Source organism: Schistocerca cancellata, chromosome 3 (assembly GCF_023864275.1).
Source record: "Schistocerca cancellata isolate TAMUIC-IGC-003103 chromosome 3, iqSchCanc2.1, whole genome shotgun sequence".
Classification (NCBI taxonomy): domain Eukaryota; kingdom Metazoa; phylum Arthropoda; class Insecta; order Orthoptera; family Acrididae; genus Schistocerca; species Schistocerca cancellata.
Window position 1 is genome coordinate 623,495,002 of NC_064628.1, and position 576,716 is coordinate 624,071,717.

General features: G+C 42.6%; 1 protein-coding gene and 1 pseudogene across 1 annotated transcript; both read left to right on the forward strand.

Moving 5' to 3' along the window:
- Positions 1-108,622: 108,622 nt before the first annotated feature.
- LOC126175538 (heparan sulfate 2-O-sulfotransferase pipe) lies at positions 108,623-382,237 on the forward strand. Its single transcript, XM_049922371.1, has 9 exons — positions 108,623-108,695; positions 194,892-195,034; positions 296,723-296,778; positions 321,330-321,530; positions 340,106-340,185; positions 351,309-351,465; positions 359,494-359,618; positions 364,082-364,236; positions 379,188-382,237. The coding sequence occupies exons 1-9, from the start codon at positions 108,634-108,636 to the stop codon at positions 379,352-379,354; spliced, it is 1,146 nt and encodes a 381-aa protein (XP_049778328.1). The 5' UTR covers positions 108,623-108,633; the 3' UTR covers positions 379,355-382,237.
- On the forward strand, positions 286,775-286,892 carry LOC126177593 (5S ribosomal RNA; annotated as a pseudogene).
- Positions 382,238-576,716: the final 194,479 nt, after the last annotated feature.

The following is a 576,716-nucleotide window of genomic DNA, read 5'->3' on the forward strand; positions in this document are numbered from 1 at the left end:
TTCGCAGAATAATGAGTTAAACTTGACCTTCAAGTGCCGCAAAGTGAACTCGAACGTGAGGGGAAGATGCAAACGCAAATTTCAGATTTTTATATGTAAACTGTGACTTTTATATTAACTAAAAACCACGTGACGTATTGTGCAAGTGTGGACCGAGGCTGAACGTTCAGAGACATTTATTTGGATAATACTATTAGATGGAGCATTCTGTCAGAGATAATCCGTTTTGCAATTTTTTCTGATTTTAGTTTTGGTTCGATACCATAAGCTGGCTGCTTCGAGTGACTTACTGCGTATGAATGTCGAAACTGTAACTTACGATTAGGACGGGCTTGGCAATGTTTTTGTATCAAACAAGTGACAATTTATCGAAATTTCCACTCACAAACTACCTTTCAATTTGTCGCTCAGTTAACCTGATATAAGAAATTATTTTATGTAACTTGTAAGGATGTGTAGTGCGGCTTGTTTCCGCTGTAGCTTTCTCTAGCCGACGAACATTACTTATTTTCTAACAGGTAGAGGGTGTGGACTGGACTGCAGAAGAAGAAATAACCGAAAGGTGAGCGGACATTTACTGTAGGACGGACAATTTAAAACCGCGCCGTTGCAATGTGTTGCCGATGACAATCGGTTTCAAGCCCGACAAGAATTGGTGCTTTTAAAGCTCAACCAGTTTCCAAGCAACTATTTTGAAGGGAACTGCACACAGCGAAAATTTCGGGTCAGGAACATCGCTAAGGGCCACTGCTCACAGAGGGGCATCAAAGCTCCACGTCTTTAAAGATGCAAACAACACAGAAACTGGATCGTAGTTAACTGGAGGAGTAGAGTGTAATTCACGTATCTTTTCAAATAATAAAAGGAGACTAGTCCACTATCGAGACGTTTAACAAGCAGTATGTGGAAGGTGTAGTTCATGCCAGTCATTCTGTGATCTTTTGAAAGTATCGTTCGTACCCAATCATTCAAGTTACACTCAACCTGAAGCAGGTTTATTTAAACATTATCAGTGACCACGCGTTGCCCTTTCTTCTGTATCTTCATGATGAATATACTCTGTAGACTCCCGTCTTCAAGGATGACAGCAGTCGTGTTCAAATGTCTCCAGGTACACATTCCTAGATTGAGGAACACGTAACACTCTATCTCACCTCGACTGGACGGCTAAATTACCCGACCTTAATCCCATAGAAAAGATCTAGTACTATTTGGAACGGTGGGTTAATAGCAATAAACATTCCAGCAATTCGATAGCTCTACGGAAACTAAGGACCAATAAGTTATTTCAGCTGAACACAGTATACCTGCAGAAACTTGGAAACTTTCTTTCTCGCCATATTGAGGCCATTATCAACGCTAGAGCCAGTGTTAACACGGGACCAGCACGATGCTTTCCAAGGATGACTAACTTTTTGTCGCGTGCTTATTAAGCAGCGCTTGAATAATAGATGAACTGAAGGAATTACATTACCTTGCAAGCAAAATAACGCATGGCGAAGTAAGGAGGGTATAAAATGCAGACCAGCACAGGCGAAGAGAGCATTGATCGACAAATGAAGTCCAAAGTATCAACGTAGGCCATTGCTTGAGAAAGAATGTACTGCACGTCTGGAAAACAGTATTGTACGGAAGTCAACCATGAACCGTGCATGTCGTGGGATATGGTGTTTCAGAAGGCCGCTAAAAACTGATTGGCATGATTAGAAATGATGGTGTCAGCAGAAGAGGAAAGGAACGTATGGAATAGAAATGTTAGGACGACAGGATGTTTTTAAAGACATCAGGGAGTAACTCGCATGGTACCAGAAGGTGCCGCAGTGGGCAAAAACTGTAGGGGAACTGAGTATGTTGACTGTAATCGTTACATTGTGATGAACAGATCCATACAGGAGAAGACATAGTACTTTCCGCATCAGACCAATCATAAGATTGATAACCCTAAAAGAAGTGTCTTACTCCAGCTAGAAGACTTCTCATTTGCGAAGTCGGAGAGCTGAGATATAGAACGCCGCAATTTAAAAGAAGGGAGGAAATGAAATTCCTTCACCACAGAAGACGAAATAAAGTTTCCAGAATTCGAATCAAGAACAACTGCCAACAGACTTAAAAGTAGATACTCTAGATGCAGTGAAACAGCTCACATCACTTATAAAGTCAAGTCCTCCGGTCCAGACTTTAGGAGTATGCTCATACAATAGCTCCATATATAGCGATCATGTACAATTGCTCGCTCGTCGAAATATTCGTACCTAAAGACTGGAAAGTTGCACAAGTCACACTAATGTCCAAGAAAGAAAATAGGAATAATCCGCTGAATTACAGATCGATATCACTAACGTCGACCTGCAAAAGGATTTTGGAGCATTATGAATCACGTCGAAGAAAACCATTTATTGACGAATAGCCAACACGAATTGAGCAAATACTTTTTCTTGTGAAACACAACTAGCTCAGACTGTCGTATCCAAGTGAAAAACCAATAAGCCTGAAGAGAGCTGTCGAGGATTTCAATACTGACCTGCGTGCACTATCAAAATGGGCACAGAATATAGTGTTACAGTGCAACCTATTCAAAAACAAACTGGTGCTGGTTGGTCATTCTAGACTCATTAGCCCTAAATATCAAGAATTCCTGCAATCTTTAATACTAAATGGGACAAATGCCAACTTGTCTCCATCAGCAGATAGTCTAGGAGTAATAATAGACGAAAATCTAAATTCGACTGAGCACTTAATTACAATGTGCAAGAAGGCATCAGCATCTGCTCATGCCCTGCAAAATGGACTTGAAAATGGAACTTGTACAAACACTTGTACTTGCAGTTATTGGTTACAGCAATGTTATCTAGCAAGGTATTTCTCAGAAAAGTTCACGGCGCTTGGAACCTGTTATCACTGCCTGTGCTCGTTATATCTATGATGTTCGACTCTTGGATTGTATTTTACCACCATACGCACAGCTTGTCTGGCTGCGTGCAGAAGAACGCAGAGGTTTCAGTACACTCTCTCTCCTTTATTGCCTTATCAACGGTCATTGTCCCGCATAGCTGTCCTCAACCTTAATACTCTTGTCAGAACAGCATGACAGAAACATCCGTTCCCATCAGCGCAAAATACTTTCTGTCCCACTTCATCACGCAGCTACTTTCTCGAAGGACTTTTCAGTAGAAGAAACCTGACTCTGGAATAATCTCCCTCATTATATTAGACAACTGAACAACATCTACTGTTTCAAAAGGCAGTAATGACGTGTCTACTGAAGTAACAATAATGACCACCATTGTTTCTGGCGTACTCGTTGCACCTTTAATTCCTTCTTTCCAGCCAGATCTTCCTTATTTCCGAATGTTCTTAGCTGGTGTATTCTCCTTAAATTATCCTTCCTCGGTACTCGCCGCACCAGAAAGTATTTTGTATACCTATCAGTTTTTTTTCTTTCTGACTCTTCTTCTTCTTCTTTCGATTTCGGCCATCTTTGGACCACGTTCAACAATTCACTTGCCCGGCTTTTTGATCTTTTTTTCTCTCTTCCCAATATTTTCTCATCATTTTCGAGTGGTTCCTCCTCCGCTCTTCCGACCATTTCCTGTTATTATTCTTTAGTTTCGTTTCTTCTGGAAAACTCTACTATTATTATCATCAGAAAGTTGATAATTTTATCGATTTTCCCCATTACCTTCATTGTGAAGACCTGCACTAAGTAACTTTCACTGTCACTGTCTACAAAGCAACAGCAACCAGTAAACAGTGATAGTGAAAGTTATTTAGTGCAGGCCTTCATGATAATGGGGAAACCAGATAAAAATGACAAACCGTGAAAGGAAACAACTGCAATCAAAAACATAAAAATCCAGGAAAACCACAGCATGTGGTAACAAGATAATAAAAGCCAACTGATGATGTTGAAACTTCGGCGAAACCTGTCTGGAAAATAAAGGGAAACATAAAAATCGTTTTGCTCAAAGCGGACCCTCTCAAAAATAAACGATATGTAAGCAAACACGGACAGAAGAGTTTCAACGTCAAGACGATCATAACAGCTACTTTCTTTAGTATAAGTCTAGACGCTGTATAAGAAGCATTAGCGCGTATTTGCATCAAAAAGAGAACTATATGGTATTATCAGGATTTCTTTCCAATTTAAACAATACCAGTAATCAACACACCCAACATTAATCCTCTATAGGTGAGCACTTGGCAGAATACTCGTGTGCTCGTTCACCAACCATTTAGCGAATTATACGGAGTGTAGTAAGTAAAAACATAAATAAAAGTAACATTTTGGAACCATCTAATATTGTCTCTGGCATTTGAATATATTTTTCGTACATAAGATAAAAATCCCATGTATCCTTGACATTTTGGTCTCACAAAGTGACAGAGCGTTGTATGACTGTTTCTATGAGAAATTCATATAACTTGACCTACAGAGATCTCAAATATAGTAACATAGGTTCCCGTAATTTCATATAAATATTTGTGGCACAAATAATTTCATCTTATACCAACCAATTGACTCATTCATAAATTAGGGTTAAAATCATTATTCCACCGAAGCGCCAAAGAAACTGTTATAGGCATGCAGAGATATGTAGACATGGACGATACGGCACTGCGCTCGGCAACGCCTATGTAAGACAAGAGAGTGGCGCAATTGTTAGATCGGTTACCGCTGCTACAATGGCAGGTTATCAAGATTTAAGTGAGTTTGAACGTGCTGTTATAGCCTGCGCACGAGCGACGGGACACAGCATCTCCAAGGTAGCAATGAGTGGGGATTTTCCTGCATGACCATTTCACAACTGACCCGCGAATATCATGAATCCGGCTAAACATCAATCTCCGACATCGCTGCGGCCGGAAAAATAGCCTGCAAGAACGGGACCAACAACGACTGAAGAGAACCGTTCAACGTGATAGAAGTGCAACCCTTCTGCAAATTACTGCATATTTCGGAGCTGGGCCATGAAGAGTCAGCGTTCGAACCATTTAACGAAACATCTTCGATGTGGGCTTTCGGAGCCGAATGCCCACTCGTGTAATCTTGATGAATGCGCGACACAAAGTTTTACGCCTCGCCTGTGTACGTCAACTCCGACACTGGACTGTTGATGAATGGAAACATGTTGCCTGGTCGGACGAGTCTCATTTCAAATTGTATAAAGCGGATGGATGTGTACGGGTATGGAGATAACCTCATGAATCCATGGACTTGCGTGTCAGAATGGGACTATTCAAGCTGGTGGCGGCTCAATAATAGTGTGGGGCGTGTGCAGTTGGAGCGATGTGGAACGCCTGATACGTCTAGGTACGACTCTGACAAGTGACACGTACATAAGCATCCTGTCTGATCACCTGCATCCATTTATGACCATTGTGCATTCCGACGGGCTAGGGCAATTCCGGCAGCCCGATGCGACATCGCTCACGTCCAAAATTGCTACCGAGTGGCTCCAGGAACACTCTTCTAAGTTTAAACACTTCCGCTGGCCACCAAACTCCCCAGACATGAACATTATTGAGCATACCAGAGATGCCTTGAAACGTGCTGTTCAGAAGAGATCTCCACCCCCTCGTACTCTTACGGAATTTTGAACAGCCCTGCACGATTAATGGTGTCAATTCCCTCCAACACTACTTCAGACAATAATCGAGTCCATGCCACGTCGTGTTGCGGCACTTCTGCGTTCTCGCGGGGCTCTACACGATATTAAGCAGATGTACCAGTTTTTTTGGCTCTTCAGTGTGCTTAGTCATTGTTCATCTTTAAGCAATTAAAAAATCAAAGAAGCAGCAATTAAGTTTACAGAAACATATTCCGTAAATAATCACATTTCGTATGAAATATCTGCAACACTAACTGATGATACAAAAATTTTGCAATTAATAATGATAGTTACATGCAAATAATTGCTCATCACTCCACTACGAAGGCGGTCGTGATTATCTCCTGATAACCCCACTTTACTGTTCACACACGGTTATCCTTAGCTGACTCGCTGATTTGGTTTTTACTGTAGGGTGCAGAATTACGTCAGAAGTGAGTTGATTAGATTTATTTTCTCCCGAAGAATGTGCTGAATTGTCTGTAGTTTATTTGAATAGAGATCCTAATTGTTTGAGAAAACTGTTAGTATTATCTATCAAACATTTATATTCATTATGGCAAAAAATTGTTTTTTTTATTTGAGTTAATAATTTTCATAACCATACGAAATTTTAGGCATTAAAACAAAAATAAATGTGTCAAATAAGTATGTCTGTAATGTTCATTTGGTAAGAACATTGCAAATCTGTTTAAAATAAAACGAAATAGTCCTTTTAGTCTGGTTTCATGCGGTACCAAAAACAGAATAGTTAGAAGAATATGTAAAACAAAAGTTATGAGATAGAAAAGACAGCAGATTATATCCAGTCTCTGTGTCTTGAGGAATTTCGAAACCAGTTATCAAAGGCATTATACATACATACCAGAATACTCCAGAGCACTTTAATCATCTACTGATGATAATGACTTTAATAAAACAGTCCCAAAAGAATAGGGACAAAAAACGACCTACGCCAACGTATGAAAATTAAAAAAAGTTTACTGCCAATGCTTGCAGTGTTCTAATGAATGGAGGATGAAATTGAATCGAAACAGTTGGCCTGGAATCCGAACCATGATTCTGCCATGATTGACAAACATACCGACGTGACGTGAAACACAGAAATAATTAAGATCACGATCGCCCAGGCCAGCTTTACCGCTGAATTATCGTAGCTCCTCATTAGGTTGGTTTCATGCCGGTAGCCAATTAACGCAGCGGAATGGTTTTGTCTCATTTGTAGGGATAGCTGCGCACGTTTAATTTCACACCCTGGGACTGTCTGTAACTGACCGTTCACGTATTGCGACGCACGAAAACTTGAAAGGTGAGATGTCATTGGTGAGATTGCTCTGCAGGCACACGTACCCTCCTCTGCTCACGCTTTCTCCTTTCGCTTTGGTATACTGCCCGCTATGTGGATGATGGCCATTTAATGGATTTAACGATGGCGGTCCGGTAGTTATGCAAGACTCATAACGGTGTACAAACTCTTACTGCGAGCAGCTCCCTGATTAAGAAATGCGACGACCTTCTAAAAAAATACGACCCGGGCATCCACTCTCTAAAGATACGAATCAAGTGCACTTGCTCCGGCTGCAGGAGAGAAATTCAGCCTTACGTAACGCAGGGTTTCTGCATCTAAAACACTTTAGAAAAGTGCCAAAGTGTGCATGATCATGATAAACAGGTACAACAGTTTCGAGTTTTATAATGAACAATTTACAACAGTATGAGGTAGTCTTTTCCTTTATGACAGAGTAAAAAAGTGAGGTTCCGTTAACCACCTTGGAATCTTTATCGAGTAAGCATGACACTAGACATCGAGAGCATTTTAGAGACGCGCTGCTAGGATGTTCACAGGACGGTATGGCCCATATATATATGACAATATCCTTTTAAATAAATTAGAATATTATAGTGTAACAGGAAATGCTGCAAAATGGTTCAAATCTTATATTAGGAAAGAGACATGTATCAAGCTATCAGGCATCATCCAACTGGGAACTAATTACATGTGGAGTTCCACAAGGTTCCATTTTGGAGCCCTTACTTTTTCTTGTGTATATCAATGACCTTTCATCAGTAACATTACCAGATGCCAAGTTAGTTTTGTTTGCCGATTATACAAACATTGCAATAAATAGCAAATCAAGAGTATTCTTAGAAAGATCAGCTAATAAAATATTTGTGTGCCAATTCTTTGTCATTAAACTTCGAAAAAACACACTACATGCAGTTCAGAACTTGTAAAGGGCGTCCCACGAGTATATGCCTAACATACGATGACAAGCACATAGAAGAAGTGGACAGTGCTAAATTCTTGGGTTTACAGCTTGATAATACACTCCTAGAAATGGAAAAAAGAACACATTGACACCGGTGTGTCAGACCCACCATACTTGCTCCGGACACTGCGAGAGGGCTGTAAAAGCAATGATCACACGCACGGCACAGCGGACACACCAGGAACCGCGGTGTTGGCCGTCGAATGGCGTTAGCTGCGCAGCATTTGTGCACCGCCGCCGTCAGTGTCAGCCAGTTTGCCGTGGCATACGGAGCTCCATCGCAGTTTTTAACACTGGTAGCATGCCGCGACAGCGTGGACGTGAACCGTATGTGCAGTTGACGGACTTTGAGCGAGGGCGTATAGTGGGCATGCGGAAGGCCGGGTGGACGTACCGCCGAATTGCTCAACACGTGGGGCGTGAGGTCTCCACAGTACATCGATGTTGTCGCCAGTGGTCGGCGGAAGGTGCACGTGCCCGTCGACCTGGGACCGGACCGCAGCGACGCACGGATGCACGCCAAGACCGTAGGATCCTACGCAGTGCCGTAGGGGACCGCACCGCCACTTCCCAGCAAATTAGGGACACTGTTGCTCCTGGGGTATCGGCGAGGACCATTCGCAATCGTCTCCATGAAGCTGGGCTACGGTCCCGCTCGCCGTTAGGCCGTCTTCCGCTCACGCCCCAACATCGTGCAGCCCGCCTCCAGTGGTGTCGCGACAGGCGTGAATGGAGGGACGAATGGAGACGTGTCGTCTTCAGCGATGAGAGTCGCTTCTGCCTTGGCGCCAATGATGGTCGTTTGCGTGTTTGGCGCCGTGCAGGTGAGCGCCACAATCAGGACTGCATACGACCGAGGCACACAGGGCCAACACCCGGCATCATGGTGTGGGGAGCGATCTCCTACACTGGCCGTACACCACTGGTGATCGTCGAGGGGACACTGAATAGTGCACGGTACATCCAAACCGTCATCGAACCCATCGTTCTACCATTCCTAGACCGGCAAGGGAACTTGCTGTTCCAACAGGACAATGCACGTCTGCATGTATTCCGTGCCACCCAACGTGCTCTAGAAGGTGTAAGTCAACTACCCTGGCCAGCAAGATCTCCGGATCTGTCCCCCATTGAGCATGTTTGGGACTGGATGAAGCGTCGTCTCACGCGGTCTGCACGTCCAGCACGAACGCTGGTCCAACTGAGGCGCCAGGTGGAAATGGCATGGCAAGCCGTTCCACAGGACTACATCCAGCATCTCTACGATCGTCTCCATGGGAGAATAGCAGCCTGCATTGCTGCGAAAGGTGGATATACACTGTACTAGTGCCGACATTGTGCATGCTCTGTTGCCTGTGTCTATGTGCCTGTGGTTCTGTCAGTGTGATCATGTGATGTACGAGTATCTGACCCCAGGAATGTGTCAATAAAGTTTCCCCTTCCTGGGACAATGAATTCACGGTGTTCTTATTTCAATTTCCAGGAGTGTAAATTCAACTGGGAGGAGCACACCACAGAACTGCTGAAGCGTCTTAACAAACCTCTATTTTCAATGCGAATTGTGTCAGACATAGGGGATATAAAAATGAAAAAGCTGGCATACTATGGTTACTTTCATTCCATGATGTCATATGGGATTATATTTTGGGCCAATTCATTGAGCCAAGCTAAAGTTTTCCAGGCACAAAAACGTGCAGTAAGAGTTATATGTGGTGTGAACTCAAGAACATCCTGCAGAAGCCTGTTTAGGGAACTAGGGATACTAACTACTGCTTCCCAATATATTTATTCCTTAATGAAATTTGTCATTAAAAATATACCACTTTTTCAAACCAACAGCTCAATTTATGGAATCAATACTAGAAAAAAGAATAATCTTCACAAGGATTTAAAGTCACTTAGTCTTGTACAAAAAGGTGTGCATTATTCGGGAACACACATTTTCAATAACTTGCCAGCAGCCATAAAAGCTTAACAACCAATGAAATTTATCTGATTTGATCCATTATAACTGGTTTATGAAATTTAGTTTAAGAGAAGCCTAAAGGATTTATTGGTGGCGAACTCCTTCTACTCCATTGATGAATTTCTCAGTAAAACCAACTGATTTGTATATATATAACTTCCGCACAATTATATATATATGTGTGTGTGTGTGTGTGTGTGTGTGTGTGTGTGTGTGTAAGTATTATAGTAGTTTTATTACACGTTTATTACCTTATAACTAAATAAAATACTTTTTTACTTTAAATTCGGTGCATTAGTATATGTAAAATGACTCTTTCTTTCATATAGTGTTCATTAAAAAATGACACTCATTCCACTTGGGACCTGTGGAATGGTACATTAGCTTATTTGTTTTAGTTGTAAATATGTGCCATGTACTGTTGTTTTTCTGACATGTTCCACATCCTGGAGGACCTCCTCACTACGGATCAAATGGAATGAAAGTAAATCTAATCTAATCTACTCTAATATGACAGTTTAACAAAAATTCTCGGGGAACTGAAATGGGAATCCTTGGAAGAAAGACGACGTAGTTTTCGCGAAACACTCTGGGTAGATTTAGAAATCAGTTATTCGAGAAACAATGTACGACCAGTATGCTGCCACCAAAGTGCGTCTGCCTTTGGGATCACGAGAATAAGATAGATTATGCGGCTTACAGACGTATATTGAGGTTCAATTTAAGCTCGCCCTTTGCGTGAATGGAATAGGAGAGGGAGTCGCTAATATTGGTACGAGATACTGCTATGCACTGTACAGAGGTTTGCAGAGTATTCACTGAGGATGCAAAACATTAAGTGCGTTGGTCGACATTTGGAGCACAAGACAGCAATGATTTTGCATGCCACCGGTGTGGCAAGTCCGGCGGAGGTATGTGGTACCAGGCATCTACTCAGGTCACGCAATTCCTGTCAGTTATAGGCCTCTGATTTGTAGGTGCAGAACTGTTCCATCGGGTTCACATCAAGTAAATTTAGTGCGCAAGACGTCAACCTGAGTTCACTATTATGATCCTCAACCCATTGTTGCGCGGTTCTGGTTTTATGACACGGACAGAAATCCTGCTGGAAGATTCCATTGCAGTGCTGCAGGTAGTCCGCAATAATAGTCTTGTAGTTCACTGGTTTCATGATGCCTTAGCTTACTACCACAGATCCGGTGAATGTCCGCCATAACATAATACTATCCCATCTGGTCTGCGTCCGTGGCACGGTGCATGTTCCCAGGAGTCGTTCCCTTGGACATCGGTGTATCTGGACACGATCATCGGCCTGGTGTACCCAGAAATGTGATTCATCGGACCAAGCGACACACGTCCATTCATTAATGGTCCAATATCGATGATTCCATGCCCACTGTGGTCACAATTGACGATGCCGTTGGATGAAATCGAGAACACGTAGGGGCTGTCTACTGAATAACTCCATGTTCTACATCTACATCTACATACATACTCCGCAATCCAACATACGGTGCGTGGCGGAGGGTACCTCGTACCACAACTAGCATCTTCTCTCCCTCTTCCACTCCCAAACAGAACGAGGGAAAAATGACTGACTATATACCTCCTAACGAGCCCTAATCTCTCTTATCTTATCTTTGTGGTCTTTCCGCAAAATATAAGTTGGCGGCAGTAAAATTGTACTGCAGTCAGCCTCAAATGCTGGTTCTCTAAATTTCCTCAGTAGCGATTCACGAAAAGAACGCCTCCTTTCCTCCAGACACTCCCACCCGAGTTCCTGAAGCATTTCCGTAACACTCACGTGATGAACAAACCTACTAGTAACAAATCTAGCAGCCCGCCTCTGAATTGCTTCTATGTCATCCCTCAATCCGACCTGATAGGGATCCCAAACGCTCGAGCAGTACTCAAGAATAGGTCATATTAGTGTTTTATAAGCGGTCTCCTTTACAGATGAACCACATCTTCCCAAAATTCTACCAATGAACCGAAGACGACTATCCGCCTTCCCCACAACTGCCACTACATACTTCATATCGCTGTGCAATATTACGCCCAAATATTTAATCGACGTGACTGTGTCAAGCGCTACACTACTAATAGAATATTCAGACTTTACAGGATTCTTTTTCCTATTCATCTGCATTAATTTACATGTATCTATATTTTGAGTTAGCTGCCATTCTTTACAGCTATCACAAATCCTGGACAAGTCATCTTGTATCCTCCTACAGTCACTCAACGGCGACACCTTCCCGTGCACCACAGCATCATCAGCAAACAGCCGCACATTGCTATCCACCCTATCCAAAAGATCATTTATGTAGATAGAAAACAGCAGCGGACCTACCACACTTCCCTGGGGCACTCCAGATGATGTCCTCACCTTCGATGAACACTCACCATCGAGGACAACGTAGTGGATTCTATTACTTAAGAAGTCTTCGAGCCACTCACATATTTAGGAACCAATCGCATATGTTCGTACCTTAGTTAGGAGTCTGCAGTGGGGCACCGAGTCAAACGCTTTCCCGGAAGTCAAGGAATATGGCATCCGTCTGATACCCTTCACCCATGGTTCGCAAGATATCATGTGAAATGTGCTCTGAACGGTGTGCCCCGTAACACTTCTGCCTGCCATAAGCACTGTTTGGTCAAATCAGCCACACCCAGCTTCATAGATCAGACAAGCCTGCAGCCTCCGCGTTCTGTGATGTTACGTGGACGTCCAGCATCTCGTCACCTACTTGTGGTTTCACGGCCCTCCTCAAGACTGTGGCACGAGTACAGACAACCAGCTTTTCCATTCCTGAGATGCTCTTTTCGTGACGCCGCCACATAAGTCTCCAACTGCAATCCGTATCGTCGGTTCCCCATTCGCCGCTACTCCGCTATTATACGGGTGTTCAAAAAGTCTTTCCGCAGTGCCGTATGGTTGTTAGCCGCGCGTGCCGTGTACCACAGTGAATACACCGAAATGAAGCTCAGTGAAAATGGCTCTGTGCACTATGGGACTTAAGGGGCTCCGGAAAGGCTCAAAAATCATGAAAAGTTCAATTTTTACTTTTTTGCGTTTTCTGAATCTGCAGATATATAATTTATTCAATTCCGAAGACTGCAACTATTTTTAAATTTTTTTTGAAATGTGTTCTACATGGGCGTGACCCACTGTGGCGCTGTTAAACTGCTGTCAAATGGTGTTATTATTAACGTCCGTGTTCATCAGGTACATTTTAGTGATGTGAGATAAAGTACGTGTTGTGGCTAACCTGTGATGGTTCAATATATATCGCTGGTAGAATTGTCGATTGTTTCATGTTTATTTACTCTGTCGTCATCTCGAAAATATTCGTAATTAATTCTGTTTCTTGAGTCTCTGTTTTGTTGAAGTATAATAATGAGTAAAAGTAAAGTTATTAGAAATCCTCTGAAGGCTTTTAAGAAAAGGAGAAATGTTGGAAAGCCAAAGGTATGTGTTATTACTGTAAATAATAACATTGTAACATGGTACGAGCGATGCTTGCTTCAGACAAGGAACGCCTTCGGGCTGCAGACAGGGCTGTAAAGAGTCTAGAAATACACTCCTGGAAATGGAAAAAAGAACACATTGACACCGGTGTGTCAGACCCACCATACTTGCTCCGGACACTGCGAGAGGGCTGTAAAAGCAATGATCACACGCACGGCACAGCGGACACACCAGGAACCGCGGTGTTGGCCGTCGAATGGCGCTAGCTGCGCAGCATTTGTGCACCGCCACCGTCAGTGTCAGCCAGTTTGCCGTGGCATACGGAGCTCCATCGCAGTCTTTAACACTGGTAGCATGCCGCGACAGCGTGGACGTGAACCGTATGTGCAGTTGACGGACTTTGAGCGAGGGCGTATAGTGGGCATGCGGGAGGCCGGGTGGACGTACCGCCGAATTGCTCAACACGTGGGGCGTGAGGTCTCCACAGTACATCGATGTTGTCGCCAGTGATCGGCGGAAGGTGCACGTGCCCGTCGACCTGGAACCGGACCGCAGCGACGCACGGATGCACGCCAAGACCGTAGGATCCTACGCAGTGCCGTAGGGGACCGCACCGCCACTTCCCAGCAAATTAGGGACACTGTTGCTCCTGGGGTATCGGCGAGGACCATTCGCAACCGTCTCCATGAAGCTGGGCTACGGTCCCGCACACCGTTAGGCCGTCTTCCGCTCACGCCCCAACATCGTGCAGCCCGCCTCCAGTGGTGTCGCGACAGGCGTGAATGGAGGGACGAATGGAGACGTGTCGTCTTCAGCGATGAGAGTCGCTTCTGCCTTGGTGCCAATGATGGTCGTTTGCGTGTTTGGCGCCGTGCAGGTGAGCGCCACAATCAGGACTGCATACGACCGAGGCACACAGGGCCAACACCCCGCATCATGGTGTGGGGAGCGATCTCCTACACTGGCCGTACACCACTGGTGATCGTCGAGGGGACACTGAATAGTGCACGGTACATCCAAACCGTCATCGAACCCATCGTTCTACCATTCCTAGACCGGCAAAGGAACTTGCTGTTCCAACAGGACAATGGACGTCCGCATGTATCCCGTGCCACCCAACGTGCTCTAGAAGGTGTAAGTCAACTACCCTGGCCAGCAAGATCTCCGGATCTGTCCCCCATTGAGCATGTTTGGGACTGGATGAAGCGTCGTCTCACGCGGTCTGCACGTCCAGCACGAACGCTGGTCCAACTGAGGCGCCAGGTGGAAATGGCATGGCAAGCCGTTCCACAGGACTACATCCAGCATCTCTACGATCGTCTCCATGGGAGAATAGCAGCCTGCATTGCTGCGAAAGGTGGATATACACTGTACTAGTGCCGACATTGTGCATGCTCTGTTGCCTGTGTCTATGTGCCTGTGGTTCTGTCAGTGTGATCATGTGATGTATCTGACCCCAGGAATGTGTCAATAAAGTTTCCCCTTCCTGGGACAATGAATTCACGGTGTTCTTATTTCAATTTCCAGGAGTGTACAAGCAAGAGTAAACAGGAGGAGGAACAAGAGGAAGCTGGAGGAGGAGTTTGCAGATGATGAAGATAATCCATCCTATGGACCTGGAATGCACTAAAAAGTTAATCCAATCTTTGTCGCTCGATTCCCAAAACTTTTATTTTCTCATACTAATTACATGTTTTCTAAGGATCTTCCAAACATATTTGTTTCAAACTTTCAGTAAATGTTACACAGTACCTTCTGCATAATTTAACACAGCCTTTTTCCAAAATACTGTATATTTTTGAATATATAAATAAAAAATTGCAAAAAAATGTTGTGAATTTTCATTGCAATTGAAAAAAAATCATCTTTAATAACTGAACTAAAATTTTGTAAAATCCCTGTGTTAAGTTGTAGCCCATATTCCAATAAATAATCTGTAAAAAGTTCGACTTCCTACCTCAAATACTTTGTGAGGAAAGATGTAATTTATAAGCGTTATTTTAACATTGCAAGTATAGGGCGTTCCGGAGCCCCTTAACATCTGAGGTCATCAGTCCCCTAGAACAGGGGTTCCCAATAAAATTTTCTCGAGGACCCCCTCATCGAGCATGATTGGTACCTTGTCATATCACAGTATCAAGTAGCTAAAAAGCCAAATTAAGAGTCTTTTTATACGTTTTCTATTTTTGGTACTTAGAAAAACATTGACATATTCATTATTAAAAAAATATTGAGCTTAAAACTTTTTCAATTTAGCCATCATTGTTATTGTTAAATTTTTGATTATTGTTCAAAATCTTTGTCCTCAAATCTGGGTGTTTAGTATAACAAACTCCTTAAAAGAATAAAAATTGAGTAGGAACTGAAGGAAGACGCTAGACGCAGCAGTTAGCGTTCGCTAAAGCTCTGCTCATGCAGGAAGCGGCCAAAACAAAAAATCTGTTATAAGGAAATTAATTTAATATATTTTCTTATTCTAATAGCACCTTGTGGACTCCTCTGGCATAGCTCGCGGACCCCTGGGGGTCCGCGGACCACCTGTTGGGAATCACTGCCCTAGACCTTAGAACTACTTACAACCTAATGACATCACACACATCCATGCCCGAGGCAGGATTCGAACCTGCGACCGTAGCAGTAGCGCCGTTCCGGACTGAAGCGACTTCAACCACTCGGCTACCGCTGCCGGCTGAAGCTCAGTGAAATACAAGTTATTAATTTATTGAATATTCATTTTTACTTACAAATTTTCACATTAAATGTTGAAGGTGTCCCCCCCCCCCCCCTGAAGTTGAATACACAATTCAATTCGTCTAATCATATTTCCAAACACAAGCTGTAGCATTTCTTCTGTAATAGAAGCAGTGAAAGTGGATATTGCAGTTTGCAATTTATCGATGGATTTTGGACGGTTTTTATAGCCAGTTGCTTTCGCTGCACCCCAGAAGAAGAAGTCAGGTGGTGTTGGCCAGGCGATCGTTGAGGCCAAAGTCCCTGTGAAATTATGCGATCACCAAAAACATCAGCAAGCAGTGACATTGAAACGCGAGCTGTATGCGCGGTTGCACCATCTTGTTGAAAATAACCGTTCATTATTTCACTTAACACAAGTTCTCCTATGAATGAGTACAGAATATCACTGTAGTATCGTTGTGCGTTTATTGTTTCGTTGAAAAACCCAGGCAGGCGAACAAGCATACGGCACGCGTGGCTAACAATCATACGGCACTGCGGAGAGACTTTTTGAACACACCGTACTTTCCTTAGCGCGTTACGTCCCCGCAATGCCAACAGGCAGCATTCTATCTCGCGGAGGACAGTGATCATAATGTTTTAGCGCATCAGCGTGTATACACCTGCAGCTGTTCATGTACGAGGGGCGTTTAGTAAGTAGTGCAACACATTTTTTTCTGAAAGTAGGTTGGTTTTATTTGGGATTCCAATACACCATATTATTCCCCACTCTTCTGGCTACAAAACCCTATTTTTCAACATAATCTTCGTTCAATGCGACGGCCTTACGCCACCTTAGGGGTAGGGCTGTATGCCCGCATGGTACCACTCTACTGGTCAACATCGGAGCCACCGTCTTGCTGAATCAATAACTTCCCCGTTATACACTTACTGCTTCCCCCACAGCGAATCCTTCATTGGAACAAGCAGATGGAAGGCGGACTGTGCGAGATCCGGACTGAAGGTGAATGAGAAAGAGTTGTGTGAGACCTTGCGTTGTCATATTTGTGGCGACGAACACGCTGAAGTCGTTTCCTCAGTTCCCCGAGGGTAGCGCAGTATACTTCAGAGTTGATCATTGCACCATGAGGGAGGAAATCAAATAGAATAACCCCTTCAGAGTCCCAGAAGACCATCGATGACTAAACAGGCTGAGGACGCGGCTGTGAGCTTGTTTTTGGAGGAGAGTTGGTTTGGCGCCACTCAATGGCTTGCCCTTTTGTTTCCGGTTCGAACTGATGTACCCATGTTTCATCGCCTGTGACTATGTTCGACAAAAAATGGTTACGATCAGCCTCGTTGGGCCCATCCCGCACAAATGATCCTTCGTTGCTCTTAATGGTCTTCTGTTTGGCAGTGAGGACCCCAGCAAGCACAAACTATGGGTACTCTAACTGGTGGACGACTGTGCCAGCTCTACCAAAAGAGATGTCTACGTGAGCAGCGACGTGTTTGATTGCGATCCGCAGATCACTTCGATGAGAGTGTCCACACGCTCCAAAACTGCAGGAGTTCCAGCTGTGTGCAGCCGGCCAGCACGCGGGAGATGGGGGAGATGGGACAGGTTTGCGCGACCTCGTTGCAATGATGACAGAGGCCTTGCCGCAACGACTCACCGTGCTTTTGTTCACTGCCAGGTCTCCGTAGACATTCTACAAGCACCCATGAATATCTGCGACGCTCTGGTTTTCCGCCAAAAGAAACTAAATGACAGTTCTCTGCTTGGAACGCTCCTCCGTTACAGACGCCATTTTGAAGGCTACGTACTGCGCCACCACTATTGGAACTTCGTGAAACTACAGAGGCTGACGCGGGAATGTTCCCCATATTCTGCAACAAATCCGGCATTCTTTTAACGGAAATACGCCGAGAAAAGATGTGTTACATAATTTTTGAACGCCTTTCGTATGATGCAATCATGTGAAGATGGGCGCCCTACTTATCCTGTCACACACAGTCAATCTATGGTAATGTACGGAGAGACCTAGATTTCAGCCTAGCGTAATGCATACAGACTGCTGATCTGCGGAGAGTGGCCACGCAATGGATAAGACACTATTATCGTGTTCTGGATGACCACGTGCAAATCTCCATCTGACCGTTCTTATTTGGATTTACCTCAGTTTCCCCAAATAAATTAAGGCAGCATTCAGTTGTGTTTCTTTGAAGAGGCACGACCGATGAAAATTTCCTTCCTTGTCAGTATTCGAACCTGAACACCAGCGGCGGCACTGCCGCTGCACTTTTACACTTCAACATTCCCTTCGTGAATTTTAACGTTTCACTGCCAAATATGATATCCCACAGGTAACGAATAGGTAGTAATGTTTTCTAGCCACCTCATTCTTAAGATGTAAAACAGAAGGATGTAAAAAAATGCTTCCGTAGTCACACGAGGGAATGTACTATGACTCTCCAGAGGTTACTGACTCAGCACGTGCTGATTCTCCACTAAAGGTAGCGCAGTGTTCTGCGTCCGGTCGCTTCCCAAAAAACGAACGGAGCTAGCACATAAATTGGCGTTGGAAGATTAGAGGCCGATGGCCTGGAGCATCGACAATGGCCTTCATTTGCATGTTCAGAACCTGTTCTGCTTCCGCATCAACGACCACCCGGAAGAACTTTTGGCAGTTTACCTCAGAGTCATCTGCATGACCCAGGAGGCTCAGCAGTCCTATCAACAACAATACAACAGGTGTCGCGTACCGACATCGTCACTGAAAATATAGCTGAGCAGAGGCAATCATAAGCCATAAACCAGACCTTCCCCTCCTAGCGTTTTTTCGTTTTAGCTGGGTCTGCCGTTTTGGATCCAGGAATGTATTTTTCTTGGTCTATTTTATCTTCTGAACGGAAGCCAAGTTTCTTCATGAGAAATATTCGCTGTAATAAATGGGAATTACATTTCGGAATCGTGTTAATAGCACATAATAATAATAATAATAATAAAGGTAGAATCCGTAGATGTAATAATATTAATGGAATTGGTGGTAGTATTTGCGGTAGCTACAGTGTTGGTAATACTAATAGTAACTTTTCTGTATTTTTAATCGTATAATTTTCCTTAAACTGTATGTGTAAATATAACTGTCGGCAAAATACGAACTATTGACAAATACTTGGTTCAAATGGCTCTGAGGTATGGGACTTAACATCTGAGGTCATCAGTCCCCTAGAAGTTAGAACTACTTAAACCTAACTAACCTAAGGACATCACACACATCCATGCCCGAGGCAGGATTCGAACCTGCGACCGTAGCGGTCGCGCGGTTCCAGACTGGAGCGCCTAGAACCGCTCAGCCACACCGGCCGGCCGACAAATACTTGATAATAGGCTATAATGTAGAGTAAGTAAATAAATTAATTAATTACAAAGTATTTATGTCATTCAGTTGTCTCTGCTTAGATTATGCTCATAGTTGCCCAGCATATTGTCTGCCTTCTACGCAGTTCCAATGAAATTCGGAGGCGTAGTTCTCACATTTGGGAAATACAGGATGGTTACAAATAAAAAATCACTACTTGAGCCACTGTAGACAAATACCTGTTTACCGTACGGGAATAAATTTATAGAAATGTTCAGACTGTGTGCTACAGGATTTGCGTTCTTATTTGTGTTCGTGTCATGACTTGCTGTTAGGCACCGATACTGATATGGCGACGTACTGGTAAAGCAGAAGCATCAGGGTGCATTACAGTGGCAGACAGTCAACGTGCGTCTGGATGGCGCTACAGCCTGGAAGGTTCGAATCCTGCCTCGGGCATGGATGTGTGTGATGTCCTTAGGTTAGTTAGGTTTACGTAGTTCTAAGTTCTAGGGGACTGATGACCTTAGAAGTTAAGTCCCACAGTGCTCAGAGCCATTTGAATCATTTTTTGCGTCTGGATGGCGTGAACATAGCTTTACTCGTCAACTTGTTTTATTAAAACTACAGCAATACTGCTGCTGCGCTTGGTAAGGTACTGGTACACGACGCAGTGGGAAGCAGAAACATCAGTAAGCATTACAATTGCAGGCAGTCAAAGTGGATCTGACAGGGCATTACTCATAAACCAGTTTTGTCAAAATTGCAGGAATAGTGCTGCTGCTTTTCGTGAGTATCGACACATTAAAGGAATACAGAGAGGTTGAACATGATTCGGAAGCTTTTATCTCGCGATTTGGAAATTGCTCCTGGGAGAGATCGACAGCCAGTTACGCTATAAATTGTTGAAGAGGTTACTGTAGCCATGACTGAGAATGCTGGACGCTATGTGCCATCTTCAAGCGGTGCACGAGCTGTGTCACGACAGCTGAACATTCCATAATGCAACATTGTTTCGGGCAGCAGTATAAAAGGCTCTAGCGCGGTTCCAGTCTGTCGTGGATGCATACGTCGTCACACTGAGCAACACTTGCAACCTGGAACGTAAACATGGTACGCCGCTAACAAATGTTGCCCTCTCACGTGGAAGTTAAATTGTCTTTCATTCAACTGTTTTATCGTTATTTCTCTTCCGCATGTCCTTACAAATGTTACCGCAAAGTTTCATTAGCCTACGATCACTCGTTTTTCATGCGGGTTCTCTCAAGTAAGTAGCAAAACCGTAATTATAACCAGGCTGTATACCAAATCTGTGCAAGATATTCTCGTAGAGGACATGGGAAAACAACTAAATTTGGATTATTTAACATAGCATTTGCATTCCTTTAAAATGGCCTTGCCTTTTGTTGGCCAATGTTATTTGGCATCACATAGTGCCATTTACGTTGTAGAGCGAAGCGACTGTCTTTGTGCTCATAGTTGCCCAGCATATTGTCTGCCTTCTACGCAGTTCCAATGAAAATCGGAGGTGTGGTTCTCACATTTGGGAAATACAGGATGGTTATAACTAAAAAATCACTACTTTATGCGGCTCAGCAGCTGGTGAAATCGCGACATTGCATCCAGTTTGCTTACCGTCACAGAAACAAAATAAGAGAATTCGGATGATGGCTCTTGATAACGTCTCTTCAACGAGCCGTGACAAGTTTATTTGCAGATGTTGAATCCACTTCATTTCCTGCATTAACAGATTCACGTACACGGTTATTTTAAAAATAAATCAACTCAAACTTCGTAGAAAATACCTCACTCAGAGTTTAAGTTAATTCATAGCAGTAGTTGTTTCTGTTGCCATTTTTAGTCCGAAGATCGGTTTGATACAATTTTTCATGATAATCTATCCCGTGTAACCTTCTTCGTGTATGCAAAAATCTCTAAACCTACATCCACCTGTCCAGTTAACTATCGCTACGCCTTCGTCCCCTTTACCCCTCCAACTTTAAACCGTCTCACTTCCCTCTATAACCAAACTGATGATTTCTTGATGTTGCAGGATGTGTCCTGTCAAATTATTCCTTCTTTTATTCAAAATTTACTATAAATTTGTTTTTATTCCATTTCAGTCGTTACCTCTTAATTAATTGTTTGATTTTCCCATCTAATCTTCAGCATTCTTCTGTAGTGCCACATTTCAAACGCTTCTCTTTTCGTCTTGTTTATACTGTTTACCGTTCAAGTGTCACTCCCATATAAGGCTACATTACGCATAAATAATTTCAGAAAAACCTTCCTAATACTTAAATTTATATTAGGTTTTAAAACATTTCTCTTTTTTCAGAACAGCTTATCTTGCTATTACCAGTCTGCATATTTTACCCTCTATCGCGCCCATCACCAGTATCTTGCTGCTCAGATAGCAAAAACTGTCTACTAATTTTTGTGTCTCATTTCCCATTCTAATTACCTCAATAGCAACTGACTTAATTGTGCAACGCTCCTTTATCCTAGATTTATTTTTGTTGACGTTCATTTTATGGCTCAAATGGTTCAAATGGCTCTGAGCACTATGCGACTTAACTTCTGAGGTCATCAGTCGCCTAGAACTTAGAACTAATTAAACCTAACTAACCTAAGGACATCACACACATCCATCCCCGAGGCAGGATTCGAACCTGCGACCGTAGCGGTCGCTCAGCTCCAGACTGTAGCGCCTAGAACCTCACGGCCACTCCGGCCGGCCGTTCATTTTATAACTCTTTTCAAGACGCCAACCATTCCGTTAAACTGATTTTCCAAGTTAATGGCAGAATTACATTGTCATCGGTAGATCTCAAATATTAATTTCTTCTCCCTGAACTTAAATTTCTTTTCGAAATTTCTGTTCGATTTCCTTTACTACTTGTTCAATGTGCAGTCTGAATGACATGGCGAATGGGCTGCAACCCTGTCTCACTCCTTTCTCAATTAGTGACGCCCATTATGTTCTTCGACTCTTTCTGGTTTCTGTACAATTGGTAATTTACCTTTAGGTCGCCGTATTTTATCCCTGACACCATCATGATTTCAAAGAGTGTATTCCAACCATAGTTGACGAAAGCATTTATGCGTACAGTTCGCCGTTGGGTAGCCTCTATGCTGGATGCAGAGTGCCATCCTGGCGGATATGGAAGCATACAGGTAGAAAATGATAGCCCTTCTATATATGCTGAAACTATGTTCAAAAATTGCGTAAGGTATAAGATCACTGAAACGTCCTATGTGATGCTATACGTGTTCTAAGAACGGCAGGTTGGACAATCTACCACGTTACGAAGACATTGTTAAGATATCCTTGCTAGGCGTAGTGATAACTGCCTTGCTAGAAAATACCTTCTGTAACCCCTTCGATAAGATACAACACATGCTGCTGCAGGATGCTCTGCACGCACCGCTGCGCCGACAGCATCTTTCTTATCACGACTAGGGGTGACCGCGTGTGGTATGTCACAGTCGCACAGACCTGCACGCTGGCAGCCGTTCTCACTACCGGAATGCATCATCGCTAAACACTAACTACAGGTCTTCCCTGGCTAATGTATTGTTTTAAATCACATCTCAGTAGAGGCAACAGAAGGCGTACGACAAGAGTGATAAGCACAGTATACGCAAGGGTAATAAGTTTACTTCTAGAAAAAAAAAAAATGTTCAAATGTGTGTAAAATCTTATGAGACTTAACTGCTAAGGGCGTCAGTCCCTATGCTTACACACTTCTTAACCTAAATTATCCTCAGTACAAACACACACACATGCCCGAGGGAGGACTCGAACCTCCGCCGGGACCAGCCGCACAGTCCATGACTGCAGCGCCTAAGACCGTTCGGCTAATCTCGCGCGGCTTACTTCTAGAAAGACCCGTCAATGAAAACGTTAGAATATTGAGGCCTGTGGCGATGTTGTCAAGTTCCCATTAGTTCTCAAACGTTCCCTTTCGAAGGAACAATCCACGAGTATGGCCCCGTTTATTCTCGCACTACTGTAAAGGTGAGTGGCATGGGTATCGTCTGTGGCGCTGCGATACAGCTGAAGGCAATAAAACTGAACCATGTTCCAGGGCCTGATGGAATTTCTATTAAATTCCAAACAGAATTTGTGGCTGAATAGCATAAGGTATGGTAGATCCAACGAACAAAAAACAGCACCAAGAAATTGCAAGAAAGCACGCGTCACACGCGTCTACAAGAAGAATAAACGTGATCCATAAAATTACCGTCCAGTATCCTTGACAGTCGTTAGCATAGGTACAACATATCCTCAGCTCAAAGAAAATGGGATATCTAGAACAAACTGACCTCCTGCACGCAACCCAGCATGGATTCCGAAAAAATGGATCATGTGAACCGCATTTCATAAATTTCTCACATGACATCCTGGCGGTCTTGAATCCAGTCCAGATATAAACATGCACTATTTCTTGGCTCCTGAAAAGTATTTGGCTCAGTACTAGATCTGAGTTTATTATGGAAAATACTAACGTGTGGATTATCAAGCGAAATTTCTGACTGGACTGAGGATAGACGTCGACAGTAGTACAAGTAACATCAGTTGTGTTCCGTAGTGGTGTGTTGAATTCCTTGCTACTTACGTTATATTTTAATGACCTGAACGCGTTATTAATAACAACTTTATAGTTTTTACAGATAAGACATAAGTCTATAATGAAGTACCGTCTTATAAAAGCTGCTCAAATAGTAGTCATACCTTAGTAAGACTGCAAAATGAAACAAAGACTGGCAGCTCCCTTTAAACACATACAAATTTAAATTGTGCTCTTCACAAAAACGAGAGACGTAGTATCTTGTGACTGCAGTATGAATGGCTCAAAATTACAATCAGTCAATTTACACAAATACACCACTGGTCATTAAAATTGTTACACCAAGAAGAAATGCAGATGATAAACGGGTATTCATTGGACAAATATATTATACTAGAACTGACGTGTGATTACATTTTCACGCAATTTGGGTGCATAGATCCTGAGAAATCAGTACCCAGAACAACCACCCCTGGCCGTAATAACGGCCTTGATACGGCTGGGCATTGAGTCAAACAGAGCCTGGACGGGTCGCGACTCGTGCTTGGGTAGCTCAGATGGTAGAGCACTTGCCCGCGAAATGCAAAGGTCCCGAGTTCGAGTCTCGGTCCGGTACAGTTTTAATCTGCCAGGAAGTTTCATATCAGGGCACACTCCGTTGCAAAGTGAAAATCGCATTCTGGAAACATCCCCAGGCTGTGGCAAAGCCATGTTTTCACAATATATACTTTCTTTCAGGAGTGCTAGTTTTGCAAGATTCGCAGGAGAGCTTCTGTGAAGTTTGGAAGGTAGGAGACAAGGTACTGGCAGAATTGAAGCTGTGAGGACGGGTCGTGAGTCGTGCTTGGGTGGCTCAGATGGTAGAGCACTTGCCCGCGAGACGCAAAGGTACAGAGTTCGAGTCTCGGTCCGGCACACAGTCTTGATCTACCAGGAAGTTTCATATCGGCATGCCGGATGTTTACCAAAGTAATGTTGTATACGAACGTGGTCAAAATTACAAATGACAGTTACAAAAAGTTGAACCTTCAGAACGTAAAGAAACTGTCAGTTACCGGATTTACAATATAAGAGGTGGGTGGCCGCCTTGCACGGTTCAACGAAACTCCAGACACAACTGGTTTGTGCTGAGGTGCTCATTGTCTTACCACAGGATGGTGAGCCTGTAACCGTCCTGCTCCTATTGCCAGCCAATGATGCACGATCGTCCTAGTACAACCACCACTTTAAATCTAAAATGTTCCCCACTATGTCCCCCACTCTCTCACATTCCCCCATGCCTCACAGATAAATGGGTTCTCGGAAAGGAGGAAGACAAGCTTAGAACCCGTGTCCAGATGTAACAGATATAAACAATAGGAACGCTATGCCACGGGCACAAGGAACAGGATTGCTTGTTGACTGGGGCATAATATTGCTATCATCTCGTTTTGTAGTCAGACATGGCCTTTTGAAATCTTCACCCTCATTTTAGCTGAACCCAAACTCGTCCCACCTCCATATCAGAAGGTTCCATGCGATTACCAGCAGCACAGCTCTACCACCCATCAGCAACACTGTCTCCAAGTTGTCGTGCTGCTTTTTTAAAGCGTCACTGAGCCATTCTCTACTTGATTTTGTTGTGTTAGCTAACTATCTTACACTTCTCACACATTATCTCACGCGTGCCCGCACTATAACAACAGGTTCTCGTAAGTGCTATTTATTATAGTCACTCTAATCGCACAGACAGCCGTCGTTAGCATTAGCTCGTAAAAGTACTGATGTTTCAACTGGGTATTCCTTTTAATTGTTTAGTCAGTGTGGTGTGCGTACTGTAAGACCTTCGGTACACACACCATCAGATCATTTGACTTGTCGCTCTAACGAAGTAAGCGAGTGTCAGCAATATGTCTCGTGGTCTTATCGTGGCGTGTTTTTCTTCTGCCGTTAGGTCAGACGATAGAAATTCCACTTGCACGCTTAGAGTAGCAGATTGACGGTGACCAACTTTAAACAGAACTTGATTAATTTTCACACATATTTATTAAAATAATAATAATAAGCATAAAAAACTTGGTTCTGGATGATATTTACAATTGACAATCTGAAGTCCCTTTGGTCTTGGTACGTTAATCTTATTCTCACATATCTCTGATACTTGACAAAGTGTCTGTACATTTCTCTTCATGGCTATGTACAGGAATATGGTAATCTTGTTAGGCGCAGACTGAAACTTGACTATAGACGGGTGCAGACAAATGCAGACTGACTAATCGGAGGTCTGTACACTCGTTATAATACCTCGCGCGTTCAGGTACCACTGCGCGAGTGTGATCCGCGAGGAGAAAAGGTTCTACGTTTGCAGCAATCTCATTGGCTGCGTTACATATAATACGCGGATCGGCGGAAGCAGAATTTGGTCCGTCTCTATGACAGCGCCCTCTCGTAGTGCGGAGACGGACTAGCGCTGCATCTGCGCTATTGTGCTTAGCGGGGCGCGCTCTAGTGGGAAAGTTGTGCAAGCGCTGACTACGCGGAACTATGTACACAACAGTCAGCATGTACATAGTAGTTGATATTTTGGAGTACGATGCACTTCAGTGTAGCAGAAAATATTTCAGAAAAGAACATTCTTGCTGGAATACAGATTTATTACCTTTCAACTACGAAAGAACACGTGTATGTGAATATCATGAACCCACATCTGCTACACGTACGAGGGCTATTCGGAAAGTTAGTTCCGATCGGTCGCAAAATGGAAACCACTGTGAAAATCAAAAATGTTTTGTTTGCAATAGTAAGCTACACCTCGCAGCTGCTTCTCTACACAGTCGCCCCTACAACTTTGACATCTGTCGTAGCGTTGTACCTCTTTCCTATACCCTCATAATAGAAGGTAACCGCCTTTGCTTTTCGACAATTCTCTACGCGCGCCTACAGCTCGTTGTCTGTGCCAAATTGTTGTCTTCACAGCCAGCGGTTCATGAGAGCAGTGATGAAACTTAGGACGAGCCAATTACCGGTTGTGTTGTGGGTGATTAAACACCTCCCATCGAAACGCTGCAGGAGCATCCTTACTGCCCCTGCAGAGTGCGGCCAAGAACTGTTATGAAGAACGAAACGCATGACAGTTACATTTTTCCATTCAGCGACGGAGAGGAACCTACCTTCCGAATAGTCCTCGTGATATATTCCGGTGGTGAAATCATTCATTTTTTGGTTGCGACAGAGGCGCAGTCCCTTTTAACTCTTTATTTATATTCGAAAAATGAAAAACACAGAAATTATGTTACGGTATTCTGAAAGTGACAACAAAATGACCATGGCTTGGTTGCCAGGTTTACGAGTTCCCAGAAAACGAATATACTGATAAGGAACACGGATGAGGCGGTACTTTAATGCTATTGAAACGATTTGTCGTTGATACTTAGGTCATACTGAACCTAAGATATCAACTGCGTCGATTGTTATTCTCACTTTTACGACTGAGCAACTGACCGTGTACTCTTCAAAACAGAACGAATAGCACTTAAATGAGTGTCTGTATGATGCCCAAAAGATTGAGGATTCAATGTCTAAAATGCCTTGTGCCTCCGAGGCTGAGAAAGCCCCTATAACCTGTTGTCGAGGCAAGTACTGGGGCTTTCCAGCTGGGTCAAAGGCCAGATGGGTGGAGCGCATCTCTCAGCTCTCCCCCCCCCCCCCCCCACTCCACTCTAGTCACCGCTCATCCGCTACACCTCATAACTGGTGGCCAGCACCACACAGCGTTCGTGACCATGAACAGGTCACTACACATTCTTTTCGCAGTGGTCTTCAAACAGCTATAATTTAAAGCATATTTTTAAAGTTCTTCGTTCTTTAGACAGAAAACATCAAACTTATGCTTACGCTAAGCTTCCATAAGGCATTTTTTTCTTGCATTGATAAAGGCGTAGTGAATTGTATAAAAGTGATGCCCCTTCTTATCACCTAGTTACAGGGTGTTTCAAAAATGACCGGTATATTTGAAACGGCAATAAAAACTAAACGAGCAGCGATAGAAATCCACCGTTTGTTGCAATATGCTTGGGACAACAGTACATTTTCAGGCGGACAAACTTTCGAAATTACAGTAGTTACAATTTTCAACAATAGATGGCGCTGCAAGTGATGTGAAAGATATAGAAGACAACGCAGTCTGTGGGTGCGCCATTCTGTACGTCGTCTTTCTGCTGTAAGCGTGTGCTGTTCACAACGTGCAAGTGTGCTGTAGACAACATGGTTTATTCCTTAGAACAGAGGATTTTTCTGGTGTTGGAATTCCACCGCCTAGAACACAGTGTTGTTGCAACAAGACGAAGTTTTCAACGGAGGTTTAATGTAACCAAAGGACCGAAAAGCGATACAATAAAGGATCTGTTTGAAAAATTTCAAAGGACTGGGAACGTGACGGATGAACGTGCTGGAAAGGTACGGCGACCGCGTACAGCAACCACAGAGGGCAACGCGCAGCTAGTGCAGCAGGTGATCCAACAGCGGCCTCGGGTTTGCGTTCGCCGTGTTGCAGCTGCGGTCCAAATGACGCCAACGTCCACGTATCGTCTCATGCGCCAGAGTTTACACCTCTATCCATACAAAGTTCAAACGCGGCAACCCCTCAGCGCCGCTACCATTGCTGCACGAGAGACATTCGCTAACGATATAGTGCACAGGATTGATGACGGCGATATGCATGTGGGCAGCATTTGGTTTACTGATGAAGCTTATTTTTACCTGGACGGCTTCGTCAATAAACAGAACTGGCGCATATGGGGAACCGAAAAGCCCCGTGTTGCAGTCCCATCGTCCCTGCATCCTCAAGAAGTACTGGTCTGGGCCGCCATTTCTTCCAAAGGAATCATTGGCCCATTTTTCAGATCCGAAACGATTACTGCATCACGCTATCTGGACATTCTTCGTGAATTTGTGGCGGTACAAATTGCCTTAGACGACACTGCGAACACCTCGTGGTTTATGCAAGATGGTGCCCGGCCACATCGCACGGCCGACGTCTTTAATTTCCTGAATGAATATTTCGATGATCGTGTGATTGCTTTGGGCTATCCGAAACATACAGGAGGCGGCGTGGATTGGCCTCCCTATTCGCCAGACATGAACCCTTGTGACTTCTTTCTGTGGGGACACTTGAAAGACCAGGTGTACCGCCAGAATCCAGAAACAATTGAACAGCTGAAGCAGTACATCTCATCTGCATGTGAAGCCATTCCGCCAGACACGTTGTCAAAGGTTTCGGGTAATTTCATTCAGAGACTACGCCATATTATTGCTACGCATGGTGGATATGTGGAAAATATCGTACTATAGAGTTTCCCAGACCGCAGCGCCATCTGTTGTTGAAAATTGTAACTACTGTAATTTCGAAAGTTTGTCTGCCTGAAAATGTACTGTTGTCCCAAGCATATTGCAACAAACGGTGTATTTCTATCGCTGCTCGTTTAGTTTGTATTGCCGTTTCAAATATACCGGTCATTTTTGAAACACCCTGTAAAAGCTGGCGACATGATTGCTCTCTTGGATGAGAATCCAGTAACAAAATTCCTGTAGATCCATATACATTCAAGACAATGGTAGTCTCTACGTGAATTCGTTATAAATGGCAGAAGCACACTTCTGTGAAATTACGTGAGGTTGTGGACGTAACAGAAAGCTCTGTAATGAGTTACCTACGAACACTTAAAGTGGAGAAATTCGTCTGCTTCGTGGTTATCACTTGTATTACGCCTTGATAGGGCAATATTTTGTACATTGGAAATATTAACACTGAAACTTCCTTTTGTCACGTTCTCAGAGCTTCCGTGGAGTTGGGCGAAGTATTGCTCCTCAGATTTACTTTGAAACGTTTATTGACAAACTCAGACTAATTCTCCGTACAGCTACACTCTTAAGTCTAAATTAGCTCGCCGCAAGACAGCATTAAGACTCCGACTATCCTCATATCACTAAAAAGTACCCTGGAGTATTTTAACTATTCCCTGAAAGACCCCAAGATCGAACCACTGTATTGGCAAACATTGTAGGAGAACAGTCACTACATCGCTTTCATTTGGCTCCTACCAGCTCCTGCCGACTAAGCAGAAATACCATTCAAAGTTAGTTCGTCAAAACAAATACAAAAACAGCACATTTCAAGTTTAAACGGAAACAAAAGGAAGACATAGGCTTCAATTGGCCCTCGCCACGTTCACATCGTTCGTCGAACATCACCTCCACAAACTACTTTGCTCCACAATGTGATAAGAGGCCTCTGCCTAAACAGCAAGTGCACGCTACATTCGCCGAAAAAACCGGAAAAATAAGCGAAATTCAACGCTGTAAAACGGCAGCAGTGTTCTTGGAAATACCATTCCCCACTACAAGGACTGCTCGTTATTCAGTTTAGAGAGACTATACACAAAACAAAATGTGTTTTGGAGTTTAGATAGTCAGGGAGATTCCGTGATAATATTACAGACTTTCAGGGATAATGTAAAAGGGTAAATGTATCAATCTGAGATAAGGAACGCTGGTCCAAAAACGATCGAGTCGAAAGTTATAAGCGAAAATCGTTCTAGTACCTCTGACAAAGTGGAATACATGTACCAGAACTGTTGTCACTAAATGCAACATTCAGAGTTGGTATTATGGACAAAACAAAAAGTCTAATAACAAGGGCTCTAAAATGCATACCTTAAGAGCTATACGCACTGTTGATCTTCGCTACTGTCAAACACATCTCGTCTAATGAACAATTTCTCATATGTCTTAAGGTATACATTTTAGAGCCCATGTTTATTAGACATTTCTTCGTGTTTTGGCCCATACCAGAACCTCTGAAAGTTGCTTACCCTACAGTCTTAGCAACAACAATACCAATCTGTTAGAGGTATCAGAACGGTTTTCACTTATAACTTTCGACTGTCATTCGAGAACCAGGGTCCCTCACCTCAGATTGACAAATTTTCTCCTCGCCATCATCCCTTAAAGTTTGTAAAACCATCACGGATTCACACTGGTTTTAATTATTACCAAGATAATTTATCAGATTACGTTTTTGGGAGTACATTTTCTTTTTCTTTCCTGCAGTGGCCTGCTATGGCGTAATTACAATGTACAGCGTAGTGAACAAGCGCGCGACGCACTATGGCCACAGTCCCTTCTTTTACAACCCCCTGTTGGAAAGGAGCATTTCAATGGTTGACACGTGGGTAGTGGAACAGGTGCATTCGTTAACTGCTTAAAGACCGCTGTAATGTGCCAATAACCGAGAGTATCGACAGAGAAGGTCATCTGCGCAGGTGGCGAGCCGAAAGTAGATCGTGTTCCCCGCGGTCAGGTTTTCGCGTGTGAGCGCCGGTGGCGGGGAAACGGCCACACGGCCAGATGAGCCGGCTGCCGCTGGAAGTGGGGCTCCTGCAACGAGACCACACAGCCTCTCAGCCGACCCCCATTAAGGAAATATACTCCTAACCGTAAGACCGCTACTTGCCGCGGAACACAGCTGCTAAATTGAGCTCGGCCTCTGCGGTTCAGAGTATCGCATTCCCAAGGAACAAGCGGCACTGTCTTGGATAACAAGCTAAGATCCTTCTCCTTTACAACCCACATCTAGACTGCTGGTCACAAAATTTTCTACAGCATGAAGACGACATATGACAAACATTTAATTGGAATGAACTGTACTATATATTTGGTACGCAAATGATTAATACACTACTGGCCATTAAAATTGCTACACCAAGAAGAAATGCAGATGATAAACGGGTATTCATTGGACAAATATATTCTACTAGAATTGACATGCGATTACATTTTCATGCAGTTTGGGTGCATAGATCCTGATAAATCAGTACCCAGAACAACCACCTCTGGCAGTAATAACGGCCTTGATACGCCTGGGCATTGAGTCAAACAGAGCTCGGATGGCGTGTACAGGTACAGATGCCCATGCAGCTTCAACACGATAACACAGTTCATCAAGAGTAGTGACTGGCGTATTGTGACGAGCTAGTTGCTCGGCCACCATTGACCAGACGTTTTCAATTGGTGAGAGATCTGGAGAATGTGCTGGCCAGGGCAGCAGTCAAACATTTTCTGTATCCAGAAAGGCCGGTACAGGACCTGCAACATGCGGTCGTGCATTATCCTGCTGAAATGTAGGGTTTCGCAAGGATCGAATGAAGGGTAGAGCTACGGGTCGTAACACATCTGAAGTGTAACGTCCACTGTTCACAGTGCCGTCAATGCGAACAAGAGGTGACCGAGACGTGTAACCAATACCATCACGCCGGGTGATACGCCAGTACGGCAATGACGAATACACGCTTACAATGTGCGTTCACCGCGATGTCGCCAAACACGGATGCGACCATCACGATGCTGTAAACAGAACCTGGATTCATCCGATAAAATGACGTTTTGCCATTCGTGCACCCAGGTTCGTCGTTGAGTACACCATCGCAGGCGCTCCTGTCTATGATGCGGCGTCAAGGGTAACCGCGGCCATGGTCTCCGATCTGATAGTCCATGCTGCTGCAAACGTCGTCGAACTGTTCGTGCAGATGGTTGTTGTCTTGCAAACGTCCCCATCTGTTGACTCAGGGATCGAGATTTGGCTGCACGATCCGTTACAGCCATGCGGATAAGATGCCTGTCATCTCGACTGCTAGTGATACGAGGCCGTTGGGATCCAGCACGGCGTTCCGTATTACCGTCCAGAACCCACCGATTCCATATTCTAACAATCATTGGATCTCGACCAACGCGAGCAGCAATGTCGCGATACGATAAACCGCAATCGCGATAGGTTACAATCCGACCTTTATCAAAGTCGGAAACGCGATGGTACGCATTTCTCCTCCTTACACGAGGCATCACAACAACGTTTCACCAGGCAACGCCGGTCAACTGCTGTTTCTGTATGAGAAATGGGTTGGAAACTTTCGTCATGTCAGCACGTTGTAGGTGTCGCCATCGGCGCCAACCTTGTGTGAATGCTCTGAAAAGCTAATGATTTGCATATCACAGCATCTTCTTCCTGTTCGTTAAATTTCGCGTCTGTAGAACGTCATCTTCGTGGTGTAGCAATTTTGATGACCAGTAGTGTATTTCAGCGCTGTCACACGAAACAGAGAAAGTAACACCATTTACGTTTTGTATATGAGGAAAGTCAACGCAGTGGGTTTCTCATTCAGAAATCTCATTGCATTTTGAGGGAAAAAAATTGTTATCCCACTGTTTGAGCTAATTTTACCTTCACGGTATTTCAGGAGGAAACAACAGATTGATTGACTCTTCTAGGGATGTACGCTCTCGGAGATTTAATAGTAGGTCACATCGCGATGCACAACGCCTATGTTGTAGCGTTTGCTAGTGAATGTGAATGAGCACCTACGTGAGATTTACTAAACTAACCTATAACGAAACGCGCTACTTGTCTTTGAATCTCCTTTATTTCCTCTATCAATCCCATGTGACACGTATCCCAGATTGACGAGCACTACTAAGTACCGATACTACGAGGGTTTTATAGCTAGCCCCTTCGTGTGTAAAGTAATCTTTCTTAGGATACTTCCAATGAAACTCAGTTTGGATCCTACCTTTTCAGCATTATTTTTATAGGGTCGTTCCACTTTAAATCCCCTCGTACACTTGGTCCAACGTATTGAATGGATATGACCGCTTCCAGTAGCTGTTCAGCAACTGCGTAATCACACAATAACAGATCTTTCGGTGTAGTTATGTCCAGTACGCTTGTTTATGTTGAGGATCACCTGCCAATCCCTGCACCAAGCACTGATCCTCTCCATGACTGTCTGCATTTCGCTATAATTATCTGGAGTTTGCGACTAATTAACATACAACAGCATGACCTGCGAACAACGTCAAAGAGCTTCGGATGTTATACACTGTCTATACCTTGGTTATACGTCGTGTCGATGACGACGTTATTGGAGAAGAGGCATAAGCCCGGATTGTGGAGGGAGTAAATATGGATCGCTTGATCAGTCTTTCAACGGTTGTCCCCCGAATGCGGATCAAGTGTCTTTTCAACCCGCCCCCCCTTTCGGTACCATTTACTGTAACATACTCTCTGCCGATAAGAGGGCTTTGATTTGGAACTGGATGAGAATCTGCGAAGATGAACGAAAATCTGAAGAATGTACAAAAAATTATTTTTAATTAGTGTTTTCCTCAATTTATAATTTGCTAGTATTCTCTGATTTTCTGCAGACCAAAATACAGCTACAAAAGTTGGAGCCATCACGTAAAGCAAATGTCATCGATGATTACAAAAAAATTTCAAATCATTAAACGCGTTGAGATATTTATCTCACTAGGAGACGAGAGGATCAGTTGCTATTTCCTTGAATGCGATCGTGACGGATCCACAGCCGCACCCACTCTTGCGCTTCTCTGTCCGACTGCAACCGACGTCCACGCTTGTCTTTCTTCAGGTCACCAAAAATGTGAAAATCACACGGTGAAAGAACCAGGCCTTACGAAGTAAGCTGCTGTGTAGCCTTCGTCCGATTGGCAGTGTGGGGGCGTTTTATCGTGCAACAGGACGGTTCTGTCCGACAGCATTCCGACAGCCCGAGGGCGGTCGGCAAAGCCGACAATGGGAACATCCCACATGTCTCCCACCCAAGGAATCCAAAACTGTTCCCGCAAGTTCCGGTAAGGTCATCATGACCTCCTCCTTTGACTGCAGGGGCCCTCTGCTAATCGACTTCCTCGAGTGTGGAACCACAATCAACTAGCAGCGCTGTGAAGGCACTTTGCAGAAACTGTGACGCGCCATGAAGTCAAAACGCTCAGGTATGCTGTCGGACGGAATCATCCTGTTTAACGATAACCAGTCCCTCCCCAAACACAATCACACAACACACAACACACATAGTACCAATTGGACGAAGGCTATACTTCAGCGATTTGGTTGGGAAACACCAACTTCCTCCGTACGGTCCGGATCTTTCATCGTGTGAATTTTACATGTTTGGTGACCTAAAGAGAGACATTCGTGGACGTCGGTTTCAGTCGGATGAGGCAGGGCAAGAGTGAATGCGGGCTACCCCGTTCTACGAAACAGGAATTGACTGTCTCGTATCCCAGAGCAATAAATGTCTTAACGCGTGTGGTGTTGACTGTTTCATGGTCCCATTGTGGTGAGTTTTCGATTTTCATTTGACGGTCAGTTTATCATACAAGGAAGTCACAAATAAAACTGGAAGAAAATTTCCTTGGAATGAAAGACGAGTCGCATCTGTAAGAGGAATGTCGTTCTGTTGGAAGTAGCTGTTAAAATCTCAACATGAGGGAAGCTGAGCCACCACGCCTTTACCCATTAACTACACACATCACACAAAGTTTTGCATCACCCCGATTCCCCGAAGTCCTGAAGACAGATGTTGACTGTGGATATTTTATCACAGGCACAGTCCCTTTGACTGTTCAGAGATTTCACTAAACCCGCCGAAAGATGTAAACAACGCGCCTTCCAGTCATTCCACCCGGAAGGAGGTACACGGCTCGTGTTGTCTGTAGTTCAATCATGCCTAGACGGTCAATACCGCGGTTCGATCGCGTCCGCCTTGTTACTATGTGCCAGGAAGGGCTCTCAACAAGGGAAGTGTCCAGGCGTCTCCGAGTGAACCGAAGCGATGTTGTTCGGTCATGAAGGAGATATAGAGAGACAGGAACTGTCCATGATATGACTCGCTCAGGCCGCCCAAGGGCTACTACTGCAGTGGATGACCGCTACCTACGGATTATGGCTCGGAGGAACCCTGACATCAACGCCACCATGTTGAATAATGCTTTTCGTACAGCCACAAGACGTCATGTTACTACTCAAACTGTGCGCAGTAGGCTGCATGATTCGCAACTTCATTCCCGACATCCATGGCGAGGTCTATCTTTGTAACCACGAAACCATGCATTGCGGTACAGATGGGCCCAACAACATGCCGAATGGACCACTCAGGATTGGCATCACGTTCTGTTCACCGATGAGTGTCGCATATGCCTTCAACCAGACAATAGTCGGAAACGTGTTTGGAAGCAACCCAGTGAGACTGAACGCATTAGACACACTGTCCAGCGAGTGCAGCAAGATGGAGGTTCCCTGCTGTTTCGGGGTGGTGTTATGTGGGGCCGACGTACGCCGCTGGTGGTCATGGAATGCGCGGTAACGGATGTACGATACGTGAATGCCATCCTCCGACCGATAGTGCAACCATATCGGCAGCATATTGGCGAGGCATTCGTCTTCATGGAAGACAATTTGCATCCTCATCGTGCACATCTTTTGAATGGCTTCCTTCAGAATAACGGCATCGCTCGAAAAGAGTGGCCAGCATGTTCTCCAGACATGAACCCTATCGAATATGCCTGGGATAGATTGAAAAGGGCTGTTTGTGGACGACGTGACCCACCAACCACTCAGAGGGATCTACGCCGAATCGCCGTTGAGGAGTGGGGCAATCTGGACCAACATTGCCTTGATTAACTTGTGGTTAGTATACCACGACGAATAGAGGCACGCATCAATGCAAGAGGACGTGCTACTGGATACTGGAGGTACCGGCGCGTACAGCAATCTGGACCACTACATCTGAAGGTCTCGCTGTATGGTGGTACAACATGCAATGTATGGTTTTCATGAGCAATAAAAATGGCGGAAATGATATTTATGGTGAGCTCTATTCCAATTTTCTGTACAACTTCAATAACTCTCGGAACCGAAGTGATGCAAAACTCTTTTTGATGTGTGTACAAGAGGAAGCTAATTACCATGTGATTTTAGTTTATGATTTGTTTCTTATTAATGATAGGACTGATGATTTAGAAATATATTATTAAAGTGAATAATAATAGTTGTAATTTAACTTAAGAGTTACAATTTTTAATTATCAGTTGTTGCTTATTTATTTTCATGTGTTTAATTATTCTGAGGCCTACTCCCCACACTGATTTTTAACATAGAATCTTATGGTGGAGACTATGAAGAAATATAGTTTATTAATTTTAATCAGAATAAATCTTCGCAGAAGGCACATTATAGTCTAACACAATGACAGAGGCCCTGAAAGAATGGGCCACATCTGTGTAAGATGCGAGGTAACCTCTGCCTTTGGTGTAACGGATACACAGACATCAGCTATGCAAGCAGCTTATTCGACTCTCGCGGTTTCCTATTTAATTGTTTGGTAGATGACAACTTGTGAGATCCGTGCACGACAGCGTGGACCATCTAGACTACAATCATAACGAGAACTCGAGGGAAGAAATGACAAAAATAAATGAGAAGACACAATCGCAGTATTTGAACTTCACGCACACCAGGATTGAAGAAATTCACACTCACACACAGTGCGCAGAATTCTAACTTTTGTCTGGGGCAATAGATATTTTCCCAGAAAAAAATTTAGACTTAGTTCCAATCCCACAGTTTTGACCAAGGTTTTCCGAAGATTTCCCTTGGTTATTAGATTAATGCCAGGCCTGAAAATCCCTCTCCCCCCCCCCCCCCCAATCTTCTCAATTTGGAATCCCTTTGTCTGGTTACCGGACCACAGATTCGATTGACACAGCGAACTGCAAACAGCACCGCTCTGAGTACAGTTGGATGTGAAATGAACGGGGGAAATAAATGAATGTTTCCTATGGATCTTTAACAATGAAAATTACTGTTAAATGAAAGTAAATGTACTGTTTCTTAAAGATGTAATAGTATCTGTATGGACTGTCTAGCTATATCGTCAGTATCTGTTATGGTGAACATGTATTCAAAATTTTCGGAAGATTTACATCGCTTATTGTCAGACATTCTAGTTGTTATCGCCTAAAATTTTAGTACAAGTCACGTTGGGTGGCGGCTCTAGGGCTGATTGTTGGCGGTGACAGAAAGGAAGGAGACCCCTCCCCCACGCTGTGCGTATATCATCCTTCTGTGGCAATATTGTGGGGAGGCTTTTCGGCACATACGTGGTCGGAAAAAAAAATCAAGTGGCTCTAAGCACTATGGGACTTAACATCTGAGGTCATCAGTCCCCTAGAACTTAGAACTACTTAAACCTAACTAACCTTAGGACATCACACACATCCATGCCCGATGCAGGATCGAACCTGCGATCGTGGCAGCAACTTGGACGCATATGGTCACTTTATATAAAGTGTTAATGAGGGCAAGAATCAGTGAAATCATATCACTGTTAACTCTGGAGGAAAGCAACGTCCAGCGTTGCCCACGGCAAGGTGTCTGGAAATAAACTCTGTCATTAGCCGGCAGTTGATGGAGGTAAAGGCTTAGGACATTTCAATATTAGATTGTCTGTCGACTTCGCATGCACTTCAGGTAAAATATTCACCTACGTTTGTTGTATATAATCGTATAGCTTCACTTTATCTCATCGTAATTTCTTAACGAGAGACTACCAACGGTATCATCCATTAGTGGTCTGTTAGCCAATATATTCATGAGGAACTTAGAGAACAAGATGATTAGCCACATACTAAAATCAAAAATATACGAAGTGACACTGCCTGACAAAAAAGTGAAGCATCCAGAAGGGAAGCAAGGAACGAAAAGAATCTTTACGCTTTGACAGTGTACGTTAAAATATTCCAGTGACTACAAAATCGACTCAAATTCACAAAAAACTTGGCAGTGTGAACCGACATATCAGCAGGTCTTGGACCCAACTGGCCTCGGTGGATGCACAGATTCGGTTGGAAGGGTGTCAAAATCCCGTCCTATCTTCTCCCGAGGAAAGATGGCCCACAACCGTTATGACTGGTTCTTGATATCCTGGATACTGGAACTGGGCTGGAGGTCGGGTCAGAGGTGGTCCCGATTTTCTATCGGGGACAGACCTGTGGTCTAGCTGGCCACACGATCATGCAAACAGTTCATAGAGACACATGCTATGAGCGTACGAGCATTTTCCAGTTGAAACATGGCATCAAAATACTGCCACATGAGAGGTAACACATCGGGACGAAGGATTTCCGTGACGTGCTGTTGCGCCGTCGGTATTTCTCCGATCCCCAGTCGTTACACGAAGTCATGCTCGATGGCTCTTCACGCTACCACGCCAGGAGTAGCACCGTTGTGCTTCTCAAAATCATTGGAAGATTGGGACCTTGATCGCCACCATACTCACATACGACAGTCATCCGGCATAGTGCAGAACGGCAATTCATCACTGAACAGGATGCTACACCATTCATCAGTAGTACGTGCTTCCTGGTCACGGTACCATTCCAAATACAGCCGCTTATGGTGCAGTATTAACGGCAGCCTACGCGTGGGATAGTAATTACCTAGCCCGGCTGCTGCTAATTTCCGACCAACGGTATGGGATGATAGAGAATGTTACAGGGAGTCCATTACTTCTCCTCGGGGGTGAGGGGTTACGATGTTCTTGACGCATAACAAGCGATCCTCACATTCCCATGCAGTCCAACACTAGACCACTGTCGTGTCTGAATGCCCCACAAATCTGGATACAGCATGACTCGACCAACCATCCAGAGACCCACAATGCGACGCCTTTCAAACTATCGGTTGCTGATAACGGTGTCTCATACGAGTACGCGGCTTATCCGCTACCTTCATTGGGATCACTCAGTATCTGGGTCTGTTCTGTAGAGTTTTCTTAATCACCAGTCGTGAAGTGAAGACATAATCGATGGCTCCCCCGCATACCTGATCAGTTGAACTTGGCTGCGAATGTTTCATGTGTTCCGAGATTTTTTTGCGTTGCTTTGTCTGTTCTGCATCCCATTTGAAGTATCTTTCTCTCTACAATGTTGTATTTTCTGTAAACTATTTCATTACTGTGAGCGAGCATGTGTCATTTTGTTGTGTGCGTGGATTATTGCTCTTTTGTGCCCTGATGTGAAGTGAATTGCAGTTTTGTTAGTGTTGGGAGTGACAAGAAATCCTGTGAAACATTGCTATATGACTTCTATGAAAACTACCCAGAATAGATGACTAAGAATGCCACATCATGGAACTGTATCAGATCTAATGGCAACAAATAGGCCTGAATTTTCTGAGGATGTGCATCTTCACGTTTACGCGGCGCTTCTCTCATTGCTCTCCTTATGCTGATTTTCACTTCGTTCAACTTTTGTCAGCTAGGTTTTGACTTATCTTGTATCTTTGATAAAGCTCTCTTTGTTTACGTAGCAGTTTTCTAACACGGCAACTAAACCACGACGAGTATTTCCCACGCCGTAAGACCTTCCTCGGAACGTACTTTCTAAGGCTTACTGAACGATGATTCTGATTTCTTTTTTTCCATTTCTGCTTCACATCTTCGTCATCAGCACTGAATATTCGATGTTGACTACTGAGATACTTTGCTGCCGCTCTTGCTAAGCAAAAATATTTTCCTACCTTTGTTAACACTCCTCGTAAAGGCTGCCGTCGTAGGTGCTATCACAGCCTTATGATCAATGACAAGCTTTCCGCCTAAAGTGATTTAGCAAGTTCGCAGAAAACCCAAACATGGATGGCTGGGCAGGAGTTTGAACTCCGTTTCCCTAATCCAGTGTCTCAGCTGTAGCGTCACGCCTACCGCTTACGGGGAAGAATTGCTTCCGACGCGAAGAGTCGGTAAATTCAAGACTACAAAGCAACAGGGCCTTTGACCAGGAAGCAAAAAGCTGGCAGCTTCGTGTGGTGGAACGCGCATTTCGCGAGCGGAGAGCGTCCTACATTCAACTACCGGTTCCACTTCAGTGGTTTCCACTTTCCTTAGTTGCTGCACCAGAATGTAGATTACTTCCTGCTCGCAGAGCAGGTTGAAGCCAATTTCTTCTTAGTCTATTAAAGAAACAACAAAGCATCTAGGAGGCTACGTTTGAATTATTGTATAACTCGCTTTGGTTCCCTATTCGCACCTATTCAACTCCTGTCCATCTGCGTCTACATACACACCGAAGCGCCAAAGAAACTGGTATAGGCATGCGTATTCAAATACAGAGATATGTAAACAGGCAGAATACGGCACTGTGGTCAGCAACGTCTATATAAGAGAACAAGTGTCTGGCGCAGTTGTTAGATCGGGTACTGCTTCTACAATGGCAGGTTATCAAGATGTAAGGAAGTTTGAACGTGGTATTACAGTCGGCGCACGAGTGATGGGACATAGTATCTCCGAGGCAGCGATGAAGTGGGGATTTTCCTATACGGCCATTTCACGAGTGTACCGTGAATATCAGGAATCCGGTAAAACATCGAATCTCCGACATCGCTGCGGCCGGAAAAGGAGCCTGCAAGAACGGGACCAACAACGACTGAACAGAATCGTTCAACGTGACAGAAGTGCAACCCTTCCGCAAATTATTGCAGATTTCGATGTTGGGCCATCATTAAGTGTCAGTGTGCGAACCATTCAAAGAAACATCTTCGATATGGGCTTTCGGGGCCGAATGCCCACTCGTGTAACCTTGATGACTGCACGACACAAGGCTTCACGCCACGCCTGGGCCCGTCAACTCCGTCACTGGACTGTTGATGACTGGAAACATGTTGCCTGGTCAGGTGAGTCTCGTTTCAAATTGTATCGAATGGATGGACGTGTACGGGTATGGAGACAACCTCATGAATCCATGGACCGTGCACGTTAGTACGGAACTGTTCAAGCTGGTGGAGGCTCTGTAATGGTGTGGGGCTTGTGCATTTGGAGTGATATTGGAGCCTGATACATCTAGATACGTCTCTGACAGGTGACACGTACGTAAGCATCCTGTCTCATCACCTGCATCCATTCATGTCCATTGTGCATTCCGACGGACTTGGGCAATTCCAGCAGGACAATGCAACAACCCACACGTCCAGAATTGCCAGCATCCTGTCTCATCACCTGCGTCCATTCATGTCCATTGTGCATTCCGACGGACTTGGGCAATTCCAGCAGGACAATGCAACAACCCACACGTCCAGAATTGCTAGAGTGGCTCCAGGAACACTGAGTTTACACACTTCCTCTGGCCACCAAACTCTCCAGACATAACATTATATATCTGGGATGCCTTGCAACGTGCTGTTCAGAAGAGACCTCCACTCCCTCGTGCTCTTAGGGATTTATGGGCAGCCCTGCAGGATTCATGGTGTCACTTCCTTGCAGCACTACTTCAGACGTTAGTCGAGTCCATGCTATGTCCTGTCGCGGCGCTTTAGCGTGCTCACGAGGGTTCTGCTCGATATTAGGTAGGTGTACCAGTTTCTTTGGCTCTTCAGTGTTTCCACTCAGCATGTCTCTGTACCATATATGGCGACGGACATTTCACGACGGTCTTAGCGATTTCTTGTCTTGTTGCTTTCGCGTTCTGGCATTATACGTCTCGGTATGAGCGCTAATCTCTCTTATTCCCATGAACCCTACAAGAGATACGCGATGATCCCATTAGAATTACCACACCATCTTTCTCGAATAAATTCTCTAAATTTACTCACTAGTGTTTCGAGAGAACCACATTTCCTTTCTTGCAAAGATTGCTTGTTAAGTTCCTTGGGGATCTATGATACCAATTGGTATGGCATAAGCCGACCAGTACCGACCCTAGAGCTCGTTTCTGGATAATTTCGATCTTCAATGACGTTGCTACTTGAATGGAGCTGCAAACATTGTAACACTACTCAAGTTTCTTGGATGCCATTTCCTTTATAGGTGCGTTTCAGTTCCCCAGAACCCATCTAACAAACTGATGTTTTCCTAACGCTTTTCCTCTCTTTCAGAAAGTAAATGCATTACACCACACCTAAATATGAAGGCGCTATGAATCAGTTTATATATCACGTTTCCCATTAGCCCATTACGACCTATGTGTGATTTCTAGCAATAGAATAACGTTCACGAAATCAGGTAAGGAAAAGGGTGTGGCTACATCCTATGCTGGCCCGGCTACTTACGCTGCATTTACACTTATTCCTACGTGTACTTCGTGGTACGGCTGCAACTGTCTCTCTTCTTGTTCCACTTTACAGTTCTATGGTTCATTATCGGAAAAACCGAGCGAGGTGTCGCAATAGTTAGCACATTGGACTCGCATCCGGGAGGACGACGGCTCAAACCCGCGCCCGTCCATCCAGATTTAGGTTTTCCGTGTTATTCCTACATCGCTCCAGGCAAATTCCGGGATGGTTCATTTAAAAGGGCACCGCCGATTTCCTTCCCCATCTTTGACATAATGAACCACGTACGCTGAAGGCGCATGCATTTACCGAGAATTTCGTGACAGGTTGTTTGTTGAGTTCTGTACTCACTCATCACTCCAAGTGCAATCTAGTGGCATTCTGCAAACCAGACAGACAGTCTGTCCAGTATAATCCGTTTCCTGTCGGAAAATATTGTAACTGTGTGTGTGTGTGTGTGTATGGTTTCGTGTGGGTGTGAACACGCGCGCGCGCGGATCTGGACTTTCCAGGTCCTTTGTTCAGGTAGGTACCGCCGAGCATCCGCTGACAGCGGATGCCTTAACTCCGCTACTGACATGCAGGGTCCATTGATTCATGAGGTTTTCTCCATACCCGCACACGTCCATCCGCTCGATACAATTTGAAACTAGATCGTCCGACCAGCCACCATGTTTCCTGTGATCAACAGTCCAATGTCGGTGTTGACTGACCCAAGCGAGGCGTAAAGCTTTGTGTTGTGCAGGCATCAAGGGTACATGAGTGGGCCTTCGGCACCGAAAGCACATATCGATGATGTTTCGCTGAATGGTTCACACGTTGACATTTGTCGATGGCCCAGCATTGAAATCTGCAGCAATTTGCGGAACGTTTTCACTTCTGTCACGTTGAACGATTCTCTTCAGTCGTCGTTTGTCCCATTCTTGCAGGATCTTTATCCGGCCGCAGCGATGTCGGAGAATCACGATACACTTTTGAAATGGCCATACGGGAAAATCCCCACTTCATCGTTACCTTAGATATGCTGTAGCACCAAGTTCAAACTCAGTTAAATCTTGTTAACCTGACATCGTAGCAAGAGTAACCGATCTAACAACTGAGCCAGTTATTTGTTTCAAATAGGCGTTGCCTACCGCCTTGCCGTATTCTGCCTGTTTACATATCTCTGTATTTGAATACGCATGCATATTCATGTTTGTTTAGCTCTTCAGTGTATAACATATTACGGCTTGAGTGAATTATTATATTGACACCTGGTTCAAACTCTGAATCCCTTAATGAAAGAACATCGGTTTATAAAGGAAATTTCAATAACATTTAAAAATGAGTTTCTTACAGTACTCGCGCACTGAAGATGTACACATTTACTATGAGCTGCCAAAGAATGGTTACAGATTCCACCATCAATCAAATGGAAGTGTGGCTGTGCGAAGCCACAGACGGACTTTCAAGTTCCAAACTTGAGAAATAATTGAAATTCAAACTCGCGGTTCTCACAGTTCGTTTAATAAATTTAGTCTATATTTTTAGAATGAATAGACTATCACATCGGCCTGGGAAACCAAGTGTCTTGTTCTACCACACATGTGGAATATAGTTCTTTCACGCACACAGCATTCTTACCAGAATTTAAAAAATGATACTGCAATTTCAAACGAAGTTGATTTCCACACTAACTAATATTATTACCCCTGATTCCATAAGAAACTGCACTGAAACAACTGAAAATTCTCACCTTAAATATTTCAAACTCCACCATCCGTGGACTAATCAAAACGTAGAGCGAACATTGCGCTGAAGTATACTAGTATACGTCTAAAATCCGTGTTGTATTGTTTTGGTGCATAAGTTTGTAGCGTTTTTCCGTAAGTTTCGTAAACAACAGATACACATAACAGAGACTTTTGTCATCAATAATGTATTCTCCTTCTCAATTTACAACAGTCTCCCAATCCTGGGATAGTTTTTTGGCTTCCCAACTGCAGAAATCACGTGGTTTTCAGGCGAAGAACTCGTCGAGCCATGTTCGGAGCGCATTTTCATTCGTTAAGAAAGTTCCGTGAAGGTTGTTCGATAGAGAGCGGAAAATGTGGTAATCTGTGGGCGGAAGATCAGGTGAATAAGATAGATGCGGAATGACTTCCCAACCTAACTCCTGTACAGTATTAACAGAATCTTCCGTCGGTTCTTGGTAGAACAACATTATAATAATAAATGAAAAGCACCAGTTTGCTTTTGTTCTACAATAGTACTTTTTGTCAGTCTAGGACAACGTATTACTCTTAGGTAGCATCATTTCATACTTTATGCAGCCTTCTTGCTCGTTGTTCTCGGATCGTGACTGCAAGACGTCTCAGTTGTTGACAATAAACGTCAGCAGTGACGATTACATCTCGGGGAAGCAATTCGTAGTACACCACACGGTCGGGTTCCACTACATGCATAGCATTATCTTTTGAGAATGGGTGCAGGTCTTTGTACGGGCAGTTCCTGCTTTGTTTGGGTTCACCCATTCCATCCTTTTCCTAATTTTAGCATGTAGACACAATTTCTCGTTACCAGTAAAGATACAGGATGGGAACGGCCGGTGTTGTTCATGAGCCAATTGATGACAAGTAAGCAGAGATGCACATATGGCCACTCCTTGATTTCTGTCATTGGCTTAGAGCATGTGGTGCCCATACACCCGATCTTTGAACCTTCCCCACTGCATGCAAATGTCGCAAGATGGTGGAATGATCACACTTCATCACCCCTGTCAATTCTCGAGTACAATGACGTGGGCCGCTGTGCATTAATGCGTCTGAACGATCTTCATCAAGCCCCGAAGGTCTTACTGATCGTGGAGAGTCACTAATGTCAAATCGATCTCCTTAAAACGGGAAAAATATGTTCTTGCCGTCCTCTGTCCAGTGGCATTAACTCCAGACATGGCGCAATTGTTTCTGGCGGCCTGAGCTGCTGTCACCCCTCTATTGAACTCAAACAGAAGATTACATCGGAAATTTTTGCGATATCTCCTATTGGCACTCCATTTTCTAGCGTCCGAAGCTCTGCTCACTACTTCCAAATGATAAAATGACAATATGTAAACTCAAATAGCAAAATTGGGCTACAAATAAAAAATGACAATTGATAAATAAATCCGTAGCAAACGGAATACCAACATGCAAAACAAAAAGTTACGAACTTATGCTTCTACCTAATGTATTACTTTATTGTAATGTCTTCAAAATCCATGCAGAGTCCTGACTATGAATGTATGGGACAACTAACTTATCTAATCTTCGTAATAAGCACAGCAGACAATCACCCCCTCTCGCAATGAGACATCACTCTTAGACAGTGTAACACCGCCTCCAGTCTTGTTAATGGCCTCAGTTTGGCGAGGAATGGAGTTCGCAAGTTTCTTCAGGGATACATATTGGGCTGAAGTTAGTCTTCGATGATTCAGTTCCTTATAGCTACCAAACTGTGGGGATGCTGATTTTCTATGGCGATAAGAGTGGGTTATTTAGTGGGTCATTCGAAATCCGATAGGATGGGTGAAAGTTCATTAAACGAGGAACGTATAAGTGCAATCCTGGGAACAATATCATCTTGGGAGGCGTGAGCGTCCACAGCATATTCAACATGAAGATGCAGTAGAAAGCGCAAGCTGGCCGTTGTGACCGAGCGGTTCTAGGCGCTTCAGTACGGAACCGCGCTGCTGCTACGGTCGCAGGTTCGAATCCTGCCGCGTGCGTGGATGTGTGTGATGTCCTTAGGTTAGTTAGGTTTAAGTAGTTCTAAGTCTAGATGACTGATGACCTCAGATGTTAAGTCCCATAGTGCTTAGAGCCATTTAAACCATTTTTTAGAAAGGGCAGCAAGTGGCCACGCTGAATGTTCAAGTAAACATCATGCGCTATATTCACGGTAACTTTAATGCGTCGCTCCCAAGCGACTGGAAAAAAGCTCAGATGATTACTGTATATAAGCAGGGTAAAAGAACGGACCCGCAAAATTTCAGACCAATATCCCTAACACTTCGGTTTGCTGCAGAATTCGAGAACATATTCTGAGTTGGAAAATAATACATTTCCTAGTGACCGAAAACCTTATTTCAACGGATCAGCACGGTTTTAGAAAGCGTCGCTCGTGCGAAACTTAGTTTGCCATTTTCTCACATGATTTACTGCGAACTATGGATGAAAGGCCACAGGCAGATTCCTTTGTTTCCACATTTCTGGAAAGCGTTTGACACGTTGGCCCATCGCAGACAACGAAAGTACGATCATATGGAATAAGTTCACAGATTTGTGCGTGGCTCGAAGAGTTCTTGAGCAGCTGAACCCAGTTTGTTATCCTGGAAGCTGACAGTTCATCAGAGATGAGGGGATAATCAGGAGTTCCCAAGGGAGGTATCTTAGGACGGCTCTTATTTTCTGTGTACGTAAATGATGTGGTGGAGAGGGTGGGCAGCAATCTAGTGTTGCTTTCTGACGGTGCTGTGGTGTACAGGCTTCTGGCGAAGTCTTGACTGATAACCCGAGAAGAATTCATTAGTAGTGTCGTGTTTGACACAGTCACGTCGTTTAAATATCTGGGCATAACGTTGCAAAGCGATATGAAATGGAACGAGCATAAGAGGACCGGTAGGGAAGGCGGATCGTCCACTTTGGTTTACTAGGAGAATGTTATGAAAGTGTAGTTCGTCTGTAAACGAAATCGCATATAGGACGCTGGTGCGACCTATCTTTGAGTACTGCTCGAGTGTTTGGGATCCGTACTAGGTCGGATTAAGGGTAGGTATGCAAGTAACTCAGAGGCGGGCAGATAGATTTGTTAGCGGTAGGTTCAAAGAACACCTAAGTGTTACTGAGATGATTCCAGAACTCAAATTGGAATGCCTGGAAGGAAGGCAACACACTTTTCGAAGAACCGTATTGAGAAAATTTAGGGAACTGGCATTATTTGAATCTGACTGCAAAACAATTCTACTGCCACCACGTAGCTTTCACCTAAGGATCACGGAGATAAAATACAAGAAATTAGGGTTCATACGGAGGCATATAGATAGTCGTTTTTCCCTCGCTCTGTTTACGAGTGGAACAGGAAAGGAAATGACTAGTAGTGGTACAGAGTACACACCGCCAGGCACCTTACGATGGGTTGCAGAAAATGTATGCATATGTAGAAGTAGAAGTCTAGCGCAAAGAAAAAACACCCAAAAAATCGCTAAGACCAACCTCCGGCCCACTATACTCTCCTCACACTGCGGGTTAACAGCCTTAATTGGTTGTCGGTGCACTCGATGCCTCACATCATTTAAAAAGATGCGAATTCGCTAATTGTCGGATCACACTAAACGCCTAGAGTCGGTTAATGTCCTGTTTCTGTGTTTGTCTCAATAAAGACTTATATCTTTATGTGCCACTACGATCAATGGCCATTTTCCAGGTATTCGAGTCAAAATGTCCACTGCATGCAGTTCTCTTTGCAGTGTTCTCTCGGCAGGTAACTGAGATGGACCTACAATCACTAGCAGCAGCAGTTCCTGTCGGGTTTGATCATCCTTACAAGGCATTACACTCGTCTCCAGTCCGTGTCGGTGAAGATGTCTTTACGCTTACTGCACTTACGCCGTGTTATACACCGTTCTGTGTAGACATGCTGGACAATCCGCACTGATACACCAACAATCGGGTATCTTCATTCTCTATGTAATCACGGGCATATGCAAACATATAACTTCCTTTCTGTCATTCTGTCACATTTCCAAGCCGACTCGTCTTACTGCTCTGATTCCATATAGCAAATGGCACGTACACCCCACTTACGACAGATGTGGAGCGTCTTATGACCTAGTACCAGTTATGCACCATCCACAGCGCTCCATAGTGACCAGAATGCTCTTCTAAGAAGGTGACTATGCTGTGTCCATGAAATGTATTCGCAGTTGGACAACCGTCAGTGTATAATGGAATGACGAAAATGAATATTTGTGCCACACCGGGATTCGAGTCCGGATTTCCCGCTTATCGGCGAGCGGTTTCCTTAGCATTATGGTATCTAAGAAGGACTCACGGCCAAACATCCATATGTCGTCAGCCATATGTTTACAACCAGCACTCGTACATCCATTTCAATTCATGTCCGGAGGAACAATGCATCGTAATTCTGAACAGCACAGGCGCTGAAATATCGTAATATTGTGTCCGGAGAGTTTATACAGAAATGCAGAGAAGCGAATTCAATACTCAGAAGTTCCGTGTTTCACGCTCATTATTCTTCGTTTTATCACAAATAATTGTGGGCAAAAAAATGTGTCAACAAAGGAATCTACCGCTGTTATTAACAGAATTGACAAAATGCTCGAAACAGACCAGACCTCATCGACGGTGTCAGTGTTGAGACAGGGATTCGTGATCATGATGTTGTCATTACGACTATGGTTACGAAAATTAAAAAGTCGGTCAAGAAGGCTAGGAGAGTATTTTTACCAGAAAGAGCAGACAAGCAGTTGTTAGCATCCCACTTAGTAAATGAATCGACTTCATTTACTTCCGTTACGATGGACGTGAAAGAATTATGGGCAAATTTTAAACACATTGTAAATCACGCATTGGACAAGTATGTGCCGAAAAAGTGGGTTACGGACGGGAAAGACCCACCGTGGTTTAACAGCGCAATTCGGAGCATGCTCAGGAAGCAAAGGCAGTTGCACTCGCGGTACAAGAAAGATCGGGAGAACGAGGACAGGCAAAAGTTAGTAGAGATTCATGCTGCTGTAAAAAGAGCGATGCGCGAAGCATTCAACCACTACCACCGTCATGCCTTAGCAAAACATCTTGCTGAAAACCCAAGGAAATTCTGGCCTTACGTAAAATCGCTAAGCGGGTCGAAGGCTTCCATCCAGTCACTCACTGATCAGTCTGGCCTGGCAACGGAAGACAGCAAAACGAAAGCTGAAATTTTAAATATAGCATTTGAGAAATCTTTCACGCAGGAGGATCGTACAAACATACCGCCGTTTGAGTCTCGTACAGATTCCCGTATGGACGACATAGACATCCCTGGGGTTGTGAAGCGGCTGAATGGGTTGAAAATAAATAAATCACCAGGTCCTGCTGGGATTACAATTTGGTTTTACAGAGAGTACTCTACGCATTGGCTCCCTACTTAGCTTGCATTTATCGCGAATCTCTTGCCCAACGTAAAATCCCGAGCGACTGGAAAAAAGCGCAGGTGACGCCTGTATACGAGAAGGGTAGAAGGACGGATCCTCAAAATTACAGACCAATATCCTTAACATCGGTTTGTTGCAGGATTCTCGAACATATTCTCAGTTCGAATATAATGAATTTCCTTGAGACAGAGAAGTTGCTGTCCATGCATCAGCAAGGCTTTAGAAAGCATCGCTCCTGCGAAACGCAACTCGCCCTTTTTTCACATGATATATTGCGAACCATGGATGAAGGGTATCAGACGAATGCCATATTCCTTGATTTCCGGAAATCGTTTGACTCGGTGCCCCACTGCAGACTCCTAACTAAGGTACGAGCATATGGGATTGGTTCCCAAGTATGTGAGTGGCTCGAAGACTTCTTAAGTAATAGAACCCAGTACGTTGTCCTCGATGGTGAGTGTTCATCGGAGGTGAGGGTATCATCTGGAGTGCCCCAGGGAACTGTGGTAGGTCCGCTGTTGTTTTCTATCTACATAAATGATCTTTTGGATAGGGTGGATAGCAAAGTGCGGCTGTTTGCTGATGATGCTGTGGTGTACGGGAAGTTGTCGTCATTGGGTGACTGTAGGAGGATACAAGATGACTTGAACAGGATTTTTGATTGGTGTAAAGAATGGCAGCTAACTCTAAATATAGATAAATGTAAATTAATGCAGATGAATAGGAAAAAGAATCCCGTAATGTTTGAATACTCCATTAGTAGTGTAGCGCTTGACACAGTCACGTCGATTAAATATTTGGGCGTAACATTGCAGAGCGATATAAAGTGGGACAAGCATGTAATGGCAGTTGTGGGGAAAGCGGATAGTCGTCTTCGGTTCATTGGTAGTATTTTGGGAAGATGTGGTTCATCTGTGAAGGAGACCGCTTATAAAACACTAATACGACCTATTCTTGAGTACTGCTCGAGCGTTTGGGATCCCTATCAGGTCGGATTGAGGGAGGACATAAGAAGCGATTCAGAGTGGGGCTGGTAGATTTGTTACTGGTAGGTTTGATCATCAAGCGAGTGTTACGGAAATGGTTCAGGAACTCGGGTGGGAGTCTCTGGAGGAAAGGAGGCGTTCTTTTCGTGAATCGCTACTGAGGAAATTTAGAGAATCAGCATTTGAGGCTGACTGCAGTACAATTTTACTGCCACCAACTTACATTTCGGGGAAAGACCACAAAAATAAGATAAGAGAGATTAGAGCTCGTACAGAGGCATATAGATAGTCATTTTTCCCTTGTTCTCTTTGGGAGTGGAACAGGGAGAGAAGATGATAGTTGTAGTACGAGGTACCCTCCGCCACGCACCGTATGGTGGTTTGCGGAGTATGTATGTAGATGTAGACGTAGACTGTTTCTCTAAGAGCTCGTCCTGGAAAAGAAACAGGGGTTACCAATATTAAAGAACACAATGGCTGCAGACAGAGCTGTGCTTGTTTTTAGAGCTCTCACAGAAGTCGTGAGCACTACCAACACAAGCAACAGTCATGGCTGCTGACCTCGGAGCAGTATCGAAATTCGTCAGAGATGGCCCGCGGTACGACCCAGTTAGAACCAGACATCTTATCGCACTCCTTGGTTCTCTATTTAGTAACCATGCTATGCCGTCCGCCGTCTGTCGACAAACAACAGCATCTATACTTTACAACACTACTAAACACATCAGATTATTCTCATAAAATACCACAGTTAAATAGGCATCCGATTCGTTAAAATCGCTCAGGTTATGGAAATCTTCAAAATGCGTTACACACATCCTATTTCATCAGGCGTATTTATGACAGTCCTTGAATTTATTTTAATCGTTGGTGACATTATAAAAATCCATTCAGTACATCATCTTCAATAAATAACCGAGGAAGGATATGGCAGTATTAAGACCAACAATGAAAAACATCGCTAGGTGCAATGTTGCCTTGTCAAGTAAACGACTTGCTAACCATACATCTCTTCTAGGAATTTCTTACCTGATGAACAATACACCAAGAAACTATTTAGTAAAACCAATCACCCCTATGAACTTTTACATTCACGTCTCGAATTACAATTTTGTTAGTGTGACCTATTATCAAAACACGCTAGAGAGGCAAGTTTCCTACTACAGATCAATATGAAGCTGGAAAAGTTGTTTGGAGAGCTTGTCAATCTCCTTCTTAAGAGAGAGAGAGAGAGAGAAAGATTGAACAAACTTAAGTATAAATCACCATCCCTTCGAAAAGTAGCTTGGAACAAACAGGTAATTGGTCAACTACTGCCACAGTTTTCACTGATAAAATGTGGGCACTATAAATGTAAAACTGACTTGTTACATATCATACCGAGAGACATCAATTATGATCTGCAGAGCATGCAAATAACTTATAATCAGTAATGCAGGAACCAGAAACGGGAATGTTCTTTTAGGACTATAGTGACTTACCTAAAAGGAACAACCTGAAAAACGTGGCTTCCTAATCTTCTGAAGTTCGTTGCCATTAAAATCAAAAAGGTAAATGCATTTGAATATACAGTAATTTCGTGCACTGTGAGTACAATAAGTACAGGGTGTTTCATTATTGTATAATAACCCGTCAAGACCAGATTCATTTGGATTAAGGTAAATACACTCCTGGAAATTGAAATAAGAACACCGTGAATTCATTGTCCCAGGAAGGGGAAACTTTATTGACACATTCCTGGGGTCAGATACATTACATGATCACACTGACAGAACCACAGGCACATAGACACAGGCAACAGAGCATGCACAATGTCGGCACTAGTACAGTGTATATCCACCTTTCGCAGCAATTCAGGCTGCTATTCTCCCATGGAGACGATCGTAGAGATGCTGGATGTAGTCCTGTGGAACGGTTTGCCATGCCATTTCCACCTGGCGCCTCAGTTGGACCAGCGTTCGTGCTGGACGTGCAGACCGCGTGAGACGACGCTTCATCCAGTCCCAAACATGCTCAATGGGGGACAGATCCGGAGATCTTGCTGGCCAGGGTAGTTGACTTACACCTTCTAGAGCACGTTGGGTGGCACGGGATACATGCGGACGTGCATTGTCCTGTTGGAACAGCAAGTTCCCTTGCCGGTCTAGGAATGGTAGAACGATGGGTTCGATGACGGTTTGGATGTACCGTGCACTATTCAGTGTCCCCTCGACGATCACCAGTGGTGTACGGCCAGTGTAGGAGATCGCTCCCCACACCATGATGCCGGGTGTTGGCCCCGTGTGCCTCGGTCGTATGCAGTCCTGATTGTGGCGCTCACCTGCACGGCGCCAAACACGCATACGACCATCATTGGCACCAAGGCAGAAGCGACTCTCATCGCTGAAGACGACACGTCTCCATTCGTCCCTCCATTCACGCCTGTCGCGACACCACTGGAGGCGGGCTGCACGATGTTGGGGCGTGAGCGGAAGACGGCCTAACGGTGTGCGGGACCGTAGCCCAGCTTCATGGAGACGGTTGCGAATGGTCCTCGCCGATACCCCAGGAGCAACAGTGTCCCTAATTTGCTGGGAAGTGGCGGTGCGGTCCCCTACGGCACTGCGTAGGATCCTACGGTCTTGGCGTGCACCCGTGCGTCGCTGCGGTCCGGTCCCAGGTCGACGGGCACGTGCACCTTCCGCCGACCACTGGCGACAACATCGATGTACTGTGGAGACCTCACGCCCCACGTGTTGAGCAATTCGGCGGTACGTCCACCCGGCCTCCCGCATGCCCACTATACGCCCTCGCTCAAAGTCCGTCAACTGCACATACGGTTCACGTCCACGCTGTCGCGGCATGCTACCAGTGTTAAAGACTGCGATGGAGCTCCGTATGCCACGGCAAACTGGCTGACACTGACGGCGGCGGTGCACAAATGCTGCGCAGCTAGCGCCATTCGACGGCCAACACCGCGGTTCCTGGTGTGTCCGCTGTGCCGTGCGTGTGATCATTGCTTGTACAGCCCTCTCGCAGTGTCCGGAGCAAGTATGGTGGGTCTGACACACCGGTGTCAATGTGTTCTTTTTTCCTTTTCCAGGAGTGTAGGAACAAGTATACAATACAGGATTATCAGATGATACAGCTAAATACATCGCAAACGGAACGTTAGAAGCAGTTCCAGACATGTGGACCACCGATTTCCTCACATTAAAGAGGTTGGTTCCTCCAAGTAATATAATTTCTTTTACGTTGATGGTTACTTTGCAGGAGGTTTAAAAACCAAAGCGCTATTGAAAAAGGAAGATAAAGGAAGACTGGAGTTTAATGCCAAATCGGTAATTAAGCCACTGGGCACGGAACGCAACGTGGAATTGAGAAAAGTTTGAGGAGGAAACCGGGCGTGTAGTTTTTAAAGGTGTCATCCCGGTACGTCCTTCAAGTGACTTAGGAACACCAAAGAAATCATAAATCTGGATAGTTGTTCGGGGTAACGCACAGTGCCTCTGCTAAGAGAACAACATTGTCTACAGTGCCTCTCTTGGATTAGTGACCATATCTATTAGACCCTAGACGACTGGAGAACAGTGGCTGATTACGTGAATCCCGATTTCAGTTTTAAAACGTGGTGCAGACCCCCAAGGATCCATGGACCCAAGTTGTCAACTAGGCTCTGTGCAAGCTGGTGGTGGCTCCATAATGCCGTGAGCTCTGTTAGATAGAATGGACTAGGTCCTCTTGTCCAACAGAAGTGATCGTTGACTGGAAATGGTTATGTTCGGCTACTTGAAGACCGTTTGTAGTCATTCATAGACTTCATGTTCCCAAACAATTATGGAATTTTTATCGCTGAAGATGCGCCATGTCACTGGATCACAACTGTTCGCGATTGGCTTGAACATTCTGTACAATTCGCGCAAATGATTTGGTAATCCAGATCTCCCGGCATGAATCCCATCGAACATACACTCATCCTCATAAATTAAGGATAATTGCAGAATGTTGTGCCACACAACGTAGCACTACACAAAACTGGCAATAATAGCATAGGCACATAGGGAACACATACGACACAGATCTGTAAGTCCACGGTATTGGTGATAAGTTGAGAAAACCGTCCCGAAACACATGTGCTACAAAACGCCACTGTTTCCTGCGCATGTACCCCGACATCTATATGGGATATGATCACCATGCACACGTACACAGGCCGCACAACGGGTTGGCATACTCTGGATCAGGTGGTCGAGCAGCTGCTGGGGTACAGCCTCCCATTCTTGCACCAGTGCCTGTCGGAGCTCCTGAAGTATCGTAGCGGTTTGAAGACGTGCAGTGATACATCGACCGAGAGCATCCAAGACGTGCTCGATGGGGTTAAGGTCTGGAGAACAGGCAGGCCACTCCATTCGCCTGATGTCTTCTGTTTCAAGGTACTCCTCCACGATGGCAGCTCGGTGGGGCCGTTCGTTATCATCCATCAGGAGGAAGGTGGGACCCACTGCACCTCTGAAAAGGCGGACATACTAGTGCAAAATTACGTCCCGATACACCTGACCTGTTACAGTTCCTCTATCAAAGACATGCAGGGGGCTACGTGCACCAACCATAATCCCACCTCACACCATCAAACCACGACCTCCATACAGGTTCCTTTCAAGGACATTAAGGGGTTGGTTCCTGGTTCCTGGTTCACGCCAGATGAAAACCCGGCGAGAATCACTTTTCAGACTATACTTGGACTCGTTCGTGAACATAACCTGGGACCACTGTTCCAATGACCATGTACTGTGTTCTTGACACCAGACTTTACGGGCTCTCATGTGACCAGGGGTCAGTGGAAAACACCTTGCAGGTCTCCAGGTGAATAAACCATGTCTGTTCAGTCGTCTGCAGACTGTGTGTCTGGAGACAACTGTTCCAGTGGCTGCGGTAAGGTCCTGAGCAAGACTACCTGCAGTACTCCGTGGCTGTCTGCTGACACTGATGGTGAGATATCGGTCTTCTTGTGGTGTTGTACACTGTGGACGTCCCGTACTGTAGCACCTGGACACGTTCCCTGTCTGCTGGAATCGTTGCCATAATCATGAGATCACACTTTGTGGCAGACGGAGGGCCCGTGCTACGACCTGCTGTGTTTGACTAGCCTCCAATCGCCCTAGTATTCTCCCCCTCATAACGTCATCAATGTGTTCTTTGAGCCATTTTCAACACACAGTCACAATTAGCACGTCTGAAAACGTCTGCACACTTACTCGCTGCACCGTACTCTGACATGCACCAACACACTTCTGCGTATGTGGACTGCTGCCAGGGCCACCGTGCGACGACCGCAAGTCAAATGCACAGCGTGGTCATACCCCGAGGTGATTTACACCCGCAAACCGCCCACCAGAGCGTTGTTTCACCATGTATCAGCATCAGCCTTAATTTATGAGCATTAGTGTATATGAGACATAGTAGAGAGGGCCGTTCGAGCACAAGATGCTGTATCGGCAACACTTTTGCAATTATGATGCGACTGTAGAGGCGGCATGGCTTAATATTTCTGATTATGCTCACGTCTGACAAAGGAAAACGGTAACTGTGACACGAAGTATGCGACTTTTGGCTGTTTTATCTGAAAGTTATTGCATACACAAGTTAAAACGTGTATGGAACGACAGAATTAAATTAAATGTAAGACTAAATAAAATTTTGTCGAATATTTTACAACATTGAATCGTTTAGAAACTGATGACATCCAGACAGTACTAGGTGACAGAAATTAAACATCAAAACACTAAATCAAAATCTCCCAATAAGTGAATGTAATTTTCTATAGTTGAAAACCGGTAACTTAACTTCTGTTTGAAAGATACATCTTGTCAGACCAGAGGCAGAATTTAACGGTGTTGTTAATCCTAAATATGAAATAACATTGTTTTGTCGTAGCAGATGCCAAAGATAATTTTCCTATCGTTTTTTTGTTATTGTTGTTGGTAAACTGGATAATACAAAGAACTTGTATTTGCTGGAAGTCACAAACCTACAATAGGAAACCCCTATTACACAATTCAGCGGAGAAGTTAACGTGGGATAAGTAACTTTTTTTTCAGAACTTCTAAGAATTTGCCGGCCGTGGTGGCCGAGCGGTTCTAGGCGCTTCAGTCTACTAACTAAAAACTTACGTCTGTACAGATCAGTCAGTATTAAAGTTTCAATCTATGATATACGAGAAAGAAACTACTTGTGACTGTCATGTGTTTATTATTAAGCTACTCTGTTCCTATGGACTAATTATTTCGTCCTATCATCTACTATTCCAGAGAACATCTGGCAAATGTTAGCCGTTGGAGCAACCCGCATTGCAGAATCTGCCTGTAACTACAGTGGCTGATATATCGCGCAAGATTTTAAAAACCTCGGACTGACTGATGAATTAAGCATCCCAGCAATCGCAACCTATTTAAACCCTTTCTATCGGTGAATGTGTGACAATTGTTGTTTCTACGTCTGATTCCAGTATGCTGTACCGTACATTTCATTTCGGGTAAGTAAGTTCTGTAGACACAGCAACGACAGTACGTAGAATTTAGCATGTGTACATGTTTTCGTAAAATGCATTTCAGACCCACACTTAAAGCAATGACAACAAAATTCTCTGCATGTGTACAAGAGAATCAGCTACCACCTTTCATGTTTCACATTATATACTGAACAAAAGCTACGAGATCACAGTCACATGAACAAAAGGCTAGCGGAAGAATGAGCAAGACGGTGGAGAGCACTCAGAGCCGTCCAGAGTGAACGAGCGTTTACATTTTGTAAAGAAACAAAGCTAGTAAATAAAAACTTTGTGACACAAAATACTGAGGCATCGCGTTTTCTGTCACACAGACTGCGGGAGTGACATAATTTCCTGTTACCAGTGCGTGGAGGATGCACTGTGGCTCTCTTATGCTTATGTGGCCTGCTGTGCATGTCGTCCTCACAATGGAAAGCTTACTTCTACCGGGAAAGGACCACTCCCATTTCCTGCTCCAGGCGGCGCTGTTCTCCTTATCTTTTGTCAGACAATGCTGTAGATCTATCGCGCAAAGAACCCGCTACACACCGAGTATAACTTTCAAGATCCCATCGTCGGCGTAAAGATACCCCCAAATGACAAAATATTAAGGTAGTAACAGATGAGTCTCGTTGAGGTAAATAACATTGCTGTCCGGTTTTTTATGAAATTTTTCCGTAATTTGTGAAAACCAGTGTAGTTAAAATATCTGTAGAAAATGTCGGTGGATTCGTTAGAAAATTTCTGCAAAGCACAGGAAAAAATGTAGATTAAAACTTTTGGTGGCAACCTACACTCCTCACATCGAATTGTAACCTAATACCAGGAAATAAGTGAAATCGTCCCATGTTATTTGACTGCTCTATTGCAGGAGAATCTCCTGAATGAAATATCTAGACTTATCCTTTCTCAGCGGCTTGAAGTTCGTATAACTCTAATTGTGGGAAGGATGGACACCAAAAAGAGATTCATTTCAAACATCGTAAATGACTTATTCGTTCACGAAGGAGAACTGGTGAAATGGCTGGTCTGGCTTCTTCGATACTGGTCACCAGCGTGAAATTCGTATGAAGGTGGATGAAGAAATATAGACAGACAATATTCTAAGAATCGTTGCGCTATTACGCACTTTAGTTGTAGTTGGTGCCAGACCATCACAAAATGCTCGACAGCCTCTATCAACAAAGCATTACAACAGAGATGTATATCACGGCATGCCTCACTCTTCAGATTTGGAGGGTTAAGTTTGCAGGCGAGTCACGAAACGAAGTGCTTCCTCCCCCTCAGCCTCATAGTGATGCATACAATAAGTCGCTTCACCTCGCACGTTCCACGAAGGGAAAAAGGAACGAAAACAATATTGATACACCATGTAGAGTCCGCGACATTTCGTTCAGGGCGCAGAGAGTACTTATTTTGAAGTAGGCCCTACACGTAGAAATAGCCACAGAGGTTTGAAGTGTGACTACCTAGGTCTCGGTATTCGGTGTCTACTGATTTCGCGAGGTAAAGAAGGCGACATCGACAGCCTTTTGTAACCTAACATAAATTTTCCCGTTTCTGTGTAACGAACTAATGACGATCTTACACATAAAACTGTCCGTGTTCTTTAACTTAAGGTACGATATGAAGTCATGTAAGAGGCATACGGCCGTTATGTAAAATTGAATTTTTATCCACTGCTGAATATGTCGCTAAATAATTACTTACTTTTCTGTTCATAAGTGATTTATTGACGCGTAGAGACTAAATGTGATACCCAGATGGCTGCGGAGGACAAAATGTTTTAGTGATTAGAATTCTTCCGGGTATTATGCCGCGTCATTGCTAAAAACTAACAACAATAATAAACGAAAACCGAAGTTTCGGCCGAATTGCAACGGCCTTCCTGAGTCTCTGAGTCGTGCCCTGAGGAAGGCCGTTGCAATTCAGCCGAAACGTCGGTTTTAGTTTATTATTGTTGTTATTTTTTAGCAACGACGTGGCATAATACCCAGAAGAATTTTAATCACTATGACACCGGCCGTGGAAACCTACGTTCTTTCTCAGACAAAATGTTTGTTCGCACAAACAAGTGCTATGTCCCCCAGAATATAATAAACCATCCATCCAGAATTACTTTTCGTTGTAAGTCATAAATCAAATATGATTAGAAGAAATTGCCTCTAGTTGCAGCGACTGGAATGGTTCTGTTACGATTTGAAAACTTCTGTTTTAATTGCAGTGGACTACAATCACCACTACACAAGTCTAAAGAATATGCAGGAAATCAGCTATTACAACACAAAAAGATGGAAAACTAATGCTTGTTCTGCAGACAGGCATATCTGTGTTCGCTGCATTAAAATAGTTTTACTTTTTAATATATCAGTGATACAAGATAAACTAAAATAAGTCTACATTGAAGAGTGAATCTGTGGACAGTCAATTTGAACAAAACTCTTTTAGCATGACTGGAAATTGACGTCGTCAACAGTGAGCTAATCAGGAAGTAAGTGTACAACAATAATAATAGGACTGCGATGGTATGTTTATGGCAGGAACACATACATTTGGAGCTCGTCCCAGTATTAGTCATTCACAACAAAGAGGTCGCTTGGATCCTAACGAAGTACTGTACGAGCCGAACACAGCAAAATAGGACGGTACAGAGTTCCGCACAACTCCAAGCACAGCCTTTTCTTCGCGTAACCTGGTCAGTGCAAGTTGTCCGCAGCTCTATACAGGGTGATTCTGTGATGTTACAAACTTTCAAGGATGATGGAGAAGGGTAATCTGAGGCAAGGGTCCCCAGCCCGGAAACGACCGAATCGAAAGGTACAAGTGAAAATTTACTCAAGTTCCGCCTTATCCTAGCGCAACACTCAAATTAAGTGCCCCATTTTGCCAATGCTGTCATGAGGCCAAAGACCGACTGCGCTTTGTGTGGCCAACGCAGTAAGTAAGTAAGTAATCATGCCATATAGAATTCCCGCTGCATTATCCCCAATACCCTCAGATAATTTCCCCTGTCGATGGACTATTAACGGCGTGCGTAACTTGACGTAAGAAATGCCGAAAATCCGAAGTCTACAGTACAGTAATAATAAGTTTCATTTACTACACAAGTTTCAAAAGCTGCTACATTTACAACAGTTGCTCAAAATGGTGTCCCCCAGCGTCAGTGCAGGATAACAGCGCTGAAGAAAGGTCTTGCGGACCTGTTCTAGTATCCCCGGTCCCGTCCGAACAGTTTCGCAAGTGGCCAGAATTCTTTCCAGGAGATTCTCTTCGGTTCCGACAAGCTTCTCGTACACAAGAAGAAATAAGCCGGCCGGGGTGGCCGAGCGGTTTTAGGCGCTACAGTCTGGAACCGCGTGACCGCAACGGTTGCAGGTTCGAATCCTGCCTCGAGCATGGATGTGTGTGATGTCCTTAGGTTAGTTAGGTTTAAGTAGTTCTAAGTTCTAGGGGACTGATGACCTCAGATGTTAAGTCTCATAGTGCTCAGAGCCATTTGAACAAGAAGAAAACAAGATGGGTAAGATAAAGTGAACGTGCTGGCTGTGAAACAGGGCCTCCTCTACCTATCCACTTCTCAGGAAATGTCTGATTCAGGTGCTCACGAACCCTCAGTCCTATGTGGGGTGGGGCTCCAGAATCACATCTGTTGAGGAATAACAAATTGAATACCTGGCTAGTATGTCTCTGTTAAGCGCTGTGTACTTTGGTGCATTTCGGAGAGGAGAAAGCAGAAACGGGCCTAGTACGTGATCACTCAGTGTGCTTGCCCACACGTTAACTCATAATCTGTGTTGACGGCTCTTCACAACCGTATCGTATTAAGCACTCAGTCTCTCTGGTGAAACAGACTTCATCTATGGAAAGTACATACCCTGGAATGTGAGTCTCGACTGTCTAGGCGCTGCAAGAACTATTGGCTGGTTACGATACGAGGTACGAAGTCAGCAGGAGTCAAAATATGCACTCGCCACAAAATACTGTACGAAACATTCATTTCGTGTGCAGCTGAGAGTGTTTATTTCAGGCTCCTCATCCACTCTACCAAGCACTGCATCTACTAAGTCGGGCGACCGTGTAATTCATCGTTCTCCTCGGTCGTTATACTGCAGTAGCAACTGCCGTGTTTCACTTAATCTTTGGAACAATCCTGGAAACTTGTTGTGAGCAGGATATCTTCAAAGCGGATATTTAGCCCTGTACATCCATCACGCTTCTCTCCTGCTTCATTTTGGTTGCCCTACGTGAAAACAATATCTGCAGATTCCGCCAGCAGGTACAACTCCATATGGTTACTGTTGATCGACGTTAATACAAAAACTTTTAAACACAGACTGCAGTCTACAACAGTAAAGACATTGTACACAAAGACTGCTCATTTCAGTACTCAGTACGCCATCTGAATTGTATTAGTTGAGTAACCATCCCAAAATCAAAAATGTTCAAATGTGTGTTGAATCTTATGGGACGTAACTGCTAAGGTCATCAGTCCCTAAGCTTACACACTACTTAACCTAAGTTATCCTAAGGGCAAACACACACACCCATGCCCGAAGGAGGACTCGAACCTCCGCCGGGACCAGCCGCACAGTCCACGACTGCAGCGCCCTAGACCGCTCGGCTAATCCCGCGAGGCAGTAACCATCCCAATCTCTACACCTAAGAGCTTGTCGGGGTTGCCTACCCTACGTGTATTATGCATTTCACTGTCAGAGGTATAAGAACGATTTACGCTTATAACTTCCGACTCGGTCTTATTAGGACCGGGGCCCCTTACCTCAATTTAATACACTGACATTTCTTCATAAGGAACTCGAAACAAAAATAGGAAATAAAATAAAAAAAACATTTTAAACTCTTGCAGAGGAGCAGAATGGTTTTAGATTCGGAAGTCAGGCACAGCTGCACTATTCATTCTTAGACAGCTTATAGAGAAGTCCATTTAATACAACAGATCAACTTATCTTCGTTTTACCCTTATACAGAAGCCTCTCGATAGGATTTAGTTAACGGACGTGGTAAATATGTTCTACAATCGTGGGATTCCCTTCAACTTAATAAAAACAATTGAAGGCGTGGTTGAAATGGCTCTGAGCACTATGGGACTTAACAGCTATGGTCATCAGTCCCCTAGAACTTAGAACTACTTAAACCTAACTAACCTAGGGACATCACATAACACCCAGTCATCACGAGGCAGAGAAAATCCCCGACCCCGCCGGGAATCGAACCCGGGAACCCGGGCGCGGGAAGCGAGAACGCTACCGCACGAGCACGAGCTGCGGACAATTGAAGGCATTTCCACAGCAGCATCCAGGAGAAAATTAGTTCCAGGTTAACAGATGCGGTAAATATGCAACTTAATAGAAACGATTGAGGAAATTTATTCACACAACTACATCCAGGCGAAAAATGGTTCCAGGCTAAGTAGCTATATAGCCGTTAATAGTGAAGTTAAGCGAAGTAACTCTTTGAGCCTGCTACTTTTAAATACAGTCACGAACGAGAGGCGATAAAGAACGTATTGGCTGATAACGGTTACAGAATGGCGAACGGACAAATAAAAATTATTGTTATGCTGTCGATGGAGCCTAACAGTGAAAATACTTTTATAAGTATTTAACTTAGAAGTCAAAAACCTAAATACAGTCGTATCGATTCAAAAACTAAATTTGTGACCATATCTGTGGAACCAATTACAAACAAACTCGGAGTGGATGGAAAAATTGTTCAGTAGGTAATAACATTTTTAAATATCTTGGCATTGAATTGTTCAGAAGCGAAAATGTCGGAAAGGAAGTTAGAGAATAAGTAGCAAAAGCAAACAAAATGGCAGGATGTTTTAATGATGCTGTTTGGAAAAACAAACATATAGAAAAAGATGCAAGGGCAAGAATACACAACAATACTAAGACCAATTGTGACACACACAGCGGATACAAGACCTGAAACATCAAAACCTAGAAGACTTCTAGATAACACGCAAATTGAAATATTGCGAAGGATTCCATGGAAGACACTGACAGAGAGAGAAGTGAAAGCATTGGAAAAGGATGTAAAGTGGATGCCGTTAATACACTAGAGAAAGCATGAATAAAGCGAATACACCGACAGGATGCATGAACTGAAGATAGTGAAAATCATAAGAAAAATCATCAGCTGGTAAAAGAAATATTGGTTGTTCAAGGGAGAGATGGAGTGGCAATCTCAGCGTAGACTGATGGGGACGCAAGGAAACAGACTTCACTCTAGAAAGAAAGAAGGAAGAAGAAGAAGAAAAAGACACTATCCTATCATCCCTAAAAGTCTGCAACATCATCATGGAATCACTCTGTATACGCATGGCCAAAAGCAGCTTTGTACAGTTCGTGTTCGATTCTTGCCGCGCGTCATCTACTACAAGTATGACAAACCGTAGTTAGCATCATTGTGACCTGGACTTGCGTTTGGATTTTTGAGTTTATTACGAAAAATATTTGTTACACCTCTTAAAAGAGCACACTGGTCACACTGAAAACCTGTAAATAGTGTAGAACTGCTGCAAGGTAGACTTGTGACCATCCACCGCTGACGCAAGCCATGGCAGTGGAGCGATTTGTATAAGCCAGTCGGGTGTAATGGAATCAGCGCAGTAACATGGGTTGATTTAATGTGACACAATGGCAGAAAGGTGCCATCGTGTTTGGACGTGTCCTTATGCACACAGTGAAGGAAGTTGGTGTATGACGTGGACTGTCCAAAGTGAACGGTGTCCCACTCGAAGCTATGTAACACGACGTAAGGTCAGTGGACGTAAATGGAGCGTAACCCACAGCTCCGTAGACGTACCACCCATTGGTTTCAAGCCCGAGAGGAACTGCTGTTGCCAGTAAATATAACTATCAACTACACTCCTGGAAACTGAAATAAGAACACCGTGAATTCATTGTCCCAGGAAGGGGAAACTTTATTGACACATTCCTGGGGTCAGATACATCACATGATCACACTGACAGAACCACAGGCACATAGACACAGGCAACAGAGCATGCACAATGTCGGCACTAGTACAGTGTATATCCACCTTTCGCAGCAATGCAGGCTGCTATTCTCCCATGGAGACGATCGTAGAGATGCTGGATGTAGTCCTGTGGAACGGCTTGCCATGCCATTTCCACCTGGCGCCTCAGTTGGACCAGCGTTCGTGCTGGACGTGCAGACCGCGTGAGACGACGCTTCATCCAGTCCCAAACATGCTCAATGGGGGACAGATCCGGAGATCTTGCTGGCCAGGGTAGTTGACTTACACCTTCTAGAGCACGTTGGGTGGCACGGGATACATGCGGACGTGCATTGTCCTGTTGGAACAGCAAGTTCCCTTGCCGGTCTAGGAATGGTAGAACGATGGGTTCGATGACGGTTTGGATGTACCGTGCACTATTCAGTGTCCCCTCGACGATCACCAGTGGTGTACGGCCAGTGTAGGAGATCGCTCCCCACACCATGATGCCGGGTGTTGGCCCTGTGTGCCTCGGTCGTATGCAGTCCTGATTGTGGCGCTCACCTGCACGGCGCCAAACACGCATACGACCATCATTGGCACCAAGGCAGAAGCGACTCTCATCGCTGAAGACGACACGTCTCCATTCGTCCCTCCATTCACGCCTGTCGCGACACCACTGGAGGCAGGCTGCACGATGTTGGGGCGTCAGCGGAAGACGGCCTAACGGTGTGCGGGACCGTAGCCCAGCTTCATGGAGACGGTTGCGAATGGTCCTCGCCGATACCCCAGGAGCAACAGTGTCCCTAATTTGCTGGGAAGTGGCGGTGCGGTCCCCTACGGCACTGCGTAGGATCCTACGGTCTTGGCGTGCATCCGTGCGTCGCTGCGGTCCGGTCCCAGGTCGACGGGCACGTGCACCTTCCGCCGACCACTGGCGACAACATCGATGTACTGTGGAGACCTCACGCCCCACGTGTTGAGCAATTCGGCGGTACGTCCACCCGGCCTCCCGCATGCCCACTATACGCCCTCGCTCAAAGTCCGTCAACTGCACATACGGTTCACGTCCACGCTGCCGCGGCATGCTACCAGTGTTAAAGACTGCGATGGAGCTCCGTATGCCACGGCAAACTGGCTGACACTGACGGCGGCGGTGCACAAATGCTGCGCAGCTAGCGCCATTCGACGGCCAACACCGCGGTTCCTGGTGTGTCCGCTGTGCCGTGCGTGTGATCATTGCTTGTACAGCCCTCTCGCAGTGTCCGGAGCAAGTATGGTGGGTCTGACACACCGGTGTCAATGTGTTCTTTTTTCCATTTCCAGGAGTGTAGTTTCCGAGAGAAATTTGTGAAGGAAACTGTAATCAGTGGAATCCGGATGGTCTTTGAACATTCTCTATGTCCATGTGTGGCTTTTCTTCCCGATAAATATGCTGTGGACACTCTCGTCTTCCAAGTTGCGGTTGCAGGGACACACTATCTGATCAAAAGCATCCGAACACATACTAGTGTTCATTATTGAGGTGTGTCCGGCCTTAGCCTGCATGATGGTTCGAATTTCCTGGAGACACTTTCAATGACGTGTCTGAATGTTTGAGGGATGGCAGCCCATTCTTTCTCTAGAGCCGAAACCGTAGAAGGTTATGATGTTAAACTCTGGGCCCTGGCGCGAAGTTCACTTTATAACTCATTACAAAGGTGTTTCATTAGGTTTAGGTCAGTCCATTCCAGGAATGTCATGATCCACTAACCACTGCTTCACTTATTCTGCTTGATGTTGATACAATCTTCCTCTCCGAACTGTACCTCTGTTGTACGCAGTATGTAGTGTTGTGAAATGTGTTCATATGTTCCACATTTAGCGTTTTCTTAAGCGCAATAAAGATACCACACCATAACCGCGGAAAGCACCCCCATACCGTAAAGAGGCCCTTACACGTTCAATACTTATTGCATAATATTCAGTATTTTGCAATAATACTGACCATTTGAGGGCGGTATTTACGGTTCGTGCAATATACTGAAGGAGACTGCAGAGTTTTAAAAACATTGAAGCTTGCTCAATATACTGCGCAGTATATTTTACCGTGTAAGGGTGATATTGAGCAATATACAGGAGGTCCTGTCTAGACTTTTCGATTTTCAAATCGGAAAGCAACTGATACACTGACGCCACCTGAGTATTAATACATCAAGAAAGACAGATGAAAGAAACCATTTGTAGATGTGCATTCAGGAATCAGAGTAATTCGTTTACATATTTAATACTTATTCAGCTGTTAGCTGCAGAAACATATGACAAAAATGTGTAAGTGCAAGGAGATCACTCTGCAACTGCTTATTTGGTCGTTTAAGAAAATTTAATTATTTATTGCAGAAATACTTAACGGGACTATCTACCGATCCTCTTACAGTAATGTAGCTTAATCTTTTTATGTTTTTAGACGCTTCTAGCATGATGGAAAGTGAAATCCGGCAGTATATGGACTATAGCTTTTCCGTGCACGTAAGGTGTAATGAAGTTCAAGAATTCTTTTAAAGATTCCTCCTTCATCCTTAAGTTCTGATGGTTATGTGGCTTTGCAGCAAGTTCTCATAGCATGTTAGTATGAGCGTGTATGAACGCCTTCAAAGCTACCTTTACGCCCACTGCCGCTTTCACTTGCTTTTCTATGCATCACGTAGCGATTGCAGTCACAATATATTCCAGACCTACATCATCAAGCACCGACATATTTGCTATGAAGGCAGAATTCTACCTGACGCGTACCGAGTATAAATATTGCACAGTGATATTTAACTGTGCTTGGCCTCGCACTTTCACACAATATATTGACACTATGTTATTGCGTAATAAATACTGAGAGTGTAAGGGTTCATGACCATCACTCCCTCCATACTTCACTGTTGGGCCTACACATGGTGGCAAGTAAGGTTCTCCAGGCTTTCGCCAAACAAAACCTCCCATTGAGTTGCCACGGGTACAGCGTGATTCATCACTTCAAATCCCTCGTTTCCAGTCATCCACTGCTCTTTACACCATCTCAAACGCCTCTGAGAAGTGACTACAGAAATGAGGACTGTTCGACCATTGCACTCCATTTTCTTTATCTCCCGACCCATGTTTATTGTGGTATCCATGCTGCTGGTAGGACTCTGGATTCCTTCCGCAGATTTCAGGTGATTTTTACAACCTCTCTCCGCAATGCTGCACTGCCCTTATTCCTCAGTATATGACATCTTCTTGGTCTCTCTTTAGCTACGGTTGTTCCTTCGCGTTTCCACTTCACAATCACATCGCCATCAGTCGATTTGGGCACCTTCAGAAAGGTTGAAATGTCCCTGCTAGATCTGTTACTCAGATGACATCCAATAACCAGCGTACATTCGAAGTCACTAAGCTCTCCTGATCGACCCATCCTGATGTTACTGATTCTCTACCTACAAGACAATACCCCCGCCTGCTTTTATACTCTCTCTCGTGACGTCTAGTCGTATTGTTATTCATTTTTGGAGGGTATTTGTGAAACATTCGGCCAGTGTGTCTCTTCTTCCAATAGCTTTGGATGAACTGAGTCGCCACATTGCAACAGTAGTGAATCCAGACATTCTCATAAAAGTATGGGACGAGTTTTATTACCGTCTGGATGTTTGTCGTGTATTCGGTGGAGGTCATATTAAACATCTGTGAAAGGTGAATGAAAACTTTGATCCTAAACGTAATTATAAGAAGATGAAAATCACAAAAAGTTGAAAAATTATAAAAAGTTGAAAATGGAAAACGTTCTTGTCCTACGCTTAAATGAAAATTTAACCCAACTTCCTGTGTTCTGTGATGTAGAAGATACTGTCTTCTGAAGTGGTATGGCTCTTTTTGAAATCCCCTGTATTATGAGCAGTTCTGTGCATGTGATCTGAAAGCTATTCCAATAGGCAGTAGAACGTTTGTCATGTGATACTCACATGTGCATAAAATTTAGCTGTTTGTGTGAATACTCTGAGAAACAGTGTACGATATTCGCCAGGTTCTTCTGCCGACTTCTTATTTATTTTCTGGTATTGGCATTTGACTTTTAATTTAAAAATGTACGTTAAACGTGTTCCAACTCGGAAACTATTCGAAAGAGAGCATATGTCCATATGAAGCTGTTTGCTTCGAATGAGCATTACCGTCACACCCCCGAATGCTGATTTTTCCTAGGACACTTCATATACGGTAGGGACCGGCATCGGCAGCGCAGGAACCCTTCAGGTCTTAGAGCAGCTGGTAAAGTAAGGTCGTATGGCATGATTGGTTGGGAGACCCCGAAGGGGATTTTCAGACGCCTGAAAAGGAAAGATGTTTTTTATCCTTCACTTCGCGATGCGTGAGCGTTGTGCGTTGTTTCAGTGTAACTTAAAGTGTATGTGACTGTGATAGGTCTGTGTGTAGCGTAGGGCCATATATATGTTGGATGAGAAGGTGAGAGGACTGAAGGAGTGAAACCCAGTGGCTACACACAGGCTACTTCTCTCGAGTAGCAACAAGGGGACCGCCGAATTTAACGTCCTCATTGGACTGCCGGATCACCATCTACAGTGTCGCAGTTCTTCACTTCATGAGACACTGTGGAGAGGTTTAGAGTTTAATCTGGGTTAATGGCACAAAGACTGGTGATTAGGGACTTCGCGCCACCATCCCTCCCGTCCCTTCTGACGTAAAGGCAAAGGGAAAATTGTCAACAGCACGCGGTATACTCGGTCAGTCACCCAGCCCAGTACTGGCAACGCCCGGCGGAGATCGACTTCGGTGAGCTGACGGGAGCCGTTGTATCCATCGGGGCACGGCCGTTGACGAGCAGGTAGTGAAATCACCAGAACCCCTCGTGGAAACCTCTTATTACCTGTTGACTTAGGTACTGACTGGATAACTACATTGGAGAACTTTACCGTTGCATACGACTTACCATTGGATCTCCTGACTTTCTGGCTATCTGGTTCTGCTTTGGACTCCTGTGGACTAATTCACCTTACTGTAACTTATTTCAGTGTGTGAATGAATCAGTATATTCGTCAGAGCAGCGGTGAGCTCTCCAAGTACAACACTAACTGAAACGTTTGTTGCGATTACTTTCCCACTAGCTACAGCTACAGAGTTTTCATACAAGATTAAATTCAAAAGTCGGTCGTAGAGGTACCAGACCCTACGCCACATCCCGTAAGGAGGCTTGCGGAGTATAGATGAAGAAGACAGGGTGTGCCACAGTGGTGAGATAGCGGACCCGTATTCGCATTGACGCCGATTCAATCCTCTCCCGGCCATCCAGCTTCAGCTTTTGGGGGCTTTCCCTAAATCGCTTAAACCAAATGCCGGATGCCACCCTAACTTCCCAAAACCGAGCTCGTGCCCCGTCTATAACAACCTCTTTGTCGACGGGACCTTAAATTCTAATGTTTATTCGTTCCTACGAATGTCTCTCACGTATGGCACACCATTGTTATTCTTGCGTTTGTGTTTTATCGCCTTAAGGTATCGCAAGCTGTCGTTCGCTTTTGTGGGCCACGTAGAACGTGCTCTTAGGCAATTTCTAACGCTGAAACTTCCCCCTCAGGGCAAATCGCCGTCTTTCCAATAGCTGATAATGCTCTACAGCAGCTTACACACGCGACCCGAAGTGGACGGAGAGACTTTCATACGATCGCCATGCCACGCCACTGCATTCTCCGGTCGCTGTGCTGTAGAAATGCTGTGGCAGCCTGCAGTGGCGAACAATGTGGCTCTATGTGGGTTCCCGAACAATGCCGTGATTACCGTTACACGAGGTAATATTGCCGAACCGATACTGCACGACAAGCTGCGCTGTTTATCATATGTCTTGGCACGGTGTGACAAAAGGAAAAAAATCGATTTACAAAAATGGTAATAAATATGATACAGGGAGGAATTTTGCTGTGGGGTAACACTATTGAAGTTTATTACGTCGATACTGCTACTACGACTACCTAGAGGTAAACTTGTGCAATTCGTAAAGATATTTTGAAACTCTAGGCACTGAGAAAGCGAAAGTAAACCTTTGGTTGATACATTTACTGCCTGATAAGAAAAGCTTGGTAATAAAACCTTCTTACGCCGCTATTACACTATCAAATTTCTTTGACAAAGAAATATGATCAAATATTCGTCAAATTTCTTTGACAAAGATCTTTGACGTGGCGCTAAAAAGGGATATTACAATGTCGTCATATTTTTCGTCAAATTTCAAGATGGCGGACAACAACTGTTATTATGCGCTGCAGTTGTTAGTACCATAATTGCATTGCGTGTATATTTGGGAAAAAGCAGCGGAAAAAAAGGAAACATTCTTGGATGAAGCTAAAGGTATAATAAAAGCATTCAGCAAAATTCAGAGTTTATTTCAGTATTTGCTCAGTAAAGTGGCTTCTCATATTACAAGACAGAATACTCTCTTGAGAAATGCTATATGGGCAGAAGACATGCAAACTGTGACACTGGGATTTCTTGATACAGGAGAGAGCTATTGTAGTTTACAACACAGCAATGGAGTATCACATTGCACATTAACCAAAATAATTCCAGAAACATGTGAAGCGATTTATAAAGCACTGAAGTGCAATTACGTGAAGGTAAATAAATTATTAGTACATTATATGGGTAATAAGAACTACTTTTATGTCTGAATAATTTAATTAATGGAATTAGTGCTCCAACAACTACAAAGTTAATAAAAAGCTCGAAACAGAAGCATCGCTTTTTAACTTGTGGTATCTAGAGTTCAAAAATAGACAAATTAAAATGGACAGCTATGAAAGAATTTTTTTTGTTTGAGAATGCCACCACATCCTCTATTCTGGCTTGCTGGAAAGCTGGCTGAATGTTTCCAGATGTAGAGGTGGATGGCTGTAGCTGTAATTGTGGACGTGAAGTCGTCTGCAGCATATCCCACCTGCTCACCAACACACAACTAATAGCATGCACTGTGCCCTTTGCTGACACCCCCCTCCCCCCCCCCCAATCCTAGTCGAAGCAAGTTTATTAAAAAAATGAGTCGAACGAGCACATCAACTTTGAAGCCATGTTTACGAAACACACTACAGACACAAATAGCTGTAGCGACGCCAGCGCTCCAAGCAGTTATATTTCACATTGCAATGAACAGATGGCGAAGGACTTTTATGATCGAATCTACAACGAGGCCCTAGATTTGATTACATTTATTTGACGACAGGCGAGATTTGATAAAGTTCCCAATTACACCACCAAATTTCTTTGACATAAATATTTCACATATAAACTTTGTCAAAGAAATATGATTGTGTAATACTGACCCTCATCAGTAAGAGTTGCACGCCCTCTGTTCTGGATGCACTCACTAATTTGATATCCCCTCCAGAGGCACGCTAGTCCTTAACATCTGTAACTGATTCTTGATATCCTGGAAATGGGCAATGGGACTGAGTTGACGACCGAGCTGGTTCAACGTATATGTTCTATGGGCGACATATCTGCGAATCCTGCTGGCTACGAAATTACCTCAACATCACGCAGCCAGCTCATAGAGACACATGCCATACCTGGACGACCATTGTCTTTTTGTAAAACGGCACCACAAATTTCTTGGTTGGTTGGTTGATTTGGGGGGAGAGGACCAAACCAAATAGCGAAGTCATCTGTCGCAACGGATTAGGGAAGTATGGGGAAGGAAGTCGGCCGTGCGCTTTCAGATGACCCATCGGGGCATTTACCTGGAGCGACTGGAAATCCGGGAAAGCTAAATCAGGATGCAGTAAGTCCGTCAGTAGCGTTGTACGGTCAAAGTCCTCTCAGTCCGAATGATCTGAAGTTGTGTAACTGATAATTCCCCACACAATGACGCTAGTAGTAACACCGCTGTGACTCTACAGAACAATGGAAGAAAGGGACCTTTCTCCAGGTCGCTGCCATTCTCGCCGATGATAGTCATCTGGGGTAGTGCAGAACAGCCCTTCATATCTCAACACAATGTGACGCTATTCACCAGCAGTCCATACTTTCCGGTCACGGTACCATTGCAAAAGCAAACCTTTTTGTTACGGTGTTATCGGCAGCCTACGCATGGGGCGGTAATTCCGTTGTCCTTTTGCAGTTAAACTCTGACCAATGGTGCCGGCTGACAATATTGCAGGGAATCCATTACTTGCACTCTGATGGCAGATGCAGATGTGAAGGGGTTACAACGTGCTTGGTGCACTATACTGCTATCTTCCTCTGTAGTGGTCAGGTACGAACGATCGAAAACGTGACGGCTAGTATGCCTACTCCAACGTTCTCACGCAGTCTAATCTTCCACTTCCTAGTCGGCCTACTGGATTGCAATATAGCTGACCGTGATCGCATATGCCTAATGAAATTTTATAGTGAGTAAGGCTATCGTTACCGAAGGAAAATAACACCAGTTAGTTGGAGGAAAGTGTACAACAGACACTTCTGGAGGAAGAATCTAGTCTAAACCTAATACTGATGATAATTTTGAAATGGGTCGATGATGATGATGGCGGCGTGTGACGAGGGCCTCCCGTCGGGTAGACAGCTCGCCTGGTGCAAGTCTTTAGATTTGACGCCACTTCGGCGACTTGCGTGTCGATGGGGATGAAATGATGATGATTAGGACAACACAGCACCCAGTCCCTGAGCGGAGAAAATCTCCGACCCAGCCGGGAATCGAACCTGGGCCATTAGGATTGACAGTCTGTCGCGCTGACCACTCAGTACCGGGGGCGGACGAAGTGGGTGGAATATACTGCAATCACTCAGGATCCACACAAGGGGAATAAGTACCACGTAATATTTACAACAAAAATTACTGATAATACAAAGAAAAAAGGGGATAATTTAATTGTCGCCAGCGCACTTGGGCAATGAGTCTGCAGACTTAAGAAAGGTAATGGCAAAGAAATTTATGCAAATAATCACTGGCGTGGCAACAGAAGGTTATCATGCTTTTGCACAGCACAACAGTTCACGATAAAATAAACGAATCAGAAAGCACCGAGTTTGAATTTACTTGTTCTGAAATACTAAATTTTGAAAGTAAAGTTAATGTAACTACAACTTTGTTATGTAAAAAAAATTACCTTCAGTAACCTCAGTAAGGCAAAATTTAGAAAATGACAAGCAGTTTACTTCTGATTGTTGAAACATTGGACTGAATTTACTTTGTGCAAACAGGCAATTGATTTTATTTTTAATATAGCAAAATACATACCAAGCCAGCAGAAGTCACTCGCTAAGCTAAACATAGAATAAATGAAATTGCGCATTCTCAATTTGTGCTGTATCGTTATTTATTAGTTTTGTCAGTGAAATTTTACGTCACTGTAAGTGAATGAAATTAATACACAGATTTGCAAATTATTTAGGCCTCTGTTACGCAATACAAGAATGAACAGTTACTGAGGCAGAAAATTTAGACGAAAACTGGTCATAAGCAAACACACAAAACTGGCAGTAAATAGTTACCCAATTTGTATATTCTTACGACACTCGGTGATTGCATGGAATGGAAAGGGGCCCTGCCTGGTAATGATGTTTGAGGACAATTACAACACAGGTGCCGTACAATTTTTAACTATTGCTGGTTATTATTAAAGTTAGTCATACGTTGTGAAAGAAATATCACTAGATAACGCCCGCGTAAGTTTATAATTTTTCATTTTACAGTCTAAAGATGTTGTAGCTGTGCGGACGACGAACAATGTAGCCGTCGACAATACTGAGCTCCCGATGGTGCTACTCTGCTGGCTGGGAAACCCGATTCGTCAGCAGAGCCACGGATACTTATGGGACAGGCAATAGTTGGAAGAGCAGCTTCCTCCGTCTGTCCACTCCTGCCGTGCTCTCAATACGAATCAGGCGCGTCTACGTTGGCGCGAGCATAGCTGCACATCGCGTCTGCCGGAGCGCCCCAACTAACACTTCCGCACTCTTTAACTCAAGCTGCTCTGCCCCCTCTCTGCTCGCAACTCGACGGAGACCTTCCATACACGAAGATAAACAACGGCACAGCTATTGCCATTTCGTCGTTACTATCGATACATTTAAATAAAGTTCTCTTGGCTATTACCCAGCAACCTTCTATATTTTCGTTATACGAGGTGCATTCAAGTTCTAAGGCCTCCGATTTTTTTTTCTAATTAACTACTCACCTGAAATCGATGAAACTGGCGTTACTTCTCGACCTAATCACCCTGCAGACGTACACATTTTTCACAACGCTGACGCCATGATTCCATGGCAGCGGCGAAGGCTTCTTTAGGAGTCTGTTTTGACCACTCGAAAATCGCTGAGGCAACAGCAGCACGGCTGGTGAATGTGCGGCCACGGAGAGTCTTTCATTGTTGCAAAAAGCCAAAAGTCACTAGGAGCCAGGTCAGGTGAGTAGGGAGCATGAGGAATCACTTCAAAGTTGTTATCACGAAGAAACTGTTGCGTAACGTTAGCTCGATGTACGGGTGCATTGTCTTGGTGAAACAGCACACGAGCAGCCCTTCCCGGATGTTTTTGTTGCATTGCAGGAAGGAATTTGTTCTTCAAAACATTTTCGTAGGATGCACCTGTTACCGTAGTGCCCTTTGGAACGCAATGGGTAAGGATTACGCCCTCGCTACCCCAGAACATGGACACCATCATTTTTTCAGCACTGGCGGTTACCCGAAATATTTTTGGTGGCGGTGAATATGTGTGCTTCCATTGAGCTGACTGGTGCTTTGTTTCTGGATTGAAAAATGGCATCCACGTCTCATCCATTGTTACAACCGACGAAAAGAAAGTCCCATTCATGCTGTCGTTGCGCGTCAACATTGCTTGGCAACATGCCACACGGGCAGCCGTGTAGTCGTCCGTCAGCATTCGTGGCACCCACCTGGATGACACTTTTCGCATTTTCAGGTCGTCATGCAGGATTGTGTACACAGAATCCACAGAAATGCCAACTCTGGAGGCGATCTGTTCAACAGTCATTCGGCGATCCCCCAAAACAATTCTCTCCACTTTCTCGATCATGTCGTCAGACCGGCTTGTGCGAGCCCGAGGTTGTTTTGGTTTGTTGTCACACGATGTTCTGCCTTCATTAAACTGGCGCACCCACGAACGCACTTTCGACACATCCATAACTCCATCACCACATGTCTCCTTCAACTGTCGATGAATTTCAATTGGTTTCACACCACGCAAATTCAGAAAACGAATGATTGCACACTGTTCAAGTAAGGAAAACGTCGCCATTTTAAGTATTTAAAACAGTTCTCATTCTCGCCGGTGGTGGTAAAATTCCATCTGCCGTACGGTGCTGCCATCTCTGGGACGTATTGACAATGAACGCAGCCTCATTTTAAAACAATGCGCATGTTTCTCTCTCTTTCCAGTCTGAAGAGAAAAAAATCGGAGGCCTTAGAACTTGAATGCACCTCGTAATTACAATCAATTATATACAGTCAGAATTAAATATACTATTACATCGATTATGTATTAAATACAATTTCCGTAATAAAGCTTACAGATTCAGAATAAAAAGTACGTTACGAGTTATCTATGGATATTGTGGCGGTTATTTAAAGCACTCCGTCTTCAGGCCACGAGTGGCCTACCGGGACCATCCGACCGCCGTGTCATCCTCAGTGGAGGATATGGATAGGAGGGGCATGAGGTCAGCACACCGCTCTCCCGGTCGTTATGATGGTATTCTTGACCGAAGCCGCTACTATTCGGTCGAGTAGCTCCTCAATTGGCACCACGAGGCTGAGTGCACCCCGAAAAATGGCAACAGCGCATGGCGGCCTGGATGGTCACCCATCGAAGTGCCAACCACGCCCAACAGCGCTTAATTTCGGTGATCTCACGGGAACTGGTGTATCCACGGCGGCAAGGCCGTTGCTGGTGGTTGTTTATGTATTGGTATTTATATGTTGTCAAAAGTTGGCGTTAGTGTTACTCTGTCTGCTTCACAACTGGAAAATTATTTACGTGAGTGACTCAGTTGTGGTACTTCTCACAGGTTTGCCCGACACGATGTTTTTATATTAAGACACCACCAACACACAAAATTCCAGACATATAAGTGTAATGTTTTGCTATTGAAATTGACTTTTGTTAATTATTTATATTTTTATGAAAATGCAATGCTAAGGAGATTCTCGAAATTTCCTTAAGCGGGGATCAGAAGAATTCACTGAACTCCTTTACTCAAATACGAAAATATGGAAATATTGATTACTTTTACTGTTCCAAAGGAAGAACCACTAATCAAGAGAAATCTCCTATACTTACATTTATTTTTATTCGTCAAAATTAGCAAATATTTAGATATTTATCACTACTCTTGGCCGTTATCATTTAGAACAATTGCACTGACCTCAGCACCAATATTCCCCTATAAAATTTGCATAAAGACATTAATTTTGTAGCTTCATGAATATAGGAGCTGGAACATTTAAAAATTTAACACATTTTTAAATAATATTCGATTATATTTAGGCTAAATATTACATGAAACGTCACGTTTTCGTGCCTCGTCACAAAATGTGTTTTTATACTACGCATAGACAAAAGGGAAGAGAGAGCTATCTTGTTTTGCAAAAGAACAGATATAGCAATTATATTCGCAGATCATATTAATTGATTACAGGGACTTTGTCATTTTTCTGCGATATTATTTATTTCGTTACGTCACTTTTGGTAAATTTGCGAAGTTATTCAATATCACTTTTATCGCGTTATGTGGCGTACCGCCACAATATTAAATGGCGAAAAATTTTGGATGGCTCATAAGATGTTTTACCTGCATTTTCGTTGTTACAAGTCCAAAATCGGGCCACTATCACATCAGAATGCCACACAAATCTCATAATGCTCCTCCCCACAGTGTTAGCCGTACATTCGAGGTTAAACGAAGCTTCTAGAGAGCTTTGTGTTTCTATAGGATAAATGACTTTGTGCACGTTTCGTCTATATCCTCAGTTGTTTGCTGGATGAATTCCTATCTCTGTCTTCCTTTGCACCACACAATGAAGCCCCTTTAAAACTCTGTCGGGTGCTGGTACTTCCGTTTAACATAGGTACGTGACATCCCCGTATCCTTCACAGAGATCACACAACATCTAACGCTGTTCACGCCCCTTGTATACCATACTAGGCGTGGTAATGAAATGAAATGTCGTGTGGCTAGGGCCTCCCGTCGGGTAGACCGTTCGCCTGGTGCAAGTCTTTCGATTTGACGCCACTTCGGCGACTTGCTCGTCGATGGGGATGAAATGATGATGATTAGGACAACACAACACCCAGTCCCTGAGCGGAGAAAATCTCCGACCCAGCCGGGAATCGAACCCGGATTGACAGTCCGTCGCGCTGACCACTCAGCTACCGGGGACGGACACTAGGCGTGGTAACAGTACTAAATACAAACACCATTGATGCACTTTAGCGACCGTTCTACCTGTCAGAGAAAATCGCAGTTTAATCACCTACACACTCATCGATGGTGTACACGTATACTAAATCAGATCGACATCAACAATGTCTTCTGGGTGCTTTCCTATTTCTTATCAGGCAGTGTAATTAAAAACATCATACACTCATAAATAAGTTAGTAGAGATGCTAGAACCGTACAGGTTATGAGAAATAAATCGAACCACCGAAGACAAGTAAGAAGAGGATTTAACGCTCCTTGACAATGGGAACACAAGAGATGGAGCACAATTTCGGTTATGGGGTGAAATCAGTCGTGTTCTCTTTCAAAGGAATTGTTCAGGAATTTGTCGTAAGTGATTCACGGGAACTGCGGACAAGCTTAGTCTGAATGGCCGGACAGGGGTCTGAGCCGCCTCCTGAGTGCCAATCTTGTGTCTTGCCTTTGCGCCATCTCGTGTTTCGCACTGAAATATTCATCAGTGGCTCAATAGGTACCAAAATACTAAGGGCAAGAACGAATAGGAAGCGAAACGTTTTGAGTGCTTAAACAAGGAATGTGACGACAATTTCTACATGACATTTTGTTACAAGTATCAAATCTTCCAAAAGTGTTTCAGTATATATTATGTCATCAGTTGCCAAAGTGGAGTATCGACTTTAATATACAATGGCAACAATTGTTGTCATGTTAATAAGTACCGGATATCAGCAGCTTCGGTTTCCAGAACTATTAGTAGAGAGAAGCTATTCCAAATCGTAGCAGAATGTTTCTCGTGTATTTCTCACAAATCTATAAAGTTTGGCGGTTTGCTCGACAGTCAGGGAAATGGTGTTCGACAGGTTCTTCTCGAGAAATATGAGCATAATTGAAAAGAATACGTCATCATCTTAATAGCAAAAGCTTCTATTCAGAACTCATCACACAAGCGAAAGGGCATCCGTTCCACTAATGGAAAACATGCAGGATTTACTGTAAGATGAGCCTCACGACGTCTCTTACATGAAATTCAACAGCGTTGAGAAACGGCTTACCCCAGGGGCGGGCAAACGTTGCACGCGGCTCATGAGCGCACAGCGCTGCACGTGTGCTGCTCGCGTGCAGGCGTCGACCGGGGCTGTGGCGACAGCCGGCAGGTTGCGGCAGTGTAGTGCCAGGCTTAGCTGCGGACGTTGATGCGAAGCGAGCACTATGTAGTGAACGTTGTATTTGAAGAAACGGAGAAGTGGAGATTTGCTATCTTTTAAAAAGTAATGGGAGAATCATTTTTTCTTTGTGCAAAAACGTGAAAATTCGAAATGTTTAATATGTGGCAGTATTCTCGCTGGTCAACAGAAGTTTAGTATTGAAGGCCATTATAATAAATTTCACAAGGACGAGTACAATTTATTGTCGGATTCTGAGCGGATGGGGAATTGACTGAGCTTAAGAAGAGCGATCTGACGATACCAGATGAATCTGTCGTAGTTGACCGGCCTGAGTGACCGAGCGGTTCTAGGCACTACAGTCTGGAACCGCGCGACCGCTATGGTCGCAGGTTCGAATCCTGCTTCGGGCATGGATGTGTGTGATGTCCTTAGGTTAGTTAGGTTTAAGTAGTTCTAAGTTCTAGGGGACTGATGACCACAGCAGTTAAGTCCCATAGTGCTCAGAGCCATTTGAATTTGTCGTAGTTGCTGTTGTCACGAGAGATCTGCGACTTTCTCTCGTCATGTCTCTCATCTAACTGATTTAACATTTTATGGAGCACTGTTTTCAAGTTTTCAGGACGACAACAATAATAGCCCAGCGACATGTGCAAGTTATAAGACTGCGCTTAATATAGCGAGAGCTGGAAAACCATTTGCTGAATTAATAAGTCTCGGTTAAGAGCAAACATCAGTGATGAAAATTTACGTAACTGTTTGTTTCTGTCTGTATGTAGAAATTTTGTTCCAGGTATTAAACGTATTGTAAACTCCACCTGTGATAATTAAATAAAACGTATCGTAGGTAATAGGTACTCTTTCAAACCATGATTTCTTTCAAGCACTCCTACTAACCTTATTCATTCACTCAATAAAGCAAGCTAGGAAACAAAACGCATTACAGAGGAAGGAGCGGACAGAAGGTATGGTGGGGATGGGAGATAAGCGGGTGGCCAGCTTGCCCCTGTGTGCACGCGGAACACCTGGTAACTGCACGTGTGCAAGTGCACCGCGCATATGCAGGATTCCTGCCCGCCCCTGGCTTACCCTATTACTATCCCACCACCCATTTTCTGTTGCATCTATTTCTTTTGGGGCACTTTATAGAAATTTTAGCATGACACAGTGGTTTGGTTACGAGCACTTTTACTCAATAAATTATTATTTTTACAATAATTTAATAATTTACTTTATTGTTGCCACAATAATTTTTCAATGCGAATGCAGCTCGTCCAAACTGGCAATAAAGAGTCGACAGAAGTTTAAAGACTAGACGTTGCTGCCCCTTAGTTCTAGACAAGCGAAAATGGAATGAGCCTAACGACTCTAATTTTTATTATTCTTTAAAGTAAAAGTATTCTTTCGCAGTATTATCGTAGACACCACGGATAAAGAAAGCAAAAATCCAAGTGAACGGGTGCAACCCATCTTCGTCAAACGCTCATTTCTCAGCTAAAGTTGTATGTACTCTACTTGTTGAGAAGTAAGTAAAATACCTTGAAGTGCCTTAGAATTAAGATCAAATATGTAATTGCAGTAGCTTCTGAAACGTGGTGCCACACAATAATGTTGAAGATTAGATCGGTAGAACGGGTAACTTATGATAAATGGAGAAGAAAGAAATGTATGGCACAAACTAAAAGAAAGGATCTGTTGGTAGAACAGATCCTAAGTTACCTAGGAACAATCTAAATGTTAATAGTAATTAATAAGAAATGATACTGATCCCCAATTGTGCACAAAATACGTCAAAACATTGTTGCAGAAGCAGCGAAATAAGCATGCCAAATTTAAGTGTGTGGTTTGATGTTTTCTGGCGCTAAGCAGCGAGGTCATCAGCGCCCAAACGCATAGAAACAGGAACACATGCAGTGAAGGGACGAAGACGGACAGCGAACAAGGAGAACGGCTAAAAGACACAGACCTGACGCAGTTACAAATCCTCACATACAGAGGCAAAACAAGAGGAGAAGAAACGCACTAAAAAAGGAAAGGAAACACAAGGAAAAGAGAACAGAAATCGAAGTGAAACAAGTAGGTAATCGTGACTGGCGGACCTCTTACCTAAAGCCTGGGTGAGCCAGTCACAGAGCAGCACATTAAAATCCTCTCCCTAAAATCCGAGCCGGCCGCAGTGGCCGTGCGCTTAAAGGCGCTGCAGTCTGGAACCGCAAGACCGCTACGGTCGCAGGTTCGAATCCTGCCTCGGGCATGGATGTTTGTGATGTCCTTAGGTTAGTTAGGTTTAACTGGTTCTAAGTTCTAGGGGACTAATGACCTCAGCAGTTGAGTCCCATAGTGCTCAGAGCCATTTTTGAACCTAAAATCCGAGGCAACAAATTGGACAGGACACAAAACCGTAAGACCTTAACCACAGTCGTTGCGTCGTCTTGCAAAATAGAGGGCAAATCCGGTGGCAAGGAAACCACCGCCCTCTGGTCAGAGAATAAAGGACAGTCAAGTAAAATGTGGCAGACAGTAATCTGGACGCCACAAGCACTGCAGATTGGGGGGTCCTCCCGCCGGAGTAAAAAACTGTGCGTTAAGGGACTGTGCCCGATGCGGAGGAGAACCTCATCCCGCCTGCATGACTGGTAGGACGTACGCCACGGCCTTGACCAGACGCAGCTTATTTTCACCGACTGCCAGCCACTCCTCTTCCCATTGACGCATAACACGAAAACGCAAAAGGGAGGTAACAGCATGGAGGGGGACGGCACATTCAACAACGTGAGGGAGGGAACATGCATCTTTGGCAGCCACATCCGCCAGTTCGTTTCTCCTAATACCCATGTGCCCCGGCACCCAGCAGAAAGAAACCTCCTTCCCCTGCCGTTGCAGGTGGAGTAGGGCATCGTGGATGTTCTGGACGACCGTATCCGCTGGGTACAAGTGTTGCATGGTCTGAAGGGCACTCAAGGAGTCAGAACAGATGAGAAACTTAAGACTGGGAACACATCTCATCTGCTCCAATACCCGCAAGATCGCAAACAATTCGGCATCAAAGGTGGTAAACGCTGCAGGAAGCCGTAACTTGACGACTCGATCAGGGAAAACAACAGCACAACCAACAGAGTCCCCCTGTTTAGAGCCTTCCGTAAATACTGGTACATGGTCGACATGCTGGTTTAAAATTTCGTAAAATAAGGAGGTAAAAACAAACGCAGGAGTGCAGCTCCTCCGGTACTCTGACTAATCTAAAAGAACGCTGGGCCTCTGGAGCAACCAGGGAGGCAGGCGGGTAAAACCCTGGAGTTGGGGTGCCAGACGCTCCACACTAAGGGACTCAAGCAAATGCTTGGCACGAATCCCAAATGGTCTCGTTGCCCTTGGGCGACTGGAAATGAGACGTTCCATAGGCGGTCGGGCAACAGTAGGGTACGCAGGGGAGGTAGGACAGGCAAGGAATTGACACACCCGTCGCACCATGAGGAGATTCCGCCGGATGCCGAGCGGCGGTTCCCCTGCCTCAGCACACAGGCTGGGGATGGGACTGGTACGGAAGGCACCAGTAGCCAGCCTGATACCCTCATGGTGTACTGCGTCAAGAATCTTCAGATACGAAGGCCTCGCTGACCCATACACAGTGCATCCATAGTCAAGACGCGACCGGACGAAAGCCCTATAAAACTGCAGCAGACGCGTCCGATCTGCTCCCCAGGACCGATGGCTCAGACACTTCAAAATATTCAGCGCCTTCAGGGCCCGCACCTTGAGGTCTTTAAGGTGCGGCAACCACGACAACTTGGAATCAAAAGTGAGGCCCAGGAACCTCACAGTGTCTCTAAAACAACACAAAATCTCTAAGATTGGCTATGTTATACTAAAACTCCCGCCAACTTCAACGCTTTTAATAGCTTCCACTACTTCGAAATCTGGCGAAATACTCAAAGAGATGCTGGTCGTTAGTAAAGTATAGAAGCGACAAGAAACAATCAATACTTTCAATGCACGATAGCAATGGTAATGTTACTGGCAACAGTGCCACTAAAGCAGAGTTAATAAACACGGGTTTCCGAAATTTCTTCACCAAGGAAGACGAAGTAAATACTCCAGAATTCTAATCAAGCACAACTACCAAGATAACAAACTTAGAACTCGATATCCTAGGTGCAGTGAAACAGCTTAAATCATTTAATAAAGTCTTCGGGTCCAGACTGTATACCAGTTAGTTTCCTTTCAGAGTATGTAGCGAACAGCTGCCAACATGAGTAACGTAGAAGTAAATATCCTCGGAGTAATGAAGCAAGTCTTCTGGTCCAGGCTGTATACCAATTAGGTTTCTTTCGGAGCATGCTGATGCATTAGCTCCATACTTAACAATCATATACAACTGTTTCCTCGACTAAAGATCCGTATCCAAAGGCTGGAAAGTTCCACAAGTCACACCAATATTCAAGAAAGGTAGTAGGAGTAATCCACTAAATTATAGGCCCATATCGTTAACGTCGATATGCAGCAGGATTTTAGAACATATATTGTGTTCGAACATAATGAATTACCTCGATGAAAACGGTCTATTGACACACAGTCAACATGGGTTTAGAAAACATCGTTCCTGTGAAACACAACTAGCTCTTTATTCACATGAAGTGCTGAGTGCTATTGACAAGGGATTTCAGATAGATTCCGTATTTCTGGATTTCCAGAAGGCTTTTGACACTGTACCACACAAGCAGCTCGTAGTGAAATTGCGTGCTTATGGTATATCGTCTCAGTTATGTGACTGGATCTGTGATTTCCTGTCAGAGAGGTCACAGTTCGTTGTAATTGACAGAAAGTCATCGAGTAAAACAGAAGTGATTTCTGGCGTTCCCCAAGGTAGTGTTATAGGACCTTTGCTGTTCCTTATCTATATAAACGATTTGGGAGACAATCTGAGCAGCCGCCTTCGGTTGTTTGCAGATGACGCTGTCTTTTATCGACTAATAAAGTCATCAGAAGATCAAAACAAACTGCAAAACGAGTTAGAAGAAATATCGGAATGGTGCAAAAAGTGGAAGTTGACCTTAAATAACGAAAAGTGTGAGGTCATCCACATGAGTGCTAAAAGGAACGAGTTAAACTTCGGTTACACGATAAATCAATCTAATCTAAAAGCCGTAAATTCAACTAAATACCTAGATATTACAATTACGAACGAAATTGGAAGGAACACACAGAAAATGTTGTGGGGAAGGCTAACCAAAGACTGAGTTTTATTGGCAGGACACTTAGAAAGTGAACAGACCTACTAAGGAGACTGCCTACTATACGCTTGTCCGTCCACTTTTAGAATACTGTTGCGCGGTGTGGGACCCTTATCAGATAGGACTGACTGAGTACATCGAAAAAGTTAAAGAAAGGCAGCGCGTTTTGTATTATCGCGAAATATGGGAGAGAGTGTCACAGAAATGATACAGGAATGGGATGGACGTCATTAAAAGAAAGGCACTTTTCGTTACGACGGGATCTTCTCACGAAATTTCAATCACCAACTTTCTCCTCCGAATGCGAAAATATTTTGTTGACACCGACTTATATAGGGAGGAACGATCACCAAGATAAAATAAGGGAAATCAGAGCTCGTACGGAAAGATATAGGTGTTCATTCTACCCGCGCGCTATACGAGATTGGAATAATAGAGAATTGTGAACCCTCTGCCAGGCACTTAAATGTGATTTGCAGAGTATCCATGTAGATGTAAATGTAGATATGCTGATACGATAGCTCCACACATAGCAATCATATACAACCGCTCGCTCGACAAAAGATCCGCATCTAAAGGCTGGAAAGTTTCAAAGATCGGATTAATACCCAAGAAAGGAAATAGGAGTATGTGCTGAATTACGGACCAATATCACTGACACCGATTTGCATTAGGATTTTGGAACATGTACTATGTCTGAACATTATGAATTACCTCGAATAAAACGATCTGTTGACAAATAGTCGGCACGGATTCAAAAAATATCGTTCTTGGGAAACACAACTAGCTTCTTATTGACACGAAGTAATGAGTGCTGTCGACAGGGGATCTGAAATTGATTCCATATTTCTAGATTTCCAGCAGGCTTTTGGCATCGTCCGTCACGAGCGACTTCTAATCAGATTGCATGCCTGTGGAGAATCACTTTAGTTGTGCAACTGGATCCTTGATTTCCTCTCAGAAAGGTCACCGTACGTAATAATCGACGGAAAGCCCTAGCATAAAACAGAAGTGATACCCACCGTTCCCTAAGGAAATGTTATAGGTCCCCTGTTGTTCCTAAAGTGTCGAGGCTAAGCGACTGTAGGAGGATACAAGATGACGTAAACAAAATTTCTAGTTGCTGTGATAAATGGCAGCTAGGTCTACATCTAGAAAAATGTAAGTTAATGCGGATGAGTATGAAAAACAAACCCTTAATGTTTGGGTACAGCATAAGTAGTGTCCTGCTTGACATAGTCACGCCGTTTAAATATCTGGGCAGAACGTTGCAAAGCGATATGAAGTGGAACGATAATGTGAGGACTGTGGTGGGAAAGACGTATGGTCGACTTCGGTTCATTGGGAGAATTCTAGGAAAGTGTGGTTCACCTGTAAAGGAGATGGCATATAGGACGCTAGTGCGACCTATTCTTGAGTACTGCTCGAGTATTTGGGATCCGTATCTGGTAGCATTAAATGAAGCCATCAAAGCAATTCAGATGCGGGCTGGTAGATTTCCTACCGGTAGGTTCGAACAACAACAAGCAAGTGTTATGGAGATGCTTCGGGAACTCAAGTGGGAATTCCTGGAAGGCAGGCGACATTCTTTTCGAGGAACATTACTGAGCAAATTTAGAGAACTAGTATTTGAAGCTGACTGCAGAACGATCCTTTGCCTCCAACATACATTCCGCATAAGGACCACGAAGATAAGATACGAGAAATTAGCGCTTATATGAAGGCACTTTGACAGTCGTTTTTCGCTCGGTCTATTTAAGAGTGGAACAGGAAAGGAAATTAGTAGTAGTGGTACTGGGTACCCTCCGCCACAAGCCGTAAGGTGGATTGCGGAATATTGATGTGTATGAAACAATCTGAGCAGGACTCATAGATTTTTTGCAAATGATGCTGTCGTTTACCCTCCACTAAAGTCATCCTAACATCAAACCCAATTGCAAAGTGATATAGACAAGGTATATGATGGTGCGAAAAGTGGCAATTCACTCTAAATGATGAAAAATGTGAGGTCATTCATATCAGAACTAAAAGAAATCCGTTAAATTTCTGTTACAAGATAAATCACACGAATGTAAAGGGTATCAATTCAACTGAATCCTTAGGGTCAATCAGTAAAAACAGTCGAGATCGCATTTCGGTTTCGCACTAAATCAAAATTAAATAATTCCCATTCAGAGCTGAAAGATGTGGCTTATCCACAGTATCCTTTATTTTTATTTTTTACTCTTTTTATAAGGTGTGACAATTTGGCTGTCTTGCTCTAGCGGCCTCCTCCTTACCACTCAGCCCCTCTCGCTGCTAGGCCGAAGCGCGTCCGGAGCACACACGGAGCGCTGTTTGGCCGCGCCTACCGTAGAACGGTTTAGTCACGTCCTTTTTTCTAATCTTCTATCAGATACTTGTATCGCTATACAGAATCAGATTTCTTCGGAAATATTAACGATAACCAATGTGATACACTCGTAGTTAGGTGTAAGTGATGTATAGAAGGATGAAATGGGCATTTATCTATCTCCTCCTCTTTCCTTTCTCTGTCCATCTCGGCCTTCCCCCTCGCTCTATGTCCTCCTCTTCCCCTTCCCCACCTCTTTGTTCTTCTACTCCTTCCCTCTTCTCTCTCTGCGTTATCACCCCCACCCCAGTAGGAGGCTGCTGTTTCTGACACCATTTCTTTACACATAGTAAGACATACGTGACCCACGTTTGGTTGAAATAAACCCAAGGAGTTGGGAGAATCTTTTTACCCGTGGCTTGCATGCGGACGATGCATATATTGAATGGTATGTGTGAATACTGTCGGAAAAATATGTTTCAAATAGAGATATTAGTGAAGAAATGATAAATTAAAACATTATGCCCAATGGAGCAGTTTTACTCAATGGACAACAAGATGTGATAAACTATAAACCATTTTCCTTTTATCATTCTGTATGTGTATGTGTGTGGGGGAGGGGGGGGGGTGCAGGGAATGACAGCGAGGAAAAGTCTCATAAAGGCTTGAAATTATGTGTGAAGTTGGTTGCAAGCCACTAAGTGGCCTCATTCTCAAATACTGGATGAATACAGTCTGGCTATTTGCACGTCGTGAGCTATGCTTCATTTTCACTCCTTCCGTCACCCCCCTTGATACGTAGGTGACTCTTATCCCCACGGTGGTTCTTTGCAGGCAGTAAATGAAATGCGCACCGAGTTTGATTGAAACTGATCCAGTGGTTTAGGTGGATATATGGAACATAAATATACACATACATACATACATTTTTTTTGTAATATGTATGGACATGGGTTATCTCAGGGAAGCCATTCCATTCTGCGCCTGACTTGAATAATGTACACTGTATATGCAATATGTGCATGAATATATCGATAATCAAATGTTTATTCCATCACGGTTCCTTCCTGTGCCTAACATATACATAAACACCATCACAATGACAAATTATTATTGTTATTATTATTACTAATATTACGGGTTAGAAAATTTAAAAAGGGAAACGGATAGGTTAAAGTTACATATAGTGGGAATTAGTGAAGTTCGGTGGCAGGAGGAACAAGACTTCTGGTCAGGTGAATACAGGGCTATAAATACAAAATCAAATAGGGGTTATGCAGGAGTAGGTTTAATAATGAATATAAAAAAGTAGGAATGCGGGTAAGCTACTACAAGTAGTGAATGCATTATTGTGACCAAGATACGAAGCCCACGCCTACCACAGTAGTACAAGTTTATATGCCAACTAGCTCCGCAGATGACGAAGAGATTGGTTGGTTGGTTTAAAGATTAAAGGGACCAAACTGCAAAGGTCATCGGTCCCTTGCTGATGAAATGTATGGTGAGATATAAGAAATTATTCAGATTGTGAAGGGAGACGAAAATTTAATAGTCATGGGTGACTGGGATTCGATAATAGGATAAGGACGAGAAGGAAACGTAGTAGGTGAACATGGAATGGGGGTAAGGAATGAAAGAGGAAGCCGCCTGGTAGAATTTTGCACAGAGCATAACGTAATCACAGCTAACACTTGCTTCAAGAATAATGAAAGAAGGCTGTATACATGGAAGAGGCCTGGAGATACTGGAAGGTTTGAGATAGATTATATAATTGTAAGACACAGATTTAGGAACCAGGTTTTAAATTATAAGACATTTCCAGGGGCAGATGTGAACTCTGACCACAGTCTATTGGTTATGAATTGTAGATTAAAACTTAAGAAACTGCAAAAAGAAGGACATGGGACCTAGATAAACTGACAGAACCAGAGGTTGTAGAGAGTATCAGGGAGAGCATTAGGGGACGATTGACAAGAATGCGCAAAAGAAATACAGTAGAAGAAGAATGGATAGCTTTGAGAGATGAAATACTGAAGGCAGCAAAGGATCAAGTAGGCAAAGACGAGAGCTACTAGAAATTCTTGGGTAACAGAAGATATATTGAATTTAATTGATGAAAGGAGAAAATACAAACATGCAGTAAATGAAGCAGTAAAAAAGGAATACAAACGTCTCAAAAATGAGATCGACAGGAAGTGTAAAATGGCTAAGCAAGGCTGGCTAGAGGACAAATGTAAGGATGTAGAGGCGTATATCACTAGGGGTAAGACAGATACTGCCTACAGGAAAATTAAAGAGACCTTTGGAGAAAAGAGAACCACTTGCATGAATATGAAGAGCTCAAATGGAAACCCAGTTCTAAGCAAAGAAGGAAAAGCAGAAAGGTGGAAGCAGTATATAGAGGGTCTATACAAGGGCAGGGTTCTTGAGGACAATATTATGGAAACGAAAGAGGATGTAGATGAAGATGAAATGGGAGATACGATACTACGTGAAGAATCTGACAGAGCACTGAAAGACCTAAGTTGAAACAAGGCCCCGGGAGTAGACAACATTCCATTAGAACTACTGATAGCCTTGGGAGAACCAGCCCTGACAAAACTATACCGTCTGGTGAGCAAGATGTATGAGACAGGCAAAATACCCTCAGACTTCAAGAAGATTATAATAATTCAAATCCCAAAGGAAGCAGGTGTTAACAGATGTGAAAATTACCGAACTATCAGCTTAATAAGTCACGGAAGCAAAATACTAACGCGAATTCTTTACAGACGAATGGAAAAACTGGTAGAAGCCGACATCGGGGAAGATCAGTTTGGATTCCGTAGAAATGTTGGAACACGTGAGGCAATACTGACCCTACAACTTATCTTAGAAAATAGATTAAGGAAAAGCAAACCTACGTTTCTAGCATTTGTAGACTCAGAGAAAGCTTTTGACAATGTTGACTGGAATACTCTCTTTCAAATTCTGAAGGTGGCAGGGGTAAAATACAGGGAGCGAAAGGCTATTTACAATTTGTACAGAAACCAGATGGCAGTTATAAGAGTCGAGAGGCATGAAAAGGAAGCAGTGGTTAGAAATGGAGTGAGAAAGGGTTGTAGCCTATCCCCGATGTTATTCAATCTGTATATTGAGCAACAAGTAAAGGAAACAAAAGAAAAATTCGGAGTAGGAATTAAAATCCATGGAAAAGAAATGGAAACTTTGAGGTTCGCCGATGACATTGTAATTCTGTCAGAGACAAGAAAGGACCTGGAAGAATTGCTGAACGGAATGGATAGTGTCTTGAAAGGAGGATATAAGATGAACATCAACAAAAGCAAAACGAGGATAATGGAATGTAGAAGAATTATATCGGATGATGCTGAGGGAATTTGATTAGGAAATGAGACGCTTAAAGTAGTGAATGAGTTTTGCTATTTGGGGAGCAAAATAACTGATGATGGTCGAATTAGAGAGGATATAAAACGTAGATTGGCAATGGCAAGGATAGCGTTTGTGAATAAGAGAAATCTGTTAACATCGAGTATAGATTTAACTGTCAGGAAGTTGTTTCTGAAAGTATTTGTATGGAGTGTAGCCATGTATGGAAGTGAAACGTGGACGATAAATAGTTTAGACAAGAAGAGAATAGAAGCTTTCGAAATGTGGTGCTACAGAAGAATGCTGAAGATTAGATGGGTAGATCACATAACTAATGAGGAGGTATTGAATAGAATTGGAGAGAAGAGAAATTTGTGGCACAACTTGACTACAAGAATGGATCGGTTGGTAGGACATGTTCTGAGGCATCAATAGATCACCAGTTTAGTACTGGAGGGCAGCATGGAGGGTAAAAATCGTAGAGGGAGACCAAGTGATGAATACACTAAACATATTCAGAAGGAAGTAGGCTGCAGTAGGCACTGGGAGATGAAGAAGCTTGCACAGGATAGAGTAGCATGGAGAGCTGCATCAAACCAGTCTCTAGACTGAGACCACAACAACATTACTAATATTGGAAATGGAAATGAGCGTTTGGCGTCATTGGCCGGGAGGCCCCTCGCGGGGCAGGTCCGGCCGCCTTGGCGCAGGTCTTATTACATTCGGCGCCACATTGGGCGACCTGCACGCCGGATGGGGATGAAATGATGATGAACACAACACAACACCCAGTCCCTGAGCGGAGAAAATCTCCGACCCAGCCGGGAATCGAACCCGGGCCCGGAGGACGGCAATCCGTCACGCTGACCACTCAGCTACTGGGGCGGACATTACTAATATTACTATCACTGTTCATTTGCAAAGAAATATGATTCGTTATAACGATGCTAATCTCGGTGCTGGGTTAGGAAAAAAAATTGACATGATTTTAACGTAGTATGGGCAGACTTCTAGTCTGCCGACTTTGCATGTTTTTTAGCTAGTGCTGTTGTTTAATATTCAACAGGCTCGATTTTTAGGAAATGCTTGAGAAGCCCATTGTACTGCGGCAAATTTTGTTACATCTAAATGTATTCTGCAATCGTGCGACAGATGAACCAAGTCAGTTTTACGTTTGGTATATGATTTCCACGTAAGTAATGTGTGGTTGAAAACTTACCATCTTCGGCAGATATATTGTCTTCGTGAGATAATCTACTGATGAGCTATAAATGGGTATTGGACTTAAATGAAGAATCAGTTACAAAACTTACTGCTCGTTTACTAGCCGAAGGTGACACTGTTCAACTCATTTGTAAAAAATCTGTGAAAACCTGGCTAATGACGAAATTTCACAATGAACGTTACAAATGTCCGCCTCCTTAGATGGGGAGTCAGAGTGTGCTCTTATCCACTAACGACTTATTAACTTGTACTTCGCTAAGCTTGTACTTCGTTAGAAGATAGCGAGGACACTCCAAGACAGGAAATCACAGACACAGTACAGAGAGCAGGCAAAAGGGCTAGTGTTTAGGTTACCGAAGTTAAACACAGTAGAGCCCTGCGAACTGCAGAGGCTCTGGGCAGCTGTCCCAGGGTAGAAACTTTCACTTCGGAGAATTAACTGGTAACTATGTACAACGCCTAAACGCTGACGTCAGGTGTCGTAGTAGAAGATGGTCAGAAACAGGCACGTGTTAGCATAGGCGGCAAGCTTGATACTTGTTCCTGACAACAGCAACGTCTCTGGGCTTAGGACTCAGGGTGGGGCCATGTGACGAAAAACAAAGTTGTTGCTAGCCATAATAGGAAGGGCAGGAGTGGCGTTTAGCTTTCAGTCGAGCGTTGGTGCTACGAAACTTAGAGTTTGTTAATGTAAAAGCCGGGAACATCGTTATCTATAGCGTAGGTGAAGGGGAGGGATCTGAGGCATCCTGGAGGTTGTAATAAAACTGATTATGGTAACATAAATGTACTAACCGGACTTGGATCAGATGAAGTGAACGATAGCGCACCGATGACATGAAAACCAATAATCCACTACTGCACAGCTACGTGGAAATGTTTAAATGTAACGTTTATAAATACTTAATGAAATTACAAGGATGATTACGGCCTTCTCAAAAAAGATAGATAATTAATTTATTGTATTTATGAAATGTATGTTTCACGGATTTTTTGCGTAAATAGATCGATATATGATAGTAATTTCTTTTCTGCATGTTATTACAGGTAATTCCTTGTTCCTTGTATGAGTTTGAACTGCGAGGATGGAGAACGAGTTATGTATGTTTAATTGATTTGTATTGTGAAGTGAAACGACTGGAAATATATATGTAATTCTGCAGAAAGTCTACCAGAATTCATATTATTATTGAAACATCTACCCGATCATCCTGTAGACGATTATAGAAAGGTAAACTACAGAAAGAAAATAACGAGCCTCAGCACGCAACAAAGAAGGATATTTTATTATTAACAAAACTGATTATTTAAACTCGACTGTTCCTGTCACTCGCTGCAGTGTGTCACAATCTCAGCTTGGCAAGTGCTATGAAAATGTGATCGGCCGGCCAATTTCCTAACTTACGCTAAACATTAATAAACCAACTTTGGGCAACAAGAAAGTGGGGACGGTCAAAAAGTGAAAATCCGCAAGTCATATTGGCCGATGCCCGTAAAGTGCTGGTGGATTGATGGACCAACTATAGGAAGAGAGAAATAGTGCGACGCCACAATGCTTTAAAAAACCAGGTTTTTGTACACAAAGGAGTTCTCAGTCAGATCGTTGAGACGGCAACTCCGAGGTGCTCGTCGCCAGCCTCCGAGAAGTCTTTTCTTCTCACTTCGACTGTTGCTCTCAATTTTTGTGCGTCACAATGCTACTTGTGACTGATACTTCTGTTAGGCCTCACCACGAGGACTCGGACACTGACTCCCATCGCATCACTTGCTTTTGGTAATGGTTAGAATTATCTTTCAGTGTAGTAGTTAGTCTGAATGCAAATAGTGTTATTCAGACCCCTGAGTTCCTTGAGCTCCTGCTGCGAGTATCTTATCGAGTCCCAGAATCGGCACCTCTTGTAGGTTCCCTGTGACAGTGTTTGGCGCTGACCCAGGTAGTCAACCTCCCAGCACTGGAAGTCTGTCTTTCTGCATTTGCTGCCAACCGCTCGGGAATTGCAGACTGATATGTGAACCACTTTTTTTTTCTCTCCCCTATGCTAGGAAACGACAGTGTGACTGCCATGCGAAGAGCGTAGTTTCGGCTTTACCCTGTTCTGAGTGCTGGAATGGAATGCACTTTTGGCAGAGGTTGACACAGCTGTCAGTCAGTAGCGTGCAGAGGTTCATCGTGGAGCTAATTTAGTTCCTGATAAATCAGATTTTATAAGCAAAAGATTTTCTCAAAATTGACAGAAAAACATTAAGACACGCTATATCGCGCAAAAATTACAAGTCTCCTTTTCTCACTCGTCAACCTCCGTAGCTGAGTAATACCGACTCTTGCTCGTCGTGTTTCATCAGGGGACTGGGCACCCTCTGTAATTAATAAAAAAATAAAAATAAAAAAAAAAACTATGTGAAGTTCTCATCGATGGAATTCGAAAGATGTCATCCGCACTGCCTATAAAACGGCGAAGAAACAAAAGAGAAAAAAGTGAGAAGCCGAAAATGAAATGAAATGTATGGCGAGGGCCTCCCGACGGACAGACCCGATCGCCTGGTGCAAGTCTTTTGAGGTGACGCTACCTCGGCGACTTGCTCGTCGATGAGGATGAAATGATGATGATGAAGACGATACTAACATCCAGTACCTGAGCGGAGAAAATCTCCAATCCAACCGGGAATCGAAAACTAGCGCAACTGTCCTCGGCGCTGGAGTTAGCATGGCTCCACATTCCTGTCTGTACATTTCAAACCTAATTGACTCTCTTCCTGCTCTTTTCGAAGCTACCCTTGCTGCAAAATGCTTTTATTCAGGGTTCTGACAGATAGTCAGAATAATGTGACTGGACAGCGTATAAAGGATAAGATGGGGAATAGGTTACAACCGTATCTCACTCCACTCTCAAAGAACGTGACTTTGTTGTAGGATCCTGCAATGCGTCTCTGTTACAGACTCAGTTTCATGTTCTGCGTAACGACAAATAAATAAGACCGATTTAAAGTCGCAATGAGGCCACAGCAGTGATGACACTAGGGTCCCAATTAAGACACCGAGCGAGGTGGCGCAGTGGTAGCACACTGGACTCGCATTCGGGAGGACGATGGTTCAATCCCGCGTCCGGCCATCCTGATTTAGGTTTTCCGTGATTTCCCTAAATCGCTCCACGCAAATGCTGGGATGGTTCCTTTGCAAGGGCACGGCCGACTTCCTTCCCCATCCTTCCCTAGTCCGATGAGACCGATGACCTCGCTGTTTGGTCTCTTCCCACCAAACAACCAACCAACCAATTCAGAAATATGTGCTTAATTTTTAAGCGTTTAATTAACTTCCGAATAACATGTGCAGCTAACGCATTATCAGGTGCCACGCAAATTGCTTTTTAACCATTATCGGTGCAACATAATCAACATTACTCAAGAAACTAAAACAAAAACATCACAGACAATTCTTATTAGTTCCTCAGGGTGTTTTAGAACAGGATAATTCTCACCCACATACAGCTTTGTCAGCAACATGCTCTGCAGAGTGTCGCCATGTTGCCTTTGACTGCTCGATCAAGAAGCCTGTCTCAAATCGACCACATTGGGACATCATCGGACGACAACTCATCCACAACCTGCATTAACCACCCATCTATTTGTCGACCTTGTGCAACATGTATGAAACTCCATTCCACAAGCCGACATCCGGCACCTGTATGACACAATGCCTGCACTTTTATGTGCATACATTCATATACACCGATTATTAATGCCGGCCGAAGTGGCCGTGCGGTTCTAGGCGCTGCAGTCTGGAACCGCGCCACCGCTACGGTCGCAGGTTCGAATCCTGCCTCGGGCATGGATGTGTGTGATGTCCTTAGGTTAGTTAGGTTTAAGTAGTTCTACGCTTATATTAACTTCTGATCTTGCAAAATTAAGCACTTAAATATGTCAGACAGACAAATGCATTCTCGAAATTCCATTACTTTACGTTAATCATTTCTTGAAGTTGGAATTTTTTCCGTCAGTGTGTGTAGAAATGAATTAAAAAATGCCACTCGTACTACAAAGGCACACAGTAACTAGAGACAAATTAAATGAACATAAAACAGGTTCACATAGCAATAAGTGAATGAAAATTTTCACTAACCTTTGCTGTCAGACGTCTGAAGTATTCTGATTATCCGATAGTTTCAGTGAGAGGGCTATGCCGTATGTTACGAGGGTGTATCTAGAATGTTTGCCATTAAAAGAGAAACTTTGGTAAAGATTGAAAATTATGAAATTTTACTTACTGTGTGTATGTTGTGTGTTGGTCAATCCTCCAGTCGCACACTCTCCGTATCGTTGTAGGTCAGAGCAGCGCGGGCAGTATGTGGTCTTGCGTTATGTTATTCAAAGATTAAGTCACAGATAACTTGAAGATAGGACACACCCCCTGGCCTTTAACGTCAGAACTGTATCGGCTAGTGACTAAATTACCGGCTATGCGATGATAGCTGATTATATTGTGTACCCTGTGGCACTACATACTATCACACGCCCGCATGACGACAAAGAAAGCAATCTTCAACGTCCGTTCTCCTTGGAGACACCTACAGACACGGCACACGGTTACATCGGTAGTGTTACTGTACGCGAAACTGGGAACGTCAAAAATGACGACATAGCGTCACTCTTGTCTCCGGTGTGGTAGGGCGCGCCGCTTTCTGCGCGCCTCTCTCTGTTGCCGCATGAAGGGAAACCGCAGCAATGTTCATCCTACTGACAGCCGTGGTGTACTAGATGTCGTCCCACTGTCCGTTTGGATACTTACTTGTACAAACAAGTCCATTTCCTGATACAACGGACGTGACTTCGACGTAGGATCCTGCACTCGGAGTGAACAGTATACGAGGGCTGGATAAAAAACAGTGACAATACTGCCGTTAGATGAATGATTTGCGTCAAATGGCATGCGGACTGTTTGTAGCTGAAATAGTGCAGTAAGCGGCGACGGCTATGTTTGAGTCAGTTGCAGTGTGTACTGTCTGAAAGTTAGGACGGCCAGTTCAAGCGCCCTAACAGTAAGCTTACGAAAAATGTGCTTGGATCAGCACTGAAGTGACACATGGACGGGGCCCACAGCAATGTTTTAGGGACTGCGGAGACATAGGGTGACGCACTATTGCCATATTGTACGGTGGCCAGATGGGTGACAGGTTTCCGGGATGGCAGGGATGTCATATAAGATCAGCCCTGCGGTGGAAACATTGAGTAAAATGTTGACAATTGACAGTTGGTGGTTGGAGAGACGCCATCACAGTTACGAGGAGTCTGCGTAAACCGGTTCTTTTAACCACTGACGCCTCATATATATGGATCAGCAACTAAGGGCTGAAGACGGTGCATAGAAAGCGCCGAAACTGGTAGCTACACAATAAATTACATCTTAAGGACGGCTGTAGATGTTTCATTTTCTTACAACAGTGAACGGCTGTAGTGACCCAGACATCCAAGGATGGACGTACAAAAACTTGAATAAAAAGTTATCGGATTTCCAACCGCGTCAAGTAATTAAAATTGCACGAGCTTTCGGCCAAGTGCTCCTTGTTCATTATCAAGAGGTATGACTGCTTGATAATGGCCAAGGAGTACTTGGCCGAAAGCTCGTGCAATTTTAATTACTTGACGCGACTTAAGCTCCGTTCGGAACTACCTTCCCCCCCCCCCCCCCCCTCTCGGATAACATGGCAACTGAGCCCCTTGCCTTCCCGTTCTGGTCTTGCATACTATGATCCTTCTTGATAATGTACGATGCAACACTTCGAAAACGGTGCAGGATCTCTTATGTACATGGGAGGTGGGAGATCTCGAACATCCACCGAATTCACGCGGTATGAATACGTGCGGTTACGTCCCCCAAAATGATGGAAGCTCTTCGTGGCACGCGCTACAACACAAGAAAATACGTCATCCGCGCCATAGGACACTCCTTGTGAGACATCGACAGAGGTGGACTCATTGACGGTGTACGACACCTACCACCTGCGTGGGGGAGATGATCGAGATGCGGGACGACTACACTGAGGTCATGTAATACGATGACTGTCTATTAATAAACTGTGGTACAAATTATCGGGTGGATATAATTAAACTTTCCCTATTTAACACGTTATAACACGGAAACCAGTTGCAGTACGAGTACCATACATGTTAACATTAATGTCCAGAGTATGCGGTGCCTGACTTCCGTGCATCACAGCGCCATCGTCCAGTTCCAACTATGGCCACTAGTGCCATGGTCAGTCATCGTGCCGGCCGGAGTGGCCGAGCGGTTAAGGGCGCTACAGTCTGGAACCGCACGACCGCTACGGTCGCAGGTTCGAATCCTGCCTCGGGCATGGATGTGTGAGATGTCCTTAGGTTAGTTAGGTTTAATTAGTTCTAAGTTCTAGGGGACTTATGACCACAGCAGTTGAGTCCCATAGTGCTCAGAACCATTTGAACCATCAGTCATCGTGATTCATACTCTCATACACCTAACCAGTCGCAGTGCCCTTGTTGACGAGTCAACATGAGTTTGGACAAAAGGAGCAAGGCATTATTGGCGAAGATCTATTATCAAAACAACAGTAATGCTGAAGCTGCACTTCGAGAATAGCGCCTGCTGAAAGGATTACGGAAGGGACCTCTTTCTCCACCTGCTGTGCGGAGCTTGAGGAAGAAGTTCAAATCAACTGGAGAACTGAGCGTCGCTCCGGGAAGAGGCCGACTACTGGTTCACCACAGGTGGATGATGAAATCGCTGTTGATATGGCAGACAACGCTGCGCGCAATTACAGATCGTCAGGCAGTGCGCGTGCTATGTTACGACATTTGAATATCCCGTGATCCACTGTACGTAAAGTGCTTCGAACCATTCTCATATGGTATCCGTACAAGACCCAAATCGTACAGCAGCTAGCACCACAGGACACTCAACGATGTGTTGACTTCGTTTTCCATTTTCTCTCAAGGATTGAAGTTGATGAGGGCTGACCCTGGACCATCCTATGGACAGATGAAGCTCATTTTTCTCTGACGGGTGAGGTGAACACACAGAATTGGCGAGTGCGGGAATCTTCACCTCCAGTCACTGTGCATCTATTACCTATGTATGGTGAACGTGTCACCTTATGGTGTTGCTTCACGACTACGTTCATCATTGGCCCAGTCTTTTTTGAACAGGTTGGCGCTCAAGGACCAAAGACGTGCTGTGTGATTGGCCAGCGTTACTGCGATATGCTTTGCCAGCATGTCAGATCCGCCCCACAGGAGAGAGACGCATTGAACTCAACGGTTTTCATGCAAGATAGCGCCCCGCGGCACATCGCTCATGAAATTCACCTGCTTCTCCGAAACACATTAGGGAACGATCGAATTGTCAGCCGATCGTTCCCAAATGCTTGGCCGGCACGATCACCTGATCCCACTCCCTGTAAACTCTGGTTGTGTGGCTACCTGAAGGACAGGGTTTACCAGGGGAAAATTCACACATGTGGTGATCTGAAGCGCAGCATACCAAGAGAGTTAGCCAGCACACCAACGGAGGTGCTTCGCTCTGCTGTGCAGAAAGCAGTCCTGCGCTTTCAGACTCTTCTGGTCACTGATGGGCGCCTTATTGAGCTCCTTTTGTAGCAATATAATGGTATGATGTACCATTGCAGCACATTAAAAGCGTTTCAGTTCAATTGATTCTGCATTATTTTTCTTCCCTATGTATTTGATATTAATGATACCAAGTTTGGTCTGGTGCGGTAATTAGTCTCCGTGTTATAATGTGTTAAATAGGGAAAGTTTAATTATGAACACCCGGTATAACAGCGTTGCCGCTACTTTTTATACAACTCATGTATCTGTCCTTCAGGCCGCTAGTAGCGTGGAACCGACAAGAGCCGTCATGTCGTTGAATAAGTTCCTCGTGAACCAATCGACTGCACATTCGCTTGACAATCATTGGATCCCTACCAATGGGAGTAGCAATATCGCGTAAAAATAAACTGCGCTCTCGATAAATCACTATCCTGCCACTGTGGAATACCGAGACGTGCTGGTCGACGCTTCTCCTTCTTACATGATGCATAACAAGATCACGTCGCCAACGAACAACATTTAAATATTATTTCTGAATGAGAAATCTGCTGCGTGATCTTTGCTTGTATAAAGAATGTACATAGCATTACTCATAACTAGTTTGTGCGCTTGCACATCCAAGCACATAATACCCTTCATTCCACTTCAGCCATCTTCATGGTATGATAATTTGAGTGGACAGCGTTTTACGTAGATTTTTAGGTGAGCTTTATTAACAATGTAAGGTTATTAAGTAACATACCAGTTCCTAGCCGCGATCGTCGGCTAATGGCGGTCTATCGTGAATTCCAGAGCTGGTTTTCGAGTTTTCTTGGGGGATGGGGGCTAGTCTCCACCTCCAGCCTGGATATAATGGGCCGACTTTTAACCCAGCTATATGGTGGCGATAGGTGTTTACTACAAAGGATGTTCAAAAAGTTTTGAAAAGTGGTCTTTAATTTTTTTTTATTTTTTGCAGGAGGAGAATGAAATTTTTTGTGAACATACTTCGAACATTTAGCTATACATTGAGCCTAGTCAATGTAGCCTCCATAAGCTGTGACGCATCTGGCCCAACGTTCTTTCCGTGATGTAAATGCACTTCGGTAAAATTCTAGGGATTGACTTTTACACCATCACTTGACACGGCAAATAAGGTATTTCTCACTATCAAATGTTTTACCGTGCAGGTGGGCCTTCAGACGACCAAAGAGGTAAAAATCAGACTGAGCCAAGTCCGGACTGTAGGGTGGATCAGCAACAATTTTCCAACCCATTTTCCTGATTTTCTCCTGCGTTATAATGACTGTATGGGGTTTGGCACTGTCATGGTGCTCTCTGATGAGCTGACCATGAAGCTGAGTTCTGTGGGTCTTGATAGCACGTCTCAGCTTGTCCAGTGACAAACAGTAACGCTCCCAGTTAATTGTGGAGCCAGGTTCCAAAAAGTCAACGAAAATGACACCACACTGATTGCTACAAGGCACCGATTAGTGGTACAGATGTGAGGCTAGCGACATTTATTTACACTGATAACACGTGTGTGGCAGTGCCAACAAACGTTTTCGAGGAAGAATACGTTGCAATTCGTCGCGTAATTTGTCTCGCGCCATGCATGGCGCTAAGAGGCATGGACTGTAGTCGCGGCGGCGTGTGGGGTCTTCGCCAGACGCTACGGAAACGAGGCGACAGACCAAAAGGAACGTTTCAATTATTTCTGTTGACAATACTGTGCTACAAGTACGTAATAAACCACAGTAGACCATAACTGAAAAGAATATATAAATAAAACTCCATAAAACTATCCTGTCAGTTTGTAACATGTAAATTGCGATCTCATAAAATAGAATTACGTCGAATGAATTCTTCCAACGTTCGAAAATACACCTTTTATCACTGATCTATTATTCCCAGTGCTTCACAACTACAGCACAATCGTGCGTACAAAATCCTAAACAGTGTTGTTATTTCCATATCAAAACTTCTGGCGGTAAGTTTCCAGTGCTGTGCGGGGCTCCTGACAGCGAGATTTGTAGTATGTGGTATAAGGATAAACCTCCTTTGCGTATAGGGCGGCGCAAAAGTCATTACACACTTAGTACGTCGACATAGTTAGTGGGAAATAGGAAATGACACGTGTTAACAAATTAATAGTGACCATAGGAACATAGTCTTGACTACCAAATAAAAGTTTCCACAAAATGTTACGGAAAGAAAAAAAAATGTTCTCTGTGAAGACCGCTTACCAACGTGGTGTTAAGTGCTATACTGAAAGAATGGATCGAACATTCGAGTCAAAGCCACCATATGTACGGCTACTTAGAATTTAATTCATAAATTTTAAACTGAACGTTCTGTTTTGTACGTAGCTCACAGTGAACAACTTAGGACAGCAAACCTGACGACAATGAACTCACTGTTTGGCTGTTATAATTAGTCCAAAGAAGTTCACAAAATGATTGGCGGCAGAGTTCACAGAAATATCATGCCGGTAAACAAAGGATTCTGTGGTCTGATGTGGGCCACATTTAAATTGTCGGGAGAAGTAAACCGACGTAACAGACCTCAACGGTACACAGGAAACCACCACGTTGTTTAGGAGCAACAGCTAAACCAACACTATGTAAATGTGTGGATCGCAACATCGTCACGTTATCTAATTGAGACGTACTTTATTGACGGAAATCTAACTGAAGACAAGTACTTGGCTCTACTTCAAGATGTTACAGCAGTAATCGTCACGCGTGTGGACAATTATGCTGCTCCACACAACATAAGGACGACATAGGTGAAGCGATATAACATGTGAACAACTGACATTAAATGTATTCGCAGTTGCGAACACGGATAACCGTCAGCTGTAGAGTGGAATGACGACAAGCAAAATTTATGCAGACCAGAACTTGAACTCATATTTCTCGCTTTCGCATGGAGTCTCCTTACCATTTCGCTATCCGTGCTCGACTTACGGCCATACTTAAACAACCATATGTCGTCAACAGTGCATCTGCATCCTGTACTCGTCCATCCTTTATATATTTCCGTACAGGTGAGACGTTTTACTAGGAAGTCGCTTCCCCGGTGTCGGCAGATAAAAACGATTTTGCAGTACTTGTGTTGTTGGCATGCATGCATGCATACCCGAAGAACTTCACATCCTATTTTGGAATAACACAGGACAGGCACTGCAATCTCTTATTTATCCATCAACACCGGGCAAACGAGATTCAAGTAAAATATCTCACCTGTATAGGAATATATACAGGCTGTAAATCTTAAGTTGACAAACGAGAATAACTCGAAAAATAAGCTTCACACGAAAAAATGTGTAGAATCCAAAGTTGATTATTTTCGAAGACATCTTCTGGTGCTAAATTTAACCCGACACCCCAGCCTCCTGGGGGTGGGGCGGGATGCAACTTCAAAATTTCAAATGGGAACTCCCATTTCTTATTGCAGAATCAGATTCTAAATAAAAAAACTACGTACATTTTATCTTAAACATTTGTTTTGATTCTTGGTAGTTGGCACTGTAATTCAAGAAAATCCATGTTCTCATTTTTCGTGGAAAATGGTTACAGATAAATAAAAAATACTTATTTACTTCGTAAATTTTGAATCGCTAAAACTAAAACTCTCCTTCTCTCCCCGTGCCGGCCGTTGTGGCCGAGCGGTTCTAGGCGCTTCAGTCCGGAACCGCACGACCGCTACGGTCGCAAGATCGAATCCTGCCTCGAGCATGGATGTTTGTGATGTCCTTAGGTTAGTTAGGTTTAAGTAGTTCTAAGTTCTAGGGGACTGATGACCTGAGCACCATAGTGCTCAGAGCCATCTCTGCCCATGGGGTAGGATTTGAGAGAGAGGAACTGAAGTTTTACAAATGATGACCTAAATATTATTTTTTTTGCAGATTCGGATACATTTTGTTTGTTTCGTGGTCATGAGGTCACACAACATTTAATTATCAAACATATCATCTGACTAGCGAACTAACTAACAAAACATCCTACTTACTAACGAGTGAACTCATTACCTAACAGAGTAAAAAAGTAAAAGACTACCTGAGGTAAAATGAGAACATGGATTTTCTTGAATTATAGAGTCAACTACAAAGAATCAAAACAAATGTTTAAGACAAAATGTACGTAGTTTTTTATGTAGAATCTGATTCTGCAATTAAAAATGGGTGTTCCCATTTGAAATTTTAAAGTTGCCTCCCACTCCACCCCCAGAGGGCGGGGGTGGCGGGCTAATTTTAGCACCAGCAGATGTCCCCCTCAAAAATAATCAACTTTGGATTCGACACATTTTTTGGTGTGAAGCTTATTTTTTGAGTTATTCTGGTTTGTCAACTTAAAATTTACACCCTGTATAATGGACGTACGAGTACGGTTTGTAGACGGTGGGTTGACGACATATGGAAGATCGGGGCTGGTCGTAAGTTGTGCACGGATAGCCAAATGGTAAGGCGACCGCTCGCGATAAGCGGGAAATCCGGGTTCGAGTCCAGATCCGGCACAAATTTTCATTGTCGTCATTCCACTCTACAGCTGATGGTTGTTCATATTCCGAATTCCGAATACATTTAACGTATTTCACAACTGTTGTAGTCGCATGCATCTCCAAAGGAACTTTGCATCCTAAGTCATAACAAAACAGGCACTGCGATATCGTATTAACAAGTAGGTCAAAATTAATGAAAGTGTCGGAGCATGTTGTGATAGAACGTTGGATGTGACATGGCGTGAGTTCAACGTAGTTATAGTGCCAAATGGAGATGGCCTCGCAAAACGAGGAATGCGAAAAAAAGTATATGTCAATGAGCGAGCATTTGCAGTGCAATGTAATGGTGTTCGTCATTACAACATGGCGGGGAGAAACATCAAGATCACTTCCCTCGGAGAAAAAAAATCATCGTGAAACTGGAAGAAGGACGAAAAGTCGCGAGTGCAGTCCAATAGGTTGGTATTGCTCACAGCATTGTTTGACATGCGTGGGGAGCGTTCCGAAGTGAACGTACTGCTCCCCAAAGGAGGGGAGGCGGTCGACTAGGTCAACTACAACAGCACATGATTGTTACAGCGTGCAACAGGCAAGAAGGAACCTATGTCAAACAGCGGGTGCAAAAGCAAACACATTTAACAGGTTCCAAGGCACGCAATCTCACGCTAGATAGTGGCTCGGGGACTGCATGGGGGTGGTCTCTTTACCCTACGGCCGGTACGATGCGTTGTGGCAGCACCGTTGGTGCCAAGAGCACAGGAACGGGCCAAAGAGGAGCGGGCTCATGTGCTTTTCTCGGATGAGAGCAGATTCAGTATGAGTAGTGATTCTAGACGTACCCTCACATGGCGAGAGGCAGGAACACGTATTACACCCAGGAACATTGTAGAACATGATCATTTGGGAGGTCCAGGTGTTATGGAGCGAAGAGGCATATGTTGCGTGGACTTATTGTTATCTAAATCTTTGAACACCGCGCACACTCCGTTCAACGTTATGGCGACGCTGTACTCCTTCCCCATTTTTGTGTGCAGGGGTGCATTCGACGCTGACTTTATTTTTGTGAATGACAATGTGCTATCGCATCAAATAGTGCAGGTGGATGAGCTAGAACGATAGGATATTTGGCGAATCAGCTGGGCTACCAGTTCCCCCATCTTAAATTCCGTCGAGCACGTTTTGGATGCGGTGGGCAGCGGCATTCCAACACATCCACATGCACAAGCGGCCATTCAGCAGTTGTCGACCGCACTGGTGTAGAAATGGAACGCCCTACAAAAAGAACGGTTCACGAATATTATTACCAGCATGGCATCACCTTGCAGAACATGCATTGCCGTCCATGGTGGTCACACGCGCTAATAAGAGCGATTACCCGTCTTTTGTAAAGTCCTGGGGACCATCATAAATCACAGTGACTTCAGTGTAATTATTCTCTTTGAATGAAAGTGTCGTTTCTATTCGTCTTATTCCGTATTTCTCTGAGTTACCGTCCTTCTATCTGTGTATGGCCCACGTTCCACTCAGCTATGTTACTTGGCACCAACAGTGCGAAAGTTATTTTCGACCGTAATCTCTGCACACTAGAGTATGACAGACTCTGCTTACAGCATGATCTAGCTCCTGTGCATTACGCATTACATTACTGCAATGTTTGTATTTGACAGTGTCTGTAAAGTTCGATGCGATGTTCCTTCGGACGTGCACGCTTGTCCGAAAGAACACTGCGTCGAACTTTACAGACAGTGCCAAATACAAACACTGCACTAACGTGTTTCATGCCAAAGCCAAGGCAATCTGACGAGAAAACCAAATAAGTCTCTCCCTGTGCAGGAATCACATAATCGTCCGAGCACTATGGGAAGCAGACACTGGGAGATATTTAAGTTTGCATCTGTCCGTGAAACGTGCTCTGGTATCCTAAGCGCTTAAGGGAACAGCTCGCGTAAAGCGGGTAATCCGGATATGATTTGCGGTCCGGCAAGAATTTTCATTTGATTCCAGTAAATTTTACAGGGTGAGACCCCTAAAACTTGCACCGCAGATATCGCGGGAATGGAAAGTACTACTGATGCGCGATTTCACAGAATGGATTGGTAGTCAGCAGGGGCTCGTATTGACAGCCAACAAACGGATTGTAATCAAAGATTATTTTCTGTGGAAACATAATTTTTTAAAATGGAACGATGCCCATTGATATTAATAATTTAAAAGTAGAGTAAATTAGAATGTCAGTGGTGATTGTTGCAGGATTCTAGTGCGAGTCGTTTACGAGATATCGTAAACCACACTTATGTAATACCTTTGGTAGTATACACTAAAGAACAACACAAAAATGGTTCAAATGTCTCTGAGAACTATTGGACTTAACATCTGAGGTCATCAGTCCCCTAGAACTCAGAACTACTTAAACCTAACTGACCTAAGGACATCACACGCATCCATGCCCGAGACAGGATTCGAACCTGCGCCCGTAGCGGTCGCGTGGTTCCAGACTGAAGCGCCTAGAACTGCTCGGCCACACCAGCCGGCAAGAACAACACAACAGTGCCAATACACGTTCCAGTCTGGTATGGTACGACTGCTCTTCACGTGCTAGCATCTCAGAGAAGACGTCCGAGCTGCACTAATACGTCGTTGCTTAGTGAGAATTTCACTCTGCAGTGGTGTGTGCGCTGATATGAAACTTCCTGGCAGATTAAAACTGTGTGTTGGGCCGAGACTCGAACTTGAGACCTTTGCCTTTTGCGCGCAAGTGCTCTACCAATTGAGCTACCCAAGCTCCTCCTCAAAGCTTCAATTCCTCCAGTACCTTTTCTCCTACCTTCAAAACTTCACAGAAGCTTTTCTGCGAGTTCGAATCTCGGTCCGGCACACAGTTTTAATCTGCCAGGAAGTTTCACGTCGTTGCGTGTCATCGGGTGTAGTTCATATGTCCTTTTAGACAGCGACTTTCAGCTTTCCCCACAGAAAAGAGTCTACAGGCGTCAAATCCTGGGAAAGTACAGAACAAAGCACATGTCCTCTTCGTCCAATCCAACGGTCTGAAACAATTCGTGCACTATGGGCTGGAAAGCTATCAAGCTGGCACTACAGGTTCCTACTACTCTGCAGAGGAACGTCTTCTAGCATCCGTTGAAGATGGTCTGTTAGTAGGCTGCGATACTTGCGCGCGTTCAGTGTTCTATCTGTGGAAAAAGGGCCAGTGAGCTGATGGTTCACTATCCCACACAACACGTTTACACTCCAAGGACGTTGACACTCCACCTGAGAAGCCAACTGGGATTGTCAACAGACCAATAGTGCATGTTCCGGCGCTTTACCCGACAGTTTCTGGTAAATGTGACTTCATCACTAAACAAGTTACATTATACATCTGAAGTGTCCTGTCTTAACGTCGATGTACAGAAGTTAACGTGATTCTCATAATCGCTCCGTGCAGCTCGTCATGGAGGGAGATGTGATGGGGATGGAATCTACGCCAATGGAGAACGAGCGAGACACTTGCCGACTCGTGCCACTTCCTCGTGCGATTGCGCTGGAGCTAACGTGCAAAAGCAGCGAGAACATTGATTTCCTCCTCTTCTGTCATCACTTGTTTTTTCTGCTACGCCGTCTAGGTCTTACACTACTACTTTCACGTAACTGGTTGAAGAGGCTGATAAATAACTGCCGAGATGGTTGACGTCTATCGGGACATCTTGCCGCATACACCGTACAAAGAACGAACTGTATTCTTCCTACTTATCCATACACCATGAGCATGTCGGCTTCTTCTGCATTGTTAAATCCCATCGTCCACTGTCCACTCACGACCTAGTGCTTGGACTGTCACACGCTGACTAAAAAGTCCCATTGCACTCAAGGAACATATTGTATGTGCTTGTATGTGCACCCTGTAACCCTAGCAAGTAGCAACTACACAGGTTGAATGGTGCAAACAAGTGAAGTGTGGAATCTTTTAAAAAAAAAAAAATTACTATATATCGTAAACGGCTGGCACTACAACCCTGCAACAAACACCATTGACATTCTAATTTATCCTAATTTCAGTCTGTTAATGTCAATAGGCACTCTTCTTCTTCTTCTTCTTCTTCTTTATCGTCGCCCTGTCCCACGTCACGTAGGGTCGGCGTTGCTCTTCTAGATCCTTCTCCTCCATAGTACTCTATCCATTGCCTCTTCCTTCTTCCATCCTTTCTCCCTTAGGTCCCCGGATATCTTATCCTTCCACCTCATCTTCGGCCTTCCTCTCCTTCTCGCGCCTTCGATCTTTATATCTTCAACTCTGTTTCCGATATACTCTTCCCCTTTTCTCTGTAAGTGTCCGTACCACCTTAGTCTGCTCTTTTGTATCTTTTTCCCCATGGGTCCCACTTTCACAGCTCCTCTAACAAATTCATTTCTAATCCTGTCCTTCCTCGTTACCCCACACATCCACCTCAGCATCCACAATTCCGTCACTTCCGTCTTCCTTTCCTGGGCTACTACGATTGGCCATGTCTCTGCCCCGTATATCATAGCAGGCCTTACCACCGACTTGTACACATTCCCTTTCAACCCAGTGCTCATCTTCTTGTCACACAACACTCCACTCATTTTCCTCCAGTTGTTCCAACCGCAATTTATTCGGTGTTGTATCTCGCTTTCCAGTCCTCCGTCCCTCTGTAAGTACGACCCCAGGTATTAAATTTGCAGACCGATTTCAGCTCATCATCCTGGATCTTGCAAGACCTCATCTGCATAATCAGTGATAAATATTCTGACTTCGTCCTGCTAATTTTCATCCCTCTTTCTTCTAGTGCCTTCCTCCAATCGTCCAGCTTTTCCTCAAGTCTGTTAATGTCAATGGGCACTGTTCCATTTACAAAAGTTTGTTTGCACAAAAACTTTTCTGCAATATCTGCGGTGCAGTTTCAGGTGGTTTATTTTGTGTAACTTTGCTGGTAACGTATTGGCAATTTTCGAATACATTTCATCATTATGTATTAGATTGTAGGGCGTGCCTTGTACCGTAAATCGTAAAGATACATCAGCCGCTGCACCCGGCAGTGACCGCTGAAGCAAAATCCGTACCGTGTAAAAATGGCCTGAGTAACGCGCGTATCAATGGGAAGGTAGCCGGAAGCGAAGGCCGGCCGCGACGGTCCGTGGCCGGGAGGAGTGGTCTGACCAAAACAAGGGCGCGATGCGGCTCTGCGCGGTAGCGGGTCACGGGAGCGGCGACTGTCGCTCGCGCATGCGCAGTCTCGTTCCCTGGCAGAAGCGGCGGTGGCGGCGGCGGCTGCGGCCCGGCCGCAGTGTGTGCGCGATGGTCGACTCCGCCGGTTCGCTGCGGCCGCGCCGCTTGCTGCAGCTCCACGTGCCCCGCCGGTGAGTGCGCACGCGGCTACACTCGCCAGCCTTCTGCGAATGTCCTCGGCACGCCACTGCACAGAGCATGGCAGAGGCTAATCCTGACTCACCTTTGCCCCTCTTCTACACATCGCGGCCAAAAATGAGCCTTTATCCCTCTGTACATACTACGATCTCATCTTGTGCTTACGGTCCTTCTGGAACACACAGTGTGTTTGTGTGATGACGAGACAAGCCCCCAAGGATGTTGAACACATACAAATGCATCATTTTGATGGAATAAGTAATTTTTATATTTTGGATTCTTTCGTTACTTCTTGGGAGAACAATTTCAATAAATTATTTGTTGGCAAACAAATAAACTGCCTTTTTGTTCTGCTAGTACTTATTTCGAACCGGTCTTCGGCTTACTCGGCCATCGTCAGGAAAGAACTGAATGGAGGAAATGGAAAACGTTCTAAGTGGATTTTTTTCACAAAACGCGTCTTCAGTGCTGTTGCTTTCCCGGTACTCCGTTGCATGTCGCTACACTTGATCCAAAAGTGCCATACCATGCACAGAATGTTTCAAATCATTACTAGCTGACGCCTGGCCCTTATGTCACGCAATGGTACTCAATTGAGCCTGAGACGATTTCAAGACATAACACACAAGTTTCTGGTGAGTGGGCAGAGATTTTTGAGCTGTGACGGGATTTTCCAATTGCTAGGAGACGAAGAATCGGAGGTAAGGCTTTTCTTTGTTCCACAAGATTTGTACAAAATTGTTGACTCAGCTACCGCTATGAACCCATTCCACGCAATGCCACTGCAAACAACTGTCTTCTTTTGTTTTAAAGGTGCTGCCGAAATTTGTAGTCATTGCAAGAGTGTAAGATTTCCATATGCTGTATGATCGAAGTGTGTCGTACTCTTTTCAAATAGCTAGTAAAAATTCTTAATCTAAACAGAAGACTAGAAAAAATGTCAATGTATTCAAAAGAGGAAAGACCATGAGTCATGTATGCCATACCGTACTTCGTCTGAAAGACCAGCCACGTTTATGAAACAGGAAACAGAAAGACCTCTTAATGATGTTGCCATTTCTTCCTCAACGGCACAGGGAGTTTTGCAGTAAACTTTGCACCATCTAAACCCAAGAATGGAGTTTTGTATGAAATAGAAGTCAATGCTCAGACTTCTTTTCCTGGATTTGTTTTTGTTACTCCCTTCTAAAAAATTTGAAAGAAATGAGACATAGTTGTTGTTGGCTACATTTCTAATAGTAAAATATTACTGCTGTATTTCTGTACTTGTATTATCCAAATAAAAGGTGGTGCCTCTGTATTACACATGAAATAAAACTTCTTACTGGCACTAGGAACCAGTCAGTTCCACGGTATGGCACCTAGAACATTCTTAATAAATTATTTATTTTCTAATTTGCCTCATTATTTTTACAGTAATGAGACGGGCATGGTGATTCTATTATGTCAGAATACCTTCTCAGTTTCTTTGACACAAACAAGTTATGCACAAGAAGGGATACCGTACATTGTTCCTTGATTCTCCTGACAAATGTGAGATTTGGCACTTGGAACTTTTTCCATTTACTCTTCAACTACCTGTCGTTCACAAGAGACACCAGTGTGCGGGAAACTAAACGTTACAACAAAGATGCTGCCAATACACATAGGCATTAAGCATGTTATTCTACAATTTAAAACTGTAATTTAACATGCCTAACGCATAACATGAGATTAACTTTCGATTTGACATCTCTCACATCACGACACGACCGAAGATTCTGTTATGTTGACAATATCTTTGTCTCTAATGTTTGGTTTCCTACATATTAGTGTCTTTCTTGAGCGCTAGTCAGCTGTTTCCTAACGGTGGCCCAACTAGTCGGAAACAGGATCGAAATAAAGAAATATTAGTGGGACAAAAACGCAGTTTGCTTTTTTTGTTCAACATTTAATAAATGATTTCCCTACCTGAGATTGCTTTCGCTTGAAGTAGACAATTTACTTCATTTCATCTGCGCTTAGTCATTGTCGGCCCTTTAGGCACTATCAAGTGACTTCAGACAGTTAAGAAAGAGTCGTATGACACTGTTCGCTAGGACAGACGGGGGCCTTGTTCAGCCACCTTATCGGAAAGGGTTTCCTTTTACAGCGAATAGTGGCCACTCTTTGCCTCCGAGTCGAGCGCCACTGGATAGGCGTAAGCTAGTGACCTCGGCTACGTTTGCGACATCAGGAAAAGAGTTTAACATATACATACGCTTTCTTATTAGGGATGGCATTACGAGTTGTTCGTTCCACACTGCTTGCTACGTGCAGCATTAAATGCTATAAGCACGTATGTAATTTCTGTGATCTCGCATGATAAGCCAAAGCGGCAAAATTGGTTAATCTTAGATCAAATGAAATTAAATAAATCCTCCATTCCAAATTTTAAAAAGATCTTCACGGAGGAGCTTGACTTCGTTCAAGAAATTTAATACTGCTTTGCGCCCAAGAATAAAAGAAGACAACTGATACATCAGTTTGAGATTTTCATGTTCGCCATTGGTTTGCTGGAGACGCTAAAACTGCATGCAGACGCACATTTTTAAAGTTTAATTACCTGAGCAAGGTGCTATATTCATTGCAGTTCACCAACGTGACGTAACCCTTTTCAGTGCAGACATTACACAGACGCACGAATTTATGTACGACTCGTCGTATCTGGTGGAGTAGTGATGAAGCATGTGCCTGGAAAACGAAAGGCCTTGCCAACAAACCCCGCTCGTACCAGAGAATATGTCGGTCTACCTTTAACTAAATCTTCTGTTCTCAATTATGCGAAGATGCGCTACGAAGGATACGTGGTTTCGCATTAAACTGTAGATGCCCTTTCACCTGTTGGACTACTGGGGTGGGTTAGGGATATGAAGTTCGCCAAAATGGCGTCCATTCGAAAGAATTACACGAGTGAGTTGAGCCACACGTAATTCATATGTTTTGCTCGATCGAATGACCGCGGTGTCCTTGGAACAATATCGTCGGCAGCGAGAGCCCCTTCTGTCTCGAAAGGTCTTTCGCAGATAATACTTTACATTTAAATCCACTAGAAAAACGCAAGTGGGGCCATATGAGAATAACCTGGCCACGCAGCAGAACTTCACCTTCATATCCACACTTTAAGGAAAATCTGACTCAGGTGTTTGAGAACAAAATGTGCGGAATAAGCTGGTGCTTTACCATATTGGACTATGCAAGTGCATGGGAATCAAGAAGAATATCTCCGAATCGCAAACTGAGTGCATTTGTCTGTATGAAGCAAAGAGTACACTGAAACTGTTAAACGTGGAGGAAGCACAGACAAGGCCACAGACAGGTCTATTATGCAGTCTTTCACTATTTCCGTCAGCAGGTTCAAGGAAAATCAAAGGAAAAACACCACGACAAATTGCAGAATGCATGGGAGATTAAAACTACCAACATACGCATAATGTGCGAAAGAAAACAAATAAAACTCGTAAATACAGAACAGAAAGTGTTGAAACATTTTTGAGTACAGCAAAACTAATCAAACTGTATTTCGCACAAAGCGGAATTTCCCCCCAATTTTTCTTAGCAAGCACGGAAAATAAGGAGGGCTGCAAAATCTATAAGATTATTACACAATGTCCACCCAAAAAGTTTCGAGACGGATTTTATAGCTGGCGTAAAAGCGACGTCATCGCAGTAACTTCGGTGGTAGCTTGAACTAACAAGTTTAAACAACAGATGTGAAATAGATCAGCCCACATCACTTGTGAGCAAGCAGTGTTGCTTAGTGCACGTGCGGAGATAGTGTGTCAACATTGGTGTGTCACAAATCGCAATGGAGCAACATTTCTAAATGAAGTGTTCAGGACATTCTACATTCTCCAGAACGTTTTGAAGAAGAGAAAAGTGTGTCCAAAGTTTGGCCCTCTCGCCTTGACTCCCGAACAAGCGTGGATACTTTCCGAGACTTGATTGAAATTCTGTTCTAGAACAAATCATCAAACTTAACAAGATCTGGCATTATCAATATCAACCCACTGCAAAACGTCAAAGTGCAAAAATGCATATGATGGATCAATGCTCTGACGACATAACCGACATTCAAGTTAACGTGACGAGCGAGATGAACAACATCCCAAAGGATAATTTTTTTTCTGACAGCTTCACGTGGTTGTATGCGTGTTCTGTGCCTCGTGCTCAAGTTTTCTTTTCTATATTAATTTGTTTATCCCGTCTTGAAACACATTTGGACCGTCAAGCGCTGCGATTGCCGTATACGTTACTGTCAGCACCAGGAATCGCTTGTCGTGAGTTTGCATCTGCTGAGCACTCGTGATATTTTTTCAAGTCTGTGAAAAAAGAAGAGATACTCTAAGACAGTTAAACGCTGCGAAGACTGGTGGGTCATAAGAGCCAGTGATCCAGTAGGAGGAATTACGTTATACGATTTTATTGAGGGTTCAAATGGCTCTGAGCACTATGGGACTTGACATCTGAAGTCATCAGTCCCCTAGAACTTAAAACTACACTACTGGCCATTAAAATTGCTACACCACGAAGATGACGTGCTACAGACGCGAAATTTAACCGACAGGAAGAAGACGCTGTGATACGCAAATGATTAGCGTTTCAGAGCATTCACATACGGTTGGCGCCAGTGGAGACACCTACAACGTGATGACATGAGGAAAGTTTCCAAACGAGTTCTCATACACAAACAGCATTTGACCGGCGTTACCTGGTGAAACGTTGGTGTGATGCCTCGTGTAAGGAGGAGAAATGCATATCATCACGTTTCCGACTTTGATAAAGGTCGGGTTGTAGCCTATCGCCATTGCGGTTTATCGTACCGCGACATTGCTGCTCGCGTTGGTCGAGACCCAATGACTGTTAGCAGAATATGGAATCGGTGGGTTCATGAGGGTAACACGGAACGCCGTGCTGGATCCCAACGGCCTCGTATCATTACACCACCACCTAAAGAGAAGGCCGCGGCGCGCTCTTGTGACGTCACGCAAAGCGGGCCAGGGTTGGCTTGACGCTGCGCTTAAAGAATCGAGACGCACGGCCTGCAAATCTTTGTCAAACGGTTTTACAGAACCTATTCCGCAAAAATAATTAATTTCTGAAATACTTTTATCTTTATATGGCAGCTTCATGATGAAGTGCCAATCATTTCGACAATAGTCATAACTATTGTGGTATTTCACAGATGATGAGTATCAAATTTGAGAACGTTGCCATCAAAAATAGGGGTCGCTATGAATTTGTGTTTGATGCATATTACACATTCTATTGCCGAGTATGAAATACAGATGAGGTTTTGAAATTTTCGTAAAACTTTGGATCAAAATCTGCTTCCAATCTCGAAAAAATTGAGCATCTGCAGCAACTTCACTTCCGATCGCAACGCGCGGGAATGAAATATTCATAACGCCTGTCATATCTCGTAAACCGCTGGAGATAACGAAACGAGATCTTGGCAAATCATACCACGCAAAGAGGAGAGTACTTTGCCGAATGGTTAAAATAAGTAACTTTATCAACCGCGATATAGCAGAAACTATAGTTTATAATTCTTTTTTACCGGTAATGTAATTGCATAAGACTTATCAATAGCCAGTGAAAACGTACGAGTGCTGGATGTAAATAATATTGCGATATACATGATAAAACAAGGTACATTTGTGAAAAATGCACTGTGATAAAGTACATTCTTTCTGAACCAGACAACTTTTATTTACACTCACTTGAAAAATTCTGCACTAATACAGTGTATAATATTAAATTCCTCTGCCTTTAGTATCCTAAATAAATATTGGGTAGATGTTTATAAATCTCCCTCAGGAAAGCTGAGTACATTCCCCAAGCAAACAATCACTTTTAACTCACCTCACATAAACAATTATGCGTTGTTATTGTAATGTAAATTTTCTTTCCTGTAAAAATATGGCAGATTTTGAGCATAAGTCAACAGTGAAAATCTACAAACCTTCAGCAGACATTTGCAGCAGTTGGAATGAGACAAGCTAAAACGTCAATAATAAATTTAACCTATTTCTAGATTAATTTGTTCCATTGTTTGACACATCGAAAAATAAAACAGATATGCTTCATACAGAGAGATCGCTTTTTAAACATGAAAACAGCAGTTTCAACATTCGTTAGCACTCATGCTAACTAATGCGAGAGTGAAAAACAACACCCACTCACAAATAGAGAATAAAACGTAACAGTAATGCGTAACAAAATACGAACTGCAGAGAAATTTAAACACGAATAAAAAATACCACGAGTCACAAATTTGTATTTCGTTTTCAAAATCAAAATAAAGCCACTTGATAACGAATACTAGGCCTATTTACTGCGAACTTTTGCTCACAATTTTAGTCAAATGTATCCAAAATGCAAGATATTCCACCAGAAAAAAATAATAATTGTACTAGGTATATAGTTTTTACATACCTTCGTGTGCTCAGTGGGTTGGAAATTGTCCCGATGAACCGCTGAAAGACATTTCCAACGCAGATTCGCATCTTTCGGAAAGGAAAACAACATTACTTTCGGTCGAGTTCCGTAATTTCCACGACACCTTGGCACACAACACTTGTAAACCATGTTCACAGTAGCTTCACTACACGTAAACACTGTAATTGCTAGTTTTAAGCACGAATATAGCACTCGATCCAACAAACGTGTAGATAAACAAACGCTTCGAAACACAACATGGTGGCCCGCTTGGAGTGACGTCACGACCTGCTATGAATTTCGCGCCGCGGCCTTGTCTCTAGGTGGTGGTGATCATTAGCAGTCGAGATGACAGGCGTCTTATCCGCATAGCTGTAACGGATCGTGCAGCCAAGTCTCGAGCCCTGAGTCAACAGATGGGGACGTTTGCAACACAACAACCATCTCCACGAACAGTTCGACGACGTTTGCAGCAGCATGGACTATCAGCTCGGAGACCATGGCTGCGGTTACCCTTGACACTGCATCACAGACAGGAGCGCCTGCGATGGTGTACTCAACGACGAACCTGGGTGCACGAATGGCAAAACGCCATTTTTTCGGATGAATCCAGGTTCTGTTTACAGCATCATGATGGTCGCATCCGTGTTTGGCGACATCGCGGTGAACGTACATTGGAAGCGTGTATTTGTCATCGCCATATTGGCGTATCACCCGGCGTGATGGTACGGGGTGCCATTGGTTACACGTCTCTGTCACCTCTTGTTCGCATTGACGGCACTTTGAACAGTGGACATTACATTTCAGATGTGTTACGACCCGTTGCTTTACCCTTCATTCGAGCCCTGCGAAACCTTACATTGCAGCAGGATAATGCACGACCGCATGTTGCAGGTCCTGTACGGGCCTTTCTGGATACAGAAAATGTTCGACTGCTGCCCTGGCCAGCACATTCTTCAGATCTCTCACCAACTGAAAACGTCTGGTCAATGATGGCCGAGCAACTGGCTCGTCACAATACGCCAGTCACTACTCTCGATGAACTGTGGTATCGTGTTGAAGCTACATGGGCAGCTGTACCTGTACACGCCATCCAAGCTCTGTTTGACTCAATGCCCAGGTGTATCAATCCCGTTATTATGGCCAGAGGTGGTTGTTCTGGGTACTGATTTCTCAGTATCTATGCACCCAAATAGCGTGAAAATGTAATCACATGTCAGTTCTAGCATAATATATTTGTCCAATGAATACCCATTTATCATCTGCATTTATTCTTGGTGTAGCAATTTTAATGGCCAGTAGTGTACTTAAACCTAACTAACCTAAGGACATCACACACATCCATGCCCGAGGCAGGATTCGGACCTGCGACCGTAGCAGTTCCGCGGTTCCGGACTGAAGCGCCTAGAACCGCTCGGCCACAACGGCCGGCTTTATTGAGGGAACCATGCTACCATTGTGTTATAATGTTTTACACAGGAAATCTGAAAGATTATGACTGGACGGGTATCTGAACCTTGTTCCTCTCAAAAAAAGTAACTTTTTTATCACTGTGCAATGTTGCCCATCCCGCACCCAACCCCACGGCATTCTTTCTTCTTGCAGATTTTCTTAAAAATTCTTTTCCGTTTGATTTTCTTATCTTTTTCGTCTCTTGCTTATAGATCTTTAATCACGTTCAGTGATAAGTTAGTTATACTTTTTTTGGTATCATGGAAAAAGGAAACGAGATTCCATGAAATGTTTCCATAGGTTGTTTACCAGGAATATCCTCCGCTCACCGGGATGTACAAAAAGCGATCTCAGACCACCTGGCAGAGCGTGATAAATAACTGATATTTGATTTATTTAACGCTCCTTTTGCATCAAAAACAAATCATGTAGTATAGGGCACATCCGTGTCAATAAAACGTATGTCAGTATTGGTTCGTAACTAAGCTCTAACTTGTTTGTGATCGTGTTGGTCTCAAAATCGCATGAATTTTGAGCGACTTGACTCTCACTGAAGTAAGTAAATTTCAATCGTAATCCGCTGTGCTGCCACTTCCTTCGGGATACGAAACGAAATTGCATTTAAAATTATTATTGACATACGAGGGTATACAGTTTTAATCCCCCAGTAAAAGCGCATATATTTATGATGACTAATGGAGTACACTCCCAGAGGAAATATCGAACTGATTTCAATGATGACTTTACATATGCTAAAAAAAAAATGAGCATATCAATAATAGTCATTGCAGTTATGTGAGTTTGCAGAAACCTTAAGAAATGTGAAAATTAAATTTGTCTTCGTCAAATGCGACGAAAGATGGGTTAATTAATAATGTACTAAGCAAACAGGACACGTTCACTTCGGCAGCTAAATTTTTGACATCTATACGGTTATGAAGCCGGCAGTGATAGCACTGGCGTAGCTTATGATTACAGCGACAGACACTAACATTGAACGTTGAGCGCTACACTGAACCCCATCTGTTCGCCCCGCCAAGTAATCATGCGATGTAGTGGCAGGATCAATCTACAAAAGCATGACTATGGCTTCACTGTTTCGGCAACATATGTCTGTCTTGTTCATCCGCCTTTTGCATGGCGTGCTTCAGTACGCCGACAGCAAACGGTCTAAGTGACGATAGTGCAAAAGACCTAACGGCCGTACATAAGACATAAAGCACCCTTGATTGATCACGCACGCCACAACACTTAACCGCTGCTGGTCTACTTACGTCTGCTGCCGTCTTCCACACTTTATAACCACGAGAGATGTGAAGTGTGTTTATGAGTTCACTGCTGTGACCTCGAAGAACAAAAAATATAGAGCATCTGCAGACGACAAACCACGGTATATTTTTTGGGCCTTAAGCACAGCAGCATCATGTTTCCTACGTCAGACCTGCTATCCACGCATTAGCGTGGCGAGGTCCTTCGTTTGACTCCTACAAATTCTAGATCACGCAACACAAATTTAGTTTTCGTGCCGGCTTCTTAACTATCTGAGTGAATGTACGCGTCTTCATTATTGAGGACATAACACATTCCAGTATAGTGATGCTCGACCCGGAGGCTGTCGCTTCGAATCCAGCTGATTTTCCTCACGAATGCTTGAATGGCAAGGGAATAAGAGATACTGACTTAAAGTTTCCGGTCGCAGGCTCAGCCAAACTCATGTGTTAAATACCAAATCTCTCTGCATCGAATGAGGTTACGTGGCTCGCCCACAAGATACAGACGTTAGGCTCAAAGCGTCCCTCGTCCCCCATTCCCTTTCGCGCTATTCGAAAGGAGCAGGCTATGTGCTCGCACTGGGTGTCACCCTTTCTCCGCCGCCTCTCACCGTCAACAACGACATAAACGTGAGCCTCTACAAGAGTTCATCAAAGTCATCTGCCATCAGTAGACACACATAATGCTCAAATGGAAGGAAGTCATTGTGTGTGATAAAAGAAAACATTACCAATTAGGTGGCTGGAGGCACCACACGATGCCTCCCGATCAAAAATTTCATTTTTTAAAATAATTTTCACTCAAATTCGTGGAAAAGTTGATCCTCTTAGGCCTACGTTCTTTATCTGAGCAACTGTTTCTCATCTGTTATTCGCACAATCTGTCCATAGGCTGCACGTCCGTGACCATATGTCGTACCGCAGTGATCGACCGCTGATCGCTCATATGTCCCAAGTAACTCGACGAATCGCCGACTATCATGTGTGGCAATGTGGCTGCTGCTGCTGCGATACATTTGTCTAGCTATTAAGTGGTTCTCCAGTTTTGTTTTGGCCGGCCAGTGTGGCCGCGCGGTTCTAGGCGCTACAGTCTGGAACCGCGCGACCGCTACGGTCGCAGGTTCGAATCCTGCCTCGGGCATGGATGTTTGTGATGTCCTTAGGATAGTTAGGTTTAAGTAATTCTAAGTTCTAGGGTACTGATGACCTTAGAAGTTAAGTCCCATAGTGCTCAGAGCCATTTGAACCATTTTTTTGAAGTTTTGTTTTGTTTCGCTATGGCCCTTTGGATGACGGATTTTCCGTTAGAATTTATAGTTATTCAGGAATCACGGGCCACTGAAAACTGAAAACGAATGAGGAGTTGCCATTTACATTAAGAAGGGATATAAACTTAAAAAAAAATGCTCAGATCTTACAGTGACTACCATCCTGAAATTTGTGTCGTAGACTCATGGAAAGTTAATAGTAATAATCAAAACATATAGGCCTCCAGATGGTATGCCGCTTTATTCAACTTTTTAATATCTAAATAGAAGTAGGTAATATTAACTGATCAAGCTGAGTCAAATTTTTAAAGGTGTGCAGTAGCTACTGCAGAGATAAGCTTAGTTTTCTCGCCGTTTCATATAATTTCTCTCTCCGTCACATTAACTACAATAAGTGTTACGAAAACCAGAAATACTGTAATTGCTAGAATTTTTACACACACATTGAGATCGCAGAAACATAGCGTAAATGCTTGTGGTTAAACGACATGAATAATAAATGAGAAAGGAATCGACGATTTTAAAGTATATTTACAAAATATTACCTTAAAGATATTCACAACACACTTGGCGTCCACGAAAAATGTAATATATTCTGTAACATAACCCACAACGTCAAAACGAGTTTAATAAAATGAACTCGCATTTCATTTGTTTTTGTTACAATTATTAGTCTGTGTACGGATCTCCCCCGAAGTATAACAGTTCATTTTCTATACCGCTTCATGGTTCATCGATATTTGAAATACTGGCTGAAACTGTTTGATAAATCGCTCGTGTGTAGCAGGGTGGAAGCGACTGATGGACTGCAGGCGATATCGCTGCCGAGATTGCTAGCGATACATAGATCGTTTAGGGGCCTTTACTGATAGTACACGATTCTCTGTTCCCGTTAAATGCAGTATAGAAGAAATATTGGGCAGGAGAGGGTATCTCCCAAATAATTTGAATGAACAAAACATAGTAAGTGTGAATACTGTGAGGTTTAGAGGGATGCGGTAATAAGACTGAAGGCGCATGCGAAACTTAATATTGGACAAAAGTACGTGAATTATTTGTGTAACGAATTGATGTAACCCTGAGATCGGATTGAGCAGTTCCATAACGACGACCTAACACATCATGTGCAAATATGATTGATGAACAAATATAACTGTAAACTCACTGAGTTTACATTGTGCCCTCCACTTGGCGTTACGAGTACAATGTCTTTACATAATGGTGACAAAACAAGGAAAAACTTTTTGTGTGTTGGAATATGATAGATGTTTATCTCTTACAAAAAAATGGTTCAATTGGCTCTGAGCACTATGGGACTTAACAGCTGAGGTCATCAGTCCCCTAGAACTTAGAACTACTTAAACCTAACTAACCTAAGAACATCACACACATCCATGCCCGAGGCAGGATTCGAACCTGCGACCGTAGCGGTCGCGCGGTTCCAAACTGAAGCGCCTAGAACCGCTCAGCCACACCGGCCGGCTTATCTGTTACAAGAGTGCAGAGTGAATTCAGATGGAATTATGAAAAAGAACCGCCATGTAAACAGACCACTGTGCGTTGATATCGACAGCTGAGGGACACTGATTCTCTATAAACAGAAAAGTACTGATCGACTAAGTTTCTAAATGCAGCCGTAGAAAGAGAAAGTGAAAATTTCGTACGAGTCCAAACAAATCAACGGTCCGCGTAAGCCAACGCAGCGAATTCTGTGGAAGATTTTGCGACGGCGGCCACAGTTCAAACCGTAACATCTGCAGATCATGCAACAATTAAAGCCCGAAAGTTATGGCTGGCGCCTTCAGTTTTGCATCACAATCCAGGAAGAACTTGATGGTGAAAATTTCGTCACCAAGCTTATATTCAGCGACGAAGTAGCCTTCCATTTATTTGGAAAGGTTAAAAGCCACACTGTGAGAGTATGGGGCACTGAATACCCTAATGGAATTGTAGCACATAAACGAGAGTCGCCGAAGGTTTATGTCAGAGATGAAGCTGCATGGGCCGTTTTTCTGATCTGAGAAGACTGAGACGCTGCAAAATGTAAACTTGGTGAGCATACGGTTCTATTCATGTATCAATCATATTTGTAAATGTAATATTTTGGAAAGTATATAGCTCTGAAAACGAAATAGTCATATATAGTAGTCCACTTACTAAAAAAACTGGCCCCACATTAGAAGTGTCTCACCACTGACGCATTTGCGTGTAAAGTGCTGGAAAATGTGTGTTTCTGCGTACAAATCTTATCACTGTTTTGTAAATTGCACACGACACTGTCAAATTAAGATTTTCACTAAGCCGTAGTTAATTTATCGGGTTCCGTTGTATGTCTGGGGAACAAGAAATAGGAAGTGACTCTTGGTCATTAGAGTTAAAGATAGCAGAGTTTGTTATAGCAGTACCACAACAGTGAAGAGTAACTCATGTAAGAAGTATGAGTAATATAAACTGATGAGCCAAAGGATCTGATACATCTGCCTAATATCGCGTAGGGTCCTCGAGAGCACGCAGAAGTGCCGCAACACAACGTGGCATCGATTCGATTAATGTCTGAAGTAGTGCTGGAAGGAACTGGAACCATGAATCCTGCAGGGTTATCCATAAATCCGTAAGAATACGACGGGGTGGAGATCTCTTCTGAACAGCATGTTGCAAAGCATCCCAGATATACTCAATAATGTTCATGTCTGGCGAGTATGGTGGCCAAAGGAAGTTTTTACACTCAGAAGAGTGTTCCTGGAGCCACTCTGTAGCAATTATGGACGTATGGGTTGTCGCATTGTTCTGTTGGAATTGCCAAAGTCCGTCGAAATTCGCAGTGGACGTGAATGAATGCAGATGATCAGACAGGATGCTTAAGTACGCGTCACCTGTCAGAGTCGTATCTAGACGTATCAGGGGTACCATATCACTCCAACTGCACGCGCCCCACACCATTACAGAGCCTCCACCAGCTTGAACAGTCCCCTGCTGACATGCAGGGTCCATTGATTCATGAGTTGCCTCCATAGCAGTTCACGTCCACCCGCTCGATACAATTTCAAACGAGACTCGTCCGACCAGGCAACATGTTTTCAGTCAACAGTCCATTGCCGGTGTTGACGGGCCCAGGCGAGGCGTAAAGCTTTGTGTCGTGCAGTCATCAAGGGTACACGAGTGGGCCTTCGGCTCCAAAAGCCCATGTCGATGTTGTTTCGTTCAGTGGTTCGCACGCTGACACTTGTTGATGGCCCAGCACTGAAATCTGCAGCAATTTGCGGAAGGGTTGCACTTCTGTCACGTTTAACTGTTCTCTTCAGTCGTCGTTGGTCCCGTTCTTGCAGGATCTATCTCTGGCCGCAGCGTTGTCGGAGATTTGATGTTTTACCAGATCCCTGATAATCACGGTAGACTCGTGAAATGGTTGTACAGGAAAATACCCACTTCATCGCTACCTCGGAAATGCTGTGTCCCATCGCTCTTACGCCAACTATACCACCACGTTCAAACTCACTTAAATCTTGATAATCTGCCATTGTAGCAGCAGTAACCGATCCAACAACTGCGCCAGATACTTGTTGTCTTATATAGGCGTTGCCGACCGCAGCGCCGTATTCTGCCTGTTTACATATCTCTGTATTTTATTAGGCATGCCTATACCAGTTTCTTTTGCGCTTCAGTGTATATCCGCAGTCATTTCCAGTAAATAGAACACAATTCATAGAAGTCCGACGAAGCACAAACAAAGTACAACAAAATAAGCAGAAAAAAATGTGTATAAAGGATCGGTGCAGGCTTCACGCTACGGAAGTTGCATTTTGAAAGTGAAAGCAAACGGTAGCGTGGGTGTGCTTATATACGTTACACAATTTACAGGACATGCGGGTGCTACGTTGTACAGATATGAAATTCTGCTGTGGGTGGAGGACTTTCGATATTTTGTATGGCCAGTGGTATACAAAAACAAAGTTTCTAGTAATGAATGAATCAGCGATTTATATTTATTTGTACAGTCAAATCTCTTGCGTGAAGTGACATACTAGTTGCAGATCACGTACGGCAGTCCGCCACTTTTGTGCGTGCTCACTTCTAGTAAATGAGACGCTCTAGTAGAGTACAACAGTTTGTCTGTGAATTTATTATTATTGTTATTACCGTACGACACACAGAAAATTCGCGAGTATTTACTAGTTAAGGCTTAAATTTGGTAACGAGAGGGTATCATATGGTATCACTTCATCCAAACCGTTCAGAGCACCTTTAAATGCATGGAATAGACAGTTCTCTTACTGAAATTTCCTTTCCACAACAGTTACATTCAGAACTTTCACAGCAAGCCCCTTCTTCAAGTTGCGGACATACCTTCCTCTTCAGTTCGGAATCTGTTGAGTCTCGATCTTTCACCGTAGGGAAAATCAAATCCTGTTAGCGTATTTGTTGAATTTTGAAAGAGGTGGGATTTGTGGCTGATTGCTTGTTCCGGCATTCTTTCCGATTTCTCTGACATCTAAACGATATGAATCCCAAAGTTCGAACCAGTACGGTTTCTGTAACTTGAGGTGCGTGCCTGGTGGATTATGGAAAGCGCTATTTAGAACTTACAATGAAATGAATACCCTTAGCTGCATACAGGCGTTGATATAAGTCAACGGGGACAGTCGAAAATGTGTGCCCCGACCGGGACTCGAACCCGACATCTCCTGCTTACATGACATATGCTCTATCCATCTGAGCCACCGAGGGCGCAGAGGATAGTGCATCTCCAGGGACTATCTCGCACACATCTTCCGCGAGACCCACATTCTCACCTTATATGTCCACACACTACATTCATAATGTCCCTACCCAACACACTGCCGGCCGCTGTAGTCGAGCGGTTCTAGGAGCTTCAGACCGGAACCGCGCTGCTGCTAAGGTCGCAAGTTCTAATCCTGCCTCCGTCATGAATGTATGTGTTGTCCTTAGGTTAATTAGGTTTAAGTAGTTCTAAGTCTAGGGGACTGATGACCTCAGATGTTAAGTCCCATAGTGCTTAGAGCCATTTGAACCCAACATACTCATTACTCGTGGAAGACATTCTTACCAAATCCCATGATAGGTCGGGTAATATGTGTGCATTCACACAGAAGAGGAAGGTCATGGACGGTATTGCAAGAACTATATACTTATATGGTGTCTGTTCTTTCGGACATGCCCGAAAGAACAGATACCATCTTCAGATATATATAGTTAAAGCTCACCGGCCATTTGACCATATTTTTCTCTGCGGATTCACGAACAGTGACCGAACTCTTACTGGAATCGGCAGTGAAGCCGCGAGTAATGAGTATGAAGGGCAGGGTCACTTTTAATATAGTACAGGACAATAAGTTGCGAATGTGGGGTCTCACGGGAGGCGTGCCAGAGATAATTCCCTGCAGTCGTACTCTGTGTCCTTGGTGGCTCAGATGGATAGAGCGTCTGCCACGTAAGTAGGAGATCCTGGATTCGAGTCCCGGTCGGGTCACACATTTTCAACTGTCCCCGTTCACTTATATCAACGCCTATATGCAGCTAAGGGTATTCATTTCATTTCATTGTCGACCGGGGGCTGAACCGCACAATAACGCTGAAAGAGTGGCTCGGTGTGGGGCGGCGGTGGGGTGCAGTGGATTGCGGTAGTCGCCGTGGTGTTGTGGACGTTTCTAGGCCCCCGGTTAACATACAATACAATACTTACAATGCAATGGTGAGTAGTACGGAAATGCTACATACAAGGTAACTCTTGTTAACGTTTAAGAAACCCTGAAGCTACGAAGATGACGCTGAGACAAGTTATTTATTAGAAGGCACATGGGGCCGCAAATGTCGGGAAACAAACTAAAAGTGCTTGACAAGCACTGAACATGTAACTTCACCAGACGACGTACCCTGCCGCAAGTGCAGCGACTCGGCCTGTCAATCCTACCCTCGCCGGTAGGGGGCAGTCACACGCACGCTCCGATAGGCTACTCCGTTTCCGAACACTCTTTGTAGGTGTGATCTGTTGTAAACGTAGAAGTTACAAAATTACTGTCCTCGCTGCAACCAATCAAAAGCTGTTCTAATTCTATGTTTCTTCCTTTTGTCCCCTCTTTTTTTGTTTCTAGACTCCGTTTAGTAAAGAACACATAGGTCATTTACTGGTAGCGATGCAATTCGGAAACTCATACTCATTTACTTATGACGCAATACGGTTTTGATGTACTGTACTTTGCAGTTAATCATCAGAGACCGTGAGACCGGCAAATAAAATAATAAATCTTATCTCAATGTAAAAACGCGATGCCTTAGTGCAATGCAAAGAAAAACTGCTGCCAGACGCAAGACTAGAGCCGCGAGGCCCGTGCGCTAAAGTCGCGGCTGCATGCCCGGGGCCACACTGAGGCGAAAACTTTACTTAAGCTGGGATGATGAGCTGCGACAGACCTACAGGTGCCACTGCTGCACGTGCAGCGAGCTACATCACCTGGTGGCATCACATATTCAACATCTGTCGTACACTTTTGGGGTATCGCCGGTCGTTGTGGCCGAGCGGTTCTAGGCGCTTCAGTCCGGAATCGCGCTGCTACTACGGTCGCAGGTTCGAATCCTGCCTCGAGCATGGATGTGTGTGATGTCCTTAGGTTAGTTAGGTTTAAGTCGTTCTAAGTCTAGGGGACTGATGACCTCAGCCGTTAAGTCCCATAATGCTTTGAGCCATTTGAACCATTTTTGGGGTTTTTCCCAACATTTGTGGTCCTGTGTGCCTTGTATTCAGTTATTTGTCTCAGTGTGCTCTAAGTCGCTTCGGGGTTTTTTAAACATTAATATGAATCACCCTGTATACTGAGTCGCAAAAAACAGATTTCAAAATAAGACATGAAGACAAAAGCCCCAGATATATTTTCCCTGACAATTAAGCTTCGCAAAGTCACTGTGATAAATATCTACAAACTTTTGGGACAGTCCTTTCAGTAAGATCTTAAAGTCAGGCACTAACATATATTGGGGAGCTGCTCTACGTGACTGTATAGAATTGACCGATTTCTACCTCGTTTGCGATGCTAAGCATGCATGTAATTTAGATCTGCTAAATGGCAAAAGAATTATTCTTCCGATATCAGGATAATGTCCTCATCAACGTACAGCAGTGAAAGTGTGACACCAAGAAAACTTTTCAGATCATTCCCACACAATCAATTCAGACAAGCTATCATTCAGTATGGAGTAAACGTTCCACTTATTACCTCAGTATGTGAGGCAAATTCTGTCGATGACTATTGGCAACGATGGGATTCAATTACCATTCTGCATAAGCGACACACAAAAATTTGTTATTTTGTTTAGAAAGATTCGCCATCTGTATTTAAATATGAGTTATTAAGAGTAGTGAGAGATGTAAATAAAGATGAACGTCATCGAAAGGACCGCCGTATGTAATTCGTAGTCTAGCAGTCGAAACATGAAAATCACATCACATCAGGTCAGTTGCAGCTAACTATGTGACGTGCGTTAGTGAAGGTGTTTTAATCAGAAGGGTAGTTTGAACACCGCAGTAAGCACTGTTCTGTCGAAGTGGTATGCCCTTTTGGAGCACTTACCAAGATCGCTCTTCTGATACACAATATACACGACTGTGTAGTGGTGTTGTTTATGTTAACGACCATTTATATTTCAGTTTTAATGGAAAGAGATATGCTTATTTTTCGACGTGTTCTACATTGAAGAGGTAGTTGTTCTTCCGAGAGGTTTCTTATAATGATGGTTAAAACATAAGTATGGGATTGAAATCACCCTGAAATCACCGTGATGATCGCGCATCAAAATAAGGTTCTTGGACAAATGCCTAAAACAAAAATCATAATCACTTTCAAGGAAGCTACACCACAGGAGAAAGTTATTTGATACATGTCTCAATTAATACGTGTAGGGACCATGATAAAACATTCCCTCGTTATTACTGTACCTTTTGTTTTCACTGTGAGAGCCGCTGCTGTATAGCCAAGAGTTGAGTTTCGCAGTTACGACTGATATGCTTCAAAAGCAGCGAAGAGAACATTCTACGCTATTATTCGTACCTTTGTTTTAATCTTCAATGGATCGTGTAGAAACACGAATCTGTTTATGCTGCTATGTAAACTTTCCCAAGAGACTTCCACAAAAAGTACGTCCTTTCCTCTAGTAATTTCCGTGCATGTACCCTTAACAGGTCACTTACAGCTTCAGCACCATACCTAAGATTCTGTATCAGTTACTGGACATTGAAAATATACCAAAACCTTGAGTGTTACCCAATAATAGGTCTCTTTAGTCTTAAACGAGGCTTTAAAGCATAGGCTTACTAGAGTTACCATAATTCTAGAAATAAATTTCATTTGAAATATTAAAAAACTAAATAACAACTGTGGCTGAGAGAAGACATGAAAAGTAAGAGAAAGTAATCAAGAGGACACCAAGTGGTGATAACACATTATCACAGAGGAAGGCAAAGTGATAAGAATAGCCTCGAGTGGCCAAATGACAAAACATGGAAGAGAAAGCAAAAAACTTCACATACCATAATATTAGGGAACATTTCTAGATTGATAAACAGAAAACACAGGGGGCGCACTTCGACTGGGCCTTCTAGTTTCGGTTTTCTGTGTGTTTCTTATATGATAACAGGAGGATGTATGGGCGCTAGTTTCGGCAAGACCACGACTGTTTCCCTTCGCTGTCCTAATCAAACAGAGGCAGATCTCTATGGTCACACCGTTGTAATAAAATGCTGCTAACATTTCCGCCTTCCGGAAGGCTTCTGTGCAGAATATTGTCTCCGAAAAGCTGATTGCGACTACCAGTCCAGTACACAGTATTGACTTTCTCCAACATGGCCACTATTGCCCTGATTTCCTGAGATTTGTGGTTTTACTGAAAAACTGGTTTAAACTGTATGTATTTGCCAGTCATAGCATTTATTTTAATGTGGATGTAATACGGCTGGACGAGTAGATCATTAGTAAGTACTTGACGGTAGTGTACAATTTCGTCTGAAATACATAAGGCTCGATTTGAATTGTGGTCACCATATTCATACTGCGCTTAAATACATTCATTATGTAAAACGCAATAAGAGCTCGTCGAATGATATTCATAAATGGGCGCTGAGCAAAGTCAACTTGTACAACGTAATATGTCGGAATGCTAACTGCTATCATGCCAGTCGTGTGATTACGTAATAAAGCAGCAATAAATATCAGTGTCCTATCTACGACTTGGCAGTCAACAATAAAATTTTCTAGTGTCTGACGACATGAGTCGTACACAAGTGTAGAGTCCTAGTCAGTGTGCTAGCGGTAAGACCAGTACGAAATACCGTGATTTCCAGGAAGAAATAGCATCTTCTCAGCAGTAATCAATACGAATAGTGCTGCTTTTGAATAAAAGTGTGCTTTTGGTTCCAGTATTTGCCAGATTTTGTAGTTGCTGCGTCTTAAGAGAGAGTACTGGCCGGCAGCTGCTGCCTGTTTTCAATGAGTGCGCGTCCTTCACGCGTTATCGCGTCGGTCTCTTTTTTGTCCATTAGTTAGCAGGGAAGCTATGCCTACCAGTTGAACTTTAAGACAGTAGGCGGTAGCAGAAGGCTTGTGGAAGGCAATTCCTATTTCGGTCTACATACAGTCACAGTAAAGAGGAAGTTGAAAATAAGAAAGCTACGCTAAATAAGATTCAAACAGCATTAAGTATTTGTGACTTATTAACTTGGTGTACATTTAGAACGCATCGTTACTTATTAATTCATAAAATCACCCTAGCATCAAGACTTTCAAAAGAATTCTAACATTGTAGAACTATTCCCCTTGTTCTCAAACGCTCTGTTACCGTTCCTCCGACTGTTGTCGGAAAAAAGGTTTTTCAGCTACGCGTGCTGCCAATTCAGTTACCACTTGCAACTCGCTCAGTGTTAGATATGATTTGTTTAATTCGATGCGAACATTCGCAGCCGAATCAGTGCGACAACTCCTTCGCTACACCCAAACAACAGTTCTGTAGCCTAGTAAATGAATAAGTTCTCACCGTTCCAAAGCAAGAATTGCTCCTCACCGCCCCTTACAAAATTAGCGTCCGTGTTCTGAGGTAAAAAGTTGAAGATTCATTTTTCTTCGAATATGAATGCGTGTGTAACCATTCTTTTAAGTATCGGTATTCTCGGGTAAGACTGAGCTATCAAACTTCCGTCTGCAGTTCAGTAAATGGATATAGAAATTTTGCACATTAGCTTCGTACATGACAACAGACATTCTTTCTCTCGCTGTCTATTCATAAAACACTCCAGCGGACAACTGCATAAAAAAGAGACGATTTGCACGGGCCCCTCTTTAATATCTGTTGTGAAGCAAGGGGATAACGATAAATAATGAGCCCCTCCATCGTATAATCATTTCCAATTTGAATTCTATTCGATATGCAAAGGAGAAAAGGGATTTATGTTTACAATCAAAATGGATTGGTATTTTATTTAAAAATAGTCTGTGACCCGGAAACGCCGTTCCGCAGTTTGTAGTTGCGTATATTTGCATGGCAATAACTGACGCTTCAACGTTTCTGATGCTGTATCCTCTGTTTATGGTGCAGGAGGGTGTAAAGCTTAGAAAGCAAACGAATGAAAACAGACAATTTTCACAATATGCCTCATAGTAATCTGTCACCATGATTAAAAACCATGAGAAACTGGCTCTTTCAAACTACAGAGTGCTGCCCAAGTTTCTCATCAAAGATTTGTTTGCGTAACAGACTTTAAGTGTGGAAGAATATTCATTAACAAACGCTTGTTCACACCGGGTTCCTCAATTTCAACAGATGCTGTGAACTTTAGTGGTCTTATGATGTGCAAATTGTCTGTGTCAGAAACTAAATATCTAAATAATTTTGTTCACTATAAACAGTGCTGTTGCAGTAATCGCGTTACTTTCGTAAAATTGTAAGACAACGACCTGCCCGTCTATCAGTGGTCGTGATTTTCTTTCAATGCACGATGCATTTCGGACCCTAGGTGCTCATATTCAAGTGCCTGTCATCACTTTTCCATCATTGTTTCAAAATATGTTAACACTAATCCTTTAAGTGTACGTGGGCAAATTGCGATGTGATGTACACTAAGGTGCCAAAAGTCATGAGATAGTGATATGCGATTATACAGATGGCGTTAGTAAGGCGTACACAAAGTATAAAAGGGCAGTGCTTTGGCGGAGCTGTCATCTGTACTCATATGATTCGCGTGAAAAGATTTTCGACGTGGTTATGGCCGCACGACGGCAATAAATACACTCTGAACGCGGTATGGTTGTTGGAGCTAGACACATGGGACATTGCCTTCCGGAAATCGCTAGGGAGTTCTATCTTCCGAGACCCACAGTGTCAAGAGTGTGCCGAGAATACCAAATTTCAGGCACCACGGACACCGCAGTGGCCGTCGGCTTTCACTCAACGACCGAGAGCAACGGCGTTTGGGTAGAGTTGTCAGCGCTAACACACAAGCAACACTTCGTGAAATAACTTCTTAAATCTATGACGGACGTACGACGAACGAATCCGTTAGGACTATGCTGCAAAATTTGGCGTTAATGAGCTATGGCAGGAGGCGAATGACGTGAGAGCCTTCGCTAACAGCAAGACATCGCCTGCAACGCCTCTCCTGGGCTCGTGCCCATATCGGTTGGACCCTAGGCGATTGAAAAACAGTGGCCTGGTCAGATGAGGCCCGACTTCAGTTGCTAAGAGCTATTGGTAAGGTTCGAGTGTAGTGCAAACCGTACAAAACCATGGAGCCAAATTATCAACAAGGCACTGTGCAAGATAGTAGTGGCTCCATAATGGTGTGGACTGTGTTTACATGGAATGGACTGGGTCCTCTGGTCCTACTGAACAAATCATTGGCTGCAAATGGTTATGTTCGGCTACTTGGAGACCGTTTGTAGTCTTTCATGGATTTCATGTTCCCAAACAAAGATGTCATAACACAGGGGCACAACGGTTTGAAGAACATTCTGGACAATCCGAACCAGTGATTTGGCCATCCAAATCGCCCGACAATGAATCCTAATCGAACATTTATGGGACGTAATCGGAGATCAGTTCGTGCACATCATCCTGCATCATCAACACTTTCGTAACTATGGGCGGCTATAGAGGCAGCATGGCTCAATATTTCTGCAGGGAATTTCCAACGACTTTTTAAGTCCATACCAAGTCGACTTGCTGCGCGCCGGTTGTAATGTGTTGTAATGAAGCTACTTTTTTTTTTTTTTTTTTTTTTTTTTTTTTTTTTTTTTTTTACAAATGTAACTAGGGGACCTTATGAAGCCAGCGCCCGTATGTTAATTTCCTAAAGCAATTTTCAAAAAAAGCTCGAAAAACTACTCTTTGAAGATTAGAAGACATACCAACGCTGTTAAATACAAAACATTTGATACTCATTAATGGACTGGTTGGTAGTTCAGGATGTGTAATAGGATTGTAATCTGTAAGTCGATAGTTTGAATCTCGCCACTAGCACTCTTTTTTAAATCTTTTTTGAATTCTGTATTTATTAAGAATGGATATATTAATAAATAATGACATAATTTTTAACAAAAGTAAAATATTATTATTTTTAATTACAATTCCCATGAAAATGACAATAACTTGAACTTTGGTACAAAAATGAGAAACGTCGAGTATAAAACCAAATAGTTTTTTATTCCCAGGGATTGAACAGTCTTTTATATGTATATATTTTTTCTTCTTTAACAAAAGTAATTTCGATTTTCGGATCAAATTTTATTTTTATACCACCAGTAGTTAAATGTAAACGTTCATTAAAAAGTTTTGATTCAATATTTGTTATTTAACATTTCCATTTGTTAATAAATGTGGAATTTAAAAAAGTATACTATATGGAGATAGGAAACAGTGGCTTTATGACTGAAATTCTATTACGTTATATGCTTCTTTTCTTTTAACACTCAGACCAATCATCATGATGTTTATGCTGTAGATTAATGTTCAATGTTTGGCACTCTAAAGCACGTTTCTATGGTTTAATTGGTTTTTATCTTTCACGTTAACCGAAAACGCAAAAAAATGCGTTATAATACAAGTTCCATACGTAATCCCAACTAAACTTCCGAACTTAGTTGCTGAAGAATTCGTTAAGGAAGTACAAATGTTTTGTAGATAACATCGCTCAGAAATATTCCAGTCATAAAATACGATTTTTATTTTCTAGTTTTTTTTAGGGGGGGAGGGGGGATTGCATCGTATTACTTTATAAAATTAAAGTTCGGGCACGGATGTTTAAATGCTATAAGTATGAAGAGGGCCAGTCTGTAAAGTCCCATTGTGTTGTAAATGTAGCTGCAATTCTTTACAAAACTGAGATAAATAGTAGTATTATTTACTGTTCCAGCATTGGTGATATAGTTCTTAGGTACAGTACGTGTAAAAATATTTACATGCATTGAAATAATTTTAGTTTCACAGCACGTTTTCACAATATTTAAACAAGTCGAAGAGTATCTGCATGTAAAGATGTCACATTTTTATCTTTACACAAATAATATTTGCAACACGAATTTTTTCCCGCAGATATCAGATGTAACTATGTTGCAAAATAGTTATGACTGTTAAATTCTGGCTTCGTTACATCGTAAGTAACATCTGATAGTAGAAAAAAAATATGTTGTGCAAGCATCTGTATACAGATAAAATTGTAACATCATTATATCAAAACACACACACACATACATGCACACATTATAGAGTTACCATATAATTGCTTTAAATTTTGTGCAAAAGTGCTGTGAAACTAAACCTGTTCCGACTCGAAACTATATAACTTCTAACAGAAGCAATAAGTAATTCTCTTTTAGTTTTGTAAAAGATTGTAACTACATTGCAACATTTTACAGCCTTAACAGCACCTGTGGTAACCTGCTTTCGAGCAATGATCTTAAACTCGTGTGAACTACCTTAAAGCGATTTTATGTAAATTTTAATCCGACCATAGTTTTATATCTCAACGTACTCAGTTTACAAACCTCCTCAAAGCGCTCAGTTTACAATCCTCCACCGTCCTTATAACATTCACTATGAAATCATAGATCATTCCCCACCCATTTCAAATCGAAATGGCACTCTGTTAAATTTGTTCGTGTTATAGCACACTACTTTACCATGGCATCCTAACTGAGCACCAACTAAAGCACGATGCTAGCTTTTTCTGGAATTTATACCGATGGATCTTTTATGTGGTATGAAGTCGTTCTGGTATAATATTCAGCATAGATGATGGAAAAATATAAGTTTCTGAAACCGATCAGCAAATAAATTTCAAAGAAATAATTGTAGCTGTTTGGTGGAGCTGAATTATGCAGCTCCGGATCCAATCCAAGCATTCACCATGCGGAAACGCTTCAGGCAAATCGCAGGGCTTGAGACTCGATCAAGAACTGCCATCACTACTCATCGATTCGCTTCGCCTATCGGGTATGCGAGTCAGCAAACACCGGTGCGATGCGGCTTGCATACTGGACGTGCGCGGCACCTGCTTCTATCGGTAATGAGCACAGATGTGGAAGGCCGACTAATATTATCTGGATGCAATATGGAATATTATGAAAGTAACTCTTCTCTGCGAAATATTTTTAATACCCCATGCACAACTCTTTTAGTTCAAAGTTATCGAAACAAGAACCACTGAACTTCACGCGGGAATAGACTTTGTCTGTCCAAAGTGGACAGCGCCATATAAAGAAGGTGACAGAATCTATACTCGTATCTTGGCTCTACATAACACATTAACACGAGTTCTTTTCGAAGATGTTTTTGTTTTTAAATAGTTCCAACAGTTTAGGACCCTCGATTGTCAATAGAAGGGAATTTCTTTTCTTTCTAGACGACTCGAGGCCACGAAAAATGACCTCGGGAATCTCTACTACGAGTAGAAACATTCGTTCGGTATCCCACGCACAAGTGCTCTTTGAAGAATCCCATCACACTAGGTGCACTTCGCATTCTACAAACACACCACGGCGCACATACTGCTTTTCTTGCACAGACATTGATCTGTTCATTTCTCATTATTTTCAGCCGAACAGTTTGGGGAGCGATTTTTTAATCAGCCCGCAGAGGCAGAGATGCGAGAATAATTCCGAAAAACTTGAAACTTTGGTGGAATAAAATGAGTGAATCACGCCTGGCTATTGTGACACTGCGCTGTATTTGTACCAGGAACCAACCAACACTGCAAACATTATCATACTGCATGGAAAAAACATGTAACACTAGCAATAAAAGAGTTGATGAGAAACCATGGCATTATGTCATTTGTAGCATTGATCAAATTGCGCTCATACCACACTGAAATAGTAGCACAGCAGACCACTTGAAGAACGGAAGTTCTTACTTTCATCTGCGATAGATTTCGTTGCCACCGCGTATGGGGCCGAACTTTTCTGGGTTGCTGCGCCAGTGAAAGCGTCAAGTCGCGTGATGTAACTGCACTGGGCAACATTCTCAGCTGGCTAAATGATGTGCCCTCCATCTACGGCCAACTGCCGCATTCAACCAAAAGAACTACTAGCTAGAGCTAGCTCTGTTCGAAAGAAGGCTACGGTTTAACCTCCCATCGACGGCTAAGACATTAGAAACGGAAAAATACCTAAGCTGGATGCAACATCTGTAGGAGGAAGGGCGAAGGGAAGGCGGTAAGTCAAGTTAGTTTCACCGTGGATGACAAAGTTTTGATATTTAACGACATAAAACTCTGGGTACGCTTGCTTAGTCAGTGCCCGTTACATATTCTGGCGTTCTTCAAACTAATACTGAAGTGATACGTCTGTTTGTTTGCCGGCCCAGGATGCGAGATCGAAACAACCACGAATTCACTCGAACTAATTTACTGGAATACTCATATCAAAATAAGTGGTTGGTGATTTGAACCCGTCTCGCAGAGCTTCTTAACTAACGCCTCACCTCGCCCATCAGGAGGAATCAAAGATGAAAGATTAGTGGAAAATTGTTTTGATAAATGAAGCAAGAAAATCGAAAAGCGGAACACAAGATCACACTGGATAACGATGCAGAAGGAAATCGTCAGTCTCCTACTCAAATGGCTCACCCGCGCGTCAAGCGATGTCAATACACCACCGATGCAAATTTAGCTGGTTAGACGGACACTTGATCCCATTCCTTCCGAAAGCGGGCGCCTTAGTCACTGCGCGAACACACTCGGCAGTTATCAAAATATCTAAGAACTGGTTTGTTAATTACACTTTAAAGTTCTACGGATTCTCAGTTACTATAGCTCATCAGAGCGGTGACTGGCTTTAAGGCTTCTGTCTAGTTTCTACTACACAAGAATGTCGCATCGACTCTTACTGGTTACGTGTAGCTCCTGTTACATCTCTCTCGCTATATTTCCGACCTTGTGGACTCCTGCAGTATTGTCATGTTCCCACGCATACAGTTATCTCATATGACAGACAAAACTTTCGTTTGCTTATGGTTATGGTTGGATTCTAAATGATATTTAACAATCCATCTTACTCAGATACACTTCTGCTACTAGTGAGTGAGGCCCATAATTCAAATACGCAAACAGTTCATCTTATAGCCCTGGAATTACAGTCCTAAAATGAATTAACAGTCTTTCTATACATTTGTCCCGCATCTCGTAGACTCATACAGCTATAAACTTACCTCAAATGACGAATGGCATATTATTTGTGTATTTGGTATGTGCAAGGCACATAGCTCAATCTATTACAAAACGGTGATATTGTGAGCATATCAAAGATAGCTTGAGGATTACGGAAGATTATACAGAGGATATGTGAAATAGGTAATAACGACTACGAATAAATCTATATTGAGACGAAAGTAGCAACTGCAATGGGGGACCTCCAATAACAATGTAATAGCATAGATGACCTAATACTAAAAGTACGCAATGTGTGACCACGTGTTACCGGAGGTGCACACCTCGCGAACACTTATGAAGATGGTCCGCAGCTCGTGGTCGTGCGGCAGCGTTCTCGCTTCCCGCGCCCGGGTTCCCGGGTTCGATTCCCGGTGGGGTCAGGAATTTTCTCTGCCTCGTGATGACTGGGTGTTGTGTGACGTCCTTACGTTAGTTAGGTTTAAGTAGTTCTAAGTTCTAGGGGACTGATGACCATAGCTGTTAAGTCCCATAGTGCTCAGAGCCATTTGAACTTATGAAGATGATAATTATAAAATTTCTTCGAAAAGAAAAACACAATGGGAATCGGAATAAGTGAATCCAAAGAACGAAAATGGGAAGCAAGAACGTCTACGTGTTACAGAACACGTAGAGGATTACCGATTCGTCGTATTGCATGTTAAATTCTCATAAACCGACCTAATCGAAATTCTGCGGCTAAAACCCGCCCAGAACGTGGCTTTAATTTTGACTGATCGCAAAAGCAACAGTAATGATAAGAAGCGTTTCGCTAAACATTTGTAAGGATAATGGAGATTTCCTCACAACTGTTTGCAGCGCACCTCATCAGGAGTGAGTCCTCTTTATCTTATATTACCAAGAAAGTGTCCACTCATATAAAGTGTACACGGAAGCTTTTGTCACATTCTCTGACGAACTTAACAAAGATGGGCGTGTTTCTTGCACCCAAAGAGTTTGCTGCTTCAGAAATATTGATACCGACGGGGGTATCTTCGCTTCAGCAGTTATTTCGTCTGCTGAAGGCTGACTGCTGGAAATGTTGTAACTGAATGAAACTATTAATTCAGCCCAAAAATCCACGGTAGAAGTGAAGTTAATTCTTACTACTGTTCAATAAAATAAACGGCAATTTTCACGCTAGTATTATTAATTAAACTCTTGCTTGACAGGGCAACAGTAGATCTGAAACGTGGCAAAACAGTAAGAAACAACCAACATTTTTAATAATATTTTACGAAACTTTATTTAAATTTGGTAACAGTTTGATGTGTGGCACTGGATATCTATACCCAATATAATGAAATCTAAATAACTTTTTTGTTCTTGGCAGTCTATGATTTTGTCACTATGTCTCAAAATAATTATGCAGTCTCTCGTTTCAATGTCCTGTAGGTGGAGTCACGAACGATGGCGATCGAGTTTAGACTTGTTCTACTAACCTACGTCACGCGTTCTCCAACAGCCAACGAGCATTCAATAATATTGTCAGCGCTCAGCTGTGAATATCGTAGCCAAAGAGAGCACTAAACGTGATCGTAGCAAGTTATTCGGCGAATTTTTCTTCCATTTGTTGCGAATCGTCACGACTGAAGGTGATGGTAGCGAAAAATTCTGCACTAGCAAGCGAGAGAGATAATTTGCCGACCCGAGCTTTCTTCAAGCCCAGAGCGTATCTCCGTGCTTACCGCAACCGTCGCTTGGAACCGGCAACAATGCAATCTCCGTCCGTGTCTCGAGCTGCGCGAACCGCAATTGTTCCTGGATTGGACTATAGTTCTCCGTAAACAATAACTGGTAAGCTGGAAGTATCGTCTTCTGAACGGAACTCGTGGAACTGTGCTCCGAAGCGTAACTGCGGGAAATGTTGGCACCGTCTGTGCTAGGCGAACTGCAGGAACTGTCTGAGCTGGCTTCAGGCATTGAACTGTGTCCTCTGACTGTAGGATCTGAGCTCTCAATGCGTCCGCGCCGCTCGTCGCTTTTCTAACAGTCGATGGATGGATGACCATCTCCGCCAGCACTAAGCGGAAGCAAAACAGTCCCCGGTTGACAGCGCTCTCTTTGGCAGCTGGCAACACTATTGGCGGACGAATACGACGCGCAGATGGACGCGGCGCGGAACCAGAAAGATATTCCCAGTTGGCGAGTGCCATTGAGGGCTGACGCTTGAAAAGAAGGAGCGAACGGAGTGATTGTGCCTATAAGGTGAGCGGCATCTCGTACTGTTGTTATGTACCCCTTGAGATATGTACACAACACTGTCGAAATACTATAAATATGTTAAAAACTTATTATGATTAATGTTTAGTGGCCTAAGTACAGTCAACAAAGCCAACTTTTACACGCTGGCAAAATGTAAATTTGTGAAGCTGGCGCATTCTCTTTAATTGGCAGGGGCCGGAAAAACGGTAAAGGATTCTAACCTGAATACTTTGAGATAAGGAACTAATAGACGGAAATAAATATGTAGTTTTATTGACATAAATAAATCAGTCCTTGTATTTCAAATGGTTCAAATGGCTCTGAGCACTATGGGACTTAACTTCTGAGGTCATCAGTCCCCTATAACTTAGAACTACTTAACCAAACTAACCTAAGGACATCACACACATCCATGCCCTAGGCAGGATTCGAACCTGCGATCGTAGCGGTCACATGGTTTCAGACTGAAGCGCCTTGTATTTGTATTGTACGTATTGTATGTTAACCGGGGACCTAGAAACGACGGAGAGGCTCCGTCCCCGCCGCAGCCGCAGTGGTCTACAACCCCACGACGACTACCGCAGTCCACTTCACCCCGCCGCCGCCCCCCACCGAACACAGGGTTATTGTGCGGTTCGGCCCCCGGTGGCCCCTCCAGGGAACGTCTCACACCAGACGAGTGTAACCCCTATGTTTGCGTGGTAGAGTAATGGTGGTGTACGCGTACGTGGAGAACTTGTTTGCGCAGCAATCGCCGACATAGTGTAACAGAGGCGGAATAAGGGGAACCAGCCCGCATTCGCCGAGGCAGATGGAAAACAGCCTAAAAACCATCCACAGACTGGCCGGTTCAACGGACCTCGATACAAATCCGCCGGGCGGATTCGTGCCGGGGACCAGGCGCTCCTTCCCGCCCGGAAAGCCGTGCGTTAGACCGCACGGCCAACCGGGCGGGCAGTTCGTGTATTTACAAAAATTATCCAATGACACAGAATTAACCGCCAGCTTTAGCTGACGGTGCTAATGCGCTGCTTCCTGGACTCGGGCATGCGCGCCAGCTCCGGTTCGAATGCGCCCGGCGGGCTAACGACGAGGGCCGGTGTGCCGGCCAGCCTGGATATGGTTTTTAGGCGGTTTTCCTCATCCCACTAGGTGAATAGCGGACTGGTCCTCACGTCCCGCCTAGTTACACGACTCGCAGACATGTGTAAAACGTTCGCACTATTTCATAGATCACATTAGATGCAAACAGCTGGGGTACACTAATTCCGTTCCGGGGGGTAGGGGTGGCGACAGTAAGGGCATCCGGCTACCCTCTGCACTCACATCGCCAAATCCATAGGAACAGGGCCGATCCCGCGTTGAAGTGGGACAAAGGCCCAAAGAAAATGATGATGATGATCCAATGACACAGAATTCTGTCATGGTACAGCACTGGCCTTAAGTTACCCTCGACAAGGACGAAAGGCGTATGTCATCAGTACATGTTATCAGCCCAAAATCTGACCGACCCATTCCCTCCCAAACCTGTGGAACTGCATGCCCGACAGAAGCATTGTTGCACGGCCTGGACTTGTCGACAAGGAAAACCATATGCCACTGATACAAGTATATTACCATGTAATGCGTTATCTGCAATTTTCGGGCATCTCTGAGTTGGGGGAGGGGGTTGTACTGTTGTTCATATTGATCGCCTTGAAGCCAAATGCGCTGTGTGCAATGTTTTAATATTGTCTCGTTCGACACAAAGTTACCATTCACCCATTTACTTCCAGAAAGGCAGCGAGCAACTCTCTTGTATTTTCTTAGGTGTATGTGCGAGTCATAATTTGTAGGGAGCGTTTACGAGCTGGTGTTGTTGACTGTGGACGACCACTACTAGGCAGATCTTCAGCGTCGCTGTGTTGTACGCCAATTCGGCCGGCAACTTCCCGCACTGACAAATCTTCTGCCAGCAAAGTGACAATGCGCGTCTTTTCCTTCTTCATCCTAGCCTTTTGTTTTTCGACTACTGGGTCTGCGTTGTTGTAAGGGTTTTGGCAATGACAGAGACAGTCGGTGGCCCTCTGACAGCACCACTCCCCTCAGGACGGAATTTGTGTACCCCATCTGTCTGCGTCTAAAGTGAAGCAGATGTTCAAGACGGAGATCGTACTCTAAGGGTTTGCGCATATCTATCTGAGATGGGACATGGGAACCAGCCCGGTATTTACCTATTAGGATGTGGGAAACGGACTAAAATCCACATCCACACTGGCTGGCATGCCGTCCTTCGTTGCTAATCCGTCGGGCAGATTCAACCTCGTTACTAGCGTGTTTCCTCGCGTCAATACGCGCACAGTCTAAACTCGAAATTTTGAGACTTGACAGTCTGGGCAGTGTACACAAACCCCATTGTCTCCTTAACTTTCGAGACAGAGTGATCTACTGATGTGTTGAGAATGTAGGTATACCTCTTACTTCCATGACACAGGGGGATGTACTTAATAATTTCCCATGGTCAAAACGATACTGAGATGGTTTCCGAACAAAAGAAAACAAGCATCATGCAGCCACGAGTTTAGAACAGAACGTCAAATGAAACATCTTTTAGCCGTCTAATTTCCAAGCTGTTATTTTATTGGACTACCAATTTCGGCGACTTATTTCGCCAACTTCAGGCCCTCTGACCGACGTGTAGGAAGATTCCAACCTCGGTTCCGGTCAAAATAGGGGCCAGCATATCATCTGCCGACTGTCAGACAAACATTCAAACAAACCCGTCAAAGATGAATCTGATTTCTGAAGTGTTCACTTAATCAAGCAGAAATCTGCCGATACCAGTCTTTGAATGCTGGCCTCTATTTTGGCCGGAACTGAGGTTAGAATCTTCCTACACATCAGTCAGGGGGCCTGAAGATGGCGTAATAATTTGCCGAAACTGGTAGCCCAGTAAAATAACGGTTTGGAAACTAGACGGCTGAAAGGTGTTTCATTTGACGTTCTGCACTGAACAGCCGAGTGCTGCAACCATCTCTGAAAAGATGGACATACAGAGTCATGAGTTTGGTATTAAACTTTTCTCAAGCAGTTTCGTTTTCGTCGCGTTATGTCGACGCGATTCAGACGTAACATAACCTTGTGCAGCACCCCGGAAGGTCTCGCAGACACGCCCCCTCGGATGCGCTACTCATTACGCAATGCGTGGGGGAACGCGGCCATTAGGGATTCCGCAGAACAGGAAGCGCCGGGCCGCAGCGGCGAACGCGCTCCCAGACCGGTCGCCCGTGACCGCGAACCGCCGCCTCGTTCCTTGAACTCTGCGAGCCGCGCCAACACGGGTACTCGCTCACCCACCAATCATTACGGCGTCGCCGCACCCCACCTGAATCCTCAGCGACCTGCAATAACTCACCTCCACGCAACCGTTAGGAGCCTCCACGCGAGCGACTATTCGCCTCGGCACTCCGCGGGCAGAGATCGCCGTGCAGCAAACAGCGCTTCAGCATTACACTTTTGGGTGGAACCCACAATGCTGCTGTTACAATACTTGCACGTCCCATACAGTTTTAAACATGCATGGCTGTATTTCACCTTGTCTGGTGCCCCCCTTCCCCTCCACCCCACCCCACAGCTAAACCTCCATCTCTTGGATAGTCCCTTTCGTTCGTTCTACATCTACATCAATACTCCGCAAGCCACCTGAAAGTGTGCGGCGCACTATAGTTCTGGTACCACTAACTGATCCCCCCTTCCCTGTCCCATTCGCGAGTGGCGGGTAGGAAGAACGATTGTCGGCAAACATTCATATTAGCCCTATTTCTCACATTTTCTCGTTGTTTTCATTTTCTGAGACGTATGTGGAAGGAAGAAATGTGCTGCCAGACTCTTCTGGAAAAATAATCTCTCTGAATTTCAATAACAGACTTCTCCTTGACACAGAATTTCTCACTTGTCGAGCCTGCCGCTCGAGTTTGTTGAGCATCTCTGTAATGCTGTGGTGCCAACTAAGCGATCCCGTGACGAAACGCTCCGCTCTTCGTTCGATCTTCTCTATCTCTTCTATTAATCCAACCTGGTAAGGCTCGTGGTCTAGTGGCTAGCATTGCTGCCTCTGGATCACGGGGTACCGGATTCGATTCACGGCCGGGTTGGAGATTTTCTCTACCCGGCGACTGGGTGTTTGTGTTGTTTTCATCATCATTCACGACAGTGGCTAGATTGGACTATGTAAAAATTGGAATTTTGTATGGGCGCTGATGCCCGCGCAGTTGAGCGCCCCATGTACCAAACAAACAAACCTGGTAAGGGTTCCAGACGCACGGAAAATACTCGAGAACCAGTCGTCAAATGTTTTGTGAGTCACTTCTCTCTTGGAAGAACCAATGGAAAAAGTTCTTCTATCGGAGCACAAAAACTGTGAATATGTTCCTGTTTATTTCAAGACTCTGAAAAGTGGAATACCAGGCGCCTCATTCTACCTACCTCAGCACATTTAAAAATGTTCCCAAAAATTTTGGCAAGCGAACATTTTCGGGCTTTTTCTAACATGCAACATACCTCAAACTTTCACAAGCTACCCTAACTGTAACTCACTCACACCCAATAGTTCATCGCTGCAAGTCGCTCATGCCCATCCGCTCCCAGCTGCCCTTCTCACTCACTCATTCAGCCCAACTCATTACCTCTTTGTGACTCTCTGTCACTGTCTCCTGAATCACAGCCACAATCCCCTTCGTTCTGTCTTACTCCTACAGTTTCCTCTCACTGTCACTGTCTTCTTCTTGCTCTCCCTTACTACTAATATCTCACTCCTTCCTTCCTCCTGCTACTGTCTCTTCTTACTGTCACTATCTTCCTCTTCCTCGTTGTCATTGTCATATACTCTATCTCTCACTATCACTGGCTTTCAGCCATTTCCGCTTTCTCTTTCTCTTTATTCCTCCCCGATTGGCACTGTCTCCTGCACTGTTTTCCTAGCACTTTTCTGTCACTGTCAACTATACTCCACTGCCACTGTGCACTTCTCTTTCTCTCACGCTGTCATTGTGTTCTTCGCTCTTTCTATACCAAAACCACTGTCTACTATCTTACAGTATTTATTACTTTTCCATCTGTTCCCACTGTTACTGACCCCTCCTCTCTCAGCATGCGAATATATTCACATGCAAAAATATTTGTTAAACATTTTTACAGGTGCTGAGGAAGGTAAAATTACGCAACAGCTGTCCCACTTTTCAGCCAGTATTTCAGTAAAGAGGAACCTTTTTTGTGCTGCAATAGGAAGATTTTTCTGTTAATTTCTTGTTTTCCCTGCCCAAGCAAGACATGTCGCTCATGTGAAAAGATCTTTATGGCTCAGTAAAATTTTGAAAGCTTACTTACGCAAAATTGAAATACCGTAAAACTAATTATCCACCTCACGTCGGATTTTACGTGCACAAAAATTGTCATGAGCTTCAGTACTACAATATGGGGATTCCAGAACTCTTCTGATGATACCGGAGACATTTTACAGCACAATTCTCCGTGCTACATCACTTCTTAAACTACGTTTTCGCCTCACATCGAATTTTACTTATGTATTTTCCGTGTACAGGTACAGAAAAATTCAACTTCTGTATGTCGGAAACAGATACAGAGATGAAGAAAATTTTCAAGGTTGTTAGAGATCGGGATATTAAGATGACATCGTAAAAATAAAGGCCATTAGTTGTGCATAGCCGTCTCGGAATTTGCGGCTGGGTTTTGGTACCCAAAGGATAAGTTTCTGGGAGGTTTCTCGATAATGGAACAATATTTTTGAAAATGGAGAAATACTCTTCTAGATAAACGCCTGGAGACTATAGCGTTAAAATTTGAGCAATTTGCTGTGATTCTTAATTATTTAGATTAAGTCTCATACGAAATTTTACGTGCAGAAGTAGGGTAACCTCCCTATCTTCGAAACAGATAAATATATCAAGAAAATTTTCAACATTGTTCGAGAACAGGATCTTAGAAAAATAACGTAAAAATTTCAGCCGTTTGCTTTGCATAGCCGTCTTGGATTCCTCGGCTGGGTTTGGTCCGCTGGTGACTGCTAAAATATATTAAAAAGAACCTTTTTGTAGGGTTTTCCGAGGAACCGTCCATAAACTAATGATGCCTTCACAAGTCCCATTAACCCCACAGTAGACCACATCGAATGCAAAGAGAACCAACCGATTTGCTCCACATACGCAAGCACGAGTAAGTGTGTAATATTCATACTTTGAGCCTGTACTGTAGCATAGTGACACTAAGACTATTCTTCTGTTGGGAATACAAATGGTCCCTAGCCCACGGGCTACCCAAAACACTGAACTCTACCTTTTTATCACCAACAGAACTCGAGTGTGAGCAACTGCAAATCCCTTTTTTATGCGCGGCGTTTCGGAACGTATTACGTACGCATGCTGCCGCATGAATATCTGTTACATTTCCTTAAGATTTTTCGTATGAATGTGTGTGGCATCTGCTTTTCCTACTAACTGTTTTACATGGTTCATTCCACTTAAGATCGTTCCATATGATTGGTCCTAGTTATTTTATCTGCAGTAACTGGTTCTAACATTTCATTATGAATAGTGTAACTGTACAGTAGTGAATTTCTCCTCCTATGTATGCGCAATTTGTTAAATTTATTTACGTTCAGGACCAACTAGCAGTCCCTGAACGATTCATCAGTCCTCTACAGCTTTTCCAACAACTCGCCGCAGTCCTCTGGTGTTGCTACCGTCTTAGACATCCGCATCATTCTTCAGCTGTTTTAAGGAGTTTCCCACGTCATCTACTAGGACATTTATATATATTGTAAACAATGACGATCATATCACACTTCCTTCGGATACTCCCGAATTAAATCCGTCGATATTTTACACTAAAGTTCGGCATGCTAAATTCTATCTTCTTGACAGTCTTAAACCCAGACTCAAATCTGGTTCGCTACTCGGTAAGCTCGTATTTTTTCACTAAACAGCACTGCGGTCTGTGTCAGATGTCTTCCTGAAGTCTAAGAACATGGAATCAACCTGAGCGACGACACCTACCGCACTTTGTATCTCATTTAGAAACAGAGCAAGCTGAGTCACTCAAGATCTCTCTTTGCGGAATCCATGTCAAGTTTTATACAGGAGATTTTCTTTCTCCAAAAACGCCGTAATACATGGGCGTAAAAAGTGTTCCATGATTGTACAACAGATTGACGCCATATAGGCCTGTAGTTACGCATATCTGTCCTATGACCCATCATGTAAACGGGAATAACCTGCGCTTTTTATCCAGTCCCAAGGTACCTTTGATGCTCTCGCGACCTACGATAAATTGTTGCTAAAAGGGGAGAAAGTTCTTTCGCATAATCTCTGCAGAATCTTATAGACAGCTCATCTGGCACAGATGCCTTTCCCCTACTAAGCGACTGTAGTTGCTTTTCTATTCCGCAACCAGTTATTTCAATTTCCGCCATTTCGGCGTTTGTGCAGTCATTGAAAGGGAGGATTGTATTACGATATTCTGCGATGAAACGATTTCGGAAAACTGTATTCTGTATTTCGGCCTTTTCTCTGTTATGTTCCGTTTTGGTGCCAGTATAGTCATTGAATTACTGCATAGATGATTTCGAACCACTTATTGTTTTTACGTAAGACCAAAACCTCTTAATTTGTTTAACGAGATCGGTTGGCAAAATTTTGGTTTCAGAGCTTCGGGTGTTTCGTGTGAGACAATTTATGTAATTTGATCGGGGACGCTATTGGTAGACCCTAAATAATTTTTTGCAGTGCCACTCATGTACTATCGATGTGCACAAGGGTCGCTAGCTCCGCTTTGCCCCTCTAGTTGGGGTTAAAATTGTCACTTCTATAGAATTAATCAGTGCCCTGCAGCAATCCAGTTACTTTCAAAATAGTCTCAAATTCGGTGAATGAACTGGAAAACAGGCATAGCAGGCAGCCACAACACCGCCTCAAAACAATTTCTAGCCTCTCCCGCCGATAATCTCCTTCATAAACAAAACAGGATATCACTCCAAAGTTAGAAAGCAGAACACACACAAAAACGCCACACTTCAAATTTCCTCTGGGACAAACGAAATACATAACGTCTTTTAGCAGATGTCTCCAAGTCCTCGTTCGGTAAACTACGCATTCCGCTATTTATTGGCTCCACGCTCTCCTACGCAGCCTCTTCCTGCCGCAGACGCGTACGCCCACTAAACTGCCGTGAAGACCGGCGATGATCAGCAGTCGAAAACGCGCGCGCAGAAGGACGCACTGGGGATCTCTTTCGAAACTTCCAACGCAGGGAGAACATTTCACTGGTCACTGAGTATCACTGACTATCGACTGCCGAAACACGCTCCGTAACATCACATCCACCACAAAGCGACAAAACTTGACTCCTGCATCCCACGAGGGCACGCTGTACGACTTCCTTTGTCCAGCTCCAGAAACCGCCACACGAAACGATTTTAAAAATCAGTAATTTCGGGAAATTATGCTCAGAACGAGAATCCAAACATTTCCACTGGCCATTTCCAACGTCCACTAACAGCACTAGGCATATATGTTTTTCAAAGTTTATTTCCAACCAGTGCTGGAAAATCAGTCATCTATGGGGATATCACTCGGCTCTGAAAAGAGCACAGTCGACCGAGATCACCGCCCTGTTCTCAAGTTTGGGGAAGACAGGCCCGTTCTGTCGAGGCAGGATAAAAGCTTCCTTCCTTCACATTTCGAAAAGCACCCCTCTCGTATATGATAGCCACAGGACAGACACCTACGTGTGGCCAGGAAATGATATGCAGCACTCTCCGCTGGCCTTCGTGAATTCACTGGGTTTTCGTTGATAATCTCACCATTCATCCCCGTTTCCGCCTGCGCTTTGATGCCTTTCCTGTGCACAGCCACCTTGTTAGGACTCTCGTGTGGCAGAGGAGGCGGGATAGATGTTACTAGGATAAGTTGTTACAGTGTGTTTTACATGGAGGTCGCTTCGAGCACCACTCATCGTGCAATTTAAGAAGACACTCGGTGAAATGGCTGATGGCAGCAGTGTATCGAGAAAAGTTGCTAGAGCGTTTACTATTTAAGCCTGATATTAAAGTGTTTCGGGTCGTTACCAAAGTTAGCATGTTACGCAGAGTAAACTGATAGTGTTGTCGCCGTTTTGTGTTGTATTTTCAATTCATGGTTTTGTTTCGTGTGTTGTTAGCTCAGCGTGTCACGTCTGCTTTCATACACAAAAGCAGACGATAAGATAAACTCAGCGCTGTCTGCTTGCGAAATCAGGCTAGGGTGGCAGGGAGGGAAAGCTATCATTGCCGGTCAGGCACATTCAGTTTGTATCGACTGAATTAGCTCTCATCACAGACCGCGCCGACATTCTTCAGAGAGTGCGCGAATAGTACTTTACGAGTAAGACAGTCACGAAACTATCATTGTTTCCGTCCTTCCCAGTTCCCACAACGCTATGGTATTACAGCGTGTTTTACAACAAGGCCGCTAGCTGTGACTGTCATTGTGGCCAACCTCCACAATTCCATCTGTGTAATTGCCATACAGAAAATTTTTTAATTGTGCTGTCTGCGTTAGATACTTTGTCTTACAGAGCATCCTGTAGCTCCAAGCCGTTATAGACAGCAGTATATATCTAAGCAGTATTCTAAACCTATCCTGGAATTGTGTAGTAACGATAGTGCCACAAAGTGGCGCATAATGCTTCAGTAGGCTCTTTGTTGTAATGGAGAGCGGACTGTTACAGGATTAAGACGTCTCGATGTTACACAGTCCGTAAGATCTACGTTCACACCCCAACTCCAAACGGCGCTGAAAAACAACTAACTGGACAATAATTTAATCAGCAGTTTTGACTCTCTCTCCAATGAAAACACTGATAGACGCACAGCAATCTAACCGGAAAACTAAAGTACTTCCTGAAAACAACCCGAACTAAAGAAGAACACACCAAAAAGAGTGAATCAAAAGCACGTTACCCAAGAACAATACTTGTAGAGCTACTTCCTGCAAAAAATCCGAACTACGAGTTCCTTTATTCTCAGAGTAATAAAAACTTGAGGATTACACAGAGTAATGTGTGCCCAAAGTGCTTGAAACCTTGGCCGAAATCATTCAGTGATCAGTGGGTGCAGTGTACGCATTCGACAATGACAATGAGCAAAGAATGACTGTCGAGGCATCAACAACTACAGATGGCTATGATATACTGTTTTGACCCATAAACCAGCTGACGTAGTATGATTTCATAAGTATCCCTGATAATATCAGTCGCAGTTATCGACCCTTGCCTTTATGAATGTCAACTCGTTCCGTTTATTATGTAGCGTGCCGTCCTCTGTGATTTCATTACTTAATGGTATCGAACAGGTCGGGTAATCAATAAGTTACGCAATTCATGTCAGACGGAATCAGCTCTTCTAATCTTTGCCTGTGTCCATGTCCGAATAAAGCTTAACCCGTCGCGAAGAACCAGATAGTTTTCCTTTACATGCGGCATCACTGACGAGAGCGCAAACAAACCCAAATCTTCATCTTTCTACAGAGATGTCGTTTGACGTTATTCTGTGCATACGCGTTGATATCATCAGTTAAACATTCATCCAAGTGGACGGGGAGGAACATGTATAATTAAAATCTCGTAGCTGGCTTGGTGCTCCTTCACGTTCCGTGCAACTGCTACTAACTCGACACTGTTGGTTGTAGTGTTTAGGCTTATTCAGCATCGCACGATTGTGTTTCAAGTTCTTTATTTCCTTGACAGTAAGAGAGTTCAAAAGCGATTCGAGTATCAAGATAAAGTGGTCATACGAGATAAGAACGGAACGCTGTCTCACCACCATGCACAGAGTGACAATAATTGAACTATATGAAAACAACTTAAACTGGTTACAAACTATGGCGTGCACACACTTTATTCAACGTGTAAACGTTACTAAAGGCATTCAGATTTAGCTTATGACATGTTCGATATTCCTACCATCATTGGCGATATGTGACGCAGACGAATAGCGGAATACCGCATGATCGGCTGAAATGTCGGAACATCGTTGCTGTCGATGACCTCCTGAATGGCTGTTTTCAGCTCAGCAATGGTTTTGGGGTTATTGCTGTACACTTTGTATTTAATAATCGAAGAATATGGTGGCAAATCGAGGGCCATGTCAGTGGCCTCTGGGTATCCCAGAGCCAAAATGTGGTCTCCAAACTGCTCCTCCAGGACATCAAACACTTTCCTGCTTTGATGGTGTCGAGTTCTGTCTCGCATGAACCACATATTGCCAAAATCAGGGTTACTTTAGATAATAGGGATGAAATCGTCTTCCAAAACATTCAAGTACTGTTTGGTAGCCACCATGCCATCAAGAAATATCGCACCGATTATTCTATGACTGGACACTGCACTCTACACAGTGACCCGTTGAGCGTGAAGAGACTTCTCGATCGCGAAACGCGGATTTTCAATCCCCAAATCCGCCAATTTTGCTTATTAACCAACCCATCCAAAAGAAAGTGGGCTTCGTCACTAAACCAAACGATACAGCGCATACTAATTACCATCACGCCCCGCGTTCTGACGCAAACCGTTCAGAAGTTATGACGAATTTATTTCATATAGTTCAATAATTGTCACTGTGTATGTTAACTACGTAGTCCCGACTACTGCTGCTAAGCTCCTCACTATTTTGGGTGTCCAGCAACATCAAGTTTGCAACGTATTGGTGCTTCACAACGAAACAAAGCCGTATACTTCTGCAGTAGACAGGGAGAAAATTGAATGAACTACACGGACAGGTTTAAGTAACTTCTCCCCTCTCTCGCATTCAATGTCGTCCACCTCTGACACCGTGCCCTCTCCCCTCCATTCATCCCAACCTCTCTCTCTCTCTCTCTCTCTCTCTCTCTCACACACACACACACACACACACAAACCCGCACGAGGCAAGGTGGGATAAAGATACGTGCATAACTTAACGCTACAAATAAATTATTTACGTATTTTTTATCTATTTCCAATCAGTAAAAGTTTTCAATGAACTACTATTATCTCTGATCACTCTAGTACTAATACATATTGGTAAATGTTATTTTTGGATAAGATTTTAAGGACGAGCTTTATTGGGTGTTCGTATTCTTTTCACCGTACCACTTCTCCTTTGCTCATTCAAAACCTGCTTTCATAACCACCCTGTACACAGGTGTTCGACAAAAATATAGAAACACTAAAAATCCAACACATTACCATGCCTAATACTGTTTAGGGAACCCGTTATCACTCAAAACACCTTCTAGTCGTCTCGGAATGAATAAATACAGGCGCTGTATGGTGTTCATGGGAAAATTATATCATTATTACCGCAGAATAGTGGCAAGCAGGTAACGATGATGGAGGTAGCTAGCGATCACGCACCCTTCTCTCCAAAGTACACCACAAGGGCTGAATAGTACTGAGATGTGGTGACTGTGGATGCCAGGGAAGAGGCCTCGTGCTCACAAGACGAGTCCTGGAAGATGCGGGCTGCGGGAACAGGGCCCCTGTCCTCTCAGAACAAAGCATTACCATTGGGAAACGCACACTGTCACTTTGTACCATGGGATGGACCTGGTCAACCAATATGCTCACATAATCCTTGGCAGAAATGCAACATTGCGTGGTAGCCATGAGGCCCATGGAAAGCCACAATATCTACATCTACATCCATACTTCGCAAGCCACCCGACGATGTGTGGCGGAGGGTACCTTGAGTACCTCTATTGGTTCTCCCTTCTATTCCAGTCTCGTATTGTTCGTGGAAAGAAGGATTGTCGGTATGCCTCTGTGTGGGCTCTAATCTCTCTGATTTTATCCTCATGGTCTCTTCGCGAGATATACGTAGGAGGGAGCAATATACTGCTTGACTCCTCGGTGAAGGTATGTTCTTGAAACTTCAACAAAAGCCCGTACCGAGCTACTGAGCGTCTCTCCTGCAGAGTCTTCCACTGGAGTTTATCTATCATCTCCGTAACGCTTTCGTGATTACTAAATGATCCTGTAACGAAGCGCGCTGCTCTCCGTTGGATCTTCTCTATCTCTTCTATCTATCCTATCTGGTACGGATCCCACAGTATTCAAGCAGTGGGCGAACAAGCGTACTGTAACCTACTTCCTTTGTTTTCGGATTGCATTTCCTTAGGATTCTTCCAATGAATCTCAGTCTGGCATCTGCTTTACCGACGATCAACTTTATATGATCATTCCATTTTAAATCACTCCTAATACGTACTCCCAGATCATTTATGGAATTAACTGCTTCCAGTTGCTGACCTGCTATATTGTAGCTAAATGATAAGGGATCTTTCTTTCTATGTATTCGCAGCACATTACACTTGTCTACATTGAGATTCAATTGCCATTCCCTGCACCATGCGTCAATTCGCTGCAGATCCTCCTGCATTTCAGTACAATTTTCCATTGTTACAACCTCTCGATATACCACAGCATCATCCGCAAAAACCTCAGTGAACTACCGATGTCATTCACAAGGTCATTTATGTATATTGTGAATAGCAGCGGTCCTACGACACTCCCCTGCGGCACACCTGAAATCACTCTTACTTCGGAAGACTTCTCTCCATTGAGAATGACAGGCTGCGTTCTGTTATCTAGGAACTCTTTAATCCGATCACACAAATGGTCTGATAGTCCATGGCTCCCAAATCATCATCAAAGCCCCGTCATGTTTCATTCTTGGGATGTAAGCCAGAAGTTGGAAACTGAACAAAACAACGCTCATCCGACCAAATGACATTCTTGTGCAATGTCCAGTCACATTAATGTGACCACCTTTCAGACGCCTGAATAATCACCTTTTGCAGCATTTGCAGAGTCACTGACGCTCTGGAAGGTACTGACTGGCGTGTTGACCAATGCCGATTTCAGTGCCGTGGCCAAGGGCACTAGGTTTCTCAGTTGAGAAAGCCTGATCGAAGTGGTCCAAGAAATTCTCGATTGGGTTTAAATCGGGGGAGTGGGTGGCCATGGGGGGTATAGTACACTCATCCTGGTTCTCTTCGAACCAGTACACTGCGAGCTTGTCCTGCTGCTAGATGCCATGCTGCCTCGGAAAAACAAACTGCATGTAGCGGTTAACATGATCCACAAGGAATGCCACAAAAACATTCCCCAGACCGTAACGCTCCCTCATTCACCCTGGACCCTGTTGTAGGGTGTTTGCTTGCAGACCTTTCACGCCGTGCACGCCAATGGCCATATGTTCGCTGGAGCATAAAACTTGATCCACCTAAAAAGGCCACCTGTCCGTAGCCGATGAACAACAGTCAGCATGGGTGCATGCATCAGGCTCCTGCTGAAAAGGCCCATACGCAGCCACATTCGCTGAACGGTCACTGAGGAGCTACTGTTGATGTTCTGACGTAACGAAGAAGAAGAATGCAAGACCAGAGAAGGCGGTGAAACTAAGTTGGCCAATGGTGCGCTGATTAGGACCGCACCACGATAGGAGCGGCATCTAGCCGAAGCAAATATAAGCACCACTCCTGCCAACCTCGGCCAGACATTAGTGGACAGCATTAGCGCGGCCTAGCAGAGAGTGCTACGAATCCAGTTATTAGTGGTCCACAAACGTTGTGACAAACTTGCATGAACTCTGACTTAGTTGCATGTCGCCCATCGCTGGCGACACCTTTGTAAATACAAGTTAAGTTAATGTTATTTGCTTGAATTGTTGTATAGCATTCCGAGAACGCAATATGCCTTAGGCATCCTATACGACACTAGTGGACAGGACCCCACATTTGGCGACAGGGACTCAACAGTTGATAGTCCCTTGATTCATCCGGGCGGTCAGTTGCTCAACGGCCGGCCGCGGTGGTCTAGCGGTTCTAGGCGCACAGTCCGGAACCGCGCGACTGCTACGGTCGCAGGTTCGAATCCTGCCTCGGGCATGGATGTGTGTGATGTCCTTAAGTTAGTTAGGTTTAAGTAGTTCTAAGTTCTAGGGGACTAATGACCATAGATGTTAAGTCCCATAGTGCTCAGAGCCATTTCAACCATTTTTTTAGTTGCTCAACGTTTGCACTTCTGTTCACGGGTAAACATATCCGCTGCCATCGTTCACCGCTGTCATCTGTGGCCGGCCGCAGTCGCCGAGCGGTTCTAGGCGCACAGTCCGGAACCGCGCGACTGCTACGGTCGCAGGTTCGAATCCTGCCTCGGGCATGGGTGTGTGTGATGCCCTTAGGTTAGTTAGGTTTAAGTAGTTCTAAGTTCTAGGGGACTGATGACCTTAGAAGTTAAGTCCCATAGTGCTCAGAGCCATTTGAGCCATTTTTGTCATCTGTGGTCCGTGGTGCACCACAGCTGCCTCGGCGTCTGTTTTGGATAGCGTCATTTTGCCATGCACGGTACAATTTAACCACGGCGGCAAGCGAACGGTTCAAAAATTTCGCAGTTTCTGAAATGCTTCCACCCTTAGCCCGAAAGCGAATGATAATTCCCTTTTGGACGTCAGATAAATCGCTCCATTTTCGCATTACGCAACGACTGCGCTGTTTACCGGGTATCCGACACGCTTTATAGACCCCCTCTGCTGGTGCTGTCACCTGCTGTCTGTGAGTGGTCATTGCATGTTAACTTCGAACATAGGCGGTGGTCACATTAACGTGACTGGACCGTGTATTGCTCCACTGTCCAGGTTTTACAGCTTCGGCACAACGTTTTTCTGTTAGCGGCATTTACATTACTGGTGAATGGTTTTCGGATTCCAGCTCGCCCTGCAATTCCCTGTTTACGGTATTCCCTCCGTGATGCTTTAATGCTGACAGACTTCGCGAATACGACACTCAGTTCTGCAGTTAATTTTGCAGCTGTCGTCCTCTTCATTTTTCGTCAAAGTCCTGTTCAATGACCGTCTGTCATGACCACACAACACACACATACTTCTGCGTTGTGACTTAGCGGATGATGTTTCTCCGCTTTCTCTGCATACGCTATAAATCTTCTATATGGTCCTTCTTGAACACTTCAGCTACCTTTGTTACGGAAGGGTCCACATACGAGTACCAATAACGTGCTCACTTTCGAATTCGCTTAGCACCGACATAATGCACTCACAATTACACGGAGCACTGTTCCAACGACGCGCGGATGCTGCGGTCGCAGGTTCGAATCCTACCTCGGGCATGGATGTGTGTGATATCCTTAGGTTTGTTAGGTTTAAGTAGTTCTAAGTCTGGGGTACTGATGACCTCAGATATTAAGTCTCGTAGTGCTTAGAGCCATTTGAACGATTTTCCGTGACGACTGACACCTCCAACGTATTGAGGACAATGCACGGACGGTAGTTCGTTGTCAAATACAACAGCTTGGCTAGCATCTGCGTTTATGATCAAGCATGCATTTCTCGCGATGTTTTCATATTTTTGTCCAAACCTTGTGCTTATGGACGGTATGTAAAAGTTGACAAACAAAGATGCTAATACACTGATGAAGTATTGACATACCTGTAAGGCCTCATCGGGTATGGTGGCTCCGTAGTAAGAAACTGAACTTGCATTCTGGAGGATGGTAGTTGAAATCCTCGTCCGGCCATACGGATTTAGGTGTCCCATTGTTTTCCTGAATCGTGTAAGGCAAACACCGGGATGGATTCTTTGAGAAATATGCAGCTGATCTCCTTCCCTATTCTTTCACAATCTGAGCTCCTGCTTCGATTCTAATAATCACTTTGTCGACGAGTCTTTAAATCCTAGTCTTCTTTTTCTTTCTTAGTGTATACAACAAATTGACAGAGTAATAAACAACAAGAAAATGCGTAGAAAACAATAAAAATAAAAAAATTGTCAGTTCAGAAGAAAAAGGGGAAGAAGAAGAAGACGAAGAAGAAGAAAATTAATTTGTCAGTTTAATCAGCAAAGATTCTTCAGCGAAAAATTACTTCTTAGCCTTCCACCTGATGTGGCCAGTGAAGCAGTAAAATAAATTACGAACCAACGTCTGACTGTTATATGGAAAAATTATGCAGCGGTCGAGTAGAGCTGGCAGTATTCAGCAACTACTTGGGGTAGGCTTGCCGGAAGTCGTGCCTTAGATTTACGAAAGCACGTTTGTCTGCGTCGCGATGTGCGTCGTTAATTCGATATCGCGCTGCGAGTGGGATCGCGGTAACGGTGCCCGCCGGACAACACGGCTATTGCTTTAACCGCCGGCTGCAGAAAAGGACCAACAAGCTGCGCATCCTGCGGGAAGTCCCATGAGTCTCGCAAACGAGTTACGAGCGGCCTGTTTCATGTCGTGGTAAGTACCCGCGCGACTAAGGACATCCGCAGTAGATTAAGGGCAGAACAGCCGTCGAGCCACGACGCATATACACTCCCTGCCAGTTGAAGATGGGATTCAGGTCGCACTTGGCCACCGACAGCTTAAAAAGAAAAGCGTTAAATACTGCATTATTTGTCATTATCGTTCCGGACTAAGTAGAAATATATAGGGTGTTTCATAAACGACTTTACAACTTTAAAAATTCATATAAATTTATTGGAAGAAGATTTAGAGGTGGGTTTAGTGTTATTTTATAGGGAAACACATTAAGTTTTTTATCTTAAACTAAAAATGTTATATGTGGCTTCCGTTTGTTATCCTGCACACAGCCCATAGGAAGTCAATTCCTCGCCAACTTCCCTGTAGCATTGCCGGTATAACTTGCTCAGTGGCGGCGTAAATTCTTGCTCTAAGTTCAGGAAGACAAGTCGGCACAGGAGGTACAAACACAATATCCTTGATGAATCCCCATAAAAAATAACAAACAATAAAAATAAAAACGAGTGGTGTCAGGTCTGGGGAACGTGGGGGCCAAGCAATTGGCGCATCACAGCCAATCCATTGACCTGGAAAGCGGTTATTGAGAGAATTCCAGGCATCAAGCCAGGTATTGGGGTGGTGCACCATCTTGTATTGAGTAAACATTTCGTTCTTAGTCATCCTCATCGAACTGTGGTATCAAACATTGTTGTAACATATCCAGGTACGCTGTCCCATTGATGGTTCTCTTACAGAAAATGCACAAAAAGCGTTCAGTTTAGGGCTATCATGAATATGTTGCAATGTTCCATGTGGATTTTCACTTCCCTAAATCCTACAGTTGTGTGTTGACCTTGCTACTTAAGTGAAAAGTCGATTCGTCAGAAAAGATGATTTTGTCCATGAAATGTTCATCCTCATGTAATCGATTTAACACATCCGCACAGAAGTTCTTGCAAGCAATTTTATCAGTGTCTTTTATTGCTTGTACGATCTTCAATCTGTACGGCTTCAAATGCAAACGGTTTCTCAACACACGCCAAACAGTCGTATGTGCGATTTGCAGTCCGTGATATGCCCGCTGGGTCGATTTCGTGGGACTGTTGACAAAACGTTATCTCACTCACTCAACGACGTCGTCAGATGTGCTTGGACGACCTGTTGATTTCCCATGTCTTACCGAGCACCCTGTTTCTACAAAACATTTATGCCACTCATAAGCTGTCGACCTACTACTAGGATCATAAGCGTACTTGGGACGGAAATCACGCTGATCTGTTGTCGCCGACTTCGATTCTTCAAACCAAAACACACAGTTACGCTCAAATCCAGTGAAGGCAGCCATCTCTAACGCAATTGCCGCTAGCGCTCCTTACGGTGTGATTCGGCACCAGCAAACTACGCGAGACAAAACCTAATGTATGAGGTTCGTGTTTCCCTACAAATTGACACTACAATCACCTCTGTATATTCTATAAGTTAATTTATATGAATTTTCAAAGTTGTAAAGTCCTTTCTGAAACATCATGTAGTATTCTGTTCCGAGAAGTGAGTTTTATTGAGTCTGACACCAACCCGTCACGGAAGTGGGAAAGTGTAGTGTACGTAGCCACGAATTGTGTGTTTCGGTATGGTGTCATTTAGCTGCTGCGAATGACTGTCCACTGAACAAGAGGGATGACAAAACTATTTCATTTCCCTACAATTTACATATAGGATGACAAAACGTTTTATGTTATTCCAACAATCCTCCTGAAACAAAAAAGAAGCAGTAAACTGCCCAGATTGATATACTGATATAAAACAGGATCACTGCCAATACAATATTATAACCGAAATTAATACACTTGATAATATTACTTAACTCTGTCAGAATTCGTCGTGTGAATAAAGTTACAAATGAATACTGTAACCTCAATTCATAGGGCCTTATGGAAAGAGCTACCAGTATTATTCAACATTCTCCTTTACTCATGATTTGACGTTCAGGAATTGTACGCCTGTAAACCATTTTCCTTCGCCGGCTAAGTTCCATTCTTATGATTTTCTTCATCATCTATAATCGTACTATTTATCCTATGTGCGAGGTGTGTGAAAAAGTAATGAGGCTGATTTTTTATCTACCAAAGTTCTTTTTCTTTTTTTTTTCTTCGAACAACAATATTGTCCCTTTTAAAGTAAATCAGCTATATACCGGAGTATGCGTTATTGCCAGTCTTGTTAGCAGCGCTGAAAGGCCTCAACAGGTAGGGCCTTTTAAAATTACTGTCACATTCTTTTGTGTTCTCTCCGGAGTACCAAAATGATGTCTTTCAAGACATTTTTCTATTTCGGGACAAAGCAAAAAGTCACAAGGACTCAGGTCAAGTTAACAGGGGGCTGTGGAACAACAGGAATGCCTTATGAGGTCAAAAATACGGTGACTGAAGTGGCCGTGTGACTTAGGGCATTGTCCTGATGCAGTATTCAGTTGTCTGCAGCGTCTTGTCTCTCTCGATTCATCATTTTCCTGAGCCTGTCAAGGACATGTTTGTAAAACACTTGGTTGACATTTTGTCCTGGGGGAGCAAATACTTTATGCACGGTATCCCCACTGACAAAAAAGCAAATCAGCGTTGTTTTGATCTTTGATTTGCTCATTCGACCTTTTTTCGGTCGAAAAGATTTCTCAGTATACCACTCCTCGCTTTGCCACTTTGTCTCAGACTCTTACTCCAAAGCCCAGGATTCATCACCTGTGATTACACAACTGAACCACTCATGGTCATTGGCAATCCTCACAAGAAGATCAACGCATACGTTTCTTCGGTTAAGCCCCTGCGGCGCGGTGGGGCGTAGGCAGTCTGAGGCATACGTGTGCCTCGAGTGTTGCCTAAAATCCAGTCATCTGTTTCGTATGAAGATGCCCAGCACAATTAAAGATCCTGATTCTCTTCTATAATGTCTTTATCCATTTATACACACTCATTTTTAAGATTTTGTTGCATAAAATCATTCTGTCAGTTTACTAGGGTAGGTATTACGCAGCACACTTCGTTAGTAGAGCCTGTCAGTTCGGCGAAATCTCTTCGTCCCAGGACTGGTGAATACTACTTGCAGCACAACGTCGCCGGAAAGTGGGGGAACATGACGTTTTCTATCACCTCTGTACGTTCAATGCAAAGACTTTGAAACATCCTGTATACTTCACCACCTTCATCAGTGTGTTAAATAAATGCCTCCTTAAAGTCTAGACTAATCACTGCATTAATGTTTTCAGCTATGACCGTCTATGCTATTGCGGCGTATTTTCTAATTTACGTTAGGTAGCTGCTCTATTAAGGCATAGTTTTAAATTTTAGACTACCGTAATCCACAAGTGCATTAAAATCATGTCGTTCGGAATAATAAATCAGAAATCTTTCGGCTACAGTTATTAACTATGCCTCGAAGTCTGCCGGCCGGGGTGGTCGAGCGGTTCTAGGCGCTACAGTCTGGAACCGCGCGACCGCTACGGTCGCAGGTTCGAATCCTGCCTCGAGCATGGATGTATGTGATGTCCTTAGATTGGTTAGGTTTAAGTAGTTAAGTTCTAGGGGACTGATGACCTCGGAAGTTAAGTCCCATAGTGCTCAGAGCTATTTGAGCCTCGAAGTCTGCATTCCGCCGGTTCCATTAGCATGAAATGAACTCTGCTATTGTGTAAGGGAAAACCATTGTGTGATCGATTTCTGCCCTCTAAAGGAGTGAGTTTTACTCTGCAGGCCTACGTCCGTTGTTGTTCACGAGTCCGTTTTGCAGCACCCACAATAGTCCTGCGCAAGTAAGGCGTATACCTGAACGAATAGCGGTGGTTTCCGTTACTACTTGAGAAGCGGAACTACCGTGCCATCTATACTCCTCACACTTTTATGTTCATTCACCACAGAGGAGAGTAATGCGGGCTGTAAAAGCTTATGTCTGGGCTATAGTTTCATTTTCTCGGAGTACATGTATAGTCAGTCTCATCTGCATTCGTCGCCAGCCTTACTTATCGTTCTAATCTTGATGTATATTAATGGTAATATCATGACGATCAGCAAGTTGATCTGGTGACTAAAAGGAAAAACAAAATGAAATTAACTAAATCATTGTAGCCACTTCCCAGAGTGTGTCAAGTACCATAGCTATGAAGGAGACGGAGGCAATTTTCTTCAGTTTCAGAAAGAATGATGAAACAATTTTGCAATTTGACGTCGAATATGACGTTGGTCTCATTACGTGTTCTGGCTTTCAGTTAACTGATAATTAATACATTTGTGTGCTTCATGGGTCAAGGTGCGATTTCTGTTTGTGAATATTTTCATTTTCTAATACCCTCACTATGCCCAGGGATGCAGTCTATTAGCAATCTCTTAGTTTTCGATAGAGGGAGAATGAGGACCATTCGTTTCCTTTGACAGGAAGAACACGGCAGGTGTCATAACGCGATTTCCCAGAAATTTCACTCAGTGGAAGAGAGGTCAAAATAAGTGAACACGTTTGTCAGCTTATGCGTAGATACTCGAGCGTTTCGGAGAAAACGGCGGTCAAAGTTGTCGAGGTACTGTATGTGCCTTTGAGTTAGTGAATGGCTCAACCGATGCGGTGGCACAGTTTTGCGCGCCGTGTTCTAAGCCCGAATACTATTTTTTATTTTTTGTTTATCTACCCATATCCGTAAAAGATAACTACACGTATGTGTTCCGATGTACACTGTGTGATCAAAAGTATCCGGACACCTGGCTGAAAATGACTTACAAGGTTCTGGCGCCCTCCATCGGTAATGCTGGAATTCAATATGGTGTTGGCCCACCCATAGCCTTGATGTCAGCTTCCATTCTCGCAGGCATACGTTCAGTCAGGTGCTGGAAGGTTTCTTGGGGAATGGCAGCCCATTCTTCACAGAGTGCTGCACTGAGGAGAGGTATCGAGGTCGGCCGGTGAGGTCTGGCACGAAGTCGGCGTTCCAAAACATACCAAAGGTGATCTATAGGTTTCAGGTCAGGACTGTGCACGTCAGTCCATTACAGGGATGTTATTGTCGTGTAACCACTCCGCCACAGTCCATGCACAATGAACAGGTACTCGATCGTGTTGAAAGCTGCAATCGCCATCCCCGAATTGCTCTTCAGCAGTGGGAAGCAAGAAGGTGCTTAAAACATCAATGTAGGCCTGTGCTGTGATAGTGCCACAACAAGGGATGCAAGCCCCCTCCATGAAAAACACGACCACACTATAACACCTGATGTAGTTTGGAATTCTTGTGTGATAGTCTGGATAGATGTCTGCCTATTACACATTACGACCCTCTTCAACTATCAGCGGTCTGTCAGTCAACGGACGAGGTCGGCCTGTACGCTTTTGTGCTGTATGTGTCCCTTCACTTTTCCACTTCACTATCACATCGGAAACAGTGGACTTAGGGATGTTTGGAAGTGTGGAAATCTCGCGTACAGACGTATGACACAAGTGACACCCAATAACCTGGCCACGTTCGAAGTCCGTGAGTTACGCGGAGCGCCTCATTCTGCTCTCTCACGATGTCTAATGACTACTGAGGTCACTGATATGGGGTACCTGGCAGTAGGTGGCAGCACAATGCACCTAATGTGAAAAACCTATGTTTTTTGGGGTGTCCTGATACTTTTGATCACGTAGAGTATGTTGAAATAACGTTGTCCTTATTCGTCTACTAATAGAATGTCTGTTGAATGAATTTAAAAAGCAATAAATGAATAAAAAATTATTTGAAATTGTTTTCGGTGAAGTTTCTGTATTGTATCTTGATTCGTAATCAATTGCAAACACCTTTCCGCGAAACTTATCCGTTACGCGTGGTTTGCCGCGAAGTATTTGCCAAAACGTTAATTCTTCAGCAATGTTAACGACGTTTCTTTCTCGAGTGAGATATATACGAAGATACTCAAGATCTTACGAATTTCTTTGTTTCGAATATTTCTACGATTGGTATAATACAAGGCAGTGCACAAAATCTTCCTGAAGAATAAACATGAGTATACAAGAATTAAGAGCTGATGTAAGTACGAAATACAAGAATATAAGAATTTATGAAGACTGTAAACGCTGAAAATGCCATACACACATGTATTGTGTAGCTAATATGACAATTACTGTGAAACCCAGTTGTAATTTTACAGTTAATATAACGCCCTAGTATCCCGTACCTTGGTAAGAAACATTCGTCTAGTAATCTTCTACGGACATGAGTAGATAAACGAAAACAGAAGTAAAATAAAATAAATAAAATCGGGTTTCGAACACGGGAAGCAAAAGTGAAAGACCGTGACGCTAGCCACTGTACTAGTTGTTGGGCTGAGCTTATCAACCGCTAAAACGCGTCAACCGAATACTTTGGCGGCCGTTTTCTCAGAAGCGGCCTAGTATTTACGGATAAGCCGAAACACGTGCTCGCTTATTTTGGCTCTTCTTGCATTGAGCGAAGTTTCTGTGAAATCAGGTTATGGCACTTGGTGCGTTCTCCTCGAGATTTTAACTAAATCCTATGAAGCGCTTCGCGAGACAGCGGTGCGATTTCCACAAACTGTACACAGGAAGTACGGTCCCTTGCTGCTACAAAGTACCTCGCACGTGACCTCTGTGAACCTTCCGTCTCAATTGTGCGGAATCACAGTGACTGGCTCGTGGACGCGGCCATATTTAAGTGACGGAAGTGCCGTAATACTGTTGCCAAGATTTTATTTGTGTACTGCAACCGCTAACAGCGGCGGACAATGAGCTTGTCAAGCTGTGGACAGCGCAGAGTGGAGAGAGATAAATTTGCAGTGTTGACATCCGCGACTGCGGTTCAGCAACCTCGGCAACAAACCTGTAATGACGACTGACTAATAGCGGCTACACAGTTTTCATTGATTTGGCTGTGCAAGAGTGATGTTCGCAAGTTGGATTCTTCAGAAATCTTCAATTTATTCTTTTTAGAGTTCCCTACCTCAGTTAGTAAAAATCGACTGCTTAAAGGATCACTTCGTCGTCGTCGGTATGTCCAGACCCTTTGTTCTCACAAACGGGTAGAGGCATCAAGTTGAAATTTGTGTCAATTGGTGTCGTAAAAAATTTGTACGGTACTTCCCGTTGACACCGTATCATGAAATTTGGCAAGAAGAAAGGCTTCACCATACAAGTAAAGGAAAAATTCCGAAAATTGTTAATTTGTAATTACGTCTCATAAAAAATATTTTTCGCCATTTGTTGTCAGTCTGTCTGTCGATTCTTTTTCTCGTGAACGGGTAAAGGAATCAAGTTTACATTCATATCAATAAAAACGTCTATGGTTCCTTGCTGGCGTTAAACATTTAAGCCTCTCAGCCAAAGCAATCAGAGTAAGAGTGATTTCAGGTGTGCCGCAGGGGAGTGTCATAGGACCGTTGCTATTCACAATATACATAAAGGACCTGGTGGATGATATCAGAAGTTCACTGAGGCTTTTTGCAGATGATGCTGTGGTGTATCGAGAGGTTGTAACAATGGAAAATTGTACTGAAATGCAGGAGGATCTGCAGCGAATTGATGCATGGTTCAGGGAATGGCAATTGAATCTCAATGTAGACAAGTGTAATGTGCTGCGAATACACAGAAAGATAGATCCTTTATCATTTAGCTACAAAATAGCAGGTCAGCAACTGGAAGCAGTTAATACCATAAATTATCTGGGAGTACGCATTAGGAGTGATTTAAAATGGACTGATCATATAAAGTTGATCGTCGGTAAAGCAGATGCCAGACTGAGATTCATTGGAAGAATCCTAAGGAAATACAATCCGAAAACAAAGGAAGTAGGTTACAGTTCGCTTGTTCGCCCACTGCTTGAATACTGCTCAGCTGTGTGGGATCCGTACCAGATAGGGTTGATAGAAGATATAGAGAAGATCCAACGGAGAGCAGCGCGCTTCGTTACAGGATCATTTAGTAATCGCGAAAGCGTTACGGAGATGATAGATAAACTCCAGTGGAAGACTCTGCAGGAGAGACGCTCAGTAGCTCGGTACGGGCTTTTGTTAAAGTTTCGAGAACATACCTTCACCGAAGAGTCAAGCAGTATATTGCTCCCTCCTACGTATATCTCGCGAAGAGACCATGAGGATAAAAGCAGAGAGATTAGAGCCCACATAGAGGCATACCGACAATCCTTCTTTCTACGAACAATACGAGACTGGAATAGAAGGGAGAACCGATAGAGGTACTCAAGGTACCCTCCGCCACAAACCGTCAGGTGGCTTGCGGAGTATGGATGTAGATGTAGATAGAAGATACGGCCATTCATGCTACACACAGGTATTCTGACACATTTACATCCACATCCATACTCTGCAAGCTATTGTAAAGAGCGTGGCAGAGGACACGTTTCATTGTGCCGGTTATTACATATTTTTCCCATTCCATCCACATATGGAGCACATTTACATCAAAACCTATAGATGAAGTAGCGATATACATAATTAAGTTTGCACCTGTACTGACCTGCTGAATCACCCGATGTTAACCCGTTAGAATACGTATGGAACTACACTGACGAAAAAAAAAAATCGTAACACCAAAAAATAATTAACGTCGAGTGGTGAAATTTACATATTTAAGTGATTAAATTGCAGGCCCACAGGTTAATGTAAGCACGAGATAAGTCATCGCAAATGTGAAATGGTGGCACATTAATAACCGTGAAACGCCCCCTTAGAAAGAATGACTGTGCTGATAAACCTCTTACATTATTTGCTTTTCAAACAGCTGAGCAGAACTGAACGTACTCAGACATTTCTCTCTTTACTTATTCTGATCAACACTAAATTGACACACAATATTTTTGGCGCAACGCAATCTGACTTTCAATAATCCCTACAAAAGAATGGCGCTCACTAACATTAACCTATACATTTCACAAATCACTTAACTCACAAAAATCTTCGTTACTCGAACTACTGCAATACAGCGAGCGCCAATACTGCCAGCTAAATAAAAGATTCTAACTACTGAAGGCACTAACTACTGATAGGCATAGTTAGCAAATGAAAGATTTTGATAGAGAACAAACAATGTATTTACCTTAATAGTGTTCAAAAGTCATAATATATATATATATATATATATATATATATATATATATATATATATATATATATATATATATATATATATATATAAGTTCATGACATCCAGTCTTACAAATTTACTGTCTCTGTCCAGATCATCCGCTCTCAAAACTCCGCCATCTCTCCTCCCACATCCACCACTGCTGGCGGCTCACCTCCAACTGCGCAACGCTACGCGCTGTTAACAGCCAACAGCCCAACACTACAATAGTGAATATTACAACAATGCCACCCAGCCACAGACTGCACACAGCACAGCCAGTGATTTTCATACAGAGCGCTACGTGGCGTTACCAATATAAAAACCTAAACAGCCCACTTACAACCGGTGTAACTGCCAGATTTTTGAATGAAAGCATGCAAACGTGCATGATTGTGTTGTAAAGTGCCGAATGTCAGTTTGTGGAATGGAGTTCCATGCCTGTTGCGCCTAACCGGTCAGTACGCTGCTGTTTGTGGATGACTCTGTAGTTGTCGTCCGATGATGCCCCATATGTGCTCGATCGCAGACGGTTCTGGTAATTGAAAAAGCCATGGCAACATGCCGACAGTCTACAGTATGTTGGGTTACAACAGCGGTATGTGGGCGAGCGTTATACTGTTGGAAAACACACCCTCGAATGCTGTTCATGAATGGCACCATAACAGTCGAATCACCAGATTGATGTACAAATTTGGAGTCATTGATCCTGGGATAATCATGAGACTGCTACTGCTGTCATATAAAATCGCATCCCAGGCCATAACTTCAGGGGTAGTTCCAGTGAGTCTAGCACCAGACACGTTGTTTGCAGGCCCTCAACTGGCATTCTTCTAATCAACAAACGGGCGTTCCTGGCAGCGAGGCAGAACCAACCTACATCTGAAAACACAACAGACCTCCACCTTGCCCTCCAATGAGCTCTCGCGTGACACCACTGAAGTCGCAAATGGCGGTGGTTCGCGGTTAGTGGAATGCACGCTACAGGGCATCTGGCTCGGAATTGTCCTTGAAGTAACCAATTTGTAACAGTTCATTGTGTCACTGTGTTGCCAACTAGTGCTGAAATTGCTGCTGCAGATGCAGTACGATACTCCAGAACCCCAAGCTGAAAACGATGGTCTCCCTCTCCGTGGAGCCACGTGGCTGTCGGGGGCCTGGTCTTTTTGCGACCGTACATTCTCGTAACCACCGCTGCCAGCAATCATGTACAGCGGATACATTCCTGCCAAGTCTCCAATACCGCAGAAGGAACATCCGGCTTCTCGTAGCCCTATTACACCACTTCGTCCAAAATCAGTGCGGTGCTGATAAAGGCGTTTTTGTTGCCTTAAAAGCATTCTTGAGTAACATCAACTCACCACGTCCAATCTCAAAGGTAACTAACGCTCACGACCGTTACAGCGTGTATTTAAAGCAAACGTGATTCGCATCCTCATAGTGGAGCTACTAGTGCCACTCTTATACGATTGGCGCGAAATGTGAATGGACACCAACTTTAGTTTATGTCGCACAACTCCTTGGTGCTGCGATTTTTTTTCCCTCAGTGCATCTGGAACAGCGGTGAGACATAGCAGTCAACATCCCCGCATACGAGTAGCTCTAAAGGATGTAATGATCAATAAAGGATTTCATGTGTATGCAGCATACCTGAAGAATCTTATGGACTCTATGGCTCTGAGCACTATGGGACTTAACATCTATGGTCATCAGTCCCCCATAACTTAGAACTACTTAAACCTAACTAACCTAAGGACAGCACACAACACCCAGCCATCACGAGGCAGAGAAAATCCCTGACCCCGCCGGGAATCGAACCCGGGAACCCGGGCGTGGGAAGCGAGTACGCTACCGCACGACCACGAGATGCGGGCTCTTATGGACTCTCTTCCTCGCCAAATTGAGGTCGTTATCAAAGCTAGAGGCGGCGTTGCACGGTGTTTCGTGACGTGAGTTACGTTTTGCTCGGTGTGCGGAATTACAGACGGCAACTTAGGTAACTATTCGAATGTATTTTTTTCAGTGTGAGGCCCGTCGTTCTCCGGTCTAAAGAGACGAGTAACGAGCTCTCAGAGGTCGACAGCCGGTGTACTGTCTCTGGAGAGGAAAGAATATTCTTAATTAAATCTTAAGCCGCAGCAAACGACGAGGAGGCAGAGTAATGCAGCGGTGTCCTTCCATTGTCGCGACGGCCGTCACGGAGCAGCTTATTACGTGCCGCAGGGCGTGTAATCAGAGCTGCGCCGCAGCCAGACACCGGCAATTACTCGTCCCACCTAAGCGCTGTTCCCAGGCGTCGCGGTCTGCAACACGACTTCAACTTGATCCTGGTCTGGAAAGGGTGCCACGAGTGACACGTACATTCTATGTTGTGCTTCCAAGATGGCGGGACAAGCTTCCAATCAGATATAAGCGAAGTGCTATACAGAACCTCGTTCTGGAAACATTCCACTCATAAGTCGTATACCAGAATAGTACGAGAATTGCATCTTAAGATTTTACAAATTTCTGTTACGTAGCACTAATGGGATGTGACATTACTATAATTTTTTAATTTGTCTCTCACTGTTGTTCAAACAGTGCCAGCTTAGTAACGCAGGGAGTAGTTTGTTTACAAAGGTGGATCAGACTGCTCTACCAGAACCCGAAGAGCTGGCTGCAGTCAGCTGCCAGACTGTCTGACGACTTCCCTATTTCCGTGGGAGTTTATCAGGGATCTGCTCTCTCGCCGCTCCTATTTATCACTGTCATCGGTACCGTCACAAGAAAACTGCAGAAAACCTCACCCTGGACGTTACTGTATGCTGATGTGATACTGACTAGTGCAGATAAGAATGATCTACAACTTCAAGTCCAAGCCTGGAATGACCGCCTTGCAGATGTAGGATTTTGGCTCAGTGTTGAAAACATATTACTTTTCCACAGATTTAAATGACTCTGTAACCATCAGAATCAATGGCGTTGACCTCCCAACAGCAACGACTTTTAATTACCTGGGCTCGACAATTGCTACCGATGCTCTGTGCAGAAATCTCCAACCGCCTTAGCAGCGCGTGGCTCAAATGGCGTTCCGTTATTGGAGTACTATGCGACAAGAAAATTCCAAACAGGCTCAGATCAAAAGTATACCGATCGGTAATCCATCCAGTTGCACTGTATGCGGCTGAAAGCTGGCCTTCAACAAAGGAAGTAGAGCAAAGACTTGCTGTTATAGAGACGAAAATGCTTAGGTGGAGATCGGGGTTAGCATTGCATGACCACATACTTTTTAACTTCCTACGCACTGTCACTGTGTTAGCTGGACTGTTGATAACAGTTTGCAACTCTCAAGTGATTCCTTCCGCTGATTTCATCCGACTTCTTACAACCATCTTCCGTAAACCCCAACATTCCCTACCCGTTAGTGCATAAGGTCTGCCTAGTCCTGATTTAACTGTGATTGTATCTTTGCATTTCCACTTAACAACTACATCACCAACAGTCGACTTGGGCAGCTTTAGAAGGGTTGAAACGCCCCTGATGGACTTGTTACTCAGGTGACATCCAGTGACTGGTCCACATTCGAAATCGCTAAGCACTCGTGACCGACGCGTTCTGCTGTTACCTCTACTGTGTTGACTCGCAGTACGCCCCGACTCAGAGACGGGTCCGTCTGTCGTAAGATCTAGTGCTTAATTCCACATTACATAGGGGTGTCCCTATTCTTTTGATCAGAAAGTGTATGTGTAGATTTAATTAAATGATGTTTTTTACTGTTTTCGCAAATCCATAATTTAAGATCAATGCGCTGAATTTTTTTTTTTCAACTTTTGGTAACAACGCAACTGCTTAAGAGGCTGTTTACAACTGGCTTGTAGAATTTTGCCATGCGCTGCGGTCACCAATAAATTTCGTAAAGATTCGACCAAAATACAGGGTGATTCAAAACGAATACCACAACTTTAGGAATTTAAAACTCTGCAACGACAAAAGGCAGAGCTAAGCACTATCTGTCGGCGAATTAAGGGAGCTATAAAGTTTCATTTGGTTGTACATTTGTTCGCTTGAGGCGCTGTTGACTAGGCGTCAACGTCAGTTGATGCTAAGATGGCGACCGCTCAACAGAAAGCTTTTTGTGTTATTGAGTACGGCAGAAGTGAATCGACTACAGTTGTTCAGCGTGCATTTCGAACGAAGTATGGTGTTAAACCTCCTGATAGGTGGTGTATTAAACGTAGGTATAAACAGTTTACAGAGAATGGGTGTTTGTGCAAAGGGAAAAGTTCTGGACGGCCGAGAACGCCAGGCAGCCCGTGACAGAGCACTTCATCACTGGCCTCCAAGAAGCCCTGATCTTACCCCCTGCGATTTTTTCTTATGGGGGTATGTTAAGGATATGGTGTTTCGGCCACCTCTCCCAGCCACCATTGATGATTTGAAACGAGAAATAACAGCAGCTATCCAAACTGTTACGCCTGATGTGCTACAGAGAGTGTGGAACGAGTAGGAGTAACGGGTTGATATTGCTCGAGTGTCTGGAGGGGGCCATATTGAACATCTCTGAACTTGTTTTTGAGTGAAAAAAAACCTTTTTAAATACTCTTTGTAATGATGTATAACAGAAGGTTATATTATGTTTCTTTCATTAAATACACATTTTTAAAGTTGTGGTATTCTTTTTGAATCACCCTGTATGTTGTTGGCCTGAGAGACATCCGCTGGCATATGAGACTGAGGCTTGCTTTGGCATGTCGAAGACTGCTGTACACTTGATTCTGTTTGAATATTTACGTATCAAAAAGATCTGTTCCCACTGCATTTCGCGAAGTTCAAAGCAGCCGCGATGAAATGTACGACCTGTCACATCATAACAGAAGAAGAAACTTGGATACATTCGTGCGAACCGAAAACTAAGCAGCAACAACAATTGTTTGGAAGTTCCTATAAGAACGGAAACCAACAAAAGTGGTTCGTTTGAGAATTACTTGCAAGAATAAATGGGTCAAATGACTCTAAGCACTATGGGACTTAACATCTGAAGTCATCAGTCCCCTAGATTTAGAACTACTTAAACCTCACTGACCTAAAGACATCACACACATCAATGCCCAAGACAGGATTCGAACCTGCGAGCGTAGCAGCAGCGCGGTTCCGGACTGCAACTTGCAAGAAAATGAGCACTTATTTCATCAGTTACAACGAACGTGTCGTGACTACGATTTTTGTGCGATGGGCAGAGTGGAACGTGGCGCACTCAGCCTCGTGATCTCAATCGAGGCACCGCTTGGAATGATAAGTAGTCGCTCCGAGGTCTAGAAAGCCGCCAACGGCCACTACAGTGGTGTGCTGACCCCATGTCCCTTCATACCGCATCCAAATGACGCCATTGACAAAGAATTACACTACGGTCGGTCGGTCCCAATTGGCTCGTATGGGCTACAGCGCGGAGCTTCACTTTGTTTTTCCCTTCCGGATGCAATTCCAGCGCACTGTCTATCGTGCCAGACCGTGATTCAGTTTGGTATTGTCCGTTGCATGAGCTACTTCTCAGTCCCGCCGTACTGGATATTGGATTTCGGTACTGCATTGTACTTGGACTTAAGTATTCCAGTTATTGGTTTTCACTTGATGTTCAGCTGTCGACCAACTTGAGTTTCTTTGTAGATTACTCCATCGGATTGTGAGCCGACACAATACAGGCGCTTTTATTTCTGTGCTGTTTGAGACTTTTACAACGTAGTAACTGCTTCAGTGGTTCACGGCCTTCGCGTCGGATAATGTTGTGAAAGCTACACAATACGTCAACGAGACAGTTGCTTGTTATCTTCAGGAGCTTACTGACGCATTGCTGCAGTGGCTCGCCAATGTACACCCTGGCTCGCTAGAAAAGCGCACGCGCCAAGGGGTGCGGTTGTGATGTCATCGTTGACAAATTATAGAGGACGCTGATATACAGAACCCCACGCCAGAGAAACGGGCCACGGCCGCGACACGAGAAAAGCGCTCAGTTTAAGTGTTGGCATTCTGATTTCCCGTCTGTCCTGACTTACTGGATTCGTTCTCTGTGGCCGACGGTGCCTTAGTACCGCCAATGCTGGTTCCCAAGCCTCACTAAGTTGAAATCTCGTGTCTCTGTTGATCAGGGCGTTGCTTATGCGTCTGTAATGATCGAGTCCCAGTGCGTGCAGGCAGACGAAAAGATCTTTGCCTCTCCACAGTTTATGCGATGTGCCGTGTCAAGGCAGCGCTCAGCAACAGCAGGCTTTTCTGGCTACAAGTACAGGGACTCCATCGTTAAAGAAGCAGTCGAAATAAGTATAAGTAACGGCCTGATCAATCTAGACGGGATTTCGACCCAGCAAAGCATAGGGAGCAGAACTGGCGGTGCTAAGGCATCATCGGCCGCAGACTAACGAAACCGAGTCAACACAGACCGCACACTAAACTGGGCACCAATACTCCGACCGCGGTCGCCCTGGGCCGCGATGTGCGGCCGCCCTTTTTCCGCGCCGCGCATGCGAAGACCGTAGCCTGTTTCTCCGACACAGGGCTCTGGATGTTAACATCCGCTACGATTCGTCTACGATGACATTATACCCCACACCCTGGCGTCTGCGCTTTTCTATCGAGCCAGCGTATATATTGGCGAGCCATTGCAGCAACTCATCAGTAAGCGCGTGAAATGACGAGCAGCTGTCCCGTTGAAATATTGTGCAGCTTTCATAATACTATCTGACGCGACATCCGTGAACCACTGAGACACTTTTATTTCTGTTCACTGACAGCGTATTGTTCACTTCCACACATCTTCTCCAACGCCCAACAGACATAGCGTTGTCGACGAGAGTCACCTCTCCACGCGACGCGTCCAACGTCAAAGGCTTTGACTCAGCAGGCTGGTGGGGCGGCGTGTGAGTCACGACTCTTCCACCGCGATCTGAGCACTCGCGGACTGCGGTAGGTGTGGCTTAGTCGGCCAGGCGGTGCGGGGTCACGATCGGCCACAATGCCGCCCCCGCCTCCGCCTCCGCCGCCGCTATTAGCCATTTCAACGCGCGCACCTGCGGACGAGGTAGCAGCCTAGACGGCCGTCTGCGTTTCATTGAGGTGCGAAGCACTGCACGCTTCTCTACTGCGGACTGCCTCTCGTCCCCAATGCGTCGTCACCTGTGTCGTACCGTGATAGCTACCGTTACTGAAGTAACCACGTTAACAGTTCAGAGAAACGGAGGTTAGTATGGAACCAGTAATCTTCCGTTTCTTTAAACAATCGAACTTTCGTTTGTAAAAAAGCTTCAAACTTCTGATTACCTTACAATCGAGTTAAATGAGTTGAAGTTAAGCTTGTAAGCCAGAAAAAGCTTGTAAATTTTTGAAATTATGTTTAAAGTTTGCTGGAAGTCGCTATGAGCTCCCATTCTCAAATACTGGCTCGATATAGTCTGGGGAATTTGCGTGCCGTGAGTTACGCTTCCTCAAGACATATACACAGTTACAAACTGTAGTACTTGGCTTACTGTGCTAAACCTTTAACGTAAGATTATACCTTTTAGTGAGCAAATTATGAAAGCATTTTAAACTTCTAAATTAGATTAATACACTACTGACCATTAAAATTGCTACACCACGAAGATGACGTGCTACAGACGCGAAATTTAACCGACAGGAAGAAGATGCTGTGATATGCAAATGATTAGCTTTTCAGAGAATTCACGCAAGGTTGGCGCCGATGGCGACACCTACAACGTACTGACACGAGGAGTTGTTGTGATGCCTCGTGTAAGGAGGAGAAATGCGTACCATCACGTTTCCGACTCTGATAAAGGTCGGATTGTAGGCTATCGCGATTGCGGTTTGTCGTGCCGCGACATTGCTGCTCGCGTTGGTCGACATCCAATGACTGTTAGCAGATTATGGAATCGGTGGGTTCAGGAGGGATTCCAACGGCCTCGTATCACTGGCGGTCGAGATGACAGGCATCTTATCCGCATGGCTGTAACGGATCGTGCAGGCACGTCTCGATTCCTGAGTCAACACATGGGGACGTTTGCAAGACAACAACCATTTGCACGAACAGTTCCACGACGTTTGCAGCAGCATGGACTATCAGCTCGGAGACCATGACTGCGGTTACCCTTGACAATGCATCACAGACAGGAGCGCCTGCGATGGTGTACTCAACGACGAACCTGGGTGCACGAATGGCAAAACGTCATTTTTTTTTCGGGTGAATCCAGGTTCTGTTTACAGCATCATGATGGTCACATCCGTGTTTGTGGACATCGCGGTGACGCACACTGGAAGCGTGTATTCGTCATCGCCATACTGGCATATCACCCGGCGTGATGGTATGTGGTGCCATTGGTTACATGTCTCGGTCACCTCTTGTTCGCATTGACGGCACTTTGAACAGTGGACGTTACATTTCAGATGTCTTACGACCCGTGGCTCTACCCTTCATTCGATCCCTGCGAAACCCTACATTTCAGCAGGATAATGCACGACCGCATGTTGCAGGTCCTGTACGGGCCTTTCTGGATACAGAAAATGTTCGACTGCTGCCCTGGCCAGCACATTCTCCAGATCTCTCACTAACTGAAAACGTCTGCTCAATGGTGGCCGAGCAAATGGCTCGTCACAATACGCCAGTCACTACTCTTGAACTGTGGTATCGTTTTGAAGCTGCGTGGGCAGCTGTACCTGTACACGCCATCCAAGCTCTGCTTGACTCAATGCCCAGGCGTATCAAGGCCGTTATTACGGCCAGAGGTGGTTGTTCTGGGTACTGATTTCTCAGGATCTATGCACCCAAATGCATGAAAATGTAATCACATGTCAGCTCTAGTATAATATATTTGTCCAATGAATACCCGTTTATCATCTGCATTTCTTCTTGGTGTAGCAATTTTAATGGCCAGTAGTGTAATTTGTTGAAATAATCAATAACCAGTAGCAAAAAGATGTTTTATCCCTGTACCAGTTTCAGGCACCTAGTTCAATTTTTCAGTTTTTAATCATCGCTGTATTTGCGAACCGTTAAAGGAAGAGATGGTTCTAACTGTCGACTGAGTGCAAGGAAAGGTAATTAATTCACTTTTGTAGTTGTCACAATCACAGCAGATTTCTTGAAGGAATACATTTCACCACGAGTGTTAAAATTTTTGCTTTCCATGATTGGCCAGTATCCATAGAAAATTAAAAAAAGCCCATCCTATCGACAATGAAGCCTATCAGGATCTTCTGCAGCTGTGAACGCCTGGCATGTAACTTTTGCCTGAGATAACGTGTATAATGAAAATATCAGAGAGACAAAAATATAATTTTGCTCGGAGGGATATATCGATCAGTCGCAAAACTGAAGCCACAATGATAATCCGATGAAGCTTTGCGCAGAAGTGTTGCGCGGTGTCTCTAGTGTACCTGTAGATCGCATCACGTCGCACTTTTCAGTTCTAAGTGCACAGTGAGCATGTAAAGATGTCTAGAAAATAGTCTCCCGCCGAGTATGGAGATCCCTTCAGGGGTTCCTCCTGATTTCATGCACCCCATATAAAGTAACTGTCATCCGTTTCCTTCTTCGTGACAATTCTCGGGCGCACACTGCAGCTGCAACGACGCTCCTGCAGCGTTGTATTGATCTTACTGTAACGGAAACGAGCCTTAAATTCTGTATGGTAAATAATTATTTTGCGGAGAGATCAAACTTAACAATTTCCAAGAAATCAGAAAGTAAAAAATAATATAAGACAAATTACTCTTACAGAGCTAAGTTTTGGCGACGAAACAAAACTCAGTTAATGTTTTCAGTCACAGATTTTCCAGAATCAGTGTTCGGAGCGAGTTCAGTTGCACTAAGACAACTGTAACGAGCTGTTAATATTAGACCTCAATCAGTAAGATATGCCAACCAAAATTATTCTAGGAGAACGAGGCAACTGCTTAAAAAATCAAACTTCATGATTTACTGTAAGTGCCTCATGAGTATTGTGTGTCACCTGTGAGATTATAAATCTGATTAGATAACTGAGCAAAGTTTGGTTGTGTTCACAGTTTTTACTATGTAGCCTCAAAATTCATTTAGCTGTAAAATCTCTTATTTGCGCTCAACGGCCTTCCCGCCGGGGGTTCGAGTCCTCCCTCGGGCATGGGTGTGTGTGTGTGTTCTTGTTAGTATAAGTTAAAGTTAAATTAAGTAGTATCTAGGGACCGATGACCTCAGCAGTTTGGTCCCTTAGGAATTCAAACAGCACTCAACGGCTACCCATATTATGCATGTCTACGAAGTTCTGTGCAAACACAGCTGCTAGTCGTACTGCTAAATACAGTTTGCTGACGAGAGGATGTTGAGATAGCAAATTAATCAACTGGGAATCGTGATATCCGTTGAATGATACATGAGATCCGTTTGTTAAAAAGGGATAGGACTTTAATGATATAAATGGCAGACCAAGTTTATGCAGGCTATGTAAATATTTAAACCGGTTGCGAATGGTCGAATTAAAGGTAAGAAAAGTTCTTTTATTTTCCTTCTACTCGTCACGTCACATGAGGCGAATCCACCAACAGATATGAAGCAAATTACATTTTCCACAAATCAAAAGATCCTTTCTCCTTCGAGATCTTAGTGACCAATCGAGCCGTCCACTATGGCCGAGCGGTTCTAGGAGCTTCAGTCCGGAGCTGCGCTGCTGCTACGGTCTCAGGTTCGAATCCTGCCTCGGGCATAGATGTATATGATGTCCTTAGGTTAGTCAGGTTTAAGTAGGTCTAAGTTCAAGGGGACTGAACACTAAGGGACACAACATCTGAGGTCATCAGTCCCCTAGAACTTAGAACTACTTAAACCTAACTAATCTAAGGACATCACACACATCCATGCCCACGGCAGGATTCGAATCTGCGACCGTAGCGGTCGCGCGGTCCCAGACTAGAGCGCCTAGAACCGCTCGGCCACTCCTGCCGGCAAAAATTTTTCATTTTGACGTAAATTTCGTCCAGTTGCTGGATATCGTATCTTCTTTTAGCATACATTACAAGCAATTTCTGAAAGACTGCCCCGTATACTCATTGAAAGCTCTAACACTATTGCAGGGTGGAGAAAAACAACCTGACGATGAGGAAAGACCAGGGTAAGAGGCGTCGAATCGAGCAAAGTTATCTTGACAACCATAGGACGGGAATGAGCGCTGGGGAGCTACGCCAATAAAATCACGTAGAAGTTTGTCCGGTAGGCGAACGTTTTCGAGGCGTGTGTAGCAGTGCAACTAATGATCTTGACTAATTAATTACGTTAAGGAACTTTTTAGCGTCATTGATATAATAATATAGCTTAATCCAGAAACATCACTAAAATTCGCGTCTAACGTAACGAGCCATGAATACGAATTGAAAGTTTCTCTAGCTTTAACTGTTCAGCTGGAACACACACTCTCGCGCGGTCGTCGCTGATTGGCTACCGTTTTATGGACTTAGCTCCACAACCATGTGCTTCCGACCTTGTGGCTTCGTGGAAAGTTTTGTCCCTTACTTTCACCATATTATGAGGGTGTTCTCCTCCACCCTACATAAGCAGCCGAGAGCCATTCATTTTCTAGCTGCGTGTAGTTGGCATATATGTAACCAACGTAACAAGTTATTAGTGTATTATGCCTCTTGGCAACTATTGTGTGTCCACATCTCATAAAGTACGCAGTAACCAAAGGAAAAGTTACGAGTGAACCAATCTGGACACCGAAAGCGACTCGCTGAATTGTATTCGGGAGAAAATCCTACCTCGCTCGCCAGAGTGCGTGGGGGCCAATTACGGGAGAGAGCTCGTAAATCCGCAGGTAACAAAAACAGAAACGAGCAAAGGGAACGGACGCTGCCGGAGCCACATTCACCTCCTTTTCGATCCGTGACGGAGTTACCAGCGACCCAGTGAGTTCACTCCAGCAATTGCCCGAATGCCCCGCTTGCAAGAGAGAGGTGCTACCGCCCCCATGTCAAGTTGAAATATCGTCGACGGGGGCGGGAACGAATACTAATGACGTTACTGCTGCATCAATGAAACCTTATACAACAAACTTTCAATTTTTGTCTGCCATATTAGTCGAATTTTCTGCTTGAGCTGTAGTCAATTCTCTTTGATTGTGGTATTTTAATTAGTATGTCACCCGGGACAAATGTTTCTATACCGAAAAGGACAGAGGCAAATTTCGAACCTAGAAAGAATGTTTGATGCGACACGGAAGAGACATTTATATTAAAGATGTGTGGAATGTTTAGTAGGACACAATTATACCTGTACCATATGCCCACAGGCCAATTCAACTGATGCAGATTCCGATCACTGAACCTCAGGAAATCATATACTTAATTGATTCTTCCCCTTTCCCTCCCCCCCCCCCCGTCCTCTCTCTCTCTCTCTCTCTCTCTCTCTCTCTCTCTCTCTCTCTCTCTCTCCGTTATTCTTTATTCTGTGATCATACTATCTTCAGTGCACAGCATTTGTATTTTAGAGGAATTATAACCCACTTTTCTGTTTTAATCAAACCATTATGTAAATACTAAAATTTCTTTTGAGAGAAAACTGTCCACGAAATCGGAAATCAGCTAGTACATGTTACCCTTTAGCCACTAACAATCGAATAATTTGGGAACCTTGTTAGTGCCACAGAGAGATTCTTGCCATAAATGTATTCGCAATACATTAGAACAACCGATCCTACCAGACAACATGAAACAAGAGCATAAAAAAATAACGTACCCTAAGCAGGTATACTGCGACGTAGCCCACCTTTTATCAACTGATTATAAAATTTAACTTCAGAGCATACAGGTGCGGCAAAACGAACTCCCTTAATTTGAGAATGAATAAAAATAACTTTGAGATACAAAGATTTCCGTTTTCTTAAATAAAAATACACAAAATGCCACTTTCAGTACCAGTTTACATTAACGGATTATGAACAATATATCACTCAAATGGCGGTCCCTATTGTCGATGCAATGATAGAGCCTGTCTCAGGAAGTTTCCATGACTGACAGTCATCTCGTGGGGAATAAACAGCAAATTCGTTTATTAGCACTTCCTTAAAAGCTTCCAAGGTTTTGAGGCGATACTGAAACTTCTTTAGGTATCCCCGCAGGAAAAAGTTGTGTGTCAGGTCAAGCGTGGAGGGCATCCAATATCACATCGTAGGGAAACAACGTGCCCTGGAGACATGTCTCTCAGTATTGTAAGTGAACGACGAGATGGGTGAGATTTTGCACCATCTTGCTGTAACCAAACTATTCTGCTTCGTGTTCATTAATACTCGTAATATCGTCCACTTTTGACCAGAGGAAGTTTTGCAGCGACTCTCAATAACGATCATCATTTACTGTAACTGTCACACCATATTCTTCAAAAAAGTAGAAAACCAACACACCATACTGAAAATCTGCACACAAAACTATTGCTTTCGGGCAGTAAAGCTGTACATTGGTGAAGTTCCCGGAATTTTGTTTATTTATTGCACCTGAAATATGACAATTTCCTTCGACCGTAAAGGTAATGACATCACTACAGCACATGTTTCGAAGATTGTTTTATCACAATCTCGTAAGAGTTCCAAAGTCTCTGTCACTCATTTCTTGGGTCATCACAACCTTATACGAATACATTTTTAGATCTCGCTAAAGAATTCTGCGAAAACTTCGGCTCGCTAAGTGTAGGTACGTCGCGTGTTTTCGTGCTGAGCGCCGCCAGAGAATGCTGAACTGGACGCCTTACTAAAGCCACATTTTCCGGTCGTGTTGCAGTGCGAATGCGACCAGGATATTTCCATTTCGAAGTATAACTTGTTCCTCTAAAATTCCAAGCTCATGTGTAAATCTTTCTTTCTTATTCGAAACGGGATCATGTCGACCAAGCGCAGAGTGGATGCGGAAAGATCGCTGTGTCACCATCGGCGATCTGCCAGTTTTAATAAACTCCTCGATTACGTTCAGACGATGTTCACGAGACCAAGCCACGACTGACACTGGCTATAGCACATCCACAGGAGTTGAATGACTCTACTCTCACCACTCTACATCTGTCTCTCGCCTAGTTGTGTGGTTTGAAAATCGTATAAACTGAATTTCAAAATGGCTACCGAGATGGAGCGCTGGTCAAGTGTCCGATCGTTACAATGAACAGTAAAAGAGATCGATAAGCTCTTATTATTTGTGAAATATTTGAAGGTTCCATCGCCAGCACAGATCTTTGCCCAGAAAAGAGAACTCCTACACGATGACCTCTGCATCATCCGAGAAGAGGAAAAATTGCCCATATTAAATACGCTCATATGAAGAGAAAGCCATTTGTCCACCACGGACTAGTGTAGTATTACAATGTACTGACTTACACTAAATGTAGAGACTTTGTGTGATCTGTGCTGCATTAAGGGTCAGCTGGTATCTAGTATCGATGCCTTGCTTACCGGAAGTTCCGTGTTCTGAAAGACGAGAGATGAGGAGCAATTCACTAACGTGGATTATGACGATAAATCGACTAAGCAAAGAAGTTTCGTTCTATTTTTAACTTATAAATGCGGAAGTAAATCCATTCGGAAGATTTCGTGTAATTACAGTATAATGAGAAGTGGATTCGACGTCTGCCAGTTACGGAAGGGGTCGACTTTCGCACGCAAGTACAGATTTGCGGGGATTGGCGGAATCACGCACCACCGTTCAGCATTCAGTTCTTCCTTAGATAATGGTGCATATTCTCGCCAACGCGAAACGTATCGGCAATTGCTCTCACTGATTTATGCTTCCTGTGATTGTACATTACAAGTATAAAACGAATTTCGGTTGACTGCGTCCGGGGTTACCTTCACTTTACGGAGAAAGTTGAAAGCACGCCTCCTCGGAGTGGCTCGAGATGAATCCCCGAGTGGCCTTTCATTCCAAGTCTGTGAGGAACCAGTACCCCGGTTCACGGAGGGAGGGGTCGTCCAGACCGAGGTGTGGCGAGAAAGTGGCCGCACTCTTACAGCTGAGGAGAGCGCTACACCAAACACTTGTATCTTCATCCCGCAGCGAAAGTCCGCACCATAGAATCACCGCAAAATGGTACACCGCTACCAATCCATCACGTTCCGCCGCTGTAATGAATCTCAAATTACGGCCGAAGTTACATCTACATCGAAACTCCGCCAAGTCACATTACGGTGAGTGGCAGAGAGTGCTCTCAGTGCTACAGGCATGTCTAATTTTCCTGTTGCAAAATGTGTTTATGAGTGCGTATTTCAATAACTTCCCCGTTATGATCATTTCACGATATGTATGTGAGACGCAGTAACGTGTTGACTGATTATTCTTCTTGGTACGGTCGCTATCAGAATTTCAACAGTAAACCTCTCCACGAACCACAACGCTTCTCTTGTAGCGTGTGCCGGTTGGTCAGCACCTCGGCGGCACTTCTCCCGGTTACTAAACGAATCCGTGACGAAATGTGCCGCTCTTCTTTAGATATTCTCTGTCTCCTCTAAGAATCTCACTTGGTAAGATCGCAAGATGGTGAAGCAGTACTCAAGAACCGATTTAACGAAAGGTTGTAAAACAACTGCTTTTGTAGATGAATTAACTTTTCTTAAGATTCTACCAATGAACCGATCAGGATTCTCCTATAACTAGTTATGTAGGATCGTTCTGTTTTAAGGTGCTCCTTTCGCATACCCCTTGATATAATACGACATTTATCGTCAGTCGTGGAATACAGCAGTAATTTATATTCCTTCCCATTTCTGCGTAATACATTACACTTATTTACATTCATGGTCAACCGCCAGCCCCTGTACCAATGATATTTCACAGGTCATTCAGCATTTCTTTAGAATTTAATGGCGTTACGATTTTCCTTCACAGCATAATATTGCCCGCGAATGGTCTAACGAGACTCTCTACGTTATCCACCGCGTTGTTTACATACGGTTTTTCAGGAGAAACAGTAAATATTTTCGGAAGTAATAGTCTAGACTAATTCGAATAAAATATTCTATATAACATGCTGGTTACACATAAAATTTTTCCTTCAATGCGTTGGTACTCCAGTTGCTTTGCTATCGGTTTAATGTTCGAGTGTCAATTTTGTTTTGAAGATGAAGCTGCTTAGTTGTGCTTGACTTAAGAAAACTGATTTTTTTCAGGTGTGACTATGATGTATTGGCTAATTCGAAAGTAAAGTTTAAGCAATCCGCACATATTTACAAATGTTAGAAATGCTGAATATGCCAATATGTAAATCTGTGTACGTGTTTTGTACTTGAAACGCTGCTGCTTGTACAGGATACGATAGACGACCTACTAACCGCAGAGTACCAGATTAATCATTTGTCTCTGCTTGTTTTTGTTTGGATTACGTTGTAAAGTCTGTATCACTGCAACTAATAACTATTGGTCGCTTCTTACGGGGAATGTTGTATTCTAATTAGTCAATACTACCTGCTAAAATATTTACTAGTTGCATCAAAGAGAATCACACGTTGAATTTTGTATACTTGGATGCCCTGAATCCAAGTTGGTTCCATATTCCATATGCTTATTTTTTTATGTCAAATGGCTGTTTTCCTTGCAAAGAAAGAAGAAGAAAAACGAACAGTATCCGTTCATTCAGCTTAGTAGTTCTGTTAAAATACATTCTCTGTTGGATTATATAGGACTCATGCTACTGGGTAACACATCCTGTGAGTCCGAAATTAGTTTTATACTTGATTTGTCTCCAAATCAACAAAATTCACTTCCAGATGTTATAAATGTTCAGTTCACGTGGCCTGCTTCAAACACAAGGTTTTAAAAAAGAATACTTACTCGTGGGTCTGAGAGATTACAACACCAAGTAATAGCCTTATATGAAACGTTACACAGCAGTGTGTTGTAAGACAGCAAAACATAGAGCAATATAAATGTAGCTTTTACTTTATCTGTTTAGGAAAAAATCTTGGGTGTCATTTTTATGGATACTAGGCGGACTGCGTCATTTTCGGTTTCTGTATCATTAATGAACGTCTTCTACTGAGATGTATTTGCATGAGGAGAGAAAGGTGGTTTCAGCAGAACATGTCTGCCACTGTCTAGTTTCGGGAGACAAAGACCGAGCGGGGTGGCGCAGTGGTTAGCACACTGGACTCGCATTCGGGAGGACGACGGTTCAATCCCGTCTCCGGCCATCCTGATTTAGGTTTTCCGTGATTTCCCTAAATCGCTTCAGGCAAATGCCGGGATGGTTCCTTTGACAGGGCACGGCCGGTTTCCTTCCCCATCCTTCCCTCACCCGAGCTTGCGCTCCGTCTCTAATGACCTCGTTGTCGACGGGACGTTAAACACTAATCTCCTCCTCCTCGGGAGACAAAGTGCTGACTGAATTTGACAAGAGCGAAAGAAAAAAAATGGACCGTAATTTTGATCAGGGAACCAGTCTACCATTCACCTGGGGTAATAAGGAAACTATCGATAACACTGACTGGGACATCGACTCCGTCGGTGCCACTCACTGTCAGACTCTGGACTTATATTCTGAAATATAGCGTTCCAATCACCGTCCGGCCATCCAGAGTTTGGTTTTTGTTGATTTCCCTAAATCAGATTAGGTGCAGATCTCTGTTGCTTTCAGTAGGTCACAACCTATTTCCAGTCTCCCCCATGACCGCATGAGCTGCTGCTGCTCCATTCATCTACATCTAGATGTTGACGAGACGTTAAACTCTACTATTCCTCCTTCAGTTAGGACTGCTTCTAAACACAAATGCGGTATCTCAATATTGTCCTACACAGCTCCATCCTAATATAAAAGGCTGCTATAATCTAAAACCACGTTTTGGCGTCAAATTCGCAGAGGATCAGAGGAAGTTATATAGATTCTCCGGCACATTGAGATCTATCTAAGGAAATAATGCACACAGAGGTCAAAGTAAAGGAATTGGACACTTCTCCAGTGGTGGGAGAAATAAGACAGCTTTGTGCAAAGCCTTGTGTGTAATCAAGCCCAAATAAAGCAGTGATCTTACTCTGTCATGTCTTAAATTTCGGGAAATTTATGAGAGCTATGACCCGCACACGTTGTCTGTATAAGCACAAAGAACTGAATACTACTGCAAACTGCGTAGAAGGAGAGTCACGAAATTAAAGCAGTCAAGCACCTCATGGTTATTCCGAACACTTCAGTATGTAATTAGACATAGTTCTCTTGAAAATAACACACGCATGCTGTTGTGTTTCTCCAACATGTCAGTCGGCTCGCCAAGACAGGGAGGAACTGAGATTTGAGTAATAAATATAATAAAAAACCACAGGACCTATTGGTTATAAGCTTCGAACCTTCGGGCTTGAGCCCTCACGTCTGACCTCTTAACTGTATTGCCGCGAAAGTTATACAGTAGAATAAATGTTTCGTTAAGGGAACTGAAACAAGAAATCTCTGGTAACAAAAAGCAACCGGTAACTAAATGCGACAGTGAAGTTACATCTGCAATTCACTATGATCTTGAAAGATGATGCCGTTGGCGTAAGAGTTATACTTCGTTTTGAGTTGGTTTATTGTGTTTGCTATATAGTGTAACGTATTATTGATTCTTTTGAATGAGGTTGAAAGCAGTTGGCAGAATATAGCATACTCGTACACTCATGTTCAGGAAAAAACAGAATACCTTTAACGACTATAGATAGGAGCTTTATATTTTGAAGACACGTACATTAGTATGATCTGCTGAAATGATTATCATTTGAGACATGTCGGCCCTCGGGCTCAAGGTCAACATCGACATCACTGCGCAATACCACCTACCGGTAAAATGTGCCTACGGCTCTCGTTGTCGCTATAAACCGAAGGTAATGGATCAGTGTGACTTGAGCAGACGTGCAGAATGCCTCGGAGACGCATGCGCGATCCGTACCGTCAAATGAGTGTTTGAAAGAGGGAGCATTATTGCATCCATCCGGGAAATTGCTGCTCATGTGGGGCGAAGTGTTTCGCCAGTTCAAAGAGTGTGTGCCGAATGGTTTACGGAAAGCCATAGGACACGACAAGATGGGTCAGGTCGCATCACCCAGAAACCCCCCTCCCCCCCCCCCCCCAAGATTGACGCCTCATAAAAACAGCATATTAGGACAAATCTGCGTCCTCCTCGACTCTGGCGCATTAGTGGAACAGTGGAACAATCTTCCACTACCAGGAGTGCCAGTCCGTCGCCGTTTATTACGGCATGGGTTACATGTGCGTCGTCCACTTCTCCACTTATCTTTGACGAATGTGTAGAAACATACTAGACGGCAATGGTGTATGGAACGACGTCACTGGGGACATGAATGGCATCAGATAGTGTTTTCGGGCGAATCCAGGTTCTGCTTATTTGAACATGATATCCGCAATTTTGTTCGCCGCAGACAGGGGAAGCGGCAACACAATGACTGCATTCGCACAAGACATACAGCACCAACTCCATACCTAAAGGCGTGTGCCACCTACGTGAAAGACGTCCTACTACCCGTAGCCGTACCCTTTCTGCACAACACCCAGACGCCATTTTTCAGCAAGACAATGCACGACCACATGTTGCTGCACGAAGAAGTGCCTTCTTGGTGTCAGAGGATGTCGGCCTTTGGCCCTGGCCCGCCAGATCACTATACTTGTCGCCAGTCGAAAATGTGTGGAATATGGTGTAACGACGGATGCAGCGCTATGACCCAATGCCAACTATCACAGATGAACTTTGGAACCAGGTGAGTGGAGCATTAATGGTTTTATCACAGGACGCCATTCGCGCCTTATACGGGTCGATGCCATCATGCATGGAACAAGTTATCAGTGCCGATGGCGGGCCCTGTGCCTACTAGGTAACAGCAGGACACATGCTGAACCAAGGTCACTGAAAAGCTTATCATTTCTGCAGAACACACTAATGTACATGTTTCGTGAATGTGAACGTCCTGTCTCTAGTTGTTCAATGTTTTCTGTTTTTTTTCTTTTTTTCAACATGCGTGTATTTTTCTTGAATAAAAATATGGTCGCACCGAACTTAAGCGCATTTCACAGGTGAAATGGCCACACTTCCTCAACCTACGAATACATTACGCAGAGGTTTCAAATTTAGCTTAAAATAGTAGTGCACAATATCGTGATCAGGAAGAGTCCGTCAGCACCTATGCTCGATTTGACCGAAGAAACAACGCTGATATTCTAGAACGAATTTCCACTCTGCAGTGAAGTCGGGAAAGCTGGTGACGACTTGATGACGCTCCAGTATTAACGAGAGTCAGCTTCCGCTCGACAAGATCGTTAACAGACGGAATAGTAGCACAGCTGAAGCAAGTGTAAAGTGTCGGCTATAGCCTACTCGAAGGACAATGTAGCAGTAAATAAGGGAAAAAATTAAGGAAGAGCTCTAAACAATAGTTGCAAACTCCGTGCGTCAGCCGCAGTGTCTTATGCTCGATGCATCCCTGGCCGCACAGAGCACAGAAGCATCTGGAGTGGTGGCCTGGCCGATGCTGTAGGGGGTCAGCTGCAGGTGGACAGGCCGCTTTCACGACACGTGCTCTTGCTCCGTTCACTTTGCCCGCCCTTTCTCCGGCCCGGGCTACACGTCTGGCAGACGCGGAAACGCCGACGGGGAGTGACTCGTCCATCGCTACCTTTCTCTCGGGTCTCGACCATACAGCGGAATAGTTCACGGCGGCAAAAGCGGACCGTGAAATCTCATCCGCGATATGCATACGAACGCCGGACGCAATTTCTTTGTCCTCAACAGCGCTCTGCTTTATCCTCTCCCACACTTAGCTTTCCCAGAACTCGCAACTATTTAACAGTAATACCGCGCTGCTTTTAATTAGATCCCATTGTTGCATGTATCACACACACACACACACACACACACACACACACACACACAGAGGAAGAGAGAAAGAAAGAGAGAGAGAGAGAGACAGAGAGAGAGTAAGGTAAGGGTTAAAGCTAAAAAATATGGATCAGTGACCTGATCGTATAGTGATGATCTCGAGGGAACGTTGCAGCGAAATGCGCCACTCTGAAAAAAGGCGGCGGGGTCGGACGTCGGGTTTTTGCTTTGTTGATTGTCTTTTCAATTACTGACATATCTTAAGACCTTTACACAACAAGAGTGGTGCATTTTCAGACACCTGATAGATCACTGGGAGCGAATGAAATGTTGTACGACCTGCAAGCGCACCCCAAAGATGAGGTACGCGAGACAGTACGATACTTGTGGCAAAATGTCTAAACTGCACACAGATTCATCGTAAAATTCTGGCAGTATATGGAACAAATGTAATGTCGTGACCAGCAGTAGTGAAATGGTGCGTACAATTTGACAAAGACCGCACTGACGTGGGTATGGCTGATCGAGAAGCAAGGCCATCGACGTCTACCACAAACGACAATGTCAAGACAATGGAGGCAGAGCGTCTGGTGGGAGGAGAGAGAGAGAGGGAGGGAGACATTTTCCAAACATGAGGACGTTCAAAAAATTGTTCTCGGACAGTTCTGTGACCGTGAAGCGGACTTCTATCGCCGACGAACTGAATGATTGGTAGAACGTCCCGAATGTTGTCTACGGAGGTTTGGTAGTATGCTGAAAAATAGTATTATATAGCTGAGTCACTTTGAAGTATAGTGCAGCATTCAGTAACAGTTACTTGGCCCCCAATGATACTTGCAGATTTTTAATAATCACCTTTGTAGATAGCTAGATAGACAACTAAACCCGATATAACTGATTAAACTTCTGATACCATTTAGTTTAAAAATGAGACCAGAAGGACTTAAAATGGCAAACAAATATGAAATACTTGTAAATACATTTTCTAACAGTTAATGTTTTTAACCTGCTGGCAGAAGCGAGAAACATAGTGCAGTTATGTGAAAGTGGTGATCTTAGACTACGACTGAAAAAGGTGGAACGAGATATCACGAAATTGGCATTTGTTTATGAGCGACTAATGATGTAGAAAAATGGCTCTGAGCACTATGGGACTCAACATCTTAGGTCATAAGTCCCCTAGAACTTAGAACTACTTAAACCTAACTAACCTAAGGACATCACACACACCCATGCCCGAGGCAGGATTCGAACCTGCGACCGTAGCAGTCCCGCGGTTCCGGACTGCAGCGCCAGAACCGCTAGACCACCGCGGCCGGCAATGATGTAGATTCATGTCAATTTTGTGAATACGTTACTATTATTATTATTACATATATTTCAATGTCTTTGTTACTGCTTTATACAGTAGCTTCCTGAGACCATTAAAGATTGTGCACGTTTCATTTAACATTCTACAAAATGGTTCAAATGGCTCTGAGCACTAAAGGACTCAACACCTGAGGTCATCAGCCCATAGAACTTAGAAGTACTTAAACCTAACTAACCTGACATCACACACATCCATGCCCAAGGCAGGATTCGAACCTGCGACCGTAGCGGTCGCGCAGTTCCAGACTGAAGCGCCTAGAACCGCTCGGCCACACCGGCCGGCTAACATTCTACATATCTATCAGATCTATCAAATAGGAATCAAAGTTTGAATTAGTTATTCTTTCCAAAAAATACTATCCCATTAGGGCTTCATTATTAATGTATCCAAATTTCCCTGTTTTTAATTATTCAGCTGATTAAAATATGTCTTTGGTTACTTTCATAATTAATTATAAGCTTTTAAGAACTGCAAATTACAAAATGGCATTCTTTATTTTATTATTATTTTATTAAAACATGTTCAGTATTATGGAAATATAATTTAGTATAAAAAGTGAACTTGGAACAATTTATTTGAGATTATTAATAATATTTTTTTGGTTATAAATTACAGTAAATTTAATTTATCATAATTACCGTTTTAATCAAAACTTTCGTGCATTTAAAGCGATGCTTACGGTAATACTACGTACATAATAAGGTTTTAAAACAAAGTACAATTTGACTGTCTCTTAGCTGGGGAGACTTGTGGTATTGTGCTGAGGAGAGAGAGAGAAGAAAAGCTGAACACTATTCCAAGGCAGCTAGGAAACGCTGATATGAAAAAGGTTGAGTACCACTTATGTATACGACATTCCTCGTTCTAGGTTAAGAGGTTACACTAAACCGCGTAATAAATATAGCATAATAAAACTGGGGGAACAATTTTTCACTTACAAGGCAGATTGTGATGCATAAGAAGGCTGGATTAGTTTTGTCATTCTGGGCACACGTAAAATTTACCTTTCCCTCTCAGTTAAGGGGTAGTACAGGCGTATCACTATCCGCTAATGTACAGAGCATGTGGGCAAGAGAACCAGTAATCCACCTCTTATCACATGTTCAGCACATAAGCAGGATTCTATTAGCACGTGGCATACTGAAATCACCCTGCAAACATTACTAGTGCTTCTCATGGGGTATGGAGGATTAGTTGTAACATCTATTCGGAAGTTGTCTGAGGGACATTTTAACTGGAGACAATTTTACGTAATCATGGTTTTTTTTGACATTTCATAAGTTATAATTTCCCAGTTATAACCTCTTTTTCCTTGTAGAAGCATAATCGTCTGAATGCAAGCTGGTGGCGGGTACATAGTGTGAATGTGTATTTAAGCAGGCTTTCTTCATTGCTAGCATGTCCCAATATTGCGTACTAGACTGGTCATTGCTTCTCACAGGATGCAATACAACCCTCTTACTATTTTTAAACCCGTTTATATGGCCTATGACCACAATCATTTCGATATTCTAGAGTCTAGTGCCATCCAGTAAAACCAATTATAGAAATTTCTCGCAATGTTGCAGGGCGTAATTCTTGGCAAGCGATTTGACGAGACTGGATACAAGATGCGAAAAATAAATGATGACGTCGACTTCGGACATCATTGAAACATTCGTCAGAGTAGCTGTTGCCAAATATTCAATAAGAGCGTTTTTGTTGTGTGACATTAATCAGAACTGCAACCTTTTCACAGGGACTATGTCGCGTGCGTGTATAAAAACTCATCGTATTCATTTTGCAACAGCTCAGCTCGGAAGGACTAAGATCTTGCATACGACGGTCTAAGTGGCCAAAGACAGTAAGCGAGTAATTTAATTCTCTTCTTCCAACAAGTAGTACTAGAAACTGTATCTCGGATCTCAGAGTGATAAGTAGGACAGATGGGAAACTGCGCGCAAAAGGGGTGATTGGAATCTTTTGAAGGTCAATTTTACCAGTTGTAGAAGTAAGATGAACTAGTCTCAGATGAAGCAGCGGAAATGAAGATCCATAATACTTATTAATGGAGTGGATTTTGCTTTCGGTAAGTTCTTGCTCGTTAACTATGGAACTTTTTCCATACATCCGGATTCATTAAATCATAATGAAACTCGCATTCGTCCGGAAAATTTTATTATTTCGTGACAGCTGTCCTGATTTGTCTTCTTCAGGAAGGTAGTACCACGTAAGCAGCATCACGCCAAACATCCTTCCTGATGTCATCAGTTTTATATTAGTAACCCTAAACGCCACCACACGAGGTCACAGACTGCACACTGCTGTCGGAAAAGTCATTTAATGAAGTAGTGAACGTATCTCTTGACTAGTTCATTGAAACAGTGATTTCGGATATATTAATCCTTTTTCATTAACACTCTGTTCAAAGGAAGTTTACGAAAAAACCGCCTTCAGTCAAAAATATGCTTTTTTTATTCTATCGCGCAATACGTGTAGGCTACTGTTAGCCTATGTTCAGGTGTAATACCTTAATTTTTATAGCTTCTTCGCCTCCTGAGGATGTGTAACTTGGCTCTCTAAAAAAGACACAACATCTTTTCTGCAATGTTCGTGTCCAGTGGTTAGGCTCGACAAAAATCATGGAGTTACGTAATTGTAGAAGACATATATAGACGAAATTCATCGAAAGCTTTTACGACCAGTTGTCTTAGCTCCTGGTGAATCTATCTGATTTTACGATCGTGATCCATCAAACTTTTTTTTCCAGACGTTTTGTCCAGGGCTGCGTCGGACATCTTCATACGTGCTCCTGTTTCGATTGAATCTTGCCGATTGATGGGTCAGATGTCGGAGAGCGTTATAAATTCTATTAAAAGGGGCGTGGAGGAGTTTACACGTGATCGGCAGAGATAATCTTCGTCAGAGATAAAACTTTACTACAGAACTGTCGTCTATCAAAGGTGAAACTTATCGATAGATTCTGTAGAGCTATTGTCTATATTACAATTTCACCGCTTCCCCTTCTCTGTTAAAATTGTGCAAATGTTTACAAATTTCGATGGTTTCTTTGTAATATAGCCGTAGATAACGGGTCGTCATTGTAGATAAAATTTTGGTTCCGGGAATGCTACCTTCCTAATTTCCTGACTGAAGAGTATGCTTTGCTGCAGCAATTTGTTCTTCTTTTCCTAGTCGGCAAAAACAATTGCGTATCTTTATTCGTGTAATCACACTTCTCTTTGTAGTTCCAGTGTAGAGTTTACAACATGTACCCAGAATTTTATATAGTCCGCAAGCCCACAGACTAGGGCATTTATTGTTCACAGACCTAAGGCTTTGACATATTTTCTTTCTTGGTCTAAAAGAAAAAGATGTTACATTTCTATAAAATCTTAACAATCTGATTAATAACCTTTTTTTAATAAAACGGAGAGATTGTGTTCTTTCACCGTTGTTTTTTATTCTTGTCCTTTAGGCTACCGGCCTACTGTTATTTTGACGTAGAACTCCATTTAATTCATCGTGTTATGACATAATATACACAAATTTGAAACGAAAAATACTTCTTTTTCTCGTAATGATTTTCTGCGTATGCTATAAGGACACATTTACACAATAATAAATAAATCTAAGTTTACGCTGCACGTTGTTTAAGGGGATGAAAATGGCGGGGAGGTGAAGTAGTGAGGAGGTAGAGCTCTTCGGTTTTCTTGGAGAGCCAGACAGAGTGACGCATTCCCTGTCCTAGATGTGGAGCGCGCGGAGAAATGTCCTGCCAAGGCGGCACGTACGTGGCATTACGCCGGTTTCTCCGATAAACGGCTTACGCGCTCCGCCTAGGAAAGTGGCGGCACGAACACAGAGAGAGAACGCCAACCTGCTTAATCGTATCTGGTGGTCCTACACACTTGATCAGGTTGCAACGCCAACACGTTTCTGTTACGGCATGTTACTCTTCCAAACAAGATGTTTACAAATACAGTGGGCACGACTCAACTGAGTGGTCATCTCAGCATAACTGACTGCCATGCGGAGGACCTGTGTTCATTTCCCCGTACTGCTAAGAGTTTTACCTTGGTGTGAGGACTGGAAAAATTTGGAAATTTGTGGTATCTTCCTATGAAATGAAACTGCTGAGGTCATCGGTACCTAGGCTCGCACATTACTTAAAATAACTTACGCTAAGGACAATACACACACCCATGCCCGAGGGAGGACTTGAAACCACGACGGGGGGGGGGGGGGGGGGGGGGCGGCGCAAACCTTGGCAAGGTGCCCCAGACCATGCGGCTACCGCGCGCGGCGTGAGGACAGGAACGGTTTGCACTTAGCCTGGTGATATTATTTGAGCAGTTGCTTGAATGAGAAGCCGTCTAAGGTCTAGACAGCCGTAACGACCTGGAGAGTGTGTGCTGACTTCACGTCCCTCCACACCGCATCTAAACGAAGCCATGTGGAACAGTGCGACGCGGCGGCCGGTCGGAAACGCGTGGTCCCTTAGGGCCTGATCGCAGAGTTACTTTTACTTTTTACAGCTGCACTGGAGTGTCGATAAATGCAACTTGCAAGGCTTTAGGGAATAATTAATACTTTCCGATCAAACGTGGATTTTGCGTAACAATATGCCAATGAAATATTCAGAACAGTATGATTTGCAGGACGGATTTCATCTCCCACCTATTAAGCAGCAGTACTGACATAGATCTTTGAATGCATACATCATCGGGAAAGGTGCATGACGGTAAAATTATTCGTGGTCGATGACGATATCGACCGATGGTAGGTGACGGGCGCCTTAACGCGCACGATGAGATAGGGCTGTTGCGGTTCGACGAGTATTTAGACTGTAGTTTCGACTCCGTTTGTCTCTTGCCACTTCAGACAGAAAGTGGAACGAATGAGTTCGCAACAAAGCATTCATTTCTTATCAATAAAAAGAGCCATTTAGTGAAAGAAAACCATTAGCAGTGATGAAGGTTGTTCGGAAGCATACAGTCTGTAAAACATGCACTGAAACCTGATACCCCATAAAGAAGAAGCATTACGTGACATTACGTGAAAATGTTATGGTCATTACTATATAATTACAAGCCAAAACATTATGACCACTGCCCACCCCGATGGTGGATGCCGCCTGGTAGCGTTGCGGGCACGTGACGCGGTAACAAAAGTATGTAAGCGGAGCAGACACGGACGGGGAATCACCCTAGCCAAGGTATGGGCTGCAAATGGAGAAATCCATTGAGATAAGGGACTTTGACAAAGGACGGATTGTTCTTACGCAGAGCCGGTGAACGAGTATCTCAAAGACAGCAAAGCAGGTCGAATGTACACGTGCTACTGTCGTGAGCATCTACGGAAAGAGTAGGACAGTAAAACTGTCACTAGGCACTAAATGGTTGGACGTCCACGACTCTTCGCAGAACGTGTGGTTCGAAGGCTTGTCTGCTCTGCAAAGTAGGGTAGATGGTGATCCGTGGGTCCGCGCGGGGTAGCCGCGCGGTCTGAGGCGCCTTGTCACGGTCCGTGTGGCTCCCCGTCGGAGGTTCGAGTCCTCCCTCGGACATGGGTGCGTCTGTTGTCCATATCCTAAGTTAGTTTAATTAGTATGTACATTGTTGAACAATGAATTCCGCTGCAGACCACCCCTGTTCGCATGTTCACCTAACAACGACATCAGTTACGGTTACAGTGGGCACGGGAGCATCGGAATTCGACAGTCCTTCAATGAAAACATGTCGGCTCTTCGGGTGACTCACATTTTTGCTACACTGGGTCGATGATCGTCTCCACAAACGTCGTCACTGAGGTGAACAGGGGCTCGAAACTTGCAGCGTGCCACGGATACAGGCTGGGGGGAGCAGTATTATGCTATGGGAGACATTCTCCTGCCCATGAATGGGATCTGTGGTAGTACTCGAAGGAACGCTGACCGCTGCGAACCACCTGTATCCCTTCATGCTTGATGTCTTCCCGGACAGTGATGTCATCTTTCAGCAGCATAATTGTCCGTGTCTCGGAGCCAGAAGCGTGCTACAGTGGTTTGAGGAGCATTATAGTTAACTCACGTTGATGATTCGGCGACCAAGTTCGCCTGATGTAAATCCTATGGAACCCACCTGGGTCGCTATCGGGAGCCATCACGGCGTACGCAACTCAGCGGACCATTATTTACATGAATTACATGATCTGTACGTAGACATCTAATGCCACATATCTCCACAAACCTACCAACGAGCTGTCGGATACCTGATACGTGGAATCAGTGATTATTTCGTTCCAGAGACGGACAAACAAACTACTAAGCAGATGGTCATAAATGTTATGGCTCATCAGTGTACAGGAGGAGGGTTTGAAGACATGCATCTTTTACTTTGCTTCAACCAGTGGAAGAAGAACGGTAGGCACAATATCTGTGTATTGTGAACCTAGAAATCCCAAAGTCTCATAGAGATCAAATGGGACAACTAATGACTGAGTGATAATTATATAATTTCTAAACTATATGATTTCGCTAATGTATCTGATTCCCCCCCCCCCCCTCTCTGCTTTCCATACATTTTCTCGGCTGTATTTGTATTTATACGTGCCCTAACATCCCGTCCGTTCTTCTAGCTAGTGCTTTTAGATATTCCCTTCCTTGCCGATTCTGCAAAGAACCTCCTTTTTCGTTATTTTATCAGTTCACTGAATTACTAGCATCCTTCCGTAACATCGCATCTCAGATGCTTCGATTGTCTTCTTTTCCTATCCTTTCATAGTCCATGATTTGTTTCCATCAAATGCTGCGTTACGGGAAAACATATTCAGAAATTTCTTGCTCAAGGCCCATATTTGAAACTGGCAGATTTATTTTAGCGAGAAATGCTTCATCTGCCCGTGTTAGCCTGCTTCCTATATCCTTCTTGCATCGTCTGTCATGCCTTATTTTGCTTCCAAGGTAGCAAATTTCCTTTTTTTCGGGAACTAAGCGATCTCCAATTTTGACACTTAAGTTTATCACTGATGTCATTTCTGGTACTTCTCATTATATTCATCCTATGTTACTCCCAATCCCGTGCTCATTACAGCGTTCATTCCACTCAACAAATCTCGTATTTCTTCCTCATTTTCATGAAAGGTCATCACCGAGTATTATCACTAATATCCTTTCGCCCTGAATTTTAATCACACTCTTGAAATTTTTTATTTCCTTTATTGCACTGGCAACAATACAGCCTTGTGAAACTATCTGATAATTTTTAATCACTTTGAATCCTGTTTCCTAAAATTTTAGTAATATTTCGAGACTGGCCGAGCACCAAGGCTCAATGGAACCCTGTCAGATTTTATACCAAATCTGAGGCGGAGTTAGCCTCTCCTAGCGCATGCGATGGTGTACTCAACGACAAACCTGGTTGCACGAATGGCAAAACGTCATTTTTTTCGGATGAACCCAGGTTCTGTTTACAGCATCATGATGGTCACATCCGTGTTTGGCGACATCGCGGTGAACGCACCTCTTGTTCGCATTGACGGCACTTTGAACAGTGGACGTTACATTTCAGATGTGTTACGACCTGTAGCTCTACCCTTCATTCGATCCCTCGAAACACTACATTTCAGCAGGATAATGCACGACCGCATGTTGCAGGTCCTGTACGGCCCTTTCTGGATGCAGAAAATGTTCGACTACTTTCCTGGCCAGAACTTTCTCCAGATCTCTCACCAATTGAAAACGTCTGGTCAATGGTGGCCGAGCAACTGGCTCGTCACAATACGCCAGTCACTACTCTTGAACTGTGGTATCGTGCTGAAGCTGCATGGGCAGTTGTACCTGTACGTGCCATCCAAGCTCTGTTTGACTCAATGCCCAGGCGTATCAAGGCCGTTATTACGGCCAGAGGCGGTTGTTCTGGGTACTGATTTCTCAGAATCTATGCATCCAAATCGCGTGAAAATGTAATCACATGTCAGTTCTGGTATAATATATTTGTCCAATGAATACCCGTTTATCATCTGCATTTCTTCTTTGTGTAGCAATTTTAATGGCCAGTAGTGTAGATTAATTACAGAGCGCCTAATAGCATTTAAACAATTATTCATTGTGAATGGAATGGGAAGCATCTCTATAAATTTTTACAATGAGAAGTACTCTCTGTCAAGCACTTAGTAGTGGTTTGCAGAGAACGTGTGTAGATGCAGACGTGGCAGCGCTGCTCTGCCTGCTGTAGAGTGAGCGTTCCCTGACGTGGACGGTGTGTGTTGCAGGACGATCGAGCTGGTGGCGCTGATGGCGGTGTCGAGCACACTGTTCCTGTTCATGCACACCCGGGACCTGCACACGCGCCTGCGCGCCATGGAGGGACGCCTGCAGACCGCGCCGGCCAGTGGCGGAGACAACCATCTCTCCGGTACGTCATGCCGTCTAGACTCCAGGCCATTGTTTCCTATCCTGGGGATAATACTAAAGAGTAAAATAAAATTTTCTGAGAGGAAAAGATAAAAGGTGGGATTCTGTTTCGATGACGAAACTAAGTTTTTTAAAATATTTTTACCATTATCATTATTTCGTAATATTGTGATACTGATTACATCATCCTCATTTTCTTGCGCCTTCGTCCCGCATTGGTGCAGTGTCAGGATGGTTATTAACGGTTGTGGCATGCTTAATACATTCAACAGCCAAAGAGACTGGTACACCTGCGTGTAAGACCGCGCGAGCACGCAGTAGTGCCGCAACGTGAAATGGCATGGACTCAGATTAAGGTCTGAAGTAGTGCTGGAGGGAATTTACACCATCAATCCATGTCCATAAATCCGTAAGAGTACGAGGGGGTGGAGATCTCTTCTGTACAGCACATTGCAAGGCATCCCAGATATGCTCAGTAATGTTCATGTCTCGGGAGTTTGGTGGCCAGCAGAAGCGTTTAAACTGACAAGGGAACCTCCCCATCGCTACCCCCTCAGATTTAGTTATAAGTTGGCAGAGTGGATAGGCCTTGAAAAACTGAACACAGAACAATCGAGAAAACAGGAAGAAGTTGTGTGGAACTATGAAAAAAATAATCAAAATATAAAAACTGAGTACTCCATGCGCAAGATAGGCAACAACAAGGATAGGCTGAACTAAGGAGCGCCGTGATCTCGTGGTTAGCGTGAGTAGCTGCGGAACGAGAGGTCCTTGGCTCAAGTCTTCCCTTGTGTGATAACTTTAATTTTTTATTTTCAGACAACTATTATCTGTCCGTCCCCCGATGCGAGGTAACTGCTCCGTAGTATGGTGACACTACACCTAAACAACATATTCCTGTCATGTGACGCACATGCCGTCACCAGTGTCGTATGGAATATATCAGACGTGTTTTCCTGTGGGGGAATCGGTTGACTTATGACCTTGCGATCAAATGTTTTCGGTTCCCAATGGAGAGGCACGTCCTTTCGTCTACTAATCGCACGGTTTTGCCGTGCGGTCGCAAAACACAGATACTAAACTTATTACAGTTAACAGAGACGTCAATGAACGAACGGACAGATCATAACTTTGCGAAAATAAAGAAAGTAAACTTCTCACTCGAGGGAAGACTTGAACCATGGACCTCTCGTTCCGCAGCTACTCACGCTAACCACAAGACCACGGCGCTCCTTGGTTCAGCCTATCCTTGTTGTTGCCTATCTTGCGCATGAAATACTCAGGTTGTATATTTTGCTTATTTTTTTCTTAGTTCCACACAACTTCTTCCTGTTTTCTCGATTGATCTGTGTTCAGTTTTTCAAGGTCTATCCACTGTGCCAATTTATAACTAAATCTGAGGGAGGTGCGATGGGGAGGTTCCCTTGTGAGAAGTGCAGCCGGCCAGAGTGGCCGAACGGTTCTAGGCGCTACAGTCTGGAACCGCGCGACCGCTACGGTTGTCGGTTCGAATCCTGCCTCGGGCATGCATGTGTGTGATGTCCTTAGGTTAGTTAGGTTTAAGTAGTTCTAAGTTCTAGGGGACTCATGACCTGAGAAGTTAAGTCCCATAGTGCTCAGAGCCATTTGAACCATTTGAGAAGTGCATTCCTGGAGAAACTTTGCAGCAATCCCGGACGTGTGGTGTGTAGCATTGTAATGCTGGAATTGCCAAGTCCGTCGGAATTCACAATGGATATGAATGGATGCAGATGATCAGACATGATGCTTACGTACGTGTCACTTGTCAGAGTCGTATCTAAATGTGTCAGGTGTCCCATATCACTCGCCGGCCGGTGTGGCCAAGCGGTTAAAGGCGCTACAGTCTGGAACCGCGTGACCGCTACGGTCGCAGGTTCGAATCCTGCCTCGGGCATGGATGTGTGTGATGTCCTTAGGCTGGTTAGGTTTAAGTATTCTAAGTTCTAGGGGACTGATGACCTTAGACGTTAAGTCCCATAGTGCTCAGAGCCATATCACTCCAGCTGCACACGCCACACACCATTACCGATCCTTCATCAGCTTGAACATCCAGGGTCCATGGATTCATGAGGTTATATTCATACCCGTACACGTCCATCTGGTCGATACAATTTGAAACGAGACTCGTCTGACCAGGCAACAAGTTCCAGTTATCGACAGTCCAATGTTGACGGGCCCAGGCGAGGCTAAAGCTTTGTTTCGTGCAATCATCAATGGTAAACGAGTAAGCCTTCTGCTCCGAAGGCCCATATCGATGATGTTTCGTTGAATGGATCACACACTGACACTTGTTGATGGCCCAGCATGGAAATCTGCAGCAGTTTGCGGAAGGGCTGTACTTCTGTAGCTTTGAACTATTCTCTTCAGTCATCGTTGGTCCCGTTCTTATAGGATCTTCTTCCGTCCGAAGCGAGGTCGGAGATTTGATGTTTTCCCGGATTCCTGATATGTACTTACTGTTTTACATAGGCTTTAACGACCGCAGCGCCATATTTTGGCTGTTTCCATATCTCTGTATTTCAATACGCATGCCTATACCGGTTTCTTTGGCGCTTCAATATGTAAGGGGTGACCGGATGTCCTTCCCGTTATTTATTATGTCTGAATTCTTCTTTTGGTTCCCATTAGTGCTTGCTTAACGCACGAATAGCACGGGGGATAGGCTACAACCATGTCTCGTTGCACTGTCAACCACTGCTTCCATTTCATGTCTTTCGTCTCTTATAGCTGCAGTCTGCTTTCTGCAGAAACTGAAGCCTATCTAAAATAGTTGAAATGTGAGTATAGCCTCAGGTGTTCCTGAATTTCTCCGGAACCCAAAATGGTCTTCAACGAGGTCGGCATCAACCAGTTTCTCCATTCTTCTATACAGATCTCGTGTCAATGTTTTGCATCCATGACTTGTTAGGTAATAACCCGGTAATATTCATATTTGTCAGCAGCTGCCTTCTTTTGAAGGCTGAGGGTATTTGCCAGGTCTTACATATCTTGGACATCAAGTCGAATATTTTTATCGTGGTATATTCTCCAAAGGATCTCCGTGATTCTGAAGGAAAGTTGCCTACTCCAGGGGTCTTGTTTTGACTTAGATCTTTCAATACTATAAACACAAGACCTCAGGGCCAGTGTAAGTTTGAATCAGACCTGGAAATGTGTTAAGAAGACCTAATCATTAACGTGACTCCTCTCGGGAAGAAGATAACCTTGCTTTAAGTCCCTCTATTGCGTGAGTTTTTAATTGTCACAACGTATTCATTATACTGTAGCTTCAATATTTGTAGACGGGTTTTGCAGATATAATTTCATCTCATAACGTCATTGACTTCATTCCCATTGATATCTGATTGAAATTTCTAGCTGAAAGTACTAAAAATGACAAAGAATTTTCAAAACTTAATTTTGCCGACAGCAGAACTAGTAAATTGCATGGCCGAGCGGTTCTAGGCCCTTTAGTCCGGAACCGCGCGACTGCTACGGTCGCAGGTTCGAATCCTGCCTCGGGCATGGATATGTGTGATGTCCTTAGGTTAGTTAGGTTTACGAAGTTCTAAGTTCTAGGGGACTGATGACCTCAGATGTTAAGTCCCATAGTGCTCAGAGCCATTTTTAGGAAATTGCAACAAATTAGCTGTAAGATGATAACATGAAAATGTATCATTCGGTGACGGAGGAACGTTAGTAAGAGAGAAGGGAAAAGAATGTCTTTTAGAGTAGAAAGGAAGGAAGGAGTTTGGAGATTAATATCGAGGTCATTACGCACGGAGAGGTAGCTCTGAATGTACAACGAGGGAAAGGGAAGCGGCCGTGTCTTTATGTAAGGATGTGGAATACTTAAACTAGCCAATTGGAATTTGAACTGTCTCCTTCCGTATGCCATTGCCATAAATTTAACAGCGAAAGTTCCGCAGTAGGCCTGAAAATCATGGCCGAAAGTCACGGGAATGGCTGTCCCATTTTCAGATGTGCGTACGGCGAGGGTATAGACACGAAACCTGAGCAGTGCATTACAGTCAGATGTGCAGAGAGCACGACAACACATTGTGAGTTAACCGATTCGAAATTCTACATTCTAAGAGTTTACTGTTCGTGCAGCTTTAGCATAATCTTCAATTGATTGTATCAGTACTTTTTAAGATTCATGATATATTGTGTATTTTTAAATATTTGTGAGTGCTGCGAACAAGATCGTACTAGATCGTCAGTTGTAAACTTAATTTACGCCTTTTTAGAAACTTTTAGCTACAGTATCCTCCTTGAAAAACAATCGCTCCCTAATTTCATTCTATATTTTTGAGAATTTTCGGACGCTCGCGAACGTATATTTTCGAGAATTTTCGTAAGTTACGAGTGTTGTGTCTAATTTATTTCGTAATAAATCGGCGTTTGTGATGTACAGTTACTTTAAGTAAACAACATCGCGTCACATTAATTTCCCCCTTTAACACGAGGGTATATCGTCTGCATTTATCTAATTTGTTAGTTACCATAACCTAGAAAACACTGCAGACTAACATTAAATTTCATATCAAGATTTTCTGCTGTAATGCACTCTCGTCTTGGCTGTTACTCGATTCAGTTCAAAATTCTACTGGTAATACTTACAGCACAACAGACCCATATTAAAAAGGAAGAGCAAGCTTAGTTTAAAGTTATTTGTTTGATTCTGTAAAATATTGCACCTGTCACAGTAGAACCCCCCCCCCCCCCCCCCCCCCCTGCGTATGTTCACCTAGCACTTGGTACAGAAGAGAGCTGGTTAAAACCTGAAACTGACAGCAGTGAGATTTTTGTGGAAGGAGTACGTGTACTTTGAAACGATAGGCTAATGACATATGTAGTTGGCGTATTTATCGCAGTAGACTAAAACCCGCCAAGACTGAAACTAAAGCTGCATGAGAGATTGTTTGGGCAAGACTCAGTATCGGGTGTGGGCATAAAATTATAACTGGGTCCTTCTGCCGACTCACCTCCTAATGTAACCTAAAGCTGCAGAGACAACCTCAGTAGGCTAGTTCGTAATTACAGTCATATTGTAATTATCGGAGGAGGCTTTAATCATCCAACAATCAACTGGGATAGTAACAGTCATGCAACTGGTGGGCGTGACAAGGCACCCTGCGCAACATTATTAAATTAATGTTTTGTCTGAGACTACCTAGAACAGAAGTCCACTCATTATGGAAATATACTGGATTAATAGCAACAGACAGCCCCGACCTCTTTGAGGATGTTCTCATAGAAACTGACGCCAGTGCCCAAGAGGCAGGTGGAGCAACAATGGTTACCAAAGTACAGCGGGCAATTACAACAAGTAGAAGGATTTATATGTTCAGCAAACTAAGTGAAGAGGCAGAAATGTCTCACCTCAAGAAGAAACTCAAAATATTTAGATCCAGAGAGGGGCATGCAGAAGAACTATGGCTAAAATTAAAAAAGTAGTTGACCATGCACTGGACAGATATGTACTTAGTAGAACAGTTCATGATGGAATGGACCGTTTATGGTATACAGTCACTTTAAAGAAACTCTTAAAGCAACAGAGACTACTGTATCATATATGTAAAGCAAAGCATACGACTATAGGTAGAGGGATACTAACTGAAACGCGTTTGGCCGTCAGTAGGGCAGTGCATGAATCTTTGACTTGCGTCCCTTTGCTGACGTCCCAACTAAGAGCTTAATTTCTGACACAAGCCGTGAATATCATCACTGAGCCATGGAACAATGACGGCTTGCAGCAAGGTCCTTTGAATTCATGCTTTATTTTTACCGAGCTAATGTGTGCTTGAAAGTGTCGCGTTACGCTACGCATCCTGCATGTTAACAACGTTGAGTCCAGGCAGGAGATGGTTCAGTTATGTTCTGGGTTTTGTTCAAATGGTCGCAGTCAGACCTCATTGTCCGGTTGCAGGGACGAATGACTGTGTGGACATCCTTGCAGACACTGTGCATCCATTACAGTCATTGGAGTGCCCTGTTGGACATGGCATGTTTTAACATGACAATGTAACATGTCTCCGCTCTTTGCTTGCACACAGGTGACTTGAGGAACACTCCAATGAATTCACTACCACGGCTTGGCCACTCAGATCACCAATTATTACGCCAGTTGAACATTTCACGCTGGATGAACTCAGCACCAACTAGATAAAAACCATTTCGGGTGGAACTGCAAGCTGTTTGGTTCAGAATCTCTCCAGAAAGATTCCAAAATCTGGTTGAGTCCATGCCTCACCATTAGAGTGCACTTCTGAAAGTTCTCGAAGAAGAGGCTCACAAGTACAGGAGATTAAAAAAAATATATCCGATCGGTCACGAAATGGAAAGCACAGTGAAAATGTTTTATTTGCAACACTTAGCTACGCCTTCCAGCTACTTCCCTACATAAGATTTAGTAGCATGTTATCAGTCTTCCAATTCACTCGTCATTGAAGGCTACCGCCTGTTTTTTTTCCGACAGTTGCTTAAGATGGTGTGGAGCTTGTTGTCTGTGCCAAAATGCTGTCCTCATAGCTAGCTGTTTATGTGAGTGAAAATATGAAAATCAGAGGGAGCCAAATCCGGACTGTATAGTGGGTGAGCAAATACTTCCCATCGAAAACGCAAAAGAAGCATCTTCGTTGCCCCTGCAGTGTGCGGGCGAGCACTGTCACGAAGGAAACTGAGGACAGATACTTATTGTAGGTTGCATCGAATCAGGCGTAATCTGTCAACAGAACTCCCATTTGGCGGGAGACTATTTAATAGGCATCTTTACGTGCTCAGTGGCGCTCAGAACTGAAAAGTGCGGCGTGACGCTATAGAAAGGCATACTAGAGACACTGCGCAACACAACTGCGCAAAGCTTCGCCTGGTTTTCATTGTAGTCTTAATTTCGGAGATTGAAAAAAATATCCCTCGTAACATCACGTCCTGTGCCTTATCACTTATTGCCACTCAGTGTAGTCAGAGGATCAGTTGATAAGTATTTGTATTTAAGGTGGTTAAGTACGACGAGTGTTTGGATAGCAAAAGTAATACACATAAGAATACAAACAGACAATACTTTTGGTAAAACAAATAGGTTTATCAGAACCACATTTCCGATGTTACTGAAAAGGGAAGTTCACAATCAGTGCGTACTTCGAGTTATGATTTATGGCAGTAAGGCATGAAATTTTAATGCGACAACCATTCAAAAACTGATGGTTGTTCATTGAGCAAAAGGGAACTGCATTTGTGAATTGCTGGGGAACACAAAAGAAACACAGACTGATCAAGGAAGAAGCCGGAGTAGATGGCATTTTTATGGTTATATTGAAAATGAAATGTAAGCGGACAGATTATGTAACAAATGACTGGTAGTGGACGGAGAATTTAAAGAAAGTTCTTTTGTAGAATCGGAGACGTGAGAAAAGACGAGTCGAATATACTTATATAATAAAAGGTAGAAAGAAGACATCAGAAAAATACAGGAAAACATCGATGCATATAGCTGAAGACTATAACACACGGAAAATATCAGGGTGGCTCTGTACCAAGCACTGGGTGTCATGGATGATGCTGGCAATGATCAGCAGTTCATATGTAAGGTAGAAGTAATTCGAAACTACCGGACGATATCAATGGGTTAACACAACCAATGAAACCCTACGATACGATACCGCCCTGCCTGTGTTGTTCAGAAATACGATGCAAAGTTCCTTAGGATATGCATGAATGTCCGAAGGAACTTCCTATCGTATTTTTTAATAACACAGGCGCGGCAATATCTGATTTATCCGCCGACACCGGACAAACGACTTTCAAGTAAAATGTGTCCCCTGTAAGGGAATACACCTAGTGGATGTAAGAGTACAGGTTGTAGACAGATGGTTGACAGCAAATGGAAGTTTGGGTCTGGTCGTGAGTCATGGTCGGGTAGCCGCTCTCGATAAGTGGAAAATCCAGGTTCAAGACCAGGTCTGGCACAAATTTTTACTGTCGTCATTCCATTATACTGCTGATGGTTTCCATATTCGCAACTGGGAATACATTCAATGTACAACAGAAGTCTGGCGAAAGCAGGTTTAGACGAATTACAGTTTTCTCCCCGACTCTCTAGGTACCAGGGAGACATGTTGGACATTCCTGTGAAAGCGAAAGGACTAGAGACCTTGTCACAGCTCTGTTAAAAAGGATACAGTGCCTTCGAGAAAGCACAGAAGTTTAAACTCTGAGTGCTGTACTGAATTTCGTGCCGGCTCCTCCCGGCAAAGAGTCCTTGTTTTATCTGGGTGAGAAATCGGCGCTCGTAAAGGACAGATCAGGTGGCCGTAAGCAGAGTGGTGCACGCTGCTGCGCTTTCGCCCGACTGGCTCGGCGGCCGATCTCTGACTTTCGCTCGGGATCCGGTCAGCCTACAGGGATGGTGCAGCCACATTTCTCCAGGTCCAGCGAGAGCACCCGTCGCGGATGACCTCGATACCACTCTTCTGGCCAGGATGCGTAGCGCAGTTCACGACCGTGACATACACTACCCTCCGTGTGATAGGTGAAAACGCTACAGTTCGATTGACAGAAGGGCCCTTCCTGTCAAGGACAGATGAACACTACTTTCTTCCCCAGCTCAGTTTGTTTGGATATAGAAGCTTCGTCACAGAGCTTGAGCAAGTACCATTACTTCATAGATATCTACACAATGCGTCAGCCCGAGAAAGTAATGGTAGAATATATCATTCCGTCTGTATCGAGATCACTGAAAACGGAAGACTAGCTTGCACTGAACAGAATGTGTGTGTGTGTGTGTGTGTGTGTGTGTGTGTATGTGTGTGTGTGTGTGTGAGAGAGAGAGAGAGAGAGAGAGAGAGAGAGAGAGAGAGAGAGAGAGAGAGAGAGTGAGTGAGTGAGTGAGTTTGAGGGGGAGGGGAGAGTTGGCAGTCACTTGAAGGAACCAATCCACATGCTTCAGTAAAACCGCGGGTAACCTTAATCAGGCTCGCTAAATGTGAATCATAAGTCGACGCCTTCTGAATACGAATGCGTATTTTTCCAGTATTGCACCACATCGCTCGGCACTAATTAGAATCTTCGATGAAACCAAATAGTATTGAATCATTTCATTTTTCCGGTGTTACGTCCGCATAAAACGCAATTGAAGCTTCTGTTCATCCTACATTTACTTTTTTCCTCTAAAGCCACCATGCCGCTGTAAAAGCACCGTTTCTCTCATTTTTATTCTAATTGCAGATGGCGCGTGGGAAGTAAGGCTGCTGGTAATCCTCAGGGTAAGCCCGAATATCCATAATGGTGCTGCATTGGTCACAATGTGAGATGTATGGGGAAGGAAGCAATATATTTTACGGTTCGTCCTGGACATATCTTTCCATAATGCGTAACGGCTCACTTGCAGTTCACTGAAAATTTCTGTGCACTCTCGAGCTTAACTTAGATTAGCATCCGCTAATTTTTTTGATCGACATGTAGGGGAAACTGAGCTTCCTTTAAAGCCCTTTATTTACTACAAACCTATGCTACCAAATGAACTGCAAAATCTCTCTGCTGAATTACATTCACTGAAATAAAATGAATGGATCGATGGATCGGTGGGAATGAAATCAGTAACGATGTAATGGCATGAATGATATTAGAGAGCACCAGTCAGCAACACGGAAGGCGCGGTGTAAGAAAAATGTCTCAACTAAGGAAGTTTTATGCATGACCGAGACTCGAATCTGTATTTCCAACTTTTTACGAGTGATCACATTAAGCAGTAAGCTATATGCTCACCCCTCAAGATCTGACACAAAATTTCATTGTCATTGATGTTGCCACCTGTGATTTGAAAATACTTCCGCGAGAACGTCACTGACAAAGAAAGTATTAATCTGACCTGTAGAAGTGTTCAGATATCTCACTTATTAAAGTGATTGCTCCCCAAAAGCTGGAGATCCTCGTCCTCGTCCTAGTCCGACATAAATTTTCATTAGTCACCACATAGGCAGAATCTAGCCTTGTTTCATTGCAATTCACAGCCACAAACGCTTGTTGTCCTCCCTACACTGCTTTACCATTAATTATGTATGTTCATCATATTACAAATGCGTAGAAAATCCTTAATATTCGCTCTCTGGAGCAAAGTAATTTCATTTTCATACACTTTCCGAAGTCATGCAGCGATAATTATTGAAATTTTCGTGTGATTACTTGTTAACTTCTGGTTTCTGATTTTACGTACTTATTTATTTATGGTTTATCTACTTACTACACAATTCTTGCTAGGGACGAAATTATCCCTACTGGATACCCAGTTTGTACAAATATTTTCGTTGAGCAGGAATTTGAAATAATGAATTTTCTCATTTTCCTCGCAGTTACAGGTATTGTCTAGAATGTAACACTTGTCCTGTATTCTAAACATTAACATCAACTGTCAAAGGTATATTCTTCAGAGGCTACTATGAAGCCCGAAATAACAGGAAGATTTAGCAGACGATCTAAAATACCAACAAATTCTCCTCCTTAGCCCCTAGTACACAGCACTGTAATAGTATTGTTAGCAAACTAGCTACAGAAAATCTCATGTATTTGTTTCCAGCACAAACGAATAAATGCCGCTTTCCTTTACCTAACATATAACATAAAAAGGAAACGCAAAGCTGGTCTGCTAGCTGTAGTTTAAAAAAGACAAACAGCAACCTTTGATGCTATTGCAGAATTCCTCATTGCATAAATGTTCCTTAGAGCGTGAATGTCCATCGGTTATTGGCGTGTTGACAGAACAATGGGCCAACTCAATTCTATTTTGGAGGTAACACATGGTCCTTCAAACCTAACGAAGAAAGAGGATAAGAAATCTTATCTAAGAAGACACCTTTCGATACGAACATGGCACACACACACACACACACACACACACACATATATATATATATATATATATATATATATATATATATATATATATATATATATATATATATATACACGAAAAACTGATGATGACATACAATTATTGACTTCTGGTACTGTGAACTAAAGTATCAATCTCTGCTAGGCTTCTCCCAAATTTCCTTAGGAGACTCACATTTGTTGTTTCGCGTCGATAGACTCATAACTATCTAGTTTTGACACCTTCTGTAGCACGAGAGTGCTCCAAAAATCAAACTACTAAAGCGGGTATCAGGCCTAGTTGGACTTTTACACGTTCTACAAAACTGTATTTTCATCAACTCGTTTCTACACGAAATTCCTGCGAGGAAGCATACTTCCCGAGAGTGACTGCAGAATAGAGACAGCTTACTGAGCTCTGGTGTATCGGCACGGTAGCGAACAGCAGTTACCGAGATGAAGCGAGTCACGTTTCTCCGTGAAGCATGATTTATTCGAGAGACAAATATATACATATCTCTGTTTTGCCGTCTCGTTCTTGTCGGAAAGATCTTACAGACAGCAGGAACAACACGACTGATCTTTGCATGACCTTGAGGGTGTTTTGTGATTGTTTGCGGTCAGAAAACGCTACTAGGAACATATTGCTAATGTTATCACTGTAAGAACAACGAATCTGTTACTATAACAGTGATCATCTTAATTATTACAGACTGACTATACATTCAAAGATCTTGAAATCGATCCCCGGTTAGTCCTAGGATCTGTATTTGTCTCTTCTCATTTCTTTCACCTCTGGAAATTACTGTCAAAAATAAAGAGTCGCACCGTAGGTTGGAATCCACGTTAAACTGTAGGTCTTCCTATAAATAGCTGGGTAATTCAGTTCAAAGGTTGGAGGAAGACAACGACATATCACCTCCGCGAGGACCGTGCCTAGTAAGGCACTGTGGTGTTCGAATCAATCTTCGGATCCATAACAGCTTTACCTTTAGTACGCATTAGCTATCATAAAAAAAACGTATTTCTAAGAAAAGTGGATCTGTTGAAATTTCACCGATGAAGGTGGCTCAGTGATAAAAAACTGGATTCGTATTCGGTAGGATAACAGAACAGTTTCCCGTCCGTCCGTCCCCATTTGTTTTTTGCAATTTTCAAAATGGTTCAAATGGCTCTGAGCTCTAATTTTAGTTAGATTGCTAAAGCAAGAAAAGCAGTAATCATAGGAGGAATACTATATATTAATATTCAGTTGTATAGATACTGTGTGACATCATTTATTTAGGCGTAGGTGACAGAATTTAACTGTGTGACATTGCTTCCACTTGAAATTGACAGAAGCTTAAATTCCCAAAATATTTGTTACAAGAATTACTGACACAATATGGCTCTGAGCACCATCGGACTCAACATCTGAGGTCATCAGTCCCCTAGAACGTAGAACTACTTAAACCTAACTAACCTAAGGACATCACACACATCCATGCCCGAAGCAGGATTCGAACCTGCGACCGTAGCGGTCGCGCGGTTCCAGACTGAAGCGCCTAGAAGCGCTCGGCCACAACGTCCGGCTCGCAATTTTCCTAAATCGATTAAAGCAAATGTCAGGATGGCTCCTTTAAAGGGCACGGTCAGTTTTCTTCCCCATTAGGCGCTTGAGCTCCCTTTCTAATAATACCGTCGTCGACGGGATGTCAAACATTTATTTATTTATTTGTTGCTTCCTACAGACCTACTCTCTTTTACCTACATACTCGTACATTAGGTAGTTTTTTAACATTTTTTGAAGTTGTTATATGTTTTGATTGATTACAAAGTTATGTCTCAGTATAAAAACACGAACAATAGTATTATTTGTAATAATATAATAATAATAATAATAATAATAATAGTGATTATAGTAATTACTAAGTAATAGTTGAAGAGAAAAAAGGAAATTTATATCTACATAATAGTGAAGGTACAGGGTGTTTCAAAAAGAACTTTACACCTTTAAAAATTCATACAAATTTATTGAAAGGAAATATCGAGCACCGTTTAGTGTTATTTTGTAGGGAAACAAGTTTTTTTCCTCAACTTCATAGTTGGATCCATCAGCTAAACCTTTTTCACATTTCAGTGATTCACTTCAGGCTACAACGGAAACGCTGTAACCGTACAAAAAATGAAAAGCATTAGCAGTTACATGCTGATCAACGTCTACTTCTATACTTCGCGAGCCATCTTCCGATGTGCGGCAGGCAATACTTCCCGTACAACTACATACTCCAAATTTTATTTTTTCTCGGTGTTTTAAAATCATGTAATTGTTTTCCTTTACTTTTTCATTCATTTTTCTGCTGATTGTGGTAGTGCACACTGTGCGCACTTGCGTTTCGCTTCCAGAGCCCTGATTTCGTTGTGGTCTTTCCAGCTGTCCACCTTGGTAGCCGCGAACGCTGTGGTGCTCTTCGAAATCGTGCAGTTCGAATCAGGTTGAATTTCCTAGATGGTGGAAAGGAGTAAGTGGCTTTGTAGGAATCCTATTTACTATGTCGGGGACTGAGGTCACCAGTTACTCCGCCAAATACAAAATTGCATTTACGAAATTAACAATGATGCAGGATATACAGTGGTTCTCTCTTGCATGTGACATCATGTTCGAGTATCCTTCTGCTGCTTTGCGTCAGAATTGTATTATTTAGCGGTACCAGATTTCGCTCCCTCATTTCGCTGGATTATATTGATCGTTCACTAGAAATTAGTGTTACAACATATTCCATGAAACAAGGAGCAGCGATTACATTTTTCTCCGGTGAACGATGCCTATGTATTTGCTTCTACATCGTGTTATTTCACAGCAATGAATATTTTATTAACTTCCTGACAGATTAGTACTACGTGCCGGATCGAAGGTCGAACGTGGTACCTTCGATTTCGCAGACAAAAATCTTACTAACTGGGCACGAATTACGACACGCCTTCACAGCTCCCGTATTGCCAATACTCCCCTTACTTTTCCAACTTAGAGAAGTTTATTAATGACAGGTGGCACGTACAACTTCCATTGCAGAAGTCCCCAACACTCCTGTCCGAAATTTTATACAGTATTTGAGCAAAAATATCCGGACATCCATATGTAATACGGAATTGACCGCTAGATGTCTTGAGAGGCGTACCCACAAGTATAAAAGAAGGCAGAGACTATTGTGCCGTTAGCAGAGAAACACTATCATGGAACGAGTCGATCTGGAGAACTCAGTGATTTCGAACGTCGACTACTCATTTCATCTCACCTGAACAACAAATCGATCAGGGACATTTCAAACCACCTGTCACTGTCCTAGTGGTTTTGAAGTGGAAACACGAAGAAACCACAGCCAGACCGCATATACTGACGGACAGGGACATTCGAACTTAACGGAGGGTGGTTGTAAAAAGTCGTCTGAAATCAGCGGATGAAATCAGTCCTGAGTCCAAAGTGCTGCCACCAGGCCAGCTAGAACAATGATTATTCCTAGGGAGTTAAAAAAAATGTAATCGCTGTTCCTTATTTCATGGAAAAAGTTGTAACACTAATTTCTAGGGAACGATCAATAAAATCCAACGAAATGAGGGAGCGAAATCAGGTACTGCTAAATAGTATAATTCTGGAGTGTACAGTGGTCGAGGAGCTCCTCACAAGCCACGCATTTCTGTGGTCAGTGCTAAGCGGCGCTTCTGGGGCGCAAACAGCGACGCCACTGGACAGTGAATGACTGCAAACGAATCTCAGAATTCCTAAACGTGACACTGAGACTGGATAGTAATGAGCCCGATCTCAACGTGGAATCCGTAGCCCGCCGTTTTCAACGTGCCCTCGTTTCCCTAGCGCTGGTCCCGGCAAGACGCAGCGTCCGCTAAGGCCTCGACAGTTAAGTAACCTCCCTTCTCCATTTACCCAAGCCTGTCACGGCACATGCCTCTCTAACGCGACCTAGTCGCAATCTCTGTGAAAGGCGTATGAGTCGGTAAGGACGCGTCACTGTGTCACCGTGTTTGCGCTTCTTGTTCGCTATTTGAAATAATTTGTTACAGTACTAGTAAGTAATTGTACACGACACGGAGTAATAAATTTACGAAATCAAATGTTCAAATGTGTGTGAATTCTTAAGGGACCAAACTGCTAGGGCCATCGGTGCCTAGACTTACACTAACTTCCACTAAGGACAACACACACACCCGTGCCCGAGGGAGGACTCGAACCTCCCGCGGGAGGGGCCGCTTACGAAATCAGTGGCGGATATAAATAAGAATGAGAGAAAGTGCTTCTTCAATTCAATATCTGAATTACTCCATACTTCTTCATACCGACCGCCGGTTCATTCCTTACACCATTAAATACAGTCATGCTCATAAATTAAGGATATTTGCAAAATGTGGTGCCACTCAACGTGGCACTACACAAAACTGACGCTAATAGCATAGGCACATAGGGAACACACACGACACAGATCTGTAAGTCCACAGTATTGGTGATAAGGTGATAAGTTGAGAAAACCGTCCCGAAACACGTGTGCTACAAAACTCAACTGTTTCCTGCGCTCGTACCCCGACATCAATATTAGATATGATCATCATGCACACGTGCACAGTCCTCACAACGTGTTGGCATACCCTGGATCAGGTGGTCGAGCAGCTGCTCGGGTACAGCCTCCCATTCCTGCACCAGTGCCTGTCGGATCTCCTGAAGTGTCGTAGGGGTTTGAAGACGTGCAGCGATACGTCCACCGAGAGCATCCCAGACGTGCGCGATGGGGTTTAGGTCTGGAAAACAGGCAGGCCACTCCACTCGCCTGATATCTTCTGTTTCAAGGGATTCCTCCACGATGGCAGCTCGGTGGGGCCGTGCGTTATCATCCATCAGGAGGAAGGTGGGACCCACTGCATCCTTGAAAAGGCGGACATACTGATGCAAAATGACGTCCCGATACATCTGAGCCGGCCGGGGTGGACGAGCGGCTCTAGGCGCTACAGTCTGGAACCGCGCCACCGCTACGGTCGCAGGTTCGAATCCGCTTTTGGCATGGATGTCTGTGATGTCCTTAGGTTAGTTAGGTTTAAGTTGTTCTAAGTACTAGGAGACTGATGACATCAGAAGTTAAGTCCCATAGTGCTCAGAGCCATTTGAACCATTTTTGGTACACCTGACTTGTTACTGTTCCTCGGTCAAAGACATGCAGGGGTGGGGCACCAATCATAATCCCACCCCACACCATCAAACCACGACCTCCATACAGGTCCCTTTCAAGGACATTAAGGGGTTGGTATGTGGTTCCTGGTTCACGCCAGATGGAAACCCGGCGAGAATCACTGTTCAGACTATACCTGGACTCGCCTGGGAACGTAACCTGGGAACACTATTCCAATGACCATGTACTGTGTTCTTGACACCAGGCTTTACGGGCTCTCCTGTGACCTGGGGTCGGTGGAATGCACCTTTCAGGTCTCTGGGCGAATAAACCAGGTCTGTTCAGTCGTCTGTAGACTGTGTGTCTGGAGACAACTGTTCCAGTGGCTGCAGTAAGGTCCCAAACAAGGCTACCTGCAGTACTCCGTGGCCATCTGCCTCTTTTGGCTACTCCGTGGCCATCTGCCTCTTTTGGCTACAAAACGCTGTTGTTCAACATAATCTCAGTTCACTGTAACGAATGGTTCAAATGGCTCTGAGCACTATGGGCCTTTACGTCTGAGGTCATCAGTCCCCTAGAACTTAGAACTACTTAAACCTAACCTAACCTAATGACATCATACACATCCATGCCCGAGGCAGAATTCGAACCTGCGACCGTAGCGGTCGCGCGGTCCGAAACTGAAGCGTCCAAAACCACTCGGCCACACTGCCTGGCCCACTGCGACGACCTTATGCCATCTTACTAGGACGGTCTGTATGCCCACATGGTACCACTCTACTGGTCGACATCGGAGCTAACGTCTTGCTGCATCAATAGTCTCCTCAACATCCACGTATTGCTTCCCGCAGAGTACAACCTTACCTGAGCCAAATAGATGGAAGTTGGAAAGTGCGAGATCCGGGCTGTAGGGCGCATCAGAAAGAATATTCAAACGAAGTGTGCAGACGTGTTTGATGCTAAGCGTTGTCAATGCAGAACGACAGTTCGTTCGCATTTTTGTGTCGACGTTTCTACAATTTCCTGAAGCTAGCACACTACACTTCAGAGCTCATCGTTGCACCATGAGGGAGGACATCAAACAGAATAACCCCTTCAGAGTCGCCATGACTTTACCGGCTGAGTGTGCGGCTTTAAATTTTTTCTCCAGAGGAGAGATGGTGTGGTGCCACTCCTTCGATTGCCATTTTGTTTCCAGATCGAAGTTATGACTCATATTTCATCGCTTGTGACGATGTTCGACAAAAAACGTCACGATCAGCCTCGTAACGCACATGCAGTTCCGCCAGAGATGGTCCTTCTTTGCTCTTTATGATCTTCCGTTAGGCAGCTCTCTGAGCACTATGGGACTTAACAGCTATGGTCATCAGTCCGTTAGGCAGCGAGGAACTTAGCGGGCACATACCTTTGAGTACCGCAACTTGTAGACGAGTGTGTCAGCACTATCAACAGAGACGACCAGTTGTCCAGCGAGGTGTTAGATTGAAATCTTTCGATGACCTCGAATGAGAGTATCTGCAAGTCCTAACATCGCAGAACTCACAGCTGTGTGCGGCCAGCCGTCATGCAGGAGACTGGACGGGGTCGCGCGACCTTGTTCCGACGATGACAGACGCCTCGTTCAACGACTCACCGTGCTTTTGTTCACTGCCAGGTCTCCGTAAACATTCTGCAAGCGCCTATAAATATCTGCGAGGTTCTAGTTTTCCGCTAAAAGAAACTCAGTGACTGCTCTCTGCTTGGAACGCACCTCGGTTACAGACGCCATTTTGAAGGCTACGTACATGTAGCACCGCCACGTATCGGAACTTCATGAAACTATAGGGACTGAAGCGAGAGTATTTCACCTTCTCCGACAGCAATTTCAACCGAAATATTTTGCATTAATTATTGAACGCCCTTCGTATTAGGTCGCTTTCTTGCCTGTTGGTTTGGTACAAATTTTGTAATTTATTTTAAACTAACTTCTTTATGAACAAGAGACTTGAACTCACTTAAAACTTCCGGGCTGATAGGCCGTGGTCGAAGTATAAAACACTCTCCTGACGTTTCGTCTCCGACTGCGGGAGACATCCTCGGAGGTAAAGCGGCGAACTGCGAAGAGAACTCGACGAAGCGCTGATTATATAGGCAGTACAGAGGGCGCCACAGTCGATCACGTGGCGTCGGCTATGAGATTGTCTCTGGTAATGCCAACATTCTCGATTGAAAGTAATCGATCGTCACGCTTGCGATGCAACGCTGACATCCAAATTTTATCCAGTTTAACACCTTCGTCTTTCCTGTTAAAATTATTACGATGTTTATCAATCTCGATAGCCTCTCTATACAAGCGTGCATAATAATGCGAGGTTTTTGATATGACCCTCGTCTCGCTGAATTTTATTTCATGATCACCTTCCTGGTAAACATGTTCCGCTACGGCCGATTTATCCGTGTGACCCAGGCGGCAATTCCTCTTATGCTCAACAAGACGGGTGTTCACACTTCTCTTTGTGGTACCGATGTAAACCTGTCCACAACTACAAGGAATTTTATATACCCCCGGTGTAGCCAAAGGGTCTCGTGCATCTTTTGCCGACCTTAAAAATTCTTTTATTTTTCTGGTGGGTCTGAAAATAGTTTCCACCCCATACTTGCCTAAGACTTTCCCAATGCGGTCTGTGATCTTACTAATGAACGGAAGAAAAACTTTGCCCTTGGACGACTGTTGTTCGTCGTTACTCCTGATTCTCTGCCTAGAGCGAAGAGCTCGATCTATATCCTTGCTAGAATAGCCATTCTTCACGAACGTTGACCGTAGATGTTCAATCTCATCTTTTAAACAAACAGTTTCACAAAGTTTGTACGCCCTGTCTACCAAAGTTTTCATTACACCTCTTTTTTGTCTAGGGTGGTGATTTGATTCTTTGTGTAGATAACGATCAGTATGTGTGGGCTTTCTATGCACCTTATGGCCCAACGTTCCGTCTCGTCGTTTAATCACAGACACATCCAGGAAGTTCAATTGCCCATTCCTTTCCGTCTCCATAGTGAATTGGATTTTCAGATTAATGCTGTTTAAATGTGTCAGGAAGGCATCCAACTCCTCTGCTCCGTGTGTCTATACTACGAACGTGTCATCGGCGTAGCGATACCATCTGGCTGGTCTCTTACTGGCAGTCTGCAACGCCCGTTGTTCAAAAGTCTCCATAAATACATTACATTGTATGATCAAGAGACTTGAAATTTTAAACATACCTCAGAACTGGATGTCAGTGCAATATTAACTCACTTTGTTGTCTGTCTCATCCACTTACGTCCCATAGGGGTGGGGTTGGGGGTGGGGGTGAAAAGAGTTGGTAATCCCTGACATCTCAGCTGGCCTGCAGGACCGGTGTGTTGTGTGGGTAGTATCGGAATGTGTGAATGTAGGCGGTATATGGGGAACTCATCGAAAGTCGCTAGACGGCACTACTAATCTGCGAGCGCTAGTATCACCTCTACAGCGCTGGCCTTAGTGCTCACGGCTGCACTATAAAGCTACCCACACCGTTGATTTGCCTTCAGCTGTGTATTCGTTGAGCTCTTGCATCGTTCTCGTTACACACTGTTGATTGGGTCTCACTTTCGAATTAAACCTACTTGTCTGAACTTCCTTACAACGCCGTGCTGTCTCTATTTTCCGCTTTCCTCTTGTTGTTATCCTTCTGCTCATACTCGGCTAATTATTGCTGACGCCCCTCGGCGATCAGCAAGTCGCCGCTAGTTTTTTTGAATCGTAACTGACCCTCGTCAGATTCCGATCACAACAGCTTGAAACGATAAATTATTAATAGTGAATAGTGCATTTGTGACAACTTCTTCAATGGTCCAGTAGACAGCCACCCGTTGGAAGTGATGCACAGAAAAGGAGAAACAAAAATCACAAGAGAAGCTTCAGTAGGTATTGGAAGCAAGTAAAGCCTACAAGATCAGCCAAACGCCGTAAACGAGCTAAATAAGTTTCTGAAAAATAGCGCAATGACGAACGTGCAAATTCCAAGGAACGAGAATAGCCCAATCGAGATCGATCAAGGCGATCAGGAAGGTGGACGTACATTACTCTCGACTTGCCAGTGACGCGCAATGGCACGCTCAAGGAAGGACGAATGAAATAACCGGACAGCTTATCTCTCGCCTTGCTACTGATTTCATCACATTGGAACAAGAGCGACTGAGATTACGAAAACGCCTATTTCTGAACTGGAATCAGATTTATTGAAACACTCTTTAAGTCTTAGAGGGACAAGTCAGGAACGTGTAGTAAGTTTATGACGTCAACGTGAGGGCCTTCTCAACGGGTAGCGTATGAGACGAATTTTCATTCAAACATAAACACTTTTTATGACAAGTGCTTTTATATCAGCCAAAAACAAGATTAAAAAGCAGCAAATAATTTTTAAATAAAAATAATTTTTTTTAATACAACACGTTTTTAATTGGACAGAGAAGTATAAAGTAACTTCTAATAGACCCTTCGTTTTAAATATGGACTACTGCTTTTTGCGCGCTATTTGTTTACAACCTGACGTTCATGATGGGGAGTGGCTCCAAGGCAGTTACCTTTCGGCGATGATTTGTTACAAAGAATCTTGATCCACACGGGGTTATGATTAAACTTTACCCAATGAAAAACGAGTGGTCTTTGGACAACGAAACTTTGTGGAAACAGTTGTAAGGACATGCGGAAGAAAATAATGAATAAACCATTGAAAGAAAGAAATTTTAACTTCCACTCGAGAGGGTAACATTTATTAATTGCGTACCATGTTTACGTTCCATGTCACAAACGTTGCTCAGTGTGACGACCATCGCCATCCACGACAGCCTGGAACCGCGCTAGAGATTGCTCTACTGCTGCCTGAAACACCTCAGGTGGTACATTGGCTACCTCCCTCGCAACTCTCATCTTCAACCTCCAATGTGTGTTAGTGTTCAGTTGATGAATCCTGACCTTTAGGTAACACCACAGTCAGAAATCAAGAGAGTTCCAGTCTAGTGATCTTGGGCGCCACGCAGTCTATAACGATCGGCCAATCATTCGATTTTCTCCAGATGTGTTACGGAGTAACCGAGTGACCTCACGAGCTATGTGATCTGGTGCTCCATCGTGCATCAAAACAATTAAAGTCCAAAGCACCTGTCACCCGTCGAGCAGGAATGACACGTTGGCAAAGCAGTTCGCAGTAACGTGTACCGTTTACGCTGCGTGTCCTTTGTCCTTGGGGGTCTTATTTACGAGAAAACGGCAGAGAAGGGCTATTGTATTTGGCAGTGCCCATGACCACGTAGTGAATAAAGTTGCCCAAGTTGTTGTTGTACCAACGTATCAACACGAAATGGTGTACCTCTCGCAGCTACGCAACACGGCGTAAGAGCACAAGTCCCAAAAAGACAAAACTAAGAGCGACTGGTGATGGTAGTCTCGCATTGTCAGTGACATTTGATTTCAAAACTGATAGTAAATGCTGCGTCAGTAAGGCATGTCCATCTCAGTCAGCTTCCGAGCGAAAATTTCGGAAATAACTGTATACAGTGGGCATTCGGAGTCGGGTACATAGTAGAAAATCATTGCTTACAGCGCCACGTAAGTCTGCACGTCTGCAGTGGAGAAAACACACAGAACCTGGAGAGCAGGGAGAAGTTTAGTGTGGTCCGGCAAGTCGTCATTTTCACTCTTTTCAAATGATGAGAGACGTCTGGTGCCCCGACGACGCAATGAGACGTTTAATCCTCAAAGCGTGAAGTATGTAGTTCGTGCTGGAGATGATTCTGTGGTGTTTTGCAGGTGTTTTTCGTACAATAACTTGAGCCCTCTCAGTCTGTTACCCTAATCTCAAACTAGCTCGCTTATTTCAGCATCCTTGATGACTAAGCGTTGTCCCTTATTTTACAGGATTTAATCAGATCAGAGACAGCCAGACACAATTACCTAGTAGTAACAATACCTTGGATAGGAAACGAAACAACCACTTAGGCTCCATCGTACTGAGAATCCAGCTGATGGCGAAGTAATCATGAATTATGACGGATAAGTAGGCAGTATTCTTGTCGTGGCGAAAGAAACAGGTATTGTATACCTTCGACCGTGACTCATCTAACTCTAGCGTGTCGTCCTCTGCAAGGCCGTGTGGTCACGCTGGCCATGAGCGTGGCGCGTATGCTACACGCTGCCTCCCACATATACAAATCATTTCCTTTGATACATTATCTTTTCCTCGATATAATAACCGGTCTGCGCTGGGTACTAGTGCTCGCTTAAGTTTCTTTTACACAAGCGTCTTCCCTGCGTCAATCAAGTAACTCGTACTACTGTACGTGAGACTACGGCAGCGCCTCTGTCGTTTTGCCTCTGTACAGTTTCGCCTATTACGATCGGTTGTTTTCATTTACACATCAACGCCAAAACTAAGTATGTTGTGAGAGACGTTCGTTGTGCAGAAAATGAGGTTATAAGGCGCAATCTTTGCAATAGAAAGTCCAAACATGGTGACAGAATTAGCAGCTAGAAATGAAAATAGTATTTTAATGAACAAAGCAACATTCTTAGTGGATATTCTTGACGAAGGTCGTAAGATAAATTTTCCACACTCCTGAGAACTGAAAGAATAGGAAAACTGACGTTCAAACTTTTCAAAACATCTACATTTATTTGCTCGAAAAATGACAATTTCATACTTCCAAACAAAAAAATAGTTCAAATGGCTCTGAGCACTATGGGACTTAACATCTGAGGTCATCAGTCACCTAGAACTTAGAACTACTTAAACCTAACTAACATAAGGACATCACACACATCCATGCCCGAGGGAGGATTCGAACCTGCGACCGTAGCGGTCGCGCGGTTTCATACTGAAGCGCCTAGAACCGCTCGGCCACACTGGCCGGCGCATACTTCCAAACACTTCAAGCTATATGTATAAGGCAATAAATGGCATCTTTCTACTTTACCCTTTGTATCCTGTTTTCTTTCCAAATGCCAGGTAACATCGAAATGTATTTTTCTCGTTAAACATACCTGAAGTTTCAATGATGAAACCATTTTCATTAAAAATCGTTTTTCTATTTACATTTTTATTTATGTGTACTTAGATTTGTTCTTTGTTCAGATATTTCAGACTTTTGTACTTTCAGATATTTCGTCTCTTTTGTCGGAGAACGCCAGAAACAAAAATACAAAGCCCTAGAGCAACCTTTGCAGCGTATTACGGAATAAAAGATTAAGAAGACACAAAAGCACAAAATCCACTACAGCGGTCGCAATGGACTAGGAAAGAGTACGTTAACTTCCGATGTTCGGAGACGACGCCACACTCTTGTTCATGCAGTGTTTACATGGTGATTCTTATTAACGTATAGAAACGTTTGAATCGACGTAGATGACGCTGAGATAAGTAATTTAATATGACAAACTGGACCGCAGATGTCGGGAAATACCCGAAAAGTGGATCAGATATATTGAACAAGTGACGTCAGCAGCTGAGGTACCTCGTCGGTCGTGCAGCGGTTGAGCTTATCGGTCTGTCACACCCGACATTAGTCAAGTATTCATGTCGGTAAGGCTCTGGGCCCACGTGAGAGACTTTAGCGCATGGTGCTCAGGTATCGAGTCTTACGTCTGGCAGCAAGTTTTTCTATCCACTGAGTCAGACAATTATGTGATTATACTGTGGTAATATTTATTATTTTATTTACCAGTCTCGCGGTCTCCGCTGTTTTATTGCAAAGCACAGTACGACAAAACCTACCGTATTGCGTCACAGGTAAGTGAGTATAGCCGCCGGAGTGGCCGTGCGGTTCTAGGCCCTACAGTCTGGAGCCGAGCGACCGCTACGGTCGCAGGTTCGAATCCTGCCTCGGGCATGGATGTGTGTGATGTCCTTAGGTTAGTTAGGTTTAATTAGTTCTAAGTTCTAGGCGACTAATGACCTCAGAAGTTATGTCGCATAGTGCTGAGAGCCATTTGAACCAGAAGTGAGTATGAGATTGTGAACTGCTTTGTTAGCAGTAAATGACTCAAGTTTTGTTTACTAATAGATGTCTATATACCAAAAAGAAGGGGTAAAAGGAAATAAACAAAATAAGAGCAGCTTTTGCTTGGTTACATCGAGGACAATAATTTCTGAACAACAGATCACATTTACAAAAGGTGTTCGAAATTTGCTCCGTGTGTCCGAATGCAAGTGCTGCATCGTTTAGTCACCTCTTCACGCCCAACCGTTGCACCTGTGGCGAAGTACTTCTGCTGACGTCAGATGTTCAGTATCTGTCATCCACTTTTAGGATATTCCTCAAAATGTATGGCCCCTGTACCTTACATTAAATTAATTTGTCTCAGCGTTATCTACGTCGCTTCAGGTGTTTTTAAACGTTAATGAGAATCGTTCTGTATATTACTAAATAGCTCACCTGGAGCACAGCCCTAGTTCCAGGTTGCGTATCTAACGGCTTACAGGGGCAACAAAATTTTGATTACCACTATTTCATACCGTTATTGGCCGAATCTTGAAATTTAAAATGCTCTCAGCTTCTACTCATTAAGAACTGTAATCTTATGTTACAGACTTAAGATAATAAGTCAAGTGTTATAGTTAGAAAATATGTATCTATCTTGAGGCAACAAAACTCACCACAAACTGCGAAATGCCCAGACTATACTCAAACAGTATTTGAGAGGGACAGCAATCGGCGACTTACACATAAATTCAAGGCTTAGCGAAACAGTTTTTCGCTGATACCATCACAAAATGATGACACGAAAAAAGTTTATCACTCCTTAATAGCGGAGAATGAAAGTGTACAACGAAGGGACATCTCGAAGTCTGACTCACAGGAGAGCTCATGGCGGATACCACCGAAAAACAATATATTTCTGTTGGGGGGTCTCATCAGTTTTCTTCTGACTGGTTTGATACGTTCCACCACAAATTCCTCTCCTGTGCCTACCTCTTTATTGTAGAGTAGCCCTTTCGTCCAGCTCCCATGATATATTTGTCGAACATATTCAAATCTCTGTCGTCCCCTAATTTTTCGCCCCCTACAGCCCCTCAACTATCATGGAACATATTCCTTGATGTCTATCATCCTGTGTCTTCTTGTCAAGAGTTTCCACATGTTCCTATCGTCACCGATTATGCAGAGAACCCTATCATTACTTATCAGTCCATCTAATTTTCAACGTCCTTCTATAGCACCACATTTCAAACGCTTCGATTCTCTTCTGTTCGCGTTTTCCTACACTCCATGAAACACTCGCATAAAACGCTCTGCTGCAAACGTACGGAATGCACTCACTGCCTGTGCTGGTCTCCTTCTTATGATCTTCTTGCTACGTCCGTCGTGTATTATTTTGCCACCAAGGTAGCACAATTCTTTCATTTCGGATACTTCGTAGTGCCCGACTTTCATGTTAAGTTTATCGCTAATGTCATTACTTTCGTCTTGCTTCGGTTTACTCTGAGTATTCATTCCATTCAACAGGTCCTGTAGTTCTCCCTCACTTTCACTGAGTATGGGAATATCAACGTAAGCGCGGGATTAGCCGAGCGGTCTAAGGCGCTGCAGTCATGACCTGTGCGGCTGATCCCGGCGGAGGTTCGAGTCCTCCCTCGGGCGTGGGTGTGCGTGTTTGTCCTTATGATAATTTAGGTGAAGTACTGTGTAAGCTTAGGGACCGATGATCTTAGCAAAAAAAATGGTTCAAATGGCACTGAGCACTATGGGACTTAACTTTTGAGGTCATCAGTCCCCTAGAACTTAGAACTACTTAAACCTAACTAACCTAAGGACATCACACACATCCATGCCCGAGGCAGGATTCGAACATGCGACCGTAGCAGTCGCACGGTTCCAGGCTGTAGCGCCTAGAACCGCTCGGCCACCCTGGCCGGCGATAACCTTAGCAGTTAAGTCCCATAAGATTTCACACATTTTTTTGAATATCAGCTAATCTTGTCACTAACACCCTTAACTATTTCAATCCCACTGATGAACCTATATTTTATTTCCGTCATTGCTTCTTTGATGTGCAGACCGGACAGTAAGGGTGAAAGATTAGTTCCCTGTGCATACCATTTCCATTGCGAGTTTTTCGTTCTTGGTCTACCACTTCAATTCTTCTCTCTTTTCTTATACATGTCTTATATTAGTCGTCTTTCCCTTTAGCTTACAGGTCAACTATCAGGCGATAGCCTGCTGAGGTACTTTCAAGAACCAGTATTAAATAGTACTGCCCCCTAAGCTTCGCTCCTGTGTGGACAAGATTAGACTAATTACTCTTCACTATTCCCGCGCTCCGTACGCGAATAGAACAGGAAAAACCTCTAAAACGTGGTACAATAGCAAGTGCCCTCTGCGTACGCTTTTCAGAGGTTTGCAGAGTGTAGATATAGACGTAGATGTTCCGGCAATGTTAATCACTTTGCATGAGGTAAACAGCAATATTCCCTCACTTCTTTAAGCGTGTAACAGACACGAGGCCTGTCCACGAGCCGGTTGCCGTGCAGTGAACAGTGCTTCTCAGAACGCTGACATGGGAGCACACGCTGGGCTGGGTGCCGCCTGCCTTTTGCTGCCTCCGCGGAGCAGCTGCCGGCCAGGCGGGAAAAACATTGCCGTTCGTAAACAGGGTTACGGCGCCTTGCCGGGAGGGGGGAGGGGGGGAGGGACGGGGGGGGGAGGGAGCTGCGCCGGAAACGACGGCCGTGCCTCGTGGCAAGCAGCTGCCAGCTACACTCAGCAGGGCGGCCTTCGCCTCTCTCAAAATTTCGCCAGTATGGAGAGGTAATTAACGTACAGGTAAATCTCATTATACGCAATATTTACGTTGCCATGAATCGTCGAGAATACAGAATTCGCGTGAATCGAGAGTCATTTTATATGTAAGCTATGGGGTTAGATTCTCGTTTACTCAGATATTAAGTTTAAAATACCAGCGTTTCTTAGTATTTACACAAAAACCAACCATTATCATCTTATTAAAACGCATTTTAATGCAAAATTTATGCATTTACGAAATAATAGGTATGGGAAGGGGAGGCTGGCAAAGCTTATAGGTGACAGTGTAGTGGATGCTGGTGGGATCACTCATGGAAAAATTTCTGTAGTAACTGGTGGTACAGCTGCACTCTTTTTTTTTTAGATTGAAGTCAGCTGATACGTATAATTGCTGAAAGGAAGTCCCCCTCACTAAGGGCTCACCTTCAGAGGACGTTATGTTTCCAAGTAGAGAAGGAATTAGCAGATTTCATCAAAATATAAGAGGTTGGGTTGGGTTGTTTGGGGAAGAAGACCAGACAGCGAGGTCATCGGTCAAAATATAAGAGGTATTAGAGATAAAGTTAGTGCAATGCTTATGGATGATGACTCTGAAATTATTCTTATGTCATAGCACCACTTAAATAATTTGACAATTCAGAGGCTTCCTTTACCAGCATGCAAATTAGCTGGCTGTTTTTCCAGGAGTTTCTTGGTGGGTGGGGGAGTGGCCACGTAGGTAAGAAACAGTATTCCATTTCAGTCCATAGACGTATCACGGCACTGCACTGAACAGATATTTGAATGTTGTGCAGGGGCAGTTGAATTTAGTGAAACTAAACTTTTAATTTTTGTTGTTTATAGGTCCCCTAACTCTGACTTCTGAGCATTTCTGTCCAAGCTATAGAGGGTTCATGATTCACTTTGTAGGTGTACCAGAAATTAGTTCAAATGTGTGTGAAATCTTATGGGACTTAACTGCTAAGGTCATCAGTCCCTAAGCTTACACACTACTTCACGTAAATTATCCTAAGGACAAACACACACACACCCATGCCCGAGGGAGGACTCGAACCTCCGCCGGGACCAGCCGAACAGTCCATAACTGCAGCGCCTCAGACCGCTCGGCTAATCCCGCGTGGCAGAAATTAGTTATATGCGGTGACTTCAATATAAATTTCGTATATGATGGTTCAAGAAAAAGGATGTTGGTAGATCTCATAAATTCATATAATCTGATGCAGACTATGGTTTTTTCAAGTAGGCCACAGGGGAACAGTAGCACAGTTATAGACACTATTTTTATTCATTCTTCATTACTAGATGGGCATTCTGTTAGTAAAAGGGCGGATGGGCTTTCAAGCCATGATGCACAAATTTTAACTCCAAAAGGCTTTTGTACTCGAACCAATGGCACATATAATCAATAGCTATATAGGAAAGTTAATCCAACAGCAATAGAGAGTTTTTTAAACCATGTCAAGGAACAAGAGTGGCATGATGTTTATAGTGCCGATAACATAGATGATAAATATAAAGCTTTCCCTAACACATTTCTCATGCTCTTTGAGAGTTGCTTTCCATTAGAACATTCTAAACGGGGTACTAGCAGTAAGAGACAGCCTCGTTGTGGCTGAATAGTGGGATAAGGATATCATGTGCAACAAAACGGGGGAATTATATCAAAATGTTAGAAGTAGTCACAATCATGCTGCTGTAGCCCATTACAAATAGAACTGTAAGGTTTTTAAAAATGTTATTAAGAAGGCAAAGAGTATGTGGTACGAAAATAGAATAGCTATTTCACAGGATAAAATTAAAACCATATGGTCAGTTGTGAAGGAAGTGTCTGGTCAGCAGCACAAGTCAACGATAAATTTTCAGTTCGTGGTAAAAAAATTACTGTTACTGATAAATCAGATATATGTACAGTATTTAACAGTCATTTTCTGAGAATTGCTGGTAAATTAAATAAAAATTTAGTTTCTACAGGGAATCATATAACTCTCTTGGCAAATGCCTTTCCGAGATTGATGTCTTAAATACTCCTCTGTGATACAGACAAGGGGCAGATTAAGTCAATAATTAAATCACTGAAGACTAGGACATGGTGGAGCACCTAGCATAATATTAAAGTACTGTGTTGCACATGTTAGCCCTGTATTTAACCATATTTGTAATTTTTCCTTTAGGAATGGTCAGTTTCCTAAACGATTAAAGTACTCAGTAGTGAAGCAGCTTTATAAAAAGAGAGAAATAGATAATTTAGACTATTTTAGACCTATTTCTATGCCATAAATGTTTGCCAAAGTTATTGTAAAGGCTATGTATGCAAGGATAATTGATCATTTTATATCACACGATTTGCTATCAAATGTACAGTTCGGCTTTAGAAGTCGTTTAACAACTGAAAATGCTATATTGTCTTTTCTCTCTGAGGTACTGGATGGGTTAAACAAAAGGTTTAGAACGCTAAGCATATTTCTTGATTTAACTAAGGTGTTTGACTCTGTTGATCACAAAATATTGATCCAGAAGTTAGACCATACCAGAATACAGGGAGTAGTTCACAATTGGTTCATCTCTTTCTTTAGCAACAAACGGCAAAAGGTTTATTTACAGTGTTGAGAATGGCTGTGATGTGGGGTCTGGGTGGGATAAGTCAAATGGGGGGTGCCTCAGGGATCAATGTTGGGGCCACTACAGTTCCTTATTTATATAAATGATATGCCCTCTAGTATTACAGGTAACTCTAAAATATTTGTTTGCTGATGGTAGTAAAGGATGTTGGGTGCAACATTGGCTCGGTTTCAAATAGTGCAGTTCATAACATAAGCTCATGGCTTGTAGAAAATAAACTAACGCTAAATCACAGTAAGGCTCAGTTTTAACGGTTTTTAACGCACGATTCAACAAAACCTGACGTTTTAATTTCACAGAATCGGCATATGATTAGTGATACTTAGCAGTTGAAAATTCTAGGTGTTCAGACGGATAGTAAACTGTCATGGAAAGCCCATGTTCAGGATCTTGTTCAAAGACTTAATTCTTTGCACTATTCTAACGGTATCTGAAGTGAGTGATCGTTCGCCACGAAAATTAGTCTACTTTGCTTACTTCCATTCTTTTATGTGGTACGGTATTATATTTTGGGGTAACTCTTCCCATTCTAATACTACATTTTTGGCTCAGAAACGGGCGGTTCGGGCAGTAAGTGGTGTAAGTTCACGAACCTCTTGCCGACCCTTGTTCACGAGTCTGGGTGTTTTGACATTGGCCTCTCAGTATACATTTTCTTGCTGTCATTTCTTGTTTAACATTATTAGCTTATTCCCAAGAATAAGCAGCTCTCACTCAGTTAATACTCGCCAGAAATCAAACCTGCATTTGGATCAGAGTTCCTTAACTCTTATGCAGAAAGTTGTGCAGTATACTGCTGCATCCATTTTCAATAAGATACCACAGGTATTCAAAAATCTTAGCAAAAATCCTCTCGCTTTCAAATCAGAACCGAAGAGTTTCCTCAGGGGTCACTCCTTCTATTCTGCAGAGGGATTCCTTGTAAAATTAAGCTGATTCTCATTGTATTGTTGATTGGGTTTACTTAAACTTATGGCTCGACTTTTTCGAGTTAATAAACATTTTATTTTTATCTGTTATTACTTTTATGTTGTAATTTCATGTTCTGACACGTTCCATGACCTTCGAGATTTGCTTCTCAATTCGGTCCTACGGAACTTGACGTGTAAATAAAAATAAATAGACACTGACATCCACAATAATGCACCCATTTCCAACTCTGGGCCTGCTCTTGACGCAACCCTTTAGTGCTCTGGGATTCTGAGAGTTGTAGATAAGATAATAAGATGAACATCAACAAAAGAAAAACAAGGATAATGTAATGTAGTCGAATTAAATCCGGTGATGCTACGAGAATTAGGTTAGGCAACGAGACATTTAAAGTAGTCAATGAGTTTTGTTATTTGGGTAGCAAGATAACTAATGATATACACTGAAGAGCCAAAGGAACTGGTACACCTGCCTAACATCGTGTAGGGCCCCAGCGAGCACGCAGAAGTGCCGCAACACGACGTGGCATTGACTCGACTAACTACGTCTCTGGTGTACTCAATAATGTTCATGTCTGGAGAGTGTGGTGTCCCTCAGAAATGTTTAAACTCAGAAGAGTGTTTCTGGAGCCACTCTGTGGCAATTCTGGACGTGTGGGGTGTCGCATTGTCCTGCTGGAATTGCCCAAGTCCGTCAGAATGCACAATGGATATGAATGGATACAAATGATCAGACAGGATGCTTATGTACGTGTGAGCTGTCAGAGTCGCATCTAGACGTATCAGGGGTCCCATATTATTCCAACTGCACACGCCCCAAACCATTACAAAGCCTCCATCAGCTTGAACAGTCCCTCGTTGACATGCAGGGCCCATGGAGTCACGAGGTTGTCACCATACCCACACACTTGCATCCGCTCTATTCAATCTGAAACGAGACTCGTCCGACCAGGCAACATGTTTCCAGTCATCAACAGTCCAGTGTCGGTGTTTACGGACCCAAGCGAGGCGTAAAGCTTTGTGTCGTGCAATGATCAAGGGTACACGAGTGGCCCTTCGACTCAGAAAGCCCATATCGATGATGTTTCGTTGAATGGTTCGCACGCTGACAATTGTTGATGGCCCAGCACTGAAATCTGCAGCAGTTTGCGGAAGGGTTGCACTTCTGTCACGTTGAAGATACTGTTGGTTCCATTCTTGCAGGATCTTTTTCCGGCCGCAACGATGTCGGAAATTTGATGTTTTACCGGATCCCTGATATTCACGGTACACACGTGAAATGGTCGTACGGGAAAATCCCCACTTCATCGCTACCTCGGAGATGCTGTGTGCCATCGCTCGTGCGCCAACAATAACACCACGTTCAAACTCACTTAAATCTTGACAATCTGCCATTGCAGCAGCAGTAACCGACCTAACAACTGCACCAGACGCTTGTCTTATGTAGGCGTTGCCGACCACAGCGCCGTATTCTGCCTGTTTACATATCTCTGTATTTGAATACGCATGCCTATACCAGTTTCTTTGGCGGTCCAGTGTAGTTATTGATAATTCTCATCCCTCCTTCCGTCAATCACATTCATTTTTAAAGGTTTATGACGGTAGCTTGCCAGATGCTTCTTTTTGTGCAAACAGCCACTTGACCTATGAAGGTCTGTAGTACCACGAATAAATAGGGGGGAAGGGGGGTGTAAACAGCACTCACGCCATGATTCTGTGTCGAACTGAAGAGAGTCGTGCTGGCCAAAAAATGTTGCAGCGAAATTCCAAATGAAACTTCCGGAAAGGAATGAGCAAAGCTGAGACAGAACGACACTTGGACCGCCTGCGGCCCACACGAGCTGCACACGTGAAGTATGGCACGCCGTGGCCGGCCCTGCTCTAGACTTTCAGAAAATATCTGTTAACACACAAATTTATATTTGATGTTAAAAGATTTCTCTTTTTCGGAAACTCTTTTCTTGCTATTGTCAGTCTGCATTTTATCTCGTCTATACTTTGGTCATTATCAGTCATTTTGCTGCTCGAATAGCTACTACTTTTAATGCTCTTTTCCTAATTTAAGTAGCACCTGATGTAGTCAGTCTACATTCTGTTACCTTTTTTAACCTTAATTATTTTTCATATTATAATCAATATTTAGACACTGTCCATTCTGTATCCATTCTGTTTAACTGATCTTCCAGGTCCCTTCCTATCTGTGACAGAATTACGTCATCGGCCAGTCTTAAAGTTCTTTTCTCTTGTTCCTGATAATTAATTCTCATTCCAAACTTATGTCTCGTTTCTTTTACATCCTGTCCGATGCACATATAGAAAAACAGGAGGTCTAGTCTACAACCTTGTCTCACTCCCAAACAGGAGGTACAGGCTACAACCTTGTCTCACTCCCTTCTCAATTACAATTCCCTTTTCTTGCCTGTCGACTCTTACAACCACTGGTTTCCGTACAAATTGTAGATAACATTTACCTCTGTGTATTTCCTCTCTGTTAAGTTCAGAGTTTCAAAATGTGTGCGTGCCAGTCAGCATTGATACAACCGATAAATTTCAATCAGCGTATATGGCTTTGAGGCTTTGCAAGGCCTTTGATATTTTTTCGTTTGCTCTGCCCCTCCCCCACCAATGCCTTTATAATGTTTTCTTGTCTTTGTGTTGTCCGCAAACAGTCCGCGCGTTGACTGTCGGAACATGGTAAGAGGGCTTTTAACACCAGACTACGGCGGCTGGCGCGATGACCTCAGTACGTCGGCACCGTGACGTCATCGGCGCGTTGGTGGATAGCGCTAGCCTGGCCGCGGTCATAATCACGCCTCGCCCTCCAGAGTTGAGATGGGTTCTGCTAAATCTTGTAGTATAGGACTGCGACAACACTGGCGTATTCTGGAACGACTATTTTCCTTATCCTTTCGTATTTATTTTCTAGACAGGAGAATAGTATGACATGCATCAATTCACACTTAGTGTACAATTCTTCTTTTGTTCTGCCTATACAAAGAGCTTAACCTGTTTCTTTCCAAATCAAAGGAAAACGTATCCCTTCTCTCTCCCAGCCAACGAAATATCTCGAAAACGACGTATCATACAAAAAACATGTTCTAGGTGAAAAGTTAATATTAGTAAATGGGACATTTGTCAGTGCTACAACAGGCCACCTCCTAACCTCCCACCCCCCTGCTGTGTGGGCGGGGTCAACTTCATATTTTTAGTAAGAATCCCCACATTTTTTTGCATATTCGGATTCTGTACCAAAAATACTTACGGTTTACTCAAACGATTGTTTCCCATTTGTGGTCGATGGCGCTGTAATAGCCAAATATTAAGTGTGCCTGTTTTTGCGACTAATAACCGACGCATCTGATTCTACATTTCATTTACGATCTGAATGTAAATCCTCGTATTGTAACGCTTGATACTGAGGATAAATCGTCTGTTTAAGCATTTATTGTGAATTACAGTAATGGTGAGTGGCAGGGGACTCACCGAAATCAAGCATCATAATGATGAGTGGAGGGGAACTCACCGATATCAAGCATCCCGATGGAACAGAAAACTATTACATCCACGATGTTGTTCCTGGAACGCGCTAAACGGAGTTTCTAATTAGACATTGAAAAAGATAATCATATTTTACTGTACAGTCAAAATTTACAGCATTAAAGTAAATTTCAAATACAAATATCAACCGTTAGAACACCAAGTTCCACACTTCCATTGTAAATGAAATGTTGAATGAATCGCGTCGGTTCTTACTTACAAAAACAGGCACACTTATGATTTGTCGATTACAGCGCCATCTACTACAAACGGAAAACAATGATTTGAGTAAACTGTCTTTGCTTTTTTGGCGTGGAAACCTAATATGCAATTAAAAATGGAGGATCCCATTTGAAAATGCAAAGTTGACCCGACAACGCTGGAGGGGTGGTTAGGAGGAACCAGTTGTAGCAGAGACAGAGGTCCCTTTTAGTAATACTATCTTTTCACCTACAATGTTTTTCTCGTACAACGCGTTATTTTCGATATTTAGTTTTCTCAAGCTACAACAAACACCTTATATACCCTACCAGGTCTGGTAATACCACTAAACATGAACAACAGTAATGCACTTTGGTGGCCGTTGTATTGTGAAAGAATATTGCTACTGTATTCATTTACATACTAGCCCGTAATGTTTATATGTATGAAATAGATACCCCTATGATATTTATATGTATGAAATAGACGCCCAACCCTATCATCTAGGTGCTTCACTTTTTGTTTTGTCAGTCAGTGTAGGAGATACCTGCTCTCTTAGAGCTTTTCCGCGACGTAATGTTTGCTCCGGCGGCGAATCCCCAAGACGCCGGCGTGCCCCGCTGGCGAAGTAACTGCGCGGCCTGGTTGTGCGCTCTCGCGACCAGCGAGCAGCGGACTCCGGTGTTTTTTGCAGCGCGCCGCGGACAGATGCAGCTATCCGGGACACTTCCGTAGTCGCCAAGTCCGAAGGCCGCACCAGACGTTACACAATCTGCCCATTGCAAGGTTTCAGCAGTCGCACCTCGCCTTAGGTCGTACAACAAGCATCACACCGAGGGCTTCCAGAGAACAACTGCATCGCACGCCACGTCGTAACAGCTCTTACACAACGCCCGTCTTTACGTATGCCGTACAACTTTATAACAGTAATATTTTCTCTAAGGGCCCTAATACAATATAGCGGGCGACGTAGCTTGGATGCACCAAATGAAGTGCAAAGTTTCATCAGTAAAAGGATAGCTGCACTCACGTGTTTAAAATACTAGCAAAGCTATCCCCAAATCGAAGGTTTCTTGGAACACTGCAGTGGTTTATTAGTCGTGCCACTATTGAAGCCCTGTCGTTTGGACTGAATAACCCAGCCAGTTATTGGGAGTACTACAGTTTACATATACTCGAAACTTTTCACGTTAATAAACATTTCCGAACGTGAGATAAATCATAGGAAAGAGAAAAAAATTGTATGACTGACAGAGGATATAAACCGAAGCTACTGGACTCATGTTTTTGGTCCATTTCCGTCTGGGATATGAAGAAACTACGAACTAGCCACAAAAATAATCTACGGCTCTGCTTAAAATTTGACAGTTTCGTGAAACACTGGAGGAAATAATATTAAATCCAGTCACTGCACTGAGTCCTATTGTGTTTTAACAAATTTGCAATACGAGTTCTCATACAGTATTGGTATGTATGGATGTTTAAACCATTTATGCTGATTTTTAAGTAAAGGCAACAGACTAAGACGAAAATGATCTACTCCAAAGAATATCATTTGACTGAACCCAGAATAATACTTTTATTTGTTTATGAGAGGCGGTAATTATTTAGTAGGTTGCAAAAGAGCATTTCAGTTCCTGTTCACATTAGAATATCAGGTAAAAAGTTATACGATTTTAATCAGTTTGAAAACAAAACGGTAACATTCAGACGAAACAATCAAGAAAAGTAATCAAGTATGTAATGCCAAACAAACGAAAGATGTCGTTATAAAGTGACTGTAAATTCGATCGTGAGTATGAAATACAGCGGCAAGACCTATCTTGGAAATGGGGACAAGCGAAAGACTGAGAAATGAACAGAATTATAACTACAATCTTTTTTTCTGCCGTTGTTACGCATTACATGAAACATGGAAGATTTCAGTCTGTGTTTCAGTTATTTTTATTATTAAAACCCATAGCACATTAAAAACGCTAAGACAGATCGTTGTGATAGTAGGAATAAGTCACTAGATAGCACTCCTAGAAACCGTGACGTAGACTGTTCGAAAAGTTAGAGTCGTGTTCGAACACAGTCCTGGTTTTAACAAATATCTTACCATCCTCCCCTTCTTCTTGTCAACATTTATCACGTGTTCCTCTCCTCGGCCATTCTGCAGAGAACCTCCTCCTTCCTTACCAGTTCACCTAATTTTCAACATCTTTCTGTAGCACTACATCTCAAATGCTTCGATTTTCTTCCTTTTCTCTTTTTCCACGGTCCTTGAGTCTCTTCCATGCAGTACCGTGCTCCAAACGTATATGCTTAATAATTTCGTCCTCAGCTTAAGCCCAATGTTTGATACTACTAAACTTTCTCGGCCAGGAATATCCTCTTTGTCTACACTAGTCTGTTTTTTATGTTTTCCTTGCTTCGTCCTTCAAGTGATTACTTGCTTCCAAGGTGTCGGAATTCCTTCACTTCGTCTACTTCCCAGTTTCGATATTAAGCTTATCGCTAATCTCGTTTCTACTACTCTTCAATACTTTCATCTTTTTTCGGTTTACTCTCAGTCCATAGTGTGCACCCATTACACTGTTCATTCCATTCAACAGTTACAATAGCTCTTCATCACTATCACTGAGAACAGCAATGTCATCAGCAAATCTTACCAGTGATATCTTTTCAGTCTGAATTTTAATCTCACTCCTTGAGTTTTCTTCTATTTCCGTTATTTTTTCTTCGATGTACATCCCTGTGTTACATCCTTTTAAATTCAAGCATTTCGTTCTTGGTCCTCCATTCTTATTATTCTCCCTTGATTCTTGTACATGTATATTACCCTATTAACCTGTAGCTAAAAAATATTTTCCTGATAATTTCGAACATCTCGCACCATTTCATTCTGTCGGATGCTTTTTCAAGATAGACAAATCGTATGGAAGTCTTTTGATTTTTCTTAAGTCTTACTTGCATGTAAAAGTAGTGTATGGGACTGTTGGCTGGGACATCCTGCGGTGTGGGTTCGGTCGCCTGTCGTAAAAGATGTTCTTCCTCCAAGTACATTGGCCCTTTTCCTTGTGGATATGTAAGAGCTGTACTGTTAGCGTATTTATAGAGCGGAGGTGAGTAGAAATGAGGAGTGTGTAGTGTCATCCAATCACATTCAGTAAAATTTCATCCACCACTCGGATTCGAACCGGTGTACTTTCGAGTTGAGCTCCACCGCACTGAGTTCCTTTAGCGACCAGCTTATAGTCTCAAATATCAGTCGCGACGTCAGATCAGCATCTCTGATGTATTCGCATTTCCTAAAGCCAAATTAATGGTCATCTAATAGGAACATAGATCTGAAATAATTATATATAACCTCTGGTATAGTTAAGGGTTCTTTCCTCGAACGGTGACAAGTAATTGATTCCCAGTGGCGAATAATTTCGAGAGATGACTGAAGAAATGACTGACACAGAAAGCTCTAGAACTCACGTGATGGGACACCGAACTTTCGGATTTTTAATCTGACCCCAACTTAGCCGCCAAACCCATAGCATCACTGCCATATTGCAAACAATGTGTTTCCACAGAAAGACGAAGATGTATGTCCGTGATATATTCATTTAATTATACTTCTCTATCTTAGAATTGTTAAATCTGCCTCCTTGGTCACTGTTTCTAAGACGCTCTAATAGTGTTGGGCCTAGAATCCTGATCACAGGAGAAACTTTCATTACCCGCATTTGGGCAGTGATCTGCAGGACAGGTGCTAAGGCATAATACGTAATGACCGCACCGCGTGCTAACTTCCTAAAATCCCAAATATCTATTCAATAGTCCGTCGAGTTAGGGCACATGGTACCGTTGGTGGACGATATGTAACTTGGATGGTGGCAGTAAACGTGGTGGTACACTTTGTATTGTTCTAGGGGTAGGCTGCACGCGTGAAATTCTCTCTTCCTTTTCATTTCTTAGAAACACAGATATTGTACTCCTCTCTGTTCATTAGTCATAAATACAACACAGATACACTCCTGAAGTCTTATAACAGGACGCAAGAAGACAGAGACAAATCACCGCCATAAAGTGTATCATCAGCGATCGCTGATGAGTGAGTAATAGACTTACTAATCACCCCTCCACAAGTTTTATTTGAAAAAAGGAGAGAAATGTACTCTTATTATCATATATTATCAGATACACCGAAAAATATCAAGAATCGAACACAGCCCCGCAGTTCAGTAATCTAACGCTTTGACCGCTCGACCGGCGACGTCGTTCTGCTAGACACGTCGAATGACGGGTACTCAGGCTACAGGGTGAAAACAGAAAAACGTTAATAACTCGAACATTAGTAACTTCTGACCCCACATTATATTAATAAAAATTTTTGCTTTTCATATTTCGATGTACAGCATTTAAAATACAGTTTTCCGTCATCAACTTTGACCTAGATTCTTTTCAAAAACTAGGAAGTGTCTAACAAACAATTCTAAACACGTATCTATTTATTTTCCATATAGAACGCACCTGCAAAATTTTATCAAAAACGGTGACCCGCATCTGAGACCCTCGCCTTGTAAGACATACTGTGTTCGTGGAGTGCTGGACAGTAATAGACTCTTCGCTGGGTATATCTCGGTCCACTGTACCGTCAACATCCTACGCTGTTGCAGATCTGAAAACAGTATGAGCTTCCTAACAGAGGTAAACTGCCCATCAAACCGAACAGTTGTTTTATAAGTACAATTTGCAGGTACTATAAACGTCTTTCTCAATCAGTTGTACGAATACTTACAGTTCAACATGGAATACTATTCACTTGATAGCTTGACTTGAAGATCAATGATGTGATTTTCGTACGCTTGAAATAGGTGCGCTATGGATTTGTCGGTATCAGTCTTATATAATGATCACTTCCTTTCGCGCAAAGAAATAATCGATTTTACAGTAAAGCAGTGCAAGCATAATGTTTGTATAACAGTAAAGAACAATAATAACGAACTGTCAGTATTATTATAGCAAAAATGTTTACGTTGTACCCAAGTTTTCCTTTACTTGAAATATCATCTGTTGTCTGGCAGTGCCGGCCGGTGTGGCCGAGCGGTTCTAGGCGCTTCAGTCTGGAACTGCGCGACTGCTACCGTCGCAGGTTCGAACCCTGCCTCGGGCATGGATGTGTGTGATGTCCTTAGGTTAGTTAAGTTTAAGTAGCTCTAAGTTCTAGGGGACTGATGGCCTCAGCAGTTAAGTCCCATAGTGCTCAGAGCCATTTGAACCATTTTTTTGTCTGGCAGTTTCGCTGATCTGCTTGTACATCAGGACATTGAATGTTCCTGCAGTGCAGGAAGCTGATTCACTTTTGAATTTTTTAGCGACGAAAAACTTTTGCGCCGCTATCGCGTCACATACACTAAATCGTCTAAGACACATATGGTGGCTTTATCTGACGTGGGCAGCATTGAACTGTGCTTCAGCAAAACACGAAACGATTCTCGCATACACAGCCTCACTTAACCCCACTTATTCGCTCATCACCAGAAGGAGAGCAAGGACCGTCGGCGTGTAGACTCTATTAAGGAACCAGTGGCACTCGTGAACGCAGAACAATAAACTCCTTACCGCACCATATAATATGGTAAAAGCGATTTCTAACTAGTTCCACGTAAGCCGGTGGCGATACAGATTCTCGGTTCTTGTTTTTTTTTTCTTTCGAATGAAATTTACACCATGTTTCATTACTATTTACAGTCATGGCGATGAAGAAGGATGTGCTCGTATTGATTGCGACCAATTTTTATTTCTGTCTTGATACAGAGTTCTTCGTCTTCCTGTATCTTTTAAATTTTAGCACCATCTGCAAGCTAATTTTTGATACATACCTTTTCGCTTTCTTTTTTTGCATACATGTCATTTTTTATGTGAATTTGCTTTTCTTTTCGTATCATAGTTCCTCTTATCTTCAAAATTGCCCTGTGCATACTATTTATTTTAGAAAGGTATGTGGTGTTCTTTTTAGGATGAAACGGGTAACACTCTTAACTTTCGCTGTGGAATACCGTCGGGAAATCAAATCCATACTCTTTAGTCTGAACACTGGACACAAAAGTGCTCATATTTGCCTACAAATGAAGGTGAGTTAGAACGTAATTAAATCTGTGTCCGGTATAAAAATCACTGGATTGGTGCACCTACCAGTTTGTATACATTTTGTGTATCGTTTACCACCCTCTTTTAAGCAGATTCCAGGCGCTTTTCGTATTTCCACCTCAGAAACAAATTACTTGAACAGCTGCAATGTGTGCTAACAAAATGGTTCAAATGGCTCTGAGCACTATGGGACTCAACATCTTAGGTCATAAGTCCCCTAGAACTTAGAAATACTTAAGCCTAACTAACCTAAGAACATCACACACACCCATGCCCGAGGCAGGATTCGAACCTGCGACCGTAGCAGTCCCGCGGTTCCGGACTGCAGCGCCAGAACCGCACGGCAACCGCGGCCGGCTGTGTGCTAACACACACAGCAGAAAACTTCAACTCTTCTCCTCTCCCCTCGCTAGCTCTTACGTAATGATGACGCGATCGAACTATTACAGAAAAATTTCGTTTTAAGTTTACTTCTGAGGTCACAAAAAATCATTTTTCCTTGTTTTCATGGACACTTGCAGACAGTCTAACGATGAGTTCAGTTCAGCTTTTCCACAGTTTCCACTTTCTGCTTTGAGCCTGTCTGAAATGTGCAGGTCGTGCTATTAGAACACGTATCAAGACCCCAGAGATTTAAGAACGTGAAAAATATTTTACCTATAGTCGACATAATCGTCTTGAGAGATTCAGCAACTGTTTCGATTATTAAAATAATTCTCATGTATTGTTCCATCTCAGTTGCACATTTTTTAATTAGAGTACATATTTCGATCACACTGGATCATCTTCAGATCTAAGTAGTTGTGACAGCAACCCGTCTTGTCTATTGAGAACCACATATCAAAGTACTGTGGTTCCGGGTAGACAAGACGGTTTGCTGATGCAACTACTTAGATCTGAAGACGATCCAGTGTGTCGAAGCATGTAATCTAATTCAAAATGTGCAACTGACACGGAACAATAAATGAGAACTATCTTAAATATATCAGCGTTAAACGATGGGGGTCTCAATTTTATAATCAACTAATACCACAACCAATTACAGACGCACTAATCAGTTGCAATTCAACAACAGCACTAAGGTTTTTCCTTATACCCTTCAGGAATAGCTAAAGAAACGTAGCGAACTTTCTTAATTTTTTTTATTTTTCTGTACTGCGTCGTTACTTGGGAAGACTTCCGGCTCACATAAGCTATGATTTTTATGATCTAGCACAGAAAACAAGTTATATCGTTCATAAGATAAGATTCGTACCTTTTTTCCCTCATGTGAAACTTTACTATCTTTGGTATTCCAATTCCGATGACGTGCTATTCTATTTTCTTTGATCTGACCGACAGCGAACGACAGAGACTTTCCAGTCGACTAGACACAACTACACAAGCCGCAGTATTTGATTCCAGCTGTCCACATAGCGGCCTCTTCCAAGAACGAATGTAAAATTCCTAAGCGTAAATCGAGTCGTGCGTCGCAGCTCCGCAGGACTCTCTGCGATTTACATCATCAGACGGCGAGTCAATTATGCATGACGAAAGCTGCACAAAGAAGAGTTTCGTCTTTCTAAGGTCCAGCGATTTCTCTTATTGTTGACGCAGCACTCCCGTCCTCGCTTAAGTAAGCATGAAGTGCCGCTACACAGCTGCTTTAAAAGTGACAATGAGCCTCTTGATTAAACTTAGCTTCATCAAAGACGCAGTAGATTGATGATTCCCAGTTTGAAACAATGACCCTGGCAAGGATTTAGCGATACAACTATGGGCGTTATCCTACCTTCTTCTTCTTCTTCTTCTTCTTCTTCTTGGGGCTCGATGTTGTCAATATGTGTCCTTCTCCGATGTTATTTACAGTCTAAACTATGACCCCTGACCTCTTTTGTTACCTGTGGCTCCCGGTAGTACCTACGGTAGATGGCCAGGGCCTACAGTAGAAGGGTTGAATTATATGCTTCTGTTTATCATGTAATCCCAGCCCTGTACATTTTACTTACTGTGGACACTTATATAACGTAGTTTTAAGGCGGAAATGGAGAAACTGTAACGTTCCCTGTGCAATACTGCCTGAAAACCATACTCATACTCATTACACACTCCGATTAAGTCTTCAGAGTTTTAAGAGCCAGTCATTGAACTCAGTCGCTCATCTGGGCAACAAAGATCGCTTCATTATGTATAAACAGTTCCATTTTTGCAATAACTAGTTACTTAGTTAGTCACATATTCCGTAGATCATTTGAGCAATTTTTTTTATCGAAGTGATGTGTATCGAGACATTTTATGGAATTGTCCAAATGATCAAAATCTTTTGTTGCTGTACGTGGAACTCTTTTCTAAGCCACTGATAGCTTTAATAGTGGGTAATAAAGGTCATTTTTTCCTCTAGCGTTGTAGGCATGAACATCACTATTTTTCACAAGTTGTGACGGATTATTTATGACGAATTTCATTCGCGAATTATGTATTGCGAAGATGCAACTAAAATGCCTACTTCCTTGAAGAGATACCTACATGAGAACTACAGGTAAACACCATATGTTATTCTTACTGCTCACTTTTTTTACACTCAGTACTTTCTTTCTACTTGATGCATTACTCCAGAAAATTATTCCGTAAGACATTATTGGGTGCAAATATCAAAATGAGTCATGAGGTCGATTCATTTGTTTCCAAGACCAGCAACTATATGAAGAGCAAAACTAGTTGAACTTAATAGTTTGAGAAGTCCAACGATATGATTCTTCCAGTTCAAGTTTTCATCAATATGTACATCCAAAAATTTAGAGTATTTTACCTACTCCATTTACTGACTCCTGCATATGTTCTACATCAGTTCTTGGTATGGATCTCTTTGTTGTACAAAACCAAACATAGTGTGTTTTCTCAAAATTTAGGGAGAGTCAATTTTCAGAGAACCACTTAATAATTCTTTGAAAAATATCAATAAAAATCTCTTCAGTTGTCTTCCCTATAACAGGATTTATTATAATACTAGTATCGTCTGCAAAAAGTACCAATTCTGCAGATGAATGTTTAAAGGAAGGACGTTGACAAACATACGGAATACGAGTGGACCCTGTGGGACTCCCTTCGTGATTTATCTCTAGCCAATAAAATTTTCTGACTTTCCAACATTGTTGGATTATTCAACACAATATTTTGCATTCTGTTTGTTAAGCATGATTCAAGTCAGTTATATATATATATATATATATAGGAAAAAGATGTCTGTAAGGAAATTGAGCGGCAATTACAATTACTTAAGTATTTCTTGTCACCTTTCTTACAAAGGTTTAATAATTGCATAATTTAATTTTTTTTTTAAATTCCCCCTCCAATTCGCTTCCAGTGGTATCAGTTGGAAGATCTTGAATAGGTCCTTTTATCTCCTTCTCTGTTTTCCTTTGTTATGTTGTTCCCACAAGTTGTCGAGATACCCTAATTTGTCTGTCTGTCTCTTGGTGATGACGTTATTACTAGAGTAGACACGAAAATATACGACACTCAGACATTACAGAAACTTACGTATATCTACTTCTTTTGTGAATTTGTGATACATAAATTCAAAAGAAAGAAACTTTACTTTCTTTTACGTTTTAATCACCAATTACAGGCTCCTCAGTATCCTGGTATACATTATACAATATAATGCACCCACAGTGGCGAGCATGGTGTTGTGGGTAGTAAGACGGCAAGAAGGTGATTAAGTACCAGTATATATCCACCAGATATCGACGGATCACTCTTTTAACTTTATGAGAAAACATTTTATAGTGAGACTTGCATTCTCGATCAAAATCAAGAATAAAAGCGTCGATGTTTTAAGTAATGTGCAGGCGATATTAGATCGATATGTTTCTCCGCCGGAGAACTTTGTTATAGGTATGTATAAGTAATAAGGCAGAGCCAGGTAATTACTTAGTATCATCATAAGAAACCGTCTAATAGCGCTCAATGGCTGGCTGGGGTCTGATGTCGGCAGCGGTTGAATACTACCGGCCATAGCACTCTTCGAAGAGAGAAAAAAAGATCGATAAAGCTGTATGGTTTGTAGAGACGATTAAATCACTTGATAACAACATACTGTGGTAGTCAGCCGGCGTTTAAGAGTCACTTAAAGTGCTTTATAGAACTCTTCCCCGTTGAGTTACTAGCAGTTGCTTTGTATCGAGACCGTAAAACTTCGCACACACCAAATGTGTACGAGTTTATCTTTCTTTCCAGAACAATTATTAAATTTACGTTCGTCCTACATCATTTACACTACAGTCGTTTATTTCTTAGGCAATAACAGTTAGTCTGTTTAGCAGAGTTCATTGAGGATTGTTGGTTGTCAATTCCAGTGGTCAGTTTCGAGATTCGTGTCGAGCGGTTTCAACAAAACTGTAACGGGAAGCAGCACAATCAAGACCATGGAGACCCTTTAATGTGTCACGGTGTGCCCTTCATTCCTTTCAGCATCCACACCTACATACATACTCCGCAACCCACAGCATGGTGCGTGGCGGAGAGTACCTAGTACCACTAACAGTTATTTTATTTCCTGTTCCACCCGCTAATAGAGCGATGGAAAAAACTATCTAAATGCCTCCGTCAGAGCCCTAATTTTTCTTATCTTCGTCGTCCTTACACGAAACGTACGTTGGCGGCAGTCAGTTTCAAATTCAGGTTCTCTAAATTTTCTCAGTAGTATTCCTCAAAAAAACTTCGTCTTCCCTCCTGGGATTCACACCTGAATTCCCGTGGCATCTTAATACTTGCATGTCGATCGTGCCTACCGGTAACAAAACTAGAAGCCTGCTTATGAATTGCTTCGATGTCTTCCTTTAAATCGACTGGTGAGGATTTTAAATACTCGAACAGTACTTAAGAAAGGGTCGCACTAGTGTTCTACATTCGGTCTCCTTTACAGACGAACCACACTTTTCCAAATTTCTCCCAATAAATCGAAGTCGACCATCGCCTTCCCTACTGCAACCCTCGCATGCTCTTTCTCTTTTATAACGCATTATGAAGAATGTGAATAATACGACACGCTGTCTGTAATGACGATATTACCAATAATACTATCCCCGTAGATGGACTCTAGGACTCTCGCAGTCATCTGCTATAGTCAAAGCACTTCACGAATAGTTAACTTACATCTCAAATTATGATACGTAGCATTCGAGTCGTTTAAATGAGAAATTGAGCTAGAAAATAAAATAAAGAAATAATTATGGAATGTTTCAATGTTTTCATGAGGTAAAATTTAACGTTGTACGTCTTTAGCTTACTAACTAGCGTTACAGTCGACAAAAACAGTTACACAGGAAAGAACATCCATTAGTACAGCTGAGTCTACATCGTGAACGAAGTGTTTTATCGCTATTCTCTCTCTTTAGGCGACGCTGAAACGATGTTTTAAGATCTTCATTTTAGCCACATACTCGGTGATTTGAACTAGTTAGAATGCAAACTGATAATCGCTTGCTTCGTTTTTCTCAATATGTGATGTTACGCTGGATAGAAAAGCGTAGAGTCTGTGATATAGCAAGATCTCTGTTCCAGCTAGTCTATCAATCTTCAGGGGAAGATACGAACTCTAGATCATTACGAAAGCACCCCGTATCTGATTCACCATGGATTATAAATAACGAACTGGAAGCACAAGGGCATTTATTTTTCTTCGGCACTTGCAGAGTGGAAAACAAAGACAGCTGTCTGTCCACCATGTTATATCTTTTGGGTAAATCCGTAAATAGAGATGGAGAAACAATATTTATCGGTTTGGTGCGTGACTGACTGTGGGAATCTCGAAAGATAGCGCCACAATGCTGCAAATGGCTGCACTTGTTTGTTGTTTTAAAGTTGTCGTGAGTAAAAATTTCATATATAAATTTGAAATAGATAAACTGCGAAACGCCAGCAGGTGTGTGGGCAGAATTCTCTGTCCATGGATGAACATACTCGTGTGATGCAGGAATTTGCAAAAAGTCATATCATAAGAAAACCAATGGAACCCCTCTCACATTTTGCTCATTTGGCTGTTTGCTGCTAAATGTCAGTGTTCTCAATTGCTGTTCTAGGCATAATGATGTAAGTATGTGTTTTTACATAATTTTCTTAACAAGATGTTGGCTTTGGCGTTAACACGATTAGCGCTACAGGATTATTGCGTTATATATTTTAATAAACTTCGGTTAGATTGTTGGGTAGTACCATAGACCACAGTACTAGAAAAATTCAAGCGGATGCCATAGATACAGAGGAAACGTAACACTATTTTAGCTTGATTCCCTGTCCTGACGATACGGTCAGAGTTAAAACTGATTCCGAAAACATCGTGTGATGTATTCCGACACTTCCGCAAGCACATGCGTAAGTAGTCCACTTAGCTTGTAGTTAGCTTTGGAGCTGTCTTCGTCCTAAGACATTCTAAACAGAATTACTCAAAAACAATACCAGAATCCCAGCAGGCGGATAAATAGTTTTTATTCTTCTTAGAAATTCTCCAATGCGACGATATGGGTACGTACATTTCCCTGCTGAATAACTGCCTTGTGTCGGAAACAAGAGAAGTACGGCTGCAGAACATCTTCGATACGCTACTGTGCAGTTTCATCGCTTACCTAAAATCTCAATGCTTACTTAAGCGTCGGAATATACCTCACTCCACGTCCAATCTCCTACCCCTAAGCCGCGTGGGGTAGCCGCCTGGTCTGGGGCGTCTTGTCACGGCTCGCGCGGCTCCTCCCGTCGAATGTTCGAGTCCTCCCTCGGGCATGGATGTGTGTCTTGTCCTTAGCGTTAGTTAGTTTAACTTAGATTAAGTAGTGTGTAAGCTTAGTGACCGATGACCTCAGCAGTTTGGTCCCATAAGACCTTACCACAAATTCCTACACCTAAAACAATAACCCGGTGTTCCGTTGCAATCTCTATGCCAAAGCATGCTTTGACTGTCAGCGTCAGTACTGAAACGGATTCGTCAGAAAATACAATACGTCGCCATTTTGATTCCAGTTACTGGAGTTTCACGCTCCAGTCACGACGTAGCTCGCTGTGATAATCAACGGTTCACTACCCACAGCACGCCGAGCGTGGCGACCGAGATCGTGTACACGCCGACGAACTGTTCTTTTGTATGTCGGCAAATGGTCTTTTGTATAACGGCGGATACTCTCTTAACTGTCTTTAGAATGTCTGGAAGCGGTAGGAGAGGGGAAGACATAGGTTTTTCGTTTCTGGCATGAATGTAATATCACTGGATCCATACAAGAAAGAATCCTGTTACATCAGTGGCTGCACAACCACCCGCATGAAACAGTATACAGCACAGCAAGCGGCCTAGCGCCCCTCGTTAAGATGGCCCTGGTTAGGCACGACTAACTGCTGATAAATCACGTCAGTCCTACGCCACGGCGTACTGTTGACAACGAGCTCCCACCCACGCACCGAGCGAGGTGGCGCGGTGGTCAGCACACTGGACTAGCATTCAGGAAGACGACGGTTCAAACCTGCATTCAGCCATCTATATTCAGGTTTCACTAGATTTCCGTAAATCGCCCCAGGTGAATTCCGCGATGATTCCTTTAAAATGGCGCGGCCGATTTCCTTCCTCATCCTCAAACATTCAGAGATTGTGCTCCGTCTCTGCTGACCTCGATTTCGAAATCCTTGTCTTTCTTCCCAACCACGCACGTATATCCCTCTTAAACAATATATGTGATTTTTGTATGTATTGGAGATTGAAACACGCACACTCAGCATTTCGCGTTGTGGTGACTTCATTGCGGAGTCTCTTTAATTATGTACAGCTCCCTTTGCTGCAGCGAGTTTAACCTGACACACTAGGTGAGTCCTTCAGGGTGTATATCAGTGGAAAAATGTTTCAGATTGATCTTTGCAACTACATAAAACTGACAAAGTAGAAGTTTGTGAGGAGTATCATCTCAATAATCCAATATTCGTCATTTGTCGATTGGGATAATGAATTTACGTCTGGGATAAGGCCGTATTGGAAGTGGTTGTCATTCTCTGCTGCCAACATGCTATGAAGCAGCAAGATTTATCATTATCTTGTAGAAGACTGATCAATACTAATGCTGTATCGTGTTGTTTCCGTTTTGTTGGCGATGACTGTTGAGTGAAGCGAAGAATGAGAATAACTCTTGATGTCACATAATCTACTCTTTTTGAATAGTAACAAGATTTTAATGTCTCAAGTTTGCAGTGGAACTGTTTCTAGAATCCTACATCCGAAAGACACGAATTCAATGGCATTTCATTCTCCGAAATCCTGTTAGGTAATTCATCAATATCACGGTATTTATAACCTAGGATTCCTCTGTTTTCAAAATCGAGGTACGTTATTTCGTACCCAAATAAAGGAATATATCACATCGGATCAGGAGGAAATGATATGTTACACCACCACGTTACTGGTATAAAATGATCAGAAAAGAATTGCAGTTTCGTATTTCTTTATTATTATTCCAAAATGTAACGAGCTTCTACGTAAGAGAAAATGGTTCAAATGGCTCTAAGCACTATGGGACTTAACTTCTGAGGTCATCAGTCCCCTAGAGCTTAAAGCTACTTAAACCTAACTAACCTAAGGACATCACACACATCCATGCCCGAGGCAGGATTCCAACGTGCGACCGTAGCGGCCACGCAGTTCCAGACTGTAGCGCCTAGAACCGCTCGGCCACCGCGGCTGGCTACGTAAGAGAGTAATTAATTTTAAGATAAAGTCAAAAACAATCGTGAGTTCTAAACTCTGCAGTTTCTCTAAAATTATCGGTATTCGGATCTGAGAGAACGAAACACTACTGATTTTCTCTTTCAGATGCACGAAAATAGCAGTAGAAACTATTGTAATTCCATTTCACTAAACGAAGTAACTAATACGGCTTTGGAAAGAGACTATACATTGTTTAGCGACGATTTTCTTGCAATTCATTTGAAGACAAAAGATTCCAATGAGTCATTCTTTACACGACATGAGATCGTACACGATTGATCGGACTATCAGCATACGCAAAAGTGGCCAGATAATACGTTGTTTGGCGTGATCCTCTACAATAAGCGGACAAAGGTAACTGAAATAACAATTTGACAACACTAAGACTTTTGTTCAAGTCTTGGGTTATTAGGCTTCCGTATTTACGGAGGTAGCGGAGATTCGTCTGCGTCTTACAAATTTTTACAAAGTCAACAGCTGCAAGTTACGCTCGTCGTGAAACTACGCATTAGGGATAGGTCAGTAGCGAGTAGGACGATGTTAATATAAGCGCGATGCCGGGTTTGGGCGGTCTTACGTTTTGCTGTTGTGAATACTGGCCCCAACCCAGTATACCTGGTCATGGCTAATTGCTTCCGATCAAGCATTTGTTTGCTGTATTTTCTATTAGCTATCGCAGAACAGCTACCAACTGCTCTTGTGAATTTAAGGTGGAATACACCGACCGCTGAGGTCAGTTCATATAGCGCAGCGGAGGTAAGCCGGATCTGGATAGAAACTGCACGGCGTGTTAATAGCCGTGGGCTCTTCCCCAGATTCTCTCTCAAAGAATACGATACGCAGACAGGTAAAATGCGATCCAGCGCACGCGACTTACCGCACTTAGGTTGCCTTAGCGTCAGGCAGGGCATCTGGGCACAGAGTTATACGGGATGATTTTTTCCACTGTGTAAAAACTCTAGGAATTGATCGATGAGAGGGTACGGAACAAATAAGGTCTAGTGAACTTATGTCCGTGAACGCGTGATTTTCATGTTAGAGACCATTTATTCAATCATACATAGTTACGGGGACTGCGGTCTAATGCGCTCTGTTCCATGAAGTCACAGTTGCAGCATGCATGGTTTCCTCCTTGAGGGTGGTACTGTTCCCAATAAGTGCAGTACGCATTCTTCCAATTTTCATAGTTGATCTGCGTTCAGGTTTTGGGCCATTTTACCACTAAATCTGAGGTGGGTGCGAGTGAAGTTCCCACGTCAGTAACCGATACGAAACATCACAGCTAGCTCTTTATTTCTATGAAGTAATGAGTGCTGTCGACAAGGGATCTCAGATCGATTCCATATTTCTACATTTCCAGAAGGTTTTTGATACCGTTCCTCACAAGCGATTATTAATCAAATTGCGTGCATATGGAGTATCGTCTCAGTTGTGTGACTGGATTCGTGATTTCCTCTCAGAGGATAGACGTTGATAGACGGTAAATCATTGAGTAGAACAGAAGTGATATCTGGCGTTCCGCAAGGTAGTGTCATATGCCCTCTGCTAGTTCTGATTTACATAAATGATCTAGGTGATAATCTGAGCAGCCCCCTTAGATTGTTTGCAGATAACGCTGTAATTTACCGTCTAGTAAAATCATCAGACGATCAATTCCAATTACAAAATGATCTAGAGAGAATTTCTGTATGGTGCGAAAAGTGGAAATTGGCACTAAACAAAGAAAAGTGCGAGGTCATCCACATGGGTACTAAAAGAAATCCGATTAATTTTGGGTATACGATAAATCGCACAAATGTAATGGCTGACGATTCGACTAAATACCTAGGAATTACAATTACGAGCAACTTAAATTGGGAAGACCACATAGATAATATTGTGGCGAAGGCGAAACAAAGACTGCGCCTTGGTTGGCAGCACACTTAGAAGCTGCGACAAACCCACTAAAGAGACAGCCTACATTACACTTGTCCGTCCTCTGCTGGAATATTCCTGCGCGGTTTGGGATCCTTACCAGATAGGATTGACGGAGGACATCGAAAAGTGCAAAGAAGGGCAACTCGGTCCGTGTTATCGCGCAATAGGGGTGAGAGTGTCACTGAGAGTTGGGGTGGCAGTCACTGAAACAAAGGCCGTTTTCTTTGCGGCGAGATCTATTTACGAAACTTCAATCGGCAACTTTGTCTTCCGAATGCGTAAGTATTTTGTTGACACCCACCTCCGTAAGGAGATATGATCATCATGATAAAATAAAAGAAATCAGAGCGCGAACGGAAAGATTTAGGTGTTCCTTTTTCCCACGCGCCATTCGAGAGTAGAATGGTAGAGAAGTAGTATGAAAATGGTTCGATGAACCGTCTGCCAGGCACTTAGTGTGAATTGCAGAGTAACCATGTAGATGTAGGTAGATGGACCAAGGAAGAATTCCGAGAAATATGACCGAGACACTGTCGTAACCGATGATGGAAAAAGGCATTATAAAACATCCAAGAGTAACATAGATTGGTGTAGCTGAAGACCGCAAACAGAGAAAAGTCTACAGGATGTCTTTATCTAGTACTGAATGTTGAATGTCGGGTCGTGTAATGAGAGCAACGGTTGCCTTCGCGAGTATCCCGCTATACTACAGGCAAGCTACCTGTCTCACGAGGGAGGGACGGAAGGAGGGAAGGACAGTGAACCGTGCGCGGCCCCGTAGAAGGGCAACATCTGCGGACGTGCGCACAGCCAGAGGAGTCCGGATTGTAGGCTAGCAGGTCAGCGCGGTAGCCGCTCGCTGGCCTTCGGCGCGGCCGATACACCTGGCTGACACCGCTGCGTCACGGGCGCCGTCAGTGTGCAGTACCTGCACTTCCTGCTGGGACACACACCTCTCTCCGCCAGTCGCTGACCACTGCGTCACGTTCACTGGCGTGTCTCGGACAGAACTCGACTAAGTCCGTGTGTCAGTTTCCTGTCGAGCACATTTCACGGTTCCCAGTGAGGGAAGAGCACAGGGGTCGACAATCAGTCAAGTATTCTCACAACAAAGTATTTACATTACGAGACAGCTGCACGCAGGCCGCGTAATAAGCCGTCGGCACACGGGCCGTGCTGTCGAACGTTAACGTTGAGCGTGCCAAGTTCAACGTGCTGCTGAACGCTCAGGAACGGTGCGATTTGTGCATACGACACGTGGGCCCCAACGTGGTATACGCGATCGCAGCTCACTCCAGCGGCAGTTGAGGGATGTTTCTAGTTCGTAAATCACACTATTTACTCAATGGGCGCGCGCAAAATTTCGACGTTAGCTCTATTAAAAAGCACATTTCCTCCATCGTCCACGAAAAGGAAAGTACCATGTCCAATCAATAAGGACACAGGCTTATAAAAGTTCCATTACAAGCAGTGCGGGACAAATTTGGAATACTTCTCCGCATAAGATAAACATTATTTCATCATTCACACATTTTAGTAAAACTCCAAGGTCAGTCTTACTTGATTTCTGTTACTACCCAGTAGCAAAATCTTTGCAACATGTGAATTACGAAGCGTAAAAGAAAAAGGAGCAAAATATCTTTATACAAGTAGCGCAAGCTGTCCTGTAGATTAAGCCAATCGAACAAAGTCACCCCTCAAAAGAAGGTGAACTTATATTTACATAACATCAAATATTATAGCATATACTTATATTAAATTAATGATAAAGTATCAGAACCTAATAAAAACGCGAATGTTAGGAAAAAAAATTTGAGAGTGTTAAGACGCGAACCATTGCCTCAACAAAAACTAATTTCCGCTCAGAGACGCTACTCATTACGCTAACCCAACAACATGCTACTTGTTCTTAATCATATTATATTAACCCTTAATGAAAACGTTAATCGTTAATTATGTTACTACTTGAAATTTAGCTATAACAAACTGTACCAAGAACAACGCGTTTTGGGTGGATCTTCAATGTGTCGCTGCCTTCAAATAGCCTACTCTCACAATACGCAAGTTACAGTAATTCTTTTGCCACGAATATGATGTTTCTCATTATTTTATTGGAACGAGTCACACAACTAACAACGGGTTTTCCAGTGATTCTCAATTTGTTGGTGCTCAGAAATGGCAAATATACATCGGCTTGAAATTAATGCCAATATGGCACCTCATAACTCTGTACTGAAGGGAGACGGCGTGCATGTGACGTAGGTGGCGTTGTACCATCTCATTGGTCAACGCTCGGACGCACGCTCAGAATATCTGACATGGCAGATATTGCTCTGCACGTTCGGAAAGACTGCCGAACGTGCTATTCCACGCTATGACGTCAGAAACTCGGCACGCTCAACGCTCAATGTTTGGATGCACGGTCCGTGTGCCGACGGCTTAAGGAAACGATACATATTGTAGTTGTAGTTGTGGACAAGGCTGCAAGCTAATAATTAACCAAGTGCAGTACGCAGGTGAGAGAGTCCATAAATGCATTTATTTACCAGCATACTTATCGTCTACTTACTAAGAGGTGGTACTGAATCGAAGAGGAGTAAAAACAAATTTATAGTACAAGATTACAAGAAGGCACATGTCAATAGGACACATCGTGAGACATCGAGTGGTCAGTTCAGACTGAAAACCCCAACAACAGCAACGACAAGCACAACAACAACTACTACTATTACTTTTTGCCGTTGTTGTGGCGCTGATTTTTAATGACGTTGCAGTGTTGCTGTTTCTTGAAGAAGAGGTATTGGGATCGATATCTGCCTCGGTCATGAGTCGGTTTTGAATCTAATACTGTACATCTGAAGTAAGTAATATTGTCCTCAACCTAATGGAGCTGGTATGCAGCTGCCTTCCCCCACCTTTGAACTGATTTATCCTGCTAGTTACAGAGGAATCTACAGTTTTAATTTGGGTCCGAACCACGGTGCAACTTGGCAGCAGATCATGGATAGAAGTGAAAGAAGCGATACGCACCAGAAAAAAATTCTTGGACCTACTGGGGATGGAACTTTGCACCTTTATGTGTACAGGATGAGATACTTAAAACAAGTGGTTGACGTCTATTGGGATACCTTGCCGCATACATCGTACAAGAACGAACTGCATTCTTCCTACACTCTCGACACACCACGAGCATGACGGCTTTTTCTGCATTGGTACAGCCCATTGTCCATTCACCGCCTACTACTTGTATTGTCGGACACTGACTGACTAGCAAGTCCCATCACACTGAAGGAACACACAAGCACACTGTAAGCAAACATGACAACATCATACTTAGTAACTATGAAGGTTGAATGGCACAACCAAGTGTCGGTGTGGGAACTTCTCAAAATACTATATCTCGTAAAATTCTGCAACAAACAACACTGACACTCAAATTACGAGGGTTGAATGAAAAGTAATGCCTCCACCTTCGTTAATTGGGTTTGGGTGGGAATATTTTAGTAAATCAAACGCAGAAATAATCGTTAGAATGTGATATTTAATTACCAATATTCACTTTTCCACATAATTACCAGCCAATTCCTCGTTGTCGACGGGACGTTAAACACTAACCACCACCACCACCACCACTAGACAATTGGATACATTTCTGCCGACGATGAACAAGTTTTCTGAAGTCGTCACGGAAGAATTAGACACTCTGCTTCCGCAACCACAGTCTCACAGTTCTTTCTGCGTCTTCATCAGAAGCATAATGATGTCCCCGCAGATCGTCTTTCATTATCGGGAACAGATGGAAGTCAGACGGTGCTAAATCTGGACTGTATGGAGGATGCCATACGGTGATGAGATTCAGTCTCTGAAGTTCAGCTGTGGTGGCACGTGAAGTGTTTGACTTGGCATTGTCATGCTGCAGGAAAACATTTCCCTTTTCCTTTCGGACCTTTGTTAGTAGCCGTTTCAGAGTTCGCAGTGTTGTGATGTAACGCTATGAATTTGTAGCTGTTCCACGACCAAGGAAATGGATAACACCATCTGTGTCCCAGAACACTGTGCCCGTGATTTTTCCAGCAGAGCGCTGCGTTTTGAATTTCTTTTTCTGGGGCGAGTCTTTGTGTCGATATTCCATAGATTGTATCGTCTCCGGGTCGTAGTGATGTACCACGTTTCGTCTCCTGTCACAATTGAATGGAGAAAGACGTCACCTTCATTCTCGTAACGCGAGAGGAGTTCCTGGCAAATTTCAAATCTGTGCGCTTTCATTTCAGGACTCAGCTTCCGGGGTACCCACCCTGCACAGGTCTTCCGATAGCCAAGCAAAGCAATAATTTGACCCACACGTCGTTGTTAAATGGCGATTGTGCTTGCAGTTTCTCTCTGAGTGATACGACGATCGTCCTGAATCAATCGGTCAACATTTTGCTTATGAAACTCGGTCGTTGCTGTCACAGGACGCCACACTCTTTGTTTGTCACGCAGGTCAGATGTTCCCGCCTCAACATCTTTAAATTTACTCGCCCAACGACACACAGTACTCACATCAACACAATCACCATAAATGCTTTCATTCTCTGATGAATCTCCTTTATGGTGACACCTTCTGCTGTCAAGAATTCAATGACTGCACGTTGTTTAAATTGCACTGACCGACCGTTTGCGCAGGGTTCTATACTTTACACTGTAAAAACATAACCGTTCAATGCTAAGGCTTCCCGCCCACTGGAGCTGTGAAGAAGAGGCTACAGCACAAAAAAAAGGTTCAAATGGCTCTGAGCACTATGGGACTTAACATCTGAGGTCATCAGTCCCGTAGAACTTAGAACTACTTAAATCTAATTAACCTAAGGACATCACACACATCCATGCCCGAGGCAGGATTCGAACCTGCGACCGTAGCGGTCGCGTGGTTCCAGGCTGAAACGCCTACAACCGCTCGGCCACAACGGCCGGCGGCTACGGAACACGCCAGTACCTGGCGCATACCAATGTTGCCAACTGTTGAAGAGTTACGAAGGTGGAGGCATTACTTTTCAGTCAACCCTCGTAGATAATTTTTGTTTATTAGTGTCGATAGGATTTGTTCCATTTAAAAAGTGTATGTTTGTACAAAAAATACACTTTCTGAGTATTATTAAAACCTGTTTATTGGCTAACAGTAAGAGCCTCTCACTACCAGTCCATCCTGCAAAACTGCACATTAACAGACCTTTCCACTTTCGCCACATTTGCGGTGAAATTTGTATATATAAATATATAATCGCGATGCATTTTTGATAGTGGGCTGAAACCACTTGGTGCCATTATTAAGGAGTTTTTTCCTCTACATTTCTCGTATTGGGAGGGTGAAAAAACTGCGTATAGGAGTCTATACGAAGTCGAATTTCTATCGTATTTTTCTCAAGATGTATACAGGAAATATAGAACGGTGGCAGCACAGATATTAACATACTTTTCCTCGAATACTGTTTGTTTAAATACCATCAACAAGTACTCGTGTAAATAACGTCGCTTTTCTTCTAAAGACAATAATTTTCTTCCCTGAGAATCTTCGCTAAACTTCCGTGTTAATTTCCCAGCAAGCACCTCTATGAAACCGTTCGATACCCGACGCCATGCATACTTGATGAGGACGCCAATCGTTGAAGCAGCACAATAGAATTACTCTCGCCCCTCTAGTATGCCGTTTCCTTTCCAGATGCACTTCACTTTCACGCAACTCTCCAATAAATGCGTCTCCTCCATTCTCTTTCCCTACTAACTGTACGTGTTCGTCATATTTCATAGATTTCTTTGTATTTATTTTGTATCTCATAGACACTTAAGAATTATTATATGGAAATGAAAAATAAAGAAGTCAGTAAATACAACGCATGTGCCTGATGAATATATTGTCAGAGATTATTTCCGCAGCACTTAAATTCGACAGTGCTCACAGAACAAAATACTACGGTTTTTATGGTAAAAAAAAAGTCAGTCATCGAGATCTCGAGATTGAACACTGATTTAACGAAACACGCGACTTCACGATTAAAATCTGTTTGTAACCAACAAAGCTGAAACACAATTAATGTAGCAGCGGAAGGAAGATGGAGAAATCTTGGTACGATATAAACGTCCCCGCTTCGGCTGTTCATGAGCAGATCCTCTTCTTCTTCTTGTAAGTGATCAGGCGCAGTGGACTGCACGCTGCTACAATTTTCCTTCTCCATTGTATTCTGTCCATTGTTGCTATCCGCCATCCGTCCACATCTATTGATGCTTGGTTTAAGTCTTCATAGAGGCCATCCCTCCAAACGCTTCTTGGCTCTCCCTGGGGGTCTCTTGCCTGTAGGTGTGAAATCCAGGAGCTTCCGAGGCCATCTGTGATCTTCCATCTGGGTCACATGGACGGCCCACTGCATTCGTTTGGCTTTGACAATTACTGCTATGTTGGGCTGCTGGTATAGTTCCTCAAGCTCTTTGCTGTGTCTGATCCTCCATTCCCCAGTGTCTGCATCCAGAACCGGACCGAAGATCTTCCGAAGCAGATCCATCACTGTTAAATCATTTGAAAATCCATAATGTTCTGAAATATCATGAAATGATTTGATTTTCTTTAACAATGATTGCCAAGTTATTTACACCAGTTATCAGCCACTACAATAATGAAATGTCTCAGTCATACGATGTGTGACAATAAAGTAATGAGACTGATTTTCTTTGAAAGATGTGGCAACCCTGCAGGCTTGCGTAGGCACAATATCTTTGACCTTGGTCTATAAGCTGCTTCTAGTCCAAGCAGCACATCGATACAACTGCTCAGTCGTGAGTTCTGCTGTAATACGTTAACACGTGTTTGTGTTTCTCGTCACGGAAATGGAACCTCATAATATTGCGCGAAAGTATGCCATTTCTTTTTGCGTTAAATTGGGTGAAAACGCGACGACAACTTACGGTAAGCTTCAGAAGGCCTTTGAAGACGAGCTTATGTCAAGAGCTCAAGTTTTTCGTTGGCATAAAATGTTTAATGAAGGCAGAACGAATGTTGAAGACCGCAATGGACGACCATGCATGCTTGTGTGCTTCTTTGATTCCAAGGGCATTGTTCATAATGAGTGGGTTCCTCCTGGACAGACAATTAACCAATATTACTACAAAGAAATTTTAGAAAGACTTCGTAAAAGAGTTCTTCGTATCCGTGCCAACATTGCCGATTATTGGATTCTAGATCACGAGAATGCGCCATCCCATACTGCTCTGTCAGTACAGCAACTTGTAACCTCAACACAAATTTCAGTACTATCACAGCCACTTTATTCACCAGATATCGCTCTGTGCGACTTATTTCTATTTCCAAGATTCAAAACAGCTGTCAAGGGACACCATTTTCAAACAACATAGGGTGTTCAAAAAGCTGTGACGAGGGTCCTGGAGGGTATTACAGAAGATGAGTTCCAGAAATGTTGCCATCAATGGCAGAAGTGCTGGAAAAAGTGTGTGCAATCAGAAGGGAACTAGTATGTAGGAGACAACACTAAACTTGACTAAAACGGTAAGCAACATTTTTTTCACACCAGTCTTATTACTTTATTGTCGCATCTCGTATTATTTTTCATTGTCATTACTGGTTTCTGAAAGTTACTCCAGCTCCAGAAGACTGGAGTACATTTATGAGAGGTATCACTGATCAAATGTTACGCGTACATCCTTCTTTGTGCCAAGGCGCAAATAACGTTGTCCTAGTTTTCTTTTTCGTTTCTTAATCCCTTTACAACCACGTAGCAAGAAAATGTGAAGCGGAGATGCTTTCATCGTATTTTCTGTTTTAACAGAACTAGAGAATTTTTCAGCTTAATAATGATAGGGGGCAGAGTTTATATATATGAACGAACAGCACGATCTCACAACAATTTTTCCATGAAAATGTAACACACAAAATGTATCTTGCCGAAGTTCTATTCAGAAGTGGCTGTGTAACATGCATTCTTATCCTCTTCAGTCCCGAGGATGTATTAAAAGTACAGTGAGCTACTTCAAAAATATTTTTGAAATCATTGTTAATTATTCATAGATGGTATCGTATATCATACCTCAGTATTTATACAGAGTTGGTATCAAAGCTTTTAACAATTGTAAGTAAACATTTCAAAATATTTAAACAAAATTCTTCTTCTTCTTCCATTGGCACTACATCCCGGAGTGGAACTTGGCCTTCTCAATAATTTTCCGACATTCCTCTCCGGACTTCGCCGTAAACCTCACGGCAAACGACTCGGGCAGCGTCCTCTCCAACCTCGTCACTCCATCTCAACCTAGGTCGTCCTCTTGCTCTTCTTCCTCCAGGTTCACTGCAGCAAGCTTTCCTTGCGGGATCTGTCTTATCGAGTCACATTACATGTACAACCCATCTTAGACTACACAGATTTATGAACTTGACCACATCATCCTCCTTGTAACAGTCATAAATCGTCATTCCTTCACCTTCTCCGGCTGCCATTTTCATATACAGGTCCAAAAATCCTCATCAATATACTTCTTTCATGTGATCTCAGTTTGTTTTCACCCTGATATGTAATTGGCCATGTTTCTGAGCCGTAAGTGAGTATTGGGCGTATCATCGTTCTGTAAAGTCGGCACTCAGTCCCTCGTGATAGAAGCTTGGATTTAAAATGTCGCAACATTCCAAAGTAGCATCGGTTAGAAGTACTTATGCGAGCTATAATTTCAGTAAAGGTGGCGCCATCTGCTTCTATCTTGCTGGCCCGAGTGGCCGAGCGGTTATAGGCGCGTCAGTCTGGAACCGCGCGACCGCTACGGTCGCAGGTTCGAATCCTGCCTCGGGCATGGATGTGTGTGATGTCCTTAGGTTAGTTAGGTTTAAGTAGTTCTAAGTTCTAGGGGACTGATGACCTCAGCTGTTAAGTCCCATAGTGCTCAGAGCCATTTGAACCATTTTGCTTCTATCTTTGAGCCCAGATAGATGAAACATTCCACTTGTTTAAATGTCATTCCATCAAGGGTTATTGTGGTCTGTAAGGGTTCGTTAGTGCCGTTATACATACACTTCGTCTTTCCTTTATTAATTCTCAGGCCCATCTTCTCTGCACTCAGTTTTAGAGCTGAAAATGCACTTTGTAGTTCTCTGAGTGTTCTGCTCATTAAATCCACCTCATCTGCAAATCCCAGCAATTTTACGGACTTATATAGATAGTACCTCATGTCTGAATACCCAATTCAGGCACAATTTTTTCAAGTGCCAGGTTGAAAAGTAGGCAGGTAAGCCCATGTCCTTGCCTTAGCCCAGCCTGGACTGCACTCGCACGGTACACCGGAGGTACTTTGGGGTGACCCTTATTAAACGCACCAATTTTCCAGACACTCGAAATCCCGCATTGCCTCATAACGTTTGGCCCGGTTTATTGTGTCATATGCAGATTTAAAGTCAATGAAAAGATGGCGCACACCAACACTCAATTCATTGGTCTTTTCTGCTATTTGTCGGAGAGTAAATATCTGGTTTACAGTTGACTTTCTTGGTCCGAAGCCGCATTGATAGTTTCCAATAATGTCTTCTGCCATAGCTGAAAGTCTACTAAACAGGATATTTGATAGTACACTACTGGCCATTAAAACTGCTACACCAAGAAGAAATGCAGATGATAAATGGGTATTCATTGGACAAATATATTATACTAGAACTGACATGTGATTTCATTTTCACGCAATTTGGGTGCATAGATACTGAGAAATCAGTACCCAGAACAACCACCTTTGACCGTAATAACGGCATTGATACGCCTGGGCATTGAGTCAAACAGAACGTGGATGGTGTGTACCGATACAGCTACCCATGCAGCTTCAACACGATACCACAGTTCATCAAGAGTAGTGACTGGCGTATTGTGACGAGACAGTTGCTCGGCCATTATTGAGCAGACGTATTCCATTGGTGAGAGATCTGGAGAATGTGCTGGCCAGGGCAGCAGTCGAACATTTTCTGTATCCAAAAAGGCCCGTACAGGACCTGCAACATGCGGTCGTGCATTATCCTGCTGAAATGTAGGGTTTCATAGGGATCGAATGAAGGGTAGAGCAACGGGTCGTAACACATCTGAAATGTAACGTCCACTGTTCGAAGTGCCGTCAATGCGAACAAGAGGTGACCGAGACGTGTAACCAATGGCAACCCATACCATCACGCCGGGTGATACGCCAGTATGGCGATGACGAATACACGCTTCCAATGTGCGTTCACCGCGATGTCGCCAAATACGGATGCGACCATCATGATGCTGTATTCAGAACCTGGATTCATCCGAAAAAAATGACGTTTTGCCATTCGTGCATCCAGGTTAGTCGTTGAGTACAGCATCGCAGGCGGTCCTGTCTGTGATGCAGCGAACCCACCGATTGCATATTCTGCTAACAGTCATTAGATCTCGACCAATGCGAGCAGCAATGTCGCCATACGATAAACCGCAATCGCGATAGGCTACAATCCGGCCTTTATCAAAGTCGGAAACGTGATGGTACGAATTTCTCCTCCTTACACGAGGCATCACTACAACGTTTCACTAGGCAACGCCGGTCAACTGCTGTTTCTGTATGAGAAATCGTTTGAAAACTTTCCTCATTTCAGCACGTTGTAGGTGCCGCCACCGGCGCCAACCTTGTGTGAATGCTCTGAGAAGCTAATCATTTGCATATCACAGCATCTTCTTCCTCTCGGTTAAATTTCGCGTCTGTAGCACGTCAGCTTCGTGGTGTAGCAATTTTAATGGCCAGTAGTGTACTTTACATAATATTAAGAATGCTATGCCTCTGTAGTTGCTGCACTCAAATAGATCTCCTTTCTTATGCACCAGACATACTATCCCTACATTCCTTTCTTCTGGCATCTCTTTCTTTTCCTAGACGAGGCTCACTGTCTTGTACATTTAAACAAAATGACCACAGCAAAATTTTTCAGAGTATTGTTGCTGTCCTGTATTTTATCACATAGATCAGTATTAAGTCAACATTACTTGTCGTAATTTAATTTTATATTTTGTGGAATGCGTTAAAGGAATTTCCGTTAGTAGTGAACCAAAGGAACATGTTACACTGCTCACATCATACAGAGGTAACAGAGGTAAGTCCTCTGCAGTCTTCTTCCTGTAAATTGACCTGTTCTTCTGAACATGGCAGTCGAGCCTGGGAATCAAGAAAAAAAAATAAGAAAAAAAACACTTTTAACGACGCAAACGAAGTCATATGTGATATTCAAAAGTTTAAAGCTTATAAATGCGTTATAACATTAATTTGTAGTTAGATATTAACTGAGAAAAATGTGTACAGTTTTAGTAAGTTATTAAAGCATGTGAAAACACTTGTAATACGAGAAAGAAATGTCTTTACCTTTATTTCACTGAGGCATGTTGCGCAGTTGCAAAATCTGAAGTTTGCAATCAGTGTTGCCAACTCGTGCTGCCTGCCAGGCTGACGAACAAGTGAGATGTGGTAACCGGGATTTGTATCGTACGTGATACCATAGGCCGGTAAGGATTCCGCTGCTTACACGTCCATGAATAAATCCTGAAGATTGTTGTTGTTGTTGTTGTTGTTGTTGTTGTGGTCTTCAGTCCTGAGACTGGTTTGATGTAGCTCTCCATGCTACTCTATCCTGTGCAAGCTTCTTCATCTCATAGTACCTACTGCAACCTACATCCTTCTGAATCTGTTTAGTGTATTCATCTCTTGGTGTCCCTCTACGATTTTTACCCTCCACGCTGCCCTCCAATACTAAATTGGTGATCCCTTGATGCCTCAGAACATGTCCTATCAACCGACCCCTCTTCTAGTCAAGTTGTGCCACAAACTTCTCTTATCCCCAATCCTATTCAATACCTCCTCATTAGTTATGTGATCCACCCATCTAATCTTCAGCATTCTTCTGTAGCACCACATTTCAAAAGCTTCTACTCTATTCTTGTCCACACTATGTATCGTCCACGTTTCACTTCCATACATGGCTACAATCCATACAAATACTTTGAGAAACGACTTATTGACACTTAAATCTATACTCGTTATCAACAAATTTCTCTTCTTCAGAAACGCTTTCCTTACCATTGCCAATCTACATTTTATATCCTCTCTTCTTCGATCATCATCAGTTATTTTGCTCCCCAAATAGCAAAACTGATTTGCTACTTTAAGGGTCTCATTTCCTAATCTAATTCCCTCAGCATCACCCGACTTAATTCGACTACATTCCATTATCCTCGTGTTGCTTTTGTTGATGTTCATCTTATATCCTCATTTCAAGACACTGTCCATTCCGTTCAACTGCTCTTCCAAGTCCTTTGCTGTCTCTTACAGAATTACAATGTCATCAGCGAACCTCAAAGTTTTTATTTATTCTCCATGGAATTTAATACCTACTCCGAAATTTTCTTTTGTTTCCTTCACTGCTTGCTCAATATACAGATTGAATAACATCGGGGAGAGGCTACAACCCTGTCTCACTCCCTTCCCAACCACTGCTTCCCTTTCGTGTCCCTCGTCTCTTATAACTGCTATATGGTTTCTGTACAAATTGCAAATAGCCTTTCGCTCCCTGTGTTTTACCCCTACCACCTTTAGAATTTGAAAGAGAGTATTCCAATCAACATTGTCAAAAGCTTTCTCCAAGTCTACAAATGCTAGAAACGCAGGTTTGCCTTTTCTTAATCTAGCTTCTAAGATAAGTCGTAGGGTCAGTATTGCCTCAAGTGTTCCAATATTTCTACGGAATCCAAACAGATCTTCCTCGAGGTCGGCGTCTACTAGTTTTTCCATTCGCCTGTAAAGAATTCGCGTTAGTCCACACTGAAAAGGTCGACGCCGATTCCTTGCACCACCATCCTCCGACTAGGTTAATACTTCTCGATGTGGTCGAAATTTAAAATTCGAATCTTAGTGACTTCATTTTCTGCTCCATGTGAACTACCGTAGTTACTTACCGATCAAAATATAGCACCATAAATGCATCGTCTCCATTTTTTCCTGAGGGTATCATATATGATACCTCGGAACTGAAGAGGTTATTACTTGACCCATAATATGAAACGGGAGAGATCTGTGCCTTGATGTGAAACCCGGCCAACGGCTGCAGCCGTCCAGAGTGCCTGCAATCAGCGGCGGCCCAGAGTGTTGACCCCACACCCAGCAGCGGCTGCGAAAGCAAGCGATCGCCGTCTCCCGTGGCCTCGATGCCGGTGAAGGGCACGGTCAGTAAGTGACGTAGCAGCACTCGAGCCGGTCGTGCCTTACGACCCACTCTCATTAAGCTGAAACCGTGAAACCGCCGGAAAATGCCTCGTCACCACTCGTGATGGCCTTCTTTGCGCTGAGCGCGGCGCTCGTAACAGCTTTGTCATTTTCGTGCCTCATATTTTTGTTCAGGCGATGAATGAGATGGTGTATCATTGAAGACAATGACTCCAGATGAGAGAGAAGAAAGTTTTATCTCTCTGTCAGTATTGCTTCTCCTAAACCAAGTGACGCAAAAGTTGGTAGAGTCTTGAAACACAAACAGTTCGTCTCCAACGAAGCTTGCGCTCTTTGTCTAGCTCTTTTGACGTCTACACACAAAAGGTCGACGCCGATTCCTTGCACCAGCATCCTCCGACTAGGTTAACAATTCTCGATGTGGTCGAAACTTAGAATTCGAACCTTAATTACTTCATTTTCTACTCCATGTAAACTATCGTACTTACTTTCCGGTCAAAATATAAGGCACCATAAATGCATCGTCCTAAATGATAGATGGGCCATCATTTTCAACCCATCCACCCTTTCTTATCTCAAAACGATCTGGTCGTTCTGAAGGAAAGAGCGCAGTGGTAGGGACACTTGCATACTGATGGGACGGGGTTCAGATCCCTGTTCGGTGGTCCAAATTAAGGATTAAGGTGTATGTCTTGATGGTTTCTGTGATGCGGAAGCGGCCGATTTCACTTAACAAATCAAATGGCCCCAAGCACCATGGGACTTAACATCTGAGGTCATCAGTTCCCTAGAACGTAGAACTACTTAAACCTAACTGACCTAAGGACATCACACACATCCATGCCCGAGGCAGGATTCGAACCTGCGAACGTAGCAGCAGCGCGGTTCCGGACTGAAGCGCCTAGAACCGCTCGGCCACCCTGGCCTACGCTTTGTCTCGACTGTCCTCGTCGAACAGATGTTAAACCCTAAACTACCATTTTTTTTCTTTCAGGTCTGGGTCATATTCACCAGCAATCGCCAGATCTCCTCTTGATGCCCCCAGTAGTGAAATGAGTGCCTTAATTGTCCTAATACCCTGTTTTTGGTTGATTTTTTTACCTTATTCAGTATTGGAAACTAAGTTAATATAGCCACTCAAGCGTTTAATCGTATATTAAATAATGCTTATAACTTATGGTTATAGAGTTCAGTCATCTTACGAGGTTTCATTACTTTATATTACACGTAACACTGAATAAGAGGTTTGTTGGTGTGGTCATTTTTCGCAACAGATATATAAATTTTCCTCTCATAAATCAAGACTCCTTTTTCTGCTTCAGTTAGCATTTCCTTTTCAGGTTAATTCCATCTTTTACATTAAGGCATCTTCAGCGGATTTTCTTCTGGGATATCCCGGTTTTGTTTTTAATATGATACTTATAGATCAGAAAAATTTCGCACGATCATTTTACATATATAAAACGTTTTTTCTTCCATCTGGTTATACGGTAGAGTCCGCATTTCTACTTCACTTACGAAAATTCTGCACATGTTCGCTTAGAGTTTTTTCAGTTTTCTTGTTCTTACATAGAAAACATGAAAACAAAGAGGCATGTATCTGGAAGTGGCATTTTATTTATGTAAAAATTATGAACTGTTTCGAATCTGTAAGTCTCTTATGTGTAAAAAAAATCTACATTATTCTAGAAGAAAATTGATTGAAGTTGCCTTTTACACCAAAGACGAAGCAAATATGGGTAACTAATATTATTTCTTTATTTTTTATTACATGCGAGGTGGACACTAAATCTACATCTACATCTACATCTACATGGAAACTCTGCAAATCTCATTTAAGTGCCTGGCAGAGCGTTGATCGAACCTCCTTCACAATTCTCTATCATTCCAATCTCGTATAGCGCGCCGAAAGAATGAACACCTATATCTTTCCGTACGAGCTCTGATTTCCCTTTTTTTATCGTGGTGATCGTTCCTCCCTATGTAGGTCGGTGTCACCAAAATATTTTCGCATTCGGGGGAGAAAGCTGGTGATTAGAATTTCGTGAGAAGACGCCGTCGCAACGAAAAACGCCTTTCTTTTAATGATGTACAGCCCAAATTCTGTATCATTTCTGTGACAAACTCTCCCATATTTCGCGATAATACAAAAGGTGCTGCCCTTCTTTGAACTTTTTGATGTACTCCGTTAGTCCTATCCGGTAAGGATCCCACACCGCGCAGCAGCACTCTAAAAGAGGACGGACAAGTGTAGTGTAGGCAGTCTCCTTAGTAGGTCTCAAAAATGGCTCTGAGCAATATGGGACTTAACTTCTGAGGTCATCAGTCCCCTAGAACTTATAACTACTTAAACCTAACTAACCTAAGGACATCACATACAACCATGCGCGAGGCAGGATTCGAACCTGCGACCGTAGCGGTCACGCGCTTCCAGACTGTAGCGCCTAGAACCGCTCGGCCACCCTGGCCGGCTGCTTAGTAGGTCTGTTACATTTTCTAAGAATCCTGCCAATAAAACGCAGTCTTTTGTTAGCCTTCCCCACAACATTTTCTACATGTTCCTTCCAATTTCAGTTGTTCATAATTGTAATACCTAGGTATTTAGTTGAATTTATGGCTTTTAAATTAACTGATTTATCGTGTAACCTAAGCTTGAGTTCCTTTTAGCACTCATGTGGATGACCTCGTACGTCTCGATTCCCCTCGTAGGTCTCTATTCCCCATAGTCTTAGTCTCCATAATGCGAGAATACAGAATTAAGCTGCAAGAATTCAGTGATGAAAGTAAGAGACTGTAATACAGGGATTTAGACACTGTGACATACCAGAAAATTCAATTGGTACAGGAGGCGTCCACGGATAGTCTAATGGGATGGCGACCTCTCGCGATATGCGAGAAATCAGTTTCGAGACATGCTTCGACACAAATTTCTATATCTCACCAACATGTAGAACATCTGTACCTAGTACATCTGACGCCAAGTTATTCGCATTCAACGACTTTATTTTGAGCTAGTAAATATTACACTACAGCAATAAAACGACATCTGAATTCATAAAACGAATATAACACAGAATTTTTACATCACACGTTAATTCGAAAATTACTTAAATAATTATACATTGTTTCGTAAACTTTTACTTCCATGGAAATCAACAGTGTCCTCACTCAAGTTACTACTTCATAATTCAAGCAGGCAAGCGTTCTTACGCCTATACTCTTTTAGGTTGACAATTTCTGTTGGTGAACCATCCTCTGCAAAACGCAGATCACCGTTGCTTCCAGCAAAGAAATGGTGACAACTTGAACTGTTGTCGGTGCTCAACGAGGACTGGTTAGTATCAAATCTCCTGTCTTCGCGTCTTTCTGCCTTCTTTATTTCTGTGCAGGAGTTACAGCCGACATGTTTTGCAATTTGATAAATTTACTTCAGTAGTGAGCTTTGATTTTTTCCACTGAAAGTAAAATAATTTTAACTCTTCTTTTTACAATAGCCTTCTATCTGCTCCCCCTCTCCCATTCTTTTAAGGACATCGTAGGTCATGATATTATCAGTCCATTTGATTTTCAGAAAACGCCTATAATACCACATCAAAAAAGAATTCAGTCGTGTCCCTTCTGTAACCAACACAGTCCAGTCTCAGCTATTGAATGCGACACGCCAGATATATTTTCAGAAACATTTTCCTGATTTGTAGGCTGCTACTATTTGAGGAGTTTCCTTGTCATTGAAGTCGCCTTTTGCTTGGGCTTTCCTCTTTCTTTTTCTTTGCTTCCATCTCTAGTGATCTTGCTACAAAATAAGTAAATGAGTCAACTTACTGCAGTCGCTTGTTACTTACATATTCTCGGGATTGTTCGCCATTGTCGCCTTTATTTTAACCTGGTTTACTTTCACGTTATATTCTTTTCTCGTAATTTTGCTCATACCATTTAACATGGCTAAAAGATATTCTTCATTTTCAGCTAATAAAGCTACGTCTCCAGCATACCTATTCTTTGGTCATTTATTACTACACTTACGTCTAACTGTTCTTTGACTTTTAAAGTGCTTCTTCTTTGTACAGATTAATAATGATTTTCAATACTGCTTATCCCTGTCGGAACCCTTTCCTAATATGTGCTTCTTCTTGGCTGAGCGCCCACGGGTAGGAACCATCTCGTTTTCGTAAAGGTTCTCTTGAGTTCTCGGTCACTGTAGTCGAGTCCCAGTTTCTTCCGTACTTCAAACATTTTTCTTACCCATTTTACTTTATCAAGTACTTTCTCTGTGACTACGAAAGCCATGTATGTTGTTGAATTTCTCTCCATGTGGTTGTTCATAACTTATCTTAAATTTAATATTTCTTGTCTTTTTCTGAAGCCAAATAAATTTTCTAAGACAGCGGCTTCAAATTTTTGTTGCATTCGGCTGAGGACGATGTTGGTTATTATTTTCGAAGAATGCACAACTAGCTAAGCGTTTGCCTCTAAAGAAGCAATGTATGTGTTGCGTAATGTAGTTGGAGACTCTTTAAAGCTCTGCAATCCGTTTCCGTAACCGATCGCTAATGCACAGTGATGTTTGACTTAAAGGTAGCCGCTTAGAACCCTGGTGGCACCGCCACAGTTTAACTTGAAATGTGAGAAAGGAAAATAGCGTAATGTTCTTGATCACCAGACAATGTCCGCAGTTAAACTCAAAACATTTTCGTACTGTCTCATGGAGTACGAGCGTGTGACAGTATTGACGGTGATCCGTGAGTTGGATGGGACCGTTACGTTCGGTGATCCTCTAGCTGCTATTTGGGAGGAACAGCTGTGTGTCAGCATCGGGCTTCGCCCTCTCCCTTTTCTCTCTCTCGACATGGACGATGGAAAAACGACGTGCTCGCTATATGCACCTACACTGGGCAGATATGAAAACATAACACTGCCCCGTCGTAGAGGAAATATGTCAGCGTGCGTGCGGAAGAAAAGTCTTTCCAATTAGGCGACTTTACAATCCCTAGGGTGTCTCCCAGACAACATTGTCGTACACGATTAGTTTAATGCTGCTCGTTTTGTTAAACAGGGGTAATTGTATTAGATGAATATATTGGTAGAATTATTTGGAGCATAGCGCTCGGAACACAATTCATGGTGGCTTGCTAAGGAGTTGTCTTCAACATATGTGCTAATTCGTCCTGCTGTGGCTGAGGGGGATTTCCTTCTTGCGTGCTGTCCGTCTTCTTTTGTGATCAATTGGTCTTGCTCCTTTCTACGTTTTTCTGTTACTGTTGACTGCTGTTTTCGTCGTACTCTCAGATGTGAAATGCACTAGCGTTAACATATGGTTTAAATTTCCAGTATGGACGTGAAAGTGCTTTAATTGAACCTTTAAATGAATATTTTGGCTCTGAGCACTATGGGACTCAACATCTGTGGTCATCAGTCCCCTAGAACTTAGAACTACTTAAACCTAACTAACCTAAGGACATCACACACATCCATGCCCGAGGCAGGATTCGAACCTGCGACCGTAGCGGTCACGCGGCTCCAGACTGACGCGCCTAGAACCGCACGGCCACACCGGCCGGCCAATGAATATTTTAATGTGGCCCTGTATATCTGACATAAAGAAATCTTTACCCACCAAAACAATGGTGAAGGAATTCATCTGACTACGAAATTTGACAAGGATCTCAATTAACTCAGTTCATTACATATAAAATCAAAATAAATAGCTTAACAATCATTGAAAATAATAAGCTAATGCCTTGACAAACCTGGGCAAGGAGTCTTGAATGTGATTCAAATGAAGCATAGCTGGTTAAGACATTTACATTTGAGGAATTCGTGTGTGATCGCCAAAGGTTAGTGCATAGAGGGCGAAAATGCTACAGTGGCTTAAGACAAATGGAGGTATAGTTCCTTTGTAAAGGGCAATATTGATTTCATTTCCCTACCTTCCCGAATCCTACTCTTGTCGTGTATCTTTTACCGTGACACATATTTTATGGACATAATTAACACAATTTCATAATGTCCAGTATGCAAATATTGTAACTATATTTTATACATAATGACGAAACTGTCAGTGGATTAATTATCACATCCGAAGACAGAAATAATTTTATTAACGTGAGCGTTTATACTGACAGGCAACCTTTACATAATAAATAATTATCTGAACTTGTCAAGTGAATGTACAGCCAGTTTCATATTACTCTAGTTATGAGTGCTCATTTTTTGTTTACAAGGGGGAGCCAAAATTGTGTACGTGTTGAGTATTGTCTGCTGTGCAGCTTGGCTCCAGAATAATGAAAGTGAGGTTATGAGGGACCTTCCTTATAAAAAATTGCAACACAGCAACAGAATTGTAATGGAAAAGAGCGTCTGGCGTCATTGGCCGTGAGGCCCCTTACGGGGCAGGTCCTGCCGCCTTGGTGCAGGTCTTATTACATTCGACGCCACATTGGGCGACCTGAGCGCCGGATGTGGATGAAATGATGATGAAGACAACACAACACCTAGGCCCTGAGCGGAGAAAATACCGAACCCGGCCGGGAATCGAACCCGGGCCCGTAGGACGGCAATCCGCCATGCTGACCACTTAGATTAACTGTTTTTTTTTATTAAAGAGGGCTGCTAACCCTCTGACCGAACACGCTGAGCTACCGTGCCGGCGAATTTCTTTTATCACATTTTGTTCGTTTTCGTTCGTTGCATCTGCTCGTGGCGGACGTCGCAAGACACCCGTTTCAGTCCGTCGTTGATCCATTAACTCAGTTTTTTTTATTACCGAGGGCAGCTAACCCTCTGACCGAACACGCTGAGTTACCGTGCTGGCTCTATCGGTGCGGGCAGGAACAGAAACTAGGAAGCTAGTAATGGTAATAGAGTTTATTAATGACAAAACTCAGTTACATTGCAGATGTTCTTGATAAACGTAGTGTGGCAAATTCTCCGCGGTGTTGAGAAGTGAAAGAATAAAAAAAGTGCCCTACAATTCAAATCGTCAATATTTATTTGCTCAAGGAAATGTATATGTACAAACATACTAAAAATAATAGCGCCTTCTTACTTTAACCTTTGTATGTATATCTTGGTTTGTTTCTAAATGCCAACATCAAACAGTATTTTTGTCTATTAACAGATCTCAACTTCGCTGTGTTAAATAATTTTCATTAAAAAAAATCTATCTACAAGGGACTTCCAAAAAGTAATGCCTCCAAATTTGTTATGTGAATACTCTTAAAGTTCTCAGAATGAAATTCTCACTCTGCAGCGGAGTGTGCGCTGTTATGAAACTTCCTGGCAGGTTAAAACTGTGTGCCGGACCGAGACTCGAACTCCGGACTTTTGCCTTTCGCGAGCAAGTGCTCTACCATCTGAGCCACCCAAGCACGACTCACGACTCGCCCTCATAGCTTCAACTCCGCCAGTACCTCGTCTCCTACCTTTAAACCTTCACAGAAGGTGAAGGTTGGAAGGTTCACAGGAGATCTTGTGTTAAGGTTGGCAGGTAGGAGACGAGGTACTGGCGGAACTGAAGCTGAGAGGGCGGGTCGTGAGTCGTGCTTGGGTAGCTGAGATCGTGGAGCACTTGCCCGCAAAAGGCAAAGGTCCCGAGTTCGAGTCTCGGTCCGGCAAACTGTTTTAATCTTCCAGGAAATTTCACTCTTGAAGTTTTTTAAATGAAACTTGTGTCATTAACATTCTACATCCTAATTCTTCATGTCTACGTATTTCTTTCTCAACATACTCACCCGGGCGACAGATACATTTCTCTTACCGATAGACCAGTTTTTTCATACCGCCACTGTAGAATGACGACAGAGCCACGACGTGCCTCCGCATGCACAGCTTCATCAGTATCAGAGTGAGGTCCTCGAAGGTGTTCTTTAAGTTTTGGAAGCAGATGAAACTCGATTGGGACCAAGTCGGGTCCGTACGGAGGATGATTGATGACAGTTAACCTAAGTTGTCAGATTGTTGCAGATATTGCAACACTCGTGTGTGGTCTGGCATTGTCATGCTGAAGGAGAGGTTACTCCATGTGTGGACACACTCTTCGAATTCGAAACTCGTTTACAGCAATCTGTTTCTCAGACGCTAACATACACTATTAAGCCAAAACATTATGACCACTTCCCGCAGCGACGCTGGATCCCGCCTGGTGGTGTTGCGGGCAGGTGACAAGGTAAGCGTTGTAGATACAAAGGGGAGTCATCTAGCGAAGATATGGGCTGAAAATGGGGAAATCAAGTGAGATATGCGATTTTACCAAACGTAGATTATTATTATTATTATGCAGACCCGCCAGGATAGCCGAGAGCGCTAATGCGCTGCTTCCTGGACTCGGGAAGGCGCGCCGCCTCCGGATCGATTCCGACCGGCGGATTAACGACGATAGCCGGTGTGCCGGCCAGCGTGGATGTGGTTTTTAGGCGGTTTTCCACATCCTACTAGGTGAATACCGGCCTGGTTCCCACGTCCCGCCTCAGTTACACGACATTTGAAACACATTCACACTATTTCATGATTTACTCTAGATGCAGACAGCTGGGGTACACTTAATTCTGTTCTGGGTGGTATGGGGTGGCGGCAGGAAGGGCATCCGGCCACCCCTTAAAATTAACCATGCCAAATCCGTACTTAACCCTGCCGACCCTGCGCACAGTGCAGGATAAAGGCCGTAGCAAAAGAAAAGAAAGAAAGAAAGATTATTATTCTGCAGAGCGTCTGGACGAGTATCTCGAAAACGGCGAGCGAAGCTGGTCGGATGGTCACGCGCTACTGTTGTGAGTATCTAAGGTTACAGATAGAAGGACAGTGAAACTACCACTAGGTGCTAAATGGTTGGACGTCCACAACTCTGCCCTGTAAAGTATCTGTGATCTGTGGCATCTCTGCCGAAAGAGCACAATGCTGGTGCACGCACAAGTGTTTTGGAACACACCGTTCATCGTACGTTGTTGAATATGGAGCTCCTCTGTCGACCACCCGTACGTGTTCAAATGTTGCCTCAGTGACATCGTCAGTTGCGATTGCAGTGGGCACAGGACCATCAGTATTCTACCGTCAGTCAATAGAAACGTGTCGGCTCTTCTGGTGAATCACATTTTTGCTATAGCAGGTCGATGATCGTCTCTAAAAATGCCATCATCGAGGCGACTGGGGGCTCGAAACGTTGCAAAGCGCCTCGAACGCAGGCTGGTGGGAGCGGTATTATGCTATGGGAGACATTCTCCTGCGCTTGAATGGAACCTGTGGCAGTAATCGAAGAAACACTGGCAGCTGATTGATGCCTTCCCCGATGGCGATGTCATCTTTCAGCTGTATAACTGTCCGTCTCTCGGAACGAGAACCGTGCAGCAGTGGTTTGAGGAGCATTACAGCGAACTTACGCCGATGTCTCGGCGACCAAATTCGCCTGATGTAAATCCTATGGAACCCATCTGGATCGCTATCGGGTGCCATCGCCGCGTACGCAAATCAGGGGCCCGTTATTTACGCCAACTAGACATCTACCACCGCGTACCTCTTCCAACAACCTACCAACAAACTGTCGGATCTCTGATAAGCGAAATCAGTGATGTATTTCGCTCCAAAGACGGTCAAACAAACTATTAAGCAGGTGGTCACAATGTTTTGGCCCATCAGTGTAATTACATTACACACTGCCATGTTACTCGCAACAGTTCGGAGCCCTCTATTGGCAGAAGGCTGCAAAAATGCAGACATGAAGAACAAAGATGTAGACTGTTAACAATACTTGTTCCAGTTAAACGCTCTGAGTGTTCCCACAAAAAATTACGGAGGCATTGCTTTTCAGCATACCCTCGTATTCACGTTCTTAGATAGTGTCTTTGTCTATTTATTGTAAAACGTAAATAGCTTTTTTTCAGGTATTTGCTCTCCCTTGTCGGAGAACACTAGTAGAAAAAATATCACGTTATAATGCAGCCTTTGCAGCGTATAACGAAACCAAAGTAAACAATAAAATAAAGACCAGGAAAACACAAAGACACAAAACCGATTTCAATTACGAAGTGTGCCCAGTGAGAATAGATTTAACTTCCAATGTTATTGGATGACGTCATTTCCCTGTTCCGACTCGTGCGTAGACTGGACCATTTGGAACTATTCGGCACAGTCAACTGATCATTGACGTCATAGACACAATCACGACGTGGTAGGCGGCTAGTTTACACACAGGCACGAGACGCGCACCCACCACAAGTAGTCGCTTTCCAGCAAAAATTCGCTAGTGTAAAATGGGCTGTGATGGCCTCGTCGCCCACAGGGCGTTAAATCCTAATCTTCCTTCCTTTCAAATGGCCTGGCTCGGCTGCCTTCCTAGGAGCCAATTCCCCAACGGCTTCTGTCGTGGAAGAGGCACCTTTGCAGGAGATTCAACCGTGCTTAGCCGGCAGGCATCTGCACTCTGGGCGTGCCCAACGGCCATAGAAAATCAGAAATAACCGACGACTGACACGACAGCTCATTACGCGCTCTCGGCGAGAAACAGGCTATTTTCTGTGGCCTGTGGGAAACCAGACATTTGAGCTGCTGCCGTCTCGCGCGAGGGGCTTCCGCGAAGACCGCAGCCGTGGAGCGGCGCCCGCTGTGTGCGCAGAATGCGACGCGCGACGTGAAGGGAGCTGCCCCACTTCCACTGAGAGGATTCCTGTCCCGCCGCTCGTGCGGAACCCGTCACACCGGACGGCGGGGCTATCGCGCAAGTGCTGGCGCGGATCTCTGTTTACCTGTCCACCTCGATCGAGGTCGCCAGCCGCCGTGCCTTTCCGCTCGACATTGACTTTTTAGCGACAAACTGTCCGCGTGTTTCAATGTAAACCGTGTCAGCCCTGGCCGGCAGTGACTGAGCAAAACGGTCAACAACTGAGACAACTTGTTTTCGGAGGGATTGTCACAATCTGTTGAGTCCGCCGGTTGATGCAGCAACTGCGAAATATTCCGAATAATACGAGTATTGTGGGTAGATGACATGCAATGTCTTGCTTAATATAATTTCAGTTGTATCATCGCTTACTGTTAACTGGACGCTAGCAGAAAAGTGTACTACTGCCATATTTCTCTAGATGTGATAGATTGCACTCTATAACCACACTGAAGCGCCAAAGAAAATTGTAAAGGCATTCGTATTCAAATACAGAAGAGATATGTAAACAGACAGAATACGGCGCTGCGGTCGACATAGCTACATAAGACAAGTGTCTGGCATAGTTGTTAGACCGGTTACTGCTGCTTCAATGACAGGTTATTAAGATTTAAGTGAGTTTGAACGTCGTGTTATAGTCGGCGCACGAACGATAGGACACAGCATCTCCGAGGTAGCAATGAAGTGGGGGTTTTCTCGTACGACCATTTCACGCGTGTACCATGAATATCAGGAATCCAGTAGAACATCAAAGCTCCGACACCGCTACGACCAGGAAAAAATCCTGCAAGAACGGGACCAATGACGACTGAACAGAATCGTTCAACGTGACGGAAGTGCAACCCTTCCGCAAATTGCTGCAGATTTCAATACTGGGCCATCAACAAGCGTCAACGTGCGAACCATTCAACGAAACATCATCGATATGGGCTTTCGGAGGCAAATGCCCACTCATGTACCCTTGATGATTGGATGGCACAAAGGTTTACGCCGCGCCAGGATCCGTCAACACCGACATTGGACTGTTGATGACTAGAAACATATTGCCTGGTCAGACGAGTCTCGTTTCAAATTGCATCGAGCGAATGGAAGTGAACAGGTATGGAAACAGCCTCATAAATCAATGGACCCTGCATGTCAGTAGGGGACTATGCAAGCTGGTGCAGGCTCTGTAATAGTGTGGGGCATTTACAGCTGGAGTGATATGCGACCCCTGATACGTCTAGATACGACTCTGGTAGGTGACATGTACGTAAGTATCCTGTCTTATCATCTGTATCCTTTCTTGTTCACTGTGCATTCCGACGGACTTGGGCAATTCCAGCAGGATAATGCGACACGACACATTCAGAATTGCTGAAGAGTGACTCCAGGAACACTCGTCTGTGGATAAACACTTCCGCTGGCCACCAAACTCCCTAGACATGAACATTATTGAGCATATCCGAGATGCCTTGCAACGTGCTATTCAGAAGAGATCTCAACCCCCTTGTACTTTTACGGATATCTGGACAGCCCTGAGGGATTCATGATGTCAGTTCCCTCCAGCACTACTTCAGACATTAGACGAGTTCATGTCACGTCGTGCTGAGGCATTTCTGCGTGTTCGCGGAGCCCTATACGATATTAGGCAGGTGTACAAGTTTCTTTGGCTCTTCAGCCTTCCTTGAAATGGCGTCACTAGATCAGAAACGTGGCAACACAATAAGAAATGGTAAAATTTATTAAGAGTACCTTAACTCGAGCATACATTGTTGCAGTCGTATTAACAATTACAAAGGAGCCTTCGTCTATATACCGATGGTTAATGTATGTATTCCTCAGTGCCACACTGTCTTTGGCATCAACGCTGTGTGATAAATTATTTTTATGTAATCCTGGGGTAACAATAGCCAGTGGTTATAGTAACCCCAAAACAGAGAAATCATGCACATGAGCTCAGAAATCGTAATATAGTGCCAGATGTGAACAAAAAACTAATCAGTGGTCTGTTTTGAGAATTAATCGAGTAACATACATGATATGGTTTTAAACACAGATCGCTTTGCGGTTTAATGAAATCGGTGGATTTTTCACAACCATATTTTAACATACTTTTTCGTGTAAACAAGTTGGCCCACTGTTGAGCAAGAAATTCGACACCAAAAGTTATACAGGTCTCTGCTGGCTCTTAGTTGGGTGTTCAGTGTATGCTGGTTGGTGGTAAAGTTCCATCAATATACGCTAAATGGTGCTATGTAGTGCCGATTTCCCTGCACAGCAGTCGGCGAACTTGTTATACGAAAAACTGTGTTAAAATCTGGTTTTGAAAAATCCATCAATATTATTAAACTGCAAAGAGATCTGTATGTTCAGCTATATCATGTAATATATGTTACTCTGTTAATTGTCAAAACAGGCCACTAATTAGTTTTCGGTTCGAGTGTGTACATCTGCCACTATATTACGATTTATGAGTCATGTGTATGATTTCTCTGTTTTGGGTGTTACCTTAACCACTGGCCATTGTTACCCCAGGTTTACAGATATAAAATTTACTAAACAGTGTTGATTCCAATGACAAGGTAGAACTAAGGAATACATACATTAACCATCGGTATACAGACGAAGGCTCATTTGTAATTGTTATATGCCTACAACAAAGAAAAACAAATATTAGGCATATATTCCTCGAATTTCAAGTTGTTGTGGTTGAGACAGTGATAAAGCTATAACATGTAATGTTCACATATCTCCAGAAACGAGGACTGAAGTTTGTTTCGCTACAAGTGCCAGATATTGTCTCGATAAATGAAAAACAGATAACGTTAATTCTAAGTGCAATGGATGTTCTGAAACGAGAATTTAGGTCTACGATGATGTTGAAGGTTTCAGCTTCGGATAAAAAAATGTGTGTGAAATCTTACGGGACTTAACTGCTAGGGTCATCAGTCCCTAAGCTTATACACTACTTAACCTAAATTATCCTAAGGACAAACACGCACACCCATGCCCGAGGGAGGACTCGAACCTCCGCCGGGACCAGCCGCACTATGTTCAGATAAATTGGAGCTTTGTATGTGGTATTCCATCCTAGTAGCTTTCATTATATTTACATTTTCGATGATGGATCACACTGTTATCTGTGTATCGTACTAGGTTTTTTTTATGAAGCTTTATAAAACTTTAAAGCTTTAGATCAATGTATTTATTTTTGGTGGTCAAAGTTTCACTTGGTTTTTGAAATACTGACAGCAAATGGAATGACAGCAGACAGCTGCGGTGGAAGTGCAGGCCAGTCAGTGCATCCCAAATCCATGTCAATTTTGACCACCTGCATTTTTTCCGTTACTTCCTCTGAATTTTAGAAAATGTATTGCACTAATTAGTATGTAATCTTTTCATACAAAAACTCTACGTTCACTAACATAAATATCACAGAAGTTAAAAAACAGTCATCACGATCGCATTGGATCCAAAAATCCGTCAAAATATACCTGTTTTACGGTATGTTAGAAAATGGTTCTTAAGTTTCGTACACTTTGATGTCACTTGATGTCCTAAACCCAATACAACGAAATCTAAATAACTTTGCCGTCTCTTGGCAGTATAGGATATTATGACTGAATGTAATTCTCAGACACTATCGATTGTGCAATTACTCCATAAACAGCGACTACTAAGAATGTTGTCTTATCCATGGAAATCGTAGAACTGTGCTCCACAGCATAATAGCAGGATATGTACTGAGCTGGCTGCAGGAGCTGAACTGTGCTGTACTGTTTGCAGGATTGGAACTGCCTGATTGTATGTGGCACATCGTGTTTTGTGCCCATCAGCAGAAGAATTTCTGCCGGTACAAGGTAGAAGCAATGTAGTCCACAGTTGATAGCGCTCCCTTTGGCGCCTGGCAACATAACCACTGGATGGGTATGACGCACACCGGATGTGGTCCGAACTTACGACATGTGGAGGCTGCTGCTCGGAGCTGAGAAGCGCCGGCCGAGTGGTTGCCCCTGTGTGGCGCGGCCTCTTGTGGTATTTGTTGTGTACCATTAAGCGTGGTACACAATTGTTACAAAACACAGTAGTGCATATTGTAACATAACAAATGCTGCTCTATTACGACACGTTTGCCAAGTATTTTCGAAGCATCGAGGTTCACAGTTTCACAAGTCTGTTGAATGTTACATGAGAGCGACAGCCAGTACCGTTAGCGCAACCGACTAAGACGGCAAACTACAGATTTGTCCATATTGTGTTCAAGACTCACGTATTTTTTAAAGTACCGCCAAGTACTTGTAACGGAACAACTAATTTTGTTTCTTCAGAGAGTAAAAATAATGACTATCTGTATTATTAAACGACTAACCCAGGGCATGATTACGGTTGCCGTTGTCTATCTAACGGCTTGCAGCGGCAACAAACATTTGCTTTTCACACAAACGGTTACACACCGAATTTAAAAATGTAAAATGCTGTCTTAATCTACTCATTAAGAACTACAATCTTCTTTTTAAATGTTTAACATAAAAGTCGAGTATTCCAGTGAAAAATTGTATACAGGAAGAGGAGAGAAATACGGGAAGACCGCGAGAAACGCACGCTTGAACGTAAGTGCACACGCTCGCCAAGCCTGCAGGTTGCGCTATTCTCTGACCACAAACGGGACCTGTGTAGTGATCTCAATACGTTGCAAGCGTCAGTCATGGTCAGAAGAGTATTTGTGTAGTTGCGAGTGTATTATGTAGGAGCTAAGTGAATTAGAACGTAGGAAAATTGCTGGCGCTCTATGGTGGGGTGCTTCCATAACAACGTAGCCGAAGCGTTCGGGGATTCACGAGGCAATACTGACCTTACGACTTATCTTAGAAGAAAGATTAAGGAAAGGCAAACCTACGTTTCTAGCATTTGTAGACTTAGAGAAAGCTTTTAACAATGTTGACTGGAATACTCTCTTTCAAATTCTAAAGGTGGCAGGGGTAAAATACAGGGAGCGAAAGGCTATTTACAATTTGTACGGAAACCAGATGGCAGTTATAAGAGTCGAGGGACATGAAAGGGAAGCAGTGGTTGGGAAGGGAGTGAGACAGGGTTGTAGCCTCTCTTCGATGTTATTCAATCTGTATATTGAGCAAGCAGTAAAGGAAACAAAAGAAAAATTCGGAGAAGGTATTAAAATCCATGGAGAAGAAATAAAAACTTTGAGATTCGCCGATGACACTGTAATTCTGTCAGGGATAGCAAAGGACTTGGAAGAGCAGTTGAACGGAATGGACAGTGTCTTGAAATGAGGATATAAGATGAACATCAACAAAAGCAAAACGAGGATAATGGAATGTAGTCGAATTAAGTCGGGTGATGCTGAGGGAATTAGATTAGGAAATGAGAACCTTAAAGTAGCAAATCAGTTTCGCTATTTGGGGAGCAAAATAACTGATGATGGTCGAAGTAGAGAGGATATAAAATGTACACTGGCAATGGCAAGGAAAGCGTTTCTGAAGAAGAGAAATTTGTTAACATCGAGTATAGATTTAAGTGTCAGGAAGTCACTTCTGAAAGTCTTTGTATGGAGTGTAGCCATGTATGGAAGTGAAACGGACGATAAATAGTTTGGACAAGAAGAGAATAGAAGCTTTCGAAATGTGGTGCTACAGAAGAATGCTGAAGATTAGATGGGTAGATCACATAACTAATGGGGAAGTATTGAACAGAATTGGGAAGAAGAGGAGTTTTTGGGAAACATGACTAGAAGAAGGGATCGGTTGGTAGGACGTGTTCTGAGGCATCAAGGGATCACCAATTTAGTACTGGAGGGCAGCGTGGAGGGTAAAATTCGTAGAGGGAGACCAAGAGATGAATACACTAAGCAAATTCAGAAGGATGTAGGTTGCAGTAAGTACTGGGAGATGAAGAAGCTTGCACAGGATGGAGTAGCGTGGAGAGCTGCAACAAACCAGTCTCAGGACTTAAGACCAGAACAACAACAACATATGGAAGATTTGTGTAATGTACAGGGAAATACGTAAAACATCATACGCGGGCGAACGTGTATGTGAGTGATCGTAACAGACTATCATTGAAGAGGGTTGTGACGAAAAATAGGAGAACAACAGCTGCAAAGGAAGCTGCAGAACATTTTTTAGAGTCGCATTCGCAAACCATGTCAGCACCAAAACAATACGAGAGGAGCTCCATAAGCAGGGAATTGCAGGGCGAGCGGTGGTGCAAATGCCGGTAACAGGAAAAGGTGGTGCCTAACTCATAAAACATGGACTATTGAGCATGGAAAAAAGTTATTTGGTCGGGTGAATCTTGATTCACTCTGTTTCAAACTTCTGTCGGAGTTAACGTACCAAGAGTGAATCATAGCGAGAGCTGGGCGATGATTTGGGCAGCCATATCGTGGATTATGTGAGCATTTTGCTCATCAGGTGGATCCCGTGGTACAATGTTCGTTCCCCAATAGTGATGCTGTGTTCCAAGATGATAGTGACCCTGTTCTCACAGCTCGAGTAATCGAGGACTTATTATGTGAGCACCTCTCCTGCCCAGCACAATCATCAGATCTCACGTATCACTGAACTTTTGTGATCTACTTTGGAGAGATCCACATCTTTCTCCAACCCTTGCTGATGTAGAGAGAGAGAGAGAGAGTGCTGCGTCATTAGCCGTCATTTATTGTAAAACAAATGTTGTGTCTGCGTGTGCCTTAACGTTCGCAGTGAGCTTCATACATGAGGGTAAACATGGCATGTGCTTCAGTCCTGAACAGCAATTGTATGAAGTTGTTTTGCAGCAGCTTGTCCACTTTTGTAGTTTTGATATAATGCTTGTATGAAATAGCAGCATTTTTCTGCAAAGCTTATTATTTACCAATGAGACGCCTTCCAAAATCTATGGCACGTAAAATTACGAAATACATACTACTGAGTGGTGGAGAATATGCATTGTTGGATCCGGAATATGACACACGGCGGCAAAGGGGCGTAAACCCACGAAGCGGATAGCTGTAGATCCAGTGCGCAACGTGGCACAATGGTGAGACTGCACTCATAAACACAAGGACAGCGATTTAGGTTTTCCGCAATTTAACAAATTCGTTTAACGTAAATGGCAGGGTGGGTCCTTTGTAAATTACACAGCCGATTTTCTTGTCCGTCCTTTCCCTATCCCAGCTTGTGCTCAGGTTATAATGAGCATGTAGTCGACAGGATGTCCAGGACGTACGTATTACGAACAAGCACTATTTCTAGTGCGATGGAATTTTAACTGATTCGAGAATCTTTTGTGTACGATACTTATGCCACAGCATTTAGTCGTATTGGAAGTCTACCTTAGCGCCCGCTGCTTCGCTCCCGTAGACGGTATGGTCCGCACAGAATTGTTTGTTTTTCTTTACTCAAATTTTTATATTGTTTTCAACCTGCAACACTTTCAAATGGTTCAAATGGCTCTGAGCACTATGCGACTTAACTTCTGAGGTCATCAGTCGCCTAGAACTTAGAACTAATTAAACCTAACTAACCTAAGGACATCACACACATCCATGCCCGAGGCAGGATTCGAACCTGCGACCATAGCGGCCGCTCGGCTCCAGACTGCAGCGCCTAGAACCGCTCGGCCACTCCGGCCGGCTGCAACACCTTCTAATCTTTTCACGTTAATTAAGGTCATAGAAGCATGGTCTTTTCCGAATGTACTTCGCATCAAAAGCGATTACGGTAGCTCGAATCCTAGATTTTAGTTAATCATGATTTTTGCGTTCTTGTGGTGGTATTTCCTTAGAAACTTTCACTCCCTAACACATATTTCTTTATATCTAACTGAGAAGTAAAATACTAGTTTCATAGATTTGCTTAGAAATATTTTTAATGTAACGAAATATTTGCTTAAAAATTTACATCCCCTGTTTCACCACCTTAATTTCCAAAGACAGTGACATGCGTATTTTTTATTTCTAACAGAGAAGTCAAATACAAATTTTGATAGCTTCAACTTCAGAAATGCTTGCATAATGAAATATTTCCATAAAAATTTTCATCTCCTATTTCAACACCACAGGGTTTGAATTTCCAAAAACAGTGAAACAGTTCTTTTGTAACCGAGAAGTCAAATACCAATGTCCATTGATGTAGTTTTAAAACTACTTTAGTAGTTCTTTAATAATGCTATAACTACATTAGTAGTTCTTTAATAATGCTATACACTGAAGCGCCAAAGAAACTGGTATAGGCGTACGTATACAAATACAGAGATACGAAAACAGGCAGAATACGGCACTGCGGTCGTTAACGCCTATATAAGACAACAAGTGTCTGGAGCAGTTATTAGATCGGTTACTGCTGCTACAGTGGGAGGTTATCAAGATTCAAGTGAGACTGGTCGTCGTGTTATAGTCGGCGCACGAGCAATGGGACACAGCATCACCTAGGTAGCGATAAAATGGGGATTTTCCTGTACGACAGTTTCACGAGTATACCGTGAATATCAGGAATCCGGTAAAACATCAAATTATCGACATCGCTGCGGCCGGAAAAAGATCCTGTAAGAAAGGGACGAACCACAACAGAAGATAATCTTTCAACTTGAGAGAAGTACAACTATTCCGCAAATTGCAGCAGATTTCAATGCTCGGCTGTCATCAACAAGTTTGAGCGTGCGAATCATTCAACGAAACCACTTCGACATGGGCCTTCGGAGCCAAGTGCCCACTCTTGTACTCTTGCTGGCTGCACGACACGAAGCTTTACGCCTCGTCTGGGCCCGGCAACACCGACATTAGACTGTTGATGACTGGAAACATGTTGCCTGGTCGGACGAGTCTCGTTTCAAATTGTATCGAGCGGATGGACGTGTACGGGTATGGAGACAACCTCATGAATCCGTGGGCCCTGCATGTCAGCAGGGGAGTGTTCAAGCTGGTGGAGGCTCTGTAATGGTGTGGGGCGTGTGCAGTTGGAGTGATATGGGACCCCTGATACGTCTAGCTACTACTCTGACAGGTGACACGTACGTAAGCATCCTGTCTGATCACCTGCATCCATTCATGTCCATTGTGCATTCCGACGGACTTGGGCAATTCCAGCACGACAATGCGACACCCCACTGCTACAGAGTGCCTCCAGGAACACTCCTCTGAGTTTAAACACTTCCGCTGGCCACAAAACTTCCCAGACATGAACATTATTCAGCATATCTGGGATGCACTGCAACTTGCTTTTCAGAAGAGATCTGTACCCCGTCGTATTCTTTCAGATTTATGGACAGTCTTCTAGGATCCATGGTGTCAGTTCTCTCGACCACTATTTCAGACATTAGTCGAGTCCATGCCATGTCGTTTTGCAGCATCTCTGCGTGATCGCGGGGTCTACATGATATTAGGCAGGTGTGCCAGTTTCTTTGGCTCTTCAGTGTATTTTCAAGACAACTTTCACCCACAATTTCATCCCATAGGGGTTAAATTTCCAAAAATGCTGAAACACATATTTCTTCATTTCTGATCGAGAAACAAAATACAATTTTCGAAGTTCTGGCTTCAAAACTGCCTTAATATCGACGTATTTTCAAAAACCCTTTCATCCTCTATTTCACCCCCTTAGGGATGGAACTGCGAAAAATCCTCTCCTAAACGTCGCCTACTGTATAAGGTCAACACCCTCTTCAGATTTCAAGTTTCTGGGTTGAGTGGTTTTGTCTGGCCGATGACGAGTCAGTCAGTTAGGAATGGTTCAAATGGCTCTGAGCACCATGGGACTTAACTGCTGAGGTCATCAGTCCCCTAGAACTTAGAACTACTTAAACCTAACTAACCTAAGGACATCACACACATCCATGCCCGAGGCAGGATTCGAACCTGCGACGGTAGCTGTCGCGCGGTTCCAGACTGTAGCTCCTAGAACCGCTCGGCCACCCCGGCCGGCAGTCAGTTAGGACATTGCGTCTTAGATATAGAGATATGGAGAAAAAAGAACAAGAATCTGTACAGAAGTTGCAGATCTGATAGCCATGCTGGCGATGGCAAGCTTATGATAACTTCTCATTTTATACGAATCGGATCAGTCACTTGTACCTACTTGACTACCGGACGGAGAGCTTCTTAAAATGTTTAAACGTACGCAAGCGGTCAGAGATTATGATTGAACATGAAACATTTTGTTTAAATACGGACACAGCAATTGACTTATAGTTGGTCTTATAAAGTGTTAGCGATAACTGCGGTGTACGCCATCACTTTTTCTTCTACTCGCTCGCTTTTTTTCTTTTGTTAACGGAGGAATGTACAAGCAAGTTGTTTTTCCATTTCTAATGCCCTCAGTACTTTTGCGGCTCGATAATTATTAGAAAGAATCAGTTAGGTAAAGAAAAATCTCCTTGCAAATTACTAAGGCAATAAAGGGCTTTTAATAATTTTAAAAAAAATTGAGGCGTTAATGCTAAGCAAAGAAGCGAGGACAGTATGCAGTAGCAGGAAACAGACCTCTAGGATAGTAATTTTCTGTCGTGGTTTACGTTCCACAATGTAGCACTCACTATGAAACTGTAATTTAGAACCTCCATGACAAATAGCGTGTACTCTTTCATTATACATTATTTAATTTTCTTGCTGCAGATATTTCACTTAGCAAAAAACGAAAATGATGTGAGCGCACAGACACACACAAACACAAACACACATACACACACACACACACACACACACACACACACACACACACACACACACACAGTAACTACTAAAATTTGCTATGTGTGTAAATTAGCGTTAATGTTAAAAGCTTCGTTTTCAATCTATTCGGTGTGGCCGAGCGGTTCTCGGCGCTTCAGTCTGGAACCGCGTGACCGCTACGGTCGCAGGTTCGAATCCTGCCTCGGGCATGGACGTGTGTGATGTCCTTAGGTTAGTTAGGTTTAAGTAGTTCTAAGTTCTACTGGACTGATGACCTCAGCAGTTAACTCCCATAGTGCTCAGAGCCATTTGAACCATTTGAACCATTTCAATCTATTAGATAATGTGAGTGGCGAAAATTTGTTAGAACTGAAATTCTCTCCAGATTCATGTACATGCGCAAGTGTGTAAATCTGAATACGAAGTCTTTATTTCATTTTTCTGCGTAGCTTACTATAATTGGAGCACTTATTCTGTCCTATGTCTGACGCATAGAGCCAGTAGTTGTTAGTGCAATATTATAGAGACAGATCTCGTGAAAACGAATTGTGAAACCAATTGATAAATATCAGACAGGTGTTGAAGCTTTTACCTTCATGTGTGGATGTACTCGTAACAGTCAAATAGTTGACTTCCTCTAAACAGGAAATCCTGTTAGTTGTAACATGTTTGTGCACAAACTTTCACCCACTGCGTTCTATCGCCAGCAAAAGTCTGAGCTGGTGACACTAAGGCTGTTGTCCTCGCCGTTAAAGAGTGAAAATACAAAAGCCCTCGTAATGCGAGGCAGCGGCCAAATATTAACACAGCTGTCTAAACACGCCGAAACCTGCCCTGGGTGACACGGCGGCCGCGGGAGGGAAAGTTGAGCTGTTAAGCCTCGTGACGCCACTCCTCAACAATGGCTCTCGAAGTAACGGAAAGACTACTCTGCGCCAGAGAGGAAGAAAAAAAGCCTCGCTCGGTGATTCAGCCCGATGACGGAGATGTTTCTTCCAGTTGTAGTGGGACCTTCTCTTTTTTGTCGGAGAGACGGCAAGGATTTCGGGCGCAGCGCTAATACCGGACTTCTCCCTTCATACATGCGCAGCCGCGGTTAAAGCGTAACGGTCTCAAAAGATGAATTAAAACATATTCTTTCAATAGTGTATTAAAGAATTTCAGTTATCAGAAAGCGTTTCGAATTTTTTTCACACGGAATGACAATTCAGATTTTGGAACTGTCCATATTGATTGATGTTTTTGAGATAGATAGCAGCCAGTCTTAAGTCTGCGCCTTGAAATGACGGTTAGCTCCATGTAACAGAAGTTTGGTGTCGTGGTTTCTACGGAGTACTTCTCTTATATTCTAGAAGAATGAAGTAGCAGAATCTAATGGAGTCATACTAACCTTCAAACGATTTTCACTTTCCACTGCTTAAATCAGTGGGAATCAGCTTGAGTGGCTGAATCTTCTTCTCTCCTGAGTATCTTCTTAGTATGTTTCGATGCATCATTGATCGGGGTTTAACATTAACGCACTGACTGTGTAAAAAGATGCTTTCATTTGTTTCTGGTTTTGGAAATTCTATCCACTGTAGTAAAGGCTTACTAAAGATGTAAATGTCTCGATAAAGTGGATACAATACGGTAACATAAATATCACTACCTACCGGGATCCTCAAAAATTGCTCTAAGCACTATGGGACTTAACTTCTGAGGTCATCAGTCCCATAGAACTTAGAACTAGTTAAACATAACTAACCTACGGACATCACACACATCCATGCCGGAGGCAGGATTCGAACCTGCGACCGTAGCAGTCGCGCGGTCCCAGACTGTAGCGCCTAGAACCGCTCGGCCACTCCGGCCGGCCAGAGATCCTCAAGAACGATTCGAGGAAAAGAGGGTGCGAAACAGTTGCTAAGTTTCCAGAATGAGATTTTCACTCTGCAGCGGAGTGTGCGCTGATATGAAACTTCCTGGCAGATTAAAACTGTGTGCCCGACCGAGACTCGAACTCGGGACCTTTGCCTTTCGCGGGCAAGTGCTCTACCAACTGAACTACCGAAGCACGACTCACGCCCGGTACTCACAGCTTTACTTCTGCCAGTACCTCGTCTCCTACCTTCCAAACTTTACAGAAGCTCTCCTGCGAACCTTGCAGAACTAGCACTCCTGAAAGAAAGGATATTGCGGAGACATGGCTTAGCCACAGCCTGGGGGATGTTTCCAGAATGAGATTTTCACTCTGCAGCGGAGTGTGCGCTGATATGAAACTTCCTGGCAGATTAAAACTGTGTGCCCGACCGAGACTCGAACTCGGGACCTTTGCCTTTCGCGGGCAAGTGCTCTACCAACTGAACTACCGAAGCACGACTCACGCCCGGTACTCACAGCTTTACTTCTGCCAGTACCTCGTCTCCTACCTTCCAAACTTTACAGAAGCTCTCCTGCGAACCTTGCAGAACTAGCACTCCTGAAAGAAAGGATATTGCGGAGACATGGCTTAGCCACAGCCTGGGGGATGTTTCCAGAATGAGATTTTCACTCTGCAGCGGAGTGTGCGCTGATATGAAACTTCCTGGCAGATTAAAACTGTGTGCCCGACCGAGACTCGAACTCGGGACCTTTGCCTTTCGCGGGCAAGTGCTCTACCAACTGAACTACCGAAGCACGACTCACGCCCGGTACTCACAGCTTTACTTCTGCCAGTACCTCGTCTCCTTATTAAAGGTATTTAAAATCAGGCCGCGCAGCTACCACTAATGCATACTACATTATCACACGCGTTTCGTTTCACTGATTTAAAACATCGTCAGTGGTAGCATCTGTGTCTTATTTTCACTTATTCGCTTACATCTAGAAATGGTGTTTGCTTGTATATTTTCATAGTTTCCCACGTTTGGCGCTGATTTCACATCGGTTTGCAGCAATACACATTTACTGATCTGAAATACTACAAAATATTGCACTAATAGTGCTTACTTACATTCTTTTACCTTAACGGAGGCGTCACTTCCAGATGTATCTGGAAATCAGACGAAAGTGCTACCTACCACTGACGATGTTTTAAAACAATGAAACGAACGCCTATGGTAAGACAGTTAAGTACTTTTGTCAGTAGTAACAAAGATAGATTTTAAATACATGCAACGATTAAAAGCAACTACGAGTTCATACACTTTGGGCATACAAGTAAAGAAAATGCTACTAGTATCTTTTAATTACATATTAAATATGCTGAAAAGTAATGCAACACTTTAAACAAATCTTTTTCTTATACTAATGAAGCCTGTTGTTCAATAAATAAGTGTAAGAATTCTTCTAAACTTCTTGTTAATTAAAAGCAAATACAAATTAGTTAAATTCAAACAAAATTACTTGAATATATGTTTCTATACACAGCTTAAAGACAGAACTGAAGCATTCAGAAGCAGAGGAGGAAACAAAATGAAACTTCATAGATACGGCATCCGCCTTCTATGCAAAACACTGTTTTTTCTTGTTACCCAAACATTTTTCCGCACCATTTGCCATCAAACTTGGTTTTTTCATTGAAGTATCGTAAAAAGTGAACATATTTTATGTTGTAACTAATCTTAACAAAATGAGGCATAAAGACAGTTTTTGTTCCATTTTTATCTTACCTTTATTTTACGTTATACGGTTTTGCCGGGCCATCAGTATGATGTCCTGCACTGATTTTATCAGCAAGGTAACACATCCCTTGATTTTTAAAAACATGATTTTGGTGTCCCAAAATGTTTTGCTTGTATATTTGTTATTACTCACGTTTTGTTCTGACAGATCGTTCTTCTTTCTCCTTCTATGGGCACCGTATAATGTAAAATCAAGATAAGAACAAAAACGAACAAAACTGCCTTTAGGCCTCATTTTGTTAGATGAGTTACGATCAAAAATATGTTCACTTTTTACAGGTTTTCAGTAAAGAAAACCCACTGATGATGGCCCAGAGGTGCTGAAACATGTTTCGGTAACAAGGAAAAAAAAACACTGCTTTGCATAAACGGCGGAACCTATATCCAAAAGACGAAAAAAGTTATGCAACTCATTTTTCTCTCAGCTCAGTTCAGTTGAATAATGCGGAGTTTTTTGTAGCACATCGTGGAATTTTCCCTCTGTATTCCTTATAGTTTCATGAAGCTCCGATTGGTGCGGCGCTGTACGAAGCCTTCTAAATGGCGTCTGCAACGGAGGTGCGTACGAAGTAGAGAACTGTCACTGAGTTCCTTTATGCGGAAAACAAGACCATGGCAGATAATCATAGGCGCTTGCAGGATGTCTACGGAGGCCTGGCAGAGAACAAAAGCACGTGAGTCGTTGGGCGAGGCGTTGTCATTATCGCAAAAAAATCCCACATTCTGTCTGGTCTCTCGAATGCCGGCCGGCAGCACACAACTATGACTCCTGCAGTGTTGGAACGTGCGGACACTCATTCGAAGTGGTTGACATATCGCAGTCAGACACCTCACTGCACAACTGGACGTCTCTGTTTGTAGTGCTCACACCAATTTGGGGTACTCGAACGTAGCTGCCCGCTGGGTTACTCGACGCCTAACAGAAGAACGAAGGACCGACTGTGCGGAACTGCTTGCGCCGTGCAAGGCTGATCGTGACAATTTTTGTCGAACATCGTCACAGGTGATGAAACGTAGGTTCATGACTTCGAACCAGAAACAAAATGGCAATTCATCCAGTGGCGCCACACCACCTTTCGTCCAAAGAAAAACTTCAAAGCCGCACCCTCAACCGGTACGGTCATGACGGCGGTCTTCTCGTACTCTGAAGGGGTTATTCTGTTTGATATCCTCCCTTGTGGAGCAACTGTCAACTGTGAAATGTACTCTGCTGCCCTCAGGAAACTGAAGAACGACTTCAGAGTGCACGTCACACAAAAATGCAAACGAGCTTCTCCTCCATCGCGCATTCGAGACGAATTCATAAAACTTCACTGAATTATTCTTCCTCATCCATCTACAGTCCGGATCGTGCACTTTCTGACTTCCAACTGTTTGGCCCAATGAATGAGGCCAATCCGCGGGAAGCAATCCGTGGATGGTGGGTGAGGTTACTGATGCAGCAATACGTTGCTCCGACATCGACCAGTAGAGCGGTACCATGCGAGCATAGAAGCCCTCCCAATAAGATGGCGTAAGGCCGTCTAATCGAATATCGAATGGAGATTAAGTTGAAAAATAGGGACTTGTAGCCAAAAGAGTGGGGAATAATACGGTGTGATGGAATCGTGAAAGAAACCAACCAGCTTTCAAAAAAAAAAAAAAGGTTCGTTGAATTACTTGTTGAACGCCCATCGTATTTGATTATCATGGCATAACAGCTCATGGGAAATAAGGCATCGATTCAATCTGCGTTAGTAAATTGAATAATATGTATGTAAATAGAACAGTTTCACTCGACTTCATCAGAATAGTGATACATTAAAAGTTGAAAGATTGCTCAGGCAGGGAGATTCCATGTCGCGAAAACTATTCTCTCCTGCCCTGCAGGCGAGTTCCAGGTTTTCTTAAATAAAAATACGGAAAACAAAGAAGGAATAATTATTAGAGGAACATAACTACATCAGAAATTAAGAAATTCAGCCTTCAGTTGCAAGGTAAAATTTTGTTAGTTTACCTAGGTTTCTATGTCAATAATGGTGTCTTCTACAGAGCCTATAAATTGACCCATACGGACATACGTGATACATTGAAATACATAATCAATCTAATGATCTCGCAACAAAGAAAATCGTGGTACTTACAAAAATTAAATTATTTTGAGGGCCAAACGTTGGCCATGTTACAGAATAAAATTAAAACAATATAAAGACAGAGCATTTCCGCGGCGAATCTAAGTTCGTAATGTAATTCCTTCAGCCAGCATTGTCAGATATAGTTAGACTACATTTCATTACCCTAGTTTTACTTTTGTTTTAGTTCGTATTATAATCTCTTTTCCAGATACTATTCATTGCTCAACGGCTCTTTTAAGTCCGTTTCTGTCTCTGACAGGATTACAGTGTCATCGGCAAACATCATGGCTATTATTTCTTTTCCCTGAGCTTTGTCCTTGGTTTGTTTTCCTGCTTGGTCAGTTTGCAGATTGAATAATAGTGGGGATAGGCTACAACAGTGTCTAACTTCCTTTGTAATCACTGTTTACCTTCTGTCCTCCGACTCTTTATAACTGCAGGCTGGTTTCTTTAAAAGTTGCAAATAACAATTTGCTCCCTGTGTTTTATCCGTGTTATCTTCAAAATTTCAAAGAGTGGAGTACAGTTAATATTTCAATTTTTTTCTCTAAATCTAAATATGCTAAAAATATAGGTTTGTCTTACTTCAACCTGGCAACGGCCTTGCCGCAGTGGATACACCGGTTCCCGTAAGACCACCGAAGTTAAGCGCTGTCGGGCGTGGCCGGCACTTGGATGGGTGACCATCCAGGCCGCCATGCACTGTTGCCATTTTTCGGGGTGCATTCAGCCTCGTGATGCCAATTGAGGAGCTACTCGACCGAATAGTAGCGGCTCCGGTCAAAGAAAACCATCAAACGACCGGGAGAGCGGTGTGCTGACCACATGCACCTCCTATCCGCATCCTCAACTGAGGATGACACGGCGGTCGGATGGTCCCGATGGGCTATTTGTGGCCTGAAGACGGAGTGTTTACTTTACTCTATCTTCTGAGATAAATCGTGGAGTCAGTATTTCTCACGTGTTCCTACGTTTTTCCGGAACCCAAGGTGAGCTTCCCTGAGGTCGGCTTCTAGAAACTTTTTCTATTCGTCTGTAAATAATTCGTATCAGTATTTTGCAACCCTGACTTATAAAACTTACGGTTCTGTAATATTCACACCTGTTAGCACCCTTCTCCTTTGAAATTGGGAATATTACGTTCTTCTTGAAGTCCAAGGGTATTTCGCCTGTTTCTTATACCTTGCACATATCCCAAGAATTCTAAGGGCATGTTGTCTAGTTTAGTGGCCTTGTTTCAGTAATACTACATTCCAAAAAAATTGAAAGACTTATGAAAATGAGTAGAAGTGGGTGGGTCTTATAGCCAGCCGACTGGATGGTGGATAGACGAAGTGAGTTGTTTGTTTGATTCCAAGAGAGAAACCGAATAGAGAGAGCTGTAGGCAAGTATAGTGTATCGAAATCACATAAAACTGAGCACTCCTACACTGTGTATGATCGCAATCACAGAAAAAATTCCAGATTACTAAAATTATGTACAAGAAACTGATGTCTTAGGCGGGATACAGCGTTCAGAATACACAGCATAGAGCTGTTAATTTCCTGAAGATGAGATATCAGAATTGTTCGCATGATTTTAGCCATAAGACAACGAGCAGATATTTTTCAACGTTCACTATTGGAATTCTAGACTTTTATTCACGTGATAATCTTTATTGACTACGTCTCTCATAAAATCGATGTGTGGTGAGTTTGCTCCTCCTAATCCAGTTTGAGGACGTAATTGTCAGCAAAGGACAACAGCTGTGTGAACTCCGTACCTTCTAGGCTATGTCATATTACACCAGTCGATCTGACTTTTCCGACTCGGCCATTCCTACCTATTGGTGGCTCTTCTTTGTCCTAATATGTAACCAAAAATGATCATTTTTGCAATATTTGAAAATATTTGCGTGTAATGGAGATCGTAAGTCATTCTGAAAGTTCCCGAAAAGGTCAAGGATCTGGCCTATAATCACTCTTTCGCGAAATACACACGATATCAGTATCTAATCTCATCTATTCTTTCTAATAAAACGCAACACTGTGTCGAGATGGAGAAGTCTACTGCGATTTTCTACTGCCGATTCCTGTTGCCACAGCAACCACCTTCAAATCACATTACTGCCCTGGAAATATACACTGACGGAAAAATCGCAATATCAAAAGCTAATTAATATAGAATAATGAAATTTCGGGAATACATTTGTCTAGGTCACATATTTAGGTTATTAACATCGCAAGATCTCAGTTTACTGTAAGTACAAGATAAGCCATTGCAGATGTGAAATGCTGGTACATTAATAACAGGTGTAACTGCCAGTATGTTGAATGCAAACATGCAAACGTGCGTGCACTGTGATGCACCAGTGCCGGATGTCAGTTTGTGGGGTGGAGTTCAATGCCTATTGCACTTGATCAGTCAATACAGGGCGGTTAATGTTGGTTAGGAATGACGGTGGAGTTGTCGTTCGATGATGTTCATATGTGCTCAATTGGAGACTGATCTAGCAGGCCAGAGCAGCATGTCAACACTCTGGAGAGCATGCTGGGCTACAACAGAGGTATGTGGGCGAGCGTTATCTTGTTGGAAATCACCCCATGGAATATCGTTCATGAATGGCACTACAAGAGGTCGGATCACCAGACTGACATACATATTTTCTGTCAGATACGTGGGATAACTACAAGAGCGCTCCTGCCGTCACACAAAATCGCGCCGTAGACCATAAATCCAGTGTAAATCCAGCGTGTCTAGCACGCAGATATGTTGGTTTCAGGACCTCAACTGATCTCCTTCTAATCAATATACGGCCATTAATGGCACCGAGGCAGCACCAGCTTTCATCAGACGACACAACAGACCTCCACCCTGCCCTCTTATGAGCTCTCGTTTGACACCACATAAGTCGCAAATGGCGGTGGTTTGAGGTCAGTGGAATGCACGGTACAGGCACGTGGATTGGAAGTAACCGATTTGTAACAGTTCGTTGTGTCACTGTGGTGCCAACTGCTGCTCAAATCGTTGCTGTGGAAGCGGTACGATACGGCAGAGCCATGCGCCAAACACCAAGCACGACGGTCTTCCCTCTTGGTGGAGCCATGTTACTGTCCGGACCCCTGCCTTCTTGTGACAGTACATTCTAGTGCCCATCGCTGCCAGCCATCATGTACAGTGTCTGCATTCCTGGCAGGTGTTTCTGCAGAATCTCAGAAGGAACATCCAGCTTCTCGTAGCCCTATTACGCGCCATCGTTCAAACTCAGTATACATCTACATCTACATTTATACTCCGCAAGCCACCCAACGGTGTGTGGCGGAGGGCACTTTACATGCCACTGTCATTACCTTCCTTTCCTGTTCCAGTCGCGTATGGTTCGCGGGAAGAACGACTGTCTGAAAGCCTCTGTGCGCGCTCTAATCTCTCTAATTTTACATTCGTGATCTCCTCGGGAGGTATAAGTAGGGGGAAGCAATATATTCGATACCTCATCCAGAAACGCACCCTCTCGAAACCTGGCGAGCAAGCTACACCGCGATGCAGAGCGCCTCTCTTGCAGAGTCTGCCACTTGAGTTTGTTAAACATCTCCGTAACGCTATCACGGTTACCAAATAACCCTGTGACGAAACGCGCCGCTCTTCTTTGGATCTTCTCTATCTCCTCCGTCAACCCGATCTGGTGCGGATCCCACACTGATGAGCAATACTCAAGTATAGGTCGAACGAGTGTTTTGTAAGCCACCTCCTTTGTTGATGGACTACATTTTCTAAGGACTCTCCCAATGAATCTCAACCTGGTACCCGCCTTACCAACAATTAATTTTATATGATCATTCCACTTCAAATCGTTCCGCACGCATACTCCCAGATATTTTACAGAAGTAACTGTTACCAGTGTTTGTTCCGCTATCATATAATCATACAATAAAGGATCCTTCTTTCTATGTATTCGCAATACATTACATTTGTCTATGTTAAGGGTCAGTTGCCACTCCCTGCACCAAGTGCCTATCCGCTGCAGATCTTCCTGCATTTCGCTACAATTTTCTAATGCTGCAACTTCTCTGTATACTACAGCATCATCCGCGAAAAGCCGCATGGAACTTCCGACACTATCTACTAGGTCATTTATATATATTGTGAAAATCAATGGTCCCATAACACTCCCCTGTGGCACGCCAGAGGTTACTTTAACGTCTGTAGACGTCTCTCCATTGATAACAACATGCTGTGTTCTGTTTGTTAAAAACTCTTCAATCCAGCCACACAGCTGTCTGATATTCCGTAGGCTCTTACTTTGTTTATCAGGCGACAGTGCGGAACTGTATCGAACGCCTTCCGGAAGTCAAGAAAAATAGCATCTACCTGGGAGCCTGTATCTAATATTTTCTGGGTCTCATGAACAAATAGAGCGAGTTGGGTCTCACATGATCGCTGTTTCCGGAATCCATGTTGATTCCTACATAGTAGATTCTGAGTTTCCAAAAACGACATGATACTCGAGCAAAAAACATGTTCTAAAATTCTACAACAGATCGACGTCAGAGATATAGGTCTATAGTTTTGCGCATCTGCTCGACGACCCTTCTTGAAGACTGGGACTACCTGTGCTCTTTTCCAATCATTTGGAACCTTCCGTTCCTCTAGAGACTTGCGGTACACGGCTGTTAGAAGGGAGGCAATTTCTTTCGCGTACTCTGTGTAGAATCGAATTGGTATCCCGTCAGGTCCAGTGGACTTTCCTCTGTTGAGTGATTCCAGTTGCTTTTCTATTCCTTGGACACTTATTTCGATGTCAGCCATTTTTTCGTTTGTGCGAGGATTTAGAGAAGGAACTGCAGTGCGGTCTTCCTCTGTGAAACAGCTTTGGAAAAAGGTGTTTAGTATTTCAGCTTTACGCTTGTCATACTCTGTTTCAATGCCATCATCATCCCGGAGTGTCTGGACATGCTGTTTCGAGCCACTTACTGATTTAACGTAAGACCAGAACTTCCTAGGATTTTCTGTCAAGTCGGTACCTAGTATTTTACTTTCGAATTCACTAAACGCTTCACGCATAGCCCTCCTTACGCTAACTTTGACATCGTTTAGCTTCTGTTTGTCTGAGAGGTTTTGGCTGCGTTTAAATTTGGAGTGAAGCTCTCTTTGCTTTCGCAGTAATTTCCTAACTTTGTTGTTGTACCACGGTGGGTTTTTCCCGTTCCTCACACTTTTACTCGGCACGTACCTGTCTAAAACGCATTTTACGATTGCCTTGAACTTTTTCCATAAACACTCAACATTGTCAGTGTCGGAACAGAAATTTTCGTTTTGATCTGTTAGGTAGCCTGAAATCTGCCTTCTATTACTCTTGCTAAACAGATAAACCTTCCTCCCTTTTTTATATTCCTATTAACTTCCATATTCAGGGATGCTGCAACGGCCTTATGATCACTGATTCCCTGTTCTGCGCTTACAGAGTCGAAAAGTTCGGGTCTGTTTGTTATCAGTAGGTCCAAGATGTTATCTCCACGAGTCGGTTCTCTGTTTAATTGCTCGAGGTAATTTTCGGATAGTGCACTCAGTATAATGTCACTCGATGCTCTGTCCCTACCACCCGTCCTAAACATCTGAGTGTCCCAGTCTATATCTGGTAAATTGAAATCTCCACCTAAGACTATAACATGCTGAGAAAATCTATGTGAAATGTATTCCAAGTTTTCTCTCAGCTGTTCTGCCACTAATGCTGATAAGTCGTGTTGATAATGGCGACTTTGACGCCTTAAAGGCATTCTTGATCAACATCTACTTACTATGTCCAATCTCAAAGACAACTAACGCTCACGACCGCTACAGCGTGTATTTAAAGCAAACTTGACTTGCAGCCTCATAGTGGCGCTACTAGTGCCACTCGTATGAGATTGGCGCGAAATTTTGATAACCATCATCTTTCAGATGCAGAAACAGTCCTACCAACTTTCGTTTAAATCGCCCAACTTCTAGTTAGTGTTATGACTTTTATTCCATCAGTGTCCTTACAAAATAGTATACGTTCGATTTCAAGTAGCACCTTGTGCTCTTTCTAGTTTCTGTGTTTCGTTACATGCGGGAACCAGAGGTGTGAGTCGGAGGCGGTCATTACTGCACTCCATAGTGATTGAGTTTTGCTGGATAGACGGTCTGTAGGTGTTTTGCTAAAGGTTGCTATACTGAGTGCCGTGTAGTCACTGTTACTATGTACAGTAATCTACCGCGATACCTTCTATCAAAGTGTTGATCCACGCATAGTTTGACTTTTGCGGTGCTGATTCTCCGCCGACTGAGGTACTTGTAGGATATCCTTAAAATGTAGGCATGTGTAAAAGGTCGGAGTCTGGATGATGCCGGAGTGTTCCACATAGCGCACGCCTTGCCTATGCTGTGCCGACCGTCACGTCAACATCTGATAAAACATATGATGACATCCCGGACCCGCAAAACTCTACAGCCACATTACAGTACGAGGTGGAAATTGCTGTTGCTACCAGTATTTGATCCTACCATCCCTGTGGCAAGTGAGAGGAATGAATGTCGGTAAACCTCCGTATGAGTTCTAATTTCTCTTATTCACACGTTGTGGTCATTTCCCGAGACGTATGTAAGAAAAAGTAACATATTGTTCAACTTTTCCAATGTACTGTTTCGGAATTTCTCTATAATAAGCAGCGCCTCTCTCACAGCGTTTTGTCACTTGAGTTTGTTTGCATCTCCGTAACGCTCTCGCAGCGACTAAACAATCCTGTGATCAAACGCGACGCTTTTCTTTAGATCTTCTTTGACAAGGGTCCCAGACTGATGAGCAATAATCAAGAATAGGTACAACAAATGTTTTGTAAGCCACTCCTTTTGTCGGTGAATTACACTTCCTTAAGATTCTTCCGCTTGGTGCATTCAACCCTTGTGAGGCAAACTGAGGAGCTAATTGACTGAGAAGTAGCGGCTCCGGTCTCGTAAACTGACATACGGCCGGGAGAGTGGTGTGCTGACCACATGCCCCTCCATATCCGCATCCAGTTAGGACTGTGGGCTGTGGTCCGAGGGTGACACGGCGGCCGGTCGGTACCGTTGGGCCTTCCAAGTCCAGTTCGGACAGAGTTCAGTTTCGTTTAATTTAAGATTCTTCGAATTAATCACAGCCTGCCATCTCGTTTACCTACAATTAGTTTTATGTAGTCATTCCATCTGAAGTCGAGACAGGTGGTTAGGCCTAGCTAATTTACGGCAGTTACTGTTTTTGTATCCCGCCGGGAAGGCGACGCATGAATTGGATCAGGAAAAGGTAAAACACGTCAATACTGCTGTATGAGTTTAAATCCCCTCTACTCAAGCAATAAGAATACATAACTTGGAATGAGGTGCGAAGCTGAAGCGAAGTTTCCTAGCTGGCTGCACCTGATGAAATGGGGAGAATCTGCAGCGGAGCTCGTAGAGCTGCACAGCATCAGCTACAGGGCGCTGCCGTCGGTGTCTCGTGGTAGTGCCAACCTTTGAAACTATGTGGCATCGTTACTATCGATACAACTGTCTCCAGTAATTTCTTGCTATTAGTGTTCTCAATAAGTAAGGGATTTCTTCGCCTATTCATGCATAATACGTTACACTTAATTACGTTCAGTCTCAATTGCCGGTTCCTGCGCGTATCGTCGATCCTCTACGGATTTTCCTGCATTTGCTACATTCTTCTGCGGTCCAACATCTGCGAAATACAACAGTGTCGTCTTCGACTTTTATCTTCCAGATCATTTATACGGGATGCTTGTCTATCATGGGAACAAATGAAACCGGCGAGGAAAAGATTATGAAACAAGAAGATACACTTTAAAAAAAATAAAAAAATAAAAAAGAAACGACGCACCACGCAGGAATTATCCAAATGGGACGGAGATCGGTAATGTACATGTATAGACAAACAACTGATAACAGCTTCAGAAACATCAGACGACTAATACAAGGTAAATAGGTTCACAAACTGAGCAATTCAAATGTTCAAATGTGTGTGAATTCCTATGGGACCAATCTGCATAGGTCGTCGGTCCCTAGACTTACACACTACTTAAACTAAGTTAAACTAACTTATGCTAAGAACTACACAGACACCCATGCACGAGGGAGGACTCGAAGCTCCGGCGGGAGTGGCTGCGCAGCCCGTGACAGGATGTCTCAAAACGCGCGTCCACTCCCTGAGCAATTCAACAACGCGTTGGTACACCTCTAGGCCTTCTGCAAGCTGTTATTCGACTAGATTGATAAAATTATTAGATTCCTCCTGAGGGATTTCGTGCCAAATTCTGTCCAATTTGAGCGTTAGATCGTCAAAATCTCGAGTTGGCTGGAAGGCCCTACCCATAGTGCTCCAAAAGTTCTCAACTGCCGACAGACCCTGCGAACTTGCTGGCCAAGGTAGGATTTGGGAAGCACGAAGGAAAACAGTAGAAGCCCTCGCTGTCTGGGGCGGGCTTTATCTTGCTGAAACGTAAACCCAGGATGGCTTGCCATGAAGGGCAACAAAACGGGGCGTCGACGTATCGCTGTGCTGTAAGGGTGGCGCGGATGACAACAAAAGCGGTCCTGCTAAGAAATGAAATGCCAACCTAAGCCATCACTCCTGGATGTCGGGCCTGTCACATTAATATATTAACATGGCGACCGCCTATGTTCGACGTCAACGTGCAACAACCACTCACAGAGTCAGGTGGGCAGCACTAGCAGTGGAGGGTACATAAAGGGAGTCGGCGGGAAGCTGAAAACAGTGCAGTAGTTGCCATAATACGGAAACGGAGCGATTTTACTGACGTCCAAAAGGGCGAGATTATTGGGTTTCGGGCTAAGGATGGAAGCATTTCCTTAACGGCTACAATTGTTAAAGTATACTGTGCATGGCAAAACTGCGCTATCCATCATCGGCGCCAAGGCAACTGTGGTGCACCACGGGCCATAGTTGACAGGGATAAACGACGGCTGCGGAGATGTATACGGACGAATAGGCATGCAACTGTCCAGCAACTAACCGCACTGATGAACTATGGGACTACCAATAGTCCCTCCTCAAAGACCGATCAGCGAATGTTGCCGTATGGGGGCCTCCGCGGCGGAGACGAGGGCTGTAATTTGTCTGCCAATATCACAACTAGACGTCCACTGAATGGCTGTAGATGGTCGTTTCAGATGAATCTTGTTTTGTGCTCCGTCGGACAAATGGCCGTTGGCGAGTACGGTGTGAAACGTCTGAAAGCAAACACCATGTAACAATCGTCGGAAGGATCCAGATCGGAGGGCGTTCCTTAGGTGATTTCGTCATTCTGAAAGGCACAATGGATTAATGTGAGTACAAATCTATTCCTGGGACCATGTCCGCCACTGCTTGCAGTTTGTTGTTCCTCAGTACAATGGCATCTATCAGCAAGAGAATGCACCGTGTCACACAGCTCGGGTGTGGGTGCGTGGTTCAAAGAGCACCACGTTGAGATTGCCGTACTCACCTGGCCACAAAATTCTCCGGATTTAAACCCAATCGAGAATCTGCATGCCTACGCATCCATTCCAGAACCTCATTGGCTCTCTTCCTGCACATCTCGTAGAGGTCCGAGCTGCAAATGGTTGTTATTCAGGCCTTTGACAGTTGATCACATTAATGTAACTGGACATTGTATAAAGATCTCATGTAGCTTACCGATAATCATATGCCAGCCTCAGACGTAGAATTTCATAATAACTTTGTCTCTTACTGAACTATTATGGATGCTGCATAATTTCATCCTAACGAGAAGAGCAATGAACTTCTAATTAACTTTCCACACCTGCGACTTTTATTGGTGTACTCATTTTTAATTATCAGACACGTCATTCCTTTCAGTAGGGTGTACAGTGCTAATAGTTGTTTTTTTATTTGTTTACCAGTTTAGTTTTTGACATCATACTCAAGAAACAAAGTTATTTGATGCAAGAGGGAGCCAAGTCCATTTTTTCTAATTCAATAAATTTCAATAAATCTTGGGTTTGTTATGTAATAAGCTGTTATGATGAGCTGGTGGCCTAAATAAAGATCGGGAAAAGGTAAGACCGATTAATAACGTTTTACAGTTTCCAGATAGTTTTTTAGCCAACGGCTGTGCCTTAATAGTAACAGCGGTTTCCGTCAGATCACCGAAGTTAAGCGCTGTCTCTCTTGGCTTGCACTTGGATGGGTGACCGTCTGGGTCTGTAGATCGCTGTTGGTAAGAACAGTACACTCAGCCCTTGTGAGACCAATTGAGGAGCCGCTTGATTGACAAGTAGCGGCCCCGGTCACGAAAACTGACAACAGCTGGGACAGCGGTGAGCTGACCACATGCCCGTCCATATCTGCAACCAGTAAATCCTATCGGTTGAGGATGAGTCTGCGATCGGTCGCTACCGACGGGCCTTCCGAGGACTGTTCGGACGGAGTTCAGTTAGACAGTTTTTTCTACTTTACCCGAAAATATGTAAATGTGACTTATCTGATTATTGCACCAATTACGGTGGCATGATGAGTAAGAGCGGCCTGTTTGTTACGTTGCAGGTTCGAGCTCCGGGGCGAGCAGCAGCCTGCAGCGGCAGCTCGCCGACTACGGGCTGGTGAGTGACCCACTGACACGCCAGCGCAGCCACTTCGCAGGTACTCGCCGCGTTTCCGGAGCACGGCCGTTATGTCAACACGCCGCATCTCCCGCCGGCAGCTGCGCAGCTACTCAACGGCCTACTGTTTCAGATATTTCTTTCCGTTGTACGGGCATATCCCCGCAACATCAAACAAAACTTGTGAATGGATTGAAGATTTTTTGGTAGAGAGGGCGCAGCACTTTATCTTACGGAAAGTCATTGACAGATGTAGAAGTAACTTCAGGGGTATCTCAGGGAAGTGTGTTGGGACCTTTTGATGTTCGTGTCGTATGTTTCTGATCTGGAAGACAATGTTAATGCTAACCTCAAACTCCCCGTAGTAATGTAGATATCTACCAGGGTTGCCTAGAACGAAGTGCAAAACTTTTTTCCTCAGCAACAAGAATACATTATTTGAAGGTTCCGGAGTGCCGCGCAAATTTTCGATTTCCTCCGACAGATAGTGTAGCTCCAGCATTGTTTCAAAATGGCGCCAAAACGTTGCACTTACAAGCAGCGTGTCGTCATTGAATTTCTCAGTGCGGAGAAAGAAACTGTTTGGAACTTTCAGAAACGTTTGTGTGCAGTTTATGGAGCATCTGCAATCGACGGAAGTACGATTAGTCGCTGGGCAAAGAGGGTAATGCCATTACGAGAAGACTGTTCGGCCGAGCTCCAAGTTTTGCAGAGTTCAGGGACGCCGTCCAAAGCTGTCACACCTGACAAGATGCAGCTTTCTGGTTCGCTCATTCGCGAGTGCCGACACGTAACGACTCGGCAGCTGGCATTGAAACTATCAATCACCAAAGGAAGTGTGGATGCAATCAGTATCCCAGGTGATTGTTATGGTTCAAACCGCTCTGAGCACTATGGGACTTAACATCTGTGGTCATCAGTCCCCTAGAACTTAGAACTACTTAAACCTAACTAACCTAAGGACATCACACACATCCATGCCCGAGGCAGGATTCGAACCTGCGACCGTAGCGGTCACGCGGTTCTAGACTGAAGCACCTAGAACCGCACGGCCACACAGTCCGGCCGGTGATTGTTAAATTCGACGTAATAGCCATTGGCTTTATGCAAGTTTGAGGACTTCGGAAGACAGGGTTGGACAGTGTTACGCGACCCATCCTACTGCTCTGACTTCCACTTGTTTGAACCACTAAAGTGTAACATTCGCCGAGACGTTTTGAGGATGACGGAGAGATGATTCGCACGGTGAAGAAATAGCTTCGTGACCATAACAAGGACTGGTACCGATAGAGCATACACGCCTTATATCTCGCTGGACGACGGCCAATGAACGGCAAGGAGATTACGTGGAAAAATGAAGAAGAAACGTCATTCTATCTTGTGTGTCCGTTCCATTGCGTTCAATAAACAATAGCTGAAGAAACAAAATGCGGTGCGTTACTTTCTGGGCGACCTTCGATCTGCACAAATATCTGATATTGGTAACATTTCAAAATGGTGCAAAGACTCTGCAGCTTGCTTCAAATGTTCAGAAATGAGAAAGTGTGCACTTCACAAAACGCAGAACAGTAGTATCCTTTGAGTTTAATATCAACGACTCGCTGTTGCAATCAGTCAGCTCATGCAAATACTGTGTCTGTGTAACAATTTATGGGAATATGAAGTAGAATAACCAAATAAGCTCAGTCGTATGTAAATCAGGTGGTAGACTTGGATTCAGTGGCAGGATACTGCAAAAATTTAGTTTATGCAAAGGGGGATGACTTACAAACCACCCTGCATCGCATTTCTGAATATTGCTCAAAAGTGTGAGATTCATATCAAATAGGACTAACAGGAGGTACTGAACGCATACAAAGAAGGACAGAACGAAAGGTCACAAGTTTGTTCGATTCAAGGGAGAACATCGCAGAAATTCTGGAAAATTTAATTGATAGAAGGTTGAATATGGACTCCAATAATACCTTTAAAGCCAACTTACGAAGTTCCAAGAACAAGCGTTGGGTGAAGATTCTGGAGATATACCGGGTGTTTATAACTAAACCGACGGTGTTAAGAGTACTGTAGTGCAGACTGTATACATCGCAAGGCGCTGAAACTTCGCAGATATCTTCATTAATCGGTGTGCTCATTGACTATGCTGAAAAAATAATAATTCAACTTTCTGAGTATGCTGAGAAAATAATAATTCAACTTTCTGCCATCAGGTGAAAATATGAAAGGGGAAGAACGACCAAACACATGATAACGGTGTTATGGCACGTTCATTAGGATGCAACATGTGTTTAATATGGCCTTCAGACTCAGGAACGTGCTGCATCTGTAACACGGCACGGTCGACAGTTGCTCGCAACGTATCCGGTGTAATCGTAGCAGTGTGTCGTCGTATGCTGACTTTCAATCAGGAAGAGACCGTTTATATCTCTGAAAGACACGATCTCTCAGATATCCTCACAACCAGAAGTCATATGGATTTAGGTCGGGGCGTCTGGAAGGCCCGGCCGGCCGAAGTGGCCGTGCGGTTAAAGGCGCTGCAGGTTCGAATCCTGCCTCGGGCATGGATGTTTGTGATGTCCTTAGGTTAGTTAGGTTTAACTAGTTCTAAGTTCTAGGGGACTAATGACCTCAGCAGTTGAGTCCCATAGTGCTCAGAGCCATTTGAACCATTTTTTGTCTGGAAGGCCACATATCTTGAAACTGGCTAGAGATGATACAGTCGTTACCGAAGATTTATAGAAACAAATCTGTCACCTGTCAAGCGATATGTAGTATCGTCTCATCTTTCATGAAAACAGTTGTGCGGTCACAATTACGTTCTTGCAAAATTTGAATCACATATTGCTAAACGAGGTTCTCATAACATGCAAATTTCATTGTACACCTAACAGGCCCGAGAATTGTCATCTCGTTGAAGAAAAACGGACCGAGAATGGGAGCTTGCGAAATCACACGATACAGTCACATAAGCTGAGTATATTGAATGTTCCTGCACAACATGTGACGGAGTAGAGCCCCATGTGAAGCAGTTATGTGCATTCACGGAACAGTACAGAATAAAATGTGCCAAGTCCGTCCAAAGAAAATTCCCCGGTGTGGTCACATGTCATCCATTTCCAAGCACGCTAGAGATCGAAGGGAAAAGTCATGGCGTTGTAGCCTTGGGGCTTCGTTTGGTGCTCATTCTAAATCTTGTACGGATACCAATGTAAAATGCACCGCAAATTCTTTTGAGCTGTTGACCAGGAGAGAGACTATTCCAATGACACAGCTCGAGCACTGGCTGCAGAGTTTGAGGTATGTGCTGCACGGTCGCCTGTAGCTGCAACTCCAACAAAAATTTCTTGATTATATTCTTTAGCCCATTTATGACAGGGGACATCTTCGCAGCTACTTCTGTCGGTGATATTCTCCCAATGCAGCGCTGCTATTGCTGCCGTTCTGATAAACAGCTTAACCAGCAATGCACGGTTATTCTTCTCAAAAGCCACTGCGTTCAGTACGGAAAACTATAACCTTCTTAACCCCCTTACACCAACAGTCACTTCCCAAAAGAAATCAACACATGTCGCCAAACATCAAACAGCACTGGCGTCAAAACAGAAAACATTTCATATTCTCACTGTTTTCAGCTCCCCGTTTTCATCTGATTGCAGAAATTGGAACTACCGTTTTCTTATACCACTCGATTAATGAACGTAGCTACGGTGTTTCAACGTCCTGCGATGTATACTACAGCCCGCACTGCAGCACTCAGAACACCGTCAGATTAATTATAACCATCCCATATTTCACCTCCCTGCGAACTTCTTCCGAAGGGACCACGAAAACGAGACTAGGCTAATTACAGCCCACACAGAAAGATTTAGGCTGCTATTCTTTTTTATGGATGTTTCCACACTGTGTTCTGAGGATTACTCAGTGGTTCGTAGTGATGGACCTACGAAAAATCAGCGTTTACTATGCAACTGAAAAGATCTTCTCCTTGCTGTTCAGAACGCCGCAAATGTTCTTTCGTCATTTTCAAACGTTCATGTTTGTCAATCAGGTGACGTGGTCCCCAACGCGCACAAACTTAGCGATTATTTAGAGATTCAAGGGCGACTGAAAATGTTTAACCGTAGCTAATGTTCAACTCGTGTGCAATATCACCATTTCTGTCATGACGATAATCACACATCATTCTCTCAACCGTTTTAATGTTCCCGTCCGTTTTCTAAGTGCCTACACGAACACTTTTCGTCGCACTTCTGAAGTATTATACCCTTGTACATAATTCGTTCAGCAAAACAACTATCACTCTACTGCGGCTGCATTCTGCGAATAATTTCAGGGGACAGTAAACAAATCATTTTCTCCATTTCTCCTTTGAACCATACAGGTAACGTGGTACTTACAATGAAATGCTCTCAAATCATTAACTGAAAAAACATAACTATCGAACGAGAACATAATTGAAATTAAGACATATCATTGTTGAGCCAGAGCTGTCAACCTAAGGAGCAGAAAAAAAAATAACTTTACTTACTGACTTGCTCTCGTACACATTGTAGTTTCAGAACAAAAACACATAATTGTAATTCTTGCACTAACACAAGGGTTCCAGGAGGAAACAGTGGTACACGCAGTTCTAGACGAAATTACATGGGCACTTGTTCTGTTCTCAATGTATTTCAGTGTAAAGCTTTTTGTATATGTGAGGAATGGGGACCAGTGCAACATATAGGTAAACTGACAGATTTCCCTACACACCTTATGTTCAGAATTGGAAAAAGCAACTTCAGTGCATATTTGACAAAGCTTTCCACTTTACGCGAAATACTGTCCCCTACTAATATATAACCCAAACACGTTTTATTGAACTTAATTGCGTTTTTGCTACAACATAAGCACCTGCAGAAAAATATAATGTTTGCGTTTGGTGGATAAGTGGAAGTTGTCACGTTATTTTGCTGTTTTCTTGTACTCTACACTAATTCGTCAAAACAACACGTTTTCTTGTGTGTAAGTCTGTGTTTGGCTGCTATTTTATTGTATGAAGTGAAAATAAACATCTCACACACTTGAGATGTAGCACATGGGAAACATCTAAACCAAAACAACCGCTGAAGATGTCACAATGGTGCTGAAACACGATAAGGTACCAACATACCATCATACAATGAAAAAATACTTGTCCTTTATGCAAGGACGAATCCTTTTCCCAATATTAAATCATAAACACGGAAACAGAGCTCTCTTCGTCTCACAGTAATAAACTTTAATAGATTCTGCAAGTCCTGTGTGGAGACGATACGCAGTTAATTTCAGTTACTGTTGACATTCTGCTTTAACTTCCAATAAAATCATTTAAAATAAACCACTTGGCATATGAGCTTCGTGCTTCCATCAACCCCACAAATAACAGTCAAGCGGAGGAAAGTCGAGTGATCTTGGTTGACGCTCAACAACACCGCCGCAATAGACCCAACGCGGAGAATTTGTGTGTACGTTACAGCCACTGTTGGTGGATTACCCTCCACATCTTCACCAATAAATTCTGTACAAACTAAAACGGGTACCCATAATAACTAAGCCAAGGAATGATTGGTGACGATACCAAACCACATGTCAATTAAGAATCGACGCTGAAAATTAATGTTCACAGTAGCCTACGTAGGAATTTTCACTCGTCGGTGTGGAAGGGTACCTACTTTGGCTGATTCTTTTGCACAGCCTTTGTTGTATCAGTTCATAATTAACAATAACGAGTTTATAAATTTACAAAGCGGCATTGTCTCCCCCCTTAGAGTCCTGTTTATCTGGAAGTGGCAGACAGGCAAGCTATGCTTTATACTGTGCCCCACATTAGTGTGTTGAAAACCCGGTTGTGTAGAAATTCTGCTGCGGCTTGTCGGGCTGCTACGAATTGCTCGAACTATGTTGTCATGTTGTTGGGCTTGACGACCCGAAACAGTACAGAGACAGAAAACACACACATTTACAAAATGTAAGCTCATCAGTCAAAATATTAGTCACTCTCTTAAAAGGACACAGTGTTCGCTATGGAGCGTTGTAGATAGGTAGATCTCGTACCAGGCGATAATGTGATCTCCATCGCTAACGATAAGTCGTGGTAGTGAAGCGATGTGTATAGAATCAGAGCATTAAGATGGCTCAACGTGGACACGAGTTAGAATGGCAGAAAACAGCTATCGTATTTAGATGTGCCCATCACCATTTCCTGAAGAAGGTTGTCCTATTTGTTCGTGTCTACAAGGAATTTCGGAAATTTGTGGTAAGGTCTTATGGTACCAAACTGCTGAGGTCATCGGCCCCTAAGCCTACACACTGCTTAATCTAACTTAAACTAACTTACGCTATGGAAATGAAATGGAAATGAGCGTTTGGCGTCATTGGCCGGGAGGCCCCTCGCGGGGCAGGTCCGGCCGCCTTGGCGCAGGTCTTATTACATTCGGCGCCACATTGGGCGACCTGCACGCCGGATGGGGATGAAATGATGATGAACACAACACAACACCCAGTCCCTGAGCGGAGAAAATCTCCGACCCAGCCGGGAATCGAACCCGGGCCCGGAGGACGGCAATCCGTCACGCTGACCACTCAGCTACTGGGGCGGACAACTTACGCTATGGACAACGCACACACCCATTCCCGACGGAGGACTCGAGCCTCCGACGTGGGGAGCCGCACGGACTGTGGCTAGACGCCCCAGACCGCACGGCTGCCCCGCGCGGCCCTAGAAGGAATGTTGCACCAGTCGCATCCATGTAAACTAACAGAGACCGGAAACGTATATCATTCCTTGAAAACGACAGTCGAAAGGAATCGCAGCTGTCAGTAAATACAGGCCCTTCTCTACCACTTCCCGAGCGAACGCAAAAAGCCTACTGCAGTGGAGATGTAAAGTCGGGTACCTCACAAGTGGCCATTGCCCACAGCGCCAGTCAAGTTGCACTTCTTGTATGGGCCAAACAACACGGAAACTGGACAATACTGACTAGAGGAGGAATGTAGTGCGCTCCGAGGAGTGGCGATCTTAGCTCTGTTCAAATGATGCAAGACGTCGAATGCACCAACCGTCCCATCAAACGTCTAACACACATTGTTTGGAGGGTGTAGTTCAGGCCGGACGTGGTTCTGTAATGTTACCAGGATATTTTTCGTACCATATCTCGAACACATTCACTCAATTTACTGTAAACAGGAACCAGTACGTTTATTTCAACACACTTGGTGCCCAAGTGGTGCCCTTTCCTCCACATCTTCATGATGAGTATGTTGTGGACACCTCCGTCTTCCAAGATGCCAACAACCATTTTTACAGAGCCGTACGCTTGTGTTCCTGGTCTGAAGAACATTCAAGTACTCTTTCACACATCAATTGGCTCGCTAAATCAACCACACTTAATCTCATAGAAAACAGGGGGGACCACTTGGAACAGCGGGTGAAACGTAGCAATGAACATTCTCCAGTTTGGCAGCTATACATTATCTGAATTCAATGAGTGGCATCAGCTGTGTGGGCTCTCTTCATCGCCGAATGGTGACCATTTTTTTTCCCTGTGTGCTTCTCGAGACCTTGACACACACAATTCTACGCCGGCCGCGGTGGTCTCGCGGTTCTAGGCGCTCAGTCCGGAACCGCGCGACTGCTACGGTCGCAGGTTCGAATCCTGCCTCGGGCATGGATGTGTGTGATGTCATTAGGTTAGTTAGGTTTATGTAGTTCTGAGGTCTAGGGGACTCATAGTCCCATAGGTTGATATGAGTACAGAGCGTTCAAGTTAGAGGGTATTAGCACGCATTCCAATTTATTGTTGTTCGCGTGAGCTGCAGAACGTAATCGCTGTACTTTTGATGTTTTAAAACAACAGCAATAGTAATGAGATAAAATAGCTTTCAATTAAAAGTACAACAATAAAATAAAAATGATTAAAATTACAATACCGATAAATGTGGTTGATCAACATTATACGCAAAAAACATGCTCCCCAATACAGCAAACTATTGACGACTGTGGAAAATATAGTTCTACTAATCTGTCGTGCAACTTTTCTTCTGGATTAGATTTGTTATCATGTAGCACCCTTCTTTGTTCCAGCAACATACGATAAATAGCCCCAGTGTTTCCGCATATTTACCGGCCGCGGTGGCCGAGCGGTTCTAGGCACTTCAGTCCGGAACCGCGCGACTGCTACGGTCGCAGGTCGAATCCTGCCTCGGGCATGGGTGTGTGTGATGTCCTTAGGTTAGTTAGGTTTAAGTAGTTCTAAGCTCTAGGGGACTGGTGATCTCAGATGTTAAGTGCCATAGTGCTCAGGGCCATTTGAACCATTTTTTCCGCATATTTCATATAGAATCGAAGAATCGAACAGGCATCCTATTAAGTCCGAAGTCCCTTTTTTTTTCTTGCAACTTAATTTCATTTTCAGATCCATGTTCACATATTTTCATACCTCGTGGTATCATTTGTGCGACGGTCGAAAGTTGGTCTGCATCGGTGAAGCAGTTCCGAAACAGAATTTATTATTTCAGAATTCATTAGAATCTGCCACTCAGTTTCTTTGTTTTCCTAGTAATTTTCTAAAATTGTTGCTGTACTGTAGTGGTTGTTTCCCATTACACACTATCTTCCACGGCACTTGTCCAGTATGTGGCCTACAACACGGCAGAATTTATGCCAAAGATCATCTGCATTCTCCAGAGCTAAGTGTTATTTGCTGTCTGCTCAATTAGTTATTATTTTCGTAACACTTATTAAGCAGATTTCTGGCTTTCTCAGCCTTTGCTCCAGCACCTCTGATTACAACGATAATGCAAGATTAATGGATGTAAGTGCAGATATTTCTACTGAACAATATTTCATCAGTATTTACGTCATTTACAGACTGATAATTATAGCTATTTGGAGTACAGTCAATCAGGGCAATTTTTTACTGGTCAGGGTATCTTCGTACCACTTATCACTTTGATTTCGGTTGCTGCACCAGCTACTGGAATTATTTCGTACTGAAAGTAACTTTTATTAACTCTGTGGTTTCTAGTTGGTAATTCAATTGTCTTTCCACCTTCCTATAATTGCGCTGACTGTGAAGAGAGCCTTTGGCGACAGTGATTTAGTGATTTAAGTCAAACAGCGCCAGTTCAACAGGTGTTTTTTCTTTATTTTATATTTTTTGAGATTGGTCTAAAGAGATTCTGAATCACAGTGTAACTTTGCACCAGCACTGAAACTGAAATTTTACTCTAATAGAGCTAAGTTAGCATTCATTTTCACTTTTCCAAGCATTCAGTAACTATAGATGTAAAATGGTACAATGTCTATTGTGATCTGTAATTTATTTTATGTCCAGTATTTTTAAAAAAATGGTAAAAAGTGGTACAAAGTTACCCAATTGACTTTAGTATGTTTTTAAGTTGGTTAGTATCTCCAAGTACATGTAGCAAGAGCAAGCCATTAATCCTTATTTTCCCCTGACTGGCAGGTCACATGTTGAAGCGTGGAAAGCCAAGCGGTTAGTCTATATTGACAGGCACAGTCCACTTAATGGTGCAGTTGCGACCATGCAGAAAACATCAGGCACTAACGTTTGTGATGTGTTTGTAAGACGACTGTTTGATGCAGAGAAGAACCACTGCACACTGAGGTGTGCATATCTTAAGGTACCACACATAAAAATATCTGCAATTATACTCGTTTTAATACACGCTACTTTCACTGAATCGAGGCGTTTGGGCTTATTTACTTCCAACAATTTATCGTGGACGTATTGTCTTACAAACCTCGCGAGATTTTAAAAAATTCTCGATTATTCTTTACTCTCAGTTGTTCACTTTTAGTTGTATGACATATTTTGATCTCTTTGGATCATCTTCAGATCTAAAACAAAGAAAAATTATACACGGAAGAGCCAAGGAAAATGGTATAGGCATGCGTATTCAAATACAGAGACTTGTAAACAGGCAGATCTCTTTGGATCATCTTCAGATCTAAAACAAAGAAAAATTATACACGGAAGAGCAAGGAAAATGGTATAGGCATGCGTATTCAAATACAGAGATATGTAAACAGGCAGAATACGGCGCTGCGGTCGGCAACGCCTATATAAGACAACAAGTGTCTGGCGCAGTTGTTAGATCGGTTACCGATGCTACAATGACAGGTTATCAAGATTAAATTGAGTTTGAACGTGGTGTTATAGCCGGCGTGCGAGCGATGGGACACACCTCTGAGGTAGCGATGACGTGGGGATTTTCTCGTACGACCGTTTGACGAGTGTACCGTGAATACCAGGAATCAGGAAAAACATAAGATCACCGACATTGCTGCGGCCGGAAAAAGATCCTGCAAGAACGTGACCAACGACGACTTAAGAGAATCTTTCACGGTGACAGAAGTGCAGCCCTTCCGCAGATTGCTGCAGATCTCAATGCTGGGACATCAACATGTCAGCGTGCGAAACATTCAAGGTACATCATTGATATGGGCTTTTGGAGCCGAAGGCCCACTCGTGTAGCCTTAATGACTTCAAGACACAAAGCTTTACGCCTCGCCTGGGCCCATCAAAACCAACATTGGACTGTTGATGACTGGAAACCTGTTGCTGGTCAGACGAGTCTCGTTTCAAATTTTATCGAGAGGATGGACTTGTACAGGGTTATTACAAATGATTGAAGCGATTTCACAGCTCTACAATAACTTTATTATTTGAGATATTTTCAAAATGCTTTGCACACATGTACAAAAACTCAAAAAGTTTTTTTAGGCATTCACAAATGTTCGATATGTGCCCCTTTAGTGATTCGGCAGATATCAAGCCGTTAATCAAGTTCCGCCCACACTCGGCGCAGCATGTCCCCATCAATGAGTTCGAAAGCATCGTTGATGCGAGCTCGCAGTTCTGGCACGTTTCTTGGTAGAGGAGGTTTAAACACTGAATCTTTCACATAACCCCACAGAAAGAAATCGCATGGGGTTAAGTCGGGAGAGCGTGGAGGCCATGACATGAATTGCTGATCATGATCTCCACCACGACCGATTTATCGGTTTTCCAATCTCCTGTTTAGGAAATGACGAACATCATGATGGAAGTGCGGTGGAGCACCATCCTGTTGAAAGATGAAGTCGGCGCTGTCGGTCTCCAGTTGTGGCATGAACCAATTTTCCGCGGGCTACGCGTGAAACTTGCCCGCACGCGTTCAACCGTTTCTTCGCTGACTGCAGGCCGACCCGTTGATTTCCCCTTACAGAGGCATCCAGAAGCTTTAAACTGCGCATACCATCGCCGAATGGAGTTAGCAGTTGGTGGATCTTTGTTGAACTTCGTCCTGAAGTGTCGTTGCACTGTTATGACTGACTGATGTGAATGCATTTCAAGCACGACATACGCTGTCCCCATTTTGTCTCACTGCGCTCTCGAGCGCTCTGGCGGCAGAAACCTGAAGTGCGGCTTCAGCCGAACAAAACTTTATGAGTTTTTCTACGTATCTGTAGTGTGTCGTGACCATAGGTCAATGAATGGAGCTACAGTCAATTTATGAAATCGCTTCAATCATTTGTAATAGCCCTGTACTGGTATGCAGACATCATAAATCCGTGGACCCTGCATGTCAGCAAGGGACTGTTCAAGCTGCTGGAGGCTCTATAATGGTGGGGGGCGTGTGCAGTTGGAGTGGTATGGGACTCCTGAGACGCCTAGATACGACTCAGACAGGTTTGATAACCGGCATACATTCAAGTCCATCGTGCATTTCGACGGACAAAGGCAATTCCAGCAGAACAATGCGGTACTCCACATGTTCAGAATTTCTACAGAGTGGCTCCAGGAACACTCTTCTAAGTCTAAACACTTCCGCTGGCCACCAAACTTCCCAGACATGAACATTATTGAGCATATCTGGGATGCCTTGCAACGTGATGTTTAGAAGAGATCTCCAACCTCTCGTACTCTTACGGAGTTATGGACAGCCCTGCAGGATTCATGGTGTCAGTTCCCTGCAGCAACGCTTTAGACATTTGTCGAGTCTATGCCACGTCGTGATGCGGCACTTCTGCGTGCTCGGTTGGGCCCTACACGATACTAGGCAGGTGTACCAGTTTCTTTGGCTCTTCAGTATATATGTACAGTTCAATATTTTAGAATAAGTAGAAAAAATTGTATCTAAATGTAGAATTAACTTAAGTGCGTGAGCAACACGTCTGAGTCAGAAGCTCATATCAGAGTACTGTGTTTTGCAACTGTGGTCAATGTCTTAAACTGGTATCTGATGTAGGTAGATGAGAGAGGAAGAGGAAAAGGAGGAAAGAGGGGTAAATACGTAGCGAGGATGACTGGTAGAGGGAAAAGGAAGCAGGCATGGGCAGCAGTAGGGACGTCATGAGTTTAACAAGAGAGGGTACTGCGCTAAATTTTAAAAATGATAATTAGATAAATATTCTCGTTAAAATATTAATAGTGTAGGACAATGGATGTGTGAGTTGTAAACGGCATAAAATAGCAAAATTATAAAGTGGAGAGAGAGGGAGTGATGCTGCACAAAAAAGGCGGGGAGGGGAGTGGAAGTGAAGTTGTAGGAATGTTGTGGGTTTAACAAGAGAAATAATCTTATACTAAAACTGCAAAAAGTCATTTATGTAAATTGTTTCCATTAAAACATTAAAACCGTAGACCAGTGGACATTTAAATTATAAAAAGCATTAAACAGTAAGTTACAAAAGTCGAAATAAAATTACGAAAACTGAATTGCTGTTTCAAATAGTAAAAGCATGAATCACTGAAAGCACAAAACCATAACGGCCTTGCTCTAATATAATTAAAAGGACACGACAGACTTCCTTCCCCAAACCAAGATTTACCTCTATCTGTTACTACCTCGTCGTCGACGGGAATTGAACCCTAATATATCTTCCTTCTCTAAGAGATCTGAAGTCGACGAAGGGTAGTTCAGCAAGGCGTTGGTGTGTCCTCAGCAGACTTCGTACCAGTTCTTTTATGTTTCTGGGACGTTGCTCCTACCGCGGCTGGAGCACACGTGGTCCGGTTGAGCAGGTCGCGCCGAGCCCGGTGTCGGCAGAAGTAGGCGTCGTCCTGCGGCCATTGTTCCCTGCTGAATTCATTACGGCGGAATTAATGTCGTCGCGGAGCCTGGGAAACCGCAGCCGGCAACAGACCGCACAATTACGAGGTGAGGCGTGCCGTTCGTTACGCAGTCACGCGACGCGGGGCCCGGGAGCACGACCGGAAGGAGACTCCCATTAGGCGACGCCCACAGCTCACGGCCACTCGCAGCTAATCATCTCTCTTACCAACATTCACCATATCGATCGGGCGAAGAGGTGTGCTGCTTGAACGCTGCGTGATGGCTGACTTAAGGTCTCCAATAGCAATGTTATTTCACGGAGAACAATAATTTGCTACGGAAGTTCTGCTGCAACACGACAGAATTAAGCTCACAGACGTACCCACGAAATACATCCTCTTAAAAGACACGTAAGTAATACTGTCTTCAGCTTGAGACCTGGAGAGAACACCGCAGTGCTTTTAATAGGCACATGGTTGTTTTGAAGGTGGTATGGCCAGACCTACCTCTGACACCTGAACTGAATTACGCAGGCAGTCGCAGCTAAACCTACACTTTAACTTCGACCCGGAAATGCGATGCAACGTGGCAGATCTCACCTTAATTATTAGTTCCAAGGGGTGAAGGAAGCGATAAGTGACGCTAAAAATCCTAGAATCAATTGAGGGTTAACTCTGGAACTTTGCACACTGACGGAAAAAAATTGCAGCACCAGGAAGGAGTTTTGCGACATAAACTACAGTTGTTAAGCGTGTTTCTACATCTTAAAGATGGTGTCTACACAAATTTCGTGCCACTCGCATACGAGTTGCAGTAGCCGCTCCACTATGAGGCTGCAAATCAGATTTGCTTTGAATACATGCTGTAACGGTCGTGACTGTTAGTTAGCTTTGAGACTGGAGGTGGTGATGGTTCAAATGGCTCTGAGCATTATGGGACTTAACAAAATGGGTCAAATGGCTCTGAGCACTATGAGACTTAACATCTGACGTCATCAGTCACCTAGAACTTAGAACTACTTAAACCTAACTAACCTCAGGGCATCACACACATCCATGCTCGAGGCAGGATTCGAACCTGCCACCGTAGCGGTCGCGCGGTTCCAGACTGAAGCGCCTAGAACCACTCGGCGACAACGGCCGGCCAGGAGGTGGTGAGTTGCTGTTAGTCAAGAATACCTTTAAGACTACAAAGACGCCATTATCAACACCTCACTGAGTTTGTACGAGGTCGAGTAATAGGACTACGAGAAGCTGTATGTTCCTTCTGCGATATTTCGGAAAGACTTGCCAGAAAAGTAGACACTGTATATGACTGCTGGCAGCGATGGTCACTAGAATGTACTGGCACAAGAGGACCGGGCTCGGGGCAGTCACGTGGCTATACCGGGAGGGAACATCATCGTGTTTGGTGTTTGGCGTATGGCTCTGTCGCATCGTAGCTGCATCTGCTGCAGCGATTAGAACAGCAACTGGCACCACCGTGACCCAATGAACTCTTACGAATCAGTTACTTCAAGGACGGCTCTGAGCCAGGCACCCTATAGCATGCATTTCACTGACCCCAAACCACCGCCATTTGCAAGTTCAGTGGTGTCAAGCGAGAGCCCATTGGAGTGCAAGCTGCAATATTTTCTATTTTTTGATGAAAGCTGGTTTTGCCTCTGTGCCAGTGATGGCCGTATGTTGGTTAGAAGGAGGCCAGTTGAGCTCCTGCAACCAACCTGTCTGCATGCTAGGGTGCTAGACGCAGTGGACCTACACATGGAGTTATGGTGTGGGGTGTGGTTTCGTATGACAGCAGGAGCACTCTCGTTGCTATCCCACGCGCTCTGACTGCAAATCTGTAGGTCAATTAGGTTATTCGAGCTCTTATGCTACCATTCATGAACAACATTCCAGTGGGTGATTTCCAACAGAATAACGCTCGCCCACGGAACAATGTTTTAACGCAACATGCTTTACATAGTATCGCCATGTTGTCTTAACCAGCTAGGTCATCAGATCTGTCTCCAGTCGAGTACATACGGAACATCATCGGACAAGTGCAGCGCCATACCCAAACAGTATTAACCGCCCGTGTACTGACCAAGTGCAACAGGCATGAAACTTCATTCCACAAACTGACATCCGGCAGCGGTACAATACAATGCATGTATGTTTGTATGCATGTGTTCAACATTCTGGCGATTACACCGGTTATTAATGCTTCAGAATTTCGCGTTTATAATGGCTTATCTCGTGCTTACATTAAACTCTGATCTTGCCATCTTAATCACTTAAATGTGTTACCTAGACAAATGCATTCCATACATTTCATTAGTCTACATTAATTATCTTTTGGTGCTGTTGTTTCTTTCCATCAGTGCCTCTTACTCTGCCATTTAACCTCCGACCTTGACTCCGTCTAAATGAGATGATTATGACAGTACTCTACCTTTTGCGAGAGTAATCAACTTGCAAACGCCTTATGGTGTTTCGTGGAGAGTACTTCGTTTACCACTCTTACTCCTCTCCTACCCTCTTCCCCCCTACCGATTGTTGATAGCCTTCCATCTGCGCTCATATCTCTCCAGTTTCACCTACTTGGTGTTTCTGCAAAATACCTGCAGAAAAGATATTTACTGGTTGACTCATCTATTAACTTAAGTTCTCGGTATTTTAATGGTAATCCACAACATGATGTATAACGCCGCTCTCGTACCATCTGCCGCTTGAGTTGCAGACCATCTCCGCAACATTTTTGCGTTTATCAAGCGAAACAGCGACGAATCGCGCATCTCTTCTTTGGGTTCTTTGTACTTTTTCTATCAATCCTATCTCGTACGAATCCCAGACTGACGAACAATAGAGAAGTATTCATAGAGCGAGGGTTTTGAAAGGTACCTCATTTGTAGGTGGACTATACTTCCTGCGGATTCTTCCAGTGCCTCTGTCTGGCATTTGTCTTCCCTGCGACTTTTTATCGTGCCGCTCCCCTTTAAGTCACTCGGTATGCATTACTCCCGGGTTATTAATGAGGTGGCTGCTTCTACTGATTGTTCTGCAGTAGTGTGATCATACAATAATGGTCCTTTTCGCCTGTTTATGAGCAATACGTTATATTTACGAGTATTTATGTGGGGAGTCAATCCCAGCGAACAATTTTGATCTTTACAGGTCTCCCTGCATTACGCTACAAATTTTCTACCGTTCCGACTTTTTGCATACAACAGGATCACTCATGAACAGCCTCAAGGAGCTTCTGACGCTAAACACTAGGTCATCTATATACAAAGGGCTCCCACAAATGATCAATTTGATTTTAAAGTTCTATTCCTTCGCAACTATTAGATGCGCCAATATGCTTGATGCATGAGTAGAAGCGCAAAGTCAGCAAATTTTCACTGTGCTCACTATTTGGCGTCACGGGCGCAATGCTTTGACAGTATGGCGACAAGGACAGAAAAGAGTTTGTATCTTGGAATATGCGGGATGTTTATCTTTTAGAACAGTGCAGCGTGCATTTAGAAGGAGTTATGGAAAAGAGCCAACATGTAAATTGAGTATTGTTCAAATGGTTCAAATGGCTCTGACCACTATGCGACTTAATTTCTGAGGTCATCAGACGCCTAGAACTTAGAACTAATTAAACCTAACTAACCTAAGGACATAACACACATCCATGCCCGAGACAGGATTCGAACCTGTGACCGTAGCGGTCGCTCGGTTCCAGACTGTAGCGCCTAGAACCGCACTGTCACTCCGGCCGGCTTTGAGCATTGTGCGTTGGTATCGAAAAACTAGGGACGCTGGTTGTGTCTGTAAACAGAAAAGTACCGGTCGACTAAGTGTTCGAGATGCAACTGTGGAGAGAGTGAGGGAAGGTTTCGTACAGAACCCAAAAAAATAAAAGGATCGTGCAAACCATGAAGTTGGAATACTGCAGCATACTGTTTAAAAGATTTTGCAACTGCGGTTTAATTTTAGAGCGGAAAGTTGCAGCTCGTGCAACAATTAAAGCAAGAAGATAATGGGCGGCGCCTTCAATTTGCAACACAATGCAGAAAGCACTTGAGGACGAGCATTTTGCCTCCAAGCTATATTCAGCGACAAAACAACCTTCCATTTGCCTTGAGAGGTTAATGGCCACGATGTGAGTGTGGGAGCACTGAAAATCCTCAAGAAATTGTAGCGCATAAACGAGATTCGCAGAAGGTTAATGTTTTCTGTGCAGTGTCACGGACGAAGCTGCATTGACCGTTTATATTCTGCGAGAAGACTGTGAAGAGTACCTCTTACCTTGGTGTGTGCAGTTGTGGTCGTTTCCGCAATTGACTGCTGAGTTCGAGAATTTCATCTTCTAACAAGACGGGGCACCCTCTCATTAGAGAATCGACTTCATTGCTACCTAAACGATAAACCTCCGCATTGTTGAACTGGGCGCTGTGGTGAATACGATGTGGCTCCATTCCCTTGTTCCCGCAGGTCGCCTGACCTAATGCCTTGTGACTTTTCGTTTGAGGGTGTAAAGACCGGATTTACGTACCCCCCACTACAAATAACGCTGGAACAACTCAGAGAATGCATCAGTGCTGGTGCGATGACCAGTGAAATGATATTTCTATATAAAGTGAGGAACGAACTTGACTACCGCTTGGACGTGTGTCGTGGGACCGGACGACCACTTATAGAACATTTGTAGAGTGCAAAATGCAAACTTCGGAAGGTCACAGATGTATTCATGCATGAATCATATTTGCATATGCGATACTTTGGAAAATTTATGGCTTTGAAAACTAATGAACCACTTCTAATATATCTGTATTGGGAAAACTAATGGTTCCATAACACTCCCTCGGCGTACGCCCGAAATTACTTTCATGTCTGAAGATTTTTCCAAAGAACGTCATATTTTTTCCGTTATTGTGAAATCTTCAGAAGGAAGGAAAAACTAGTTTTAAATTGATCGTTTCCATAGTCACATTTTCAAGTTAAATGTAACTGTAGCAAATAATCAGTATTAACCCACTAAGAGTTGCATGACGCCCCAACACAATATGTCTGCCCCCATAAAAAGTGCCATATTTATCTTCTACGAATTTGTTTATATTTTAGTTAAAGATCTTAATTATTTTCGTAATATAATATAATATTATGTAATAGGTTCGACTTAATTTCCACAGCACAGAAGATGATTGCAATTGAAGTATGAACATAAGTTATTCTTGAAATAAGAAATGCAGTTGCCGACCTCTGTATGCGAAATGAAATTGTTTAATACATTGCAACATGAAGCGTTCATGATACCTAATGGCTATATTGCTCAATTATGTAACTAAAACTGGTAATAGCTTAACGTACTGTGACCTACATACCATATGATCTCAGTAATGTAAAATTCTCCATTCAAATCGGAGGTATAACGAATACTGTATTAAAACAAAGTTTAAAAGTGTGGTTTTCGTACTCTATACAGAGGCTTTCACCTTAGTCATTTAAGTTTTTAATCAACACTGTGAGAATAATCTTCACCTCTCATTAGCAAACTGCGTTCTCAATCGACTTCTTTTATCTCTTGTTGTTGTTAACTGTTCATTTGTTCCACAAATTATTTGCGCGATTTTAGGCGGAATCATGAGAAACGATTCGGAGTACTGAATGTGTGTGCTTGATTCGTTTGTGTGTGTGGCGGCATACTGGCCACTTACAGAAACTACATATCACAGGAGCTTAAATTTAATGAACATAAGGATATTAATCTTTCTGGCTACTCATTTTACAAGTGGAGCACAAATGTAACAACAAAGTAAATACGAGGGTTGGAACTTTGATAGTGGTAACTATTTATTTACAGCACGTACAAAATAGATACGTGTTTCAAAGTTTTACTGACCTTCAAGGCAGTCACCAGCATTGTGTATAACCTGACGAATTTGTAACAGTTCTGAAGCGAATGCTGTGAAGTGTTTCCTTCAGTTTGGAAATCGAGTTGAACTCACAAGGAATTAAGTCAGGGGAGCGCAGTAGGTGGTATAGCATTTAGCAGCCCTATCAGGCAAAAATGGTTCAAATGGCTCTGAGCACTATGCGACTTAACTTCTGAGGTCATCAGTCGCCTAGAACGTAGAACTAATTAAACCTAACTAACCTAAGGACATCACACACATCCATGCCCGAGGCAGGATTCGAACCTGCGACCGTAGCGGTCACGCCGTTCCAGACTGAAGCGCCTAGAACCGCACGGCCACACCGACCGGCACCATCAGTCAAAGTAATCAGTAACAGTAACATTGTCCTGCAAAATGATGGTCAGGTCCTGCGCAAAGTGTCATCACTTCTGTCTCTATGCTGTTCATTTTTTTGGAACACAACCTACGACCAGCTTAGAGACAGAAGTGATGACACTTTCTGCAGGACCTGACCATTAGTTTGCAGGACAATGCTCAAGCACGTATAGTGCCGGCTGTTACTGATTTGTTTGACTGATGGGGCTGCTAAGTGCTATTCCAGCTACTGCACTCACCTTACTTAAGCCGTCGTAAGTTCAACTCGATTCCTAAACTGAAGGAAGCACTTCACGGCATTCACTTCAGAACTGCTACAAATTCGTCGGGCAATAGACCGCGCCACTCGAATTGTCCACACAACTGGCACTGCTAAAAGTATCCTACGACTTCCACGTCGCTGGCGACGGGTTATACACAATGCTGCTGACTATTTTGAAGGTCAGTAAAACTTTGAAACACGTATCTATTTTGTACGAGCTGTAAATAAATAGTTGACACTATTAAAATTCCAACCCTCGTATCTTTGTCCACGAATGATATATAAAAAAAACAGTGTTTAGTTAAATATTCTTCTACCGAATACAAGGAGTCGCTCAGATATAATGATTTGATTATATTTTAACACTGATTTTCTACATTTGACATTTTATATTTCGGGAGGAAATGATCAAAGATTTGTGTGGCAGCATATTGATTCTGTTTTTGGGCCATTAGCAGTGGGAGATGGAAGGTAATTTTTTCTTTTCGTATTATAGCTATTCTTCTCAAGTTAAGAGAGATAATGACATATATGAAGGGACAATAAGACTAACTCTCTGAGCAGACGCCTCCAGTAATGAATATGGATAAATACGTGTAATTATCATTGCTCACTTTTGCGCAACCAATACTTCGTGCCTAATTTACGAGTTATCTCAGAAAGATACGCCGTAAGATACTAAGGAATAGAATAGAGCAAAATGTATTAAGATGTTGATCTCGTTGTGCCTAAAACTAGAAGTTGAACGGAAAACTAAAATTACTGAACTGAGCTGTTTGAGAAGCTGTTCAATTTTTCGTCATTATGTACACTCAGGAATTGGGACATTTTACACTGACACCCGTTCATTCAATACATTAATTGTAGTTGTTGTTTCCTTTGTTACACGAACATAAATGTACCATGTTCTACTGAAATTAAGGAAGACCAGTCTGCAGCGAACAATTATCTTTGAAAACCATTATTAACAATTTCTTCTTTTACTGTCTTTAAGTCGATTGATTATATTCATTATAACACTTGCGTCATTTTCAAGAGTACCCACATTCCTTCACTTGTTGTAAGTAGGTCTTTCCCAAATACAGGGTGTTTCAGTGTCAACAGCAGAAACTCATACGGATGAAAGTATGCTATAATAGAGTAAAAAAGTGTTCCAGAAAACATAGATCCGCAAACTAGTCGTTTGTGAAATAACTGTGAATGTATTGTTACGAACCGGCACCGGCTTTAGTATAAAATGTTTTCCTAGTTAGTATAAATATATTTCAAATATATTAAGTCACAATTTAATTGAGGTCAAATTTCACACACAGCATACCGTAACAAGAAATAAAATACTGCTTCTGAGCGTTACATGCTATAATTCCTGCATTTCTTCTCGCAAATGTGTTGTTCTCGTATTTCGATGCGAAACTGCGGTCGTCTCTGCAGTGAACCACAAATTCTTTCAAATACCCCCTTATCTTCTCGTAAATCTTGACAAGACTATAGAACTTTCTGGCAGAATGCCTCAACTGTATCGACAGGTGTGTGGTACACTTCACATTAGAGGTGGCCCCAGACACAAAATCCTAATCAGTGCTCGTCAAACTGCGCTCCACGGGTCGCATGCTGCCCGAATCAAGTATTTGTGCGGTCCGTGGTTCTCAGCTGTAATTTATAACAACATGCATCCAGCAACTAACAGCCGAAACCAAACGCGTCAACTAACATTAACGGCTTCTTAAGTGTAGTTTTTCTGCTCAGTAACAAGCAGGACGCTATATATTTTAAGACGTGATTCATTTTAATTGACACTGCGGGGGGGGGGGGGGGGCGGTTGGGTTGGGTTTTTTGGGGGAAGAGACCAAACAGCGAGGTCATCGGTCTCATCGGATTAAGGAAGGACAGGGAAAGAAGTCGGCCGTGCCCTTTCAAAGGAGCCATCCCGGCATTTGCCTGCAGCGATTTAGGGAAATCACGGAAAACCTAAATCAGGATGGCCGGAAGCGGGATTGAGCCATCGTCCTCCTGAATGCGAGTCCAGTGTGCTAACCACTGCGTCACCTCGGTCGGTGATACTGGTGAATTAAGCTATGAGCACAATGCGATGAGTAAAAGAAAGATGACATTCAAAACATTTTGTAAACATTTGTGATTGTATCTCATATTGCATAACGCATTAAAATGTAAGTGCAATTACTCCTATTAATCAATCAATCATCTGCTCACACAGGCAACATAACACCGCTTCATCACACAGTTACAGTGCCACAACTTTGGGGTCACTGAGGGTAGGAGCAATCTGGAACATAGAACAGCCAACATGAAGAGTGTTGATGAACGTCGCATGGCGGTCAGTGGACAGCTTATTGCGTCATTACTATAACTAGGCTATTAGGGGCTCGTAACATACTAAGTCATGTAGGTTACCAATTAACAAGAAGATCTGTACATATGCGGCCCAAGGTGCTGCCGCGGAATGTCAGTATTGGCTCTTGAGCCATGGAGGTCGACGACCACTGATCCAGATAATTGAGGTCAGAACATCTTGGTGGTTAAGGTACAGGCACTGTTCGACCAATTCATCTTGTACCATAACTACTGCTCAGATAACTGACGTGCTGCTACGGCTGAGTGCTGTATCTGTCCTGTAAGCATGATCTGATTGCATTTCCACTTATTGGCAGTGTTCAGTTCTGTATCCAACACCACGTAGGTTACCGTTTCGTCTGCGCAACGAGTAAGGCAAAAAGGTGTTTACAACGACTGAAATCAATGGCGGCTCATAACACACATTCGCAGTTACCTCGGAAACAACTCATTTGCTGACAAATGTTTGCTAGGACGTTTTCGTTTTTGCTACTTTACAGAACTTCAAAAAGTATGACCTGATTTTAGAACTCCATATTTATTGATAAAAACGTACTAAAAACATGGGATACATAGCAAGATACAACATCATAAAGTTTTAGCTATGCTATTACAAATGCTGTATGCATCCAACAGCAGCAGCAGCACAGGCAACATCTAGACGATAGATAAATTCGCCATAAACCTTACACAGTGTATCTGCTTTTATGGAAGTTATGGTGGATGTTATTCTGTTCTTCACTTCTTCTGTGTCACAAGGTAAAGGGGATACGAGCACACATTCCTTCACATATCCACACAAGAAAAAATCCTGTGGGGCCAAGAATGCATGGCAGTGTCTCGGAGCCCTGTGAACACTATCCAGAGTTGAGGCAGTGTCATTGAGAAACTGACGGACGTTGTTGTTTCAGTGTATTGGAGCTCCACCCTGTTGAAAAATTAAGTCATGGGAGTCCTCCTTAAGTTGTTGAAGAAGCCAATTCTGCAGCTCATTCCAGTCACTGTGTTTTCCTCAATAAATAAGAGACCGTACACATTTTCAGGAGAAACGGCGCAAAAAGCGTTCACTTTCGCTGAGTCTCTTTCGTGCTCGATAACGTCATGAGGATTCCTGAGTACCCACATGCGCACATTATGTCGATTTATTTTAGTGCTAACATTAAATGTGACTTCATCACTGAAAATTAACTGTGGTAAAAAGGTATCGTCTTCCATGTCCTCTAGCACACCACCGCTGAAGTCAACCCGTTTCCTTTTACCACCCACCAGAAGATATGGCACTAATTGTATTCTGTCTGGTTTATAGATGTGGTGCTACAGAAGAATGCTGAAGATTGGATCGGTAGAACACATAGCTAATGAGGAAGTATTGAATAGAACTGGAGAGAAGAGAAATTTGTGGCACAACTTGACTAGAAGAAGGGATCGGTTGGTAGGACATGTTCTGAGGCATCAAGGGATCACCAATTTAGTATTGGAGGGCAACGTGGAGAGTAAAATCGTAGAGGGAGACCAAGAGATGAGTACACTTAACAGATTCAGAAGGATGAAGGTTGCAGAAGTACTGGGAGATGAAGAAGCTTGCACAGGACAGAGTAGCATGGACAGCTGCATCAAACCAGTCTCTGGACTGAAGACCACAACAACAACAACAACAACAACAACAACATGGTTCATAGACCAAATGACGCAGTATCACCCGCCAGACTGTCGTATGTGCCATTGCCAGTTCTCTGCTTCCACTACAAGTAGACTTTCGTGGAAAGGTTCGACGAATTTTTTCCGTCATGCCATCAAAAGTGCGAGACCGACCTGGAGTCTTACCTTTGCACAATCACCTTGTCTCTTCAAATTGGCGATACAAACGGAGACTGTTTTTGCGTGCAGGCTGATCAATGCCAAAAGTAGCTGGACTGAAATCACTGTCTCACTCTTTGCAAACTGCAGCACGCGGAACGCCTTCTGTTGAGCGGACGCCATCTGACTACAAACTGAGAAGACGCATTGAGTGATACCTAACGGCGATTTTCTGAAACTCTAGGCCACAGCCATTCAAACAACACACATCTCACTGTCGGCAAGTCCCATGTTTCGTAATTATTAACGTCCAAAATCAGGTAATTATTTCTGAAACACCCTGTGAATCTAACAGCGTCAGTTTTGGCTATTAATTGCTAATCACCCTGTGTAAGGTAGACGAGTGCATCTCCCTGTGGTTCCCTTTGGTGATTTCTCCGCAGGAACAAGAGTTTATCTTCTTCCCGCATAGTTTGCTTTGTTCAACACCGCTCTTTTCGTTACCTGTGTTACGTATGGTTGTCGCAGTTCAGTTCAATAATGGTTCAAATGGCTCTGAGCACTATGGGACTTAACATCTATGGTCATCAGTCCCCTAGAACTACTTAATCCTAACTAACCTAAGGACATCACACAACACCCAGTCATCACGAGGCAGAGAAAATCCCTGACCCGCCGGGAATCGAACCCGGGAACCCGGGCGTGGGAAGCGAGAACGCTACCGCACGACCACGAGCTGCGGACCGCAGTACAGTAACGCACAGTTGTTGAAGTAGTTCAACGTTTGTGTTTCAGTCTGAGGCAGACCTGGACTTGGAGCAGCTGAACAACACGCGGCGCGCAGCTGTGGACCTGGTGTTCTTCAACCGGGTGCCCAAGGTGGGCAGCCAGACGTTCATGGAGCTGCTTCGCAGGCTCGCACTGCGCAACGGCTTCGCCTTCCACCGTGACCAGATACAGCGCGTCGAGACCATCCGGCTGGCGCCGCCAGACCAGGTCAGCTGCCTGCACTACTAATCAAACTAAGTACACCGGACAAAAACTCCTTACTCCCCGGAGACATTACGCTAATAACACCTTCTCTAGCCTTGATAATGGCCTCAATGTGGCGAAGAAGACACACAACAGGTTTCTTCAAGTATGTCATATCAAGCTCAGACCACTCACTGGTGACCAAATCCCGTACAGCTACGTAATAAGGTGGATGTTGATTGCTACGTTTCACCCGTTGTTCCTGTGTCTTATTTTCACCGTACCTGTAATAAGCAATAACGGATATAAGATTGAAGGGTTCATTCACATTTTAGACTGTTTGTTTTGGTATTCCAGCGGAGCTAGCGTGGGTAATACAGTCATTCGTTGTAAGTTACATTACTTTTAAGATAATGTTTAACACCGTCCCTTGCAACTGTTACATTAGGTAGCAAACAAATTCATTTAACAATATCATTAGTCACGTCTACAGATCTTTATATTTCTGTGTTTAATATTCTCCACATCACTTAAAACTACCGCGCTAATAGGCCGTGGTCGATGTATAAAACTTTCTCCTAGCATTTTCTCTCCGACTGCCGGAAACATCTTCGGAGGTAAAGTGGCGAACTGCAACCAGAACTCGAAGGAGCGCCGAATATATAGGCAGTGTAGAGGGAACCACAATCCATCACGTGACATGAGATTATCTCTGGTAGTGCCAACATTTTCCACAGAAGTAATCGATCGTCATTCTTAGGTTGCAATGTTGACATCCTAATTTTGTCTAAATCAACACCTTCCTCTTTTCTGATAATATTATATCTCAACAGTCTCTCTATACATACGAGCATAATAATGCGATGTTCTCGATATGACACTCGTCTCATTGAATTTTATTTCAATATCACCCTCTTGCTAAAGATGTTCCGCTACGGCCGATTTATCCGTATGTCCCAGGAGGCAATTCCTCTTGTGTTCAGCCAGACGGGTGTTAACACACCAGTCTACAACTACAAGAAATTTTGTTTACATTCGGAGTAGCCAAAGGATGTCGTATATCTTTTGCTGATCTTAAATTCTTATATCTTTCTGCTGTGTCTGAAGGAAGTTTCCACACCAAACTTGCTCAACACATTCCCAATGCGATATGTGATCGTACTGATGAATGGGAGGAAAACTTTCCCTTGGGGCGGCCGTCGTTCTTCGTTATTCCTGATTCTCTCCCTAGGTCGAAGTGCTCGATATATCTCCTTGTTAGAAGAACTATTCTTCTTGAATGTCGACCGTGGATGTTCAAGGTCATCTTTTAAATATGTCGGTTCACAGATGTTGTGCGCCCCATTCACCAAGGTAGCTTTACTGTATACCCTACGGCCCAAAGTCCCGTATCCTCGCTTGTCAACAGACATATCCAAGAAATATCGTAGATGTTCAAGGTCATCTTTTAAATATGTCGGTTCACAGATGTTGTGCGCCCCATTCACCAAGGTAGCTTTACTGTATACCCTACGGCCCAAAGTCCCGTATCCTCGCTTGTCAACAGACATATCCAAGAAATTCAGTTTGCCATTATTCCCCGTCTCCATAAAAAAACTGTATTTTTGGGTTGGGGAGGGGGGGTTTGGGTTTTGGGGGGGGGTTGGGTTTTGGGTTGTTTGAGGGAAGAGACCACACAGCGAGGTCATCGGTCTCAGCGGATTAGGGAAGGACAGGGAAGGAAGTCGGCCGTGCCATTTCGAAGGAACCATTCCGGCATTTGCCTGGAGCGATTCAGGGAAATCACGGAAAACCAAAATCTGGATGTCCGGACGCGGGTTCAAATGGTTCAAATGGCTCTGAGCGCTATGGGACTTAACACCTGTGGTCATCAGTCCCCTAGAACTTAGAACTACTTAAACCTAACTAACCTAAGGACATCACACACATCCATGCTCGAGGCAGGATTCGAACCTGCGACCGTAGCAGTCGCGCGGTTCCGGACTGAGCGCCTAGAACCGCTAGACCACCCCGGACGCGGGGTTGAACCGTCGTCCTAACGAATGCGAATCCAGTGTGCTAACCACTGCGCCACATCGCTCAGTATATTTTTGGGTTGATGCTATTGAGATGAATCAGGGAGGCCCCCGATTCCTCTGCATCGTGTGTCCATACTACAAAAGTATCACCGACATACCGGTACCACCTGGCTGGTCTTTTACTGGCAGTCTGCAACGCCTGTTGTTCAAAGTTCTCCGTAAACAAATTGGCTACAGCGGGACTAAGAAGACTGTCCATGGCCAACCCCGCCAATGCGTTCATAAAAATCCTTATTGAATAACGCAATAATATCAGCTGGGAAAATATCCGCTATACATGAGATAGCTTTCTTCACTGGAATCATGGTAAATAACGACAAAATATCAAAAATAACCAGGATATCACCTTGGTCCACGTACATTTCTTTTAATTTGTCAATGAAACGATATGAATTTTTAATATGGTTGTCAGTTTCAGCAACGTAAGGTTGCAGCAATGAGGCAAGGTGTCTAGCTAATTTGTGTGTGGGAGTCCCTATAACACTCACAACAGCTCTGAAAGGAATCTGTGGTTTGTGCGCTTTGGGTAGTCCATAGAGTCTAAGCGGGTACGCTTCCGCTTTGCAGAGTAGCTCCTTACCGTCAAAGGAGAGTGAAGACGCTTTTACCAATCAATTAGTAATTTTAAAAATCTTTGTAATTGGATCATTCTGAAATTTTTTCTAGTGGTGAAATCCATACTATTATTGATTGGATCATTCTGAAATTTTTTCTAGTGGTGAAATCCATACTATTATTGATCTTTTGATAACCTAACAGTAATTTGTCGCAGGCACAAACTTTTACTTTACTTTTCCGTGTCCAGATCAAATTTTATTTTTCCAATAGTTAGCCACCGCTACGGCTTTGTCGTTGGCTTGTAGCAGGTCACTAAAACTGCAGGGCTCCGGCAGTAGTCGGCACATGAGCAGATGTGCCTCGTCTTGTACCTCTCCGCATCCGCAAACAACGTCGTCATCGTTAGTCAGCAGTCCCCACTTGCACAGATTAGTTTTGCATCTGGGTACACCAGCCCTCAGCCTATTTAATGTTCTCCACACTGTATAAGGAAGTTTGTTTCCAGGTGCCATTTACTCTTTTGGTATTATGTGCAGTGCGGTTTGTTCATTCTCCCAGGCAGGCACAAAGGAAGGTGCTGAGGCATATAAATGCAGATAAAAACATTGTCGTTCTTATCACAGACAATTGTAATGCCACGTTCCTGACGAGTAGTAAGAGCTATGAAAAGGCCAGTAATATTTCGGATCCCACCAATTATAAAAAGACAGAGGATTTTAAAAATCACTAATCGATTGGTGAAAGCGTCTTCACTCTCCTTTGACGATAAAAAGGTGCTCTGCAAAACGGAAGCGTACCCGCCTAGACTCTATCGATCCCACCCACGGTGCACGAACCACAGATTTCTTTGAGGGCTATTGTGAGTGTTATAGGGTCTCCCTCCCACGAATTAGCTACACACCTTGCCTCATTGCTGCAACCTTATGTTGCTGAAACTGACAGTCATATTAAAAATTCATATCGTTTCATTGACAAATTAAAAGAAATGCACATGGGACAAGGTGATATCCTCGTTAGTTTTGATGATGTGTCGTTATTTACCATGATTCCAGTGAATGAAGCTATCTCATGTATAGCGGATATTTTCCAGCAGATATTATTGCGTTATTCAGATACTGCCCCACCACGATCTATTTTCATTACAATTATGATTTTTATGAACACATTGGCGGGGTTGGCTATGGGCAGTTCTCTTAGACCGGCTGTGACCAATTTGTTTATGGAGAACTTTGAACAACAGGCGTTGCAGACTGCCTGTAAAAGACCAGTCAGGTGGTACCTCTATGTTGATGATACTTTCGTAGTATGGACACACGATGCAGAAGAATAGGATACCTTCCTGATACATCTCAACAGTATCAATCCAAAAATACAATTTGTTATGGAGACGGAGAATAATGGCCAGCTGAATTTCTTGGATGTGTTTCTTCTCAAGGGAGGGGAGGGGAAGTTGTGCCATAGAGTATACAGTAAAGCCAAGCATAGTGACCGTTACCTGCATTAAGATTCTAATCACCATCCCAGACAAAAATTAGGTGTGATTAAAACCTTGGTGGACAGAGCACACAAAATGTGTGAACCGACTTATTGAAATGGTGAACTTGAATATCTACCGTCGACATTCAAGAAGAATGGTTATTCTAACAAGGAGATAGATCGAGCACTTCGACTTAGGGAGAGAATCAGGATCGCCGAGAACCGACGGGCGGCCAAAGACAAAGTTTCCTTCCATTCATCATTACAATTACAGATCGCATTGGGCAAGTGTTGAGCAAGTACGGTGTGGAAATTACGTTCAGACCCACCAGGAAAATAAAAGAATGTTTAAGATCAGCAAATGATATACGACATCCTTCGGCTACACCAGGTGTATATAAAATTCCTTGTAGCTGTGGACTGGTTTATATAGGTACCATAAGAAGAAGTGTTAACATTGGTCTGGTTGAAGACAAGAGGAATTGTCGCCTTGGACGTACAGATAAATCGGCGGTAGCGGAACACCTTTACCAAGAGAGTGGTCATTAAATAAAATTTACTGAGACGAGTGTCATGTCGAAAACATCGCACTATCATGCTCGTATGTATAGAGAGGCTATTGAGTTTTTTAAACACCGTGATAAATTTAACAGAAAAGAGGAAGGTGCTCAATTAGATAAAATTTGGATGGCAAAATCGCACCGTAAGAATGGCAAACGATTTCATTCAATCGAGAATGTTAGCACAGTCAGAGATAATCTCGTTGCCGACGTCACGTGATGGGCTGTTGTGCCCTCTACACTGCCCATATATTCGACGCTCCCTCAAGTTCTGGTTGCAGTTCGCCACTTTCCTTCTAAAATGTCTCCCGCAGTCAGAATGTTTTATACATTGACCACGGCCTATTAGCTCGGAAGTTTTAAGCGGTGTCAGTACCAGGTGTGAAAGCTCACATTGCTTAATGTTCTCCATTAAGAATGCATTATGCTAAGAGAACATTGAATTGTAGTTCATGCTCGTGATATCCTATTGTTCAAGTATTGTTCGTCAGCACCTAACTGAAGCCTTCTGTCAGTTTTAAACAAACTGGATAAAAGAGGATAAACGTCATAGCGTAGAATAAGAGGACGTTTATATCACACTTTGGCAAAGCTTAGACATTAGATATTTTTATTCTTCTCCCTGAAAAACGCAGAAATAAAACTGTAGACCTAAATGTTCTGTAGACCTAAATGTTCCAGCATCGCTTTGTTTCCCGTAAGCATCAAAATAATTGTTACGAATAAACCCACCGCGGTACTGAATGCTGTGCAGCAGCATTGTAGGAACGAAACGCTATAAGGAAATTAGATAAGCGGAGCAGAGAAGAATGGGGAATCATTCTAGCCGTGATACTGGTCAAAGCCGGGAAAATCCACTGACATAAGTTGCTCTGATAGAGAGAATTTGTTACAGACCGGCACCTTGAGACGAGATACTCGGAAACGGTGAAGTTGCTCGGCTGTTCGCTATCTATGGAAAGTGGTTGGAGGATGTTGAGACCATGAGTAGGCGACAAGGTGTTTTACATCTGCGGCAGAATGTGGAGGCCGGAGGCTTGCCGACCCTGTACAACAACGTAGACGAAGATCTTTGGCGAATCTGTCGACAGAGGTCAGTGCTGGTACAGGTGTTCCGGGGCACACTGTTAAGCTCAAATTACTGAACATGTGGCCCCACAGAAGACGATCCCTACATCCCAGCTGCATCGCCAGTTACGATTACACTGATTACACGATGAACGAGAATGGACTGTGGATCGGTGGAAACGTGTCCGCTTGTCGTATAAATCACGTTTCTTGCTACACCTAGTCGGAGGTCACGTCTTGATACGCCGTCATCTGGGCGAACACCACTGCTCGAAACATGCATCATGCCACAGACGCAAACAGATAGGTGTAGTATTATCCTGCGAGGGATACAGACCTAGGCTTTCAAGGGCCTGTGGTAATAATCGGAGGCACCATAGCTGTGAACTACATGAACATTATTGTGAATCACCTGCAGCCCTTTGCGCTTGATGTCTTCCCCAAAGACGAGGGGTATCTATCAGCTAGTTAACTGTCCATATGACAAAATCAGAATCGTGCTACAGTAGTTTGAAGAGCATGTTAGTGAAGTAACGTTGATGTCTTAGCCACAAAATTCGCCTGATCTGAACGCAATGTGGGACGCTATTGGACGTCATTTCCACAAACCACTGGCCGATAGTTTACGAGAACTGCGTGAGCTGCACATAGACATCTGGTGTCACATACTTCCGGAAATCTACCAAAGACATGTCGAATCCACGACAGTCAGAACCGCTGCTGAAGTGCGTTCAGAGGTTAAGCAATAAGCTATTAAGCAAGGGGTCACAATCTTTTGGGTCAGCGGTGTATATGATGACAATCATTCACTTCTTGTAAGATAATATAACATAATGTTTGTAGTTTTTGAACAGAGAGTCAGAATGGGCAAGATGAATAACTGAAACAGAATTTGCATCCACATTACCTAAGCAGTTGAAACATTCCAAATATTGGGGGTTGGGTTGTTCGGGGGAGGAGACCAGACAGCGATGTCATCGGTCTCATCGGATTAGGAAAGGGAGTCGGCCGTGCCCTTTCAAAGGAATCATCTCGGCATTTACCTGGAGCGACTTATGGAAATCACGGAAAACCTAAATCAGGATGACCTGACGCGGGATTGAACCGTCGTCCTCCCGAATGCGAGACCAGTGTGCTAGCCACTGCACCCCCTGCTAGGTTTCAAATATTGCATAGGGTGCGGAGGCAGTTGTCAATCGCTGTTTTGATGAAATAATCGACTTTGAATTTTTCACTTTTCACAATCTTATAATTCTCCCATATAATTCCAGTCACCTGTCTTACGATTTTCGCTTAAGTTGCAACTCAGACGCAAAAAGAAAAAGCTGGGCTTCTCAGTGAATGACCCGTAGACACATTTTTTTTTAAACTATAATCCAGTTAGGCCCATGCATTTTCCTTTGTATCCATCGTGTATTATAGTTATGTAGTGTGATTTCGGAGGGTAAAGTATTGACAATCGTACAGCATTTTCTTCTTTAACAACTGCAATACGAAATAAATGGAAGGGCTTACGTGGCAAATTTAGGAGTGCCTTGACTTCCACTGCTTGGCGCTCAGCTCCGCACTATTATCAAAGCTGATTAAAGTTGAGAGGCACACTTTTCATTATTCGCTGCCCCTATCGAGGTTCTTACCATTTATCACAGCTCCATCGCAAACGCTCCCCTAGTCACAATAGACTGTTGGTGCCCTGAAAGGGTCTGCGGAGGCGATGCGACGTCTTTCTGTCAAACAGTTGTGGTCATCTTGTGCGTTCTCTTTGCGACACTGCAAATCCAGTCCGTCCACTGTTCACCTGGGAAACCAGAATTCTTGTGTAATCTCCGATATGCTATGACCCATGTATCTTACCCCGATTATCATCATATGTTCAAAGTCGGTTAATTTGCGACGTGTTGCCATGCTCACTACGCACCTATCTGTAACAGACTGCTCAGATATCGTGGCTGCATACGCGCCATATGCCGCATCACCTACAGCATTTGGGCGTCAGACATGGCCCGTTTTCGAATGGGGCAAGATTACATTTGACCTCTCAGTTTATAACCAAAACTATAGAAGAAAAAAAATGGAACGGGCATCAGATTCAAAGATAAAGCTGTGCTCGACTCAAAGGTTAGTTTGAACACAACAGACTTTTACTAGACGTGGTCCTTTAGAGATAGCTTCCTCCGACCTTTCAACTGATTTACCCAGCCAGATGTAGGGGTGCTTGCAGTTTTATGTAGTTTCTGTACGACGGCATAGCTTGGCATTTGTAACCTTAAAAAATAATTGCCACAGATTAAAACAGCGATAAGTGACATAAATTTTGGTACCGACAGGATATGCAACCAAGGACCTATGGATTTTTGGTCTGGCTTTTATCAAAAGAGGCACATTTCAAATTAGAAACGCAACGAAACTTCTTGGCAGATTAATACCTTGTGCCGGACCGGGATTCGAACCGGGTACCTTTGTCTTAAGCGGGCAAGTGCTCTACCACGGGACTGATGACCTCAGATGTTGAGTCCCATAGTGCTCAGAGCCATTTTCTCTACCACTTGAGCTACCCGAACACGACTCAGGAACCGTCCTCATAGTTTTACTTCAGCCAATATCTCATCTCGTATCTAAACTTCACAGAAGTTCTCCCGCGAAACTAACAGAATTAGCACCCGTGGAAGAAGGGACATTGCGCAGACATGGCTTAACCACAGCCTGTGGGACTGTTTCCAGAATGAATTTTCATTTTGCAGCGAGGTGTGCACTGATATAAAACTTCCTGGCAGATGAAAAGTGTATGCGCTACTGGACTCGAAGCCCAGTTTTAATCCGCCAGAAAGGTTCATATCAGCGCACTCTCCGCTGCAAAGTGAAAATTTCATTTCAGAATTATGATGTTTTAAGATCAGAGGCTCTCTACATAAAGATCTTCTCGATCGGATGTGACCTCATATAGTAAATTGGTGAATCAACGTTTCTATCTACATTGTAGGTGACCTTCATCAAGTTATGTAGTACAGTTAGAACGACAGCACTCATATACTAAGGTCTCTCCTGCCACAAAAATGTCGTAAAAGGAGAGTAATAAAATTCGTTGTCTAAGTTGACGTCGGTAGAAAAAAGGAGCGTAGTAACGTTCGTTATACGCATATCCGTAATAGAGATTATGATGCCTGTGGTTCTTTATTAATAGTATTACTTCTGAACGTTGTACCAGTCAACATTTTCAAATCAAAGGGGACGAGCCTTCCTGATGCCGCTGCCATTGATTTCAGTAGCGGTTAGGACAAATCAGAAAGTTGTGTGGTTTCTAAGGAAATGTTTACGACCGCCCTTGATGGGGTATCCTCACGAGTGCATTCTAAGTGTATACATAGCTACTGCTACAGCCAAGACGACCGAAGTCTGCACTAAACATCAAGTAGTGAAGGGAGACGAAAATTTAATAGTCATGGGTGATTGGAATTCGAGAGTAGCAAAAGGGAGAAAAGGAAACATAGTAGGTGAATATGGATTAGGGGAGAGAAATGAAAGAGGAAGCCGTCTGTTGGAATTTTGCACAGAGCATAACTTAATCATAGCTAAAACGTGGTGCAAGTATCATAAAAGAAGGTTGTATACATGGAAGAATCCTGGAGATACTAAAAGGTATCAGATAGATTACATAATGGTAAGACAGAGATTTAGGAACCAGGTTTTAAATTGTAAGACATTTCCAGGGGCAGATGTGGACTCTGACCTCAATCTATTGGTTACGAACCGTAGATTAAAACTGAAGAAACTGCAAAAAGGTGGGAATTTAAGTAGATGGGACCTGGATAAACTGACTAAACCAGAGGTTGTACAGAGTTTCAGGGAGAGCATAAGGGAACAATTGACAGTAATGGCGGAAATAAATACTATAGAAAAAGAATGGGTAGCTCTGAGGGATGAAGTAGTGAAGGCAGCAGAGGATCAAGTAGGTAAAAAGACGAGGTCTAGGAAAAATCCTTGGGTAACAGAAGAAATATTGAATTTAATTGATGAAAGGAGAAAATATAAAAACGCAGTAAATGAAGCAGGCAAAAAGGAATACAAACGTCTCAAAAATGAGATCGACAGGAAGTGCAAAATGGCTAAGCAGGGATGGCTAGAGGACAAATGTAAGGATGTAGAGCCTTAACTCACTAGGGGTAAGATAGATACTGCCTACAGGAAAATTAAAGATACCTTTGGAGAAAAGAGAACCACTTGTATGAATATCAAGAGCTCAGATGGAAACCAGTTCTAGGCAAAGAGGGGAAAGCAGAAAGGTGGAAGGAGTATATAGAGGGTCTATACAAGGGCGATGAACTTGAGGACAATATTATGGAAATGGAAGAGGATGTAGATGAAGATGAAATGGGAGATACGATACTGCGTGAAGAGAGCAGTGAAAGACCTGAGTCGAAACAAGGCCCCGGGAGTAGACAACATTCCATTGGAACTACTGACGGCCTTGGGAGAGCCACTCCTGACAAAACTGTACCATCTGGTGAGCAAGATGTATGAGGCAGGCGAAATACCCTTAGACTCCAAGAAGAATATAATACTTCCAATCCCAAAGAAAGCAGGAGTTGACAAATGTGAAAATTACCGAACTATCAGTTTAATAAGTCGCAGCTGCAAAATACTAACGCGAATTCTTTACAGATGAATGGAAAAACTGGTAGAAGCCGACCTCGGCGAAGATCAGTTTGGATTCCGCAGAAATGTTGGAACACGTGAGGCAATACTGACCCTACGACTTATCTTAGAAAATAGATTAAGGAAAGGCAAATCTACATTTCTAGCATTTGTGGACTTAGAGAAAGCTTTTGACAATGTTGAATGGAATACTCTCTTTCAAATTCTGAAGGTGGCAGGGGTAAAATACAAGGAGCGAAAGGCTATTTACAATTTGTACAGAAACCAGATGGCAGTATTAAGAGTCGAGGGGCATGAAAGGGAAGCAGCGGTTGGGAAGGGAGTGAGACAGGGTTGTAGCCTCTCCCAGATGTTATTCAACCTGTATATTGAGCAAGCAATAAAGGAAACAAAAGAAAAATTCGGAGTAGGTATTAAAGTCCATGGAGAAGAAATAAAAACATTGAGGTTCGCCGATGACATTGTAATTCTGCCAGAGACAGAAAAGGACTTGGAAGAGCAGTTGAACGGAATGGACAGTGTCTTGAAAGGAGAATACAAGATGAACATCAACAAAAGCAAAACGAGGTTCATGGAATGTAGTCGAATTAAGTCGGGTGATGCTGAGGGAATTAGATTAGGAAATGAGACACTTAAAGTAGTAAAGGAGTTTTGCTATTTGGGGAGCAAAATAACTAATGATGGTCGAAGTAGAGAGGATACCACATGTAGACTGGCAATGGCAAGGAAAGCGTTTCTGAAGAAGAGAAATTTGTTAACATCGAGTATAGATTTAAGTGTCAGGAAGTCGTGTCTGAAAGTCTTTGTATGGAGTGTAGCCATCTTTGGAAGTGAAACGGACGATAAATAGTTTGGACAAGAAGAGAATAGAAGCTTTCGAAATGTGGTGCTATAGAAGAATGCTGAAGATTAGATGGGTAGAGCACATAACTAATGAGGAGGTATTGAATAGGATTGGGGAGGAGAGAAGTTTGTGGCACAACTTGACTAGAAGAAGGGATTTGTTGGTAGGACAAGTTCTGAGGCATCAAGGGATCACCAATTTAGCATTGGAGGGCTGCATGGAGAGTAAAAATCGTAGAGGGAGACCAAGAGATTAATACACTAAGCATATTCAGAAGGATGTAGGTTGCAGTAAGTACTGGGAGATGAGGAAGCTTGCACAGGATAGAGTAGCATGGAGAGCTGCATCAAACCAGTCTCAGGACTGAAGACAACAACTTGGCGCGCCGCTTGACTATCGCGATCACCTCCCATGCGAGGTTATCATGCACGCCTCCTTAACTGTACGTGTTTAACGGATGGATTAATTTTTGTATTTGGCAGCAACCAGTTAAGAAACTATTATGCACTAGCAGGTGACCTCAACAACTCCCGGCGTTGCAGAGTATCGATAGCAGCTCTGATGGACACACGTGTTTAACGGACGGATTAATTTTTGTATTTGGCAGCAACCAGTTAAGAAACTATTATGCACTAGCAGGTGACCTCAACAACTCCCGGCGTTGCAGAGTATCGATAGCAGCTCTGATGGACACAAGCATACCACTAACATTGTTGTTACTGTGAGTGTGAGAGATCGCTCAATACCATCTCACCACGGAACTGTGTCACAAGCCACTTCCCAAAGTTGAAGGAAAATTGGTCCATCATTGTACAAACTAGAACAACTTTACGGAGACAGACTCCGTCCGCGAAAGCCTACAGATATACACCAGGCCATGTTTTGAACTCATTCCTATTACAGACCATTTTCATCGCAAATAAAGTAGCACGATGCGTTTCAGCATCACACAGTCGTCGTCATGTGCATAAATGACGTTAAATCAGTACTTTTTTGGTTGCCAGCGTACTTATCGCGTTAAACGAGTGCGTTTTATTTGAAACTTAGGTTATGTAACTATGTACTTTCGTGCCATTACCCGTAATTTGTATGGAAGAGCAATACTTGTTGGGTAATTTATATATGTATTCTTTATTAAAATTGGATAAAGAATATATTTGATGGTTGAAATTATCTCCTATTTGTTTTACAAAATTCTTTTAAAATTTTCATTTCGTCTTGAACCCTTTGAAGTACTCGGGCGAAGGAAGGTAGAAAGCTTCTATATTTTATAAATGGCTCTGTGCACTATGGGACTTAACATCTGTGGTCATCAGTCCCCTAGAACTTAGAACTAATTAAACCTAACTAACCTAAGAACATCACACACATCCATGCTCGAGGCAGGATTCGAACCTGCGACCGTAGCGGTCACGCGGTTCCAGACTGAAGCGCCTAGAACCGCACGGCCACACCGGCCGGCTATATTTAATAGTTTTATCTCTACCTAACATTTTTTCACTCTGAGTCAAATGTATAAATGAAGTCAACAGTCGGCATCATCTGTCCACAGTTTTCTGGCACTGAAACGTCCCCTTAGTACAATTTATACACGACTGTGCTTAACCTGACACACAATATTTTTTAGCGCAACGCAATCTGACTTTCAGAAATCCCTACAAAGGAATGGCCCTGACTAACATTAACCTGTACCTTTCACAAATCACTTACCTCACAAAAATCTTCGTTACTCAAGCTACTGCAATACAGCGAGCGCCACTACTGCCAGCTAAATAAAAGATTCAAACTACTGAAGGCACTAACTACTGATAGGCATAGTTAGCAAATGAAAGATTTTAATAGAGAACAAACAATGTATTTACCTTAATAGTGTTGAAAAACCATAATATACATAGCAGTTCATAATATCCAGTATAACAAATTTCAAAACTCCGCCATTTCTCTCCCCACATCCACCACTGCTGGCGGCTCACCTCCAACTGCCCAACGCTACACGCTGTTCACATCCAGCTGCCGCTGCCCAACACTACAATGGCAGACAACAATGCAAACTAGCCACAGACTGCACACAGCACAGCCAGTGATTTTCATACAGAGCGCTACGTGGCATTACCAATATAAAAATCTAAACAGCCTACTTACAGCACTTAATTCATGTTAAGTCAGATGCATGATATACTAGTATTAACGCGTAGGCACTAACAAGTTTGTTGAAGTAGGTGGAGAATGTTTATGAACATTTATTGTTGCGAAACATGGTCAACCAGGAAATAAGACTTGGAATGGAACAAAGAGAACTCGTTGCACCCAGAATGAATCTTTCGCTCTAGAGTGGGCGTTGTTTTAGAACTCCTGGAAGAATGAAAATACTTGCCGGACAAGGACTCGAACAGAGAACCCTGTCTTTCGTGGACATTACTCTTATTGCCTTCTTTTACCGTCTGAGCTCTCCTCCAGACATGACTCAGGATCCGTTCTCGTGGCTTCACAGTTTCATTTCTGCCACTGCTCTTTCTTGTTTCTCACGCTTCAACTTTCAGCTTGCATGAAACACGAAACGAAGTAACTATCTTGACGGTCCAGGAACGTCATATGGAACGATTTATTCTAGGGATTAGAAGATGGACCCTAAAATTATATACACTGCAGGCCATCCAAAATGCAGCACCAAGACGGACCGGAGATATCACAGCAAAATTGATTTGTAAGATAACACGTTGTACAAAGGTCACATGATTGACAGTACAGCCCCACGTGAAGTGAGGAAGAGGATGAAGTCAGTACTGAGTGTTGCTGCCATTGCTGGCTATAACCGCTGCTACACGCTTTGGCACTTTATCAAAGACGCTCTGTATTTGTTTTTGGGGTATAGCAGTCCATGCTGCTTCCAGGGCAACAGGGAGGTCAAGGCAGCAATGTAATCCGATGGGCGACGAAGAAGTCTTGAACACTGCGTGACACGTGTGGTCGCGCAGTATCCTGTTGCAATGTGGCCGTCGGCAAGCTCCAAAGGTATGGGAGGACAAGAGGCTCCACACTCCACAGATGTAACGCTGGTTGGTTACTGTACCGGCAATGTGTACCAGGGAGGTGCGAGAATGGACTCCAATACCACCCCAAACCCTAATACCGGGTGCAGAACCAGTATGGCGACGCATAAGGCACCAATTCAACAATCTCTCACGATGGTGTCTCCAGACCCTAATTCACCCATCGTGGTGTTGCAGGCAGAATCGGGATTCGCCGCAAAAACAATATCGTTTCATTCGGTAGTCCACGTCCGTCGTTCATCACACCATTGCCGGCGCAAACGCCTGTGGCGTTGACTCAGTGGTAAAAGCAGCAATGAGCGCCTTGAGGACGGTCGACTCTGCCGCAAACGACGTCGAATGATACGCGCGGACACTGCTTGTTGCGCAGTTGACCGAATTTGTTGTGATGTGGCTCATGATACGGCAGAGCGATTCCATTCTGTAGTACACACAATATGCCTGTCATCATGTGTAGTGGTGCAACAAGGTGAGTGTAATCGATCCCGTCGTTCTCTCCTGCATCCAGCGATTACAGATCCGCATCACAGTTGCTTGGTTCTGTCCGACAGGTTCACCGATTTCTCTGAAGGATAATCTGCAATCCCTATAAGTAATTATTCTTCCTCGGTCGAACTCCGACACGTGCTCTGAAGACTCTCGCTGTCTTCTACGAGGCACACAGAAGCGGTTTATGCAGAACAACCGCACGAAATAACAATTCCAGTACGTCCACACGGCCTTCTGTTCCCCTTTTACGAGGGTGAATCAAATGAAAACCTTAAATTTGTAATAAGAAATCGAAATTTCGCGCCGGTATCCTGTAAGTTGGTAAGCGTGCTACAAACAGCACGCAGAATGGCCTGTAGGTGGCAGCATAGTGCAGATGCACACATACCGTCGCAGTATCAGTATAAAAATGGCCGCCCCACTTGCGACTTGCACCAGGGAAGAACAGCGTTCTGTTATTCGGTTTTTGCGTAGTGAAGGTGTGAAACCAACTGAAATTCATCGACGAATGAAGGTTCAGTACGGTGATGCATGTTTGTCACAGCAGCAAGTCTACGAATGGAGTAGGAAGTTCACAAATGGTGTGACTTCAGTGGAAGATGCTCCTCGTCCAGGTCAGACACAACGTGTTGTGACGCCACAGAACATTGCAGCAGTTGGAGCCATAGTGAAGGAAAACAGCCGAGTGGCACTGAATGACACTGCAGCATGTTTACAGATCAGTCATGGGTCAGCACACCACATTGTGCATGATGGGTTCCAGTTTCACAAAGTGTTTGCAAGATGGGTGCCACGGCAGCTGACTCCTGAAATGAGAAAACGACGTGTTGATGCTTATGAAGAACTTCTTCGGCGCTTTGAACGAGAAGGTGATGGCTTTCTTGCAAGAATCGTTACTGGGGACGAAACCTGGGTTCACTTCCACCAACCGGAAACGAAGAGAGCGAGCAAGGAATGGCGCCATTTCTCATCACCAAACCCAAAGAAGTTTCAAGCAGAACCATCAGCAGGGAAGATTATGCTGACTCTCTTCTGGGACGAAAAAGGCGTCATTTTGGAGCATTACATGCCTAGAGGGAACACTGTCACCAGGGCATCATACACAGGTCTCCTAAAAAAATCATCTGCGGCCTGCAATCAAATCAAAGCGACTTGGATTGCTGTCAGCAGGTGTTCTTTTGCAACATGACAATGCAAGGCCCCACACTGCCCGTACAACAGTTGCAACAATCACGGACCGGCATTTTGAGTGTCTTCCTCATCCACCATACTCACCAGACCTTGCCCCCAAGCGATTTCCATATGTTTGGACCACTCAAAGACGCAATGGGAGGAAAGAAGTTCCGTTCTGATGAAGAGGTACGCCACGCGGTGCGCGAGTGGTTGCACGGACTACCAAAAGAATTTTTTTCTAAAGCAATTTATGTACTTTGTAAGCGCTGGAGGACTTGCATTGAGCGTGGGGGAGATTATGTTGAAAAGTGATACAGCTTTGTTCCACTTCTGCACAATAAATAATATTTAAAAAAATATTTAAGGTTTTCATTTGACTCACCCTCGTATATTGCGTTTGCAGATGGCGCTCCTGGCGCCCGTGATGTCCACCTGCGCTGAAACTCTAAACATGTGCATCTCTCGTCACCGCAAAAGCATGCTGCAAATTTCACTGATTTGAATGCTTCCTTCAGGGTGTTGCATTTTGGGTGGCCAGCAGTGTATATAACGTCTTGGAAACATCGGAATTCACATCAGCATGATGAAACCATGTCGTATCCTGTCGAAATAGATTTTTATTTTCGTGAACGAGGTGCATTTTGCCACTAAGTCAGTCAGGCTGTTATGTGCTATAGACGTGGATTCCCACTTTCCACTGCTCTGTGTAGATAACACGGGATTTGCGACCGAGACAACAGCGGCCGCTCTGAAGCCCGTTGTCTTCACTGTGGCCGCTGTAGGCGTTCCGGGGCGGAGAAGATGGCGTGTCTAAACACACGCCGGAAGCCGCCGTCCCTGCCTTTGTGGTGCGCTGTGCTCTCGGCCCTAACACGCCACGCACTCGGAGCCCCGATGTTAACATACCAGTCAACTACAAAATGCCACAACGGCTATGTGAGATAAACATTTCAGCACCCTGCAACTATCTTAACGCTGCTGTGACGACACCGCTAACTGTGACTCGCGAAATTCTCCAACTGAAAGCAAAAACAGGTAGCTCTGCTTCATTGCCTCTGTCTCTGACGTGAATCACGAAAAACCGGCGGGCCATGAAGGCAAATAGCTGCTCTCCTGTGTAGGTCAAGGTAACCACACTTCCAGATGCGCTGTTCAAGTGCTATCTCATTGCTGATGTCAAGTTTTTGCCTATTTTTTATTCTTAAATTAATGTTGTCGAATTACTACCTCCATAATCGTGTATATACGGCGTATCAGAGAGATGCTTTTACAAACCTTGGGAGCTGATTCCTCACACAAAACAAGGACAAAAGTCGATGTAAACACACGTCAGAAAATCCTTCAGTTTTGAATGTTTGTTGAGATAATAATTTAGAGCATCTTCGCTTCGGCAACTCGTAACATATGTTTAAAATTTCCTCCTCTAGCTTCTACACATTCATGCACTCATTTGATGGCGGACAGCATCACCGTTTCGAACACCCCCAAATAGTATGTAAACGTTTTCACAGCTTTTCATGACACGTTCATGAAGCGTCTCTGCATTAGTATTGTATGCTGAATGAACCAGTTACTTTAGATGGCCTCCCAAATGATAACCGAAATTAAATGGTCGGGGCAACATTCATACCATGACACTGAGCCTCCACTGCCTATCCATCTGCATAGTAGATGTCAGACAGGCCATCTGGAACAAACTAATTGAAATATTATGGAGCCCCTCCATGCATAAACTATATGCTTCTTGTTATTGGGAAGTTCACATACTGTAGCAAGTCTGGAACAGTATTTCGAATAAAGTCCATCTAGGCAGTGCCTGTCAGACGATCCGTGAGAATATACGGACGTTTCAAAAAGTCTCTTATTGTTCCAGCCACGCATTAATCTTAAGCTGCTGCTGATGTCTGACCAGAATCGACGATTTGCAGTCGCCCTCAAGGTTTTCAAAAGTGTGTTTGATGCAACCTATATGTCGGAGCCGTACTGAGTGTTATCTTGTAATCTCGGTTTTGGTACTAACAATACACATTCACACTAACATCATCCCAGAACAGGTTGCGTTGAACATCACTGTTCGACCATCTAGATGATGATATTGTCCCTACCAGCATGGTGCTGACTTTCCTGTAAGATTTTTTCCTAGTAAAATGTGATATTTCATAGTGACTGTCCAGTGGCAGTGGATCCTTCAAATACGTAGAAGATGTCATTAAATCACTATTTATTGCAACCACATTGTCAATTAATTTTCCAGTTAAAATTTCTTATAGTTAACTAGTAACGCATACTGCCTCCCATAAGCACGTTACTTGGCACACATCTGGAGCTTGTCGTGCTACAACAATTCCTATTAAAAATGTTCCAGTGTTTTTTTGCGAAAGTGATCTTAACTGCAGCAGGACGACTTGGTCTGCTGGCTACTGTTACTTTATCACTAGTAATAGCTCATTTCCTACGTCCATCCACTACATTATTCTCGGGCAATGGTTCTTTCATTTTTATCACACACTCTTTTAAACATGTCGATAAATTTAAGCACAAAGATTTTAGTGATACAGAGTCCCTATTGGACGCTGTAACAAATATATCTAGCAATAACACCTCAGATAAAATATGGAGGTGTTCTTACGTGATGTTCAACTTTCGGCAGGCGGCGCTGGCGGCTCACGTCAACAGCTTCGAGCCACCTGCAGTGTACGTCAAGCACGTCTGCTTCACCAATTTCTCGCAGTAAGTCATGTTTCTAAACTCACTCTTCTTGTATAAAATAAGTAAATATACACTAGAGAAATTGTTATTTACTTTTCTCGTGGGAGCCATACAGGTTGTTCTAGGCAAACTCAAATCCGCCTATTGACTTTTCATAGCGTCTTTGCTATGGCAATGTATTAAGTCACAACATAGTCCTCAGACCTTTAGTTGTTATGTACGGGACTTCACTGCTATGCCATCACTTCAAAAACGCCTATCTGACCTCAACTGGGAAGTCAACCTGCCAAAAATGCATATCTGCGAATTTTGTTGATTTGATATGATGTCAGCCGGCTGGTGTGGCCGTGCGGTTAAAGGCGCTTCAGTCTGGAACCGCGTGACCGCTACGGTCGCAGGTTCGAATCCTGCCTCGGGCATGGATGTGTGTGATGTCCTTAGGTTAGCTATGTTTAATTACTTCTAAGTTCTAGGCGACTGATGACCTCAGAAGTTAAGTCGCATAGTGCTCAGAGCCATTTGAACCATTTTTTGATATGATGTCAGTATGAAGTACCTCCTACAGGTTAACATCCACAGTTTTCAAAGATGACAGTGACATATGGGAGTTACTTCATAGTGGTGTCATAGTAAAACAACAAGATCGGCCTGTTAAAATCCCAGTGAAGGTAATTACATAACAACTGTAGCCCTGACCATGGATTTGGAAGCTCTAAATGTACATTAATATATTTAAAACGTTATGAAAAGACAGTATACGGATTTTATTATTAAGATTTCCATTCTTTATTTTCTTTCCCAGGTTCCTATAATTCGGTAGTGTAGTGAAACACGAAGGCTTTGTAAGCTTACCGGATAAAAAATTAGTCACCCCAGCATGCACGCACAGATGAATCGTTAAGTCGTTACAGATGACGTAGCGATCGAGTCACGTGCTCAACCGCTCGTGCATTGCCTCTTCGTGTTCATGAGAATATTGTACATAAACGTGTGTAAATGTGAGGATGTGACAGTGTAGCAAAAAGGGGCAATCTTGTTTGCCCGTGACCATGATCATACACCATGGAAGTAGCTGAACTGGTGGTGTTTCGCGGCGGGCTGTTCAACGTGTTTACAAGCAGTGTTGTAACACACGTGGCAGCGAAACACGACGTCAGAATTGTGGCCGGAAAAAGGTCCTGACTCACAGAGACCAGAGACGCGTTTCACAGCTTGTGAATTAAAATAGCCTCCAAAGACGACAGTAATAGTTGTAGGCAGCGAATGAAAGTTTTTCCCAACCTGTAAGCGTGAGAACGTGCAATGAACGTTTGGAGTCGGTCACTTCGCAAGAGGTCATTGATCACACAGGCACATAAAGACAACAATAGCAAAATTCATCGCTCTGGAAGAATATGTGACTGGTTTTCAGAACAGTCTCCCACACTACTGCACCCCGACTGGCTTGAAAAATCACCTGACTCGAACCCCACAGAAAATCGATGGGGCATGTTGCAGGAGAGGGTAAAAAGCCGACATCATCAGCATCCCCGCAATTTGGTGCAACTGCGCGATTAGATAATCAGAGAGTGGCTTAACCTGAGTGTGACGTACCTGCACAGCCGTGTGCACTCACTTCCTAATGGAATCCAGGTAGTTATCAAATCCCGTGCCGGTCTTATATTGTAGTAAATGACGTTTGTAATAATTTCTCTAGGGGTGACTAATTTTTTGTTCGGTGAGCTAAACACTGCTGTAGTCTCCATTGCTGCATAGCGGCAGTCATTTCAGCAGAACCAGTATCTTCCAAACATTAATAAACAATTTACTTCGGACGTTGTCCTATACTAAAATTAAGTGAGAGCACAGTTTTCTCTCCCTCCTTCACACACACACACACACACACACACACACACACACACACACACAGATATTACAGTCTCGTTAGCAAAGGTCATATGAGCGTTTGATAGCAGAACTTTTATGAACAATGTTTTCAAATCACGAAGTTTGTAGAGTCTTTTTGATACTTTATATAAATTATGTGCTGTAAAATAGTGACGCCTAGTTGTTGACTGATCGAAGTAGACCTTTAAATCACAACAATCCGCCCCCTCCCCACCATGAAAGTGCGTAGTAAATATTTCGTATTGGAATACTATAATCGCATTAATTTAGCAAGAGTAAAAGTAAGGGCCTTTGACGTACTTTATAGTAACTGGCAGATCAAAACTGTGTGCCGGAGCGGGACTCGAACGAGTCCCGGGCCGGTACACAGTTTTAATCTGATTGAAAGTTATAAGTCACCGCACACTCCGATGCACAGTGAAAATTCGTTCTGTTTATGGAAACTAGTTTAACCTTTGATTACTGCTGGTCACTTAGCGGTATTTCCTAGGCGAAGGTTTCACGCCGTTTCAGTCGGAGCCTCTGACATCTTCCGGTTGACTAGGAAGCGACGGAGCTTCAACCAGATAGTTCATCTGAATGGTATTCAGCGCAGTACCTGGAGGACCTGGAGAGCAGGACGACCAAAGATAAGATAGGAGGAAGGTGTCAGAGAAGACTTAACGAAAATTGGAATTCAAAATTTGAAAAGTTCGGCACCCAACAGGGAAGAATGGAACAATCTTCTACAGAAAGCCAAGGCTCACACAGGGCTCTTGCGCCGATGACGATGATGACACATATGTAATATTGCCGGTGGTGAATTTCACGCTAAGTATCGGATAAAATTCTACGGTCGTTCTAAGTTCGAACAAAAACCTTTAGATTTGTAACGTGACATTCGATCGCATATCTGCGATTTCAAAACTTCAAGCTGCGGCTAATAACAAAGCAATGATAAGAAATTGTCTACCAATACTCATACACAGAGGAAGTGATTCAAACGAGAGCGGTATCTTTGATAAGTTCAAAGCCCTTAAAAAAATTTTCGCAATTTATTTTCCTCTATAAAACAAACAAAATATTGCAGAATTGCTGAATTTGTATTTATAACGTATTCGTGCCAGCTCAAAACATGAGATCCACTAAAGACTAAAACTTATCTACCTCTCTGAAGAAAGTACTCTTTAGAACTTTCGCTTGGTGCTCTGCGTCGGGAAGCGTAGATCGAGTGGGCAATGCACCGAGGCATTCTTGTCACACTGCCCACGGGTCTCCGAGGCACTTTCACCGCTTTCCTGCTACGCAGGACATAAATTCTCCAGAAACAGTCAGAGCACCGGAGACATGCCACTGGAGAAAGGCGTTCCATCTCTGGTCATGCAGCCCGTAACATGTTTATTTCCGCACTACGTTAGTCGCATCTCGTTTGTACTGTAACTTATAGTTATGTGACTTGGAAATTTCTACCACTTGTTTTGTACTGTCCTAAGTTGTTGTTATGACGCGAGACACACGAAACGTTACGTTTCTTAATTGCTTAATAGCAGTGGCCGCACTATAGAAGGTATGTGATACTACGAAAATAATATTTTTTTTTTTTGAAAAACATGGCTCTGAGCACTATGGGACTTAACTTCTAAGGTCATCAGTCCCCTAGAACTTAGAACTACTTAAACCTAACTAACCTAAGGACATCACACACATCCATGCCCGAGGCAGGATTCGAACCTACGACCGTAGCGGTCGCGCGGTTCCAGACTGTAGCGCCTAGAACCGCTCGGCCACCCAGGCCGGCGTTTTTTTTTTTCGATATTTTGGCACAACGATCCTTGTCGACAACTTCAGAAACGTTATGTAAAGTCTGAGGAAAATCAACAAACAAACTGGTTATACTTTACTAAGTGTCTGTAATTGTAAATATGGGAGGTATAAAACCATTTAAAAGAAGGGCGGAGTGTAATAGATCTTGCGATATTGTGATCTGTTTGCGATATTAATACTTTAATTCATTTGTTATTTATCTTGGGGTGTAGTTATTACTTACATGTAAGGATGCATAGTTAAACTAAGGTTCACAGTCATTTACAAGCATCAGTTACTATTACAACATTCACAATACTGAGTAACAACGTACGATTTCGTAGTTCTCGAAGAATAGACTTCCAGCGCCATGGCGCGCCGCAAAAAGCCGACGTACGAAACGCTTTAGCACCCACCAAATGGTGCAATTAGAATTTGAAGAACTCCGTTTGCAATACTGACAGTTAATTTCATATCCATGCCCACGGTGGTCTCATTAACAATTGGATCTAGATGTCTGCATAGGAACTAATCAAGAGGGACGGCATCGGTTGACGTGGCAGGCCATAAAAAGGAAATAGCCACTGACTCCAGCTAAGACCGAATACCTTTTTCTTATATCTGGGTCTTTACATTATTTTAATGCTTTTTACTGGCACCCTCCAAATGAGGCCAAATAGGACAGTATGATATGTAACAGAGATACCTTCAGGACTATAGGTCAAAATAATCAATTCCTGCCGAAGTTCGATTCGCGGACACATGTTACCTTTCTAAAAATATTCAGTAGACCGTTTCCTACTTCCTCCGTATTTTTTTTTTTTTTTTTTGATTCATACGGAATGACATTGTATGCGGCCAGCACGTCAAGTCTTCTCGAGAATTAACAACTGCTAAGTTTTCGTTATTTTTTTTGTGCGGCTATTAAAAATGTATGTACAGTAACTATGTTTCTGGGCCATGTATATATGTTTACGTATTTTGTTCAAAAATGGAATATGCAGCTAAATCTAAATAATGTGGAACACCTAATTTATAAAACAGCAAAATAATATTTCACCACGTGTGGTATCTCAGCGTATTCATACAAATATGATTACTGTGGTGTACGTGAACTAACACAAAATCGACAAGGAAACTGAGGGGCCAGTGCAAAAAAAATTAAATAGGTAGTTGTAGACTGATTAATTGTAAAAGAAAGTGAGCTATTGTAGCAAAAAGCGTGGCAACATTAAACATTATACACTATACTATACAATATGGCATCGAGATGTGACGATTTAAACCAATTACAGAAATACGCAATGAAAAATTAAAAAATGTATACATAAATTGAGATATTACACTAAAACTTTTTATCGTTTTCTTCAATCGGCGTTTTCCAATCGAGACTGTCGTCACTAAAAAAACTGTCCCAAAATACAGCGTCTTTACATTTATTCACTTGATTATGTGCCTTCATTCAGATCTATACTATATTGCCAGGAATACTGAATATTGGCTGAATAACAATAAAGGAAGAAAAATAAAGTAAAGAAATACATTTTTCTGTTCCTTTTCTCCCAGATTTCATTTTTTCGCAAAGAAACTGTGAAATTTCTGCTGTTATGTTGTTGACGATACATTCTTTCAGTGTCAGAACGTCTGCCATGATTACCGACAGAAAAACAGGAAAGGGAATGAAGTTAGATTAGATTTTAAGGAACCACAACAACGACCACATTGCACCGGCTCGGACTGAGGAAAAAAATCGACTCAATCCTTTCTCAAAATAACCATTCTGACACTCGCGTTAATCGATTCAGGGAAGGCAAGAGAAATTTAACCCTGCTTACTCAGTCTCAAGTTGACTCCCGATCCTCCCGAATGCGAGTCTAGCGTCCTAACCACTGTGCCACCAAAGAAAGTGAACTTTATGTATCTCATACATTAGAGTAATTTGCGATCAGACTACAGTAGTTTCTTTTACATGTCATAAATTACCTATGAGTCTTTCCAATACAAGACTATAATATCGTGGTAGGTTTACCCACTTTTAAGATAATTTTGAATAATATTTCGAAAAGTAATTGTAATTTCGGTGCACCACCGTATTATAAATTATGTAGAAATGTTATACTAGATGTCTGCGGTGTCATTGAGAGCCCCTGCTGTACAGCGCAATGATAGCCAGTGCCGCTCTCGTGTCTCACTGGCTGCCTACTTGTAAGGCGTAACAGAAACGGAACGCGGGCAATCAGACGTATAAAAGTAATTAAGGACAAAGCAACGATAGAAGTAAATACGTTTACTTATCAGATTGATCTTATTTGTAACTAAGAATTCTGCGCCAATGATATAGAAAAATTATTCAGAGGCCCGACATTGTAAAAAGTGATTTGCAGAGGAAATAAAATAAGAAATAGACTCTCATCGATTAAAATACGTACTACGTAGAGAAAATTTAACCATAGCCAAACACTGCAATGATTACAATCTTGGAATAGTCAAGTAAAAGAAATCTGTAGTTAACTACAGACGTAATGCATTTTACAATACGGCTGACACTACAAAAAAATCAAACAACGAGAGAACAGAGTAGCAAAGATAGAACAAAAACGTTACGTTATCATTTACGCGAGTTATCACGAAAACAGTATAAGACAGAGTCGCCTAAGTAAATAAAGTAAAATCATACTAAGAAAGAACAATTTATTTTTTAAAGTTATCTTAATGTTATACTTTCTGGGTTGAGAACTCACACATTTAGTTGAAGCTTTGAAAGAGATCTTCACCTTACTACGTAGATTGGCTCGTTCTTTTTATCCTTGTCTGTAGAAAACCCAGTTTTAAAAAGAGTGACATACAATTTCCGAATCTCTAGATGTAATAAATAACGCAGTACTAACTTGCATAGCTCTTCAGTTAGTTTGTTCAAATGGCTCTGAGCACTATGGGACTTAACTTCTGAGGTCATCAGTCCCCTAGAACTTAGAACTACTTAAAGCTAACTAACCTAAGGACATCACACACATCCATGCCCGAGGCAGGATTCGAACCTGCGACCGTAGCAGTCACGCGGTTCCGGACTGAGCGCCTAGAACCGCACGGTCACCGCGGCCGGCGCTCTTCAGTTAGAACGAATGCCTGCTGTAAAGACGGGATCAAACTATTGCCCTCTTTCTGACGTACTATTACAGCCACAATATGCTAACCATTTTCTTTTTGGGAGTGCAGTTGCAACGATCTACTCGATCAGAAGTAATAGACAGTAAATAAGAAAGTTTACATAGTATTTCTCATTCTTTAATGTTTCATTTTAATTCAGTTTCGGTACAACATGTAATTTGGGTGCATTTGTGAGCTATTAGAACCATCCAAAAGAAGCTTTTATTCAGTATAATAGCTACGTTTATATTTTCACTTCTGCCGGTTTAATCTGATACGAGATTTGTTCTTGGTTAAATGTTTCAACATTGTTGCACCTTCTTTGTAAACAAATGTCAGTTACGGTTACGGTAGCTGCTGACACAAAAATTTTCTCGTTGTACACTATGTACACCAAACAACCTTCACTGATGATCGTAGAGGCACAACTTTTGTGTCACGATTGCACTAGGGTTACCTCAAGTATTGTTATTCATGTGTGAATGGGACAATAAAGTTTGTGAGTATAATTACATAAAAATCTGGCATTAATTAGACACTCCAACGCTTAACAAAAAATGTAAAAATTGAAGCAATGATTTGTTCTAAACACATTTTACTTCGGATGTGATTCTTGAGCTTCTCCCACCGTACTGCATAGCTCAAAGGCGAGCGGACGGATGTCAGGACCCAGCAAGAACAGTATTTCGGCAAGCGACCACGTTATCATCGTCCGGTGCACAGATGAAGTGATAGCTTGGGGACTGACTATTTTATCTCTCCCCTCCCTCCCTCCTCACCCTCCCTCACAGCTGTCTTACTTTGTATCAGGCCCTGGTGCCCAACATCTCATCTCTGACTCCTTCCATCGATACGTTACTCCGTCCTAGGCTAGCGTATTGGTGGCACCTCTTCTGTTCCTGCGCCTGCATCCGAAATCAGTTCGTTGTGTGGTATCACCTTCCTAAGCTGGTCCACAAGCCTTACTAAGGATGTATCTGCTATCACAATTGACCAGCGGTTCCCTTACTCGAGTCTGGATAGTTTTAAATGACACACTCCCGGAAGTTAGATATCTGTATCAGAACCTTAGTATTGTCATTTTACTTCCTCCGACTCACATAATAATGAACTAGTGCAAAACTTTGTCAAACGATTAACACAAGAAACTGAAGGTTTCAAGTATCTGACATCAGAATTTCCTGTATTAAGTCATACAAAACTGAAAGACGTCATTTTGTTTGGCGTACAGTTTAGGATACCTTTACAGGACAATTAGTTCTATGACGTTCTTCAAACTGACAAGGAGTGAATTAGTTTTAAGAATGTTTAACCAGAATTTTTTGAAAACAACGAAGCGCCCAATTACACGTGCTCGTACATATATGCCCACGTACAGCCACAAACTTGAAGCTTGGATGTCTCTGAAGATTTACTTTTTGCCATTTCCAAAGATTTTTAAGCACTCAGCGACGAACAAAACACGAGGTGCTATAAGGACATTGCTGCCAGTGCAAAAAGTTTTAAATGAGAAGGTAGGCTGGAAGTATTAGTGGACAACTGCTGAACACTCAGATACTGTGAAATATGTGATTCATTAATTCCATTATCACACATTCCTTAATTTAAATATAAGAACTAATGCTTATCAGTGTCGTGACATTCCCTTCCCTTTTGATTACTGAAATGTAAAAACCTCATTTGAATAAATGGAAATAAAAATACGAAGACATTATAAAAATCTGTCGAACAGTTATTATTATTATTATTATTACTATTATTATTATTATTATTATTATTATTATTATTACTGTTCCCTCTTTATTGTGTCAGTAGCCGGCCATTGTGGCCGAGCGGTTCTAGGCGCTTCAGTCTGGAACCGCGCGACTGCTACTGTTGCAGCTTCGAATCCTGCCTCAGGCATGGGTGTGTGTGGTGTCCTTAGATTAGTTAGGTTTAAGTAGTTCTAAGTTCTAGGGGACTGATGAACTCAGATGCTGCGTCCGATAGTGCTCAGAGCCATATTGTGTCAGTAATTCTTGGAACAAATATTTTGGGAATTTAAGCTTCTGTCAATTTCAAGTAGAAGCAATGTCACACTGTTAAATTCTATTACCTACGCCTAAATAAATGAAGTCACACAGTATCTATACTACTGAATATTAATATTAGTATTCGTCCTATGATTATTGCTTTTCTTGCCTTAGCAATGTAACTAAAACTTTATGTTATTTATTTTATATACGTTTCTTTAGTAGTATAGTAGGACGTAGGTGACTCAGAATACATGAGGGCACAATAAGAGTGAATGTTTGGTGGGGAGTTTCACCAGAGTCGGTGTGCTGGGCTAGTTCCCGTGCGTTCTTTCATCACATTCTGGACATTGTGCACTTTTCTGTTAATTTCCGCCGACCGCGGTGGCCACGCGGTTTAGGCGCTGCAGTCCGGAACCACGCGAATGCTACGGTCGCAGGTTCGAATCCTGCCTCGGGCATGGATGTGTGTGATGTCCTTAGGTTAGTTAGGTTTAAGTAGTTCTAAGATCTAGGGGACTGATGACCTCAGATGTTAAGTCCCATAGTGCTCAGAGCCATTTGAACCATTTTTTTGTTAATTTCCTTTTAAAAACAAATTAAATACATATCACTAATTCCCATAGCGTACCTCATCTCATTTTTCCAAAAATCGCTAGGCCTTGCATTTTTTTCTTTTTCTGTAGTCTGAGTCACTTTCGAAGACTGTCCCCCTGGATCCTCTAAGTTTCAGAATCTCGCTACTTAAACACGATTCCCGAAACAAATTCCAAGTAGTCAGTGGATTATTCCTTAACGAAGGTAAGCAGTCTGCTCTTCATATCGGCATCACTTAGCAAACGGGGAGAAGTCTAGCAAAAGAGATCATGTAAGATAACATTTCACTTTGAAAGATGGTATTTCTTTTTTCATATCTGCCTACCTTGCAAGTCTGCGTTCTCGTTGTTCCAAACTGATGCCAATCGATCATAAAAATAAGTACATCACATAGAATTACAGTTTGCAGTAGATATTAGAATCCTAAATGCAATGGAACTGCAGATAGAGACTAATACTAAGGTAATTGTATTTCTCGTTCATTTTCATACAATGTATAACTATCGAAAACATAAGTGAAGGTGACGACAATAGACTCTATAGGAAGAACTATTCAAACTGCCTAGTCTCCAGATGTCTAGGCAGCATGTAACTAGACAGACAGCAGTCTCTGAAATGATGAGCTATATATATTGCTCTACGAAATTTTAAAATTATCAACAATGTGAAAGGCATAGACTATCAGTATTGTAACTCATTGTATATGTTAGTAAAAGTTATCAACTTCAATTCACTGCAAGAACACGTAAACTAAGTTTTGTAGAAAATAATATTTGAAAGCCGACATTCTGCAGGTCGCTCTTTTTCTTCCCTTGAGACACCCACTAAAGTAAGTTGATATCATGCTAGGGCATACTTTGTATGCTTTTCTGTCCGTTTTGTTAACAGTCAACCACAAGGTGGAGTAATTATTATGTTTTGCACACGGTGAGAAAAAATTCGAGTAGATGTAAGTGATGAAGCAGAAATAAGTAATGTGTTTTTGAGCAGACTGTGAAATAAGACGCTGTTTGTTGCATTTGGAACAAAGACCGTTAATTTAGGGACAGATTCCTTCTTTGAAATGATAAATGGGTTTTCTATTACTTCTTAACTGTCACGAGCAATTATTTGACATTTGTTCAACTGATTTCTTTTTTATAAAAAAAAATCAATGACCAGATTTTCAGCTTTACGCTAACCTGGAGAAATTATGAGTTATTCATTAAAAGAAAGATATAATAACACGTATTTTACCGTATTTCCTATGACGAGCGCCTAACTGCATTTTTTGTGTATAAACTAGGATAGTGAGTTATAGAAAGATACATTCCATTCTCAAATTACATAATGTTCATTCCTTGTGGGAAAAGTCTAATGTCTGACCTCAGGCAATCTTTGCGCAAACTTATTACTGGATTTTTACCTCTTCAATAAGAATATTTAAGATGCAGGAAGAGTAGATATCATTTAGGGATTAGTGAATAACTTCCAATCAGTTACAATAATTTGAAATAACTGATCTGACCAAACGAGCCGTCTGTAATCCATATTTAATACACATTGAAATATGTAAAACTATTTTGATGAAGTACTTAGAAGTGGACTGAAGCAAAATATTGACACACACACACACACACACACACACACACACACACACGAGAAGCCCACGTGCCTTTATTTTGTTTAGGTATTTCAGTGTGGCATACTGGTGATTTGTGTGTGCCTTTTGCCCACAAGGTACGGCCTGCCGGAGCCCATCTACGTGAACCTGGTCCGTGACCCGGTGGAGCGCGTCATCTCGTGGTACTACTACGTGCGTGCGCCCTGGTACTACGTGGAGCGCAAGCAGGCATTCCCTGACATCCCACTGCCGGACCCGCGCTGGCTCAAGAAGGTAACATGCCTCTCCGTGTCACAAGTGGCTAAGAAACACATCAAAAGTGGTTGCTGGCTATCGAATAGAAAAATATACATTTCTATTTTTTTTTAATGTGTCTACCTGCGCGACCCTCCGCATCATGTATTCTGGAAGCCCTATAAATGGTCATTCACTAAGTGTAGGTTACGAGTCCATGAAATAAAGTTTTGTTTAACAGTTATTAGTATACAGAGTGTTTCACAATTCATGTTACACACTTCTAGAGTTTGTAGAGGAGACTTAATAGATAAAGTTTTACATAGGAAACCACGTCCGGAAACATAATCCAACGACGCTACAGCGAGTCAAAATTATAGGCGAAGGCACCTATGAATGCATGTATATTCAGGGTGATTCCGTGATGTTGTTACAAACTTTCTACGATGGTGCAGAAGGATAAATGTATCAATTTGAGATAAGGATCCTTGTACCGGAAACGAAGGAGTCGCAAGTTATAAGCGATAACCGTTTCGATACCTCTGACAGTGGAATACATGTACTGGTACTGTTGTTGCTAAGATTGTACAGAAGGGAACTGTCGAGGCGTTAGAAGACGCGAAAACGAGAAAAAATGTCTAGTGAACAAAGGCTCTTAAATGCAAACCTGAGGAGTAATGAGCACTTGTTCAGTAGAGGAGATATTTCACAGTAGCGAAGATGAACAAGTGCTCATAGCTCCCCAGGTATGCATTTTAGAGTCCACGTTTACTGGACATTTTTTCCTTGTTTTGGTATATGCGCTCTGTAGAGTCGTTGGATGACATTGCTGGGCATGGATTCCTATGTATAACTTTATCTACTAAGTCCCCTCTACAGCCTCTATAAGTGTGTAACGTGTATTGTGAAACACTCCTTTATATAAGGTGTTTAACAAAAAGTATCCTACTTTCCTGCAGCACTAGTCACAATTAGAAAAAAGTTCTACAAAGTTACATTCAGAAATAAAAACATTATCTGATGGAAGAAGCGAAGCATCCAGAAAGGGAGGAGAAAACGAAATAAAACTATGTAGGCTGAGAGGATATAAGATGTTCTTTCAGTAATTACAATATCGAGTCAAATAACTTGGCACTGTGAGCCAATTTATCAGTATAACGCTGCATCCCCTCTGGCCTGGATGCATGCACTGTTTCAGTTGGGAAGGGTAATAATAAGCCATTGTATCTTCCCCTGATGCAAGCTGGATATCCCCGATACTGGCACTGGGATGGAGTTGACATCCGAGCTAGTCCCACACATGCTTTACCGGGGACATATCTGGGGCTCTTGCTGGCCACCAGAGTACCTCAGCATCACACAGACACTACACAGCGACACGAACCATGTATGGACGAGCATCGTCCTGGTGAGAAATGGCACGATGATACTGCCGCATGGGAGATAAGACACGAGGATGCAGGAGTTTCGTGACATACCTTTGTGATCTGAGTTACGTCGATCACTACCAGCCTTGACCTTAAATCATACCCGATCGCTCCCCACAGTACGATACAAGGAGTATAGTGCGCGCAAAATACCATGGACGCTGGGGAAGTGTGGGGAGAGTGGCCGTGGTGGGGGAAGTGCTGTAGGGAAGTGCTGTTCTAAACTGAAGCTTACGTTCACTTTTTTTGTAAATATATGGGCCCCTCCAAGCCCGCACTTGCATGGTGACCATTCAAAATGATCTACTGTCACCTCTGCTTTCGTTAGTGTCTAAAAAGACTTCCGCCGAAAATGCAGCAATTTATTTTCTCCTGGCTTTTTAACCATTTGTAACTTACAGAGAAGCGTCATGAGTGGCGAATTTTGATTAAAACCTACGCATTTCTCTGGCTGCTATGTCAAAACTTGCTTCTTTTGCCAAAACACAGTGGAGCTTACAATGTCTCAGCTCACTAACATGTTGTGCAGACACAACTGCGAGAGAATTCGTAAACAGTGGTTTATTAAGTTTATTATGTGAGGAGCTGAGGAAAAGTAAAGTCAGCAGCTTATGAAAGAGCACATCCTCGGTACAAAAAATCCTTGTATGTCTTCACATATGTTGTTCCAAAACTACAGCATTTCTCGTTTCACCAGCTATCGATGGCCCTTAAAGATTACATTCTTTTACCAAAAAAGTCTATAGTTATTGGAATAACAAGGTAGATAATGAAGTTGTGTATAATAAAGATACGGTAAAATACTCTCCTCTTTGTGTGCTATCATGTGCCAAACTCTCATATCGATGTGTCAAACCGTTTATGAAATATGAGAAATGTTGTGGATATTTTACTCTGGCGCGGCGCGATTGCAGATGATTGTGCTACATCATATTAATTTTCTCAAGATTGGTGACAGATAGGTACCTCTACCCAAGTGTAAAGAAAAATTCAATATGTTAGCTAAATTTCATACGCAACAACATATTACCTATGTAACATGCACCAAGCGCAAAATCATAGCGACCTCTATTTTTCATTGGACACTTTTCCGAATCTCGCACATTGTCTTACTTTCGCGTAAATATCACATTGACTGTGACCATTAACGAAATTCTTGGCTCACCATCATGAACGTGACATATAAAGATATAAGTAAAGCAAAAACGAAATTTTTTGCGAATATTTTCTTTAAAATCGTTTGAAAATGATTGCAGGGTGCGCACCTCGATTCTGTCAAGGCTGACCGGCCGAAAGGTGGAAAACAATCACTCTCCCTTTCCGAACAAACAAATGAACTCGCCCAGCGCTTGGGACGAAAACTGATCACTGCGCATCGGCCACCGTAACCTGCACGAGCTACAACAGCGCTGTGCCTCTCCAAAACAGGGGAAGAATGGGGATTTCCCCAGTTCACCGCCATATTAGCCGATGATCGCCATCCAGGATCATCTAGAACCGCAATTTATCGCTGAATTCAATGCAACATCATTCATAAGCAGTCTATGCTTTGTGGTCATGGAACCACTCCAACCACTGCCGTTTGTGTTTTCGTGTTAACGGCAACCTATGCTTGGAAACAGTGGTTGCGTAGTCTGGATGTTGCTAGTCTCCGACCTACATTGCGAGATGACACACAATAATGCAGGGGGAACATTACTTGCACTGGGATGTCAGGTGCAGATATGAAGGGGTTACAATGTATGGACACATAGTCGACCAGAACCTTGACGATCAGCATACCTGACGTGTTCCCCAGCAGTTCACTCTCACATACAAATGCCGCACAAATCTGGATATTGCTGGCCAAATGCAAACCCACAATGAGGCCCCTTTCAAACTCTGTCAGTTGCTAATGATCCAGTCCCAAACGAGTATGTGACACCTCGTCCGCCCGGTTAGCCGTGCAGTCTAGCGCACGGCTTTCCGGAGTGGGAAGGAGCGCCTGGTCCCCGGCACAAATGCGCCCGGCGGATTTTTGTCGAGGACCAGTGAGCTGGGCAGTCTGTGGATGGTTTTTAGGCGGTTTTCCATCTGCCCTGGCGAATGCGGGCTGGTTCCCCTTATTCCGTACGCGTACACCACCATTACTCTACCACGCAAACATAGGGATTACACTCGTCTGGTGGGAGACGTTCCCTGGGTGGGGGGGGGGGGGGGGGGGGCAGGGTTCACCGGGGGCCGAACCGCACAATAACCCTGAAAGAGTGGTTTGGTGTGGGGCAGCGGAAGGGTGAAGTGGACGGCGGTAGTCGATGTGGGTCCCTCGTATGAGTAACTTAAGGTCTGACGCTGTTCGTGTTCTTTATATACTCCTCCAGGCCTGGTAACCCAATAACTAGAAACAACACTAATGCACTTCGGTGGTCGTTCTATCCAACTGTGACTCCAATCATTTATACATCCGCCAGTGGTTTGTACATGTACGAAGTTACGTTGACCTACATCTACATCTACATGGATACTCTGCAAATCACATTTGAGTGCCTGGCATAGGTTTCAACGAACCACCTTGACACTAATTCTCTCTTATTCCACTCTCGAACAGAGCGCGAAAAAAACGAACATCTATGTCTTTCCATGCGAGCTCTGATTTCCCTTATTTTATTATGATGATCGTTTCTCCCTTTGTATAACTACTTTGGGAAATGCCAGAAATCACTTCAGTTTTGCTCGATGACTTTCCGTCAGTTACTACGAACTATGACCTCTCCGACAGGAAAGGTCCGTCCATATATTTTTCTTGCTTCAGTTTCCTTGTGTGATAGTGTACTTTTTGAGATATGGGTGGTTTTACATAACGCTTTCCAACCTGAACACTCTTCAGTGAATGGTAAATGAAATGAAATTACCTGAATAATTTTGGCCTGATGTCGCCGAGTGGCAACAGAAAGAAAAGGAACAGAATGTGTAGAACTTGCAAAAACGTTGCACGTTGGTTCAGAGCGAAGCATGGGGCCTAACTCGGTGTAAAATCTTAAATTCGAATCACTACGGTCGTGTAAGCTAGGGTGAAGAATGGCGAAACGGTGAGTACTCTGTCGTTTAGCTTGTTTCTCTTTTGACGTTCATTGACGGTTTATTATTGGTTGTGTTTGTCCCTGTACCTAGTCTTTTACTGTGGTGCTATTAAAAGACATCCTACATCAGTCACATCATTTAGCAGTTACACTGGCGTCAGGACAATGTTAGTGATACCGCGCAATATGAACAGCGTAAACACTGAAATGGAAGACACGGTATTCTGTTATGGCTTAGCCAACGACATATGTCGTGTTATAAACATCGAATGACATCCTCAGGGCCGTATTACATGTGAAAAAAATGTTTAGCAGGCTGTTCCACCTACTTTTACAAATCGCAATGAATCGCAGCAAGGACAAGGAATAGCGGTTGACATCACTCAGAACGCATCCCATATATGAGAGAACGCTTGTTCTGACGAGATGATGCTGAAGCAAGTAAATTGACAAGTTCGTGTAGACAGTTACACTTTCAGGTTAAGACAAGAGAAAGTGAATTTTCGTGGCAAAAACATAGGAACAGTAAATATTATATGGTAGCAGATCGGAATGAAAGATGTCATCGACGTATGTGATTATTTAAACTGCACTGTGCAACCCAGTTAGAAAGTCAGTTTTTTAAACACCTTAACTGCCCCCCCCCCCCCCCTCACTATGACGCAAAAGTTTGAAATGTGGCTCAAAGGTACCTACAAGTTGCTTGCTGGCATGCTGAATCAAGTCGCGGCGAAGAGATTGCCTGCTCTCAGGCGCTACAGCAGCAGAGGAGTGCCACACAGCCGAATGGATGTCGAAGTCGCTGTGCAGGTACGTTTTTAAAATGCTCAAAAAAGGTTGTGCGGGTGACATCGAGGGTATTGCCGAACAGAGCGGAGTCTTAGTGGGACCCTCTCCCGTCTTTTCTTTCATACACGTGTCAATGTTGTCCGTCCGTGTCCCCCCTCCCTTTTGATAACGCCGCAGGAGAGATGTCAAGGCATAAACACCCCTTGCTGCTTCACATCAGCTTCAACCGCCAACGAATGGTTTGTAAAGATCCCTAGTAGTGATCCACCTGTATACCAGAGAAAAATTACGGTCATGCTTCACTTCAAAGGTGTCAGATCATGATCAGTGGTGTTGCAGCCCCACGATGTCCTAGAAGTGGGTTGAATCGTCTAGGAAGTGGCTGCAGTGTCGAACGATCTCAAAACATCGTCTTGTTGCTCGTCGCACTGCGAACCGTTGTTTTCGACCACGAAATGTGTGGAAATGAACGCCCTAAGGAATGGGGTGGTTTCATTGACGCCATTTATGTCATCTCTTGAGGCCTCTGCGTGTCTCTGAGCGGCGGTGTATCTGAAATGTTATCCTCGTCCACCCACATGAAAACCGTATCATTTCTATGATGGGCGTCCCGTTTCTGTCTTCCAACGCAGAGGCGTCAAAAGAAGAGTGAAACGTGGGTAAGAGAGAGGATGACAACCTTCCCGTAAAGTGAAATTTGATGCCATCTTACCAATCACATGAAGTTCTGGGTCTGGCCTCTTTTTTGCATGAAGCATCACCGAGCCAGAGTGTGGCGTCACAGGGCGCCACGCATCTTCACCATTACACTGGAAATTTTTAGTCACCTTTCGGCTAAATTTCGAGCTTCAGCGTCACAATGGGAGACAATTATGGGGTTTCAAATGTGACACTTCAATTGTGTTACGCATTGTAGTTCCATTCACAGTATTGAAAAGCTGAAATATTACAACTCCTACAATATTGGAGCTGCTGAAGGGATAAACAACGCTCTTGCGTGATCAATTTTGGACGAACAGCAAGTTATCAGTCCTCCAGCTCACCACGCTGTGCTACACTTCTGTCAACGCTTTAAGACGGTGTGCTGAACATCTGCACTTCACAGCTTCGATAGTAAATTACCATAATAACGACGTTTGGGAGCATGAAAATTCTCTAGCGCTCATGAAAACAAGACATCAAATTCGGTTTAATAACAGTATGTGAAGAGGAATTGTGGAACATAAATTATACCAAACAAATCAACTGGTATCGTTTACTTTCAATTTATGGGCGCCAATTTTTCGTGTATTGGAGAATGTTACCCTTGCAGAAAGACAATAGATGTGGTCTATGCACAAATGGGCACCACTCGATTTTCTACGCGTCATACGATAGTGTTGAATACTAACGTGTAATGAGCGATGGTTAACATAGAGGTGGCCAAGTAGCGTGGCCTCCGCTCATCTGACCGGAATCGTTCAGATTTCTGGACATGGAGGCACGTGAAGGCATTTGTGTACACGAGCATATGTCGCATGCGTGTGACCAACACCTCGTGCAGTAAAATTTATTCGCGTGATTTCAGAATTCTTTGAGGAAGGCTGAAGGATGTATGTGAATGAGTGATAATCAAACTGAGCACCTCCTGTAGCGTCAAGTAACATCTGTCTATCAGATGATGGACTGGTCCATACGTCAACAGGTATTTGTTTCCAGACGCGAGTTTACAGGCCCTTTTTCCCTCTAGTACTATCTCCGGTAAGAATACAGGACGTTTAAAAGACCTTTGTACGTAGTCTAATACTAAATAAAAAAAGGCTGTTCGCATTTGCAAGGAACTATTGGTCGTAGCGTGTTAGTGTCTTTCGACTTTGAACTGCCATTTGAACTGAAAATTTTCACCAAAATCGATCGACTCAGTAGAAGTGACTAAACAGTTCACTACTTTAAGGCATCTTCAGTGGTATCTATAACGATGCAGTTTTGTTATTATTTTGTGCGAGTCTTTTGTCCTTTTGGGCGTTCTGTATTAATTTTGGACCATGCCTCTTTAGGCAGTTTGTAGTTTTAGTGTGTTTCGAAGAAGGCGTGGTTATAAACGCCAAAACTAGGTCAACATCCGGTTTCAGTTTGCATTCGAGGCGGATTCTTTATAATCATTACATTACATTAATTTTGTAATCGAATCCTGTCAAATTTTTTCTCTTTCGTTTAGGCATTACCCTGGATTTATCAGAATTGACAGCGAACTTCCAGTCATTCTATCACGCAGAAATTTATTCCAAATCTTTCCGCATTGCATTGCAATCGTCCATCCCTGTCCAAGACAGCATCGTCGGGGAATAATTTGGTCGTGCTGCTGACCCCTAGCAAGGAAAGTTTCTGCATTTCCTCATACCATTGCAAATGAAATGGATAGGGCAGTATTATTTACTGCCAGATTCTCCATCTGAATTGCCTTATGTGAGGATAACTAAAATCCTAATCTACTACTTCTTCAGACGAACTCTGGAACAGTTCTGTAAATTGGCAGCAGGTCGGTCATCTTTGAGATTACTCACACTTCTGTGGCATTGTGCTATTGCAGTTTTTTCTAATGAGTACACATTAGGCATCTACACAATCTGAAAGATTTCTTTCGACATTTTCCGTAGATGCCAAGTTAAGAAAAGGAGATAGTGTATATAACCAAACCAAGTCAGGGAACAGTTAGCTAATCATCAGTGATGGTGGTGACTATACTTCCGATATCTGTACAAGGACTTAGAAATGAAAAAAATGCGTGGTTATCGACAGTGTTTCTATTGCAGGACTTCGAGACGTGCGTGTTGCGCGGCGACCGAGAATGCCGATATCTGGAGGGAGAGACGCGGGAGGGCATAGGCGACCATCGAAGACAGTCGCTCTTCTTCTGCGGACACGCCGACGCTTGCACGTGAGTATACAGCCACCAAGACATATCATCCTGACAATCATGATTTACAACAGAAATCTTACATTTTATGGAACTGATAATTTTGAACAATTTGTTTAAATCACACCTCACAAAAAGAATGTAAAAGCTTGTACTAAATAATTCAAGCATTTCTAGAAGGAATGAAATTTTGCTAACAGGGGTTAACTCACGAAAGGAGTCCTATAGAGTTCAATTTTAGGTCAAGTCCTCTTCCTTACATATGTGAAGGCCACAGAGCTAAAATAAAACAAATTTGCCAAATCGTGAAATCTTTGACGTCATCATCCTCCTTGCAGTCCATCCTACCCTCTATTAATCCCAACGAATCCCCCAACTCCATTTCAACAACTTCACTTCTAGATGCAGCCAGTGATACATTTCCATCAACCCAGCAAAAACCGAAGCAACAATTATAGGAAAAAAAGTCTCCTGAGTATTGTGTCCCAGAAAATTTTTCCTGATAGTCTACAGCTGTCCAATCCAGCTAACTAAAACTCTAAAATATTTTGGACTAACCTTCGATCCAAAATTAATCTGGAACCCTCACTTAGCAATCACCGAAAAGAAAGTCTGCAATAGGCTAAAACTGCTAATGTCCAAAAACTGGCCTTCAATCTCACGGCCATCATCCACACAAATGAAACCCTCGTCTGCCTCAACCTTACCTACGCCGATGCAGCACAGACTATCGCTCCTTCCAAGTTTTATCGCTCACTACGACGCCTTGTTTCCTTTATTCAATTACGTTCTCACACTCGTACCCTACACCACTTTATAAAGCTTCCACGCTACCTCAAACGCCTAGAACACCTTCGCATCTCCGACACCTCAAGTAAACTTCAGCCCGAACACCCTAAAGTCTTTTCCATCCTTGAGAGACCTGATCTGCTGCTGTGTCTGTATCAATACGTCCGCCCTTACTTTCATTTCTATACAATTCCCGTCCTTTTCCAGCGTAATTTCAGTCACCTTCGTCTTGCAGATCATTAACTAAAACCTAAAATCTACCCTTCCTTCATACCATAACCAGCCCTCCCCATGAAGGCTCCAGCTCTCCCTTTCCTTGTCCTCTTCCATCCCAGTCATATTCTTATGCATTAATCCCACCTACCGGTTTTTTCCGACATATACGGACCACATCCTTTTTCATATAACATCTTCTCCCATATTTCCCACATCCCTGTCCCCAGCCAAAGCTACCAGGAGCATCTATCACACCATCCTCTCTATGAAAATATGCTACATCACACCAAAATAATCGCGACAGAAACATCTGCTTTAATCTCTTAAATTATTTTGCATTAAGTTTTAAGATTGTTTAATCAAACTGTTGAAACGTGGCAATATGGTCACTGAAAGCTTTCCTCCAATAGGAGCGGCATAAATAACGATTAAACAATTTTAAAATATTACTAACCCTTTACCTACCATCAGGCCTCAAAAGGTCCGTCCGTGATGTTTAATATCTTCTCTATTAGTAACTATATATTTTATTTCAAAGAAATTTTGTGACTTTTCCTAATTTTCAAGTTTGCCATAATTTTGGGAAAAAATCATAAAAATTTAACTATGGCTTTGTGCTAAAGTGTTGGTGCACGTTTCCTCCCGTACAGCCATCGCAGGCCCGTGCGATTAGGAAAAATTTTTCAACAACCACATGTCTGTCTGCGCAGCGTCTGTTACGTCATTTGCCACTGTTGACTCGTGCTGTTATTCTTTCAGTATTCAACAGTCTTCCTTGTGATAAGCAGATGTTTATTCCGGTGCATTATTTCATAAAGGTTGTCTGTTCTCAAACTGAAAAATGTTACGGAGAAGAGGACTATCAGACGAGGAGATAAGGGAATTGTTGGAGAAGTCTTCTGATTCTGAAAACACATCTAGAGAACGTGAATCTTCCACTGATGATGATAATGAGGTAGAACTACACGAAGATGATGATCATGAAGAACCTCTTAACCATGAACAATTTACCGGAAATTCTGTTGAGTGCGCCTTATTGTTTTCACGCAATGGGAATGAAATATGGGCTACAGCTCATCAAGCTGGAATTTCTGGTAGGCGGAGCAAAAAGGGTGTACTGAAAGAAGACCAGGAAGTGTGATCATGAAGAATCTTGTTTTGTGTTGTTCTTTCGTGTACCCCTCATTGAGAAAGTGAGTATATGGACCAACAGGGAAGATCGAATCGTTTACGAGGACTGAGTTGATATACATATTCATGAAATGGAAAAGTTTCTTGGTTTTCTGATCCTGACTGAGTTTACAAGTCAAGAAATGAAAATATCATTTAGCTTTGGAGTGTTGAGAATGGCTGATCACTATTCAATGAAATTATGTCTCGCAACGGCTTCCATGCTATTATGAGGGTGTTGCGCTTTGACAACGCAGTAGCTCGACGTGAACATAGGTCAAGTGACAAATCTGAAACAATGAGAGAAGTTTTTGAGATGTGGGAAATTTCCCTTAGGGATGCCTACATTCCAATACGGTGCATGACCGTGGATGCCCAGTTGGTGACATTTCGAGGTCGCTGTCCATTCGACAGTGCATTCTATTAAAACTTGGCAGATACGGAATAAAGTTCTGGGCAATTTGTGACAGTGCGACAAGCTACTGCTGGAAGGTGAAAGTGTGTTTGGGAAAGCAGGAAGAAACCAGAGCCATACGACTTGGAGAGAATGTTGCGAAGACCCTGGTGACTGAACTTGAAAAGTCTGGATGTAATATCACCTGTTATAATTTTTTTTTTTTTACATCTCTGGATTTAGCTCATCATTTGTGTTCAGAATATCTGACACTAGTCGGTACTATCAGGGGACACAAGGGTGAACTACCTGCCCACTTTATTACATCTAAAGGACGTGAAGTATACTCTATATTATTTGGTTTTCGACCAGATGTGATGATAGCCTCTTATGTTCCTAAGATTCATAAGAAAAAAAAAAAAAGTTATTACAGCTCTCTTCATGAGCGACCAGTGGTGTCATCATCACAAGTAAAAAAGCCTGGGGTTATAACAACTTTCGGTGTCACAAAGGGGGACATTGACATCATCAACCAGAAGACGCGATGCTACAGTGCAAAGGGAAAAACAGGGCGCTTGCCATTGGTGTTTTTCTTTAACATGATCGATGTAAGTTTAATGAATGCATACTTAATTTGGATGTTGATGGTTACCAATAAAAAAAATAAGCCGTCGAACTTTCATCATCAATTTGGGAAAGCAACTAGCAGGGGTAAAGAAATCAATGATTTCATTACTTACACCGAGTCCAGGAAAGGCAGTGAGATCATCAGCTAAGAAAAGGAGAAGATGCGCATAGTGTGTAGAGAAGGAAGACAGGAAAAGTCAAATTACATGTTAAAAGTGCACCAAACCTGAGTGCTCGGAACAGTCTGCTATTGTCTGTAATTCCTGCGCAAATTTGCAATAAGAATAAAAGCCATCAGTAAAAGTATAAAAATTGTGTTTTTTAAAATGTAAATTTTGAATAAATACAATCAAACAGTGGAAAATACAGTGTGAAATGTAACAATATTATGAAAAGAAAAGTTGCTACTCATCATATAGCGGAGATGCTGAGTCGCAGAAAGGCACAACAAAAAGACTGCCACAAATAAAACTTTCGCCGCACGGGATTAGCCGAGCGGTCTGGGGCGCTACAGTGATGGACTGTGCGGATGGTCCCAGCGGAGGTTCGAGGCCTCCCTCGGGCATGGGTGTGTGTGTTTGTCTTTAGGATAATTTAGGTTAAGTAGTATGTAAGCTTAGGAACTGATGACCTTAGCAGTTAAGTCCCATAAGATTTCACACACATTTTTTGAAACAAAACTTTCGACCAGTAAGGCCTTCATCGAAAATAGACAACAGACATACACACACACACACACACACACACACACACACACACACACACACACTCACGCGAACGCAACTCACACACACGTGACTCTAGTCCCAGGCAACTGAAGCCGCAGATGGCTGAGACTGCAGTCACGTGTGTGTGAGATGTGTTTGCGTGAGTGAGTGTGTGTGTGTGTGTGTGTGTGTGTGTGTGTGTGTGTGTGTTGGCCTTACTGGCCGAAAGCTTTATTGCTGACAATCTTTTTGTTGTCTATCTGCGACTCTGCATCTCCACTACATGGTGAGTAGCAACTTTACTTTTCATAATATTGTTAAATAAATAAAATTCTTTTAAAAGTATTATACCTCAAAAGTAATTTACATCATAAGTGGTCAAAACAATGCCAATTTATGTCTGTATACCAGCACGGGTCTGAGAGGCGCGGCTGGTAGGCAACACTATACAGAATTTGTGGTAAGCCGAGGGTTGAAACGACCTTGCCCCCTCACGATGGGATAAACGCTAGGAAAGAGAGCGTTTTACAATACTGCTGCGGCGCCTGGCAGGCCGTTAACTGCGGTGTGTGTGTGCGCAGGCCGTTCAACACGGTGGGCGCCCTGCAGCTGGCGAAGCGCGCTGTGGAGCGCCACTACGCCGTCGTGGGCGTGCTCGAGGAGCTCAACACGACGCTGGCCGTGCTCGAGCACTACGTGCCGCGCTTCTTCCGCGGCGCCGCCGACGTCTACTGGGGTAAGCGCGCACACTTTATCTGCTTACTCCGCCACGCGGAGGATACTTTGCACCATTCCCTTCTCTAATCTATTCGCAGAGGGTGTGAGAGGAAAAATCATTGGCGCTATGCTTTCGTGTTGTTGTTATCTTTAGTCCGTAGACTACTTTGTTACATCGCTCCGTTCTAGCCCACACTGTGCAATCATGACGGTAGTCATTTTATATTTATCAACTCGAAAACATCGAGCTGTGACCATGAATCTTTGTATTTCACATCGACCCGTTAATGCGGTACATTTTTCCCAAAGCTGGATCACGTGGTGCAAACTTTGCTTGTGGAAGCCTGCACTTCCGGCTGTTCGGGTAGAGTTCCACCTCGAAAATCATATCGCCGTTATTCTGGAAGTGCCTGACACCCAGTGGTTTCTTCATCCGAGGAACAGGGTAGAAGTTACCGAGTACCATTTCAGGAAAATACAAGAATGCGACATATTTCGAAATTCTAAAGAAGCGGTAGTAGCAGTATATTCACTCATCCGTAGATCACTTTTGCAAGAATACTAGACATGTCTTGGTATTACAATTTAAGAACAATGGAAATAACGTAATACAAGTACTTACGGATCGAGTTTAAGGATGGGACAGATGGTCGGCCGTGGCCGTGGCCTTATTGTATGAACCATACCGGCATTTGCTTGAAGTGATTTAGAGAAATCACGTAAAACTTAACCTTCCTACCACAAAGTGGTAACGCATCCGATACGTCTCCTCTGTTTTCGTTTGCACAGAAAACAGCGCTAGTGTATGTTATGTGTGTAAACCAAATGAACCCGATTTATAAGAAGAAAACTGTTTTTTATCTACGTGTCATCAACGACACGGTCATGTGACATGTGTCCTGAAATTCCACCTTGTTGTCGGAAGGTTAAATCAGGATGGCCGGATGAAAATTGGAAGCTCCAGTCTCTTTAAAACTGTGCTACATCATTCAGTTTATCCCATGTGTACAATACCGTTTTGTAAAGAGATTATTTTAATAATGTAACAGGCTAGTGCTACACTGTTCATTCAGTTCTCACTCTTAAGTCAGTGCACACACGCTGCTTCATAAAGTAACACTACACACATTATTAGCTGACGTCAGGGCCACAGCAACGAAGTTTCGTTTCCCCTGTGTGGCCACTTTTTAAGTGGCTTGTTTTAGTAATGTCTTTAAGAGAAGCAGCGTGTATTGCTGTCATGTGCAGAACGAGCTGGACCGTTGCCGTAGGTCGCAAGCACACCTTCAGACAGCTTCTCGCGACAGTGCGTCTTGACAGCCTCCCATAACCTCGATAGGAGATTTTAGTAGCATGTTCATGTGACAGACTTCTCCTTTCGAGCATAATCTGTTAGCACCACGTCATGGCAGTCCAAAAAACACTCAGCATCATCATGGCCGATGACGGTTGGCTCTTCGCCCTTTTTCAACGGTGGTAACTCCACTCGTTTCAACTGGTTCTTTTGCTCCCTTTTCTCGGAGTCACAGTAACGGTACTCGTCCACGGAGATTAGGCGCTTAAGGATTTGGATTGGCCTAACACAGCTGCAAAAACTCCGCTTTGCAAGAAGACTAAAACTGATCTATGGCTTTTTCCACAACTGCCTCAATTATGACACGCCGGGCTTCGAAAACCAGCGCCTCCTCTTCTCTCATGATTCCCGTTTCTTCACAAATGGTGTGCTAACATCGTTCTTCGTCATTCAGACTTATCTGACCACACAGGAAACGTTTGCACTGTCAACTGTGCCGTATGAGGGTATATTGTTGCAGTCCAGTCACACTAGCCTGCTTGGATAAATGTAGCATTGTTGCCTTTGTCAATGGCCTGCGATATTTTCTTTTGGCTCCTCGGACGGCATGCTACGGTACTGAGATTTCATTGTGTACCTGCACTGCAGGCACATACCCGCAAATAAACAAAAAAGTTGATTACGTAGCTTTACTTTTTCGAAACGATAATTAAAAATTTATGACTGCCCCTCCTGTCTTCTTATTCGTTCGAACTTGTCTACTGTAGTCAAGCCTTGATTTCGTTCTAAAATTTTAACCCCCCCCCCCCCCCCGTTCCCCAAATGAACAATTCCTTGATGTCTCACGATGTGACCTGCCAATCAACTCCTTCTCTTAGCAAAGTTGTGCCATAAATTTCCTTCCTCTTCGATTCGATTCATTACCTCTTCATTATTTCGATTTTCTCATCTAATCTTCAGCATTTTTCTATAGTACCGCTTTTGAATAGCTTATATTGTCTTCCGAAAATAGGGGGGCCAGCAGAAATCCCCGGATCACTCATGACATAAGGAGTTTAACTAAATGCAAAGGCAAATTATAAAAAAAAAGGAAATGAAGCAGGAAAGGTCAATACAAACATCTAAAACTCAGACTGGTGGGAAATGCAAATTGGCAAAGCAGGCATGGGTAGAGGAGAAATGCTAAACTGTAAAGTATGAATGTCTATAGAAAGGATGTAAATTTGAAGACGACCGTATGGAAATGCAGGAGGAAGTAGCTGAGGATGAGATAAGAGGTACGATGCCGTGAGAATAATTTAGCTGCCTATTTACTCCAGTCATACAAAGTAGGCGATAACCCGCCAGGATAGGCGTGCTGGGCAGCCTGGATGTGGTTTTTAGGTGGTTTCCCGCATCCTACTAGATGAATACCGGGCTGGTCCCCTCGTCCCGCCTCAGTTACACGACTCGCAGACATTTGAAACACATTCACACTCTTTCAAGATTTACACTAGTAGCAGACAGCTGGGGTACACTACTTCCGTCCCAGGGGGTAAGGGATGGCGGCAGGAAGGGCATCCGGCCACCCCTTAACTTAACCATGCCAAATCCGTCCTTAACCCTGCCGACCCTGCGTCCAATACGGGATAAAGGCAGTAGCGAAAGAAAGAATACTAAGTAGGCGATAAGACAAACAGTTTTAACGTGTAACAAACATTCGAAGACCTTAAATTTTGACGATGGTCATAGATGAGGCTCTCGAATTCTTTCTGTAGTTGGTAGTTAGCATTGCGTTACGTATTTGTAATTGACTTTTGTCGTGTCTGTAGCTTTCATAACTGTTTTATAAAGTACATCATCTTAAATTTTTAAGCTCTGTGATCGTTCCTTTCTTTTCAAAATTTTCACATGTTCCACCAAGTCATTCTCTTGAATTTTATTTTACCAAGGGTTGTTTAGGAACCGTAAATATCTTTGAAAATGACTCGAAAGTTAATGACCACCGTAAGGAGGCAACAGATATCAGACTTCCGGAACGAGAGCAACATACCGTTGAGAATGAAGTTCATAAGGATAATTATAACTGTGGCTAGTAATTGCATCCTGCTGTGCACTGTGGGAATTTCAACGAATTACCCCTGTGCTATCGCAGGTAATTAAAATAATGCTGCGAACAAGACTGCAACCGTTGCGGAAAACCAAGCAGTCTGAAAATTTTTATCCTTGTCTGTTATTTGAAAGGCAATTGAATTGACTTCATTACTTCCACTTCATTTAAGCACCAGTTGCGAATTATGTCGTAAATTCACTAGGAACATCGGTTTTACATAAAACCAAATTTTTTTCCTGAGGAGACTTTTTTTTCTTATTCACTATGGAACTGACTGGTGACTTTGTGACCACGAACGTAACACAGCAAAACAATTGCAACATTAAAGCTCACTTTTTCAGACAGGTTCGTCATTTTCCAGCAGTAGAATCCACGTTTATTTGATTCAGCATTCTCGGCAGGTGGTATGGTCTCGAAACAGATAGACCGTGTAAGGGTTGAATATGAAAGAGAGAGTCCTGAGCAGACTAGCCTGTATGTGGCCCATTAGTATCTTATTACAGTGTCGCACCAGAACTATGGACTGCAGCATTTTATCCACACAATGATGGCTTGCGTTGATGCAACGAACAAGGAGATGTAGCCTATTGTGCGTCACGCAGTTGGATAAAATTTCGCACAGAAGTCCATTAGAGGGAAACTACCCATATTCTGGGTTTTAACTCAATAATTCAGTTTTGTAGAAATTCTGTGCATCAGCTGTAATGACTGTACCCTCTCGTTAAGCAGATTCCGTGGAATAGAGGTGAATGTGTCTTACTCCGGATATGCGGATTCAGATTCAAATCCCTACATGAAATATTTTTAACAAAAAAAACAACGTTTCAGTATCATAGTTTTATTCATTTGATATGGAAGAACTAATGCGAGCCATTCATTTGCTTTGTTGCTGCTTTCACGACAAGTTCCAGCCGAACCATTTCGAAATGCAAAACGTGCGGGTGGAATTAGTTCATTCTATAATGCAGGTTTTTGTTTTATTCACTACTTCAGATTCGTAGTACCGGTATATAATGATTTCGTGAAATCAATATTAACTGCTAATCAAATAAAAGTATGTCAGTATTTACAATTTCTTCCGTATGAAATGAATTAATCTACTTAAGATATTTGAATGCTGATTCCTCAGTGATAAACAATATTACACATTCAAAAAATCGTCAAAATTGACTTGAATGAAACCCCACCATTGGCCCACATGAACTGATCGCCAAGTGTGCGTAGATTTTCTCAAAAACGTCGAAGAGGTGAACGAAAAGCTGGAATTGGTGCAATTTCTTTTAATCAAAACGATTATCAATGCGACATTTCGTCCAAATCTGACACGATTGGCGAAATCCTCTTTTAAGATACCAGTACGACTGTATGAGACAATGCTCCCATCTCTTGTACCTCTTCTGAACTGGAAAAGCCGGCCGGAGTGGCCGAGCGGTTCTAGGCGCTACAGTCTGGAACCGCGCGACCGCTACGGTCGCAGGTTCGAATCCTGCCTCCGGCATGGATGTGTGTGATGTCCTTAGGTTAGTTAGGTTTAAGTAGTTCTAAGTTCTAGGGGACTGATGACCTCAGCAGTTAAATCCCATAGTGCTCAGAGCCATTTTTTGAACTGGAAAATGTACTACAATACTGGGAAATTTCAATTCTTCAATGGCAATTACTAAATTGCTCTGATGGTCAGCAGATCTTTAATTACGACATGGTCCTCATCTTTCAGGAAAGAAATGTTTCACTTTACTACGTGCTTCTCCCAATGTAAACGGAATAGCTGACATTCCAGTTCATAGGAAGGACGAAACCATCGTGGATCCACCACCTCGGCCCGTACTGTAATCGTGATCGCACACACGCAAGTTCCAGCAAGTGCCTGTATATTACACAGATCGACTTGGAACGCAAACATGCTTGCCGCACGATCTTATACTCCTCTCAAGTTGAGGTCTGTCTTGTTAGTAAGATCTCTATTAGGACTATAATCGCGTCCCAGTTCTTAACACCAACACATCGTATGGTCACAGTGAGTTTGCTGAAATGTCAGTCATACGTTGTCTTCAGTCGGATGATACGACTCTTTCGAATCACATCTACGCTTTCTATCTGCCACTGTCCACTATACATCTACGTGACCACTTTGCAATTCACGCTTAAGCGTTTGGCAGAGGATTCATAGAACCACTTTCGAACTGTTGCTTAACATCGAGCGATCGTTGCATTCGTCGGCCGTAGATGTATTACCGTTGTGATATTATCAACGATTCCAATAGGTAATGCGTTGTCACTCCTGACATACTTATTCACTGATACCGCATCGACCTGCAACACCTTCAGCAGGAAGAAACTTTATTGAACAGCTATTTCGAAAATAGCTAACAGATTTCGAAATCCACAAAAATTATTTCATAACATACACGTAATAGAGATGCTAGGAAAACTATTGCTTATTTTCAAATCTTATAGTCCAAATACGTATTTTAAACCGTTACCACATTATAAAGTGGAACATTTCTTGAAACATTACATACAGTATTTTAAACTTCTACAACATGATAAAGTGAAACATTTCTTGAAAACTTACATACAGGTATGCTACGTGATTAAACATCGCCACACATATGACGAAGTATTATAGCGTCAAATGGAACCGTCTACTGTACAGAGATGTCCAGAGGTATAACTCACTTCCTGAGTAATTTCATCGTTTTTATAGACACAAATTTCGTTGCAAGTGATTGTAGTCAGCGTGGCACTTCTTCAATCAAAAACATTCCCTTTCATACAGTTATTCTGTAACACACAGCGTAAGCAATGTGATATGGGTGAATGGGGGCGACAGTCCAGGTTGTGAACAGAAACTGCTGTGTCATTTTCAACAATTGGCTCTCAGGTAAGACCGCCACGCCACGAAAAGCGGTACATTCTTGTTACGAAAGATAGCCCCAGAACATGGCTTCTTTCAGAAGACTAGATGAGTCATTGTTCATACTACTGCACCTATTTCCCAACCAACTTTCTATCAATGACTGCACGCTGTGGTGCTTCTTTTTTTTCGATGACTAGCATTAAAAAATTTCTGCAAAAGGTTAAAAAATATCATGATGTGTCCTATGTGCGGGCATTTGGGCATGCAAAACGGATAAGTCAGTTTAATCTGTAAAAGAGGTTATGGCCAGATTATATAGGACGCAAAAGCGATTCTTCTTACTGATTACCTTCGAAAGGCTATGCTCAGTTAGGTGGGATGCGACTGGATAGGCGACAGGATTTTCATACTTTCCATTTTCTTTAGGTTTTGCTTAGTCTTTGGTGTCTTCATTACCTCTCCTCGCATGTCACGTATCCATTACTACAATAAAAGATCTGATACTTGCACTATGCACAACACTAAATCTCTCTCCATCTCCTTCTCCTTTTCATCTGACTCTGGAAGAGACTAAACTGTAGCTTGCTTCTTACCCTAAACCAAGCTGCTTTCAAAGGGATATTAAAACTTTACCTGTTATCTTCGATGTAGACTCTTTCTCGACTAGCTATCCAACTGCGAACCAGTATCTCTGCCACATTGTTTATGCTATACGTGCGTGCTTTAGTCATGCCTACCCATTTCCGTTTTCTGTCTTCCGTTTCCTTTACTAACATTGCCCTATTAGTTCTCGCTCTTCTCCAGACCAGCAAATATCTTTTCCAGATTTGATTCCTTCTTAACTGCTGTCAAACATTTCTATTAGATGTCATTACTCTTTTTCGGAAAAAAATGTTATGGGAAGATTACTTAACACAGTGGTAGTCTGACTTTACTAAAATACCAAACTTCCATTCATCTAAATCTACATAACACTCCGCAAACCACGTAACGGTGTGCGGCAGGGGTTATTTCTGGTACCACTACCTGATCACCTTTCCATCTTCCAATCGCGAATGTGGCGTTGGGATAATGATTGTCGGTAGCCGCTGTATTAGCTCTAATTTCTCGAATTTTCTCGTCGTGATCTTGGCAGTGAGATGTATGTAGAAGGAAGTAACATGTTGCTCGACTCTTTGCGAAAAGTCTTCTCGCGAAATTTCAATAGTAAACCTCGCTGTGATGCACAACGCCTCTCTTGTAACGTGTGCCACTGGAGCTTGTTGAGCACCTCTGTAACGCTCTCGCACCGACTAAGAGATCCAGGGACGAAACATACCTCCTCGTTGTATCTTCTCCATCTCTTCTGTCAATCCTACCAGGAAAGGATCCCATATTGATGAACAGGATTCAAGAATCGGTCAAACAAGCGCCTTACAAGTAACTTCCTTCGTGGATGAGTTGCATTTCATTCAGATTCCTTCCGTGAAATTGCCGGCCATCTGCTTTTCCTACTATTAGTTTATGTGGTCATTCTACTCAAGGTCGCTCTGGATAATTACTCCTAGATATTTTGAGGTACATACTGTTTTTAGCAGGTCGTCATCAATACTGCAGTTGATGTTCCATTTACACACATCAAAAAAAATTTTGCATCATCCCGGTTCCCAGAACTCCTGAAGACAGACATTAACTGTGGGTATTGTATCACAGACACAGTCCTTTTGAGATGTCACTACCCAAAGAGGTAAACAACCATGCATCAACCTCTTAGACGGAGGAGGTCCGACAGCTGATCAGTTCCAGTCATTCCACGAGGAAGGAGGTACACAGCTAGTGTTGTCTGTAGCTCAACCATGCCTAGACGGTCAATACCGCGGTTCGATCCCGTCCGCATTGATACTTTGTGTCAGGAAGGGGTCTCAACAAGAGAAGTGTCCAGGCGTCTCAGAGTGAACCAAAGCGACGTCGCTCTGACATGGAGGAAATACAGAGAGACAGGAACTGTCGATGACATGCCTCGCTCAGGCCGCCCAAGGACTACTACTGCAGTGGATGGCCGCTACCTACGGATTACGGGTCGGAGGAACCTTAAAAGCAATGCCACCATGTTGAATAATGCTTTTCGTGCAGCCACAGGACGTTGTGGTATGACTCAAACTGTCCGCGATAGGCTGCATGATGCGGTTCTTCACTCCCGACGTCAATGGCGAGGTCCATCTTTGCAACCACGACACCATGCAGCGCGGTACAGATGGGCCCAACAACATGCCGAATGGACCGCTCAGGACTGGCATCACGTTCTCTTCACCGATGAGTGTCGCATATGCCTTTAACCAGACAATCGTCGGAGACGTGTCTGAAGGCAACCCGGTCAGGCTGAACGCCTTAGACACATTGTCCACCGAGTGCAGCAAGGTTGAGGTTTCCTGCTGTTTTGGGGTGGCATTACGTGGGGCCGACGCACGCCGCTGGTGGTCATGGAAGGCGCCATAACGGCTGTACGATATGTGAATGCCATCCTCCGACCGATAGTGCAACCATATCGGCAGCATAATGGCGAGGCAATCGTCTTCATGGACGACAATTCGCGCCCCCATCGTGCACATCTTGTAATGACTTCCTTCAGGATAACGACATCGCTCGACTACAGTGACCAGCATGTTCTCCAGACATGAACCCTATCGAACATGCCTGGGATAGACTGAAAAGGGCTCTTTATGACGACGTGACCCATCAACCACTTTGAGGGATCTACGCCGAATCGCCGTTGAGGTGTGGAACAATCTGGACCAACAGTGCCTTGATGGACTTGTGGATAGTATGCCACGACGAATACAGGCATGGAAGAGGATACCCAGTAGCACATCCTCTTGCACGTGCTACTGGGCATTAGAGGTACTGGTGTGTACAGCAATTTGGACCACCATCTCTGAAGGTCTCGCTGTAAGGTGGTACAACATGCAATGTGTGGTTTTCATGAGCAATAAAAAGGGCGGAAATGATGTTTAAGTCGATCTCTATCCCAATTTTCTGTACAGGTTCCGGAACTGTCGGAACCGAGGTGATGCAAAACTTTTTTTGATGTGTGTATTTGCGTTCAGTGTCAATTGCCAGAGCCTACATCATATATCAATCCTCTGCAGGTCATTCGGCAAATTGATACTGTCTCCTGCCTGGCGCTGCTATTTTCCTATAGACAACCACATCATCTGCAAACAGTATTTAAAGAGATTCCGACGCATTCTACTATATTATTTATACACACTGTAAATAGTAACTTCCTTGGGCTACTCCGGAAATTGTCTTTACATCTGTCGATTCTGTTCCGTTAAGGACGACTTGTTGGGTTTCACAGGCTAGGAAGTCTTAAATCCAGACGAAAAATGTGGTCCGATAATGATAAGTTCTTGCGGGATGGTGTCAAATGCCTTCCTGAAGTCAAAGAACACGGCGCCAGCCTCTGCTTCGTTGTCTACAGCGCAATGGATCTCATGGAAGAACAGTTTCGCAGGATCTCCGCTTTCATAACCCATGTTGATTTTTATAGAGGAGGTTTTCAGCCTCCAAAAACGTCATAATTCTTGAGCATAAAACTTGTTACATAATTGTACAATAGATTGACGTAAAATGATATAGGTCTATAATTATGTGCATCTGCCCTACGACTGTTCTCGAAAACGGAATGACTTGAGCCTTTTTCCAGTCGCTAGGTATCCTTATTTGCTCCATCGATCTATGATAAACTGCTGCTAAAAGGGAAGCAAGTTCTTTCTCATAGGTGTCTCATCCAGTCCTGTTGCCTTTCCACTACTAAGCGATTGTAGTACCATTTCTACTCCGCGATCAGTTACCGCCGGCCGGAGTGGCCGTGCGGTTCTAGGCGCTACAGTCTGGACCCGCGAGACCGCTACGGTCGCAGGTTCGAATCCTGCCTCGGGCATGGGTGTGTGTGATGTCTTTAGGTTAGTTAGGTTTAAGTAGTTCTAAGTTCTAGGGGACTGATGACCTTAGAAGTTGAGTCCCATAGTGCTCAGAGCCATTTTGATCGGTTACCGCAATATATGCCATTTCGGCGTTCGTACGACGACAGACGGAACGTGTAACAGTCTTCGGCGATGAAACAATTTCAGAAGACCGAATTTAGTATTTCGGCATTCTCTCTGTTATCTTCCGTTTCCGTGCCTGTATGGTCACTGAGTGACTGAATAGACGTTTTCGAATAGCTTACTGATTTTTAAATATGACCAAAACATCTCAGTGTTTTTACTCAGATCGGTTGACATAATTTTGCTGTCAAAGATTGAATGCTTCTCTCATTTTCTCCTTGTGATCATTTTCGCGTCGTTCAACTTTTCTCAGCTAGGTTTTGATTTATCTTGAACCTGTGATGAAGATCTCTTTGTTTACGTAGCAGTTTTCTAACACCGCTATTAAACCACAGTGGGCGTTTCGCATCCTTTAAGACCTTGCTCGGAACGGTGCTTTTGAAATTTTTTCATTTTTGCTCCACATCTTTGTCCTCAAAACTGAGTATTTACTGTTGATCAATCAGATATTATACAATTTGTATCGTGTCACTCTTGCTAAGCAAATTCAAGCTGAACATTAATAAAACCGGCAAACTGCAGGGACGGATTCCTGACTGAAAACGAAAGAAAAAAGATCATATGAACAAGTGTCTGGAAATGGACAGTGAGCGTGCAACAACAACAAATCGTCCCGGAACACAGTACAGACCTTTATGGTATCCATATCACAACAGATGTTGGCTTCCGTGGAACGCAGTGCACGCATTCACAAATGGCACCATGGATTGCCGCACTCTTTCGCAGGTTCCGGTCTCTCTCTGGATAGCGTCACAGACATCACAGGCACGCTGTTGAAGGGTCTGCACACAATGCTTTGCAGATGCTCCCAGAGGTAAAAATCCAGAGGGTTTAAGTCCCATCATGCCCGCATCTCGTGGTCGTGCGGTAGCGTTCTCGCTTCCCACGCCCGGGTTCCCGGTTCGATTCCCGGCGGGGTCAGGGATTTTCTCTGCCTCGTGATGGCTGGGTGTTGTGTGCTGTCCTTAGGTTTGTTACGTTTAAGTAGTTCTAAGTTCTAGGGGACTGATGACCGTAGATGTTAAGTCCCATAGTGCTCAGAGCCATTTGAACCATTTTAAGTCCCATCATCTAGCAGACCATGCTACAGGGCCTCCGCTTTCTACACAACATCCGAGGAAGATGATGTTGAAGTGTTGGCGAACTGTAATGCGGAAGTGGAGTGCTACACTATCACGCAGAAACCACATAACCTGTCGCATCGGTAAAGGCACATTCTCAACGAGCGTAGGCAGAGTATTCAGCAGGAATAATAACCAGTCCGAGTATGTGGTCGCCAATAATCCCTGCCCACACATCGGTGCTGAACCGATGCTGATGAGAAGCCTCAACAGTACCCCGATGACTGTAGCCCACATATTGATGATATCGGTTCTGGTAAAAGTTGCTTTGTCGGTAAAGAGGACTTATGACAGAAATCCCATAACTGTGTTGGTCTCGTGCATAAACCATCTACAAAATCCTTGCTGTAGAGGGAAAGCCTTTGCTGATAATCTTTGCACTCGTTGCAGGTGATAGGGATAGTAGCGGTTGTCATGTAGGATACGCATAATCGCACTTTGGCTTACGGTATGTTGGCAGGCCACTTCCTTGGAACTTCTACTAGGATTGTAGCCCCATGGAATTAATTTGGGCAAAGGGTTAAGGCTATATGGGAGAAAAAAAAAACATTCAAGATAACGTACACTGAATCTCTTGTGCGTGAGGGGAAAGAAAATATCCCACCTATAACGTGGGCACAGTCTGTGTGGCATGCTGAGAAGCTTCAGAAAGAAGAATTTGACAGGGAACTGCTGAGGGATATAAGCCTTTAACCTATCATCGTAAATTTACAATCATATTGTTCGGAAACAGACTCAAATAGAAGTTACGATGTAGACCTTGGAACAAAGTAATCATATTTCTTAGTTTTAAAGACTCGCGCTTTAAACAATGTGTTTGTCAACTTATCAGTTGCATACACAATAATTAGAACTTCCTAGCCTTTTTGTTTAGGACTTTGTATCCTTTGAATTATGCTCAACATATTGCCCAAACATAAGTTAAGCTATATATGAAGGTAGTATCTGTTCCCGAAAGAACAGATACCATTGATGACCGTGCAGCTTCTCTAGAATGAAAACCCTAGCTGCAAACAGGCGCTGATACACATAATTGGGGACATGTTGAAAATGTGTGCCCCGACCAGGACTCGAACCCGGGATCTCCTGCTTACATGGCAGACGCTCTATCCATCTGAGCCACCAAGGTCACAGAGGGTAGTGCCCCTGCAGGGACTTATCCCTTGCACGCTCCCTGTGAGACCCATATTCCCAACATGTCCACACCACTACATTCGTGGTGTGCCTAATATATGTTTACCCATCACACTCATTATAAGTTAAGCTTATCCCACCATGTTGTATGATCTAATAACATGAGAGAATGCAACTGGATAAATTCGTCAGAAGTCCGACATTTCCACACGTAAACCCCTGTCATTTGCAAGGCACGAACAAGATGAGGCCCTGAAATGACAGTATAACTCTTACTTGTCGAAGTATTGGTGGTTTTCGATGTTATGGGTCAGCATTACCTGGAGTTATTCGGATGATGGTTAACTGTTTGCTTGTTCAATGGATTATAAATGCAGTCTCTCATTGTAATGTCTAACGAGTTAGTTTACACTCATAATGCCCATTTACAGCGAAAAACATGACAACTTACTGACCATTTTTACGATTGTCTTTTACATTAGTCTTAAAGACCTGCACCAGGCGAACGGTCTACCCGACGGGAGGCCCTAGCCACACGACATTTCCATTTTTACATTAGTCTTTTCTACCACTAGTTCTTTTTTACGCACAGTGATTACACTTAACTAGAGCCAAACACATCCATACACACGACTTACACATTTTTAAAAATTCTGTTGATTATAAGTGGTTCTCAAGTAAATATGATTATTTCGGTTTGTGCTTGAAGGTAATTTTGTTATGTATTAAATTTTTACTTATAATACAGTTCAAATCGCAATAAATGATAATTATAGCAAGCAGCTTCAATGATCTTGTCATTAGACAATTGTCATTTTGAGAAAAATTGTACTTCACGTCTCCACAAAACTGCGTCAGCTGTTCGCGACTCCCGGTGTCGTGCAGAGTAAATCTGTGGAACAGTGGACGCAACATCGTCAAGACGTGAACTAATATTTCTCTTATGACAATTGATCGAAATTAATTTTAATATCCACTATTCCCTTCATAGATTTGAACGTATAATGCGATGTACCATAGGCAAACGAGACTGATGTTGTTCGCAGCAACGCAGTTCGCCACGTGGACTTTTCCCGCGCGTTTCGCATTCCCTCGCGCTTCCTTTCCGCTCCGCCTGTATGCGCGCAAGCCCCGTCCTACGTGACGCGGGCTATAGTCAGTTTGTGGTTGATTTTGGGAGATTTTCCATAGTCACCTTGTTGTATACTGGCCCCAACTTACACTTCAGCCAATCAACCCAAAAAATGTAGCTTATAAAATACACTTTGCTCAGCTTTAGTTAAGCCAGTTTAAATGAAAGAAATAGAAATCATGAAAATAATATAATAAATCCTTTAACACAATCAGCTACCAAATTATGTGGACAAACAAAGTATCATCAAAGTGGAAAAAGTGTTTTTGTATTTATTTATTCTCTGTTTCTCCACTTCGAGGAACTTCATTCTGACATATCTTGCTGGTTACTTTTGAAGATATTCAACAGAATTTTCTCAATCGTTCCATATTAAATTTTAGATTTTTAACTTTCAGTGGCAACCTAACATTAATAGAATGTGAATAGTCTGTCTGTGAATATTTTCTAGATACATTTTAACTCGTTGGATTAATCATATGAGAATTTAAGGCTGTTGAAATAAAACGGTGGCACGCATATTTGTGCTAATAATATTAAAGTTGTGCTTTGGATGTGCTACTGAAATATGCTTATTCTTTAGATATCAAAATAATCTTTAGACATCAAAGTAATGTACAGTAGTCGATGACTATCAGCTGTCAGAGATTAAGCAAGTTTTGTTACATCCTGTCAGCATTAGTTTTTAGGCAGAAGACGTTTTCAAACTTACCGAATCAATTATATAATAAAATCGAACAAGTGCATAACTTTTGATTGCATTGACTAAGAAGCTTAATTTTTTTTTTACATCGCCAAAAAACCGCAGACCTTAGTATTTGGCATAATCTCCAACTTGACACTTCAAACCGTTTTTGAGAAAAAGTGATCATCACAGATGGAGGAACAGACAGAGAGACTGAGAACAAAATGTTCCCACAGGAGTTCAGTTTTTACCGCTTGAGGTACGCAACCGTAAGATATGCCAGTTCTATAATCTTACTCTTTCCCGAATAAGTCTCTGGGGAAGCCCATGGCTACGCCATTTTGTTTTGGCTCGTTTCGTGACGAACTGCGGTACCGTGATACAAGGATTGCAATGTGTATCAAGACTGCAGACATGTACCTCCAAACAATTACGCAACTTTATTTTTTCGAGGTGATAAATACAAATTTGTGACAACCCCTCGTACATCCTGTCACCAGATTTTTATAGCTGTTTATTACCGCAAACCTTTATTTCTACGGCTTCCATTTTGAAAACATGTTGCAGGTGAGATGGAGCGCTTCATCCGCATAAATCGCAACATGTTCAAACCGCCGGTGCGCGAGGAGGTGAAGGATTTGGTGCGCGCCAACTTCACGCGCGAGACGGAGTTCTACCAGTTCTGCAGGCAGCGGCTGCACCGCCAGCTGCTCGCGTTGCGCCTCCCCTCCTGACGGGCCGGCTTCCCCCACCACCGCCACCGACGCCGCCCCCCGCCAACGCCGGCGGAGGGCGCCCGGAGCCAGCCTCAAGACTGATCTGCCGCTCGTGGACTGTGCCTCCCTCCCATGCACGTGTGTCCAGGCACACGGTCTGACTTCTTCCGCTGTGCGGATTTCATTCAACGTTCATGTATCCATTAAAGTGACGTCGGTGTGTCCAGATCACCCAGAGACAGTGTGTACCATAGCAGTGTGCTCGCAACAAACGTGTGCAGAGAGAAAACAAGAATACTCCGCAATGTGAAATCTTCACCTATATTCCGTACGCTACCTTGCACTGTGTGGTGGAGGGCACTTCTAGTGTCACTATCACATGCTTAATTCTTCTTGAGACATAGACTCCTGAAATTTCAATAGTAAACTTCTCCATAATGAACAAATCCTCTCTGGTGGTGTCTACCACTGCAGTTTGTCGAGCATCTTCATAATTCTCTCGCACTTACAATCGTAACAAAACATGCCACACACTGTTGGATATTCCCCCTGACCCTCCCCCCACTCTCTCCTATTAATCCAGCTTGTTAAATGTCCCAAACTTACAAGTAATACTCAAAACACAGTCAGACAAGTGTTTTTCAAGTCACTTGTTTTGTAGATAAATTACATTTCCTTGGGATTCTTCCAATGACTGTCAGCTTGACATCTGCTCCAGTTTTGTGATCATTCCATTTTAGGTCACTCCAAATGGTTACTCCTTGACATTTTATGGTTGTTACTGCTTCTATGATTTATGGCCAATATTTTAATCCAAAAGTAATGAACCTCTTCACCTACTTATGCACAATAGATGTAACATTTAATTACATTCAGAATCAACTGCTGGCCCCACACCAGTTATTAATTCTCTGCAAGTATTTCTGGATTTCTCTGCATTTTTTGGGTGTTGCAATCTTCCTGCAGATGACAGTGTTGACCAAAACCAGCCTCGCAGAGATTATGATATTATCCACCAGACCATTTAGACACATTGCAAACAGTAACAGCTTTATAATGCTCACTTGGAGTACTCCTGAAATTATTGTTATGCACATTGATTTTGTCTCATTAAGAACAATGTGCTAAGTGCTGTATCTGAGTAACTCCAAAATGCCATCACAAATCTAATCCAGTATTCAGTAAACTCATATTTCGGTCATTAATTGATAGTGCAGGACTTCTCCAATTGTTCTTTCTGCCGACTGCCAGTTCTGGGGCCATTTTCAGACTGATAAGGGGGGGAGGGGGGTACTGTTTCCACTTTTGGTTCTCTCTTTACACGCTGATATACTCAGAACACTACCGTTATCAATTACTCATGCAATTTGTTATTTCCTTTGTCACCCACAATAAAATCTACAATGGCAAAATAACCATCAGTGTATCTGTACTAGAAGAAAAATCAACATGAAATGTTCAGTGTTTATCAATGTGTTCATAGCCATCAGTTACACTGTTGGCTAGTGCATCACATCATATACTGCCCCTTGCTAGTGGCATTGCCCCATCAATAGCCTCATGAGTTGCACACCACTCTTAATGAATGTCCATATTGATAACCATCTGCATATTTTTTTATCTTCATTGTTCTTAAATGTGTACCATTGTATCTACTTCATTGGTAACTTACTGTATCTTGTACAAGCAAATGAAACATGATACTGATTGACAACAATGTAAAAGGCGCTGGTTTAGTATCTGGTATCTACCTACATGTTTTCAATAGCAATGTGGCAAGGAATAGAAGCACCACAATTCCTCCTATGTAATAGGTTAAAGACAGTGATAGTTCTATCATTCAGCAGCCTTTAGGTAAGTTGATAAATCAGTGCATTTGCTTATCTTCACAGACTTCTTAGAGTGCAAGAAAGCATTAGTAAAGGCTTTTCTGGAAACAAAATAGGAGTGAAAAAGTCCTACTGATCAAGGCTGTTTATTGAGCCAGAACCCCAACCTGGAAACTTGCCTTTTGCAAGCAATGCTCTTAATCAACTGAACTATCCCAGCACAACCTACAACCTCATATCCACAATTCTATTTTTAGTGAACACATAAAAAACAAATTCATAAGGCCTTGTTCTCAAATTTTCAACCCCAAGATAGTTATAATTCTTTGCAATACAATGAACTTCCGTGCAGCATTAATCCTGTGAAAGAAATCATTAAGAAGCAATGATAAAGCATCAGGAAAGAAATATATAACTGCCATAAGGAGTTCAATTGTCTCACTGAAGACTATCAGCATTTCAGACACTAGTTTCTTGGAAATGATAAATAAAGGCATTCCAAAATAAATGAATGTGTTAAGTACTGTATCTTCTACTGGTTATAATTTGTTTGACCACTCTGCATTATTAGTGTTAACAGACATCAATTGAATGTTGTTTAAGTATATAAAGACACACACCTATATCACTATAACTTTCATTAGGCCCTACTCTAAGATCTTTCAGAAACTCAGCAAAGACGCTCATACTAAAATGAAGATACACAGTGTGTGAAATAAAGTTGTTGACTATCTTTTCTGTATATGTATTCATGTCCACATGATGAATGGCAGAGGAACAAACAGAAAATGATAAATAATTCAATGTACTTGAGCTCTTTCGTACTGATAAGAAAATGTCCCGAACAAATTGATGACAGGATTTACACAATATCAAAAACCAATATATATTGTGCACAAGAAGACAAATATATTCATTGTTGAAGTTCTGGGTAGTAATGGTCACTATAAAATTCATAACATTCCATTATTCAACATATTCACAAAACAATGCCTACATTTCATTGATGAGAAATTATCCATTTTTTTAACAAAGAAGAGAAAGTTTGTAAATTATCATAAATGTATTTTTTAGAAACAAAATAAATTTTTTAAGAAAAAGTCTCATTAATTGGTTTTAAGATTTTGGTGTTTTAACTTCACAAATTCTTTTAATGCTATTTGAAAGTATTGAAAGAATAGTGCTGCATACTCTCTCATCCATTCCTTCCAGACTATGAGACAGGCTATCAAAGTATGACAAAATGGCACAAGTACACAAAATTTTCCAACAGAAAATATTCACTCATGAAGGTTTGGAATAACAACAAAGAAAGAATGAAAATCTCTTGGTGTTGCTATCACTCCTTAAATCACAGGGAAATCTAGATTTCAAGCACTCAGTATGATACATCACAGAACCACAGATCATAACTCAGGAAAAAAAAATTACAGTTAGTCTCTACTTTAAGAAACTGAACTAATTTCTGAGATGAATCAGGTTTAACAACCAGTCCAGCAACATTTTTATAGGATTTTTGACAGTCATTTCTGGTGAAATCTGCAAATATTCTTTAGGAAAGGCATGGACTAATATCTTCACTTTGCCCAACAGATCTAAGCTACAGTACCATCTCCTATGGCTTTGCTGACAGTTTACAAGAAGACTGATATTAACTCTGCAGCAGTATGTACGACATCAAAAACACTTTGTCCGCATTTACTGGTGAATAATGAATTTGCCAGAAAGAATCTTTTCATAACTGAGAGAAAACTGTTAATTTAATTTCAGGACACTCTTGTACATACTGAGCACACGGAAGTTATGGTGACAGCCATAGTTTTTACCTTAGCACTGCTGCATATCTCAATGGTCCTATATGAGTCAGTTAGTTTTACATCTCATCTACATCTGTACCCATATCTGCATCTACATACATACTCTGCAGGCCACCATATATGGTGCATGGTAAAGGGTATTTTGTAACACTGCTAATCATTTCCCATCCTGTTCCACATATAAATAGAGTGAGGGAAAGACAACAGTCTATGTGCCTCCATACAAGCCATAATTCCTCTTATCTTACTTGCATGGTCCTTACGAGGAATGTACATTGGAAGCATAGAATTGTTCTGCAGTCAGCTTCAAATGCCAGTTCTCCAAATTTTCTCAACAGCTTTCAGCATAAAGAATGTTGCATTACTTCCAGAGGTTTCCATTTGAGTTCACAAAGTATCCTCATAAAACCCAAATTCTGATAAAACATACCAGTAACAAATCCATTAGGGTCACTCCATGTCAAGTAGCCTAAGGGTGCCCACCTGACCATCTCCAATTTCAATGAAATTTTTTCAGGATGTACATATAGACCTTACATGAAGCACTGCCAAATTACAGCTTCGCAAGTAGCATGGTGGGGCCACTAGCCACCTTTTCGTAAAGGCTCGTTTTTTGACACTGTGACTGAAACGAATAAATGATCAACTTTGTTTTACCATTGTTAGGGATCTAAGAGAGCTGCCATGCTAAAACTTTGTAATCCTGTTCAACTTCTTAAGTACAATAGCTTAGTTGTATTACAAAAGGTCAAACTATGGTAAATTCATCATAGTGTGCTATCAAAGTGGCTCATAAATCTTGTCGTATCAAAGTTTGTCTATACTTTATTGCCTTGTATCTACTGAAAGAGTAACTTTCTGAAGCTGATACTTTAGTCATCTGCAGCCTGCCAGCGTGTCATAAAGCTCTACAAGTGGCACCCAGATTGCTCAAATAATAACTGAGTAATCGAAGTTCAAAGTGTGCTAAAAATTTAATCAGTCAATTTTGGCTCACTTTCGAAAGTCATACCTCAAAAGAGATCACTCAAATTTGATTTTTCTCAGCACCATTGAAAAGAGCTCAACTGTTTCATAAGAAAAGTTATTTTTATTTTGGAAACTTTGCATTTAAGAACAAATAAACTTATATTTTCATTACATTACATTTCTTGAAATTGCAACTTAAATGAATAAGTGATCAATTTTGACTTACCATTACTCAGGATCTAAGAGACCTGTCATGCTGAAACTTTATGATCCTGTCCAACTTTTTGGGTACAATATCTTAGATGTAAAACGAAAGGTCAGACTATGGTAAATTCATCATAGTGTGCTATCAAAGTGGCCCATAAATCTTGTCATACCAAATAAACTTACATTTATATTACATTAAAAAATATTGCTCTTTCAGTAGATACAAGGCAATAAAGTATAGTCAAAATTTGGTATGACAAGATTTATGAGCCACTTTGACAGCACACTATGATGAATTTACCATAGTTTGACCTTATGTACTACAACCAAGTTATTGTACCCAAAATGTTGAACAGGATCACAAAGTTTCAGCATGACAGGTCTCTTAGATCCTGAACAATGGTAAAACAAAGTTGATCATTTATTCATTTCAGACGCAATGTCAAAAAACAAGCCTTTACAAAAAGGTGGCTAGTGCCCCCCCCCCCCCCATACTACTTATGAAGCTGTAATTTGGCAGTGCTTTGTGTAAGGTCTATATGTACATCCGGTAAAAATTTCATCACAATTGGAGATGGTCGAGTGGGGAGCATGTCTAAATTTAGGCCACTTAACATGGAATGACCCATAAGCAGGTTTTTGAATTGCTTTGTTGTCTTCCTTTAATCCAAGCCAGTTAGGATCCCAAACACTTGAGCAGTAGACAAGAATGGGTCGCTTTGCTGTCCTATGGAGTCTCCTTTATGGATGAACCACAATTTCCTAAAACTCTCCCAATAAACTGAAAAACATAAGCCTTCCCCATTGCCATCCTTATGCAATCACTCTATTTCATATCACAAAATATATCTATTTAAAAAAGTAGATAAAATTTGGTTGATGCCTTCCTACGAGACAGTCTCCACTACTTCCAATCTGACTGCACAAGCATAGATTTGATGTGGTTTAAATTCAAAGAAATAATATCAACAGCAATATCAAATAACTTAATGTCTCCAGTCCAGACTGTATGCCAGTTAAGTTTCTTTCACAGTATGTGGATACAGTAGCTCCATACTTAGCTACCATACACAATTGCTAGCAGCCGGCCGCGGTGGCTGAGCAGTTCTAGGCGCTTCAGTCTGGAACCACACAACTGCTACAGTCACAGGTTCGAATCCTGCCTTGGGCATGGATGTGTGTGATGTCCTTAGGTTAGTTAGGTTTAAGTAGTACTAAGTTCTAGGGGACTGATGACCTCAGATGTTAAGTCCCATAGTGCTCAGAGCCACAACTGCTAGCTCCATAGAATGATCTGAATCTAAAGACTGGAAAGTTGCATGAATCACACAGATACTCAAGAAAGGAAATAGGAGTAATCTGCTGAATTACAGATCCATATCGCTAAAGGCAGTTTGCAGGAGGGTTTCAGAAAATCTACTGTGTTCAAACATAAAGAATTACCTTGAAAAAAAAAAAAAAAAAAAACAATTTATTGACAAATGGCCAACACGGATTCAGAAAATCTCATTCTTATGAAACACATCTAGCCCTTTATTTTACACAAAGTAATGAGTGCTATTGATGGGGGATCTCAAACTGATTACATATTTTTAGGTTTTCAGAGGGCTTTTCACACATTCTAATCAAATTGCTTGCCTACAGAGCATGGTCTCAGTTGTGGGACTAGATGTATGATTTCCTACCAGAAAGGAAGGTTGGAGTAACTGCTGGCAGACACAGAGTAAAACACAAGTGATATCTAGTATTCCTAAGGGAAGTGTTATAGGTACTCTGCTGTTCCTGATCTACATAAATTATTTAAGAGACAGTTTCGGCAGCCCTCTTAGATTTTTGCAGATTATGCTGTCTTTTACCATCTTGTAAAATCATTGATGAACAAAACCAGCTCCAAACTGATTTAGATAAGATATGTGTATAATGCAAAAAGTGGCAGCTGACTCTAAATAATGAAAAGAGTGAAGTCATTACTAAAAGGAATCCACTAAATTTTGGTTATGGAATACGTCGCACAGATCTAAAGGATGTGAATACAACTAACTGCCTAGGAATTTTAATTACAAATAACTTAAATTGGAAAGATGACATACATAATTTCGTGAGGAAAGTGTAAAAAAGGACTGTGATTTATTGGCAGAACAGTTAGAAGATGGAAAAGGTCTACTAAAAAGACTAGCTACACTACATTTCTCCAACCTCTCCTGGAGTATTGCAGTGTGGTGTGGGATCTCCATCAGGTAGGATTGAAGAGGGACATTAAAAAAGTTCAAAGAAGGGCAACTTAGTTCTTATTATTTTGAAATAGGGGAGGGAGTGCTATGGATATGATTTGCAAATTGGGTTGGCAATCATTAAAACAAAGGCATTTTTCGTTGTGGCAGAATCTTCTCATGAAATTTCAAACAAAAACTTTCTCAACCAAATGTGAAAATACACTCCTGGAAATGGAAAAAAGAACACATTGACACCGGTGTGCCAGACCCACCATACTTGCTCCGGACACTGCGAGAGGGCTGTACAAGCAATGATCACACGCACGGCACAGCGGACACACCAGGAACCGCGGTGTTGGCCGTCGAATGGCGCTAGCTGCGCAGCATTTGTGCACCACCGCCGTCAGTGTCAGCCAGTTTGCCGTGGCATACGGAGCTCCATCGCAGTCTTTAACACTGGTAGCATGCCGCGACAGCTTGGACGTGAACCGTATGTGCAGTTGACGGACTTTGAGCGAGGGTATAGTGGGCATGCGGGAGGCCGGGTGGACGTACCGCCGAATTGCTCAACACGTGGGGCGTGAGGTCTCCACAGTACATCGATGTTGTCGCCAGTGGTCGGCGGAAGGTGCACGTGCCCGTCAACCTGGGACCGGACCGCAGCGACGCACGGATGCACGCCAAGACCGTAGGATCCTATGCAGTGCCGTAGGGGACCGCACCGCCACTTCCCAGCAAATTAGGGACACTGTTGCTCCTGGGGTATCGGCGAGGACCATTCGCAACCGTCTCCATGAAGCTGGGCTACGGTCCCGCACACCGTTAGGCCGTCTTCCGCTCACGCCCCAACATCGTGCAGCCCGCCTCCAGTGGTGTCGCGACAGGCGTGAATGGAGGGATGAATGGAGACGTGTCGTCTTCAGCGATGAGAGTCGCTTCTGCCTTGGTGCCAATGATGGTCGTATGCGTGTTTGGTGCCGTGCAGGTGAGCGCCACAATCAGGACTGCATACGACCGAGGCACACAGGGCCAACAACCAGCATCAGGGTGTGGGGAGCGATCTCCTACACTGGCCGTACACCACTGGTGATCGTCAAGGGGACACTGAATAGTGCACTGTACATCCAAACCGTCATCGAACCCATCGTTCTACCATTCCTAGACCGGCAAGGGAACTTGCTGTTCCAACAGGACAATGCACGTCCGCATGTATCCCGTGCCACCCAACGTGCTCTAGAAGGTGTAAGTCAACTACCCTGGCCAGCAAGATCTCCGGATCTGTCCCCCATTGAGCATGTTTGGGACTGGATGAAGCGTCGTCTCACGCGGTCTGCACATCCAGCACGAACACTGGTCCAACTGAGGCGCCAGGTGGAAATGGCATGGCAAGCCGTTCCACAGGACTACATCCAGCATCTCTACGATCGTCTCCATGGGAGAATAGCAGCCTGCATTGCTGCGAAAGGTGGATATACACTGTACTAGTGCCGACATTGTGCATGCTCTGTTGCCTGTGTCTATGTGCCTGTGGTTCTGTCAGTGTGATCATGTGATGTATCTGACCCCAGGAATGTGTCAATAAAGTTTCCCCTTCCTGGGACAATGAATTCACGGTGTTCTTATTTCAATTTCCAGGAGTGTATTTACTCAGGGAGCAAGGAAAGATTTAAGTGTTTGGTTTTCCCACACATTGTTCAGTAGTGGAATGTTAAAGAAATAGCGTGAAGATGATAAAATGAACCCTCTGCCAGGTACTTAAGTGTGAATTGCAGAGTAATTATGTATATGTAGATGTACTAATATACATTAACTTACTCACTACTCCGGCAGCAGTGTACTTGCATAGGGCATTTCTCTCTCTCTCTCTCTCTCTCTCTCTCTCTCTCTCTCTCTTTTTTTTTTTTTTTTTTTTTTTTTTTTAAAAAAAAGACTAGGTGGTAGTTTGAGGTCCTCTGGTGAATGCTTGCCGGTCAGTATCCAGAGAGCAAAATCAGACCATGTGGATAGTACAGATACTTTGAATGACAAAATTTTAACAGTAAATTGTTAAAATACACCCTAAGAAAAAAATACGCCATGAAGATATATTCTGAATGGGACAAATATCAACAGATAAGATGTATATATACAAATATACAAGTGATTACGATTTCAGAAAATTTGAATGGTTTATTCAAAAGAAATAGCTTCACAGATTGAGCAAGTCAATAATGTGTTAGTCCGTCTCTGGTCCTTACTCAAGCAGTTATTTGGCCTGACGTTGACAGACATAATTGTCAGATGTCCTCCTGAGGTATATCATGTCAAATTCTGTCCAATTGGCTTGTTAGATTGTAAATCCTGGACTGGTTGGACGTCCATGCCCGCAATGCTCGCTGTCCATTGGGGCTAAATTTGAAGTGCAACTCATCACTGAATGTATTCGGGAGGACGACGGTTCAATCCCGTCTCCGGCCATCCTGATTTAGGTTTTAGGTTTTCCGTGATTTCCCTAAATCGCTTCAGGCAAATGCCGGGATGGTTCCTTTGAAAGGGCACGGCCGATTTCCTTCCCCATCCTTCCCTCACCCGACCTTGCGCTCCGTCTCTAATGACCTCGTTGTCGACGGGACGTTAAACACTAATCTCCTCCTCCTCCTCCTCCTCCTCCTCCTCATCATCATCATCATCATCACTGAAGCCAATTCTATTACACTCAATGAGATTCCAGGCTGAAATGTGCCTCGAGATGCCATGGACAGCAGTTGGATACCAACCCGTCAGTCACCACCATACAACCCAACATCCAGGAGTGACAATTGTGGGTGCCATTTATTTTCACGGCAAGATCCCTTTGGTTGTCATCCACCATACCCCTACAGAACAAGGGTGCATCGACAATATTCTATGCCCCCTTTCGTTGCCCTACATGGAAAGCCATCCTGGTCTTAAATTTCAGTAAGGTAATTCCTGCCCGCACATGGCGAGAATTTCTACAGATTTTCTTCATGCTTGCCAAATCCTACCTCGGCCAGCAAGGTTGCTGAACCTCTCGTCAACTGAGAATATTTTGAGTGTTATGGGAAAGGCCCTCCAACCAGCTTGGGATTCTGACAGTCTAACTCACCAGTTGGACAGAATTTGGCTTGATATACCTCAGAAGTGCATCCAATAAGTCTTATCAATCAATCCCAAGCCAAATAACTGCTTGTGTAAGGGCCAGAGATGGAATAACATGTTACTGACTCACTAAATTTATGAAGCTCTTTCTCTTGAATAAATCATCCGATTTTTTTGAAATTGTAACTATTTGTCTGAAAATGACATCTTCTGATTTCTACCCCATTCAGATAATTCCTTCATGGATCAGTTTCTTCTTTTTTTAATGCGTCCTTGGCAAAGTTCCTAAATTTACTGCCCATCAGGAAAGTTATTGTGTTCAAATTATTCTTGGAACCAAAATCTGGCTCAAACCAGTGGTAGAAAGCTCTGAAATATTTAGCAGGATGTGGAACATGCATGAAAAAAGCAAATTAGATGCCATAGGAGGGGAGGTGTTTATTGCAGTTTGCAAAAATATTGTGTCTAATAAAGCCAAAATTGAGTCTGACTTAGATGTTATCTGGAGATGTATAATAGAGCTAGGTGAACTCAAGGTAATTACAGGATGTTTATATTGGCCACCTGATAACACCATGATGATTTTAGAGTCATTTAAATAAATTCAATGTTCAGTAGTGCAGAAATACCCAGATCATGCAATGTTAGTTGAAGGTGACTTTAACCTACTGAGTATAACTGGGGTACCTGTGGATTTTATCACAGGTGGTGGAGACAAGCAGTCTTGTGAAGTTTTTTTGAACATATTTTCTGAAAACTGTCTCAAGCAGCTAATTCAACAGCTCACAGGAAATGAAAATATTTTAGATCTTGTAGTGTCAAACAGGCATGAACTCATCAACAGTGTCAGTATAGAGACAGGGATTAGTGACTGTGAAGTCATATAGCGACAAACGTTACTAAAGTTAATAAATCAATCAAGAAGGCTAGGCAAGTATTTTTGCTAGGAAGAGCAGGTAAGCAGTTGTTGGCATCATTTAGTTCCAGTATGATGGACACAAACAAATTATGGGCAAAGTTTAAATGGATCACAAATCAAGCTCTGGAGAATTATGTGCAGAGTAAGTGCTTTAAGGATGAGAAATATCCACCGTTGTTTACTAAAAAAACATTGGATATTACTGAGTAAGCAGAGAATGTTGCACTTTCAGTTCAAAAAAGAATGTGCAAATGATGACATGCTGAAGTTAGAAGTAATTCATGCATCTGTAAAAATCTCAATACATGAAGTGTATAACAAGTACCACCATCACACCTTAGCAGAATGTGTCTCCCAGAACCAAGACTATTCTGCGTAAAATCCTGAGCCAAGTCAAAGGCTTCTAGCCAATCACTCATTGACTGGACTGGTGTGGCAACAGAAGATAGCAAAAAGAAAGCAAAAGAAGATAGCAAAAGGAAAGCCAAAGTTTTAAATTTCACATTTAAGAAATCATTTCTGCAAGAGGATCATACAAACATACTGTTGGTTTGCCACTGTAGAGACTCCTGCGTGGGGACATAGTTGCAGGCACCCCAACCATAGAGAAGCAACTGGAAGAGTTGAAAGCAAATAAGTCATTAAGTCCAAATGGAATCCCAATCTGGTTTTGCAGAGAGTACTCTACAGCGCTGGCTCCTTACTTAGCTCACATTTACTGGCAATGTCTTGTCCAGCGCAAAGTGCCCAGCAACTGGAAAATAGTGCAGAGTACTCCTATTATAAAAAGGGTAAAAGAAAGGATCTGTAAAATTACAGATCAATATCTCTAACATTGGTTTGCTGCAGAGTTCTTGAACATACTGTCAATTCGAATGTAATAAATTTCCTTGAGACAGAAAAGATTCTGCCCTCAAATCAACACAGATTTAGAAAGTATTGCTTGTGCAAAACTCAGGTGGCCCTTTTCTCATATGATATCCTGTGAACTGTGGATGAAAGGCAACACACAAATTCCATATTCCTAGATTTTCAGAAAGTGTTTGACATGGTCCTTTGTTGCAGGCTACTAACGAAGGTCTGAGCATATGAAAGAGGTTCCCAGATATGTGACTGGCTTGAAGACTTCTATCTATCTATCTATCTATCTATTCAATACCTCATGTTTGCTCTTGCAATACCCATAAAATCATAAAGCACATTATAGTCCAAATTAATTAATATCATTACTAGCCACAAGTACTTTTTTATCTCTAATTAACATAATTCTGATGTGATGATAAAAGTTGGCCACCCCTGGAAAGTGAGAAATAACACTAGGGAAAAAGAAACACAAGTCAATGAGGCCCTGAATGACACAACAAATACAAAATCTTATATAGGAAACAAAAAGATTTACAGATACAGATTTTGACCAATATAATGAACTCAGTACCCAAATGTCTATTAAACATCTCAAAGAATGAAAGAAAAAATAAGTAGTGGTATATACAACAAACTTCTACATGCTTACTAAGTCCTGAAACCCAAGAACCCCATTGTTGTCAGTTACTGTGCCCCTCTGACAGAGTCTCTACTCTTATGGGCCAACATCTGCCTATTACCCATAACCTACCCTCCTATGTAAAAGAAACTAACCATTTCCTCCACCAAAACTCTACAGCTCCTGTTCCTTTACCATCCAGCACCTTGCTCATCACTAACATTAGCAATGTTCATGGCCTTGCTGATAAACTGAACACTACCTTTCCAAATGCTCGACTGACTCCAAACCTACAACCCTCTCCCGGTCACCATGACCTGTTACTTCACAACCCACAGTTACTTCTCCATTGAAGGCCTCACCTACAAACAAATACCTGGTACAGCAATGGGCACCCACATGGTACCTTTCTATGCCAATATATGCATGGCCCATTTAGAGGAATCTTTACTAACCAGCCAGATTCCCAAACCCCACACCTGGTTCAGGTTCACTAATGACATCTTTGTGATCTGAACCAAGGGTGAGGACACCCTGTCCACATTTACACAGAACCTCAACATGTTTTCCATAATTCGCTCCACGTGGTCCTCCTTAACCCACATTTCTCAATATTGATCTCTACCTCAAGGAAGGCTATATCAGCACTTCTATCCACATAAGACCACCAAGCACCAACAATACCTCCAGTTTGACAGCTACTGTAGTGCTTTGAGAATTTCGGAGAAAACTCTAGAATCACTCGGCCTTTCACCATTTCAAACAGCCAATATTTTAGATACGAGTAGGAGAAATGAATCAGCTGACTGCACATAGTTTATTTGTATGTACAGGTCAAAAAGAGCGACCGCGAGGAAAAAGATGGACACGGTGCCCAAATGGCTACAGACAAGTTCTTGCTATACAGTCCACAGAGTTTTGTGTACAGGCAAAGAAGAACAAGAAAAGTTTATGTAGTATTCTGTGCTCTTTAATGTCTGTGATGAATGTAAAAAGACTAGTGGACAGTTGAAAGTAGTTTCCTAAGGACACTCATGAATTGGACTTGCTTTGAGACTAGAGATTATTGAATTACTCTATGTCTTGGTTATAATCAAAGTGAGATGCTTGTAAGCTATTTTGAAGAAGTGTAAATGATTCTAATGTTCGAAGAATGAATTAGCTTGCCTAAGTTATTGTTTATGAACATTGAAAATATATTGTGGTTGAAATGAAAAGTATTCTACGAGTACACAAATTATTTCAAGAATAGAAAAGTAATTCGTAAATTCCTTTAACCAGCACCATATCTTCGGAGAAGAAGCTTTCGGGAGATCAACGTAGTGGATTAGCCAGAGAAGAGGATCGGCTACACACAACGGCCAAGTTAACTGAGTTGAGAGCACCACACTGTCTCTTGATGTCATCCACAGAATGTTAGACTACCAAGCTTTCCGTACAAAGACATTCCATATAGCATAGCTACCTGAGTTTGCTGCATCTGTAGTGATAAGTAGTTTTTCTCCAAATATTCCAGTGGTCTCACTGAAGCCATCACAGACCAAAATTATTGTCCCAACCTTGTCCAAAATCAGATCTCCCATCCCTTGTCTCTCCAGTCACCTGCCATCCCCTATATAACCACTGTCCAGCCACAAAGGAGCACTCCTCTCATGTCTCAGTACTACCAAGACTGGAGAAACTGAATCACATTCTCTGCAAAGATTTCAACTACCTCTCCTCATGCCATGATGTAGGAAATATTCTCCCCACTATCCTCCCCAACCCTCTTACAGTGTTATTCCACCACCCATTGAACATGCACAATATCCTTGTCCATCCCTATTCCACCCCTGCTGTCAACCCCTCAGCTCATGGCTCACATCCCTGCAATAGACCTAGATCAAGACCTGTCCCACACATCCTCCCACTAATACCTACTCCAGTCCTTTCACAGACATCTCCTACCCCATCAAAGGCTGGGCTACCTGTGAAAGCAACCTTGTGAGCCATGTGGTCAATAAACTAAGCTGCAACCACTGTGGCACTTTCTACATGAGCATGACAATGAACAAGCTGTCTGTTAACATGGATGCGAACTGCCAAATTATGGCCAAGAGACAGGTGGACCACTCAGTTGTTGAACACGCTGCCCAACATGATGTGCTTCACTCCATGACTTTTTCACAGCCTGTGTCATCTGGATTTTTTCCTGACAATGCCAGTTTTTACGAACTTCACAGGTGGGAACTCTCCCTTCATTCCCATAAGCCCCTGATCTCAACCTTCACAAGCTCCTGTCCTCCAGTTACCTATCCTTTTCCCTGCTCCCACTCCAGCACTCCACACACCTTCCCTACCAAAACATCCACTAGCCTTTTCCCCTTCTCTACTTTTCTGCCCCCCCCCCCCCCCCACCACCACCCCCTCCCACACACACATCAGCAAACTTCTTGACTCTCCTGCATTTAGCAGCCTGTCCTATTCTCAAAACATCGCTGCACACTCCAATAGGGTGCACAGCATTTTCCCTCTCTCTTACCCTACTATCCATCCCACTACCCATCCTATGTCCCCTCTTTATCCTCTCCACCCACCCCAGCAGAATGCTGCTCACATCACACAGAGTCACAGACTGCATTTGGGCCACAGTGGCCATTGTGTGTGTGTATGTGTGTGTGTGTGTGTGTGTGTGTGTGTGTGTGTGAATTATGTCCTGAGTTATGTAAGTACAACAGATTGCCACAAATCATTTAAAGATAAAGCCTGGGAAAATTCTTTTTAAAAGCAGACAGTGGATATCCTTCCAATTCCTGGACTATTACACCTTCTTTAATGATCTTTTCTAAAATTCCTTCTACAACAGAAGAGCTGGAAAAATAATTCACCACTTAACAGACTAGGATTCAGTAATGGTTTAATATTTTGAACAACAACAAAGTGAAAGGGACAAAAAATAACCCTGCTGAGTCAGTAAAAATTGCTGAAGATAAAGTCAAAGAACAATGTGCAAAGTTTTGTGTGTGTTTTATGAGGATGGAACATGAAAAGTGTTAAAATTGTAAACCCTGGTATTACTCTCACATATGTCAAAGTTCATTAAACTTCAAATATCACCAACAAAACATTAAAAGTTAAGATTAACTAACATTCAAGATAAGGTCAATTTGAACTTAGAAAAGGAAAAAGAACAATGGGGACCAAACGATTTATGGTATTTTACAGAGGAATCCAGAAGTTAATGTTCCAGCTTTCCGAAATAGGCAAAGGTAAGATGAGGCACCTTACATGGCCTTCTCTCTCTTCCTATTTGCAATGGAAACAATGAAAAATAATACAAAAAATTAAATTAATGACAAGTTAATTTAGAGAAATATTCAAAAGATTGTCTTGGAGGCTGAGACTGGTGGTTCTAAAATTAATTTAGTATGGAAGTTCTTCTTTCTTGGTTGTATAATTACAGATCATCATAGATGTTTCAACAAAATGAAGAAAATAATATCACTAACAAAACTAGCATTTATATTTATGATAAATATTCTTACATGAAAAGACATCACTGAAGAAATATGGAAATCCTTGAAAAAAATCACTTGTGGGGAATTTACTTTTCTATGGATGTCAAAGCTGGACACATGAATGAGAAAATTGGAGGTAAAAAATACATGTATATGAAAGAAAATTTACAGAACAAACTGGTTAGCAAAAAATAAATAGATCTAGCAGTTCTACAGAAAGTAAAAGAGAGCAGAATCCTAATTAGAGGAATAGAAATAATTAAGATTAAAATACAGGACACATCCTCGATCACAACACTATTTTCATAAATGTAAGATGGCCATAAGGTGTGAAATTGCCCTTATAATGTAGGATGTTCCACATAAAACCATTTCAAATCAAGTAACTGGTTAATCATCTCTACTCAAATTGCTTGTGAAGTGGTAACACTATCTTGAAAGTTGGCTGCACAGCATCTTATCAAAAAGTCGAGTGCAACTGTGTGTTTGTGTGTCAGTTGTTGTGAGAAGCTCATATTGTTGAGTTGTTACAGAGATAAGGCAGTTTGCATAGAACAGTGGATTGATGTTGTGGAGTGTTATGTAAAGAGAGGCTCTGTCAAGGAATGAAAATAAATGTTTCAAGCAAAGTATCCTGGTAGGCAACTCCTCGTGACCAACATTACTCAAAATCTGTACAAGAAATGGAGGGCTGTAGAATCCATTCAGAATGTACAGAGGAATAAGTGACTGACAGTGAGTACCCCTGAAACTATAGCCAGGATTTGCAAGGACATTACGAGCAGTCCCTGCAATTCGGTAAAGATGCTTATCACAGGAGGTTGATGTATCTTGTACATTGTTTCATTATGTACTATATGATATGAAATTAAAAGGTTCATTAATGAAACTGGCTATTGATGTTAATTGCTAATGATTACTTTGACCCCTTGTTTTACTTCACATCAGTTCAAGCCTGGTTTCATTTGACAAGATATGTAAAATCCAAGAATTGCAGACACTGGTCAGAGGATAATCCATACCCTCTGCATGAAGAACCTCTCCATTCAGAGCAGATAAGTGTTTGGTGTGCATTGTCTGGTATGCACATTATTGGCCCCATATCTTTCAATTGTACCTTAAACAGAGTCAGATATCTAGAGATCTTCGATTCTATCTATGCGCAATTAACAGATGCAGAGAAGCTGTATACAGCATTCCAACAAGATGAAGCAACCACTTACATATCCAACCAAAGTATGGCCTCATCATCAACATATTCCCCATTTGTCAGTAGAGGTCTCTGGCCCCCAAGGTCTCTGGACTTAACATCATGTGATTTATATTTGTGGGGCAAACTAAAAAGCAAAGTGGATACTGACAGTCCTCCCCAACAGACAAACTTAAATTGACCATTACTAGAGAGTCTGTCAACATCACACCTGCAGAATTATGGTGTATTGCTGGTAACATCATCACCTGAAGTCGGCGATGCTTGGATGCCCATGGCTACTTCCAGCAGCTCTTATAAATGGTAACTACATTTGTTTTTACATTACTATTACATATTTTTTAGTTAGTTCATTGTTATGTGAATCTCAAGCATGGGATGTACTGAACTTCCAGCACACTGGAATAGCTGGCGGTCAGCAACTTCTGTTAATCAGTACAATGAAAAACCAGTCCAAATTTGCAAATTTTACTTTTTTTTTATTTGAGTTATCTGTACGTGCTGTTACTGTTCATTGCACATTTTTGACATAGTTTTCACATTTTCAGAAATATCATTTTTGACTATGTTCCAATGATCTGAAAATGGGTCTTGGCTCGAAACTAGTCATCGAGTGAATATTAAAATAATAAGAATAATAGTAATTAAGTAAAATTAGCAACTTTGGACAGATTTTTCATTGTACTGGTGAGGTGTACTAGTTTTATGAGGGACACCCTATAAAAACACAGGTGTTTGAACAGAAATTTAAAGCTAAGCAGTATGAGATGGGAGAGGGGGAAATGCAGGGCTTTTATGCTTTGCTCTATCATATAGATAAGAAAAAATCCCATGTTTTGCAACTGAATGCTTTATTTGTTACTACCGAACATGTTTTCACCTATTCATCAGCTAGGTGTTATCAGTGGTATATAATATGAAGAAAATTAAATTTTAATTATAGATGTTTTGTTGGCAATCTGCTGCGATTTTTGACAGCTATTTACAAACATACGGTTGTGTTTTCCTACACTCACATTCATTTTTTGCCCTTTTCTTATATCCATGTACTCTTCCATAGGTACTAGATCCACGTAGTACATGTTTCTAATTGATTGGTCACATTTAAACATTTCATTGCTCTCAGTCAGTCATACAGCTTGTAAGACCAAGTGCAGTATACAGCAGGACAGGTTATGTGTAATTAAATGTTTAAATGGGACTTATAAATTGGAAACCTGTAATAGGTGTATTTAGTACCTACAGGAGAACATATGGATATGTGAAAAGGACAGAAAAACTAATACATGTGTAAAAGAACACAACCATATACTTATAAGCAGATAATTTAAATGGGCTGCCAAGATTCACTACAGATCTCCTAACAAAATATGTATAATTAAATAATTGTATTTAAGTTATAGACCACACTGATGCCTAGCATGTGTAGATGACATGTTTTGTAGACACAAATAAAATATTTAGTTGCAAAACACAGAAGAATATTTTTCTTATCTGTTTCATAAAGCATAATTGAAGCAGCAACTGAGGGAAAATGGCTTCAAGTATCAGCAGTATATGAAACTATGCTACCAGCATGACAGTCATTTAGAAAGCTGTTTTCTTGCATACAACTCATAATTTTCAAAATGAAAGGAGGTAATATGACTTATCAATGACAGAAAATTACACAAGAAAAAGATGGTGCCTTTCAATTAAAGACAGTTTTATTCATACTTTAATTATGCCACATTTTATACAGAACAAGGTAAATGCTGATGATCACCCATAAAACTTACAAAATATGCTTGACATATTGCCTAGCACAGTTGAGATTGTTGTTATCTGCTCTCCTGTTCCTCATGGACTTTAAACAACATATTACCAGAATGCAAGCACAGCATCAACAATCCACTAAGGTGTGCAAGCTTTCTGATCTTCACTGTGTACACAACTGCTTTCACATGCCCCCACAAACAGGTCACAGTTTCCTGTGAGATGCAATAATTACTGTGCTCTGGACTCTTACTGTGTGATGCCAGAATAGTGGTTGATGTGCCTCATACACAGCCATTTCCAATCATCCAGCTATCGGTATATTTGTAACGGAGCCATTTTCATGGAATTTTGTGAGAAATTTCAGCACTACACTGTGATTAATAGGTGGTCTGACTGTGCGTTATGGGTTGTAATGCGGGTGCTCATCTCTCCTGATATCAAGATGATCTGAATGTGTTCAGCTAGTGTTAACACCATCATCATTCATGTAACCTGAAATGAAGAAACAAAAGTCATAGCTCAAAAATGAATGAAGCTCTTCTCAAATGAGACATCATTGTTTTTCCAATGTAGTTCTATATTTGCTTGACATGTCACATGTTCTCCTTTCCACTCAAAAATTATGAGTTGCACCCAAGATGACAGCTTCTAAAATTGCTGCCATGTTGGTAACATGGTATCAAAGCCCCTCCCCCCTTTCCATCTAATACTATTTTTTAAAGAGTGGTTCTGTAACTATTGACCCCCTGTATATTTGAGGATGATGCACAGGGCTGAAAAAACAAGATGGCACAAGAAAAATCTACTTTGGGAACATCAAGACCAAAACAAAATGTAAAAATTAATGCAGATACAAAAAGAATAACAAATGATAAAAAGAGTAGTTGCTTCAGATGTATCCTTTAAGAAATGAATGAATGAAGTAGTAGACATGTATACTGCATTAGATTTGTTGATAATGTTGTGATCGTACTAGATTTAGAAAAGAGTGTGAACTGTATGTTAGAAAATTTGACAAATGGTCTGGACAAGCACAAGGAAGTATAAACACAAACAAAACTGAGGTCAACATTTAAACTAGAAAATTTTACTCAACGGCTGTTAAAAAGTTCTGCTACTGATGTCTAGAGGGTACTAAAAGAATAACCAAACAAATCTACAGAAATAAACATAATTTATTAACAAACATTCACCATAATAGAAACACATGTATTTGGAATGTTTCAAGGTATGGTTATGAAGGCTAACCTTTCGGAAATAGGAGAAGGGAAAAAACATACATGCAAATATGAAGCAGTCACAAGAAATCTATGAGGAAAAGAATCTAATGAGCAAGTAATAAAACAAGTTAAGAAAAACATGTCATTGACAACACCTTACAGAAATGGAAATTTAAATTAGTACCTACATGGATATACAAGGATTGTTTGATAAGTCTTGTAAATTTCCATGAAAGAAGAGAACATTCTTGTTGTGCCTTCATGGTTGAGAAGCTTGACTATGCCAAGGATTATATAAAGAATTTCAACAGTGTACAGTATACAGTTCACTGCTGACAGCAATCTGAAGTGGTCAGTTTGTCGACAGCAATTGAAAATTGAGACAACCGAGTTTCATGCTGATGGTAAAAATTTTCATTTCAAGGGTTGGACTCCCACATAAATCAAAACAGAATTGGATGAAGTTCATGCAGATTCTGTACCACCATTGAAGAGTATTTACAGAGTGTATAAGCGGACAAGGTAAAAAAATTCCTGGATTTCCAGGGCGAAAGTTGAATTTTTGGAATCAAGAGACCGTATACTTTTCCTCGAACTGTAAAACTTATCAATCCCTTGAATGGTTAAGGTTTTACCGGTGTAGAACTTCCCGACACTTATGAAAAAGAAAAACAGCAAAAAAATAAAGTTTTGGAAAGATCTTTGATATGCAGCAATATGTACCCTGCATAATGAGATTTTCACTTTGCAGCAGAGTGTGCACTCATATGAAACTTCCTGGCAGATTGAAACTGTGTGCCACGCCAAGACTCAAACTCAGGACCTTTGCCTTGGTAGAGCACTTGCCCGTGAAAGGCAAAGGTCCTGAGGTCGAGTCTTGACCTGGCACTCAGTTTTAATCTGCATATTTTCGTATTATGAAAGTATAAATTTAATCCCACCAAAAACAGCACATTAGTTTCCGAAGCATTGAAATTGAGATTGTGACGTGCTTTTATAAGCCAATCATAGCTCTTGTCACATGATCTCATTAAGCGATGACAGCAGATATTCATAGCATACGGCAACACCACTGTTAAGTAGCGCAAATGCACAAATAGGAAAAGTTAATGATTTAAATTAATATACATAGCACAGCTACAAGCAAAGCTAAACTTTCACTTATAATATTTGTATCAAAGATTAATAAGCTACGAGAGAAGCTAAGCTTTTACATTCGATACTGGTCTTTTTTTGCATGTGTTACACTAACTGTGCTCAATTGCTGCCAGCAGCAGAATGTCATCCAGATTTTCTGGCGAAAAGCTTGGGTCTCCCATTGAAGTTTTTACATTAAATAAAGCATATTTAGATGATTCTCATCCTAATAAAGCTACTTTAACAATAGGAGGCCCATGTCATTGTGTATTTCCTTGTATCATGAAAAATATCAGATACACCAGTCTGTACGTGTATATCTTACTAGGCGAACATGTGTGACAAAAATATTTTGAAGCAGTGAGGCATAATAAACTTATGAGCCAGTTATAGAAACAGAATACTGGAGAAGTGATTGAAATTGTAACCTGCACTTTTGTTAAATATGAAAAAAATTAATTCGTTTAAGTTTCTAAGTTAGCAGTACCGCATGTTTTTGGCACACAATGGTAAATGCTGAAATGAAATTATTTCCAACACAAAGCAGGAAAATATTGTGAATGGTGGTTTGAAAAACGTTACTTTCAAAGTAATTTTCCTTTTACACAAGATGAATTATGTTACATGTGAGCATGCACGATGAATTTCTTAAATCACAGAGCATTTAATTTTCATTTAAAATTTAATACTTTTGAGGACCAGCCACATAGAAGAATCTCAAGCCCAAAAGACCAGACTTTTATGTCATCATTTAGAATTTTACTGGCACTTTTGTGTGATGTGTCTCTTAACAGAGGCTGCTAGATCAGCTTAAGTAAAAATTCTGCTATATTTCAGTTTTGAGTTTTTCCCAGTTTTCTCCCAGATGATAAAATTCCTGGGTTTTTCCCAGTTCTCCTGAGGCCTATACGCCCTGATTTACATTTAGATTTTTTTGTGGTTGGGCAAGCACTGTAGATGAAGCATACTCCGACCACCCAATTAAGGCCACCACAAAGGAAACCATTGACAAAGTCCATGATAAGGTAATGCAAGACTGCCAAATAAAAATTAATGAAATTAATGAGACTGTAGGTATCCCAGCCAACTGAGTGTATTATATCTTGAATGAAGAATTGGGTGTGAAGAAGCTGTGTGCAAGGTGAGTGCACTTGCATTGGCTGCAAAAAGGGCGAGGCTGGCATGCAAAAACCTGCTCTTCCACCAGGATACTGCACTGTGCCACGTGTCAGCAATAACAGTGCTCACAGTCAACCAAAAGATCATCCAGCACAGCACTACAATACAATGTCTGGTGAAGTTCAATCACGATCTGCAAGACCTTTTGTGTTGATTTGTGCCTGTTGATGATACTTGGATCCCTCATTACACACCAGTCAAACTGCAGTCAAAACTTTGGAAAAAGGCTGGTGAAAGTGCACCAAAAAAGGCAAAGCCAATTTTTTCAGCTAGTCAAGTGGTGACCACTGTTATTGGGTTCCCAAAGAATAATCCATGTAGATTACTTGGAAAGAGGCAAAACCATGACTGTACCCTATTATGCTTCAATGCTGAATCTTTTGAAACTTGCGTTGGCTGCAAAAATGGTGCAGCTGGCATGTAAAAAACTGCTCTTCCACCAGGAAACTGCACCGTGCCATGTGTCAGCAATAACAATGGTGAGAGAACATGAATTAGGTTTTTAAGTGTTCCTTATGCTTAGTATTCATGAGAGTGACTCCTTCCTGTTCCCTAACTTGAAGCTTTGGTGTGCTAGGAAGAAATTTTCATTAAAAGAGGAAGTGATAGTTGCAGTCAACGAGTATTTTGCAGAGTTTGACAGAACTTATTTTATCTATGGAATGAAAAGTTGGAGGATCATTGGAACAAGTGGATATCACTTAAAGAAGGCTACATCGAGAAGAAAGGCAAGTAGTTTACAAACAATTTTCTTGCATCTTTACCACACTTATGGAACCACCTTCATACAATTTTTGGACAACAGATTTATAAATAGCATCTATGACGAAAAAACTTTGGAAAGAAAGTGAATAAGCTTGCCTGGAACATCCATGCTGTACAGTATGCTTAGTGGAATAAACTATGATGATACAAAGAAATGATAGACATGGAGAAAGACAGAAAAGGATGTTCACAACAAGGCATTGCCTTTAGTGAATTATTGTGTTTGCACTGACCATGAAAGTGCAGATAAAATTTACAAAAATTGAAAATCCCACATGGAACAAGATATGTATTAACCTTGAGATCACTACTTAGTATATAGACAGCCACTGAGGTTATGACAGCATGTAAAAAAAGGTGGCAATCCTTTGTCAGGACTAAACACACACACACACACACACACACACACACACACACACACACACATGGCCACTGCTTGGATTTCAGATCTAAGTCCTTTCACTGCAGTCGCTGATACAGTCTATTCAGCTACTAAAAACAAATATGTTACAAATTATGGATGCTTTTGCGACAAAGCAAAATGGGATCTCTTTGCTCCCTCTCTTGTTTTGCCATCTGTCTCCTTAAATTCATTTCATTTTCATTTTTGTCTAATTACCATTAACATGCATGAGTATAATCTCATTTCCAGAAAAGAGAAAGGTTGACTCTCAGTCTTAAGTACATTTATTTATTAAGCACCTTAAGCCTATAGCACCAAGTCTAATTTTATGCTTCGTTTTGTGTAAGCAATTAATTTCCTGTGTGTTTTATGTCAGCACACACTCTGCTGCTGAGTGAAAATCTCATTCTGGAAACATCCCCCAGGCTGTGGCTAAGCAATGTCTCCACAATATCCTTTCCTTCAGGAGTGGTAGTTCAGCAAGGTTCACAGGAGAGCTTCTGTAAAGTTTGGAAGGTAGGAGATAAGGTACTGGAGAAAGTAAAGCTGTGAGGACGGGGTGTGAGTCATGCTTGGGTAGCTCAGATGGTAGAGCACTTGCCCACGAAAGGCACCCTGGTCGGATGTTACTTATTGGGGATAGCCAAAACATGATATCCAACCACTGGTGAAGGCATGTGCCACGTTCTCGGCTGTCTGCGTTTCCAGTGGAAATACTTCTGGCCACCTGCTGTACCTGTCGATTGCTGTGAGGCAGTACCGGTAGTTACGGGCAATTGGAAGTGGTCCTACCAAGTCCAGGTGGATGTGTGAGAACCAAGCCTCTGGGATGTCAAATCTTCCTAGCGGAGCTCATACGTACCACGTTATTTGCACTTTTGGCAGGGAATACAGGTCTGAGTCCATGTACGGCACTCCCTCTGTATACCAGGCCACAAAAAATGCTGTGTTACTAGTGCCCTCATAGCACAGATTCCTGGGTGGCTGAGTCCATGTAGGGAATCCCAAACCCTTCATTGTAGGGGGGCAGGTACATATAGCCGCTGTCGGCCTGCTGACTCATCAAAATATAGCAGTTCCTCAGTGCAAGTGCAAAGACATCTTGCCTTTCAGCAAGTCCTTTAACTCTTTGTTGCTATTTTATGCTGCTGCTAGTTTGGTGAAAAGTGGTACACAACACAAGTGCAAAGCCATCTTGCCTTTCAGAAAGTCCTTTAACTCTTTGTCATTATTTTGTGCTGCTGCTAGTTTGGCGAAAATAAGAGGTGTGGAAATGTTTCAACTCTAGACAAGGCATCAGCAGTGACATTTTTCGAACCACTTTCATGCCAGATGTCTGTTGTGAATTGCGAAATAAAATTTAGTTGGTTGGTTAGCACTGGGGGATAGTCATTTCTTGTCTGCGAAAATGCTAAAGTCAATGGCCTTTGATCTGTGTGTATAGTAAAAGCATGCCCTTCCACCATGAATATGAATTACTTGACTGCCTCATAGGCTGGTAACAGTACAGCATAAAATGGTGGCAAAGGGCACTGTTTCTCCGTGATCTTCTTGGAGAAGAAACTCAATGGTTGCCAGCACCTTTTTACCTTCTGTTGTAAGACAGCACTGACAGCACGGGATGAGGCATCTGAGAAAATAGCTAATGGGGCATCAATGATTGGGTGTGCAAGGAGAGTGGCCTACTTGAGGCTTGTCTGGCAGGCTTCAAATGCTGTCTGCAATTCACCAATCCACATGACAGGTGTGGAGCCACGCACTTTGGGACCAGTGAGGGTGGCATGGAGCGGTGCCTGCACTTCAGCAGCTCGGGGTAAAAAGCGACGGTAGAAGTTGATCATCCCCAGGTAACAACACAATTCACACACTGTTTTTGGAATTGGATAAGTTTTGAGTGCAGTGATGCGCTCAGCTGGTGGATACGTACCAGTCACAGAAACCTGAAATCCGAGGAATGTCACTTCCTTAGCCCCAATAACGCATTTGGCCGGATTTATGAAGATTCCATACTCATCAAATCTTTGGAAAACCTTGAAACACAATTTTGCAACTATTGGCTGTATCATTTAAAGTAGTCAGTATTGAACTTCCATGCCCATTTTTCAGCCTGTATAAAAATGTACTACGTCGACAACAAGGACTATCAACGAAGAAATAAAGCAAGCGAACATCACAGGGCTTCGTTATGTAACTTCAAGCAAGTAACAATGATCAGCTGACTCAAAACTAGACACGCATGTCCACATGCTGAATAACGTACCATCAGCAACTAGCTAAAATATGATGAACATGCAGATGAATATAATAAAGCTTAGGGATCACCAGCTATTTCCAAATTAATAATTTTACTGCAACTTCATTTTGATAAAATCAGGCAGTGGAAGCACAAATAGTTTACAGTAGTTTAATGTTAATTAATTATTAATACAGGTTCTAGCAGTTACTTGTGTTTTTGAATATATACAATGATTTGTTCCGCATTCTGATAGTTTCTCCTTCATACAACTTACTCACAATTTTTCAAAGTAGTTAAGGAGCAAAATATATTACCTGTTTCATTTTAATGTATTTGTTTGTTTTTCCAGTCTGTACTTTGTAAATATTTCTTGAATTCCAAAACTTTCACTGTTCTTGTGACTTTCCTCTTTGTTATATTACTTATGCCCACCTCCACAACATTGAACATTAGTAGATGATTATCATCATCATCATCATCTTGGACAGTTTCCAGCCACTGGCTGGGTCTGTCGGGAACACAAGCCTCTCCATCGTGTTCTGTCTTTCCACCATTCCCCCTCTTCCACCTTCGTCCAGTTCTCTCCTCTTCTCGTCACACATTCCTTCACTCCCTTCACCCATCTATCTCTTGGTCTTCCTCTGGGTAGATGATTATCATTTTCTTAAAAATAGTTAACTATTTTGAAGACTGGAAGGTAACTGAAAATTTTGTCAATAACAGTGTTTCTAGTTCCAGTAAGCATGCTAATAAACTGAACAAATGGTGTGAGGCTATTTGAAATGGTAAGAGATTCTACTACAGCTCTAGAAGACCGAAATCTACATTCAGTACATTCTGTTTAGAAGCATCATGTTATAAATACCTTTAACTTAGTACCTGAAGCCCTCTATTGGTCAGCACATGACACTGCATGGTGCCTATACTTTCCAAAAAGCCATGCATGAAAATGTGATTTTTCAAGGGTTATATCTAGGGACCTATTGATTGCAGAGATAAGAATTACAATGGTCTGGGTACCCCTTGGCCTAGTTGCCATTTGTATACCTATTGAAAGAAGAGGCATACTATAGCTATCCTACAGCAAAGGGTCAAAATTTAAACACTAAACTTTCTCCAAACCAGCCAAATTTAACAAATTACTTGGTTCTTTTGCACTAGATGTGACCTAGTGTGGACCATAGGCAGCTAATAAAAGCACAATATGTTAATGGGCAGTTCCTGATAAAACCCCAAATGATTCTTGGGTAAGAAATGTGCCCATTGCAGGGATGGCCATTCCTACAATTTCTGCTCCTGTCAGATTGCCAAAATTTTTATCATATGGTGTTAAAATGATATTCTCAGGGAACCTTGGAACTTTTTTGATATTGTTATCTGTTACTGAAATCCAGAGATTCAAAGCTACCACAATAATACAGAAAACCACAAAAACTGAGTTCTAGCTGTCTTTGCACCATGGGCCACAATTATCGAAATGGCTAATGAAACCAAATGCCTCAAACTTTAACTGCACATTCTTTAGACATCCATGTAGAAACATTATTTTCCCATTTTTAAAAATAAAATCAGCATTAGTTATCAAAATACAGCCCCCCCCCCCCCCCCACACACACAAACACACAAAAAAACATGATTTTCGGGTACAAAGGGTATCAATTCGGGGGGAGTGGGGGGGGGGGGGGGGGGGGGGGGGGAAGGCCACTTCTATAATTTCTATTAATAGCAAGTTGGCAAAATTTCTGCCATATGTTCTTAAGATAATGTTTACTGGGAACCTTGACACTTGTTTCGGTATCATTATCCATTACTGAGATCTGGAGTTTCAAAGTTGCCATAATCATGCACTTAAAATGTGGACCTAATATCTGGTTTAAAATTCAAATGTAGCTTTAACCGACATAGTGATCAAATGGCAACGATTCTAGGGTCATCACAAGGGTTCTGAGGTCACCAAACTATGATTTTAGTCAGTATTCTTTCACCAATAAGACTTTATGATGCACTATCCTGTATAATGGGCCTTTCATGCCTATAAAAATATACCCAAATTGGTATTGCAGTAACAAAATATGAGCTAAAAATGGTCTTAACACGCCTGAAAAGAGCTTAAAATTTCTATCAAATATTATGTAAAACTAGAAAAACTGCAAATTCCATAAAATATTTCTAAAAACATTTTTACTCTTTAAAAATTATGTTCAATTTAAAAGAGCCTGACAGATACATGGAGAACAAGCTGCCTCAGATGTCATTCTGCCATCCTCATAAAAAATTTGGCTTGCAAACATATTCACAGTTTTTGTACTGCAAGGGAGTAGGGGGTGACAGTGATGGTGGAAGAGAGTGCCACCGGGAGAGAAAGAGAGAGGAGACAGTGATGGTGGGAGAGAGAAAGTGGCAGTAAAAGAGAAAGAGATATGAATGAAGACACAGCAATGGGAGCTGCCAGAGGAAGGAGATACTGGAAGTCAGTGACAGACAGTGGCAGTAAAAGAGGAAGAGAGATGGAAGGAGATAGAGGCAGCAGGAGCAAAAGAGAGAGGAAACAGTGCAAATGAAAAAAATATGAGTGTCAAAATTTTAAACATGCAGGTATAGGGGAAAAGATAAGTTGGACCCTCATAAATTTTAGCTGCTGACATATGGTGGTGACAGTGGCGGAGGGAAAAAAAGACAAAAGGAGACAGTGCAATTGAGAGAGGAGACAGTGGCAGTGGGATACACTATAAATCAATGGGAGAAAACGGAGACAGTGGCAGTGAGAGGGAGATGTTGAGTATGAAGGCTTAACTACAAAGAGAGACCAGGTGAAACGATTTAAGATGTTCTGTGTTAAAAGAGCATGAACTTGTTATTGGTGAGAAAGACAGAATGAAGATTGAGGCACCTGGTTGCCCACTTTTCTGTCAGAGTCTTTTAAATAGGAGGGTATTCACCTTTTTTGTGATCTGACAGGAACGTTTTTCTGCTGGTTCATTGTTGACTTTTATTATTGCCTTTCCATAAATTTCTATTTGTGAAGTATAAATTTCAAAATTGTTATTTAATAGGCAGAAAATTCAATAATCATAAAGTTTCAGCTGCTATTGCTATTGTTGTGTATTGGAACCTGCCATAGTAGCATGGCTTGCATGCCTCAGTGATACAGATAGCTGTACAGTAGGGGCAACTGCAATGGAGAGATTTCTGTGGAATGGCCAGAGTGACCCATGGTTCCTGAAAAGGAGTAGCAGCCTTTTCAGTAGTTGCAGGGGCAACAGTCTACACCTACATCTACATCTACACTCCATAAACGACTGTAAACTGCATGGTAGAGGGTACATCAAATACCTCTGCATGTGGTGTAATTAGATTAATAATTAATGAGATTAGATTAAGCTCACAATATTCCAGTACCCTTGTTTTTACAATGTGATCTTCAAAGACCTCCAGACATGCTTGCATGTTTGAGGAACTGCCACTGCTGACACTGACAAATGTATGGAATGCAAGAAATGTATTCACAATTTGTAATATATTCAGACACCACTGCATTGGTGACAGTGAAAATTTTTGCCAGACCAGGACTCAAACCTGGGTTTCCTGCTTTAGGCAAGTGATAAGCTTAGCCACCTTGGCCATCTGAATGTACCTCCTGGATTGACCAAATCTTCCACATTTCACCATATGTCTACATTCTGCATTAGCACCAATACATTGAGCAGCTGGAGTCTGATCATATTTACAGTCATTAACATATTTCTTGTAATCTAATCTTGTCCTCATGATTCATATGGGAGCAGTACACAGGGGAATAGTGGATACCTGGAGTCAGGATTTAAAGTTTGTTGTTGAAACTTTGTAAGTAAGCTTTCTCAGGATAGATTACATCTCTCTTCAGGAGTGTGCTAGTTCGGTTTTTTCTGTGACACTTTCCCACAGGCCAAAAAACCTGTGACCTTTTGTGCTGCCATTGCCTGCATAAATTCAATATTCCCTGCTATTCCTATTCAATAGGGGTGTCCCACATTTGAGCAATATTCTAGGATGGGTCACATGAGTGATTTCATTTCCCCAGTATTCTGTCAATAAACTAAAGTCTTGTGACATGACATCACTGCACCTGAAATTGTTTTAAATAAAGGGAAGTTTTCCGATGTATGAAATCTATTTGCTGGAAAACATTGTGGTGTTCTGTAGGAAATTTTAGCTTGTGGAATGATTTACCAGGATGAACACGTGTGAACCTTAGCCTGCTGTGGAATTCCTGCAAGGGAAGAGATGTTATCTCAGTGTCACTTAGCTGTGGGTTCTCGATACATCTAACAGGAGCTCAGCATGGTGTGTAAAGGATTTCACGTGTTTATGGATCAAAACAGGAACATTCAGTCACGGATAGTTAAGTGTTGCCTATTGTACTGAGCTGGAACAGAATGGATTAGTGGTGAGCACTGAGCAATGCAGGTATACTGCTACGGCCAACATGCTGAGAAACACCCATGTGAGAATGTACGAGGACTATCAGGGAGCAGCTAAATTTAAGATTACAGAGGTGGAAATTCCACTCAAATACACTGAAAAATATACAAAAATACATCATCGCATGCAAAATTAGAAATCTCATTACCCATATCCATTAGACAAAAGTAAGACCTGTGCAGAATTACTCCATAAATGGCTAATTATACTTCTAAATTACAAAATGCTGCAGACAAACTAAATGATAAATCGAACCTTACATTCCACCTTAGTAGTAAGTTACATCTATAAGTTTTTATAGTATAATTTACTTTGTGTGAGAGGACTAACAACACTGTAATACATCAAATTAATACCAAATAACTTAATTGGATAGATAAAAAATATACTCACCATGCAGCAGCAGAACACACACATGAAAGAGGGTTGTAGTTAGGCAGGCTTTCGAAGCTAGGGGCTCCTTCTTCAGGAAGAAGTGTTAAAGGGGAAGGAATGGGCATGAAGGAAAAGGACTGAAGAGGTCTAAGAAAAGGGGAGATTTGAAAACATGAGAGCTTAAAGGTGGAAGACAGAGTGATATGCAAGACAGAGATTACTGCTGAAACATCAAACATGAGTTAATAAGACTTAAAATATAAGGGCATTTTACGTAACTGAACTGGAGCAAAGAAAAGAGTAGTTACTGTGAGGAAATGCTGAGACAAAAGAAATTAACAGAAATTAAGGCCAGGTGGTTAGTGAGAACAAAGGACATATTGTAGCACTGGTACCACTCCCAGGAGTCCTAAGAAACTGGTCTCTGGGGGAAGAATGCAGATGGCACGTGTGGTGAAACAGCCACCGAGGTCAAGATTGTCATGTTGTAGAGCATGCTTGGCAACAGGGCATTGTAAGTTGCTAGTATACACCCTCTGCCTATGCTCATTCATCCTGATTAGTAATTTGGTTGTAGTCATGCCGATGTAGAAGGGTGAACAGTGCTTACTAAAAGCTGGTAAATGACATGTGTCATTTCACAGGTGGCTCGCCCTTTGATAGTACATGTTTTGCCAATTACATGGGTGCTGTAGGTGGTGGTAGGTGTGTGCTAGGGCAAGTCTTGCAGCGGAGACGGCCACAGAGGTAGGAGCCATAGGGTAGGGAGATGGGTGCAGAAGGGTCATAGGGCCTGACAAGAATATTGCAGAGATTGGGAGGGCAATAAAAAGCTACTCTAGGTGTGGTGGGCAAGATTTCAGAAAGAATGGATCCAATTGCAGAGCATGATTTTAGGAGGTCATGGCCCTGTTGAAGTAGCTGATTAATAAATTCCAGCCAGGATAACACTGGTACACCAGTGCTGTGGATTGAAGTTGTTTTTTGGAGGGATCAGCAGTACCAGGATTGGATGTGATGGCCGGTGGAATCTACCTTTGAACGAGGCTGGTGGGGTAATTATGTCCAGTGAAGGCTGAGGTGAAAATGGTGATGTATTGCTCTAAAAAGTCTGCATCTGAACAAATACGTTTACCTCAAATGCTGAGGCTGTATGGGAGGGAACATTTGTCATAGAAAATATTGCAACTGTCAAGATGTAAGTAATGTTGTTTGTTAGTAGGTTTAATGTGAACAGAAGTGTGCAGCTGACCTTTGGTGAGGACAAGATCAACATCAAGGAAAGTGGCATGTTATTCAGAGTAAGACCATGCGAAATTTAATTGGAAGAAGGTATTCAGAGATTCCAGGAATTTTAACAGGTCAGTCTCATGATGAGTCCATATGGTAAAGATGTTATCAATGTACCTAAACCAAACCTGGGGCTGAAGACTTATAGATCCCAGCAAAGCCCCCTCCAAGCAACCCAAGAAAAGTTTGGCATAGGAAGGAGCTATCCTGCTTCCCGTGGCCATATCCCTGACCTGTCTGTAAGTCTGCGCTTCAGAGGTCAAGTAGTTGCTGGTAAATATAAAGTTGATTAAGGTGAGTAGGAAGGATGTCATAGGTTTGGACTCAGGTAGGTGCTGACTGTGGAAATGTACAGCAGCAGACAGATCACATACGTGGGGGATGTTGGTATAGATAGTAGTGCCATCAATGGTGAGAACAAGGTGTGTGGTGGGAGTGGGATGCGGAGCTTTTATGTAAACACTGTTCAGCCCTCTAAATTGGCATGACTACCACCAAATTATCAATTAGGATGAATGGGAATCATGACCTCAGTGCCTGTTTCACCACACATGCCATCTGGATTCTTCCCTCTGTGACCAGTTTCTCTGAACTCTACAGGGTGGTACCAGCACTATAACATGTCCTTATTTCTCACCACCCACTTTGCCTTAAGTTATGTTAATTTCTTACATCTCAGCATTTCTTCAGAGTAACTACTCTTTTCTTATTTTAGTTTTCTATATCTTTCATTGTCTTACCCATCTATTTTTCACTGCACACCCCCCCCCCCCCCCACCTCTGTTATGCACAAGCACTTGGCTTTTCACTCTTATTAACTTATGCATGACGTTTAAGCAGTAATGTCTGTCTTGCATATTACCCCGTGTTCCACCTTTAAGATCTCAGGTTTTAAGTCTCGTCCGATGCAGTCCCCAACAATCAGTCTTTTATTTTATCAATGTGCTATAAGTCTCCTCTGACCCACTGTTCTGGGTGACTTTCCCAAAATCTACCAGTTTTCATAGACCTCTCCAGTCCTTTTCCTTCACCCCTCTTCCTTCCCCTTGAATCATTCTTCCTGAAGAAGGAGCCACTGCCTCCAAAAACTTGCCTAATTAGAACCCTCTTTTATGCATGTGTTCTGCCACCACCTGGTGAGTAGATTTTTTATCTATCCAATTAAATTATTTCACCAAAAATTGATTGTTGTTGTCGTGATATTAGCCCATGTGGCCACATTCCCCAAAGCCTGTCATCTGTTTCCTACCTTACATGCTAATCCGTTGTTTTATTTATCTGTATCATCAAGATTAATCAACACGTTGCTCCTACATCATTTCTAGTACTGATTTCTGTGCATTTCGATGGGTCAATTGTATTTGTATATTACAATTACATTGTTATTTATGAATTAGTATACAACAATTTACAGTTCATTACACTGAATGACCTTCTCCCGATTGTCTTTTGCCAATTTATTTGCAAATTTGACAGCTATTTTCTTTCTCACCCTCCACTTATCTTGTTCATACATTAGTCTTTCACATTTTTATGCATTTGTTTTTTGGCAAACTGTTGATTGACTTTTATTGATGTCTCTTATGTCACTTTAATTGCCAAGCTATATAGTTTATATTTTTTCTCCTGTGACTTTCGCTTTCTGTTTATCCAGTTTTCAAAAATTTTGTCTGCTTATTTATTTATTTATTGAAACTCTCATGATTTCCAACTCTTCAAACTGTCCTCTCATATTACATCTCTTCTTTCCAAAAACATGCTTTTGCACTATCAAACTAAAGTCCCACATTCTGTTTCTTGAAACCTGCTTGTCCATTGGAGTTACTCCAAAAGGCCTAACATCGAAAGTCCCTGTCTCTCAAAGTAATCCTAATCTACACCAGGCTCTTTTACAGTTTCAAATGCAGCAATCTCTTGCTCTTACCAATTAATCTGTAACCTATGTGCCTCATCAGCCAATTTCCAATCCACCAGACTCCCCTCCTTCTACAAAATCCTGCAGCTAGCTGCCACTCATGTCTCCTTGGATGTATCATCCTCCAAATCAACTTCACACTGCAACAACAGGCCAGACTTCACCTTAAAAAGCTATCCCACCTACTTCTAAACTACCTGAAAAAGGGTGTTTCCATTCCTGTCCCTCTGCAGCTCCCTAAGAGCCACACTGTCAACTACCATACCTCTCGTACAAACCAAGCTTGGCCAACCTCCTCAACATCCCACAGCCTTCACCACTGCCTCCCAGACCAAGAATAACCCATAATCACAGAACCAGTCACAACAGTACAGTGTTCTTAGCCTCTCTTCTAAAGCATTCCCCACTAAAATCTGTATTACTTAAGGGACTCACCTTCAGGCCTAAACCTGCATTTGATTATGCTGCTCTGGTTAAGGACCTACTTCCTTTCACGCATAACATCAACTGGATATTTCACTTTGCAAACCTAATCCCAAAGCCTTTACAACAGCAACCTGACATTGAACAGTTCAGACCATGATCCCAACTTAATGCACCAGCACTACCTCAAAATCATCCCTTACAAGCATTCCCAGAATTCCTCACATCCAGAACTGCTTCACAACCCTTCCTCAGCTCCCTACAACATGACCGTAATCTATCCTCTGAAGAACTCCATGCTCTACATACCCTGAAAGTTGATAACTCCATCATTATCCTCCCAGCAGACAAAAAGGATCTACCACTGTAGTAGTTGAATATGTTAGTGAATGTCTACCCCAGCTGTCTGACACCTCTACATACAGTGTCTGCCATCAAGGTCCCATCCCTGTTATTCAGACTGACCTGCAGTCCCTCCTTAAAACCACAGACCCCTACAAGGACTCACACCTCAGTCCATAGAACTTCTCACCCCCCCCCCCCCAACCACACACCCCCACCTTTTACCTTATTCCTAAGATCCACAAATCCAATCATCGTAGCTGTCCTATAGCTACTGGCTTCAGAGCACCCATCGGATGTATATCTGCCTTAATTGATCAGCACCTGCAACCCATAGTACAAAGACTCCCCTCTTATATCAATGATACCAACCATTTCCTACATCGTCTGAAATCCCTGCCCATCCTGCTCCAACCACATACCTGGTTTGTCACCATTGATGCCACCTCCCTCTATACCAACATCCCCCAACATACATGGTCTGTCTGCTGCTAAACATTTGCTCAATCAGTGCCCACCTGATTCCAAACCTATGACATCCTTCCTACTTACCTTAATCAACTTTATACTTACCCACAATACTTCATCTCTGAGAGGCAGACTTACAAACCAGGATGGCTCCTTCCTATGCCAACATTTTCATGGGTTGCTTGGAGAGGGCTATCTTGGGATCCAAAGTTTTCAGCCCTGGGTTTGGTTTAGATAAACTGATGACATCTTTATCATATGGACTCATGATGAGACTGACCTGTTAAAATTCCTGGAATCTCTGAATACCTTCTTCCAATTAAATTTCGCATGGTCTTACTCTGAATACCATGCCACTTTCCTTGATGTTGATCTTGTCCTCACCAAAGGCTAGCTACACACTTCCATTCACATTAAACCCACAAACAAACAACAGTACTTACATCTTGACAGTTGCCATACTTTCTATGACAAATGTTCCCTCCCATGCAGCCTTGGCATCCAAGGTAAACGTATTTGTTCAGATGCAGACTTTTTACAGCAATACATCACAATTCTCACCTCAGCCTTCACTGGACATAATTACCCCACCAGCCTAGTTCAAAAGCAGATTTCCTGGGCCATCACAATCAATCCTGGTACTACTGATCCCTCCAAAACACCACTTCAGAGCACACCACTAGTGACTCAGTATTATCCTCGCTGGAATGTTTAAAACAGCTACTTCAATAGGGCCATGACCTCCTAAAATCATTGACTGAAATGAGATCCATTCTGTCTGAAATCTTGCCCACCACACCTATGCCCCTTCTGCACCCATCTCCCTACCCTATGGCTCCTACCGCTGTTACCACTCCTGCTGCAAGACTTGCCCTATGCACACTCCTACCACTACCTACAGCACCTCTGTAATTGGTAAAACATGTACTATCAAAGGGCGAGCCACCTGTGAAATGACACACGTAATTTACCAGCTTTTATTTAAACACTGTTCAGCCTTCTACATCGGCATGACTACCACCAAATTATCAATCAGGATGAATGGGCATAGGCAGAGGGTGTATACTGGCAACTTACAAAACCCTGTTGCCAAGCATGCTCTACAACATGACAATCTTGACCTCGGTGGCTGTTTCACCACATGTACCATCTGCATTCTTCCCCCAGAGACCAGTTTCTCAGAACTCCACAGAGTGGTACCAGTGCTACAACATGTCCTTCGTTCTTACCACCCACCTGGCTTTAATTTATGTTAATTTCTTTTGTCTCAGCATTTTTTCACAGTAACTACTCTTTTCTTCGCTCCATTTCAGTTTACTACAACTTTCACTGTCTTACCCATCTATTTTTCACCATGCCCCTCAAACCTCTGTTACATATAATGCACTTAGCTTTTCACTCTTATTAACTCATGCTTGATGTATAAGCAGTAATCTCTGTCTTGCATATTGCTCTGTCTTCCACCTTTAAGCTTTCACGTTTTCAAATCTCATCTGATGCAGTCCCCAACAATCATCCCTTCCTTCTCACCCTGTGTGATAAGTCTCCCCTGACTCGTTGGTTCTGAGTGACTTTTCTTAAATCTACTCCTTTTCCTAGGCATCTCCAGTATTTTTCCTCTACCCTCTCCTTTTCTCTTCAGCTCTTCTGGCTGAGGAAATAGCCACTGGCTCCAAAGCTTATCTGTGTCCTGACACCACTTGGTGAGAAGATTTTTTTATCTAATCAATTAAATTATTTTGTTAAAAATTAATTGTTTTTGTTATCAGATTAACACAGCGAGTTGAGTTTCCCTTGGGTCTGGACATGACTGTCAGAGCATTGGAATATAAACAGAGCAACAAGCAGGAATAGCAATGATGCAACTTCAGTAGGCCCTTGAATTTCCTTACAGTACCATGGAGCCTTTGATTCATTACAAAGAGTAACATGTTTAATTCTGAAGCGAGCAAAGTGGTAAGTGCTTCAGCTAGAGGACTGCCTGTGCTCTCACTGTAGTTATCCCAGATTCATCACTGAGTCAAGAAGCATACTCTGTTTGAGATGCACATCAGTGACCTTTGTATCTTTAAAATGTCTCTTGGATGGCATAAAAGAATTTTGAAAGTGAGCAGATCAGTGAAGATGAAGAAGTACGCTTTAGATGAAAAGGGATAAATAGAATTTCATCCGGTTCATCTCCCAATACAGGGATATCATATGCAAGTGAAGACCTTGATGGCATGATGGAAGAAGTTGCTGCAGACAAAGAAGAGGAACTGAACTATGTTGATATCCAGTGGACAATATCCAGTGCAACAAATTCACTAACGGGCTACAGACATTTCCATTCAGTGGAAAAGGTGAGCTTTTGATGGATTTGCCATCTAATATTAGTGCAGATGAATTGCTTTTGGTATTCCTTGGTGACAAAGACTAATAGATTTGTGGAGCAAAAATTGCATCAGTATGAAATGACTGAACATGTTTGAGTAAATAGATGGAAACCCACCACATCTGACAAAATTACAAACATTACTGGACAGCTGATTTGGATGGATCTAGTACAGACACCGTTTATCAGAGTTGGTCAATGGACCCTATTTAGAACTTTACACTTCCGCACAGCAGGATGTCCCATAATTGTTCTGAATTACTGTTGCCAAACTTATATTTTATAAATAACAAAACTATAGATGGGAGTAGCAGACTTGGAAAAGTTTCACCACTCCTAAACATATTGACAGACAATTATCAAAAAGTCTTTTCACCAAGCGAAGATATTATAGTGGATGAGACAATGGAGCCTAGGAGGGGACAGCTAAGGTTCAAGCAATACATACCCACAAAATTGCATAAGGATGGTATCAAACTTTTCAACCTGTGCTCCACAGAATGGAATATATGATCTGCAAAAGTATATTCTGGATGAGATACCAGTGGAACAAAGCAAGCTGCACAGCCAAAAACATGTGCATTGAACTAGCAGCTAGAGTGCTAAGTGAAGGACAAACTTTGTTTATCAACAACTTTCAGAGAAGCAGTAATATGTCTAAAAATCAAAACAAATGTCATTGAAATTGTACAGTGCAGAAAAAAGTTTCTGCCGTGTTTCGGAATGTTGCACGCATTGAAAAGAGGTGAAATAATTGCACGTGAAGATGACAATGGTATTGTGGTGTTAAAATGGAGGGATATTCATAATGTTAGGATGCTATTAACAAAACATGAAACATTATGATGTTAAGTTTGGATTCTACACATTATGGTCATGCTCTGAAACAGAAACCTTTGGCAGTACTGGCTTATAATAATGGAAAAAATGGTATCAACAGAAGCAACCAGATGGTGACATATGCCACAACAATATGGAAGGGTAGCAACTGGTATCATAAATTAACACTACATTAGCTTTTAGAACAAGTATGTATAGTAAATGCTCACATCATGTATCAGAGGTCCACAAATACAAAAACAGAAATAAGAAAATTTCTGGGACATCTTGTTGCTGAATTATTGTTCACTGAAAATGCTGTACCCAACAGTAATAGAAATAAAAACAAGGAACATGTCTTACCATTTATCGATTCATAAGAATCAACAGGACATGCCTGTATGAAGGACGTGTGCCCTTTATTCTCAGAAGAAGAGGCACACTGCCAAATACCAAGAAAAGAAGAAAAATTGAGAAAAAATTACAACTTATTGTTCCAGTTGTCCAAAAGCACCTCAGATATGTTTAGCATGTTTTAACAAACACCATGTGACATAGAATAATGTAATGTGTTATCCTAAATATAAATGAATAAAATGTATAGTATCATGTGTATGTTGTTTGTATGTTTACATTGTATAATCCGTAGTTATATTTCAGAGCGTATTCCATCACATTCCTTTGAAAATTCCAACTGCAAATACTATTAACTTAAAAAAGAAGAGAGTCACCCAGATGTGGGTGACATGGTCACCATGGGAGCTTACTCGTCAGCCAGATACGGATGACACTGTGGCGGACATGTTAATGTGTGTGTTAGCAAACTTCATATAAGATGTCATTTCCATAAATCAGTCAACTGGCTTGAAAATTGTAAATTTTATATTGCATATAGATACATCACTAGTGACAGTGTGACTAGAAAGGAGACAGTGAAAAGCGTCACCTGAAAACAGGCTAGGGTGCTGTGGTACTGGGGGAGCATGTATGATGGAAGGGTTGTACAAGACTTGTTGTTTGGAGATAAAAAAGACACTTCATCCAAGGAGATGTTAGTGTGAACTGTTTGTTCTGGGAGATGGTTCAGTGAAGACTTTGTGAGAGGACAGTACAGACAAATTGGTCTTCTCAGTTTCTGGGTGGCATAAGCCACATATTCTAAGTAATTTTATGAGAGAATTCAGTGTGAGATTTAAATATTTTCATGATACATTATAAGTTGTGAACTCTTTAAAATTTTCTTCAAGTGTCATGATAAAAGAAGTAATAAGTGTAGAAAATGAGCTACAGTTTTCATTTAGTGGGATATTAACGAAGTCCCGTATTCATCGGCTGACAACTTGCATTGCTGTCTCAACAGTTTTTAGCGACAAAAGGGCTCTTTATTAAACATTTTGATCTGAAGCTATAAACAACAGTGCTGTTTAATTGAATGAATGATTTTGACTCCGCTCACTTACATTCAAGGTCTACAAATAAACATTGCTTCAAAGAAGGAACTGGTTTAGACTAAGTTTGTGATAAGTCCCTAATTGTTTTTTGAGCCAAAGAAGAGAAAGCTGAAAGGTAGAAGGAATCTTATGTAGAGGCTCTATATAATGGAAGTAAGCTTGGGGATAATATTATAAAAAGAGAAAAGAAACAATATTATGAAAGGATATTTGCTACTCACCAAATAGCGCAGGTGCAGAGCTGCAGATAAGCACAACAAAAAGATTGTCACAAAATGAGCTTTCAGCCAACAAGACCTTTGTCAAAATAAGACAACAGACACACACACACACACACACACACACACACACACACACACACACATGCATATGCACGATTGCAGTCTCTGGCAGCTGAAGCCAGACCAAGAATTCCCTCAGAATTCTTGATATCCTTGGGAGAGCACCATGATATAATTTTTCTATATAGTATGGAAGATACATGAAATAGGGGAAATACCCTCACACTTCATGAAGAATGTAATAATTCCAGTTAAAAAGAAGGCAAGTGATACTAGGTGTGAAACTACTGAACCATCAGTTTAATAAATCATGGTTGCAAAATATTAACACACATTATTTACACAAAAATGGAAAAACTCATAAAAGTCAACCTTGGCAAAGATCAGTCTGAGTTCCAAAAAAGGGTGGGAGCACATGAGGCGATCCTCACCATATGTCTTATCTTAGAAGAGAGGATGAAGAAAGGCAAACCTACATTAAGGCATTTATAAATTTAGACAAAGCTTTTGACAATGTTAACTGGATTACATTCTTTAAAATGTTGAAGGTTAGCAAGGACGAAATACCAGGAGTGAAAGATTATCTACAACATGTAGAGGAATTAGGATGCAGCTATAAGTGTTGAAGGATGTGAAAGAGAAGTCATATTGAGGAGTAAATGAGACAGGGTTGTAGCCTATCCTTGATACTCAAACTGTACATTACGCAAAGAATAAAAGAAACCAAAATGAGGAATTTGGAAAGAAAATTAAAGTTCAGAGAGAATAAATAAAAACTTTTTCCTGATGGCATTGTAGTTCTGTCAGAGACCGTGAAGAACATGAAAGCAGCTGAACAGTGTCTTGAAAAGAGATTATAAGATGAATATCAATAAAAATAAAATAAGAATAATAGAAAGTAATTGAATTAAATGTTGTGAGAATTAGAGTAGAAAGTGAGACATTAAAAGTAGTAGATGAGTTTAGTTATTTGGGGAGAAGAAAAACTGATGGTGGCTGAAGTGGAGAGGATATAAAATGCAGACAGGGAAATTGCAAGAAAAGCAACTCTGAAAAAGAGGACTTCATCAGCACCTAATATAAAATTAAGTGTTAGGAAGTCTTTTCTGGCGGTATTTGTTTGGGGTGTAGTCTTGCATGGAAGTGAAACAGGGACAATCAGCAGTTCAGACTAGAAGAGAAGAGAGTTTTCTGAAAGCTGACACTACAGAAGACTGCTGAAGATTAAATGGTACATTGGATAACCAATGAGGATGTACATAGCTAAATAGTAGAGAAAATAAATTTTTGACACAACTTGATTAAAAGAAGAGATCGATTGATGAATAGTCAGTTTGGTAATGGACAGAAGTGGGGGACATGAATACAGTAAGTAGTTCAAATGTATATGGGTTGTAGTATTTATTTAGAAATGAGGAAGCTTGCATAAGATAGCCTAACAAGGAGAGTGTCAATGAACCATTCTTCAGGCTGAAAACCACAACAACCACAAACAGTTTCCATATCTGAGTAGTCCTCTTACTTCCCTCATTGCCTCTTCAATTGAAAAATTAAATGTCAGTACTGACAATGAACAATCCTGCCTTACACGTTTCCTGATTTTAGCTTCTAGTAAGATTCCATCTATCCAGACTATTCCAGTCCACTTGTCATAATGAGAGTGAATTACTTTTCTATTCCTGTAGTTGATACCACAATGTGCAAGAATAAAAATAAGGAAATATTTATTCCTTCTCAGATAACTGAAAATCTCAAAATTCCAATGCATTTGTCCTTGTTTTCTAAATTTTCTTTATTTTATTAATAGCAGCAGTGCTAAAATAGTTTCTCAAATGTCCGTCACCCCTGCTCCTCCTTAGTTTTGTGTCCATGGATAATTTTATGATTTATTGTGGTTATGTTGATTAACTCATTTTAGATTCATATTACACATTCCTATGTAAATACAGCTACAGAACTGTCAGACATTTTGTATCACTATGTAAGTGATTAAAAATTTTGGTGGCAGCATTGTGCAACCATTTTTGTAATAAATACAATCTTAATGAGGAATGATGAATGTCATTTTTTTTCTTCAGGTATGGTATTGTAATTATCCATATCATTGTTCCTTTTTAACTGTAGTGTGTTATATATGATGAACTTCATGAGGGAATATGTTGGAACTAGCACAGTAAAATAAGTGATTCTGAATATAAAAACGGAGGAATAGGAGAGCTATATTTTGACATTCATCATTATGTAGAACAATCATTAATTACACCACAGAGAATACAAAAAATAGTCATGAAGGTCTATTGCACTCCATGGAGTATATTTTGCTGCACACACATACACATAAAAAATATATTGTTCATATATCCCCACACCCCCCTCTGAGCAGATATTTTTGATGTCACTTTCACAAGACAAACAATATTGTTTCATTATATTCTGAAATTTCTCCTTGTTCAATGATTTGGTTAGTACATATCTTCCATGCATAAACAATATACTCCAATATGTCCTTGCTCTATGTACTTTGTATCAATGAGTTTGGTTCAAGCACTAGTAACATCATTTTTGGTTAAGTTTATAGCTCCCTTGTTGTCACAGAATACCTTGGTGGGTTCCATACTGATATTGGACTCTATCTCACTTCTAGAGAAATAACCGACAAACTTCTTGAATTGTTAGAGCTCTAATCCACAATATTGCTTAAACTGGGTGTGACAAAACCATGTACTCACCTTCCATATTGCTAAAGGCTACCATTTTTCAGTCTGTTACAGGACCACGATGTAAGTCCTCTGACTAATCTAAAACATTTACTAATGGAATGTATGTTCTCTAACTCACTTCCCCTGTCTGTATCATTATAGCCCTGGAGTTTTGTAGTTCCATTTTTACAATATCTTAATTTATATTCTATTCTACCCTTTAGATATCTAAACACCCTTTTAACAGCTTTCCATTGTTTGTCTCTTGAGGCTTTTTGTGACAAACACAAAAGTCTCCCTACTGCCCCCAGATATGGTACATTTTTATTGCACTCTGTATCTTATTCATTAGTCACTAACTTGACTCCTGGTTCCACCAGTGTAGAAATAGGTTAACACTCACTCATACCAAGCTTTTTCAGAATTTTCTCTGTGTATGACAATTTGTCTGTGCTCTAAGTCTTCTGTTTTTGTATTTTTAACAGTCTTCATACTGATATATTGCTTCACCTCTCCTATGTCATGCATGTTAAACTTGGTTTTTAACTGCCTTTAAAATTGTTAATCAATTCTTCTCCTATAGTGACAGTGAATGAATTATCCATGCACATACTAAAATCCACCTTGGATAGTTTCATACACTTGTTTATCAACATTTTATGTAGATATCTGTTCCAATAGGGGCCAGTCTGTTCCTAAAATACTTTTCTTTGATTGCCAAGTCTTCCCTTTTTTTTTTTTTTTTGATGAGTTTTTCTAGCTTCTTCTGGTGGGATCACATATATTTCTTCATCCAATTTTCCGTTTTTAAGTATCCTGTTTTCACACCCATTTAGTGATTTAGTAAATCTCCTGTAATAGCCAGGCTGAAAGGCATCTAAGTGATTCATATTGTAGCACAGGTGAAAACATTTTGACGTAGTCTATCCCTTCTTTTTGTGAATATCCCTTGACTATAAGGCATACTTTGTAGTTTGGTGCTCCACTCTCAGGATTTTTTAAGTTAATCATCCATTGCTCCTTTAACAATTTTTGCTTTCTGGCATTTCAACCCATTTGAAAGTTCCACTTTGATAAAAGCACTCTAATTCTCTTTCCATAGCTTTTCTCCACTGTTGAGTATTCGAACAACTCATTGCCTCTTCAACTATTGTAGGTTCATCGTTAAAAAGTTGACTACACACATACCACAATCAGAGTACTCTTTAGGTTTAGGTACATGACAAAAATATCTTAAAATACTTTCTTCCTCTTCTTCATCCTCTAGCACTTCATCTACATAGAATGAATCTGTGTGTTTATTGCCATATTCTGGTTCCTCTTCTTTGATTTCTATTTTGTTTTCCAGACTTAATATTTCTTAAACTTGACTATGTTGAAGAAATGGTTGTATTCTCTTGACAAGCCTCTTTTATTTTATTTTTATAATTGTCAAGGCATTCTAGATCTGTACCGGTCAATGTCTTGTTATTCATAGAATTCATAAATTGGCAACCCTTTGAATTTTCACAATAGTCTACAAAAATATATTTCTTAGACTTTGGGTTCCATTTTCCAATTGTTTCATGATCTGTACCGTAGCACTGCATCCTAAAAGGCTTAGATTTGGCTTCTTCCCAGTCCACACTTCATAGTGGGTTAAATTTTTTACCACTCTGGTAGGTGATTGATTGATCAAATACATCACTATCAACTCACCTCTGTGCCAAAACAGTTAGGTAACACAGCGTCAATTAACATACTTCTCACTTTTTCAAGAATAGCCCTATTTGCTCTCTCTCTCTGGAACTCCAGTCTGGAAGACTGTATCTGATGCTAGTTTGTTGTGAAGCTCCTACTCCCTCCAAATGTTATTTGAATTTTTGATTGGTATATCCTTTCCTGTTATCAGATCTGACACTTTTAACCTTCTTTCCAGTTTCTCCTTCTACCATATTGTAAAAGTTCTCAAAAATATCATTCACTTGATCTTTAAAACTTGAAAAATAAACAGGGTTATGTCTTGAGAAGTCATTTGCAAATGTAAGACCTCCTCTACACCCATGCTCCATCACTTCACTAATACCTATATGTATTAACTGCAAGATATCTGTGGTCCTACTTTTACTAGGCTTAAAGGGTAATCTAGTCTGTTTCCCTTGTATAGGTATTTCACAGAGTTCCTCCCATTTATTGCAGTCTCTCATTTCTGTTACCATATCCTTTAATAATGATGTGCCTTTTCTGTTTAGATGCCCATGTCTTCCATGCCATAAGAAACTTTGCTAACTGCATGTTATGGTGCTATGGCACACCTAGGTAGTCATATCACCATAACAGGAAAGAGATGTTCTGTTAAAAAACTATGCCACAAGAGTAAAACTATATTCAGAACTGGGGACCATAAAATGTGGAGTCCCAAGGGATTTAGTATTGGGTTTGCTTTCATTCTTAATAGACATAAACAACATTCCAGTGACTACAGGAGTATTCAAGAATTGTAATGCTTGCTGACGACATTAGCATACTAATCATGGTCTCAAACTTACCCTTAACATAGCCCAGATGATATATGATTAGGATCACAAGTGGTTCACAAACTCATATTATTCACTTTCTATCAAATAAAAATTGCTAGAATATCACTATAGAGTGACACAAATGGTGTTGGCTGTCACTCACCATCTTTAGATAATAAGAAGCATGCAGTAGTTCATTCCCAAACACTACATAAATAACACTGCCAATCAAAATACTTTTCAAACAATCACTAATATCTCCAAAATAACCAAATTGTTGTTCTTTACAAAATAAAATATGTTTAACATGAATATCAGACTAAGTGGAATTTATGACCATGAATCCAAATATTTTGATAAACTGTAGAAGGGGTGGCTAATAAAGTATTCTTCTACTTCATTTTTCAATATGTGTCATGGGTTTATAATCTTGGTAATACTTGCAAGAAACCTGTTATAGAGTATTGCACCAGAACACGAAACTTAATTTGGAACCCTAGATAGAGATGCATAGACTATATGGAAATTATTTTTACTTCATGCACTGTGATTGTTTCACAATTCATATTAAATTTATTCTTATTATTATCCACAATATACCAACAGGAAGTAAATGTACTGACAAGTTTGTGTAAGAACTCCAAGCCACGTGAAGAGGCTTCTGCAAGATGTAATGTTACCAACTTCACACAAAATTGTTTATTGTACCTTTCCGTAGAATAAATACTTATTTACCTGAGCTGTCTCATCTAATGTGTGCCTCCTGGTCTCTAATTTTAGTACCCGTAAGTCTTGTTTATTTGTATGGAAATGCACAATATGAGTCTCTGTAAGATTAAGGTTTAAAGCTGTTTGCTGTGAACCAGTTGTTAGCCTGTTCCATTATTCTCCTCACTGAGTCTAGTATGGAAGAGGTTGAGTCCTTTACATGTACACTTGTGTGATCAGCAAACATCAGAATTTTCGAAGAGTCAACCAATTTCCTGGGCTGGAGGACTAAGAACAGGGGCATGTTAAGCACTGAATCTTGCAGAATTCCATATTTAATGGTTTTCCACTTTGAATTTAGTTCACATTCCAGTGACACCATTTGTTATATGATTCTCTGATTTCTGTTCTCAATATATTATTTCACCTTTGCACTGGGAGTGGCATAATGAAATGAATATTTTAGCTTTTCTAATGGAATTTTATTATCCACAAAATAAACACACTTTTGGTGAAATAATAGAAAATGCCTCCAGGGTCATTTTTTTTGTAGAGTTCTACCAGGATAGAGCTTGTGAGATCAAATATTGCTTTCTCTGTAGAGAAACTTCTACAGAAACCAGACTCAGGTGTTATTAAAAATTTATTGTGAGAAAAATCATTCATTATCCTGCAATAAAATACCTCCTCGAAAATTTGAGCCTATGGGAAGGAGGGAGACTGCTAAACATCACTTGCTACTCTAAAAATCAGTGTGAACTGCATGGATAGGGGTACTTCCCACTGAACATGGAACCACAATCAATGTGTAATGCTATGAAGACAATTTACAGATACTGTGATGACCCCTAAAATCAAAACATCTAGGAACACCATTGGACAGAATCATCTTTCTGGACAGTAATACCTGCCCCAGATTGCCAATCAGACAAAGACTATGCTTCATTCATTTGTTTCAGAAACCATCCTCTGTGCAACCTGGATCATTTACTAGGTAATTTTGGTGACCTAAGAAAGACTGGCATGGACATCAGTTTCAGCTGGACAACAAAATGGAAGAGTGGACATGATTGTGGGACTAGCACTTCCAGGAATGTCAGTCCTGCGAGTTTTGCAGAAGAACTTCTGTGAAGTCTGAAAGGTAGGAGATGGGGTACTGGTGGAAGTAAAGTTGTGAGGATGGGTCGTGAGTCATACTCGAGTAGCTCAGGTGGTAAAGCACTTGCCTGCAAAAGGCAAAGGTCCCAGGGTTTGAGTACTAGTGTGGAACACACTTATAACCTGCCTGGAAGTTTGATATCAGTGCACTCTTCAGAGAGATAATTCATTCTGAACAGACTAATTTGTCACAGCTTGTAGCCACACGCACAAACAAATGAGGTATGTGTAGCCTACAAAATGAGTCATTCTACATCAATTTTAAAGAAATTGGGTAATTGATACATGAAACACAAAATTTACTAACTCACAAGTCAAATTTCCTTGAGTTCAAAACATATCTGAAACAGCAAGTTTCCATCAGATGAATGCATCAGTTTTGGCATTAAGAGATAAGCTGAAGGGAAAATTCCTGATGAGAGAGTTACAGAACTTGCACTGGTAAGACACTGTCAAGTTAAGAAAAAATGCAGAAATTTCATTGCATTTAAAAGTTTCTTTACAAAACCCCTATAAAGTTTGCAGATATTTGTGCACTATAATGATGGCATGTTGTCTTATCAGTGAGATAAGCTCAAGATTTTATTCAATCCAAGCAACCTGTGAAACTCTACAGCTTATTTAATGGTTTATGTCACTGGAATAATCCCTACCATGCTCTGAGGCAGGGAGTGTGATCATTCTGCTTGCTGATCAGGACAACAGCGCACGTTTTCCACATATATTTGATCAGTTACTTTTGACTCATCTGTATAAGGCCATATCTGTAGCCATCCAGGCAGAGTTTGTGGGGTGGACTGTACCAGGGGAAATTTTGTGATAATTAATCTGGAAAATTAGCATTTTAGGACAATTCTTAAATTAAAATCCTATTTTATAAAATTAAAGATAAATTATTTAATTTTACAAAATTTTACTGGATGATTTTTGATGTAGTCATTCACGAGATTAAAAACTAAAATCATTAAAGTATGAAATTTATTAATGTCATGACATTTATTTTCTACAGCTAAAAATCATTATTTTGATTTTAAAAGTGACATAAGTTATTGCAACTACAAGCAAATATGTTCCTTAGGCAAATTCAACATAACGAACTGAATTTAGCAACCAAACAAATTTTACCTATTTTTAATTCAAACCTAATGCTTTCTCAAATAATCAGCCTTAAATTGAAAGTTTTAAATACCACAAATGCAGGAAAAGGCAGATTACAACTCACAGTAAAGAAGGTAAGTCAAGTTGCAGACAGGCAGAATTAAAAGACATTCACATAAAGCTTTCAGCCACAGCCTTTGCTAGTAAAAGACAAACACACACACACACACACACAAATGGTTCAAATGGCTCTGAGCACTAAGCGACTTAACTTCTGAGGCCGTCAGTCACCTAGAAATTAGAACTAATTAAACCTAAATAACCTAAGGACATCACACACATCCACGCCCGAGGCAGGATTCGAACCTGCGACCGTAGCGGTCACGCGGTTCCAGACTGTAGCGCCTAGAACTGCATGGCCACTCTGGCCGGCACACACACACACACACACACACACACACACACACCATCTCTCTTTTACTGATGAACCTGATGATATTCCTACCTGGAGTTTCCATTGTATGATTTAAAGTTTTAAATAATATTTTTAGCTAATTGTTTTGTGAATACAGTTCATAGTAATGGTCTACAGGTACTTATAACATTGCTGGAACCCAGTCATCTTAAAATATAACTTTCAGTACAGAGTGAAGTAAAATTGTTGAAACTGTCTTCTAATGTGGAGGTTCAAAGCCTGTTTCTGAATAATTACCATACTGAAAATAACCGTTTTTCCTTGCTATTTTTAAGCATAAGTGACTGACCTCAATAATAGGTAAACATCTTTGATATTTTATGGATCCTAGTATGGAAGACATCAGTTATTCACTGAACTCATTTCAAGCTGCAGAAATTCCATTAACCATTGTTTTAAAAGTCTTTGAGATTTTACCAACTGAATTTGGGAACTGACACGAGGGAGCCAGACGTTCCAGAGATGAATGCTAACCTAATTCATTTCAGCAGTCAACTGAAAAACTCAGACAAACAAGCCCATACAAAATAATCACAGCCCAGGACATCAGTTAAAGATTGGTAATTCTCAATACAATTAACTCACAGCTAGAGTCAAAGCTCTTTACTACTCTTCTTTAACCATGAACTTGCCTTGTGTGAATCTAATGGACAAAGTGCTCATGTAGTTGTGAGATGATGAATGTGCTCCCTTTGTTATGTAGCATCGCCACTATTTTTTGAGCATTACTTTGAAAGCATAGCAGTGCAGTATTTGCAGAAGCCATAGGCAGCTGGTGAGTGCAGGGTTTTGGCACGCCAGTTACAGAAAAGTGGCTGTTTATGCATTGCAAGACAGACCAACCATTGCACCACCATTCTGCCAGCATAGGAGCAAGACAGGGTTCTTACGGGATGGGCCAAGTGGGTTCTCCAGAGGGGTCACAGAAATGTTGTCTGGAACATGACTGGAAGGAGTACAGTAATACAACAAATGAGCCACTGTACTGTATAAATAGCTGTTACTTTTTAGAAGATATTTTCACAGACTGGCGGACTTGTTATGGCAAGGAGACAACACCAGCCACTACTACAATATGGGTCAGCAAGCAGCTTCCACCACACCATCTTCTAGTACCAAGCCCTCTTTCTTGGCCTTGTGCTTCGCCACTGGTGGGCCACTTTCAAGCTCACTATAGCAGACAGTGGGTCGTTTTTGGCATGGCACAGCCATTCTCCCTCCTATGCTGGTGCAGCTTGCATGGCATCTTGTGGCATAACTCACAGAAACAGTATTTCCCACTGGAAAGCTTGAACCCTCTGAAAGTGTTTCAGTCTTCTTCTGCATACATGACAATACCCACAAAAAGCTGCAACATGCCTAATTATGTCACACACATAGCTGACCAGAGGGTGTCATCATCCCAGGGTGCATACCTCATGGTCTAGTGGCCTATGAGTGTCACATGAATTATAACAAAGTGACTGATTTTTTAAATTGTTTCACTAAGTTACCATCAGTCTGCTCCTTGCATGATCCTCCACTGCTGCCCAGTGCCGTTCAGAAGTGGCCCATCACCCCCCCCCCTCCCCCCCCCCAGTTGCAATTGAGTTACAAGGCTGTGGAAAAAAATGATTGGGTTAGTAGTTTGAAGAAAATGAAGAGACTCAGTTAGCTTAATCGAAATTAAGCTGTAAAAGCAAAATTACTGAGACATGCCTAGAACCCTTCCACCACAGAAACTACCCTTCACCTCCACAAGCTAAGGTGTCAGAGACTCCCTAACTTGTTCATGTGACTCAGCATCAGAAGTTACCTTGAATAACATTCTTTTTTGTGTGAGTGGTAACACATTCAACAAATTACTATGACCACAATGAGCAACACACCAGACATTAAAACATAAATTTCCCATTATTTTTACTGTAAACATAGCTGAACCAAGGTGCTTCATCATTTCTAGACAGTGTGTTTCCCAGTTGAGCTCGTGATTCATCCGTAGTCCCAAAAACTTGACACTTTCTAGTCCTTGTATTTGATCGTTTCATAACTTATTTTTATACCTTCTGGCCTGCTCTGTGGGAAGTTCTGAATTCACTGTACTGAATCTTGCCAAAATTCAGTGATAATCCATTTGCATTTAACTATCTGTTGATGTTTTTAAATATTTCATTAGTTGCCTTTTCAGTAATCAGACTACTACTATTTTATATTCCAAGCTTGTAGCACCTCAAAAACTGCACAATTTGCATCTTCTGAAATCTCTAACTGGAAGACCAATTGTGTATATCAGAAACAATAGAGGACAAAAAAATTGAACCTTGTGGTATACAACGTCTGAATGCTTCACATTCTGAGTGCCTGACAGGTAAACATTGCTTTCTGTCATTTAGTTATGATAATGACCACACACCTGCTGTGCCTACTATTCCATAACAGTCCAACTTTTGCATTAGTAGGCTATAATGGTTCACACAATCAAAACCCTTATCCATCACAAAAAAAAATTCTAATGCTAGTAGTGGGTGATTTATTGATTCCAATATAGTATATTTCAAAGCAAATAAGCCTATACCGTATTCAAGTGATAGTCCTTTTTGAAATGTGAACTGTTTATTACTGATGAATTTGTTTTCCCGTATTATGCATGTACAGTGTCTATTATAAATTACAGAAGTCTTAGGAAATATTGGCAGTAATCAAATGGGTCAGTAAATTTTTTACTAAAGTTCTGCCTCATTCTTTGTGAAATTGCTTCACAACAGCATGCTTAAATCTGTCTGGGAAGGTACCACTGTGAAAAGATTCATTACACAAGTAGCTCAATATATTACTATGTTCATCTGAACCACATTTCATTATTTTACAACATGCTAAAACCTTACCATAACCCTCCCTATGTTAGTTAAATTTTGCCAAACTTGTTTTTGAACGCATTTCTTAGCCACCTCTTGCTATCTGCTAAGGAAGCAATCACACAAATTATCTGCTACTGACACACTGACTGCAAAATATATTAAAAGTGTCTTCATTTTTGGGCTATTTTGATGAGTTTATTATCTACTGGTACCTTCAAAGAAAGTACTCCATTTTATTGATTCATTTTTCCTGTCCGACTTTTTGCTATGTTCCAAAGAATTTTTGTCTATTTCCTGAGAAGAACACTCTCTTTTATACATTTAGAAACTCTGCCAATTCATCGTAGAGGTCATCATGTAGCTATTGCACCCTGTACAGTACAGTAAGTGCATCGAATGTCCACTGTACTTATTTTCTACATACAAAATCCGTTTTCTATGGCATTGGTAGTTGACTTACAGTCTGTGAATTTGTTGACTTCATGGAAGATTGTTGCCACAGAAACAAAAGCTTCCAATTCAAACCACATAACAAATATGTGGAAATACGATACACATATTGAACAGGCCCAATTACAATGAATGTCCTTCTACTGCACTCTTAAAATCACACATTGCTGAAATTGCCAACAACAGATTAGATTAGGGGCAGATGTGGGCTCCGACCACAATCTATTGGTTATGAACTGTAGATTAAAACTGAAGAAATTGCAAAAAGGAGGGAATTTAAGGAGATGGGACCTGGATAAACTGACTAAACCAGAGGTTGTACAGACTTTCAGGGACAGCAAAAGGGAACAATTGACAGGAATGGTGGAAAGAAATACAGCAGAAGATGAATGGGTAGCTCTGAGGGATGAAGTAGTGAAGGCAGAAGAGGATCAAGTAGGTAAAAAGATGAGGGCTAGTAGAAATCCTTGGGTAACAGAAGAAATATTGAATTTAACTGATGAAAGGAGAAAATATAAAAATGCAGTAAATGAAGCAGGCAAAAAGGAATACAAATGTCTCAAAAATGAGATCAACAGAAAATGCAAAATGGCTAAGCAGGCATGGCTAGAGGACAAATGTAAGGATGTAGAGGCTTATCTCACTAGGGGTAAGATAGATACTGCCTACAGGAAAATTAAAGAGACCTTTGGAGAAAAGAGAGCCACTTGTATGAATATCAAGAGCTCAGATGGAAACCCAGTTCTAAGCAAAGAGGGGAAAGCAGAAAGTTGGAAGGAGTATATATACAAGGGCGATGAACTTGAGGACAATATTATGGAAATGGAAGAGGATGTAGATGAAGATGAAATAGGAGATACGATACTGCGTGAAGAGTTTGACAGAGCACTGAAAGACTTGAGTCGAAACAAGGCCCCGGTAGTAGACAACATTCCATTAGAACTACTGACGGCCTTGGGAGAGCCAGTCCTGACAAAACTCTACCATCTGGTGAGCAAGATGTATGAGACAGGCGAAATACCCTCAGACTTCAAGAAGAATATAATAATTCCAATCCCAAAGAAAGCAGGTGTTGACAGATGTGAAAATTATCGAACTATCAGTTTAATAAGCCACAGCTGCAAAATACTAACGCGAATCATTTACAGACGAATGGAAAAACTGGTAGAAGCTGACCTCGGGGAACATCAGTTTGGATTCCGTAGAAATGTTGGAACACGTGATGCAATATTGACCTTAAGACTTATCTTAGAAGAAAGATTAAGGAAAGGCAAACCTACATTTCTAGCATTTGTAGACTTAGAGAAAGCTTTTGACAATGTTGACTGGAATACTCTCTTTCAAATTTTAAAGGTGGCAGGGGTAAAATACAGGGAGCGAAAGGCTATTTACAAGTTGTACAGAAAGCAGATGGCAGTTATAAGAGTCGAGGGACATGAAAGGAAAGCAGTGGTTGGGAATTGATTTGATTTGATTTGATTTATTTCGTGTTCCATAGGTCCAACTGTGTTGGATACACAAGGACATGGAACGAGTCAGTTTTTTACAAATACAATCTGATAATCTTATAGCATATACAGAAATTTGAGTACATAATTATATAAAAATTTATACAGTAAATTCTTTGGGCAGCAATACATAAAAAGAAAATACATATTTTCTTAGAATCATTAAAACATTACAGAAAACAGATATGGAGCACACACAGTTACAGAGCTCAGGTTAAATAAAATTCATAGTGGCATTATGTCAACTTGTATTATATAGTATTAAAATATTACAATTTATTTAGTTAAAAATTCATCTAGACTGTAAAAAGCTTTTTCTAGCAAAAATATTTTTAGAGCTTTCTTAAACTCACTATTGTTATGAATCTTTGTCTTTATTTCGGGAGGAAGAGCATTGAAGAGTTTTGCTCCAGTGTAGTGGACACCCTTTTGTGCCAAGCTCAAATTTCTGAGTTCACTGTGTATGTCATTCTTCCTCCGTGTGTTATGCTCATGATAATTACTGTTTGGTTGAAATATATCTATATTTTTACAAACAAAACACATGAGAGAAAAAATATATTGGCAAGTAGTTGTGTATATTTTAAGATTACGAAAACTATTTCTACAAGAGTCTCTTGGGCGCAATCCACATATAATTCTTAAAGCTCGCTTCTGTGCAATGAACACTTTCCTTGCTAATGGCTGGTTGCCCCAAAAAATAATTCCGTACTCAATGAGACAATGAAAATAGCCATAATATGCCACTTTTGCAGTGTTAGGTTCAACACATGTAGTGACAACCCGTAAAGCATAGGTAGCAGAGCTAAGCCTCTTACAGAGATCAATAATATGTGAAGACCAGTTCATTTTCTTGTCAATGTGCACTCCAAGAAATTTTGTTGTTTCCATTCTAACTATTGGTTGATTACCACATGTCACACTTATCTCTCTCTCTTTTTCTGTTTTTGTACAGAATTGAATAAAGCTGGTCTTACTGGAATTTAATGAGAGACCATTCACCTTGAACCAATTAACCATATCTGAGAGTATGTGATTAATGAGTTCCTCAAGAGTGTTGTCTGTTCTACTGCTCATAAAAATTGTGGTATCATCAGCAAATAATGTAAATTTACACGGCAGGCTTGTACATGATGGTAGATCATTTATAAAAATCAGGAATAATAGTGGCCCAAGAATTGAGCCCTGGGGCACTCCACATGTAATGGAACTACATTCAGAATCTGAGGAAGTGTCACATACTCCACCCGAGCTATTCAACACAACTTTTTGTTTTCTGTCTTGGCGGTACGACTGTAGCCAATTGCCTGCAACACCACTTATTCCTACTAATTTTGCTTTTTGCAAGAGAATCTGGTGATCAACACAGTCAAACGCTTTGGATAAATCACAGAAAACACCAAGTGCTAGCATTTTTTCATTAAGAGTTTCTAGGCCTTCATTTGCAAGTGCGTAGACTGCATCTTCTGTTGAACGGCCCTTTTGAAAGCCAAACTGGCTCTTACTGAGAACTTCATTCTTCATGAGATGATCAGTAATTCTTACATGTATTAGCTTTTCTAGAATTTTGGAGAAAGCTGTCAGCAAAGAGATAGGTCGATAGTTAGTTAGTTCAGCTTTATCACCCTTTTTGTACAGGGGCTTCACGATGGCATACTTGAGTCTACTGGGAACAACACCTTTCTGAAGGGAAGCATTGAAAATATGACAGAGAATGTCCCTTATCCACACACAAGAATATTTCAATAAATTACTAGATATATTATCAATCCCTGCAGAATTCGTACTTTTTAGAGACATGATGATTTTTTGAATTTCTTCTACAGTGACAGGATTAAAGTGCATTTCTGAAATTGTGTTTGAATATATGGCTTGACAAAGAGTTACAGCTTCATCAACATCGGGCCTGCAACCAATCTGTTGAGCTACTGATAGGAAGTGTTTATTAAAAATCTCAGCCACCGTTTTGGGGTTATCTACTAGGATACCTTCATATCTGATATTATTTATATCTTCTTTACTTGTTGTATCTCTTCCTGTTTCTTTTTTTACAATGCTCCAAATTGCTTTTATTTTATTATTAGAATTATCTATTTTCTTCTCATAATAAAGGGCTTTTGATTTCTGTATTAGTTTCTTCAAAATTTTACAGTATATTCTATAGTGTTCCCATTTTTCTACATCTTTACAGAATCTTATTGCAGCATAAGTTTCCCTTTTGGTTTTACATGACTGTTTTATACCTTTTATAATCCAAGGCTTGCTTACAGAATTGGAAGCCCTGTTTCTGACCCATTTCTTGGGAAATATTTCTTCAAAAAGAGCACAGAATTCATTTATAAAACAGTTAAATTTAGTATCAACATCATCATGGCTATATACTAAAGACCAATCCATTTGCTGCAACCTGTGGTTGCAAGCTCCTTTCGCCTCTTCATTAATTACTCTTATGAATTTCCATCGAGGAAATTCTTTTTTGAACAGATTAACGTCATAAATAGTGAGAATTTGTCCATCATGATCTGAAAGCCCACTTATAACCTGCCTGACAATATAATTCTGCTGTCTATTTACATCTAAAAAAATGTTGTCTATCATAGTTTGGTACTCGGATGTAATTCTTGTTGGGAAGTTTATTACTGATGTTAGATTGTATAAGGTCATCACAATCTCAAAGTCTATTTTATTCTTATTTTCTGTCAAAAAGTTTATATTGAAATCACCTAATACTACAATATCCTTCGCTTTTGAAAGTAACCATGACAGTAGGAGTTCCATTGAATGCAGAAAAGTTTTTATGTCACCTGAAGGAGCCCTGTAGACAGCCAACACTATTATTGGGTAGAATTTAGTTGTTACTTCTGTGGCACATGCCTCAAATTGTTGTTCCACACAATATTTCTTAATATCTATAGCTTTGTATGCTACACTATCCTTAACATAAATTGCTACTCCACCTTTATCTTTACTTTCCCTACAGTAGTATGTTACTTAAGTATAACTTACTATAGATGGCAAGGCACATTTATCAGTAACATGGTGCTCAGTTAGGCACAAAATCTGGGCATTATTTATACTGTCCTTTTCACTAATGTTAATAAGGAGTTGATCTGTTTTGTTTAAGAGGCCCCTTATGTTTTGATGAAAGAAAGAGATGCCTTCCTCTTGCTTTTTCATTCTATTAGTGCTGTTACCTGACTGAGAATCCATAGGAGTCTGCCTTGAGACAGGAGAGAGGAGACACCTGACACTACCTACTGTTGTCCCTTCTTTTTCTTCAGGCCCACACATAAAAAATCATTGAGATGAGAAGGAGGCTCAGCATTTCTTCTGTCCAACAGCCTTCTATTTGTTGTTGTTGATGGTGGTGCTGTTTCTGTCACTTCAAATGTTGGTGCTACCACTACTGCTGTGTTTCCTTGTGAACTTTGAGTCTTCTCGTTTTTGTTATTTTCGTCTAAAATAATACTTGGCTGATGAGGAACAGTAGTTCTTTTGTTGTTGAAATCGATGTCCACTGTTCTTTCTGTTAAAATTTGGTCTTTTTTTACATGTTTTGCTGCTGCTGATGAAGTTTCTAATGAATTTTTTTTGAAGAGTTTTCGTTATGGAGTCAGGCGATGGCAATGCAATTATCGTTTTGGTTTTGAATTTATTTTGATGGTTTTTTATTACCCTGGTTATCAGGCTTGTCAGATATTCTTTCCCCAAGCCATTCAGGTGAAGTCCGTGTTGCGTGTGGAATCAACGTCCAATACTGCTTATATCAAAGCATTTCACGTTTTTAAAATGTCTGCAGATTTTTGCAAACTGACTGTTGGCACTTTCTATTTCCCTGTTAACACATGACCATCTTACAAGGTCATAGCGATGCGGAATATTGACAAGTATTACGTTAGTGTGAGTGAGGTTCCTCAGACACTGTTTAAGATCGCGCGTTGCACTCGCTGTTTCATTTTTGTAGACATCGTTTGCGCCTCCCATAAGTACAACGAAGTCTTTATCATGCAGATTTTTTGCCTCTGCGGATTCGGTCATTTTTTTAATTTCGCCAAGTGGGGCTCCCGGTTTCACTATACCACACGAAAATGTTTTAGTTGTTTCTTTTAGTTTAGTCGGAAGTCCACGACCGTGGCTGTCTGAAAACACAAACAGTTTCCTGTTACTGGAGTTCACAATTTGCGAATCGTTTTGTATTGATTTACTACACACTTCGACACAATTTTTGGTCGGCACATTTATATTGACCTCCTTCACAGTTGTTTGCGTCAGTAAATTTTCTTCTCTTACCTTATTCCCCAAAGTGCCTTTTTGCTTTTCCCAACGTTCATGCGAACTGTAAGTTGCATTTTCACTATCGGCGATCGAAAGTACTTGAAATGTGTTTTCGTGCACAAAGCTTGCGTAACTTTCGCAGGTTTTCCGAATTTGCACTTTGGACTTGCTGTTCTTGCACTTTACATTAGACCACTTTTTCGTAACGGACGAACTATCTCGCACAAGTTTTAGCGTGTTCAGTTCACTATTTTCTTGTTGTATTTTCGAAATGTCCATTTTCAAACTGCCGATTATGAACTGTAAGCTCGTTATGCGTTCATTCAGTTTCTTGATTTCGTCTTTACAATTTTCACACGATTTCTTTTTTACGGCAAAATTTAAGTTTTACTGGAAGGACACTTGCTTAACTTTTACTGTAGCCGCCATCGGGAGTGAGACAGGGTTGTAGCCTCTCCCCGATGTTATTCAATCTGTATATTGATCAAGCAGTAAAGGAAACAAAAGAAAAATTTGGCGTAGGTATTAAAATCCAGGGAGAAGAAATAAAAACTTTGAGGTTCGCCGATGACATTGTAAATCTGTCAGAGACGGCAAAGGACTTGGAAGAGCAGTTGAACGGAATGGACAGTGTCTTGAAAGGAGGATATAAGATGAACACCAACAAAAGCAAAACGAGGATAATGGAATGTAGTCGAATTAAGTCGGGTGATGCTGAGGGAATTAGATTAGGAAATGAGACACTTAAAGTAGTAAAGGAATTTTGCTATTTGGGGAGCAAAATAACTGATGATGGTCGAAGTAGAGAGGATATAAAATGTAGACTGGCAATGGCAAGGAAAGCGTTTCTGAAGAAGAGAAATTTGTTAACATCGAGTATGGATTTAAGTGTCAGGAAGTCGTTTCTGAAAGTATTTGTATGGAACGTAGCCATGTATGGAAGTAAACATGGACAATAAATAGTTTGGACAAGAAGAGAATAGAAGCTTTCGAAATGTGGTGCTACAGAAGAATGCTGAAGATTAGATGGGTAGATCACGTAACTAATGAGGAGGTATTGAATAGGATTGGGGAGAAGAGAAGTTTGTGGCCCAACTTGACTAGAAGAAGGGATCGGTTGGTAGGACATGTCTGAGGCATCAAAGGATCACCAATGTAGTACTGGAGGGCAGTGTGGAGGGTAAAAATCTTAGAGGGAGACCAAGAGATGAATACACTAAGCAGATTCAGAAGGATGTAGGTTGCAGTAGGTACTGGGCGATGAAGGAGCTTGCACAGGATAGATTAGCGTGGAGAGCAGCATCAAACCAGTCTCAGGACTGACGACCACAACAACAGATTAGATTTGCTGCTGCGATTTCGTATGGCAGTGCAGTAATGAAGGCGAAACCAGTCATTCTCAGGATTATCAACGAGACAATCGTTAAGTGGTACGTAGTGGTTTTTGTAAAAGTAATATGCGTGCATGACTTATCCTTAAATCTTCCTCTTGGGTCTACCGCAACAGATTGGACTAATAACGAATTCAAAATCTAGGCAGATCCTAGGGCTGGATGCGTTCGGATAACTTAGTCTACAGTATACATATACATCGCGTATGTTTCAACATCCTGTTCACGCCCCATCCACGAATGGATTGCAAGGAACACTTAGCAATTGATAGTGCAATAATAAGTAGCTTAAAGGCTCCGGTACGGTTCTTCCGCGCTTGTTCAGGTACACGCCACGCAAGCAATTAAATACATCGTATTTATGTGCTGGGTGATCCAGAAAGTATAAAAAAGTGGATTCGGTAACACGAAAAATAGTGTTGCATTATTTTGCGGTCTTCAGGTTTTCTTAAACACCTACCGGTACTTATCTGTACCGGTATGATAGGTATGTTCATTATATTTCACATTTCATTGTAAACATTTTTATAATATTTTTAAAAAAATTTTACTCTCCATACATCCAAAAGACATATACCGATACCGGTAGTCGGTAACTCCTCGCACGATTTGAGTATGACAGCTCAACAAGAATGCATTGAAACGTATGAATTTTTTTCATCGACAGGAAATCATCTGCTATTTCAGTTAAAAGGTGAAAAACAATTCTTTAAGACAATAAGACTGAAAAATCCAACGACCAATAATCAAAACTTTGTGATTTCAGTTAGATCTGCTGCGCTTTCTACCGAAACGATATTGTTTTGCCCCAGTTACACACTCTTGCATGAGGGACAACCGCAGCCTTCAGTAAACATCTTGAACAATAACCGCTTGGCTGCTCTCGTAAATAATTTATTCAACGACTGGCTTCGTACTTTAGAAGAAATATCATCAGGTTAGATCTGTTAAATTAAAAAAAGCGTTTGCGGTCTGTTATTATGACAACCCATAGTGAGAAACAGAGCGAATTACTTAGATGCTAAACCATGACATTAAATCTGTGACATGGACATGACCGCACATTCCTGCTCTATGAATAAATGACGCAATTAGCGATTCGTCAGGCAAGCAAAAAGCACGGGTTCAGTTCCGTCCGTGTCCCAAGTTAATTTTAAGATTTAATTTACTCCACTTCTCACTATTTATTGTAACTATAATAGACCACAATTGTAGCAACGCCTTTTCTAATTTAACAGATCTAACCTGATGATTAGTTTCTAGGCTACGAAACCGGTCGCTACAAGAGCAGCCGAGAGGTTGTTATTTAATATGATTGCCGAGTTCATAATTTTTTCGAAAACAGCTTAACTGTCCAGAAATGAAAATGAGATTTCAGTCTAAAATAACCAAGATTCCGTGTATGATGAACAGATAAGGGATGAAAATTAATGACGATAGTACGTTAACCAGTAACAGAATCTTTATGAGTTCGCTAAGAAAATGTCTACGGTGACAGAAGTATCGAAATACTAGCTTCTAAATACTGTATCATATGTCTCAATCATTCTTAATTGAGATTTAGCACCATTAATAGTTTCTATACGCAGAGAGAAAAATATTCATGTATGTCACTATTCCTTCGAAACATCATTTTATTAAACTTCATTGGGCACCGTGTATTTTCGCGTTATCTGTCTTCGACAGAGACAAACTCTCAATCTGTTGATATGCGCTTGTTGCTATTCAGGAACTCCAAATTACTAGAAAAATTATATGTATATTTGTCTTTAGATGTCTACTCGGGTAACTGCACTGCAGATATTACTCGCAAATAGTCAGTACCGTAATTCAATATTTGTCCTACCTGTTGGACGCTCTGACATCTCTTCGGAAATCTTGCTTTCTTCGTTTAGTGTAGACTAAAAAAATCTGTTTTAAAACTTTTGCTTGTACTGAAACGTAACTGAAACACACAGCAACAATGACTTGTCATAGACGTTTTAACGCCTGCCTGTCGTTTGCATCAGTTTTTATCGTTGAACCATTCGCATATGCGGCTGCGGAATCTGCGGCCCCAGTGAGTAAAGCTGCAATGTCAATTTTAAACCGCCCTTCGCTTGCACTGGGAAACCCTGTTGATATATCTGCGAGGACATGCAGAGATAATTCTATTTATTTAGACTACAAACTGACCTGCCTTATCCGTAGATACTGTTTCCACAGCACGCAATAATCGCTAAACCCTTTGGGAAGGAAATCAACCCTTTTCAGTAGTTATATTATTTTTCAGCGTGTTTTATGATTTTACGAGTTGGACGATGCTGTTCATATTATTGAGGACTACATTGTTGATACAAGAGAGACTGTCGGCTAATATCAGAAGGCCATGTTTTACTTCGCAAACTTTCGAACTTGTGCAAACTTATTAGCTTTTCTTATTACGTTCTGAAAGAGGGAAATCTGAAGTTTTTGCATTGACTTTAGACACAGTTATTGTGAAAACTTAGTATAAGACATGGAAGACACCGAGACGATATGATTTTGTACAATACGACACGCTTTAATAAAGGCCGAACGACACGGTGCTAACCGATGCGACATTTGTATTCCCACTGCAGCGAGCGGTACAAGCAAAAAGACATCACGAATCACGTTTCTGCCTCAATTGCAGTCACGAGCCTTTTACTCAAGAGGACGTTACTATGGCTTATCCTTGTTTGCAACTCATAAAACTGAAAAAGAAAAGGATGTGGTTGGTGCACCCGTACAATGCTATAATATCGAACATAGGCTGTGGTTCCTCGTGAGCTTTTTAAACATACCATAAAATCCAGACAGTTCCCAATTTTTGGATCACGTAGTATCAGCTACTCTGAGAAAGCAGGACACACAGTTTTGGCTTGCTAGTTCTCCTGCTGAGACGCCATTCATTACAAATAATTTAAGTTGGCCCAAATGTTTGAGTGATGATAAGAATGCCATTGTTGTTGTTGTGGTCTTCAGTCCTGAGACTGGTTTGATGCAGCTCTCCATGCTACTCTATCCTGTGCAAGCTTCATCTCCCAGTGCCTACTGCAGCCTACATCCTTCTGAATCTGCTTAGTGTATTCATCTCTTGGTCTCCCTCTACGATTTTTACCCTCCACGCTGCCCTCCAGTACTAAATGGGTGATCCCTTGATGCCTCAGAACATGTCCTACCAACCGATCCCTTCTTATAGTCAAGTTAGGCCCCAAACTTCTCTTCTCCCCAATCCTATTCAATACCTCCTCATTAGTTACGTGATCTACCCACCTAAACTTCAACACTCTTCTGTAGCGCCACATTTCGAAAGCTTCTATTCTCTTCTTGTCTAAACTATTTATCGTCCATGTTTCACTTCCATACATGGCTACGCTCCATACAAATTCTTTCAGAAACGACTTCCTGACACTTAGATCTATACTCGATGTTAACAAATTTCTCTTCTTCAGAAACGCTTTCCTTGCCATTGCCAGTCTACATTTTATATCCTCTCTACTTCGACCATCATCAGTTATTTTGCTCCCCAAATAGCAAAACTTCTTTACTACTTTAAGTGTCTCATTTCCTAATCTAATTCCCTCAGCATCACCCGACTTAGTTCGACTACATTCCATTATCCTCGTTTTGCTTTTGTTGATGTTCATCTTATATCCTCCTTTCAAGCCACTGTCCATTCCGTACAACTGCTCTTCCAAGTCCTTTGCCGTCTCTGACAGAATTACGATGTCATCGGCCAACCTCAAAGTTTTTATTTCTTCTCCCTGGATTTTAATACCTACGCCAAATTTTTCTTTTGTTTCCTTTACTGCTTGCTCAATATACAGATTGAATAACATCGGGGAGAGGCTACAACTCTGTCTCACTCCCTTCCCAACCACTGCTTCCCTTTCATGTCCCTCGACTCTCATAACTGCCATCTGCTTTCTGTACAAATTGTAAATAGCCTTTCGCTCCCTGTATTTTACCCCTGCCACCTTTAGAAATTGAAAGAGAGGAATCCAGTCAACATTGTCAAAAGCTTTCTCTAAGTCTACAAATGCTAGAAATATAGGTTTGCCTTTCCTTAATCTTTCTTCTAAGATAAGTCGTAAGGTCAGTATTGCCTCACGTGTTCCAACTTTCTACGGAATCCAAACCGATCTTCCCCGAGGTCAGCTTCTACCAGTTTTTCCATTCGTCTGTAAATGATTCGCGTTAGTATTTTGCAGCTGTGGCTTATTAAACTGATAGTTCAGTAATTTTCACATCTGTCAACACCTGCTTTCTTTGGGATTGGAATTATTATATTCTTCTTGAAGTCTGAGGGTATTTCGCCTGTCTCATACATCTTGCTCACCAGATGGTAGAGTTTTGTCAGGACTGGCTCTCCCAAGGCCGTCAGTAGTTCTAATGGAATGTTGTCTACTACCGGGGCCTTGTTTCGACTCAAGTCTTTCAGTGCTCTGTCAAACTCTTCACGCAGTATCGTATCTCCTATTTCATCTTCATCTACATCCTCTTCCATTTCCATAATATTGTCCTCAAGTTCATCGCCCTTGTATATATACTCCTTCCAACTTTCTGCTTTCCCCTCTTTGCTTAGAACTGGGTTTCCATCTGAGCTCTTGATATTCATACAAGTGGCTCTCTTTTCTCCAAAGGTCTCTTTAATTTTCCTGTAGGCAGTATCTATCTTACCCCTAGTGAGATAAGCCTCTACATCCTTACATTTGTCCTCTAGCCATGCCTGCTTAGCCATTTTGCATTTTCTGTTGATCTCATTTTTGAGACATTTGTATTCCTTTTTGCCTGCTTCATTTACTGCATTTTTATATTTTCTCCTTTCATCAGTTAAATTCAATATTTCTTCTGTTACCCAAGGATTTCTACTAGCCCTCATCTTTTTACCTACTTGATCCTCTTCTGCCTTCACTACTTCATCCCTCAGAGCTACCCATTCATCTTCTGCTGTATTTCTTTCCCCCATTCCTGTCAATTGTTCCTTTTGCTCTCCCTGAAACTCTGTAAACCTCTGATTCTTTCAGTTTATCCAGGTCCCATCTCCTTAAATTCCCTACATTTTGCAATTTCTTAATTTTTAATCTACAGTTCATAACCAATAGATTGTGGTCAGAGTCCACATCTGCCCCTGGAAATGTCTTACAATTTGATACCTGGTTCCTAAATCTCTGTCTTACCATTATATAATCTATCTGAAACCTTCTAGTATCTCCAGGGTTCTTCCATGTATACAACCTTCTTTCATGATTCTTGAACCAAGTGTTAGCTATGATTAAGTTATGCTCTGTGCAAAATTCTACCAGGAAGCTTCCTCTTTCATTTCTTAGCCCTAATCCATATTCTCCTACTACTTTTCCTTCTCTTCCTTTTCCTACTGTTGAATTCCAGTCACCCATGACTATTAAATTTTCGTCTCCCTTCACTACCTGAATAATTTCTTTTATCTCATTATACATTTCTTCAATTTCTTCATCATCTGCAGAGCTAGTTGGCATATAAACTTGTACTACTGTAGTAGGCGTGGGCTTCGTGTCTATCTTGGCCACAATAATGCGTTCACTATGCTTACCTGCACTCCTATTTTCCTGTTCATTATTAAACCTACTCCTGCATTACCCCTATTTGATTTTGTATTTATAACCCTGTAATCACCTGACCAAATGTCTTGTGCCTCCTGCCACCGAACTTCACTAATTCCCACTATATCTAACTTTAACCTACCCATTTCACTTTTTAAATTTTCTAACCTACCTGCCCGATTAAGGGATCTGACATTCCACGCTCCGATCCGTAGAACGCCAGTTTTTCTTTTTCCTGATAACGACTTCCTCCTGAGTAGTCCCCGCCCGGAGATCCGAATGGGGGACTATTTTACCTCCGGAATATTTTACCCAAGAGGATGCCATCATCATTTAATCATACAATAAAGCTGCATGCTCTCGGGAAAAATTATGGCTGTAGTTTCCTCTTGCTTTCAGCCGATCGCAGTACCACAGCAGCAAGGCCGTTTTGGTTAGTGTTACAAGGCCAGATCAGTCAATCATCCAGACTGTTGTCCTGCAACTACTGAAAAGGCTATTGCCCCTCTTCAGGAACCACACGTTTGTCTGGCCTCTCAACAGATACCCCTCCGTTATGGTTGCACCTACGGTACGGCTATCTGTATCGTTGTTGAGGCACGCAAGCCTCCCCACCAACGGCAAGGTCCATGGTTCACGGGGTGGGGGGGGGGGGGGGGGGAGAATGCCATTTTGAAAAGTTTGCAAAACCATACTGAATAAAGTACCATCCTGGGTGGTGTTACTAAGAATAAACTTTTTAAAGAATGCCATTATGAAAAGTTTATTCTTAGTAACACCACCCAGAATGGTAGTTTATTCAGTATGGTTCATGTATAAGTAATGGTTACAAATTAATAAAGCTGAGATAGTATTTCTACAACTGCTGAATTCCACAAAGTCGTATATGATGAAAGTTGAGGAGTATTCAGAAGAAACTTTGTCGGTTTTAAAACGAAATCAGTCACGATCAATGGCATAGCCTGACATGCCTGTCACAATGTTTCCTGAAATCATGGAGGACTGAGTAAAAAAACATTCAGTCAGTGTCGTCACCTAATGACTCCCGGTGTCTTTCCATTTCAGCAAGCCTTTTCAGTTCCAGCTTCAGCTTATATCCGCTGCATACGAAAAAGAGAGAAACGATGCGCTTCTGAACACATTACAGGTAGTAGCAGACGGCAATAGCCTTGCGAGTGGCGTGTAGCTGCCAACCCCGCCGTATTTTCTCAGGAATGGAAAGCGGTATGGCTCTCCTTACATCGTCAAAAACATTTTCGACATATTACCTGTATTTAAATGCAGCAATGTATGGCCTAAAACACACCAGATCTAAACTGGCTAGCGACTACATTCTCTAATGCAAACTTTTCGATATATGGTTGGTGTTTTACTTATAACGAAAAGAAAACCATTCTTTATCGAGTTGTAATGTCGGACTATAAGACACACAAAAAACAATTTTCCTTAGAATCGAATGAGAAAGACTGCAGAGTGGAGAACACATTTAATCTAAAGACCGTGATTATTACTTCTTTATTCAAAAAGTAAAAGCTTTGCTATGAAATCAAGTAGAAGAAGGTAGGAGACAAGAAACTGGCAAAGTAAAGCTGTGAGTACCGGGCGTGAGTCGTGCTTCGGTAGCTCAGATGGTAGAGCACTTGCCCGCGAAAGGCAAAGGTCCCGAGTTCGAGTCTCGGTCGGGCACACAGTTTTAATCTGCCAGGAAGTTTCAATCAAGTAGAAGGTTGTAGCTTTGCTTCATTTATATAAAACAGTTTTTTTAGGCACATCTGATGACTCGAAATTGGTATCGTAGACAAAGTTGCGTGGAACAATCAGCACTCTCTGTTGTTTCCATACCACTGTGAACCAATTAAGTGGTTTCAACTACTTTTCCATGCGCTTCACCAATGCCGGTTGCTTCTGCATTGTACACTGGTGTTCAAAATTAAAACAACAAACTGTTATATCCCCTTCCTGTATTTAATTCACGATATAATCACGATAATCGGATCAACGGACAATAACGCCAGCAATGACGCCAGGGCACCTACCGAGAGGGGTAGTGTTTGCAGGGTAGTCCCATATCCACAAAGACTGTGTACACCGTCACAGACGACGCAGTACGGCAGAGAGAAGACTCCTACAGACTCTCTGCTGTGGAAGGCCATACTAAGAATGGAAGCAGGAGAGTCGCAAACTGATGTGACCCTACGGGTTTATGTGAATCGTTCTGATCCTCCTCGGATGAGTCGACGGTTTATAGAGAATGAAACTGTATCCCGGAGACCAGGACAGAGCCGACCACGTGTGACATCAGAAAGAGTGGACCGTTATTTGACTGTAAGGGCACACGACGGTACCGCCTTAGCACTACCCTGCAGCTGGCATTTGACCTCGCAGCATCCCCTGAACGTGTTGTATCGAGGCAAGTGGTGTACAGGAGACTTCAGCAGAGTGGCCTTTATCGTTGGAGACCTGCAGCTCATCTTGGCGAGTCTTCACAGAATGCGACGTCTAGAGTGGAGCTGTCAACATGCCACCTGGACAGTCGATAGGTGGGCCAATGTTCTTTTCGCAGATAAGTCCCGGTTTTGTCTGGAGAGTAATTCTCGACGGTTTCGCATCTGGACGACACTTGGAGCACGATTTCGGGACCCATACTTCGTGGAAAGAGACCTATATCGAGGAAGTTCCCAATGGTGTTGATAAGGATTATGTTGATCACTCGAACACCTCTTCATGAAATTGTATGGGTTAATCAGCAAGATTTAACTGCGGTCTGTATCCTGAGCAGATCGTGGAATCTGATGAACGGTTGTTGCGAAGTGCGAAGAGCCCAAACTTGATGTTGGTGGATGATAATGCTCGACCTCATAGAGCACGAGTGGTTGATTTTTTATTTATTTTTTATTTATTTACTTATTTATTTATTTTGGGAACAGAAGATTTGCACACATCGCGTGGCCTGCTCGCTGTCCCGATTTGAATCCCACAGAGCATGCACTAGGGAGTTGGGTTTCATCAGGTCAGCATCCACCAACCACTCTCCAAGACTTGTGAGCAGCTCTGCAGGAAGAATGGGCGTTATTGCCTCAACATGAGATTGATGACATCATTCACAGAATGTCCAGTCGTTGTCAGGCCTGTATTGGTGCCGAAGTGGTCACTCGCCATACTGAGCAGATTAAGCAGTTATCAGAATGTGTGTGCAAATCCGTGAAGTTAGAAGAAAACGAAGAACGTTTTCGTCTACCGTTAAGCATGTTGCAGTTGATTGTTTTCTGTATTCTTTGCATAGTTTATACTGTATTTTACTATCACCTGTTTATACTGTTTTGTAGCAAAATAAACGCAACCTTGCAAAATATCCGTTTGTTGCTTTAATTTTGGACACCAATGTATCTTGAGTCACATCGCTTATCGTATTTCATATCTTTTGACTCAGTGAGAACCGCGCCTAATGCTACAGACATCTAATCCAGAGTCACATTTTCAGTACACTCTCTCATGCAGGCGCGCTGCTACTGGAGGCCACAAGAGTTCTTCAAATCTGTGTTTGAGGGGTATAGGTAAACAACGTGATAAAAAGTTCGCCTCTTTAGAATAATGACATCTGCAGGATTGTGGTGAGTAATGTTACGAGGGACAATGGGTGATGTAGAATATGCGAAAGAGTGAAGGTTACGGCTTAACGTCTCGTCAGCAACGAGGTCATTAGAGATGGAGGGAAATTGGTCACGCCGTTTTGAAAGAACCATTCTGGCTAATGCACAGATCAATAACCTCACAGGTATCGATTTAGATACACGAGATGACACCCCAGCCCAGCGACGCAAATGAGCACAGTTGCATCATCACAGTTGGTAGCTGGAGTATATGATACGTCAAAGACACCCACTTTCACTTTTGAGATGAGATTGCTGACGAAAGTAGTTCTCACGTGGAAGTGTGCGGTGTGATCAAGGTTTTACATCTGCATCAACACAATTATCATATCATCCCTTCTTACGTAGCTACATCGACTTCGTCACTGTACTGGTCTATTCCCATACAGCCCTCTGAATCATCCTCCATTCTTAAATGCATCATTCTTCCTTTCCACTCTCATCAGCTGATCTTCCGAGAGTCAAGACTAGTACCTATAATCAGCTACACCCCCAGTCAATACGTGGGGCATCACACACAGTTCATCACATCACATACCTACGTTTCCCGACAGACCTCTCCCAGATCCATCACCAAAACCTGCAGCACTGCAATACCACATATTTTCAGACTACCGTCTAAGCAACCACCAGCACTTCCAGCACTGCCATTCCATTCTCTTGCCTCCACATTGATATTGGTGCCAGTATCAGTACCAGCAAACAGACATGCAAGCACACACATCATCATACGGATCTATTTGACTGCCATGACCTACAACCTGAGGAACAATGCTTCCACCAACAGTAACAGTAATCATACTGCTAACAGCTCCCGTAGAGAGCTTCACCAATATACAGTCCAAGAATTCTGACAAATTCCCATTTACAATCCTCCAACCAACATCCACTGTGGAGGGCACCAAAAAGCTTTTGAAGCGCCATTATGTGGACAAATTCCAGTATCTACCTCAAATCAAACCCATAGAAACCATTTTCAAGAAATCTCTCACTCAATCACATTCGTAAACGATTTTTGAAAGTTATCCCAAGCAGATTGGCTATGGGGGACCTAGCCCCACAGCACACGCGGCCACCGCTAGTCGGCACTTCAGTAGCAAGAAAGCCTAAGGTGACAGTGGCGGAACATTAAAAAATTCAGGATGGCGTTGGTGGGAAATTAAAAAAAAGTGAGTGTTTTATACCAAATACAATAATGAGAGATGGATCAGATCCGCCATAAAACAGGTCAGAACACAGTTGCGAAAATAACGAAAAAGCATGTCATATTCAAAAGAACGCAAAAGCTTTAAAATTGGCGACATTTTACAGAAACACAAAATTTAATACGGAACTCAGTGCGAGATGCTTCTAATAGTTTCTACAACGGAAGTCTGTCTCAAAATCTGGCAGAAAATCTGAGGAGATTCCTGCAGTATATTCTGGTATTCGAACCAAGAACAGCTGTCAACATGGGGAAATTAGAAGCACATACCCTGAATAAAGATAAGTCTTCTAGTACAGATTATATACCGGTTAAGCTTATATCAGATATTCCTGACGTAATAAATAAATACTTAGCAATGATATACAACCGTTCTCTAGACGAGATATCTGTAACTAAGGGCTGGAAAGTTTCACAGATTATAGTGTACCAAACTCGTGTAGACACCATCTTGTTGGCATGGCCAATTCAGTGTGTGGCACCTCTCGTTTATTTTGGTCGATTTCATTGAGGGAACCGCATATGCTCTGCGCTTGTTATCAGAACTGTATAAGTATCTGTTACTGCAGAAGCAGGCATCGTTTTTCTGTTTCACCTCGCTGGCTAACGAAAGCAATACACAGCAACGCAGCATATTGCAGGAGTGGCCAAGACCATGTGTACCTGGCCGCCATTCAGTGCGAACCTTAAAGCTGACATGGCTCTGAGGTGAGCACACGTTTTCCACGGAATTCACGCAAGCTATTATTCAGAGGAGTCTAAAACTGTTACGCGAACTTCCATTTTCACCACTGACAAGACTATCTTTATGCTTGGTCATACTCTTGATCATTATACATGATGTTACACTACTGGCCATTAAAACTGCAACACCACGAAGATGACGTGCTACAGACGCGAAATTTAACCGACAGGAAGAAGATGCTGTGATATGCAAATGCAAGGTTGGCGCCGGTGGCGCACCTACAACGTGCTGACATGAGGGAAGTTTCCAAACGATTTCTCATGCACAAACAGCAGTTGACCGGCGTTGCCTGGTGACACGTTGTTGTAATGCCTCGTGCAAGGAGGAGAAATGCGTACCATCACGTTTCCGACTTTGATAAAGGTCGGATCGTAGCCTATCGCGATTGCGGTTTATTGTATCGCGATATTGCTCCTCGCGTTGGTCGAGATCCAATAACTGTAAGCAGAATATGGCATCGGTGCGTTCAGGAGGGTAATATGAACGCCGTGCTGGATCCCAACGGCCTCGTATCACTAGCAGTCGAGATGACAGGCATCTTATCCGCATTGCTGTAACGGATCGTGCAGCCACGTCTCGGTCCCTGAGTCAACAGATGGGGACGTTTGCAAGACAACAACCATCTGCACGAACAGTTCGACGACATTTGCAGCAGCAGGGATTATCAACTCGGAGACCATGGCTGCGGTTACCCTTGACGCTGCATCACAGACAGGAGCGCCTGCGATGGTGTACTCAACGACGAACCTGGGTGCACGAATGGCAAAACGTCATTTTTTCGGATGAATCCAGGTTCTGTTTACAGCATCATGATAGTCGCATCCGTGTTTGGCGACCTCGCGGTGAACGCACATTGAAAGCGTGTATTCGTCATCGTCATACTGGCGTATTACCCCGCGTGATGGTATGGGGTGCCATTGGTTACACGTCTCGGTCACCTCTTGTTCGCATTAACGGCACTGAACAGTGGTCGTTACATTTCAGATGTGTTACGCCTCGTGGCTCTTCCCTTCATTCGATCCCCGCAAACCCTACATTTCAGCAGGATGACCGCATGTTCCAGGTCCTGTACGGGCCTTTCTGGATACAGGAAATGTTCGACTGCTGCCCTGGCCAGCACATTCTCCAGATCTCTCGAAAACGTCTGGTCAATGGTGGCCGAGCAACTGGCTCGTCACAATACGCCAGTCACTACTCTTAATGAACTGTGGTATCGTGTTGAAGCTGCATGGGCAGCTGTACCTGTACACGCCATCCAAGCTCTGTTTGACTCAATGCCCAGGCGTATCAAGGCCGTTATTACGGCCAGAGGTGGTTATTCTGGGTACTGATTTCTCAGGATCTATGAACCCAAATTGCGTGAAAATGTAATCACATGTCAGTTCTAGTATAATATATTTGTCCAATGAATACCCGTTTATCATCTGCATTTCTTCTTGGTGTAGCAATTTTAATGGCCAGTAGTGTATATAGTCAACTGTGCAATAAATAACTTCATCTGCGGAGCTCTTACTTTTAATACAGTGCAGTAATAGGCTACCTTCAGTTTGATTCTTAAGTAACTGCTGAGGGAGGTTTATGGGTGTCCTACTATGCAGTGCCTACAGAAACTTTCTTCAAGTTTAATTTTGCAAGAGAAGATTGAATGTGGGACCTTAATAATCTCAGATAATAGGAAATCTTTAATCGAAAGCGGCAGAGAATATTATCGAAGGAATTGGAGTTCTTACACTGTTCAGTCACATTAGTGCGACCAGCGGTCAAAATCCTGCCATACCATAGCAATAGATGCAGGAAAGTCAGTGAGGTTCTAGATATGGAGCCATGCCAACCCTAATACCATTTCCAGCTGCTCTAGGGTTCTTGGTTGAGTATATACGGTGCGAACAATCCAACTGAGGTGGTCCCCAGATTCTCGATTGGGTTTCAGTCCATGGAGTTTGATGACTGAGAGCTGTGTGACATGTTGCTTTGTCATGCTGGTAGATGACATCATACTGAGGAAATACATACTGCATATAGGGGTGGACATGGTCCTCAAGGATAGATGCATACTTGTGTCCATCCATTCTCCCTTCCAGTAAGATAAGATCACCCATGAAATGCCGCGAAAACATTCCCCAGACCATACGGCATGAAAGGTCTTTGCTTTCCGACGTTTCACACCTTACATGCCAACGGCCATCTGTCCGATGCAGTATAAAACGTGATTCATCTGAAAAGGTCACCTGTCGCCTCTCAGTGGACATCCAGTTTGGTATTGCCGTGCAAATCCAGCCTTCGTCGTTGATGAACAGCAGTCAGCGTGGATGTATCAATCAGGCGATTACTGTGGAGGCCCATATGCAGCAATGTTCGTTGAATGGTCGTTGCGGAGATTGTTGGTGGCCACTTTGTTCATCTGGGCTGTTAGTTGCTCAAGAGTTGCACACCTATTCATCTGTACACATCTCTGCAGCTCTAGTTCATCCCTGTCATCTATGGCTCATGGTGCACCACAGTTGCCCGGAGCCAGTTGTCGATACAGCCATTTTACAATGCATGGTATTGCTTTAACCGCGGCAGCACGTGAACAGTTAACAAATTTAGCCATTTCGCAAATGCTTCCACCCGTGGCACAAAAGCCAATGATTATGCCCTTTTGGATGTCAGATAAATCTCTCTGCTATGCATTATGACAACGACTGCACTGTGTTAGGCACCGTCCTGACGTGCTTTAATACCCCCAACTGCTAGTTGTACCAGCTGCCATCTGTGATTGGCTATTACACATTGACATGGAACATGGTTAGTAGCCAAATTAATGTGACCGGACCATGTATAAAAGTCCTTTCCCAACAATGCATATTACTGGCGGAGAGAATTGATGGCAGAAATAATTGGAGATTTTTTACTGCACTGTCGCCCTCCCTGCAAACTCTCACCAAGCTGCCGATTTCTAGCGCTTTGAAGATGAACCTGCATGAGGCTTACTTGATTATCCAAGTGGATAAACAACGTCCGACACTAGACGTCTTGTGTTGTATTGTACTGCATGGAACTGGGGACCTAGAAAGACGGAGAGGCGTCGTCCCCGCCATAGCCCTCAGTGGTTCACAAACCCACAACAGGCTATAACAGTCCACTCGCCCCACCGCCACTCCACAACGAACCCAGGGTTATCGTGTGGTTCAGCCCCCTGCGAAATTATTTTGTTGACACCCATCTACAAAATTATCATCGTAATAAAAGAAGAGAAATCAGAGCATGAACAGAAAGAGTTAAGTGTTCGTTATTCCCACACGCTGTTCTAGATTGTAACTATAGATAAATAGTCTGAAGGTGATGTAATCAACCCTCTGCTAAGCACTCAAGTATGAACTGAAAAATGGCGGCAGCAGGAAATTAATAAATTCAAGATGGCACTGGGTGGAAAATTAAAACAAAAAACATCGCGTTAGTGGAACTAACCCAGTTGCGTTAAGTTTAAAATGACAGAAAATTTAAGAAGGTGGAACTAATCCAGTTATGCTTTGCAAGCCCACTGAACTTGCAATCCAATATGGTGGCGTGTTCGAAGGTATATCAACGATATGAATCGCACCTTCAGACACACTGAGGAGTCTTTTGCGTTGCACCAACTAAAATACAGTGTAATACCGTTGCCTAGATTCTAGTACATTATTTACGAGGTAGTACTCGACCAATTATTGTACTGCCTCATCGGTAAATTTCATCTCACTCTGTTTTATACATCACTAAAAATGTTTATGTCAAATACTCTAGTGCCTTATCAGTTAATTTCATTGCTTTGGAAAGCGAGTGTGAAGTACAGTGCTTAATTTCTAAAATTTTATATGCCAGAACGCTCTTCCTCAACCATACAAACGCTTTCCACCCACCCCCTACCCCAAATTTCCATTTTTGAAAATTGAATGTATGTTTTAGCATTGGTGTGGGACAGGAAAAGAAGAAAGGATGTTGAGTGCCGCGGTCACAGTGACGTGAGGGTGTAAGTAGGCTGTTTATGTTTTCTTTATGTAAGTAGGCTGTTTATGTTTTCTTATTGGCAACGTTACGTAGCGCTCTATATGAAAATCACTGGCTGTGCTGTGTGCAGTCTGTGGCTAGTTTGCATTGTTGTCTGCCATTGTAGTGTTGGGCAGCGGCAGCTGGATGTGAACAGCGCGTAGCGTTGCGCAGTTGGAGCTGAGCCGCCAGCAGTGGTGGATGTGGGGAGGGAGATGGTGGAGATTTGAAATTTGTAAGATTGGATGTCAATTATGACTATTAAGGTAAATACATTGTTTGTTCTCTATTAAAATCTTTCATTTGCTAACTATGCCTATCAGTAGTTAGTGCCTTCAGTAGTTTGAATCTTTTATTTAGCTGGCAGTAGTGGCGCTCGCTGTATTGCAGTAGTTCGAGTAACCAAGATTTTTGTGAGGTAAGCGATTTGTGAAACGCATAGGTTAATGTTAGTCAGGGCCATTCTTTTGTAGGGATTTCTGAAAGTCAGATTGCGTTGCACTGAAAATATTGTGTGTCAGGTTAAGCACAGTCTTGTATAATTTTTCTAAGGGGAAGTTTCATATGTCGACCCTTAGCCGAGGATACCTCACTGGAATCTTCTGATTTTTGCTTGTAGTTTGTGTAATTAGTGTAGATTTTGTTTATTGCTATTGCGTAATTGTAGAGAGAATCTCCTTTGTAGTTGCAGTCTTTCATTGTTGTACAGTAAAACAGTTGTGGCATGCATGTAGATTTGCACCAAGTATTTCGCAGCTGCGCTTGCAATTAACTAGATATTATTTTCAGTGTTATGTTAATGTGTTCCCCTATTTTTGCTCTTCAAATTGTGTTTTTCTGTGTTGTCATGTGAAATATTGTGACAATAATGGCGTGTGAAAAGCGTAACACTAGGCTCCAAAGTAAACTGAGAAATGACAGTGAAGACGAAAGCAGTGTGTTAACGCCACCATGTAATGAATTAACTAATATTCAAAGTAGTAATTTGGTAACTGTGCATAGGGAAATGGAGCGGGCGTCAAATAATGGTGTAGACAGTGAAACAGGTAGTGAACAGGGAAGCATTATCGATCGATCGGTCGGCAACAGCTCGCCTCAGGAACCCGAAATGACAGGACACAATTTCGCAGATACTGTAGATTCAGGTTTTGGGTCCTCACCGTTTTCTCAAATAAGTCTAGACACATTTTCTGCTTGTCAAAATGTGAATGTCGCCGGTGCAAATTCACTGCCGAAAAGCACTGAGGAACATGTTTCAGACACCAGTGCATTGTTATTACAATTAATGCAACAAATGGGACAAAAGCTTCAAAAGTTAGACACAATGGAACAAAATCTTCAAAAGTTAGACACAATAGAACAAAATCAGAGACAAACACAGCAACAGTTAGACACAATGGAACAAAATCAGAGATAAACACAGCGACAGTTAGACACAATGGAACAAAATCTTCAAAAATTAGACACAATGGAACAAAAGCTTCAAAAGTTAGACTCAGTGGAACATAAGCTTGAACAAACACGTGAAGATTTAACTACTGAGTTACATAACATTGAATCGAAATGTCAAAAAGTCTGTAATGATGTAAAAACACAAATCTGTGAGCATTTTCAACCTATTTTTTCGCGGCATGAAAATGCATTACAGAATCACGAAGCAGCCATAAAAGAACTCCAAACTATTGTTCACGAAAATCACGACACCTTGCAAGCTAAAATTGACTCAGTTGCATCTGCCGATTCGGTTACACAACATGCAAAAACTCAAGAAAACTTAAAGGATACAGTAGATACGATTTCAACACAAATGTACACTCTGAAACTTGGTTCAGAAAAACACACTGAGGAAATAAGTACACTATCGGAGAAAGTAGCCGAACTTTCGGATCAGTTCACTAACTTATCTGCAAAGGTAGATGATGATCTGAATGACACAAGACCTGTAGCCATCACTGACACAGAAGAGTGCGAACAAATTAGGAAATTCAAACAAAATCAGAATCAAATTAATACGCAACACCAAAGAGAAATCCGGGAAGTACAAGATCAGCTGACACAGGTAATACAAGAATTACGTATTTCAGAGGCCACTCGCGCTCCAATACGGGAAGAGGGACATAGAAATACGGAACAGCCACAAAATAATAACTCAGGGCACTTCGGAAATTATGAAAGAAATTGGCAAGGTGCACCGAATTTTGAGATGGAACCGCCGACACGACGTAACAATGACCGATATGCTACTCGCCGACATGATGATTTTGACTATAAGCTGTTCGTTACTACACGTAAATTCAAAACGTTCAAGAATTCTGCCAACGACATTCATCCACAAGCGTGGCTCCATCAATTCTCTCATTGTTTTCCTCCCAACTGGTCATTGGAGCACAGATTAGAATTTATGTGTGGCTACTTGGAGAATGAACCAGCTGTAAGAATGCGATCGGTCATTCACGATTGTCAAAGTGAAGGAGAATTTTACCATGCGTTCCTCTCAGCATATTGGTCTCAAGCTACACAAGACCGAGTAAAACATAGCATCATAATGATGACACATTTCGAACAATCTGAATTTTCCAGTCTTGTGAAATATTTTGAAGACATGTTGCACAAGAATCAGTACCTGTCAAACCCATACAGCCCCTCAGAACTCATCCGCATTTGCTTAATCAAATTACCTGAACATTTACGACATATTATTTTGGCAGGACGTTGCAAAGACGACATTGAAGCTTTTCAGGGACTGTTACAAGAACTGGAAATTGACACTGACAATCGCGGAACGTGAAAACAGGAGCACAACAATTACAGATCACATCCGTCACAATTCCGCGATGACAGAAATAATATATGACAATGCTATTCTTTCAATGTAAATTGTGACCGAAACAGACACCACCCGTATGACAACCGTTGGCAGAGTAGTAATAATTACAGGGAAAGATCACCTCTCCGTGGTAATGACTATCACAGAGACAATCAGAGAAACAGACAATATGGTAACCAGAACTATCATTATTACAGGAGATAGAATAACGTCAGACGCAACAGTTCAGCGCGCAGTTACGATTCCGGGAGAAATTCTCCACCACATGACCGTCAAACAAGAAACTATGGAACCTACCGACATGACGACAGACGATATAATTATAATGACAGACCTGATTTCATCAGAACTGGCGGGATTCTAACAGAGCTGGGCCCTCTCGGCAAGGCGAATTTGTAGAAGTTAGGCCTCCTAATCCCAGTAACGACGCGCGCCAACAAAGAAACAGACAATGACTCACACCGCAGGCAGCCACTTGTGCCCGCTGGCTCAGTGAAAAATAACATAGACGCTAACCTTGAACAAAATTCCAGTATTCTTTACCGACGTATACCAAATGTTAATTGCGTTAAAGTTGAAACTCTGCGTACTAGGAAGAGCAAAGGTTTACACCACATTTCACATGTAAAACCGTCATTGAAAGATAATCTGCTTTTTAACTTTGTCTTTGCCATAAAACGTTTCACTTCACGTTACTAGTATGCTTTAGACACTGTTACCATGCAACAATGTTTGAAGTTAAATATCCAGTCTAGAACCTAGGGAACTTATTTAAACAGAAATTACGAATGCATTGTTATTGTGAACAGACGACACAGTGTTACTGTGTGTGTACATTCTTGCTTGTTAGTTGCACGATTACATAATGACTATAAGGCTCACATACTTAGAACATTTACCAGTACTGCTAATGAGATTTTAATGCAACATTTTGGTTTACTTGAAAATACATTCTGGATTTAAAGTACTTTCTGTGAGATACCAGATGACACAGTGGTTAGTTTATGTGACAGCTACATGATTTTATCACGACACTACTAATGAGTGACAATTTACAATGTTGCTTTTGCGGTGTTTCTGTTTAATATCTGCACAGTTTTTCTGAATTATTCTGGAAAGTAAAACATGTTTTAGTAGTAACTTTTGTGGTATAGCTACAGTGAGACTGCCTTTTCAGTAGCACAACAATACGTTACAGCACAGTATTTTCTTCATCACGGCAATAAGCGTAATAACTAAGATATCTATACGCAAAGCATTTCACTTTTGTTTATCATGAGGTAAGTACATTGACTTCTGCAGAACTTAGCTTTCAGAGGACGATAACTACGACACTTCCACAGAGATTATCTTACAACAAGATGCACATTTAGCGCTACAGGACACGCATTTCAGTGATTAATTTTGTACTTAAAACATTTATTTTTAAAGATTTTTGAATTACAATGAAAGTTTTCCGTGATACATTTCATTCCATTCCTGTAATCTGTAACACCTGAGGATATAATTACATTAATCCTCAGGGAGGGTACACGCTTACTTTGTGTACCATGTGTTTGGCAAGCACAAGGAGCCCTAGCTAATATGGTATTTGCTTATACAACTTTACACATCGGTACCATATTTCTCTAACACAGAATTACGCAGCTATCTGATCATTTAACTGAGAGATAAACATTTGTTTTTTACTATGGCAGTGACAGATGTTTATGTAATTACACCGTTGGATAACTTCACACTTACGAAATTGTATTTTGTCTGTACCTTGTGAACTGTTCATATTTTTTTGGACCCATTGTGATATTATGAGAGCTTTGAATGATATATTTGGTATGGGATCACGATTTTTAAAGTACGTTTGAGGCAGATGACACTTTTGACATGAGCAGAGGATTTTTTTAGGTATTGAAATTATTTGAGGAAGCTACGACGATTTTGAGAGTTGACTGAGGTGTTATGATGTTATTATTATGACGACGATGTGTATTATGCTGTTGAGGTATGTTTATGATCAATAAGCCGATGTTATATGAGGAATTTGATTATGCTGCGTATTTATTATGATGAAATATTGAAGAAGTGTCGATGAATATGTATATGTGTAATAGGGTAAGGAATAATGAGTAGTGGTTAGGGACTCTGACTTGTGATAAAGGATGTTGGAAACCAAGAATCGTACTTTAAGAGTTATGAAATGTATGTAAATGCGTGAATGTATTACAATGCTGATGAAAATTTTTTGGACACTGTTATATTCATAAGATTTTGTTTCTACACATTTGCAACGCAAATTCTCGACCCGTGAAATTTTGTATATGAGACTGTCACTGTAGCGGAAACTGCCGTCGTAAATATTTCCGTAAGAAAGTGACCACCTGCACGTAATGCGTTGTGGGCACCCAGCTGTGTCAGACGCCGGGAGAACAAGTCATTAGTGAGTGCCTTTCAGAGGGACAGGTAAAAAAAAAAAGGGAGGCCCTTATCCTCGCTATTGACATTCCTTTGTAGAAAGCATCGTAAATAAGACAACCTCAAACTTGAAAACATGATAACACTGTGGAGCTCTTAATTTATGATATTTACTGGAATGCCTAATGAAATGACAAGAAATATTTCTATGTCTATACACCTGATTATGACTACTGTCTTTCTAGTTGAAAGAAATGCCATATGGCTTGCTTTATGTATTTATTTACTCATTTTGTTTAATATCTAGTTTCTAGCTGCACTGCAGCATTGGTTAAAATAGTATTTTATAGATGTACTAATATAAATATTTTCTGTCTACAGATCCAGTAAATACTAATTTTGTAATACATTTCCCAAAAATGGGGGAGCACAAAGACATTTCCCTTCACAGGAACTGCATACATAATTTTCTTTTCAACTACTTGGTAATTTTTTTTGGTAGAGTAAGTTATCGTGATGCATCACTCTAGTGTTAAGATGTGACATAGGTATTAAACATGGCCATTTTTACTGTATTATTTTTTTTTTTGCTTGAGCTATGTCATGTTTAGAGATAAGTTATTTCATTTGCTGCGGCTGTTTGCCAGGCATAGTGTTACTGAATTTTTACTCTGCCAAGCCAGTTTACTACTGATTTATTTTTCTTGTTTGCTGCTCATTGCCTTATATTAGTTGTAATATTGTTGCTTACTTTGCCAATTTGTATTTTTTTTGTCCTTGCTGTTTGTGTTAATTTGTTATGTGCTGCTGCACTGCCTCGTCCCTTGGTATATATATCTGAGCTCAGTAGATTTAAGTTAGCTTAAGAGGGGGTAGCCTATAAGAGAATGATTTGTGATGAATTTGAAGAAATGCACTGAGAGGTTATACGAGAAAAATACAGAAAGCATGCTTGGATAGGATTTTTTTGGTGGAAGCAAAGGTTGAAATAAGATGAACGATCTATGGAATGAAGTTTTGGGTTGGACTGCAGTACCAAATGTTACACTGAAAACGAACCCTGTCCTATCCTTTTGTGTTATCCCACTATGTGTTTGTGTACCCTTGTGTATTTGTTTTCTTCCTGTCTCTGTGTAGTTTCATAGAATTTTTTCTTCTTTTAATATTAAGCTACATTCACTATGATGAGGAATACTGTTCTCCTCAAATATTATTGGCATTAATAATATGTTATTTACCTTGTAAATATGCTTAGACATTATTAATTCTGTTTTGTTTTAATGCTCATGTGTGAAGTTGATGTTTCAATAATTATTCTGATCTTTTATGTATTTACTTATGTCATAATTCCTATAACACTGATGTATATGTTTATTTCTATTCTGTTGTAAAGCCTGTACTACAAATGTTATCTGTATTGTTATGTTCTTTAGTGATGTGTTTTGTACCTTTGTAATTGTATTCTTATGTTACAAAATTGTAATTGATACCAGTTCATCATATTATTAACTTGTTAGTTACATATCACTGTACACTTTTCTGTTCGTCATAGTATATGGACAATATGTGAGAAGTTGGGACTTTTAGTGTTTGCACGAGTGTTGATAATTCAGCAAGGGACTGGATAACAGCATTGCTGGTTCTAAGGACAGTTCCAAAAACTTTATGAGTGCACAAGTGGTGGTTATGGACTTGCTATATTAACTGTAAGACTCTTCAATGGTGATTGTGCACCCGCACAGTCACAACAGATGGCTGCTGGCCATCTCTACAAGGACTACAGTGGGTCTGCATCTCTGATGACCTACCAATACCATTATTTCTACAAGGACTACAGTGAGTCTGCACCTCTGGTGGCCCACCAATACCACACTATCTACCAGGACTACAGTGGGTCTGCTCTATGATGACCTACCTACCAATCTTCTTCAAAACGTCGAATGACTCTGCTGTGGGTTTGCTCTGTTGTGGCCCATTACCTGTTAGCATGTCAAGAGTCAGCACTGTCTTTCAGTTGGAAGGACACCACTACTTCTTCAAGACTGCATGGAAATCCACTACTTCCGTGTGCGTCTTTTACTGCTCAGACTTTGAAAAAAAAAAACCACTGAAATTTTACTGTGATGAACAATCTGGACTGTCTTTATGGACTGTGAGAAAATTTTAGCTTTTGACCAACATTGTATAAATAAGTGTGTGCATTTGATATCTTTGTTATTGTAATTATGAAAATTTTTTTTCAAATCATTATTGGCCACTGCCCAAAACAATTTGTAAAATTTTTTGTGGGGAGCATAGGGGCTATGTAAGTAGGCTGTTTATGTTTTCTTTATGTAAGTAGGCTGTTTATGTTTTCTTATTGGCAACGTTACGTAGCGCTCTATATGAAAATCACTGGCTGTGCTGTGTGCAGTCTGTGGCTAGTTTGCATTGTTGTCTGCCATTGTAGTGTTGGGCAGCGGCAGCTGGATGTGAACAGCGTGTAGCGTTGCGCAGTTGGAGGTGAGCCGCCAGCAGTGGTGGAAGTGGGGAGAGAGATGGCGGAGATTTGAAATTTGTAAGATTGGATGTCAATTATGACTATTAAGGTAAATACATTGTTTGTTCTCTATTAAAATCTTTCACTTGCTAACTATGCCCATCAGTAGTTAGTGCCTTCAGTAATTTGAATCTTTTATTTAGCTGGCAGTAGTGGCGCTCGCTGTATTGCAGTAGTTCGAGTAACCAAGATTTTTGTGAGGTAAGCGATTTGTGAAACGCATAGGTTAATGTTAGCCAGGGCCATTCTTTTGTAGGGATTTCTGAAAGTCAGATTGCGTTGCGCTAAAAATATTGTGTGTCAGGTTAAGCACAGTCTTGTATAATTTTTCTAAGGGGAAGTTTCAAGTGGAAGGATGTTTACGTATCCGCTCGAAATCCTGCCAACTTTTAGCCATGCATGCGCCATGCGCGCAGTTGATCTGGAGCTATGGCATAAATTACGACATGGCGATATAGAAGAAACAAGATTTCGTGAAAGCACATTATACAGCAGATTCTCATGTTCAAACATTCCTCAAGCTATTTATGTCCCATTGACGCACATAACGCGAGAGATTGCTGAGGATGCTGGCAGTTGTAAACAAAAGGCGATATGTACCAATCACAACTTCGGAACGAAGCTCAACGTAACTTTGGAACATTGCACACACTCACACACACACACACACACACACACACACACACACGCACACACACACACACACACACACACTACCTCGCCTAACGCTCCTGCCCATCGCATCACGCTGGTCACCTGTTGTAAAGTGCACTTAACTCGAAGATCCGTCATTGCACTTGCAAAGTGTGTAAAATCTTTCACGTTTTGAGATGTAATACAATTCTATTTTGCTCGTATTTTTGTAAAGGTCTGTAATTATAATTACATATCATGATAAACACGCCAACTGTGTGTGCCTGTGTGTCTGTGCGTGAGTGCACGTGTGTGTTTTGTTGTGTACGACTTCATACACAACGGTAAGGAGAGGTGGGCTACAGAGCGGTGCAGTAGCTGTCATTGTAGGACAGCTGGACAGGAGCAAAAATAATTAGCAAACAAGTAAATACAGTAAACAGAAGCTTCCTCCAAACGTAGGAAGACTCTTTACAAATGAACATGTAGCAAAAGTTTCAGCTAATACAATAGCAACAAGATCGTCGCAGGGGAGGTACTCTTAACTTATACATTACCGATGGCAGGGCTGCGACTCTATTGTGATTAGGTCTCCCCCCACTAGCAGTGAGTTGTGTGGATGCCGCCGAGCGTCCTACACTGCGGGGGCAAAGAGTACTCATGGTACAAAGACTCTGGAGGCATGGCTCTGCGGACGTACTCCATTGGATCCACCAGATCCTGCACAACTGCTTTTGGCGTCTGATTGAAACTTGCGTTTCCATAACCAACTGTGGGATGACAGTGGAGTAGTATCAATCTATGATACTGTTGTGACTTGGCAAGACAGCCAAGCCACTATGATTGGTAGCCGAAAGGCACGCGTTAAGCTCACGCAGGCTGGCGTGAGGTCTGGAACATTTAAGGAAGTTAGACTTTAGCAAAAAAGGTCGTAGCTGTTGGAATACTTAACTTTAATCCATAATTGGTGAACATCGGTCTGACGGTACATGCATCACAAGATAAATAGCAAAGGATAATGGCGCCTTGCTAGGTCATAGCCAATGACGTAGCTGAAGGCTATGCTAACTATCGTCTCGGCAAATGAGAGCGTAACTTGTCAGTGAACCATCGCTAGCAAAGTCGGCTGTACAACTGGGGCGAGTGCTAGGAAGTCTCTCTAGACCTGCCGTGTGGCGGCACTCGGTCTGCAATCACTGATAGTGGCGACACGCGGGTCCGACGTATACTAGCGGACCGCGGCCGATTTAAAGGCTACCACCTAGCAAGTGTGGTGTCTGGCGGTGACACCACAGATACCACACGTTTGTACTCGATAAATGGCAAATAATAATGTCAAAAAGTTTATTTTTGAGATAATTTCCCTGTGTTGTTGCACCATTTCCTTTAGAAATGTCTCAACTCTGTCATCGTGTTTGGCTATGCTATGTGTCCAAACTAGTATCTCTATACTACCTGAATGTACGAGGGTTGGAACTTTCATAGTGGCAACTATTTATTCACAATCGATACAAACAGAGCTACATGTTTGCGCTTGTTACTGTCCTTCAGAGTAGTCACCAGCATTGTGTAGAACCCGTTGCCAGCGATGCGGAAGGCTTAGTATACCGTTAGCAGAACCTGTTCTGTTGATGGTGCGAAAGGAGCGGTCTACTGCCTGTCGAATCTCTGGAACATTTCTGAAGCGAATGCTACGAAGTGGTTCCTTCATCTTCGGAATCAAACCAAAGTAACAAGGACTTAAGTCGTATTACTGTTCGTTTTTGGAGCATCAACTGCGACCAGCTTCGCCAAAGAAGCAGCGACAATTTCTGCACAACCCATCCATCATTTTGCACGACAATGCGCGGGCGCATACAGCGCAAGCTGTGGCTGCTCTGTTTGGTCGATGGGACTGGGAAGTACTGTATCATCCTCCATACTCCCCGGACCTAAGTCCTTGTGACTTTGATTTGATTCCGAAGATGAAGGAAACATGTCGTGGCATTCGCTTCAGAACTGTTCCAGAGATTCGACAGGCAGTAGACCGCTCCATTCGTACCATCAACAGAACAGGCTCTGCTAACGGTATACTACGCCTTCCACATTGCTGCCAACGGGTTCTACACAATGCTGGTGACTACTTTGAAGGACAGAAACAGGTGAAAACATGTAACTCTTTTTTACCGGTTGTGAATAAATAGTTGCCACTATTTAAGTTCCAACGCTCGTATAACTCTGGTCTGTGAGCAGATAATTTCATCACACCTGCAGATTCATGAGCTTAGCATTGTGCACTATGTTGAAGTTTGGCAAACAAATTTCTATCAGTTTGTATGTGACAAAGAATTGTTTACTTATTTCTACTTTAGAACTTTATGTCAGCACGTGATGTAATAGGCTGATGTGGGAATGGAATGGAATAGTATTTTCTTTCTGTGTTCTAGTGACGTTTTGTAGCAGCCATGTTGTATTTGGCAAGTATATAAATATGAGCATCCAATGCTGGCGTGATCGGACAGCTAGAATTCAACATCCAGGTATTATACTTGTAGAGATGAGTGGTCCGAGCATAAGACAGATTCTCGTTATGTATTATGGAAAAATATGCAGTTCAAGTGCTACATTACAATGAAATCATCAGAACACCTTCTCTCTTCCCTCCTAGCTGCTTAATATTGTGGTTCTTTAGTTCATTTGTCCTTTGGATATGTTTTGTGTGTAAGTGTATGTTTTCATATAGTGTATTTTTATTAGATATTATTGTTATTTAATTATTGATTATAGGAAATACAGTCTAAAAACGTTTAGAGAGCCTTGGCATCACAGTTAAAGTTGGTTAATGTTGGAACAGTCGTCAAAACTTATTACTGTACACAACAGCTAGTAGCCCTGAGTCATTAGTAAACAAGGCTGTAATTTCCCATCAGTATCACTGATTATATTTTTCTAGTGTATAATATCATGCATTATCTTTGTCCCTCCTAAAATGCTGCTTGAGAAAAATTTAGACATGTAAATATTTAATTTGACGATATCTTGTTATTTACATCCAGAGTAGGTCTAATTAATTACATTCTTCCAGTAAATCAGACTGCCTGTTTGTTTGTGTGTGCTTACCTCATTAGTGTAGTATTTTAGCTAATATGGATTTCCTGTAGTTATGAGCCTCGCAAGGTTAGTTTTACGACAGCAGGCTCTTACGACAAATTTCTAATGTCAACAGTTTTTTTGTATGTTATTTGTAACTTTTTAGGCATGTTCAGTAAATGGGACAGCAGGGAGTACATAATCCACCAGACAAATATCCTCTAGCACTCTTTAAAAGTATAAAATTTTTTAACACTTTTTGTTTAAAAACTTTTTTACCGACAGTTACATATCAAACAATCGTAGCTTTTTATGCACAAAATACGTAGACCTTAAAGAGATGTTTTGACAGTTAATTTAGCAGCAGCTGTTCATGAAATATTTTAGTTTTCCCTCAAATTACTAATTAAGTTTTTCTGAATTAGCCTGATTACTTTCAAGAAATATTATTTTGGAAAATGAGACTTCATGTAGGTCAGTTTGATACCCCGTTTGACCATTTTCCACTCTTCGTTTGACTATGAAAATCCGGACAAAAATCCATTTTATGCTTTTAATGTAGTTTTGTTTTCACTCCGCTCAATGATTTGAGGAAAAGTGGTTTGTTAAGGTTGTTGGTAGCAGGCTTATGGAAGTTCTGGTGGTCGCCAAGAAAGAGATTCATCTCGTAAACTTTATGGTTCCATTCTCAGTCATAACACTGGATTCGATTTCTGGAAGAATGGAATTCAGTTTTTCGTCCAGTCATCGATAATTAGGTTTCTGTACTTTCGCTAAGGCAAGCACTGGGCTGTCTCTTTGGAAAGTACGAGGCCGATTTCCTTCTTCATACTTTTGCCATCCAAAGTTGTATCCCCTAATGACTTTGTTGTCTACGGGAATTCAAGGCTTAATTTTCGTTTCCTTTTTTCTTCAACATACGAACGAAGGCATTTCCACAAGGTTTTTCGCTTAAAGTATCTGCTTTGTTTAGTACAACTGGCCAGTTTTGCGACAGGAGGACTCTCAAAGAATTTATTAACACTAAATAAATAACTTATTACTAACCACGCATCCTTGTGATAACGTCTTACTTTAACATTATCGACGGAATGGTACCAACACAGAACAAAACAATTCTTCCATATAAACCGAGCACTCCTTGTTTCAAATCGACGATAGCCGGAGAATTCTCTCCCTTCGCCCGCCCCCTCTATCCAAACACACATACAAATGGACTCACACTTTAATGAAGAACATTTTTCTGGTCTGAGTACGACATTAACTTATTTCCCACGTACTGTATGACGTTATATGGTCATGTTATCGCCACGTGACATACAGCAAATCAAAGCAACTAGCAGTTTTGCAACATGTAATTAAATCGTCGAATCTGACATTAAAGAGTCCGCTATATGCGGGAACTCGAAGGTATTTTGGAAATAAATAACATCAGGCAAATAAATAGTTATGTGTGGGAAAGAAATACTTCAGACTAATATTTAACACACACAAGTTTCCAAGTTCATTAAGATCAGTTTAACATTTAAACGCAAGATTTTTAGTACTCATATCTTGCCTTCTCCAGTCTCGTGCCCAACCACCACCTTTTTTTTCATTTTCCACTCTACAACACATGACATGGAAGAGCACAGTGTTATATGGGTAATTACGATACTCTGGTGGGCTAATGATAATTTTCTGTCACTCGTCGCTGCTTTCACCTACAGTACTAAATATGAAAAATGGTTCAAATGGCTCTGAGCACTATGGGACTAAACTGCTAAGGTCATCAGTCCCCTAGAACTTAGAACTACTTAAACCTAACTAACCTAAGGACATCACACACATCCATGCCCGAGGCAGGATTCGAACCTGCCACCGTAGCGGTCACGCGGTTCCAGACTGTAGCACCTAGAACCGCTCGGCCACCCCGGCCGGCTATGAAAAATGGCAAGGGGGCATACCACCTTCCGTAGACAATGTCTAGAAAAGAACTGCGCTGTTCAAACCAACCTTCGGGCTGAGAAGAGGATTACTTTAGGGATAGGTTACGAGTAATTATGACGATGTAGCTCCAACTAGGTAATACAGTCCAGAAGCCCGTTAATTATTTGATAGGTTCAGTATAGTCCAGAGAGCACACTCATAAAGGAAGCTAGGTAATTCACTCGGAGCTGTAAACTGACTCGGGCAGATTAACTGCTTCCGAAGGAATCCAATATGCTCTAGGCACGAATACTCCGGCCACGCTCAGCTGTGTGGGCGACGTTACCCCGCAGCTGTTAAAGTAAAGCGACAGTGGTGCTGATGGTTTTGTTTCGTATAAATAACTGAAACTGAAACAGTAAGAAGAAGATAGTTATAATAAAAGCTTAGTAATTTGTAATTAGCTGTAAACAAGGAAAATGTCGAAAACTTGCTTTTTTTGTTAGCGAATCACACGCCATTAAAATTTAATAGTTTCTGACGAGGAACGTATTTCTTTTTTCTTTTATTTATTTTTTTTTTTTTTTTTTGCTTAGTGTTTATTCGCTAACAATAATACTTTATGATTAATGTTAAATATTGCCCATACCTATATCGAGCATAAGTTGCTGTAATTTTCAATCACATTACATAGTTTCATTCCTTTATCTATCTAAATAAAAATGTGAATGTTCGTTTGCCCAAAATCGTCTATCTCCGAAAGTTCTTCACCGATTGCTTTGAAATTTTGACACAACATGTTTTTGTATGCCTACTGGATTGGTATAGATGCACTATATATGCAATAAAAGGGAAAACTATATAAAAACACGTATGTTGGTTTGTTCAAAACATTGAATTCTAACACAAGCAGAGACAATTTCCAAACCGTTGGGTTGGACGGGGAGAAGATGTGTCGTGTCCGGCTTGTTCGCCAGTCTTGACGCCTCTGGATTTTTTCTTGTGAGGAAGACATTGATTATAAAGACGTTCCAACTACACCTGAAGATATACGAGAGCGAATTGTCAGAGCATGTGCTTCGTTAAGTGCCGATGTGATAAGGAATACCACTCAATCCATGATAAGAATATCGCAGCACTTCGAACACCTTCTGTAAGTGAAAACTCATACCACCTTTTTGACCCTCGTCGGCCTTCAAAGACCTTACTGTTACACATCATTGGATTCGTCTCGATAGTCGCTATCAGAAAATAAGAACCAAACTATGGCACCCCATTAAAAAAAAAAAAGTTGACATTCATATCTCTGACAAAAAACCAACGTCATATTATGACCTCTGTTGTCCCATGCAACTTTTGTCCCACAAACTTTTCAGCTCCTATCATACTTTCGGAGTTATTGCAGGTGGCAATAGTTAGTGACTCACCATATATATATATATATATATATATATATATATATATATATATATGTGTGTGTGTGTGTGTGTGTGTGTGTGTGTGTGTGGGTGTCTGTGCACGCCTGTATTATATTAGAATCCAAAGTTGTGTATATATATGTGTGTATGTCTGTGTCTGTGTACGCCTTTTCTAGAATCCAAAATTATGTCAAAATCCGGAAAACAATCGATAAAGAACTTTCGGACATTAATGATTTGAAAAAAAAAAACCAACATATACGTTTGCGTTTTTACATATATAAAAGAGAAACATTGTTACCAAAAATTTCGAAATGCATCTTTCAGTATAGTATATAATGTACAATAGTCAAACGTTGACAGTAAACAAATAGGTTGAATTTATAGCTTATTGGTTTATGATCAGAATGCAATTACAGAATCGGAATTTGCAATAATAACAAACAAGGCTGAATATCAGAGAGGGGGAGAAGAGGAGATGGACAGAGAGAGGGGAGGAGGAGAAGAAGGACAGAGAAAGGAAATGGGAGATGGTGGACCGAGATTCTAATTCGCATACATGTTAGGAAAGTGTGGTTTCTCTTTTCTTTCGTTTCTGTTAAGCAGACAGAGCCACAGGAAAGCGTGGCCGGGTACAGCAAGTAATACAATAATTGAATGTTCTTCATCATGGATCAATTGCACTGTTGCTTAAATGAGTACATACTCCTCTGAAAAATTTTACGTTTCTGGAAAGCGATAATTTCCTCGGGCAGGGTAACAGAATTTGTAAGTTTATTGATTTCTATTGAAAAATTATTACACATAAATAAAGCGTGATTTCTATCTTCTTCTTCGCCGCAAGAGGAGTCTGACGTACCCACCGTGCCTATTCTGAACAAGCGATGTACAGAATCCTTGACTGAATTTCAGTCTCTAACCACCCACCTCAGGAAACGATTACGTGGAAATTATAATCAAATTTACCATTGCAAGTGTAAAGACTGAAGTAATGAAGCAAAAAATAACTACAGCAACTTTATAGCTTCAGAGCGTTAAGAAAATCTATAAAACCGAGAGTTGTGGAAAATACTTCGACCGTAGGAAAGCAGATTCGACGTATTCGGCTGTGTCGCGTGAACTAATGTACACTGTTAACGATGCAGTTACGACAGTATTCACTGAGTATAAGAAAATATGTAGAGTGTTTCCCAGAATTCACTATAATATCTTTAGTAAGAACCAGGCTACTGGAACTGGATAGTGGTTACACTCCAAGCAGTGATATAGTTTTTGGACAGAATGAATGACGGTGGCAGTACGAACGAACAACGGGTTTTAAATAACTTTCATTACCTGCATCGTCTATCAATGCAGGTAATTCCCCCATTATACGGTCAATGTAGTGCCACAAAGCAGTGCGCCAACTCCGCCATCTCCTCCTCCTCCTCCCCCTCTTCCCCCGCGCCTCTTATATTTTGTAACACCGCTGTAGCTTAAGGAGGCTATTCAGCAGTAATGATTCTGTGAGTATGTAGACATAATTATTGCGGAATTAGACGGAGCTAATTTTCTCTCGGTCCCAAGAGAAAATGTGTTCAAAGTGATCTAAAATATTTTCCTTTGTGTTTGCAGTTATTATAAAAATAGTGGAGTAAGCTATAAGACAACAAATAATTTGGCAGAAGTAGTATTTTTTTCCTTACTGCGGGATATCTGAAATATTTGGTATTAGGTAGCGCAGCCCTGTAGCATTATGTTTACATGCGACACATCTTCCGAAAGTCGAAACCGTTTCGAAAACCGTTTCTCGCTATCATGATTACACGTTAAGGTCTGAAGCGGATTTGCTAGCCCAGTTAAATATGGTGCCTGGAAAACTGCTGTTACAGTTTCTAATTTAGTCAGCACAATTGCTTTTTCTCTTCATTTAGACGAGGTGTAAACAGCTTCTGTCTAATATTGCATCTTATTCTTACTGTAAAAAACGCCACTCCAAGCATATTAGCCATTTTTTTTAATTAGACAAAACCTTACAGCCCAAGCGCGTTTCCAAATCGGTTGCTATTGCATCGGACCGAAAATCGATTGTGGAGTTCGAACACTGGCAACAAAAAGCGGTTTTCCAGAATCAATTTTGAAGTGTTTTCATGATCATCCGGAAGGAGTTTTGGGAAATCGGGTTACGAAATCCGGTTTTGGGAGCCCCATGTAAAAGGGATGAAGAAGAAAGAGCATAGAGCGAGAGAAGACTCTTGGTCGTGAGCAGGTGGCAATCCTGTTGTGCCGTTGTCGAAGGCTCTCTGCCTCCACGTCACGCGGGCAAGCACGCAGGGCTCTTCTCTCTAAGTTCACATACAGAGCTTGACCAGTGTTTATGTTTTGATTCATGTGACTATGGAAGCTGTGAAACGGCTGCTGCGCCACCTGAAACCTATGTTCCGAAATTGGTCTCGACCTTCCAGAGACTCTGCAGACGTATGTTCGGCTTTAATCAATAGTAACGTCATATTATTTCTGAAATACTCTGATTTTGCGCAATAGCTATATGCAACTCCACTAAAATTACCAGTTAAGCTCAACCGTCGGATCATACTTAGCTATAACAAACGACGTAATTACAGCCTATCATCACTTGTAAGTTTGCTGTTATAAATTTAGATGTAGATTCAAAACTCCATGATAATGTACTTGTACAATATTAATGGTATTTTTTGTTTTACCCGAGGACGATTTAATATTAGATTGCAACTGGTAATTGTAATAAAACGACGTACAGCTATTGTGCAAAACTATGATTTTTCAAAAACATTTAATAGTTTAATCATTTAAAATATCAATATTATAGCAAAGGGAATTGTGGGGTCACAATTGATGGCCAAAAATCTGTGGTAACGTTTCACAGCGGCATACAATGTTCACTGAGTGATCTGACACAGACAAACAATTTGAAGTCGCGAAATTGTGGTGGAGGGAGAGTCGGAGTGGTGTGGTTAAAAACCGTGTGGTATCCAGATTTGTTTCCCGTTGCTTCAAAAATAGTTATTTCCAATATGATTTCTTTGATTAGTAGGCTATGACCGATTTTATTCCCACGCTGGGCTACCTGCTTACTTTTTAACGCTCTAGATGCTGAAAAAAATGTTAATCTCTAGCCTTTACTTTTAAGGACAGAATAAAATAAAGACCCTATATGTCGTGCTAAGACAGATAACTGATTTTACTTTATTGATACCTTTAGATAGATGGTTCACGGTACGTCACCGCTATAAGCAGACGGATTGAGCCTGCCGAACGGTGGCTTTTCCTATGCCTTAGGGAGCCAGACAGAGCATATGTTTTGCTTCCGTTGCTGTGTTCTTCAGTAAGGAGACTGATTTGATGCGGCTCTTCACACTATTCTACAATGTGCAAGTCTCGTCTCGGAGAAATACACTGCACGTCTTCGGGAAAAAAGTCTATAGGTTCCCCTTTCTTCCAGCCGTTAGCAGTATCAGCACGGCAAAACAAAGCTGGACAATTGGGCACGCAAGCCACTCTATCTCGGCAAGGTCGGTGGTTGTATAATATTTGGAATACAGGTGGTGATGCCAGACAGCTATAGTGGAATGCTGAGTGCTGACAGTCTAGTTATGAGTTGGCGAAGCCGACGAATGTCAAGAGAGTAAATATAATTCTTGTTGGGGTGGGGTGGGGGGGGGGGTATTTATACACGTTGGGTTTAGGCATTTTGATGTTACGGACTGAAGCAGACGGGTGGTGTTAGGTTCCTTGTTTCTCGTGGGTGCGGCGTTTTCTCTCCCTGCCCGCTGGAGGTCACAGCTTCATTAAGACCACTGGATTACACGAAGGTAGATTTGTCGTGACCATCTTACTGTACTGTTTTTGTGACTTTAGATAGCTGCCGGAAGGAATGATGTAGCGAAGTGGTGCACTGCTTAAGACACTGGAGTCGCCTTCGGTGGTAGTGAGGTTCGGACACACGTACGGCCAACCCCAGCTTTTTTCCATGCTAACTTTCAATCTATCAAGGTGAACATCGGCATGGTTCCTTTGAAAATGACGCTGTCGACTTCCTCCCCGCCAATTACCACTCAGAACTTATGTTCCATGTCTAGCAAAGCTCATCGATGACAATGAGGAGACGTTTCTTATCCTCCAGTAGGAATTGTCCAGTACTACTAATCGCTGTCTTAATTCCTGTGACGGTTGCCGTAAGAAAGACAATCTACTGAAAGACGCAATATGCGAGTATTATCTCCTTGAAAGTTAGATCTCGTGCTCTGCGTGGTGCTTTCTAGAATGTTTTAATGTTTCAGATGTCAATCGTATTTTTTGTTTTTGATGTTTTTTATACCTAATACATTAGAGGTTTTTAGACTTCTATAAATCTAATGATGGCGATCCATTTAGAGGGGACAATATTCTAGATTATTGTCTGAGGCATTTCTTTTTATGAAGTTGGTGACACTTGATCGTAGCGTAGTCAGAGGCCTACGTTAGACCAAGGCGACAGTTTGGACGTAATTTGGGGAAGCAACTAACATGGATTGAGTTACATTTACCTCTCATCAAAACCTCTATTTTCCCACTGTAGAGTCCGCAGCTCGTGGTCGTGCGGTAGCGCTCTCGCTTCCCGCGCCCGGGTTCGATTCCCGGCGGGGTCAGGGATTTTCTCTGCTTCCTGATGACTGGGTGTTGTATGATGTCCTTAGGTCAGTTAGGTTTAAGTAGTTCTAAGTTCTAGGGGACTGATGACCATCGATGTTAAGTCCCATAGTGCTCAGAGCCAAGCCCACTGTAGAGTAATATTTTCAAGCTTTATTGGAAGGCGTTAATGATACCATTTCCGACCCAGAAAACCCCTAGTTCCGTTGAGATCTCATTAGTTCGTCACACTTTATTTTCCTAGTGTTTTTGTTGACGTCAACCGTTGGTTGTTTCTTACAACTTGTATCTCCGTCAATGAAGTCATCGGTATTCCAACAGATCGTCGAAACATTGGACAAGTAGATTTCCTGATATTTGCAAACAAGAGCAATAAGTTTGTTTCCTTAAGGTTAACGATGATTAAAATCGAAGTTAAGTCAACTGTAGTTTGTCAACATTGACATGACACACTTCATCTAGGGACTTAACTACTTGGCGCTATCAGTTAAGTAGGATACTCACTGATGCACCATAGGACCCTCTGTTTAAACCGTCACTGACTGGAAATAATAGAGGGGAATGGGGGTAATACGTGCCTTTTCCTGTCTGTCACGTGCTGTTAACTCGCCTTTAGTTTTTGTCATCACAGGGATGTAAAAATGCGGAAAACTAAGTTTTAAATTTGAGATGACTTTATCTGAATTTTAAAAAGGAATATGTTGCGTATCATCCCTGTATTTACCCTATTCATTTTATATTGTGAATTATGCAAACCACCTAACTCTGCAGCTAATGGGAGAGATTTTGTATGATGGCGAAATGAGATCTCTGATACGTAGTTTCTCATTGTTTTTTAGTTTTGGTTAGCGGTTTTGTTAATTATTGCCCTCAGAGCAAGGCTCAGAAACATATGACCTTGGTCTGTAGATGGTGTTAGACAGTAATCAGTAACTAGGATTAAAAATAAAAACCTGGAGTGCTTGATTGTAGAGTTCTGACAATGTCAAAAATTGTTTCTAGTTTCAAGATCGTCACGTATCAATTCTATAAATGGAAAATCGACATTTTACCTCTTCGTGCTTTTAACCCGCAGCCATGTCACTTTGCACGACACATAAATGTGTAAAACGCGCCGCACTCAATTCTTCGGTTTTACCCCTTGTTCTGTCAGATGTTTCATTCTTGCTGAATGAGGGGTAATATTTGGCCTACCGCGCTTGCCCGTAGTCTTAATCAGATCTGATTCTGTCCGCCTTTAAATGTATTCAGTTTTCTCCAAGAAACAAAGCTAATAAAGACGTGGGCTATTAGGATTACTAATCTGATAGTTTTCGATATGACATTTAAGCTCCCGTAGAGCGAAATACTTCAAAATTTGCAGTAAATGCACAGGTTCCTACGTTGAATGGCAACGCAAATCCTACTAGACAATGAGGCACTTACGAAATGCACTGCAGAAAAAAGGTATTTCCGTTCAGAATGAATAGGCCGCTTTGCACATGTTAATCCTATTCTGGTTCGAGAGTGCCTGCACCGTTCGTTCTTAAATAAGTCTTATTAGTGACAAACATTAGCTTGGGGAGTAACCACAGTGCCATCGCAAACGATGCGAAATTCATTGAAGAAGCTTCTGCTACATATTTTGCTTTTAAGATTTACGCGTTTTTAACCCTAGAACACAAGAGGTGGGGTAAAATGTTAGATTGCTGTTTCACCATCATAAAATTTACTATATACTCTATTAAAAGGAAGTCCTAATTTATATTTTACGCATTAGAGTTATTAGATCTCCAATGGTATGTTACACATCAAATTAGTACAAAATGTCTTCTTAATACCCTGCTGCAATCGTAATTTCTACAAAGTTTTAGTAATCAAGGGTTAAGTCATTGACAAGCCAGTACTTAGGTTAGCGATTCTGGCTGCATCTTTAGAGCGAAAATGTGGTTTAGCAGAGACTAAGTGAATATCAAGCGGAATTCAGTCTCCTTATCAGGCTGCAATGTATTTCGGATCATTCTCAAGAAATAAGGCACCATGAAAGGGATGCACATGGACCCAGAGTTGTGCATGTGTATCACTTAGACTGCAGCACACAAGTGATGGACGTTTCACTGGCAGACCAGGCGAACCGCAGAAGGTGTGAGGTTCTGCTGTGGCCGTTTTGTTAATAAAACCGTCTAGATCGCTTATTAAAATTTATTCATTACGAAGTTTCACCTACTATCGCCAGGTATCTGCAATTAAGATGAAAGGAACATAGACCGTTCTTGTTCAACAAGAAGTTAACAAGAGATAATACAAGGTCACAAAATATTTTTAAAGGTGCACTCGCCCAAAAGCTATGAACTTGCAAAAGATATAGATGGATCCCAGTAGGGAAATGCTGTCGGTTGTTCTGTGGTTTTCCCTGATAGGGGATTTAAAGTGCGTCTTACAGAACAATTTACAAATTATGATGCGGAGTTATATGGCATTCTAATGGAACTGGAGAGGGTTCACAGACATCACTGTACGAGTTTTCTTGTCTGTTCTGACTAGCGTAGTGCACTGCAAGCGCTTCACCAAATGTATCCGGTAGACCCCCTGATTCAGCTCATCCATGACTGCTTACAGCGGCTCCAACACCGTGACAAGGTGATCTTTTACTGGGTACCTGGCCACGTTGGGATACACGGTAACGACACAGCTGGTACAACTGCCAAGGAAGTATGTTGGGATGGTGCTGTCCATCAATGTCCCATCCCGTTGCATGCCATTCTCTCATTTTCTGACAGATGCATCATGCGTCAGTGGGAGACTCAATGGTTGCAGGTGTCGGATAACAAACTGTGGTCACTCAAACCGACTACAAAAGCTTGGCGGACTTCGTGTAAGCCTCGCCGCTGGAAGGAGGTTTTGCTTACCAGACTACGCATCGGGCACAGCCCTTTCACACATAGCTTCCTCCTCCGGGGGGAGGATCCATCTTTCTGTGAAGTTTGTGGCGTGCCGCTTTCAGTTCAGCATATTGTGGCTACGTGTGTCCTGTATACTGATAATAGGGCAGCCCGTGGTCTCGCTAGAGATCTGCCCACAGTCCTCGCAGATACCGATACCAGTGTTACCAGGGTGGTGAAATTTTGTGAACTATCAGGCCTCAACTCTAAACTGGTGGGGAAGGGTGGCAGACTTTAGTACTTTATAGACTGCTCTGCATGTGGGGACAGCCTTCGTCCCCACCCATGAGATTTCATGTAGATTTTTCGTCAGGGTGCTGATAACCGTGATGTCGAGCGCCCACTCAACCCAACTCATCATTAAGCTCACTAACGCAGTGAACACTTAAAATTGTATCGCATCTGAGGATCGTCACCGTCTACAGACGTTCACGAAGTTCCCTGCGCAGTGAACGCGTGACTGGTGAGACTTCATCGCACACTTCATGACAGTCCCATTTTTCTTTGAGGAACTCGGACCTCATGAACCAGACATGGAGCGCATACGTTACTGTGATCTGCTTCGCCATCATGTGGTCCCTGTTCTATGGGAGGGACGTGCTTTGGACCAAACTGTTTTGATGCACGATGATGCTCCACTTCACACTGCTCATGAGGTCTTTAGATTCCATAACATATTTGAAGAAAACCAAATCATTTGATCGCTTCAAACTTACCGGATGTGAACTCCTGCGATTTCTCGGCGTGGAGGTAATCCGATGGACAGGGTTTATTACCGGGACACTGACACAAACTGGAGGCTGAAGATGAGAATAGCGGGGGATGTAACGAACATACGACCTCAGATGTTTTGGGCAGCAGTAGAAAAAAAATTTTTGGTGCTGTTCGTGGTTACAGATGGTCACCTTCAGCGACATACATACATACATACATACATACATACATACATACATACATACATACATGTTCCATAGATCATGAATACGACATTTCGTAATGATGTGGAACGTGCCACTTTAACATGAATGTTCTTTACACAAAATAATTAATTTAATTTTTTATTTTTATTTTTTATTTTATTTTTATTTTTTACAGTTACTGCTTCATATCTAAGAATTCACCTATTGAGTAGGAGTTGTCATTCAGAAATTATTTTAATTTGCTTTTAAATGTTGTTTGACTATCTGTCAGACTTTTAGTACTATTTGGCAAATGACCAAAGATTTTTGTGGCAACATAATTCACCCCTTTCTGTGCCAAAGTGAGGTTTAATCCACAACAGTGAATATCATGCTTTCTTCTAGTGTTGTGGCTCTGCTCTTTGCTATTATTTTTTAATTGGGATGGGTTATTAATAACAAATTTCATAAGTGAAAACATGTATGTGGAGGTACTGTGAATATCCCGAGTTTCTTAAAATAAGTCTGCAAGATGATCTTAGGTGGGCTCCAGTTATTATTCTGATTACACGCTTCTGTGCAATGAATACTTTCTCTCTTAGTGACGAATTACCCCGAATATGATGCCATATGAAGGCAGTGAATGAAAATACTCATAGCAGGCTAATTTACTGATGTTTATCACCAAAATTTGCAATAACCCTAATAGCATAAGTAACCTTGAACGTAAACATGGCATGCAATTAACAAATATTACCCTCTTATGTGGAAATTAAAATGTTCTTCAGAGGTTTGTTCGTTATTCATCTTCCGCACGTCCTTGAAACATTACCACGAAGTATCTTTCTACGATCACTCATTTTTCATGGAGGCATTCTCAAGCAGCGAAAGTTTAATAATAACCAACCTGTACTTTTATAATCAATGCTTCATGTTTATGAAAAAATATATTTAGATATTAGAGATTTAATGAGTAGTTATTAGTTTGGGGAATGCCACATGGGTTAATTGGCGCCGTCTGAATTAAAAAAGTATGGTATTACTCATTTATATCGTGTTCTATAATTTGAACGTTTTATAAAGACGATTGTCTTTTTGTGATTATGGAAAGGCAAAAATTTAAACAACGAAATATAACATTGAAGGCAACGCCCCAACACTAGTCCCCACTGTCGACTAAAACTTGTCTGCCCAAAATTTGAATCTCCGATTAGGTATCGTTTTTGGTGTATGGGCACCGATAACCGTGCAGTTGAGCGCCCCACAAACCAAATCACCACCATCATCTTTCATAAGTTCGTAGATTTTTGGTGAGTACTTTTAAAAATAATTAACACCTTTTAAAGTATTACCTTTCGTTAGCTTGTTATACAAGGAATGACTTCGTTTCGGCGTGACTGCAGATATCAGATGGCAGCAGCCGAAACGTCGTAGCAAGGAAATTTTAATAAGAGCTCTAGACAGTTTATTCACAACGATCGTGGAACTACACAGGAAAATGATTCTTGTTATTAAGTCTGTTGTGGTCGCCTGCAGCATCCAGGTAGTCAACGTATTAATTCGCAAACCCATCGACAGCGAGTTCAGGTAGAACACGGTTTCCTTTTATGTACATGGCTTTTTCTTTACGTTAAGAATTAAGTTACAGTAAATAGTTTTATATTTCAATATACCCTGAATATGGTGTACAGCGTTTTCATTAATATACATCACAATACAAATAACTTAAGAGCAAAGATAATTATTGTTAGATGTAAACGAGCTAATAAACGAAAAGCAGTTGAAGCACAGATGATGACCTATCATAACTGTCTTAGAGTACATACTGCCTTGGAATTTCATAATATTGCCCTCTACCTGCTGGCCCTTACTTGTATATATTATTACACCACAGCCCAACTGGTCTGCCCACACTCTGAAACCAGTCTGTTTCCGAAGTCCATCGTTCACCATTTGAATGATGCTTAATCACTATGCTGAATGAATTTTCATTTATTCTTATGGGTGTGATTTAAATTGTCATCAGACGCCTAAGGCCTGAAGTTGCGATGTTGTCGCTACAAGTACTATCTGCAGACAGCCACCATAGTCCCTGCTCTCCGCAGCTCGTGGTCTAGTGGTTAACATTGCTGCCTCCCAGCCGGACTGGGGTGACTGGGTGTTAGTGTCATCATTATTTCATCATCATCCGGGGAAGAGGCAAGAATAGACGGTACTGAGATTGAGAACTTGTACGGGTGCTGATAACCATGCGCTTGAACGCTCAACGAACCAAACATCACCACCACAGTCTCTGCTTTCTGTAGCCATACAAAATCACTTTAAAATGACTGACATAAGAAATGATGTAATTATATGAAACCCTCTTTTGAGTCAAATGTTTAATTTTTATCAGCTTAGCAAAAACAGTCTTATTTGAATGTTAATATTTTTGAAACATGAAATTTTCCCGTCCTAAAAAAGTTAGTTTCACTTCATATTTCAAAAAATATTGCACTTACTGAATTAATGTAGGCAAGATGCCCCAAAGAACACCAAGCTTTAGGGATGGGTTCCTTACACCATAAAAAAATTCTAGTAAACGTGGGCTCTGAAACACCATACCCTCCCCCATGCGGGTCTGGGGGTTAGAATAGGCCCAAGGTATGCCTGCTTGTCATAAGAGGCGACTAAAATGAGTCTCTCACGTTTCAGCCTTTGTGATCGTCCCCTGTAGGGTTTGACCTCCATTTTCCAAAGTTTTTCCAAAGAGCTAGCCAACTGGGGAAGAGTGCCTTACATGGTGCATAGTGTCCATCATGCGCTGAGACCTCTCACATCCTTCGTCGACGTGGGTCTGCACTTCCGCTCATTCTCCAGCTGTTGGGCTAGGTCACTCTCCTGAGTGCGTTTTCCTCGATCCTCTGTCCATTATCGCTTTCTGCGCTGTCGATAGTGGAATTCTTAGCTCATTTGGGCCTGATAACCAGCATGGTAGCCATTCTATTGTGGTGAGACTGCCTTGTACCTTGTTGGTTGTAGCCCCCTGATCACACAGGGATCGCTCTCCTGATGCCTGCGCCGTTAACTTCCCACGTATGCCAGGAAGTAGGTGCTTGTCACCCTGGGGCATTCGGACCCCCAGCAATGGCCATCTTGCCAGGTGGCTGGGTGACGCCTGTGGGGAGGGTCCCTGGTCGGAGTGGGCGGCATCAAGGTGGATGACACGCCATGAACCGTAGTAAGTCATCTCTTGCTGGTGGTCAAACACCAGCAGTCTCTAAGCAGTCAAGGTCGAACTTCAATGTTAAGAAAAACTACCCCAAATCGTCCCCCCCATCCCCCTGGTCACACCATGGGAGGAATGCCTCGCTAAGGATGGCAGCAAAGCTTTTCACCCTGGTACCTCGAATGAACGAGTTCATGCTGAATCTTTCTTGTCAATGAAACCTGCGCGCCAGTGTAGAGTGGTGAAGTGTCCATTTCCTCCAGCGCGTCCACTGGGGTCCGTGGGATAATTAAGTTGCCACTGGTGCCTTCATCTTGGCCTTGCTATCGATGGACTTGTGGCCTCTGTCGGTTCTTTGGTCGCCCCTGCTCTGTATGTGTATGATTTCTGCATTTGGATTAGTTCCTCTTCCATGGCCTCTGCAGAGCGGCAGCTCCAGGGAGCTATACGGCGTGCCTCTGCATGGACCCTCTCACACAGGTTTCACTTCTGTCCTTTAAAATCGCTGGTGGTCCACTTCTGTCGCCGTACTGTGATCCACCCTGATCCAGAGCTCTATCTCTATACACAACAATTGCCTGTGGTCCCACAGTTACGTTTCCTGGGTCTTATTTTCGACAACAAGCTCACTTGGCTGCCCCATATCAGACTTCTGAAGGTAGGATGTTTCTGTAAACTTAGTGTTCTTCACTTCCTTGCCCACACCTCTTGGGGTGCGGACCGCTCCCTTCTCCTCCGCCTTTATCGTGGTTTAGTTCTGTCTCGCTTGGACTACAGTTGCCAAGTTTATGGTTCGGCTGCTCCTTCCACACTGCATGTGCTGGAACCAGTCCACCATCGTGGTATCAGTTTGGCCACTGGTGCCTTCCCCACTACTAGCCCTGTTGATAGTAGCTGGGACCCCCCACCCCCCGTTTCTGTTCGGCGGTCCCAGCTTCTGGTGTCTTATGCAATCGCTGTCCGGTCTTCTTCCGCTCATCCTTCCTATTCTATCCTGTTCCAAGCCCATGGACGTCACCCACCTGATTCCTGCCCTCGGGCAGGTTTACCGGTTGGGCCCCCCTTGGTTAGTTCCACGGGCCCGAATTCGGTTGGATCTCCACCGAGGTCCGAAAGTTTCCATCCCCCCGATCGTGTTCCGTTCCCTTTTCCACCGAATTTTATGGGAGTTTTGGGATGCTGTCGTTTTTTACACCGATGGTTCTAAATCTGCTGATCATGTGTGATATGGCTTTACGTCCTCTGTTGGAACGGAAAATCATCTGCTGCCACCTACATGTGGGGTGTTTACTGCGGAATTGATGGCAATTTCCCAGGCCCTTACCTTGATTAAACAATCCAAACACAGCCACGTTTTGTTATGTACGGACTCAATGAGTAGCCTTCTGGCTATTGACTGGTGTTTTGCGCGCCATCCCTTGGTCTCTGCCATCCATGACCATCTTGCTGATATTCACCGTGCTACTTGTTCCGTTGACTTCCTTTGGGTCCCTGACCATGTGGGTATCGTTTGGCTGGGGGAGCAGTCCCTTACCCCCGTTTTCTGTAACCCTTCCTGCAGCGGATTTACGGCTTCACATCAAACCCCACTTCGCACAATCATGGACCAACTCTTGGGAGGCTACCTCCGTGTCTAATAAACTTCGTGCAATTAAGGTGACACTAGGCCGGTGGCGTTCTTCCTTTCACCTCTCTTGAAAGGACTCGATCACACTGTGTCGACTCCGCATCGGCCATACCAGGCTGACCCATGGTTTTCTTTTGCGTAATGAGCCATCCCTGCTTTGTGCTTGTGGAGCCTTCCAGTCAGTAGCCCACATTTTGGTTGAATGCCCCCTTCTTTTGGCTCTGCGTGCTAAGTACAGACTCCCCCGCACTTTACCTTTGATGTTGGCTGGCAATTCCCCGATGGTCGAACTGGTTCTTGGTTTCCTCTGGGAAAGTGGTTTTTATTCTCAGTTTTAAGGTTTTTAATCTCTGGTGTTGGGGCAGGGCGGTGAGTGTTGGGGTATTTCCCACTGTAAGCCGTGTTTGGAGATTGCCGACTACCCGCCGTGGCCGAGATCCTCTTTTCTTCCCCTTTTACTCTGTTTTTATCACTTTTTAGGATTGGTCAGTCTCCTTTTCCCATACGCACTTCTACATTCTAGCGGTTGCATGCTTTTAAGTCGCAGGTGGTCTAGCCTCTACTGCTTCAGAGGTGGGATATTTCCTGCCTCTAGCATAGCGTTGGGGTCGCTCTCTTGCTGACTTACCTTATTTTGTTTTTACCATTGGCGACATGACTGCACTTTTGCGTTTTTTAGCCTTTTCCCTTTTATAGTTCTGACTTTCCTGAGATGTCACACTATCGGAATGGACCACATTTGAAGCAAGGGACTGATGACCTTGCTGTTTGGTCCCTTCAACCCCAATCTATCTCTGCGTCCCGCTCCCGATTTTTGTCCAAAACTTCCTGTTGCTCCTTACTTTCCGTGTCCAAGTTGGTGCCTCCCCTAGTTCCATCCATATCCAGGAGAATAGTCCCGCAGGGCTCTACATTGAGTCTCTTTTTTAGTGGACATTAACGGTCTAGTAGCAGCTGTACGGCCCTCCATCTCACCTTCTCTGTTTGCAGATGACTTCTGAATTTCGTTCTGCTGCTCCAGTACTGGTGATGCTGAGCAGCGCATACACGGAGCCATCCACAAGGCGCAGTCATGGGCTCTAGCCCACGGCTTCCAGTTTTTAGCTGCAAAGTCGTGTGTCATGCACTTCTGTCGGCGATGTACCGTTCATCCGGAACCAGCACTTTACCTTAATGTGATCCACTCACTGTAGTGGAGACATTTCGATTCCTAAGACTTTTTTTCCGACGCTCGATTGACTTAGCTTCCTCATCTTCGCCACCTTAAGCAGAAATGCTGGCAGCATCTCAATGCCCCGCATTGCCTGAGCAAAACTAATTGGGGTGCACATCGCTCCACGCTGCTGCAGCTCTACAGAGCCCTTGTCCAATCCCGAATTGACGATGGGAGTGTGATTTATGGTTAGTCAGCACCGTCAGCGTTGTGTTTACTCGAACCTGTGCACCACTGTGGCGTTAGACTAGCGACAGGAGCTTTTAGGACGAGTCTGGTGACCAGCGTACTGGTGGAGACTAGTGTCCCTCCATTGCAGATCAGACGTGCGCAACTGCTCACCAGTTACGCAGCACACATTCGTAGTTCCCCTGAGCATCCGAATTACCGTCTCCTTTTTCCCACACGCGGCAGTCCATCCTCGCATCGGCGGCCCAGGTCTAGGCTAACGAATGCGGTTCGCATGCGGTCCCTTCTCTCTGAACTGGAGTCCTTCCCTCTACCACCTCTACATGCCTTCCGTTCACGTACGCCTCCATGGTGTACGCCTCGGCTGCAGCTTCGTCTGGATCTTTCACGTGGCCCTAAGGACTACATTAACCGAGCGGTTCTCCAGTGTCACTTCCTCTCGATTCTTGAGGTGTTCCGAGGCTCGATGGCTGATGGTCGCGTTGGCTTTGTCTACGTGCACGGTGGCCATGTTCAACAGCATTCCTTAACCGAGGGCTGCAGTGTATTCACTGCAGAGCTGGTGTTCATTTCTCGTACTGACTCCTTGAGCAGCCTGAAAACTATCGAGCAGTGGTACCCTAGTCATCCTTTGGTAGCATCCATCCAGGATGGGTGCAGTCGTTCAGTGGTGTTCGTCTGGACCCTTGGTCACATCGGAATGCCAGGAAATGAACTTGCTGACAGGCTGGCCAAACAGGTTACACGGAAACACCACTTCTGGAGATGGGCATCACCGCAACTGACCTGCTTTCGTTATTACGCCGCAAGGTTGTTCAGCTTTGGGAGACGGAACGGCAAAATCTCAGTACGCCCAACAAACTGCGAGCCATTAACGGGACCACGAATGTATGGAAGTCCTCGATGAGGGCGTCTCGCAGGGACTCTGTTATTCTCTGCAGGCCCCGCATTGGCCATGCATGGGCGACCCACGGCCACCTCCTGCGCCGTGAAGACCCACCTCAGTGTCGGTGTGGCGCCCGGTTGACAGTGGCCCATATTCTTTCCCTATGCCCTTCTTTGGCTGCCCTGCGACTTCTTCAGTTGCCGGACTCGTTATCATTGATTTTAGCAGACAACGTCTCATCGGCTGATTTGATTTTAAGTTTCGTCCATGAGAGTGGATTTTATCATTCTAAGTTTTAGCACCAATCCTTTGTCCCTTTGTGTCCTCCACGCTAGTGCTTTTAGGGTGAAGGTATTAATGTGTTGCGGGGTGGCTGGCTTTTCCTTTTTATTTTCGTGATCGGCCGGCCACTGCTTCCTTGTTTTACTGTTTCTTGCATCTCTGTTGTTTTCTGTCCTCGTTTGCTCCTTTTAGTTTTCTTTGCCTTGTTTCGTTCTTGTGGTCTTTCCTTACTTTCCGCTTTGTGTTATACGTCTCGTCTGATTTATTCTCACACTTGCGGCATTGTTTTATTGGGAATAAGGGACCGATGACGTCGTAGTTTGGTCCCTTTGCCCCTCTTTTAAAGCAACTAACCAATCAATTCTGCCTACAAGCTATCGACCATCGCTACCCTCGCCATCCTTTGTTAGCGTCCATTCAGGAGCCATCTATGCCCTGGAATGGTCCCGTCGTTCAGTGGTGTTTGTTTGGACCCCAGTACAAGTCAGAATCCCAGGCAACGAACTTGCAGATAGGCTGCCCAAACAGGCTACGCGGAAACCATTTCTGGAGATGACCTACGTTCTGTCTGACGCCGCAGGGTTTTTCGGCTTTGGGAGACGGAATGGCATAACAGTACGCTCAACAAACTGCGTGTCATTAAGGAAACTACGAATGTGTGGAAGTCTTCCATGCGATCCTCACGCAGGGAATCAGTTGCCCTCTGCCAGCTCCGCATTGGCCATACGTGACTAAAGTATGGTCATCTAGCCGTCGCGAGGACCCGCCTCAGTGTCGCTGTGGCTCACAAATGACGGTCGTCCACCTCTTGCTAGACTGCCCACTTTTAGCCGCTCTGTGGCGGACTTTTAACTTTCCCAGCACCCTACCTTCGGTGTTGAACGACAATCCCTCAAAAGCAGCTTTAGTTTCACATTTTATTCGTGAGGGTGGGTTTTATCATTTGATCTAAGTTTTAGTGCATGTCGTTTGTCCCTCTGTCCTCCACCCTAGCGCTTTAAGGGTGGAGGTTTTAATGTGTTGGAGTGGCTGGCTTCTTTTTATTCTTATGGTCAGCCAGCCACGATAATCTGCTCTCTTGTTTTGATCTCTTCTACATTTTTCTTGTGTCTGTGTGGTTTTCTGGTCCGATTTTGTCCATTTTAGTGTTCGTTGCTCTTCTGTCGTTCTTTTGCTTTTCGCCTTTCTTCCAGATGTGTTTTGTATGCCTCGATTAATTTACTCCCACCCTCGTGGAATTATTTTAATTGGAACGAGGGACCTATGATCTAGCGGTTTGGCCCCACCCCCTGTCTTTTAAAACAAGCAAGCAAGCAACCAACCGACCAACCTGTTGTGGACTGGCAAGACAGCCAATCAACTAGGACGGGAGGCCGAAGAGCACGCGTTAAGCTCACGCAGGCTGGCGTGAGGTCTAGAACATTAAAGGAGTTGAGTCTAGTAAAGTACGGATCTTCTGGAATACTTAACTTTAATCCATAAGTGGTGAACATCGGTCTGACGGTACATGCATCACAAGATAAATAGCAAATGATAATGGCGCCTTGCTAGGTCGTAGCAAATGACGTAGCTGAAGGCTATGCTAACTATCGTCTCGGCAAATGAGAGCGTAATTTGTCAGTGAACCATCGCTAGCAAAGTCGGCTGTACAACTGGGGTGAGTGCTAGGATGTCTCTCTAGACCTGCCGTGTGGCGGCGCTCGGTCTGCAATCACTGACAGTGGCGACACGCGGGTCCGACGTATACTAACGGACCGCGGCCGATTTAAAGGCTACCACCTAGCAAGTGTGGTGTCTGGCGGTGACACCACACAACCAACCAACACCATGCCTTAAGACCTTTGAGCACTTGTTCATCCTCGCTACTATTAGGGTCTATCAAACAGAAGTCTTTTTCTGCAAGGACTTTGCTTCTCATAGTTCAGAAGGAGGTAGTTGAAAGCAAAACGAGGATAAAAGTCGAGTAAATATGCAGTCTAAAATGCATACCTTAAAAACTATGAACACTCGTTCATCTTAGCCACAGTGAAACAGATCACCCCTAATGAAAAAGTGCTCATAGCTCTTAAGGTATGTATTTTCGTACACTTGTTTACTACCTTTTCTTGTTTTGCTGCAAGGATCCTGTCCCTAAAGCTTGTTTTTTTGTACGCACTGTATAGGCAAACTGAGCAACAAATGAAAAGTTGTACCAAGGCTAGGATTCGAACCTGTCTCCTGCTCATTAGGCAGATACGCTAATCACTACGCCACCCTGGCACAGTTCAGCTGGAGAGCCACTGTAGTGCTGTTAGTGTTTAGGGAGAACATCACGTGGATTGAGGTGTGAATAGGATTTGGATTGAGGAGGGAGGCGTGAAAGTCTAATCTGCGCAGTTGCGGAAAAGCACTGTGCCAGGGTGGCGTAGTGGTTAGCACATGCGACCAGTGAGCAGAAGACCGGGATGCATATCCCAAACTGGGGACAAATTTTCATTCGTCACTTCAGTCAACATATACACATCATAGATGTTTGACACTTCAGAGGACTCTGGAACCACACAGTTTCATTTGATCACTGTAATTACGTCTTTTCGTTGGTTAGCAAAAACCTCGTTCAGCAACTCATCTCAAGTTTCCAAAACAACGTGTAAGACTGGGAAAAGAGTATTTTAGTCAACATGTATGAAGTGTAAAGTCTATTTTCTACAAAAATTACGAAAATATTACCCAATTCATGTTTGGTACAGATTTCTACAATGTCTCTACATCTCGGAACTCTGTTTTAATTAAGGTTGGAAGCATGTTTTTTCTTGAAACACAGGAAAAGTTAATTATCAAGATGGTATTGTTAACTTCGTTTCATTGAAATGAGACGCAGTAAATGTGCGCGGAGATTCCAGCGATGAATAGAGCTGCAATACCCCCCAGGGGTCCAGAACTCTTTTGTGGATACGTGCGTAGCGAGCACGGGACCCCGAGCTAATGTGGCCTTCCTTCCTTTCCGGGCTGCATACCTTCCCTTTCCGCATCCTTCCCCATCCCGCATCTTCGCCCCTCCTCCCCTCACCTCTGGCTCTTTGCTTCCCTTTCTCCCCATCTGGGAGTATGGTTTGTGCCTACGTCCGGAGACGGACGCTCGAAAATGTACGGCATTCTTCGCCTTCCTTGCTTTTATGTCTTCTTCCTTCCTTTGTCCTTCTCTTTTCCTTACCTCTTCTCTTTACCCTTTTCTCCGCTGCGGCGTTTGAGACCCCCTCTTCTTTCCTTTCCCTTTCTCTTTCTTCCTCCCTGTGCATGTCTGAAGGCCGACCCACGCCTTTTGTGCGTAGCCGGTGACGGGGTAACGCGTAATTCCCCGCCCCGGGTAGACAGGTAGGACACGTACGTACCCCCTGGTAACGGCCAGGCCCAGGGAGGGGTGATTACCCGAGCTGATACCTTCCGAAAGTGCCGATTGGTCCCTCCGTCCGTTTGTCGGGAGGTGTGACCTGAGGTGTGAACAATGACCTAAGGCGGGAGTGCCCTCTGAGGGGGCCTCCACAAGGGAGGAGCGCGCCATCGGAGACGCCGGTAATCATGGGGGATTCTTCCGCAATAGTTTCCTCACCTTCCACTATGTCTGCTCACAAACGTAAGTATACGGAGTCTCAGCCACAGACGGTTCTTCCATCGTTGCCACAGTTCCTTGTTGTTTCTCGGTCTGACGAAGGTCACGACTTCTCCACGGTCAACCCTTTCATTATTCAGAAAGGTGTCGACGCAATTGCAGGTCCTGTAAAGTCTTGTTCCAGATTACGGAATGGCACCCTGTTGTTAGAAACACACAGTGCCCTCCAGGCACAAAAATTGCCGCGTACTTCTCTGCTCCACACCTTCCCTGTCCGGGTGGAACCGCACCGTGGAGTCGTTTATACATGCTCCCTCGATGGTTTGTCTGACGAAGAAATTCAGCACTACCTGTCTGACCAGGGCGTAATGGCTGTTCATAGAGTTATGAAAAGGGTTGACACGAACATCATTCTAACCCGCACTGTCTTCTTGACATTTGACAAAGTTCAACTCCCATCGAAAATCAAAGCAGGCTATGAGATAATTTCCATTCGTCCTTATGTCCCAAACCCTACGCGTTGCTATCGGTGTCAGCGGTTCAATCACACCACCCAGTCCTGTTCCAATCCAGCCAAATGTGTTACGTGTGGCAAGGATGCCCATGAGGGTGCTTGTCCACCTCCATCCCCTCGCTGCATCAACTGTATGGGTGACCACGCTGCTTCCTCTCGAGATTGCCCCGTTTTTAAGGACGAAAAGCTCATCCAGGAAATAAGAGTGAAGGAAAAGGTGTCGACCTTTGCTGCTCGAAAATTATTCGCCAGTCGCAAGCCCACCGTGCCTCAGACAGGAAAATACAGCACTGTCCTTGCTTCTCCTCGCCCAACAAAGGAGGCGGCCACGCAGACTTGCGACCTCACCTTTAGTGCCACGGTCGTCAGATCGGCCAGCGCAAAGATCGCTCGTTCAACCTCACCACTTTCGCCTGCCCACTCTATGGCTCACCCTTCGTCGGGTTCTGCTAAATCTCGAGCCCAGAAGTCAGACGCCAAGTCTTCGAAAAAAGAGCATACTCGTGAAGAGTTTTTACGTGCCGCAACTTCACAACCATCGGTTCCTCCTTCATCAAAACAGCATACTTCCAAGAAGGCTACAAAGAAACCCAGTTCCTCTCCTTCTCCGCCAAGGCGTGTCCCATCTACAGCACCACCTGGCGGAAATCGCCCTCGGCCGTCTTCTGTGTCGCCGAGGCGCACTGCTGGTGGCCGGTCAACCGGCCGATCGCTGGCGGCTGGGGCTGCTCCTGAACAACCTATGGATCAGGATCTTCTGCCTTCGGCTGAATGCCATTCCATGCTGTCGGTCGCAAGCTCTGAGCAGTCGTTAAGTTGACAGCACCCTTGGTCACATTCCTCCATTTTCTGTTCACCCTATGTCCATTATCCACTGGAATATCCGCGGCATTCGAGCCAATCGGGATGAATTGTCGGTCCTCTTACGATCCTACTCGCCGGTCATCTTCTGTCTTCAGGAAACAAAGCTGCGTCCCCATGACCGCTTTGTTCTCCCTCATTTTCAGTCCGTCCGATATGATCTTCCCTCTGTTGAAGGCTCTCCAGCCCATGGAGGACTCATGATTCTTCTCCATGATACTCTCCATTATCACCCAATCCCCTTAAACACTTCCTTCCAAGCTGTCGCCGTCCGTCTTTCCCTTTCCGGATACACGTTCTCTCTTTGTACTGTATACATTCCATCGTCCACACCAATGGCACGAGCTGATCTCCTTCATCTTCTTGGTCATATTCAACACCTATTTGCTGGTTGGGGACTTCAATGCCCACCACCTGCTTTGGGGATCTCCACATCCTTGTCCACGTGGCTCATTATTGCTAGACGTTTTCCACCAAGCGGATCTAGTTTGCCTCAACACTGGGGTCCCTACATTCTTGTCTGCCTCCACGACACATTTATCTCATTTGGACCTTGCGGTCGGTACTGTTCCGCTGGCTCGGCGCTTCGAATGGTTCGCCCTTGATGATACACACTCGAGTGACCACTTTCCATGTGTCCTTCGACTGCAGCCTCAATTGCCATATATGCATCCGAGACGCTGGAAGTTTACTCAGGCCGACTGGACACTTTTTTCGTCTCTAGCGACATTCGATGATCGTCACTTTCCCAGCGTTGACGATGAGGTCACACACGTTACCGACGTTATTCTTACAGCTGCGGAACGTTCAATACCACGCACCTCCGAATTGCCCCGGCGCCCCCCAGTTCCTTGGTGGAACGAGGCATGCCGTGACGCAATACGTGAGCGGCGACGTGCTCTTCGCATTTTCCGTCACCATCCTACTTTGGCCAACTGTATCCGCTATAAGCAGCTCCGTGCGCGATGCCGTCGCGTCATCCGCGATAGCAAGAAGGCAAGCTGGAAATTCTTTATTAGCTCATTTAACACCTTCACAAGTTTGGAGTCGGCTTAGACTGTTCTCAGGCGCGCCTAGTTTCTCCCCGGTCTGTGGGCTCACTGTCGCGCATGATACCTTAGTGGACCCCGTCGCAATTTCTAACTCGTTGGGTCAGCACTTTGCTGAGATTTCGAGCTCTTCAAATTACCCGCCAGCGTTTCTCCCGAAGAAACGTGCAGCAGAAATGCGACATCTTGCTTTCTCCTCTCAAAATCACGAAAGCTACAATACTGTTTCTCCATGCGGGAACTCCAACATGCCCTCTCTTCTTCTCGCTCCTCCGCCCCAGGACCGGATGGTATCCATATCCCAATGTTGCTGCATTTATCAACTCATAGTCTGCGTTACCTCCTTCGCCTTTATAATCGAATTTGGTCCGACAGTACCTTTCCCAGACGGTGGCGGGAAGCTGTTGTCGTTCCCGTTCCGAAACCTGGAAAGGGCAAACATCTCCCCTCTAGCTATCGCCCCATTTCTCTCACGAGTAGTGTCTGTAAGGTTTTGGAGCGTATGGTGAATTACCGTTTAGCTTGGTGGCTAGAATCCCGCAGTCTTTTAACACCAGCCCAATGCGGATTTCGGAAGCATCGTTCTGCAGTTGACCATCTTGTTGCTCTCTCCACTTATATCATGAACAATTTTCTCCGGAAACGCCAAACGGTAGCAATATTTTTCGATCTGGAGAGAGCATACGATACCTGTTGGAGGACAGGCATCCTCCGCACACTGTTCTCTTGGGGCTTTCGAGGCCGGCTGCCCCTTTTTCTTCGCGAATTTATGGCAGAGCGCACTTTTAGGGTGCGGGTGAACACTACTCTCTCCCGTACTTTCTCCCAAGAAAACGGGGTACCCCAGGGCTCCGTGCTGAGTGTTGTACTGTTTGCCATCGCCATAAATCCAATTATGGATTGTCTCCTTCCTGATGTCTCGGGCTCCCTCTTTGTGGACCAGCCTTCTTGAACGACGTCTTCAAGGATGTCTCGATCGCCTCCACTCTTGGAGCATCGAAACCGGCTTCCGTTTCTCACCCAGTAAGACCGTTTGTGTCAATTTTTGGCGACGTAAGGAGTTTCTTCCGCCCTCCTTACATCTAGGTCCTGTCAACCTTCCGTTTTCAGACGTCGCTAATTCTTGGGTCTTATGTTTGACAGAAAACTGTGCTGGTCCTCCCACGTTTCCTATCTTTCGGCTCGCTGTCTGCGATCGCTTAACACCCTCCGTGTCCTGAATGCTACCTCCTGGGGAGCGGACCGAGTGGTCCTTCTCCGCCTCTATCGCGCCTTAGTGCGCTCGAAATTGGATTATGGAAGCATAGTCTACTCCTCTGCTCGGCCGTCTATTCTTCGGCGTCTCGACTCTATCCACCACCGTGGATTACGTTTAGTGTCTGGAGGTTTTTACACCAGCCCTGTGGAAAGCCTTTATGCTGAGACTGCTGAACCTCCGCTGTCCAACCGGCGAGCTGTCCTGAGTCGTTATGCTAGCCATCTGTCTTCCATGCCTGCTAATCCAGCCCATGACCTTTTTTCGACGCCTCCTTTGATGTAGGGTATGCAGGCCGCTCCTCCTCCCTACTACCCCCGGGAGTCCGCTTCCGTCAACTGCTCCATCCTCTTTCCTTCCGCTTTCCTAAAACCTTCTTGACAACTTGGGGTACAGCACCGCCTTGGCTCCGTCCCCGGATCTGCCTGCTCCGTGACCTTTGTCAATTTCCCAAGGATGGTACCCCTACACTTGTGTATCGTCGGGCATTTGCTGTTCTATGTGCACAAATGACGGACGCCACAATTATTTACACCGACGGCTCGAAAACATCGTTAGGTGTAGGGAGTGCCTATATTGTTGGCGACACCCCAAATCGCTTTCGGCTTCCCGACCAGTGTTCGGTTTATACTGCGGAGCTTTACGCTGTTCTCCAGGCTGTCCACTACATCCGCCGCCATCAGCGGATACAGTACGTTATCTGCTCAGATTCTCTCAGCTCTCTCCTCAGTCTCCAAGCTCTTTACCCTGTGCACCCTCTGGTCCACCGGGTTCAGGACTGTCTGCGCTTGCTCGACCTGGGGGGCGTCTCGGTGGCGTTCCTCTGGCTCCCGGGACACGCTGGTATCTGTGGGAATGAGGCGGCCGATATAGCGGCCAAGGCTGCAGTCTCTCTTCCTCGGCCAGCTATTCAGTCGCTTCCCTTCACCGATCTACGGAGCGGTTTATGTCGCAAAGTTGCTCATTTATGGCATGCGCATTGGTCAACACTTCCCCGTAATAAATTGCGGGAAGTGAAAGCCCTTCCTTGCGCTTGGACCTCGTCCTCCCGAACGCGTCGTCGGGAGGAGGTAATTTTAGCTAGACTCCGGATAGGGCACTGTCTTTTTAGCCATCGACATCTTTTAAGCGGCGATCCTCCCCCACTCTGTCCCCACTGCTCTCAGTTGTGGACGGTAAGACACCTTTTAATTGAGTGCCCCTATTTTACTCCGTTACGCGCCCGTCTACAGCTGTCGCCTGATATATCGTCAATTTTAGCAGATGACACGCGATCGGCCGATCGCGTTCTAGAGTTCATTCGTGCCAGTGAAATGACGTCAGTCATTTGATTTTTTTTTGGGATACCCAACCCCTTTCTGTAGTGGATTTTTAAGCCTTCCTTCTGTTTTTAGCTTCTCCTATTTTATGACTTTCGTTCCCACTGCTGCTGGTTTCTATTTTAGATTTTTTACTATTTCTTAAGTCCCGGACCGGGCGCTAATGACCAAAGCAGTTTTGCGCCCTAAAACCACAAAAAAAAGCTGCAATAACTACAGTATAATCCTCTCCAGACAGCTAATTATCCTGATAAAAGAACAGTTTAGTCGTTCTGAATAAACCGCTCCAAAGACAGTAAAAACATTGGCTTTATGGTGTAGTGTTTCGTAATGTCATGTCCTAACACCCAAAAGCGTCCGGAAGGAATTTTGCTTGGAGTGGAGTGAGTTGTTTTGAGACTTATTGGCGGAGACGTGAAATTGCGTGGCGTGCCGAAACCCGAGCCTGCTACTTTGCCTTTCGCGAGCGAGTACTCTACCGACTAAGGTTTCTTGGAAGACAACTGGTGCCGCAAATCAAGACTGTGCGTAGGACCTACAGGCCCCTACGATGAACCTGTGGTCCGGGCTGTACCAGAAGAGATTTTGTGATAACCTAGAAAAAATAACATTCTAAAGCAATTTTCAAATTAAAAGCCTATACCGCAACATTTAAAGTAATTGTATAGAAGTTAACTGGACACCTTAATATTTAAGAGCGCCTCCATAGCAGAGCAGCTAGCGTCGCTGCTTTTGATGCGGGTTCGATTCCCGATACTTTTTTTAATAGGTAGTGATGTCGCGAACAGTGTCCACTCAGCTTCGTGAGACCATATGAGGAGCTTCTTGAATAAAGAAATTGCTGGACCATCACGTTTCATCTAGTGGCAATAACGGCTATTGGGCTAGGCGGCGATGATCACAAGTTCCCACTATCACCAAATTGCTTCTCGTTCTGCCTTGGGATCAGCAGACGCGCAGTCGGAACAGGTTTAACGCCTAATCTGTGAGTGGTGGTTACGTTTACTTAGTATTTGAGCTGATGATATTAAAAACGAAATTTTAAATGCGTTCAAATTGGTATATTACCATTGATATGAACAAGTATATTTAAAAAATAACGAAGATGAGATTTGTCATGCTAAATTCGGTAATTCAATTTTAAAAACAACGTATAGTAAGTATAACCAAAGATCTTGGTTGGGCAAATGCAAGATAACAAAAGGAACGTATCAACAAAGTAAATTATACTTAAGTTTCATTCAAATGCAATACTTTCGGAAAAAATCAGCCTTAGTCAATATTCCAAATATTATTGCTTGGCGCCTGTACTTCATATTAATGGAGCTGCTTGCTGTATCTTCATAACTTAGTTAAAATATTAGTATTAATATTGTGCGGAAAGCCAAAATTTTGAGCTTATCTTCTAATGGGGAGGCTTAAAACAGTTTTTGATAAATTACAATACTGGAAATTCTTTCCCACTGCTGTTCGTGATTATAAATCAGATACTCTTAGAGCGATCTCAATATTAGGAAAACAATCTTTGACATTTTATGGGTCCTGGTTAAGATGAAGCAAGGTATGGAAAAATGGGCTTTCCGCAAAATCTAACTCATTTCAAACTGCCAGAATTCCGTTAACCATAGTCTTAAGGCTTAGCTTCTGACAGTGTCAATGGCAATTTAGCGCTACGTAGTGCGATGTGTGAGAATGAATATTGATAAAATTCTTATCCATTGGAAAATTCAACCGAATAAGCCAACAGAAAATGTCTACGTCTTTTATGGTTAAAAGGGCACCTGAACAACAGTCTTGAAACACTTTTTTAATTTAAAGATGCAGTAATTGTGTACTTGGATTGCTCAGTCGCTGGAGCACTTGCCCGCGAAACCCCACGTTCCACGTTAGAGTTCTGGTGCAGCACACAGTTTTAATCAGTCAGGAAATTTCAAATGTTAATCTCTCCACAACAACAAATGGTTTGCGAAGATACAAATAATTCATGAGTACTGTGCAGGATTAAGAATAAGTACCTCTAGGGTTTCAGAAGATCGCTGCGTGAAAAAGACATACGGCAAATAACGACTTATCAGTCGCTGGAGCATCTAAGATTTTAATTACAGAATATGGGCCACTTGTGAGCAGTAAATGTCGATAAGTGGGTGCAGTTCGTAGGTCACGGACAAGAATTTCCAGGGAAAACACGACAGTAGGTTGCTCTGAAAATGTTCGATGCAGCAGTAGGGAGTAGTTTTTCTACGCGTTCTGACACGCTTGCCCCTAGCGCAGCTACGCCACAGCGAATGTTACCAAAACTTGTTTGTCTTAATATCACCAGGCGATTATCTATCAATGAATTTAATTTATTGTTTGCAAAAGTCAGTAGTCGGATTTTATCTTGAATGTGAACTTTCATTAAAATGTATATATGCAGATTGAAGTGAAAATTTGAACCAGGGACTACTGCACACTAGGCAGAAACCATGTAGTTTCATTTGATTAAAGCACCTATGCCTGACACCCAAACCTCCAGGTGTCAGTCAGTCAGTCAGATCTGTACCAAATGTATGTTGACAGAGTATCAACCAAAACGCCGATTTAGTTCGTACTATGTGATGTCCATCAGAACGGGCGTTAACTTTAATTAAAAGCAACACCAAAACTGTGGTACACAGGAAAAGCAGTGACTTACATAGGTTGAGCTTCCGTGGGGAAGTTGGTAGTGTTAGATCATCGTACCTAGGGTTCAAATCCTAATGTTGACATTTTTTCTCTTACTGTATTATAAGTGTTATATGGGATTAAGAATGTTTCCGCACGTGCGATGCAGTTGTTCCTTTATTCTACTGTTCCGATTGTTTATTCTGTGAAACTACAAATGCACTAGGAACCTAATCATGAGTGGTGTCTGTTCTGTTTCGCATGTCCGACAGAGCACCCCTATCTATGCAAACGTACTCTATAGGTTTGCTACTTTCAACTACCGAAGCGAAAGTAGACTGTCAATTGAACATTGCTAAAATCTCCGAAAAATCCTTTTACACATCGGAAAAATTTTCTCCCATACAATAATTTCACACCTAAACAGTTAATAAGATTTGTCATTAGTGGGTTTCGAACGTAGGACCTCTAGCACGATGAACTAACGCACTACCAATTCACCCACGTCAGATCTCCAAAGCAATTATCCACAGATACGCCTTTCCTTTCTTCCGTCGTTTATGACATAATGATCAATTAATTGAATTTATGGTTAGTATTGAATTCTTCATACAACGATAACTGTGCCGCTATTCTTATTGTATGAAACTGTTTTGAAAAATAGAAATAATATCTTTTCTATTTTATGTTACAAGCCACGACTGATTTTTCTCAGGGCGCTATCACCAACAATAGCATACATATCCCAACGTGAAGATATCAGTCCTACTCATGTTGGATTAAAAATCCTCTTTTAATATTACGCGATAGTACATTCAAACCATTTTTAATTAATTTTATCTGTGGGGCTTGATGCTCCAGGATAGCTGCCTATGCCTATGGCAGCGTAAGCATTCAATGATATTGTTGTTAATAAAATCTGTGCCTCTGGCCTAATATGAAGTGAAAAATATTGCACGACGCCGTTTTCAAATTGTTAAAATTATTCCTTCTATACTTTAAGCATTAAATGACTGTTAGAAGAACTTATATAATTTTTGTTATTAATGGCGTCGCTACAATAATGACCTTACACAGAAATGGCCAGGGCAACATTTAATTATTGCGTACTGAATCATATACAGGATAGGTACTCGCTATTCACAAAAAACACGCACTACAATTATTGATCTCATATATGTCTATTCAACACAATTATATTTCTACTACAAATAATTGTATCAGTTACAGACCGTGAACAGTTAACGTCCGTCAGCGAGAACAGCAGAATCGATAAGACCATGAAACAAAAAACACTCATTCTTCCTCTACAATAGAACACAGATAATAATGTTTGTAATTCTGATGGCACGGATAGCGCTTCTCCATTGTTTAGTCTTTGCCATGTATTTCTCCTGTTTTTTATCGGAGGCAATGCTATATGTTCCGGTGTTACTTTTAGCTACCGTTCACGCATGTTGTACTGGACGAGAGGACATAGCAAGAACTAATTGGAGTTTCGAATGATACTCTATCTACATACGTTTGGTCCCGATCTGAGCGTCTGACATCTGGAGGTTTGGGTGTTAGTTTCAAGCAGGATCCCCTGTTTCATACTATGCCGAGGGGCTACTCCAATTCAGTTGGAGAGCCTCTGCTATTCTGAGTTTAGGGGGCAAACCAAGGTGGCTGAGGTGTGAATGGGAATTTGGATAGAGGGAGGAGTGTTAGGGTAGCCCGCGGAGTTCTGAAAGGCAGTGTGCCAGAATGGCACAGTGGTTAGAGCGTCTACGTCTACGTGATTACTGTGCTATTCACAATGAAGTGCCTGGCAGAGGGTACAATGAACCACCTTCAGGCTGTCTCTCTACCGTTCCTTTCTCGAACGGCACGCGGGAAAAATGAGCACTTACATTTTCTGTGCGACCCCTGATTTCTCTTAATTTATCGTGATGATCATTTCTCCCGATGTAGGTGGGTGCCAACAAAATGTTTTTGCAATCGGAGGAGAAAAATGGTGATTAAATTTCATGAGAAGATCCCGTCGCAACGGAAAACGGCTTTGTTTTAATGATTGCCGCTCCAATTCACGTATGTCTGTGACACTATCTCCCCTGTTTCGCGATAATACAAAACGAGCTGCCCTTCTTTGTACTTTGTCGATGTCATCAGTCAGTCCCACCTGATGCGGATCCCACACCGCACAGCAATACTCCAGAATAGGGCGGACAAGCGTAGTGTAAGCAGTCTCTTTGGTAGACCTGTTGCACATTCTAAGTGTTCTGCCAATGAATCGCAGTCTTTGGTTTGATCTACCCACAATATTATCTATGTGATCGTTCCAATTATTTGTAATTGTAATCCTTAAGTATTTAGTTGAATTTACAGCCTTCAGATTTGTGTGACTTATCGCGTAATCGAAATTTAGCTGATTTCTTTTAGTACTCATGTGATAACTTCACACTTTTCATCATTCAGGGTCAATTGCCATTTTTCGCACCATACAGATATCTAAATCATTTTGCAATCGTTTTGATCATCTGATGACTTTACAAGACGGTAAATGACAGCATCATCTGCAAACAATCTCAGACGGCTACTCAGATTGTCTACTATGTCGTTAATATAGATCAGGAGCAATAGAGGGCCTATAACACTTCCTTGGGGAACGCCGGATATTACTTCTTTGACTCGATGACTTTCCTTCTATTACTACGAACTGTGATCTTTCTGACAGGAAATCACGAATCCAGTCGCACAACTGAGGCGATACTCCGTAGGCACGCAATTTGATTAGAAGACGCTTGCGAGGAACGGTGTCGAAAGCCTTCTGTAAATCTAAAAATATGGAATCAATTTGACATTCCCTGTCGATAGGACTTATTACTTCATAAGTATAAAGAGCTAGTTGTTTCACAAGAACGACATTTTCTAAATCCGTGCTGACTACATGTCAATAAATCGTTTTCTTCGAGGTACTTCATAATGTTCGAATGCAGTATATGTTCTAAAACCCTACTGCAAATCGACGTTAGTGACCTGTAATTCAGTGGATTACTCCTACTTCCCTGTTTTGGTTATGCCTAGTGAGCAGGAGACCTGGCTTCGAATCTTGGTGTTGGTACAAATTTTCGTTCGTCGCTTGTCTGCTTATGTCATAGATGTTTGAGATTTGAAAATATCTGGAAGCATATAGTTAGACTATACAGAACTTGAAAACTGAAGATATCAGGGATAGTACCGCTTCAGTGCCTGTAACATAGAAAGGGTGCGTTGGCTGCGTTTCAGGAGCAGGAGGAGCTGGAGGTGGAGGTGAAGGCGGCCACCATGTCGGACATCCCCACGTGCTGCGACAGCTCCTGCTCTGACGGCAGCTTCGCGCTGGACACCACAGCGACGCAGACCAGCTTCCGGCCGGACCCACGCAGCAGGGAGGACACTCGCCTTCCTAAGCGCGCCGTGCTCACCAAACATCGCAGCCCTTTACTGTAAAGTGTAGACCTGGACCACGCTGACAAGCGCCAGCCAGTGCAACAGCAGTTAAACGTTCTCACTTCACAATATTTCGCCACTACCATGTCTAAGGTGAAAGTTGTGTGTGTGTGTGTGTGTGTGTGTGTGTGTGTGTGTGTGATATAGTGACAATTGTTTCCATATCAATTTTTATTATTATTCATGTACTGTACTAATTGTAAATTTGCTGAAATAAAGAATTTAAGATGCTCACACTATTTTCGCTTTATTTCTCTGGCCATAATGTCCGTAGCTTTACAGTCAATAAATTATTTGAAATTCATCTTCAAAATATACAAAAAAAAATGTTTGCCCAGGACAAGTTGAACGCTATTGGCGTAATATTGTTGCGATTAACGTCAGCCAAAATTGTAGTGCACCATCTTGATATTAGATCGCAAGTATCAGCCAGACAGAGTAACATCTGGGAAATGTACAAGCAAACATTTCCAGATATACGTGGCAATCAGACAAAAATGCTAGTTCCTTGGAAGTTTTAAATGGATGTAGCGAAATAACACATATGATAATATACGAGTTTTGCTCCTCAGCGTAGCATCACAGGCGGCGAGATTCATGTGCACATTCTAAATCAATAAAACTTCCATTTGTTTGTTGGAGAACCATGCAACCAGCTACAAGCGGAGTTCTCAAGATCAAGTATGGATAAAATATTCTCATTTGTCTCTATAGTAAGGAAATAATAATAATAATAATAATAATAATAATAATAATAATAATAATAATAATAATAAGCGCCGTCATGGTCGGGGACTACGTTTGAACCCTATGCCCGCCCACAATGGTAACGACACTGCTAGCCAACTCTAAAATGATTTAAATCCAAATAGAGGTGTTTTGCAGGATATGCTTCCTGCAACCACCCTAGAAGGAAAACAGAGGATGAGATGGTCAGATGAAGTTAATCGACACCTCATGTTCTGTTATTACCAAGCAACAAACCTAGGAACCAACACAACTGGATACAGACCACAAGTATACACAACATTTATTATCAGATAGCCAGAATTAAAATTTTTAACACAACAACGACTAGCTGATCAGATCCGTGTAATAATAAAAATAACAGGATACCCCAGTCAGAATTAGAAAACATCAAACAACAAGTACAACAAATACTGGAACAAAATAATGTGCAATCAGAAGAAGAAAATACAGTAATGGACTCAAACGTCCCAGAGCAAACAAACGAAGAACACACACATCAATTAAACAATCAGAGGAAAACGAAATCTTAAGACAGCCACCAGAACAAGCACAAATAGAGCTCGAAGTCACACACGTTAGATAGAGAAGAAAAATTTCAGCTGACATATATAGAATACAAAGACAAATACAGACATTAGACCAGTCTTGCATAGACCGCCAAATAACCCACAAGTCGAAACAACAATAAAAACTATAAACACAATCATACACAACAAAATAAATGAAAACACAGCTATGGAAGGGTTACAACTACTGGTTTATATAGGAGCACTCACTACACTAAATACACATACTAGGCAGAGATCAGAACCAACCAACACACAGAAGAAACCCACAAAACCAGCATGGCAACACAGGCTACAGATCAAAATAGAAAAACTGAGAAGACATCGGACAGCTAACACAATTTATAAGAAATGAAACATCAGACAAAAACGAAAAAGGTTAGGTAAAATCTCACAGCAAGAAGCGATAGAGCAATTAGATGAAAAGAAGCAGAAATTACAAGCATTGGCCAAACGACTTAGAAGATACAAAAAAAGTGAAAATAGAAGGAAACAACCAATCATTCAACACAAACCAAAAGAAATTTTACCAGACAATACATAACACACACATTAAAATAGACAATCCACCAAACATAACAGACATGGAACACTTCCGGAGCAACATATAGTCAAATCCATTACAACATAACAGGCATGCATGGTGGATACAAGCAGAAACAGATACATACAAGGTGATACCGCAAATGCTTGAAGTGATAATTTTGCAACATGAAGTCACCCAAGCAATTAATTCTACTCTCAATTGGAAAGCCCCTGGAAAAGATAAAATAGCAAATTTCTGGCTAAAGAAGTTCACCTCAACACATTCACATCTAACTAAATTATTTAACAGTTACATTGCAGACCCAAACACATTCCCTGATACACTCACACATGGAATAACTTATCTGAAACCTAAAGATCAAGCAGACACAGCAAACCCAGCAAAATATCGCCCCATAACATGCCTACCAACAATATACAAAATATTAACTTCAGTCATTACACAGAAATTGACACATACAAAACAGAATAAAATTGTAAATGAAGAACAAAAAGGCTGTTGCAAAGGAGCACGAGGATGTAAAGAGCAACTGATAATAGATGTATAGGTGACATATCAAGCTAAAACTAAACAAAGGTCGCTACACTACGCATACATTGAATACCAAAAAGCTTTTGATAGTGTACCCCACTCATGGTTACTACAAATATTGGAAATATACAAAGTAGATCCTAAATTGATACAGTTCCTAAACATAGTAACGAAAAATTGAAAAACCACACTTAATATACAAACAAATTCAAATAATATCACATCACAGCCAATACAGATTAAGCGTGGAATATACCAAGGAGACTCATTAAGTCCTTTCTGGTTCTGCCTTGCTCTGAACCCACTATCCAACATGCTAAATAATACAAATTATGGTTACAATATTACTGGAACATACCCACACAAAATCACACATTTGCTATACATGGATGATCTAAAACTACTGGCAGCAACAAAACAACAACGCAATTACTAAAGATAACAGAAGTAGTCAGCAATGATATAAATATGGATTTTGGAACAGACAAATGTAAGCAAAATAGCATAGTCAAGGGAAAACACACTAAACAGGAAGATAACATATTGGATAACCACAGCGACTGCATAGAAGCGATGGAAAAAACAGATGCCTATAAATATCTAGGATACAGACAAAAATAGGAATAGATAATACAAATATTAAAGAACTAAAAGAAAAATATAGACAAAGACTAACAAAAATACTGAAAACAGAATTGACAGCAAGAAACAAGACAAAAGCTATAAATACTTATGCTATACCAATATTGACCTACTCATTTGGAGTAGTGAAATGGAGTAACACAGACCTAGAAGCACTCAATACACTTACACGATCACAATGCCACAAATATAGAATACATCACATACATTCAGCAACAGAAAGATTCACATTAAGCAGAAAGGAAGGATGAAGGGGATTTATCGACATAAAAAACCTGCATTATGGACAGGTAGACAATTTAAGAAAATTCTTTCTAGAACTAGCAGAAACTAGCAAAATAAACAAAGCAATCACTCATATAAATACATCGGCTACACCACTACAATTTCATAACCACCTCTAGAACCCTTTAGATCACATAACATCAACAGACACGAAGAAAGTAAATTGGAAAAAGAAAACACTACATGGCAAGCACCCATATCATCTAACACAGCCACACATAGATAAGACGCATCCAACACATGGCTAAGAAAAGGCAATATATACAGTGAGACGGAAGGATTCATGATTGCAATACAGGATCAAACAAACACCAGATATTACAGCAAGCACATTATTAAAGATCCCAATACCGTAACAGATAAATGCAGACTTTGCAAACAAGAAGTAGAAACAGTAGATCACATCACAAGTGGATGTACAATACTAGCAAATACAGAATACCCCAGAAGACATGACAATGTAGCAAAAATAATACATCAACAGCTTGCCACACAATATAAACTAATAAAACACGTTCCCACATACAAGTATGCACCACATTATGCACTGGAGAATGATGAATACAAATTATACTGGAACAGAACCATTATAACAGATAAAACACCACCACATAACAAACCTGACATCATACTCACCAATAAAAAGAAATTAACACAACTAATCGAAATATCCATACCCAATACAGCAAATATACAGAAGAAAACATGAGAAAAAATTGAAAAATACATCCAACTGGCTGAGGAAGTCAAGGACATGGGGCATCAGGATAAAGTTGACATTATACCAATTATACTATCAACTACAGGAGTCATACCACACAATATCCACCAGTACATCAACGCAATACAGCTACATCCAAACTTATATATAAAAACAACTACAAAAATCTGTAATTATTGATACATGTTCAATGACCAGAAAGTTCCTAAATGCAATGTAACATATACCGTACAGTTAAAAGGAAGTCACGCTTGATGGTTTAACCAGACCTAAGGAAGGAAAGAAGATGATGATAATAATGATAAAGATGTAATAAATTTTAGATGGCATATTCTATCCTTATGGGGTAAATGTGTTGATAAAAATGAAATTTCTTTGGTCGTCAGGAATACAGTCCTGGGCACCGGCCTTTTGAGGACAGTGAGCCACCAAACGTGCTTGCAAAGTGCAAATAATTTTCCTCGAATCACCTTCAGATTTCTTCCAAGGCTTCCAGTTCTTGGTTACTACTGATATTTTCGCACTAATTGCAGCCCGCCGCTATGGCCGAGCGGTTCTAGGGCTTCAGTCCGGGACCGCGCTGCTGCTATGGTCACAGGTTCGAATCCTGCCTCGGGCATGGATGTGTGTGATGTCCTTAGGTTAGTTGGGTTTAAGTAGTTCTAAGTTCTAGGGGACTGATGACCTCAGATGTTAAGTCCGAGTGCTTAGAGCCATTTGAACAATTGCAAGTGCAGACGAAGAGGGTGGGTGTCGAGATTTCACATTCTGTTCGCAATGAGGTCAGCGAAGCACCACTTCGATTTTAACAAAGATAAGGCAGGAATGACTTGGGCACTCATCTTATGTACTTCAGAAAAACTGTGGGACACCAGAGGGTGTATAGCCAAACTGGGACTAGAACTCAATTTTCGAGAATCAGTCGAGTATCTCAACCACTGCATCTACACTCCTGGAAATTGAAATAAGAACACCGTGAATTCATTGTCCAAGGAAGGGGAAACTTTATTGACACATTCCTGGGGTCAGATACATCACATGATCACACTGACAGAACCACAGGCACATAGCCACAGGCAACAGAGCATGCACAATGTCGGCACTAGTACAGTGTATATCCACCTTTGGCAGCAATGCAGGCTGCTATTCTCAAATGGAGACAATCGTAGAGATGCTGGATGTAGTCCTGTAGAACGGCTTGCCATGCCATTTCCACCTGGCGCCTCAGCTGGACCAGCGTTCGTGCTGGACGTGCAGACCGCGTGAGACGACGCTTCATCCAGTCCCAAACATGCTCAATGGGGGACAGATCCGGAGATCTTGCTGGCCAGGGTAGTTGACTTACACCTTCTAGAGCACGTTGGGTGGCACGGGATACATGCGGACGTGCATTGTCCTGTTGGAACAGCAAGATCCCTTGCCGGTCTAGGAATGGTAGAACGATGGGTTCGATGACGGTTTGGATGTACCGTGCACTATTCAGTGTCCCCTCGACGATCACCAGTGGTGTACGGCCAGTGTAGGAGATCGCTCCCCACACCATGATGCCGGGTGTTGGCCCTGTGTGCCTCGGTCGTATGCAGTCCTGATTGTGGCGCTCACCTGCACGGCGCCAAACACGCATACGACCATCATTGGCACCAAGGCAGAAGCGACTCTCATCGCTGAAGACGACACGTCTCCATTCGTCCCTCCATTCACGCCTGTCGCGACACCACTGGAAGCGGGCTGCACGATGTTGGGGCGTGAGCGGAAGACGGCCTAACGGTGTGCGGGACCGTAGCCCAGCTTCATGGAGACGGTTGCGAATGGTCCTCGCCGATACCCCAGGTGCAACAGTGTCCCCAATTTGCTGGGAAGTGGCGGTGCGGTCCCCTACGGCACTGCGTAGAATCCTACGGTCTTGGCATGCATCCGTGCGTCGCTGCGGTCCGGTCCCAGGTCGACGGGCACGTGCACCTTCCGCCGACCACTGGCGACAACATCGATGTACTGTGGAGACCTCACGCCCCACGTGTTGAGCAATTCGGCGGTACGTCCACCCGGCCTCCCGCATGCCCACTATACGCCCTCGCTCAAAGTCCGTCAACTGCACATACGGTTCACGTCCACGCTGTCGCGGCATGCTACCAGTGTTAAAGACTGCGATGGAGCTCCGTATGCCACGGCAAACTGGCTGACACTGACGGCGGCGGTGCACAAATGCTGCGCAGCGAGCGCCATTCGACGGCCAGCACCGCGGTTCCTGGTGTGTCCGCTGTGCCGTGCGTGTGATCATTGCTTGTACAGCCCTCTCGCAGTGTCCGGAGCAAGTATGGTGGGTCTGGCACACCGGTGTCAATGTGTTCTTTTTTCCATTTCCAGGAGTGTATTTCGTCAAATGCAAGCGAATGTCATTCACACGCGTTTTCTGGCTGTGACAACTACCCAGGTAGTGTACTGGACAAGGCATAAGATGTTTTCCTTTGAAACCAGATTCAAATTGCTGTCCGGTAAAATTTGTATTTTTCTCGTTTCTTTAACAATCATTTCAGGCGAACATTGGAACGGATTTTCAACACCACAGTCCATTTCTGTTCAGATATGTTTAGCTGACCAGGTATTCAGCTGCTTATTAACGCTATTGTTGGCAGGGCGCGCAGTTTTTTGTTTTCGCCATATTATCACAGTACGTGAAATATTACTGCAGTCAACACATGAATTTTTCCAAATGATATATTATCGTCTTGTGGGGCAGCGGGTGGAAATTTCTATCGTTGCCTTTCTCAACACAGGCTCTCTAATTACAATGTTGGCAACCACAAAGTGATTAGCAAAAACCTGATGCCTGTAATTAATGTAAATGTTCAAAGTGAATGCTCGCCAAAATTTGATGTTAATACTCATAAAATGCCACGTTATGAATGATAGGTGTGTCCTGCAGCGACACGTGAAAATACGACACACGCAAACTGAGAATCACTGAGGTCATTCCGCAATTAACACTTTACCCCAATGCAAACTCATTGTTACGTGCATACCGAGTTACGTAATACGGCATCCAAGGCTGTTCCCTGCAACTGCACAGACGCGACGCGGCTTCCGACACAGAGTACAGAGTGCGTGCTGATACGAATCTAGAAGAGAACTGAGGCCTGCCTCTAGCTCACAGTGCTCTTATTTATATAGTCTCGGTGCAGACCGCCGGAAGCGCAGCCGACGTAATTTGCCTTCCTGACTAGCTGCTTGGGCTAGTAGAGGACCACTTAGTTACTAAATAATTCCTTCATTCGCAATCTGTACGCAAGTATCTACAATAAAATTCTGATGTGGCTAGGTTGAATACTTTTGGTGAGAGAATTATTTTAGTTGCACTGCACGCAATAGATGAGCTCTGAACTTGCCCTTTGGGGAGACGGTACAGCTAAAGTTTTATAGCTACCTTTTGGAAACTTCTTACATCTTTGTTGTTATAGCTTATCTCCATTCTACCTAAATCTAAACATCCTAGCTTTATCTAATCACTTACTTAATCAACCTTGCTTCCGTACTTTTAGGACACAAAAACAGAAAATCATGAAATTCAACCAAAATATTACTTTGTGAGATCCAGCATGTTGTTTACATTAAATTGCAATGAAAAAGGAACCCGAGTATAAAGTATGAAGTTTCTAGCTCCTTCCTGTTGCGCCGATGACTTACGTAAAACGTCCAAATATCGAAAATTGTTTAAGTTGTTAAACTGAAACTTAACACATCATTTTAGCATCACTCCTGGCATATTATTTACTTTACTTTTAAGGTATTGTGCAACATTCTTAACATAGCTAGTTACAGCGGACTAGGGTGGCCCACAATGGAAAGCATATGAATTCTACATGGCATTAGTAGCCTGCTTCCATACAGTCTTGCGAACAAAATACAAAAATTGCCTAATTGTGTGTACCCTCGTGAACTGAAAAACAAATCCTCCATTATTGCCAATGATACAGCCGTTTGTAATATTTCATCTTCGAAAGGGTTGCGAAAGTTTAGAAATCAGGTGACCGATCTCATACCACTTTTATTCTCAGCGACGTATGTTGGATTCTGCACATTCTCGGGATGCCGGGATGTATGTTAAACACACATCATAATGAATAAGTGATTGCAGGAGTTTGCTCGTGTTCATTGTCCAAGTTTAAACAGTTCATTCTGAAGTACAGATTTATTCTAGTGTTAAGTAGGCTGCATACATGATGCATACTTAGATACATAGACAGAAGAAAAAGATGAAGCACACAGAAGACATGGACGGATTACACTGTAACGTACCATCAGCATTTACGTAAGTGTTAAGAGTTGGAATTGTCTGTGACATGTAGGACGGCTAACAGTGCATTAGTTCTTTTGTTGTTACCAGGGCTGGTAGGATATATAATGGGCGTGATCAGTGGGAAGAACACGGAGAATCCGCATACTTGTTCGAGCGGGGTTATCAGCACCTGAAAGAGCTTGAAAAGGAGACTCATCTTGGGTCTCCATTTGCCCGGCATGTTGGATTGTGCAAAATCCAGATTTGTGGGGGTATTCGCATAAGACAGTAGCTCAATAATGGACTGCATGGGAAATGAGGGGTGGTACACTATCGTAAAGTTCCCTGTCGACTTCGTTTGGTCGCCACAAGGATTGCTGTACTGTTCACAAACCACATCGTAGCTACACCTTCGCTCCAATACGAACAACTAATGGTCTATTTGTAACACTGCCATCTCGCACCCACCGGAATCTGGCAGCAGCCGGACTAGGGAATTACCGTCGCATCAGTAGGCTATAGTTAACACAACTCGAGCAAATGAAATGACACAATTTCAGAGACTTTGCTGGTCTCATACACACGTGATTTTATGAATATAAACTGAAGCGGTGCACTTCATTTCATTAGTACAAGTCTGGGTTTCAGACTGGATCCTCCATTTACGTTCGATGCTGGCGTGGTATTCCAGAACATGAAGAGCCTCGGCAATTCTGTTGGTGTGTAAGGAGGAATTTAAAGTAGACGGAGGCAGCAGTCAGAATTTGGATTGAGAAGGGAGATGTTGGTTGGTTGGTTGGTTGGTTGGTTGGTTGGTTTGTTTGTGGGATTAAAGGGACCAGACTGCTACGGTCATCGGCCCCAGAAGGGAGATGTGCCAAGGTAATCCATGCAGTTACGTGAACCGCTGTTTCAAGGTGGCTTAGTGGCTAACGCCACTGCATAGTAAGCAAGACACCCAGGGTCGATTCCCCGCCGTTGGTACAAATTTACACTCGCTGCCTCGGTCTGTATACGTAACCCAAGCAGTTGCATTTGAAGTGGTGCTGTCACCAGGCAGCATCGGCTGATGAATGGTGTTGCACTGTGTTCAGCAATGAATTATAGCTCTGCACTGCTCCAAATGACCATAGTGGGCGAATTTGCTGCCGATCTGAGATCATACTATTCCAATAATTTCAGAGACACAGCGGTGTTACGCCTGGTGTAATGGTTGTAGTGACTTCAAGTCACGGCTAGTATTGGTTGAGGGAACTTTGACGGCACAAATATATGTCACGGACAACACTATCTTATGCGTTGTCTCTCATGTGACACATTGTGGTGCAATTTTTCAACAGGACTAAGGTCATCCACACATGGGACTTGTCTCTATGGAACGTCTGCTTGACTGAGGTACTCAGATGGCCATAAAGAGCCTCAGTTGCCGACAGAACGTGTGTGGGACCAGCCGGGATGTAAACTCCGTCCCAGGGCCAGTACATAGGATATCAAGGACCAGTCTTCCCTTCTGAATGCATCACTTTCGTCACTGACATATGTAGCATAAATATAAATTAAATGTAACATGGTAATGCTATAAATCATCGCAGGTGCAACCATTCCTTTGAAACACGGAACATTGCAATTACTTAGATGTAAGCCGATTCAAGCAATTAAGTGTAGGATGGTTGGACGGTGGAAACTGTAACTATTTTAAGTGACCGGACAACCAGAAACTTGGCGAAATAAATATCCATTGGTCTTGCAGACAGAGTTAAACCAACAGTTTTAAGATAATGTTTATCTGTCGGTTGACGTTTCTAGAAGAAAAAAAATTGCCACAAATCACGGATGGACTTAAAACATAAATTTCTTTAGTTACCTTCAACAAGAATTTACCAAAGTAACAGTAATACCTTCGACGCGACATTCCTGTGTGTGCCCGAACACCGTCTCCCAGTGCACACACAACCACACCAATTAGGAAGTGATTTTGTTGGCGCGAAATATTTTTCGCTAACTGTGGTCGATGCACGACCAAATAAAATGTCCGGTCATACTTTATTACGTGGGGTCACGCACCCGTCCAAAATTCCTAGGAATACTGTATTAAAATAATTGAGCATGATGTTGCCGCTTGTACAAAAAAGAAATCAAAAAGGTTTAAATATGTATAGACCATATAGAAGCCTAACAGAAAGGATATTATATGACAATATTTTGGAATGGGAAAATGCGATGCGAGAAGAATTTGACTGAGCACTGAAAGACGTAGGTCGAAACACAGCGCTTGAAGTAGACATTTCCAGGGAACTACTGATATCCTTGGATCACCTTGGAAAGGTTGTTGCATCCGGTAGGAGACAGGTGAAATACCACCAGACTTCAAAAAGAATGTAGTAATTCTAATGCAGGCAGGTGCTGGTAAGTGTTAATATTACAGAAAATATCATGGTTGAAAGTGACTGACGCAAATTATTTACAGAAGAATGGAAAAACCTCGTGGCAGGTCAGTTTGTGTTCCAGAGAAATGTCAGAACACACGAGCCGATACTGACAGTTAAGACATAAATGGACTGCAGAAAGGCAAAGCTACATCGACAGCATTTGTAGATACAGAGAAAAGCTTTTGACAATGTTGACTAGAATATACTAATTGAAATTCTAAAGGTTTGTAAGACAGCAAAGTACTTTCAACAGATGGTCCGGACATCTGTTGGGCATAAATCATTTACTTAAATTTCTAGCTTACACATTAAACTGCTTCCAGTCTGAAATGTATTATACAAAGAGTATTTTCACTTGTCGATTAAAATAAGATATAAAATGGCTTGGCATGGCCTAGCAGTTTCTGTGACAAACCATCTCGTCCTCTACGTGATTACTCTGCTATTCACAACAAAGTGCTTGGCAGAGGGTTCAATGAACCACCTTCAGGCTGTCTCTCTACCGTTCCACTCTCGAACGGCACTCGGGAAAAACGAGCACTTAAATTTTCTGTGCGACCACCGATTTCTCTTATTTTATCGTGATGGTCATTTCTCCCTACGTAGGTGGGTGCCAACAGAATGTTTTCGCAATCGGAGGAGAAAACTGGTGATTGAAATTTCACCAGGAGATCCCGTCGCAACGAAAAACGCCTTTGTTTTAATAATTGCCACTCCAATTCAAGTATCATGTCTGTTACATTATTTCCCCTATTTCACGATAATACAAAATGAGCTGCCCTTCTTTGTACTTTTTCGATGTCATCCATCAGTCCCACCTGATGCGGATCCCACACCGCACAGCAACACTCCAGAATAGGGCGGACAAGCGTAGTGTAAGCAGTCTCTTTAGTAGACCTGTTGCACCTTCTAAGTGTTCTGCCAATGAATCGCAGTCTTTGGTTTGCTGTACCCACAGTATTATCTACGTGATCGTTCCAATTTAGGTTATTTGTGATTGTAATCCCTAAGTATTTAGCTGATTTTACAGCCTTCAGATTTGTGTGACTTATCGCGTAATAGAAATTTAGCGGATTTCTTTTAGTACTCATGTAAATAACTTCACACTTCTCTTTTTTCGGGGTGAATTGCCACTTTTTGCACCATGCAGATATCTTATCTAAATCATTTTGCAAGTCGTTTTGATCATCTGATGACTTTACAAGACGGTGAATGACAGCATCATCTGCAAACAATCAAAGACGGCTACTCCGATTGTCTCCTTTGTCGTTAATATAGATCAGGAACAATAGAGGGCCTATTACACTTCCTTGGGGGAACGCCTGATATCGCCAGGAAATTATCTCCCGTGGCCAGTGGCTGGCTGGCGAAAGACTAAACACGATGATATAAATCTACTGCCATTACCGTTATTACAATCACGCAAAAGAAGCTAATACACACAATGTGAGATCAATTAAGTTCTGACATCTGAAGTAACCCGTAAAATCCGTTACAAATGTTGTTCCCCCCCCCCCCCCAAATGTATTATAAACACACGTAAGATTCGATAATTTGAGCAAAACTGAATTTGGAAACCGGATTTCCTGTTTGCAGCGACCAGTGGTCTTAAGTTGTTTTAGGTTTTGCCGCTGGGAAAGCGGAAATAACACCACTTGGGAATGGGTTTCCAAGTACTACGTCTTACTTTGACAGATATAGGCGAAGGTTGGGTAGTATCGGAAAGCAGATTGTACTAGACAAGAGCTGTTTCTAAACCCCAGCTGTAGTGGAAACACCTAAAGCAGCACTGCAATGTGAACTCTGGAGAAACTTTATTTTCGATATTTCGAATCAAAACAATGCATTCCGCAGTGATAAGTTATCTGTACCTAGCGAATTTTTTGATACACTTAAACTTGGAGTTTTGTTTGCAGACAAATAGTACACACTGAGGTGACAAGGGGTAGCGATATTCACATATGAGGCTATAGGCACAATAGTGGTCTAACCAAAATGTCCGGAAAAAATGAGATATTCACACAGAACATCACTTTACGCCCTACCATTACATTCCACAATCATCGGACATGTATTCGGACACCGTAGACAAAGTGGTAGCGTCAGATGTTTATGTACCGTGCAGTACCATACGAAACGGGGCTCAATAGTGGCCTATGCCACATAGGCCACTGTTGTTTATGTTCCCTCGTTGGACACACATGATTTGATATGGACACCGGTGCAGATAAGGAACATCTTCATTTCAGACCTATTTGGGTCGGACACTACTACCGATGCCTCAGACGTGGATTGTGGACCTGGCCGATTCAGCCAGCGTGCAAGAGGTACAGTGGATGAGTTACGTGTCATGTTAGCAGAGCCCAGTCTACCCAGTACGTCGAAGTATACCACACTCACTACATGGGGGGGGGGGGGGCGGGGAGGGAGGAATCGTAGTATTCGTACGTACTTGCACCGCAACGAGGAAGAATACGGGTCCGGAATGCACACCTGTGGGCATGGAACATTCGAAAAGAAAAGCAATCGAAAGGGGAAGAATACATTAACGTGAAGGGAAATGTAATGCCAAAGAAATGTCCCACCCTTGGAGCATGCCCGTGTAGGAAGGAAAGTGGTCGACATTTTTCGCCTGAACACCAGCAATATCTATTTGACTCGTTCTATGCATTAGGTAGTTTAGATTTGCAGTCGGCATATATTTTTGCTATGGTAAAGGTACTCCCTACGGCACGCGCGTCTTCCTCTGGTACTACAGTCTCGAAGAGTAACAACACGTCTGTACCATTTCCAGGATGAAGAGGGAGTCGACGAGAAGGTGTGTAAAACGTTCTTTAAGAACGTTTTACAGATGTCAGACGGTAGGTTTACAAAGGGCTCTTTCGCACAAAGTACAGCACCAGACCCCCAACCATCGAAAAGCGAGGCGCATGCCCTGCTAAAAACAAAACACTAATAGCAAAGACGGTTACGGTAGAGAACTTCATAAAACGGTTTCCAGCATATGGGAGCCATAATGCACGAACCAATCAGTCGATCGGAAGTATTTGTCACCAGACCTGAGCATGGGAAAGTTATACGAGGGCTGTCCAGAAAGTAAGTTACGATCGGTCGCGAAATGGAAACGACTATGAAAATCCGATAAAGCTTTGCAAAGATGCGTTGGGCAGTGTCTCTAGTATGACTCTAGGTAGAATTATGTCGCTCTTTTCACTCCTGAGCTCTTAGTGAGCGCGTAAAGATGTTATAGAAAATAGTGTCTCCCGCCAAGTACGAGGGCCTGGTGAGAATTTTCCCTTGAAGCTATGCAACCAACATTACATAACTGTCGTGCTGTTTCTTCATGATAATTCTCAGCCTCATTCTGCAGGGGCAATGAAGATGTTCCTGCATCGTTTCAATTGGAAGTGTTTGGTTACCCACAATACAGCCCGTAATTGTCTCCCACTGAGTTTCATCTCTGCTCAAACGAACCGCTGGCTATGAAGACAACATTTTGGCACAGACAACGAGCTTTAGGCCAGCGTAGAGAATTGGCGGAAAGCACTGGCGGCTGCCTTCTATGATGAGGGTATTGGAAAGTTGGTACAACGCTACGACGAATGTCTGAGTCAGAACGGCGACTACTTAGAGAAGTAGCTGAAAGGTGTAGCTAACTGTTACAAATGAAACACGTCTGATTTTCACTGTGATTTTCATTTCGCGATCAATCGTAACTTACTTTCTGGACAGCCCTCGTACCATTTATATAAAGCCGTGCATGATGATCCGGTCTCGTACTACATGTTTGGTCCGCCATTTAATACAAGATTTAATCTGTCCTTTCGTTCCCCTGTAAGTGATTACTACCGTAAATGTGACCTCTAGAACATCAAACATGCTGCAGCCGACACCGCGGAAGAGAAGGGTAAATGGGAACGTAACCAACACTCAGCCATCAATCATAACGAGGCAAAACAAGCTTTCGTCAGAAAACACAACATACTTCCAATCCACTTTCCAATTAGCTCTCGCTTGACGCCACCGAAGTCGCGAACTTTGTAGGTTTGTGCTCAGTGGAATGCACTTTACAGAGCGTCTGGCTCGGAGCTGTCCTCGAAGTAACCGATTTATAACAGTGCGTTGTGTCGCTGTGGTGCCAACTGCTGATCGAATTGCTGATGAAGATGCAGTACAATGCGCCAGTGCCATACAAAGAACACGATCGTCTTCGTCCTCGGTAGTGCCACTAGGCCCGCTGGAGCCCACTCTTCTTGCTACAAAATCTTTCCGTGACGACTCGCCAGCAATGCTGTACAGGGGCTACATTTCCTCAAAGTGTTTCTGCAATATCGCAGAGCGAACAACCAGCTTCTCGTTGCCCCATTACAAGACCTCGTTGAAACGCAGTGAGCTGTTAGTAATAGCGTCGTCGTCGTCGTCGTAGACATTCTTGATTAACGCCAGCCGGCCGCTGTGGCCAAGCGAGTCTAGACGCTTCAGTCCGGAACCGCGCTGCTGCTACGGTCGCAGGTTCGACCCCTGCCTCTGGCATGGATGTGTGAGATGTCCTTAGGTTAGTTAGGTTTGCGTAGTTCTAAGTCTAGGGGTCTGATGACCTCAGATGTTAAGTCCCATGGTGCTCAGAGCCATTTGAAACTATTTGAATAACGGCAGCTCACTGTGTCCAGTCTCGAAGGTAACTAACGCCCACAACCGTTAAAATGCGAATTTAAAGCCAACCTGATTTCCATCCTCACAGTGGTGCCACTAGCGCCAGTCTTATCCGGTTTGCGCCAAATTTCAATAGACGTCGTTCTTCGGATGTAAAAAGGCGTTTACCAACTTTCGTTTATCTCGCACAACTCCTTTTTGGTGGTGTGATTCTTTTGCGTCAGTGTATGTTTTTAGGTTGCCTAGCTGCAGGTGTGAAGTCAAAATAAATCTGATGTTTGGTTACAAACGTCAGTAGCTGGAATTTGCCTCGATGAAAACTTTCATTACAAAGTTGTAAACAAAGGTTTTCATGGCATATGTTTCTATGAACTTATTTTTCTTATTTTAGTGTAAGAATTCTTCACAGAAAGTTTAAGTTATTTGATACCCCTGTAATCTACCCCTCCCTCATTGTTGTTGCTACTGTCTATTATAGTAAAGTCGTTTTTGAAGATTTGCGACGAGTAAGATTTACAATAAACTTTTTACTTTCCTTTTCTTGCACAATTGGCTCCTGTTATTCTTGTCTAGGGGTCTGATTCTTGAAGCTGAAATTCTCACATTTTAGGTTCTTATGGTTAAATTGATCAAAGCAATTTTGAAGAATTTCATCGCAGAATTTTTGTTTTTACGGTAATTTATTGTGTCACAATTTACCATATCAAACTGTCTTTTGAATTTTCACATTAACAAAGCCGAAATTACGTTGTTCACCCAAAATATTAAAAATATCTACGATCGCATCAGAGGCATGATTACAGCTCCCTCACTCTGCGATAATAACAATATTCCGAAGGGTTTACAATTTTTCTTGACAAATCAGTTTCTGTTAGGTTCAGTTATTATTTCATAAATGAATCTAGGAGTAAACATAATAAATAGTACTAGATTGCGTAATTAATAATATAAATTTTAAGTGTGCCAAATAATTCGTAATTTCAAATGTTCCTAAAAAAATTTAACTGTACATTCAGAGCTAGTACATATCGATTGTAACAACGAATATAAAGTAATTCCTTTTCATAAATTTTAGCTTGAAATATAACATATTTTGTGTATAATTGTATAAATTTTTTCAGGAAAACAGCCGAGATATTATTGAGCCGTCCAAATTCGAAAAATATTACTGGTATCGACTACTACTGTTGAGGAAAAGTATTGCTAGAGGAGGATGTCCCTTTACACTCCTTATGGCAGCGAAGAGAAAATGCAGGGATAATAATTGAATTACACGCAAGTAATGCACCAAGAAACTTTCTACTTCTACAAAACACGGAAAACAGCTATCTAAAAAAGTAGAATTAATTATATTGCTTAAAAATTTCATACGCAATGAAACTAACGTCAAAAAGAAAGAAATACACACATGTTTGGAAACGAGTGATAAAAAAAGTAAATAAAATCTTCAAACAAATCTAAGTGCCCAAAGTTTGTAGTATCTCTTCATTTCAGTTTTCTTTTAGTACGGTAGAGACTTGCTCTAAATGCTCCCTCTAGATATAAAATATTCGATGTTGTTCCAGCAGAAGGAACTGCGCAGTTAAATGCTGTTTACGCCCTACTAAGTCCTTCATAGAAACTACCAATGAATGATCACTACTATTTTCAATTAGTGTATTAGTTTGTTAATTCTCTATCAGTATTTTATATCAGAAAATAAGTGAGTATCCAGTGAAGTCTATGTTCTTTCCCTGAATCAGTCTGAGGATTAAAACATCGATGTCTCTATAAAGGCGAGCTACAAGGCCGCAATGATTAAGTGTAGTTAAAGAAGTTATTGGACCCTCAGCGGGATGATAGTGCTGAATGCGCATAATACTTGGCCAGAGATTGTGACTGCCTCACGAAAACATTCCGGAGAAACTTCAAATTCCATTATATGCTACAGATAGGTGATACTGACAAGGGGACGCCACGACGTTCGCATCACGGATCTACTTCGAATTTTAGACAGTTTTAATAGTCCATCACGACACCATAAAGTACAAGTAATAAGGCGTACTACTTAGGCGATTTCGAGAAAGCTGCAAGAGAAGTTTTGCGTGTCAGTGATGTGCCGGTGCTTTGTGATCCTGAGCACGAGCTGGCGGTGGTCGTGTGGTTAGAGTTAAAGCTCCGTAATCGGTGGATCGCGGGATCGAGTCCCGCTCATACTTTTTTTAATTCTTATTTTTTAAACACTACTCATATTATTTCGTGCATAGTACATTTGAAAGGGAACGAGATGAAGACGTGTTTTTGCATGAACTTTTACTGAATTTCAATGCTCTTTGGCTGTTAACTAATTTTTGTTAATACAACAAATGTTATGCGACATTTATTTCTGTAGGCAAGTTAAAAACTTTATGAAGCGTCTTATAACTATTCGTATTTCATGGAGAACGAACGAGAAATTGCTTCTTATGAGACCGCTATTAAAACAGATTCAATGGTACATCGCCAATTTCCGGCACCGATATTTACTGAAATGTTGCATTACACCTAGTTGACATCTAATTGTCGACAGAAAAAGATATGGTTAAAAATATCAACAAGGTCTGTTTTTCCTTAGGCGTTTCGAAGATCCCTTGTGCATACAAAAAAAAAAGTTCATTCTTTGTAGTAGATGTCGTTTTAACTTACGTTTTCTGTGTCTGTCTGAAAAATATCATCTTACACTTTGTAATGTTGAAAGTAGGTCTGACGATTAATCGTACATTACCCTCACATCCTACATATTGTAATTAGCTGTATTATCGGATAAAGTCATTTACACATTTATTTATCGGTGTTTGACTTGGGTTCCCCAATACTTGTCCCTCGTCCTTGAAACCAGTATCTGCAGATCGAAGTGTCCAGGTACAAAGCATTTCTCGGCACCTTAACCGGTTGTACGTATAAGTAATTTTGGAAATCATGACAGGCACACATTTTCAGGAAAACTTTATGCTTTTGGTAGTTTACTTACTGACAGTTATATCTATAATATTAGCAAACAACCAAATAAGATTGGAAATTCAATAAAATTTCATTCAAATACACGTGTTGTTTCATCACATTACCTTTCAACATAATACGTATGAAATAATAACTACAGTTGGAAAAAAATATAAAGCGTAAGGTGACTCGATCCAGAGATCCACCGATTACGAAACTTGAATGATAACTACACGGCTGCCGTCACTTGCTCAAGGTCGCAATGCAGGCACACTGGACTCGCATTCGGGAGGACGACGGTTCAATCCCGTCTCCGGCCATCTTGATTTAGGTTTTCCGTGATTTCCCTAAACCGCTTCAGGCAAATGCCGGGATGGTTCCTTTGAAAGGGCACGGCCGATTTCCTTCCTCATCCTTCCCTCACCCGAGCTTGCGCTCCGTCTCTAATGGCCTCGATGTCGACGGGACGTTAAACACTAATATCCTCCTCCTCCTGCTCCCTCCTCGCAATGCAGCGATTTCGTCGAAATCGCGAAAGTAGTACGCCTCACTACTCGCACATTATTTTGTCCTATCGTACTGTACAAAGTTTGAGCTAAATCCGTGAGTCCAACGTCGTGGCGTCCCCTTGTGAACATAGATGCCACTTATGCACGCAGTACTGCAACTGTGTGACACCGGGAAGCCTACAACTTAGGCGAGTCCGGCCGCAACTCCACCTGACGCTGCATTCGCTTCCTTGAGATCAGAGGCTTTGGCATGTTATTTAGCTGGAAACCGAATATCGATCGCTTCTATAACAACGAATACGTATATTTGATGTCCGAATAATTACTTGTGTTTCGATAAGGGGATAAATACACGGATTTATAGCAGGAGACATTCGCTGAAACATTCCCAGAAACAGCTGTATCTCATCGCAATGCGATTCGTCGACTTATTGAGCACTTTCGAGAGACAGGCTCAGTCTTAAAAGAAGAAAGAGCTGAAAGACCACCTAAACTAAACAAACGACAGTTGTTGGATATTTATGACTCTATGTAGTAGAATCCAGCAGAAACATTGAGCAAGTTGGCACAAGAGAAAGATATCGGACTCAAAACCGCCGTGCGTAAAGCGGAGTAGACCAACATTGAATTTATTCCCGCCTAAAGAGACAGCAGTGCTTCAGTTGAAAGATACGGATCATGAAAAGAGAATATGCTACTGCAAATGGTTTACATGTTTTATTGACAAGAATGTCACCTTCTGTATAGAGACGGCCTGGTTCCAGCAGTGAGTCATGTTAACACATAAAACGCACGGTTATGGTCAATGGAGGTCCTCGGGCTACGATTGAAGCGCAATTGCATGATCAGAAAATTGGAGAGTGGGTAATAATACTCAAACAGAGCATTATTGGACCTCTATTTAAACGGTGAACAGTGATCGTTATTTTTAATGATGTACGATAACAGTGGGCAGATAAATGAAGACGAAATCCACTACTCATGCTTTCAACAAATATGACTCTAATCTGCTCGCAGCTAATAACACAATGTCTTCTGGAAGACGTTTTTTGAGGAACGAGTCATGTCAAAAACCTATGGCCCCCTCGTTCGCAGCACTTTACTCTACCAGACTCTTTTCTTGGGAAAGCAAAATCTGCAATGTCTCGTTATAGCCCATGCATGCTTTGTGCTTCAAAACCTAAGCTAACTGCGTACGTGAGAGGCACATCGCTATCAAAATTGCAGTAAGTGTTTTCCAACACAATTAAGAGGGTTCAGACTTGTTTAGTCACTTGTGGACGTAGTTTCCAACCTACGTTCTAACTGCACAGAAACATTGCTAACATCGTGTATTAGAAGTAGACAATTTAATGCTAACAAGGGAACCTCCCCATCGCAACCCCCTCAGATAGCTCTTGAAAAATTGAACACATATCAATCGAGGAAACAGGAAGAAGTTGTGTGGAACTATGAAAAAGTAAGCAAATTATACAAACTGAGTAGTCCATGTGCAAGATATGCAACATCAAGGATAATCTGAGCTCAGGAGCGCCGTGGACCCGTGGTTAGCGTGAGCAGCTGCGGAGCGAGAGGTTCTTGGTTCAAGCCTTCCCTCGAGTGAAAAGTTTAATATTTTATTTTCAGACAATTATTATCTGTCCGTCCTTCCTTCCGATGCGAGGTAACTGCGCCGTAGTATGGGGACGCTACACCTAAACAAACATCGAAACACACGACGTCAGTCCACTACAGCGTACGGAAGAGAGAGTATTCCTGCTAACGAGGCTCCCTGGCTGGCAGTTGACTGTTCGCTACTTTGGACGAGAGTGCATTAAAAACGTGAGATGTAATCCGTGGGGTTTTGCGGTGCGGTCGCAAAACACAGACATTAAACTTATTACAGTGAACAGAGATGTCAATGAACGGACGGACAGATCATAACTTTGCGAAAATAAAGAAACTAAACTTTTCATTCGAGGGAAGACTTGAACCAAGGACCTCTCGTTCCGCAGCTGCTCACGCTAACCACGGGACCACGGCGCTCCGGAGCTCAGTGTCTCCTTGATGTTGCTTATCTTGCGCATGGACTACTCAGTTTGTACATTTTGCTTATTTTTTTCATAGTTCCACACAACTTCTTCCTGTTTCCTCGACTGATCTGTGTTCAGTTTTTCAAGGCATATCCACTGTGCTAACTTATAACTAAATCTGAAGGGGGTGCGATGGAGAGGTTCCCTTGTAAGCATAATGTTTCTAATGCTTCTTCACTGTGCAAAAGTCACTCCTTCTAGATTGGCAGAAAATGTTTAATAACAAAACGTAGGCTGACAACCCAAGCAGGTTTCTGAAATGATGGTGTGTTTACACGGGAGGGAAAATCGACTGTGGAAATGGAAAACTGGCAGCAGAATCGATTTTGGAAAGTTTGCATGACCAATCAGAAGTGGTATTGGTAAATCGGTTCACGAATTCCGGATCTGGGAGCCCAATTGAAACACGTTATGGTAGACAGCGGCACTTCGATAACAGACTATATACAAGTAGCCTTTCCGAAACTCGCGTTCAAATTGCGATCTTATGCGGGAAGAAACCCGTAAATACTGTACAGCACTACGTTACTCGCTCAATGGGGCTGAAAGATTTTCATCATACGTACATCACATTCAAATCTTACTGATTGCATCTCTATAAGCACGGTTTGCGTAAGATGGTTTTTTTGGTGGCAGCCTTATACGGTCCCTTCTCTGGTGTTTCTTCACGTACACTGAGTGTCAAACGTATGAGTACAACTACATACTTCGGCTGGGAACTTGCTTAGGGGACGAATCGCTTGGTTACAAAGGAAGTGTACCACATATGAAGATACTGTAATAAGTATTTTACACGTAAATTGCGCAGAATAATTAAGAAATAAGTTTTTTGTCAAGTAAAATAAAACTTTAAGCAAACATCTATTTTAGATGCAGGGCAAACATTAGAATATTTGGAGTTTTATGTTGTTAATTCCTGTCGTCATGGTCTCTTGCTAAAATTTAATGTATCTGGAAACTTAAAACAAGCGTTCTGTCGCAAATGAAATTTGATATTGTATGACTGGGCGACTGCGGCAGTATCAACATAAAGAAAAGAGTGCATAATGGAAACAGTGACTTTCATTGACAAAAATACACAGAAAACTGAAAAACACATAGTATCACACATTTACATAGTAGGCCCCATCGTCAACAGGTGTTCTGTTTGTACTATGTAAGTATTTAGATTCTGTTAGTTTAGGTTTGTCCACTGCTGATAAACTGAGGTTACAAAAGTCATAGGACACCTCCTGATATCGTGTCGGACCTCCTTTTGACCGGCGTATTGCAGCAACTCGACGTGACATGGACTCAACAAGTCGTTGGATTCCTTACAGAAATACTGAACTATTCTGCCTCTATAGCCGTCCGCAATTGCGAAAGTATTACCAGTCACGATTTTGTGCACGAACTGAGCTCTCGATTATGTCTCACAAATGTCCGATGGGATTCATGTCGGGCGATTTGGGTGGCCAAATCATTCGCCCGAATTGTCCAGAATGTTCTTCAAACCTATTGTGAATAATTATGGCCGGGTGACATGGCACATTGTCATCCACTGCCTACTGCCTGCTGTAGACGAACAAATGCGTACTTAAGATCAAATAGTATGTCACTCTGTCGTTGACCAGTGATAGGCAGAGACAGACATACTAGTACCTACATTTTGTCCCATGTAAGCCGCCTCTGCACAATAATAAATTCACCACCCATTTGAACGTAGCTCTGTTGATGAGCAGAACAGTACCCTCATGTGGTTTCCAACGTATTCGTACCCTATCATTCGCTTGTAGCAAGTTCACGGTGATTTAATATTGTAGTTCAGTAGAACTAGATGTATTGTCAGCAATAAATTTTTTGTGCTTCCTGGCGAAGGCAGGGGGACAGTTCATGATCATTCACACTGGCAGTTCTAGTATGATAAAATAAAAAAAAATTAAATGTATTTCAGTTTTTTCAATTTTAATCTGATAATTATATATATATATATATATATATATATATATATATATATATATATATTGTCTTTCATACTAGAATGTCGTGTTCCCAGTTTGGCACAGCTTTCTCACATGAAACACGAAAGCGGTCGAAGACGTCCGTCTTCTGGTCGGCTCCTGATCGTTGTCAGAAGGAGGCTAGTTTTTGACTACGCAAAGGCTTCTATTATTTGTAAAAGAACAACCCGGATTCGTTTACGTAATCAGTATGAATTTTATAATTACCTAAGGGTCCTTTAACAATGAACAATAAAAAAATTGCATTTGCAGATGAAATCATTAATAATTGGGCAGCTGTGAGTTGTTTAGAAGACAAGGAGCGGCCTTCTGTCTACGATCAGGATGCCGCAGTATTCTCTGCTGTAGCAAAGGTGGTTTTATACTTATAAAAATAATATGACATGGAGGTAAAAAAAATAAAGGAAAAGAATAGAATAAGAAATCTGGTAAACACTAAATATATTCCAATAATTCTCACAAGCAATTAGGGCTTATTTATAAACAGCATAACTTACATAAGTAATTTTCCAACTGTATGGTGCCATCAGATTTCAGCCTGTCGTGTGATAGCTTCTTGGTCCACGTTTTTGTCACAAATTACAGTCATTACTTTTCTCCTTCCTTCGAGACAATTCTTGCACCGTTCAACACCTTCATAACAATAACTTGCCGGTTTACAGTATCGAACATAAATTACTTGAATTTTATTAATTAATAACTGTTGTCTGCACGCTGGCAAAACCGCTAACTTTTATGGCTTAAAGACGACCATCTTTACGCTTTCACATTACAAGCAGAAGTACGATATAATCTGAAGATCTACAAAGGTTTTTACTGTCATCTTTTATTTAGATCCAAGCGGAACGTTCAGTTCAGCTTCTGTTAAAATGTTTCTTTGACTGCGCAATCGATGTTTTAGCGTCCGCGCTAGATGTGCATCTTTACAGCTACGTAAATCATATAAAACAAATGTCTTTAAAAGAATAGGTCTCATACATTAATCATTTAATATACAGATAGATGAATGCCTTTCCAACGGCACTCACAGCTTTCATACAACGTAAATCCCAGTAATATTACACAGTGATGCAGAGACCTGTTCTTGATGACAGCTGGTATTCAGAAGCTAAGCCAAAGCGTAGCGAAACTTGCTGTAAATGTGTGCAAACAGTCCAGGCAGTGATCCGAATCGGAAAAAGTGAGGACAGGCAAGATCAGTCACGCTACCAGCAATGGCGAGTATCGAAGGTTGCACAGAAAGACGAGAACTACGGGACAAGAACGAGGACGTAGTGTTTACGCACACTGTCGCATCAGCGGACGGGCCTAAGTTACATGGCAGGAGCAGTGCCCTTTTCCCGAGCAAGCTGCGGTCGTTGTATGAAGGCGAGTATCTCTCATCGTTCCTCCATATCGATACTAGGATCCGAATCACTGTCGGATACTGCTCGGAAAAAGGAAGACCTAAACTGAACAAGGCAAGTAAGATGAAAGGCAATTCGAGTGTTCGCTGTTACCTTCGGACCTACTGTGGTCAAAGACATGCCTCATTTATCTTAATACTCCATTACGGAAGGAATAGATTTATCATTCCAAAAAAAAACACCACCCTCCCGATCCCTCTTCTTATGCCTATTGTATGAGTCTGTACATGGAAAGCAGCTTGATTTCACCACTTTGCGTGCTCCTCTTTAAAATAGGCCAAGACCAAATTGTAAGATGAATGTTTTACGAAAGCTACGTGCTAGGAATGGACAGTGATTAAAACGATTTTGGTCCATGATGAATCGTATTATGGTGTGTGGCGTTTTGCTGAGGACTGTAATAGGAAAATAAAAGGTGCGTTAAAGTAGTGATGTATGTCAGTCACTTTTTATTTACTCCTGCAACTTGTATAAAGGGCTTAAACTCTCATCTTCAGATGGATCTGTAGATTATATTACATTTTTATTTGTTGTATGTAGCCAGTAGTCTGTTTTGGCTTTCATTTCGCTACAGTTAAGGTACAGGTGATAATAATCAACCTTTCGCTGCTTGAGAGGGCCCTCGTAGAAAACGTGTAATCGTAGAGCAGTGAAACATTACGGAAACATTTATAAGGACATTGGAAGAGATATAACGAATAAATCATCGAAAGAAAAGCATTTTAATTTCCACATGAGACGGTAACATTTGTTAATTGTGTACGATGTTTTACGTTCCAGGTTACAAACGCTACTCGATGAGACGACCATCTGCGTTCACGACACCTTGGAACTTCATACGGGTGCAATTCCACAGTTGTTCGCAGTACTTTTCGAAGGGTGGACTAAGGAATGTTCAGCTGTCACGACACAGCTCGTGCACCGCTTGAAGAGCGCACCTTGCGTCCAGCATTCTCAGCAACAGTAACTTGTTCAACATTTTGTGGCGCAATTAGCTATCGGCCTCTCCCAGGAGATATTCCCAAATCGGCAATCAGCACTAATTCCAGGATCATGTTCTTCAGCCTCGCTGCGGAAGGGGATCTCTCCGCATTTCATTAATGCGTCGATAGTCACGAAGAGCAACAGCACTATTGCTGTCGTCTTGGAAAAAAACACCACCAACTATATAAATAAAGCCCTTCTCCTCTTGTCTAGACGAATGTTGGCAGTCTGCAACTGCAATGCACACTGAAGCTTTTTCAACCCTACGTCGCCGTACCAGCACCGGCGTCTAACGGCAAGTCATGACACTAATAACGCAAATCCTGCAGCGCACAGTATGAACATCATTCGTATGAAGTTCGATACCAATACGGTAAATAGTTTTCCGTCTACACTGGCTCCAATAGCGAAAGTTTACTTACAACCACCGTATACAGGGTGGTCTATTGAAAGTGACCGGGCCAAATATCTCACGAAATATGCATCAAACGAAAAAACTACAAAGAACGAAACTCGTCTAGCTTGAAGGGGGAAACCAGATGACGCTATGGTTTGCCCTCTAGATGGCTCTACCATAGGTAAAACGGGAATCAACTGCGATTTTTTAAACAGGAACCCCCATTTTTGTTACATATTCGTGAAGTACGTAAATAAATATGAATGTTTTAGTTGGTACACTTTTTTAGCTTTGTGATAGATGGCGATGTAATAGTCACAACGTATAAGTACAGTCATACTCAAAAGTATCCGAACGACCTGAATTGCATTTCGAATGATTCGCATGCAACCGGCATAACGCAGCTGTCTAGCAGATCCTCTAATCGCTCCTTGGTACAGTCGTTCGACTATTGAAAATGGTCCCAACAAGTCACCACTAGAAAACACTGCTCTGTATCGCAGTAACTCATGATGTAAAGTAATACCACGATGCTACAAATATCAGGAAACGCCTTATCACAGATAAGACTGTCCTTAAGGCTTGTAAGCTCACATTTATTACAATAAATGACATACCTGAAATGTTACCACTCTCATTATTACGACATATAGGTAATGCACGTAGTAAGTTCGCCGTGTTCATGATCTCCTCTTCAAAGTAACATACAGTACTTATTATTTAACACAAAATGATATTAAAAATTTAAGTTATCCACGAGTAGCTAGTTGAGAATATGTATGAACTTCAAATGACACGACGAACCGTCTCGTTCTGCATATGGATTTAAACCCAGGTCAGGCAGACTAAGCAAAGATTGCATGACTGACGCAAACTAACAGTCATTCCTGATTAGGCATACAGAGAGTGATATACCTCGATTTTAGACAGTATCAGTTAGCAAATATCAACTTTAATTTACATAACACAAACATTTTTAACGGACGCGAATTCCTCCCCAGCATCTTTTGTCCCTGTTAACGAACTACGAGAGATGTTAAGTATTGTTGCTTCACAAGTAACTTACTTGAAATGCCGTGACGTAAAACTTTGTGTTGGACAGGGATTCGAACCCAGAACCTAATCGGATTGATATCGAAACACAACCAACTGTGACATATCGGATTTCCTTGCCAGTAGCTAGATGTTTTAACTGAAATGACGAGAAGAAACATTAATTTTTTCCTTCCCAGGACTTCAACCCGGCACCTATCGCTGTTATATTCTAGAGAAAACGAACGTTAAATATGGGTTTGTTGCACCAGCAGCGACATGTGAGCGTGTTTGAACTAGAAATAATATGACGAAGAGTTCAGTGCTCACTGGGAATATTGCCCCACACATATCCTTGTTGACTACACACAAAGAGACGTCAGCTACCGAATTTTTCTCCACCAGCAGCTCGGAATAACATCTTGAACTTACAGTGATCTCGCAAATAGTTCTGTGTCCCACTGGGAGTCAAAAACGTCAGATATCGTTTGTGTTGACAACGAATGAAAAAAACATTAAAAATCAAAATTATAATCCACCAGCAGATAGGTGTTCTCATGCTAGAGCTTCATATCGCGTAATGAATTCTTTAGTGCCGGACCAGGATTCGAACCCATTCACACGAAATATGTGGACATGTTGAGGAATTTGCTTGTCAGAAGCGGAAAGAGGCGTTACCTGTCGCGCAGCATTGTAAGTTTTTCACCATTGCACTATGAGCCGAAAGTATTTTCTTGCGATTTCCTTTATGATGCTTGGTCTGAGTGCTTGTAGCTGTTTTACAGAAGGGGTAAAAACGTTGAAGTCAGTGAGACTGGAACTGCGAACCATAACAGACGCTTTTTCACAGGTCAGCACGTTACCACAGAGCTGGCGAACAGGTATGTGTGTGTGTGTGTGTGTGTGTGTGTGTGTGTGTGTGTGTATGTGTGTATATGTGTGTGTGTGAGCTTCCTCTTGCGAGGCCAGTAGTGGCTAGAACTCATAAACCGCTATTTAAAGGACGATATTAGTTGCGATTTCCACCTGCAACGACTTTCCTGGACTGAAAACCATAAGTTTACAATCTTTTGTTACACCTCAGGCGATAATAACTGAGATTATTCAATGGAAATGACAGGTAAAATCAAGCGAACTTTGAGACTTAATTCCGTGCACACAAGGAAGTAATTCGTCGATCACAGAGTTGCCAAACATACGTTGCCTCGTTGCCAAATCTCAGTTACAGTACCAGCAGGACGAAGACGAACCGATGTGATTGTGTGTGTGTGTGTGACAGAGTGAGTCAGTCAGAGAGAGGGAGAGAGAGAGAAATAAAAAAGAATGAGAGAGAGTGTGTGTGAGTGTGTGTAAAAAACTGTTGTAAAGAAATCTTTCATTTAAAATTACACGTTCCACGTCATTACTGGATCCTTTGGAGGAGACCTAGAGAAGATTGCAGTCTTGGGAAAAGGAACGAAATGATTGAACTATACTGTTCTGAGACATTCAGATCCTCGAAAGATTAGATGCGAATCATAGTTCTGCACAAAAATTTTCAACGTCTCTAGTTCAATAAAGTACAAGTAAAATAAGAGACCTGCTCCTTTAAATGGCTATCGGTTCATAAAATAAAATAAAATTTTCTAATGTAAGTGAGTTTAGTGGCGACTGTATTTCTGTTTGCGATGAAAAAAATGGTTCAAATGGCTCTGGGCACTATGGGACTTAACATCTGTGGTCATCAGTCCCCTAGAACTTAGAACTACTTAAACCTAACTAACCTAAGGCCATCACACACATCGATGCCCGAGACAGGATTCGAACCTGCGACCGGAGCAGTTTGCTAGGACTTCCGCTATGTCATTTCCCAACGTAAACCGGCTCTGCCCAGTTGGTAATGAAGGAACGTGATGTTTAATGGCCGGCCGCTGTGGCCGTGCGGTTCTAGGCGTTTCAGTCTGGAACTACGGGACCGCTATGGTCGCAGGTTCGAATCCTGCCTCGGGTATGGATGTGTGTGATGTCCTCAGGTTAGTTAGGTTTAAGTAGCTCTAAGTTCTAGGGGACTGATGACCTCAGATGTTAAGTCCCATAGTGCTCAGAGCCATTTGAACCATTTTTGATGTTTATTGCGGATTATGGATTATAACGTCTTTCTGTCGAGGTTACCAGAGGTAAGCTAAATCTGTTTCTGCCTCTTAAAAGTAAATTCCTGAACCCACGCAGTGCACTTGTGATAATTCGTTCCACCAGACCATTGTAGCCACATTTCCCAGCCTCAGGAGCGTGCTGAAACGGATGATGTGCTTAGCTTACAAAATTAGTCACGGTGGAAAAAAATGCGAGTCTATTAAATGGTTAAGTAGAAGTAAGCTTCTGACGCAGAGATTATGTTATTCTCATGTCAGCAGGATGTAAAGACTCTTCTAGGCATCATAGGCTGGAACGAAAGCCATTTTGAATTTTCACAAATTGAGCAAATTTCTTAGTTCGAGAAAATCCACTGGGAAGTGTGAAGTTACCGGATAATTCGATTATTACTGTCATTATTACCATCATTTTATTCATACCGCTGCTGGAACACACGTGCTTGAAGATCATTTAATACCTTTTGGTCACAATAGAAGTAGTTTCCCAAGAACAGGTTCTTTCCCTGTCTACGGAATCCTTTTCATGTTAATCTCAAACATCAGCAGTTACTCGTAGATTACATTAAAACTAAAGTAATTGATGAAGACGCTACTTGATAACAAAAACACGCTGCCTTTCTTCATTTACTTGTGCATAGAAATGGCTATCGAATACTGCCAAACCAAAAGGCAAGAGATCTTACTGCCATCCGATATACATCGCTGTCAGTTCTTCCATATGATTTGGTCGACATGACCTGTTTCAAGTTGTATATGACAGACAATGTTTTAGAAAATCAATTGCTTTCCTTTGAAATAAACAGAAAGATTTTCATTCTAAGCTATCCAAGCACAAAATTTTCGCGATATTAGTTCAAATTTAATATTCGCTTCTATAATGTAGGAAAGTATTTCACAGTTGCAAAACTCGTATCCGACTCATTGACCTTACACCTATTCGCTGACCATAAACTCTAGCTCAGGGTGACACCAGTTTAGGTTTTCAACCAATGGTTCCCACAGCTACAGGAACACTACTTGTGATACCACTTAGACAAAATACTTACGCAGTGTTATCAGACGAAAAGATCAACCTGACACAAACTGTGGGAAGTTTGTTTTACGACTTTCGTACCTGGATAATGAGCTTTTCCCTATTTGAGATGTCTGTGAACGTTGCTGCTTAAGACGATTTAAGTAGAAACTAAATTCCTTCAGCTACGACTACGTTCGGAGAAATCGTCTTAACGGCACTAAATTGGGGTTTGTGAATCGTTTACCGGCCGTGTTCTGCCGCATTTCGCTGGTTGGAAGGCAGAAAGCTTACTGACAAATTTCACAGAAGGAAAAGGGGGACGAAATGTCTCCCACTGGAAGGTCATGTTGTTTTATTTAAATGATTACAAAATCAGATAAAACGAACAGTCAGGTTGTCAGTATGATGTTGCACTGCCCAGCGCCTGTAATGATAAAGGGCCCCTTTAGGTCAGGCATATTGTATACAAAAGTGGAAGAGAGAGCACCACTAAATTCTACAATCCGTACGCATTGCATACACTCAGATATTACTGTTACAGTGTATTTATGGAGCCAAATGAGTGAATCGCATGTTTTCGGGTGAGAAAGAGCGCTGGCAAACAGTCTTCACTACTTTAGGTTACTTAAACTGGTGTCTCTCTGAGCTAGAACTTATGGTCAGCGACTAAGTGTAAGGTCAATGAGTCGGATGCGAGTTTTGCATCTGTGGAATACTTTCTTACATTATAGAAGCGAATATTAAATTTGGACTAATATTGCGAAAATTTTGTACTTGGATAGCTTAGAATGAAAATCTTTCTGTTTATTTCAAAGGAAAAAATTGATTTTCTAAAACATTGTCTGTCATACACAACTTGAAACAGGTCATATCGATCAAATCATATGGAAGAACTGACAGCGACATATATCGGAAGGCAGTAAGATCTCTTGCCTTTTGGTTTGGCAGTACTCGACAGCCATTTCTAGGCGCAAGTAAATGAAGAAAGGCAGCGCGTTTTTGTTATCAAGTAACGTCTTCATCAATTACTTTAGTATTAATTAATCTATGAGTAATTGCTGATGTTTGATATTAACATGAAAAGGATTCCGTAGACAGGGAAAGAACCTGTTCTTGGGAAACTACTTCTGTTGTGCCCAAAAGGCATTAAATGATCTTCAAGCACGTGTGTTCCAGCAGCGGTATGAATAAAATGATGGTAATAATGACGTAATAATCGAATTATCTGTTAACTTCACACTTCACAGTGGATTTTCTCGAACTAAGAAATTTGCTCAATTTGTGAAAATTCAAAACGGCTTTACTTCCAGCCTATGATGCCTAGAAGAGTCTTTACATCCTGCTGACATGAGAATAACATAATCTCCGCGTCAGAAGCTTACTTCTACTTAACCATTTAATAGATTCGCATTTTTTCCACCGTGACTAATTATATAAGCTAAGCACATCATTCGATTCAGCACACTCCTGAGGCTGGGAAATGTGGCTACAATGGTCTGGTGGAACGAATCATCACAGGTGCACTGCGTGGGTTCACGAATTTATGTTTAAGAGGCAGAAACAGATTTATTTTACCTCTGGTAACCTCGACAGAAAGACGTTATAATCCATAATCCGCATTAAACATCACGTTCCTTCATTACCAACTGGGCAGAGCCGGTTTACGTTGGGAAATGACATAGCGGAAGTCATAGCAAACAGAAATACAGTCGCCAGTAAACTCACTTACATTAGAAAATTTTATTTTATTTTATGAACCGATAGCCATTTAAAGGAGCAGGTCTCTTATTTTACTTGTACTTTATTGAACTAGAGACGTTGAAAAATTTGGTGCTGGACTGTGATTCGAATTCGCATCTAATCTTTCGAGGATCTGAATGTCTCAGAACAGTATAGTTCAATCATTTCGTTCCTTTTCCCAAGACTGCAATCTTCTCTAGGTCTCCTCCAAAGGATCCAGTACAAAAATATTCATAATTTCATTTCAAGCCCTATCAAGTGCACACCCACCTGCTAGTGAAAATTAACGTGCGTTTTTGATGTCTGTTCATGTGTTGCCAACAATCGCAATAGGTGTCGTTATTTCTGGTCAAACACGCACACATCTTACTGTTGGTGAGTAAGCAGCTGATACTTAAGCTATATTCGTGGATGCACCGTAGGTGTGCAGTTCGATTGTCGCTTAGGCACAAAACTTTGTTTCCTTACTTTAGATTCAAACACCTAGCAGCTCGTATGAAAACCCGATACGTAACATTTGATTTTTCTTAGTTAACAATCCAATTACGTATTGGGTTCGTATCTCGTTCACAGAACTTCACATCTTGCACTTCATCTTTAAATGCATGCACACTTTGTTACTTCAGAATGGAGGTATATCAGACATCTTCCGTGGTTACGTAACAGGGACGAAAGGGTCTTGGTAGGGGTCCCGGTTTATTACAAAAATTGTCGTCTTTTATTTTCAAGTTTAGATTTGGGTACTGGTATTGGCAAAAATTTCGGTAATTCATGACTCTTCATGGCTAGTCATCATTATAATGTGATTAGATTAGATTAATTCTTGTTCCATAGATCATGAATACGACATTTCGTAATGACGTGGAACGTGTCATTTTAAATGAAAGATTTCTTTACATATCATGATTCAATTTCTTTACAACAGTTTTTTACACACACACACACACACACACACACACACACACACACACACACACACACACACACACATACAATTTTTTTTATTTGTTTGTTGTGCTCGACTATCGGCGAGGCACGAAAACGCCTGTGAATGAATTTCTTAGTTTTGAGTACACTTGCGAAAGAAATATAAAAACAACTATGAGAGTTACTGATTTATGATGCTTAGTTTGCAGTAAATTCTGAGTATTTTTAGTAACTACGCTCCAGTCCCTAAACATAGTTACAGAAATGCGAATCAGTTCCAGGCCGTAGAAGCTGCGACTTGGAGACACCAGCTATGGTCACTTCGCAGCCCGCTGTAGGATCACATCGGTTCGTCTTCTTCCTGCTGGTACTGTAACTGAGATTTGGCAACAAGGCAACGTATGTTTGGCAACTCTATGATCGACGAGTTACTTCCTTGTGTGCACGGAATTAAGCCTCAAAGTTCGCTTGATTTTATCTGTCATTTCCATTGAATAATCTCAGTTATTATCGCCTGAGGTGTAACAAAAGATTGTAAGCTTATGGTTTTCAGCCCAGGAAAGTCGTTGCAGGTGGAAATCGCAACTAATATCGTCCTTTAAATAGCGGTTTATGAGTTCTACCCACTATTCGCCTCGTAAGAGGAAGCTCACACACACACACACACATACCTGTTTGCCAGCTTTGTGGTAACGTGCTGACCTGTGAAAAAGCGTCTGTTATGGTTCGCAGTTCCAGTCTCACTGACTTCAACGTTTTTACCCCTTCTGTAAAACAGCTACAAGCACTCAGATCAAGCATCAATAAGGAAGTCGCAAGAAAATACTTTCGGCTCATAGTGCAATGGTGAAAAACTTACAATGCTGCGCGACAGGTAACGCCTCTTTCCGCTTCTGACAAGCGAATTTTGAGTTTCTAGAAATACATAACTGTATTTATGGAATGCCACTTTTGCATACCTCTTGAGTATGAGACAGCATACCAATTAAACACAGACCCAATCAAAATCTAAGTGAGTAGTATTTTACTAATTCGTGTCGATAGAGGCATGCTGGTGTAGATACTCAGTTTTATTAAAACACACTTTCGTCGTAAGGTTATCGTGGGTAGTTTTATTTCATTTCTTATAATACAGTGCACAGTTTTCGTAAGGTTTCTTTTAGTGTTGTTGAAACAATAGTAAACATGAGAGCGAAATTAATCATCAACGATATATGCGAATTCTCTGATGTTATCTATAACAGTCTGACGATGCACACGCAGTTTATTGATGACATGCATGTAGAAAACTTATTCTTAGTTAAAGCTGTCAAACAATATTTGAAGAAGAATAAAATGCCACTACCACACGACAGCTAACGTAGAAAATACTTTTCTGACGTATTTGGGCACGATGCGCTCTCCCCATACATAATACAAAAGCTTCGAGATGCATCTGCTGCCTGGCTGTCTATTAAACCTGAAAAGAACAAAATGTCACAGAAGTTAGCCCTTTTTCCACATGCGACTATTTTGGGTTGAAAGTGAAGGGAATTATGTTCGAAGTTCCATTAGATTGGTAACCTCAGCAGAGAGCAGAACTGCGTTTAAAAAAATTTAGTAGTAAATGTATTCGAACTCGCGACATCTTATCTATGGTGCACGACACTTACCATTACCCTACTAGCTGACACATAGCTCCAACAGCTCGAGAGCTGAACAACAATTCTTCCAGAACTTCTGAATACCACAGCGCTGCGAGATAATGCAAATGGCTGGGTCTAGACTTCTGACAATGAGAGGATCAGTTACAGCTTTTCTTTTGCGCTGCACGACGTTTTTTACAAACAGATATCGCAATAGAATAGCTCAAGCGGAAAGGAACACTTCCTATTTAAATTTCTGCATCCTACACTGTTGGCAGTTCTGTGTAGGTGGCAGTTACATGATTTTATTTCGGTGATTACAAAATAGAGTCGAATGTATGCACTGGGTAGCCGAGGCAGCTAGTTCATGGTGATTTGGTCAACCAAGTAAATGAATTTACTGAACATGCTGCAATTTACTGCAGGGAGCCTGTGTGTCAGAATTCTTATCCAGTGTGGCGCAACGGCTTCACAATAGAAAAATGAGTCACACAACAGAGGGTTTGGTGGTCTATTGGACTGATGGCAGGTTCTTATACCTATGGTCTGGGTTCGATTCCACCGTCTGTCAATGATCTTAGATCGGGACAGAAAGATTCCATTCTCTTCTGACTACACCAAGTGAAGAAGATACACTCCTGGAAATGGAAAAAAGAACACATTGACACCGGTGTGTCAGACCCACCATACTTGCTCCGGACACTGCGAGAGGGCTGTACAAGCAATGATCACACGCACGGCACAGCGGACACACCAGGAACCGCGGTGTTGGCCGTCGAATGGCGCTAGCTGCGCAGCATTTGTGCACCGCCGCCGTCAGTGTCAGCCAGTTTGCCGTGGCATACGGAGCTCCATCGCAGTCTTTAACACTGGTAGCATGCCGCGACAGCGTGGACGTGAACCGTATGTGCAGTTGACGGACTTTGAGCGAGGGCGTATAGTGGGCATGCGGGAGGCCGGGTGGACGTACCGCCGAATTGCTCAACACGTGGGGCGTGAGGTCTCCACAGTACATCGATGTTGTCGCCAGTGGTCGGCGGAAGGTGCACGTGCCCGTCGACCTGGGACCGGACCGCAGCGACGCACGGATGCACGCCAAGACCGTAGGATCCTACGCAGTGCCGTAGGGGACCGCACCGCCACTTCCCAGCAAATTAGGGACACTGTTGCTCCTGGGGTATCGGCGAGGACCATTCGCAACCGTCTCCATGAAGCTGGGCTACGGTCCCGCACACCCTTAGGCCGTCTTCCGCTCACGCCCCAACATCGTGCAGCCCGCCTCCAGTGGTGTCGCGACAGGCGTGAATGGAGGGACGAATGGAGACGTGTCGTCTTCAGCGATGAGAGTCGCTTCTGCCTTGGTGCCAATGATGGTCGTATGCGTGTTTGGCGCCGTGCAGGTGAGCGCCACAATCAGGACTGCATACGACCGAGGCACACAGGGCCAACACCCGGCATCATGGTGTGGGGAGCGATCTCCTACACTGGCCGTACACCACTGGTGATCGTCGAGGGGACACTGAATAGTGCACGGTACATCCAAACCGTCATCGAACCCATCGTTCTACCATTCCTAGACCGGCAAGGGAACGTGCTGTTCCAACAAGACAATGCACGTCCGCATGTATCCCGTGCCACCCAACGTGCTCTAGAAGGTGTAAGTCAACTACCCTGGCCAGCAAGATCTCCGGATCTGTCCCCCATTGAGCATGTTTGGGACTGGATGAAGCGTCGTCTCACGCGGTATGCACGTCCAGCACGAACGCTGGTCCAACTGAGGCGCCAGGTGGAAATGGCATGGCAAGCCGTTCCATAGGACTACATCCAGCATCTCTACGATCGTCTCCATGGGAGAATAGCAGCCTGCATTGCTGCGAAAGGTGGATATACACTGTACTAGTGCCGACATTGTGCATGCTCTGTTGCCTGTGTCTATGTGCCTGTGGTTCTGTCAGTGTGATCATGTGATGTATCTGGCCCCAGGAATGTGTCAATAAAGTTTCCCCTTCCTGGGACAATGAATTCACGGTGTTCTTATTTCAATTTCCAGGAGTGTATAATGGCAGTGTAGTCTGAAATTCACATTAAGGATGATATTCCTTCTCTGCCAAGTAGACGCTAGGTTGAACCACAATAAAGTCTGGAGTGGCGACATGTGGAAACTCTATCACCAGTAACCTTTCTTATACCAGTTATTTATTTCTAGTGACGAAACAAACGCTATGTAGAGTTCAAATGGTGAAAATGGCTCTGAGCACTATGCGACTTTACTTCTAAGGTCATCAGTCGCCTAGAACTTAGAACTAATTAAACCTAACTAACCTAAGGACATCACACACATCCATGCCCGAGGCAGGATTCGAACCTGTGACCGTTGCGGTCGCTCGGCTGCAGACTGTAGCGCCCAGAACCGCACGGCCTCCGGCCGGCGCTATGTAGAGTCACAGGACACTTATTCCATCTTTTGTCTGGGCTTCTGTATGTCGATAAAATTGGTTCTGAACTGAGAATGCAACGCAGAGCGCCCTTAACGCGGAATTTGATCCCTTCGTGGCAATACAGCTCGGCTACAATTTGTTGTTTGTTCAAAACTGCAGATTCCTCAACATGTCCACATATTTCATGTGAATGGGTTCGAATCCTGGTCCGGCACTAAAGAATTCATTATGCGTTATGAAGCTCTAGCATGAGAACACCTATCTGCTGGTGGATTATAATTTTGATTTTTTATGTTTTTTCATTCGTTGTCAACACAAACGATATCTGACGTTTTTGACTCCCAGTGGGACACAGAACTATTTGCGAGATCTCTGTAAGTTCAAGATGTTATTCCGAGCTGCTGGTGGAGAAAAATTCGGTAGCTGACGTCTCTTTGTGTGTAGTCAACAACGATATGTGTGGGGCTCTATTCCCAGTGAGCACTGAACTCTTCGTCATATTATTTCTAGTTCAAACACGCTCACATGTCGCTGCTGGTGCAACAAACCCATATTTAACGATCGTTTTCTCTAGAATATAACAGCGGTAGGTGCCGGGTTGGAGTCCTGGGAAGGAAAAAATTAATGTTTCTTCTCGTCATTTCAGTTAAAACATCTAGCTACTGGCAAGGAAATCCGATATGTCACAGTTGGTTGTGTTTCGATATCAATCCGATTAGGTTCTGGGTTCGAATCCCTGTCCAACACAAAGTTTTACGTCACGGCATTTCAAGTAAGTTACTTGTGAAGCAACAATACTTAACATCTCTCGTAGTTCGTTAACAGGGACAAAAGATGCTGGGGAGGAATTCGCGTCCGTTAAAAATGTTTGTGTTATGTAAATTAAAGTTGATATTTGCTAACTGATACTGTCTAAAATCGAGGTATATCACTCTCTGTATGCCTAATCAGGAATGACTGTTAGTTTGCGTCAGTCATGCAATCTTTGCTTAGTCTGCCTGACCTGGGTTTAAATCCATATGCAGAACGAGACGGTTCGTCGTGTCATTTGAAGTTCATACATATTCTCAACTAGCTACTCGTGGATAACTTAAATTTTTAATATCATTTTGTGTTAAATAATAAGTACTGTATGTTACTTTGAAGAGGAGATCATGAACACGGCGAACTTACTACGTGCATTACCTATATGTCGTAATAATGAGAGTGGTAACATTTCAGGTATGTCATTTATTGTAATAAATGTGAGCTTACAAGCCTTAAGGACAGTCTTATCTGTGATAAGGCGTTTCCTGATATTTGTAGCATCGTGGTATTACTTTACATCATGAGTTACTGCGATACAGAGCAGTGTTTTCTAGTGGTGACTTGTTGGAACCATTTTCAATAGTCGAACGACTGTACCAAGGAGCGATTAGGGGACCTGCTAGACAGCTGGGTTATGCCGGTTGCATGCGAATCAGACGAAATGCAATTCAGGTCGTTCGGATAGTTTTGAGTATGACTGTACGTGGTATCACCCAACATTCGTCAATGCGGACGGTATTTGCTTCGTGATACATTACCTGTGTTAAAATGGACCGTTTACCAATTGCGGAAAGGGTCCATATCGTGTTGATGTAAGGTTATTGTGATCAAAATTCCCAACGGGCGTGTGCTATGTATGCTGCTCGGTATCCTGGACGACATCATCCAAGTGCCCGGACCGTTCGTCGGATAGTTACGTTATTTAAGGAAACAGTAAATGTTCAGCCACATGTGAGACGTCAACCACGACCTGCAACAAATGGTTCAAATGGCTCTGAGCACTATGGGACTTAACTTCTGAGGTCATCAGTCCCCTAGAACATACCTGCAACGAATGATGATGCCCAAGTATGTGTTTTAGCTGGTGTTGCGGCTAATCCGCACAACAGTAGCAGACAAATTGCACGAGAATTGGGAATCTCAATAACGGCGGTGTTGAGAATGCTACATCAACATCGATTGCACCCGTACCATACTTTTATGCACCAGGAATTGCATGCCGACGACTCTGAACGTCGTGTACATTTCTGCCACTGAGCACAAAAGAAATTACGGGACGATGACAGATTTATTGCACGCGTTCTATTTAGCGGCGAAGCGTGATTCAGCAACAGCGGTAACGTAAACCGGCATAACATGCACTATTTGGCAACGGAAAATCCACGATGGCTGCGACAAGTGGGACATCAGCGACCTTAGCGGGTTAATGTATGGTGCGGCATTATGGGAGGAAGGATAATTGGCCCCAATTTTATCGATGGCAATCTAAATGGGCGGGTTAATGTATGGTGCGGCATTATGGGAGGAAGGATAATTGGCCCCCATTTTATCGATGGCGATCTAAATGCTGCAATGTATGCTGATTTCCTACGTAATGTTCTACCGATGTTGCTACAAGATGTTTCACTGCATGACAGAATGGCGATGTACTTCCAACATGATGGATGTCCGGCACATAGCTCGCGTGCGGTTGAAGCGGTATTGAATAGCATATTTCATGACGGGTGGATTGGTCGTCGAAGCACCATACCATGGCCCGCACGTTCACAGGATCTGACGTCCCCGGATTTCTTTCTGTGGGGAAAGTTGAAGGATATTTGCTATCGTGATCCACCGACAACGCCTGACAATATGCGTCAGCGCATTGTCAATGCATGTGCGAACATTACGGAAGGAGAACTACTCGCTGTTGAGAGGAATGTCGTTACACGTATTGCCAAATGCATTGAGGTTGACGGACATCATTTGGAGCCTTTATTGTATTAATGTGGTATTTACTGGTAATCACGCTATAACAGCATGCATCCTCAGAAATGATAAGTTCACAAAGGTACATGTATCGCATTGGAACAACCGAAATAAAACATTCAAAGGTACTTACGTTCTGTATTTTAATTTAAAAAACCTACCTGTTGCCCACTGTTCGTCTAAAATTGTGAGCCATATGTTTTCAACTATTACAGCGCCATCTATCACAAAGTGAAAAAAGTGATCCAACTAAAACATTCATATTTCTTTAAGTACTACACGAATATGTAATAGAAACGGGGGTTCCTATTTTAAAAAACGCAGTTGCTATCCGTTTGACCTATGGCAGCGCCATCTAGAGGGCCAACCATAGCACCATCTGGTTTCCCCCTTCAAGCTAGACAGGTTTCGTTCTTTGTAGTTTTTTCGTTTCACGCTTATTTCGTGAGATATTTGACCCGGGCACGATCAGTGGACCATCCTGTATATTCAGCACTCGTTAACGTAATAAGTGCTGATTATACCTTATCTGTAGTAAAATAAAATCAAAGCATACCACCGGGTACATCAAGAAATCAAAAATGTGATGTAATTCACAAATCCACCTAAAGATGAGGGCGTAATCTCTCAAAACGTGTCGTGGGAGCAAACAAAAATTGACTTTTAAGTTTTATGGAGATAAGCAGGCTAAGTTTGCTAACCACAGTCCAGCATGGACGACGTAAGTTTGGAAAATATGGAGTAACAGCATCTACCAGTCCAGTGTAATAATCATGTAGTATTGCTTCTACATTTACACATATATTCTTCAAAGTCTGTGAATTGTATGATTACTTCTCATTTTACGAAGTATTAAGACTTTTTTTCCGTTCCATTCGCGAATATAGCGCAGAAAGAATGCTGACTTAAATGTTTCTGTGTCCGCTGTAATTATTCTAACGTTATCATCGTGCACCCTACGGGAGCAAACGTAGGAGATTTAGTACATTCTGAGATTCCTCACTTGATATTAGTCCTCGATACTTGGAAAGTAGCCCTTCGTGGCATACTTGGTGTCTATCTTCAGATTTTTCGGCGTATCTGTGACACACTTCCACTGGTCAAACAAACCTAAGGTTATTCGTGCTGACCTTCTTTGTATACTTTTTAACAGCCCTAGCTAGTTGTTTTTGTAATGGGACTTATACAATTGACATAAATTGTAGGACGGATCGCATAAATGTTTTGTAAAGTCTCCTTTGTAGACTTGTCTACATTTTCCCAGTATCCTACTAATTTATGAGTACCCTACTAATGAACCGGAATCCGCAACCTGCATTACATACGACTGAGACTATGAGATCGTTCCTTTTCAAATCCCCACAAATTTTTATACTCAGCTACACTCCTGGAAATTGAAATAAGAACACCGTGAATTCATTGTCCCAGGAAGGGGAAACTTTATTGACACATTCCTGGGGTCACATACATCACATGATCACACTGATAGAACCACAGGCACATAGACACAGGCAACAGAGCATGCACAATGTCGGCACTAGTACAGTGTATATCCACCTTTCGCAGCAATGCAGGCTGCTATTCTCCCATGGAGACGATCGTAGAGATGCTGGATGTAGTCCTGTGGAAAGGCTTGCCATGCCATTTCCACCTGGCGCCTCAGTTGGACCAGCGTTCGTGCTGGATGTGCAGACCGCGTGAGACGACGCTTCATCCAGTCCCAAACATGCTCAATGGGGGACAGATCCGGAGATCTCGCTGGCCAGGGTAGTTGACTTACACCTTCTAGAGCACGTTGGGTGGCACGGGATACATGCGGACGTGCATTGTCTTGTTGGAACAGCACGTTCCCTTGCCGGTCTAGGAATGGTAGAACGATGGGTTCGATGACGGTTTGGATGTACCGTGCACTATTCAGTGTCCCCTCGACGATCACCAGTGGTGTACGGCCAGTGTAGGAGATCGCTCCCCACACCATGATGCCGGGTGTTGGCCCTGTGTGCCTCGGTCGTATGCAGTCCTGATTGTGGCGCTCACCTGCACGGCGCCAAACACGCATACGACCATCATTGGCACCAAGGCAGAAGCGACTCTCATCGCTGAAGACGACACGTCTCCATTCGTCCCTCCATTCACACCTGTCGCGACACCACTGGAGGCGGGCTGCACGATGTTGGGGCGTGAGCGGAAGACGGCCTAAGGGTGTGCGGGACCGTAGCCCAGCTTCATGGAGACGGTTGCGAATGGTCCTCGCCGATACCCCAGGAGCAACAGTGTCCCTAATTTGCTGGGAAGTGGCGGTGCGGTCCCCTACGGCACTGCGTAGGATCCTACGGTCTTGGCGTGCATCCGTGCGTCGCTGCGGTCCGGTCCCAGGTCGACGGGCACGTGCACCTTCCGCCGACCACTGGCGACAACATCGATGTACTGTGGAGACCTCACGCCCCACGTGTTGAGCAATTCGGCGGTACGTCCACCCGGCCTCCCGCATGCCCACTATACGCCCTCGCTCAAAGTCCGTCAACTGCACATACGGTTCACGTCCACGCTGTCGCGGCATGCTACCAGTGTTAAAGACTGCGATGGAGCTCCGTATGCCACGGCAAACTGGCTGACACTGACGGCGGCGGTGCACAAATGTTGCGCAGCTAGCGCCATTCGACGGCCAACACCGCGGTTCCTGGTGTGTCCGCTGTGCCATGCGTGTGATCATTGCTTGTACAGCCCTCTCGCAGTGTCCGGAGCAAGTATGGTGGGTCTGACACACCGGTGTCAATGTGTTCTGTTTTCCATTTCCAGGAGTGTATTTACACGAGCTGGCTGATTTCATTTATGACTCGTTGGTATGGTGGTTATAGAACGCTAAATTTTTGCTTTGTGAAGCACATTGTTTTACATTTCTGTACATTTAAATCAAGTACCCAGTGTATCAAGGTCAGTACCCCATTATCGATAACTACGTCACATGAAGATGTCTAAAGTTACTGTCTCTATTGTCTTCTAGGATATTAATACACAAAATGAACAGAAATGTTCCTCCTCACTTCCCTGGGCACGCCTAAAATTACTTCAGTCCAACTGCTTGTTGTGGGATGGGCACAAAGCTGTTGCTATAATTCGTGACAGCATCATAGCAGAAGGCTCTGGTCGCTTATTCTCTTTTGGATGTTTTTCAGAAGAATATTTTTACGAGAATAAACGTTCAGATCATTAATTGGCAGGTTCAACATTAGAATGTGGGCAAGACCGAATTATTTTAGAACTTTATGGGGTATCAATGACGAGAATCCTACAAAGATCACTTTGGCCTCTTCTCTTAGACAGCTGACGTCGAAAAATAAGTTGCCGACTGAAATAAACCTCTTACTGCACAACATTTCATAAACTCTATTTGCGATCAGACATACAATGCGGTAAAAAAAATCTTCTGACACTTTAGTATGATGGCAAACTATGCATCTGAGACATTTGTGTTCAATAAGAACACTGGTCATACGTTCTGTCAAAATGAGTCAACTGAACGAGTAACGCAGAGAAAACGCTACAATCCTGTCCCATTCCTTTCTCCACAACTGTCTTATCATAGTATCCTTTGATTCTGATAACTGCAATTTGGTGTACAAATTGAATTAACCTATTGCTCCCTGCATTTACCCTTCATAACTTCACGTTTACCTATGATACTGTAATTCTGTCAAAGATCTTGGAGACCAGCTGAATGGAACTGATAGCGTCTTGGAAAGAGGTTATAAAATGAATACCAATTAGATGCTGAAAGTAGTAGACAGGTTTCGTTATTTAGGCAGAAAAATAACAGATGAAGGTGCAAGTAAAGAGGCTATAAAATTTACAGTGGCAAAAGCAAGAAAAGCTTTTCTGGAAAGAGAAGGCATCGTAAGTCTTTTGTGGCAGTATTTGTCCGGAGTGCAGCCTTATTTGGAAGTGGAATATGGGACACAAAAAGTGCATACAAGAAGCGAACAGAGGGTTTTTCGAAATGTGGTTATAGAACATTGGTGAAGATAATATGGCTAGATCACACAACAATGGAGAGGTAGTGAAGAGAATCGTGGAGAAACCAGCTTCGTGATATAAAGTGCGTAAAAGAAACTTTGATAGGACACATCTTGAGGCATGAAGGAATAGTTAACTTGGTAACAGAGTGAAGTGTGGCGGAGCGAATGTTACAGAGGGAGATCAGGGGTGCAATACAGGAAGCAGGTAGAAATGGTTCTATGTGGTAGTAGTTATGCAAAAATGAAGATAATTGCATAGGACAGACTAGTGTGGAGCACTGCATCAAGTAAGCCTTCGGGATCGAGACTACAACAAGAGTCAACTAACATGGTATCTCGTCCACCGTCAGCGATGTGACTGAGAAGCGAGAACGACAGAACGACGACCGAAGTATTTTTCTGGTTCGCGTAAGACATCATGTGATAGGGTCCAGCGTTTATTGCAGGCCAGATATCTCAGTAAAATATGGTAAGAGTCTTCCGTGATAGCAGACCTTGCTGTGCTTCTCTCTAGAAGTAACGGACCACAAGACGTAACTTCGAATGGAAGAAACGCCGACTGCATTGTGCGGTGTAGCAACCTGTAATAGACAGATTAAAACAATTCGCGCTATGAGACTCAGATATAGGTGCAACGACCTGGTGAGAGCCTCGCAAATATTTTGTGGCAGCAGTGAAATTCTGTGCAATTGTTCTGATGTTTTCGAGCTATTTTCTCTGGTTTGACTTTGATATCTCGATCGATGGTTCAAGATGAATTCGACTTATCTATTTATGAGAACTTTCAGCAGCATTCTTCCCACAACAGTTTTGAATCATTCTTTCACTGCATAAAAATGTAAATTCTCCAGAACAAATTGCACTATAATTCGAAGGAAGAAAGAAGACTAGTATCTATGGCTTCATTTACAGAGAGGTTATTACAGCATTTGTTCGAACCGATATGAGTAGTAAAAAAAAGCGCCCAAGGCCTTATTTAAGATGAGCACAGCTGACTGCCGAGTTTGAGGTACTCTACAGCGAATGAACAGGACCAGTTACCTGGTGGAGCGTTACGAGCGCATTCTGGGGATACTGTCTTCGCATGATGTATTAATTCGAGAAATCCGTCGAAGTACTTGCCCTGTAATACGGTACGTGAAGTCATAGCACACAGCAAGCGATACACAACACTTTTGTTGTGTTCAGCGATTATAATGCTGAATAATATGACGGAGCTGCTTTCGGTTAGTAATACGTAACGTAGTCTCACTAAATTTATTAAAAGCTGCTGCTTTGTCAGTTGGAACGCAGTTGCTTTTTCTATAGAAGTTGCAGTACGATTTTCATCATCCAAAGACTCTAAAAACCAAATATTAAAATTAGTGCTGATAATTCAATATCAATCGATTATTTTTTAATCTCTGTTTCTTCTTAAAAGGGAAAGCTTCTAAATGCATTTAATTGCTTGTCCAAATTCGGACTGGTGCATCAATACAGAAGACGGCATTGATCGTAGGCCCTATTTTAATCAGATCAGTCTTTTGCGCTTATTACTGCTTAAACGACGGTGAACAATTTGACGTTATCTGTGACGACTTTTTTGCGAGATATTTAAATAAGATATTACTGAATAAACTTTCAATGGTCGTTGCAAATCCCCGTATACTGAACGTTCAAGGCAACTGAACAGTATCTGATAACAACAGCGACTCCAAGGAAAACCAAATAGCGACTGAACATGAATATAAATTAATCATTAAGTTTTGAAATTCAGTAAGTAGCGTGCAGTCAAATGATGCCGCAGACTGCCGAAGTCGGTTCTTACTATTGCAGACTCGCACTGCGGACTGTCTTTGCTTTACGCAGAATACTGAGCCGATATCTCGTTAGGAGAGCAGAGAACACAAGAAAAGTGAGAAATCAGTTCTTACGCTTTATACATATTAGTAAGACCCCAGTGTCCACTGGTGTCAGAACGATACTTTCTTAGCTTAAAATCAGCATTGAGGCACCCTGTTGTGAAAGAAGTTAAAACGAACAGAATAATCCCATAAAATGCCTACGGATGCACAAAAAATTACAAGATTGAGTAATAAGTGAGAATAGCTCTTGTACGTTTGGATAACGCAGTTTTACAATGACTTTTTTTTTCTTAAAGGTGATTGATGTTTGTAATGTATTTCTAGGTATAAGTCACATGACGTTTTGATGTAAATTGAGAAACTCTGTGCGGTTCTTAAATTGAAGCTGTTTAATCATTATAATAAAACCCAGTATTGTATTGTGATGTTCTGTAATGCAATCTGCTACAAAAAGTTTTTTATGTTACAGCTTAGAATACATATAAGGTAAACTAGGGCAACGTGAGCCCAAAGAGTTATCTTGAGTGGAAAAAAGAGAAGAATACGAATGTACTATTTGCAAAGATTTAAAAGTACACTTTATCACCTTAGTCAACAGTATGGCTATACGAAGTATCCCTGCTTCGTGCTTCGTGTGCAAATGGGACAGGCGTGCAAAAGACAACCACTGGTCTAAGAAAACCTTGCCAGGTGGAACACCAAAAGTTGGAGGGAAAAACGTACTATTCGATTCTTTGTTATAACGTTCAAAAATATTGTTGCCTCGACCTTGGAATTGTCAAACAATTTAGTAAAGGCCTATCAAAAGAAGTTGACACTTTCAAGTATGTGGCAAGTAAATTTCCACGGCAATCAGAAACTAAGCTGAAAGAAGGTGTTTACGTCGGCCTTGAGGTTTGGAAGATAATGAAAGGCGGAACATTTGAGAAAAGAATAAAAGAAATTGAAAGATCGGCATGGATATTCTTTAAGTAAGTTGTCAATAAGATTCTCGGCGACTACAAAGACCCTGATTTACCAGAATATAGTAAGGACATGTAACTTCAAGGTTTCGGGTACCTCCATCAGCTTGAAGCTGCACTTTCTGTACTCCAAGGCCACCTACTTTCCTGAAATTCTAGGTGCTATGAGTGAGGAAGAAAGTTTCCACCAAGACATTAAAGAAATGGAACGGAGCTACCAGGGCCGATGGGATTACATTCTGATGCTGGCTACTGCTAGATGCTGTACAGAGTGTGGCCTCAAGCAGTGCACAAAAGACAAACTTTGAAACGGACTTTGAGAGGGGGAAAGAAGAAAAATTAAGATTTATGCTCGTTTATTAATACTTGAGAACATAATACTTCATTACGGTCTCAGAAGAGCACATTTTACCATGTTTCTTTTGATTAATGTTTATTTGAATTCATTAGTTTTGAATGAATTTTCTGGATATTCGTCATCACTTCATGAGAGAACTTTACGTGACATAGGGCAGCCCTTAGCATTTCTGAATTTAGCATACCAAAATACATTAGGATAATCTAAAATAATTAAAATGGAATTTAGAGAGCCCTAAGGAGATAGACATCTGAGCACCTTATAACCACAGCTTTAGATAAGTTGAGTATAAAATATTACCCTTTAGCATGTTGCTGATAGAGTACTAACCTGGAAAAAGGAATATTTACATATACTAATGCAGAACAATATTTCAGAAATATTGAAACAGGTATATTTTGTAGTGCTCAGCACGCAGAAGTGTGCAATTGGAATTAATACTGAAAATTAGTTCACCTTTAATCGTAACTCTATACAGATCCCCACTGGGAAATTATGAGCTGTTTATGAGGCGTCTAGATTCCTTACTGTACTATCTAACAGACGTAAACAAGCAGTTAAGAGTCTATGGTGATTTTAATATAGGTTTTCTGGAGGATTCTGACGGGAAATATATTCCGGATCCTTATTTGAATTCTATAGTTTTATTTCTGTAACTATTTTCCCAACACATGTAGTTAAAGGCTGTAGCACTCTGGTAATGTTTCTTTGACGTAAGTCAAAGCAAGAATATAACTGTATACTCAGTAACAAATGCTCTCCTCGTCCATGATGCACAGTTAGCATAAATAAGACAGTGCCTTACAGTATATACACCCCTAACAGATAATCAGATTAATTAGACAACAGGAATCCTTTTTGAGAATAGTTTACAAGAGACAACCTGCAATGAAAATTAGAATGATCAAAATGCTGAAATGAAATTTAATCTATTCCATGAAACATTCATATCGTCATTTGAAAACAATTTTCCTCAAAAGCTAATCAGAAAGGACAATAGCTACCCAAGTAAAAATCTTGGATCAATAGATGGATTAAAATATTTTGTGAAAGAAAAAGGGAAATGTAACTGCTGACAAGTACAAGTAAAGATTCTGCTGTAGTTTCAGACTGAAAAACTATTAAGAAAACACTATAACATCATTGTCTGTTCAAATGGAAGGGCTATAAATGATTAGTTATAGACACATAATATGTTTACAAATCATTTCTCAAATGTAGTAGAAAATATAGGTCCAAGCAGATCAAGAGAAAAACCAAAACAATATGTTCGAAAACAAGTTCCATAAAATTCATTCATAGAAATGTATCATCCACTTCTCCTTCTGATATTAACAAAATTATATACTCTCTAAAATAAAAGCTCATATGGATATGACGCTAACAGAATACTAAAGACTTGTTCCCATGTAATAACGGCCGTCTCTTCCGAAATATGTAATGCATCACTAACTCAAGGCATTTTTCAGGGAGATTGAAATATGCCGTTGTTAAGTCGCTCTACAAGAAGGGTGACAGGAGAGACATTACTAACTACTAGCCCAATGGTGATAGGAGAGATATTAATAACTACCGGCCAATTTCACTTCTGGCATCATTTTCCAAAATTTTTGAGAAGTAGTCTGTTATGAAATAGTATTACAGCGTTCCACCTGAGCAATTTTAGTATCGTCAGTATACCACAGTTAGGATTTCAGAAGAGTTACTCAACTGAAAATGTGATGTACATGTTCACTTGCCACATTTTACAAGCATTGAAACACATAAAAAATGTTTTGCATCTCCTTGGTTCCGAGAGTTTCGGAACTTGTACAGAAAATTGGAATAGAGGTATACATAAACATCATTTCCGCCCCTTTTATTGCTCATGAAAACCACATATTGTGTTGTACCACCATGCAGCGAGACCTTCAGAGGTGGTGGTCCAGATTGCTGTACACATCAGTAACTCTAATACCCTGTAGCACGTCCTCTTGCAGTGACGCGTGCCTGTATTCGTTGTGGCATACTATCCACAAGTTCATCAAGACACTGTTGGTCCAGATTGTCCAACTCCTCAACGACGACTCAGCGTGGATCCCTCAGAGTGGTTGGTGGGTCACGTTGTCCATAAACAGCCCTTTTCAATCAATACCAGGCATTTTCGATACGCTTCATGTCTGGAGAGCATGCTGGCCACTCTAGTCGAACGATGTTGTTATCTTGGAGGAAATTATTCACAAGACGTGCACGATGGGGGAGCCAATTGTCGTCCATGAAGACGAATGCCTCGCCAATATGCTGCCGATATGGCTGCACTATCGGTCACAGGATAGCATTCACGTATCGTCGCCTTCCATGACCACCAGCGGCGTATGTCGGCCCCAGATAATGCCAGTAGAGGGACAAGGTTAGCGTCACCCCACTCGCCATTGTTGCCAAATTTATCCAAGATGGCGACGATGCCGTCATCCAACATAGCGGCATGTAGACTTGGCAACAGCGCATGACGTCATCCAAGATGGGGGATTTTGGCGGGAAAATAGGCCAATTGTACTACGTCCACTAACCTAACCTCATGAAAAAATGGCGGGAAGTTTGAGTTTTGGAGGGAAAAAAGTCCAATTGTGCTACGTCTGCTAACCTAAGCCTCCAGAAGAAAAAAAATGGCGAGAAGTTTGAATTCCATCAGGAAATGCATGCAAAGACAGTACTACAGTACTTGTCTTTATTATTATTATTGATTATCATTCATTAACATTTGTCATTATTTATTATTATTTATTATCATTCATTATCATTTATTATCGTTTATTATCATTTATTATTATTTATTATTATTGCCTGCCTCCTCTAGAAATTCCCTCCAAATTCAAATTCCAACACGATAATGGCTGCAAAACCTTACTTTTGTTTATTATTATTCATTATTATTTATTAACATTCATTATCATTGATTGTCATTTACTATCATTCATTATCATTTATTATCATTTATTATTATAGGCCTACCTCCACTAGAAAATTGCGCCAAATTCAAATTTCAACACGATATTCTCTCAAAAACAGTACTTCTATTTATTATTATCATTTATTCAAGATGTCCGATTTTCTCAGTGAGAAAGCCATTTTCCTTACATCCATAACAAAAATCTGTCACAAGTTCAAATCCCAACACCATAATTGATCACACGTACGAACTTTCTCCCTCACTTATCTTTTTTCACTGGTAGCCTATCATTATCGTACCAAATAATAAACTGCTCTTATGGTAACGTAATTCACGTCCTTTGACTTTGCAAGTGGGAAGGGACTGAAGACTTTATTTCAAGCAGTACGGTCATCACTTGTTCTCCAACACAGAATACACGTCTTTGATATCGCAGTGCAGTCACCACGACATCCGCGCTCCAACTGAATTAGTTCAAATTCTCGCCACCCCCTGGCCAGCGGGTGGAGATACTGCCTACGACTGTCACGTGAGGCGGCCGGCCACTAGCGCGGGGGGCAAGCCCAGCAATCGCTCCCACGTCGTAAACATGTTTTCGCTGGACACGCTGGAACTTGTCGAGTTTGACATAACAGCGGACCCTTGTCTGCTCACCACGTGTATTCGTCGCCTCCACACGTTTCCCGCCAAAATTGTCTGCCTCGGAGCTGAATCGCACAACGGTCGGCCGTTTCCCTGCAACACTTTCGGCGCCACGTTCAAACCTGTCGATGCCGACCGCTCACCGTCCACCACGTGTCCATGTGCGAGCGAAAACGTAGTGATACACTTTTGGCAGCAAAGTCTGCTCGACAGTGGAATCCGCCATGACCATAAAACAGCACGTTTGGACCACACTAGAACGCCCGCTAATTGACTTGCTCTCGCGCGCACGTAATACTGTACAACTACTGCGCTACTGCCCCGCTTATGTCACAGACCCTCCATATACGCGACGGACATAGCCTTCCGTAAATACCTGGAAAATGACTCTTTATTTCAGACATTAAGGTCATGCAGGTGTGTTCCAACTGACTTCTCCATGCTCACACAGCGACACTCCAGAGCACAGCTGACGTACACGCGGCCAGCTGAGTCCGCTCCATCGACAGCTCCCTGGCCGGCTGACGTCAAGCGGCCAGCGGTGCCCGCACAGCCCCCACGGCCAGCGCGCCATGTAGGCGGCGAGCGGCGCATCAGGGTCCGACTACGTAAACATCTTTTGGCGCCCGCGAGCACTTAATGCTGGACACGATGGAACCTGTCGACCGCGTGCCGTACAAAGGATACGTTTGGCGCTAGAGTTTGACCGACAGTGGAATCCACCATGACCGTATAACAGCGCTCGTCGCGAGAACGCTCGCTAATTTACTCTCACCACCCCGCTATATTAAATAATTGAATTTACAATTTCATATACGTACGCAAACGTGTTCAACTCCTTAATTTCAACTACTTTTCGAGGACCAGACCGCCGCCACCTCCTCCTCCAAGGAACCAGCGCCAAGTTTGAAATCTGCCAGTAAACAAAGCTCACTTGCGCTTCTGCCATCAACCTAAGAAAATTGTTTCAAGCTAAGCCACCAGCACTCAACCTCTTCCTACATGTTTCTTTAAAGGGACTCACCCTGCACTAGGTCCATGGACCGAGGAACGAATTTACTTTATTTAGGAATGGAGTATATGTATCACACCGATATGTCCCACATCATACAGACCTGCAAAACACTCCTACATAACTCATTTATAATGTTCTAGACACACGCTTGCTAATTGTAAACAGTTATAAATAGTTCATAACACAGCCTACAGACATGCGAACCGCACGTAAATAATGCAAAACATTTACCTCCAAATAGCCATACAACTGCTAATTTTCGGAAATAATTTCACTGCATAGGCTGATGGAAGAAAGAACGAGTGTACTTCATTTATTTGTGACATATATTTTTGAAACTTTTACTTCTCATAGGTTTCGATATGTAAGACTGACATAAAGCAGTTTCTGAACTCCAGTAGTGCACTACACTTGGCAACACAACCACACCCATCAAGATATTCATTCGAATCCAGACCTGTAACTCCTCTACAGATAAATTTGTCCAGTTATTTGTCTACTCACTCACATTCTGACCAGATTCCCGTTATTGCGCAAAAACAGCTCAGACTGCGCTGTGCTGCTCAGGGAAGTAAGGAAGGGCTGCCCTCTATTTATTTGAAGCCCTTTTATTTACTCGTGGAGTATATTTGCCACAAAACACCCACACTGATCCAACTGTGGTCATCTGACACAGGTTACAAACACGTAAACAACTCCTAATTTCACCACACAATAGCAAACAGCTCTTAAATAATGCAGTACACAATATCAGCAGACGAGCTCTGTACTCTTAAACTCTCCAAATAAAGCACCGCACAGTGCACAGACATGCTCGCAAAATAGTGCAACAGACGCGCCCAAACACCACCAGCTGCCAAACCGACCAAAAGTCTCTGCTCGGCCTCCCCCACACATGACCTCAACACAGTCGCATTCGCACCTATCACCGGAGAAATTGTTATCGCCTATGCGCCTTAGATTACTCTCCAAGCCAGCAGCGCGCGCGTTGGGTCGGCGGGGAAGGAGATTCCAGAGTCTCCAGCCAAGTTCAGCCTCCGAGCGCTCGTGACAGTCGACACATGTGAAAGCTGCATTGTTCTTCTCATGTATACCGCTGGCGTCTCAGGTCTGGACCTGCCTTCACGTCTATTCTCATAATAGCTCATAGCTCGTTGACACACTCAATTAACGCAGCTGGGAAAACATTTACTACTCGCATGCAACCGAGATGGTGACGGAAAAACCATATCACTCTGATCTGCACTGCAGGCGCGTGTAATCATTGAGAACACTCTATTTATTTTTTTCGAACAACTTATTTAACCATACCGTGTATCTGTCATGCTATCACAAAACACCAATCCCAGATATGCCCTGGGCCATGTTGCACAGCCCACAGACACGCACAGCCCACAGACACGCACCCAATCATAATTTCAGTACACACTATAGGAAACTGCTACTAAATAATACATCACACAGATGTGTAGATACGCCCAGTACTCATAAACTATCCTAATAACGCATAGCAGAGCCTGCAGATCCGCTCGCAAAATAACTCAGCAAACGTGCGCAGGTACCCCCACTCTGCACCCTGCCCACAGGATCGTGATGTCACCCATCCGTCTGATTTCAGACCTCGCACAGCCCCTGCTCGGCTTCCGCAAGTGTGAGTTGGCGCGGTCAACGCGTTCGTCAGCGGTCAAAGCACACACATACGTCCCTCCAGGACCGCGATCCCAAGCCGCGACCACCGAACACGGGTGAAAGTCAACTTTATATCAACGTAGCATAATTCCAAAGCGCAGCCTCCATACGCTAGACACATCATAGCAGCACATGTCTTTACCTCCTATGACACTGTAGCACATTGCACAGTGCTCCTCACAAGACATTACACGGCCCTTTAACTAAACATAACTACACATCCCTGCTCTCGCCTCGTCGCGTGACCAGCCATCTAAAAACCTTCTCAATATTATTCTTACTTTACAACATTTTTTAAAAGTAAGGTGTAATTTACACCTCCCACCGCATCTAACCTCACACCCGTCGCACCATCAACATACGCAAACGTCCTCAACCCTATCTTGACACTCATATATCACCCCACAAACCATGCCCATCAATCAATTTACCATTCTCATCCCCTCTTTTCGAATTACAAACGTAGCCTCTATCTGAACACCAATCAGCTCATCTTTCTCGCACTTTCAACAGTAAAATTAATTTTACACACACCCAGAAATACCAAACGCAATTAAAGAGTCAAACTTTTATACAGAGCATCAAGCACATATGACAATATTCAAAGCCTGGTCCATATTTACCACCTCCACCTTCAATTAAATATTATTACCATTGTCGCAACATTTTGCCAGCGTTAGATTTGTACCTATTTTTCAGCTGTTAACTGTTGTCACTAGCGGTCGAATATCACTATCTATAGATTGCATAAATTTCCACATAAAAAAAATCTCGCCCCGCCGTTTAGAGACTCCTATATCCGAACACATAGCATCATTCAACTATCACTTGCTCTTATCTAATAACTCATCCATCAGGTCTGGGGGCAAGGTCATCCCTTTCTTTCTTTCTTTCTTTCTTTCTTTCGGCAGCAAACAACTATTTTTTTTTTACAGCTAAACTGCGCCATCAACTTAACATCACCATTCGCGAAACATATCTTCAAATACATAAACACACTTACTCAATTACACAGCGGTCCCGCTGAGGACATGACCTTCAATATTACAGTTCTTAATCCAATAACCACCGAAACAAATACTAAATGCTCAAACTAATCCCATAGCGCCTTACAAAGCGAGTGTCCGAACGCCGCCGCCGGCATATCAAAGCCATCTAAACAGCCGTCCACTCAGCCCCAGGCCAGAATGCTGAAGTGGGCTCTCCCTATACTTGCTCTCCAGCTATTGTCTAACGACATACAGTGCACAAATGGATTTCTGAATAGCGCAGATCTCTATCTCCCCTTTGCATCTCCAACAGGACATGTAAACAGTGTCTCTCCCAGCCAGCGAACCCGACGTCATTCACCCTTCGCTGATAATTTCCACTCACATATATAAAACCATATTCACTCCTGCCAAAACTCACTTAATAATAAAAAAGCATTCTCCCTATCTAAGCATAGATGAGTATGCATTTATCTTCACCCATCTGATCTATGCAATTTAAGTCAGAGAAAGACATATCTATTACCTTCTGCAACCAGTCTATAAACAGAACGATCTCAGTTACTACAACATGACCTTGTTTTGACCATTAGCCTGAAATGCGCGCAATGTTGTGCACCTCAAACTAGGTGCAAGTACAACAGATCCTCAACACCCTATCATCTTTATCCTCTACCATCAAACAGTGAAAAAGTCACGAAGGCACCAATGCGATCCACCTCCAGCGCGGACAAACGGAATTCACAATACTCCCCCCGAATAACTCAGAGTGTAACCATCCAAGAATTCCTAACAGCTCACCAAATCCAACATCTAAAACTACAAATGCCTATATGAACAAGATCATATTAAATATACACACACGCTAGAGAGACCCCTTTAAAGTTTGATCACTCATACTCTAAGCGAAAGAGAAGCTGCCTCTGGCCCTCGTTCAAACAGTGTTTTCTAACACGCTTTTGCACACAGCCGAGCATATCGTCGTTCTGCCACGACTTCGAAGTCATTGTCTGATTCTAAACAGACATTAACACGGACTGATGCATGGTCTCTCACAGGAAACTATACCTTGCACCTTATAAATCATATTCTTACAGTCGAAGGCATAACATTGAATGATTTTAAATAAAGCACACCCACATCACAAGGAAAATAAAAGAGCCTGCTGGTGTTGTAGCCACTTCCCTCGAAAGTGATTGACACCTCTACATTTAAACTCATATGTCGCAGTGACCGAATAGTTTATAACTCTGCATTCAATTTCTAGTGATTTGTCATTTTTGCACACAAGTACAGGATCACCGTTTTCGGTGCTAGCAACCCTGGAAGTTGCAGTCCATCAACCAAAATTTCTCCGCCAACTTAAGCAAGCATTCCTAAATAAAGTAAATTCGTTCCTCGGTCTATGAACCTAGTGCAGGGTGAGTCCGTTTACCAGAAACATGTAGGAAGAGGTTGAGTGCTGGTGGCTTAGTTTGAAACAATTTTCTTAGGTTGATGGCAGAAGCGCAAGTGAGTTTTGTTTACATGCAGATTTCAAACTTGGCGCTGGTTCCTAGGAGGAGGAGGTGTCGGCGGTCTGGTCCTCAAAAAGTAGTTGAAATTAGGGAGTTGAACACGTTTGCATACGTATATGAAATTGTAAATTCAATTATTTAATATAGCGGGGTGGTGAGAGTAAATTAGCGAGCGTTCTCGCGACGAGCACTGTTATACGGTCATGGTGCATTCCACTGTCGGTCAAACTCTAGCGCCAAACGTATCCTTTGTACGGGACGCGGTCGACAGGTTCCATCGTGTCCAGCATTAAGTGCTCGCGGGCGGCAAAAGATGTTTACGTAGTCGGACCCTGATGCGCCGCTCGCCGCCTACATGGCGCGCTGGCCGTGGGGGCTGTGCGGGCACACACCGTCAGGTGGCTTGCGGAGTATGCATGTAGATGTAGACGTCAGCCGGCCAGGGAGCTGTCGATGGAGCGGACTCAGCTGGCCGCGTGTACGTCAGCTGTGCTCTGGAGTTTCGCTGTGTGAGCATGGAGAAGTCAGTTGGAACGCACCTGCATGACCGTAATGTCTGAAATAAAGAGTCATTTTCCAGGTATTTACGGAAGGCTATGTCCGTCGCGTATATGGAGGGTGTGTGACATAAGCGGGGCAGTGGCGCAGTAGTTGTACAGTATTACGTGCGCGCGAGAGCAAGTCAATTAGCGGGCATTCTAGTGTGGTCCAAACGTGCTGTTTTATAGTCATGGCGGATTCCACTGTCGAGCAGACTTTGCTGCTAAAAGTGTATCACTGCGTTCTCGCTCGCACAGGGACACGTGGTGGACGGTGAGCGGTCGGCATCGACAGGTTTGAACGTGGCGCCGAAAGTGTTGCAGGGAAACGGCCGACCGTTGTGCGATTCAGCTCCGAGGCAGACAATTTTGGCGGGAAACGTGTGGAGGCGACGAATACACGTGGTGAGCGGACAAGGGTCCGCTGTTACGTCAAACTCGACAAGTTCCAGCGTGTCCAGCGAAAACATGTTTACGACGTGGGTGCGATTGCTGGGCTCGCCCCCCGCGCTAGTGGCCGGCCGCCTCACGTGACAGGCGTAGGCAGTATCTCCACCCGCTGGCCAGGGGGTGGTGAGAATTTGAACTAATTCAGTTGGAGCGCGGACGTCGTGGTGACTGCACTGCGATATCAAAGATGTATGTGCTGACTGTGTTGGAGAACAAGTGATGACCGTACTGCTTGAAATAAAGTCTTCAGTCCCTTCCCCCCTGCAAAATCAAAGGACGTGAATTACGTTACTACAAGAGCAGTTTATTATTTGACGCGATAATGATAGGCTACCAGTGAAAAAAGATAAGTGAGGGAGAAAGTTCGTACGTGTGATCAATTATGGTGTTGGGATTTGAACTTGTGACAGATTTTTGTTATGGATGTAAGGAAAATGGCTTTCTCACTGAGAAAATCGGACATCTTGAATAAATAATAAATGATAATAATAAATAGAAGTACTGTTTTTGAGAGAATATCGTGTTGAAATTTGAATTTGGAGGGAATTTCTAGTGGAGGCAGGTCAATAATAATAAGTAATAATAAATGATAATAAATAGTAATAAATGATAATAAACAGTAATAAATGATAATAAATAATAATGAATGATAATAAATAATAATAAATAATAATGAATGTTAATGAATGATAATCAATAATAATAATAAAGACAAGTACGGTCTTTGCATGCATTATTCTGTTGGAGTTCAAACTTCCCGCCGTTTTTTTTCTTCTGGAGGCTTAGGTTAGCGGACGTACCACAATAGGACTATTTTCCCGCCAAAATTCAAAGTTCGCGTCATTTTTCTTGAGGTTAGGTTAGTAGACGTAGCACAATTGGCCTATTTTCCCGCCAAAATTCGCCATCTTGGATGACGTCATGCACTGTTGCCAAGTCTACATGCCACCATCTTAGATGACGTAATCGCCGCCGTCTTGAATAAATTTGGCAAAATGGAGAGCGTGGTGACACGAACCTTGTCACTCTACTAATGCCTCCCCAAATAAGCAGGGAACCTTCAACCTGCTGCAGTCGCTGGATAGTGTGTCTATGGCGTTCAGCCTGACCGGATGGCCTCCAAACACGTCTCCGACGATTGTCAGGTTGGAGGCATATGCGACACTCATCAGTGAAGAGAAAGTGATGCCAAACCTGAGCAGTCCATTCGGCATGTTGTTAGGTCCATCTGTACCGCGCTGCATGGTGTCGTGGTTGCAAAGATGGACCTCGCCATGGACATCGGGGGTGAAGCTGTGCGTCATGCACCCTATAGCGCACAGTTTGAGTCGTAATACAACGTCCTGTGGCTGCACGAAAAGCATTATTCAACATGGTGGCGTTGCTGTCAGGTTTCCTCCGAGCCATAATCCGTCGATAGCGGTCTTACATTGCAGTAGCCCTTGGGCGACCTGAGCGAGGCATGTTATCGACAGTTCCTATCTCTCTGTATCTCCTCCATGTCTGAACAACATCGCTTTCGCTCACTTTTAGACTCCTGGACATTTCCCTTCTTCTTCTTCTTCTTCCGGTGAATGTCAAGAGTTAAGTGTAGTAATGCCAGCAGAGCTCCGCTGACAGCCTGTATGATTAATTCCATGACATGAAACAAAATCATGTCACTCTTGATAGTCATAAAAAATGGTTCAAATGGCTCTGAGCACTATGGGACTTAACATCTATGGTCATCAGTCCCCTAGAACTTAGAACTACTTAAACCTAACTAACCTAAGGACAGCACACAACACCCAGCCATCACGAGGCAGAGAAAATCCCTGACCCCGCAGGGAATCGAACCCGGGAACCCGGGCGTGGGAAGCGAGAACGCTACCGCACGACCACGAGATGCGGGCTGATAGTCATAGCTACGAAGCTATCATTCATGTAATGAGGCTTAGAGCGTGCTGTATGAATACACGCGATAAATTTATTCGATCATGATTGTAATGGAAAGTAGTTTTGTACAATAATTCATTCTGAGAACCTTACAGCTGACTCGTGGACGCAATTCATAAACGATGTGTCAAAAGTAATATGTTTCTCACGAAGAAGAAAAGAAACATCTTCTGTATGTGATCAATGCGCTCTGAGTTTTCGGTGAGGCCCCACTGTCTTTAGCTACTGCAGTGACGTTTCAGACAGTGCAACGCTCAGCGACTCCCTCCTGTATTCAGTCGTAGCTCTTATCATGAAGTTATTTATAACAACGCGCGCCGTTCGAGAGTGGAACGGTAGAGAGAGAGCTTGACGGTGAATAGCAGAGTAATCACGTAGATGCAGAACACACAGGGGGAAAAAACTTGGATAGTTGCGATTAGGAGTCGTGCTCTGAGGGTTCTGTACCAACTTAATTATGTTTATGTTGTCCGAAAACTGGTTTGGTGCAGCTCTCCATGCTATTCTATCCTGTGCAAGCCGCTTCGTCTCCGAATAACTACTGAAATCTAAATCCTGAATGTGCTTATAGTATTCATCTCTTTGGCTTCCTCTTTGATTTTTACCCCCCACGCTTTCCTTCTGTACTAAATTGGTGATCCTTTGATATCTCAACCGATCCCTCCTTCTAGTAAAATTGTGCCACAGATTTCTTGTCTCCTCAGATCTATTCAGTACTTCCTCATTAGTTACGTGATCTACGAATCTAATCTTCAGCATTCTTCTGTAGCACCACATTTCAAAAGCTTCTATTATCTTCTTGTCTACACTGTTTATTGTCCACCTTTCAATTTCGTAAGTGGCTACATTTCATACAAATACTCTCAGAAAATACTTCCTAATCTATGTTCGATGTTAACAAATTTCTCTTCTTGAGAAACGCTGTTCTTGTCTTAGCTAGTTTACATTTTATATCTCCTCTGCTTCGACCATCATCAGTTATTTCATTGCGCAAGTAGCAAAACTCATCTGCTCCTTTAAGTGTCTCATTTCCTAATCGAACTCCCGCGGTATCACCAGATTTAATCTAAGTCCCATTATCCTTGGTTTGCCTTTGTTGATGTCCATCTTATATCCTCCTTCCAAGACACTGTCAATTCCGTTCAACTGCTCTCTTTTATGTTTATAGACAACAATAATAATTTCATGTGGTTCAGTGGCCTGGTGCAAGTCTTTCTATTGGACACCAGTTCGGCGACTTGCGTGTCCCTAATCTATGTCAGTTAGCCAACCAGGGAAAGGGGATCTATAATTTAACGTCGAATCCGAACCATCTACTGTTTCTGGCGACTACTCACATCGTTGATAGGTGAACGTTAAGTTCGCATGAAGACTGAAAAATCCGTGGACCGACATCCCGCAAGATCCCGGGAAAACACAACCTATTGATCTGCAGGTACACCGTTTACCTCTACATCACGAGGTCGACATGTAGGAAGACAGTTCACTTATATGTTTTGATGAACATGTTGAATCCTGCCTACTCATCAAATACTGGGTTCCTAGGAAACCTGCTTTCTCGGATCGTTACAGAACAACTCAAGCAATTGGTATTAATGAATTTTATTACATAAGGCAAACCTACGTTTCTAGCATTTGTAGACTTAGAGAAAGCTTTTGACAATGTTGATTGGAATACTCTCTTTCAAATTCTGAAGGTGGCTGGGGTAAAATGCAGGGAGCGAAAGGCTATTTACAATTTGTACAGAAACGAGATGGCAGTTATAAGAATCGAGGGACACGAAAGATTCAAATGGTTCAAATGGCTCTGAGCACAATGGGACTTAACATCTGAGGTCAGCAGTCCCCTAGAACTGAGAACTACTTAAACCTAACTAACCTAAGGACATCACACACATCCATTCCCGAGGCAGGATTCGAACCTGCGACCGTAGCGGTCTCGCGGTTCCAAACTGACGCGCCTAGAACTGCTTGGCCACACCGGCCGGCGAGGGACACGAAAGGGAAGCAGTAGTTGGGAAGGGAGTGAGACAGGGTTGTAGCCTATCCCCGATGATATTCAATGTGTATATTGAGCAAGCAGTAAAGGAAACAAGACAAAAATTCGGAGTAGGTAATAAAATGCATGGAGAAGAAATAAAAACTTTGAGGTTCGCCGATGACATTGTAATTCTGTCAGAGACAGCAACGGACTTGGAAGAGCAGTTGAACGGAATGGATAGTGTCTTGAAAGGAGGATATAAGACGAACATCAACAAAAGGAAAAACCAGGATAATGGAATGTAGTCTAATTAAGTCGGGTGATGCTCAGGGAATTATATGAGGAAATGAGAGGCTTAAAGTAGTAAAGGAGTTTTGCTATTTGAGGAACAAAGTAACTGATGATGGTCGAAGTAGAGAGGATATAAAATGTAGACTGGCAATGGCAAGAAAGGCGTTTCTGAAGAAGAGAAATTTGTTAACATCGAGTATAGATTTAAATGTCAGGAAGTCGTCTCTGAAAGTATTTGTATGGAGTGTAGCCATGTATGGAAGTGAAACATAGACCATAAATAGTTTGGACAAGAAGAGAATAGAAGGTTTTGAGATGTGGTGCTAGAGAAGAATGCTGAAGATCAGATGGGTACACTACATAGCTAATGAGGAGGTACTGAATAGAATTGGGGATAAGAGGAGTTCGTGGCACAACTTGACTAGAAGAAGGGATCGGTTGGTAGGACATGTTCTGAGGCATCAAGGGATCACCAATTTAGTATTGGAGGGCAGCGTGGATGGTAAAAATCGAAGAGGGAGACCAAGAGATGAATACACTAAGCAGATTCAGAAGGATGTAGGTTGCAGTAGTTACTGGGAGATGAAGAAGCTTGCACAGGATAGAGTAGGATGGAGAGCTCATCTCAGTCTCAGGACTGAAGACCACAACAACAACAGCAACAACAACAAGGAAGTGATTACAAGACTTTGTGTTAAACAGATGTGTCGCAAGCGAAGGGCGACAGACAAAATAAACAATGTTCTTCAGCATATACAATTCCAAAGTCGCTGGTCTTGAAGTGCCTAATCTTGTGCTGCTGTAGGAGAGGGCCGCGACCAGTCGCGCTGCGCTTACGTCCTCTTCGCATAGAGGGCGCTGCCGACGCGTTGTCGTCCTGGAGAGGGCTCGCTCAGCGTGCAATTGGCTGACGTCTTCTTCACAGCCCCCTCTGCTCTCTCGATTCGGGCTGGCGTGCCGCTGCTTGACTTTACGCCGTAACAGAATGAGTTTGCATTAAAATATGTGACATATATGGCTGTATCTTTTGACTGCATCAACTTAAAACCTTAAATTTTTTAAACCGCCAAGAAGCCTTAGACCAGGTGAAAGCACCCATATTGTTTTTGCATATATTCTAATGTACCTACCCAGTTTACTGCAATAGCCATTTCTGTTTTTCCTTGTCTAATTTTCTCGGTCCATCTACTATCAATTCTCTGTGCTACACACCAACTCCACCTACAGATCATTTTTATTGCAGTCATAGTCACACCATGTTCTCCCTGATCAGATTTTTTTTTCGTGTTTTCCTATCTCTTCGAGTACTTCTCAGCATGCTTCCGCTCATTTCTCACTGAGCAATCCTAACTTTTTTCGTAGTTTTCATATTAGAAGTCTGTTTTTTTTTAAGTCAAAATTAGTACGGTACCCCTATTTAGTTTACAAAAGGACCTCGAGACCAAGTTTGCTCTTCTCTTTACTTCCGAAACGAAAAAAGTACGAATAGCAATGAAATCATAAAACTAGGTGATGGACCACTGTAATATATCTCTTTAATATTGGTTGTACCCTTCGCTTTTCTGTTTACGGCCGTGTCATCTCTTGCAGAAACAGTACTCCAGGCTTCCTAGTAAAAATATACCAATACAGACTGTACAAAGCACTGTTGTATTAGAAATAACATTTGCTAAAGACTGCCAGTCGGTGTGGCCGTGCGGTTCTAGGCGCTTCAGTCTGGAACCGCGTGACCGCTACGGTCGGACGTTCGAATCCTGCCTCGGGCATGGATATGTGTGATGTCCTTAGGTTAGTTAGGTTTAAGTAGTTCTAATTTTTAGGGGACTGATGACCACAGATGTTAAGTCCCATTTGCTGAAGACTACATCACTGAAGAAGAACGACCGTGGAATGATGAGAGGATAAGAGCAGTTTCAATGTTTCTTTTACTAAGGTGTAAGACAGATGACTGTCAACAACAAAAGCAAGAACCGCGTTTCAGAAACTTGAAAACTAGTGCAGAATTATAACTTGGTGACTGATGTCGCCATTGGTGTCTGTGAAATGGCGGAGATTGATGACAATACGAAGAAGGGAAGAGTAATACTATATTTGCATTATGAAAGTGTAGCTGCAAGATAATGTACAAAATCTGAGCGTCATACTTTTAAATTCTGGCTGAGTATTGATATAAACTACAAAGTACTGTCTTAGTGCCAATTTTTCTACAATACAGTTACTGCAACGGCCCCTAAAAGCCCTTGTGCCACCCTATTTCAATGGAACGGTAGTAGAATCATTCGAAGTATGCTCTCGTTCAGTAGTGCAGAAGTATCTCGACCATTGAATACCTTACGAGTATAGACTGGGACGTTTACGGATTCGTTGCAGATGGTACGAACAGACAGCTTTGCGAAGTAACTTTCAACGCTTTCTTCGAAAAAAATGTCTTCAATAACTAGTTCGACAACCTGCGCGGAGCCGGCGCTCGTGACCAGGTTCTTGTGACCAGGCGGTTCGAGGCGCTTCAGTCCGGAACTGCGCTGCTGCTACCACACTGGACTCGCATTCGGGAGGACGACGGTTCAATCCCGTCTCCAGCCATCCTGATTTAGTTTTTCCGTGATTTCCCTAAATAATTTCAGGCAAATGCCGAGATGGTTCCTTTGAAAGGGCACGGCCGATTTCCTTCCCAATCCTTCCCTAACCCGAGCTTGCGCTCCGTCTCTAATCACCACCACAATCACGCTGCTGCTACGGTCGCAGATTCGAATCCTGCCTTTGGCATGGTTGAGTGTAATGTCCTTAGTTTAGTTATGTTCGAGTAGTTCTAAGTCTAGGGGACTGATGGCCCCAGATGTTAAGTCCCATAGTGCTCAGACCCATTTGAACCCGCGCGGAATGGATATATTTTAAACCTCGTAGATACAGGGTGATCAAAAAGTCAGTATAAATTTGAAAACTTGATAAACCACGGAATAATGTAGATAGAGAGGTAAAAATTGACACACATGTTTGGAATGACATGGGGTTTTATTAGAAAAAAAAAGTTCACAAAATGTCCGACAGATGGCGCTGGACAGCAAAACTGCTACCGTGACGGGTGAGAGGAACGCCGATATGTTACAGAATCGCATCATCCCCAGCTTGGCTGATAAACACCTGCAGGAATGTACGATGTTTATGCAGGATGGCGCTCCACCCCATATTGCTAGACGCGTGAAAGATCTCTTGCGCGCGTCGTTTGGTGATGATCGTGTGCTCAGCCGCCACTTGCGTCATGCTTGGCATCCCTGGTCCCCAGACCTCAGTCCGTGCGATTATTGGCTTTGGGGTTACCTGAAGTCGCAAGTGTATCGTGATCGACCGACATCTCTACAGATGTTGAACGACAACATCCGACGCCAATGCCTCACCTAACTTCGGATATGCTTTACAGTGCTGTTCACAACATTATTCCTCGACTACAGCTATTGTTGACGAATGATGGTGCACATACTGAGCATTTTCTGCAAAGAACATCATCTTTGCTTTGTCTTACTTTGTTATGCTAATTATTGCTATTCCGATCAGATGAAGCGCCAACTGTCGGACATTTTTGAACGTTTGTATTTTTTTGGTTCTAATAAAACCCCATGTCATTCCAAGCATGTGTGTCAATTTGTACCTCTCTATCTACATTATTCCGTGATTTATTCAGTTTTCAAATTTATACTGACTTTTTGATCACCCAGTACAAACAGGCATGAACGCCGGCCGCGGTGGTCTAGCGGTTCTAGGCGCTCAGTCCGGAACCGCGCGACCGCTACGGTCGCAGGTTCGAATCCTGCCTCGGGCATGGATGTGTGTGATGTCCTTAGGTTAGTTAGGTTTAAGTAGTTCTAAGTTCTAGGGGACTGATGACCACAGATGTTAAGTCCCATAGTGCTCAGAGCCATTTGAACCAGGCATGACCTTGTCGACACTGTTAGTGTAGAGACATAGATTAGCTATCACTATGGCATCATAGTTGCGATAGTTAGAATAAAGCCCGCTGCTCGCGGTACAGTGGTGAGCGTTGCTGCTCCTGGATGACGGGGTCATGGGTGCGATTCCTGGCCATGTTGGGGATTTTCTCCGTCCGGGGACTGGATGTTTGTGTCCTCATCATTTCATCATCATCCAGGAAATGTCGAGAATGGACAGTGAGAAGATTTGGTATTTGTACGGGCGCTGATAACCGCGCTGTTGAGCGCCCCGCAAACCAAAATCATAGAGAGAATACACTCATGAAGAGGACTAGGAGGGGTTTCATGGAGGACAGAGCAGGTCAGTGGTTGTTAGCATCCCACTAATATAGAGAGGAATTAACTACGGGCAAAGTTTAAACTGATTGTAAATCACACTCTGTAGAAGCCTTTTCGGAATGAGGAGAAAGGAAAAGATACACGATGACCTAATAACAAAATTCATAAAATGCTGAGAAAGCAGAGACGCACTCTCGGCTAAAAAAGGAACCCGAAACGTCGACAGACAAAAGTCTGGAGAAATTCGTGCGCTTATAAAAAGATCGATGCCCGAAGGGTACAACTTCCACCATCATACACTAGCGAAAGTCTTGATGACACTCCTAGAAAATTGTGGTTCTACGTAAAAGAGCTAAGCGGGTCGAAGGCAATTGTAAACAAGTCTGGCGTGGAAACAGAAATTTGAAATTTCGGAATTTAATAAATCATTCCCGTAGGAGAACATTACATATATACCATCGTTTGACCACTGAACAAATTCCCGCATGGAGGACATAGAGATAGGAGTCAGTAGCGTTGAAAAGCAGCTGGAAGAGTTTAATACAAATAAGTCGCCAAGTACAAATGGAATTCTAATCACTCTTTGATAATGGGCCCTTATTTAGCTTCCATCTATGGGAAATCTCTCGCAAAGCGGGAAGTCCCAAGCGACTGGCAAAAAAGTGCAGGTGACACTCGTATATAAGAAGGATAAAAGAATGGACCCGGAAAATGGCAGACCACTACCTTTAAACTTGCATTTGCTGCACAGTTCATGGGCATATTCCGAGTTCAAATATACACTCCTGGAAATTGAAATAAGAACACCGTGAATTCATTGTCCCAGGAAGGGGAAACTTTATTGACACATTCCTGGGGTCAGATACATCACATGATCACACTGACAGAACCACAGGCACATAGACACAGGCAACAGAGCATGCACAATGTCGGCACTAGTACAGTGTATATCCACCTTTCGCAGCAATGCAGGCTGCTATTCCCCCATGGAGACGATCGTAGAGATGCTGGATGTAGTCCTGTGGAACGGCTTGCCATGCCATTTCCACCTGGCGCCTCAGTTGGACCAGCGTTCGTGCTGGACGTGCAGACCGCGTGAGACGACGCTTCATCCAGTCCCAAACATTCTCAATGGAGGACAGATCCGGAGATCTTGCTGGCCAGGGTAGTTGACTTACACCTTCTAGAGCACGTTGGGTGGCACGGGATACATGCGGACGTGCATTGTCCTGTTGGAACAGCAAGTTCCCTTGCCGGTCTAGGAATGGTAGAACGATGGGTTCGATGACGGTTTGGATGTACCGTGCACTATTCAGTGTCCCCTCGACGATCACCAGTGGTGTACGGCCAGTGTAGGAGATCGCTCCCCACACCATGATGCCGAGTGTTGGCCCTGTGTGCCTCGGTCGTATGCAGTCCTGATTGTGGCGCTCACCTGCACGGCGCCAAACACGCATACGACCATCATTGGCACCAAGGCAGAAGCGACTCTCATCGATGAAGACGACACGTCTCCATTCGTCCCTCCATTCACGCCTGTCGCGACACCACTGGAGGCGGGCTGCACGATGTTGGGGCGTGAGCGGAAGACGGCCTAACGGTGTGCGGGACCGTAGCCCAGCTTCATGGAGACTGTTGCGAATGGTCCTCGCCGATACCCCAGGAGCAACAGTGTCCCTAATTTGCTGGGAAGTGGCGGTGCGGTCCCCTACGGCACTGCGTAGGATCCTACGGTCTTGGCGTGCATCCGTGCGTCGCTGCGGTCCGGTCCCAGGTCGACGGGCACGTGCACCTTCCGCCGACCACTGGCGACAACATCGATGTACTGTGGAGACCTCACGCCCCACGTGTTGAGCAATTCGGCGGTACGTCCACCCGGCCTCCCGCATGCCCACTATACGCCCTCGCTCAAAGTCCGTCAACTGCACATACGGTTCACGTCCACGCTGTCGCGGCATGCTACCAGTGTTAAAGACTGCGATGGAGCTCCGTATGCCACGGCAAACTGGCTGACACTGATGGCGGCGGTGCACAAATGCTGCGCAGCTAGCGCCATTCGACGGCCAACACCGCGGTTCCTGGTGTGTCCGCTGTGCCGTGCGTGTGATCATTGCTTGTACAGCCCTCACGCAGTGTCCGGAGCAAGTATGGTGGGTCTGACACACCGGTGTCAATGTGTTCTTTTTTCCATTTCCAGGAGTGTATTTCGTACAGAAAGAAAGTGTGATTGCCGTAAGCTTAGTGACAACAGTGCATCCTAATTTAAGTTATACAATATAGCACTGAAGATGGTCACTCAGTGACAGAAAATCGATTTTGCGATAGTAAAAAAAATATACGACCAATGCTGTCTCTTTTTTCAAGTATACCTGTTATCTGGTCGTAGTGCACAAGACCACATGGAGTCGCCAATCAAGAAAGAAAGGTTCCATCTAAATCAATACGGATTTCGAAAGCATCGCTTTTCTCTCACATTATTCTTCAAATCTTGTATGAAGGACAACAGGCAGATTCCATATTCCTAGAATTCCGGTAAGAGAGTGATGCAGTACCGCACTCGAGATTCTTTTTAAGAGTCCGAGCATACGAAGTAGGTTCTCAGGTATGTGAGTGTCTCGAAGACTTTTTGAGTAATAAAAGCCAGTATGTTGTCCTGAACGGCGAGTGTTCATCAGAGACAAGAGCATCGTTAGGAGTGCCACAATGAAGAGTGATCGGACCGCTGTTGTTCTCCTCACATAAGCAATCTGACAGACAGGGTAAGCTGCAATCTGCGACTGCTTGCTGATGACGCTGTAGTGCATGGAAGTTTGTTGTCGTTGGTTCAAATGGCTCTGAGCACTATGGGACTCAACATCTCAGGTCAGAAGTCCCCTAGAACCTAGAACTACTTAAACCTAACTAACCTAAGGACATCACACACACCCATGCCCGAGGCAGGATTCGAACCTGCGACCGTAGCAGTCCCGCGGTTTCGGACTGCAGCGCCAGAACCGCTAGACCACCGCGGCCGGCTGTCGTCGTTGGGTAACTTGAGCAGAATACAGAATGACGTGGATAGCACTTATGTTTGGTGTGACGAATGGCAACTTCCTCTAGATGTGTTCACACAGGTGAGTAGTAAAGACAAATCTGCAATGTTCGAATACAGAATCAGTGGTGTACTGCTTGGCGCAGCCTCGTCGATTAAATATCAAGGAGTAAAGTCACAAAGCGTTATGAAATGGAACGGACGCGTAAGGCCGGTAGTAGGGAAGGCAAATGGTCGAAGAATTCTAGGTCATTTATAAAGCAGGACCCCATTTTTGTGCGAGTGTTTTGGATCCCCACGAGGTCAGATCAAAGGAACTCATCGAAGAAATTCAAAGGCCTGCTACTACATTTATTACTGGTAGATTCGATCGTCATGTGAACATAACGGAAATGCTCCGTGAACTCAGATGGGAATTCCTGGAGTGTAGAAGACGTTCTTTTCGTAATACACTGTTGGGAACGTTTAGAGAAATGGCAGTTGTGACAGACTGCAGAACGGTCCCATTGCCAATAACATAGGCTACATGGCGCGTAAGAACAGTGAAGACAAGAGAAGAGAATGCAAGGCAGAAGTATACAGATTGTCGTTTTTTCCTCACTCGCCGGCCATTGTGGCCGAGCGGTTCTATACGGTCGCAGGTTCGACTCCTGCCTCTGACATGGATGTGTGTGATGTCCTTAGGTTAGTTAGGTTTAAGTAGTTCTAAGTTCTAGGGGACTGATGACCTCAGATGTTAAGTTCCATAGTGCTCAGAGCCATTTGAGCCAATCTGCCCTGCTATCGTAGTTAAAACTGTCTGCAAAAAAGAAAATAAAACCACGCATTTTCACAGCACAATATAGCACAACGTTTCTTTCTCCCAGTCGATTGTGACAGAAAACCGGAACTTTGTTGTTTAAAAAGCTATATAACCTATGACCGTCTGAAGTTCAGGAGAGTGTCGTGTAGAACATTGAACTACGTCTGTCAAGAACTTTTCGGTATTTTTCCTAACAACGCTTTTCGTCCAGGTAGTACGTATATATATTTCAAAAATATGTAGCCTCTGTCCGTCCGCGCGTTATTAGAGTAACGTGTAAAAAATGAAGTAAATAATCGAAAACTTTTGTCTATCCGAACGTTTATTAGAATATCGTGTAAAAATTTAAGATTTTTAGTAACAACTTTAATCAACGACTTGTCCTTATATAGTGGTACATATTTCTTATGTTTATATACAGGAAGTATTAAAAAGTATGTAGCCCATGTCTATTCAGACATTTATTAGAACGCGTAAAAATTGAATAAATTGGTCAATAACTTTTTTTAGTTTTTTGGTAATTAAAAAATCGACTTGCCTTTGTATAGTAGTATAGATTTTATTTATATGTTTAAGTAACATAAATATTAAAAATATGTAGCTTTTGTCTGTTCGAACATTTATTACAATATCGTGAAAACAACGGTCAAGAGCTTTACGAGATTTTTGCTGACAGCTTTTCCTATTTATATGAGCGTTAAAAATATGAGTCGTATATCCCTCTGTATGTTTATTAGAGCATCGTGTAAAATTATGAAGTAAATCGGTCAAGGCCTTTTCGAGATTTTTGATAGCAACGTTAAACACTGTCTTGTGCTTTATATAGTAGTACAGGTGACAAAGGCACAAGACAATCATTATGATTTCAAATTTTTATATCCCATATTAGTTTGCTTTACACGTAATTTAATTAAACGAATAACGTTATCTGATGACTCCAAGCAGCCAATTACAGTGAGAGAATGAAACAGGTAGATCGCAGCTGTTAGAAGGCGACAGTGAAATCGAGAAAGTGTCGAAGCGAGCAGCAGCGGAGGATAAGCCAGTGGCGGTAATCAGGAGGTGAGCTATCGCTACGTCACACCGCTGCCCGCTGGCCCCATTGCCCTCAGTCGCTTCCGACAGCAATGCTCGCCGCCGCCGCACACGCCATCAAGTTGCTGCTGCGACACCTCGCAGCCGTCTGCCGCTACTGTTTCCTCAAGTCGGACCCTTCCAGCCCTGAGGTACGTCTGTTTATCATCGCTATTATACGATGTTTGGAGTTGAGTTCGTTAGCGCACTCAGAATATCTAAACATCGTTCATAACATCTCTCCGTGTCGGGGGAATTGTTCACTAGAATGATTTTCAAACAGCTTACGGGAATTCAGCCACGTAATATTTACAGCGACCATAGTTGCATTTGGAAATTGTATACGCCAGGAGAAAGTCAGGTCTCACACTAGAAGTGTACCACGTGTCTTCAAAGCAGCACTTGTCGGAAATAGTGAAATGTAAACGAGCGACTTTTTTCAACAACGATTCTTTATAATAATTATCTTGAGAGCAAGGCACTGGCTCTTGAACTGTTTAGGTCTGGAAACGAATGGTTTCACTCTAGCCTAGCCATGTTCCAATGGACTCAGTCTTCAATCTAAGATCACGCAGGTTTTAAATAGGGTATGAGATAGTTTGTTGATATTCATGAAGTTAACGTCAATGGCTCTAAAGTGTTTTCAATGCTATAGTCAGTTTTGGCACATTTGTAGAGTTTAAGGCCAGTCCTTTCAACGTTGCCACGGCGATATTCTGCCAAAGGATTAGTAACATACGTTGCAGGATGTCATCGCGAACTAAATTGTGAGGTCCCTCTGCAGGATACAGTGTTCGCGGTTTGTAAACAAACAGTGGAGGTAGATTCAAATGGTTCAAATGGCTCTGAGCACTATGAGACTTAGCATCTATGGTCATCAGTCCCCTAGAACTTAGAACTACTTAAACCTAACTAACCTAAGGACATCACACAACACCCAGGTGGAGGTAGAAAGTTGTAGCTTTCTTCATTCACTTGGAGTCACGAAGCAACGATTTGTCGATGTCATGCAGAAATGCGATCGTAAAACACACCACGTTGTAGCCAACTCGTTCACATTAGCGTCACATCGCTTTCGTTAAAGACAGAAGACCTCCATGATTGTCAGATAAAATGAATACAAACCTACGTCTAGAGTTAAATGCTGCGATATTAAGGATTTTCGTTTGCAGAGATGGTGAAATTAGCAAGTTAAAAAAAAACACGTGCTTATGTACGAATGCAAGGCAAACAGCTATCGCTTGTTTGCTTGTTTTGAGGTTTACTTCAGTTTTACCGAGGATAACAAGGCCGCACTTATCGCGCTATGAACATGCTACGCCCTAAGTCTATACTGCTTCTTAGCAGTCTAAGAAATTTGACATATTTGCTGTGTTTAGACAATAAGTCATAAGTAAATAAAAAAAATTGGAAACTTGTTTGCTTCTTCGAAATGTCAGCGTTACCGTTGGTATAGTTCCCCAAAAATTTACTGTTCGTCTTTTAATGATAAAAAGTTGTCGAACCTAATAGGAAGCAGTGGTTCAGTACATAGAAAGAACAAACAAATCTTATTTTTTTCCTCATGTCTAAAATTTGTGAATGTCATTATATAAAAACTATGGTTACACTAACGCAGCTATTTTAATAAGCACTGTCAGGCGGTGCCTCATACAGCGAGCATAGGAACAGTAAATTTATTTTATTAGTATCATATCCGGTACTAGATTATGAGAACAGCAGTCTATGTCGAATTAATGAAAAGAATGTGATGAATATTGGGATCAAGGTTCGGCTGACAAGCTCATGCAGGTATTATAGGCCTAACACAGGCCTCTAACACAATCTATATGGGGAAATAAAACTGCTGTTTCTTTTTCATAGGAACATTTCCGGCAATTGCCGTATTCGTTGTATGGAAAATGCGTAAAACCTAAAACGGGATGACCGGTCGAAGATGTGAATCCTGGTCGTCCTGAATGCAAGCCCAATGCCTTTACCATGCAACACCTCATTCGGTTATTTTACGAAAATAACGTACAAAAATAAATTGTTGCTTACTTACTAATCAAAATTACTTACATTTCTAAATCACGGTGCAAATGCATACCACATGTGTTTACTAAAGTAGTTTGCCTCGTATTTAGGGTTCCGTACCTCATACGTAAAAGCGGAATCCTTAAAGGGTCTTTTCGTTGTCCGTCTGTCTGTACGACTGTTTAGAACAATTTTTGTGAGGAACGGTGATCATAGACAAGATATAAGCATGGTGCGAAAATTAATAACTGACCTTAACGGCGAAAAGTGTGAAGTCATCCACATGAGTAATAAAAGGAATCTGTTGAAATTCGGTTACACGAGAGTTCAATCAAATCCCAAGGACGTAAATTCAATTAAATACCTATGAATTACAATTACGAATAAGTGAAATTGAAAAGAACACACAGAAAATGTTATGGGGAAGACGAACCGAAGACTGCGTTTTATTGGGAGAACATTTTAAAGGTGCAACAGATCTACAAGAGAGACTGCCTACACTGCGCTTGCCCGTCGCCTGTTGGAGTACTACTGAGCGATGTGAGAGTCTTACCAGATAGGATTAACGGAGTACATTGAGAAAGTTCAAACAATGGCAGCTTGTTTTGTACTATCGAGAAATAGAGGAGAGTATCACGGACACGTAGGATTTGGGGTGGACATAATTAAAACAAATGCGTTTTTCGTTGGGGCGGAATCTTCTCACGAAATTTCAATCGCCAACGTTCTCCTCCGAATGTGAAAATATTTTGTTGACGCCGACCTACATAGGGAGAAACAATCATCATAATAAAATAAGGGAAGTCAAAGCTCGCACGTTAAGATGTAGGTGTCCGTTTATCTGTGCATTATTCGAGAGTGAAATAACAGAATTATTGTGATGGTGGATCGATTGAAAGTGGAAGTGTGGAAGTGTTAGATCCCCCACGACCACTAGAGAAACAATATTGTCATTCTAGAAAGTATTCGTGTTCGAATTATTTTGTTTTTCGCATTTATTCGGAGCCGGGGCTAAAGACTTTCGATCAAATGCCATTGCGGCGGGTTTCATAATATTGTCGCTGCTTATTTCTTCACGCAGTTTATCAATTGGCATTGAGTAATTGTATCCATAGTAAGATGTACGCAAACATTGTGGAACGAAAGTTGTGGTGTACATTTCTTACGTGTATTACAAAAACAAGAGCGCGTTCATTCACTGTTAAAGCAGCGTCATAAATTATCATCTACCTGCAGTACGATAAAAGTATCTGAAGACCACTATTTCTATTCCAATCCCGTCTGAGCTCGCATGAAAATTGTTTATCTACGTACAAATCACTTTGAGCATGGAGACATGTTACTTTTAACGTAAAAGAATAGGGAAAGATTAGGTATTTCAGCTTCTGTAACGCCAATTAATACACAGGCCTCGGTGAGTATGTGAAAACATATCAGATTAAAAATTCAAATGTTCGAGGTTCAATATTAATAGGTCATAGAATATTGTCTTTTATCCCTTCTTTCATCTCTGGTAATGATTTGTATATGTGAAGTTGCGTGAAACGTACATCGTGGTTCGTAATCCACGTTAAACCGTAGGTCCGCTTTAACTGGCTGGTTAAGTCTGTTCTGAGATTGGAGGTAGGCCAATCCCTATTCGGAACACAGCCAGTGAAGTGTTCAGACGTTATAACGCACAACGCATAATAATAAATTCGAGGAACGTTAAAGCTGTTTTAGTCCATATGGGAAATCGCAAAGCGAATTCGAAGAGTAAGTGAAACTGTGAATATACGGTGTGCTTCAAACCAACACTTATTCTCGGAAACTGCGCGACCGGTTTGTTTTAATACGTTTTAGCCCAACCGATAAAGGCGAATATAATTTCCTCTGTAGTAAAATGCTGGAAAATGAGGTAAAGCCTCAAGAGGTGAAATGGAAGCAAAGCATGAAATAAAGTTCCACTGAAATGAGTTCTAAAGCATATACGGACATCTCTTGATAACCGCTGAACCACGTCTATACTCCGCCGATTGAACAGCACACTTTGTTGTAGCTCCTTAGTCTCCTCACACCCCAAATTATTTGTACCTCCCATTCCATCCAACGTGGTAAAATTTCCATTACTTGCTTAAAACTGCACTTCATCTGCATTCTTCGGTCTTATGTTAGTGCCGAAAATAGAAGTCGAAGTAACATTTCCGCCAGTTCATTAATTGGTACCATATTCTTGGTTCTTCGTTCAAGAACCCCACGCTCCACATTAAGCACGCCATTTCTTCTAATTTAGTGACTTGTCAGACGTTTCTGACTTCGTGAATCGTGGTATAATTTGTAACATTCATCAATTGTCATATCACTGGACCCACATTCGGCATGAGATGTAACCCGCTGTAGCTTTCCTGTAGTTTCCGTATATAACTTTAGCAAAATGCGACGGTGTCCCTTTGAAAACGAGCTCTGTGTCTCACGACTTCACGACCGACTGCTCGTTAATCACTAACCGTTCTTCCATTTCGTCCCAATTATGCGAGATTGTGTTGCGTTAGCCGTATGACTACATAACGATGCGTTGAGGCAACATTATCGATTGTTAGCTGTTGTTCGCCGCACACATTTTTCCTTGCAATGTGACTGTGTATTAAAATATCTTAAAAAGACGCCCCCCTCCCCTCCGCCATCGTTTCATTCATTTCAGTGTATTCAGTTCATCTCCTAGGAATTAATGAACTGTAAGTGCTTAATAGCTGCTGGGAGACATGGTCACACGCAACTGCTCTTCTCTGCATTAACCCCAAAATCAGGTAACGGCTGCTTGTAGACTTTTTGAATAGACCCTAATACGGAAAATTGTGCTTTAATCTAAGCTTAGTATTTAGTTATGCACGGTAGTTAACACAAAATGTTGTGTGTGTGTTGTTTTAGGAGAGTATAGGAAACAATTGACGTTCTGTTTCTAGCCGCAAACGAAGTAACTACAGGTACTTTTCTGAAGTGGTGAATGCTGGACCATTATATTTCAGGATCTTCACAATGGGACATCACTTTTTAAAAGCCACATCGCAATATTTATTCTTGACCTGTATCTAATCACAGAATGCTTGGGAATGAAACTTCAAATAAGCCACTTTCCTGCCTAGTAAAAAACAAATTTCTGTTAAGCATATCAGGTGTCGAACTAACTTCTGTTTAGTCTCCCAAAAACAATTATGAATTGATTTGGTCATTCATTATGCACTCCTAACAGTCAAGAAAAATCTCTTCCACTCTTAACTACTAGTTATCGAAAAATAGTTTCAACGCATGTGTAGGAGAAATTGGCAAAATGCTTAGTCTGTTCGTTTCTTGAACACGATCAAACGAGCCGATAGCGATTATTTTCTAGCGTTTAAGAATTTGCAGAGGAGGTTATCCCGAGAAATAAGAAAAAAATTTCTTTACGTTGCACCATCACAGAGTTATTTGGCACTGAAATTGGCCAAGCAAATCTTCATGCACGAAAATTCAAGCAGCCCAACAGACAGTGTCGCAAAACGTCTTTTCGTTTAGTTTCCTCAAAACGAGCAAACGTAGCTTGTGGTCATCTAGCTCAAATTTATGACTTCCAAAAAGACACATTTTAATTGTTAGTAAGCATTTGAACAAGTTTTAACTCATGGATCCACAAACGACTGTGCATTATCGCATTTTAGCGCGTCCAGGTGCTTGAATTTGTATGCGCGACTACCTGATCGGATAACTTCAATGCTAAGTAATTGTGAAACGGCACAACGTTTCGCATTTTTTTCTTAACAATCAATTTCTGAATACAACCTCTACTGGAACACCCTTACAAGGTTTTCAGACTTTCTGACCACCCTATATAAATCCGCTCTGAAATTAAGACTAGCCGAGCGGTCTAAGGCGCTGCAGTCATGGACTGTGCGGCTGGTCCCGGCGGAGGTTAGAGTCCTCCCTCGGGCATCGGTGTGTGTGTTTGTCCTTAGGATAATTTCGGTTATGTAGTGTGTAAGCTTAGGGACTGCTGACCTTAGCAGTTAAGTCCCATAAGATTTCACACACAAATTAAGACTTATTAGTTTACAGTGTTTCTTCTGTTCAGAGATGTGCTAGTTTCTCCATGACGACAAACGATGTGTGTATTATCTAGCCTCTGCAGGAGTACACCAGTGCTTTTGTTTACTGTTTCTTCTGCTGTACTTGCGACGCGGTCAACAACGGCTGTGGGTGGTGTATTATGCAGTTGGACATAGAACAAAGTTATATGTTAAATTGCTCACACACGTGCATCAACAATTAAAATGAGACCTGAAATACTGTAGTTAACTACTGGATAGAAATTATAATTGCAATTAATATGAACGTACTCTGGAAAACCACCCCTCCAGTAATAACTAAAATTGCGATTTCGCAATTTCAAAATGCAGCACCATGTCTGAAGAGAGATATGAGACTGCTCGTTTATGTGCTACAAAACACATTACCACTTTTGTCACATTGTAGGAAATAAACTCATCTCTGACCGGGACACTATAAATTGGAGTATACTTGCTATCTAGCAGACAGATAGACAGGATTGCCCATCATCCGTGGTTGTAGCGAAGGTTAAGCAGTTTCTGCTGTTCTTCTGTGTTTGTGAGGAGTTACCCTTCTCAGGTCGATATGGCTTCCCTTTGTCAGCGGTGCCGGCAAGGTGCTCTACTGTCTTCATTACTTCCCGACGCGGACGTCAGTGGAAGCAGCAGCAGTGGCAGATGGTTTGGCTGCTTAGGCAAGAGCGTTCAGGGTGATATTACGCCAGCCGGGGTGGCCAAGCGGTCCTAGGCGCTACAGTCTGGAAACGCGCGACCGTTCCGGTCGCAGGTTCGAATCCTGTCTCGGGGATGGACGTGTGTGATGTCCTTAGGTTAGTTAGGTTTAGGTAGTTCTAAGTTCTAGGGGACTGATGACCTCAGAGCCATTTGAACCATTTTTGGTGATATTACGTTAGGCTTATTTCATTTAAGTTGCTTACTTGATGTGTTGACAACTTCCCCAATTTCTGTCTCAATCACTTCATCACATTTTTGAAGTCTAGGTTCAATACGTCCCATGCACAGGTATGTACAGAGCATGCATCAATAAACAGTCCACCTTTGTCGTTATTGAAACGCGCTAGTATCTTTTTAGCTCACTTTGTAGCCATTTCACATGCGAACTCTACCCGACTTGCAGCAATTGTTTCACTGAAGCGCACAATACAACGGTAACACCTTCACTATTTCGTCACTGGCAAGGGGACGACGCTCTACATCGGGCGCATTACGTACTACGCCACGCAAAATTCCTGCTGCTAGGAAATCCCGGCTTTAGACCATGGATAGATATAGACCGTGTACGCTCCCGTCTCCGCCAGCGAGAGAGGTGGCGCAGTGGTTAGCAGACTGGACTCGCATTCAGGAGGCTGGCGGTTCAAATCCCCCTTCAGTTATACATATTTAGTATTTCTGTGATTTTCTTAAGCCGCTTATGCACCTGCCGCGATTGTCTTTGAAAAGTGCACGGTCTATTTTATTCCTTATCTTTCCCCGAATTTGTGTTCCGTCCTTAACGTCACTGTCGATGGACAGAGGGAAAACATTAGTTTCTGTCATTACGCACTATGCGAAGTGGAGCAGTTACTTTCAATTTTTCTCGTTTGTAGCTGAAATCAAGCATTGATTTTAACGAGTGGAACTACTTGTTGTATTACAATTACAAATTTCTCCGAAATTTTCAGTATGAATGGGATAGTTATAGGCTTTACATTTGGCCAGGTGGAAAGGGTAACACTGTATTGACATTTCTTTAATTTTAAAATGA

Bases quoted from the DNA above. Each gene is read 5' to 3' on its own strand.
- LOC126175538 (XM_049922371.1), top strand. From the start codon at position 108,634: ATGGTCGACTCCGCCGGTTCGCTGCGGCCGCGCCGCTTGCTGCAGCTC. The intron at 108,696-194,891 runs GTGAGTGCGCAC...TGTGTGTTGCAG, and splicing joins CAGCTCCACGTGCCCCGCCG to GACGATCGAGCTGGTGGCGC. The intron at 359,619-364,081 runs GTGAGTATACAG...GTGTGTGCGCAG, and splicing joins GGACACGCCGACGCTTGCAC to GCCGTTCAACACGGTGGGCG.